The 470,088-nt window shown below is 45.2% G+C and overlaps 123 protein-coding genes and 3 non-coding genes across 126 annotated transcripts; 69 read left to right on the top strand and 57 right to left on the bottom strand.

The window, feature by feature from the left end:
- Positions 1-8,576: 8,576 nt before the first annotated feature.
- Positions 8,577-10,051, top strand: JR316_0001708 (Brefeldin A resistance protein; the record flags this gene model as incomplete). Its single annotated transcript, XM_047887508.1, has 7 exons — positions 8,577-8,716; positions 8,771-8,780; positions 8,914-9,053; positions 9,112-9,442; positions 9,507-9,532; positions 9,585-9,846; positions 9,920-10,051. 7 exons carry the CDS (start codon positions 8,577-8,579, stop codon positions 10,049-10,051), a joined length of 1,041 nt encoding a protein of 346 aa, XP_047752431.1.
- A 7,207-nt stretch (positions 10,052-17,258) lies between these two features.
- Positions 17,259-20,302, bottom strand: JR316_0001707 (uncharacterized protein; the record flags this gene model as incomplete). Its single annotated transcript, XM_047887507.1, has 5 exons — positions 17,259-17,279; positions 17,358-17,647; positions 17,844-18,713; positions 18,763-20,110; positions 20,162-20,302. 5 exons carry the CDS (start codon positions 20,300-20,302, stop codon positions 17,259-17,261), a joined length of 2,670 nt encoding a protein of 889 aa, XP_047752430.1.
- A 582-nt stretch (positions 20,303-20,884) lies between these two features.
- Positions 20,885-23,285, bottom strand: JR316_0001706 (Cleavage stimulation factor subunit 2; the record flags this gene model as incomplete). Its single annotated transcript, XM_047887506.1, has 7 exons — positions 20,885-20,943; positions 21,300-21,333; positions 21,407-21,487; positions 21,607-22,092; positions 22,180-22,526; positions 23,103-23,161; positions 23,227-23,285. The coding sequence occupies 7 exons, from the start codon at positions 23,283-23,285 to the stop codon at positions 20,885-20,887; spliced, it is 1,125 nt and encodes a 374-aa protein (XP_047752429.1).
- Positions 23,286-24,885: 1,600 nt separating this feature from the next.
- On the bottom strand, positions 24,886-25,864 carry JR316_0001705 (uncharacterized protein; the record flags this gene model as incomplete). Its single annotated transcript, XM_047887505.1, has 5 exons — positions 24,886-25,104; positions 25,159-25,215; positions 25,278-25,367; positions 25,423-25,552; positions 25,854-25,864. The coding sequence occupies 5 exons, from the start codon at positions 25,862-25,864 to the stop codon at positions 24,886-24,888; spliced, it is 507 nt and encodes a 168-aa protein (XP_047752428.1).
- A 787-nt stretch (positions 25,865-26,651) lies between these two features.
- JR316_0001704 (Dual specificity protein kinase lkh1) lies at positions 26,652-27,559 on the bottom strand (the record flags this gene model as incomplete). The annotated part of the gene is made up of 4 exons (XM_047887504.1): positions 26,652-26,657; positions 27,001-27,287; positions 27,343-27,486; positions 27,529-27,559. The coding sequence occupies 4 exons, from the start codon at positions 27,557-27,559 to the stop codon at positions 26,652-26,654; spliced, it is 468 nt and encodes a 155-aa protein (XP_047752427.1).
- A 5,879-nt stretch (positions 27,560-33,438) lies between these two features.
- On the top strand, positions 33,439-39,120 carry JR316_0001703 (uncharacterized protein; the record flags this gene model as incomplete). Its single annotated transcript, XM_047887503.1, has 16 exons — positions 33,439-33,450; positions 33,522-33,546; positions 34,210-34,278; positions 34,325-34,449; positions 34,523-34,789; positions 34,885-35,213; positions 35,262-35,418; positions 35,473-35,656; positions 35,720-35,785; positions 35,839-37,049; positions 37,107-37,383; positions 37,434-37,908; positions 38,033-38,217; positions 38,278-38,880; positions 38,934-39,029; positions 39,080-39,120. 16 exons carry the CDS (start codon positions 33,439-33,441, stop codon positions 39,118-39,120), a joined length of 4,122 nt encoding a protein of 1,373 aa, XP_047752426.1.
- Positions 39,121-42,041: 2,921 nt separating this feature from the next.
- On the top strand, positions 42,042-43,403 carry JR316_0001702 (uncharacterized protein; the record flags this gene model as incomplete). Its single annotated transcript, XM_047887502.1, has 1 exon — positions 42,042-43,403. One exon carries the CDS (start codon positions 42,042-42,044, stop codon positions 43,401-43,403), a length of 1,362 nt encoding a protein of 453 aa, XP_047752425.1.
- A 5,940-nt stretch (positions 43,404-49,343) lies between these two features.
- Positions 49,344-51,188, top strand: JR316_0001701 (uncharacterized protein; the record flags this gene model as incomplete). The annotated part of the gene is made up of 3 exons (XM_047887501.1): positions 49,344-49,405; positions 49,584-49,725; positions 49,842-51,188. The coding sequence occupies 3 exons, from the start codon at positions 49,344-49,346 to the stop codon at positions 51,186-51,188; spliced, it is 1,551 nt and encodes a 516-aa protein (XP_047752424.1).
- A 3,965-nt stretch (positions 51,189-55,153) lies between these two features.
- Positions 55,154-56,668, top strand: JR316_0001700 (Ribonucleoside-diphosphate reductase small chain; the record flags this gene model as incomplete). Its single annotated transcript, XM_047887500.1, has 5 exons — positions 55,154-55,180; positions 55,651-55,710; positions 55,780-56,012; positions 56,058-56,476; positions 56,529-56,668. 5 exons carry the CDS (start codon positions 55,154-55,156, stop codon positions 56,666-56,668), a joined length of 879 nt encoding a protein of 292 aa, XP_047752423.1.
- Positions 56,669-61,677: 5,009 nt separating this feature from the next.
- On the top strand, positions 61,678-62,153 carry JR316_0001699 (uncharacterized protein; the record flags this gene model as incomplete). The annotated part of the gene is made up of 2 exons (XM_047887499.1): positions 61,678-61,889; positions 61,940-62,153. 2 exons carry the CDS (start codon positions 61,678-61,680, stop codon positions 62,151-62,153), a joined length of 426 nt encoding a protein of 141 aa, XP_047752422.1.
- A 3,913-nt stretch (positions 62,154-66,066) lies between these two features.
- On the bottom strand, positions 66,067-66,854 carry JR316_0001698 (uncharacterized protein; the record flags this gene model as incomplete). Its single annotated transcript, XM_047887498.1, has 4 exons — positions 66,067-66,258; positions 66,311-66,391; positions 66,514-66,574; positions 66,796-66,854. The coding sequence occupies 4 exons, from the start codon at positions 66,852-66,854 to the stop codon at positions 66,067-66,069; spliced, it is 393 nt and encodes a 130-aa protein (XP_047752421.1).
- A 1,099-nt stretch (positions 66,855-67,953) lies between these two features.
- JR316_0001697 (Ribonucleoside-diphosphate reductase subunit M2) lies at positions 67,954-69,425 on the bottom strand (the record flags this gene model as incomplete). The annotated part of the gene is made up of 6 exons (XM_047887497.1): positions 67,954-67,976; positions 68,159-68,234; positions 68,316-68,437; positions 68,495-68,919; positions 68,975-69,210; positions 69,342-69,425. 6 exons carry the CDS (start codon positions 69,423-69,425, stop codon positions 67,954-67,956), a joined length of 966 nt encoding a protein of 321 aa, XP_047752420.1.
- A 2,855-nt stretch (positions 69,426-72,280) lies between these two features.
- Positions 72,281-74,038, bottom strand: JR316_0001696 (uncharacterized protein; the record flags this gene model as incomplete). The annotated part of the gene is made up of 5 exons (XM_047887496.1): positions 72,281-72,285; positions 72,378-72,415; positions 72,504-72,847; positions 72,921-73,734; positions 74,016-74,038. The coding sequence occupies 5 exons, from the start codon at positions 74,036-74,038 to the stop codon at positions 72,281-72,283; spliced, it is 1,224 nt and encodes a 407-aa protein (XP_047752419.1).
- Positions 74,039-74,306: 268 nt separating this feature from the next.
- JR316_0001695 (uncharacterized protein) lies at positions 74,307-75,475 on the top strand (the record flags this gene model as incomplete). Its single annotated transcript, XM_047887495.1, has 5 exons — positions 74,307-74,413; positions 74,471-74,670; positions 74,721-74,798; positions 74,859-75,350; positions 75,441-75,475. The coding sequence occupies 5 exons, from the start codon at positions 74,307-74,309 to the stop codon at positions 75,473-75,475; spliced, it is 912 nt and encodes a 303-aa protein (XP_047752418.1).
- A 2,248-nt stretch (positions 75,476-77,723) lies between these two features.
- JR316_0001694 (putative secreted lipase) lies at positions 77,724-79,174 on the bottom strand (the record flags this gene model as incomplete). Its single annotated transcript, XM_047887494.1, has 9 exons — positions 77,724-77,738; positions 77,832-78,099; positions 78,161-78,230; positions 78,280-78,353; positions 78,411-78,513; positions 78,567-78,579; positions 78,633-78,697; positions 78,747-78,940; positions 79,005-79,174. 9 exons carry the CDS (start codon positions 79,172-79,174, stop codon positions 77,724-77,726), a joined length of 972 nt encoding a protein of 323 aa, XP_047752417.1.
- An 8,195-nt stretch (positions 79,175-87,369) lies between these two features.
- JR316_0001693 (uncharacterized protein) lies at positions 87,370-88,254 on the bottom strand (the record flags this gene model as incomplete). The annotated part of the gene is made up of 5 exons (XM_047887493.1): positions 87,370-87,690; positions 87,745-87,801; positions 87,863-87,955; positions 88,031-88,160; positions 88,226-88,254. The coding sequence occupies 5 exons, from the start codon at positions 88,252-88,254 to the stop codon at positions 87,370-87,372; spliced, it is 630 nt and encodes a 209-aa protein (XP_047752416.1).
- Positions 88,255-89,423: 1,169 nt separating this feature from the next.
- On the bottom strand, positions 89,424-90,920 carry JR316_0001692 (Serine/threonine-protein kinase AFC2; the record flags this gene model as incomplete). The annotated part of the gene is made up of 8 exons (XM_047887492.1): positions 89,424-89,558; positions 89,615-89,901; positions 89,956-90,088; positions 90,133-90,227; positions 90,308-90,474; positions 90,533-90,710; positions 90,793-90,833; positions 90,880-90,920. The coding sequence occupies 8 exons, from the start codon at positions 90,918-90,920 to the stop codon at positions 89,424-89,426; spliced, it is 1,077 nt and encodes a 358-aa protein (XP_047752415.1).
- Positions 90,921-96,993: 6,073 nt separating this feature from the next.
- JR316_0001691 (uncharacterized protein) lies at positions 96,994-97,677 on the top strand (the record flags this gene model as incomplete). Its single annotated transcript, XM_047887491.1, has 4 exons — positions 96,994-97,023; positions 97,082-97,156; positions 97,230-97,585; positions 97,620-97,677. 4 exons carry the CDS (start codon positions 96,994-96,996, stop codon positions 97,675-97,677), a joined length of 519 nt encoding a protein of 172 aa, XP_047752414.1.
- Positions 97,678-99,294: 1,617 nt separating this feature from the next.
- On the top strand, positions 99,295-100,653 carry JR316_0001690 (uncharacterized protein; the record flags this gene model as incomplete). The annotated part of the gene is made up of 5 exons (XM_047887490.1): positions 99,295-99,450; positions 99,514-99,647; positions 99,711-99,792; positions 99,845-100,367; positions 100,433-100,653. 5 exons carry the CDS (start codon positions 99,295-99,297, stop codon positions 100,651-100,653), a joined length of 1,116 nt encoding a protein of 371 aa, XP_047752413.1.
- Positions 100,654-101,932: 1,279 nt separating this feature from the next.
- Positions 101,933-102,322, top strand: JR316_0001689 (uncharacterized protein; the record flags this gene model as incomplete). The annotated part of the gene is made up of 1 exon (XM_047887489.1): positions 101,933-102,322. The coding sequence occupies one exon, from the start codon at positions 101,933-101,935 to the stop codon at positions 102,320-102,322; it is 390 nt and encodes a 129-aa protein (XP_047752412.1).
- A 5,996-nt stretch (positions 102,323-108,318) lies between these two features.
- On the top strand, positions 108,319-110,028 carry JR316_0001688 (uncharacterized protein; the record flags this gene model as incomplete). Its single annotated transcript, XM_047887488.1, has 7 exons — positions 108,319-108,391; positions 108,454-108,548; positions 108,598-108,674; positions 109,027-109,048; positions 109,100-109,119; positions 109,404-109,505; positions 109,803-110,028. The coding sequence occupies 7 exons, from the start codon at positions 108,319-108,321 to the stop codon at positions 110,026-110,028; spliced, it is 615 nt and encodes a 204-aa protein (XP_047752411.1).
- A 10,312-nt stretch (positions 110,029-120,340) lies between these two features.
- On the bottom strand, positions 120,341-122,624 carry JR316_0001687 (Ribonucleoside-diphosphate reductase small chain; the record flags this gene model as incomplete). The annotated part of the gene is made up of 8 exons (XM_047887487.1): positions 120,341-120,780; positions 120,834-120,981; positions 121,171-121,186; positions 121,579-121,627; positions 121,687-122,084; positions 122,146-122,381; positions 122,456-122,562; positions 122,612-122,624. The coding sequence occupies 8 exons, from the start codon at positions 122,622-122,624 to the stop codon at positions 120,341-120,343; spliced, it is 1,407 nt and encodes a 468-aa protein (XP_047752410.1).
- Positions 122,625-124,726: 2,102 nt separating this feature from the next.
- Positions 124,727-125,819, top strand: JR316_0001686 (uncharacterized protein; the record flags this gene model as incomplete). Its single annotated transcript, XM_047887486.1, is given in 3 exon segments — positions 124,727-124,763; positions 124,851-125,692; positions 125,706-125,819. The coding sequence occupies 3 exon segments, from the start codon at positions 124,727-124,729 to the stop codon at positions 125,817-125,819; spliced, it is 993 nt and encodes a 330-aa protein (XP_047752409.1).
- A 623-nt stretch (positions 125,820-126,442) lies between these two features.
- On the top strand, positions 126,443-128,061 carry JR316_0001685 (uncharacterized protein; the record flags this gene model as incomplete). Its single annotated transcript, XM_047887485.1, has 3 exons — positions 126,443-126,562; positions 126,800-128,000; positions 128,042-128,061. 3 exons carry the CDS (start codon positions 126,443-126,445, stop codon positions 128,059-128,061), a joined length of 1,341 nt encoding a protein of 446 aa, XP_047752408.1.
- Positions 128,062-129,552: 1,491 nt separating this feature from the next.
- On the bottom strand, positions 129,553-132,160 carry JR316_0001684 (uncharacterized protein; the record flags this gene model as incomplete). Its single annotated transcript, XM_047887484.1, has 6 exons — positions 129,553-130,711; positions 130,765-130,897; positions 130,956-131,554; positions 131,611-131,753; positions 131,805-131,967; positions 132,018-132,160. 6 exons carry the CDS (start codon positions 132,158-132,160, stop codon positions 129,553-129,555), a joined length of 2,340 nt encoding a protein of 779 aa, XP_047752407.1.
- A 513-nt stretch (positions 132,161-132,673) lies between these two features.
- JR316_0001683 (uncharacterized protein) lies at positions 132,674-133,324 on the bottom strand (the record flags this gene model as incomplete). The annotated part of the gene is made up of 2 exons (XM_047887483.1): positions 132,674-132,826; positions 132,932-133,324. The coding sequence occupies 2 exons, from the start codon at positions 133,322-133,324 to the stop codon at positions 132,674-132,676; spliced, it is 546 nt and encodes a 181-aa protein (XP_047752406.1).
- Positions 133,325-134,156: 832 nt separating this feature from the next.
- Positions 134,157-134,903, top strand: JR316_0001682 (uncharacterized protein; the record flags this gene model as incomplete). The annotated part of the gene is made up of 2 exons (XM_047887482.1): positions 134,157-134,284; positions 134,366-134,903. 2 exons carry the CDS (start codon positions 134,157-134,159, stop codon positions 134,901-134,903), a joined length of 666 nt encoding a protein of 221 aa, XP_047752405.1.
- A 794-nt stretch (positions 134,904-135,697) lies between these two features.
- JR316_0001681 (uncharacterized protein) lies at positions 135,698-136,180 on the top strand (the record flags this gene model as incomplete). The annotated part of the gene is made up of 4 exons (XM_047887481.1): positions 135,698-135,783; positions 135,840-135,890; positions 135,946-136,059; positions 136,120-136,180. 4 exons carry the CDS (start codon positions 135,698-135,700, stop codon positions 136,178-136,180), a joined length of 312 nt encoding a protein of 103 aa, XP_047752404.1.
- A 204-nt stretch (positions 136,181-136,384) lies between these two features.
- Positions 136,385-137,550, bottom strand: JR316_0001680 (uncharacterized protein; the record flags this gene model as incomplete). The annotated part of the gene is made up of 3 exons (XM_047887480.1): positions 136,385-137,123; positions 137,179-137,370; positions 137,426-137,550. The coding sequence occupies 3 exons, from the start codon at positions 137,548-137,550 to the stop codon at positions 136,385-136,387; spliced, it is 1,056 nt and encodes a 351-aa protein (XP_047752403.1).
- Positions 137,551-137,862: 312 nt separating this feature from the next.
- JR316_0001679 (uncharacterized protein) lies at positions 137,863-140,307 on the top strand (the record flags this gene model as incomplete). The annotated part of the gene is made up of 8 exons (XM_047887479.1): positions 137,863-138,159; positions 138,231-138,634; positions 138,685-138,813; positions 138,872-138,987; positions 139,044-139,605; positions 139,758-139,970; positions 140,038-140,121; positions 140,190-140,307. The coding sequence occupies 8 exons, from the start codon at positions 137,863-137,865 to the stop codon at positions 140,305-140,307; spliced, it is 1,923 nt and encodes a 640-aa protein (XP_047752402.1).
- Positions 140,308-141,854: 1,547 nt separating this feature from the next.
- Positions 141,855-143,155, top strand: JR316_0001678 (ADP-ribosylation factor 4; the record flags this gene model as incomplete). The annotated part of the gene is made up of 3 exons (XM_047887478.1): positions 141,855-142,258; positions 142,311-142,723; positions 142,770-143,155. The coding sequence occupies 3 exons, from the start codon at positions 141,855-141,857 to the stop codon at positions 143,153-143,155; spliced, it is 1,203 nt and encodes a 400-aa protein (XP_047752401.1).
- Positions 143,156-143,528: 373 nt separating this feature from the next.
- JR316_0001677 (uncharacterized protein) lies at positions 143,529-144,753 on the top strand (the record flags this gene model as incomplete). Its single annotated transcript, XM_047887477.1, has 4 exons — positions 143,529-143,694; positions 143,771-144,118; positions 144,166-144,336; positions 144,392-144,753. The coding sequence occupies 4 exons, from the start codon at positions 143,529-143,531 to the stop codon at positions 144,751-144,753; spliced, it is 1,047 nt and encodes a 348-aa protein (XP_047752400.1).
- A 482-nt stretch (positions 144,754-145,235) lies between these two features.
- JR316_0001676 (ADP-ribosylation factor 4) lies at positions 145,236-146,528 on the top strand (the record flags this gene model as incomplete). Its single annotated transcript, XM_047887476.1, has 3 exons — positions 145,236-145,630; positions 145,698-146,101; positions 146,152-146,528. The coding sequence occupies 3 exons, from the start codon at positions 145,236-145,238 to the stop codon at positions 146,526-146,528; spliced, it is 1,176 nt and encodes a 391-aa protein (XP_047752399.1).
- Positions 146,529-146,893: 365 nt separating this feature from the next.
- Positions 146,894-150,167, bottom strand: JR316_0001675 (uncharacterized protein; the record flags this gene model as incomplete). Its single annotated transcript, XM_047887475.1, has 4 exons — positions 146,894-147,477; positions 147,550-149,131; positions 149,194-149,945; positions 150,029-150,167. The coding sequence occupies 4 exons, from the start codon at positions 150,165-150,167 to the stop codon at positions 146,894-146,896; spliced, it is 3,057 nt and encodes a 1,018-aa protein (XP_047752398.1).
- Positions 150,168-152,219: 2,052 nt separating this feature from the next.
- JR316_0001674 (uncharacterized protein) lies at positions 152,220-154,124 on the top strand (the record flags this gene model as incomplete). The annotated part of the gene is made up of 2 exons (XM_047887474.1): positions 152,220-152,694; positions 152,800-154,124. 2 exons carry the CDS (start codon positions 152,220-152,222, stop codon positions 154,122-154,124), a joined length of 1,800 nt encoding a protein of 599 aa, XP_047752397.1.
- A 530-nt stretch (positions 154,125-154,654) lies between these two features.
- On the top strand, positions 154,655-155,915 carry JR316_0001673 (uncharacterized protein; the record flags this gene model as incomplete). The annotated part of the gene is made up of 3 exons (XM_047887473.1): positions 154,655-155,023; positions 155,362-155,733; positions 155,823-155,915. The coding sequence occupies 3 exons, from the start codon at positions 154,655-154,657 to the stop codon at positions 155,913-155,915; spliced, it is 834 nt and encodes a 277-aa protein (XP_047752396.1).
- Positions 155,916-156,647: 732 nt separating this feature from the next.
- On the bottom strand, positions 156,648-158,108 carry JR316_0001672 (uncharacterized protein; the record flags this gene model as incomplete). The annotated part of the gene is made up of 1 exon (XM_047887472.1): positions 156,648-158,108. The coding sequence occupies one exon, from the start codon at positions 158,106-158,108 to the stop codon at positions 156,648-156,650; it is 1,461 nt and encodes a 486-aa protein (XP_047752395.1).
- A 471-nt stretch (positions 158,109-158,579) lies between these two features.
- Positions 158,580-159,866, bottom strand: JR316_0001671 (uncharacterized protein; the record flags this gene model as incomplete). Its single annotated transcript, XM_047887471.1, has 2 exons — positions 158,580-158,801; positions 158,850-159,866. 2 exons carry the CDS (start codon positions 159,864-159,866, stop codon positions 158,580-158,582), a joined length of 1,239 nt encoding a protein of 412 aa, XP_047752394.1.
- Positions 159,867-160,351: 485 nt separating this feature from the next.
- On the top strand, positions 160,352-162,904 carry JR316_0001670 (uncharacterized protein; the record flags this gene model as incomplete). The annotated part of the gene is made up of 2 exons (XM_047887470.1): positions 160,352-160,483; positions 160,544-162,904. 2 exons carry the CDS (start codon positions 160,352-160,354, stop codon positions 162,902-162,904), a joined length of 2,493 nt encoding a protein of 830 aa, XP_047752393.1.
- A 278-nt stretch (positions 162,905-163,182) lies between these two features.
- On the bottom strand, positions 163,183-165,493 carry JR316_0001669 (uncharacterized protein; the record flags this gene model as incomplete). The annotated part of the gene is made up of 5 exons (XM_047887469.1): positions 163,183-164,156; positions 164,206-164,501; positions 164,658-164,783; positions 164,829-165,124; positions 165,179-165,493. The coding sequence occupies 5 exons, from the start codon at positions 165,491-165,493 to the stop codon at positions 163,183-163,185; spliced, it is 2,007 nt and encodes a 668-aa protein (XP_047752392.1).
- Positions 165,494-166,372: 879 nt separating this feature from the next.
- Positions 166,373-170,295, top strand: JR316_0001668 (uncharacterized protein; the record flags this gene model as incomplete). Its single annotated transcript, XM_047887468.1, has 6 exons — positions 166,373-166,660; positions 166,714-167,957; positions 168,006-168,180; positions 168,320-169,173; positions 169,220-169,962; positions 170,012-170,295. 6 exons carry the CDS (start codon positions 166,373-166,375, stop codon positions 170,293-170,295), a joined length of 3,588 nt encoding a protein of 1,195 aa, XP_047752391.1.
- Positions 170,296-170,339: 44 nt separating this feature from the next.
- On the top strand, positions 170,340-171,964 carry JR316_0001667 (uncharacterized protein; the record flags this gene model as incomplete). Its single annotated transcript, XM_047887467.1, has 3 exons — positions 170,340-170,501; positions 170,596-170,892; positions 170,945-171,964. The coding sequence occupies 3 exons, from the start codon at positions 170,340-170,342 to the stop codon at positions 171,962-171,964; spliced, it is 1,479 nt and encodes a 492-aa protein (XP_047752390.1).
- Positions 171,965-172,191: 227 nt separating this feature from the next.
- On the bottom strand, positions 172,192-173,471 carry JR316_0001666 (uncharacterized protein; the record flags this gene model as incomplete). Its single annotated transcript, XM_047887466.1, has 4 exons — positions 172,192-172,764; positions 172,813-172,977; positions 173,035-173,243; positions 173,297-173,471. 4 exons carry the CDS (start codon positions 173,469-173,471, stop codon positions 172,192-172,194), a joined length of 1,122 nt encoding a protein of 373 aa, XP_047752389.1.
- A 1,166-nt stretch (positions 173,472-174,637) lies between these two features.
- JR316_0001665 (UPF0743 protein) lies at positions 174,638-176,132 on the top strand (the record flags this gene model as incomplete). Its single annotated transcript, XM_047887465.1, has 4 exons — positions 174,638-174,662; positions 174,737-174,915; positions 174,992-175,375; positions 175,464-176,132. The coding sequence occupies 4 exons, from the start codon at positions 174,638-174,640 to the stop codon at positions 176,130-176,132; spliced, it is 1,257 nt and encodes a 418-aa protein (XP_047752388.1).
- Positions 176,133-176,567: 435 nt separating this feature from the next.
- JR316_0001664 (Autophagy-related protein 3) lies at positions 176,568-178,176 on the top strand (the record flags this gene model as incomplete). The annotated part of the gene is made up of 7 exons (XM_047887464.1): positions 176,568-176,582; positions 176,644-176,679; positions 176,754-176,799; positions 176,873-176,927; positions 177,026-177,496; positions 177,568-177,679; positions 177,739-178,176. The coding sequence occupies 7 exons, from the start codon at positions 176,568-176,570 to the stop codon at positions 178,174-178,176; spliced, it is 1,173 nt and encodes a 390-aa protein (XP_047752387.1).
- A 474-nt stretch (positions 178,177-178,650) lies between these two features.
- JR316_0001663 lies at positions 178,651-178,724 on the top strand. Its single transcript has one exon. It is a non-coding gene; the product is annotated as a tRNA-Val (tRNA).
- Positions 178,725-178,929: 205 nt separating this feature from the next.
- Positions 178,930-180,576, top strand: JR316_0001662 (uncharacterized protein; the record flags this gene model as incomplete). The annotated part of the gene is made up of 1 exon (XM_047887463.1): positions 178,930-180,576. One exon carries the CDS (start codon positions 178,930-178,932, stop codon positions 180,574-180,576), a length of 1,647 nt encoding a protein of 548 aa, XP_047752386.1.
- A 2,033-nt stretch (positions 180,577-182,609) lies between these two features.
- JR316_0001661 lies at positions 182,610-182,683 on the bottom strand. Its single transcript has one exon. It is a non-coding gene; the product is annotated as a tRNA-Val (tRNA).
- Positions 182,684-182,866: 183 nt separating this feature from the next.
- Positions 182,867-185,287, bottom strand: JR316_0001660 (U3 small nucleolar RNA-associated protein 25; the record flags this gene model as incomplete). Its single annotated transcript, XM_047887462.1, has 11 exons — positions 182,867-183,176; positions 183,230-183,363; positions 183,415-183,486; positions 183,543-183,693; positions 183,746-183,831; positions 183,885-183,969; positions 184,018-184,461; positions 184,516-184,651; positions 184,700-184,754; positions 184,805-184,983; positions 185,035-185,287. 11 exons carry the CDS (start codon positions 185,285-185,287, stop codon positions 182,867-182,869), a joined length of 1,905 nt encoding a protein of 634 aa, XP_047752385.1.
- A 768-nt stretch (positions 185,288-186,055) lies between these two features.
- Positions 186,056-190,233, top strand: JR316_0001659 (DNA topoisomerase 3-alpha; the record flags this gene model as incomplete). Its single annotated transcript, XM_047887461.1, has 14 exons — positions 186,056-186,136; positions 186,189-186,553; positions 186,604-186,779; positions 186,833-187,295; positions 187,350-187,762; positions 187,824-188,002; positions 188,076-188,201; positions 188,285-188,582; positions 188,655-189,046; positions 189,098-189,349; positions 189,662-189,689; positions 189,752-189,871; positions 189,933-190,043; positions 190,097-190,233. 14 exons carry the CDS (start codon positions 186,056-186,058, stop codon positions 190,231-190,233), a joined length of 3,141 nt encoding a protein of 1,046 aa, XP_047752384.1.
- Positions 190,234-190,505: 272 nt separating this feature from the next.
- Positions 190,506-194,782, bottom strand: JR316_0001658 (pre-mRNA-splicing factor rse1; the record flags this gene model as incomplete). Its single annotated transcript, XM_047887460.1, has 12 exons — positions 190,506-191,216; positions 191,273-191,398; positions 191,455-191,781; positions 191,838-192,006; positions 192,066-192,278; positions 192,346-192,587; positions 192,646-193,058; positions 193,120-193,481; positions 193,536-193,714; positions 193,763-194,050; positions 194,106-194,497; positions 194,557-194,782. The coding sequence occupies 12 exons, from the start codon at positions 194,780-194,782 to the stop codon at positions 190,506-190,508; spliced, it is 3,648 nt and encodes a 1,215-aa protein (XP_047752383.1).
- A 990-nt stretch (positions 194,783-195,772) lies between these two features.
- JR316_0001657 (uncharacterized protein) lies at positions 195,773-196,309 on the top strand (the record flags this gene model as incomplete). The annotated part of the gene is made up of 2 exons (XM_047887459.1): positions 195,773-195,826; positions 195,881-196,309. The coding sequence occupies 2 exons, from the start codon at positions 195,773-195,775 to the stop codon at positions 196,307-196,309; spliced, it is 483 nt and encodes a 160-aa protein (XP_047752382.1).
- Positions 196,310-197,152: 843 nt separating this feature from the next.
- Positions 197,153-198,035, bottom strand: JR316_0001656 (uncharacterized protein; the record flags this gene model as incomplete). The annotated part of the gene is made up of 3 exons (XM_047887458.1): positions 197,153-197,388; positions 197,447-197,929; positions 197,990-198,035. The coding sequence occupies 3 exons, from the start codon at positions 198,033-198,035 to the stop codon at positions 197,153-197,155; spliced, it is 765 nt and encodes a 254-aa protein (XP_047752381.1).
- Positions 198,036-199,095: 1,060 nt separating this feature from the next.
- Positions 199,096-200,198, bottom strand: JR316_0001655 (uncharacterized protein; the record flags this gene model as incomplete). Its single annotated transcript, XM_047887457.1, has 4 exons — positions 199,096-199,316; positions 199,358-199,442; positions 199,602-199,978; positions 200,048-200,198. The coding sequence occupies 4 exons, from the start codon at positions 200,196-200,198 to the stop codon at positions 199,096-199,098; spliced, it is 834 nt and encodes a 277-aa protein (XP_047752380.1).
- Positions 200,199-201,347: 1,149 nt separating this feature from the next.
- On the bottom strand, positions 201,348-202,786 carry JR316_0001654 (2-oxoglutarate-dependent dioxygenase; the record flags this gene model as incomplete). The annotated part of the gene is made up of 7 exons (XM_047887456.1): positions 201,348-201,438; positions 201,494-201,557; positions 201,611-201,667; positions 201,721-201,861; positions 201,920-202,025; positions 202,082-202,333; positions 202,391-202,786. 7 exons carry the CDS (start codon positions 202,784-202,786, stop codon positions 201,348-201,350), a joined length of 1,107 nt encoding a protein of 368 aa, XP_047752379.1.
- Positions 202,787-203,389: 603 nt separating this feature from the next.
- JR316_0001653 (putative oxidoreductase) lies at positions 203,390-204,340 on the bottom strand (the record flags this gene model as incomplete). Its single annotated transcript, XM_047887455.1, has 2 exons — positions 203,390-203,649; positions 203,704-204,340. 2 exons carry the CDS (start codon positions 204,338-204,340, stop codon positions 203,390-203,392), a joined length of 897 nt encoding a protein of 298 aa, XP_047752378.1.
- A 2,244-nt stretch (positions 204,341-206,584) lies between these two features.
- JR316_0001652 (putative mitochondrial chaperone BCS1-B) lies at positions 206,585-209,821 on the top strand (the record flags this gene model as incomplete). The annotated part of the gene is made up of 8 exons (XM_047887454.1): positions 206,585-206,715; positions 206,773-206,789; positions 206,897-207,257; positions 207,315-207,540; positions 207,626-208,095; positions 208,157-208,809; positions 208,874-209,004; positions 209,069-209,821. 8 exons carry the CDS (start codon positions 206,585-206,587, stop codon positions 209,819-209,821), a joined length of 2,742 nt encoding a protein of 913 aa, XP_047752377.1.
- Positions 209,822-210,935: 1,114 nt separating this feature from the next.
- On the top strand, positions 210,936-213,460 carry JR316_0001651 (Indole-3-pyruvate monooxygenase YUCCA1; the record flags this gene model as incomplete). The annotated part of the gene is made up of 12 exons (XM_047887453.1): positions 210,936-211,650; positions 211,709-211,733; positions 211,792-211,831; positions 211,881-212,096; positions 212,153-212,249; positions 212,310-212,348; positions 212,422-212,493; positions 212,545-212,665; positions 212,724-212,830; positions 212,889-213,027; positions 213,090-213,235; positions 213,396-213,460. 12 exons carry the CDS (start codon positions 210,936-210,938, stop codon positions 213,458-213,460), a joined length of 1,782 nt encoding a protein of 593 aa, XP_047752376.1.
- A 1,181-nt stretch (positions 213,461-214,641) lies between these two features.
- On the top strand, positions 214,642-215,985 carry JR316_0001650 (uncharacterized protein; the record flags this gene model as incomplete). Its single annotated transcript, XM_047887452.1, has 5 exons — positions 214,642-214,696; positions 214,755-214,838; positions 214,896-215,255; positions 215,318-215,454; positions 215,512-215,985. 5 exons carry the CDS (start codon positions 214,642-214,644, stop codon positions 215,983-215,985), a joined length of 1,110 nt encoding a protein of 369 aa, XP_047752375.1.
- Positions 215,986-216,236: 251 nt separating this feature from the next.
- JR316_0001649 (uncharacterized protein) lies at positions 216,237-218,287 on the bottom strand (the record flags this gene model as incomplete). The annotated part of the gene is made up of 3 exons (XM_047887451.1): positions 216,237-216,697; positions 216,745-216,977; positions 217,026-218,287. The coding sequence occupies 3 exons, from the start codon at positions 218,285-218,287 to the stop codon at positions 216,237-216,239; spliced, it is 1,956 nt and encodes a 651-aa protein (XP_047752374.1).
- Positions 218,288-218,453: 166 nt separating this feature from the next.
- Positions 218,454-219,209, bottom strand: JR316_0001648 (uncharacterized protein; the record flags this gene model as incomplete). Its single annotated transcript, XM_047887450.1, has 1 exon — positions 218,454-219,209. The coding sequence occupies one exon, from the start codon at positions 219,207-219,209 to the stop codon at positions 218,454-218,456; it is 756 nt and encodes a 251-aa protein (XP_047752373.1).
- A 1,139-nt stretch (positions 219,210-220,348) lies between these two features.
- Positions 220,349-225,808, bottom strand: JR316_0001647 (Phosphoribosylformylglycinamidine synthase; the record flags this gene model as incomplete). Its single annotated transcript, XM_047887449.1, has 7 exons — positions 220,349-220,434; positions 220,525-220,682; positions 220,736-220,835; positions 220,888-221,127; positions 221,188-221,334; positions 221,771-221,803; positions 221,827-225,808. 7 exons carry the CDS (start codon positions 225,806-225,808, stop codon positions 220,349-220,351), a joined length of 4,746 nt encoding a protein of 1,581 aa, XP_047752372.1.
- Positions 225,809-229,329: 3,521 nt separating this feature from the next.
- On the bottom strand, positions 229,330-232,367 carry JR316_0001646 (uncharacterized protein; the record flags this gene model as incomplete). Its single annotated transcript, XM_047887448.1, has 6 exons — positions 229,330-229,520; positions 229,587-229,875; positions 229,929-230,028; positions 230,081-230,730; positions 230,786-231,535; positions 231,594-232,367. 6 exons carry the CDS (start codon positions 232,365-232,367, stop codon positions 229,330-229,332), a joined length of 2,754 nt encoding a protein of 917 aa, XP_047752371.1.
- Positions 232,368-232,927: 560 nt separating this feature from the next.
- Positions 232,928-233,670, top strand: JR316_0001645 (Sorting nexin-3; the record flags this gene model as incomplete). The annotated part of the gene is made up of 5 exons (XM_047887447.1): positions 232,928-233,002; positions 233,080-233,146; positions 233,226-233,269; positions 233,325-233,546; positions 233,605-233,670. 5 exons carry the CDS (start codon positions 232,928-232,930, stop codon positions 233,668-233,670), a joined length of 474 nt encoding a protein of 157 aa, XP_047752370.1.
- Positions 233,671-234,486: 816 nt separating this feature from the next.
- JR316_0001644 (uncharacterized protein) lies at positions 234,487-235,719 on the bottom strand (the record flags this gene model as incomplete). Its single annotated transcript, XM_047887446.1, has 2 exons — positions 234,487-235,517; positions 235,575-235,719. The coding sequence occupies 2 exons, from the start codon at positions 235,717-235,719 to the stop codon at positions 234,487-234,489; spliced, it is 1,176 nt and encodes a 391-aa protein (XP_047752369.1).
- A 1,523-nt stretch (positions 235,720-237,242) lies between these two features.
- Positions 237,243-238,029, bottom strand: JR316_0001643 (uncharacterized protein; the record flags this gene model as incomplete). Its single annotated transcript, XM_047887445.1, has 2 exons — positions 237,243-237,526; positions 237,585-238,029. The coding sequence occupies 2 exons, from the start codon at positions 238,027-238,029 to the stop codon at positions 237,243-237,245; spliced, it is 729 nt and encodes a 242-aa protein (XP_047752368.1).
- Positions 238,030-240,430: 2,401 nt separating this feature from the next.
- JR316_0001642 (putative steroid-binding protein 3) lies at positions 240,431-241,060 on the bottom strand (the record flags this gene model as incomplete). The annotated part of the gene is made up of 3 exons (XM_047887444.1): positions 240,431-240,488; positions 240,543-240,732; positions 240,793-241,060. 3 exons carry the CDS (start codon positions 241,058-241,060, stop codon positions 240,431-240,433), a joined length of 516 nt encoding a protein of 171 aa, XP_047752367.1.
- A 2,198-nt stretch (positions 241,061-243,258) lies between these two features.
- On the top strand, positions 243,259-244,476 carry JR316_0001641 (uncharacterized protein; the record flags this gene model as incomplete). The annotated part of the gene is made up of 4 exons (XM_047887443.1): positions 243,259-243,730; positions 243,801-243,909; positions 243,982-244,121; positions 244,184-244,476. 4 exons carry the CDS (start codon positions 243,259-243,261, stop codon positions 244,474-244,476), a joined length of 1,014 nt encoding a protein of 337 aa, XP_047752366.1.
- An 895-nt stretch (positions 244,477-245,371) lies between these two features.
- Positions 245,372-245,864, top strand: JR316_0001640 (uncharacterized protein; the record flags this gene model as incomplete). Its single annotated transcript, XM_047887442.1, has 2 exons — positions 245,372-245,545; positions 245,610-245,864. 2 exons carry the CDS (start codon positions 245,372-245,374, stop codon positions 245,862-245,864), a joined length of 429 nt encoding a protein of 142 aa, XP_047752365.1.
- Positions 245,865-246,342: 478 nt separating this feature from the next.
- JR316_0001639 (uncharacterized protein) lies at positions 246,343-247,852 on the top strand (the record flags this gene model as incomplete). Its single annotated transcript, XM_047887441.1, has 6 exons — positions 246,343-246,451; positions 246,630-246,686; positions 246,827-246,915; positions 246,997-247,034; positions 247,093-247,140; positions 247,231-247,852. 6 exons carry the CDS (start codon positions 246,343-246,345, stop codon positions 247,850-247,852), a joined length of 963 nt encoding a protein of 320 aa, XP_047752364.1.
- Positions 247,853-256,805: 8,953 nt separating this feature from the next.
- Positions 256,806-260,332, top strand: JR316_0001638 (uncharacterized protein; the record flags this gene model as incomplete). The annotated part of the gene is made up of 4 exons (XM_047887440.1): positions 256,806-256,887; positions 256,980-257,283; positions 257,336-258,851; positions 259,070-260,332. 4 exons carry the CDS (start codon positions 256,806-256,808, stop codon positions 260,330-260,332), a joined length of 3,165 nt encoding a protein of 1,054 aa, XP_047752363.1.
- Positions 260,333-262,440: 2,108 nt separating this feature from the next.
- Positions 262,441-266,973, bottom strand: JR316_0001637 (uncharacterized protein; the record flags this gene model as incomplete). The annotated part of the gene is made up of 14 exons (XM_047887439.1): positions 262,441-262,868; positions 262,925-263,316; positions 263,369-264,279; positions 264,329-264,390; positions 264,451-264,607; positions 264,667-264,995; positions 265,049-265,080; positions 265,134-265,444; positions 265,496-265,522; positions 265,575-266,134; positions 266,199-266,347; positions 266,409-266,523; positions 266,574-266,786; positions 266,841-266,973. 14 exons carry the CDS (start codon positions 266,971-266,973, stop codon positions 262,441-262,443), a joined length of 3,819 nt encoding a protein of 1,272 aa, XP_047752362.1.
- A 1,389-nt stretch (positions 266,974-268,362) lies between these two features.
- JR316_0001636 (uncharacterized protein) lies at positions 268,363-269,534 on the top strand (the record flags this gene model as incomplete). The annotated part of the gene is made up of 3 exons (XM_047887438.1): positions 268,363-268,953; positions 269,006-269,263; positions 269,325-269,534. The coding sequence occupies 3 exons, from the start codon at positions 268,363-268,365 to the stop codon at positions 269,532-269,534; spliced, it is 1,059 nt and encodes a 352-aa protein (XP_047752361.1).
- A 423-nt stretch (positions 269,535-269,957) lies between these two features.
- Positions 269,958-271,413, top strand: JR316_0001635 (uncharacterized protein; the record flags this gene model as incomplete). The annotated part of the gene is made up of 3 exons (XM_047887437.1): positions 269,958-270,164; positions 270,227-270,808; positions 270,859-271,413. The coding sequence occupies 3 exons, from the start codon at positions 269,958-269,960 to the stop codon at positions 271,411-271,413; spliced, it is 1,344 nt and encodes a 447-aa protein (XP_047752360.1).
- A 1,293-nt stretch (positions 271,414-272,706) lies between these two features.
- Positions 272,707-273,791, top strand: JR316_0001634 (Norsolorinic acid ketoreductase; the record flags this gene model as incomplete). Its single annotated transcript, XM_047887436.1, has 6 exons — positions 272,707-272,784; positions 272,863-273,049; positions 273,114-273,178; positions 273,246-273,456; positions 273,512-273,553; positions 273,613-273,791. The coding sequence occupies 6 exons, from the start codon at positions 272,707-272,709 to the stop codon at positions 273,789-273,791; spliced, it is 762 nt and encodes a 253-aa protein (XP_047752359.1).
- Positions 273,792-274,747: 956 nt separating this feature from the next.
- JR316_0001633 (uncharacterized protein) lies at positions 274,748-278,216 on the bottom strand (the record flags this gene model as incomplete). The annotated part of the gene is made up of 13 exons (XM_047887435.1): positions 274,748-274,932; positions 274,992-275,069; positions 275,114-275,280; positions 275,663-275,739; positions 275,835-276,065; positions 276,114-276,676; positions 276,736-276,807; positions 276,858-277,100; positions 277,156-277,302; positions 277,362-277,433; positions 277,483-277,692; positions 277,743-277,847; positions 277,910-278,216. 13 exons carry the CDS (start codon positions 278,214-278,216, stop codon positions 274,748-274,750), a joined length of 2,457 nt encoding a protein of 818 aa, XP_047752358.1.
- Positions 278,217-281,680: 3,464 nt separating this feature from the next.
- Positions 281,681-282,194, top strand: JR316_0001632 (uncharacterized protein; the record flags this gene model as incomplete). Its single annotated transcript, XM_047887434.1, has 5 exons — positions 281,681-281,696; positions 281,756-281,875; positions 281,936-281,968; positions 282,048-282,077; positions 282,145-282,194. The coding sequence occupies 5 exons, from the start codon at positions 281,681-281,683 to the stop codon at positions 282,192-282,194; spliced, it is 249 nt and encodes an 82-aa protein (XP_047752357.1).
- A 370-nt stretch (positions 282,195-282,564) lies between these two features.
- JR316_0001631 (Conserved oligomeric Golgi complex subunit 3) lies at positions 282,565-286,255 on the top strand (the record flags this gene model as incomplete). Its single annotated transcript, XM_047887433.1, has 9 exons — positions 282,565-282,855; positions 282,910-283,479; positions 283,532-283,998; positions 284,052-284,542; positions 284,728-284,885; positions 284,962-285,295; positions 285,386-285,507; positions 285,572-286,132; positions 286,193-286,255. 9 exons carry the CDS (start codon positions 282,565-282,567, stop codon positions 286,253-286,255), a joined length of 3,057 nt encoding a protein of 1,018 aa, XP_047752356.1.
- A 3,462-nt stretch (positions 286,256-289,717) lies between these two features.
- Positions 289,718-292,533, bottom strand: JR316_0001630 (uncharacterized protein; the record flags this gene model as incomplete). The annotated part of the gene is made up of 6 exons (XM_047887432.1): positions 289,718-290,972; positions 291,028-291,160; positions 291,210-291,796; positions 291,849-291,991; positions 292,041-292,203; positions 292,253-292,533. 6 exons carry the CDS (start codon positions 292,531-292,533, stop codon positions 289,718-289,720), a joined length of 2,562 nt encoding a protein of 853 aa, XP_047752355.1.
- A 445-nt stretch (positions 292,534-292,978) lies between these two features.
- JR316_0001629 (uncharacterized protein) lies at positions 292,979-293,485 on the bottom strand (the record flags this gene model as incomplete). Its single annotated transcript, XM_047887431.1, has 2 exons — positions 292,979-293,089; positions 293,156-293,485. 2 exons carry the CDS (start codon positions 293,483-293,485, stop codon positions 292,979-292,981), a joined length of 441 nt encoding a protein of 146 aa, XP_047752354.1.
- A 386-nt stretch (positions 293,486-293,871) lies between these two features.
- JR316_0001628 (uncharacterized protein) lies at positions 293,872-295,279 on the top strand (the record flags this gene model as incomplete). Its single annotated transcript, XM_047887430.1, has 3 exons — positions 293,872-294,317; positions 294,378-294,688; positions 294,741-295,279. The coding sequence occupies 3 exons, from the start codon at positions 293,872-293,874 to the stop codon at positions 295,277-295,279; spliced, it is 1,296 nt and encodes a 431-aa protein (XP_047752353.1).
- A 597-nt stretch (positions 295,280-295,876) lies between these two features.
- JR316_0001627 (uncharacterized protein) lies at positions 295,877-296,452 on the top strand (the record flags this gene model as incomplete). Its single annotated transcript, XM_047887429.1, has 4 exons — positions 295,877-295,959; positions 296,028-296,072; positions 296,128-296,247; positions 296,299-296,452. 4 exons carry the CDS (start codon positions 295,877-295,879, stop codon positions 296,450-296,452), a joined length of 402 nt encoding a protein of 133 aa, XP_047752352.1.
- Positions 296,453-296,650: 198 nt separating this feature from the next.
- JR316_0001626 (uncharacterized protein) lies at positions 296,651-298,346 on the bottom strand (the record flags this gene model as incomplete). The annotated part of the gene is made up of 2 exons (XM_047887428.1): positions 296,651-297,878; positions 297,934-298,346. The coding sequence occupies 2 exons, from the start codon at positions 298,344-298,346 to the stop codon at positions 296,651-296,653; spliced, it is 1,641 nt and encodes a 546-aa protein (XP_047752351.1).
- A 276-nt stretch (positions 298,347-298,622) lies between these two features.
- On the top strand, positions 298,623-301,642 carry JR316_0001625 (uncharacterized protein; the record flags this gene model as incomplete). Its single annotated transcript, XM_047887427.1, has 8 exons — positions 298,623-298,712; positions 298,776-299,090; positions 299,149-299,543; positions 299,605-299,733; positions 299,789-299,904; positions 299,956-300,709; positions 300,761-300,900; positions 301,101-301,642. The coding sequence occupies 8 exons, from the start codon at positions 298,623-298,625 to the stop codon at positions 301,640-301,642; spliced, it is 2,481 nt and encodes an 826-aa protein (XP_047752350.1).
- A 4,796-nt stretch (positions 301,643-306,438) lies between these two features.
- JR316_0001624 (uncharacterized protein) lies at positions 306,439-306,983 on the bottom strand (the record flags this gene model as incomplete). Its single annotated transcript, XM_047887426.1, has 2 exons — positions 306,439-306,881; positions 306,935-306,983. 2 exons carry the CDS (start codon positions 306,981-306,983, stop codon positions 306,439-306,441), a joined length of 492 nt encoding a protein of 163 aa, XP_047752349.1.
- Positions 306,984-307,164: 181 nt separating this feature from the next.
- Positions 307,165-307,812, top strand: JR316_0001623 (Oxidase ustYa; the record flags this gene model as incomplete). Its single annotated transcript, XM_047887425.1, has 2 exons — positions 307,165-307,270; positions 307,322-307,812. 2 exons carry the CDS (start codon positions 307,165-307,167, stop codon positions 307,810-307,812), a joined length of 597 nt encoding a protein of 198 aa, XP_047752348.1.
- Positions 307,813-308,269: 457 nt separating this feature from the next.
- JR316_0001622 (uncharacterized protein) lies at positions 308,270-309,239 on the bottom strand (the record flags this gene model as incomplete). Its single annotated transcript, XM_047887424.1, has 3 exons — positions 308,270-308,301; positions 308,351-308,717; positions 308,769-309,239. The coding sequence occupies 3 exons, from the start codon at positions 309,237-309,239 to the stop codon at positions 308,270-308,272; spliced, it is 870 nt and encodes a 289-aa protein (XP_047752347.1).
- A 1,096-nt stretch (positions 309,240-310,335) lies between these two features.
- On the bottom strand, positions 310,336-310,913 carry JR316_0001621 (Tyrosinase; the record flags this gene model as incomplete). The annotated part of the gene is made up of 2 exons (XM_047887423.1): positions 310,336-310,503; positions 310,572-310,913. The coding sequence occupies 2 exons, from the start codon at positions 310,911-310,913 to the stop codon at positions 310,336-310,338; spliced, it is 510 nt and encodes a 169-aa protein (XP_047752346.1).
- Positions 310,914-311,587: 674 nt separating this feature from the next.
- Positions 311,588-314,093, top strand: JR316_0001620 (Indole-3-pyruvate monooxygenase YUCCA1; the record flags this gene model as incomplete). Its single annotated transcript, XM_047887422.1, has 12 exons — positions 311,588-312,305; positions 312,366-312,390; positions 312,446-312,485; positions 312,535-312,750; positions 312,811-312,907; positions 312,966-313,004; positions 313,183-313,303; positions 313,357-313,463; positions 313,523-313,661; positions 313,721-313,866; positions 313,936-313,980; positions 314,041-314,093. The coding sequence occupies 12 exons, from the start codon at positions 311,588-311,590 to the stop codon at positions 314,091-314,093; spliced, it is 1,746 nt and encodes a 581-aa protein (XP_047752345.1).
- A 73-nt stretch (positions 314,094-314,166) lies between these two features.
- Positions 314,167-315,421, bottom strand: JR316_0001619 (uncharacterized protein; the record flags this gene model as incomplete). The annotated part of the gene is made up of 5 exons (XM_047887421.1): positions 314,167-314,424; positions 314,479-314,702; positions 314,753-314,975; positions 315,031-315,075; positions 315,128-315,421. The coding sequence occupies 5 exons, from the start codon at positions 315,419-315,421 to the stop codon at positions 314,167-314,169; spliced, it is 1,044 nt and encodes a 347-aa protein (XP_047752344.1).
- An 828-nt stretch (positions 315,422-316,249) lies between these two features.
- On the top strand, positions 316,250-318,494 carry JR316_0001618 (Xylooligosaccharide oxidase; the record flags this gene model as incomplete). The annotated part of the gene is made up of 8 exons (XM_047887420.1): positions 316,250-316,323; positions 316,738-316,841; positions 316,893-317,225; positions 317,282-317,415; positions 317,469-317,987; positions 318,033-318,204; positions 318,257-318,343; positions 318,391-318,494. The coding sequence occupies 8 exons, from the start codon at positions 316,250-316,252 to the stop codon at positions 318,492-318,494; spliced, it is 1,527 nt and encodes a 508-aa protein (XP_047752343.1).
- Positions 318,495-319,631: 1,137 nt separating this feature from the next.
- On the top strand, positions 319,632-320,993 carry JR316_0001617 (Xylooligosaccharide oxidase; the record flags this gene model as incomplete). Its single annotated transcript, XM_047887419.1, has 4 exons — positions 319,632-319,815; positions 319,866-320,198; positions 320,264-320,397; positions 320,457-320,993. 4 exons carry the CDS (start codon positions 319,632-319,634, stop codon positions 320,991-320,993), a joined length of 1,188 nt encoding a protein of 395 aa, XP_047752342.1.
- A 137-nt stretch (positions 320,994-321,130) lies between these two features.
- On the top strand, positions 321,131-321,548 carry JR316_0001616 (putative FAD-linked oxidoreductase YvdP; the record flags this gene model as incomplete). Its single annotated transcript, XM_047887418.1, has 3 exons — positions 321,131-321,209; positions 321,274-321,360; positions 321,445-321,548. 3 exons carry the CDS (start codon positions 321,131-321,133, stop codon positions 321,546-321,548), a joined length of 270 nt encoding a protein of 89 aa, XP_047752341.1.
- A 241-nt stretch (positions 321,549-321,789) lies between these two features.
- JR316_0001615 (uncharacterized protein) lies at positions 321,790-326,066 on the bottom strand (the record flags this gene model as incomplete). Its single annotated transcript, XM_047887417.1, has 8 exons — positions 321,790-321,909; positions 321,967-322,569; positions 322,622-322,841; positions 322,901-323,578; positions 323,629-324,952; positions 325,032-325,304; positions 325,371-325,410; positions 325,968-326,066. 8 exons carry the CDS (start codon positions 326,064-326,066, stop codon positions 321,790-321,792), a joined length of 3,357 nt encoding a protein of 1,118 aa, XP_047752340.1.
- A 224-nt stretch (positions 326,067-326,290) lies between these two features.
- On the top strand, positions 326,291-327,268 carry JR316_0001614 (uncharacterized protein; the record flags this gene model as incomplete). Its single annotated transcript, XM_047887416.1, has 4 exons — positions 326,291-326,305; positions 326,371-326,524; positions 326,575-326,627; positions 326,684-327,268. 4 exons carry the CDS (start codon positions 326,291-326,293, stop codon positions 327,266-327,268), a joined length of 807 nt encoding a protein of 268 aa, XP_047752339.1.
- A 377-nt stretch (positions 327,269-327,645) lies between these two features.
- JR316_0001613 (Carbohydrate oxidase) lies at positions 327,646-329,642 on the bottom strand (the record flags this gene model as incomplete). Its single annotated transcript, XM_047887415.1, has 9 exons — positions 327,646-327,749; positions 327,817-327,854; positions 327,923-327,971; positions 328,034-328,205; positions 328,267-328,782; positions 328,863-328,993; positions 329,053-329,263; positions 329,328-329,449; positions 329,498-329,642. 9 exons carry the CDS (start codon positions 329,640-329,642, stop codon positions 327,646-327,648), a joined length of 1,488 nt encoding a protein of 495 aa, XP_047752338.1.
- Positions 329,643-332,604: 2,962 nt separating this feature from the next.
- JR316_0001612 (uncharacterized protein) lies at positions 332,605-335,263 on the top strand (the record flags this gene model as incomplete). The annotated part of the gene is made up of 5 exons (XM_047887414.1): positions 332,605-332,635; positions 332,869-332,972; positions 333,050-333,598; positions 333,647-334,675; positions 334,730-335,263. The coding sequence occupies 5 exons, from the start codon at positions 332,605-332,607 to the stop codon at positions 335,261-335,263; spliced, it is 2,247 nt and encodes a 748-aa protein (XP_047752337.1).
- A 1,705-nt stretch (positions 335,264-336,968) lies between these two features.
- JR316_0001611 (Tyrosinase) lies at positions 336,969-338,911 on the top strand (the record flags this gene model as incomplete). Its single annotated transcript, XM_047887413.1, has 8 exons — positions 336,969-337,098; positions 337,160-337,332; positions 337,385-337,713; positions 337,773-337,951; positions 338,013-338,108; positions 338,160-338,294; positions 338,347-338,675; positions 338,735-338,911. 8 exons carry the CDS (start codon positions 336,969-336,971, stop codon positions 338,909-338,911), a joined length of 1,548 nt encoding a protein of 515 aa, XP_047752336.1.
- Positions 338,912-339,809: 898 nt separating this feature from the next.
- JR316_0001610 (uncharacterized protein) lies at positions 339,810-340,616 on the bottom strand (the record flags this gene model as incomplete). The annotated part of the gene is made up of 1 exon (XM_047887412.1): positions 339,810-340,616. The coding sequence occupies one exon, from the start codon at positions 340,614-340,616 to the stop codon at positions 339,810-339,812; it is 807 nt and encodes a 268-aa protein (XP_047752335.1).
- Positions 340,617-341,920: 1,304 nt separating this feature from the next.
- JR316_0001609 (Vegetative incompatibility protein HET-E-1) lies at positions 341,921-345,669 on the bottom strand (the record flags this gene model as incomplete). Its single annotated transcript, XM_047887411.1, has 7 exons — positions 341,921-343,980; positions 344,040-344,389; positions 344,451-345,005; positions 345,057-345,081; positions 345,140-345,304; positions 345,361-345,465; positions 345,531-345,669. The coding sequence occupies 7 exons, from the start codon at positions 345,667-345,669 to the stop codon at positions 341,921-341,923; spliced, it is 3,399 nt and encodes a 1,132-aa protein (XP_047752334.1).
- Positions 345,670-346,008: 339 nt separating this feature from the next.
- On the bottom strand, positions 346,009-346,777 carry JR316_0001608 (uncharacterized protein; the record flags this gene model as incomplete). The annotated part of the gene is made up of 4 exons (XM_047887410.1): positions 346,009-346,064; positions 346,126-346,249; positions 346,321-346,402; positions 346,464-346,777. The coding sequence occupies 4 exons, from the start codon at positions 346,775-346,777 to the stop codon at positions 346,009-346,011; spliced, it is 576 nt and encodes a 191-aa protein (XP_047752333.1).
- Positions 346,778-358,881: 12,104 nt separating this feature from the next.
- On the bottom strand, positions 358,882-361,057 carry JR316_0001607 (Polyphenol oxidase 1; the record flags this gene model as incomplete). The annotated part of the gene is made up of 7 exons (XM_047887409.1): positions 358,882-359,046; positions 359,103-359,440; positions 359,492-359,638; positions 359,842-360,020; positions 360,087-360,415; positions 360,541-360,648; positions 360,713-361,057. The coding sequence occupies 7 exons, from the start codon at positions 361,055-361,057 to the stop codon at positions 358,882-358,884; spliced, it is 1,611 nt and encodes a 536-aa protein (XP_047752332.1).
- A 4,112-nt stretch (positions 361,058-365,169) lies between these two features.
- On the top strand, positions 365,170-368,004 carry JR316_0001606 (PWWP domain-containing protein2; the record flags this gene model as incomplete). Its single annotated transcript, XM_047887408.1, has 7 exons — positions 365,170-365,271; positions 365,554-365,654; positions 365,817-366,526; positions 366,735-366,829; positions 366,917-366,988; positions 367,194-367,782; positions 367,883-368,004. The coding sequence occupies 7 exons, from the start codon at positions 365,170-365,172 to the stop codon at positions 368,002-368,004; spliced, it is 1,791 nt and encodes a 596-aa protein (XP_047752331.1).
- Positions 368,005-370,514: 2,510 nt separating this feature from the next.
- Positions 370,515-372,483, top strand: JR316_0001605 (Polyphenol oxidase 1; the record flags this gene model as incomplete). The annotated part of the gene is made up of 8 exons (XM_047887407.1): positions 370,515-370,647; positions 370,712-370,887; positions 370,957-371,285; positions 371,355-371,533; positions 371,591-371,686; positions 371,737-371,871; positions 371,925-372,259; positions 372,316-372,483. The coding sequence occupies 8 exons, from the start codon at positions 370,515-370,517 to the stop codon at positions 372,481-372,483; spliced, it is 1,551 nt and encodes a 516-aa protein (XP_047752330.1).
- A 2,486-nt stretch (positions 372,484-374,969) lies between these two features.
- JR316_0001604 (Tyrosinase) lies at positions 374,970-376,942 on the top strand (the record flags this gene model as incomplete). Its single annotated transcript, XM_047887406.1, has 8 exons — positions 374,970-375,099; positions 375,156-375,343; positions 375,401-375,729; positions 375,799-375,977; positions 376,036-376,131; positions 376,181-376,327; positions 376,377-376,714; positions 376,769-376,942. The coding sequence occupies 8 exons, from the start codon at positions 374,970-374,972 to the stop codon at positions 376,940-376,942; spliced, it is 1,581 nt and encodes a 526-aa protein (XP_047752329.1).
- A 1,791-nt stretch (positions 376,943-378,733) lies between these two features.
- Positions 378,734-380,688, top strand: JR316_0001603 (Tyrosinase; the record flags this gene model as incomplete). Its single annotated transcript, XM_047887405.1, has 8 exons — positions 378,734-378,863; positions 378,931-379,103; positions 379,160-379,488; positions 379,555-379,733; positions 379,791-379,886; positions 379,936-380,079; positions 380,130-380,467; positions 380,524-380,688. The coding sequence occupies 8 exons, from the start codon at positions 378,734-378,736 to the stop codon at positions 380,686-380,688; spliced, it is 1,554 nt and encodes a 517-aa protein (XP_047752328.1).
- A 998-nt stretch (positions 380,689-381,686) lies between these two features.
- On the top strand, positions 381,687-384,344 carry JR316_0001602 (Protein LONG AFTER FAR-RED 3; the record flags this gene model as incomplete). Its single annotated transcript, XM_047887404.1, has 14 exons — positions 381,687-381,969; positions 382,030-382,125; positions 382,196-382,267; positions 382,328-382,452; positions 382,519-382,684; positions 382,744-382,844; positions 383,040-383,163; positions 383,227-383,252; positions 383,311-383,418; positions 383,479-383,632; positions 383,692-383,719; positions 383,787-383,820; positions 383,885-384,057; positions 384,119-384,344. 14 exons carry the CDS (start codon positions 381,687-381,689, stop codon positions 384,342-384,344), a joined length of 1,716 nt encoding a protein of 571 aa, XP_047752327.1.
- Positions 384,345-386,022: 1,678 nt separating this feature from the next.
- On the bottom strand, positions 386,023-389,014 carry JR316_0001601 (uncharacterized protein; the record flags this gene model as incomplete). Its single annotated transcript, XM_047887403.1, has 9 exons — positions 386,023-386,150; positions 386,199-386,269; positions 386,325-386,357; positions 386,407-386,687; positions 386,748-387,173; positions 387,228-387,437; positions 387,897-388,299; positions 388,385-388,868; positions 388,921-389,014. 9 exons carry the CDS (start codon positions 389,012-389,014, stop codon positions 386,023-386,025), a joined length of 2,130 nt encoding a protein of 709 aa, XP_047752326.1.
- Positions 389,015-395,500: 6,486 nt separating this feature from the next.
- On the top strand, positions 395,501-396,136 carry JR316_0001600 (uncharacterized protein; the record flags this gene model as incomplete). Its single annotated transcript, XM_047887402.1, has 3 exons — positions 395,501-395,792; positions 395,843-395,941; positions 395,994-396,136. 3 exons carry the CDS (start codon positions 395,501-395,503, stop codon positions 396,134-396,136), a joined length of 534 nt encoding a protein of 177 aa, XP_047752325.1.
- Positions 396,137-396,414: 278 nt separating this feature from the next.
- Positions 396,415-396,501, top strand: JR316_0001599. Its single transcript has one exon. It is a non-coding gene; the product is annotated as a tRNA-Trp (tRNA).
- Positions 396,502-397,477: 976 nt separating this feature from the next.
- Positions 397,478-399,580, bottom strand: JR316_0001598 (uncharacterized protein; the record flags this gene model as incomplete). The annotated part of the gene is made up of 6 exons (XM_047887401.1): positions 397,478-397,529; positions 397,584-397,981; positions 398,053-398,200; positions 398,275-398,350; positions 398,426-399,349; positions 399,424-399,580. 6 exons carry the CDS (start codon positions 399,578-399,580, stop codon positions 397,478-397,480), a joined length of 1,755 nt encoding a protein of 584 aa, XP_047752324.1.
- A 621-nt stretch (positions 399,581-400,201) lies between these two features.
- On the top strand, positions 400,202-403,090 carry JR316_0001597 (uncharacterized protein; the record flags this gene model as incomplete). The annotated part of the gene is made up of 1 exon (XM_047887400.1): positions 400,202-403,090. One exon carries the CDS (start codon positions 400,202-400,204, stop codon positions 403,088-403,090), a length of 2,889 nt encoding a protein of 962 aa, XP_047752323.1.
- A 3,018-nt stretch (positions 403,091-406,108) lies between these two features.
- JR316_0001596 (uncharacterized protein) lies at positions 406,109-407,812 on the top strand (the record flags this gene model as incomplete). Its single annotated transcript, XM_047887399.1, has 4 exons — positions 406,109-406,152; positions 406,281-406,853; positions 406,905-407,254; positions 407,313-407,812. The coding sequence occupies 4 exons, from the start codon at positions 406,109-406,111 to the stop codon at positions 407,810-407,812; spliced, it is 1,467 nt and encodes a 488-aa protein (XP_047752322.1).
- Positions 407,813-408,154: 342 nt separating this feature from the next.
- JR316_0001595 (uncharacterized protein) lies at positions 408,155-409,499 on the bottom strand (the record flags this gene model as incomplete). Its single annotated transcript, XM_047887398.1, has 4 exons — positions 408,155-408,373; positions 408,425-408,864; positions 409,094-409,342; positions 409,391-409,499. 4 exons carry the CDS (start codon positions 409,497-409,499, stop codon positions 408,155-408,157), a joined length of 1,017 nt encoding a protein of 338 aa, XP_047752321.1.
- Positions 409,500-410,041: 542 nt separating this feature from the next.
- Positions 410,042-412,529, top strand: JR316_0001594 (uncharacterized protein; the record flags this gene model as incomplete). Its single annotated transcript, XM_047887397.1, has 3 exons — positions 410,042-410,167; positions 410,226-411,843; positions 411,895-412,529. 3 exons carry the CDS (start codon positions 410,042-410,044, stop codon positions 412,527-412,529), a joined length of 2,379 nt encoding a protein of 792 aa, XP_047752320.1.
- A 902-nt stretch (positions 412,530-413,431) lies between these two features.
- Positions 413,432-415,067, bottom strand: JR316_0001593 (uncharacterized protein; the record flags this gene model as incomplete). The annotated part of the gene is made up of 6 exons (XM_047887396.1): positions 413,432-413,495; positions 413,567-413,759; positions 413,807-414,102; positions 414,247-414,372; positions 414,419-414,714; positions 414,762-415,067. 6 exons carry the CDS (start codon positions 415,065-415,067, stop codon positions 413,432-413,434), a joined length of 1,281 nt encoding a protein of 426 aa, XP_047752319.1.
- Positions 415,068-416,501: 1,434 nt separating this feature from the next.
- On the top strand, positions 416,502-421,793 carry JR316_0001592 (uncharacterized protein; the record flags this gene model as incomplete). Its single annotated transcript, XM_047887395.1, has 10 exons — positions 416,502-416,541; positions 416,780-417,629; positions 417,694-417,850; positions 417,904-418,447; positions 418,501-418,810; positions 418,858-419,603; positions 419,652-419,908; positions 420,006-420,215; positions 420,419-420,562; positions 420,618-421,793. 10 exons carry the CDS (start codon positions 416,502-416,504, stop codon positions 421,791-421,793), a joined length of 4,434 nt encoding a protein of 1,477 aa, XP_047752318.1.
- Positions 421,794-423,516: 1,723 nt separating this feature from the next.
- On the top strand, positions 423,517-426,114 carry JR316_0001591 (uncharacterized protein; the record flags this gene model as incomplete). Its single annotated transcript, XM_047887394.1, has 1 exon — positions 423,517-426,114. The coding sequence occupies one exon, from the start codon at positions 423,517-423,519 to the stop codon at positions 426,112-426,114; it is 2,598 nt and encodes an 865-aa protein (XP_047752317.1).
- A 5,370-nt stretch (positions 426,115-431,484) lies between these two features.
- JR316_0001590 (Heat shock protein 60, mitochondrial) lies at positions 431,485-434,649 on the top strand (the record flags this gene model as incomplete). The annotated part of the gene is given in 6 exon segments (XM_047887393.1): positions 431,485-431,681; positions 431,737-432,177; positions 432,557-432,906; positions 432,973-433,121; positions 433,134-434,581; positions 434,598-434,649. The coding sequence occupies 6 exon segments, from the start codon at positions 431,485-431,487 to the stop codon at positions 434,647-434,649; spliced, it is 2,637 nt and encodes an 878-aa protein (XP_047752316.1).
- A 7,239-nt stretch (positions 434,650-441,888) lies between these two features.
- Positions 441,889-443,261, bottom strand: JR316_0001589 (uncharacterized protein; the record flags this gene model as incomplete). Its single annotated transcript, XM_047887392.1, has 3 exons — positions 441,889-442,823; positions 442,875-442,910; positions 442,967-443,261. 3 exons carry the CDS (start codon positions 443,259-443,261, stop codon positions 441,889-441,891), a joined length of 1,266 nt encoding a protein of 421 aa, XP_047752315.1.
- Positions 443,262-444,029: 768 nt separating this feature from the next.
- Positions 444,030-445,555, bottom strand: JR316_0001588 (uncharacterized protein; the record flags this gene model as incomplete). Its single annotated transcript, XM_047887391.1, has 3 exons — positions 444,030-444,319; positions 444,380-445,161; positions 445,215-445,555. The coding sequence occupies 3 exons, from the start codon at positions 445,553-445,555 to the stop codon at positions 444,030-444,032; spliced, it is 1,413 nt and encodes a 470-aa protein (XP_047752314.1).
- A 515-nt stretch (positions 445,556-446,070) lies between these two features.
- Positions 446,071-447,705, bottom strand: JR316_0001587 (uncharacterized protein; the record flags this gene model as incomplete). The annotated part of the gene is made up of 2 exons (XM_047887390.1): positions 446,071-447,363; positions 447,454-447,705. 2 exons carry the CDS (start codon positions 447,703-447,705, stop codon positions 446,071-446,073), a joined length of 1,545 nt encoding a protein of 514 aa, XP_047752313.1.
- A 192-nt stretch (positions 447,706-447,897) lies between these two features.
- On the top strand, positions 447,898-450,681 carry JR316_0001586 (uncharacterized protein; the record flags this gene model as incomplete). Its single annotated transcript, XM_047887389.1, has 5 exons — positions 447,898-448,107; positions 448,167-448,471; positions 448,525-448,650; positions 448,719-449,002; positions 449,051-450,681. The coding sequence occupies 5 exons, from the start codon at positions 447,898-447,900 to the stop codon at positions 450,679-450,681; spliced, it is 2,556 nt and encodes an 851-aa protein (XP_047752312.1).
- A 94-nt stretch (positions 450,682-450,775) lies between these two features.
- JR316_0001585 (uncharacterized protein) lies at positions 450,776-453,553 on the bottom strand (the record flags this gene model as incomplete). The annotated part of the gene is made up of 4 exons (XM_047887388.1): positions 450,776-452,220; positions 452,280-452,571; positions 452,722-453,375; positions 453,425-453,553. The coding sequence occupies 4 exons, from the start codon at positions 453,551-453,553 to the stop codon at positions 450,776-450,778; spliced, it is 2,520 nt and encodes an 839-aa protein (XP_047752311.1).
- Positions 453,554-456,148: 2,595 nt separating this feature from the next.
- JR316_0001584 (uncharacterized protein) lies at positions 456,149-457,997 on the top strand (the record flags this gene model as incomplete). The annotated part of the gene is made up of 2 exons (XM_047887387.1): positions 456,149-456,215; positions 456,304-457,997. 2 exons carry the CDS (start codon positions 456,149-456,151, stop codon positions 457,995-457,997), a joined length of 1,761 nt encoding a protein of 586 aa, XP_047752310.1.
- Positions 457,998-464,259: 6,262 nt separating this feature from the next.
- Positions 464,260-467,418, bottom strand: JR316_0001583 (uncharacterized protein; the record flags this gene model as incomplete). The annotated part of the gene is made up of 5 exons (XM_047887386.1): positions 464,260-464,267; positions 464,688-464,928; positions 464,992-465,777; positions 466,012-467,273; positions 467,328-467,418. The coding sequence occupies 5 exons, from the start codon at positions 467,416-467,418 to the stop codon at positions 464,260-464,262; spliced, it is 2,388 nt and encodes a 795-aa protein (XP_047752309.1).
- Between the last annotated feature and the right edge of the window lie 2,670 nt (positions 467,419-470,088).

Here is a 470,088-nt window from a genome sequence, read left to right as displayed (position 1 = left end):
GGTCGGACCGCCATATACGGACCCTTCCAGCTTCCGCACAGACAGCCAATGAATCGCTGGACCAGTCCACTCCACACGAGCTAGACGAACCCCCCCTCAACCTCACAGCGTGGATGGGTCCGACATCTAATCGAGTGTCGCGTGCAACACTGAAAATGAAAGCATCCCCGTTGTGAGGCCCTCCTCCGTATGCCAACCATCGACCACACGGTGAGAGTGACGATTTCACATAAAATGATGGACTCCCCCAGAGACTGTCGCATGGGTTTTGGCTACTGTAGACGTTTAGATCCAACACACAATACACATATATCCTTGCATCGGTGCCAAGTCCGAATATAGTACCGTCCGATTCCTTGACCCCCGATACCAGCGACACAATACCCCTAGACTGGCGATGGTTGTAGACGGTCGGGTCCAAACTAGAGCACGAGAGGTAGGTATTAGTCGATCTGAGATCCCATAATCGAAGAAAGCTACCAAAAGACAATGAGACACACTTTTCTATCGTCTGATAAAACACTCACCCATTCGCGGAACAACTACTTATTACATTATAAGTGGCAGTGTCTTGCAACACGAGCCCCGTAATGGTGGGTTCCGGAGAAGATCCTACAACCTGATGGGCATGAACGATAGTAGCGACAGACCTAAGACCAGTCGACCCCGAAGATAAACGAACTGATGGATTCATCCGTAAATCCCAAAGGGATATAGCACCATCTCTACCTCCGGTGTACACAAGCGACTCGCTCATAGGATGCCACATGACACATTTAACCGGCTCGATATGTCCGTGTAACCAATGCGTTATAACTCGATCTTCGACGTTTACGACAAATGCACCGGGATGATCGTCTCCCACGTACCTTGAATGAGTAGACGTACCAACCAATAACGATGTATCATCCCTCTTCCATTTCAAATCGCTTATGTAGGACCGATGACGTATAACTTGCCGTCCCCTAGGTTCTACGCGAGGGAAGGAATACGAAAAATAAAAACCGACATAGAAGTGCTGTGACCAGAGAGAATTAAACGCACCACGTTCCCATAAACACCTCCGTCGTGCGTCAACGACCTTGATGGATCCCTGGCAAGTGCCTATCGCAAGAAAGGACTTGCCACTAGCTTTAGATTCTACAAACAAGTTCGAATTATACGCTTTGATGAGCGTTGTACTATACATACTATTTGAATACGAACAAACGGATTGTCTATCACGCAAGCCGCACTGGTAATCAACACAGTTGAGTGTATCAAATATATTTGAAGATATGAACGAATTTAAAAAAGGAATCATAGCACTAGTCCCTACCACTTTTTATGATAAAACAATAGCAAGTGTTAGCACACTCTTTTTATAACTGTTGATGGTTTTATCACAAAGCAAAATAATGAGAAGACTGGTCTATTTCTCATAAGTTTACTTCGCTTTTTCAAAGCCTTTTTCATTAGATAATACCCTTCTTTCTCATTATCTCACTGCGGACATTGGCTTCAATAACTACTGAGTATATTTTGAATATATGATATTCTTAGTATTTTAATTTTTCAACATTTATTCAAGGTATAACCCTTAGTTAATTGTAAAACAAAATTTCAACCTTTTTTCAACATATACCCAGGGACAAAGTTTGAATATATTCTAATTAACACAGCCGATCAAATGTTGAATAATTTTTGAACCCGAATATACTATACTTGGTAGACTATTTTTTACCATATACATATTTGACCAAAACATACTAAAAAGGTTAATTAATCATCTTTTTTTTTGAATCTAATAATTATTGTCCTACAAGCAATCAGAGTGCTAAGACACATGGGTGAGTGGTGTTCACCTCTCTACACTAATCTATCTACTGAGTATTAGTTATTGGTATTTGTATATCTGAGGGATCATCTGTAGATACAAAATTATTGGTGTGAGGATTGAGTATTATATATATATTACTTATTAGAAGAACAGGAACATGTAGAATAGAATAGAAATGTAGATAAAGTAAAGTGGGGGTATAGTGAGAATGGAAAAATAAGTTGTGAATGTTTTCAAAAGAAATGATGGATGGGCATTGGGGGGTTATATTATGTAGTTGACAGCTAAAAACATGAAACAATATAAATAAGCAACATTACTAATCTTTCAACATGTATTCAAGCTTTAATCAGAATCATAATTACTTGTTTTGGATGCTGATTACATTTTTAAAAAAAACTAAGTAAATGTTGAATATTTTAAACCTTTAATGAGCCATGATACATATTGAGTAAATATTGAAAATATCGAAGTATACTTCAACATTTACTCAGGTGATTATTGAAGCCAATGCCCGCAGTGTCTTTAGGGCGCTTTTTCATTACCTTTTGATTAGATACTAGCCTGGTTATTTGATAAGATTGTTCTACATCAATATATCTTATCTTTGCTTGGTCATTTCTGATGCCATGCCATCAAATCAGGAACACTGTGGGTACTTCTAGGCCATGTCCATCAATCCATCAAAGCTATTATTAAATAAACTTTTCTCTCCTCGGCCCCTTGGTCTATAAATAGTGCTCATCCTATGCTACTTTTGTGCATTGCTGGCAATGGATTGGGCGCTTTTGGGGGCATTTCTGGACCATTTCCCTTGGTGTTTTTTGGTAGACCTATAGTTTTAAAGTGTCCCAATCCGAAACTGAAATCAGAATTGCAATATCTTTACTCATTATTGTGCAATTAAGCATACGATGTTTTGATCAAAAAGCGCACCTTGAATAGCACTATCCAGGGGCTGGTATGCACCATTTTGACTATGCAATTATTTTTTATTTATAATAGATGGAGTACATGTCAAGTTTCAGATCAATTGGAGCAGTGGAACCTATTGAACTAGCATATGCATCCTACCTCTCCTCCTACCCCTTGTATGAATACCTTCCTGATCAGATAAATTCAAGCCCAACTGGGATAAAGTAGGCGCTTATTATACCAATTTTAAAGCCTAAAATATTGGTGAAACTTTAAGATTTAAGGGTACTACCCCCTACTCCCTCCAGAACTTGTGTATTTTATTATGGGATAGGATGGGCTCTCAGACCATTGAAAGACATGTAGATCCATTACTAACAGTACATAGAGTCCAAAATTTACCCTTGAAAGCCCTCTTCAACAAGGGAACATACTGATTTAAGGGGGGGTATGAGGATAGGTATGGTAGGTTATTGATCAGGCCATATCTCTACAAATACATTGTCATAAATCATATTCTTGACGTCTACAGATATCTATAGTTGCCCCCTAAATATCTTTCTTAGGCTGCAAAAAGATCCATCCATTAGCTGAGATGCTGCAGAGGGAATACCATTCTTCATCAAAATGCATAGTATTTTCGCATTTACCATATATAAATGATTATGATCAGGAAATATAAAAGCAGGATAGTATAGCCTCAAAATGCAGCTTTCCAGAACATCAAGGATGTTGTGCATCGGACCAGTGGTTGCTGAGATATGGAAAGAAAGGTGTTGAAGAACCCATCAGAGACCCAGATGGATATTGGCCTTTATTTATGCTTTGTTTGTGGTCACCTCTTTGGCCTTTCTCCGAGATACATTTTGACATATCTCAGCTCATACTCATCGGATTTCCATGAGTCTATATACCACAGATAGGTGTCATTTAGGGCTACACAGCCGTATAGTTTATGTATTTTATAAATGTTATCTTTTACATCATATTTCGCTTTTCCTCCATTTTTGAACAACAATGCTTCTTCTTCTTGTACCATCTTGTTAAATATTCTGGTCATTTGGCAGTATGAATATAATATGAAGAGGACCTTAGTAGCTATCTGTGAATGTAAAATATGTGCATTTTGGTGAAGTATAAGCGGTGATATGGTCATATTATGTTGTACATCCAATACCTTTTTATTAGCCTCATAACCAAAGTGTTCCCCTTCATCCAGAATGTTTCAAACATATGTATTGCGTTTGTGGTACTATATAGAGCAGATTTAAATACCTATATGTGCTGGGAATGGCCATTCTATCCCATAATAAAATATACAAATTCTGGAGAGGATGGGGGGTAGTACCCTTAAATCTTGGAATTGCACCAAGATTTTAAGCTTTAAAAATTGGTATAATAGGCGCCTACTCAGCCCTAGTTGGGCCTAAATTTATCTGATCAGGAAGGCATTTATACAAGGGGTAGGAGGAGGGCTAGGGTGCACATTCTAGTTCAATAGGTTCCACTGCTCCAATTGAGCTGAAACTTGACATGTACTCCATCTAACATAAATAATAAATAATGGCATAGTCAAAAGGGTGCATACCAACCCCTGGATGGTGCTATTTAAGGTGCGCTTTTTGACCAAAACATCGTACGCTTAATTGCACAATAATGAGTAAAGATATTGCAATTCTGATTTCAGATTCAAATTGGGACACCCTAAAACTATAGGTCTACCAAAAAACACCAAGGGAAACGGTCCAGAAATGCCCCCAAAAGCGCCCAATCCATTGCCAGCAATGCACAAAAGTAGCATAGGATGAGCACTATTTATAGACCAAGGGGCCGAGGAGAGAAAAGTTTATTTAATAATAGCTTTGATGGATTGATAGACATGGCCTAAGATTGGGCTCATCAGGAACCAGCACCCCCTTAGGTAAGCAAAAGTTGGCTTACCTCCGAACCTTTTCAACCCTTCTGCACTCACACTATTCTACATTTTTGAACCACAGATATGTAGGTTATGCTTCTTTGAACACATCTGTGGTTTTTTTTTTCAAAAAAATTTTGATCTCAAGAAGTTATAAAGATTTTAATTTTTTTCCTTTTTTTTTAGTCTAACACGTCAGAAATGGTGTTTTCTCGAGTTTGGGAGATTTTCGAAAATTTGACAATGTTCTTTTGGCCGCTTATATAATGGTACACGTGACCACACGTGACAATAAGTCACGCCTAAGTAATACCTCTCAGACTCATTATGGACTTCCAGAGACTACAATTTGACCTCTGAGGTGTAATTCTATTATTGTGGGCATAAAGGCTAGTAGTAAGGATTGTATATGCACATTTATGAATTTTTTTTTTTTAAACTTTTTGTCTGAAACCATTTTCCGTCAACATAACTTTTGATTTTTTTTTCGAGCTGGATTTTGGCCGCTCTTGGCGCCAAGCCCATTGATTACGTAAGGGTGCTGGTTTCTGATGAGCCCAATCTTAGAAGTACCCACAGTGTTCCTGATTTGATGGCATGGCATCAGAAATGACCAAGCAAAGATAAGATATATTGATGTAGAACAATCTTATCAAATAACCAGGCTAGTATCTAATCAAAAGGTAATGAAAAAGCGCCCTAAAGATAATGAGAAAGAAGGGTATTATCTAATGAAAAAGGCTTTAAAAAAGCGAAGTAAACTTATGAGAAATAGACCAGTCTTCTCATTATTTTGCTTTGTGATAAAACCATCAACAGTTATAAAAAGAGTGTGCTAACACTTGCTATTGTTTTGTCAAAAAGATGGTAGGTACCACTCATCATAGAGGCTGATACATAAATAAAATAAAAATTAGCAGAATGTTAAATGTTTATTCAATAGAAATACTACACCTCTACAACTGATTCCATTTATAACAGGATGCAGAAGACGTTGGAACTGACCAATGCGGTGAAAGGTCGACGCGCTGTATCCTTTATCGGTATCGACAGGGATACCTTTTCTACACATATCAGGGTCTGACATGATTAGATGAACGATAAATTGAACCACGAACCTTTATAACTGAAATGGTTCGAGAAAATAGCATCATATAGGGTCGACAAGAACGACACACAGAAATTGTTCATCCAATTACCCGGAGAAGAAGGATCATCCAGGATCAGTCATTAGTCATGATGATTATGCTTAACAGGTTCGATGACAGATATATGACAGTCAGCACGACCGATAATTCACGAGATAAGATGTAACCCTGTGATTATTTCCACTACAAGTAAAACGATCGACAACGAATCCTTCGAGTCATAAACACACATTGCTAAATATGTACATCTTCACTGTTTATGGAAATCGTGAGTTGATAACTCACGACAGTGACTTGCTACCGAACAGGGCAAGCTCTCTTGCGTCTCTTACAAATACGTTACACGTTCTGCTACCCATGGAATACATGGCTCCTGATTCTACGCCATCCAATTTTAAAAATTGTATAGAAAAGCGGATGCTTACAGAAGGTTTGGTGGGAAAAGTAAATGTACCTCCTTTATGGGATGCGGCGGTCTCCATATGTGTTTTCTTCCTTTTCAAATGCGAAAGTCAGTACAATAGACACAGGACAAGATGAGCATATAGTACCGATGCCATTGTTCTTTCTAAACCCATCCTTTTTTTATGTTCATAGGATTCAAAAAACAAAAAAAAAAAAAAAAAAAAAAAAAAAAAAAAAAAAAAAAAAAACGATTTATGTCTTCAACCAGATGGCAAGGCACCAAGTACTCTTGACCACCTGGACCAATAATCAACCTATAACCTCTCGGCACTGGCGAAATTAAGATGACACTAGTAGTAGGAGTTTTTTGAGGAGGTATACTCGATCAGCATTGACTTTTTAAAGACGATGATACTCGTTTCCATTCCATGGAAGCATTTAGGCATTAGAAATTTTTCATGGCTCTTAGAGTAAGCCTTTAATAAGGTAGGCGGTACTATAAAGCCTCTTGTATCTAGAGGGCTAGACGATTTCGAAGTTTTCAGTCAATCCGTAATTTGTAAAGCTCGAACTTACTAAGCAATTTCTATTAGCTTTGAAGGGAATGGATACGTTTCAAACGTAATCAAGTTATTGGTGTTCCTTTGATCTTTTGCAAAAGTTTCTTCGATTGGGGTGAACATTGTTTAGCTGTCACAAGTGGAAACGAGCGGTGTTGCTTTCAAGTTGGTTGGCGTTAAAGTACTCTGTTTTATATTAGTCCGTCATTTACAATAGATTCTGTTGTCATTCGCATAGAATATTTGCGTCGTGTTTCATATGACTAATTAGTTCTCAATAATGTAATGTGTATATGTTGTGAGGATTAGACTCCTTCTAATTACAGAGTTCTAAATGTTGCTGTGGTTATCCTGTGGACGAACATAGAAATACCATTAACAATCGGGTAAAGTCGTAGAGTGGATAGATATTGCATAAGTGTTGAATATTAATCTAACATGACACCAATCAAAGAGTTCTCCGAGACTGTTCAGTGTACTAATCCGTGTATACATAATATATGTTCGTAAATGAAGCTATCTATGTCCGGCTATAAGTTTTGATAAGTGGGTCAAATGGTATGTAAAAGTCCCCTCGTTCCATAGCAATGGTTTACTGATTTACATTTTATAGTCGTAGGATGGCATGACTACAGAAAAATAGCTAGACATTCCGTGAATTACTCAAGTCACGAGGAGCCTCGAAAATCACCCACTTACATCAGCAGACATGTTCGGTTTGATGCGTTCCCAGGACCTATGGCCTTGCTGTAAAGCAAAGGCTACCCACTCTTAATTAAGGATGTTATGACTAGAACTTTGAAATAATTCAATTTGAGTTAAACGCTTTATCTTTCGGTCAAGTCCCTTTTTACTCTACTCACTTCAATTGTTAAATTGCATTATAAAGTGTCGATCAATGCCTTCACTTGTATGGCCTTTGGAATGAAAGGAACGCTATTGTCGGATCCCTTGGCGTGGAACTAAGGAAACGAACCACCATCGGTGCCGAACTCGCGGTGAAGGTGCTATTACGGTGTTCGAGAACCGCAAGCTCTAAATCTCGAATTCGCTTGTCAGAACTCAGGTGCGTAATCACCATCACAAATTCATACTGCCTCCGAGCTATCGGTTTCCCAGTATGGAGACCTTGTTAAGTCGTTTCTACCTTTGAAATCTGTGGAATAAATTGCAAAATCCCAGCTTCTAGGAATATAAAGACTCCCTAGAGCACCATTGCATTGCTAAATCGTTGAAACGGACGCATTTCTGACTTGCCAGAGTTTTATGAAGCTGAATTTCGTCGTTTACAGCTCGACGAGTTGACTTGACACCGCCCCGGTGGATAATTTAAGTTGGAGTCTCATTCACATTATTGTATATAGATGCAAAAAAATGTATGTTATTCAAGCTAGTATATAGACAATACATTGTCTAACACTGACGGCAGTTGGTTTAACACAGAATTACTCACTCTCGGTGAAGCGTCGACTTGACTACATGTTCAGATCTCCAGACGTTTGCGTCAATGATATCAGGACCATACATAATTTGGTCAAAAAATGGTTTAACCTGACTACGTAGGACCCTATACGCGTAGATTTGGTTATTTTGGCCCGTCAAAACTGTTGTAGAGGAGAAAAACACTCAAAATATGCCAATGTCCTGCTAATTCACGGCGCTGAAGAAGGCAATGGAGGAACGCCAATGGATAGCTCCGAGGCAGTATGGGTCTGTGATGGTGATCACGCACCGGAGTTTTGACAGCAAATGTGAAATTTAGAGCTTGCGGTTCTCGTACACGCTATGCGTGTTTATGAAGCTCCCGTGTCGACATGCATCTTAATTATTCTATGATAGCCCAGAATTTGCTTTTCCTTGACGAGCCCACATCTGGTCTTGACTCTCAGAGTGCCTGGAACATTGTTGCCTTCTTGCGAAGCTTGGCCGAACAAAGCCAGGCTATCCTATGCACGTAGGTAAGCAGCTATTATCAATTATTTATATACTGATCTGTCTTATTCATTAGGATTCATCAAGTGAGCTTCTGCGGTGATGTACCTCTTTGCCATCTTAATGATTTTTTTTTTGTCAAAAAACCTTTCGCTGAATTGTTCCATGTACGTCGTTTGACACAATTTTATTGTACCTTGACTGACCAAAATTTACCAGGTCTTCGATCGCTTCCTTTTGTTGAGGAGAAGGGTGGCTAAACAGTCTACTTCGGTGACCTTGGACACAATGCTGAAACTTTGCTGCACTACTTCGACTCCAACGGTGCTTGCCCATGTCTTCCTGAAGAAAATCCGTGCGTTATTTTTAACCGTTACACTGATGCCTTATCCTGATCTATCTCCGTCTAATTTCTAGTGCCGAATATATGTTGGACGTTATTGGTGCCGGAGTGACTGCCTTCAGCAGCATCAACTGGCACGAAGTTTGGAAACGCTCCCCGGGGCAGTCAGGACTGAGCAGGAAATCCAGGAGATCCATACAATTGGACGAAGTCAACCTGCTGTTGAAACTGATCTCAGGATTGAATACCCCACCCCATGGCGCAACCAGGTCATCGAACTTGTCATTTAAACAAGGAGCTGCTGACCATTACCGCATCGCCAAGCTCATCCTCAATGTTGCTGGTGGCTTCTTCATTGGTCTGTCTTTCTCAAGAACCAGGACAGTATACAAAACGTTCAGAATTGTATATGTGTAAGTCTTGTTCGTTTTAGGATTTGATCTTCGATCTCATAACCTCCTTTTACTAGACTGTTTACATGCTTCTCGTCTTGAAGTTGGTTTCAATTACTTTGTTGAGTTCACGAAACTGACCAATATTTCTACAGTCAACCGTTGGTGAACATGTTGCAAGTTCCCTTCGTCGCTACCCGTACTATCTACGAGGTCAGGAAGCACCCAAGCGGAATGTACAGCTGGACCGCCCACATCATTGCCCAAATTCTGGCTGAACTGCCATGGAATATCCTGGGATCCTGCCTTTACTTCCTTGTTTGGTGCTGGACCTCCCGCTTCCTATCTGGTCGCGCTGGTTATTTGTACTTGTCTGTTGGAGTTGTGTTCCCTCTTTACTACACCACCATTGCCCTAGTACGCAATGCCTACGGTCTGCATTTTTTCAGGCATGGCAATACATCGGACTCGGAGATATAAATAAACGCAGAATGACGTTAGGACACTGCTCATCCAGGCACTCCTTACATGTTGCGTCGTCATAGGTGTTAACATTCGTCAAAGGCATGCTCGCCTGCATCGCATCACCCTCGCCAAGTCCCGCGACCGACGTTTGCCATAGCAATGCTCGCCTGAATTGCATCACCCTCTCCAACCTGAGGTGACCTGCAATTCATTTCGCTGAGATTCGGCAAAGGCTCACACGCCAGAACATGTCCGTTCTCCATGCCACTACTCGCCGCAAATACGGAGAAGTCTTTCAGGGTTTCTAGGCATGGGCCCAACATTGTGGCGGAGAACGGCGAAATAAGAATTGGCGATCCTGATAATGGACCTTTTAACCTGGAGGATACAGATCCAGAAACACTGATAGAATGTTCGTAATCCATCCCTTAATATAAGTGATATTTTTACTTACCTTGTTCCAAGTGTGACGCTAGTGACAACTGTGGCTCGGAGAGTAATAGCAGTTCCGTAGCGGCACACGGAAAAGGTTTCGAAAGGAAGCTTAGAGGTCGAATAGACAGGTTAAAGTACTCTGTATTCGATGCTTTTCTGTAGCTACTACATAGCTGTATTTATACTGTAAAGGATAAGGTGTCCAAAAGAAGTAGACAAAGAAAAAGATAAAAGAGGATTAATTGGGAAACACATGAAGGTGGAGTATAAGTCAGTTTCAAGGGGAATAGAATGAAGGATTAGGAACATAGAATGAAGAAAATGAGCTAACGGGGTGCGTGTATCGGGTGGACGGAGCAAAGGTGAAGTCCACAGAAACGAAAATTAAAGATAAGATAAAAAAGAGGATTATCGGGGTGTGGGAAACAGACCGGAACGTCACACCAAGTCAAACGGGTCCATTGGCTACGTGCCAGAGCACAGTTCCACAGATGGCGAGAAGAGGCTATGCTTCTTGGGTACGAAATGGACTGAACGATGAGATATTTCCTACGAAAGGAGAAATAGTGGATGAACAGTGCAGTAGCGGCAATGGCTGGTGATGCCTCTGCTAATGACGTGGTACAAAAGGGGCGAGCAGCCTATGCCAATCGCCAAGCAGCCATGTGGGGTGACTTGGCGAGGCGAACAGATTACCTATTTCGTATTACCAAGCCTGGCTATAAAAAGGGGTTAATCTAAAAATAGATATGGTTCAGCGTAAAAAAAATTGAATCATGAATCTTGAAAAAGTCCAACACATCTGCGGTGACCGTCCATGACGTTTTCTTCAATCGATCCTTTCGATCTACATGGTTTTGCATCTGAATCGGCAAAGCAGTACCGCAAACACATACAAGAGCTCGTCTACTATGGGGAATCACGATTAAAGCGAGCGGTGGACGAGATTTTAAAAAAACCGATGGAAGATCAAGCTCCATTCCAAAAATGCCTACGAAAAGAACTGGTTAGTAACTCAATTAATGGGATACCTTTTACTAATGGTTTTACAGCATTACTTTTTGACTTACGTGGGCTTGATCACATCAATGGGACAAGTTGTTGATGTACCATTTACGCTGCGTTCGTTGGCATTTTCTTTAGGGAGAATTGCTCCAGAGGATCTACCCATGCAATTCAACGTCGAGTTCGTGCAAGCGCTTAACATAACACGCGATGAAGACCGTGGGGAAGTAGTAGCGAGCTACAAAAGACCGTGGTGGGAAGAATTCAGGCCAAGTTGGCGATCTGTCATAGACGATGGTTCAATCGGCGAGTGTTTATCACACCACAGGAAACTAATAGGAATAGAAAATAAACATCGTTTTATTGAGTCTCTTGGTAGCGATATCACTCCATCCTCGTTTGCCATGACACCAGGAGAGCGAATGCTCTTTGAACCACTTCAGAACGCTCGGCGAACAATTATGGTAATGACTGAAGCTCAAACGAGCCATCAGAGTGTCATTTTCAGAAAGGCAGAGGAATACTGGAATCTGCATGACGCTTCGAAGGCCGAAGGGATGAATAGGGACCATTGGAAAATGGGCATTACCGAGATGGGTAACAATATTACGGAGATTGGAGGTGTTGACTATGTTGATAGGTGCGTGTTTCTGCAGAGGAATAGCGTTCCAGCGGCGTTGATACCGAAACACCTAAGAATAGGATATCAACACCGGCATTTCAACGTGCGACGTCATGCAATGACCCGCCTTTGGTTCGGGATTCAAAACACCGTTCGAAAGACTGGAAACCGTCAGAATTGGATGATGATTACAGTCTCTCCCCGCTTCCGTCCCCTGCACTGCTGTACCGCTCAGAATCAATCCAAACCGATCAAGGCACCGTGCCTGTAGAAACTGTACCGCCCCATTCTGGTCCTGATATCTCGTGTGGTTCGCCAGAAGAAATGGGCGATCTTTCTATGCAAGCGTCACTATCACCAGGTTTTGCTAGCGCACGGTCCCGCGATGAAATGGCAGAGTTGTACGAGGATATAAAGCCCCATATCCAAGAACCTATCCAAAGTTACTCGCCCGAATTCCACCCACCCATCCGTATTCCTTTGGCAGATGAATTAGGAGATCTTTTCAGGGACATCCCTTCAACTCCAGGCAGATCATTTGATATGGAGATACTGGGGATACAGTCTCCTAATGTGCTCGCGACATTATACGAGGAAATAACACCCCAATTCGGCATAGATCGCCAATCCTCGCCGGAAATCAAAACACTTCGCCTGAACCCTTCGGCAGATGATTTAGGAGAACTTTTCAATGATATTTTACCGCCCTCAGGCCTCTCTATCGATCCTGATATTACTGCAACGCGACCTTCTGATGTACGTTCAACGCGGGACGAGGATGTAACGCTCCAAATTAACGTAGATCGCCAATCCTCGCCGGAAATCTGCGCACTTCGCCTTAATCCTTCACCAGATGATTTAGGAGATCTTTTCAGGGACATTCTACCACCTGCAGGCCTGTACCCCAATCTTGATATTAATGGAACGCGGCCTTCTAATGTGCCTGCAACATTGTACAAGGAAATCACACCCCAAGTCGACGTAATTCGCCAATCCTCACCGGAAATCTATGCGCCTCACCTTAATCCTTCACCAGATGAGTTAGGAAATCTTTTCAGGGGTATTCTTCCACCTTCAGGTCCATTTTCAAATGTCGAGTATACTGGAACTCAGTCTCCGCAAGAGTGTACAACAATGCGCGAGGATTCGACGCCTAAATGCTACCCATCTCGCCACATTGCTTCGACGGATGAATTAAGCGAACTCTTTATGGACATCCTACCTAATCCAGAGCCTTTGAAGAGGTCAGAGGCCCAGACCCCCAATAAACGTTCAGGGTTTCCAGAAGATACACCACCCACGTATCATCCAAACTGTTATATTTCATCACCGGACGAATTAGGAGAGCTTTTCAGGGACTTAAAACCTGCCTCAGAGCTGTCGGAGAGCCCTAGTGCCTACGTTGCACAGTCCCCAAATGACATTGCAGCACTTTGGCAAAATACTAACCAACCCAATAACCATTCACCTCGCCATAATGCTTCGCCAAATGAGCTGGGGGCGTTGTTTCAAGGTATTACACGGCTCGCTCAAACGACGGATAATAGTGCTAACACAGCACTGCAAGGTACCTCAAACGTCATGTCTCGTCCACCAGCCTCGAGCAATATTCATGAAGATCAAAGTCTTTCATTGGGCAGTAGTAACCATCTGAATGGGCTCCCTTCCAAGAGGCAAAGACGTCAAAAATAAGCCCTAACCAAACTATCTCTTGCCCTCTGTAACATTAGACAGAATAGAATAGAAGTATTAGAGTACAGAGTATTTAATTTTTTTTTTTTTGTGCTCGCTGCATTTCGCCCCATTATGGGCGTACTAGCTTACACCGGGGCGAAAAACCTGGGTCCGCTGAATACGAAAACCAGACGCTCAGTTCCCCAGGTCCGCTGAGCTGTAGCCTGTGCACACCAGATACACATACTCCGGACCCGCTGAGGTGTGACCATACACACATCTATTCGACGGATCGACATGCACCACTGACCACAGTACGGCCTTTCCTTGTGTCTTACCATACAGCACACTGTTACACTGGAAAAGACTAACACACTCGATGGAATTGTAAATTTCTGTGTATCAGAGGGATGTTGTAGAGTATACGTACAAGCAACAGAAACTCGAGATGATGGTAGAAAGAGAGAGAGAAGGAATACTATTCTGAACAAGTAAAGGATAAACAGAAGACAGGCTGAATTTATAAAGCAAAGAACCAAAATCAGAAGCTAAGTAAGTTACATAGCCTACGTAAATTACCGATAATACAAGAGATATTGTCAAGCGAAACATGGTTGATTCAAGAAAATGTAGGACCGGTAAGAAATACAAGACGTGTAATCTGGGTAAGAGAAAGAGAGGCACCAAGTTCGCCTGACCCTGCTCGGTTCGCATATGCTCGGAAAGTCGAAAAGTGGTCTTACCCTAGAAATAGTGAAGGAAATGAGCTTGTAATAACTCGATTTCCATTTCTGTCATCTTGGTCTGGGAAAAATTGGCGAATCTGTGCAAAAAGCCGTGTATATAGTCGGGGGTCCATCGAGAAACAGCGTAAATCATTTCTTGCTTTGTAATCCCAAAGGCATGAAAGTCCTGCAAAAGGTGTATCATGGAAGGGGAACAGGAGTCGAGAAAGGATGCAATTGCATCATTTTCATTCGAGTCATAACGCGACGGTGGGCGGGATACGGTATTGGCTGACGATGAGGCTGGAAGTCTCACTGTTAACTCTGGTTGGGATGATGAAATTACCATACATACCATTGACGTTCTCCTCTAATCGTGAATCTGAGGAACTCGCCGATGTGGAAACCAACGGAACTATTTCAGGAAGGGTAAGTTTACTACGGGCTGGTCCGGGCATCTTCAATGAATTGGGGGTTGGGTACACCTTTAGTTGGTAAAAAAAGGATGAAGGGCCGTTATTTACTCACCCCTTTACGCTTCCGTACATTATAGCGCGCCATCTTAAGTCTCTCAATTATGTATTGCTCCACAAGATCAAGTCTTTCACTTTGATCATTTTGCAGTGAGTGGTTAAAAATATCGGGGTATGCTTTTAATACCTGTAGGAAAAAAAAAAAAAAAACTGTAGTAAGTAAAGGTCCATGCAAATTAAACACATAGTCCGTGCCCACCGTTTGACGAAACAATTTCCGTTGTTCAACTTGAAGAGAAGGTGGCAAATCCAATGTTAAGCAATCCTGCCCAATTTTAATGATGTCGTTCTGTGAAGCAATGAGGATAATGTGCATGAATAGTATTGGAAATACTAACGACAATGTCCGAGACTGCTTGGTCATTATTCAAGCATACTGAGTTAAGCATGGCTTTTAGCTGACGCTCGCCCTATGTCATGCACTGTTAGTGTGTTGTACATAGTGGTGAATAGTACTGTTGTACTTGGCCTGTCTCTGTCTTGCTCTGAATTGTTTGCATTTCTGGAAGATATGGGAGGGCTTATTGTCTGTTGGGGAATGATAGAGGGGCAAGGGAAAGTTCAAGTTCAACTTTACGATCCCTCTTGTATGCGCCAATTTGACTGTGACGCTGTTCAATCGCTGTTCGGATCCGATATATCTGATCATTCTGATGTGTGTTACTTTTTTTTAAACTCACCTGTCTGTCACCGTGCAGTGCGGCGCATTCAATGAATTTATTTTTAGTTTCCGTGGGCAGAGGGAATTGCCATCGCCGGAAAGGCTCGGGTACAAAGGAGAGATCGACATTTACAGTTGGTCTGTTGGAGACTGTGTTTGATAGTAGGTTGGGATTGCATTGGGTGATGAATGTACCTTTTGGTATTGAGGTATGTGTTGGGTGAGTATTTTTGATATTTTGTTTAAAATTACAACTTTAAAGATCTTTCAGGGAAATTAATACACACATTCAATTGGACAAGCGCAACCAGCTGCGATTACACGCAACCATTTCAAACTGGAAGCCATAATCTGACACTGACTGATGTATGTTTATTCATGATGAAGGGGAGACACTGGGTAAATTCTGTATGACGTATACTTTTGTTGCCACGTATGTAAATCGGGCATGGGTCAATGACAACATCTACCTTATTGTAGGAACCGCTAAATTCCTGCGAGCGGAACAACGACTTAGCAGTTGTATGAATCACCCAGAATGCAAGACTCACAAAACAACGAAGTCCAGCACCTTGGCGCCCAGACCCTGCCAAACATGTGAGAACACGCCGCGCGCTTGTCAGTCAAATCACACCCATCCCCTGTCTGGCGTTTCCATCCCAATGTTTTATCGTCCATTTTCATTCTCAATACCTTTCCACAATTTCATCTTCCTCCACTATCTACCTATCACACTCGTCCTTGTATCTATCACACAAGAGTTACTCAACTTACAACCAACCGGGTAGCAGTGTTTTGTTTGTTCATGAAGCCGGTAGATAAAAATTCGTAAATAGAACTAGTATATAAGTAGTCGGGCAGTCTGTGAAAGCGGTAGTGGAAATTTACCCTCGAAAATTTGGTTTCTCTCCGCTCCTTGTACGTTCTCAAAGCTTAGCTGGCTATCGAAGAAAATCTAGCAACGCTACCTAACTCTTGTAACCCTACTTGTAAGGTGAGCCGTTGCTACGCACGGCAGATACGAGTCCTTGTGATCAATTCCGTTGGAATTTATCAGACATGTCGTTTAGGAGGGGCAGCATCCAGTATATTATAAGATTGTAATAGCTCCATCTAACTTGAAGACAAAGACTGGACTGAAAAGAATGAAATCACTAATGTTTAAGTTGTCCTATTGTAGATTTCCGAAGCATATTTCTCAAAAAAGTCAAAAACAAAACGAGATGTTAATATACAAAACATGTATTTGATTCGTTTTTATTTCGCGTATATCAATGGCCTCCAGCAGTGTAATCAACTAACTGTTCATGGATTCTAGCCTCTTACAGGGAAGGATAAGCGGCATCCCAATCTAAAGAGAAAGCAATAGTCAATGCAGAAGCCTCTCAAATTCCAATGACGAACGACTGGAAATAGGATAAGAACTTGGCAAACGTCGATTCTGTCGACGTGCCTTCAGTTAAGAAGAAAAATGGAAATGGAAAGGAAACCACCACCACTAATGCTAAGAGTAACAAAAAGGCACTTACATCAGACGATCTGGCTGCAAAAGAGACCGAGAAACTGCAGGTACAAGGGAAGCGGACCGAAAGTAAAATTCTCATAGTTAGTAGTGAATTTTTGTAGATTCAACAGAAAGGTTGTATTATGGTGAATTTACATGTTTTACACTCATCGTTTGAAGAGTCTAATACTCTATCCTATCGTCGTCATCGTCTTCCTGTGCTCGTCTGGGAAAAGGAAGAAGATTATTTGAGAAATAAGGAAAGTGGATGACAGGATTGGGGTTTGGAAACCACCTGGCGAACCAGATCATCATTGGTGTATGTTGAAGGTGTGGTGTGAGGGTGGGGTTCGCGGAAATTTGAATGCATGAATTTGACAAGACTGAGATTGTTTGTGGATAGTGTTGCTGTGATATTCTCATCTTTCATCTTGCCATCGGTGGGTTCTTCGCTGTGGCGAGCTTCCAGATTTGACGAAACGTCCTCTTCGCCAAAAACCTCAGCCACATTTGACTCTGCATGCGAGGTCCCTTCTTGATCTGATGTTCTCAAGTTGGTGGCGACGTCAGTCTGGTCTTTGGCGAGTTCAGTGTCTTTGGGCGAGATGTGATGGCAAGCGGGATTACATTGTCCAAAGTCAATGTCAATTAGTACTTAGTACATAGTAGACATCCTAGTGTAGAAAGGTGAGGAACGCTCACCCGTGCGTCTTAGCACATCGATTGCTTGTTGCACGATAATAGATAGATTACAAACAAAAGTCAATGTCAATGGGTTGATCTGAAGTACCTCCATACCACTGGTGTTGGCTGGCTTCTAACTTTTCCCGCGAATGAACAGGAATGTAGGGCATCTTATCAGCATCAATCTCCGCCGAGGAATCCGAATCCTTATCACCAAATTTCTCGCCCTGTTCGTCCTGTCCGCCCTTCTCGCCTTCTTCGCCGTTCTCGTTCTCTTCCCCGTTCTCGTTCTCTTCCCCGTTCTCGTTCTCTTCGCCGTTCTCGCCCTCTTCGCCGTTCTCGTTCTCTTCGCCGTTCTCTCCCTCTTCGCCGTTCTCGTTCTCTTCGCCGTTCTCGCCCTCTTCGCCGTTCTCGCTCTCTTCGCCATTCTCGCCAATCCCGGTTTCATCACCAACCTTGCCCGAAGACTTAGAGAAAAGTCCTTTGCTGTCAAGAATTTTGGTTTGAGAGTCAGTTTGAATTCCTTGGTCCTTTGTACTCCCGCGGCGAAATGGGCAGGGACCTTCTTCCCCTCTGTGGTAGGTATCATCGTGCATGTTCTCCATCGTTATTTCAACACCGACTAATTTATGAAGGACATCACTATGATAGGAATGCAGGACTTCGAATTTGTTTGAGAGCATGTCTATAGCAGCCATGGAAAACGCCATTTTCGCTGCAATATAGTCGAAGCCATGGTCGTGATTAGCCAATTGCTTGTCGATTCGCTTCATGACTTTGTTCATCTTAGTGATATTCTTCTCTAATCGGGCCAGGCGATCTTCATTAGGGTAAGCTTCATTATCTGCATCTGCTTTGTTGTCTTCCCAATTGCGAATATATGTCGGCCGTGTAGGTAGTGGGCCTGCTGGAGCACGAGCTTCACTTCGCGCCATATCTTCTGCCACCCATGCTTCCCAATTCCTGGCAAATTCTTCTACAAAGATGTAAGCATACAATTTGCATAATACTGGATGAATTTTTACCAATGTCTTTAGCCGCTCTCGCAGATTTCTCGGGAGGAAGTGAGCTAGACGATGCTTTGGGTGGTGCGGTGTACCTTGGTATGGCTTCCCATGATTTGAGTACGTTCTCTGTTTTGATCTTAGCCTCAGTGTAGACAAACTGATAATGTACCTTACCCATAGGATGTTTGTCTTGGTTGGTTTGGGAAGAATTGAGGTCTGCGGTCTGCTCGGATATAGGTTGCTTTCCATTGCTGTGCTTTGGATCTCTCAGCGCCGGCGAGTGATGTTGAGGGTCGTGATGGCCACAATTTTCATCTGGTTCAGGTGAGCCGGTTTTGCGTTTAGGCCTTTTTTGGCGATGCAATGGTTTTCCATGTTTTCTAGCTTCTTCAACAGGACCTGTGATATCTTCGTTCGCCTCAGGCAGCCTCCTCACAATAGTATCCCCTCGATTGTCACAGCGAACCCGATGCGAACCACAATAAAAGCAAGAGTACCCTTTATATGTGACATGGCAATTAATATTGCGATCTGCGCACTGAGCGCAGGGTTGGAGATGGACATAGTTGGTTGGAACAGGAGGTGTGCAATCCTGCTTTGTTTCAGAGCGGCCTTGCACCTTTATGTTCGTTTTAACGTTGGAATGTGGGGCGGGTTCTGGAGTAAGTTTGCGACCAAAGTTTTCAGTAGACGTTGGACCCTTTGCTACTGCTGCCATGGCTCGTGTGATTCGTTTTCCAGATGAAGTGTCCGACGAGGGTGCAGGTGCTATAACACGAGTGTCTGGCGGATTGATATTAGAGGGAATATCTGATGGAACATATCCATCTTCGTTATTGTTGTCGCTTGAGTTTTCAATAGATACAAGTGTTTTTGGTGGTGGAAGTTCGGGGCTGGCTTGCCTGGCCTGTTGCACTCGACGTTTCTTAAGTGGAGGTGACGGTTCTCTAATGAGTGCGGAATGGTTTGCACTGTCGTTGACGATTGTCTCTGCGACTGTCTTGGTTTTCTCAGCGCTACTAGACCGCAAGCGCTTATTGGCGACTTGGTGTCGAGACTTTCTTGTCGTGCGTCTTGGACCCTCAGAGTCTTGGCGAATTCGGCTGCCCTCGCCATCCACATTTTGGCGAACGTGCACTTCTGAATGCTGGTCATCCTTGCCTTCTAATGTGGGCTTCTGTACTGGTTCATCGTGCGGATCATCGATCTCACGTTGCAGATTTTGGCAGTATTCAAGAAACTCGTGGCTGCGATGCTCTCTCTTGCGGAAAGCGTGTCCATAAGCACTCAGAAAGGCGAAAAGGAAGTTATACTGGGGCTTTTCTTTTTCCTCCTTGAAGCGACCGCAGGTTGTGGCAACCGCTTTCTAAATTGTTGTCTCGGTGTATGGTCAACATGTAAAAAGAATATAACTCACTGCTGTTTCCAAGTGCGAATCCATAACTTTAGCAACATCACCATCGACAAGGCTCTTCCGAATTTTTTGATCAAGTATCTTTATCGCCTCCTGGAACGTTGATAGATTATGGATAGATTGGAGCTCAGTGGATTCAGACATTATGGAAGGATTTGGATTTGAGGTTGTATCGTAGCGGAAAGATAGAATTGTAATGTCTGACAAGCTAAAATGATTTTCTCGCGGCTGACGCCGGCATGCTCGATCAGCATTGACTCTGCACTGCTCAATCAATTTGTAAGGTCGATTGTCTGGTTGACATGCCTCCTCAAAAAACTCCTACTACTAGTGTCATCTTGATTTCACCAGTTCCGAGAGGTTATAGGTTGATTAGTGGTCCAGGTGGTCAAGAGTACTTGGTGCCTTGCCATCTGGTTGAAGACATAAATCGTTTTTTTTTTCTTTCTTTTGAATCCTATGAACATAAAAAAGGATGGGTTTAGAAAGGACAATGGCATCGGTACTATATACTCATCTTGTCCTGTGTCTATTGTACTGACTTTCGCATTTGAAAAGGAAGAAAACACACATATGGAGACCGCCGCATCCCATAAAGGAGGCACATTTACTTCTCCCACCAAACCTTCTGTAAGCATCCGCTTTTCTATACAGATTTTAAAATTGGACATATCTGAAAGGCTATTGGCACTCAGGATTTGGCGCAATTAGGGCTACATGCCGATGTCATAGCTCTTCAAGAATTGCTTGACATTTCGTAACAGGACGCAGCACATAGGCTTTATCTGGCCGAAATAGAAAAGTGCAAAATGGGACATCAGACATTGGTTGCACTCAGACGCATTCAGGAAGATATTGATAAATGTATAAAAGGGTTCGAAGATTATTGTAAGAAAGGAAAATGAATACATAATATAGTTTTTTTATAAAAAATATTAAGTGATGAGGTGGGCGAGCCGGCTGGCGAGCACGAAAATAAAGGCGAACGGTATATTATTATCATTTTCACATATCGTTTTTACGACGTAAAAATTGATGAGCGCCAGCAGTGAAAGTGAAACATTTGTATCGTCAGGCTTGACGAGGGTAAAAACAAAAGAAGGTAACAATAGATCTAACCAAGTCGTGCCACATTACACACTCACGTCGCTCTCCCCGCCAGTGATAAGTAGTGACTGCGCTAAAATTTAATGGAAAAGAGGGCTTGTTCAGAACCATTCAAAAAAAGGGATATGGACCACAACGTACCACCTGCACAATCTGCGACTTTGCAGGTTCGGGTATGTTGTCGATATGTTCCTGAGTCATACCCAACACTATCGATATAGCCTATAATATTCCCATTCACAACCACAACAGTGTAATTGAAAAGAATAGAGAAAATTGCATGTAAAACGGAACAAGTCATGAGGAAACATAAGACAACCTGTCAGTAAACAAACACTCACACGTTGTTGTTCTGGATCCATCTCCACAAATGCCGTTGCTATTTGCGCAAGCTGTTGTTGCTGCTTTATTAACGGAGGTTCGACAAGTGTAAGTGGGGAGGTACAAGGCGACAACGACGGGTCGTGGCAGATCCTATGTAACTCAAGGAGGAGATATTGGGCATGCGCATGGGGTTTTACGGCAATCGACGATTGCTCCCGTGTCGTTGGCATCAACTGACTTGAGGAATAATGCAGGCCATGCAATGGGGAGTATGGCGTATACAGTGGGTATTGGCTATCTGAACCTGTTGGTCCTTGGTCGATTGGAGATTGAGTTAGAGAACTACCAGCCGCAGCGGGTCGTCGCGAGGAAGCGAGCATACGTTCAATCATAATTGGATCAACAAATCGATTCAGTACGAGGGAATGGCAAAGTGCGTAGGCTAGCTGTGGGTACTTAATGAGCAGCGTTCGAGCTTTTTCAGGATATGTGATCACGAAAGCCTGAAAATGAAAAAGACAAAGGTTCCAATCAATACAAAACACCGCAAACAATGACGTTAAAACAGAAACTCAAATTCCGTTGCTCACCTTCATCTGAGCCAGGGCCTCGCGAACTTTACTCTCCGGTAACTCAGCCACGATCCATTTAATGTGGTCAAGTGCTGAAACACCACTCGGGATGGTTATCCCAGGTGGGATATTCACTAAAAATGTATCATTGTCATTCCACTGCCCTTTACCCCCGTCATTTGCATCCAAATGCATTCGGCTACGGTATTCGGATGACCCAGTGTAACCCCTATCCATTATACGGCCTCTAACAGTCGTTTTTCCTTCCAGAAGAGGGTCCAAATCGGCCAAATCGACACGCAATGAACGACCTCCGCAGTCCGTATTATTGAGATTACGAACAGCCAAAAGAGCAGTCTCGTGATCTTTGACATGAAAAGACAAGTGTCGCGTACGTGTGGTAGATATTGAAGCAGAGACAATGCAGTTTGCAGTTTCGGTGTTGATATACAAGGACAACGGGATGGGGTCGCGAATTAAAGTTTGATACGCACATAACAGTAAAGTATAACTGATTGCGCGGGTAAAAGGATTTCACATCAAGGAGATTTCAATGGATATAGGGTATACACATAACCATAACGGTCGCAGTATTCGAGGTAATCGAGCCAAGAACAAGCCGTGATTTGATTTTTGTTATGATTAGTGCGTTGTACACACATTGAAATATATTGGGTTTCACAAAGAATGTATCATTCGAAAAAGGATGCGGCACATTGTTGTAATTCGTGGATATGAGGAGTGAGGTTAATTCTGGGTAAGTTAAGTAATTCGAAATTCGACACTCACGCGTTTGGGTGTATTTGAGACATACAAGACAATCGTGACAACAGAGTTGATATAATCGCATCCCATTAAGTAGTGTAGGAATGAATAAAAGAGAAACTTAAAGATCAGACATAATATGTGTTGATAGGCAGGAAGAAGCGAGATAGAAGTACCTGCAAATTCACAAAAGCCATAACCTTTTGGTTTTTCTGTGTCTCTGTCGAAGGCGAGCCTGTATAGAAGAGTGTATAGAGTTTAGTTGTAACCTCTCCCGAACAAGAATACGAAATACGATACCTAAATCCTACAACCTGACCAACAGCCTTGAAAATAATCACAATTTGTTCTTCTGTCATGTTAAAAGGCACATTGCCAACTTACAGGTCACCAATACGGACAGAGAAATGAGACGAAAAGGATTTGAGCACTCCAATAAAATACGCACCAAACACCACACGACTTTTGCTGTTAGACATAACAATGTCACTGTACAAACGTTTTACTGGAGCTTAATATATCAAATGCAGAGCAAGTGTCGTCAATCAATTGATTTACCGTAGACGTATCTTGTGACCCTGGAATATACCGACGTACCCGATGACTGTAGAATTGTATTTGTAGACGGGAATGTCTATGTATATGGGAACGTCCGCACTCCAAACTCGTCTACCGAAGGATATCCGAACCTTCGCATGGTGCGTTCATCGCCTTTCACAGATGCCATACAACCCGATATGTTTAGTGCGCCACAGAACAGGATAGCCCATCAAGAAACAATAGTAATAATCCATTTGGTTATATACTGTCAGCGCATCGGCGTCAACCATCATTTCTCACCGTTTACCATACATACACAAAGTCCATCAGAATCATCATGTAACTTATACTTCAACATGCCGTTGAATAGTCTACGCAAGATCTGCCAACGAACTAGATACTTTGTTCCATCCAATCTCAGATTATGTAAAATCAGAGTCATCTCGAAATTCGTTCAATTGACCAGACTGTATACAAATCAAAGTTTAGCTAAAGGACTCGGGACTCAGATGACTACTGGCTCCGTGTTAGCTGTCTTCTCTCGATTTACGAGAAAACGCAAATGCTCGCCAGACCGATCAAACCGTATTCAATGATTCTCGGAGAAAACCAAAGAAAATGATCTACAACGGTCTATCATTTACGTAATTTTTGAGTCTGACTTTGAAGCTCTCCCCTCCCCGGGGAGCTCCTCTATGGGCTTGTCCGGAATTCTGTTGATTTTTGGGTATCAAATCCGCAAAACCGGACATACCTTCTCAGCAGGTGTACTTCCAAATATGGAAATTTCTCTCCCTGTGGGTGTCAATCAGTCGATCGACACCGACCAAATTATAGCAAAAAAAAAAAAAAAAGTACGGTAATGGTACTATTTGATGACCGTGTATGATGAATTTCTTGTCTTTTTCTCTCTATTTAGACTCAATTTGAAATGCGAAAATATTCTTTGATGGTCAAGAATACGAATACTATACTTTTTATTGTTATTTCTTATAGGTTCAACTAGGATAACCAATTGAAATCGAATCATCTCTCAAGAGTAACCCAAACTAGTACAGAACAACAAAAAGTCTGTTTTGAATGTCCGAAATTACATGGAAAGACTATTAATGCCATTATCAAAATCTAAAATGAAAGACTGCGAATGCGAGACTGAAGCCATTCCAGGATCAACGTCAAGACCTGGTTGAAAAATCACCAGGTCTTTGGCGACTCTGGTAACGTCTGTATCAACAGGGCCATTGAAATGCATCTCAGATACGAAAGGTAAGTGGCTCATGTCACTAACGAAACTGACAGATCGGCACAAGCCTTCTTCGTTGGGTGCTCTGGGACGGTTGAGGTAGGTACCCTCAGAATGAATAACTGACCCAGATTTATGGCAAAACCGTAATAGTTCGGCAACTTTCGTGTTTAAATTTATATAAACATTGGAAAAAATGTCCATTTTAATCGAAGTACAAGTTGTATTTGTTTGTTTACGGGGTGCTCTAGCTCCGGTGATGTGGCTGTAAAAAATTGGATCTCTGGGTTCGAAGCTGTCGATAGTGAACCGAGGACGGGCTTTGTGTTTATTTTGGTAGTCTGCGATAACGTGTCGCGTGCATTCCCATTATCCTTACTGAATACAGGAAAAACCTAGAAATGAAATGTTGTAAATTATCGACACTAATAATTAACACAAGAACATACTGTATCAGAGGGAAGAGATAGATTGGGATTCACACTTTTAGATTGTGTAGACGACACCTGAAAAAAAAAGTCATTGGTAAATAAAACGAGTCGCTATACTGACAATAACTATAACGTACACAGAAATCACGTCCTTGTTTATTGTTACTTGGATTATCTCCATGGAATGTATTCAACGCAACAGAATAAGGCGCGAAGCGTAGACGAACCTATATATTCATTCAATTGGAAACTGGAAGAACAGTAAAAATATAACGAACTCACGGGTCGTTTGGTTACACTCTTACCAAAAGAGTTTAGAAAGGCAGTGAACGCCCGCCTCTGCGCGACAAATATAAAATCGCTCTCGTGCTGCGCCTGAAGTTCTTGTTCATCCAACAGCCGAAATGAGGGACTATAATAGTCAAGTGAATCGTAAGTCAGAGAGCGACAAAAGAAAATTAAAAAGAGAGAGAAAAAAAAAAAACATGGATCACAAGTCAATGGGAGTTCGACGTACATATCGCCTTGAGCGTGTTGAACAGACATAATACTACCACGAACAAGGAATGTTTTGAATTCATTCTACGTGTGCACCAACTTTATATATCATAATTATCGAGATCATATTACTATATCAGTCAAACGTACACAATATTAACAAAGCAATGGAATGAATGTCATTACGTGAAAACGATAGTATAAGACTTACTCACGTTAAAGACATACAAAGAAAAAGCCTCGTAATACAATGTCAATGTCACTGCTAGTATCCATCTACGTAGCTACTATATGACACCCGGCGCAGTCTTCAAAGTTTTCTTTGAAACCCGCTCCCTACGGAGTCTCGAATCTTGGTCAGGGTCGTATCGACAACAGCCAAACTATAATCAAAAAAAGTAACATAGGTCAACTCTTTTGGTATAATATGTCGCGGCAACATAGCCGACCATCGACCTCACGAGAGTCTGTCTGATCAGTAATAATAAGTTTTCCAGTGAACATTAAGCGAGACTAATACAAAAATAGACACACTAACTTTCAACCATAATGTTCTCCGAATGCATTCCGTCCTGTAGACTTTTTCCTCGAGAAGAAAACGATATCATCATACTACCGATTCCATCCCAGTTCAGTGACCATTTCAAAGCTCGTATGTACAACACATCACAAACAGGATCAACTTCTTATGTTTTTCACTATATAAGGTCGTTCATGCTGCTCATGTGAGAAATATCCAGAGGGCGGAGAAAACACAAAGACAGTGCAGGACCGAATTGATACCAAGTCGACCAGAAGATCGGAATACATCCAATCTACCGCAAACGTTTTACGTGTACCGTACATAAATCCCGAGTCATCGAGTAGTGTCTTTGATAAACCAGAAAGGATTCCACAGAGCACCGTTTCAGATTCAGAAAAGCGAGGTACGTAAAACAGTAATACACCAAACCATACGCAGAATTGAACGCAAATAGAACCAGACAAAAACCAAGTAGAGACCAATAAATCGACTAATTCTGGAGAGCCAACCAAAGTCATAGAATTCATTAACACGACACGCAAACAGTATCAAAAATCCAGAAAAATGACAACGAGAAAAAGAAGACAGGAGTATACTGTAGAAGACAACGAAATGTTACCATTTAGGTTATATACATCAGGGAAGTAGTCTAGGTCAACTTAACGCGATAAAATTTTACGAAGAACCGATGACGGAGAGCTGACTCGATAGTGAGTCTGCGGTGAGGGTCAACTGCGGTACACATAGAAATGAACTCTATCGCGTCTGATTGGTTGATTGATTTCTGACACATACAATTAAATGCGAATAACAATATACTAACACTTGAGGTAACACACTTTGAACCATTTGACGTCTGCCACATGCCGCAACAACTTGTTGCGAACTTTGGTATTGATCGCAGCACCACGGACCTTCGGAACCTTGGTTTTAGTACGGAATACTGCAGGGTGCATATCGCTAACATCCTGAGCTTGACTCGGGGTAAATTGCCCCGCAAGCCTCTCCAGACAGAAAAAATACTCCCGAATATCATCGGTCTTCGGAAACAATGACAAACCAGTGAAAATTTCAAATGTTAAGCAGCCAATTGCAAAGACGTCCACAGGGAAGCTCCAGCCAACACCTGTAGCAATATAAATATTGAGAATGTAAGGATTATACATGAAAACTGCACTCACCACCATATACTTCTGGTGCACGATAACCAATTGTACCAGGAACAAAATGAATGTTACGAGGGCCTGTGACAGAATCCTCAAGATCGATTATCTTGATCTGTATGTTAGACAAGACGCTCTTCACATCTAAGCACGGTAGCCGACCTAACCAACAAAAAGGGAAACGCACTTTATTATAAAAAGCACCGTCTGGACTAATATCGGTAACAACTGTCATTTGATCGTCAACAAGAACTATATTTTCGGGCTTAATATCCGTATGCGCTATATCCAACGTATTATGTAGAACTGTATATACACGAACATCAACATCTTGAGTAACAGTCTCATCACAAAACCGAAAATACCCACATGCAATGCCATTACAGACCTGCCACATTATAGCTTTGATTTGGAACAGGGGGAGGGGAAGTACACTTTCCCGTGTTATCGTTTCCTTGATGTTCATACCATACAGATTGAATACGAGACACGGATGACGAAGGTGAATGATAGTATCCGTTAAGCCACAAATAAAACTGACTTGTAGTAAGTAACCCAATCAACTCAAAGACAAAGTAAAAATTACCCGGCATCGAGAGACGAAGAATCTTTTACCAACGCAGAGACGTGCGCAGCGCGTACAGCACGTACACTCTCACCAACAGTGTACATAACTTTGATCGCAACGACACGGTCACAGCTTCTACTTTCACATTGCCATACCTCTCCAGAGGACCCGGAATTTATTAACTTAATAGCAACATCTCGTAAAAAAATTCAGGTGACGACGACACTATACAGAAAAAGCAGTAACTTACAGTTGTCTGCTATCACATCGTTCAGTTGGACATTCGCCGATCTAAAACTAGATCAGATACATAAACGATAAACATTGAAATACATACACGAATCTTTCAGAACCACCGGATGATTGTGTATCGCCCATACCACGCGAAAATGTAGGATAATCAGAAAACTGTTAATTTATACTTCTTCCCAGAAAACTTCTGTCATTATAACCACAGGACATTTTTACTTCATCGGTCACACCAACAGTTAAACACGTCACCTTGATGACTATATGTCAAATCAACCCGTGACCGATGTTACGAGTCGCACATCAGATTTGTAAATTTGATTTAGTCAAGGGACGATCACTAGAGCGTGAAGTCAATCCTGCCTTACCAGAACAGAAGAGCATGGCAAATCACAAGCAAAATTACCACCGTACTACATAACTGTATTTGTGTTTATATAGATCACTATACGAAGATTTTGTAAGGTCATACACTATCGTACATGTACTTTCAATCATCGATATTCGGTGTATTTTTGCGACTCAGTCACCAACCGGATTGTCACGCTGATATCACATCTGTTGTGATATCGTTTACTTCTAGTGTACGTCACTTTTAAATGTCAGCTCCATATCAACTAATCTCTATCATGTAATACGTTCAAATGAACTATATCCCATCCTAACTTACTACAGTGTTTCGTGACATACGAGCATAAAGCCAAGAAAGTCGCGTATGCATTACGAACTCTGAAGCATCATATCAGGACGATATTAATTACCTATCAGTGTTCATCTGAGCTCGATAAACAATTTTGAAAGTATATAACATCAGGATGTACCCATCGTGACTTGCATATTACACAAAAGAGTATCTATGCCAGAAATACTATGGACTGTCAACGCTCCTCCAAGGTATGTATCGCAACCAGAGAATCGTTGAGATGTACTACTTAAAACCGATAAATACAGGTTCACACAGAATAAAGTTCTATGTGGTCGGTGTAAGTACCACGAATTTCAACTGGAAATGTAACATGTATTATCGAATCTGATACTGTGTTATTCAAATACAGTAAAACAGATACTAAGGGAAGGCAGACCATTCCAACTGGTACAGGCAAAGGAGAATGCGGACAGAACGATCAAAATAATTAAAACAGTGTGCCGGTCCAGAGTCTCGGACATAGGAATGGCCACCGAATGCCATTGGTTCCAAAGCGTATGAGAAAGCAACGGAAAGTAAGTGAACATGACAATATTCTGTATCTCACACAAATTGAATATCTCTTAGATTATCTAGTTTAATCGAAGACTATCGTGATAAAATTTACTATTATCTGGTATTCGAGGCACCGACAAGAACACTGCGGGATATCTTGTCAGACTCGGAGATTTACTTATCCAAACGACACAAAAAGGAGATCACCTTCCAACTGTTACAGGCAATCGAAAGTTGTTAAGAACTCAATGATGTACCATTCACAAACTAAAGATTCATTAGGCATCCATACGCACAGCATCGCACACAGAGACATAACACCCGAAAACATCGAATTCGTCAATAGCAATGTAACCGAGGAAGCATGGTATGATTTTGTCGGTCAATTCAATACACGAGTAAGTCGTATCCTACAAAAGCAAACCTACAATTCATTGTCGATTGTCGACGACTAGAGAGTACTGGTGACAACTAAAATACGACTTTCGTTTTATGGATACACTACTCCGGAGACACATCTATCAAACCTCACAGAACAATACGCACCACCGGAAATGGTCTATAGTGCTAATTATACATAATTATGAGGCGTGATTATTCACTGATTTCGTGAAATTTACTAGATATGACGATAGGCAAACCTAGTGACATCTTCTCGTTGGGTTGCGTAATAACTGAGATATTCACCCGCACATCCCTTTTCCCTCCTTGTGCCAGGTCATCGCATTATAAGCACAACAAGACCCTTCTATACGACGCTATCCTAGGACCCTTCCCAAGCGGTCTCATGACACAGATAAGGATATCATACAGTAACATATTCAGATACTCTGATCCAGCACCTCACGATACATCCCCTTGTATCTCAGAATCGATTAGAGACATTGGAGACGATTCCAATTCATTAAGGGTAAGGTATATTTATCAAAAAAAAAAAAAAAAAAAAAAAAAAATTGAAAACGGGGTACATCTGAATACGTTTTCGAACATCAGGGATTAATCGAAGACGACAAACTACACGATGTAATTGAGAATATGACCCGTCTCGATCCACGCGACAGACTAGGATCAGCAGATATTCTCAGACTTCAATACTTTACTGTACCAGACGTCAATAAACACAAAGGAGACACAAATTGAATGTTTAGTATATCATTTGAGGTGGACGATATAATCTCAATCCAATGATTAAATTTCAGAAACGCGGATCAGGACCCACAAACAGGAAAATTGAGAAGAATACTAGGCTATAAAACTTGAATCAAATCAGTTTAATTCTCCTCGATTATGCCAGTGCTTTACCTGTGGAATAACCAATACCATGGTATTGCAAGGCGTTATAGCAACGTAGTAATGTAAAAGAGGATGATGAAGTAATCACAACAACAAGACACGACGTTACAACATATCAATGTGAAAAAGAGTAATAAGACACGAAAAAGAAACAAGAACGGGTTTGACATAGAGTAACTAAGAGTAACAGAATCCAGATAGGAGAAGACACAAGAATGTGATGGCACTATGAACAGTTTGTTACTACATACAGTTCCGGACATGATACGCACCAGTGATTCTCACGAAGCTCTTGTGCGAAACACTTCCCAACCATTCCCTCTGGTCATGTTGTATAGACTCATAAGATGACATGGACAGTGACTAGTTTGACAAGTCATCCCTCAATAGTTAAGGCCCTGGGAAGCCACCCTAGAAGCATCACCCGCCGGACCCAAAATTTTTGTCTCAAATCCGTGAAACCGGACAGTCAGGGAGCTCCCGGCGCAACCTGCCCCGTGCTGACCTTCCCATGTAGGTCACTTTCTCACCCACAGAACCAAAAGGAGAAAAAAAGACACAAAAAAATTCTACAGCTTTCTAAGCCTGTTTCTTATAGTCTTTTTTATACTAGTGTATCTGTTTTTGGCACTCAAAACGCTCTTATGCCCTTCCCGGGAATAAACTTTGGTCCAAATTTGGAAGCGCGACTTATTTGATGCAAATTTTCTCCTTGAATCCACAGTGCCCCGCAAGTGGAGAGCTTCCCCTGGTCTCATAGTCTACAGACCGTTGTTTTTGTTGAATAGACGTGGTTAAACATTTATGATATTTAAGGACAGTGGAGGGTACACAGTTTTGTAGTGCTACCATACATAAAAGGAATGTCGAAAAGTAAGTAAGATAACAAGTAAAGTTAATATCAAAAAGCCAAGTATGCGTGGTTGTTGATTAAAATTGATCAATTTCGAAGATACTCGAGATGAATCTCTAGAAAAATCGGATAAACAGGTTGTCAGTACGCTTAAACGGGCCACAATAAAACAAGACAGACTTACTAGTTGTACCCGACCCTAACTCCACAACAAGAGAGTCGTCTGCTAGATGAAGATAGTCGTTCTCTTGTATTTTCCACCACGGCTCAGCAACGAAAGGATGTCGATCAAAAAGGTGCGTGTGTCCAGCAGTAGACGGTGATACAAAGTTGTGAATTTCAAGTGAGTTTTGAGCACTTTGCAGTTGTTGAATTGAGACCAAGTTACAGATGCCAGTGGCAGACGTCTTTTGCTTGGATAACTTGCTAGCCACTTTCAATAAGTTTAACAAATTTTTGAAGACGTTTTTCGGGGCATTGAGAGTAAATGATGATTGGTTTGTTTGGGTAAAAGCATGGGAGGTGTCTGTGTCTTCTGCAGAAAGAAAGAAGCAAGATTGTAACTTCATTAGAAGAGATTTTAGATGCGCTGAAGAGGAGCTTATAGCTGGTTTTCCCAATATTATTGGACGTTCTTCACAGATTTGTTTAAATACTTCTAGATTTACGATTATAACGGATGTTTACCGGTATTATTTGGTTTACATGACACATGTAACTAAATGGCTTAGTGCAGAAAATGACATAGGTAGTAGTTGTCAACAATGTCTCCGATAGTAATCCAGGCATAATATCTCCATGGATAATAGGTCAAATTCTCCTAAGCTGATTGATGAAAATTGTTTCTATTGTGCGTTGGGTCGCATTACATGAATGCATGTTTCTATAAGATAGAATTATATTAGCAATAGTCACATTATTGTTAGATGCTATAATGTTTACGAATCTGCATATCTTTCTGACAGCAAAATTGAGAATTAATATAATACTAACCGATGGTTATGTCCAGTTTTTACAGGTCACAGATTTTCTGAGTAAGAGGCTATAGTATGCATATATATGCCAAACAATAGACTTTTGTAACTGTGTTAAAGTGAGGTATAGCAACACAAACAAATGTGTAGACAGGGAGGTGTGCGCGTATCCACAATTGATCCACGAGTGATTGAGTTGGAAGTAATCGGATACAACGTTTGTTGTTGATTAATATTTATTGTAGGTGTCGACGACCTCACGGTAAAACACACTTGTATGCGTCTTCTAATGAATCATTTTCTCTCACGAGTCACCATACATTATTATCTCCATTTACGGGGTTGTACCTCATCACAATCGAGGGTAAAAAAAAAAACTTAAATAATGCAGTACACCTTAGTCCTTATTAGCATCACACTTCTTTTTCTAAGCAGAGGTATTCCGTTGTGCAATGAGAACCACGTATCGTGGTGTGGTGCTAGAGCCATAATTGTTCATATTTGTCTTTAGGTAGAATGGAATTAGACAACGAGGCATGTCAGTTTAATAAACACTCTAGTTCTGAGTATGTTGTTTATAACTGCAAAACGGTTTTTCCGCGTTGCGTTTAAAGGACAATTCTTGGTAGGTTGTATATTACGCCATAGGCGATGTAGCTTCCGTGTGAATTGAACTGTTTTAGATGCGACTCGGATACTGAAAAGGAAGCAGATTACACCGAGTATCACCACGGACCCACCTGTTATCATTTTATGACGCCAGGTTCAAACCTAGTAAAATTCTCTGCTAATAAAAAAATATATGTTTTGTTGGATTGTCACTACATAATCCGTGATACTGTACAAAACTGACCGAAAGATAAAGCGTTTAACTCAAATTGAATTATTTCAAAGTTCTAGTCATAACATCCTTAATTAAGACAGTGGGTAGCCTTTACAGCAAGGCCATAGGTCCTGGGAACGCATCAAACCAAACATGTCTGCTGATGTAAGTGGGTGATTTTCGAGGCTCCTCGTGACTTGAGTAATTCACGGAATGTCTATGCTATTTTTCTGTAGTCAGGCCATCCTACGACTATAAAATGTAAATCGGTAAACCAGTGCTATGGAACGAGGGACTTTGATATACCATTTGACCCATTTATCAAAACTTATAGCCGGACATAGATAGCTTCATTCACGAACATATATTATGTATACACGGATTAGTACACTGAACAGTCTCGGAGAACTCTTTGATTGGTGTTATGTTAGATTAATATTCAACACTCATGCAATATCTATCCACTCTGCGACTTTATCCAATTGTTAATGGTATTTCTATGCACTGGACGAAGTTACAACGAGACGTCAAACTCCGTATAAGACAACTTGAAGTAAGTATAAATAAAGTATTAGTAGAAAATCTTGGGCCATCAAAGCCATCGAAAAAGAGTATATTGTATACTTATAATTATCGTCAATTCCGTCTTTTTCAGACACGTACTTTTCCTTGCGCTCGGCCAGCGTTGCTATCACCAGTCGCAATAAGAATAAGAATTGATATAGCCGATGACGTCACATTGTACTTTGAACGTCCCGTGACTGTTGACAAGGAACCTGCCCTATAGTAATCTAAAACAAGAAAAAAGACATTTTGATTTCTTCACTCTTTGTCGCGTGTGTGTTATCCTAATGAGATTTTCTACGCCAAACACAGTAACATCGGAAAAGTAGTACAACTCGTTGTTGTGTATACACGTTCTAGTCAACACATTTGACGTGAAACATTACAAATTTTCTGAGAATCCTCGTCGATTTGAAACATCTCAACAAAGTAAGTGTCCAATAATCACAAAGTCTCAAAAATTCATGTTTTCCAGTGCAACATTTGACCCTGCCACCGAATGCCCGTACTCATGCTGATGAGGTTACCAATTTCCCATTTGAAACACGAATCCTTTGGGAGAAGTTGGAAGCACTGTTTACGGGATCGCATCCACTATGTGTACGTTCGTTTAGAACTCATATGCACTTCTCGTTACTTATATCACTGACTAAAACTTTTCATACATACATAGAGGATGATACACTTCCTCCGACGATACGAGGATTGGATATTTTGCAAATATGATGCTCCTTCATCGGGTATGCGAGCAGCTATCCAGTACAGGCTACCTTCGACCGGCCTTCGTGATATCATCTCAGAGACGCCCTGCGTAACCTCGTCCGTATGGGAGCAGACGGGAAGCTTGTTTGCGATATACCGGTTACTCGATATCATAACTCTGAAGCCAGAGTATTTCGGACCGTCGATATCTATCACCGTACCTCGGAATGAGCCACAGGTTAGCAGTGTGACAACAGAAACATTTTCCAGGCTCAAGGTACATCGCAATGAAATCAAACATGTTTGGGTTATTAATTACCAAAGTAATGATAGATTATCGACGATTTGAAGGATTGGCCTAGCCTACTTCGCGCTGCCAAGAAGCGCATTATCAGAGAAGAACCTAAAGCCCACAAGAGACTGACAACGGCTAGTATTAGCAACGCTTCTTCTACACAGCTTGCCCAGGATGGATCCCCAGAAGCGACACTTTTATTATGTCTAGCGCGCAACCATTTTAAGAGCGTTTTAGGGAAAATCGTTGGAAATGTGTACTGTGCCTCATTGCATTACCAAGTCCTGTTGGCAATGCGCGGTGTTAAGGATGACGAAGTAGTACTGCCAGACATCCCAACTGACACGAGTACTTTTGTCAATCTTTAGTAAGTACTAAAACCATTCACTGAACCAGGCTACTAAACAGACTCTAGTGCAAGCGGTCATCCCGATGCCGCATCGTTTCTCTCAGAGATTACACCCTCACATTTAAAGATTCCACTTCATATCGCTCTATTCATATCTCCCATTCTTCTTTTCTCAAACACATCGTGGTATTCCCGGAAATGTGATCGGGAACAATTGCTTAAAGTCAGTGTAATCTGCGATCTCATAATATATATTCGATTAACGATGTTGTTGTAGGCGTCGAAAGCGCTCGGGAATCATCGTCCTCCTGCTCTATTGGAACTAGAAATGGAAATTTGGAGGATTATCGCAAATCAAAATTGTGATATATATTCAGAATTGCGACAACTTGTTTCATCGAAATGTTGGGTGAAATGCGAGCAAATAAATCCAGAAGATCATGCGTATAACTTTTTCAGACGTAAGTCACATATATGTTAAATCTCCCTCGAGCAAGTTGGACTCAAAATTGAACATGCATCAGCCAATACTACGGTACAGAACAATACCAATGATACTGAGCATCATTCAGAGAGCAATGAATCAATTAGTACGTAAAGAATCTGGTCTACGTAAAGTGTACGAGTTTTATACGTTTCAAAGTAAACCAGCATCAACCTATACACCCCCGCGACCTTACTAGTGCTGGTCATAACTCGGATATAGATGCGGAAGGCGATGACGACCATGAAGTAAACCCGGGGAAATTAGGTAAGGTACTTGTTCCAGTTAAAGAGTACAATGAAACGACGACCACTCAACCTCCAGACCACGCGTTGACGGCCACCCACAAACCCTTCGATCATGCAACAAACTCTGAAATAACGGAAAAAACATACAGTATAATTCAGTATGAGAAGAAGAGCGACAACGCATCCGCAGCTCAATATCTAAACAATATGTCCGTATCCGTCAACAAGACTTCGCTGGCAAACGGCCTACACATCGATCCTAGACTGGATTCGGAAACAAGTGAAAGGAATACACAGCATGAAGAGGAGAGGGACGATGCGACAGGGGGTCAACGTCCAACCGTGACTGCTGAGAAACCCTTCCCGACAGACGAACTATACATCGATCGCGACATGGATTCAAGGACAATAGAAAGAATTACACAGCCTGAGGTGGAGAAAGACGATACACTGGCTGATCAACAACCAGTCGACATGTCCATGGTCATCGACAAGCCGAGTCTGACAGATACATCATGTACTTCACGGCCCTTACAGCTGCCCCTGGATAATGGCGATAACGACAGCGTCGACAAACAGACTCATGGGATCTCGACAGACGAACTGAATCGAAACGACAATGACGTCGACATGGAGGATGGTTCGGGTTCAAAAGCCGATGTGACAGAAACTTCAATGGCCAACGTAGTTAAGCACGGAGTTGGAGGATGTCTCGATCATGACAAACCATCGGGTATATCGGAAGACCGGGGGTCAGAGGTGGTTCAAGATCAAGAGCAAAACGAGGGACAAAAAGACCATTCGCCAAACGAAGTCATCGCGTCGAAGGACATACCCGTATCATCACATACTCAAACATCGGGTAAAGCCACGACACCAAAGGCTAATCAAAGAAAGAATAAAAAGAAACGCAACAGGAAACCTGTCAATATCTCGCCGTCTGAAGTGGACTCATCAGGTGGTCCATCTGATAATGACGAAAACGACTACATCGACGTTGATTTATTTGATTCCAAAATCGACCTTGATGTTGTCAGCACACCAAAGAAGTTCTGGAGCACAGTGGAGTGGGTTTGTTTCAATGCAATCGGTACCCAAAAAACTTTTCGACCAGTCGCTCATGTAAGTTGTTGACATCATACATTTTTCTCATTTCATATTTAATTTATACCACTCCAGAGTCAAGACGAATTGGATAATATTCATAGATTCTTGGCTATGGTCGAAGCTGACTACATTGACGGACTTCCAATGCATATAGCACGCCCAGATGAATCGTGTTTTATGGTAATCAATTATCGTGATCATCGGCATCCCCAACCGAGCCTAGATGACTTCGCTGAACGAAACATTGTTATATTTCGCAATACGTCTTTCGTGGATCCTGACCCGAACCTCTTTTACCGTAGCGTAAGACACGATATAGGGGATATCACGTCTGCTCGATCGATCGAGGGTAAGTCGAGCTGTCATGTGTCTGATTTCTTTTCCGTTAATCGTCTGTAGATCTGTCCGTGGATTCGTCTCACCGTACTGACAGGATCAAACGCGGAACACTCCTTCAGGTTGTTCAGGCAGCGCGAACACCGGATCACCATGGCAAAATTCTGAATACTCATAACATCCCGTTACCATTTTCAGGTGCTAATTCCTTCGATTTGAGCACTGATGGACATGCTCTGCGTGCTACAGCAGGTAGCTGGAAGTACAAAACTCCACCGCCTTTTGGTGATATATCATGGGGTTTAGTATCCACAGAAGGCGCGTTTTCAGAAGCACGTATCAGTCCTAATGGGTTCTGCACTGTCATTAAGCCTACACATGGACTCAATCTGTGCATTACAATGCGACCCAGGCACCCCGACCGTGATCTTCCTTCCAACCAACGATTGTTTTTGGGAGACTTTCTAGATTATGACGCACCAGAACATCATACCGACTGGATATATGAAGCTATAGTACTTGATCCCCAATCAGAGCTGTGAGTATTATTGAACACATTATCTATTGGTTATAGCCTCGAGGGTTTGATTATTAACGCTACGCACCCGAAACAGATTCATGAGAGCAAACACTCTGTATATAATATATTCCATCTCCCCTAGTATCTGTCTAGGGGGTCACTTCTACTCTTCTGCTTGTCTAGAAAACACACTGACAGGAATCATTCACAATTTCGTTGCCGGAGATAAAGCAGCAAACACTAATCGACCGACGGCCCGGTTCTTCTTGCAGCAGATCATGAATTGGTTCTATAAGACGTTAATTGAAGGTGACAGGGACCCGACTGGTATGGTTCTTTTTTCATATCTTACAATATATATCCTTTTTGTCTTTAATCTGCCTACAGATGTACATGAAGGTCATATCCCACTATGTGATACACAGACTGGATATACGAACATGCTGGCTTTATGCATTTACATGCTATTCGCGAACGTTCTCGATTACGATACTTATCGCAACCCCGACCAAATACAGAGTCCCAAAACTCCGCAGCAACTTACTCAATGGATCATGTGGGATGTTAATGCTCTGAACGACGAACAGCGTAAGGCTTGCATGTTCGCTTGCGGTCAAGCCATAGTTATCCTAGATTGGCTGTGCAAACGCACAAAATTGATTCATTACCTCAATTCGTATGGCGATAATCAGGAAAGGCGGTCCAAAGCATCAGCAAAACAATTTCATAACATGATGATTCGCCATTATGCCCGTACAATCATGTCATACACCCAGGAGGCGACTAGCAACGGAGTACACGGTGCCCCTTTTTGTACCGAAGCTCTCCTCAAAGTCCAGGTACTGGGCGCTTGTAATGGTGAACTCAACAAACTCATTAACGACGAAATCGGACAAAGTGTACCATCTATACCAGCCCGGCCAATGCTTAAACTAGCTGTGATTTGCCTTGTTGAGTGTAACAATACCAACGAATACTCGGATCAATTAAGTGAGTGAACCATCGCCCAATGTCTACCAGGCACTGACTATGCTATAATCTAGGGACACCAAAGGAGCTCATGCGTCTCGGTGCAAGTATGAGAGATATGATATACACCAATGGTCTCAAAGTCAAGTTGGAGAGGGTTGAAAACACAAGTAAGTGGTCCGTAAAGCCTTGTTTACGTTGTGACGCTCACTCTCGTTAGAATTCGAACGATCCCATCCTTCCAAAAAGCCTCGTTACTAGTTCGTATTGTGTATATATCATAACATTGTAATTTCCATATATATGATCATTTCCATCGGTTGATGTACCATCTGTCGGAAACCTGTTAGCCAAACATGTTTCGTCTAATCAAGACTCAAAAAAAAAAAAAGTAAAATAAAATAAAAAAAAAATAAAAATAAAACCCAGAAATGTGTTTAGAGCATAATCGGGCATACAGAATTTACCTTGCAGGGTAAGCGAGGGAAGCGAGGGAAGTGCGGGGGACGTGCAGGGGAAGTGCGCGGTAGTACTTATTAAATATTGTCAAAAACATCAGTTTTTTGGAGTGTTTGATGTATCTAAAAGTCGTACCGTATGTTTTTTCCTCTGAAATACTGTGCGACGTGTTGTATGAACAAAAATTAACACAATTTTTATTTCGATAGTAGAGTGTCACATGTGACATACACCTTTGACTATACGCCAACGTCAAAAGCCCAATTTTGTCACTCGGTCGGTCAATATATCTAATACTATAGTCCTTCTAAAGTATAACTGGGTTAATCTATAATGGGTACCATGTACCATTTTCATGTGAAAGCACATAGAACCACTCAAGATATGCAACTTTTGATGTGGTAATAAAGGCTTAAGGCTGACCCAACGGGTATACCATGTGCCACATACCATGGGCGCTTATCGTAAGTTTGTTCAATCTCAACTTTTCTAAGGGTCTATCCATTCATAAATGGTCATTAACTTCAGCGTGACACTTGCACTTCCCCTGCACTTCCCCTGCACTTCCCTGCACTTCCCTGCACTTCCCTTGCACTTCCCAATGGAAAATTATACCTATACACGTCCAGCGCACTTCCCATGCACTTCCCTGCACTTCCCTGCACTTCCCTGCACTTCCGACTCAAATTCCAGTGTAAAGGCATATTATTCCTGTTAGACGCAACTCATAGTTATTTTTAGTGTTTGCGATCAGTTATGCCTTATATGCCTCCGCAAATCCACGTTCGTAAACCACATGCTTCCGTTTTGTCCATTTACTGGTCAACTGAAAATTGTTGAACGCACCCAGATTTCGAACTAGTTTGAATGCAAAATTGCCAACAACGACATTAAAAAGCAAATTAAATGGGTATCCTTTCCACCTCTCGCCCATGTGTTCACTTTTTATATTGCTCATCGCCTCAAGCAAAATCCAAGGTTTACAGACCTTTCTGATGACCGTCTTATCAAAGAAGCACAATAAGCTCAATTTTAGGAACAACCCACCTCCAAGAACAAAATCAATGTTGATAGAGACTGCCTACAGCTTTTTGAAGAAGTTTTTGAAGTTTTGGGGCGTGCCGTGATCGCAGGACACTACCAGTGGGGACTCAATGTGGGACCACATCAAGATGGGTGAAATCCATACGGCGGATTTCCAGAATACTTCAATTTTGGTGATCTAGAAGGGGATGACAGTGAAATCGTGGTATGTGGTTTAATATTTTATTCATACAAGGATAGCTGCACACCAATTGCAAACTAGCCCGGGCTTCAATTGTTGGCTTAACACACAATCATGCATTAAATAACTTATAAATTTACTTCTATTCAATTATTTACACTACTATCTATCACAATATGACTTTATTTCGTGGTATAAGCCTCGTTCAATAAAGAGGAATAGTAACAACCAAGAAAGACGACACGAGTTTATTTGAAGTCAATTTATCCCACGCTACATCACCCCGACCTGCCTCAACCATGGTTCGAACTTGGTTCGAACCCACGCACGCACATGCACGTCCCTCAGCCACTTCCGCACGTCCCTCAGCCACTCGCGCACGTCGCACTTCCCGCACTGCACTTCCCTTGCACTTCCCTCGCTTCCCCTGCAAGGTAAATTTCCTGTGCCCGGGCATAATCTATTTAGGCAGCTTCTTAGTTCTGCAAATTTTACCGAGAAGATTTATGCAATCGTCGTCGATGAAGCACATTGCATATCCCAGTGGGAGATAAATTCTGACCAATCTATGATCAGCTGGGAACGCTTCGCGCCTTTGTGGCCCCAAATATCCCATTTTTATCACATCGGCCACTTCCCCTCACATAGGAAAGCGATCATGCAGCGGTTTTCGTTAGAATTTTTGACCCCGCTTCCATTCTCCGCCGGAACTCTCCCAAACATCTGGAGCTGAGAGAAAATCGGCATCGCTGATCCGTTAGGATATTCGGGCCGATAGAGTTATACTTGTATAACAGTTGTTGCCAGATAACATTTAGACTCCGAATCAATTCTAAATACTTATCAATGTATACAGAATCGGAGATTCCTTATGACCATGAATCAATAAGCATCGCGACATGTGTTCAATTCAACCCAATTTTGACTACTGTCTCCTCGCTTCTTTATTCAAAACGAAAGACGTATGTACCCTTTATATAGGGTTATTTGTATGTTCGGTCCCACACTACCAGTCGTAACGCGAACAAACATAAAGTCCCAAGCGAGTGTCCGAATCTAAAAGTTGATTGAGGGTTCAATCGGCTTTGGACCAAATTTCAATCGAAGATTATGAAGTGTACCCGTTTAGATCAACGTCGTGTGCGTCTGTCTACTACACATAAGTAATCAAACATGGCAATCGACGGTCGACTCTGTCCATCTGTCTCCTTTCCACTTTTTCAGGACAGTATAGCACCGTAACTACTTTTGCTTTTCTTGAAAATTCTTGTATCACTGACTTTTCCCTGTCATATAATTTTTAACCGTCTTTAAGATGCCTGCCGTTAACTCGCTTCGTCTTCATCGATCAGGGCGTCATTTTCGTTCTATGGTTCCAGGCCGAAGATTTTTCTATTCCATCGTGGACCATGCTGTATTTCGTTTGTCAACAAAAAAACGATACCACTCTCGAAATCTCTTCCGTCGTCTTCGCCACCATTCAGAACAAAACAACCGCATGCAAATCACCTTCAATGACCTGGATACTGATGTAGTGGACATTATCCTCCGTATGTTTTATGCAGACAGTGGGGCGGGTACCGATGGGATTAATACCCCTCCTCCGATTACCATTGGCGCTGTATGCAGCCAGTGGAGAAACTTCGTACGAGCACGTCCAATGTACTGGGGATTTATCACACTCAGGTTATCGGTAAAAAACTTAAGGATAATGGAAGAGCTATTCGCGGACTGGATTCAATGCGCTTCAACGAACATTTCTCTGGACATCAGTATCTCTACCACAGATGTCGCCGTTGATTTACCTTCCACTTTCAAATCACTTATTCTTGGTACCCATAGGCAATGGGAAAAGTTTTCTTGTGACGACGTTGGTTCTATCTGGTCGTCTTTCTTTTCCACAGCACAATCCTCGGATCCATTCCCGCTTCTCCATACCGTCTCATTCGACCTGTATCTGCACGATCATATCGACTTCAGACCGGCCAAAAATCTCCGTTATGTATACATTTCAAATTCTTCCATTACTACCCCCACGTTCAACTGGAAACATCTGCGCGATCTTGCTTGGTACCAAACCACAGTAAAGGATGTCGAAGTGTTCCTCGGGGAGCTCCGGGATATCTACGACATGGAACTGGTCTTCGACGATAACGAACAACGAAAATTCGGCAAAGCAAAATCTTGTATATTAAACCATCTCGGAATCTTCGCTGTCGAAGGCGATTCCACGAATCTACAGACTGTCCTCAATGTGATTACTGCGCCTAACATAACGATCCTATGCATTACTCTAGTTCCAGACGGAGATTCATGTTGGGTTAATTCCTTATTAGACATGAAGATAAGATCGTCTTGGTTCCAGTCTCTGACCCACTGCACGTTTTCGGATATCGATACCAGCGAACATGACGTCGTTGAGATCCTCAGAGGGCTATGCTCAATGCGAGTCCTTAAATTTTATCGCCCACAGTTTCTCCTCAGTGATTACTTTGTGTCCTCTCTGGATCCTTCATTCGCATTCGGAGGGAGATGTCTGCTCCCGTGCCTCGAAGACTTTGAATGTTACAGGGCTATAATATCCTTCACACCAAACGCTTTGTTCGCGACTTTGGTTCATCGACTCGCACTTTGGGAGAACAGGGCTTTCGCTCCCAACGCTCAAGAGTACAAGATCACGGATGTCCGTCCTATCACCTTGTTCAGGGTTAGTCACGACTGTAAAGAATGGTCCCCCCTTAACGGTTATCTGTCCCCGAGCCACACAAAGGAGTGGGATAAGAAAGCGCAGTCATTGAAGAATATGGGCATAACAATTGATATGATTTTTATCGACCTTCCAGAAGACAACGGGTTTTAACGTGAGTGTTTTTTGTTATGTTGTATATAATTCAATATTGCTGATCACAAAACATCAGAGTTTACACACGCACGATCATTTACATTTATCGGTGAATCTCGGAATCACCGGTGTAATAACTTGACCGTGCATCCGTGATGAAGTATTCACTTACCTATTCATAGTCTTTCTTGGTAATTAGTGCGTTGACGGTCAAATACCTCTATGTGTTAATAGAAACATTTCACTTCTATATCATACTTCGGGATGAGACTCTTCGTTAAAAAAGATCATCCGTGTCTCTGTTGTTTAAATAGTGTAAGTTAGTATGTGTTTACGGTGTGGGTGTAAATATGGGAGTAAGCTGTAGGCATCCGCCAGACAGATAAGCAAGAGAGGAAAAGTGTTGACAGAGATTTAGAAATAGACAAAGTTTCAACGTGAAGCCTGTATTACTAGCGTAGGCATCGTAGTCTGAAAAGACGAACATAGATAATAAAGACAAGGGTTGATAAATGATAACAAATGTAAACGACGAGATTGTATACGAACTGTGCGATGAGACGATGAAACGGTGGAGTATTTCTGATTATACAAAGACATACTTTAGGTTCGGAGAAAAATGACTAGGTTCCAAGCTCGGAAAATGAACAATTCTTTCTCGGGATATGAGATAGAGAGTGAATGACTATTATTCAGTGTCCTTTTCGTATCCACCTACTCCTCTATTTATACCTGAAATTCTAATGTACCCTATTCAGTCAGTCCTCCTCATCACGTCGCACATTTGTGTAGACCATAATGTCTCCTTTTAGGCCTTTTCTTTGCATTCCAGAACGAAAGACTTTTACAACGCGTGGTTCTTGCTTGGACGAGCGTGTCTCGCATTGCTCATCTTGACAATTATCTATCTATAACACCCACGTTATTTTTAGAAGCGTCTAACCGCCTTGGGCTCTCAGTCGTGTCAGAATCGGGATCCTCAATTGCTCGCCGCGGCTCATCGACATCGCGCATCCTGAGGTAAGACTGATGTCGTCAGGTCTCACCGTGTTCCGTGTCTAACCATACTTCAGTCTCCATAATAAACAGTTCTTGCCTTCTTTAACTCTCTCGCCTGCACACCACCTTCAACGAAATCTTGAAAGTCTCTGTTGACTTAGTTCTTGACAAGGATATCCAACTCCGGGTACTCCACATACCGGAGAAAGCACTGTCACTCAACCCCTGCCTCACAATCACTCCCTTTCGACCACCGGCATGGGCGCATTAGCATCCACCCAGTAATTGCCTCTTCCCGCCGCCCATACCAGCCACAACGCCCTACTGGGTTCAAGGAAAAGTTGTATCACGAAAGAGCGTTGGCCCTGTGCGAAGCCGTCGAGTTGTCAATTGAAAAAGTATATGGTTCCGCTCTGAATTCTTATCTCACTTTCATCCGCAAACACGATCTACCCCTCGAACCAACCCGGAATACTCTTTCCCTATACGTAACCTATCATTCTGCGCGGACATTACATATATCAGCCTGTGTACATACTCGAATCCGATGGGTATCCCCAAATATTACACCAGGATCTCGACGGTTTGAAGAAAATAAAGTTACAATGTTGCAAAATACTAAGTAGCGTCTGAACTTTGTCCATACAACAAGGGCAGCAAGTACCGAGAGCATATGCTGTAACTCGGTCATTCGGTGTTTCTTAGCACAAAACTTCCACTACCATTCCTCACTTCGTATACGATCTGATCCATCCTCTCCAACGCATGTTAACGCTTTGAATAGCGTATCAAAACTTACCTGGTGGAACTCTTTCACCGTAAGTTTGTCACCTCCATCCGTCACCTCCGACATTCTTCTGAAAGTACAGTTTTAGTGTAGATGTCAAGGAGCTATATTTAACGTGCAACCGTACCGAATAATTTCTGGCTTATTAAACGTTCAAAATCGCAGCTGGATGTCACTGATATAAAACGACTCATCATACAAAAGGAACAGTTACAAAAAAACGCAATCGATTAAGACTGGTACGAATAAATAAATTCGGACGGAGACTGTACATGTAATACACATCTAGGTACTCATCTAGTTATATATCTGAGTACATATCGGATTACACGTGTTTAAACAAACAATGAAGTATCCCATAATTTTATCGTATAGCTAATGATAGCGAACTTTTCACAAACGATTAACATTCTTCGCTCCTTTACCTGACCGGAGCCGATTTTTAGAAGTCAGTTCAGGAGCTTCAATATGTACATAGTCGTCGTCCACCACGGACTCGTCTTCCATATGAATATCTCCTTCCTTTTCATTATGAACCTTCTTCGTCCGATAACTCATCCTGTCGTTTACTGAATCGTGTGACTTGACCCGTTTAAGGGGTCTCGGAGAAATATCTAGTTAATATAATATCACAAGCGTCAGTAGTATACAGGGCGTAAGAGAAGTCGTTTGCTAACCGTCTTGGAATTCGACGATGTCTCCAGCGGAGAGTAAAGGAAATGACTCGCCAAGGGAAGGAAAAAGCGAATGATCGGCCTTAGTTTGCACCTGCTCTGGTATTTTCCCTACCCTGACAAACTCTATGGGAATGATTTCCGACCACCAATGTTCACCGTTCACGATGAAAGCCAATTTAAATGTCATCCATATGATGTCCCCCCGATTGAATGTAGGTTCGTTAGAGTCGGCAAGACCACGCATACGATTCTCAATAAACTCCAGGTATTTTGGTCTGTCCGGGTTAGGTACCTGTTGAGCCTCAAATACGGGCCATGGGAAGCTCCTTTAGGGGTATGTCTATTTTTTCTCAGATTTGAGAGCACTGGAAGACTACCATCCTAACTTCTCGCGTGAAACCGCATCTCACCCAATTTACATTTCAAACATCCTCTCTATACCCACAATAAAAACCCACTCACCCTCGCCTGTTAAACAGTAATTGGGAGTTCTTGTCTGAAAAAGATCAGATCAAACTCGCAGTAATATCACAATTCAAGGCTATTTCATCATATCTAACCTTTATTCCCGAAGTATTACTGACAATAATTAGTAGTAACACAGTGTAGGTAGAGTCGACACCCTTAGAAGGGCGGCAGGGGAGGGGGGGTCATGCGGTGCATTTCTGGTGGATATCTACGCCCTGGAGACGAAACGGTCTCCGTCGACCGTCAATCTCTCCATATCTCAAACCGCTTTAAAGTATAATTATTCGATTGGGACAACAGTGTTTTTGAATAAGATCTATGACGAATGTCCTACGTTAGGGAACATTGTGGATGATGAACGGTAAGCACTCTATCTTTCTAATAGACTGATACTTATATAATATTGTAGGTACATTGACGCACAGGTTTATCGATTGACGAAAGAAAATTCGGTATAACAGAAGCTGGCTGTGAGACGTGCATAAATAGAGTAATACTACAACATAGATAAAATTATTGTATTATAATCATAGACGATATGAAAAGGTTTCAATGTTATCGTGCGCAGTGATCTCTTTGTCGGTAACATTTTTGATTGGACAGCCTTGTCATGCATTGTCGATTTTTCAGGATTTGAGAATCAAAATCAAACAAAAAGGTGGACAGTACTCGGAGGGTCCTGGTGCTTGAACGTGGCTTGTTTGATCAGATTATAGAATTTTTATTCAACAGGGAAAGAGTACTGCACACGGACGTCCAAGATAACCGGTTCTAACCGGTTTTATACTTGATTTGTCCGAATCGTGAGTGTATTCCTATACTTTTGTCTCGATGCACAAATCTATTGAAGATTAAAGGTACTTCTTTGTTTTAAGCTTGGTAATTCTCAACTCCAGCACGTCATCTCCGAGGCACAGTAACCATTCTTAATCCTGCACCGACCGTGCACTCTATCCGCGTTTTTTTGGACCTTACGCTCACGTATTGCCTTCACATGGTCACTTACAGTTGTATGTATAATGTATAATATTGTATAGTATACAGGAACCTACCCTGTACGTAGCATCGCTACCAATCAATGACACCACAGACACAAATCTGTTGCAACTCTTCTTGCACCAGGTATCATTGAGCTTGTGGTATTAGACGCTGATACATAGAGCTGCTAGTGAGTATGAGTCATTACATAGAATTCATTTAAAAGCTGTCGCACCATTGTAATATCTCACATGCCTTCGCGGGAGAAGCTTTTGCTAAAACCTCATTACTCTCGTTCGCGTTTAACCGTCTCAACGAATCGTACATCATGGACTAAAATTATATTGTAGCCCATCTGTCTGAATCTTCTGTCTCTATTCGACTTTGATCGACTTGCTTCATAGGCTGGAAGTGAACATAATACATACAATACAAATCAAGACTCTCAATGTCTCGGTGTTGCGAGAGCTGATACGGGATCCGAATACCGGTAATAGTGAACGATCTGTGTATCTCCATGCAACGAGACTGTCATGATACACAGTACCTGTAGATCATTACTGATTTCATCCACACTTTTCTATACTGTATACAGAGCAAGCTATATAACCATACATAGTGTTACCATAGCCATTGGAGTGACTTCTCCTGCGCCTTCAGTAATTTAGAACTTTCACGACTCAAGGAATCAGTATCTATCTCTTTGAATGATTCATGGTAAAATCTTTATTACAATAATATAACATGAGAAATTAACATACGATAAATATCTTGTGTAACGGGCACTATATATGTCGGTAATTGTGTGAAAAAACATATCAATAACGCACTGCCAGCGGATACTGAAGCCCAGTAGTATATTCATTCGGAGATACAATATTATATCGGAGATTTGAAGTTTGTTTAAAAGACGACAGTTTGTGTCGGAGACAATAAATACAATCGGAGATTGTAAACTCTGTCGGAATTTAAATATATGATCGGAGAGCGAAACCGTCTTACTTTCTTTCAAACGGATCAGAGTTGCTATATATAAGGATATTTTGATATATATATAATAGGTCTTATGCCTGCCAATAAAGGCTTATTGAATTTAGCCAAAGAATATGTTATTTTCAGTTCAATACTATTATTAATCAAATATTATATGACATTATATCCATATCTATTTTTATCATATACTAGGAAGACTTGATGCTTTCATTGTGACATTTTTATTTAAACAAACTTCAAACCCTAAGAGAAGTACATCTTTTCTATTTCTGTTTTGAATTATAGAATGCAAAAAAGTCAATTAACAGAATAAGAATAAATACATCGAAGCGAGTAGTAAAAACTAACGTGATTGCTCAATATGCAATAGTATATAGCTAAAATGTGATGCACCCCAGAACGAGGCTTACACAAAGCAGCAACAACATTTTTTCCCATAATCTGGTTTGCTGAATATTGTTAAAATCTTAATTTAAGTAAAACACGTGTTTTATGATATAATTGTGATTATGTTTGCTCCGCGAAGCATCGGATTTTATATTAAACTTGACAGAAAAGTATACTAAAAAATGTAATGCTAAAAAATGTATAAGAGTATCACATTCTATTCGGCTTACATTATAATCATCACTCAGCTTGTTACTTTGAATTTTAACAAATAAACTAATTAATATTATTTCTATTTAATAATTTAATAATAGAAAAAAATAGTAATAAAAGTTCTATCAATTGTTTTTAGCAGTTTGAAGTATTTACTATGATTTAAAACTAGTATAGCACATTCAGAGGTAATACAATGTATATTTTGTTCTACATTTTCCAAAAGGGAAATATACTTTCCAAATGCAGAAGAATATATATATAGACTAATGTATAGTAAAATATCAAGTGCATTATGTAAGCTCCGGTAGCCCTACTGCTCGTCTCCTTCTATATTTCGTTCTAGAAAAGAATACTATACAATAAGAAACTTGCATTCCAATTAACATTATACCGTATCTATAAGCAAACACACTCACAGGAAGTAGCTCCATATCGTTTGATCGCAACCGAATAATGACAAAAAAGAAACTGGCGTTAGGCTTTAGGCCTATTGATCCAAAAAAGAGTTTGGCGACGTAAGTCATTCAAACGAGGGAGAGAAAAATCAGTAGGCGAGGCGCATACCCACCCTCCATCGGAAATACCAAGTTGTACTATTTGTCAGTACAGGAGTTACGCTCGATCTACACATTCCTTGTCTCCCTATACTTTAGTATATTCCTGCCAGATTCCTGCAATGGATAACCCTGCTAGCAAACCCATTTCAAAATTCTCGTCATATCACATCAAAGATGAATATGGTCAATTTAACCAGGAACAAGAACACCAACGGCCATCAGCATACATATCCAAGTATATAACCGTAGCAAGCAAAACCACATCGCTAACGTACGAGGTATGTATTCTTTTAATTTGCATTTGAGTTAGTTTACTATTGGAATATGTATTGTCCATTAAAATTTGAAGAATATCGACATACACAAGAGCTGATTATCGTGTTTCTCATAACAGTCCGAGGATGTACCGTATTACAGTCGTAATACCGGCAAACCCTTATACACACTCAATGATGATGTGACGAACTTAATCATGGAGATTGCAATGGACGATTATTCGCATTTACCACCTGGATATCGAAAACCGGGTAATATCTATCTGTCGTCTATTTGTGCAAAATGGCGCAGAACAATCCACGGTATCCCTTTATTTTGGACGAAGGTGTCGGTACCTTTATCGCCCAAAACATTCAATACGATGGAGTGTCTATTACGTGACTGGTTGCTCCGGTCTGGCACGATACTGCCTCTGGATATCCACATTTACTCGAAAGACCGCGTGCAATTAAAACTCCCCATTACATTTTACGACCTTCTTCTACAATCAAGCGATCGCCTAGCATCATTCTATTGTGACGAGTTTATACAATTATGGCCCAGCAATATCCACGTATCCAGCCAACTATATTTTTCCCATGCAAAATCGTTACAAAAACTATCGTTATCGCCGGGCACGAGCATAGATTTATTAGGAATTTACTGGGCAAACATCCACGAGTTTGAATGGGGAGTGTTTACCGTCAATGAAGTGATGGAGGACATCCATCTCCTAACGCATCTCAGAACCCTTCGTATTCGACTTATATCGAAAGGAATTTTCAGGTCTACTGATGTACACGCGAAAAAACCGGATATCGATTTACAATGGTTGACGTGCCTTCAAATAACTGGCGATTCATCAAGTCTAGCAATAATTCTGGCGTCTATCACAACCCCGGCATTGATTAGCCTTGCTATAGAACTGGACTCACCTGGAGATTCTACTTGGTGCATAGCCCTGGTAAATTTGGAAAACCGTGCCAAAGGTATCAAAACGCTCCGGGAGTTCACGCTCAGCAACGCCAACATCACAGAGTTCGAGTTGATTGTCATTCTAATGCCGTTGACATCCCTGATCACATTCAATCTACAACGTCCTGATTTCATTGTCAGTGATCTACTCATAAAAGCGCTCGCTCCGCTGGGATGTTCATTTACGACATACCTGTTACAAAACCTTCAAAATTTTACATGTACTGATGCTCTGATCGCGTTCAATCCAACAGACGTGGTAGACATGATGTATCGTCGTCACGACTGGAAAACAACCAAAAACCATCTACAATTCCCTGACATCGCTAGTCCAATCCCGATAACAGATATACAGCCGATAACCAAATTTATTACTACATTCATCAACAGGGACTGCGGTACCAACAACGATTTCAACAAATACAGGAGCAGATACAATATCAGAACACATATTCAACAATTAAAAGAAAAGGGGATGACGATGGATATTCGAAAGGAAAGTAAAACTTGAATCAAACAATAGAACTGCCTTTAAACGACGAATATAACGCTGAATGGTATCGTAGTTGTGTATAGAAGCATATGTACATCGAATGGTATATTTTTTTCAGGCGAAACCAGAAAAGCGTCCAGGGTATGTGAGATAACGTTTGACAAGGGGGTAGCTCTGCGACCAGGACAGTTGAGCCCTAGAACTCCCCGATAAGGGTTCAAATTGGAGAGAAAAGAGCCTGTGTCAAAAAACATATCTGGTCGGTCCGCCCATTTCACAAGTTGGACTTGTGCGGTAGTTATACTGGTTAATTTTTCTCAGATATATCAAAGCACCCCCCCCCCCCCCTAGCAAGGATACGCAACGACATCAAGGGAAACATTGAGTTTTCATCGGTAGCATTTAGGCGTCGTCTCCTCGAACAGTATTGTACACTCTTGCAAAGAATGAGTTCCAGTATACTCGACATTTGGAAGTGGACCTGAAAGTGGAGAAATGTTCCTGAAAAGATCTCCTAACTCATCTGGTGAAGGATTAAGGCGAGGCGCGTAGATTTCCGGCGAGGATTGGCGAATTACGTCGACTTAGGGTGTGATTTCCTCGTACAATGTTGCAGGCACATTAGAAGGCCGTGTTCCAGTAATATCAGGATTGGGGCACGAGTGGTACCTACCATCTTTTTGATAAAACAATAGCAAGTGTTAGCACACTCTTTTTATAACTGTTGATGGTTTTATCACAAAGCAAAATAATGAGAAGACTGGTCTATTTCTCATAAGTTTACTTCGCTTTTTCAAAGCCTTTTTCATTAGATAATACCCTTCTTTCTCATTATCTTTAGGGCGCTTTTTCATTACCTTTTGATTAGATACTAGCCTGGTTATTTGATAAGATTGTTCTACATCAATATATCTTATCTTTGCTTGGTCATTTCTGATGCCATTCCATCAAATCAGGAACACTGTGGGTACTTCTAGGCCATGTCTATCAATCCATCAAAGCTATTATTAAATAAACTTTTCTCTCCTCGGCCCCTTGGTCTATAAATAGTGCTCATCCTATGCTACTTTTGTGCATTGCTGGCAATGGATTGGGCGCTTTTGGGGGCATTTCTGGACCGTTTCCCTTGGTGTTTTTTGGTAGACCTATAGTTTTAAAGTGTCCCAATCCGAATATAAAATGAGAATTGCAATATCTTTACTCATTATTGTGCAATTAAGCGTACGATGTTTTGATCAAAAAGCGCACCTTGAATAGCACCATCCAGGGGCTGGTATGCACCATTTTGACTATGCAATTATTTTTCATTTATAATAGACGGAGTACATGCCAAGTTTCAGATCAATTGGAGCAGTGGAACCTATTGAACTAGGATGTGCACCCTACCCCTCCTCCTACCCCTTGTACAAATGCCTTCCTGATCAGATAAATTTATGCCCAACCAGGGCTGGGTAGGCGTCCATTATACCAATTTTTAGAGCCCAAAATATTGGTGCAATTCTAAGATTTAAGGGTACTACCCCCCATCCTCTCCAGAATTTGTATATTTTATTATGGGGTAGAATGGCCATTCCCAGCACATATAGGTATGTAAATCTGCTCTATATAGTACCACAGACGCAATACATATCTTTGAAGCATTCAGAGTGAAGGAGAACACCTTGGTTATGAGGCTAATAAAAAGGTATTGGATGTACAACATAATATGACCATATCACCGCTGATACTTCACCAAAATGCACATATCTTACATTCACAGATAGCTACTAAGGTCCTCTACATATTATATTCATACTGCCAAATGACCAGAACGCTTAACAAGATGGTACAAGAAGAAGAAGCATTGTTGTTCAAAAATGGAGGAAAAGCGAAATATGATGTAAAAGATAACACTTATAAAATACATAAACTATACGGCTGTGTAGCCCTAAATGACACCTATCTGTGGTATATGGACTCATGGAAATCCGATGAGTATGAGCTGAGATATGTCAAAATGTATCTCGGAGAAAGGCCAAAGAGGTGACCACAAACAAAGCATAAATAAAGGCCAATATCCATCCGGGTCTCTGATGGGTTCTTCAACACCTTTCTTTCCATATCTCAGCAACCACTGGTCCGATGCACAACATCCTTGATGTTCTGGAAAGCTGCATTTTGAGGCTATACTATCCTGCCTTTATATTTCCTGATCATAATCATTTATATATGGTAAATGCGAAAATACTATGCATTTTGATGAAGAATGGTATTCCCTCTGCAGCATCTCAGCTAATGGACGGATCTTTTTGCAGCCTGGGAAAGATATTTAGGGGGCAACTATAGGTATCTGTAGACGTCAAGAATATGATTTATGACAATGTATTTGTAGAGATATGGCCTGATCAATAACCTACCATACCTATCCTCATACCCCCCCTTAAATCAGTGTGTTCCCTTGTTGAAGAGGGCTTTTAAGGGTAAATTTTGAACTCTATGTACTGTTAGTAGTGGATCTACATGTCTTTCAATGGTCTGAGAGCCCATCCTATCCCATAATAAAATACACAAGTTCTGGAGGGAGTAGGGGGTAGTACCCTTAAATCTTGAAATTTCACCAATATTTTAGGCTTTAAAAATTGGTATAATAAGCGCCTACTTTATCCCAATTGGGCTTGAATTTATCTAATCAGGAAGGTATTCATACAAGGGGTAAGAGGAGGGGTAGGGTGCACATCCTAGTTCAATAGGTTCCACTGCTCCAATTGATCTGAAACTTGGCATGTACTCCGTCTTTTATAAATGAAAAATAATTGCATAGTCAAAATGGTGCATACCAGCCCCTGGAGGGTGCTATTCAAGGTGCGCTTTTTGATCAAAACATCGTACGCTTAATTGCACAATAATGAGTAAAGATATTGCAATTCTCATTTTATATTCGGATTGGGACACTTTAAAACTATAGGTCTACCAAAAAACACCAAGGGAAACGGTCCAGAAATGCCCCCAAAAGCGCCCAATCCATTGCCAGCAATGCACAAAAGTAGCATAGGATGAGCACTATTTATAGACCAAGGGGCCGAGGAGAGAAAAGTTTATTTAATAATAGCTTTGATGGATTGATAGACATGGCCTAGAAGTACCCACAGTGTTCCTGATTTGATGGAATGGCATCAGAAATGACCAAGCAAAGATAAGATATATTGATGTAGAACAATCTTATCAAATAACCAGGCTAGTATCTAATCAAAAGGTAATGAAAAAGCGCCCTAAAGATAATGAGAAAGAAGGGTATTATCTAATGAAAAAGGCTTTGAAAAAGCGAAGTAAACTTATGAGAAATAGACCAGTCTTCTCATTATTTTGCTTTGTGATAAAACCATCAACAGTTATAAAAAGAGTGTGCTAACACTTGCTATTGTTTTATCATAAAAAGTGGTAGGGACTAGTGGGGGCACGAGGGCCCGGGGGGGGGGGGGGGGGCGCGAAGGATTAAGGCGAAGTGCGTAGATTTCCGGCGAGGATTGGCGATCCACGTTAATTTGGAGCGTTACATCATCGTCCCGCGTTTAACGTACATTAGAAGGCTGCGTTGTAGTAATATCAGGATTGGGGAGAGGCCTGAGGGTGGTAGAATGTCCTTGAAAAGTTCTCCTAAATCATCTGCCGAAGGGTTCAGGCGAAGTGCGTAGATTTCCGGCGAGGATTGGCGATCTACGTCGTATAATGTGGCAAGCACATTAGGAGACTGTATTCCCAGTATCTCCGCATTAAATGATACTAACCAGTTATACGAAATAGGTAATCTGTTCGCCTCGCCAAGTCACCCCACATGGCTGCTTGGCGATTGGCATAGGCTGCTCGCCCCTTTTGTACCACGTCATTAACAGAGGCATCACCAGCCATTGCCGCTACTGCACTGTTCATCCACTATTTCTACTTTCGTAGGAAATATATATCTCATCGTCCAGTCCATTTTGTACCCAAGAAACATCGCTTTCATTATGGATTCATTACGCTCGACTTTGATGGTAAGATTTTTCTAAGTGGCTGTTGAATAGATCTATGCAGTAATGTTAATGTGGTTATCAATCACTGAAGTGTTTATGTTTTATTCGGTAAGACGTCGTTATTTTGGATATATCGTCATGGTATCCGCGTAATCGCGTTGTTGATGCCAAATTTGTACGTGCTTACCGATACATCTTTACTAAGTAGTAATATCGATTGCGTGATATATGTCTGGGCGGCGCAGCGGCGGGCAGTGTGGTTTAACGGCGCTGACTAATCTTGTTTGTATGTTGTGTATTTGATACATTATCGCGCGAATTGTAGATTTAAGTATAAACGTAGGCAAGTAAAGGTATACACGACGTTACATGCCTACCGTTACAGTGAATATTGGTTGGTACATTGGTTGTTTCTTGTTTATTTCCTTGCCGATATTCCCCCAGACACTGATATGTACTCTTCTGCAAAAATCCTCGTTCTTGATGCATAGGAGTGGTTACTCGTCAAGGACCCCCGGCGGTTTGTTATATTTCCCATCCGCTATACAACGGTACGTATGTGCTATAATTTATTTATTTCCCTTCATGATTGAGTGATATTCCTTTTCTTGCCTTTGCAGATTTGGAGAGCTTATAAACATGCCATTACGACACTATGGGAAGCTCAATACACTGGTTTATCATCAGATTACAAAGAGTGGAAGCAGTGCTTGTCACCCGCACAGCGATATGTTGGGGTTGTTTTCTTCAAGAACTCTATAGCTTCCCATGGAATGCACACGAGAATATTGGATATACTTTCCAAGGAAATCACAGTACCCGAAGCGCATTGTTTTTTTTCGGTTTCTAGTCGGTTAAGTGAGTGGCTCTCATTATGATTTGTGTTCTTTTTCCTCAGTCGTTCATTATGTTTTAATAGCGAGAACGTTCATAAAGAGGCGATGGCCAAAATTACGCATGGCCTTACCAGGCTCCGAATGGAAGGTTGTACTGATGATTGGGGACTATTGCATCACAAGAAGAAATTTGTGGACATGTGGTTGATGCCTTTGGTATATCCTTTTTCGGAGCGGTTGCTCATCGTCATCTTTATTCAAGGAGTCTTTGGTATTTCTCTGTCTCGAATTCTACAATGGTTTTCTTCCAAGGATTATCTGCCGGCTATGATGTCTACTTACACTCGAATTTTAAACGATCGGGAATGTCACATAGATTTTGTGTCGCTACTTTTTTACCACCTAAAGAGACGTCCATTGGCCGGTTTTGTTTACGAATTTGTTGGGGTTATTGTAAACATTGAAAAGGGTTTCGGTAATGGTATGTGTTGTGTGCTGTCATCAGTGTCTGAGTATAATGTTGAATGCTTTAGCTTTACTCAATATGCTCAATGTAGACATTCTAGAAAGCGATATGAACCGGTATATAGAATACAAAACAGATGCCCTTATTGTATCCTTAGGATACAAGCCAATGTACGGTACGAGTAACAAAGTATTTATTCTTCCATGAGATTCGAAGATTTTTGTTAACGTGTTCCCCAGGTCGATGATGATCTTAACCCTATCGTACTTGGTGAACTAAAGGCCGGCTTTTTTGTTGAAGAGATGGCGTTGGCATACACCCCCGACTGTAGAAGAGACTATTTTGGACGGCCAATTTGGCACTCAGACCTTAGATCTTTCTTGAAAATGTCTTGTTTTGAAACTAATTGTATTTCGTATACGATCTGACCATTTTAACCAGAGTCGATTCGTTTTAGTTGGTTATTGTGTCGTGAAACATAATACTACAACAATGGTATTGTTATTATCACGGTTACGCATGGTGGAGTCAGAACTAAGGGTGGAGGAACCGAATCGAAGTACAAGTTGAATACGAATTGAAAGCAACCCGACTTTCAACGTTTAGAATCGACTCCCAGTTCTTTATTTGGTAGTGCCAAGTTGTAACATACCAAACAGGATGGATAAACAACCTTTAGACGTACATACGATAGTAAAGAGTTTCCTGGACAAATACTCTGCAATTCTGGCCTCAAATCCGCGAGATCAGGACAAAGTTTGGCCTGCGGTACGGTCAAATTCGTGAGAAACCCTAGGGGCCTATCATATGTTTGCTGACATAAGGGAGGTATTTTCGAAACTTCCCGTGATAAATCACGAGACAGAACTTAGATAGAAACGTTTACATGGCGGACAATTATAAAGTATCGCTGGGTCTGTTTGCTTTTTACCTGATTCGTGTGGTACATGTCATTTCGCAATTTCAGTTTGTTTTGTCATATAGTGTATGTGAAAGGCTCACTCGCCAGAACATGCCCGTTTTCCATGCCACTACTCGCCGCAAATACGGAGAAGTCTTTCGGGGTTTCTAGGCTGGGGCCCAACATTGTGGCGGAGAACAGCAAAATAAGAATTGGCGATCCTGATAATGGACCTTTTAACCTGGAGGATACAGATCCAGAAACACTGATAGAATGTTCGTAATCTATCCCTTAATAGATCAATTGTTGATACATATTGCAGGGGTAGGGGAACGGGTAAATGTCACTTAATAAAATGTCTGGTTCTGTTATTTGACCGTTTAAAGCGGCGACATGAACTATTATTAGGAGCACCAACCGGAATAGCAGCTGTACTAATCGGAGGGCAAACGCTACATTCACTGATAGCATCGGCAGCAAACCACGGACAATCGAAACCCAACAAAGTAAAACTGATTCAAATATGGAAGTACATCAAAACATTGATTGTAAACGAGATTTCAATGATCAGCGCAAAATTTCTAAGCGAAATGTCGATCAGAATTAGACAAGGAAAAGGAGATGACAATGTCAATAGTGACAAGCCATTCGGAGGAATCAATATAATATTCATGGGACTGCGCACAACTGAAACCACCGCTACAAAAACCATTGTATGCAAATGAACTAGTCAAGAATCCTTCTTTTGCAGAAGCTCGCAACGTTGCCGGTGCTTCACAACTCAGCGGAACATTTTTATGGCGACAAGTACAAACAGTAATACAGTTGGTTATAAATCAGAGACACTCGAAAGACGCAGAGTACGCTGATTTCCTTGGTAGACTTCGAGTGAGCCTTTGCCGAATGTTTATCTTTCATTGATTTTATATTATTTCGGCAGATTACCAGTATATATACGCAAGACTAATTCAAAATCAAGTTTCAAATCCAAAGACTCTAAAATTATTTTCGGATGCCCCTATCATTGTAGGCACCAAAGCAGTCCGGGACATTCTAAATGTCAAGTTAATCAAGTATCACTCATCAAGATTGAACGTATCACCTCACATCTACTATTTACGAGACGAGAGTTACAAGAAAAGAGTTACAAATGATTTTCAACAGAAATTATGGAGACTCCCTTCAGCAAAAACAAACGATGCGTTAGGAAAACTGCCACTTTTCATTGGTATGAAAGTAATGATAACTGAAAACATAGCATTTGATGATAAGATAGTCAATGGAACAGAAGGAATAGTCAAAGATATTAAATACGAAGTCGATGATAAATTGCGACGATACTGCAAAGCAGTGTATGTATATGTCAAAGGCAGTGGCATACAAATAGACGGCCTGGAAAAAGACATCGTCCCGATATTCCCTTCATCGACATCCGTAGACGTCAAATACCAGAAACACATCAAATTTGACACATTCACGCCCATGGTAGGTAATTTGGATACACACATAATTATTACATTAGTACACAATATCACGCAAAATTTTACTGGTTATTGGCATGGCAGGTAATTGCGTCGAAGCCGACTTTTCGAGTTATCTTTTGCCCTCTATCATTTAGTTATGGCCTGTAAGAAAGGGTTTTGCATCAGTTACAAGTTTTTCCTGCTCCCGCTGTGACGTTATTGAGAAATGTGACTCCGAAAGTAACAGCGGTTCCGTAGCGGCACACGGAAAATATTCAAAATGAAGCTTAGAGGTCGAATAGACAAATTAAATTACTCTGTATCTCTGTATTTGACACCGGTTCTCTAGCTACTACATAGCTGCATTTATACTGTAAAAATAAGGTGTTCAAAGGAAGTATACAAAGAAAGAGATACAAGAGGGTTAATTGGGAAATACATGAAGGTGGAGTACAAGTCAGTTTTAAGGGGAATAAAATGAAGAAATAGGAATAAAGAATAAAGAAAATGAGCTAAAGGACTGCGTGTATTGGGTGGACGGAGCTAAGGTAAAGTCCACAGAAAAGAAAATTATAGATAAGATAAAAGGAAGATAGTTAGGGGTGTGGGAAACAATCTGGATCGTCACACCCACCATTGGTTTTCGCTCACATCAAAACTCTCATCCTCATCTCAAGGTTTCAACGAGGTCGAGCTTACACCACTCACCGTGCTCTCTCACCTGCCCTAGCCACGTCCTTTTTTTCTTCTCTCATATCCATCACATCCATTGCCCGTGACCAACCGCCCGCTGCGCTGAGCGCATACCAAAGTCTGGTTTGTGTATGTAAGCACTCTGGCTCTTTTTAAAAGTCGCTTACCTGTCCTAGTTGACTTTCTTTCGTATCATCAATGCGCTAGCCACCGGCAGAATCCGAGCACTTTCTTTTGAGAGTTTTTTGCTTTCAAACATAGGGTATGTAGGTTCAAAAAATACATTCAGGTATATATAAGGTATTTACATATACTAGTATCTTTACATTTTGAGTAAGAAGAGTAGAAAAAGTAGAATTTGAGTAGATGTTATCTGCCACCCTTAATGTTATCTGCCAGCCGATGTGCCGAAGCACAGCCACATCTGCGCACGGCTCCATTCAATAATGCTCGACGACTGGGTTGTGGGTTATTACAGCTCTTTATTAAGACCCTTTAAGTAATATTCCATATGATACATAAAGAAAGCATTACCCATGTGCAAAATATCTGCTTAATTCCGAGTACAGACGAAGTCCGGGGTAAAATTGAATAAAACACTTTTCGGACGCGCGTTAGCGCAAAATTTTTGAAATTTTACGTATTGTTTCGCACGGTAACTCATAACTTTTGTGTTTGGAATGACGTATATATATTCTCAAGTAATTTATAGTCTTTCTCTCCACATATTAAACAAAAACAAGGAAGTGAGAATCTCTTCCCTTTTTCCTCCATTTTTTGGTCATTTCCCGTTTGGGACACCCACTCCTATGAACGGAGAACCCTAGCCAAGGCCTAAATACCGTGGTCATCTTAGTCATACAGCAATATTGAATTTATTGCCTTTCTTACAGGGTAGAACTAAATGATAGAGGGCAAAAAATAACATACCTAAGTATGTAACAGAATATACTTATTTGTATAGTGGACTCGGTGCAGGGTGTTGGAAGTCGTTCAGGCATAGCGGGATTGTGTGTTGCCTATCGATCACTCGGCATACCTGCCGGACGATGTTTGGTTTGTGTCTGGGCACCTCGCTCTTCCGGCTTTCCATAGAAACGGTACTCGGTAAATTTGCGTGCAAATTGTCAAATCTTGCGTGTGCATGTCATTGAAATACGTGCAGCGGGATTGAGGTAGCGTGTTATATGCGTGCATATTTCAGCATACTGATAAGGTGTACTAAGTACTGCCAGGAATATAATACGCTACCTATCTTTCTATACCGTTGTAAGCATTGAATTGTTATACAGATTTTTTCATTTAAATAGACTGCAACTCCAGCAAAGTGGTGTATAGTTTAGTAAGTTACTATGTTCCCCAGAAAGTTTGCATCTTTCACTCGCTCACCAAATACATGTCCAAAGGACAGAAAAAAGATTGATTCAAGTTCGCGGGACTGGTAACGTGGTGTACATTACTGAATAAAAGGCGTTGCCAGTTACAATGCGAACGGTCTCGTAGTCGGGATCTTACAAAACAAATCCCTACACCTTCGGAATACATCAGAAACAGACTGGCTATCTCAAACTCGGTCAAAAATGATATGTAGCTAAAGATAATTCACCACGGGGTATCTTTGAGATGAAAAAAATGAGTGTCACGCGGGCACACACAAAAACGCACACACGCGAAGTTGGTGGAGATTAGTTACCATTTTAGGAAAGTATCACGGCCATCAAAGATGTTATGAAGTGATTTCCTTGTATTCCATTGAATTTAACTTCTCTTTTACTTGGACTGGGTTATGGAATCAATACTTAGTCGAATTCGCAACTTCGTGGCTCGATGTAGCTTCCTGCTGTGGTTATAAGTGCCCGGTAAATAAGGGGCTGCCTTATGATTTACAAATGTTCTAGTTTTCTTGAGCGCTTACAGAATGTTCTACACATCCTAAGTCACACTAAGACTCAACGCGTGGACGCGGTTGAACATGATACAGTAGATACTTGCCTTAAATGCATTTTATCCTGTGTTTATTGGGTTTTTTTTTCTCGGATTCTCGTGCGTCTGGCGCGTGAATAGCTAACCCTGTGACTTGGTATATCTTTGTGAGCGTCTAATCCGTAATTTTCGTTAAACCTATATCCTTACTCTACAGTTTCGTCATGTTTTCAACTATGGTCCGATTCTTTTCTTCGAGTTTGACTTTCTCTACTCATTTATCCTATGTTTTGCGAGGCACTCAAAAACACGTTGGGTGGGACAAGAAATTGCTGAAAGACGGAATAGAGGCTGCATTGAAGGACAAGGAGGTCGAGTCGAAGCTTCAAGTTGCGCTTGGGCTTACCGCGTATAACACGAAGTTCAAGCTACGCGTGCTGGCGACCAGGTAACTTCTAAACTTATGGCTTCCGCGTTGATGGTTTTTCATTTGTCCAGGGCTATTGCTTCCCCGTCGCGTACTGATGATACACCGCATTTTACTGCACGGATTTTTGATGCCCCGGGAAACGGACGATACCTCGGATGTATTCACGCATACCCAATTGGTTACTCGAAACAGCCTTCGTTCTATTATCCTTCTCAAGACCGATCTCCAAAATGGGCTCGGCGCGAGTTTGTAGCGTTGCGCCATAGAATTGAACGTATTTGATCAAAGGTTTGTGTTTCTTCTCGTTCATTGTTTCGTTCAAACGCGCTTAACTCAACAGAATGTACATTTCCGTTTTTTTCGGCGCACTACAGCCGTATAACACGATATTTTGAAATTTTCAGAGCCATTTATTGTATATACTATCATCTTGGAATGCCAGTGCATTTGTATTGTATCTGAGTTTTGTTGATACATGGACTTCAGCACTAATAATATGTTGAGTTATTTTTTTTGGCTTGGTTTGTATCACCACCACCTCCATCGACTTATTGTGTACTTTGTATAAAAAATATCCTTTGTCACGACAACTTCGCCAACACTAATTCGCCTTGCACTGCGTTTTTTTGTAAAAACATGCTTTTTATTCTTAATTTCTTTTTTGTAGGGTAAGGCTAGAGCGGTCTAGTATTGAGGCCTTGGAAGTGTTGTGCAGATAATGGCGTAAGTAAACGGACCTATAAACACCAGGCAATAAGCGTTTTTTTTAAAAATACGAACAAAATTTGTCAACGTCATACAAGAAGATATTTAGAGTTACAACTATTTTACCTACAGTGGTTCCACTTGCTTAGAAGTTTCGTGTCATACGCAAAGTTGGAAATATGGATCCGACATTTAACAACGTTTAAAGGTCAATCTATTTGTCTAAGTACATGTACAACTTGATATTCAACACACCATCAACCTGATCATTGTCATATAGATGTGGCCCAACTCCATTTTTCTCTGTTGAAGTCGGGCTGTATCTCACATTCTCTCCGCTTCGCAGGGTTGGCTCGCCATATACGAACCACTCCAGCTTCCGCACATACGGCCAAAGAGTTGTAAGACCAATCCACTCCGTATGAGCTTGATGACCCCCCTCTCAATCTCACAGCATGCGCTGGACTGACATCTAACCGAGTGTCGCGCGCGACACTATAAATGAAAGCATCCCCGTCTCGAGACCCCATGCCGTGTACTAACCATCGACCGCATGGCGAGACCGACATTTTCGCGTAAAACGAAGTGGTCCCCCCCAAACCATCAAAGGATATCGGGTTCGCACATAAATTTAAATCCCGTGCACAGTACACGTATATCTTTGCGTCGATACCAAATCCAAATACAATGCCTTCTGATTCACCGATACCCATCACGAGCGATACGATACCCCTAGACCGGTGATAGTTATACAAGCCTGGGTCCAAGTTAGAGCGTAATAGATACTGGCTAGTCGATCTGAAATCCCACAACCGGAGAAAACTAACAGCGAAAGTGAGTCGTGCTTCCTAACACATGTTACAACACTCACCCATTAGCAGAACAACTACTTATTACACCATGAGTAACATTGTCATGCGGTACGAGTCCCGTGATAGTGGGCTCCAGAGAAGCTTTGACTGCCTTGTGTGCATGAGAAATGGTTGCGACGGGTCTGATACCTGTCAATCCCGAAGATAAACGAACCGAAGGTTCCACTCGCAAGTCCCACAAAGATATAGTGCCTTCTCTATCTCCAGTGTATACAAGTGATTCGTTCGTGGGATGCCACAAAACACACTTGACAGGTTCGCAGTGTCCGTGTAACCGATGCGTTATAAACCGCTCTTCGACAGTCACAACAAACCCGCCGGGGTGATAGTCGCCCGTATATTTTGTATGAGTACATGTTCCGACTAACAACGACTTATCATCTCCCTTCCACTTTAGATCGCTGATGTAGGACGAATGTTGCGTGACCAACCGTCCTCTAGGGTCTACACGAAATAAACAGAAAAGCGCAAATTCGAGATCAGTGTTAAATTGCAACGATCAAGAATATCGACAACTACCACATTCCGATAAACACTTCCGCCGCGTATCAAGTATTTTGACGGCTCCGCTGAAGGTGCCTATCGCAAGCAATGACCCACTACCAGCTTTAGAGACTACACACAAATGCGAGTTATACGCATTGATAAGCAGCGCAGTATAAGTCCTGTTACATACCATTTGAATACGAGCAAACAGAGCGTCTATCAAACGATCCGCACCGGTAATCGACACCGTTAAAAGTGTCCGAAATATTTGAAGACACAAACGATTTTAAAAACGGTAAACGAGAGACTATATCACGGGTAAAAATCAGTACTGGGTCGTATCGGATCCATCCGACACAAAAACTGTACCTCTACAACCAGTGCGATACACAGTAGTAGACAAAAAACATCGTTGCATCTGACCATCATGGAGGGTCCGTGTGCTAACTCTTCTTTCAGTATTGACGGGGATATCTTTATCAGTTCCAGACATAAATCAACAATAAATCAATCTCCGGTCTTTTATACAACGAAACGTAGACACACAGAAATCTAATTCACATACATTATTATCAAATAGTCGATAGTTACTAGGCCTTGAACAGCCCGAAACAGCCTGATCATCAAAATATGTCAATAAGATTACGATCAGCAATGTCCATGACAAATATAAAATGGTCATCACCTTTGACGTTCCATGACAACGTAAGATATTCTGATGAACATAAGAACTTGTCAATAAAAACTAATGTTTAATCGATAAACGCGGTGTGCTATATCCACTGACTCCCTTCATCGGCCGATCATTCACTAGACGTCACGTCCTGTCTGTGTGGTGATTGTCAAATTGCAAGAAGAGAATGTTCTCGGACGCAACTCAGTGACTTTTTAACACTTCTGCAATTGGAAGTTGAAAATCTGTAGTTGCAATTGTTAGAATGGGTTATTAATATTAAACACCAGAAACATACCGTAGCAAGAGCAGTGTCGATCTGAAAAAAGGTCAGCTTTACGAACTTTTAGTGCAAAACAAAAACTCACATAGTCGGTGGTGATGTAACCGCTTCCCTTAGTGTTCTTCGAGTTGCTGACGCGCAGGTAACTCTGGATGTTGAGGACAGACAAGACTCCATATGGAGACATGACTGTGAAAACGAGGCTGAAAGCATCACGGTAGGTGTAGTTGGTACCTGGAATCAAAATATGCAAAGATTGGCATTGGTTTGGCGGGACAAAAACGAGTCCGGAACTTAATGCGGACGGTACCAGTGAGATCAGAATGCGTAGTAGCTAGAAAAATGTTTAGAGCAATGTCCTATACGGAGACATGTATGATAAATACCTTGAGTTACAACTCCTTGGATCGAGGAATGAATAGAATTTAGAGTTAAGAGTGACACAATACGGGCCATACACCATCCCCACATTCATCTGCGCGCTCATCTCATGGACGCGCGCGCTCAGCTCGCCCTTGCGCGTCTCCTAAGCCTTCATGAGCGTCTCGAACGCGCTGAGGAGTTGCTTCCACGCGAAATTGTCCCAGGCCCGATCTCCACCTTGTGTGTACGGATATAATTGCGCGAGTGCGGTTCACCCGACGCAGAGACACCGTACCCGAACGTTGGAAGGGTACAACACCACCGGCGCTACTGTCGTAGCTCTGACCCAAGCTGACCCCACCATCCATCCTCGTTGCGCTTACCACTGTAACTACTGTTGCTGCTGCGATTGATTAGCTACCCGATGGATGAGTACGAGTCGAACTGCATGACGTATCCCGGGTTGTTGTAGCTGCTACTGGACGGGTTTGTAGGCGCTCGGGTTGCCCTGCTACTACTGGCCTTGGAGGTAGCTGTAGCTGCTGCCGCAGACGTGCGCTGCGAACTGTTGGCCAAAGCTACTTAACGACTGAAAGGGTATGCCACCGCCGCTGCCTGTATGTGATGGGTAGAGCTGTACCCAGAGAGATATCCGGCACCGCTGCCTCTCATCGAGATACAACCGCCCATCTACTGCTGCGGTACGTATCCCATGGTCATTTGGGGCTGTTGCTGTTGCTGCTGTTGTGGGTACTGCTGGTACATGCCCTGTTACTGTTGCTGCGGGGTGACGGGGCTCATCACTGCAGAACCCTAGCCACCATACTGTTGCTGCTGCTGATTTGTGACAGGAGGGCTCGAGAGGTCTGGGAATCGCGCACTGTGATTGGATCCGCCATCAGCTATAAAAGGGATGTTGGTCAAAGACTGGTTCGCGCTGTAACCGGAGTACATCGATAGCGCAGGGAGTTGTAGATATGAAGAGATATGGGTAGTTGGATGAGTCTAAAGGACATGACTGCGTATTAACCGCGAGCCGTAAAAGGTGAAAACTCACAGTAATAGATAGATTGGGCAGCAGTAACGGATTTTTCGAGTTAGTAATAGCCATGCTATGATAAGGTTTTGATGAGAAATACTATCCAGAGTTAAATAAGAAAGAAAACAATATGGTTGACAGTGGCAGTGCCAAATGTGAAGCCAGATGGGACACTGGACAATAAAGGTCGAGTTGTAACCAATACAAAAAAATGTACTTACTAGACTCCCAAAGTCAACGGATAGTTCTTGCGGTTTTGGTTGATGGGTATTCTTGGGCCGGCTTAGGAAAAGAACTGACTGAAGGTAACAGTGATAGCAATGCGGTCGACTAGTAAATGCGTGTCAAATTTGAGTTTCATATGAAAAAGACAATGTATGAATGAACGGCTGAGAATGTATTAGGTGATTCCTGGAGGACACCCCGAACCATTGACACCAAGAGACATGCTGCTGTAGCGCGTTCAGTGAAAGCAAAGAGAGGATATGTCAGGTATAACATACATGTTGAAGCCCGGAAGTGCTGGGACAACGATTGGAATAGTTCTAGAGCGACGGGACATAGACGGAGGAGACAGGCATTGTCAAGTGCGCCGGGGACATTAACTAGCATCTGGAGCTGTTGGTTGATGAGGGAGGAAGGGGCGTCGGGGATACAGACCAACAGGATGGTGCTGCTGGTCGTGGAAGGAAGTGGAGAGGAGACGGTTGTATAGGGACGGAGCGGTAGCGGGTGTGACGACGACCGGCAGTGCGATGCTGCTGGTTGTTATCAATTGGATGGACAGCGACACGACTTGCTGTTCAACATAGTAAAGCTGGGATACATAGAAATAGCTTAGAAACTTGAGTCAGAATCCGTGTAACGTACCAGGAGGGCCTCCTCTCTATATGGGCCCCTTACATTGCCTGACCGTCACTTTCTGTGTCATCTCCGTCGTCGGTGGTCGACCCTAATATGGCCAGCCAGAGTGAGGTTGAGTCCGAACAAGAACAATTTAAAACACGTCACCTGATTGGCATCGTGGATTCGTGCTACACGCCGGACAAAAATGCTGACCAGTTAGCCTGGGTGTTGTCCTGACCAGTGACGTGACTAGTACGGTGGCCAATTACATAGTGTCACACATATGTTGTCACGCTAAGTCATTATTAGTAGGCTCAACAGTAAATAACATATTACTTGATTGTTTAATACTTCTTCCTACTCCGAACTGAGTTCTAACGCAAGACAATCAAGTAATTTGCCATTTACTGTCGAGTCTACTAATAATGAATCAGCGTGACAACATATATGTGACGCTATGTAATTGGTCACGGTACTAGTCACGTCACTGGTCAGGACAACACCCAGGCTAACTGGTCAGCATTTTTGTCCGGCGTGCTACCGGTCATTGAACAGTTTAGCAGCGGTAGGACAACAATTAGCAGTGCTTTATATGACTGGCCTTCCCATGCCACTCAATACTCAACTATTCACCATAGTCCTGAAAAAGGTTATAAATCTACGATTGAAACAGATATCTTGGTTGTGGGTGTGTATAGCGAAAAAAAAACATGCCATGGTCAATTGAATACTACTACATACAAGACCCGACAACGAACAAGTTTTCTCGTTAATGTAACAATGGTATCAACAATCAGTGTACACTGTAAATACAGCTAACTATCCATCCTTGGGATATCTATATAAAAGCCAATGTTAAATAATTAACACCATAAAAATATGAAAAGGGGAATAAATAATTCACTTCATTCTTAATGATATAATACAAACAGAATATCTAAAATCAAACTCAATGGGTATATGGGTACATGCCATAGAAGGTCGTCATGTTGCCGTTTGCATCAAAAGAGTGGCACATACACTTGAACCTAAAAAGTTCATAGTTATGACCAGCGACGCGCTCGGGTGGGCCGACTCTACGAGGTGCAAAGAGGAACTGTGCATAGCGACTCAGTGAATGACACACTCGACCAAAAAAATAAAACATAAAACATAGAAATAAAAAAAGACACTTTACTGGATTATCAATCTCGAAATAAGGCGTAAAACCCAAATGACATAACAGACAATCGGCCGTAAACTCGATGTACCACCACATTTCAGTGTCGGTTAGCCCTATAATATCCAACGGGAAGAGCTCTGTATGTATGGAATGTTACCATCAACTTAAAATGTGAACATGGACATGTCACATACCTAAAACCATTTGTTTCTCGATGTCAACGGCACGAAGAACGATCTGCATGACATGGCTCTGGCACGGCTTCTTGGAAAACCCGGAAAATAAGTGACAGACAAAGTCCAGGAATAAGTGGTTAGATGATTGTATCATCGTTATCGCATGACTAAGTTCCGGTACCTCGACCAATGCGTCCGAGCTCGACAGTATAGTGTAAGCGGAAGAGTTGAAGATACCAGCGCTGACGGCCAGAGCAAGCACCCGATCCACGAGGGAACCGTTAGCATTCGCGGACGTTTTAGATGCCCATGTCATTACCCAGTCTTGCATCTGAGCATAATACGTAGACCCGTGTATGGCAGAGGATATACGGTCCATCTCGGCATAGTCGGTGATCAAACCAGACATGAGTTCAGATATAACACCATGGTATATATTTTCACTGAATAGTTCAATCGTCAGTTCATAAGAAAACAGAGTACATGGATAAGACAGACTTCATAGTACGAACGTCCATAGCACATCGCGCTTCAAACAGGTCAAGGGATTGATATATACTATCAACTATCGGTGACCTGCCCAAACGACGTGGTAATAACACCATCAATGCAAGACCGAATATATGGCGCTGGTTGTGGTCGAGTTCAAGATCCCAACTTTCTGTCAAAGTCTCGAGGTCGATGGTGTCTACAGTCCAGAAGGAGCTCGACATTCGCTTATATACATCCCAAGTCTAGAATTTTAACAGAGATTTAGATGGCGAATTGAATAAATAAAACAAAAATAAAAAAGGAGAAAAGAGAGGAGAAGAAGCAATACAGAAGAAAAAAAAAAAAAAAAAAAAAAAAAAAAAAAAAAAAAAACCGGAGACTGTAAGACCTTTTCGGAACTCGAGGACAGTAATGTAAAGTGAGTGGGTCTGTCGATCATAGACTTGGTGAGCGCCATGGCTTAATGTTATGTATAATCTATGAAAAGTAAACATACAACTTGAAGGAGAGTTGCTCTTATACTGTACCGACCAGAGCCTAGACCAAGATATTTGCACGAACTGTTAGTTACATATAAAATAAAACGAGATTTAACCAGGATGACGCGAGCACTATTTATAATCGTGCTTAGTAATAACAATAAACCATCAAAAAATGCTGACCGACTCACCGTTGCGTAGGTGACATAGATCATTACAGTTACCCTCGTAATATCATAGTGGAACTCATCATATAGCTGTTAAAGTGATCGGCAAACGTGATCATCATAAGAAATGGTTGTCTCTGACGCACCAATGAAAGATAACAAATAAACATTGCGTTGCGCTGATAGTTGTTGATGTGGATACTGTTGTTAGCGGAAGAGGTAATGGCTTGGTTCGGAGGGAGACAAGATAGAAGGATATAAACGGCGTAACATTGATTGATTACTACCACGGAAATGGCCAGCACAGTAACCAGTCAGACTTCTGGTAATGAGAATGGACGATGGTATGATATTGATGTAAAACGACCAACGTACTTTGATAAAGTATCATTTTGTCATCAATATTGTTCGACTGGAATGTCGTAAAAGAAGGATGGACCATAATACGCGTTGTTACACACTAGTTGATATTTAGAAGACTCGAGGCGCGGTGCCGATGATATATCATATCGATATGTAAACCGAGTTGGTTGCGCATTGTATTTCATGCAGGGACTATTGGACAACGTGACGAAGAACGCAACTATCAGCATCGAAACGGATGATCGGGATGACATAAGTGTTGACCAAAACGAAGCGGTACGGCGCGGGTACCCATATGACACGTGACTCTGCGGCACCAGTAACATAACGTAATCAGATGACACAGCCTACCATTGTTGACTCTTGACACAACCTTGCTCAGACCACGCAGGTTCGACCACGACCGACGAACGAAATGAAGCATAATGAAGGAGGCAGGAGTTAGAGTACAAGAAAGGGAGACCCATGTAGGAGACCCCAATGGTGCGTCATATAGTTCCAATTTAGATTTTATAGGTTCAAACTTGCAAACTCAACAAGTAGATATATCCACCACTTCCACTGAGGCCTCGAGCTGGGAAAAGGACAGATTTGCTGACGATGTCCACGTCACAATCCACTCCGTTATGTCAAGAGCGGAGCTGGGGTGATTCTCCTCATCACTATCACTCTCCTCACTGTCCGCCCTCCACACCAACCGTCGACACAGAGCCTTCAACCGAGCGGCTGTCAAGATACACCGTAGACACGAAGGTATCTCTGACGCCGCGCGCGCGGCTGTGTGCGTTCGTGTTTGTGTTGCTCACGGGCGACACGACCTGGCACCGGCGGAGGATGCGCACGGAGGGCGTTGTCCTAACTTGCATCTGCCTCTCTACCTTTACGCCATCTCCCTCATGTTCTACTCTCCTACAGGGCGAGAAAAGCGAACCTGGCCATTTCACATCAACTGACACGAGGAGCAGTGATGCGGCTGCTGCTCATCCGTTCGCAAAGGCGACAGAATGAGGTTAATCCGCCTTCCTCTACACTGTTTTCACCGGCACGACGAGCACAGTTGGTGCTGCTACTCGAACCGTAACCTGTCACAAACACACCACCCACACAACTTTGACCGCCTCCCCTTACAGCCGTGAACCTTTGGCTCCTCCTACAACCTCCTTATGACGTGCCCAACTACATGACGAGCAGCGTGATTATTGCTGCTTGTCTGATGTATGACTGTAACTCATCCCGCTGCACCATTCCATGTCTACTTGGCGAGAAGCATTGGTCCTGTTCTCATGGAGCATACCCTACATAATCCTCCCTCCGCCTTCGCGACCCACCACAACCGAAAAGGGATGACGACCCAACGAGCAGCAGCCATAATGTTGCTCGCATTACTGCCTTTGCCACCCACACTTATCCGCCTATCGACTCGACCGGCAGCAGCCGCAAAACCCATGCGCTCTTCAATTCACTGCGGTGAACAGCATTATGGTTGCTCGTTGTCCATCCGCCTCCACTACCCACTCCGTTTGGCGCGACGACTATCAACACTATTGCTTGTCCTACCGTCTCCTCCACATTCCCGTTGACAAGATGAGCAGCGCGAGGGCTCCATGTTGCGCCGGTTCCACCACCTCATACCCACTGACAAGACAAACAGCGTTCAGGCTACTACTCATCCCACTACCAGCGCAGTGCATCGACTGACTTGATGAGCAGCAATTCCATTGCAGCTTGTCTTATCGCCTCCTCCCAACCACACAACGAGCAGCATTAGGGCTTCTGCTCGTCTAACTATCTCCATCACATTTACACGGCAATGCTGCTTGTCCTAAAAAAATCTACACTATACTGATACGGTATACGGCTCATGCTTATTCATAGTCTCCGCCACTCACTGTCGAAAACATTTTACACTATCTCTTTACTCTGGTGTCTTTGCACTAGTGTTGCCCCCAATTAACGCTACTGACATGACTGTTGTGACCCATCACCATCACCAGCAAATATCACTTACCGGTACCGAAGTTTCCTTTACTAAGTCTTCGCAATAATTTTATAAGTACCAGAATACTGTTTATCTCTTGTGTAATATATGTATTGAAGTAGAAAAAAGACATTCATAAAAGTCAATATTCAGTCATTTAATGAAACCGTGTAAGATATCAAGATACAGACTATAAACTAAATATAAACAAAGCCTCGTACATACCATGCGTGAGCACTGGCTCACCTTACCAGTTAGACCGAGAGAGATCCACAGTACCGGTCGTGACGTCAGTGACGTGCTTGTCGGTGACACTGGAATAGTATCAGACTGTATCATAGAAACAATTATATCGTCTTGTAACATAAAACAAACAATTCCAACGCATCCTGACACATTCAAACTCACTCCATCCGACTCACAAACGGTAGCAAAGAAACATTTGGTCAGTGGTTCATGTCTAACACCATGTACATCCAATTGTAACTAAATAGTCTTTTGCCAATCATCTATTCGAGTATCTAGCTATAGAAGCCTGTAACACGGACAAAGGTTCTGGGTTAATGTACAAAACATCCCAAAATAACGAACTGTCTTTATCGAAGTCGGGGTACAGCTCATCGTCATCACCAGAGTCAACGCAAATTTTGTTAGTCTGCTCCCATCCGCCAGAGTAAACAGACTTGGCCCATTTTATCATCCCAAAATTGACCGACACCAAGTTTCTCCGGCTCTCTGCTGCTTTGGTAATATGTATACCCTGAACCTTAAGATGATCGGGTCCGGAACCAACTGGAATAATTACTGGTGTCGTGATAGTCCAGTCGTTAAACTGCAGGAGACGCGCCTCTCGAAATAGAGGAGGGTCTAGTGTCAGCATCAACGACGCTTCCTATCCGGACGCCAAGTATTTCAACAAAGAATCAGTACATACAAGAAAAATTAATTATCGGAAAACAACTCACCAATGCATCAAGCTTCGGACTCCGTACAGTTAGAGATTTGATGTTTGGGAAGGCATTCCCCAGACGGTAAAGCGATGTCCCGATACGCGAGTACGATTCCACAAACTGAAGTGTAATACACAGTATAGACAACGAAGTGTTAGGAGTCCCGGTAGGTGCCATTTCATTGAGGAAGAACGTGAAGCTGTCGTCATCCATCGCTTCTGTTAAACATATTTTGACGAGCACGCTCTTTATACTAATGAATCTGATAACTTTGATATCTCCGTGAAGGTTGAACTTCTTCAATTTCGGGAAATTACAGAAGGTTATTGGACTATCGACGACGCGAAGCCTTTTATCGTCCAGGCGGATAGCGTCGGCGTAAGTAGACTGGATGGGATGTACTGAATATCTGAGCATATATTTCAGAAAAGGTGATAGTTGAGTTCGCATGATCATCGTCAATGATTCAACGTTCGCGAGAAATGGTACCGCTCGACGCAGTAACGCGTGTGTGATGCTCACGTCGTTGTTGGTCGATACAGTGTATTGAAGCTCCTTGGTGTAAGTTCCATAGCTTTCGGTCGACTCTATGATCGTCTTGAAGAAACGTTTCGCACTAGAGTCGTACACAGAGACGTCGCGATATAACTGCCTGGAAACAACATCGTGCAAAGCCCATCCAGTGCATAGAAGAGCGTGCTGGTCTCTCCGAGGTAGATAGCGTGTTATCTCGTCCAAAAGCTCGTTCGCCAGACAAGGGAGCGATGTCTTATTGAACCTAAACGGGACTAAAACCAAAAGGGTAACAAGAATAACATTTAGCCGAAATCTATACCAAGGGTATACGAAAATCGAAGATCACACCTGATAGAGTCATAGGGAGAACCTTGGGACCAGAACGACGTGGTATAGACAAACGTATTTATCCAACGCATTAACTAAACTTTTTTTTTTGTCTGATCTCAAGGTAAGGTAAAAAAATATTAATACATCCACACATAAAACAACGACCATGATTGGATATAACTATATGTAATACAGTGTACGTCATCATATCAACAAAACGATAACCCGATCACAATTAACCTTGTGCTGACATATACCCGTTACTCTATCAAACTGGCTACTGTCATAAGCTATTATTAGAAGATGGAAGACAAATGAAGCCCATCACAACTGCGTTTCGATCTACGTGATCAGAGAAAACCGAACGTCATGTCTGCACAGTACAATTCAGGATGCTATTGAAGGGACAGATTAGTCGTACAGTATACGACTCAAAGTATCAACACGAAAGATAATGAATGTTCCATCAATACAAGTAAGGTATAAAAACCGAACTTCTACGGTGATCAATTTCAGAGCAACACACTTACTCGATCACTGTAATAGCCATACACAATGTTCAATGCGATAGAAGACAGCCTCGCAAAAGAGCAGAGAAACTCAGGTAACTTGACGAGTTTCGAAGTATACCCGTTCCCTTCAAAGCTAGTGGAGATCGCATAGTAAGTGCAAGCTTATAATCTTAATCCACCGAAGCAAAAGGAGATGAACATGTTTAGCCCTCTTGACACCCGAGGGTTCGTAATCCCGCCGACATTATTAAAAGTGTATTCCGGTAACCATATGTTCTGTATGCCTAAATGTTTCCACGGAGTGGACGCAAATATTGTCGTCGCGAGGAACGCATACTACAACGGACACGACGGGGTTCACTTGGTCTGTGGAAACTTCAAACATCATTCCCAATGCGCTTTTCAAGGTAAAGTTCAAACCATTATTTTTCCTACTATCAATAAACCCATGTTATAGTCGACATCACACGACTACTCAGAGAAAGTACTGACATGGTGTTCACTCAATACGCATTGACACCAACTGTTCCGATGAGTGAGTTTTGTAATGTACTCAACAATCTAAGCATGATACCATACTCACCACACAAACCAGAAGTACCCCCTTCATCACCAGTACATTCAAGCATCGTGTCGCTCCCACCACTAGAAGAAGCGGAACAATCCGTACAATTACATTCCGATTACAATCCAAATGAAGAGGGACCGAACGAAGACAACACACCGCGACCGACGTACACCATGGCTCTGGAGCGAACAAATATCCCGGACACCTGCTTCGAGGACCGCCTTAAGTACGACCATCGCCCAGCATCGATTTGCAATATCCCACGTGAAACTGCAACGACACCATCACTTCTCGATCGCATCGAAACGGACGACGCTTTCAGCACGAGGACATGCAGGAGCACATCTCCGTCGCTATGTCAAGTAAAGACTTCCGAACAAAAAGACAAATCAGAACATGGACGAGACATATGCGTTGTCACCGGACCTGGTTTACCAACAATGGTTATTGGGGCGAAGAACAACATTGGAACCAAGACAGTCAAACTCGATGTCGACCAGCCTAAACAGGAACGTGCTGGTACGTATTCTATACAGATAAACCACTTAGACAAGTTAACAAAATGCTCACAGACAATGTCGACGAATATGACTATCCGCTTACGGCCAGACGCGATGGTATTCCATCCATCATTTCTTGCATAGACCCGTGTACTCACGAATTTAGTCACGATCTATTTCTCTCTTCGATTATAAACGCGAGCGTCATCTGTTGATAGAAATACCACCACCGTATATAGATTAGGCCCACGGATAGAGAGGGTATAGACTGAACGGATTAAGGGAGAATGGGACGTGACCATAGAATTATACACCATTGTGTATAACACGCTTTAAGTCTGGTTTGAACCGTGTAGAATTATTTATACGAATTCGTACCTATCACAACGTCAGATGTCAAGATCGAAAGAAATATTACACCGGTAATATAACAAAAATTCTACTTTATTTTAATGTTGGTTAAGCTTTTATACTATAACGGGTTCTGTCTTCTCACCACTATATGGATAGATACTTCATTTAAATCAGAGATATTTTGAGACAACGAAGTTAATGTGATTTCTTTCACCAAGGTTACAGCGGTAGTTCAAAGGAATAAATATCAATTTCCATATTGTCAAAAGCATCGCAAATACATACAGACGATTTTCACTAATAACTACAACTGTAGATGGCAAGCAATACTTTTTGTGGATATACAAAGCCAATCCACTACAGAGCCTACGAGCTGTTGTGAAGTGAATTGAGACCGGAGAAAGTGAAGAGTGTGTGTGCACACATTCCCTCTGTTGTGTGGTCATAGAAGAAACGGCGACGACAGATGGACCCACGTCGAGTACCGTACATTGATAACGACAGAAGCTGGGACAGATGATACCAAGAGTGCAACACAAACACCCTCCACGTCAATACCCAGGATGGAGATAGCAAAGGAGATGGTAGACAACATAACATACAACGTCATTCACGTTATTGTGGACTGACAACGGGTAGTACCAGAGGAGGAGAAGGGGTGATGTCCTGTTTATCGTTGTAGGAGGAGAATATAGCAGCGGATGATTGTGACAAGAAAGGGCACGAGCAATAGGATAGAGAGAAAAACACGTATTCTGTAGAGTGCTGTACGTGTCACGTAGAATGTAGTGGTGGTGGGTACAGAGCGGCAGGGACATATGACACAACATGAAAACGCAAAGCCCTGTGTATGTCGTCTAGACATATTGTTGGGACGGAGAGCGATACAGATCAGAGATCAGTGCTCTACATGTTGTTCGCGATGGAGTGCATGACACATATATCCCTATGCCAATGTTGGAAATGGGAGAAGCGGCGACGGCGGGTGGAGTAACATGCAACGCCGTGTGCGTCGTTGCGAGTGGAGAGGGGTGTATGTGTGGTTTGTGATGAATATTCCCTCCGTGTTGTTATGAGCAAGTGGGTAGGTGATGGAAAGGACATAGCACAAACACTCTCCTATCAATATAAAGGACGGAGAGTACAGCGGGAGCGGCAAAGAACATGAGATACAGTACTGCGTGCACTATTGTAGGTAGAGAGTGGAGCAGTATGGAGAGTGACGCGAAATGCCTTGTGTATTGTTATGGAGAGATGCAATTGTAGCGACGAGAAGAACAACACACAACACCATATGCGTATGTTGTGAGACGACAGAGGACATGTCTTGTGTGTCAGGGTGGTCAGAGGGAGCAGTACCGATGGTATCGGGCACCCAATACATCACACCATGTGAATGGGAGAGGGAGAGAGGTAAAACAATACGTTCGATAGAATGTGACCGAGATGGTTGTCCGATGTCGTACTGGATAGAAACAGCTACAGATATAACGGCCGCATAGAGCGCTGTACCATGCATGTCACAGTGAACGGGAAGGGGGGTCTGGTTACCGCGGTGAGTATATTACAGGGACGGAAAGCAGAATGGTCTAAGTTGATGATGTGCGCGTTGCGACGGATGAAAACATATAGGACGGAGTGGAACAACACGTAATGTCGTGTATGTGTTGGCGAGTATGCTGAATTTGCAACAGAACGCGGTGGTAGAAGGGACCAAGAGTGATCGATCGGTTTAGATACCAGGCATGCAGCGGAGTGGATTGGTTAAGTTGTGCACATCAGTTTTAGCGGGTAGAGGAGAGTGTCGGTGCGCTTTGAGTACCATCATGGTATCGGATTATACGGTTACCAGCTTCCGAACCAGTGGAATCTATGCTGTCTTACGGACATAAACCATGGTGACACTGGTCGGGACGGAAATACCAACGACTTCTTCAACCAAACATGAACTGGCTTTCTCAGCTCAATTCTCTTTTTAATTTATAGAACGACATGGAATAAGGTTATCCGACGTTAGCCGACGTAAGAAGCATGCTTACTACAACGATGGTGCCTATCTGAGTTGAACTGAGATTGAAAATGAGCGCGTTTTGGCTGGTAATTCAATACCGCCAACTGCCGAGTCGATCTTCACTGACACACATACCTGGTAAGCAAAAATACCAGGAGATTTGTGGATGACAGCCTTTAATTTGGTATATGGGATGGTTCTCAAGCAATCGAGAGTATCTGATGCGCCAGTGCAACCAGTTTCTTTAACCATGGCATCGTAGTACTTCTGGCCGTTTGTGATATCACCAACTGGAATGGTAGCTCCTGATTGCATGAACCCGCCTCTGAAAAGACCCTCAGTGTTGCCATCATTCGCCACCATCTGCAGAGCAACAGATATAGGGCCAGCGGATTCACCCCAACTGGAAAAATATCGTAAATGAGTCATGCGAAATATAACAGGAATAACAAATTCAAGCCTACATGGAAACTTTGGTGGGATCACCACCAAATTGAGTGATGCACTTTTGGATCCACCGCAGAGCCTCACGTTCTGTATACATTGTGCTAACATACTTCGTTAGCAACATAATCAAACGTACGATCTTGAAGACCAAGGTTGCCCACACCAGCTTTTTTCGCCTCTTTACTTGCAAGGAAGTCGATCCCAGTTAACCTAATCGAAGGGATTAAAACATGAACGTGTTTATGACAGATATACCGGTATAAGCACTTGTAATTCATGCTGACGTAGATGATAGGTTGTCCAAGATCTTGGGACTTTTTGACGATTAATGCTCCATCATACATAGAAGTACTTCCGAGTTCGAAACCACCTGTCACAGGAGGTTGAAAAGTATATAGTAGAGGTGTTGATGAATTGACTTACCGCCAAATATCCACTAAAATGTCTGGGTCAGCAATAAATTGTAGTACATATCGAAAAGATACTTACCACAACGACAGGGAGCTTGGATCCAGGAGTAGCAGTAGCTGGTTTCACGACGTTCACAGTGAGGCCTAGAATCGTCGAGCATAAGGAAAAGATTCGAGGACATGTCACCATGACTCACAATCTTCATCGTCGGGAAGACTTGACCAAAAATTGAATTGATCACATAGTTGACTGCTTCCGCTGTCAGGCCGGAGAGGAGAGGCAATCCGACAGATTGTTGACCACAAGAGGGCCCGTATTTCTTTGCGTCGTAGGATCCATTCATGTATGTGATAGGCTGGGGTAAGTGGTACCTAAGGTTTCCGACACTGCGAAACAAATATATATATATAGTCAACGGAAGAGTCTAATTGAAATATTAAAAACATTTACGGAGGTTGGGCGAACAGAATACCCAAGAACCGCTGTACCGTCCCAGAGGTCTCTCCAACGAACGTCGCGCTTCCGAGAGTTACAAATGGAATAACGAGTGCGGTGGGAGCAGCGGAGACGTAAACCGAGTGAAGCACGATGCTCAACAGGAAGTGGTGGAGCATGACCATCGTCGACGTGAAGGGACTGGCACAGAGACACATTCAAAGGGAAAATAGTAATGTTTCGCAAGGCACATTTTATGCTAGAGGCTGAGAGGAGGATGTGCTCCTGACAAGGACCTGGGAATCTCTAAATGAGGCGTTCAATAGCGCCTCATCACGGGTTGGACACAACACGCGGACAAATTCATAAGCGCGGCGTAGGACTGAAAGTTGACACAGGACAGAGGTATGATCATTTAAAAAAATTAACCAAATTTCCCCAGCGTAATAAAAAAACCCACGATATAGTCGCCGACGACTACCCGATATATTTATTTCAAAGACAATAATGCGTCGCTTGTTTACAGTCGTCTACCTGTGACTGTCGAGGAAAAAAAAAGAGAAAAAAAAAAAAAAGAATAAGCAGTAGGACAAAATAAAATAAAAAGTAAATTAGACCGAGTAGGCCTCACCTGCGCTACGTTAAAGCCAGACACAGGACCGTAAACCCGAAAATACTGAAAAGAGACGCTTTAGCGGATCATATACCAGTCAGCGGTCATTGATTCATTCGACCAGTTTACGTCACTTGCATTGGAAGCGCGCGTGGGGTGAAGCCAGCTCCGAGTACAAGAAACTATATTCATCGGACACGGACACCCGGAAATAACCAACCAGAGAACAGCAGGACAACCATAAACGCGTAAAAAAGGTCGTCCAATTGCTTCCTTTCTCCAGGCTCCTCGCAGTTGCACTCGGCAGACACTGCGACGAGAGCAGTCGTGACTCCAGTATGCCCGGGTGTTAGAGCCGTCGGTCTAGGTACGTTGCTAGCATTTTCTGTGTCGTGTGGCGCCTGTGTTTCTTTTGGAGAGAAACTGTATAGTGTACTGGAGGGTAGCACCTGCCCGCTGTCGAGGGTTTACAACTCACCGAGGAGACCTGGACAGGTACGACTTGAGCATGTCAGGGTAAAGGTCATGGGCGGGTATGGCAAGGTACGTTGTCATTGTTCTACTTGCTGATAATATCCATCGATTACGTAGCAATGAGAGCGGGGTCAGCACCAGTTCATTGTTGATGGGTTATGGCTCACCGACCTAGTCCAATAATGTCTACAGTATTCTCCGGTTCCGAGGGGCGATTCGAACCGGTCAGCCGGATTGGGTTGTGAGAGCGGCATGCATCGCACTAGATTGGCTGATAATGCCAAGCTGCAAAGTAACAATGGAGGAGGAGGGTCGTGGGCAGGTATGTCATGTTACATCGTCATTGTTCTACATGTTATGTGCCTGCGGTTCGCTGACAATACCTGTGTATAAAGAGAACGGGGTCAGCACCAGCGCATCATTGATGGGATACGAATCACCATCCCAGTCCGACAATGTCTACAGTATTATCGGGTGCGGCTGGCGATGAGAGGGGCGATAGCGCGTCTGAGGGACAGGGTTGTAAGGATGGTATGCATAGTACTGAATTGTTCAGCAAGGTCCTTGACCTGCGCAGTGGCAAGAGCAGGGTCAGTACCAGCGCGTCGTCAAAAGAGTACAGCTCACCACCGTAACCTACTCTGCACCGTCAAAACTGTCAAGCACAGAGTACAGGTCAGCACCAACACGTCGTCGAGAGGGTACAACACACCGTTGTAACCTATCATCTAGTGTCAAGACTGTCAAGCATAGGGTCAGCACTATTGCCAACAGAATACACAACTGTGCGGCTTACCGTCAAAGGGTGTCGTGTGGCTTCAGTGCTCGACTATGCTGAGCCAGTGGGGTCAGTACCTGTGCGTTTCATTGTTGTAGTCCACTTTGCCACGTCAAATACTCTAGATCATATTGTTAGCACCATCGATATTGGCAACAGACACAACCAAAACAACTTACCATCGAAACGCAGGCACCATCAGAGGCCACAGACAGGAAGGAAAGGGTGGGCAGAGGTCTCGACACAGGGCCGTGCTGATACCATGACACGCAGTGTCTGGCATACCGCTGATGGTGACCAGGTACTCGTTGTGAAGAATGACGGAGTCGACAAGATCTCGTCGACTCCCTGCTCGTCAGTGTTTGATGGTAAAGCTAGGGGAATAATGGGGTAAGATTGAAAAGTAATGTTGGTATAATAACATACCTGGCGGGTCTCACATTTCATGGGTCTCGCTTCGTTGTTGTCCCCTCTCCAACCCTCCTCAGTTTCGGTGAAAGTTGGTACAAAGTAACTTAGAATTTACAGTGGAAAAGAAAGATAACTACTACGATGGTCGACAATGCAAACAAGTCACATGGCAACTTGCGCGTGCTGTGCACCGACTCAATTGTTGCCGTACCGGACGAAATCCGCGAGTGATCACGTGCAACCATCTTAAACGTATCGCAAAAGCCTGGCGGGAGGTGCACCATAAAAGAACGAATCCCTTCCCTCCGGTCGGGCTTCGTAAAATGATTTGTGCTTATAAAATTATTTTCTCCCATCAATATACTGACGAAAGAGTCAGTCATCACTAATTCCTTGTTCGATACTATCAGTGAAGTAACTCGTCTAACTCTATTCTCCAAATGGTAACCAACGGTACAGTTCATTGGTACAGTTTACCTAGCCTTTTGATCATTTGGTTAATTAACTCAATAATCAATTGTCTTTTAAGCTCGGATGCATTGTTAATCTGTTCAGGGTCTTACCAATAATGTTGATATGGACCCGGTAACGTAGCCATATAAGGGGATTGTTTTCTTAGTAAGCTCCGACGTTCATCTGCGCTTCTGCACGCTGTAGCACAGGAAGCTCTCCTCTTTCGTTGTCGGCTCATCCTTTCCATCTTCTCAAGCGGCACGCACTTACATTTTATCTAGGTTTTCCTACAATTGCTTCGGTATTGAGATCCCGGGTCGGCGCTTTCCGAAGTACCGGACAGCAAACCGCGGTGTTTGCCGTCCCAGCAACCGTACAGCCACTCTTGGTTGTTGTCTCGGTGAGCTCAAGGTGAGTTCTGAACTCTTCTAAGCAGTTGTCCCCTCCATACAGATTTATTGCAAACATTAAGCACTCGATGCATCGCCACCTTTCTTGTCTATCACGCTTTGTGAGTATAACGAGAGTCAATAAGTGGCGCTCCAGGCTCAGTGCAAAGGCTGCAAGCACATGTGATCTGTAATAGTCACATGTAACTTGGAGTTTGATGAATGAGAATGAGAATCGTAGAGCTCGCGGTTCTCGAACACTGTAAGCCTAAAGCATTGACAACATTTACGAGAACGGAACATAATCAGGATTAAAATGTGTTTACTCGAGTCTAATTGCTGGTTGCATGGAAAACCAATCAAACACGCTCTTCTCTCTCCGTACAACACTTCAAGGTTGTATTATGTGCCGATATGTTCCGTGCACCTTACATTTTAGGGAAAAACCATATTTTTCCTCTAAACCTGTCACCCTAAAATGTCTAGGTAACTGTACATATCCAAAGAACGATCAGAATAATAAGAAAACATGTGAAAGAAGCACATAACTCTGGATATATCACAAGACCGGCCAAATACTAGAAATCCGAAACAAACAAGAGCAAATCACAGATGCCACAATGTTATCTTGTACAATCTAACCCAGCCACCCACAGCTAAGTACATATACACACAAAAAGCCAGCAGACTAACATCCAACAGTAAAAAAACCCATTGCATGCAATACAAAAACATATAGTACAAAACCAGACCTAATTACACAAAGTAAGCTATATTATGCAATGCATGTTACAACGCTGCTGCTACCTGATTCCTTCACACGCCACTCCACTGATTACATCCAGTAGTAAAGCAAAAAATTTCCGCACATCACGTAAAACGCCCCAACGCACACCAAAATGTCTCCAATAGCTATATAAACAAATTGAGGAACAAGAAAGAAGGTGTCAACTAGTGTCAACCGATAAGTATGACGTTACATTATTACTATACCGCAAGGAACTACTACCGAAGCTAAAATATCTGACCCTGTACACAGAACTATCCGATCCAAAATTCCGATTCCAACGCATATCCAAAACACTACTTAAGACGGTTACAATTGACTACATCCCAATTAACAACAATCTATCAGATATCAAATGAAACCCATGCCATATCTTACATCGTTCTGGGAAAAGCTTAAAACTTTGCCCCCCTTTACAACGTCTCATCCTCAGATGACTCTAGACAACAAAAAACCTCAGGCTATATCATTTTGTTCTACGGTACACCATACAAACAAGACGAACAAGAATGACAAGTTTGCTCAGGCTAAAAAACGTGCTACCCAACGTCGCCATGCCCGTGAACTCCAAGACAGTTTCATATCTGTAGGCCTTATACCTCCTCGCAAACCAAAGGCATCAAAACGTCCTCCAATCTCCCGACCCCCATCAGTTGCAGAACCATGGTGGAAGAAGGAGGAAAAGAGCTATTTGGCAATGTCGAACAATAAGTCTGTGCTACTTCTTGGTTCGGGAAAAACAAGTAAGTCATTAAATTCTTGTTTCTACTCAATCCATTCTAATAAACTATATGCTAGAGATTCATCTTGAGCATTTATAAAACTAATGCTCTATAGTCGAAGAAACAATGGAGCATATACACGAGCTCTTTACAGACTTGCTACTTGAAATTATAAGTTCAAAAACTTTTTCTCTAGTAGAACTTTTTTTTTAGCCTGGCGATATATACTCTTGATACACGTTACATTCATTTGTCTGCCTATACACTCCTTATCCATTTCCAGATGCTAGCTAACCTGTCAATACATGTGATCCGTATTTAAATTCAGACGTTCAAAATTAAAATTAAAATTAAAATTAAAATTAGTTATCTGACCTTTCCAAGTTAATTGACATCAAACGGCATTAAAATTACTAACCAAAACACACCAATTTTCATTCTCAGTTCAACTCAGATAGACACTCATTTTCTTGGTTACAGTATACACGTTGGTTTCATATTGACTAACATTGGTTAAACCATCATTCCATAAAGTTCTAATCACGCTCTTTGATCTCTCACAAAGTGTTGTCATCCAACTGCTTCAACGCTTTATAAGTGGTGCACGGCTTCTGTCCTGTGACCAGCAACGGGCCTGCTAAAAATATATGTAATATTTTCATCCGCCTTGTTGAAACGGTCGAAGGCACTTTAAATTGTATGTATAAAAGCATATCTTCCGACTTCCGATTGGCTACCATTGTCGGTTATAAATGGGACTGGGCCTATAAAACCTCAGTGTAGCAGGATCTTAGTGTGGCTAGGCCGTAGCGACGAATGAATTAAATACTCTACCAAATAAAATAAATAATTAATAATAGAACAATTAATTTGCTATGCCAGTACCTGGCATGCTCTAGTAGAACCTTGCCGTATCACAAATGTCGACAGGTCTCCCTGCTAGGTTCGCATGGGGTGACGATCAAAACACTGGTGGATCACGTATGCTTAAGCATTCTGGGTCCCACCAGTACAAAGGGGAGCAAGCTCCCCAATAAAACAAAACAAAACAACAGAAACACGCAACAGATTGACGTTATCGTCTTTTTCAAACTGGTCTTCAACTACAAAGAAAAATACATACTAATACAGATCACAAACCCCCTGAAGTGTGTATATACTCAGTTCCGAATGAAAGATACCATCAAGTCACTCTTCAGAGTATCCAATTTCGGATTTCGGAAGCGCGATACGCGTAGGCTTCAGATATACGTGAAAATGTAAAGGGACAAACACTAATTTCCATAGTGTCAAAAGCATTGCAAATACATACAGACAGTAATCACAAGATTGATGACAATGTAGCACGATACATGATAGACACCCAACACAACGCACCCGTATTAGAACTCGTCTCGAACATAGATTTCTATACTTCGAGACTTTATTCAGAGAAACGGAGATGTCTGGAGTTAAAGAAGTATGGAATGAACATCCACGGCCACTCCTCTAGTCGACTCGAAAGGTGTGTAAGGGGTCAGTCGAATGACAAAACAATCCATATAGTACTCATCAGGTCGTTGGGATGGGTACGGAGACGTACTCGTCGAAGCTGCGGTGACGTCGAAGAGGCTATGTGAAAAGCATTTTCACTGTCGTTGAATTGACAGGATAGACGTGACAAACGCGGAACGGGTATTGGTTACATTGGTGATGGTGACACAGCGGATTGGATGGGATGAACGTAGCGGAGACGGAATCGACGAAGATCCCGTGATACTTCTATAGAATACCCTGCTTCGGAACTGAACGTTCGGACACCGGCAACTGTAAAAGAACGAGACCAGAGTTATTAGGAGAAGATCATGTTTGCCTGTCAGTGTTGGTACTGTTGTTAAAGGATTCAACGAAACCAGTGGAGGAATATTGTGATGATACAGTTGAGGACCGGTTCATATAGCCACCAGCGCGTGATTGACAACCAAAGGAGTATGACAAAGAAGAGTGGCTTGAAGACCTTTTGATGATTTCAGTATTCGAGACGTCGTTGCCATACGATAAGGAATCGACAGACTGCTGATGATGTGACTGTCGATATATGTCGGCGTTGGTTGTATTGAGAACAACATGTAAATTGGATCCAGAATGTCGTGTGTTCGAGATCCGTCGGTGAAGACACTGGTACTGGGTATACGGATTTGGTGGAACAGTGCGGCTGATGTTGGTATTTTTGAAGATGTTGCGATGGTCGATGCTGAGGATGAGATGAATACTGGGGCTGGTGTAGAGGAGATGATTGATTCCTCCAATCCTGAACAAGTTCAAATATTGGATTTCTGACCTCTTCCTTGTATTCAGCTACCCATTTTCGGACGATAGCATCATCTCTCTTACAATATTCGATTAATGAATGGGAGAACAAAGGTGATGGATTCAGTAAAGTGACAAAGTAGTGATTATGAAACAGGTATGACGCACCCAAATAACAGAACCCAGTAGAAGGAACGAAGAAAAATAATTTTAGCCAGACAAATCAAGAAAGGAAAGGAAGAAAGGGACTCTCGATACTCAACTAAGTATACTGTTTTTAGCATAATCGACGAACATCTTCAGGATCAATTCTATCTTTTGTAGCGCCTATGAGGACTCAGTCTTGGGTCCACTTATTGTGCGTTGTCGAACCTACAAATAAAGAATGACCATAGTAGGTCCCATGAGAAAATGAACCAGATAGCACGCAAAGGAAACAGAAAAGCATAAGTAATCACAAAATTCAGGACGAGGGCACGCGATACATGATAGACGTGTATACAAACCCAACACCACGAACCCGTATCAGAAATCGTATCGAACATGGATTTCTGAACTTCAAAACTTTACTCAGGGAAGCGGAGACACGATCCCATTCCTACAATGGAAGATATACATGTCAATGAAAGTGTACGTCAAGCGGCACGCTACATCAGATGCGACCAACCTTCATCTTTAGTTGGGCCTCTTTGAGTACCGTATCAGAATTGACAACTGTTACTGGACCTAAAACAGATCAACTTGAGTAGCTGTCGTAGTGATAATACCACCCTACATACCATTGCCTTCGTCGAGTGCGCATTCAATTTTGGCATATATCGACCAAACGCGAGTGATGTGTCCAAATTCCCATGCACGTTATGCCCTAACCACCGGAAAGCAGAGATATTCTAAATGCTGTAGATGGTAGAGACGTCGATGGGAGATTCTCGATGCAACGCCATCTATATTACAGTACACTGAAATCAGCGTGGAATAAGTTAATACACTGTGTACTGTGGTAGGAGAAGACAGCGACAGGGTAGGAGTAGGTGGTGTAACATGATACAGTGTCGTATATGTCGTGGTGAGCGGAGAGAATTTGGGACATCATTTTTTAAGAAGAGTGTGTGGTGTATATCACAGTAGGTGCAGACGGTGGAGGACATACAACAGAATGTATCATGTGTATTGTATACATCACAGACACCGGCGGCGGTACACTGGGATGCCAGGACATGTAACAAAAAGCGCGTCGTAAGGGTTTTGGTGGATGGCAGAGGAGAGTCGATTTCTGCTTACGTGATACTCACGTACACAAACGAGTACCGTCTATTACGGCTTCTCAGAGGTTGTTCCCGCGCATTCTTACTATACTAGGAGGTACCAATAGTATCAATGATGCCTGCACATCATCAGTAAGTTACAGAAAAACAGAACAAACGGACCAAGCAAACTTGTATACAATATATCACGAATCTGAAATTAGACGATGAAACCACTAGCATTAAAATCTACAAAAGATTGTGACGATGCGACCGGGCCGGTGCCAGTATCAGTTTCAAGGCCCTGTCGAACATTCATGAAACCGTTTACATTTGCATCGGTACGTCCACTGAACGGTATATCGGACACGAAGGACGACTGATTCGTACAGAGGTAGTCGGCGTGCTTCCTAAGGCATACAAATGGACTAGGGACTGTCGGGGGTGTATCATAGACAGGCTTTGTGAACGTTTTGGTAGTCTGCGTTAGAGTGTCGATATCTGTGTCCACACTTGTCCTACAATGCAAATCAGAAAACGCCTGAAGTAATGTATAATCAGTATTCCGCGTAGATACATAATATTATAAACACACCGAGTCCAACGAAAGAGAAACATTGGGCTTCGTTTGCTTGGCTTGTGCAGAAGATAGCTTAACGAGGAGTCAATAAGTAAACTAATATACAACAATGTCGACGATAGTCATAACGCACATTCATATCATACCCCTGGCTATGAGCGTTATTAACAACGTCTCCCGAAGAATTAATCAACGCGATAGAGTAAGGCGATGAGCGTGGCTGAGTCTAGGTGTGTATATGTACATACTATCAATCAGCTACCAAATGAAATGTGACGATGACCGACAAATGGAAACCTACAGGACGCTTGGACACCTTCTTACCGAAACAATTCCGAAAGGCATTGAACGCCCGTCTCTGGGCGACAAAAACGACGTCGTTTTGATACTGCATCTGAAGCTCCTGCTCGTGCAACAATCGAGCTGAGGAACTGTGATTTCATTAAACCATACGTCAGACAACGAGAAAACAGAAAGCATACGAAGATCAACATACATTTCATCCTGAACTTGTTGAGAAGACATATAGTCCGCTAATTAGAAAGAAGGACCAAGGTTTGCGGAGTATATATGAACAACGACTTTGTATTTATTAATTATATATGTCAGGTATCCACTCGAGTCGCCGGAATATACACTAGGTCATTCCAGTCCATTCAAAACAATGACATAAAAACGGTTACACTAGATTACAGCTCACGACATTAAATACATGTACAGAAAAGGTATCGCGCTCGATTGTCAATATCGTCGAGAGTGGCGTAAAGGAAACTACCACATATTACTGCATGACACTCACACACCCGAAATACACTAGCAATGTAAAGAGAATTACTAAATAATTGCATACGATATTCACACCCGAGATACATTGCAAAGTCCGATTTCCACGGTACTCTTGGTCAGGGTGTACCACTAGTAACTACCCTTGGAGCTACTGCACAGAACCTAATGCACACCATATCGGTAACACGGCCACCAATGGCATGGATGTCGGTAAATTCCAGTGGATACATCTGGAGCAGGACTACACGAGCGAGTGTTTACTACACGTAAAGACACACTGACTTTCAACCAGAATGTTCACCGAATGCATCCCGTCGTGTAAACTCTTTCCTCGAGAAAGCAACGGTATCATTATACTACCTTTACCATCCCGATCCAATAACAAGTTCAACGCTCGTATGTACAATTCAACACAGTTCAACTCACATCTCTCATGGAGTGCGTAAAAGATCATTCTCACTGTGCGTGCACAGAATACTCAGGGAAGAAAGAAAATGTTTCGACGTACAACGACCGAGTGAGACCTGGATCGATAAAAAAAAAGGAATGCATCCAGACCACTACGAACGCTTTGGATATGTCGTACATAAATTCATCTAACAGCGCCCGCAATGAACTAGAAAGGACGCCACAGAATACCGGCGCATCTTCGAAAAAGCGAGGTACATAAATAATTAACACGTCAAAACATATAGCGAATTGAATACAACTAGATCCGGGCAAAAAACACAATGACACAAACAACCCAGTCGTTGCTGGAGGGACAACCAAAGATTCTATATTTGTTAATACAACACACAAACAGTATAAAAACTCTAAGAGGATGACACCGAGAACGAGAAGACAGGAATATATTGTAGACGACACAGAAACGCTACCATTTAGGTTATACGCATCAGGAAAGTAATCTAGTTTAACTTGACACGCGAAAATTTCGTGAAAAACCGATGGCGTAGAGCGGATTCGATAGTGAGTCTGCGATGAGGGTCGACTGCAGTACACATAGATATAAATTCCACTGCGTCTGACTGGTTGATTGATTTCTAACAATGCATTTAATCATAGACTTCACGGTTCACGAACGCTCGAGGTAACACACCTTGAACCACTTGACATCGGCCACATGGCGCAAAAGCTTGTTGCAAACTTTAGCATTGATTGCTGCGCCACGGACTTTCGGGACCCTAGTTTTAGTTCGGAATATCGCTGGATGCATTTCACTGATATCTTGAGCCTGACCCGGAGCGAAATGTCCAAGCAGCCTCTCCATACAGAAAAAATACTCCCGAACATCATCTGTCTTCGGAAACAATGACAAACCCGTAAAGATCTCGAATGTTAAACATCCGACAGCGAAGACATTGACAGGGAAACCCCAACCGACACCTATAGAAGCGTATAATCAGAAATGTAAGGAGTATCGGAAAACGTCATACCCACCACCATACACTTCCGGAGCACGATACCCCATTGTACCGGGGACAAAATGGAGGTTACGAGGACTTGTGACAGAATCTTCGAGGTCAATGATTTTGATTTGGACATTAGACACAACGTTCTTCAAACACGTATTCTTTAAGCATTGTAATGGTCTAATTGACAAGAATTGTGACGTACTTTGTTGTAAAAAGCGCCATCTGGACTGATATCAGACACAGTAGTCGTTTGGTCATCGACGAGAACGACGTTCTCAGGCTTGATGTCCGTATGCGCTATATCCAACGTATTATGTAGGACTAAATGTACATGAATATCTGACGCAAAGTAATCACCATAAATTGAAAACACTCACATGCCACACCGTTACATACTTGCCACATTATGGCCTTGATTTGGAACAAAGGAAGGGGAAGCACATTTTCCTTTGTTATCATTTCCTTGAGATTCATTCCATACAATTCGAATACGAGACAAGGATGACGGAGGTGAAAGACAGTTTCCGCCAGACCACAAATAAAACTGAAGTACAATGAACTACAGTGAATAATGGAATCGACCAAAAGAAGAAAATACTCACCTTGCATCCACAGATGAAGAATTTTTCAATAATGCAGATACGTGCGCGGCACGGGTGGCCCGCACACTCTCACCGACGGTATACATAACTTTAATCGCGACGACGCGGGCACAGCTTTTACTTTCGCATCTCCACACTTCACCAGAGTATCCGGAATTTATTAGTTCGACGGCAAGATCTCAAAATAATAATAATAAAAATTTAAAAAATGAGGACAATGATAAGTAGAGAAAACACAGTAAGTTAATCAAACTACTTACAGTCGTCTGCTATGACGTCGTTCTTCTGGACATTTGATGACCTGCAACCAAGTTAAATACACGACAAACAAATACAGAGAAACATACACAAAGTTTTCAGACCCACTGGATGACTGATTGTCATCCATACCAAATAGAACTGGTAGTTAATCAAACGACTGTTCGCGTAGGTACGCAGAGGAGTTCGGTCCATTATAAGCATATAGTACCCTACATCATTCAACTTTTTTCGAACAAAGAACAATACAAAACAATCGAATAGCACGTCATCCCGATGACCCTGATCCAATCCCAGACCAGTTACGTGACCAGTTCATGACGCGTTATGTGGCGAATCAACTGACCACCCTTCTGACTAATCAACACTTTTTTGCCCACCGGGACCACATGGTTCTAAGTTTGTCAAAACTATTGACTAACGACAAAAACTACTGACAATGTTAATGACTAATCAATAAGAAAATATAGAATACGACCATTCACTTACCACTCAGTGAAGAGTAATACACACTCTCATCGTTCCCTACGTTTCTGTAAACGTTGGTCATAGTAAAGAAACAATTTTCTTCATCTTCTTCTTTTTTTTTCCTAAATATTCAAATTTAATGATAATATAATATTATTCGGGTTGCTGACGTTTATGAATGTTCAACGAACGGTCATCAAATGATTAAATTTACATTACGAGCATTTTGTTCTATATCAGATTTCAGATTTTCCCATCACGACCAATAATCATTTACCATAGTACTTCGCACAGGTCTCACCGCAGACATCAACAGGAGAGTAACGGAAAACTCACGCGTATATCACAGTCTGAAAGTCTACGACGGAATTGTATTATACGCACCCCTTCGACCGGCTGGTTCGAACCGATAACCGACTCCGAAAAATACATAAGACTCACGCATAGTAAACACTCTACGTATACAAGGTACAACTATGCCAGAGATATTGTGGACTATCAACACACCTCCGAGGTATGTAACACACTCAGGAATAACATTCCATGACATTTACAATCCGCTTTATATAGGTTCCCACAGAATAAAATGTTATGCAATCGTTGTGAGCGTATAACACGAGATTATGACATACATGACATTAACAAGTCCGACGCCGTAATACCCAGATACGATTAAACATATCCTACACGAAGGCAGATCGTCCCAGCTAGTGCAAGCAAAGGACATTATAGACAAGACCATGAAAATAGTAAGAACGGTTTGTCGGACCCGAGCCACGGACATTATGATAGCCACTGAGTGTGAATGGCTTCGAGCGATAGGGGAAAGCAGTGGAAGGTAAGTGGCAATGACCATGATCAATGACGCTTGAAAATCTGTTGCCTCTTAGAATATCCAAGTTAATGGGATACCACACCGATAAAATTTATTACTACTTGGTATTCGAGGCACCGACAAGAACATTAAGAGAAGTTCTGTCAACCCCAGAGCTTTACTTATCCGAGCGACACAAAAAAGAAATTGTATCCCAACTATTGCACGCAATCGACAGTCAGTAACAGCTCAACGACTTACTGTTCATAAACTAAAAACTCTTTAGGCATACACGAACACAGCATAATGCACAGAGACATATCACCGGATACTATAGATTTCGTCAACGGCAACGTGATCGAAGAGAAGTGGTATAACTTTTTCATCGGTCAATTCGACACAAGGGTAAAACTCTACCTTACTACTCAAACGGCGCTGTCATTCATGTTCAATACACAGAAAGTACTGGCAGCAACTAAACTACGACTTTCATTTTATGGATACACTACCGAGGAAACACGTCTAACGGACCGTACGGAACAATATGCATCACCGGAAGTGGTCTATGGTAATGTTTTAATAAATTACTGTAAATTCATGACAAATGTATTCACCCGTTCCATATGACTCGATAGGTCTAGCAATCGGCAGACCAAATGATATCTTCTCGTTAGGTTGCATAATAACGGAAATATTCACCCGTGTGCCTCTTTTTCCTTCTTGTACCAGGTCACCATATTACAAACGGGACAAGACGCTTCTATACGACGCTATTCTAGGACCCTTCCCAAGCGGTCTCATTACACAGATAAGGAGACCATATAGCCATGCTTTCACTTATCCTGATCCAACAACCCACCACACGACCCCATGTATATCAGACTCGATCAGAAAAACCGGAGATAAATCAAATACATTAAGGGTAAGTACATTCCAAAATAAATAAAGAATACCAGAGCATGTCGCTAAATTCGATACATTAGAAACTAATTAAAGACAACGACGTACACACTGTGGTTAAGACTATGACCCGTCTCGATCCATTCGACAGACCAAGACCATCAGACGTTCTAGGACTTGCGTACTTCAAAGAACCGAACGTAAACGAATATGAAGAAGATCAGATCGAATATTAAGATACAGAATTAGGTACTGGTGTATCGAATATGACATAGAACATATATACTGATTCGCAGACGCATCGATTAGTACTTGTCTAGTGTAGGCAATTGCATTAAGCGTGGCATTTACGAAGCCTTCTTTTGTGCTTAGAAATTTTGGTTATAATTTGCTATCTGGTTGACCGGTTCCGCCTTTACTGAAGTCTTCGCTGATATCCGAGCTCTTGCCCTCTTGAGATGGTCAACGTCAAGATTCCGATCAGTGCTACCGGCACTTCCCTCATCTCGTTCAGCGCCGCTATCAAGGAGATGAACCGCACTTGCATATGTACCCAATCACAACTAAGAGATTTATGTACTAGGAAAACACTATCATGTCTCACGCCAGATAACTTAATATACATGATTCACATCCGTGTCCAAACAAGCACTTCATCACAAATCACCTTCCCCGTGTCTCTGCACCACATATGGGTTGGCGCGTTCCTACACAAACCGGAGCTTGTAATGTGCGAGTTTTTGAGTAATAGTCTAGCTGGACATTAATCGGTTCGTACTATTTTTTATTGATTTTTTGGTCAGTATTGTTGCGTTGCAGGAGGCTACAGGCAACGGCGAACCTTTCTCTGCCTCTGCAATTGGTTCTAACGCACACAACAACAGCAGCAGTAGTGGTTGTGCTAGATCAGATAGAAAAAGCAAAACTCACCGCCCCAACAGGGTTCATCAAAGCGCATAGCAGGGCTGTAGGCGCAAGCGTGATGGATTGCAAATTTGTCAAAGGTGAAGAATCGATCCTTGTGTCGAATGGACTAGATATGGACACGGTAACGAACTGTACAAGGTATAATGTCTTGGGCAATATGAAATCGTTCAGGAGACAAAACAAGTAACAGTTATTGAACTGCTAAGTATTAATGTTTAGAACTTTACGTACTCCTCAACCTTGTGAATATTGACACAATAAATGTCACTCATCGAAATCTTGCTATAGGAACAAACGGCAGATCTATCAAGTGGAGACGTAAACAGCAGTGGTGAGTACGCTACTCGTCACACGGCTGGGTACGGCATAAGACAGACTGTGGGATGACTCAACAGGGTTGAACACGAGAGGGGTGGTAAGTAGAACATGAGTGGCGAATCAGTACCAAGAGCATGGGATGGTCAAGAGATATGTAGAACCACAACATTCGGAAGCGGAATGAGTTGCAGCGCCAATGTTACATAGAACCCGGAGAAACAACACAGGAACACGTTTAAACGAACAGTGTTTTCCAGCTACATGCTGTCTCAGTGATATGACATAAGATACAAGTTAACCATCTCTTTGACGAAACTGAGGACGTATAGAACGTAGCGAAGGCGAAGGAATAAGACACCGAAAACGAGAACACGGCGCTTTTTGTGAATGGAAACGGGAAAACAACGAAAGCCCGTCTTTGGTCAACAAGCATTGTCCACCACTAGTGAGTTAGGAGTCCGAGTCAAACCTGTAAAAATCAAAAAACTACTGTGTGACATACATTATCGTCCTCAACACACATAACGAAACGTACAACGGAATTTAAAACTTACCAGCAAACCATGTAATCAAACATTAGACAGAGACTTGAAAATGTCTTGAAGACAAGTAGGAGACTCGGATGAAGACAATGGATGCCGATGAGAGGAGTGGTAGTGTTGGTAGCGACGACAAAATGATGTAGCGGCAGCGAGACGACATATGATGGCAGGACAATAGATAGTGACTGGGATATGGTTGGTGACGACAAGGATAAAGACGAGAGAAATGTAGCGACGACAAGAGTGGCGGTGACGAAGAGAGGACGAGATCAAGAGGAGGACTCTAACATCGCGGTCCATACCTTAGTGAATCTTCGTATCTTTTCTGAATACGCAAGGTAACGAGTGACGTGTTTGCATACATACCTGTTCGTCGAACATATCCAGAGTACGAGAAGAGACAAATGTAAAGCGCAGGGTCTGGGTGAACGGCTCGAATTGGAGAGTATTCTCGTTTGAATTCCAATGAACAGACATGATGGACATGACAAAGTATGACTCACCCAAAATTGAACCGTTTGACCAACCGTTCCGATGAAACCGTCGGAACTCGAAATAGTTCAGTCAGGAACGAATGGCCTGGGAAACTTGGCCTTGCTGTAAAGTAAGGCTCTCACTTTCTAAAAGATGCATGTTGAGGTAATGTTTCTTCGTGTTTTTCTTCACCCTTTTGTCAAACATTACTTGAATGGATTTCTGGCATATCGCCAAATGTTGGGACATTGTTTGGTCGATGATTGTGAATGTTGAGGGATTATTTGTCACAGTTTTCTTTATCGTGTTTGCCAATCATGACCGCCATTTGGACTAGACTCGCGACGAATACTCCTCTCCCTCCTAACATCTACGCTGATGACCATACCGTCTGACTGGCTTTCAGATATTTTCATATATCTCTACTCTGTATAACTGACTATTTTTTTTTTTGGTACATTTGCTATGATACATTTTTGTACATATTTGTTTCTTTCTTCTCTGTACTTAAAATTGACCGATTAACCAGACTTACATGCATTAGTATTTTTAGTATTTTTTGTATAAGTGTAAGCGTAAAATTGACTACCAGAACAGATTTCAACATCCAAAAAAAATCCCAACGAGACCCGAATTGACAAAGCTAATCTTTTATCTCCTAAGGGCTTGTCCGAAAGTTTACTGTTTTTGGCCCTCAAATCCGCGAGAATCTGGGTCTCAAATCCACGGAACCGGATAGACATTGTCAAGGATACTTCCAAATATAGAATTTTTTCTCTATCTACAACGATTCAGCTAAAACCAATATTTAAAGTCATCGCGACTGACGACCTCGACCACAACATCAGCGCGTTTGGATCTATATATACGGGTATCTGAAATCTGAAACCTCTAAATGTCTTTATACCACTTTTTGTTTCAATTTATTCCAATTTATATACTGATGAGCTAATGATATGACGAGCAAATAAATCGCTTTTATGAGTTACATACACAGTTCCCAGAAGCGGACAAAACAAACGGATGATGGGTTCCAAAAACTCAATCGACTGTGGCTTTTACTGCGTCAAGAAATTAACATAATAAATTTCCAAACGCGATTGAAATGTACGACGGAACGAATGTTAACGACTGGACAAGCACAGTCACTCCAACTTCTAGTCTTATCAAAAGAAACTCGAGTATTGAAAAGTACAATTGACCGGCACACTTCACTATCTTCACATTGAGTCCAATACAGGGTCGACTTTTGGCGTCGACGTTTTATAGTCTAGACGCGATAGCGTTCTATTCAAATTGTATCTCAAGGAGAATGACTACACATACGCCACGGCATGGCATGTGAACTCTCGAATATCCTATCCGGTGAACCATGTTCTCAGAACAGTATGGTTCCAGGAACTGTGATCGAAGTTGATAATCACGCACGGATACAACTGTATAACCCAGATGTAATGACACTGTCTTACTTGTTATAGGAACACCAAATGGAGATTTCAACCCACACAAATCACACGAAATATACAATGTACAGTATCGGATTTATGTCATTCACTAGAAATGTGTGACTCGAGTATCTCCACCTACAAAGAGCGTTTAACGGCTCGTAAAAAACACCGGTAAACTGCGTAAACTTCACGTCCATCTAGATCGGAGAGTTATTGTGCCAGAGCAACAACTTGACCATCGTCGCCCCAATCAGTTATTACCGCCACTATAAATTCGATTGTATATCAGAACACTGGTAAAGTATGTTTGTAATGGCTGGCTTAGGTGGTTGGATCATCGACGTGCGTTGTACACCTCTCACTATTGCTTTTTATGACCATTCGCTTACTATATAACCAGCACTCTGTCGACCTGAAACCGGATATTACACACCACGAAGATTTATTTACGAGGGCCAGAGCACACGAAATGAATGTACGCACTGAAAATGTATCATCTATGCTATTCTTCTATTAGAGATATGACCGAACTTACTTCGTATCTATAGGCCCCTAGACGCGTTCTTTGCATTGTTTTCGCTACAGGTGGCTCAATCGAACTCATGAGTATTGCCCCATTTAACGACAGAACTTCGGATGTATTCGACGTTGGAAGACTGTTCCCAAATGGTGCCATCAGCTCCCGAGTTACCTGTATTCCAGGTACCGCGTTCAGACTCGGGAACCATCTTAGGATAATCGTGTCAAAAAACGACCGGAGCGGTCCTGTTAACAAGAGTGTAGAGAAAATATACAACATTCAATGGCACGGTAACATCGTCGTTGCCCAATACGACGTTAACGGTATACACCCGATAGATTTTAACATCAATCAAATCGAATCTGTCGTATCTATTTTCTCATTGTAAGTTTCATCACTACAGACCAATTGTTTCTAGTATTAATCCCAACAACAATGTCAAGGTGGATGAAAAACATGGAATCTATCGAACGTAACGTCACATGAGCCTTAAATTTCGAAATAACATTGGAAAATGCTATCACTTCATCTGTCGGATCATTGACGGGTCTGTAAGTTTTGCTGTACACGCGCTACAAGACATTTTATCCGTCGTAATGTTAATTGTACTGGATTGTTTGCGATTAGTTATTACGCCTAGATATGAATGTCACTTACATTGAAGAGACGGTATAACCCGCACAGTTCCGGAGTTCGTTTGCGAGTCGGGTATTCGAATGACACAGAACGGTACAGAGACCAACTTCTCTTCTGCTCGACGTTGGTTCATTAGATGACTCGAACCTAAAATATATTAACGGTCAGATCACACTCAAGTGATTTACAGGAAAAAAGAAAGAAAGAAAAAAAACGTACATTCAAAATTTATCCTCCAACACTGAGTATCCAGGACATCGCGCACAGTGTCTAAAAGATCGAACTTGAAATGTTGTTCTCTGTCGTGTATAATACGGAATCCTCGGCTGGTATACTTTTCTATCCAACGTGTTTGTCTTTCAGTGCCTTCTTTGCGCACACACTTGAATTCTCTGTCTATGAAAGTGTGTCGAGGGAAGACGGACACTGCAAAGGTGGCGGAAATGAAGTTCATTACTCCCGCTACCGTTATTTAACTGTAATGATCCGAACATCTACCAGAAGAGTGTACTTACTCGAATGGTATTCGTGGAGGATATGCCGAATTGGGGACCCAACAACCCCTATAATTTGAATAGACCGACAATATTGAGTACCGTCCCATAAAATTTCCGTCTTGCGATAATTTAAAACCACTGTGATCGAGCTTCTACTAGGAATCAATCGAAAAGGTATCGAAGAATCCGTCTTGAACGATTTTTCGTAATCGTACTGAACATCTCCTGAAACAAAGGTGTAACCTTCACCTGCTATCCAGTCTGCGAGTCGTAGAACACTTTTATGATGGGTGTAGATGTCCATGTCGCTGTCCGGTATATACGTTCTATCAAAGAATTGTACCGCTTGGGATCCCGATACTATCGCTCGACATTCGCGTAATTTGCGCTGGAAACCACGGACATCGAAAAACCAGAGTCGGAATCTTGGTTCAAAACCCCAGATGTACCTGACGTACGACTGAACAATTTCTCGAGTGAGACGTGAAGTCCCTCTCATTGCGATCAACTGTTCTAAGTGACAGAACGACATTATCCGGTAGATTAAATTTGGGGGTAAACATGCCATCGAAGTGAAAAGAGTATCCTTTGCGTAGTCGTGGTCGGCCATTCGAATATATTGTTCGGTAGCAACAGAACACTTCTTCGCTGTACGATGATATATACGACGAATCAGTCAGAAAATTGCTCGTAAGCATCCTCCCACTTACGTGCGACGTATTACTCATATTACTAATCTTAATTACGTTGCAAAAAGCACAACCATCCCGCATTTGGATCAAATTGTATTATATCATCACGATTACTATACCCTTCCAAAGTTGAAAAAACATTGGCCTTAGCATTGTAGACACATTTTACGACATGATACAGCTATAAAAGAATATACTTCAACAGGTTATATTCGATTGTACCAGTTGAACGACCCCTTCTTATCACATTTTACACTCGACTTCCATTATGTCTCACACACAAGAAATATCTGACATAATGACTATATGGCAGTCAAAGAAATTAAGAAAAGAGGACATCACCTTCACGAAAGCGGCCATCTCCTTGAATACGAACGACCCTTTGGTGGTAGCACGACCAGGTTTAAATAATTCGAAATGGATAGTCAGTCTCACTGCTCATACTAAATCACAAAATATATCGGTTGACCATAGTCCGCGCTTACAGGTCTGTGACACTGTCACAGGGAAAGTGGCTGTACTAGTACACGCGGGTATATGGAAATGGACTACTGACCTCGAAACCGGAAATTTTGTACCGTATGGAGAGGAGGCACCCGAAGGCGTACCTGACGGGCAAATGTAAGTGAATTTGCATGTAAAGTATCATTGTATATTAATACCACTTTTCATATCAATTAATAGTCAAGATGAACCATCGTTTAAATGTAAATTTAGTTACGCCTTCGACACATCCCGCGATACTAGCATATGGGACAATATCAAGGTATCTTCCTACACTATATTAATTCCGTTCTATGACCGCCAATGACGGGAAGATTTTTGAAGATCATGTATGCCGTCAACCTGGATTTAACAAAGGGAACAGACCTCGTAGACCATGGCAGAACGGTCGCAGCTCGACTAATAGAGATAAATATATCATTAACACTCGAGTTTTCGCGAACCGTTCAGCATTCAATACCAAAGAGGGTGGCGAATATAAAGTCCCTTATGAAGTTCACCCTTGGCTGAAGGAAGGCATAACACGATTCCCTGAAGCTCATCAAATACCGAACCCAGACAGACCGAAATACTTTGAATTTACGGAAAATCGAATTAGCAGTCTTGCGGACTCTAACGAACCTACCTTCAAGCAAGGAGACATTATTTGGATGACATTCAAGCTAGGGTTTGTTGTTACTGGTGGCTATTGGTGGCCGGAAATCATTCCTATAGAATTTGTAAGGGTAGGGAAATTACCGGAGCAAATACATTCTAAAGCCGATCATTCACTCTTCCCATCCGTTGACGAGTCGTTCAATTTACTTTGCGCCGGGGACATCGTCGAGTTCACAGATGGTTAGTTGCTAAGCTTTATTATGGTCGATATTCATCTAATGCGCAAGGTATCTTTTTTTAACCAGATCATTCTCCTAGACCAGTAAAACGGATTAGGTTGCATGATTCATACAACCAAGAAGAAGACTCCTATCGAAGGAAAGGTCATGTCGAGAAAGAGGAAGACATCAATATGAACGACGAACCCGTGTTAGATGACGACTACGTGCATGTTGATGCACCTGAAACCAATTCCAAAAACCGGCTTCGATCGGGTAGAGGAGGAAAAAATACTAATCGTTCTTAATGTAATCGCCACTCAACCGCAATGTACTCGAACAACGACTCGGATATGTAATTAGATGTGTAATAGACAGGTGTGTACTCCGACATATAATTTAGATACATGTCGAGACATCAAACATTGTCTGTAAGCCTACGCTTTTCGTTATATTACATGGGCAGGATGCCTAGTTCCCATAACCGATAAATGCCTGCGTATATAACAGCCCAACCAACCGCGTCCAAATTACATGCTACTGACCGGACGCATTTACTTGGAACATGCAACCCATATCATCCGAGCACACACAGGATTGATACACACACTTCCAGCTCAGTATATTTGGCACAGGTTTCTCCATCTGGAAGGCGTTAGTCAAAGGGAAGAGCAATGGATAAAGAACCTAAGGCGACCAAGATAATAATCCCATGACAGACATGACCAACAACAGTCAGGTCAAACTCAAGAGCATCATGAAGAAGACCACAAAAGACATAGACGGGTCTCTGCCGATGTCGACGCATGTACAAAACATCGAGTAATACAAGAGGATGGAATATGTAAATTCCATTGTGCCAATTATCTTATCACACATCTTGCTGATGGACATCTCAAAAACACGAGATTTTCTACTGCTTCTAACGCTATGCCTTGGGGTTGCATGCGCTGGAATTCTTGTCTTGCGCCCGGCTTCAAGCAAGGTACTTGTTCGGAACAAGTGCAACGCTGTATTTGGAACTGGTTTGGATTTGTTCGAGGACTAAATGTGGCATGAAATTATCAGGAAAAAGTCAGTACCGAGTGTCAGTCTCTTCAAGCATATCCGCCTACGCAAACATACTACACTTTACACTTAGATCCCCGCTAATTGTTTTCTAATATTATATCATAACTTGTGACATCACATGCTAGATATTTCATGCAGTTTCTCGGCTACGGACGTGACGATAGAATATGGACCTACAACACGCGCGATGTCCACAGCACGACGCAACTGCTGAGCCACAGTAAAGCCATTTGACATTATCTAATATCACCGCTAGGATTATTACTTCCTTGTCAAATCATTTTCTTATCCGATGTAAAAGCAAACACTTGGTTGGTGCTACCGAACGGTCCCGACATATTCCTCTAATGTCCACACAGGATAGCAACTTTTGCTTCCCTCTACCTCTATTTCTAGAGAGCTAACAACGTTAAACTCGTACCTCTCGTTGTACGTCCTTTCTAGCACTGTACATTCTACTGTACCTTGACGCAAGCATTGTAGCCTTCGGAACACGTTCTTCCTGTAATTACACAAATGCAAGTGTGTCCCCACGTATCCGACCTGCTACCCATGAAGCCCTTTGCAGACTTGGACGCGTTCACAAATGACTACCTCGTGAACATCCATACCAACTCTGGATCAGTTACCTTTGTCATATCCGACGAACTCCAGACCATACTGCGTATCATCGGTTTCACACATACATCTGTCATAGACCTACAGACCGAGATCGGGTATGCGATCATCTTCCTACCGTTCCAGCGCACGCACATCACCACACACACCGTTCGAATGTTACTGTACTACACACTGGACCTACCATCGTCGAACGGAATCGGCCTACGGCACGCGAATTGGTCGAACAAGGCGAGCGTACGTACGGCGGAGCGTATGGAATTTGTGTTCGAGACTGTCTTGAAGTGAAACTGTGTATTCCCTCCTGGAAAAGTGATCGTTGGTACTGGAAATGGTATGCAATGAGGGGGTCCAGGAGCTAGGTGTGTTGGTGTTGATAGTGTTGTATTGGGTTTGTGTTGCGATGATTGGGAGAGAGGGACACCACGAATGCGACAGAAGTGACTATCGTGACTGGGAGGTAACGATAATGTCGTTCTGGCACACGGGGAGATTAGGTAGGGAAGCGGGAACATTCGAAAGATAAGTGTAAGTGTTCGTTGTTCGCTGGGGTCTACAGTAGAAACATGAATGTATTTATACTGTAGGACTAGCTAGCCAAGGTAATCAGAATCCGAATCAAGTAACAAAGCCAAGGGAGAAAAGGAAGATGAATAATATACAATCTAGCCGAAGGGAAGTAATCTAATCAGTCTCAGGTGATCGACGGAATAGGAATGAAGTTGAAACATAGATAAGATAACAAAAGGAAGATAACGAAGATGGGAAAAGCTAGGGATGTCACAGCCCTAGTTGCAAATGCAGACACTCACAAACTTCATCATACGCGCATTTATGCGACCGTTTCATCCATACACAGCAAGTATGATGTGCGACTCGGTATCAAATTGAAACTATGAGTCGTATATGCCTATACATGTAAAAGCAAAGGGTATTATAGTGGTTTGTAGAACCTTGTTGTCGAAAACCATCCGGAAGCGTAGAGGTTGAGTGGAAAGTTTGTAGGCGCGATGTACGGCAGATCTCTACGTCCAAAAGTTTACTAATGTCGAGTATATGCGTGGCAATGCCCTCTATTCTTCGATTATGGAACGCCGTACCAATTTAATGTTCTAACATCCTCGCACCTTTCCTCTGTACATGGCGGTTTTCTTGATGCATGAGCTTCATCATAACCCTTCGCCTCTGCCCGTCCAAGCGACTTCAGCTCCCATCTTGATCTCAAAGCTTACCTAGATACTGTACAGTATAGACCCTACGTGTACGCATGTCAATAACACGACGACATGTGTTTGATGGCATCGGGAAGTCTGCCCAGTAGTGCCGTCAATTAAATCCTAGCTTTTCACGTTTGTTGATGATGTTGTACTCTTTTACTCAGAAACGACTAGAACTGTAGGGACAATGAACATCCACGTCATTTTTTTTTTTTGACCCCAATGCCAGAGGAACAGTCCCTGAGTGCCTGGTCCAGGGGCATCTCACACAGTAACAGGTGTAGTAAAGTCTGGGTTATTTGTCGTTAATAGTTGAATCATTTCTGTCGTCGAGTGACATGATGAACCCAGAATGCATATGTAGTCCAGAATAGAAGCCTCGAAAAGTATACAATTCCGATTTCCTATCAAAACAAAGAAATCCATAACAGCTTGTATCTGAGATTGAACACTGCACACGAATCTTACACAGTCACTCAAATACCCCATTGTTGACTTACATGTTCGGTTTAGCCCCCACCTCTACGAAAGAGTAGCCAAGGCGTTCTGCCTTGCCGCATCGACAATATTAAAAATAACACTAGTGGTGATCGTCATTGTCGTCTAAAAAAATCAGGTTAATCCTAGTCAGCGTATGCTCTGTCGAATGACTTGTTATTAAACACAAAAACGTTCTACTGACCGGAACCATAGACAACAAAGTAGACTCGCGTATGCACGCGAACATGGTGTCATATGCGAGAACAAGCTGAGCGATGATAAGCTTGCTGATAGACATGATTTATTCCTTGCGGAGGTCGAGGAGAATAGATTCGAGGCTATTGCATCCGCGTTCGGGAGAGGTGTACTGAATGTGGCGAGACAAGAAGAAGTGTCATAGGTTGGAATAAGCTCACATTTAATCATCATGGACATCTAGGAATGGTAACTGCTTTTGAAATTCAGGTTATCTGGTATGCATGTCTACGTATGCTATTCTGGTGGAAATCTCCCGTGGGAGGCTGGAGCAGATAAACTAACGAATCCGCATGAACTATTGCTCGTTGTGGAGTACGACAAAAGTGTATATTCCACGGTAACGTGTACGCTACTCAGAATGGTTATAGAACTGCCCTGAGTCGTTCAATCAAAAACCTAATGTCGTATGACCATCTAAACACCAATATACGCCCCAGGGTGGCGTACTAAGGACTCGGGAGATTGGATAACCCGTCAGATGTCAATCTATTCAAAACTGTAATCGGTTATCGTATGACCATGTAAACACTATTACCGTTACCATTTCATTTCTACCACTGTGTTTTACAGGACCCTTGCACCTGAAGCTCGGTTCATTCTGGACCGACGAGCACGTTTATTGTAAATTTCATATAATTTCCGGAAACCCTCTCGTTTCACACGGTATTTCACAAAATTTGTGTTTGTGACAATCCATACATATTGTGAAGCAGTTTCAACTCATTACTCTTCAAAATTTTGACAGAAATAAAGCATTATGAGCCTGTCTCTTTTTGTCTCCATTTTTTGGACTTTTCACGGCGGGATATTCAGAATATAGAAATTCCACAAAGTAGGTAATCAAATGTTACAACATACTTGAAATATATTGGTCCATCCGTCTTTCACATTCATTTGAAACATAATGCTGCCAAATATACTAAGTTTCTTACCACATAGTGCTTTATTAACGGGTAATACACTGACACTCAAGTAGCGATGGCAGTAACCGTCTGTCAAATTGAGTCTAGTCTATGAGTCAATGCCAAACATGTGCGGTAACTTCATGGATTGGAATGAGGACGCGCCCTGGGCGATAAAAAGTAATCAATGTAGGTGTGAGTTGTGTAGTGCAGAGATATATGGCTGTCGGAAAGTGTCGGTTTAGGCCTCAAATCAACAAAAAACGGATATACCTTCTCAGGGGTAATATATAGTAATTTCTCTTCTCGTGGAGTGATATATATATATAAAATGGTAATACAAAGATATTGGAGTGTTATTGACATTATTGATACATTCACATGCTACGGGAGGCAAATAGGATTTGGGTGTCAATGAAATCTTTGATAATGTTCGTTTTAAAGTTTGAATCTGAATGGTCGGACTGGTTTTCCTCGTCCATTTTTAAAATGTTATGATTAGACGCTGGAAGCTGGTTGATGCTTACATTACACTCTACGGTAAAGTTTCAACACATGATTACTTTTCCCGTTTTCCTTACTTTCGGCCACACCTGTCCTACTTTTCCATTTGCAGTCACATTACAAGGCTACTATACACAAGCAGAGGCTTTACACTGTACTATTTAATTTTACGTTTTATTTATCTTTATCGTTTGAGCACTTCGGCCCCAGGCACGATAATTCCGATACACCCCCATTTTCCAGTCGTCCACTAAATCCTCTGCGCACACGATTACCGCTTCAATCAGAATCCATTTCCCTGGACACAAACTGTTTGCCCAAATTCCTTTCGGTATATCTCGCCCCTCTTTGTCGAGAATTGACGTCATCGTTTTTTTCCAATAAACTGATATTTTGGCTTCTCTCTCGTTTACATCCATAAAGTTGATACAAGTAGATTCAACCCCTCCAGCCTATAGATGGTGAATCATGGATGGTTGCCTCGATAGTGAGCACATACCATCCCGGTCCAAGGATATATTTTTTCAGCTTTGTTTAAAAATGTCCGCATCCCCTTTATTTGAGCGCACCAAAGTTCCGTCCAAAAAGTGGCGGTACAGTTAAAACATTCTAGAATAATTAGGTGCTACATTCATCAGAATATACCCGTTGATTGTTGGTTGAATATATCTTACATCGGCACCATCTTCGTCCCCTACAACAGAACCATTAGTTGCCGAAGTGGTAATGTCAGTCGCATCGGCAATTTGTCCAACAATATTGATAGCCCGGTAAGAAATATTGTCGTCGAAAGTGTCCCCACGGTATAATACCACTCTTTCGTTTAGAAATTCTTCAGGTCTGACTGTGTTTGGTAAGGTAACAAATCCGTTTTGAATCGCAAGTCGTAGCTGATTTTGAGTAATAGGTTGGTTCATGATGTGATATATTAGATGAAAGGTTCAGCCTCAACCTTTTTATACTTAAATTCTGACTGGTTAGTCGAGATGCGAAATGTTCTTACGTAATATGACTTAACACATAAGATGTTGAGTGTAATGCGTAATCGCATAAATTAACTTATGTTATGTCGAATATACTATCATTTTTGCCCTATTTACCCCTTCTGTCTTCGTCGTGTACGTAATTTGGTTGACCAATAACCTGTGCTTCTTGGCCGGTTAGAATGAACCACTGAGTCCATATACAAGTCAACAAGGTTAATAATGTTGCAAATGTTAATATAAATGCCGTATATCTTCATATCGCTTCACCATAGTCATCAATATCCTCGTAATTATAATGCTTTGTAAAGTCATTTTATTGGAACAAGACATCCCGGTTTTGTTGTAATTTTTTTGTAGGATATTGGGCAGGTGCTCGGTGGTATGGTACTGGATTTCCATTTATATCTCTTATGCCGTGGCACTGTAAGATAGGTCGAATGTGGGGCGTAGCACTATCTTCTATGATATCCATTTTTCTTCTTCAGAAACAGTCACTTCATGTATGATATCGTTGGAAGGGGGGCGCCGGGTGGTTGGTGGGAAATCCCGCTACGCGTAGTACAGATCCGGGTTGTCGGATAAGAACCTACGGTACCATGACGTTGGAGACGTCGGAGTTTGGATTGCGTCGGGACAAATATCTTTCAGAGATAGTCGAAAGTGGGCTTTTGGAAATTGTTACGACGCACTGTCCTAAAGAGACGGTACCAGTCAAGGCGTGATGGGGTGTTTGAAGTGTGTTTGTGTATCTCGATTTTAGAGCTCAATATCATATACAATGCTTTATTACCAACACATTCAATATCAATTAATGTATCTACCTTGCTACTCAATCATATAGATACTACAGTCAACAGACTACCGGTTACACTGTAACTGTGCACTCATAGTCAGGCATCTGTCCGGTGACATCGTGATCCATCCAAAGTCGTCGCCAGTTAGCGGATAGGCGATGCACTCAGATAGACAGCTAACCCGTGATATTCTTATGCCACTCATGGGAGATCTCAGCAAGCGATCTCTATTATGACATTGTAATCTAAGGTCCGATGTGCCCATTGAAGAAGATATCTCGAACATTCAGTATCATTCATCGCCGAGCAATGATAATCAGCACTGTGAACGTCTGAGCTGGCAGCGTTTATCAGTTGCTTGTCATCTATACCGTGTGTCAGCACTGCACTTATATATGCCTAGCTCCATTCATTTTAGAAGAAAATTATGAACTGTTTAAAATTTTGGACGTCACAAATCACGACTTTTGTGCTCTGCAGCCATCCTATGACATAGTGAAAGCAAAAATATGTGTCGCCTCTAAAACTTGATGCTCTCTGCTCATCATGTATCCATAATTTTGGAAGAGCGATGAGCAGTCGCAAAGTCGTACCCTTAAAGTCAGTCGTGTGAAGATGCTTTTGTTCTGGAAGCGACTTGAACAGATTTTCGCATATTACCGTCCGTGCGATTCCCACTGTACCCGCAAGTTACTTCTCCGACCGCGTATCCATCGTTCATCAACACCGCGTTGGTTAAATAGTCAGTGTGTATCGATCGGTTTGTGGAGCGTCGAGTGCTAGTCGTTAAACAGGGTCGGATGTATCTGGTGAATCCCACGAATGTGTGGCAGTTCCATCAGTCGTTTCAAAGCGGATTTATTACCTTGCCATACACAGTTAGACGGGAAGATTTCTGACAGATAGAGTAGTATTCAAAGGATTCTAGGATAATGATGAGCGTGGTAAGGAAAAATGAACAGGATATCTATGTAGGGAGACCCATCCAGTACGTTGTGTGCTTTTTACATTAAATTTTTCAATCTCAATCTCTTTACGATTTCTTTTTTACAAAAAAGGGTTCATCTATTATAAGGTGCGTCCGCCAATTTGAGTCCAAGTTTTTAACGCTGGAACAAAAAACAGTGTTCAGTATCGCCCAATATGGAAGGCGCCGCGGCATTTACCGCCCGGTTGTTTTCGCGTTTATGTTTACCCGGCACTGGGCGGGTACTAGGTCACATGTAGTTCCGCGACGCATATGTAATACTTGCAGTGGCTCTCAATGTGTTTCAAAAGAACTTTCTGCAGCTGCATTCTGTTCGTTCAAAAGTACGCTCGAAGACGGAGGGACGGTGGACAAAGCAAGGGACCCATCCAGGGAGGCCCTAATGGTACGTTCTACTTGTGTTCAATTTTTTAACCTTAACCATAATTTCCTAGCTTTACCATCTCATCGACTCCGCCACCCTTCACGACGGTCGCATCCGCCAAGCCAAGCACGTCACCACGAGCTCGCTGTTAGTGGCACGCATGAAGCTGCGTGTCATGGGGATACCCTAAGTTGTTTGTACAGCAAGTGGTGAGTTGGCTCGTACACAACGAACAGAGAGCTAACGACGCACCTGAATAGAACGCCTCCAGAATGCCCATGGTTTTTGTTTGCACGCTGAGCGGTGAGCTGGAGTGTACACGACGAGCAGAGAGCCGATCATACACCTGGATAGAGTGCTTCTACAATGCCCACACAGTGTTTATGTCGAGGATTTCTTGAGTCATATCTATGCGCTATTGAGCTAACGTGAGTTGCAGTGCACATGACGAGCAAAAGGTTGACGACGCATCTGGATAGAATGGCTTTATAATGCCCAGTGGTGTTTGGGTCGACGTGACGGTGAGTCGTATTCGCACACTGTTGATCTGGTTAATACCCTTTATACCGCAGACACATGGCATCACTGTGCGGTGAGTTGGGGCGTAGACGACGAGCAGGTATCTGATAGAACGGATGACGGTTTTGCTTGTACACTGAGCGGTGTGTTGGAGTGTACACAAAGAACAGAGAACTGATCCCGCACCTGAATAGAACCTTTCTACAGTGCCCCGACATTGTTTGTGCCAACAATATGTTGAGTTGTATCTATGCGCTGTTGAGGTGATACTGATACGTTTTGTATACGGTCAGGGTACGGAGCGGTGAGCTGGAGCGTGTAAGACGTACAGAGAGTTGATAATACACCTGGATGCAGTCTGTATGCACCATACGAAGCTCCGCAACACGTTGAGTTCCATCCCCATAGTATCGGTGGTAATTTGATTTGCACAGCGTGGAACACTGAGTACTCTCATCGGTGTGTATTCAGGCCATCCGTTGGTGCAGAATGCGTACCTCGCTATGCGAAGCTCAGGCCGATGAGGGTTGAACCGATGGCATACAGGAGAGATGGTTGTGGTATCACGTATGACTAGTAAAGTTGAGGCGTACAAAATGTGCAGAGGAGCAATGAAGCGATGGGAAGCGGGTGAGATGGCCAGTGGGGAGGACATGTTGGGTTGAACGATGACTGATGATACACCTCCGACAATGCCATGTATGTTATGGCTTTCGCATTGCCGCCACGCTCCACCTTGCCTACCACAACACACAGAGCGCTCTGTGTTGTGCCCTCCACCCCTCCTCTGACGCCATTATTTTCCGCCCACAACTACATGGAGCGCATGGCGCACACGCCCTCCATTCCGCTCCTGCGTGTCGCTGCAGCCGCCACCACCGTGACATACACTCCGCCGTCGCACCTCCATCCTCCACGACATACAAGTAGCGGGGTGCCGCCTGCACGGGGAGGCACCGGAACGCCGACGCGGTTGAAATAGAACCCCAAGAGTATCAAAATGCGCTTTTCGCTCTTCTTGTCCTCTGTTTTCGTATTCGCGTATACTATCCTGCTAGCATCTGCATCTGCATCCGTTTCACCCAAGGGAGGGTTCTCTCTCCCATGATTACCCTAGCTGGTATAGTAGAGTAAAGGTCCCAGATCAATCTGAGTTATCCGCTGAATAATGTTCTGTTCACGATAGTATTTTTATCTATATCAAAAATGTAGCTGATATAGCGACAATGTCAACAGTAAAAAACAAGCCGCTACTTTACTTTACTCGAGCGAACGAGAATGGGAATATATGGTTAGTAGACAAGCAGTAGTACGAATTTCGATATGAGGGGGGAGTGTCACTGAATATCATCGAACATATGAGGATTTTGATAGTAACAAACCAGAGGTGACCAGATATTGTCTGCTGTCAAGTAAACGAGAACAGGGTGTGAGAGCGGACTCGTTGACAGGGAAAGGGGAGTAGACGGTAGCAAACAGCTCCACGATGTCGTGTCGACACGGAAGTTTGGCGGAAGTAGCATAAAATATACTTCGTAGCGAAGGCGATGTGAAGGAAGACTACGGGAAAGTTGTCGCTTGTACTGGATGAGCATAGTGGTAGGCTTCTGCTTGTCGCGAACGGGGGAAGGGTATGTGGGACAGTAGATCACGAGTAAAATCGACGTCTGCAATGAAGTGGATTTGGTTGCTGAAGCGCTGAAGCGCTGACCGGGACCGTTTACACTTTCTTAGTCACACCAAACAAATCACATGAGTATAATGACTTTTCGACGCGTACTCCTATTTAGTACTGTCACGTTCTATTTTTGTGCACATGTTAATATCAAGATTTATTCTGTCGTTATCTGAAAGCGGTGACTACAGGAAGACTTTGTACGTGGCTATACAGAGTTTTACACCAGTTATACTTTAAGTACACCAAATACTCTTATAACGGTCGTTGTATAAGTATATATAATAATATTAAATATTGGAATGAACACTCACGGTAAACATATGCGCCTATGGCAGAGATGAAGGTTGTCTGGTTCTATAATTACATAGAGCGTTCCCTTTAAAAAAGATATTTGTCAGTGGTCATGTTTTATTAGACAAACAACATACATCTCTAATGGTCGTGTCCTTGACTGTTCCATATATGACTTTCCCACCTTGACTAAAGAAAAAAACTTTAGTTCCAATCTAGAAAATGTATGAGTATAACCAATGGTTAAAGTAGAGAATTGAGCATGGATTAAACATACATGGAATTGTATATTGTCTGAATGTTGCTGGTTTTGGCCAAGAGATGCATTGTTTATTTCAGTATTTTCGACCATGATGTTGTTTAAAGACAGAAAAGCTGTAGTAAAGCTTTGACCAATGTCGATGACTATTAGGTTGTTACAACCCAGTTTTATACTGAAATATTATAATCCTAAGATCTGTTGTTTTTGAATTCGAATAGAAACTTCTATAGTTGTTACGTTTTATTTACGTCCGAATTTAAATAGGATTTAATTTCATTGAATTAGAAACAGGGTTCAACTTTATTACTATTAAACTTCTTGATTCCGGCAATGACTATTCAGATATACACTCATTGGTGGGCTGCATATTAATATAGTCTTACATAAAATAGTTTAATTTAATAGCAAATAACTTCATTTTTTGAATTGTGTTTTATACGTAATTAGACACAGAGTCTTTTTCTATAGTCTAGAATCAAATTAAAATTACTCAGGATCTTTTGCTCATAGTGGCGTAATATGATGAAACACATTGTATTTTTAGAATGATTCCTCATGATGGCGTCATCTTTACTTTTGAACAAATATATTAGACAGTATGCAATGTACATTATACCAACATTCACAGCCTCCTTTGATTTTTTTCTACTCTCTATTATGATAATTATACTTGTCGAATAAAAAGGTGTTTATAGTTATGTTTTTACTTTTCTCTTTTTATAACAAATTTGTTTAACACATTTTATTTTTAGTTTAGAAACGCACTTGTATGTCATCAGAAAGTAACTATATTATAGTATCATTACCCTGTTTCACATTGTATGTATAATTCTATATAATTGATATTTATCAGTTACGTAGAATCTGATCTTGTTTTTTTTTATATAGTTATCAAGAATAGGTGTTTTATTGTGACGCTAAGATCCTATTCATTTCTATGATGTTGATATTGTGCATATCTATTGTCCAGAAATATACATTGTACGTACTTTACGGATTTGGTGCAACTATTTGCAGTTAGTATCCTTTTAATTGGATATTAAACCAAATAGTAAAGTATGTCATTGTATATGTCTGATACAATATGTAGACATGCACGACCTTTAGAAGCTATTTAACAGCAAGATTTAGAAAGTCATATTGAATGTGTGTTGGTTCTAGTGTATTATTTAAATAAGTGTGGTGTGTTCATATTAGCGTTTAAGTAATAATGATATATGTCAGTGGCATGGTGACAAATTTATTGAATTTATATTTTGTGGATTTAATTTGAATTCAAATGTCATTATGTATATCTGTATTACAGTTAAAATATTTGTTTATACAACCACTTTTCCTATCAGAAATAGATAGAAATCATAGTTGAGAATAGGATTTGTGTAAATACTATCTACTATCAAGTCATTGATGTATTACAAGGCTTATTCAGGTGATTTTCTATACTGATCATGAACCGATATGACTGACAGAAACCTTGCGGTAATTGGTAATTCATACCATGATGACGTTACTGGTATCTGCCTATCGGAAGCTATCCATTGCATGGTCCGACAGCAACTTGCTCGTATAGCGTTAACTTCTTGAAGAACCGATCGTGAGGGCAAAGGGTATTCCTCTTTGTCTATATCCTTATGACTTCGTCCCTTCCCACTAGCCTCTTCATTACTTAACTATTCCCTTTCCAGATGCTGACGTATAAAGGTCCGTGGGTTTGCCGTCTCACTATCGCTGCCTATCAATGTAATATTCTAGAAGGGTTTATCAAATTTGGTCAATGGGTGGCGTATGACGTCATCGATGATACTCGTTTCATTAGATGGTTCTGTGATGATGCTTCATCTAGAGCCCGCTGGGACGTATAGTTGAGGACAATCAAAGACATCAAATTTTGTATCTCAGGAACGCGAATTTTCTGGCAAAAACTAACGACGGATTCAAACTCGGACGGTCAAATAGCGTCTAAAAACACACTTTTCGTAAAATTCCCACGAGGTTTTGACCACCGCCAAATTTTTTGGCCAAAATTTTTCAAAATATAGTCATGTTACTTGGTGCCGGGCAGCTCGGCGACTCCAAAATTTACCACAAATGACTCGCTGAAAAATCGGCGGGCCTACTTTTGCTTTCTCACTGCCCATGCCGATGTACTCGCCGTCAAATCAAGATGAGCACCCGTAAAACGCCAGGAGCAATTGATGAAACAACGAATATTTTTGGTGGAACATCCTTTGGAAGTGCTTCAAGATGTGTCTTTTTGCTCAGATTCTATATCCTAGCTGCTTCTTGAAATGTCTTCTTTTCAACTTCACAATAGCAGTATTGCACAGTCATCCACAGCACTATAGACATAGTTTATGAATATGAATAGCCATAGCTAAAAAGTATAATAGCTTGCCAGTTCTACAGGGTTCAATTTGCAACAGAATTTTCGCTCAAAATGCATTCATGGCCTTTAGAGAAAAGAAGATTGAGGAAGTTATTGTTTTTGGCCGGAAATGTTCCTCATTTGCCTGGGTGGTCTGCCGTTAGGTGGCATCTTGCCGAATTTATTTAAGCGGAACGGCTCGATAATTTTTTTTGATATTTCAGGCGCGAACCCAGAATATCAAAAGCTATCTAAAAATGAATTTTTCGAGAATTTAGCGAATTTTTTTGACCACCGCCAAATTTTTTGGGAAATTTTTTCCAAAAAAGTTGAATCTGAAAAATCTGCTCGTGCAAATCGTTTAATTAGACGTAGTATTACCTATTAAAACAGTTTCGAGGCACCCTACATGTGTGTCATAGACTACATAATTCGTGCAAAAAAATTGATGTCTTTGATTGTCCTCAACTGTAGACCTTTGGCCTTGACCCTTGTCATTCGATCGCGTGGTTGCCGTGTGAGTTAAGATGAACTACCGTCTGACGTGAGAAACCGTCTGACTTCAGTTCCGAAATGTTGACGTCGAGCATTGAATTGGATGACAAGGGATAGTCCGAGCACATTGGCCATTATGTAACAAGAGACTATCGGTACGCGGAGGATGTAAAGGCGCGCTTATTACGCGTATACAAGTGACAGTGAGTAGACGAGAAGACCAATCATTTCGGACGAGAAGTGTTGGTAAACTTCCGTAATGTGTCGATACTGTCCTGTACAATGTTCACTGCAATGATGGACTAATCTCATTACATTGAAGGAAATTTTCATGATGGGATATCCATAGGAGGTCTACACACCGCCGTCACAGTTCTGTCTCGTGTCTAGTAGAAGGTCTACACACCGCGCGCGGTACTCAGCTTCCGTGACAGCTAAAGGTTTTGCCCAGCACATCGCATTGCAGTCTAATTCTATTGTACTGTACCTTACGTACTTGGCACCGAGAGGAGTTAGTCATATCATTATACTCCCGACGATATACATCATTATGGATCATTTTACCGTTAAACTGGACACTCTATACCATTTAGCATTGTCGATGTTGTGAGAGTCATACTGGGAATACCTTTTCGACGACAAGGATCAGCATCACTGCTGTGCTGATACCCTTCCATCAACAATCAGCATAAACCAGTTGCCGCTATCGCTTTACTACCTTTCTACCTTCCTGTTTGTTGTGCACGCGGCTCCCAATCTATCCGCTTCCCAACTGCGATGACATTATCGATTTGACTACTCATTCCGTCCATCGTCTATCATCGATTCCTAACAATGCGGTACTGTGCTGTGATGTCCCGTTGCGGAGGCAGTACTGACGCGCCTTGATAATGTTCGGTCCTCTGTGCCACCCGGACGTGGTGCGCCGCGGCTGATTAGTAAGTCACGGTTTGTCATCGTCTTTCTGCTATTGCTAACTCTGACACGACACCTGTTGTCCAAGGAGCACCCCACGGAGAATGCACTTGACGACGGATCGCGCCACGCTAGCATGCTGGTCAGGTGAGTCTCAGCCTCTTACATGTCACCCAGCACAATACTGGGATACGACGTGGCCTACCGCGCCCGACTCACAGTCGAACTGCGTGTTATTGAACATGGGACGCGTCGTTAACCCGAATGACCAGTAGAAAAGATACGTACCCTATACGTCCTTTGTCTCCTCGCATGATGATTGACTTTGCATCCACACCTGTAGGTCAATAAACACGTTACTGCCTATACACGGATCTCCGTCTGATTACCGTCATCACCAACAAGCCCAGTCTGACCAGTTGAGGGATGGGTGGAAGGACACTGCAATTGCTGTGCTTGGTGGGATTAGCAGATACGGGTAGGGTGACTAGATAGTGATTAATTATACCAGCTGATCTGCACGAACCTTGACATTCCCGACGCAACTTCCAAGCTGCGGCGCAGCACACATTATCGAGTATAGTAAGTGAAGTGGACTAACTGAACAGTCCATCAGCAGTGGTGGAAAACGGCGACAGACACTCAACGGGTAGGGTTCTGAGTGGGTGTTGAGGGTATGGAATGCAGGTGTATACCTGCCATGCTGAGAGACCGAGTCCAGTATCACTAACATAATACAGGTACACCTCCGTCAGTCATGACCGGACGGCGCTGAACAGACGATTGGCGGTGTTCTGAGTGTATTAGGGAGAGTGGTTTGGTATGTAATGCAGGTGCATACCAGATATGTCTGCAGTGTCCATTTATACACACTGACCCGTTTATCGTCCAGTATACGGTCGCGGGTCGAGTCCACGCGGGTGTATCGTTGAAGTTTTGAAGGATGTGTTAGCGATGGTTGGTTGTAGTACATCCAGGTACGTACCGCTGGTGTCTGTTGTGTAGCCCACATCCATATAGACTAACCCGCGCAGAGCTCGTTTATATTGTCCGTCGAAACAATACTACCGTACGATTCGAGTCCATGTAAATGTTTTTAGAGCCTTGAAGGGGACTGGTGGTGTCTTGTTGGAACCTTGAAGAGGGGTGGTGGTGATGGTGACGGTTGAAGGTGAAGTGGACATTTCCATTTGCAGCGGCACGCTCGTCGCTTTGCCATTCAAGTCCGGTTACCAACATTTTCGAATCACGTCAGCTTTTGGCTCCAGGTTTAAGGTGCTCATCCCACTGAATACGCCTGGTCTACATCAGCAGTAGCGGCCCAAGACTGGACCAAGACTTCCCTAAGACATCCAACGAGCACGAGAATGAACTGCAACACACCATCGACGGTGCATATCAGATATGAAGGCATGGCATCGTATGTGCCTGGTACAATCTGGGTGTTTGGAGAGGGAAAAATTGTTGGGTCAGCATACGGTCATGGATATGGGGATGATTGGAAGTGGCTTTAAAGGGAGCGACGTGAAGAGAGATTATCATTGAATCATTCACCTTTCCATCCTGCACGAGCACAGACACTAAGATTTCGTCTGGATCACCGACGTGTCCCAGTACTTGAATATTCCGCTGATCTATTCACCGCACATACATAGGCGAAATAAACATGAGTTTTGACCCGTATTTAAGTGGGGTCTCGGTTCGAAGAACTGAAATAGGTTTAAGGAATGGAAGCAAAGAGACCTACCGCCAATATGCATCCAGCCATTCCCATGGGCAATAGCGGCATCTCTCCGAATATCGTCTTGTCCCTGTTCAAGTACAGTTTGGATGGTGATGTGCAGGAACGAGAGAAATTTGTCTGTTGCTTCATCGTATCGATATCAGAGTATCAGTTAAGAATTTTCTTGTTTTCAGATAAACAGAAAGGGTGGGGTGCAGGGCAGCATAAACCGCACCCGCCGCACTTTCTACGCGCTCAAGCAGAGAGGAAATTGAATACAAGACTTACCGTTCCCTATGAAATCATCCAACGCTGAACCCTGCCCTTCTCCATGTATTGCCCCTCCCTTCACTCCTCCTTCGACAATCGTCTGTACAGGAAGCCACCCAATCAATGCTTCGGAGCCCTCCCCGCCAACAGCACTAGCAGGGAAGAGTATCAAAATATGACAGTGCGAAGGCCGGGAGCACGGGTGAGAATGGCATTGGAACGGGAGTGTAATAGTAGAACAGGTCGGGCCGACGAGGGTCAGCGAATGTTATGGGATTTATTTCTGATTCCGGTTCTGGTTCATATTCGTGTTGGGTGGGGAAGTGTCGGAAGATGACGGTACTGCCCGGTCGCTGTTGTAGTATATGGCCTGCGAAGATGTTGCCTCGGTGTACGTGTATATGATATGATATGTTGCAAGGTGGTAGGTCTAGGTAGACAAGTGCTAGCCTTCCTGTACAGTGACGATCATCTTTTGCCGGTTCGAGTAAAGTCCCTTCTGAGGATTCTAAGGGTTGATGATGAAGCTTTTGGAGTGACTATGGCGTGCAATATCGTAAACGATGATTAGTGGTACTGAGATTGATGTCGCTGAGACTGAACGACAATCGACCTCGAAAAAATGGTGGAAAAAAAATCATGCTTGGGGCCCGCAGTCAAATCCGACGCGGTCCGTTTGTTTGGAATTAGCGTCAGTAGTAAACATGCCCCTATTTTATAATTCACGGTGACACCGTTCGACACCGGCAATGCCAACGACTGTTTGGCAGAGTATACAAATCATACTTTTCAGAGAGGTAAAATGCATGTTATTGAATATTGTTGTAAGGCATGGGATTAAGCAATTCGTAGGTATGAAATTGGATTTTGTAAGGCATGTAATTAAGCAATTTGTAGGCAAAAAAAAAAAAAAAAAAAAAAAAAAAAAAAAAAAAAAAAAAACATAATCAGGTATTGAGGATTAGAATACAACTAAAAAAAAAAAAAAAAAAAACAGACACGCACCTTATACACTTCACAAACAGGCAACTAACTATCGCCAATGACTGAGTCGACATCTAACTCCTCCGACAATACGACAAATCGCACAGCAGACGTAAGAGATAGGTTAGGAGTGATGTCACTGTTAAAAATGGTCAATAGCAGCGATACAACGAAGAACAAGCGTAGAAATTTAAAGGAAAGCGAAACAGTAAAGAATGGGTATTTACAGAGTCAAACGGGACAGACACAGGCCTGGAGGCTATCTCAATATAAAAGCAGACCATAAGCAACGATACATGGGTCAACAACGAAAGAGTTCGTGAAACAAAACATTGCCACACGGAAACTGCACAAGGAAAAAGAGGATCAGCGGACCGAATTTGACCGTGAAACGTATGAGTTTATGTAAATGGTTGCAGAGACACGACCCAACGCGCCAAAATTTGGCGATTAAAAAAAAAACCACAAAACCCACTTCCTTTCAATCACGGGAATTATTTAAGTTGATGGAGGTTGCTTTGCGATCGTTCGCGATTCAGTACAAAGTACATGAGCTTCATTGCATATGACATTTATTTATTTAAACTATCATTTCACCAGGTTCAGAAATATAAGACCACGTTTGTCATGAGATACACTGTCTGTGTCAGTAGAAAACTCGATCAGTGACGCCCATGTCCCTGAGGATTCCTTCGAAACGTGAATCTACAGTATTTGTGTCAAGCAACATGTGAAATACTCCTCTATTAGCTTCACCGCATTCCGGACAGACAGACGTTGGTATAACACCACCGCCCTTCAAACAAATCTCCATGTTATTACCGACTTCGTTGTCCGCGATGGGCAACAAGAAATGTCAGTGCATGTCAGTGCATGTAAGTGCACGTCGGCACTGACATTCACTGACAATATAATGTCTATGCACTGACATGCACTGACATCACTTAGGATTTGTGAAAAAATTGAAGTCTGTACTTCTATACAATAAAACTATGTTTATTGCAGGATTACTTAGATGGATTTTGACCGGATTTTAAGTGTCTGGAAATCTAGTATCCTCCTAGAATTATTTTAACACTGACTGCCAAGAGTTGATGCACTGACACATGCACTGACCGCCAAGCATTTGCACTGACTGTGCACTGACATGCACTGACGGTGCACTTACATGCACTGACGATGCACTCACATGCACTGACGGTGCACTCACATGCACTGACATAAACTGACTTTCAGTAATGGTGCACTGACGATGCACTGACATTATTTTTACCTTATAATCATGTTATCTTTTATTTCAAACGAAGAACACAATGGTAGGTAGGTAGACTGGTATGAATTACCTCTGGTCCATCAGCTGTCCCAAAGACCTGCTCAACTAGGATGCACCGATGGGACTTTCTAGTTCCCTTTCCCTTTTAGCTGTGTCATAGGGACGTCCTCCCTACTAAAAAACCGCACCCAAGCTAAGGCCAATATTTCAAAGCATTGTTGCGCCTGCAGCCAAGTATGATCCCAAATCATTGTCAAACAAGCATATTGGATCATTTATACACAGGGATACTCTGAGGCGTCTATCTAATGATTCCAGCATAATTCATTCATTTTCCAACATCTATGCTTGATTTAGTACACCGGATCGTTATTTGAAAATGTAGAAAATATATGTCTACTTCTATATCTTGTTATTTAGCCATGTCTGGCCCATAAATTCCGAGACTGTATGTTTTAATCCTCCCTAAGTTAACTTTCTCACGGCCCACGACTTTCAATCTAACAAGTAAAAACTTTGCCACCACACAATGAACTAACCAACGCACTAACATAACCCAGGACGCACTGACACACCCTGACCAATTTATAGATGATTTGAAACATGCACTGACACTGCACTGACATCACTGCAGTTTACACTGACATTGCTGTGGTATGCACTGACATGCACTGACCGCACTGACATTGCACTGACATTTTCCAGTGCCCGTCCGCGATGTACCTACGAGCAAGCGAATGGCAATTAGAGGAATACACGTACAGAAGACACGCAGAAGAAGATATACACACAATACATACCATGGATGATAAGAACGGTTACACATGAAGTGCACGCTGGGAAGATCGAGCTGGTCGATGTAACTGGAGCACCTTGTCATAGAACACCCGAGACTCTTCTGTGTTTGTCAATTCAGCAAATTGCTTTATCCTGTCAACGATCTCCAGACGATACGATTTCGTGAGAGCTTGATCCTACGAAAGGAAAAACAACGAACAGATTAAATAGAAAGGGAAACTTACATTCTGAATTTCACTCCTACTTTCCTTGATCGTCTTGATCAACCATTGCTTCATTAAACCGACACTCGCCACTCCATTTCGACTCAAAACTTGTAAGACTCCCAAGGAGAATCAATTGCACATCGTCGATATGCTCCAGGATGTCCTTCAAACCAGTTTGATGTCGGTTAAGCAGCTCCGGCGTCGAGGTCAAGAACCTCAGAACAAGCGAGTATAGATGAGGACAGGCCTTTCCTTGGTACATGAGATGCTCGATAACCTCCTGCAACGCGTCGGGTGTGTTGCCTTCTTTGTCTTTGTCCATCCAAAAGCGTAGAACATCTTCATACATACCATCTTCTCCTAGAGTAACACGAGTCCGCCAGTGAAGCGGTATAGAAAAGCACAGCGATACCAAGATACCCATTGAGGTACATACCCTAATCCAAGCATGAGAAAGTCTGTACAACCTACAGTCTACATGAAATTTTAATGTCTATCATAATCACAAGAAAACAGAGGCAGCGTACAAACGCTGATTAATGTAAACGACAAAATATTCTGCTTCACGTCTTTCTTCGGCTGCTCCATCACAGCCGTGTTCTGCACCAGAGACGGTGCGTGGAAGTCGAACGAGAAGAGCTCGTTTTCAGGTGCTTTGGGCTGTGCCGCCTGCGCCTGCGCGGGCGCGGGGTGGGAGTACATTAGTCACAGCATAATAAGTGGACATTGGTTGGGTGGATAGTCACAGTAATATGAACTGATAGATTGCCACGCGCTTGGAGTTTTCCGAGATTGATACTGGGCATACAGTCTAAAGAGCGCAAAATCACCACAGACGGATAATTGGAATGAAACAGTATTCACCTTCCCATCCAGAACTCTATGACAAGGGTTTAATTTCAACAGGAAGTTGTATTATTCCACGGTGTCTAGGATTTACCCTTCAGTAGCGGGTACATAGATATTACATCAACAAAAAGTATGAATAAACCATATAACATGTTCAAGAAAGGTCAAGGAGATGATTACCGAACTGTCCGTCTAAAATAGCGTCTTCCATAGTTGGGGGGATATACGCCAGCGCCATCTCCTCGAGAAAAAAAACCAGCTTTCAGTTCCCCAGGGACGATAGGGATAAGATCATCGATCCCCTAAAAACTCGTCAACTGAATCCCAAATTCAGACAAACAATGTCATACTTTGTTACATGTACCGTACAATTGCTTGTACCCAAGAGACACCAGAAGGGCGTCTGCTTTGCATTCCACGTACCGATTCAGGTCGTCTAATGGAATGTCTATCTCGGAAAGGTCCAGCAAATCTATAATATTCAGCATGCTAATCAGACACGGACCATTAAAAAACAAACCATTATCATACCACTGCCGAATTTTTTTTCGATTTTAACAATGGTCCCGACGAATTCGTTGACAAAACTGGTTAACGGACGCCTTTTCAAATGATAAAAAAGCAGCGAGACAAAGTCTACATGACATTCCCTGTCATTGAAGATCCGGGTGTAAGTAGATACCATAGTTGGGAGGTAATCTTTGCCAGAAAACCATTGTAGAAGCCGGGACAGAGAAATACCAAATATTCCTTGAATGAATATAAAAACGAGCAACCTCTCAGAGAAAGGATACACGGAAGATCTCGTCCAAATATTCATAAATTTTTCCTTTGGACGCAAGAGTTCCCATTCATCGACGCAATCGTCCATTCGAATTCCTGTGAGACCGTGCGTAATCTTGGCCATCGCCTCCTGGTGGACGTTTTCACTGTTAGAACGTTGTTAATCGAATCCTGAGATAAATCCATGTATAAAAAATTCACACCCACTTGACCGACTGGAAACTGAAATAGCAATGTGCTTCTGGGACTGTAATTTCTTTGGAGATTATATCCAATAGTCGCTTATGTATCCCATGAGAAGCAATAGAAAGTTTGAAAAAGAAGATGCCACCGCATCGTTGTTGGAATGACAGACACTCAGTCCAATCCTTAGAGTCACGTGATAAACCAGCACAACGTGCTTCCCATAACGTCGTCACAGCATGCAAGTATGCTTTCCAAATCTGAACAGGGCAGTTCCAAGGCAATTCAAACAAAGTTAGTCCCGAAGGAAAAAATGTTACATTAACAACAACACCTTAATGTACCGAATGGGAAAGAGAACAAAACGCCGCGAATCCTTAGCGAGTAGTCGCTCCTGCACATCAAGAATAAGAATTCGAGCGGGAGAGAACCTATGAATCTCTATCATAACATTACAAACACAACAAACCGCGACATTTGAGGCGCTCACCAAGATTCGCCATAACAATGGAGCTGTGAACTTGTGCACACTGACTCTGTCTGACGACCTGACCTTAAATCTACGTCGCGGTTTACACATAAAGAGACTCAGAATGCAATACACCGTCACTTACAACACGAGCTAAGACTTGCATACATCATCACGTAAACATAAGCACGTACACTTCCTCCCACGATGGGTAAAAGTGCTGGCTAGTTAGCGTGATAGTTGCTATTACTCATATGATCTGACAACCAAACAAAATAACAACACACGGCGGACAAAGTGTTGCTTACTTGGTGTTACGTGAGCAGTTCGTGACTGGACCCAATTAAACACAAGCTAAGTGACAGTAATACTTGCATACGTCATCACGTAAACATAAACACGTACACTTCCTCCCACGATGGGTAAAAGTGCTGACTAGTTAGCGTGATAGTTGCTATTACTCATATGATCTAACAACCAAACAAAATAACAACACACGGCGGACAAAGTGTCGCCTACTTGGTGTTACATGAACAGTTCGTGACTGGACCCAATTAAAGAATCATTGAACGAATTTCAGTAACAGTACCAGATACCATACACAGACAAAACTCTATATAAACGAGTACACCCTATTTAAATAAGACAAAAGACCAGAACAGATAAAATCAACACCAACGCCCCGACAGACCCATTTCCAGATATATTGAAGAATGGTGAGCGCTTACAAAAACTTATAGTAGAACTATCTGTCAAATTACACAACGCAGACCACTTATATTAACACACAAAACACGGTATCGTCGTTGAAAGCGTCGACTCTGCAACGCGGTAAGTAATCGTTTTACCTATGGGAATTATCGCTGATGAAAAATTCGATTCGTCACCTTGTATCCAATTCAAATCTGGTTAAACTTGAAACTTGATATTAAATGAATTTAAATTGACACGGATTAATTCCGATTTCACGCGTTGGACGAAATTTCAGATATCGATATCTACAGGTACAAACCCGAATATAGCCGTCCATATGTAGAAAAACTTAAAGTGTTACGTTTCAACGAATATTACAAGTTCACCACAATATGGCTTTATCATGATGACGCTATAAAACACATAAATGACACTACAAATCTCGTATTCACTGTCAGTATCTCTGTACTGATGTTCTGGTTCAGATATTTTACTATGAATGACATGAAAGCCATAGCCGATTCCCATGGCATACAATTTTCCCGTTTAACTAAACCCAAACTATTCGCTAAGATATTTGAACACCAATGCAGTAGCAAATGCAGTAACTTGATATATGTTTTCAAATGCATGGCAAGACCACGTCAACATATATTCAGTATTTTCGAAGAACGGTGTGGCAATTTCGATTTTGAAAGACGAACTGTCGCCAAAGAAAATTTGAACAACCCACCACAAGACAATCCTGGTATAGACTGCGCGGATACGATTACAGAATCACAGCAACCCAATCGAGTTAAAGCGGTCCCCATCGACAAAGATCATCTTAAACCTATCGGGAAAGATGAAAAATTAAAAATTATACGGGAATGGAAACAAGAAATGTCTACGGACAGACTGTCCAATGTAGTATGCGCGGCATGCGCTTTGAGGTTTTTCAAGCGCGATTGTATATGGGTAAACCCAGACAATACCAAGCTGAATCTACTACAAAATCCACACTTGCCAGATTCAATTTTACCTAAGACTTATGATATCAAGATTTACAGAAAGGCCATACTGCATTATAAAGGCATGGAATACCGTGATCGTATTGGCAAGCTATGTCTCTGTCCAAAATGTGACAAAGCACTAGCGGCCTTCACTATGCCTAAATTTGCTTTGTGTAACTGGATGTATTATGGAATTGAAAGTTTACCAGAAACCGTGAAGACGGCGATAGAACATTCAACTATCTTCGACAGGATGTTATGTTCGCGAGCACGGTCCAGTGTAATCACGTGCAGATTGAACCACACCACACAAACAGAAGACAAAGACGACAACGAAAATACGTTGAGTCGAGCTAGGAAAGGTATAAGAGGAAACGTTCTAGTATCACCGCTAGACGTGATACGCATGAACAATGTTATACCACCTGCGTCTGACACGATAAGGGACACAATGTGTGCTATATTCATCGGTAAAGATCTACCTAACCGTAAGACCATTCACAGATATAAACCTACCTTAGTCCGAAGATCGAGGGTAAAGACAATAATACACTTTCTATTAACCGAAAATCCAGAATACTCTGCGAGCACCGAGTACAGCGAAGAGAATATGAGACTTTTGTTTGACAACGACAAAGACGAGGGTATACCACACGCCGTACATATAGGCGCTATGACCGATAACGACGCCATCAGCTCAGCCGTCGCAGATTATACATGTCGAAATGTGGATGAAAATTCAAAGGACGAATTATACAATGAATTACTGATGGAAAATGTAGGATATACATCTGGAGACAACTCACCACAGGCATTCCTGACTATGAAATCAACTGCTTTGGAGAGATGTCTCACTGGGAAACCATTCCTGGCTTCTGGTACAGGATCTAGTATGGTACCTGACTTTCAAAATCCATCGATCTTGACATGGTTATTCCCCCATCTGGACCCTTGGGGTATCGGAGGGTTTTACCATCCCGGACGAAAGATTAAAATAAGCATGGAGGAACAACTCAAACATCTTCTTTTAGTAGACGACAGCCCGTTTGCGAAAGACCCAGAATTCGCGTTTATTTTCTATAACATATGTCGGAAGGCACTAGTGTCCCAGAGTCTACGTTTCTTGGTATCCCAATCGTCACACAAGAAAATAGCTAACGAACTGTTAAATATCGATTTAGACATGTTAAGTCACTTAACCAAAGAATGTGAGAAAAATCCGTATTACAAACCAACAGAAACAAAAGAAAAAGAAGCTTTTAGACTACTGTCTTCGATCAGACTGGTATCAAAACACGTACCCGGGAGCGATGGCTACAAACTAACTCTACGTAACCAAATCAGGGCATTGATTAATAATAAAGGAACACCAACACTATTCATCACTATCAACCCGTCTGACGTGGACAACCCTATCGTACGTCTGTTAGCGGGTGAGGATATTTCATTGGAAAGTATCGAACGAGGAGAGGACTGGACGAAATGGAGAAGATCACTCTTTGCAGCACGGAACCCTTCAGGATGTGCACGTTTTTTTGACCTAATGATAAACAACTTCATTAACGTCATATTACGATACGGGCGCGAGGAAAATGGTTTATACGGCAAATGTACAGCGTACTACGGTACTGTCGAGGCACAAGGTAAAGGAACATTACATTGCCACATGCTGATTTGGTTGCACGGGCACTTATCTCCCCAGAAACTACGCGATGAAATGACCCGATCAATACATTATCAAACAAGAGTGTTCATGTGGATCGAATCTATAATTCAATGTGAATTTCCAAACTCAGTAGGATCCGAACAACAGACTAACGATTACCCCCGACGAATACTATCTACTGAAACAGGTGATCCTCATCCAGGTGTAATACAATCACCTTCCCCACAAAATTATACCGATATAAACCAATTTTGGCTCGAGTTCGACTTCTTCCTGGAGCGAATCTTACATCAGTACGCATGGCACGAGCACCAAGCAACGTGCTGGAAATACCTTGAACGAGGTCAATCCAAATCAGACAATAATTGCAGAATGGGTATAAATGGGCAGACCTTGGAAAAGACTACATTAGACGAAATAACAAAAGAGATACTACTCCGCAGACACCATCCAAGATTAGCGCAACACACTGATATAGTATCATTCTTATTGCAGTGCAACATGGACATTAAATTCGTAGGGTCAGGAGATGCAGCAAAAGCGTTCTTGTACTATGTTACTGATTATATAACAAAGGCATCTCTACCAGTTCATGCAGGTATGGCCGCGTTGTCGTATGCTGTAAGTAAAGCGTACAGCAAAATGTCCGCAAATCAATCAGAAATATCAGACAATCAAACAGTGGGTGCCATCATAACAGCTGTTAATAGTATGATGGGCAGACAGGAAATATCACAACCACAAGTAATGAGCTATCTAGTAGGCGGAGGCGACCACTACACATCTCACAAATTTGCTATACTCAAATGGCACAGTATAAGAAGGTTTTGCATGTCTCATCACACTAAATCCAATCAGACGCCCAACAACAGCACATTAGACGACGTAAGCAATACCAACGAACAAGAAAACGAAGAGTCAGTTGAGTTAAATATGGGTGACAGAGACATAACGGCGTCCAACCAACGACTGGACTATTGTTTAAGACCAGCGAACGACAAATTCATAGATTTGTGTTTGTATGACTTTGTAGCATGGGGTATCAAACAACGGTATACCAAAGAAATGTTACACATTGAAACAGCAGTACGTCTAGGATCATTCTTAAACGACGAGCACCCTGAGTATTTCACCCATTATATGACAATCAGAAGAAAAAGTTGTATACCAATTATACTAGGCCCTTCTATTCCGAATCCATTGAAGTCTGATCAACTAAAAGATGACTGGGCAAGGGACATGTTACTCCTCTTCAAACCGTGGAGGGATATATCAGATTTAAAGACCCCATCAGAAACATGGACAGACACATTTCATAACTACGAGATATCAATGAAACTAGAACACACGCGCATCATACAGAACATGCAAGCTTTGACAGAATGTAGCGAGGCCCGCGACGCACACAGGCAGCGCAGACGTGGAAAAACATCCGAGGATGTAGTGTCCGATGAAGTACAGGATATAATATTAACAGACACGGAAGGTAATACAGACACCCTCAACCCTAACGATGTATACTCTCCAGATCCCTTCCAATGCATTGAAAACCCCAACGAAGACTTTACAACAAACTTACACGACTCCATAGATAACATAGGAGAGGAAACTTCAAGATTTCTAGACATGTGTCTCCCACTGGATACAACGGAAACTGCTGTGGACACGGAATATCAAAAATCAGTTCCAGTAAACCAACAAACTCTAACATCACATGAAGTGGATGATCTGTTAGCAAGCCATCGCGCCATCATGAAATCAAAAAGAAAACGTGCAATGCTACATGAACCCGACACAGACGACATAACTACGCCACCCAAACGATATCGCAATGGGAACTATGCACCTATTGCCAAGCAAGCTATACTCCAGGATTTGTATGATTTAAGTCATAATTACAATTCAATAACAGACACTGACACCATGAACAACATCGCAGAAGAAATGGGACTTTTAAATAACCCAGAACAGCTAAAGGCGTTCCGAATCATCGGTAACCATATCATAACCGACAACAAGGAACAGTTGCTGATTCATATTGCAGGCGTTGGCGGTACAGGTAAATCCCATTTGATAAAATGTCTGATTATGTTATTCGAGCGCTTGCATCGCAGGAATGAGTTATTATTAGGAGCACCGACCGGAATAGCGGCAGTGCTGATCGGAGGACAAACACTACACTCACTGATAGTATCTCATGCAAATCAGTCACAAGCAAAACCCAATAAACTTAAACTAATTCAAATTTGGAAATACATAAAAACTTTAATAATAGACGAGACCTCAATGATAAGCGCAAAATTCCTCAGTGAAATCTCTATCAGAATTAGGCAAGGGAAAGGAGATGACGTCGTTAACAGCAATAAACCATTCGGAGGAATTAATGTAATATTTATGGGCGACTGCGCACAACTAAAACCCCCTCTACAAAAGCCATTATATGCAAATGAATTGGTGAAGAACCCGTCTTTTGCAGAAGCTCGGAACGTGTCAGGACCATCACAACTAAATGGCGCATTTCTATGGAGACAAGTAAAAACAGTGATACAACTAGTCAAAAACGAAAGACACGCAAGAGACATAAAGTATGCCCTTTTTCTTGATAGACTAAGATTGGGCCTCTGCAGAAGTAATATTAACAATATTAAAAGTGACAATGAACAGTCAGATTACCATTATATATATAACAGACTTATCCAGAAACAGGCTTCTAATCCAAAAACACTAGCATTGTTCAGAGATGCACCTATCATTGTAGGCAACAAGGCCGTACGAGACATCCTGAATGCCAAGCTAATCAAGTACCATTCAACAAAAGCAAATATATCACCACATATATACTATTCACGAGATGAGAGACACAAAAAAAGGATTACAGGTGAGTTCCAACAGATATTATGGAGACTACCTTCAACAAAAACAAACGACGCCCTTGGAAAACTACCTCTTTTCATTGGAATGAAAGTAATGATAACAGAAAACATTGCATTCGATGATAAAATAGTCAATGGCACTGAGGGTATAGTCACAGACATAAAATATGAAGTGGATGAGAAATACCGTCGATACTGCAAAGCTGTGTATGTACACGTCAAAGGTTGTGGAATACAAGTAGACGGGCTAGAAAAAGATGTTGTTCCAATTTTCCCTTCTTCGACTTCAATAGATGTTAAATACCAAAAGCATATCAAATTGTTTGACAGCTTTACACGGAAACAAGTCCCACTAATACCAGCGTATGCGTACACAGACTATAAAGGACAAGGTCGCACACTTGATAGGGTAATTGTTGATTTATTAACGGCAAGAGGTCAAGGTGCATATGTAATGCTCTCCAGAGTAAAATCCATATCTGGATTACTAGTTCTACGATGGTTCCCTAAGAATAAAATATACAATCGGTTACCTGAAGAACTGCGCAACGAGTTAAACAGATTGGACAACATAGCGAAGTCCGACGTCGAACAATCTAGACCAATCTAGACCGAACGAGACCACCTATTTCCTTTTATAGAAAAATGCTACCACCCTAAACCTGGACTTAAAGAGTCCAGGCATATTTGAAAATAGAATTGTGGTGACTTCTTTGTGATGACAAATAGATACAGGAGCTACAACAGGGGGTGTTCTACAATATCGTCAACATCCTCCTCATCATTATCCTGAATCTCCACTTCCTCCATTTCTTCTCCTTCTGCCTCATCATCGTCAACATCATCCCCCTGCGTCTGGGAAAATCCATCAACCAAGGGTGTCGCCCAAAGGGCACGAAAATGTTGAGCCAAAGAGTCCTGTATATCTGCCTGAGAAATCGCAAATGCAGATATACCTTCCAATAAATCCTTACGGACACCTGTCCATGCGGATTTACGTTTGAGCCACCACTGTTTCCTGTATTCCAAGAAGGCGAGTGTGCGTCTCATTTCTTCTTTTAGCAGCATGACCTCTTCTTTAGCACGCATCATTCGGGCTCGGCTTTTCGCCCACTCAACACGAAGAATATCGTCTTTGTCTTCTTCAGAGCGGACACCGATATTTACCGACCATATCCAAGATAGGGTTCTTCGCGTCTCCCCAGTTCCATCCCTCCTGCTCCTTGGCTGGTTCAAAAGTGTAACTCCGTCCTCTGTCTCGACCTCCTCTCTTCCACCAGCAATCGGCTCATGCCCATCCTCGTATATACCCCGTCTGCCCACGTGCGTGCGTAACCTGTTTGGGTCTTGATACCCTCGGACATCTTTATCCTCCAAAACCTGGTATGTTTCCATCCAGTCACCTTCTCCTGCTAATGCCAGATATGCGATACGCGCAGCACGATACTTTGAAGCTGCAAAACGAGCTCTTTCGTGTACCCGGTCAATGATTGTAGTCGACCGAGTCCCATCCCGTTGGCCCCGAATGTTCTTATTTTTGAAATCGATCATGCGTGATTTGATGATAAGAATTTGTCGAATGGAGGATAGCGAGTCCGAGAGTTGTGCAAATCGGAGTTCCTGCTCTATAAGAGCCAGGCCTGGGACACAGATGCGAGAACGGTGAGGCTCAGGTACGAAAGAAGGAAGATAAAGGATTGTGTCTTCGGAATTGATAGAGCGAGTGGTAACCGGATAATCTGTGCGGTACTGTAAAATGCCCGGCATGTAAACAGGTAGCAGCTGCTCCCAGGAACGAATCCGAGTTGCTAACGAGTTTCGTTGCTCGGTCAGAGACCCAGACTGTCTGATTGTTGACTGAGACCCAACACCCTTAGCAAGCCGACGTACACGACGGCTATACAATTTTCAGTGAGATCAAGAAAGGTAATAGCGGCAGAAAGTACACACATTGCTTCCTCAAGCTCTAGCCCGAGTGCAATAAACATTGAGGCGGTCGTGGCGTGAGGAAATGCTCCTCCTTGAGCAATGTATTCTGCATCTTTCTCAGCAAGCTGCTTTTTAACCTGGGCCTCAGAAAGAGCTAATGGAAAAAAAGTTTCAGAATCAATGTGTCGCTTCAATGTAAAGGATGAACTCACTAAAACTTGGCATGTAGTACGGGTTTTTTGCGGTTTTCTTTGGAAAAGAGTCATTCTCCCACTCAATGCACATTTTCTCCCATGTTGCAACCAACTCCTTGTTTTCTTTTTCTAATGATTCAGTTAAACCGCGATGCCCTTCAGACTGCATATTTCGGTCCGCAACAGCCTGCCTATAACGTCGCAAAAGGGTTGTACCCATTGACGAGTATTTCATCCAGTTCCAAAATCCAAAATGGTCATCTAGAGTATCTTGTCGCGCTCCGGGGCCTTGGGTCTTGGTGGCATTTCCAAGGGCATTATGTGGCCCCCAAACTCGTTCCGGACACTCGCCATCGGATAGTCCAACACCAGGAATGAGGTTGAGGGAATAGATGTCGTGGTTAGAGTGTGACTGCTTGTGCATAGAGGCGTGAAGTTTTGGAATTGCTGGTGTAAACTGGATGGCTGACGATGGTTTGATTTCCGGTGGCCAATCCTCCTGGATCCGTCTTAGGAGGTTAAGAAACCATTGACATGCAATATCATAGCTAGCGAGAACGGCGGTGACCGCAATTGCTTGAAGAATCACTCCGAAAATATAATCCATGTTAGCATACCTAAAATCAAGAAACTATTAGGCAGGTTGAAATATGTTGAAACTTGCTACACACACCGTTCACCCTTGTGGAGATTTCCAACCCCTAAAATCATCTCTGACCTCCCGCATACACCCATACCAACTCCTGTATATCTCAGTCCCTTCGAAAACTTGCTATTTGCCTTTGCCAGTGCTTGAAATCCAACGCAGGTGCTAATCTAAATTACTTGATTAACACCAAGATATGAGCAAGTGACTTATAGACTCACATCCTTCTCATTCGCCTTGCTTTTTACATATTTCTCATATTTGTCTCTGTGGATCATATATGCAAGTCCCAGGCCCAGGCCAGGATCCTGGGAGTAGTTCGATACCATTTGATTTTTGAGGCGGAAATTTGCATCGAGACATATCATGACCGCATATAGGAACCTTTGGATATTTAGTACTGCAGAAGAAAAAGCCGGAAAATTACTACTCACCTTAGGTTATCCGGAGCATCCTTCCAATTGTCAGGTAAGTTGATACCGGGGTGTGGACAGGAGGGGCATTTCACGATCAATTCTCCTGGTAGTGTTCCTGCCGCCCCACGAGCATCGTGTCCTCGGCCTGCCCACTTCAGCATCTGCAAATGCCGCCATTGAAGAATCATTCGAAAGAGGGCGCGATAGCGAGACTTGGGCACATTGATGCCAATATTTGTTGTCGATTTCTCTAGACATCGATATAAGTCGTACGTTGAAGCTTTAGTGGTAAGTGCAATCTTGTGAAGATGTCGAAGCAACTCAAAGGTTGCACATGTTTCTACCGAGAGTTGAGACGCGGGATATAGGCGGCGGCGAAGTAGCTGAATATGGTGTGGAATCTCTCTTGAGCAACCGCAATACTGAATGTTGCAGGAATGAATTCCGTTGATATGGAGAACCAGCATATTTGAGTGACATTTGATGGGGTTGTCGCAGCGAGAGCTTGCATGGTTTAGCTGTATTACGAGGCCGAGTGTCTTGAGAGAGATGTTGACAAAGTTTGAACCAGTCCATCTCTGAACGGAAAGCGTTGATAATAAGACATGATGTCAAAAGTTCAGAAAGAAACAAACCTACTTGGATACGGTGAAAGGGATGCTGTCGATGCCGCTTTACACAGCAGGTTTGATACGTAAGATCCGGAGAGAAGCACTCTCTACATCGATATTCTGCGGCGCCAGGTGTTTCGAGCCCACGAGCAATGCAATCCGAACACGCTTTGAGATGCTGAAAGTCGCCTCTACCGGACCATCGAATAATTTCCTCTAAATATGCCTGTCGATATAACGAATGCCATACTACATTTGGACGTCTCTGGAAGTGTACAAATAAATGAGGAACTCAAATCATCGAGTATGTGGTAGACTCACCGACACCAAACTTCTTTTTGCTTTTTGAAGAGGGATGTGCGTGTTATCTAGAGGTGGAGGGTGCTCTAAGTTGCTTGATATACCCGCCTGATCCTCATCAATTGAGTTTTCAACCTCCAAGCCTTGATCAGGCTCCATGAAGTCGGCCTCTACAACTTGGTCAAATTCACTGCTATTAGGTTGCAATGCAAATGTCGTATCATCTTGAGGTTCCCAAGATCCGGCTTGTTCCCATGCTCTTGCAGTGATAACCGTAGAGTAATCGACTCTCCCATCTTCGGTGATTTCGCTTGAACGTACAGTGCCAAAACTGTCTGGTAACGGAATTGTGTCGCGATAGATTTTATTCGAAGTGCTTGTGACGATCCGGCGTCTTTTGCGGGGGTTTGACATGGTTTATTAAAGATCAAATGTTCGATAGGCGCCCAGTGTTAGATGGGGCAAGATCTCGCAAGATATGAATGAAGCATTAAAAACGCCATTAGAGTTTCAAGCAGTAATTTCCAAATCGCAAAATTGGAGTGGACGCGAGACAGTCATACGACCTGTCACGTGCTCATGACGCATTGCAATAAACAAGGGATTCCCAGGTGCCCTTAAGATCATCATCGAGGTGCGTTTTCAACTTCCAACTTCAACTCCCCATCTCATCGTATACTCTTGGTGGCTTAGGAATATTCGAGCCCGGACATACACTGAGCCACCAGAGTATATTTTCCTACTGCACCAGTTCACGATGCCACACATTCTACACACCGAGTTCTGCACAACTACTGCCTTATCCGAGTGGATCGATATGTATGAAACCGACTGCAACCTTATTAGTCTGTCCCCTCTTTCCTCCCCAGATCCAACTCCACCTTCCTCTCCACTGCTTTCTAGCACAGCATTACCTCAAGGCCACACGCCCACCCTAGCAGACCACATCGCTCAGCTGGCGTCTCCTTGTCTGGTGTCAAGCTCAAGTACAGAACCATCCTGTTTGACTGCGACACATCCTTCCGTCAATCTCACAACCTTTCCTTTGGCTGTGGCATCCATGCCCCAAAAAAACAAGAAACCCAAATCTCAACATCGAAGGGCCAGGCAGCATGCCGCTGCTCAGGCTGCACGATCACATCGCCGCAACAGAGACAAGGATAAGAACATGTCCTCATCCTAACCATGCGAATTGTCAAGACAGAAATACACCGACCGTGCGCTAGAGATATCTGCTTCGTTTAACATGGCCACAGATTCTCGTGTTGCTAGCACCGGGTTCATTGGCGTCAATAATCGTTCGAAGTCGAGTAAGGTGTATAGCTTGAGCGAGCTAGCGAAAATGGGAATTCGGGTTGTTGAATGGGATGGAAGGTGCGTATACGACCATCATATGTGTTCAATGCCCTGACATTCTTTAAGAACCCCCATGTTTGTTTCGGATTCTTGTGGCAGGGCCGTTGTTATATGTGCAGGCCATCCGGATGATGTTCAATGGGACATATTGATGGATTTGGCAGCAGATGCTATAGAGGTTGCCCGCAATAAGTGCTCAGTATCATCCTCCAACAGTCATCACCGCTGGGGCGACTTTATCTCGCTACGCTGCGGTGTATCGTATGGGGGCGGGCAAACTGCATCATCTAATCTTTCTAATTCAACGGTCAACAAAATTATCGTCGAATGGCTGAACAGCCTGGAGCTCATCCTATGGGAGCTTGGGATAGCAATTGAATTCCCATCGGGATCCTCTATTTTGCTACCTTCTGCTTTGATCTCTCGCTCCAACGTCTCTATTGCACCCCACGAGCGCAGGTACTCTTTCACGCAGTATACCGCTGGCGGCCTCTTTCGATGGGTGGCATATGGAGGCAAGACCAAAGCCGAATATCTAGCTTCACTGTCTCCTGAAGGGCTGGCTCAGTATGCACAAGAAGAGGCAGCTCGTTGGACAGAGGGTCTTAAAAAGATGCCGGTCATCTCCAAAGGGTAGTATCATATTGCTTGTTTGATTTTCTGGGCGGCGCAGTAGTTGAACTGAATATTATTTTGATTTTTTGTTGCATGTGCCGTGATTCTCTTCGAATCACATACTTTCAATTGTTCAATATTGCGGTTCTTGTTTGTTATACAATATGTTTTTATATATATTCCGGTGCATAAGACCCTAGAGAACATAAATTAGTCAATGTTTTGGTGTAACATCATGCATATGATAATGAACGAACAAAATGCTGAATTTGCATGCGATGATTCTCGTTATCACAACTCATGCCATACATGCAATGTTTACAAAATTACTCTCTCAATTTACAACATCTCAACAAAAAAAAGGTGCGAAATTCAAGCTAAGATCTGTAGCAATTCAAAATCGCAGAGTTTAGTACATTGCACATGTTGTAACTAATAGTGGCATAAGAATTTCCCAATTCCAAGTGGTAAAGCATCGTGAATCTATGCTTAGCTTCCAGCGAAAATTGAGCATTGAAGTACTTTTTGTGCTGGGCCAAATGGACTCAAATTTTTTTTCATATCAGATCTCTTAACCATTTCAAATCATTTTCTTTCATTTATATAGCCAGATACTACCTAGAACATCCTTTATACCACTGGCGACTATGGCATGTCTGCCCCGATTCCGTATTGGGAACTAGATCTATTTTTATTTGCCAATAAGAAGCCTCGATCAATCGGAGTTGAAGTCGGCAATGTCGGCATGCATTTTTAATCATCGGGAGGCAGCTAACTACCGAAAGTCGATTCCTCTTCCTGGTCAACAATCTCAGCATGTACTCAACCCGGGGCAAAGAATATGTCACTGGAGATCCGGATCATCAGTATGATCTATTGAGACGACGCCTGCTATACTACAAGTAAGTAATTTGTGCCTTGAATGTCGTATAATTGTGGTACTCAAATATGTTAGCAGAAATCATATGGAAGAAAAACGGAAAGGGCGTGAGCGTAAGAAGAGGCAGAAGTAAGTAGGAGAAAACTTTGTATTAACATATGTCTTACGCATCATGGTTTGTCAGGGAACGCATGTCCGAGGAGGCTACAGAAATCGCTCGAGCAAAACATCGTAAGGCACAAGCCAGGTACCGCGAGAAGCATCGGGACAGAATTAATAGCAGGGCACGATACAATCGGTAAGGAACTGCTACCATATATATACAGCAGTTTACTAACCTTGCAATACTTTTTGTTAGTCTGATTAAAAAGCGAATAGCTGCAGGACCGGGCTGGCATAAACAATACAAGCTTAGATAGCGATTGAGAACAAATGTGTAGAATCATCGTATCAATATGTATTCTATTCCTTCTCTATCTATTGGTACTACACTGTATCTTAGAAGCAGAAGTACAAATGGCGCATACATTCGGGTTGGATCAGTTGAATGACTATTGTTAGATTAGACACAGTTACATTTAATAGTAAGGTACTAAATGTATAACTAAATATGAAATATGCTACTACGCTTTCCAGCTGACCCCCACTGAGACTTTGTCAAGCTCAAGAGTAGCTTTTCCAATACGCTCCAAGACTGCGGGATGAAAGTTGCAGGCAACCGGATTGTAATAGTCGACAATATTGTCCAACTCGTTGAAGTATTCGATGTCGCAGGTGGGAGCAGTGACGATAAAGTCTGGAAGGCGGCACGACTGCTCAACAGCGTATGCTTGAAGCCTTTGTGAGCGGCGCAAAGGCGTGGAAGGAGGGTCCTGAGTCCTTTTTGAACGATGTGATGATAGGGGGGTGCTGAGAACAGTTCTCTGTCTCAAACTGGAAGTTGTCATCCTCAAGCTTGGTGCGACCGAAAGTTCTTGAATTCTTTTGGAACGCCTAAGAGTGGGAGTGCCAACTTCGGACAGAGAAGTCGGTGTTCTCAACTGGGTAGACGTCGACTGCCTATTCAATTGCTTGGATCTAATAACAATAACGGAGTCGCTGTCAGAATCGCTATCAGGCTTTGGGACTGGCGGAACCTTTGGCCTTCGTCGTCTGATACGAGTGGTAGCAGGCCCAAGATGACCAAAGGCAGGCCATTGCGTATATCTGATTTCACCCGACCTAAGAAGGTGAGATGATGCAGAAAACGGGGATGGGTCGGCTGCAGGTACAAGGTGAAGACTACCAGCCGTCCGTTGGGAGTCAAGAAAGGCGTCGACAGACTTCTTTGGCATGCTCAGAACATGCTCAATTTTAAACAACCTTGAATTTCATAGATAAGACTTCGAAAAATGAAAATCTATTGCTGTAGACGCACTCGGATTTTTGAAGAACCCCATTGATGGTGCCTCTCAGCACAACAAGAAATGGTAGAAGGCCCCCAACCGAGTTGTTGTCATCGTTTGACACAGTCTTCCTGAAATGCACGTCTCCCGCTTGATCTCTTTCTTCAAGAAATTGGGCAAGGCCGGCCTCCGTTATACGAACAAAACAGTCCGCACCGTATGCACTGTATTAATTGATTAGGCCAGAAAAAAGATAGAAGAGAAAGAGAAAGAAGATACCGATAATCATTGATGATTTCGTTCAAGGGACCGCGGACTACACACACAAATACCGGCAGGGTTTCATTGAGTTCCTGCAAGACAGGACCAATCTCGCCTAAGGCTTGAATGTCATTGGCAGACATTTTGAATGCCTTCCAGGAGCCAGTACCACGGTAGGACGGTACCGCAGTAGAAGATAGTAGTTGATGGTCAAGATGGCCCGGAAAATAGATGGAGCGAAAGCGGGAGACAAAATCAGCGGAATTCAAAAAAAAAATGAAAAACGGGTTGGAACTGACTAGTATTTCCCATTGGCCAGACTAGAGGAGTTCGGCCGACAAGATCTGACGATAGTAGGATAGTATCCCGACGGAAAGGAGTGTGTATCGCTAATGTAAGTAGACACTTTAAGTAAAGTGTGCTGTACTTACTGCATATAACTAGACATTGAATCAATGCCTCATCCTGGATATTTCAAGGGTGCTCGTCTTGAGTTCCTGAAATCGCAGAAAGCCATCTACCAGACTGCGCGTGAAGAAGGGTGTCTTGCTGAGGCCCTAGCTGATATTCAGCGGCGATTTTTCAAGCGCTTTCCCGTAACTCAGTCCGAGGAGTGGGAGCCTACCAAAGAGCAATTGCTTGCTGTAAATGATGAAGAACCAGACCCAGAAATGTACGAACCGGATCCAGATAGTGAACTGGCAGTCCAACTGAGGGAAAAGCGAAAGGCGGCATATAAGAATCAAAAAGATGTGAGTGCAGCGTTCTACATCACATGCCGACTATTGCATGACGTTATAACTTACATCACCTTTAATTATAGAAGATTAGACGTTGGTTCAAATACCAATACAAAAAAGATCACAAGATCAACCCAACGTCCAGTGGCTCTGACACCGTGAATCCTTATGCTCAACTGCTACAACAACTCCTCGGTAAACAGTCTACGCGTCCCAGACTCAAGACTCCTGTCAATATGTGGAGAAAGGAGAAAAATAATCGTGAGGCTATTGAACAAGAACTTAATAGCATGGTGCCACCGGTCGAAACAAAACACCTCGCCAAGACACGAGAGGAAATTGCCCGGAGGCTATTCAAGGAGTTAAGCGCTGATGAGAAAAGAAAGTGGACGGTTAGGGCATCCGAGGAACATAAAGAGGCAATGGAAAAATATGAGGCGGACATGGCAGTGGATGGTATATCATTGTCTCTAGAGGATCGTCAAAGGTACGAAACCTTTTTGTAGATGTCGAGCCTTCCTAATAACATTTATCTAGAGCTATTGAAAATCTTGGAAGCTTTATAGCTCCAATCCTTGAAGGAATATGCAACATTACGGGTTGGAAAGTTACCTTTTTGGCCGGTGGACCAGAACCAGCAAATGGCGGTATGCTGAACACAATCAGGTGTGGGCGTTGCCTCATTTTATATTGTGTATATGATTTAAAGATTAACATAATGCAGTGTCCACTGTGGCGTTATGGCTGGAGAATCAAAAATGAACTTTGGAAAAGCTGAGCGTGTGCGGTATAAAAGGATCATTCTCCCTATCTTTGGTGATTTCTTACGGAAATGCTATTGTAAGTCACCCAAAACACTCTAATTAGTTCACTTGCTTATTCCATATTACTTACAGCGAAAGTGGATTGTCAAAAATGCGCACTTCCGGAAGAAGCAGGATTTATATCGTTGTCTATGTTGGCCAATTTTGAGGATAAGGAATCTGTCCAGGAGATTGATACGTTATACGTTGCTGGAGAAAAGAATAGCATGACAGATAACCCAGGGAATACGGCGGACAACCATGTCAACACAACCGACAACCTAGCGCCGCAACACACGCCATTGGATTCTACACATGCACCCGCACCGGCCTCTCCTAGTCAACATACCAGCGATACAGACCAGAGCGACACAGAGAAATCAAACGTGAATCCATTCACTCACGACTGGGACGAAAATGACATGGACATCATATCTCAACCGCCGTCTACACCTCCTTCGCCGGCTCCATCCACCCACAATTTGCCAACACCAGAGCCACCTTCAGCACCATCCGCTGAACCTGGAACACAGGAGTCCATGGCCGTAGAACCAGATTCGACACCTGCGACACCTTCAGTGCCATCCGCTACACCTGAAACACAGGAGCCATTGTCGAGTAAGGCTGTCATACTACCTCCACGCTCAAACCATCCGTCAATTTCACTATTAAATGTCGGTGCCAACAATAGTGATGTGCCACAAACTACTGCGCAATCAAGGCGCTGAAATGGTCCTGCTAAAAAGGCCAACAAACACCCGTACGTCAGCAATATTTAAATCAATTTGCATACTAAAATATTTGCAGTAATGGTTCTAGAAAGGCGATCTCTTCTGTTGTGGAATCAGCATCTTCTACTTCAAAGAGCGGAGCGCCAAAGCAGAAAAGCAATCCAAATGCCACCGGTTCTGTGTCGGCGGCACCTTTGTCTTTGAATGCTAAAGGACCAAAACGCAAAGGTATTCCAAACGCCGCCAATGCACCCTCAAAAAAGCAAAAGACTGCTTCACAACCAACCTCGTAAGTCATGCTCATTCATCAGGCATAAAAAATCACGATCTTACCATCCATTTACTATGCTTTTTAGTGCGCTGCCCTCACAAACAAGTAACGAAGATAGCCAGCGCGGACAGCGATTGACACGTAGCAGAGCACCAAAATTAGCAGTAAGGTAAATCCAATCACATAACTACCTTGAATCATTGGCTTATCAGTTTGCACATTCACACCATGATCCAGTACCCCTACTGCATCGGTAACACTGGCGGATCCAAGCACGGTAATCCTTCGAAGTGGAAAGGCCGCAAAACCGTCTAGATTTTGGCAGTATGCCGAGGACAAGTTAACTGAAGGATAGACCAAATAGTAAATATATTAGGCATTAAACCGTTGAATAAAAGTACATGACAATAGAAAGTTATATTCATCCCGAACGTGAAATAATAAGTTTTAAGATGGAATGAAAGGGAACTTAGTTGAACTACTATCATACACAAAAAGGTTAAAAATTGTATGCACTACCAAGTCTCGAACGCCAATACCGCGGGACGAAGAGCACTCCACACAACTCAGCTCTGCTTACCACTCGGTTAATCTACCATATAACATCCGATTTGAAATAGTACCAAGATGCTGCGGTAACATGTAGCCGCGGCTGATCAGGAAGGACATCATGTTCCTGAACGTTATCCAGATCATTCCTGTGCCATCCACCCCGCAGTGCCTGTATATAGGCGCGCAAATACGTGCATTAGGAGTAGAAATATTTATAGTACAAAAGGCGCCTATCTCATCGTGAAAGATGACCTCATATTGCATCTATTAATAAACGTCATCCAATTCTTTCATTTGGCATCCACCCCGCCGTCGCCCTATTTATGCGCGCCAATGGGTGCATTAGACATAGATTTATTAATAAAACAGAACACCTATTTTTGCGCGTCCAAAAGGCCTACGAAACAGTCAAAAACCAAAAAATTTCGCCCTGCGGGCCCATTTTAGGTATGTTTGTTTTGGACGCCACCGGCATCCATCAAAACCAGCCAAATGGCCCGCTTGGAGAGAGCGATACTTCCCCTTGGGCAGTTGGGAAGCTGCCCGCCTTGATAGTTCGCATGCCTTGGCCAACTGCCGTAGGGGATGCTTCATTACAGCTTACATGGCTGTCCGGTGTGCAACAAGACAAAACAAGAATATTTCGCGAAGGATTTCTACGGGAACTCGACGGATTGGCGACATGATTGCCCTGTAGCAAGTAATAGTGCTGTCGACCGTGGATCGTTTATCCCTCAACTTCTTCAGATGTGTTTCCAGGATTTGGATTTCAATGTCCAGAGTCATTCGCTCTTTGGTTGGTTTCTCCAGAAGACTGTGAACTTCACGGATAACTTGGTCGGGTGGCCTATCGTTGTTGGCAAGCCATAAATCGGTTACTGGGGAGCCTTCCATGGCAAATCTTCTGTTGATAGACAGTCCTGAGCGAGAAGATGGTGGTCACTTATAAAGATTAATTGTGTGTGGCATTGGTGTGTCACCTGCGAACACACGTAAGCCGGATTATAGCTTCCGCTATCCTTGAGCCTCGAGGTAGGCTTGTGAGGTGAAATATGGAAGATCATGTCAAAGCCGGAAGTATTTGATGTTGTCGTTCTGCCTCTTCGTAGTAGATCACTGCAAGGTCGTTTACACAGGAAAAACGATGTTGGTGACGCATTGCTGTGCACTGACAGTGAGAGTCTTGTACAATTTAAAAGCTTGACTACGGCCACGTTTGCACTTGGACGTTCTGACGATGTCGCGCTCACTGCCAACATTATTTTTAATGTGGGCTATATAATGCTCGTTTGGATTCCCAGCGCCCAATACTCATCATATCATTTAACCTCCTTCCGAAATTCGTTCGACATGTCGTTTATCATTCGTCGATTAATGGATGTGTTCTATCCCAGCAAGACAGCAATACCAGTAAAAGTGTTAGGACTGGATTTTGCAGGCAAATCGACACTACTTTACGGCATGAAAGGGGTCGTCGATACTACTATCCCCACTATCGGATTTTCCGTGGAAACTACTGAAGTTGCAATCACCAATGGGCAGCGGTTTCGGTTAAGCGCCTGGGATGTCGGTGGCCGATGTTCAATCGGGTATAGTCACCCTCTTTTCCGCCACTATCTAATAGACGACGGCACCAAGGGTATAATCTGGGTCGTCGATGCAGCGGACTCGGAGAGGCTAGTCGAAAGCATAGAAGCGTTGAGTGAGATACTGCGCGAGTTTGGAGACGTTGAGCAAAAGCTGCCTGTAGTGATGTAAGTTATACAAATTGTATAAAACGTATACAACTTACTGATAGCAGGATAGCCTCGCCAATAAGGCAGACAAACCAAATGGGATGACCCTTGATTATGTTCGCGTCGCTTTTTCCAAAGTAACATCTGGCTATACGGTGTCCATGTTTAAGACCGTTATGAACAACGACAACTTTGCCATGACGGGACTTTCTGAGGCGCTGGACTGGCTGAGACTGGCAATTGAAAAACAATTTGGGGAAGAAACAAACATACCGACAACCTCGGATGGACAGCTTCCCGATCCAGGCCCTTTGTCGATGACTTTGGCTACCAAAGTAGACTCTTGGTTGAAGCGAGCCGAGGCAGATTCACCACCAGACGTATTCTTGGAGCAATTCAACACGTTTGCGCTCCCAGAATGGGACCACTACACTCATATCCGCATCGCCTATGTCATTCTAACAAAACATGGTCGTAAAGAGGGTGAGTTCTTCAAATTTCACCTAGGATATCATTTCATTTGTGGTAGGAAAGGACCTTGTATTCAAAGGACTAGAAAAGTATATCTCTGTCAGCCCACAGACAAAGAAAAAGTCATTTCATTTGACAATGACATACTTTTGGATCCAGATCGTCCACTTTGGTATCCGAAGCATGACACCAAACCTCGCATATGAGCCGTATTATGTCCCATTTTCCGCAGACCCTGGCGTTCCTGCTACTCCGGACGAGTTCCCTCGTTTCCTCCTCACCAATCCGCATGTGGCCGATGGAAATTTGTGGTCAGAGTACTATAGCACAGATGTGATGATGAGTCCAAATGCTAGGAAGGAGATGGTTCTGCCGGACAAAAAACCGCTACCAAACCTGATCACTCTCGACACCAATCACAAAGCACTAAAGAGGAATCGGTGAACCAAGGAATGACCCATTCTGGCGTACATCCTTGATGGGGTCAGTGCGTGGCATTGCCAACGTCTACATTTTCAAATACATAGTTAGTTTGTCTGGCAGCTGATAGCCTGCTGCACATTTCTCCAAATTTATAGGACGTACTTGGTTACGACTTATGCAATATGCGCCGTAATTGTATATACCGACAGGCGAGCCTAACTGGTGTTAGTTGTCGTCCGTCATAAAGGTACCACCAAGAAAAGTAGAGATTCTATTTTTTTCATCGGACGGTCATCTGTCGGGGTTTGAAGCGCCCATTAAACATTAAAACTGACTCACGTGATCGCGTCTGTTCGAAATCCGCGTCCGTATTCGTTATGCTTTCACGACTACAATGCTGAGTTCGCGGCCAATGCAATTCCCCATGGACGGGGTCTCAATTCCTGCAAGAACTCCAGGAAGAGCGTTGAAAGCTCGCTCTGAGAACGCGCACGCTATGACTGTGAATGGCAAGGGAAAGAATGTGGCACCCAAAACTCCGTTTCACCCAGCTTCTGCTCGTAGGTGACTGAACTTTTGTTTTCCAATGTTAGATAACTGATAACTGGATTGAAGAGCCCCAAAGGTTGTTCAAAGATCAGAAGATTGTTTTAGCCACTACGGGACGTCCATTGGGCGATAAAACGCCAATGCCCAACCGGATTGGCGCCTTGCTCCTAAAAACACCTCTTCCAGGAGCCACAAAACCATCGAAACTGAAAGGCGAGGAGAATGGATCTGGACAGCGCCCCAGCTCCATGCGCAAGCACATCAAACAACCGCGGATGTCAGGCAAAGCACTCGAGACACCGATCAACACTGGAAACCACTGGGACATCAGCGATGGCGATATTGTCTTAGAAGCGACAGCGCAACTGCAAGAAACTATACCTGAGCAGGAGGACGACTTTGACGATGTGGAATATGGACCTCCCAATACTCTTGGTATGATTTCTTTACCAATGCATGTGCTTTCTGTGACCGTATTGCAGATATACCCTTCCAACCTAGCTACGACTTTGACCTTCCGGATTACAAGCAATTGGGGAAAACACTGTTCCAACTCGCTCACTCGGTTCCCTATGAGGATGTTAGTCCCCCAGATGAGCCGATAATTCAACTCGAGTCAGCAAATTGGAACATGATCCACCTTCCTGAACTCGGTACGCCCGCTCTCTAAACATTTCTTGATAATCCTACTAATACGTACAATAACAGAATCCGATGATCCTTTTGTTCTGGCACGCCTTGAATCAAAGCCAACAGTACCTGTAGTCCCTTCTTATCTGCGTTCAAAGAGGCCACAATCATCTCTGGCTAGAAAAGCTCCTTCGTCAACCTCCTCCCTGGCTCCCAAAGCTGTTTCTAAAGTGCTCACGCGACCTCCAACGTCTGTTGCTGCGAGGCCCCGCGTTGCACCAACTTCCACAAGCATGCGGCGCCCACATACGTCGCAGGCCGTGACGTCATCTGCGAGAGTTACCGCAAAGAACCCCCCTGTCCGCATCGTCGATGATGTTCTGATTAAGACCTCAGCAATCGAACTTGACGAGGAATTCGATTTCAAATTTCAGCTATAATAGGTAGCATGTATATATGTACGGTATGTATGTATTCCTAGAATTGTATATATCCAGCTCAAAAATTAAATAAACGAAGTAGAATATGTATACATAAACAAACTGAATTGTCTGGCTTTTCGTGGATTTGAGCTCACAAAATTGTGATTTCTACCTAGTTTCCAAAATCATGATTCTTGGCACGCGATACGATGTACTACGGACACGTTGACATCTACGGCGCTGACATGCATTGACATCTTTCAGTCATCTCGGCGGTCGTGCGCCAACTACTACGGACACGTTGACATCGACGGTGTTGGCTTGCGTCAACATCTTGCAGTCATTTCGACGGCATGGACAGCCACTTTGATTATGTATATAGAGGTCACAATTGAAAATGATATTCCTAAGTAAGGCTCAATCATCACACCTCTTCCTACATCTCAAATAGAAGGCGTCCTCGTATTTTCCCAGAAATGGCATCTATCATCCATCGGCTCATGAGCTGCCTGTTCACCGGTTCCAACCCCACTACAGTCACGATTCTGGGCTTAGGTTACTCTGGAAAAACGACGCTGCTTTACTTGCTGAAAACAGGACAAATCGTCCAGACAATTCCAACCATCGGGTTCAACGTGGAGACATTGAATGCTGTTACCACCAAAGGAAAATCTTTCTGTATCACTGCATGGGATGTCGGTACCGGGTGTGGGATCAGATACCTATCTGGCGTTCTGCACCACTACGTCAACTGTGGCAAGGCCTTGATTTGGATGGTCGATGCCTCGGACCCCAACTGTTTACCTGAAAGCGTAGAAGCATTGAAGGAGATATTACTCTCTTCGTCCAGGGCGAGAGAGGATACGGCAGACAAAAAAGAACTGCCGATCTTGATGTGAGTTTTCAAGCCAAAACCTGTTGACAGATGAAATGATTTACATCGTTGCTACTAAACAAAATAGTCTTGTGAACAAGTCCGACCTGCCTAAAGCAATGAGCCTTGATTATGTTCGGATAGCTTTTTCAAAGATAACTTCTGGAAAAATTGCCGCCGTTTTCAAGACCTCACTCACAGAAGTCCAAACGGGCCTACCAGAAGCGTTTGAATGGCTCCAGCTCGCAATCGAAATAGCTGAATCCGGGAAACAGATGAAGAATTTGCCGGAACCATTGACAGCAGCGCCGAACCCTAGGTCACCTAGCACTCTGGCCAATAAGCTGGAATCCTGGTTGACCAGAAACGAAACCGACTGCTCGCCCGACACTTTTTTGAATTTGTTCAATTCTTTCAGCTTGCCACAGTGGGACCATTACACGCATATTCGAATTGCATATGTGATTCTCACAAAGTATGGTCGTAAAGAAGGTAGGTCTATCAATTTGTTGTACGGAGTCAATTGATCACAGTCAACATAGCAAAGGATCTTATCTTTACAGGCCTCGAAAAATATATTTCCGTCAGCCCACAGACAAAAGGACGGTCGTTCCACGTCACGATGACTTACTTTTGGATACAGATTGTCCATTTTGGGATCCGAAATATGCCTGTATTAACGACATCAGAAGGTCCCGCAAGCTCTCAGACTTCAGTTTCAAGCCAACCAGGGTCCGAAGATTTTGCGCGTTTCTTGCTCATCAATCCCTACGTCGCGGACGGTAACCTGTGGTTGGATTATTACGCCAAAGATACCATGATGAGCCCGAAAGCTAAAGCCGAGATGGTGTTACCAGACATGAAGCCTCTACCGAACCTCGTTGTCCGAGATGCCATACAGACTTTCGGCGCTAAATAGGCATAGACGAAGAGAGGTGATTGAGCATAATGTTTGCGTCCCTGACGCAAATGTTTGTTTTTACATGACATGGAGTTATGTAGGCATAAATGGAGGACACAAAAAAGTTACAAATCCATAAGAACAGGAGACCATATCCAGTCGTTCAGTTTAAGAGATTAAAACAAAAAGTCCAATGCATGTTTTGAGATTTTGAGAAGATCGTGAGTGGTGGTGATCAGTGTCCCATGTAGAGGAAGAACATGGCGCTAACATCCCTAGTAAAACAGAAAAACGTGTCCATTATTTCGAGTAGATCAGAATATTTAGATAAGCATTTTTGTCGTTCAGATGGCACCAGTCGGAAGATCCAGTCATAAATTGATTCATGGGCGCGGAGGCATTCCATAGCCGCCCCTATCTCGCGGCTCGCCGCCGCCACGTCCATAACCGCCGCCGCCCCTGTTATAAGGCATTCGCCCACCAGGTGGCCCAGGGGGTCCAGGCGATCGCCTATCATACACACTACCGGGTGGTGGCCCATAGTCCATAGGGTCTCTTCCCATTCGATAGTCACGGTCTCCAGGTAGTCCCCCACCAGCGCTCGATCCCGAGGCAGGAGGTGCCCAGCCTGCATTGGGCGGGCCCTGACTGGATGAGCGTGGCGGGGGATGGGGGTAGTCAGCAGGGGGTCGACGCATGGAATCGCGTCCACCACCACCACTCGGGTAATAATCTTGACCGCTGAAGTCTTCTCGTGGGCGTTTGACGGCAGGTCGCGCGTCGTCGATGGACCCTGGACCAGGACGCCTGGGCGGGCTAGGACTTCGAGGACGCACGCGGTTGAAAGAGCCTCCGTAACCCCCAGGAGGAGGTGGTGGCGGCGGAGCTCGAGCGCGATCGGCATCGCGAACAGGAGGGTAGCGATCATCAGGTAAAGGGCCAGGAGGAGGTCCTGGGGGATAAGCATCTAGAATACAATGTATGCATAATTACCAAATCGCATGTCGCAACATAAGGAAAGATGCAAGCGCAAAAATACCTCTAGCAGCATAGTCACGATCCGGACGACCTTCCCAGCCAGCTGCGCGGGGAGGGGGATAATCCCTATCGGAAAAGCGACCCCTGTCATGAGGAACATCCCAGCCTCTGGACTTATAGTATTCTTCTTCTTCTTGAGGACTCCAGTCTCGTCTAGGTGGGTATGGATTGTAATCACGGCCAGGGCCAGGGGGTAAATCAATCGGAGGGCCGCGTCTTGCAGATCCAGGAGGTGAATAGTCCCTGTATGGCCTGCCCTCATAGCGAACATCCGGGTCTACAGCACTAGAATAACTCGACCGAGGATCACGATACTCTGAATGGTAGTATGGGTCATCGCGAGAGGATGGCGGAGGCCGCTGATAAGCTGGATGTTCGGCGCGTCGTCTGCCACGTGTAGCAGGAGAAGCATTTCTGCGCCCATCACGAGGAACGAATGCGCGACGCGGTGCGCCGCCAGGCACATTTCCTGGGGCATTGTGAGGAGGATACTCGTCAGCGTGAGGCGGTGCTTCCACTTTTCGTGGTGGTTCATCATAAGGAGAGTCACCGTTACCACGATATTTATTAGGTTTTCTAGACCGGTCTTGCGCATGTGGAGATTGCTGCTGCTCATCAGCGCCGACGGGAGTCTCAGTTGGGTTTCTCGACGGCTCAGCATTAAGGCGATCTTTCAAAGACGGACGAGTTGATGAGTTATCAACAGTATCAACCCCAGATGTAGCAGGTGGAACGGAGCCAAGAGGAGCAGAAGCATCCGCTGGACGAACAGAAGAAGAGCGCGATGACTGGATATCTTCGGAATCAAGGCCCAGACGATCATTTGCACGAACAGGAGCCGCACGAGCATCAGGAGGGGGACGAGCCTCTACAGAAGGTCGAACATCATCAACAGGAGGATTTTCAGACAAATGACGGGCATCGGAAGATAGAGGTGGTTCAGCAGTGCCTCTGCGTACGGGGGGTTGTCCATAATCAGAACCGTAATGCCGCTGATCAGCAACCGAGGAAGATCTACGGTTATCAATGGGCCTTGTATCGCGACCGCGATCAGGATAGCCGCGATCGCGGTCAGACCATTCTCCTCTTTGTCTGTCATATTCATCAGAAGCCGCTGCAGACCGAGCATCAACATTGGCAGGACCTGTCACAGCTGGTGGCCGAGGTGTAGAAGTCCTTTCTGAGTCATATTCTCGTATATCATGAGTAGGAGCCATATCTCGTGGACCAGTCCAATTCGCTGGACGAGAAGCCTCGTCCTTACCACTGTACACAGAAGCTTTACCAGCTGTAAGCCCAACTACGTCTATAGTGCTGTGCCTGGAATCACCAGGTCGAACACCTGTTGCAGGCTCGGTATCTGGATAGCGAGCTGGATACTCATTCCCGCGACGTTGGCCATCCTGGATAGGCGGGGGTGGCCCACCAGTTGACACATCAGAAGGCCGAGTTTCAGGCTGAAGAATAGTTGAAGGAGGTCCGGAGTCGTTCTTGCCATTTTTGACATTTTGAAGATTAGAAGTTGCAGCAGAGTTCCCAGCAGGAGCATTACTGTAACGATTGCCTTGATTACCTTGAGAAGCCTAAGATTGGTTTCAAAAAGCAATTAGTCATATTTATTGCAGAGATGTAAAGCAAACGGCACATTGTATTGTTGGTTTCCACCAGGACCACCAGGACCTGGCCTCCTGTCCCTTCCTTGAGGACGACCACGCTGCCGCCTGTCTCCATAATCTCCAGCTGACTGGTTGGAGCCAGACGTAGGTGTAGGAAGCTTTCCATCATCAGGATCATTCCGCTCCGCAGGTGTCTGCTCAGTACGCTGGAGCTGTGACGGGATAATTCCTTTGTAAAGACGCGCAAGAGACATAGGAGCGGGAACAGCCTTGTAAAGTGGGTGCTGGCCCTCGATGATCATCTTCTTCAGATTCTGCAGAATCTCCAGGTCGTTTTTTCCAGGTGGTAGAGGCACCTTGGGACGAACGTCAGGTACCGGAACGCGTTGCTGAGGTTTATTGTATTTTTGCGTTGGCGAAAACATTTGCTGCTGCTGTTGAGAGTGTTGCTGGGGTTGAGGTTGAGGTTGATTTACGTGCTGCTGTGGCATTGGCCCAAACGACCCTGATCCGAAACCATACTGGCCAAAGTTGTTTTGCATCTGATATGTGTGCGTCGGAGGGCCCATCGCGATGTTGTTATGCATTTTGCCTCCGCCAGACATGCTGCCAGAAAACTGCGGCGCCATAAGCAAGTTGGGAGCTGGTTCTTCGCTCGGTGTCGGAACGAGATAAGGTGTGTTTGGATCTTCAGTAAGAGTGGTGACTGTTCGTTCGCGGTTCATAGCATTGTTGCGACCTTTCCGCTGTTTCTTGTTTTGTCTGGTTGACATCGGTGGGCCTAATGGTAGCGAGCCCTGATTTGTCAGTAATGCACTAGCATTAACCGGGACATCACCGGGCCCCTGGGAGAACGCTGCTCACCGCTGTACCCTCCCGATGACTGCTGGCGCTGGACTTGAGGCGACAACGACAAATAGCTGAAATTCGGGATGAAGGAGTGGTCCTGGTGGTAGGAAGCAGGTTCGCCGGAATCAAAAAAGTCCGGGTCCGGCCTAAACATGGTCTCAAATCTGAGGTATTGTCACGAATTCAACGCCTTCCAGGCTCTGATCCGACTTATATACCTATTTTTTTCTCTTCTTAGCCCCACAGGATATCTTATAAGGGCCCTTTACCTCCTCTATGGCAGATTTTCTCTGAAGTTACCGGATTTTTTCGTGCTTCAAAAACCCCGAACAACACTTGTTTTTGTTGAACTTGTTCTGGTTGCAACGTTAGAGTCTATGCGCCCCATCGATCTTTTGTCTATCTAATAGGTCTATTGTGCGTTGCTGTGCGCTGCTGCTCTAGAGGGATCCTACCGAGTCGGGGAATATCGCTCCACTGGTATGGATCCAATTTGACTTTGGCGAGTTCATGTCCAGATTCTCGTTTACTTTTTGCCTCTTAAAGCCAACCGTTGTCTAGGTACGTACAATAAAACAAACCTTTTGTTTTCTTGACGTTTCTTGCATGTCACACGAATATTCTGCATGTATGATGCAGATCATCCTATGATGAACCAATGACCATGGTCCAAGTAGAGGCTGTTCCCAGCTATTCAAATCCCAAGAAACCTTGACGTTGCGATCTCTCCTGGAGCCGAAAGGTCTGCTTCCTGGGCTCCTCGAAAGACTCCATTTTTGATCGGTAATAGAAGTGCTCCATGACGGACGGCGGCGCCTATGTTTACTTGACTGGTGGTGTTCTCTTTTTTGGGTTCTACTAGGTCTTTGACGTGACACCATGCTACGACCGTTTCTTCTTCTTCTTTTTTTGAAGCAGCTCGCCCGCCGGGGAGCTCGTTGAAAGGGAGACTTGCACTCCGTCCGGTCTGTCACCATAATGTCTTAGCACACCTATTACTAGGCAGTGTGGAGGACTAGGGTGCCACTTCCAAAGAAATCAACCCACACCCACTAAAACCCCGGTTTGCCGGACCCAGTTCTTCTTGCAGTCCATCTCTGTCTGCAAGGACTCCCCACCCATCATGTCACCTCTACTAGCTCTCTCTTAAGGCTGAAGTGACCATATCTGGCTCGGTTGGTCGCCAGGGTTTCCAGACGCAGTCGTCGGTTCAGGGCTGATGCTTGCGCGGGATCCGCACTATCTGTTATACATCACTGGCATCTGGTTTTCCAGATGAAGTGTGCGGTCTCCGACAGAAGTATTGTGAGGAGGCGGGAGGCGGCGGCCTCTGGCGTGTTTCACAGTAACCAAGTTTACGCCTAGAATTAGGTCCATGGAAGGTTGGGGCCATGGTAGGCCTCTCTCTGCGCCCAGAGCTTCCAGGCAATAATCTATGCATGCTGCTGGCCTGATGCCTGGCATTCCAGGAGCATGCACACTGCGAGGATGGCAAGCGCTTCGCCAACTTCCACAGACTGTTTTAATAACCTCGACACCTCGGCGAAGTTTCTCAGGTCACTATGTCCAAACCACGCAGCGTGGCCCGCTTTCCAGGTTTGCATGTTGGACCTTGGGCCAGATTTCATATCTAACACGCAAGCCTTCGGCTCAGGATTCTATTTCTCATATAAATTTACCGCTCAAACGAGTTCTCTCCATTTACAGTATCGCCTAATCACAAGAAATGCTTTCAATGCTTCCGAGGATTTCATGGATGCAGAGCTATACTTACCTCGGGCCTGAAGCCTGCAAACCTAAGCAAGTCCTGTATTCGCATTACCGAAGCTACATCGGCGGAATAATATTCAATATTCAATCCCTTGCCTCGAGCCTCGGCAGCTATCCGGCGTTTCTAACGCAACAGCTCTCACAGGATTCCTCAAACGCCTGGCGGTACGTAGAGTCCTTTCTTTCATTGCTTGGGATAACGTCACCTCGGGACGCCGGAGGAGACAAGCGAATTAAATGCAGCGCTTGCGGGCAGTAATCCCGGTGGCTTACTTGGACGTAATCTCCCGTATCTCCATCTACATATAGGAAGCTAAAGAGGGACATGCAGATCCTGAGGAGCGGTAATCCACAACTTGTTGCACAATGCACATCGAGAATTAGAATAAAAGGCAATCTGCATGCTCGATTTCACGCTTCTAGCCTTGTCAAAATCATGCATATTACTGTCACTGTCAGAGCAACCAACACGAAGAAAACAAAATACAAAAAGCAACCCGCTGTTATTGAAGTACAGCGACTCTTGGGAAAGCCAATGCAGGAGAAAGAGATTCTTGACTCGCAGATACTGACCCTCGAAATGCAGCTAAAGGGTCTAAGGGATAAACGAAGGAAGGTTGACAAAACCATATCTTGCTACAATAACGTCATGTCGCCAATTCGCCGAATTCCTGCGGACATCTTTCGTGAAATATTCTTTCACTGCGTCGACAACGACTGTGATCATGACTTATCTACGACTAGGGCACCAATGCTCCTCACTCATGTATGCAGCTTCTGGAGGTCCATCGCACTGTCATCACCCCTTTTGTGGGCCAGGATGCACATTACTTTCAACTGCACGCGTCCGAAATACGACGACGCACTTTCATCCTCAGACGACTTGATGGACAGTTCCAAAGTTGAATCTCGTACGGCCAAACTGATAAAAAGACTTCATATCCAATGTGAAATGGTAGAAGAATGGCTTCGGCGGTCGAGGGCCTGCCTTTTATCCTTTTCACTCCTCTACTCAGATAACCAACCTACCAGCACACAGGATGATTCCAAGAGTTCACATCTCTCGCGAAGGTTACTAATGGACCTGGTTGTCGAAGCACACCGATGGCAGAATGTTGAATTGACGATGCCGGTACAAAAATATGCCACATTAGCTGCTGCTATCGGTCGAATGCCACTGGGAAATCTCGCTACTTTACGAGTATCTCATCATAATCAAGGGGAATGGGATAACTATCTAATCCACCCACGGGATATCCCTAACTCTGAACTTGTCACTCCTGACTTGAAAAGGTATTCGCTCCATGTGCCTCCTGACTTCATAACAAAGGTGGCTTCTCCTTGGGCAACGCTCACTCATTTATCGCTGCATTCGTACATATCTACTTTGGAAGCTTCAAAAACACTTGCCCAATGTTTTCGCCTTGTTCACTTGAAGATGATTTTAGTTCCAACCGTAGCAGAGTGGAACGGTAATGATGTTTTGTATCCACCTTTGCATCTTCCTGAACTGCGGGCATTGTATGTTTCGGATCAAGCCTCAAATATTCTCTGTAGTTTCTACGACAGTTTCGTTGTCCCTCAACTTGAAGTTCTGTCATATCATTCAAAATCCTCCTCCTCCTCCACCCCACACAATGTGAACTCGGTTGCGGGTGGGCTGGGTCATCATCTACAGGCCATCCATAATCTAACTCAGCTTGTTTCCGGACCAACCTTCCAAGCACATGTTAATTTAGCGGGTCATGTTTCTGCTAATCCGCAGGTCCATGCTCCGGCCCATGCTGCGAACCATCCATCTCTTAATCCACCTATGCATGCTCCTGCTAATCCGCCGGGTCAGGCCAACCAAGCTAACCCTCTAGGTGTCAATATACCAACCCATGTTCCTCAGGTTAATCCGCCTGTTACTCTCACTCACGCTCCCTTTGTCAATAACCACCGAACACCCCCCATTTGCAGGCTTATCTCAAAGGCCGATAAATTGTGGAAGTTATCGCTCAGTACCCAATTCTTTACCAATGCAGAGGTCTCTGAAATTCTTTGTACGGCAAGTTCTGTGAAACATCTGGTCTATGGAATCTCAACACCCCCGACTACCAACCAGTGGGGCAGACGATTACCATTATTGTATACATATTATGATGACGACTTATCTGACACCAAGTGGAATTTTAGGGATGTGTTTATTGATACAGTTGAACCCCTCTTAACCCATACCTCTCGGTGGACGGCTCAGGGTATGGGTTATCAGGGGTTATGGGTTTCAGGAGGTATGCTAAAAACAGGCCTGAAAATTCGCGAAAAAATCGTTAAAAATACACAAAAAATTCCTCGATGACAAGACGGATACCAATTAGATACATTTAAGGTACTACTAGCTATGATCTAAAATAATCAGTTACTACAGTATCTTTCATTGTTCTGGCTCTTCAAGGTGCAGTTTTCTATTTAATGAGTCCAAAAGTGTTTCAATTGTACGGGCAGTAGGATTGTCCATGTCGCTGATGTATTTGGTAAGAACGGAGCGGGGTTGAAAAATTCTTTGCCGAATGATTGCCGAAGTTTCCAAGCCAGTGTGTCTCCGGCGAAATTTTTTCATTTTTTGTAGCTACGAGGAGGTTTCAGTGGTACATTACCCAAATAAGCCACCGGCGTACTAAATTTTGACACAAAAGTAAAGGTCCCAGCCTATATATGGTAGGTAAAACCTATGGGTTTTGAGAGCGAAGGGGTATGGGTTATGGGTTATTGCGGACTTATGGGTTATGGTGTGCAATTCCCTGCGAACCAAGTTGGTGGACAGCTGATGCTATGGGTTACCAGGGGTTATGGGTTTTGAGAGGTATGGGTTAAGAGGGGTTCAACTGTATGGTCATCACCTCTGGGGCGGAGCCCCTTCTTCCGAATTTGGAGACACTGGAAATTTCGGCCAAGGTCGCTGCTCTGAAAGACGTAAGCTTGCTTGAGTTCATTATCAACAGAATGGACCCCTCACCCCTCAGCTCGTATAAGCTCCTAAAACATGTAAAGGTAGCTTTCTATCGGAAGAGCAAGATGAGCATTGAAGAAGTCGTTCTCAAGCATGCTAGAGAAGCTGGTATTCCAAGTAACATCAAACTCGAATTGGACTACTCGTTGCCCAGCAAATCACCGCAATTAGCCATCGCCGAAACAATCTTAATGACCAGAAAGAATTTCCAGTTTACTGCGTGGAGTTCTGATCGTGCCGATGAAGAGGTTAGTTCTTCAATATCTTCCATGATGACTTTATTCGCTCATATGCGCATTTCTTAGTCAACAAGTTTGGCTTTGGCAAACAATTGAAGAATAGAAAATGCCACAATCTTGATTCTGTGTATCATATGTTGTAACGCTGCTGTCTGACACTCACGTAAAAGAACCGATTTTCTTAATCACGGACAGTATATATATCCCAGAAACGGTAGTATAGTAAGGCACCAGGTTGGACGGTACCGGTTATTACTAGACGGACAGGACTAGCCCCGGGCCAAAGTTACACCACCACACGCTGGGACTTTGATGGCGTGTTTCTTACTAATGGAAATAATACACAGGGTACCTCCATCACATCAGGGGTCCCATTGCTACCACACTTGGAGACACTAGAGATTTTACCAATGGTGAAGATCAACGCGCTGTCAGACGCAAAGCTCCTACAATTTATTACCAGCCGGATGGACCCGTCACCTTCTACACCAACGGCTTTACTTAGAGAAGTGAATGTCACATTCCACAACGAGATGACGCAGAATATCCACCAGTGCATTCGCCAGTATGCTAAGGATAAGGACATTGCGATCAACACCAAAGTGAAACTAACCTATCATATAACAATTAACATGCCAATATCATTCTTGCCGATGAGGGCAAGCAATGGTCAGAAGAGGGAAACCGATATATGGTGCAAGGACCACACTGACGAATATGTAAGTCTTTCTGAATATCTTTGCTATGATAATTTGCCAATACTATGTCATTGGAGTCAACATGGTTGTCCATGTATAACGAATGATAGACGTTAAAGGCATTGGAAGAGTATGATATTCATACCGTACCGAATCAATGTGTTTTCAAGATTACAGAACCAAAGACAAGTTTGTATGAATGATAAGCACTCGCTCAACAACTAGCTGGCCACAACAAATTGCGATCTTCTATGTCTTCATGCAGACCGTAGATTAATTCTACCGCCCGGGGTGACTGATGTAATGCTGGAAAAGAAGTAAAAGTGGATGATAAGTATATGGCAGATTTGTTGTCAATCGTAGCTTACCGTGATTCTTTGGGATAAGGACAAGGGAACGAATACCTTTAGAGACCCATCTGTCCTTTTGTTCCTTCACCAGGTCATGTAACAAAATTGGTTTCCATTTTTCCAGAAGCTGCTTCGATTGTCGGAGTAACTTGTGTTGCTTTTCGCGGGATGTGAGCGGACTCCAGGCTGTAACTTTTAACTCGCTCAGACAGTGCAAAGAATAAAGTAATCTGGAGAACTGGGTCCAAACAATTATTAACACCCGGCTGGGGAAAGCAGACAATTAGCGTGACGGAGAGTTACATACATATAGGCAAGGACACTTGATGGTGGTCAGCTCAAAGTTTGCAATCTCCCCGAAAAGGCGTTCTAGGTGAGAGACAAAGCCCATGTCATGTAGGCGTCCCCGGCCCGGAGTAAGTAATCCCTTTGTTGATTTCCAGCAAGGTGGCGTCCACTCATCATTCGCATTTGGCAATATATCGTGGAGTTTTGATCGCCATCCTTCGAGCTTTTCTAAGTCTGCAGTATGTATGGGATCCACTATAGTGCTATGTTAGCATTGATCAACTTAGTGACTGGGCACTAACATTGTACAGTGTTCCACAAATTTAACATATCTTGGACGTAACGCGCTTCAAAACGGCTAGGAAATATCAGCTGCAATTCGCGGCACTGATCGCCAGTCGCTTCGCTTGAGAGAGGTTCGCAAAACTTTGCTGTCAGATCGTCTAGAGTACTACGCCATCGGTCCTTGATATTTTTTTGCTCTAGATGGATGGCCATTCTTTGTAACCGGGATAGACAGCCTGATGGAGCCATGTTCTGAATGAGCTGGATCATATCGTTGATATGTGGCATGTCTATACTGAGCTCCTGAAGAAACGGTGTCATCTGTAAGAATCTCCAGAGGTTGCCGGCGGTTGAAGTAGGAAAAGCCGATCGAAGATGTAATATACGAAGTGGTAGTTGTTGATTCGACATGATAGAGCGACATAGAAGATCTTCGACAATTGCATTGTCTTTGATGTACATCCCCCTAAATTTCAGCTCTTCGAGAAAGGGAAGGTTGAGGGCATCTAAAAAAGTACCGCCCAGAAAGTCAGGGCTACGCATGCTGTCCAATCTTAGATGTAGAACCTTGAGGTTACGTGGTGGGTTTGGAATCATTGGGATGAAATAGTTTATACCTAGTATTTCCAGCCTCTCCAGCCTCTTGCCGTGCATGAGGACATTTTTTAGGAACGCTGGAACGGGATCGACAGAATGGGAGAGGCCTCCTTCTCTGTATGATTTTAAATGTTCATAGGGCAATAGCAACTGATCTGGGAAAAGGCCTGAGACAGATACGTCCTCCAACAATGGTGCGTTGGCAAAGCCAAGAATCTTCATATGGGGCGGTCGAATGCACATGTTGAGCCCGAGTTTGCGCAATCGAGGGAATATGTATTCATGGCCGTCGTTGCAAAACAAATTGATGACAGGTATTCCGCTGTGAAACATCAGTGTGCCCCACCTCTCCCTGCTCTCAAGAAGAAAATTGATAATAGGATGTTTGATTGCCTCGCTTTCGTATACTCCTGGGGCATAGATGAATATAGTGAGGTCCATGTTCCCTGAGCGGTGAAGTAGTTCCCCTATGAATCGAAGGTATGAGCGTAAAGAAGCATAACTCGATCTTGTGAGGTCGATGTCCGCCAAGACGGTCCATAAAAGAGGGGTTCCAAGAGCCATTGTCCTCCAATCACTGCACACCCATGAGATATTGAAAGATGGGATTGAGGTCCACGAATGTCGTTCGTAAGGTTCGGTTGTCAAATCCGGGAGGCACATAGAGAAAATCAAACTCAGAACTTCAATCGGTAGGGTGTGGATTGGTGATTTGGGGAGCGATTTTGGTGCCTGCTCCAGTAAAGACCTTGTATGGTTTTGGATTTTGACGTTGGCGGTTTGAGTTGAAGGGCCTCCGGCCACACAATTCTGCCTTTTATTCGAGGGAGCTCGTTTGTAGGTCAGGAGATGTTGTACCGTCCGCAAAAGTGACATATGGGTGGATTGCGTTGAAGAATTCGGAAAAAAGGCTAATAGAGGATTAACCGACGTATACAAAATAGAGCAGATCACATAAGACAGTTTATTTATAACGTACATTACCTAAGATTTAATAATAAGGATATTACGTGACATACGGTGGATTTACTCCCGCTACCTAATTAGGAGATTAGCGTGATGTACGTGTGATTTAGCCTGGCAAATCATAGCGTACATGACGTGCCATTTAGCGCTAAATGGAGCCGCCGGGTGGCCTGCGGGATCCGCGCGTCTACCTACACGGAAGAAACACGGGCCGGAAATGAGCCGGACGGGTCCATTTGCATCCCGTGTATTGCAAGCAGACGGATCCGCTTGACCCGTGTTGTGCTGTCAGACGGACCCATTTGACCCGTATCTTCCCAGAGAGGGAGGGATATTTGAGAGGTATTGCGAATCAATGAGCACAAGGGCTCCAAAAATAATTTATTCATCTCTACCGGTATACAAATGCTTTTCCAAACTCGATTCAATCCCTGCCAGCCCAGCGTCAATTTCCTCCAGCGCATTATAAGTCAGAATTTCTGACTGCAGCTGATGCAGGCGGAGGTTCTTAAACGTTGTGACCTTGCTGTCATAACTATTGTCGCCGACGGAACTGTCGATTATTTGGTCGTATGTTGCCCGTAGCTGCTGCTCGGTATAATTCTAAAATAGTTGTCAGTATCTAGTGCTTGGTAATATCTGAGTGCATACATATAGAAAAGGAGGGTTAAAATATGCCGTCTGATCTGTCACATCCTCGAACTCAATGTCAGACTGGGTGGGAGGCGAACCGGGGTAGCCGCCCATGGGATCAAACCTGCCGTAGGTTCGAAAATAAGGGTTTTGAAGGAGCAGGTGGCATGCTTCAGGGGGTGGAGAATAGCGACCTTGCTTCCTCTCAGAGGAAATAGCTGGACGAGAGTCCATAATGATTTTGTCGACGACAGACGTGTATGAAACATGTGCTGCCATCAACGGCGGAGCCACATCATCCCGGATGACAGGCATAGGTGGAGGATCCAGGGTATCTGGAATAACAGGCATAGGGGGAGGAGCCAGGGTAGGTGGAATGACAGGCATAGGGGGAGGAGCTAGGTTATCTGGAATGATTGGCATTGGCGGCGGAGCCGTGTCGTTCCGGATGACAGGCATTGGCGGCGGAGCCGTGTCGTTCCGGATGACAGGCATTGGCGGCGGAGCCGTGTCATTCCGGATGACTGGCATTGGCGGCGGAGCCAGGTTAGCTGGAATGACTGGCATAGGGGGTGGAGCCAGGCTAGCTGGAATTACTGGCATTGGCGGCGGAGCCAGGTCTTTCCGGATGACTGGCATAGGGGGCGGAGCCAGGTTAGCTGGAATGACTGGCATAGGGGGTGGAGCCAGGCTAGCTGGAATTACTGGCATTGGCGGCGGAGCCAGGTCTTTCCGGATGACTGGCATAGGGGGCGGAGCCAGGTTAGCTGGAATAACAGGCATAGGGGGTGGAGCCAGGTTAGCTGGAATTACTGGCATTGGCGGCGGAGCCAGGTCTTTCCGGATGACTGGCATAGGGGGCGGAGCCAGGTTAGATGAAATGACTGGCATAGGGGGAGGAGCCAGGTTATCTGGAATAACAGGCATAGGGGGTGGAGCCAGGTTATCTGGAATGACTGGCATTGGCGGCGGAGCCAGGTCATCCGTCCTTGCTGTGCGTTTGCTTTCCTTAGAGTTGCTAATATTTGAAGACATTGCTGATGCTCAGAAATCAATTAAAATTTACTTGAATTAATGCCATTAGTCTTACATTTTATAGGTTTTACGGGAGGAGGTTCCTTCAGTTTTTCAAGAAGCCTGGTAAGATTGTTGAGACTGGTGTAGTCAATGGGGGAATTTTTGCTAGAGGTGGGAATAAAGTTGTAGGAGGACATACAGTCCAGAAAGTGCAACTGGGTGGGCTTGTTTATATATCTCACGGAATACAATACTATCCAAGGATTCTCCATGACACGGAAATAGATTCACCCGTGTATCGAACTTAGCAACTTTTGCACAAACTGGATCTGGTGAAGAAATCACATGACTCAGATTGTACATGTTTGTGTATGGTTTTGTTTTGCGGGACCGCTTTTTTTTAGACTTTTTTTAGACTAACTCCAACCACGATCACCACCCTCACGTTCTACCGTGCCTCACCACTTTAACGCGTCTTCCCCCATAAAAACACGCTTTTTTCAATGGCCGCTTCATCTTCCACCACCGCCACCTTCGCCCAACGCCTCGCTGACTGGGAAAAAAAGTTTACCGAGTGCTACCGCAACGGTGAAAGCGCGTTCAACGCTGAGTTGGAGCAGCTTTACAGGGACTTGGTAAGTTCTCAATTTTATAAGATCATGACTTGCTCAACAAAAAAAAAAAAATTCCAATAGGTTCCATTGTGTCAGGAGCATGTCAGGGACGCCGCACGCTTCCGGCTCATTGACTATGTTGCGAGCCCCGTTGTCTACTCGTACAAAGTCATCCAGGGCAAGGACGGCGAGAACATCTACAGGTTTGAGGTCGACTGGGCGACGCTCAAACATCAAGTCGCCAACTTCAAGGCCTACCAGGAAGGCCAGGAGGCACAGAGGAAGAGGAGGGAGGAGGAGGAGCAAGAGAAGAGGAGGGAGAAGGAGGAGCAAGAGGAGGAGGAGAGGCAGAGGGTGGAGGAGAGGAGGAAGAGGGAGGTGAGGAGGAAGAGGGAGGAGAAGAAGAAGAGGGAGGAGGAAGAGGAGAGGCAGAGGGAGGAGGAGGAGGAGAGGCAGAGGGAGGAGGAGAGGAGGAAGAGGGAGGAAGAGAAGCAGAAGGTGGAGGAGAGGAGAAAGGATGAGAGGAGGAAGAGGGAGCAGGAGAGGAGGACCAGGGAGCAGGAGAGGCAGAAGGCGGAGGAGAGGAGGAAGAGGGAGCAGGAGCAGGAGCAGGAGCAGGAGACAGACGAGGAGAGGAACAAGGAGGAGACGGAGAAGAGACGGGCCGAGAAGGGCAAGGGCAAGGCAGTCGAACCCCCGGTGGAAGACGGACCCGTGACAGACGCCCACAAAGACAAGGGCAAACGGAAAGCGGCGGACCCCGTGGAGTCCATTCAGTTGGCTCCAGCGGATTACAGGGGCCCACGGACAAAGAAGGGGGAAATTATTCCCCACATTACCGCCTCCAACATGCCCGGTCACCCAGCGTACAGGGAGAAGCTGGAAAGATTGGCGAAGTCCAAGCAGGGGAAATTCAGGAGCAAGGCGATCATAGGAAGCCACACGGACGAAGACGCGGACGCGGACGTCGACGAGGACGACGAAGGCGATAACAAAGGGGCACCGCCTACCACCCCCACTGCCACCCCCACCCGGAAGATGCGCACGCGTTCCGTAAAGAAGGACACCGAGGACGATGTCCCCCCCATCAGGAAGGCGCGGTCGAGATCCCAGAAAGTGCGCCAGGTGCCAGAGGGGATGGTGGACATGGTGGAAAGGTGCACGGCATGCATCAAATTCAAGGTGCCATGCTATGTCAAGGGGGAGACAGGCACTGAGCCTCTCGTCCCCGTGAAGCACCAATCTTGCGAGTCTTGCAAGTCTCGCAAGATCCACTGCAGCTTCTACCCGGGGCGCAACACCTTCGTGGGTCAATTTTTGACGACGCCACTGGGAAGCTATGGGGAGGCGTTGAAGTTGGAGGAGGGAGAAGATGTTCCGGCGAAGGGGAAGGCCGGGGAAGGGTCGTTCCCCGAGGATGTGGGAGAACTGCTTGTGCAGCTCTTTGAGCGCCAAGGCAGAATCATGGAACGGCTGGACGGGTTATCCGCGTCCATGACGGCGATTAATGCACGGATTGCGACGTTTGCCGAGACGAACTTGGCGGTGGAGAACAGGATGAAGAGCATCGAGGACGGCATCCAAGAGGTGAAGGCCGAATGGACCATGGCCAAAGAACAAGTGGCAGGAAGCACCTCGCTTTCCGTCACGATGTTCAACGACATCACCAAGAGGATCAACCACGTCCGAGATGTGGTCGACGATTTGCTGGAGCAGGATGAACAAAGGAATCCCGCCCCCAAACAGGCAGCAGGACCCTCCAAGACGGAGGTCGAACAAGAATCGGGTCCGTCGCGGACCCGTGAACCCACCTCTGTGCCACAATCCCCAAGCGCACCACCACCGCCAGCACCCCTCCCTTCCCCACCTCCACCTCCAGCAGCACCCATTCTCCCTTCCCCTCCTCCACCACCGCCAGCACCTGTCCTCCCTTCCCCTCCCCCACCTCCACCCGCACCCGTCCTCCCTGCCGTGTCTGCGCCACCAACAGCGCTATTCTTGCCCGGTTCGACTCCGGAAGCGCCTTCGCCCCCCCCAGCTGGCCGACCCTCGCTCCCACCGGTACCGCCCATCCTTTCCCTGTCTCCACCACCCCCTCTCCCAGCTCCACGTCCTCGAAGTTCGACGTCAAAGGCCGCACCGTTGTCAAAGGGTGCACCATCGTCAAAGGCCGGCCCATCCTCAAAGGCTAAGCCATTGTCAAAGGCTAAGCCATCCTCCAAGGCTGGGCCATCCGGGAATGGACACTCTTCGGAGTTGTCTGATCCCTCGGACAGCGACGAGGTTGAAATTGTGGAGGAGGAGGATGTTGAGATCGTGGCGTCCACGCTGCCCGCGTCGAACATAGCCACAAAGACAAGGGCTGGACGAAAGCGAAAGGCGGAAACGACTCTGGCTGAAGCATCGCGCTCGCCCAAAAAATCCAAGGCCCAAAAAAAGTAGTGTATTTCAATTCTTTGTAACTTTTTTTTGGTCTCCTTTTTTGCCTGTCATATATTACATTGCTCACATCCCTATACAATTTTTTCATCATTTGGACTGTATATAGTTTTTACTCTCATGTGCTCATCTGTTTTATACCTCTCCCAAAAAGTAGCACTTGATGATTTTTAATGAACCCCGCTTTCTGTTTTGATTTTGTGTGAAAACATGTTTGAGAAACATCAAGATAAGAATAAAAAGCATCACATTCAATAGGTATCATGAATCTACTTCAACAGCTAGGCTTTCAAAGTTTTTTTTCTTTGTCTTTTACCTGCTACAGCAAGCAGACTTGCTTCCTGAAGTGCTAAGGCATCCGAAGTCACATTCCTGCGGGCCCGTGTTTCATCCGTATCTGGACTTGTTACTGTCTCCACAAAGGCATCACAAGTCACGTCCCTGCCGGCCCGTGTATTATCCGTGTCTTGGGTTGTTCCTGTTTGGACTCCATCTTCTTCCACTGTGTTAAGTGGATCTGAGTAGGGCTTTGTTCTTTTCCTAGGTTGAATCCTTCTAGTTGGTTTTGGCTTAACTGGGGGGGGTACAGAACTCTCTTCATCGGGTCCGTCCATTTCCGCCGTTCCGACATATGGCTTTGTTCTTTTTCTTGGCATAATCTTTCTAGCTGGCTTGGGAGGCGCCTCCTCAACCTCTGGAGTTGGGCTGGATGATGGATTGACAATTGTTGGGCTGGATCTACTTGGTAGAGAGGGTGGCTCGCTAGATCTTGAAGGTGCGTCGGTAGGAGTCTCATCCGTCTCTGGCGTGACTTCAAATCTGGCAGTAGTGCGTGGCATCGCGGATGCCGGACTACCCCGTCCATTATCAAACTCTGACAGATTGGATGATTCAGAGTCGCTTGAAGATTGGGTTTGAAGTCGTATAGCTTTTTGCCTCAGCCGACGTTTGGTTATGGCTGCAGGAGGTGGAGGTATCGGGTGGGCTTCTAGGCCGTCAAACAAGTTGGACGGATAGAGAGGTTCCATAATGTCATAGCCATTTCCAAAAACCTTTGAGAATTTAAAGGGGATGTCTCCTTGCGCTTGACGGTCCCTCCATAGCTTGAGAATTGCAGAAGTTGACTCCAGGCGGAGCCGGCTCGGATCCGTCACGGGGATTGAACTTGGCCAATACTCTGGATCAATCATTTCTGCAGAACGCCTTTCAAGAGCATCCCAAGGAACACTTGAACCAGGCCTATCCTTGGCTAAAGCTGTATACATAGTTAGCAAGTTTGTTGAGGACATAGACAAATTACACACCATAAACCTTGTTCATGTAAATTCTAATAATTGACTTTTGCGCATAAGCGACTTCTCTCCCAGTTGAGCCATAGATAGGACTAGGTACTATTGGAAATCCATTGCTGCTAAACTTGAGGGATTTTTCATGAAACGATGCATCTGGCAGTGCTGGATTGGCCACACCCTTCTCTATTTCTGAAATGTGGACGAGGTATTGAACAAACGCTCTGCGAAAAGCGGCCAACTCGGATGGAAAGAGTTGCCCAAAGGAAGGAATTCTGACATCGTCGAGTGCTAGATCGCTTGTCTGGGTCCTTCAATGCCCATCAGTCAACATTAATACGGGCCAAATTATTCCGCCGTGAATGCTTACGGCGGAAACTTTATCCGCCGTAGGGTGTTTACGGCGGATAAAGTTTCCGCCGTAAGCATTCACGGCGGAACTTGTTCATGCCGTGTTTAACACTTACATTGAGTATTCGATTTTACCCTCAATATCATAATGCCCCTCAAAGGTAATGGACCTCATACCCATTCTCTGCCACTTAAGTTTCTCCATTTGTCGAAGTATTTTTCTGCCTTGCCTGGCAGCAGTCCTGCAGATGTCAGATTGACGGCGGAAACAAGTTCCACCGACTCACTTTGCCTTCATTGATTTTGAAACACCTTTCTTATTCCATTCCTCAAGGATCTCCATGAACCTGTCCCGCTCCTCCTGAGTCAATCTGGCCTCAACCTGCTTACGTCCTTGTTGATAAAACTTCATCCAATCTTTACTTCCACGAGCAGCATTCCCTGATAGAAGCGCAACCTCGGAGTCAATCTCTGCCGACTTCTCCTCACGGAATACCGTCTGAAAGGTTATACGGGAGTTCAATCCTTCCAATTTTACACCAATTCGATTTGACGCATGGTTTCTAAACCAATTAAAAATTCGCTATTGTGATGGTTTATGTGTGTAACAAAATTTTCAAAGAAACAACGAGCTCACATGCTTCTTCACCTTCCATTCTTTGTGTAGTTGCTTATCTTCCTTCCTAGCACGTCTAGAGTATCTGTGATCCCATGTAGCTTGCAGCTCAGGTATGACAGTGTTCTGTATGTAGTCTGCTTTGGATGACTTTGATGTATCTTTGTAGGGCTGTACATGCTTTTTCAACACGCGCATTTCCTTTGTGGTCCATATATTTGATTCTTCCGGCGGAAAGTCACCCTCCGCCGTCTGTCCGCTTCTGGGTCCGTTGTGGGTTGTGGCATTTGCGGTGGAAGGAAGCGGATCCGCGTCGGGGGATGCAATGGTGGGCATAATTGCAGCGATGTAACAAGTAGCTTATCGATGAGTATCTGTGTGATCTAGTCAAATCTCACGTCATACGGAGATAAAATAAGCTTCCGATCATACTAAATGAATGATGTGATGTCATATTTTTCCCAATCAGGTAATCCCGCTTCATCGTCGGCCACGATGATCAAAGCATGCTGGTCGCTGTCACATACATTGACCTCATGATTTTGCAATAGTTCCCTCTGCACTCAATCAATAAACATGAAATTTTGTAAACATTTAGCGCTTTATATAAAGATAATCTTACAAGGTTTTAAATTCTTGTTAGATGGCTGTAAAGATACAGAAACACAAAATTCAAATTCACGTCTTCTCACCCAAAACTTGTGAAACCCAAAACGGCAGTCATCTCAGAGACCATGAGAGGTATTCAAATGCATAATTTTTTTCAAAAAATATAATGATCCCAGTGAGCTCATTTTGACACATTTTCTAGTATATTGAGAATATCTCCTTAAATACGAGGATTCACATTCTACAAAAAATGTCATTCGGTAGCTATTAAAAATATCTTTCATATGATATACGCCGGAGGAATGAGGGGCCAGCCAGTGAAAAGATATTTCAAAAACACTCCAAAGTGTGGTTCTGAAAGGGTCGTTCTGCATCATATTGTACATTTATGATGGGATCACGTCCATTTTGTGCATCTCTGGATTAAGTTTTGTTCATAACATTTCACTCACTCATCCAAATATGCTGCAAGATAGATCATATGAAAGCTATTTTTCTCCTCTTTAAAACGGCATAATTGAGGGAAATTTATCTACAGAAATAAACATGTTATACTACATTTAGATCTGCGCTCACAGGCTGTCAGACTCTTTGTTTCCAACATCCATGGGCTTCAAGAAAGTACCTGATAGGGGATCGGATGAGGAGTTTCCCAATGTTCGGGAGGCCTCCTGGTCTAGTGGGGCCAAGAAACGAAAGAGAGGGCGGCCGAGGATCCACAAACTTCCTGCAGAATCATCATCAACAAACCTCCCTCAAACAACGACTTACTCTTTCCAAAACCATGAACACAACATTCTGGAAGAAGAAATACCTCATTATCCGGGAGATCTAACTGATCAGCAGGTACTTGATAACCTGAGACAGCTAGATGACGACAGAACGGGAGGAAAGGTATGTTTTAACATGTTTTCAGTAGAATGATCAGGATGACTTTACCTATCCAGTCTCAAAATGATTACCTGAGGGAATGGCTCCCGAAACGAGAGGTGTATCTTGGAACAATGATTGGAGGAGAAGCCCCGGATCCGGATCTGAATGGACGGTGTCAGCAATGTCAAGGAATGTCTGGAGTGTGGAGATGTTGCCAATGCTTTGGCTCTAGAATTTTGTGTTCTGAATGCCTGCGAAGAAACCATCAATTTACACCTTTCCACCGCGTTGAGAAGTGGACGGGTCTATATTTCCGTCCGGGAGCTCTGTGGGAAGTGGGTGTCAAGTTGTATTTGGGTCATAATGGGAAGCGGTGTCCTTATCCCACGGATCCGAGCCATCTAGGATGCGACGGCGGAAACAATTCATCCGGGAGTCATGGGCACGGCGGAAACAATTCGCCCATCTTTGAGGATGAACACGGATTGGACCTGGATCCGCTTCCTGCGAGCAATGACCAAGAATCCTTTACGGCTCAGCTTCTGGCGGACCCGGAGGTACCCCATTTGGTTGAGCTGGACGATGGAGACGATGAAAATGATGATCTATTCGAGGAAGTCGATACAACCTATCTGGACCAACCTCGTCCAAAGGCAGCAGACAACAATGGAATTCCTTTCAAGGCAATTGTGCACACCTCCGGAGTCCATTATCTGCCCGTGCGAACATGCACATGCCGGTCCGTCCGCCTTCCGTCTATCGATTTACAGTATCTGGAGATGGGATTATTTGCAGCCAGCTTTGAAAACGTTCAAACTGTGTTCACAGTTGAGGTCCTTGAGGACTTTCGGATGGACAACCTCGAGTGCAAAACGTCGGCTTATCAGTATTACCAAAAGTTGCGAAGACTGACTTCGCCAGCGTTTCCAAAAAAGGTGCTGAACCGCTATCGTGAATTGAGAAGGCTTAGTAGAGAATACAGGGACCTTGTCCTGAGACGACAATACGGAGAAGGGCATACAAGAGAAGCGGTGGTCCCTTACTATCATCATTGCCATGATTCATCACCAGAGAGGATGGGTATTAATGTATCTGATCCAATTGATGGCGGATCTGATAGTCCGTCTCAAGAAGTCGGAATGTCAACGGACCCGTCTCTGGGACACGGCGGATTAGATGGTCCGCCTGCACCACAAATGACGCGGACCGAGGATCATCCCAAAGTTGAAGATAGGAGAGGGAAGTTGGCCTTATTCTGCCCCGCCTGTCCACAGCCTGGAATAAACCTACCTGATACCTGGATTGATGATGCTGACAGGCAAGTTTTAGTTATTCTTCAAGGGTGACTGCAATTAACAGCAAATAGCAATCTGTACATACGTAGTTATGTTGCAGATGGTAATTTCAAAGCAGATCACCTCAATCAGAAAAACGAGGGAGACGATGTTTGGTTGAGCGTTGGAGAAGGATACATGACTGCTCCGGGCCCATACAAGGAGCACATCAAGGAAGCAATTTCTCTTGCTCCACGTTATAAACGGGTGCGTTATCTACCATGATTTATCTTTCACGGCGGATGCTTACGTTCCGTGTCACAATCTTCCACGGCGGATGCTTCCCTTCCGTGTCAAAAAAATCTTCCACGGCGGATGGCTTATCCTCCGTGTAAAAAAATATCAGGAACAAACATGTCATAACTACCACGCCCAGAAAGCTGAAAACAGAGTCAGCCCGGGTAAGAGAGTACGTGGAATTGGGGCACACGCTTGCGCTAGGCACGGATGCTTCTGTCCATCCAGCGTTGTCGATTTTGACAAAGGCGAAAAGCAGATGCACATGGATTGGTCTTTGACTCAGGCCAGGGAAACTACCAACACACAGGGAATCACAAAACATTTGGAAATCTACGATATAAACTGTCAATATTGCATTAACTTGGCAAGGCGTCTCTCAGAGTCCACAAAAATGCATTGGCCACCTTCTGTTAAAATGATTTTTGCAATTGGTTTATTTCACGTCCACGGGCACAAGACGGAATGTCTTTACAACTACGCATCCACCTATGTCCCGGGTGTGGGAATCATTGACGGAGAAATCCTGGAGCCGTTGTGGTCCGTGTTAAATGACACATCCCGGAGTACACGTTCCGCTACCACTGCCCATCGAGCAGAGGTTTTGGACGACCACATGGGGGATTCCAACTGGAAGAAGACCATTAATATGGCTGCAACAATTGCTGCAAAGTTCAAACGGGCACGGGAACAGTCCGGAATCACAGACCGATTTTATAGGGGTATCACGGATCAACAAGATTCCGGGCTCATCAACACTTGGGAAGATGAAATTTCAAAAGCAGAAGCGGACCGAGAACAAGGTGTGGCCGACGCTGTTGGCAAGGTAATGGCAAGCAAAGTGAAAACGGCTGCTGGACGCCAAGAAATTGAATTGCATCTTTCAAATATGGAACTTACATCTAATGGTGCTACTGGAAAGGCAGCATGGATATCATCCGGCTTAAAACTGGAGCAAGCGCAGTACGATTATTTCAATTGCATCCTACAGAATTTAACATGCTTTTAGATTGGAGCTCAGGGACCATGTCAGAAAGCTCGGAAAGCATCCTTCCACCGCGCAGAAACTTGACTTGGTCAATAAACGTCGCTCCATGCGGACCCGCGTTGAAGCCTTCTGTCGATCCGCTATGACCTTCATGGGCAAAGATGTCTTGGAGGATATTCAAGGGGACATCGCTCCCATACTTGACTATGAAGTCAGTGACAACGACGATCCTGATCTTGGAAATGTCAACATTACCCGCGCGGATCCGGAACGACAGCCGCTTCCGTTTCCCTCCGCCGTCAAACAAGATTTCTTTGACGGCCTTGACGCGGGAACAAACCTCATTTTAAAAGGGCTTCGCAAACTTGAACTTCAAATAAGACATGGCCACGCAGAGGACTGTCTGGAAGCGGTCCGGTCAGCCTTGATCCAGCTTTCTTGGCAGTATAAATATCAGGTTCGGACCGCCGACTCCGTCTATATGGGGACTCGTGCTTGGGATGGCGTCAAGCTTTTGAATGCTTCCTGGAAATTGCACCGGCGACTCTACAACACAAACCGTCAGAAGATGATCTATTTATCTGCTGGCGTGCGAGACGAGGATAATATTCGGAAACAATATCCCATTCTGCAAGTCCATGATTGCAAGCATAGTAATGCCGTGTCGGATCCGAACATTCGCGGAGGAAGCTCGGACCGTCTAAGTTGGATTTGGAGATCCCGTCAGGGCCTGGACAATGATAATCAATTATACGTTAATGAGTGTGAGTACTGCTATTTGTATTTCTAATTTTTTTCTCAAGGGCTTCTTAGTCTTTAGGCTAAACTGGCTCCGCGCGCGAGCTCAGAGGAATAGATGGCAAGAGGAGCTGGCCTTGACAAAAAAGGAAATGGAATGGACTGTCAGATTTTATGTGTATATGGCAAAGACATGGCGTGCACGGCATGATTTTGTTCCTGACAGGTTAGTTGGTCACAGGGCAAATGCTCAAAAGCAGATTGCCATGTGGAATGATCTGGGGCGGGCCGCGGATAAGGTCTTCCGTCAAATTAACCCGGAGTATCCGTCCGTGTGGAGATTTATAATTACAGATTAACCAGTTCTTTGAACATTCTTGTTGTATCCCATCTCGTTGAATTCATGCACTTACCGCGGCTTTTTAAACCTCCTGTCGAGGACGAACATCATCTCCTTACCTATGATGAGCGACGTGCTCTGGCCAAAGTTCATGTCCATATTTGTGGTGCACGGATCCGTGCCGGATACCGTTTGTTCATTGCAAACGGAGACTCTGTTTCCTCCGTGCGTCGCCAAAAATGGATGTATTTGCTTGACCTGGAGGTGGTAAGACAGTAATTTTGAACGATTATATCTTGTATTGAGAACTGGTCGTCAGGCTATACTGCTGAGAGTACTCGGATACTGCTATGTCAATGGATTCCAAGTCGATATTCCATTTTTTATATCAGAAATTCTCAATCAGAGCGTACATGCCGTTTTGAACCGAACTCCCCACCATCGAGCTGTTCTATTTGAATCTCTAAATCAAAGCTGGTCAGCATGGGAAGATGATGAAATTTTAAATCAGACCAAGAGCTGGGGATATTGGTGGAGGGACGGATTTGCTGAAGGCGATGAGTGGCAAGTTGCCTTTGTTACCGTTGAATCGCAAGCAAGAGAATTTTGGAACAAGGTATGTTTTTTTATTGCTGTGGATTATATCTGATTTGCGTCCTTCCCACCAGGTGGTTCTGCCTGAATACCAACAAGAGGTACTCCGGCTAAATAATCAGAGGAAAGAAGCTAAGGAGGGCGCAAGTTCATCTACCTCTGGGCCTCCAAGAAATCAGGAAAACAATCCCAAGGGCAAGGGAAAGGCGGCTGAACGGACATCCGTCCCCATCTCGGGGAAGCACGGATCCGCGTTGACGGGAAAGCATGGCTCCGCGTTTTCACCGCCCACGGGGAAACCCAATCCGCCGACCCGTGTTGCAAACACGCGGGATGAAACATCCCCAATTGCAATTTCTGACCACAGACCGCCCTACTGTCCCCGCTGCGGTCAGCCTATCCTAACGGGCGTAATGAGGGAGTTGGCTCACCTGCGCCGGAATGTGGCGGACAAAATGAAAAATGCCCATAAAGCAGTGACTACTTCTTCGGCCGCCTTGGGCAGATATTCTGTATTGGAGAAGATGTGGATTGACTCTAAGGAGCACCCGTTCTCTAACGGCAAGGGGCTTTCAGCCAAATACAAATTTCAGCATCCCGTTCACCCTTCTCCTGACAGTTGGGGCGCTATAACGGCTCAAGCCCGGTCCTTCGAGGTCTCAAAGCTCAAAGTCGCTTCATTTTACATCAACGACATTTTTTATTCTTTTATTGCCGTCAAGGAACTACCTTTTCATCCACTCTGGTATCATTCGCCACCCTCCAACACTGCAAATATTCATCTCCCAACAGATACTCTGCCTACTCCCGGTTCCGTCAGCCCTCCGTCAAATGCACACACCAGCAATGCCTTCCTTTTTAACGCAAGGTCAAGACCTGTTTTCCCGGGAGAAGAGGATGATATTGATAGTACGTCCGATACCACTGAATCCTCTACACCAGCTACGTTTTTAGAGCATCTCGCACAGGACTTTGAAGAGGAGGCGGATGAGGAGTCTTCCGCCGGTGATACGACGGAGGAGTCAGATGCTTCCGGTAACTCGGAAGAGCTTAGCGAGGACGTGTCGGAAACACCCTGGGATGAGGAATCTTAGTTGCCCACCTCTCGCACAGGACATCGAAGAGGAGGCGGATGATGCCTTTTCCGCCGGTAATACGACGGCGGAGTCCGATGATTCCGGTAACCTTGGAAGAGCTCAGCGCGGGCGCGTCGGAAACACCCTGGGACAGAGAATTCTGGTTGTTCTGTAGCTTTCGTACCGTTTTGTTTTGGAAATATAAAAAAATCTTCCCCAAACCCAACTTCCAAGTCAAAAACTGATCATATTTCAAAATCAAAAGTGTTGGTGGCCGGTAAATTTGCAAAAAGATCGTACGTAGTAGACCATCCCGCCTCTTGGACTCCCAGCTCTTTAAATACATTCCTACGCATGTAATAGACTATGACTGCCCTATCTCCCTCGCACACCGCGCCGTGTTGAAGCAACCTGCCGGTAATTGCAACAAGGGTCATGGGATCATACTTGTACCGAAGTCCAAGGCCAGGAAGCTCAAGCCGTCCGTGTTCACCCTTCCCAAGTGGCATCAAAAAATCGTACCATGAGTAGCATGACCCATTATCCCGATGGTACGGTGTATCTCGGTTGCTGATGGCGGTCATGACTCCAAAGGGCGAACTCCATATTGTGAGAATTTGCTTCAATATTTCGGCCTTATGGACGAACTCCGGTTCCGCAGCAAGCCGTTGAAGAAATTTTATTCCCGCCCGGTACTGCTCGGGGTGTATAATGCTCAAGATGGCTCCCAGCAAAGCCGAAGATGTCATCATGTCTCGTATAAACTCCTGTCCAATAGGATTACACAAGTCCAAGGAGACCTCAAGCGGGTTGGACGTCTGAGGAAAATATGAGGCAGTATAATACTTAGCAAACAAGTTTCTCACCTCATGGCCTTGCTGAAACCATGCCGGGGAAAAGTTAAGATTTCCAGGTTGAAGCCAACCTGGCTCATGTCGAAAGTAACTGTCATTGACCCTCCAGCTTGTGGCCAAAGGTGCCGCCTTGTGAATCATTGTTTCAATATCCCGTAATGAATTCCACACACTCTCCTGTTACTCTTTAGAACGCATAATATAGGAATTAATCGGTCCGTTTCTAAAACTCACCACCCTTGTCTCTGACAAAATACCTGGCAGGTACCACACCAATATGTTGCCTGCACTATCAATTACAGTTCCGGGCAGGGTTTGGTACTGTAACGTGGAATGCACCGGAGGAAACTGGTCTTTCAGGCGAGCCTCAACGGCAGAATTCTGACCCGTGCAACGTGCGCTGAGATGGGTCAAATATTCTTCTGCATCCCACGTCGTATATTCTGCCATTCACACATTATTTAATCTCAATTTTCAAAGCTTATTGATTGCATACCTTGATTTTCAAATGCCTGCAAAATCACCTCCACAGCTAGATTGCACTCAAACATGGTCTCAGCACTGAAGTTTTCCCGGATTTGATTAGGCAGTTCTGCATGCCAAAGACGACTAGCTATCTTTGCCTTCATGTAGTTTGAGAGGGATTGGGTTAGCTCAAAGGCATAATCCATACTATCAGGGTATGTGGAAAGGAATTTGCTGCCAGTATAATCTATACACCTTATTACATATATTAACGGTCATCCAATGTACGATTCAAGGCGGATATTTGTCGGAATACAGAAGCGGATGGATGAATGGGTCCGTCTGACAGCACAACACGGGTCAAGCGGATCCGTCTGCTTGCAATACACGGGATGCAAATGGACCCGTCCGGCTCATTTCCGGCCCGTGTTTCTTCCGTGTAGGTAGACGCGCGGATCCCGCAGGCCACCCGGCGGCTCCATTTAGCGCTAAATGGCACGTCATGTACGCTATGATTTGCCAGGCTAAATCACACGTACATCACGCTAATCTCCTAATTAGGTAGCGGGAGTAAATCCACCGTATGTCACGTAATATCCTTATTATTAAATCTTAGGTAATGTACGTTATAAATAAACTGTCTTATGTGAGCAGATGGCGGAGGTCGAGACGCAATAGAAAGTCCAGTTATAACTCAAGAGCGAGTAGTGGTGAGCAGAAATATCAACCACTACATGACTACATTGATATCACGCTGTGTCATGAGCTACCGGGTACCACAATAATATTTTTCCCAGAGGAGGCTGTGGTTACTTCTGAGCAGTGCAGGGAGACTTAAGAGCACGGCTCACCACCACAAAAAAAAACAGAAACACGACACTTTAAAGAACACGCAATCCAACTTGGCCCTCTGGAAGTATTGGCTTAAGTATCCTTTCCCTGCACGTAATGGCTTGCTATTGTGTCAAAAATGAAACTAAAAGGCGTTTTGAAGGATGAGCGTTGACATTGATTAACAAGTGATCTCGCCGGAGGTGCATGGAGGCAATGGCACCATTAGTCAACATTCCCACGCCTTTACGGCACTGACGGCGCGGGTCCCAGAACTATCAGCACGTGCCACCTTTTTTTCGCAGATACGTCCCACTGAACGCCTACGGTGCACTTGAATCAGCATCATTTTTTTCTTTTCCTTTCCATTATTTTCTCTTCTGTATCTGGTAGAGGATATCTCTCTCTAAGCTTCCTTTTTATTATCCTTCAGTCGTTACAAGTCGACGGACCTACTTGAAAAAGAAGAAACGATAACGATTAAAAATGGTTTCTTTCCAGTGCGTTTCTCAAATCTATCATTCGAATCTCTACTAATTTAATGTCCCTGGGATACAGATGCAATGGTCAGTCATATACGGAACTTAATGGTGTCAAAGATACCTGGCTAAATTAGTCGTAATATAATTACCACAAACAGCCTGCACAGATGTCGTGAAAAAGCCCAAGCTTGACCAACACCGCGCGCGATGCGGTGCTGCTTTCGATTGCATTGACTGTTCAAAAACATTCAACACTCCTGCCGAGTACAAGTCTCATACTTCGTGCATCAGCGAGGCCGAGAAATACCAAAAGAGCGTGTATAAAGGACCGAAGACTGTATGTACCATCCTACTCTGCTTTTTGTTTTTGTTGGTTGTTTGGACGTAACCTTACCTTATAATATTTTGTATAGGGTGCTGCTGCCTCTTCTCAGCCGGCGAAGGCTGTTCAAAAGTCTCAAGAGGCCTCCGCACAACCAAAGGAAGAAGAGAAAAACGCACGCGCGTCCAACGCGCAGTGGTTCCATCCTCCCGGCGGCGCCTCCTCTAACTCCAATGGCTACAACGGTGGAGGTCGTGGTGGTGGACGGGGAGGGTATGGAGGACGTGGGGGACGTGGGGGAGGGTATAATTCGTGGGGGCCGAGGACGAATGCATCAGGTGCGAATGATACGCCTCTTGGTGCCAATTCGCGGAACATGCCTACTCCCCCGCCTGCCCCCACTGCTGCTTCCACTGAGGAAACCACTGAGGCGAAGAAGGATAAAAAGAGGAAGTCGATGGATTCTGAGGATACTGTGCGTGCTTTTTTTCATTCATTCATTCATTCTTGTCTGCATCAACCAAGCGTCGACGAACGTATGCTCACTCATATTCATATTATAGCCCGCTGTATCTACCAAAAAAGCAAAGAAGGAGGACAAGCCTTCAGAGCCCGACGCTGGGTCTTCGAAAGAGGATTCCAAGAAAGAGAAAAAATCCAAGAAGGACAAAAAGAACAAGGATGCGTCAGAAGCTGTCGTAACTGTAGAAGCGGAGAAGGAGAAGGAGGAAGTGAAAGAGAAGAAAGATAAGAAGGAGAAGAAGGAGAAACGCAAATCAGACGAATCTTCTCCTCCTGCAGAGTCCAGCAAGGAAGAAAAATCGGAAAAGAAGGAAAAGGAGAAGAGCAGCAAGAAGGAGAAAAAGAACAAATCAAAATCGCCTACGGAACCCTCCATGGACGTAGACACGGCAGCTTCTACTGTTGTGGAGTCGAAGGAGGAACAATCAGAAAAGAAGGCTAAGGGGAAGAGCAGCAAGAAGGAGAAAAAAGACAAATCTAAATCGCCCTCGGAACCCGCTATGGATGTTGATGCGACTCCTGCCACTGAGGCCACCGAAGAGAAGGAGAAGAAAAAGAAAAGTAAAAAGGAGAAGAAGGAAAAGGCTTCCTCTGACTCGATGGATGTGGATTGCCCGCCAGTGATAGAGGTTTCGGAGAAAAAGAAGGAGAAAAAACAGAAAAAGGATAAATCATTGAAGGCGTTGCCTGCTGTTGTCACTGTTTCATGATAGCTTCTGTGCGTTTACTATCTTTGTCCATCTCCGTTTTTCACTATTCTCATTTCAGTTTTCAGATTTGTTTACTTCCTACTTATCTATCTTTCGATCGCTGTTTGCCCATTTGGATTTACACCTGCTTTCTTATATCTAGATCGTTGACTGTACTTCTAGTTTTCTTTTGCAATTCTCGAGTTTAATATGCACACGATGAGGTGCCGATGATGTCCGGCGCGATTCTTGATTTGAGGATGACATGTACATGGACTACAGAAAGATATGTCAAAAGACAAAAAAGATGAAAAGCCAATTTAGATAGGGAGGGCACGTGGCTACAGTCAGGTTGGAATCGATTTAATGACCCATCCTCACCCCTTTACACTTGTCTACTACTACAACCAACTACTACTACTACTATCACCCTACAAATCCACCAGCTAATCAGTAATGCAGACACTTCAGGTTGGTATTCACCTCCTATCTTCTTATTAACAAAAATCTAAATCTTGTAACTCTGATACAGTCCCATTTCTTCGCGGTTCGCGAGTACATTAGCCCCGTAAGCGCACCAGAGACGCCTCTGCTTCTGGCTTTCACAGCCGGATGGGATCAACTTACCGATCAGCTCGCTAGGTCCTGAAAGAGAGCAAGTTCAAAGAGCACGGTCGCATCACGCCAGGTACGTTAAACCCCAACGGGCTCGCTCTCGCAACCGCCCGTGCATTTTCTTATCTCGATCATACCGCATACAGAGGAGTTCGTCGCAGCGGGTGACTTTTTGGTATACAAGTTCCCCGTATGGACATGGTGTGTGTTTTTCCAACCTCAATGTCGATCTGGGCTGGTGGCTGATCGCGACTGGTTGCGCCGTTGTTGCTGCTGTTGCTGCTGTGTCTGTGCTGTAGGGAGAAAGGAGACGCTACCAAGACCCGCGATTTCCTGCCTGTTGATAAGCAATACCTCGTCACGCGCGGGGTGCCCTGCCTGCGGCGCGCGACGTCGCTCGCGTACACGGACGACGACGCGGACGCCGAGCGGCTGCTCTCCTTCGCGGATTCGTCGATGCCGAGTGCGGAGGGCGACGAGTGGGTCGAGACACACGCGGGGCGCAAGTCGGCCAAGGAGGGTGGAGGCGAGATCGCGGAGATTCCTGACTTGGAGATTCCTGGGGACGGCGAGGGGCTCGATGGGCTCGCGTCAGGAATGGGCGCGTTGTCGCTCGGTGCAGGCGGGGGTGCGGCTGGTGGCGAGCCTGAAATTTTGGATTTGGATGAGATCCCGGACATGGAGGAAGATCTGGAGGACGAGGATGAGGCGACTGCTGCGACGAAACCTGCTCCAGCGAAAACCTATCCATCCGGGCTGGTCGATCCAAAGTGAGTATCGTATGGTCGTCATTGTTAATTTGCAGGGTTCTGAGATGATCTACTGTGCTTTTTTCCTTTAGTCCAGTTGAGGCGTCAAAGAACAATCTTCTGCAAGTGCGAACTTATGATGTGATGATCACATACGACAAGTACTACCAAACCCCAAGAGTCTGGCTGATCGGCTATGACGAGGTGCGTAGCTTCCTACTCCAATTCTTTCATTGCCCCTAACATTGTCCATCGATACATAGAATGGCACACCCCTGACGCCTCCACAAATCTTCCAAGACATTTCGGCTGACCACGCCCACAAAACTGTGACAATTGAACCTTTCATCCACTCAACTTCTCTGCAAGCTGCCTCCGTGCACCCGTGCAAGCACTCGAGCGTGATGAAGAAGGTCATCGAGCGTATGAACAACAGCGTCGTCGCTGAGCAGCTCGCGCGCAAAGCTCCTGCCGGCTCCTCCACTGGGCCAACATCGCCCTCGGGGAAGGAAAAAGACGGCAAGAAAAAGTGGCTTTTCAGCAGGAAGGCGAGCGGGAGCGGAAAGGATGCGCCCTCCAGTGCCACCGGCGAAGAAGAGGAGGTGGAGGGCATGAGGGTGGACTTTTATCTCGTTGTATTCCTCAAGTTTATTGCAAGCATCGTGCCGACAATCGAGGTCGACTCGACGACGTCTTTCTAAAATGGGAATGATGCTTCAAACCCGGTCGATTTCTTGCGAACATACATCAGTGATTCTACTTGGCCCGAGAACGAGACGAGATACCAGCGTCGGGAACTAGAGTATTTAAACTCGCTCGTTCTTAGGCTCGAATTGCCGTTGGAGATTTATGGTGATGGTGTCAGCGTCGGCATACAGTGCTGTAGTTGAGAATACCCCTCGATGTCCCCTGGAACTTGCGAAATAGTAATGTGTGGTTTATGTCGAAGTATGTACATATGTAATGGCGAGAAGATGGAGATAAACGCTGTACAATAAATCTATTTGGAAACGTTCATCTCAAGTTTTCAGTTGGGAGTTTCCTCAAGGTTTCCTGCTTATTCTAATTCCACTCTGAGGGCCAAATGATCATGAACGGTGGCACATAGTAAGCGCTCACGGGTCGCTGAACACACCTTTTTTATCGAAGCAAAAAATTAGCCAAATTAAGCATAGGGTTCGATGGCGTAGTTGGTTATCGCATCTGTCTAACACACAGAAGGTCCTCAGTTCGAGCCTGGGTCGAATCACTTTTTTAATCAATCAAGATTATTTCCATCGACCTGTGGCCTCTGTGGGCCTCCGGAAATATTGAGGCCACCATTGGCATTTTATTGAAGAGTGGCCTGAATCGGTATCTTGAATTGTATATAAAGTTGGACTCTGTTTCTTGGTTGACCACCCATTGCATTCGTTGTGATTCACCACTGGCATTTCCACGGTTGTGCCTACAAGATGGCACAGCAGCTGCTTCCAACCACAGCGCCGTCGATAATCAGTACTACTTCTGAAGACATGCGTCCTGGAAATCGTCAGGATGCATCCGTTGGTAGCTACGGTCGTTCGATTGTAGCCTCCCCGATTTCTGCTCTAGCGGTTGAGTTACTTTCAGAAATTTTGGCGATGGCAAGTGGGTACGAGGAAGGATATTCCGAGGCTTCAGAAGGCAATCGCAACCACCGGTGGTCTCCTCTAGTCATTCTAGGCGAAGTATGCAAGAACTGGAGAGATGTCATTTTAGGGACCCCCAAGTTGTGGACTACTCTCATCGTCAACCCGAGCATGGATTTCAAGTTCACAAATCTTATTCAAAAACGGATTTTTCGCTCGGGAGGCCTTCCTATATCACTTGTTGTACGACATCGAAGAGGCTCAGGCGGCGTTACGTTAGAAGATATACAACCTCTCCTGGATCTCATTAGAACGTGTTCCGCGCGATGGAATCGAGTCTTTCTCTACAAGGTCGACTGCGATGTACTTTATGAAATTTTTAAAAATCTCAAGGACACCACAAGGATCGAAGATTTACGTATTGTGTACGGATCACTCTGGAAGGAAGTTCCCATGTTTCAGCCTCTCCGACCTCATAAATTTGAGGCACAGACCATCTCCGGAGCGCTCGTTCACTTTCATGATTTAAACTTTCTCCAATGGGACAACTTGCGGCATCTCATAGTGGACGACATCGATGCTGAACTAGTTCTGCATATCGTCAACCACGCTGTCAATCTTGAAACAATCGTAATAAAGTCGATTAGGTTAAACACCTTTCGCTATCATATCCACGGAAATGTCATAACACTTCCCAACGAAAGGAAGAGCATTCACAATAGCTCCGTGACACATCTGGAAATGTCTTTACTGGGCGTCAAAGATGCGCTTCAATATCTGTGCTTTCCATCGTTGAAAACTTTGGTATGCCGGTTAGATCCGAAAGGGGCATGGGAGGATTCTTTTTACAGCGAGGAGACAGAGATTGTGGAATTTTTCGAGCGATCGCATGCAATAATGCCAATTCAAAACGTGATGCTTGAGTTGCAAGCCTGTAACGGTATGACTCTGTTAGGTCATGAAGGTCTTGGACCTTGGTCAGTTAGAGGATCTTCTATATGGCACTCTCGATACCCCCCTCTGACTCATTTGAGGATCAACGTAGACTCTTTTAAAGTCAGCCCTAAAACATTCGACGACACTCTACGTGAACTCAGATATGGCGCGGAGGATGATTCTGTCCTCTTCCCTAGCTTACAGATCCTGGAGATTCAATTAATCTATTTTATGAAGCCCGATCGTTGGAATAGCTTCATTGACATGTTTCCGCCGAGTATCGCGTACCATGGCACAGAGAAGTCTCCTCATTCGTACCTCGTAAAGCCTATGCGAAGGTCGCTTTCTAAGGTTGCTCTCAAGCTGGTTAACAAAGATGAAGTTCTTCGGCCTCTAGTACACGACGGAGATTTAATGAAGCAAGATCAATTTTTGCAGCTCTTGAATATTCAAAGATCCGGCGTTGAACTTCAGCTTATTGGAAGAGACGGAGAAGATTTTCTTGTGCACGCTGGAAGAAAATACAGGAGTGACTCTAAGGACAATGAAGAGTGATTTGAAACAACGCAGAAATGAGAAGGATTCTTTGTTACCCATTAATGTAGACCAAACATATATCCATGTACTACGTACATATCTTGCTTCAAATTATGCCTGATGATATTGAGAATAAAATTTGTTCTTGTAATATTTCTCCAGTGGTTGAATGAAGGAGGAAGTGGACTTGATATTGGATATAATGAGTACTTACAATAAAATTTGTCAGAAGAATGGTATCTCACCATGAGACACAAAATTTGCCTTCGATCAACAGGCAGAGATTAACATTCAGTTTGGCAAGTGTGGGCGCTTAACGCGGTGATGCGTGGGAATATGATCATAGTCACACTAAAAAAGTTGAATATTCGTCCACACCCCCGACGTCCTTGTCCAATGTATGTATGCTTCTCTCTATTATTTCAATTATTAAATAAATTTATTCAGTTTATTGCTTTTGTAGTGGTTCATCTGTTATGGTGGGCATTTGCTTGCCCAGAATGCACTGGACTATGATCCATTTAATACTCATCGCTGTCTTCTACTTTAAGGATCCAATTGACCACATTCAACATCCAAAGATTCTATTTCCAATATGCTAGCCTCTCAGGTTTTCCTAAGATTGTTTCCGTGGAGGACCTTGGTGGCTATGGCTGCCCAAGTGGGGAAATATTCCCCGTAAATATAATTTGCTTATTTTTGAGAAGTCCGTCAAGAATAAAAAAAAGTTGTGCGCGGAAACATTTTTTTGGTGCGCAGATTGCTTTCTGGGGTAGTTTGAAGATTCCGTGAACACAATTTGCTGCGCGGAAACATATTTCAGACATATATTACAAGCCCGAGTACATTATTTCTGCCCCAAATTATACTTCATGTGTAAATTACCTACGCGTAAATACATTTTGTGCGCTGAACAAACCTTGTAATGCGCGGAAAACATTGTTAATTCTCGCCCAAAGTGGCCAGCCGCAATTGCCGTGATTATGTAAATTGATCCATTATGGCACTTCGGCACTTTCTCAAGGAGTTAAAGCTCCGACTGAAGGCATAACTTAGAGTTGGAATTTCAATACAAGGGTCGTTTTCCTGTACAGCCATTTATGAAGTACTATTGGTCACTAATTACACTTTTATTCATTAATCATTGTCTTATCATGACTTTATAATCTTATTTATACATGCTTAGCTTCACAGACGTGCAATATACAGGCAAAGATGTCCGATTGATCTTTTTCCCACAATATATGCAGTTTTCATACAGTCCCAGGGCTGTCGGAGATGGTGCACAAGCTGCATCACCAATGGGGAGCTTGTAAGAGCACCAGATGGGTGTCATCATATAACACTTAACCCAAAACTTGTTGGTACCTTACCCTACAGAATGGTAATAGCAAGACACTTGTTGCGCAGGACAGTCGGAGCTTTAACTCCATGAGAGTGTGCCGAAGTGCCATAATGGATCAATTTACATAATCACGGCAATTGCGGCTGGCCACTTTGGGCGAGAATTAACAATGTTTTCCGCGCATTACAAGGTTTGTTCAGCGCACAAAATGTATTTACGCGCAGGTAATTTACACATGAAGTATATTTGGGGCAGAAATAATGTACTCGGGCTTGTAAATTATGTCTCAAATATGTTTCCGCGGAGCAAATTGTGTTCATGGAATCTTCAAACTACCCCAGAAAGCAATCTGCGCACCAAACAAATGTTTCCGCGCACAACTTTTTTTTTATTCTTGACGGACTTCTCAAAAATAAGCAAATTATATTTACGGGGAATATTTCCCCACTTGGGCAGCCATAGGTGGCAAGTATAGTGATGGCCTCGATGGAAAGAGATAATACTTTTGGCCACTTGAAAGCCGTCAACATACAGTTATTATACTGCATTAACAAAGATAAACGACAGGTGCCAATATGCGGTGCTTGCACCAGTAAGTAGTAAAAATAAAACATTAGAAATCGATATAAACCAAAAGATTAAAAGTCACTACGTGGACAAAGTGACTGACGGCTATGATTATGATGCCAAACAAAATCAAAAACAGTGATTCGACCCAGGCTCGAACTGAGGACCTTCTGTGTGTTAGACAGATGCGATAACCAACTACGCCATCGAACCAGTTGGTAGACAGAGACACAGTGGCGACATATCGACAGGAGAGGGAGAGATCAAGCAAAAAAATTCAACATGTCTGATTGAAAAAGGTGACGGAGAACTCATAAAAGTTCAAACAAACGAAACGAAGACAGCAAAATATGCATTGCATACAATTCCCTCAACCAGCGTTAAAATTTTACTTCACTATGACGACTTAATAAGCTCAATCGCTGCCTCTGTGCCGACAATTCTCTCCAGCCTAAACCTGTCATACTTCGAGAACAGCACACGACATGTCACATCTGATGGCTCCACACCATCGTCAAGGAAGGGGAACGAAAGCAGCTCGGTGAAATACTGTGGGTGGTCGGGTGGCCCGTAGAAAAGGATGTTACGGCTGCCGCGAATCTTGTAGCGCTTGTAGAAGTGGAACCTCTCACTCATGAGCAGGAAGGACTTGTCGCCAGAGAAGAAGGCTTGGCGAGCACGGGAGATGTCTTGGTTTGTCGAGTATCTGGAGGAATTTAATTGGTTATATCCCCGCGGGAAGAAGAGGAGGCAACTTACTCGGACAGGACGGTGAATGACACGCCAGAGTGTTTTCTGAAGTAGTTTTGGACGCGGATGAAATCGAATGAGGAAGGTATGAAGACGATGGTGTTCGTGCTTTGTACAGCGGATTTGAGTACAGACGATAGCAGCTATAAATGAGTTAGAATTCGCTGCTGAATAGAGATGCGGTGTAATAGTACCTGTGTCGTGAAATATTGGAATCGTTTTTCAGGCTCATCTACTGGGCTAACACAATCGAAATGCACAAAGTTCTGCCGAAAACAATGTCAATCATCAACGGTGGCTATATTGTTAACTTTTTACACACCTGGTCGATACCGGCTGGCACTTCAATGGGTGGCCAATGCTTCTCTGTCCTAATCTTGCCTTCGACATTTTTGAGAGTGTTATTGTACAATGATCTGGTTTCTGCCGTTTCATAAGCCGACAGTAGAATTGACTGGCGGAGGTAAGGTGCACTAATTTATGGACGTCAGACTAAAGATATCGACATCACCTCTAGTTACTTACAAACCGTCGAGGTACCATGGCTTGATGCGTGAAAAATCAGTATCATGCGATTCTTTGGGAAGTTTGTTTATGTGGTTCATGACGAACTAGAACAATGGAGTCAATAACTAGTTCACAAAGGGCAGAACAAAGAACTTACTTTAACGTGTTCCCAATTTTGCATCGTAAGAGCATCCATCTGGTCGATCACAAGGACCTCGATAGACGTCAGATAGTCCGCATTGCTATGGATGCAAGTCAGAAAACAATGCTGTTAACCTATTGACACATACTGTTCTTTCTCAATCGAACGGCGGAGGCCAAGAGGGCTAGCAATTATGATATCGCAGCCATAGAAATCTGCAAACATCTTGATCGTTTTCCTCGTCAATTTAATACCAACACGGAAGTTATCATCGACGTTGCCCTTGAACGTGTCGACGTGGTCAGGAGGATATGTACCGGGCTCAGCAGTGACGAGCTTGTCGATAGCGCCCTCTGGGAGGCCGTATTCAGACAGGAAGCGAGACTGGTTTTCAACTTGGAACGTAGGGGGTGGAGTATGCGATGTGATGGCTCGGAACCAGTCGAGGGCGGAGGAGCGGAAGGGGAGAAGGATGAGCACGCTAGGGCGGGTAAATCCTTGGTCTTGGACGTCTTCGAGGGGTGGGGCGTCTGGGTTGGCTTTTGCTGCGCGTGTTAGACGTTCGTTGTTCTTGAGGACACGTCGACGCTTTCTAGGGTTGTCGCAAGCGTTAAGAATAAAATTGGGATAGAAAATTTTTACTCACTTTGATACATGGTTTAACGCATGTAGGGCGATGGCTTCTCTTGTGCACCGCTTGGTTTCAAGTGGAGTAGCGGTGATATATAAATCCTTCCGGGTAGATAATGTAGATAGGATGTCATGCTGCAATTCCCCTTGATCTATATGACAATGAAACGGATACTTTGTGGTATAACGGTAGGACTTACTCTTTGCTTGTTTCGCTTGTCTAGTCAAGAAAGGAGCTTTCAGACTCTCCAAAATCTAAAACACGTAAGAACAGAGATACGAGAATGTGGAAATAGTAATCTCACATCAATTTCAGAAGTGCAACTTGAAGTACTTGCTTCTGAATGAGCAGGTATTGACACTATTGCCGAGCCTAATTTGCCATTTTTCTCTCTCAAAGTTGACCATGCCTGGTTTTCCACCGCAGATCTTGACGACTCGGATAAACATGACGGGGCAAGACCAAAATGCTTCTCGTAACCATCTTTAGAGCTTGCTCAATAAAATCCAAAAGCAAGTCAACAGTTGAGCGCACCATCTACCGTGTTGTCATCGGCCTCTTCTACAGTCTCCTGCATCTCTACATCTTTGGAAGCCTCGACAATTTCTTTGGCCGCCTCAACCACCTTTTCCATTGCCTTGGGCTGAGCGAAAGATATAGACGCCTTGCGTTTATTTAGTTTTTCGGCTGGTACAAATTCGTCTTCGAAGCGCTTTCTTTTTCCAATCTTCGTGGCAGATACATTAAGAAGAGTGAGAAGTTTTGTTGTTACTGTATTGTCGGTCATCAGAATGGATTGGAAAATAAACTGGAAGATATTTGAGTTGAGTATTCGGGGCAAATGTAGGTTTTCATAACACGGCGGGCAAAAGTGCTGACTAGTCAGCCTGGGAGTTGGTCTGACCAGTCACCTGACCAGTGTGCTGACTAGTCACCTGACTAGTCATGTAGCTGTCACGCATTTATTGTCACGCTGCTAAGTTTCTGTAATTCCGCTCATTGATTGTAGAACAGAGGATTTCTTTTCTATGCCCCAGACTTACACAGGGCGGGCGTCGTGTACCTTCTAAACAACATCGGGTGACCGTGCACAAGTACTCTGAAAGCGTGATTAGTTATCCATTTGTTTGAATAATGACCGAATTTCAACCAAACACAAGAAATATCCAATTCCAAGTCATTCATTACTTTTCCTCAGTGACAGTGCTTCGGAAGACAATGGTTTATTCCCATTTAATCTTATGTTACTGAACTCATTTACCAATACTAACCAGCGTGACAACATTTGTGTGACCTCTCCTGACTGGTCAGTTGATTCATCACGGAACGCGTCACGATGTGGTCAGGTGACTGGTCAGACCAACTCCCAGGCTGACTAGTCAGCACTTTTGCCCGCCGTGTAAATTTCGAAATCGCGAGTCTCGGTCTCGTGACTGATCACATGACTCAAAACGCGTTAATGATTCGTTGATTGGCCTTTTATTCCTTTAACATTCTAAAGTGCTAATTTCTATGCTTTTGCTACATTTTAACACTCAGTTACAAATTTAATAGCATGAGGGTACTATGCGTCGCCGAAAAACCCTCAATTTCGAAGGCGATCACTCAAATATTGTCCGGCGGCCAATACGAGACTGTGAGTATCACATCAAGTTTTAATTCGACACCAGTTGACGAGTTTTGGAAAGAGGAATACGAATTCTAGATTTATCAAGAATTATGACTTTGACTACCAGCCTGCAAGAGCATTTTTTACTGTTACAGCAGTGATAGGTCACTTAACATCCAACGACTTCCCCGCCACTCACCGGCAATGGCATTCGTGTGATCCGTTCGAACTATTCGACGCGCCAGTAGAAACTCAGGTCGCGTCAGATAAGAAGGACATAGAGCGTAATCTTCAATCTGAAGCACGACGGTCAGACGTACTCATGATATGGACGGATTGCGATCGAGAAGGAGAGCATATTGGCATGGAGATTGCCCGTGTTTGTCGACAAGTAAAGCCTGGAATTCGCGTAAAGCGGGCAAGATTCAGTGCTATCATTGCACAGTAAGTCACCCTATAGATATGTGCAAGACTTTTAACCGTTTTAAAATCAGACAGATACACAATGCTGCACAAAACCCAGTCGAGTTGGATAGACGTCAAGCGGATGCAGTGGAGGCTCGAATAATGCTGGATTTGAAGGTTGGAGCGGCGTTTACCAGACTACAGACATTAATCTTGCAAGGACGCGTTCCTCAGATTGAGGCAGAAAAGAGCGTAGTCTCATATGGTGGGTGCTACATACCCACTTTGCTCGTGTTCTGTTTGCCAAACTATATTTAGGACCTTGCCAATTCCCTACTCTCGGATTCGTGGTACAACGATACCAACTCGTCAAGAACTTTCGCCCCGAAATGTTCTGGTACATATACCTGTCCCTTTCACGACCAGGGAGTGAAGAAGAAACTAAATTCACGTGGAAGCGGAACCACCTTTTCGAAGAGGCTGTTGTCGCAGCGCTTTTCGCGATGATGGGCAACTCGCCCGCCGTTGTTACCAAAGTGACGAACAAGACGACGAAGAAATGGAAACCTCTTCCTCTCACCACTGTTGAGCTGCAGAAAGCCGGCTCCCGACTGCTTCGCCTGGCTCCAAAGAAGGTGTTGGATGTCGCCGAGGCTCTGTACACCTCTGGTTTCGTGTCGTATCCAAGAACAGAGACAGACGAATTCGATCCACAGTTCGACCATATGTCGTTGATTAACAAGCAAACAGTGGACCCTACATGGGGACAATTTGCCACAGCGTATAAAATTTCTCTCTTATCAATGGCTGCACTTTTCTGATAGCATTACCAAAGACTGACTCAAGGCGGATATAGCTCGCCACGGCGAGGGAAGAACAACGACAAAGCACACCCTCCAATTCACCCTACTGCGCATGCCGCCAACCTAACCGGGGACGAAAAACGCGTTTATGAGTACATAACCAGACGATACCTTGCTTGCTGCTCCAAGGATGCCGAGGGATGGCAAACAACAGTGGAGGTCACTTGTGGTGGGGAGGACTTCTCTGCCACGGGCCTGGTCGTAAAAGAGCGAAACTATCTGGAAGTCTATGTATATGATAAGTGGACTGGACACCATGTGCCTGATTTTAGGGAGGGAGAAGAATTCCAGCCTACAGTATGTGAGATCAGGCAGGGGGAAACGACAAGGCCGAATTATTTGACGGAAGCAGATTTGGTTACGCTCATGGATAAGAATGGCATCGGTTAGTTTTCATTCATCTCCTGCCCGCTGTCCGGCTCCGTGCTTACCTTCTAATTTATGAGGCACGGACGCGACAATTGCTCAACACATCGAAACCATTGTCAAACGAAACTACGTCATTGAACGGTTTGAGGGCGCAGTTAAGTATCTCGTTCCCTCGACACTCGGAATAGGGCTAGTGGAAGGCTACAATTTAATCGGCCTGACAAAGAGCGTCAGCAAACCACAAATGCGTCGTGAGGTCAGCACAACATCAAACTTCTTTCAGATTCTTTTTATGCTTACACAATGGGCTTTTCATTTCCATCTCCCAGACTGAACGTAGGATGGTTCAAGTCTGCGAAGGAACGACTACCAAAAATGACATGCTAACACACAGCCTCGACCAGTACAAGGAAATGTTCATCATCGTGCGGAGAGAGTTTGCTAAAGTGTCTGATGTTAGTCTTCTTTTTTCCTTCAAATGCACGCTTTTGACGCGGTTCTTCTTTGGATTATTTTTCTATATTAGAGTGTATTGCAGTATCTTGCTGGTCAAGGTGGGGCTGAGAATGGGGAAGGTGGAAGAAATGGTCCTGGCGGGCATGGGGGTGACGGAGGTGGCGGTCGAGGGGGTGGTGGTGGTGGCGGCGGCGGTGGTGGTGGTGGTGGCGGAAGTGGCAGAGGTGGTAGAGGTGGCAACGGGGCTGCGCGTGGTAGTGGCAGGGGTCAACCTTCAACTCGCGCTGCACGCGGAAGCAATGGCGCAGGACGGGGCCGCGGAAGAGGCGGGGCGCCAAACTCTGGCAATATGATTTGCATTGACGACACTGACGATGACGGTGCGTGTTTGCAATTTGTACCACGGTATACACTTTTTAGCTTATGCTGAAATTTTGTTACACGACAAACAGACGACGGTTTCGGATCTGCCCCATCTAGAGCTGTGCCAAAACCCAGGTCAACAAAAGCGCAAGCTGCACCTAGTTCTTCTACCGCCGTTGCGTCGAGTTCTCGGCAGAGCGCTCCACTTCACATAACATCTTCGTGGTCCGCAACCACTATCACCCCTGCTCCTGCTGTACAACCAATCTCGAGGTCATCAGCCGGCGACGGACCCCAGTGCGAATGCAATATACCAGCTGTCCAGAAGACCGTAGTCCGTGAAACCGCTTCCAAAGGAAGGCAATATTGGACCTGCTCTCAGAATGGATGTGGATTTTTCCAGTGGGCAGACGATGTCCCTGGAGCTAGTGGCAGCAGTAGCAGCAGTTCGGGTATACCTCAAAAGCGAACATATTCCAAGGTCAGTAATTAATAATTCCGACATTGACTACAATTCACTGGTAATGTGTAGACGAGAGACGCGTCGACCAGTGAAGGCCTGCCGCGTCAGTGTGCGTGTGGAGAGGATGCGATCATTCTAACGGTACAAAAGGAAAATGAAAACAAAGGCCGCAAGTTTTGGAAATGTCAGAGGAAAGAAGCACCATGCGATTATTTTGAGTGGGACGACAAACCACCGAAAGTTGGGACATTTGGTTCGAATGGTGGGACTATGCCCTCGAGAACGTCGTCTTTGAACACGAGTAAAGCAAGTACAACGGATGTGTGTTATAAGGTTCGCCCTATTCTTGCTTATGTGAATTTGAACTTTCTAACTGTAGTGGTTCTCAGTGTAATCTAACGGGTCATTGGGCTAATTGTTCGTACTTATCTAACGCAGATATTTGTATTGTTTTCTGATCATTCAATCTTAAAGTATGTCCCAATGTAGACGGATCCGATAGCAAACGAGCCAGACACATTGGGTCTAATTCAAACGACAAAAACCTTGCAGGTTTTGGGGACATCTGTTTCAAGGTGGGCACGTTCATTTTTTGGTTTGGTTTATGCCTGAACTTACCACATCACCTTTAAGTGCAACCAAACCGGCCACTGGGCAACTTGTCAGTGTCTTTCCCATTTCAGAATCGTCCAATCTAATAATCCTTATTACTCGTTACACCAGCCTGTCCAAACAGCGACAGTTCAAGCAACTCGCGGTCAAAGAGCTTCGGCAACAGCTCCTACAACAAATCTTCCAGCGCGACATGCTTCAAGTGTCAGAAGCCAGGCCATTACAGCACATGTAAGTGCAAAAGCCTTCTGAGTCGCAGTATCTTGATCAAATATTTGTGCTCTATCCGCAGCTTGTCCGAATGATGGGTCCATCGGCGGTGGGTCTAAAGCTCAGTTTAGTGGACAGGATTCATCCGGAAACGAGTGTTATAAATGTGGTAGCGCTGGTCATTGGAGTACACGTACGTTGATTCTATGCAAAAATATACAGTGCTATCGCTGACAAATGGTGAAGATTGTCCCTCTGGTGGTAGCTCCAGCGGATCTAAGCGAGGTTCTAAACGTGGTCGTGGTGGTTCTTCGACTAGAGGCAGAAGAGGACGAGGAGGAAGCAAAAAGAAATCTGCTTTTGCGGCGGCTGACGATTATTAATTTATTTCTTCTATTGTTTTCAATTTGGATTTGTATCAACAACATCGCTCACTTACTCACATCAGGATTTCCAAGCACTATACTCATTGTCCTTTTGTATCGACTAATTGACATATCATCTCGCCATGACCCAGATGAGCAGAAAAAGTTAAGCAGGCGGCGTTACATACCAGTTCGGAGGTAAAAAGAGAACACAGATCCATGAAAAAAAAAACGACAAAGCAAGAAAGGAAAAGCTACTATAGCATACTGATACAACATTAAACAAAATTTTAAAATCCGCTCGCTGTCACTCTCAGCTGCTCTAGCTTTTTCAGCACTTCTCCTACAGTCCTATCCAACTCTCCAGCAATGGCCTGTTGTTTTGTGCCAGGAAGTCGGGCGTATGTCTCGCAAAGGTCGCCGTCGACTACAGCCTTCACAGGAACGTAGTATCCTCTCCAGCTAAGCTGGTCACGACCCACCAAGCTCGCCTGACCCTGCTCAGTCCGCATATGCTGCTCCAGCGTTGAAATAAAGTCGACATCTTCTTTCGACACGAACGGCACGAGTATACCTATCGTACCATGAAGACCCGTGTACAGCAGCACTTCGCGTCCTCCAGCCACCAGCGACACTTTGTGGATCGACGTGATGAGGTCGCCGACATGGAAATGGGCCAGCATCTTCGTCTTGTGGGGTGCACCCATGAGAATGCCCTTTTCGTGGAGGATGCCCGCGCCTGTGGGGTCGTCATCAACTTGATCAGAGACTTTGGGATCGAGGCGGTTGACGAAGACATTGCCAAAGCGGTCACCGGCAACGACAGTGTTGTAGTCGACCATGGTCATGGCGGATACCCATCGTGGTTGGGTGTCGTCTGCGAAAGTGAGCAGGCGGTTTTCCGGGGCCTTGTACACCGCAAACTGAATGGATTCTTGCATATCGCCAACAATAATGCGAGATCCTTGTGTGGCGAGGGACACGATGGCGGTAGTAAAAGTCTGCACGGTCGTGATTAATAAATTACCAGAGGAGATTTCTTAGTAAAAAAGAATACCTTATTTTCAACCTTCCGGAGAAGTTTCTTTTTACCAATATCGTAAATTCTTAGAGCCTTTCCAACACCAGCAGCTAGCCGACCTTGGAAAGCCAGTAATGCTAAAGGAACGTCGTCAACTTCAGTCTGTAACCGGGCGTCAGCTTCAAATCCACTGAATCTCTCAAACATTGTAAACGCACTTTATGCTGCAACTCTAAACCTGTGCCATTATCTGTAAACTTATAAGTCCGCAGGTATCCACTCGAACACGACCTCGGAGCAATAAGGGTATCAGCGGCCGTGCCGACGACCAAGTGTAATTCACCACCCCTCGCCGCGAACGGTACTATCGCCAGCGAAAACGCCGCTTCGTTATCTTCCAAATTGATAACATTGACTGTCTTGCCCTCGACGGGGTCAATGATACGGATGCATGAGCCCCATGTCCCTGCCGGCGCTTTGGGACGCCCGAAAAGATCTGGAGGGAGGTTGACGACTTCCTCGTCGATCCGCTTGCCTTGCTGGCGCTGGAGAGAATAAAGTTATACATTGAAGACATCACAAAATAGTGATTTTAATTTACCAGTTCTTGTAACTTCTTTTGCGTTGCATCTTCACTCAGAACGCGGTGGTCGCCCTCAATCATATAGAAGTAACTGTTTTCGGGATGGGTGATGAATTTGCGCGGGGTGTAGGAGAGAGGAATGGAATCTTGTTTCAGTTTCATGCCAAGTTTCGGTACTTGGAAGATGCTGGTGGAATGTACGAATAGAATTAATCATAATTTGAACCTAAGACAAATAAAACCCACCGAAGAACGCTCCCAGCAATGCCAATAAGACCTTCAGGGCTTAACTCAGCCGAGAAACTCCAGGCATAATCGAGGTTATCATAAATAAGAGGGGTAAAGTGCATCAAATTCTGATGTGTGTAGTTCAACCACGAACGTGATGAAAGAGCAAGGATGGCAGGGTTTTTGTGTATCTGTACACGGACGAGTTTTACAGGGCGCGTGCCCAAGAATCTAAGAGAATGGCATGCATGTAAGTTTGTTTTCCTTGAAAATGTGTATAGTCACGTATTTGACGCACCGAGTCCGTGTATCTGTAAGCTGGCCGTTGATAGGATCCAAAACAGTTCGCAAAAGAACGCCATTTTGCAAACCAATGTTCACGAACATGGTTGGTTGTGCTTTGTTGATACTAGCATCCAGCATGTCTGCAATGCAAATAGCGGAGGGTGGAGCGGTCAACGCTTGCAAACTGATAGTTTCCAACGTTGTCTCAGGGTCCAACGATATAATACGGACGGTCTGATCTTCACATCCCACTGCCTAAAAACACGAACAATCAGACTCAATAACGAGCTTGATAGGTCAAAAGAAAACGCACGAGGTAGGGCGTCCGCTGTCGCCCTTCCGGGACATCTCCTATGCTGAGAGCAAGAACGGTACTACCCATAGCCTTCCGATCCTGGTACTCGTTCAACTGTCCGTCAAGGTCCAGTTCAAAGTAGACCAGCTCGGCCGAGCTCAGTGCAACCACGACTTGTCGCTTATTGGTTGTGGCACAGACAATGGTCTTGCCCTGTGGTACTCGCCATTCGTTGACGCGCCGGTCGGAAAGGACGTGTCGTATACCGTGTGGGTGTACCTGGAGAAGCGCATCTGCTCCGATCTGCTGCACGGCGAGCGTTGGGGCGGCCGAGAGGAATCCAGTGTCTTGCACTTCTTCGATGGTCTCTCCGATTGAGAGTACAAGGGTACCATTGACAAAAGAAAGAATAATATAGGAGTCATATGGGTCTACATTAGAGTTTATCTCAATATCATGATAACAAAAGGACAAGAGTAATGAAACGCGTACCATCTTCTGTCTTTTTTGTTGTCCAGACGGCATTAGGGATACCAGGAAGATCTGAGCTCACAGACTCCTCCACTTCAAGACCGTGTCGGAGCGTCCGGAATGTACTTTTAGGACCGCGGCCGCATGCGGCGAAAATTTGAGGGGTATCAGAATTAGGAAGGAGGTTCAGGACTTTGGAATCGATTATTGGGTCCAGAGATTCGATCTCGTCAGCAATGGCCAAGTTCTCTAAGTGTCGCGGGCGGAAGAATGCCTGAGGCAAGGGAGTGCTTGAGTCAGCCATACCAAAAGATGGATAAGAAGTAGAACTAAATTCAGGTTCATTGTCATCGTCGCCTAACTTTTGGAATTGGTACAAGAAGCTAAACGCAATGCTCAGTTCAAGATATATGGTAAGATTCGCGTCGGAGACTCACTGGTTTCCAAATTCACTCGCAACAAAAAGAAAACCGGACTTGAGAATACACAAACTTGATGCAACAGGCACAGTATCAAAATACTTGATTTTTAAAGCTTTCACTTCCTCTTCCTCGTGTTCGATGGTAACCTTGTACAGATCGCCGTCCTCACTTTGCAGCAAGAAAAAGAATGCACCCTGAAATCCTTATCAGTTAATTCCTTGGAAAAAATGACGTACACATACCTTCATCTTATGCATGACAGCAGCTACAATAATAAGGCCTCTATTTGGGTCCTCTAAAGGATTCCGGCGTCGTGGAATGGGGACTCGATGCTGAGGAACATCGGAATGACGGTATATAATGTGGTCTTCACAGCACACAAGCACGCCGGAGGGACCGTCGAATCTGTCAGAAGACGCGAGCTGACCACCGGGAACCTGCACAAGCAGGTTGGCGCGAGGATCTGTGGGTTCACTCCACTTTCGAACGACGTGATTCAGGCCAAGATCAAGCTCATAATAGGTAAGCATCTGGGAGACGGGGCCATATGAGTCTGGGGACGCGAATGACTAAATACAGACGCACCTTTTCCGCGTTATTGAAAGCCTCTCCAGTTGGATCCTGGTCTGACTCAGTGTAGTCCACCTCCAGAGCTGCAAACATCGGGTTCTCAAATCCAACATCGAGGCCAACAATATGGTGAATGATGGCGGAGTTTTTGTGGGCTTCGAGTGGCGACGAAATAGTGAGGTTGGCAGCCGCGTCTCTGTTGAGAATGTATACAAGTTTGGCTTTCTCCATAGCAGCAATCATGACGCTTCGTCCTTTTGGATCTGTCGCGAGGTATTGACCAGGTACGATGCGTCTAGCACCCGATTTGCCGTATGTTTCTTGGTGTAGCTTGACAAAGCTGCTCGTTTTAGGGTCGTAGTCAAGAATGACGATACGACCAGAGTCTGATCCAACTATTGCGTAGTCTAAGGAACAGTGCATCCATGAGTGCAATGAAAGGAATAAAATACGTACAAAAGCTCACCCTTAGTCCCTCCAGTCAAACGAAATGCGGCCAAAGAACGAATGGACCCAAACACGTCTGTCGCGATGACGAGTGAAGCTTTTCCTGTCTGCGCATCAGGTCGAAGAAGTGCCAGTCGAGTCCCATGCGAAACTATAATCTCCTGTTGTCGCGCTCCAGAGAAATTACCAACAATTGCGCACGTAGTCGCTGTTGGCGGTTGTAGGGTCAAATTGTACAAATGCATCGTCGAATATCGTTACAAATCAGCGAAGATGGTAACAATTAATAAAGGGAATGGAGCGTCGAGCTCAACAGTGCTCTATGTCAATCGGAAGCTTGAACTTGGACTATGAGTTTGAACAAAACTTGGGCTTTGAACGATGGACCTCCGTTTATTGACGCATATTAGATTTGAAAGTTCACAGAGTCCCAAAATGGATATAACTGCCATGTATGGCTTATAAGGGTCAGCGTGTGAGTTTTTTTTGCTGCTTCAACTTTGAGGTTTTGAAAGGCCTACATTCTGCATTCACTCTTGATTCACCAGATCCCGTCTATATACGCATCAAAGTTCTGAAATGTTGCTTCAGCGTTCTGCGTCTTTATATCCTTCTGTCTCTCTCGTTATCCGAAGTCAGCTTAATCTGACACCTCTGAATCAACTTTGAGCTAGGATGCTAGGGCTAATCGTAATCGCTCAGGGAACTTCTCAGATTTTGGTATCAAGGCCTGCTCGAATCCTCAAAGATCTTGTTGGAAAATCGCCTCTGTGTCAATTTTTTCGAATACTTTAAACTGCTTCTCAGTAAATCTGCTTTGAGTCTAATTTTTGGATATATTTGTAGACTAACTAGAGCGGGATCCTAGCATTGCAGAGCCATTGAGTCCAAAAGTACTGCCACTACCCTGGAATAATCCTGTGCATTTCGGATTACTCATGGGCTATTGGCTTTATATCATTCGTCAGGCAATCATACTTGGAAACTATACTGTCAACAATGTTTCCCTCCTAGGTTCATGCCCACCGTTAACCTTACCCATTGATCTACGGATGACATGACAATGAATTAAACTTGTGTACGGGACCAGTCAACTGGATTTGTGGGCTATGAGGATCTTGAAAGGGGTGGCATATTCCGAATAGATCACAGTATGCACTGCCATTCCGCAGGACCATCACGTAGGTATATGAATGCACAGATCCAGTCGACCAAAATCCATACTCTTTCCTAGCATGTCTGCCACTACACCGACCGACAACGATCGAAAACCGCCTCCCGCAGGCCCTGTACGCTATTCAAAAATTAACTCAGTTCTTGTTAATTGATTTAAAATCCCACAGACTCAGTCCGGAGGTGCCATACCTCCCGCAGTATATCCCCAATATCCACCTAGACTACCCGCCATGGGACAAAACACATGCAAAATACTACCAGGACAGGCTCACCCTCCCGGACAGCCGTGCAACGTCTACACTCACCCGCCGGGGAGACAGTATGTCAACGGACAGCCAATTACTCATCCAAATTACTATCATCCTCAACCAAGTCAGTACGGGAGTTCAAACGGTTACCCGCCACAACACTATCCACCCCAGCATGATCCACCACAACGCTATCCACCTCAACCATCACAACATTCTCCAGAATACCATCATCCCCAACCAAATCCGTATGATCCAAACGGTTATCCGCCGCAATACGGTCAAGGGAACTACCACCCCAGCTCGGCGGGATACTATTATAAGGGCCCGCCTGGAGATCAGCACTGACAGACGTGACTAGTTGAAGATAGTTTGGACCGCATGAACCAGAAACAGGTCAGGTTTATGTATCAATTGCCATATTTTCGCCAAAGAGACAACAAGCAATGTTTAATTTGTGCAATGGAACCGGAAGGTTGTTGTAAGATTATGATGTACTTTCAAACGGTCTAGTAGCACTGTCATTTCACAATGAACAATATATCTTCATTGCAAAGCATACCTTTATACACACATTGTGGTCAACCAATTAATTGCTGCGTGTAGGAGAGCGCCTTTGCCTCAAGCGGTTTATTCGTCATATTGATGACGTAATCGTGATGGGGGGACCACAAGTGGCACAGTCGTTTGAGCATTCGACTGGTACATTGGTAGTGTGGCGCCCACAATGGCATGACCTGGTTGATGTGACATCCAGGTTTATTAGGATTCAACTAACAGGGAAAGACTTTTCTCCGTAAACATTGTTTAAAGATCTGAGATGGGGTTGTTGGATGACATTGATGGTGACAAAGATTCAAATGGAGATTAAGCTGGCATAAAAGGAATCCTGAATCAAGTAGAAGTCGTGCTAAGACGGGATGCGCAACGCTATAACGACTTACAAGCAAAGGAGTCAGACCAAATGTCTGAAAACCTATTCTTAGACACCTCACGTCGAAACGCCAGCAATCGTGCGGCAGATGGCTCGGATTGAACTAATCAGATTAGCCTAATCCTATTATTTACAAGCAAACTGAAACTACACCGGCTGGTTTGGGTTTTCTTAGATTTTCAATAAAATAATGAGCGACAGTTTATATCAGAAAGTCCGTGGTGATAATGGTGGCAAAATGGGGGCGGGCAATGGGTTTACTTCGATTCGTCGACACTAGCAACTTTGGGTGCATCGTTCTCTATGGCAATCTTCTCATCGACGGGGTAGGTGTAAGTGGGAGGGGCAGATCTCATGATGGCATCCTCGTCGAACTCCTCGATGACAGTGATATGCGAGTACTCGTGTTCGTCATCATTGGAACCTTTGACGGAACGGTACAGAACGACGGCGAGAACCCAGAACATCCTAAGGAGAACACCGATGCCGCAACCTGGGGTAGACACTTAGGATCCCAACATCAACGCCACAAAAGGTTAGATATCACTCACCAAGAACGAATGCTACGGCTCGGCCCTCCCAGCGGCCAAGGTTCATCAAAGAGTGGACAAGACGGTCGGAGAAAGAGGATCCGTGAATCCTCATCTGCCCATGGACGTGGTGATGAGGGTGGTGGTATCTATGGGGAGCAGGAACCTCAGAGGATCCGAGAATAGGGTTCGGCAGCACTTGAAGCATGCCGACAGAGGTTGGTGAGTCCCCTGGCTTGATTTGAGGGTGATGAGGGGGGGTAGACATCTCAATGAGAGGCATTCCTAGGGCTTGTCTGAAGGCATTTGAGATCTCGATGCCCTTCTGGCGGAAGCGACCCATTCGTCCTCCACCACAACCATGGCGCATTCCGGGCCTGGCGACCATGGTAGCTACATTAGGAGGGATTGGGACGGGATGTGGGAAGGCATGAGGCGCATCGAGGTTCGCTTCAGTGGTTTTCGATATTATAACAACTCGAATAGGGACAGCAGCAACCTGGGCTACATAAGAGAAAGTGTCAGTTTCCTTTGTAATTAGTATTGCTCATTAGTGACACACACCTACTCCAGCAGCAGCCACAAATGCTGCAAGGGTGGAAAATCGCATTGGAAACTTGAAGGTTCTGGTGTTCTAAAGCAGAACTGAGTATAAAGGCTTTCGGGATTGAGATGTGGGCTCACGAAGGGTTATAAGAAACTAGTGTTGTTGTTGTTAAGCTATGTCGTGGAAAAGGGTAAGCAGCCTTGTGCTCCGCAGTGGTCTCATATCTTCATTCTCCGACAGATCAAATGTCCGTGGTCGGCGCTCGGCATGCTCCGGCATCTCAGTGGCACAAGCGGCAACTCATCACACATTTAAACAAGCAAAACTGTAAGAGACCAAGGGGTGAGTCCACGACAAACAATGACTCATAAATCGTAGGCATATCTTTTGCTTGTTGCGATGTAATAAAAGTCTAGACAGATTTACTGCAATTTGGCAATGCCAGGCTGTCCATGTCATGCTGTGGGAGTCTAATTGCAGTGAATACACATCCATTGACATCGGCGTTCCAATGGCCACACCATGAGTTAGACCGGCTATTCAAGAGTGCATGTTGACTCGATTTTCTCTACGCCTCGCTGCATGCAAATTCTTTTTTGCAGGTGCATTGATGGAATTGAGTACCCGGGATCGGGACGTACTCATTTAACTTGGTTCTAAGGATGAAATAGCATGACTCTATCGATGTCAACAACCTTGATGGCAGTACAGAAGCACACTGAGCAATTTGAGACAATTTTCTTGCACAGAATCCAGATGTGCATTCGATAGCGGGTTCTAATTTTAGACGCCGGCAATAACAGTTGAGATTGACTTTTTGAAAGAGATGTATATTCGCAGCCATTCTCCTACTACTACTTATTTTTTCTAGCCTTGGTGGGTCTGTAGAACATTCACAAATGCTAGTTTGAGTTGGTATGCCATTCAAGTACTGATGTATTACATCAAGCATTTGGGCGCTTAAATAAGATATTATATCGAATGAATTTAGGTAATGAATATATAACCGGACCTATATATGTATGCCGTACATTGAAGGCGTATCACACCAAAGATTTTGAAATCCGTCCGTAATAGTCCCCTGTTATCCATTGCTAGTATGGGGATTTTGAAAGGCAATATTTTATGAGTTCGTTGTTTGGGCCGGCGGAGCTCTAGGGAATCTGTACGACTCGTAGCGAGGAGGCGGGTTACGTCGTTCCTCTCCAGGGCTCAGAGGAGTATTGTTTACCTGGCCGGTAGTTTGTTGACTGCTGGAAGCACCACCAGAGGAAGATTTTTGACTGGATGAGACGCCATTTCGTATTGAAGGCGTTTGGGCAGCAGCTCTAGAAGAGAGGTACTCTGACATCGAGCTAGAATTATTAAGATCGTGGTTGGAGGACGTGAAGGCATTTGAGGGATTCCGGCTGTGCGTAATGAAAGGTGTAATGCTTCTTTCGTTATGTGACGGCGATCGTCGTCCAAAAGCTAAAAATCAGTATTTCAATTACAACGGATTCATTTTGGTGAAGATGAACACCTACCACTTGGAATAGTATTCATACCCCTCATACGTCTCCTTCTTACCCAAAACATCACTCCAATTACTATAGAAAGTAAAGCAACAACGCCAACTATTGCACCCACTATCACAGGTGTTGAGGATTTTTTATGACCTGAGCCGGATGCGTTCGACGTTGATGAGACACTAGAGGGGGTAGATGTAGAGGTCGATGACGAGGTAGAAGCGGATGTCAAGTTCGAGTTTAAGTCAACTGGATAATATTCGACGTAGTCGAAGGTGAACGCAGCTTTCATGGAAGAGCCGGATATAATGTTAACGGTGAGAAGGTGGGGACCAGGAGGTAAATTGCCCGACTCCCAGAACTTTTGCTGGTACTGAACCTCCGCAGTTTGGTCGGCTAGAAATATAAATCCCCGAGCATCATCGATGGTGATGAGGGACTGGGGGAGCGTGCCGATGGTGGAAGAGTCAATGGTTCCATAGATCGCGATTTTGGTGCCTTAGCGGTACGATAAACTTGAGATTACGCGTCTGAATAACTTTGGATGAACTAATGTAGAACACCCACCATTGAAAGGAATTCTCATATACGCTCCGACTCGGTTACTTCTGGAGGTGGTACGCATATACTCGTAGCCGTTTCCTGCTGAAGCCCAGGTAGCATTGGAATATATAATAGAAGGATCACGATCATCTAGCCTAATGAGATGAACGCTCATTGTGTACTGGGTTGCTTGAAGATGGAAGGCAGTTATCGCGAGGCGAGAGGCAAGGGGCGTTCACTAATGGCAGGAATAAGGAAAGTAAAGGAAGAACGACAAAGGTAATACGCCAATCTTCTGCGACAGGTTCTGTGGCTTATGGACATCTTGGTGGGATGAAAACACCTCGGTATTCCACACATAATTACGATGACTGCGATGCACAGTGCTCGTGGAGACCAATGATTGCCGGGATTCACACACCGCAATCTTTGATGTGCCTATGATAGGGGTTTAACAAGGAGATCCTTGACCAATGTGAGTAATCACCTTTGCCTTCAAATACGTCAGCCCTGTTGCTCAAACCGTTACGGGCGCTATTCCAGTGATCCGGGAACGCCGAATGGCTTGGCGAACGTTTCAAACAGAACGGGTATGTTTCCGTTCGACGCTGAATGATGAGAAACGCTTCCGAACGAGCGCTTATTAACGATAATATTAGATACAAAAGTTTGGATGATAATGCAATTTCAAAAAAAATATTGGGTGAGCTACACTTTCTAATGAAAAACTTTGGGTGGATGGCATCCCACGAATTTGAGTCAGGAACGGACGTAGCACAGGCTCTCGGAGGTGGCATCATCAGCATCACGACCAACTCGTTACGTGTACCATTACAAACATAAGATTTCCTATTGATTCGGAAAGCCGGATACCTCTTAAAACATTAGAAGATTGGCCATTGTAATTCAGCACCTTGGGACAAAGGCGTTTTGAAACGCACAGAGACAGGGAAACGTTGATGAAGTCTGCACCTTGGGAAATGATGCGAAGGCCGTCTTCTGGCAGTGCGTCGAGCGACGGGTGAAATCATCCAGGCTCCGTAGCTCCTCTGCAAGTCTCTAGAGCTCCGACTGTTAGTTTGCTCGAATGATCAGGCTCATTGAGTTCGGTTAGCAATTTGGATATGTAAGATGTAAGTTGCATTGGTGTTGGCAGTGTGCTTTATTCAATGTACCCCAGTATACAACTCATGAACTCTGTTGCTGGTTGTCAACCAGAATATGAACCTTGAAGATAGAACAAATACACATTATTACATTTTTACTGTACCATTGCCTTATTGTACACTTAATTGTACAAAATATAATTGACGAAGTGTAAAAATCAGTAGGCACTTCCCTTGCCAGAATATCCGTTAGGGAACACTTTCTTGAAAAGTTCTGGATAATGACGCTCCGCAACATCGGGGTGGCTCCTGGTGTAATGATAAGTACATGTTCTTAAGAAATCGGACGGGAAGTTTGTCTTACTTTACTCTGCCTATCAAATTGACTTTCCCTGACGGTTCGCGATCGAATTCGGTGAAGTTGACAGCTATGCAGTTTATCAGCAACAGGAACATTGGACCCGTAGCGAAGCACGCTTACAGTCAGTAGCGGCAACGTTTCCTCTTGTCCTCTTCAAAGCCAATATTTCGGGAGGGACTGTGGAAACCATGTGAGTATGATACTCAACTGAATATGAACTAGATGCTCACATTTGAGGACATGATCGGTAAGCTTCACGTCCAGTCCAATGTTCTGGAAGAATGGCACTGAATATCGTGGGGTGGAACCCTTGGGAGAAAGAACCCTATGAGACGTTGCTCTCGCAAGTCCACCGGTAACAAATTCCAAAGCTGTGAAAAAATTACGTTGAAAACCAGGAATGTCGTTGTGTTTTACGGCTTGAGATACCTTTTCCAAAGTTAATAACAAACGTGCCGGGTACAGGTGGGGCGTCGATCCACTGCCCGGATAGATTCTGTACTTGCAATCCTCGATGATCCGATGCTTGTAAAAGCTGTGTGATACCCATGTTAAATTGTCCAGAATGTCGAGTTTCATACCGATACTCACGAATGTTAGGAAACCAGCATCGTAGTGAGGACCAACACCCTGGTCGCTCGAACCCTCGACAACAGGATACTTCACGATCTTAGAGCGGTGCTGCATCAATTCTGGCGAGTCGTAGAATTCAGAGAGCCCATCAGGCCCAAGACCAAATGCTTCGGCTATGAGGGAGGCAAATTTGTAGCTGAGGGCTTGAACTTGGTCTAAATAACGCTCCATTGTATCTCTAAAACCGGGAATGAGTTTCTCATCTGGCCACTGAGCAAAAATCAAAGATTAATTGAAGGACTACAAATACAATAATGAATAGCGCACCTGGCAAGGACCCCATAGTCGGAAATAATCCGGATCGCTTTCCTTCTTCCACCTCGAAACATGCTTCGTCGCAAAGTCAAACTGCTCCCTCTGGTCGACCGCCCCTTTTGTCAACTCTGCTCCCAAGCGCGAATAACCCAAAAAATGTTCAGAATTTGCCATCTTGATGTCATCCTTTGCCTCCTGGGGTAGGTCGAATAGTTTCGGGATATATTCGATCAACGAGTTAATGTCTGCTTGTGACACCGAATGGTTGGACAGGTAGAGAAATCCAACGTTGATAAGCGCATGGCGAAGCTGATCCAAGAACTTTGATTTGCCATCAATCGTATTTAATAGGGAATAATCAAGTATGGGGATGGAGGAGAAGTCGTTGGGAGCAGAATTCGAGGTCATGTTTTGTTTAGAAAGAACTATGAACGAACGGCTCACGCTTATAAAAGACTTCGATTGTGTGAGATGACGCGATCTGGTGTCATTTAATATGAAGGACTCTCCATTTCTAGACGTATTCCAGGGCTGGAAAACATTTTACAACATATGATGGAGGGAAGGAGAACGTCTATGGGAGGAGTGAAAGACAAGACTGAGGTTAGCTTATAGAGGAGAAAATTCCTTGTCGCCTGTTCAACAACGTTTCAGCAGCTCTCTATTATTTCGATCTTAACCGTGCCCTGTGCCTGGAAAATGATCGATCGATCATACCGGCCCGCCGTCTTGAACGTTGAAGAAACCCCTATTTGACCAGTGGAAGCACAGGGCGCTTATCCTGGGGGAACTAGGACAGCCTTCAGAGAAAGGTTGGGTTCTGGTTGTGTAGTACCATTGTCATTAAGACTGCCTCAAATGTTTTCCTTGGGTAATAGGTATGAAAATGGAAGTTAATTATTTCAGAGGGAAGGGAATATATGAGTTTTCCTCATTGTTATATTTTGGTGATTCAAATGTATTGCGAGCGAAAAAGAATCTTCAAATGCAAAGATATTTCTTTGAAATTTACTATTGGGCAGCATCTTGTGTTCCTCCTGCGAGAGTAGATGACATTCCTTCGCTCATTCCGGTCGTGGCAGCTGTAGACCCTGCATCCACAGGTAAAATAACACCGGTCATCCACCTAGCCTCGTCGCTGGCAAGAAATCTGACAGCGCATCCGGTGTCCCAGCCATTTCCCTCTGTCTTCAGAAGACTACGTGAGCGACGAGCCTCTCTAACTTCTTCAGACATTCCAGAACCGTAGAGCATCGGGGTGTAAAGCATCCCTAAAAATCAGACAATGTCAGCAAAGTTCAATAAAAGGTCAAAGCATTGCCCACCTGGACAAACGCAATTAACTCTGATTCCACTTGGAGCGTGATGCGCAGCCATAGCTCTGGTCATATTCACAACAGCCCCTTTGCTCGTGGGATACAGTAAAATTGGTGTACCACCGCGAAGTCCCGCAACACTGGCTATATTGACGATGCTGCCACGCCCCGAAATCGGATGTCTCTCATTCTTCTCCATAGCAGGAACCGCGTATTTTGTCATGAGCATCATACTAGTAACATTGATTTCGAGGCCTCTCGCCCACTCCTTAGGGTCGACATCGATGGCCGTTCCAGCAGGGCCTCCTACGCCGACGTTGTTCACGAGGATGTCTAATCGTCCGTACCGTTCCAAGGCCGTGTCGACTGCTAGTTTGCATTGCGCCTCAACAGTGACATCTACCTGCAAAGCGAACGCTTTATCCTTGCCAAACTCCTCCTCGATCATTGAGATGGTGACTTCAGCCCATTCCAGGTTGGCATCCAAGCATACAACGCGCGCGCCAGCTTCAACGAGAAGGATGGCTGCTGCTCTTCCGTTTCCTATTCCTTTTGCTCTGGAGCCAGACCCCGTAACTATTGCAACTCTGCCTTCTAGAGATCTAGAAGGACGAGGGGGATTTGTGGGATCATGCGATGATGGCATACCGGTGCAAGTCTGGATATTCATTAGCCGGTCAAGATTATGGAATAACGGAACGCTGGACGGCACGCCTGGTCGACACAAAACAGGGGTGTAATTTTATCTATATCTAAGGATTTTGGGACATGTGCACACAAGATATTGGTGCTTTATTATTTTGTGCCATATTTATAAAACAGTAGTATATTGAAAGGTTATAGTAATGTGTTCTAACCGACTTCTGGTGTTCGTGTCTTTCAGCAACAACTAAGCGCAAGCGCCTACCCGCCTTAAGTTTTGTCTTTGGGGCGCCTAATAGCATGCCTAATGGTATGCCTTTGGCGGGCCTAATAGTAGGAGATCAGAGAGAATATCAGGGTGCACAAGGCGGGTACGGATACTCTTACACTTATATGCGTTATACGTTATGGATTTCATGATAGATTTCTATAATCCAATCGTGATAATCTTTCTCAATTATAAGTATACTAACTCCACTACCGCATCGATGCATCCATATTTCATACCATACGTTGATATTGACATTTAACACCTTCATCCTTGATGCCTATCCACATTTAATCAAAGTTGACGCTAAATTTAATGATATTGATGAAAGATAAGGAGTAGTTTCTTAATGTTTCCAGGCTCTACCATTTTAAAATACTAGAAATCTATAGGTTCATTAAATTACGTAGTACACCGCTGTAGAAGCAGGGCCTTGCGGTTAAGAATCATCTGGGAATAGCTTCAAAATAAAATCTGGATAGATTTTAAGAATGCTGCTCTGAATTCTGTGGTATGCCGGTAGCGTAGAAAAATCCTTAACTTCCTGGTCCCGGTCGAAAAATTTGCGATGCACTAGCACATATTCTTTCATACACATTCCGTACAGGCTCGAGTAACTAATGTAACCACCTAGTTGTACGATTTCAATTTGGTAAAATTGGACTACACAATTTGTTGCATTGTGCTTGAAATAGCAACACTAAGACTCACCCCTTCAAATCCGGGAGGATACGACTGGCATGTCCATTCAGGTTTTACGACATCGATTCATGCGCACAGGTGAGGAGTCGTGGACCGCCTCATCAAGTGCAACCTCGGGGTACAGAATAAAAATAGAAAGCCACGCATGCCAAGTTAAAAGGTTTCCAACCCCGAGTGACCTTACAGCCTTAAACCGTCCCGGGGCCAGGGACCTGGCCGCTCTGAAAATAAAATAAATGAACTGGATATTGAGTAGGCACTACAAGGGATTCAAGATATATTTCTACTTCATGTTACCACACATTCTTACAACAGGCTTATGTACCATGTAATTGGAAGATCCCAATAGCTGCCAGGTATTGTGTGACAGTCAGATGGTTGACAACAGAACGCCTACATATCTCTGTAATTTTTGACAGTCAGGGATATCGACGAAGCTAGTCATTCTCCTTATTATTATCTGCTTTTCCCGAAGGGACACTAATCATAATCGACTTTCAAAGCATCATTGATATCGATGAGAAGAACGGGGTAGATGGTTCTCAAACCGCATTTGTTTTCAAAGCTGGCCTACTTAGCGATATCCATTTTGATGTTCGGGATTGAAATGACACAACTCCATGAGATTTCAGACAACGAAAATAAGACTCTCCGGGTGTTCTGAATTCTTCCATTTCCGTATATACACAAGGAGATAGGCCAGTAATTTAAAGTTTTCCTTGAGAACGGATGTCGATTATCATCGAGGGTCTCTACCAAGTTTCGAAGGGTAGATGTGAGCTTTGAACTTAATGAATGGTTAGCAAGGTCAGACGAGGGTGCTCCAGCGATCACATTGGTGGCGTGACTTTAATGGGAGCGGACCGCAGCACGCGGCGCTATTACTGCACTGTGTTAAGGCGTTCCTGATGCCTCGAGGCGCTGCTAAAAGGGTAGGGGACCTAGAGATATGCGGAGGCGGTGCTGATGCACCGTCTTGCATTCACAACCTGTTCATAACTGAACGCACAGTCTTTTATAAGATAATGATAAGTGGGCCTGCATATAGCCCACATTATACTTTGCCGATTCAGATTACCCCTTTTCGACAACTTAAGTGTCGGGCCCGGGGCCGTGTCCCTAGTCATCCCCAAAATACTGTACCAAATCCTAGTCACACAGTGTAATTGTTCACATAACGTGTTCTCAGGGTTTCCAAGGACTTAACTCACCTTTGACTTATGCTTCGGCTCTTTCTCTAACTACCACCACCACCATCTCAAGTTACATCCGCCACCCATGGATGCTTTCAAGTCTCTAATTCAGCCCCTCGTAGGAGGGCACGGAGGCTCCTCTGTCATCGACGGCATGAAGCTTGTCGTTCTAGGTGGCACAGTCGAAACGGCTCGTCGGGTGTCTAGCTCTGCTTGGTGCGTTCGTTTGTCCTGTTAAACGCATTAAAACTCACACTGCCATTCTTCACGAAGGTCGCATTTCGTGAACTGTGAGTGGCAATTACAATTTCGCCTTTCATTTGTACACACAGTGTCATTCTGCATCGTATTAGTGCTCTGTTCAATTTGTAGCGTGTTATTGACCTCCATTTAATAGCGTTCTTCCTCACTGCCCACTTCAGCGAAGAGGACTTTCCGTATGACTGGCTCATGTTGTGGCTTTCGCGTCGTCCAGAGTGGCAACGCTCACGCGAGTTCGAGACTACGACGCGCACCGCCGGTCCTGGAGGGTCTTCTTCATCTCACTACTCCGCCGAGGACGCTGATTGGGATCAATGGGAAGTCGCAGAGTCGAACAACTCAAATGGCTGGGACCCTGACAGCGAGAGTCGCCCCAAAACCAGGGTGGTGTTCCAACCGACGTATGACACTACGCACACTATCTTCTATCGTGGGCATTGGCTCCGCGTTCGGCGGGGGAAGAAGCAAGATACGGGCACGGAGATGCTGTCTATTAGGTTAGCCGCCCGCATTACACCCCTAAACATAAGCTGACCAATTGTGATTTCCGCCAGCGTGGTGGCACGCTCCAACGCCATCTTGAAGCAGTTGGTGCTGCAAGCGAAGAAGGAGTATGAAGCCGAAGCAGTGCACCGCATCCAAATCTACTTTGCCGACGCGCATGGGTCGTGGAGGTGGACCGATTCACGGCACAAGCGCCCACTATCAAGCATTGTGCTCAATCCAGGGGTCAAGGAAATGCTGGTTGATGATGCACGTGACTTCCTGAAAAGCGAAAAGGTGCGGTTCTCTTTTTCGTCAGTTCTCTGTTGTTTCGATTCTCGTAGAACCAAAGAACGAATTCTGACTATTTTTCTTCATCCAGTGGTATGCTGACCGCGGTATTCCATTTCGACGCGGCTACCTCCTACACGGAGTACCTGGATCCGGCAAATCCTCTTTGATCCATGCTTTAGCCGGTCAGCTCCAGCTAGACATCTATGTCGTTTCGCTATCGGCATCATGGATCTCTGATAATACGCTCACGAACCTGATGGGGCGTGTGCCTGCTCGTTGTGTACTTCTTCTTGAAGATCTGGATGCAGCTTTTGTGAGAAGCACAAACCGTGATGACGACAACCTCGACGATCTAGGATCCGGCGACAATCAACAAGGAGGCTCTGGTGTTGATCTTCATGCCTTTCCAGGCTATGGTGGTGGCCTAGGGGGTGGCTTTGGTGGCTCAAGAAGGCGATATGGACGGCCTGGTCTGTCGGATATGAACACACTCAGTTTGAGTGGCCTGCTGAATGCCCTCGATGGCGTGGCTGCGTCTGAAGGCCGTCTATTGTTTGCGTGAGTCAGGCATCACATCTATAAGCGCTTACAGTGACATGGTTGCTGATACATCATTCAGAACAACCAATCACTTGGAGCGGCTAGATCCCGCGCTGTCGCGCCCAGGAAGAATGGACGTATGGGTGGAATTCAAGAATGCATCGAAATGGCAAGCTGAGGCGTTGTTCCGCAACTTTTTCCCCTGTGAAGAAGAAGAAATTGTTCAGGAAACTGACCCGGAGCTTGAAGGCCTTGACATTGATGTACAGGTGCAAGACAAGGACGGCAATGTGCGCACATTTGTGCCTAACGAACAGCGTGTGAATGCTGCCGCCAACGGGAAACGCAGCGATGAGCGCAAGCCGTTATGGTCCCTGTCGACCAGCTTCGCATCGTCTGCATCCTCTCTTATTTCCGGTTCTCTCCCGTCGTCGGCCTCATTGATGGCATCGGGAAGTACTTCCCCAATGCTGAGTTCCCCTTCAGAAACTATGTCTCCCCCTCTACCGCGTACCTTCTCTGGCTCTCCCATACCTGATTCGCCTGGTTCCAACCACATCGCAATGGATAAAGACCAATTTGGGGCTTCGAACACAGCTTATCTCCCTCCTCCTCCTGATCCGTCACTTAACAAGGTGAAGCCCCTGGACAGGAAAACTCTCGCTGCTCTTGCAAAGAAATTCGCCGACGGTCTTCCGGAAGACGAGTTCAGTGTTGCTGGACTACAAGGATGTGGGTGTTTTCAATAACAATTACAAATGAAATGTATCAATTTACTGATGGTTTTTATTGACAGATTTGTTGAAGCACAAGGCCCAGCCCGAGGCTGCTGCGAACGGTGTCGAGGAGTGGGTAAAGAATGAGCGTGAGATGCGGGAGAGGCTTAAACGCGAGAAAGAGGCACGAGAGATCAAGGAGAAAGCCCTGGTTAGTTGACGTTTTTCTTCCATACCTCATTCATCTCTCATTATTTACACTTATCAACTTGCAGCGCGAGAAGCGGCGTAAAGAAGCCCAGGAAAAGGAAAAGCAAAAGAAGGCTCAAGATAAGAAAGACCAGGAACTTGAGAAAATCAAGAAGCTTATCGCGGAGAAAGAGAAAGAGGAAGAATTGGAGAAGATGCGTCAGCAGCTCAAGGACAAAGAGGCCGCTAAGAGGAAGAAGAAGAAAGACGCCAAAAAGAAGTCCAAGTCGAAAGATAAGGAAGACGACGACAAGGACGCATCCGATGCAGAGGAGGAGATTAAGGATCAATCGGACAACGACAAAGCTGCCCCCAAGGAAAAATCCGAAGCGAAGCAGAATAAAAAATCGTCGAAAAAAACACTCCAAGGTGAGAAAAAGGTAGACGACACGAAGGATGCAGTCAAGGAAGAGGCTGTGTCAGAAGGCAAGGAAAAGGAGAAGGAGAAGGAGAAAGAAAAGAATAAGTCCACAACGAAGAAGTCGAAGAAGAAAGTAGAATCTGAAAGCGATGACAGCGATTCTGAGTCGGGCTCTGGCTCCTCCGATTCTGATTCCTCGTCGTCTTCATCCAAATCGTCGAAGTCCTCGAAAAGTGCTTGCAAAAATCAGCCACCTCTTCCTTATACCGATGACGAAGGAGAAAATATGCCCCCCCTCCCTCCTATGCCCTTGCACCCTCCCCAGCAGGCCAGCTGGTCGTTCCCACCACCCCCAGGCTGGGTCACGGAAGCGCCCTGGAGACCGGAATCGCCTCCGTTGTGGAGTGACGGGTCATGACTAAATGGCGGCGGAAACCAAAATCAAAGCCTACACTCTACTTTAACACCCCCCTCTGACAATTCCATTCCCCCTTCGTCCCTACATCCGCCACCAGACTCAATGAATATAAATTCGACACCTTCAACTGCTGAAACACTCCATAGCATTTCATCTTCCTCTTCTCCAATTGCACCCGATGAGCAGGTCGCCACTGTTCGTTCTGTCACCCAGGTCGTCCTAACTTCATCATCCTCTCAGTTTCCTCTCGCCTCTACTCTCGGTGCCAACGCATTTCTTCAGGTCTATGCCATTCAACTCTATGCATTACTCCTTCAACTTTTCGGCCTCTCTGCTTGAACTTGAACAATTTCAATCTGTTGGTGACTTGCGTTTTGATCTCATTTTATGTATCTTTTAGAAAGTTGCCCCTTTTCAACTTTTTTGTACATGTTACTTTCTGATCAGCCGGCATACCATATGATATGGTACCGCTGCTTTGCTGTGCGCATATAACTTTTTATCTGGATGTATTTTTTAATGATTTTTCACGTTCACGCATTTGTAACGACCACTTCTGTACCACCTCAATCATTTCATTCTGCATTTGTTTCTTGACGTGTTTATTTCTCGTGTTGCGTCCGGTAAATGCAGACGATCCAGACATCGCATTGCTTTCTTTTCCTTCGTATAACAGCGACGACTCTGCACCCTTGAATGATCACAAGGCATCGCCTAAAAGCAAATTCCCTCATCCTTGCACGAAATATTTGGGGCATAATGAAATTCGAAGGTGCCGAGATGTGGTAAGTGTCCCATTTATCATCCTTCAAGGTCATTCGATAGGGCTTAAGCGTCACAATTTGTCCCTTTCTACGAGGTTATCACTGTTTTCAAGTTTTCCATCACTGGTAAAACGTCATGGGTCATGATGGCGGAAAACATGTGACCTTAAAATAGAACCCCTGGAGAGACTTTCCATTCTTGTCTTCGACCTTTGCATAACATGAAGAATGCGTTTAGTCGTTTACTGCAAGAAGCCGTACCGGTCTCATTTTAATATCGTCATATAATGCTCCTACTTGTTGTCATTCTCCTCACTTCTGTTCTACCCCAACTTGATATCTAAATCGCCATGGCTAACGTTCCCGAGACACCACTCCCGACTCTTGAGCGGCTGGGCGTATCCTCACTTCCTGCTAATCTAGACGCGAAGAAGGTTGCTCAAGACTGGCTTTCTTCCTTCTTGCAAGCAGCTATCGCAGGCAATGTCGACGCCGTTGTTTCTCTTCTGCTTCCCGATGCTTTTTGGCGCGATATGCTGGCGCTGACTTGGGATATGCGAACTTTCTCTGGAAAGGAGAGGATCGCCCAATTTCTCAAGGACCGTCTAAGCCTTTCCAAGATCCACGACATTAAACTTCGAGAGCAATTTGTGGCTTTACAGCAACCCTACCCGGATTTAGCTTGGATCAGTCTCATGTTCGATTTCGCTACTGACGTCGGCCAAGCCTCAGGTATTGCACGCCTAGTTCCTTCAGCAGCCGGAGAATGGAAGGCGCACGTTGTGTTTACCAACCTCGAAAGCTTGACTGATTTCCCTGAGAAGACTGGACCGCTGAGGAACATGGAGCCCAACCATGGAAAGTGGCAAGCTCAGCGCCAACGCGAAATTGATTTCACAGACCAGGACCCGGTTGTGTTGGTCATTGGCGGTGGACAAAGTGGGCTCGAAATTGCTGCTAGACTTAAATATCTGGATATTCCTTCGTTGGTCGTCGAAAGGAACCCTAGGATAGGTGATAATTGGAGGAACAGATATGAAGCACTTTGCTTACATGATCCTATCTGTGAGTATCTCGGATATAGTCTACATTGTTCATGCTAATGATATTGTTCACTTAACAGGGTACGATCATATGCCATATATCCCGTCAGTACTCGTTGTAATATCTTTTCTACCTGTCGTTAATCAACTTGGGACGACTCAGATTCCCATCGACGTGGCCTGTGTATACGCCAGCACAGAAGGTCCGTCGATATCTTCTCCCTGGTTATAAATCTTCTGACCCTTTCATAGCTGGCAAATTGGCTCGAGTCTTACGCAGAGTCCCTGGAATTAAACGTTTGGACTTCGTCTACAATTTCTGATGTGCGGCAAGATCCTGCGACACTGAAATGGCACGTCAGCGTCAAGCGCGGTGATGGAACCGACAGGAAATTTGAGGTGAACCACGTCGTGTTCAGTACGGGTCTTGGTAGTGGTGTGGGCAATATTCCCAAATACCCTGACATGGTGAGCGTGCTGTGGTTACAATATCTTTGCTGTATTAAAATAAAAGGAACCGCAAGGATAAATTTAAAGGCCAGATCCTTCATTCAAGCCAGCATAAGCGCGCGTTGGATCACAAAGGGAAGAAAGTCGTGGTGGTGGGCGCTTGCACTTCAGGTACGTCGAACCCTCGATTATTCGTCATGTAGAACTTCAGAACACTGACGTTTATTTCAGCCCATGACATATCTCAAGATTACCAACAGCATGGCGTTGGTAAGGAAGTCTAAAATTGATGCATTAGACTCTCCATTCATTTTCCTTCTTCGACGCTATTCGATGCTACTAGACGTCACCATGTTCCAACGCGGTTCGACTTACATCATGTCAACTAAAAACGGCTGGGAGGTCATTATGAAAGGTAATTCAGTCGACCTGGTCAGGCGCGTTTATTTGCTAATGAAAATATTAGGGGGTTACTGGGAGGGGGGACCTCCTGCTGACATTGTTGATCGCGTCAATGCATCTTTCCCCCATCATATGTCCACAGTCTTGAATCAAAGGCAAACAAAACGTATCGCTGAACTTGATAAGTGCGCTGATGGTACCTTGTGATGTTGGCTCTGTAATACTAAAACTCTACATATATAGGGATCTACTAGACTCTCTCCACAAAGTTGGCTTCCGTACCAATTTAGGAATAAAAGACACTGGGTTTGGCCTTCTGGCATGGAGCAAAGCCGGCGGATATTATCTCGGTGTGTACATCCTTTTTATATCGACATTGCCATTTCTTAATCCCTATCACCTTAACAGATACTGGGGCCAGCAAGCTTATTGCAGAAGGTAAAATCAAGTTGAAGACAGATAGCACGATCTCGAGCTTTACCGAAACAAGTATTAAATTCGAAAACGGCTCTGAGCTCCCTGCTGACGTTGTTGTATTCTCCACTGGGTAAGTATGATTTCCTCCTGGTCTTCTCGATCCATAAACCGTCACCTGATTGTGTCATGAAGAGTTGGGACTCCCATCGACCATATCCGTCAAGTATGTGGCGAAGAAGTTGCCAACAAGTGTAGACCTATCTGGGGTCTCAACGACGAAGGAGAAATAAACGGTGCTTGGAGAAATCTGGGTGTCGTAAATTTATGGTACATGATGGGTACGTCGTCGAAACGGAACACCCTATCATCTTTGCCTCTGAAATTGCCCTATAGGCAACCTTGCTTTGTGTCGCTTCCATTCGAGTCATCTAGCACTTCGTGAGTAACCTGACATTATCCGAATTGACAGTATTTTTGATAGTTTTTTTTTTTTTGAAGAAATCAAAGCCATTGAAGAAGGGCTTCTTACATCTCGCTATGAGCTTCAGACAACCAAGGTCTAAAGATATCTAAAGATAAAATCTTTATCATCTAATATTTATAGCCTTGATCTTTGCTTTGTCGACGTGCATGCCATGTAAAGATTCGAATGTCAAACATTTGTATTTTTTCTTGCTCTTCTGATATCCTTGTCTAATGGAATATGAGCGACCTGGGTATATATCAAAATACGAGTGTGTATCCCACTCTTCTCCTGTGTGTTCACTCACCGGCAGCAGAAAATTTCCTTATACATATAAATATTGAAACGCAGGGGAGGCTCAACATATCGACGACGTCATGATGTTCCAGGTCCTTGTGGCGGCCAACCTGCAGCAACGGGCAGTGCATCTGGACGATAATCGGATAACCTTCCAGGCACATCAATTCGATACTGCATGGGCCCTTGCGGGACACGACCTGTGTCTTCATGGGCAAACAAGTAAGTGAATTGACCCTCTGTAAGAGAGCGACTGGTTTTGCTCATCCTTGAAGTCTGTAACAGTCTGTAACCTTCTGTAACTTACGCAGATAATGTTCTACCGGAGTGAGGATGCTCGGCTCGAAAGGTGCACATGGCATCAGACGGTTCAGACGTTTCGGTTCCAATTTGAAATGAAGGAGTAAAGGTTAGGCCGTATGACTTATATTATATGATGGCCTTGGAACTGTCATTTTTGCCGTGGATCACGGCTCATGGTGTACTATGCTTGCAGTCCAACTGACTACTAATTCTCACTTACTACAGAAAAAAGGTTTACAATATGTGGCTACAGAATAATGCACGCAAGCCTTTCCCATGATCAGATCCAACGCTAATTAGTTAGAATGAAGAGGAGGCCTCCAGCGTCGAGCTTTACGCTTCTCCGATATTCGCCCTTCATATTGATGAAACGCTTTCACAGCATCAGTGTTGTCATGATCGACCAATGATCTTCGATTATTGATGGCAGCTAGGGTCTTGGTCAAATTGAATTAACATTCCATCAATGGGGGAAACTATAAAAGGTGGACCGTTGGTGGAATGGTTTCCTCACGGTTCTCGCTGGTCGATTTCCTCCACAGATTAGATATCAATTAAGGCAAGTAATTTTATTCCACTCTCACTGGAAGTATGCTCACTGCTTTCTCTACAACCATGTAGGTGCTGCGCGCCCAAATCTAACTCAATTAATTTACACTTCTCTTCGACGTATTCACGACCATGTTCTACCCTTCTTATGTCACCCTTGCTATTGCTGCACTCATTTCTGTGCAATGTACGTCTTCTTTGCTTGTGTTCATATCTATACCAAGTCACTGACTGGTTTCCTGTAGCTGCCCTGGCCGCTCCTATGCCGATGCAGGCTAAGATCGCAGATGGTGAACACAAAGGCAAGATTGAAGAAACAATGCCGGTCGGTAAGTTAAATGGTGTCATCTGATCTCGTATTGCGGGAAGCTCATTTATCCTGCTAGTCAACCAAAAGCTCAAGAACATGAAGGCCGTCATCAACTTGCCTGACGCTCAAGCCAAGGCCCATCCAGCCACTGTCAAGGCCTTCGGCAAGAACGCAAACGTCGCTGAGATTAGGAAGAAGATTGACAACATGGACAATTCCAAGATCATGATTCCCTCATCCGACCCTGAGCCTGGCCTCACTCAAGGAGGAACCTGGCCCAACGGTCACATCAAGTTTGGATCCGCCTTTTATTCGTCGGATGCAAATACGCGTGCTGGAACAATTCTCCATGAAGCCGCCCATGCGAAGAACGGAGCTGTCGATCACTTCAAGGCAGATGGTACCCCTGGTAAGAAGGGAGACCCCATTGTTGGATGTACGTCTATCAGATACGATTCTTCCTTGAAACTCGTTTAACTTCTTTGTCACACCTTATAGATAAGGACAGTCATATGGACATCCTGAATGCAAAGCACTCCGATCAGACGCACCACAACGCAGACGCATACCGCGTTTTCGGTGACGAATGTCCCCACGTCGCCAGAAGAGCACTGGAGGAGTCTCATCCTGTTGTCGTAAGTCAAGATTTGGATTCTCCAACATGAACAAGATATATTGATACTTATTTCTAGAGGCGTGCATTGCTTCGCCGCGCTGCTAAAGCGTGCGCATGGAAGCCTAAGTCCAAGGGCCCTGCCGCGAAGTCCAATGCAAAGGTAGCTGCTAACACCAAGTCCCATGGTTCTCAGAAGTCGGTCGACGCCAAGAAGCCACTCAAAGCCGGGAAGGCGACAAAGGCCGCCCATGCCAACAAGGCTGCCGCGAAGTCTGTCCAGCACGCTTCGAAGTCGGCTGCACACGCCGAAAAGAAGCCCGCCGCCGCCAAAGCTCACAAGGCTAATGCCCCCAAAGTCCACAAGGCCTCCGTTGCCAAAGCTCACAAGGTCGCTCATGTCAAAGCTGCCACCAAAGCTCACAAGGCCGCCCCCGCCAAGGCCGCCGCTGTGAAGAAGCCCGTTGTCGCCAAAGCCCACAAGGCCGCCGCCCCCGCCAAAGCTCCTGCGAAGGCTCACGCCAAGGCTGCCGTCAAGGGAAAGAAGAAGTAGATACACTTACGTTTACAGTAGTGTATATTATGTCGAATGAAATATTTCATTCACAATCATTCTTGAGTGATTTTTAGGACCTTTGGCGTGTAAGAGTAAGGTTTGAATGATTTACTTGACACAGAACATAGATATGGCATTATTAGTGGCTGTGGATGTGGTCGTAAGGTCATAAAAACTACACGTTCGGGATGGCGAAGCGTTAAATCAGAAAGGATTTCTGGAAATCCATTAGTAGGGAACCGGTGTCGCTACCTAGGGCTTCTTGTGAAAAACGCTTTTGCTCGATTTTTCGTAGTTGGCTTTACAGTGGGCATCATTGGCGAAGGTGCATCTTCGTCAGGAAGAGGTACAGGCCCAAGTACAGGCCCTTTTAGAAGCTCTTTCATGAGAGGTGATCCCACTGGCACCAGTTGAGGTATAGGAGATGGAGGGATGGGCGGAAGATCTAGTGGCATAGGTGGCACCGGGATAAACACAGATCGGGGTGATGGGGTTGACTGGTTCGCGGTAACGTATGATAGTGACGGAGACGTTGCCGGTGGTGAATCAGGGAGAATGGGATCTAACAGTGCATGAGAGGTGGGAGGACTGGTAGGAGGTAGCGCGATTGGACTTTGAGTGGGCGATTTTGGGAAATCATTTTCTCTCCATGTACCGGGAATCAGTGCTACGGGAAGTAGCCATGTTGCAGTCAAGGTGACACCAAAACCTGCTGATCTGGTAAGCGGAGACCACTAGAAAAATATCTAAACCTACCGATATCGTAGCTTTTAATAGTACTCCAGCTCCACGAGATGAAAGTGCCAATGTATCCTAGAAAGGGAGCAAGACGTTGTAAAAGAAGGGCAGCAGGGCGTAACGGAGGTGGTAAAGCGTCGATCGGAAGATGGTTAAAAAACCAGGTTAGTGCCGTCGTAATCATAGAGGCTCGCTTTGTTGCCTCCAGGGTTTTATCGCTGAGAATTTCTAGCACAGGTGGGGGCAGGTATCTAGCAAAGATTCTTAGTGAGAGTAAAAGGGTCAGAAAAAATACGTACAATCTATACCCCCACCACATGGCTTGTACAGACAGTTTCGTATTCGACGGAACCCAAGCTCGAGGAGTCTGCGAACGCACGACATTCCCCTCTTTACCCTGATTTGGTGTAGGCGATGAAGGTATAGGTTCTGGTGACAAACCTGATTTCGATTCCACAGGAGACGCTGTAGAGCGCGATGGCAAGCCATACCAAATGGAAAGCGGCCAAACCGATGTCCACGATGTGCCCTCAATGGCAGTCTCAGTCTCCAAGACAACATTGTCTGGTTCGATGGGAACGAGCTCTGCCAACTCGACTTGATCGTCAAGGGTCGGTATCAGAGGTGAGTATACCATGACGCTAGAGTTATCTGAGTATATAGAATGTTCATCGCTAGGTTCATCGACATTGGTATCTCCTGCTGTAAAAGGGGAAGGAAGAGGGGCATGTTGGGTAGGAGAACCGACCCTTTCAAGTATACTCCAGATACTTGGGCGGCCCTTCGAGGTAGAGCCGTTCATGATGGCGGGGCTAGATAGCAAATTAATGAGACCGGAATCTTGAATTGAAGGAATATCAGGAGGAATGGGACGCCCTGCGTCATTTGGAGAAGGGGAATCAGGATCCTTGACTGCAGAAATAGGTTGTTTTTCGCCTGAAGTGGGGAATGGCAAGGAATCGATTAAAGACTGTATACGTTTTGCGAATGTAGACGCTTCTGTGGGATCTTCTAGAGGTATCGTTGCCCCTGGTACACCTTCATTAGGGACCTCAACTACAGGTTCTTGACCTGGTTCTGCGACCTCTGCTACCACACTTAATTGTTTTGCGTGGTTATATTCCAGAGCAGAGCTTGTACGTAGCTCAGATCGGTTGGAGTCTTCAGCTACCACAGCATGACCAGTCGTTTGTATTATGTCTCCTTGCTGAAACTCTCCGACGGTAATTCTAGGGGATGCCGGAATGGATTTATCGCTATGTTTCCGTAGTTTGCCTGTGGTTATATCTCTTCCCAGCTGCTTTAGTCGTTCGCTAATTTTAAGTCTCCTTTCTGCTGGAGATGAACTAGTGCTGGCTATGCTTTGCAAAGGTGATCCACTCGCCGCAGAAACATCTACTGATTCCAAGTTCATTTGTAGTAATTTTCTTTCTTCGCCCATATGAGTAGTAGTTGTTACAGGAGATGAATCTTGCCTCTGCTTTCCACTCATGCTGCGTACCAAGCCACGCAGCATCCCGGATCGAGCATGCTGACTTCTGGCAGCAGAATCGGACGACATGGCAGGAGAAGGAAAACCATTGTATCCGAGGAGATGGCACGTGTATTATTAAATTAGAGTACTAGTACTAACGTCCCCGTGTCGTTGATTAGATTAGATACCGGTATACAACCTGTACATGTCGATACGTAGGCTTCTAAATACTCAAGAGACTTCCTGCTCCTCTTTAATACGAAGTATACACCGTAGATTTCCTGGCACGTTTTCGGGCACGACTTCGCCGCTGATGGTTAGGCTTGGGGCTCGGTATAAAATTCTGCATCGATTCGATGCTTGAGAATTGCGGCTCCTCGTCGCTAGAAAAGATCGATTCATCATGGACCAATGAATTCGTGCCTTCAACTACATCATGCTCTTCAGTGGAGATTTCATCCAAAGTTCTCGAATTTGAAGGTTCTTCTGACTGCGGTCTCTCTTCTTGCAACCAACGCATGACAAGCTCCCTCATTCGGTCTATATCTTGTACGCGGTCGAAAAGATATTGACCAGGTTGTAAATGAAAAAGCCCATTTCCCCGCATTTCCAGTTCATACCAGAGCAGGGCATCGTTTCGTAAGACATACTCATCTAAGAGACTGCGCCAATATGGGATTAATGTATCGCGTAAAATATTACGAGCCGAGTCATCACCGGAGGATAGAGCCAGCAGTTGAATACCAATATTGCGGTGAACCTCTTGCGTGGCGGTATGAAGACGATTAAGCTCTGCCCGGCGTACAGTTACGAGTTGATCGTTGAGAGCTTTGAAGCCGTCTGTGGTGAGTTCTTCAGCAGGTTGTCGCGTGACAAAAAGTCCATACAACTGTAAAAATTCTCGAGCCACAGGCGGTAGTTGAGCAAATGCAAAGCCACCGTATTCGTATAACAGTCCTGCCGGATAGCAATTGACCATAATATCATGCAGATTAAGACTGTCAGACATGTATGAAAGCGATGAAGAGGAATTCGGAGTGAAGGTAAGTCGTCGGAGTCAGAGGGGGTTGAGAGAAAAATGCAAGAGAGAAGACAAAATTTATATGAATACCTTTCAGTGCCACATACATTCCGGAAAAGGAGAAGAACGTACTAGAAAAGAAATACATTCGTATTTTCCACCCTGGTTTGTGTCACCAGTGGGCACCTTGTTGCTTTGCTTTGTCTGCCTCGCAAGTTGGTTACCGATTGATACCTAAGAAAGGCGTTGTAAAGTCGGTATGTAGAGCACGAAAATGATGGGCTTCAAGCTCCCATTAACATTGACACCGAAAACTTGGCCTCAATACATCTAGAAATTAGTCAAAAGCAGCGAAGACTCTCTGCTCGGAACTTGGAAGCGCTCAGAAGCTGCTGTTGTTTCCAGTTTCTGGTTAGAATCTTCAACTGAGGTATTGTTTTTCTGAGAAATTTGCCTTTTGAGCGAGAAAATAGAACGTGAAGAAGACCGACGGCATTGTCCCTGTTGAAGGAGAACTTGAAAGAGAAAATAAGGGGAAAACATTGGAAAAACAACGCAAAAGGCCGGCGGCAGCATTATTAATATTCACGTCACGTGATTAAAGCGCGCTGTGAAACGCACCCCTTTTGTTTGGCATTTAATATTTAACGTCTATTTAGATTTTTGCAGTGCAGTAGGTAGAAATTTTAAATATAATCATTTAAGTGACCTATTATAATTCAATTATATCTAAAGACGCAGGCAAGCTATCCAATGAAGATATAGAGAGTGCCATTCTCCTATAATGTGTTCCGTAGTCCGTTTCATTTGTTCTCGAAGAAGCTACTGAGTATATTGACGAATCTGACGGTGAGTATATGGCACTGGTGACTGAAAAATACTTCTTGGCGAGGTCAAGGCGCCAACAAGGCGAATTCAATTCGGTTGGTGGAATCAAAGAGCAAGAATTTAGAATTGTATCCTTCAAAGAATCCAAGTTGAACTCTTCATCCACATCAAGAGCTTCTTCCAGGCTGATACTCCGCGGTATATCAGCATGGAAAAGGCCATCCGTGCGTAATTCCGGGAAAATATTGCATCCCAAGAATAAAATAAAGTCTGCCCCAAACTCTGTACCAATTGGCCCGTCAAACGACCTCAAGGATAAGTAAGCTGCCAGAGAAAGCTGTAGCTGGAGTCTGTGAGAGTTGAGTTTGATGGCCCATGATGATATCTGCGGTACGTAGTCGATATGAAGCTGTGTGTCTGTGTACCCACTATCAACACCAATGAGTGGTGTAAAGGTTGATGGAATTATACTCACACAAAGACCGTTTAACTTTGGAAGCATAATAATCTTTCACAATAAGGTCACATTCCTTGCCATCTTTTGCGATTGTGACAATGAGGGGTATCATTTGGTCTGCTATTGATATCGGTTTTAAATTTTCTACACGGCCAGGCTGAAAGAATTGAGCAAATCTAAAAGATCTCCCTATACGAGTTTGCCTTGCAAAGAACACGAACTTACTCACGCAGCACAGAACTTTCCCATATCTCGCACCTCAAGTTCGAGGTATAAGAAAGCTTCATCAATCTCCTCTCGCGTGTAACCATGTCTGACAGACGTCGAGGCTAACCATAGTCATTTATTGCATAGAGCCTTTGAAAGAGAAGATGTACAAACCATTATTCGATATCAGATTCCCCCAATAAGCCGGAAGTTTTGCTTCATAGACTTTAGTATCAATGAAGTCCTGAATCTTCCTATTGAGTCCTTGTACGTGTTGGGCACGAGAGGAAATCAGGGCTGAGTACTTCTCCACAAAGTCTAATAGCGACGGCCACTCCGTGTCTGAATTCTCTATGACGTGGAAAATTTCGTCTCGGCTTGAAGGGAGCTTTCTGAGACTTGATGCAAAACTGTCTGTTTATTTGGTGGTAATAAGATATTCAATATCACTTTAGCGGATGTTATGCAGCGCACCGGGTTGCAAGCCTTCCAGAGACCCCACGAATGGAGAAGCCCAATAGTCTTTACTAGAGAACGAGCCGCATCCTGATTCCCGTGGAGGTTGTTCGACAGGAAAAAGGACAGAATATGATGTACCGCTCATATTGAAATGAGTGGGATCTGTGGAATTTATGAGCATATTTCTTGGTTTAGAGAAGAAGTTCAAGGGAGACGTTGATAAGCTTTCTAGACGAGCGGGGCCACGATTCCCCACGCGGTCACGTAGACGAACATATCTGGAGCAGCGCTCGGTTATAAGTAGCTCAAATAACACCCAATGACTTCTACAACCACATCACATAGCATGTCAATGATTTGATGAATCTCTAATCATGGAATGTATAATTTGCTTTGCTTTAGATATTCAATGATAAAAAGTGACAGCCATAGCTGATGAGTAAATACCAGATATTGTTTTCAGCATTTCCATGATTCATGTTATAAACTTTAGCTCCACAGTTTATAATTTAGTATAATACATTATCGCCAATCGAACTGTTAAAAATATAACTGTTTCAATAATGAAACGTGAACGCGGGAGAAAGTGACCACATACCATGGCATTTTAATTGCACCATCTCCTCGCGTTCTGGAAAAGTGTAAACCAAGGACCCGTTCCCTTCCAAGATTCCTTCAACGACTGGGGATACCAACTGTTGCTCTCCATAGCTGCCACACGCTCTGGGTGAGGCATCATAGCTAGAACACGCCCGTTCGGCGTCTGCACTCCAGTAACCCCAGCTGGACTTCCATTTGGATTCAAGGGGTACACTTCTGTAGGTCGCCCCTGAGAGTCGATATACCGGATAGCAACGAGGCCATCCGCATGCAGAGAATCCTTCTGCGTATCGTTTGCGAATGCCGCCCTTCCTTCTCCATGAGCGACGGCTACAGGCAGCTTCGATCCAGCCATATCAGACAAAAATACGGATTTGCGGGTGATGTCGTTCTCGACGATCTCCACCATAGACACACGACCTTCAAAGCGCTCGCTCTGGTTAGGTTTAAACTCGGGCCAGTTCTCCGTCCCAGGGATGATCTCGCGCAGGTGGCTGAGGAACTGACAACCATTGCACACTGCCAGGGCGAATGTACTTTCGTTGGCAAAGAAATCGGCAAACTCACGACGTGCGACTTCGTTGAGCAGCGCAGAGTTAGCCCATCCCTTGCCAGCTCCGAGAACATCTCCGTACGAAAACCCACCGCATGCAGCGAGACCTCTGAAACCGACGAGACTGACCTTGCCGCTGAGAATATCCGACATGTGGACGTCAACGGCGTCAAAGCCAGCAGCGGTGAACGACCACGCCATTTCCACCTGACCGTTGACACCTTGCTCGCGCAGAATAGCGACCTTTGGGCGGCTGACGAAATTGGGCATGGGCGAGGGAGTAAACGTCAAATCATAGAAGAGACCAGTATGCGACTTATCGCTGATGAGAGCGTATTCCTGGGCAGCACCAGTGGCGTTGTCTCGAATGGATTGCATTCTGAACGAGGTTTCAGACCATAGCTTCTGGAGGTCAGCCCTCTGTGCGCTGTAAAAGTTCTGGCCTTGATAGATTATTGTGATCGTCTCGTCAGATGGTGATTTCACACTGGCGATGACATGGATGGAAGTGGAAGGGAAATTCGCATTGTTGAAAGCAGCGATAAGTTCATCGAGCTGCGACTGACGGACTTGGACGACAGCGCCCAACTCCTCGTTGAACAAAGTTGAAATAGGATCACGAGTAGAGTGAACAGCATCAAGAGAAACTTCAACGCCAACACGACCAGCGAAAGCCATCTCGGCGATGGTGGTGAACAGCCCACCATCGGAACGATCGTGATAGGCCAAAACCAAATCTGGATGGTTCGCTTTGATATTCTGGCACGCAGTGAAGAAGGCCTTGAGGACGGCGGGGTCCTCGACATCGGGTGCTTCAGCACCAATCTCTTTGAAGACTTGCGCCAGCGCCGATCCACCCAGGCGCTGCTTCCCATGGGCAAGGTCAAAGAAGACGAGACTTGTTGGTTCGCCAATGTCGGTGCGGATCTGGGGAGTCCACGTGTTGCGAATGTCGGTAACGGGAGAGAAGGCCGTAATGATCAACGACAAAGGCGCGCTGACTTCCTTCTGCTGGGTTCCCTCGCGCCATTTCATAGACATCGACATGGAATCCTTGCCCACGGGGATTCCGACACCCAAAGCAGGGCACAGATCCATACCGATAGCTTGGACAGCCTCATACAACGCAGCACCTTCGCCTTCCTTCGAAGCGGCGCACATCCAGTTGGCACTCAGTTTAATATTGGAGATGTCTCCAACATGAGCAGCGACGAGGTTGGTAAGAGATTCTGCGACGGCCATCCTAGCGGAAGCACCCGCGTTTAGCAATGCAAGAGGAGTGCGTTCACCCATGGCCATAGCCTCTCCACATTGAACATCAAAGCCATATGAAGAGCGGGTGACGGCGACGTCAGCGACAGGAACTTGCCACGGGCCCACCATCTGGTCTCTTGTGACAAGACCCGTGATTGTGCGGTCGCCAATGGTGATGAGGAAAGACTTGGAGCCTACAGAGGGAAGACGAAGAACTCGTTCCACAGCCTGAGGAAGACGCTCTGAGAGGTGGGCGACATCGGGAAGCAATGTGACGAGGGAAGAATCAAACTCTGCGCGATCAATTTTGCGTGTGGTGTCCCGCCTCTGCATTTTTGGCGCCTTTCCAAAAAGAGTCGACATCTTCAGCCTAATGACGTCTTTCTTGAGCAAACGGTCCGTAACGATGAGCTCCTGTTCCTCAGTCGCGACACCGACGATGGAGAACGGACATCTCTCCCTCTTTGCAATCGCCACAAAGTCGTCAACGCGGTCGTTGGCGACAGCCAAAACATACCGTTCCTGGCTCTCGTTACACCAGATCTCCATAGGGGACATCGACGAGTCCGCCACGAGAACATCTCTAATCTCGAAAATCGCGCCCAAATCCGAGTCATGCACCAACTCAGGAAGAGCATTGGACAGCCCTCCAGCGCCGACGTCGTGGATACTCTCGATCGGATTGACCTCGGCGCTCACGCACGCGTCGATGACTTGTTGACACCGACGTTGCATCTCTGCATTGTCCCTCTGTACCGAGGCAAAATCGAGCTCGGCTGAACTCGCACCAGAAACCTGGCTGGAAGCAGCACCTCCTCCCAAGCCGATGAGCAGACCTGGACCTCCCAGCACGACGATCTTCGAACCAGCCTTGATTCCCGTCTTCTTTGAAAATTGTGGACGAACGTTTCCGTATCCTCCGGCGATCATGATGGGTTTGTGATACCCTCTAACCTCGCGCTCTTGGCCATCGAGGGAGAGGGGGACGCTCTCCGAGAAAGTGCGGAAGTAGCCCGTCAACGCTGGTCGCCCGAACTCGTTGTTGAACGCGCTAGCTCCCAAGGGTCCTTCGATCATGATGTCAAGCGCTGAGGCGATGTGCGTAGGGCGGCCGAAATCGGTTTCCCAAGGCTGCTCGAAGCCAGGAATGAGAAGATTGGAGACGGTAAATCCAGCAAGGCCAGCTTTTGGTTTTGATCCCCGTCCGACAGCACCTTCGTCGCGAATCTCGCCACCTGAACCGGTAGCTGCGCCAGGATAGGGAGATACCGCAGTAGGATGGTTATGGGTTTCCACTTTGATGAGGATGGGCATATCTTCTTTCTTGGCTCCGTAGACATGATCAGAAGTAGAAGCACTGAATCGAGGGGCCGAATGTCCTTCGAGCACAGCTGCGTTGTCAGAGTAGGCAGAGATCGTCCCTTTGCTGCTGATCTTCTCGGTGTTGCGAATCATTTGGAACAGTGAGTTAGAGCGCAGATTGTCATCAATAGTCCATGAAGCATTGAAAATTTTATGGCGACAATGTTCCGAGTTGACCTGCGCGAACATGAACAGTTCGGCGTCGGTAGGGTCACGACCCATCGTGGCGTACGCGTCAATGAGATAGTCAATCTCTGCGGGGGCCAACGCCAGTCCCAACTCGACGTTCGCTGAGACCAGTTTGGCTTTAGCATCCGAGGCGGATTGGAGATCGACGATGCGGAGAGGCTTGGGCTCATTGTGGAAGAATATTTGGGATTCAACGGGTGGTGAAAGCCCGATAGACTGTGTCATACGGTCGTGAAGCAGGTGAGAGAACGTCGCGACCTCCTGTTCTGTGATAGCCTGTCCGTCCCTTGTCGTGAACACAAACACGTTGCCCCGCTCAATCCTCTCCACATGACCGTCCAGTCTGCACAGAATAGCGATATCTGTGGCCTTGCTCGACCACGGTGAAACGGATCCTGGCCTTGGTAGGACGTAAGCCACATTTTTTGCCTGTGCGATCGCGTCCAACGTTCCGGGGAAAGAAGAGTAATCGCCGTATGTCAAGAGGCGATCAAGCAAAGATTTATAGTTGGAAGTGATATTCCTGAGGTCCTCCTCTTGCTGAGAGCCTTTGCATTGAACGAGATGAAGCCAGACAGCGTCAACGGACGCGATCCTTGCACATTTTTGTTGGATGCTTCCTAGGAGTGTCTCGAGCTTCGGTTTTGAGACAGAAGAGGAACCTGGAAGCACCAGCATTTCTATGAAGTTAGACTGAGGTTGAGAGCAAATTTGCCTTGGAAAACTGGATATTTACCTGCTATTACCGCTGTAGACGATGGGCACTGGGCAAGCAATGAAAAAAACAAATTTCAAATTGAAACTTGATTAGATCATGACGCTGATTATCTACCCCTATATCATGTGGCTCGTTACTGATTAGATTATAGTTCGGGGATTTTCATGTAGTTAGAGCATTACAATACGTGAAACGAAGAACGATACAATAAATTATGGAACAGTAGTTATTTATATCATTAAACATAGAAAAACAACGTCTTATTGAGTCAAGCTCAATCGGTACATTAATCTGTAAAAATGACAAATGGACTCCTACAAAGTACACAATGAACAATAAAAAATATCACTACAATCTAAAAGATAATTGAAGGAGCAGAAAGACGAGAAGGAAGGTGGATTTTTTGGCTTCGGAAACTAGAGAAAATGCTTCGTACAATTTGGCTTTTGTTGGGTCGCGGTCTTCACCCCTAGAGAAGGTTCCTTCGATCCGCTCGCAATCATGTACTTAGCTACTTACACTTGCTTATCTGCCTTATCAACGTGATTCTTGAGCTTCTTTCTTTAGATAACTCACTGAACTTCCTGAAATTATGCACACACACACTAACCAAACTTCTTGCTTGTTGGACATGAACCACATATCACATTCCGTCCTTAATTTTCCAGGCTCTAAACCTGCTGTGGATCAGGACACTTTTTTGCTCGCTGGTGAAGATCATCTTGGACCTAATACGCTGCTAGTCTCGACCCCAGCCGATCTTGTCCGAAAACGGGTTGCACCCGCATTGGGTATCCCATCAATGATATTCGTACCAGATCGTCTGGAAGGGATTTACCGTGAGGCAGTACATGGACTTTTTAAACTCCGTCTATCTATTTTGGGAATCAAAACCCCTGGCGTTCGTACCTTTGCAAAACTTTTGTATCGTTTACCCAAATACATATGTTCTAATCTGTGTAAGTATAACCAATATTAAATAGCATATAATGGAAGTCTACTGCTCAAATATTGTGAATAAAAGCACCCAAAATTCGCATGTAATTCACAATACAAAGATGAGGAACAAGATTGATCCAGTCACCTCAATCTCGTTTCTGTACTTTTGGAATACTTTGAAGCCTGAAATTTAACAAGTTTTATTTATAAGAACCCCGAAAATATAGGCCACTCTTGTGGTCCTAATTTCATGTCCCCACCCGAGTCCAGAGTGAAGATATACAAGGAGGAAGATTTTAATATCTCTCTTCTTGCTCAAAGGGCGCTTGAGGTTCTTGATAGGCGCCCGTTTCAGTGGCAACTTGATGCCGCAAAAACGGTATTGTGTGGCCATGATCTTATTCTTGATGTTGGAACGGGATGTGGAAAAACCATATGCTTTATTCTGCCCTTGCTGCTTGATGAGACAACAGTATCTGTGACTGTATCTCCATTGTCAGCCTTGATGATAGAGCAGGTAATTTTTAGGTGTTTCTCTTAATAAACTCTAATTGAGGAGTCATGTAGGCCAATGGTAGTCCTATTCCCACCATTGCAGTATGTCAAGAAACTGCTATCCGTGTTGGCAAGGTCCAAATGTATTTGGTATGTGTAAAATTTCAAGCACAAGTCTAATTTAAATCAATATAACACTCTAATTATTAATAGGATATTGTTAACTTGAAGTTTCGGCATGTCATTGTGTCTCCTGAGATTATTGTATCTCAAGAGTTTCACCGTGAAGTGTTTATGAAGGTTTCATTCACTGATGCACTACGTGCTGTAAACATTGATGAAGCACACTGCATCACAGTGTGGGGAGGTACTTTCCGTCCTGAGTATCAGCAACTAGGTATACTTCGGGGCAGGCTTCCACGCAATGTACCAATTGTAGTGGCATCAGCAACCTTTCCAGATCACATTCTTGACAACGTTAAAAGCACTCTTAGTCTAACAAAAGAGGTGCGCACAATTGCAGTTACTAATGAGAGACCAAATGTTGCTCTGTCTGTTCGGGTTATGAAGCATTCAGATGAATCAAAAGCAGATCTTCGCTTTCTGATTCCTGAAAATGCAACCTGTCCTGACGACATTTTGGTTTCAGTGGTATACTGTAATCAACGAGATATAGCAGAAATATGTGCAGATCGTGCTCGAGATTGGGCTAACGAGCAAGGGATTATACCAAGCTGCATTGCTTTTTATCATGCCTATCTAGGCGAGAAAAAAAAGCGCGAGCTAGAATCTCTACTCGGAAAAGGCAAGGTTCGCATTTTGTTTACTACTACTGCACTTGGAATGGTAAATTTCTTTCTTGTACCATTTAATTAGTGGTTACTTACATTTATACATATAGGGATGCGACTATCGAAACATTTCCCGAGTTATTGTATGGGGGCTTTCACTTACCTTTTGTGGATTTGTCCAGGAGGCTGGTAGAGCTGCCCGTGACTTGGATACTCAGGGAGAAGCTATAATGATTATTCCGCAAAGCGTGATGAAAGAAAATGTATCCAATTCACCTGCGGAAATTAATTCCATTTTCGAGTTGGAAGTAGCTGAACCTGAGACCATTGAGCATAATGAAGTCACGGAAGATGTTGATGAAGAAGGGATACGTCAAGAAAAATCAACAGCTCCTGCAAAACGGCTGAAACGTTTTGGTAAAGAAACCAACATTCATGAACGGCGGGCACTTTTGCTTTATGCACAGACCAAATTATGCCGGCGCATCATTTGGAATAGATTTTTTCAAAATTCCAAGAAACGTGAGTGTGCGTTAAATGTTTGAACAATATAATATACTAACAGTATAATATTTGAGTTGGTTTAATTTATGGAATCACAAGCACATATCGACCAGGAAACAATGTACGCTGTTGTGACAACTGTCAGCCACATTTGTTTCTTGTACCTCAAATATCATCCGTACCATTGGTAAAGGGTTTAAAGCGAGGAAAGAAGAAAAAGGTTCCGGATGAAGAAGCTGCATACATTCGAAAAAAACTTACGGAATGGCGCGACACCATCCTCTTTGGAAAGGTATACCCAGGTATTACTAGCCTTTCTGGGTCTTTGATTCTTTCCGACAAAACCATTGCCACCATCTCAACCTGCGGTCATCGATTAGAATCGGTTCGTGACTATACAACACTTTGTGCTCACGTGCGATGGAACCGGGGGCATAATGAAGAAACAGGTGGTCCAAATGAGCTTGGACGTATGCTTATACAACAGTTAGAAGTCATTTACGAAGTGCTTGATCAGCAAAACCAGCCAATCGAAGCTCGCAAACATTTGCAGCGCAAGCAACAGCAGCCTACCAGCACAAATTCATTAAAATGGAAAAAGCCAAAAACCGCTCACGTTTTCTCGGATGCGTTACCTCAAGTTCCACTTATATGGTGTACAGTGGCAACAGAATTTAATATGAATACAATCTATGAAAGCGATGAAAGTGGTAATATGAGCGATAGTAGTTAGAAATATATAGTTACTCACCTTAATCTAAACTACGCATTTCATTTATAATCTCATTAACCGCAGCAAAAACATTTTCCGCATCTAAACCCTCTGGGTATTCTTCTTCATCCAAAAGCAAGTCTTCGAGCCCAGTTTCAAGGTCTTCTCCCACGTCAATATTACCCGAACATTGGGCCTCTTCATCTTCTGCTTCATCAGCGGATACGCAATCTGGCTCGCCAGCATTACCATGATTTTTTGTTTTGAACTTTGTATGTCGGAAATTGCGAAACGCACTTGGTTTGTTAGCATAATGAGCACCTATTACCATGAGATCCCGTGCTTCAACTGCAGCGGCATTGTTTTCCCTAGCTGGACAGAATTCTTGAAGTCGATGGGCCTGAAGATAGGTGCGGATTGTGTTTACGTCTGTTGATGTTGATGGCATAGCATGACGTATGCTGTTAAATGGAATTGAAAACTCCTCGCGCACATTGCGAATAACGTCTCGAAGCGCAAATATGCATACGGAGACCATGCTCAGCCATGCCCACGTTCGGTTAACACCCTTGGCACTGTATATTACCTAGTAATACTAATTTATGAGTCCAATTAGAATAAAAAGATTGTTAAACATACTTTTAGCCAAAAATTTAAATGTTCTTGAAGAAGATCCATCTCTTTGAAACCGTTGGGTTTACCGGTCAGATTTGCAAGCCAGTTAAACAGCCAGGCACGTCTAAATTATAACATTAGCATTCTAATCATAAATAGAAAGGATAATGTCTTACCGAAGCAATGGATCCATCCGCTTTAAATTGATGACAATGTGAAATAATGCATCAGCATATTTAGGTGTATGTCCCGTTCCTCGAAAGGCGAGCATTAAATGAGTAATAAGGTCCAAAACGGCACCCACATCACCTTGTTTGATCGCATACTTGAGTTGTCGAAGGTGCAAAGCATCACGATTAAACAAGATAATGTTTTCAAGAGGTACGTCACGTTTGATAGCCCTCTCTTGACGAAGCTGGGCCACTCGGTGGCCTGAACAGAGTTCGTCATGTATCTTTTGGGCAACAAGAGCAATTGTATCATGATGATCAACCTTTTTCACCCACGCTTCAACAGTTTCTTCAGAACAAAAGATGCGAAACGCATCAAGAATATGAGCCGGCAGCGTGAGATTCAAAATAAGCTCCCATATAGGCCGAAACGGAGCAGGAGATTTTGCTGTCCATCCAGCGCAGACAGGCTTGCGCCCTAGAAGCGTGTTGATTCTCCATAGCGACCACGGTGATTTTGAGTTCGGTTTACCCCAGTACTCATTAGCAACCATTCGCGTGTGCGAGAACTTGACATGAAGAAGGCCGTCTTGACCTAGCGTATATTTGCCAATGTTATCCATAAAGTCTGTATCATCTCGACGGATTGCAGACACCTTGATAGAAGTAATTGTAAACAATAATATTTGTAGTACATAAGCATCGACATACCTTGTCAAGAAGTGATAACGACAACTGATCTCCGGCGCAAATGATCAGTCCATGAGCTTTGAGTTCCTCTTCGGTCAGCTTTAGCGAGTCCTTCAGAATGGAGTTAAAGACTTGTAGTGTGCCGTCGAGGCTTGATTCATCGATATGCATTGCTGGAAGCGGATATTGCTCAGTTTTGTGGAGTGGAATCTGCAGCACGGAAGGAAAAGGTGGAATAGTCTTAGCTATACGCTTTCGTAGATCTGGAAACGCATCATATAGTATATCGGAAATGTGCCAGATTTGCGCTTGTTGAACTCGAAGAGCTTCTTCGGCACTCGGTAAAAGGTCTTCAGCTTTTATATCCAGTTCTAAGACATGCCGCAAACGGGGAGGCTTTAAAGAACAAGAAAGCTCGCCGTGTTTAAAACCATATAATGGCACCATTGTAGCAGTTGTTCCACTGTCAAAATGCGACTTTGCATCATGACGCTGCTCAGCAACAATGAATCTAAAGTTCAAATTGTCCCAAATAAGCATAAAGGCTTGGAGTCGAGCAATAGTCTGTGCAAGCTTGAGCCGCTCTTGAGATAGCTGCTTTAGCTTCAAAATCACCTGAGTATACGATAATGAAATGCCCGCATGGTTGAGAACAGCAAACAGAGAGCTTTGAGTTCCAGACGCTAGAAAGTACATGCCCATTGTTGTTTGAAACTCTGTAGCATGCTCGTTTCGTGACTTTGCAAGCATACACAGAGCGGTTGCAATGATCTAGAATACATGTATATTGAGTAGAATATCGAAGAATAGTTGCTAGAATTTTACTTACCAGTTCACGGTTCTTGTATTTTGACTCTCGAGCGCCGTTCGGGTAGCCAATTTGTCGAAGAATGTCACATATTAAAGGTGCTACACGTTCCGCATCAGCAAGGTACTGCTTGATTGAGAAATGAGAAAGCGTATCCGTGACTCTGGACAGTTGCGGCGGCTGAAATAGCTCTGCCAGTGCCTTACACTGCATGCTGACAAGCTCTCGGTGTGAAGAAATAATCCAGTCATCGACGATGGCGGGCTGCAATTTCCGACCTAAAGAAAACAAGGCGGGCCCGTGGTTTTTGACAAGTTGAGATATTTGTGATGCTTGAGAGGGGTCGTGAGCGGTAAGTGCGTCCTCCAAGAAGTGCCGAAACGTTGGGAAACCCGCCTTTCGTATCGATTTAAATGCCTCGTCAAGCATTCGGGTCTTTTTGGCCCGATTATCCCTATCCTCTTCCTCTTTTTGCATCTCCACAGAAGCACTATTTCGCTCTTGCCAATCTTCTGTAAGTCGTCGTCTAGTGTTCGGCGAGACATTTTGAGCAACACGACGCTTTTTTCGAGGTTTTGGGGTAGCAATGGCAGGCGTGGAAACGAACGTGTACAGCAGGGGCTGAGAAAAGTGGCTGACACCGGGTGTGGAGAAGTTTGGGCTAGTTTGGCTTGACAGATCGGTCAGCGGGCTTCGAAATGGATTGTTGGGGGTACGAATCATCAACGGCGAGCTTGAGTTTTCATCGTTATAGGGTCGCGACCTGCGCGGCGAGGTGGGAGTAGGGTACGACATGTTTTTCGTGAGGCTAAACGGCCAGTTAAACAGTAATTAGGGGATGACGCGTTGACGCGTATGCACGTGAATCATTGATGCGCATCTGATGCGTGTCCGAAAAAGGGTAGACGGAGTTTAAAACATCCACGCACTGCTTTACGGTAAATCCCCACCAGTCTAGTTAGGTGGAATACCCAACCCGGGTTTTACTGATTTGGGAACAAATACAATTCTTGGCATTTTTGGTGGCTAGGTATTCGGATACAACATGTACATACTATTAGTAAGTGTATTCCACCCAACTAGACTGGAGTCGAGTCTAATACGCTGCAAGGTATGATCCGAGTCATTGATGATATCTTTAAGTTGGAAAGGTATGTAATTAATCTAATCTTATCAGCAGAGTTTCACGTGGTGATTAAACCTCGTCACACTTGTCACCGACTATCTGCAGCGTGACGCACAGCTGTGGATCCGTTCAAACTCTTTCTGATATCTCGCCCCAACAAGCTTGTTCTCTTTGGTCTATTTTCACTCATATCTACATAGGAAGACGTAAACAACACTCTAAATTCTAAATGGCGACAACAGTGTCCCCTTTTGCTCGCAGTTCTGCGTTTGAAGAGAGTCTTTTATCTGCGAGGGAGCAGACGGTGCGTTTATTTGATAGTCTTTGCAACGTTCTGAGTACGCTTGTTCTCGGTTCGTACTAACCATATGCATATCTTAGATTGAAGAAATGTACAGTGTCCCAGAGAGTTTCTTGGAGATTGAGGTCAGGAATCCGCAGACACATGGTGAGTCACATCTTGCCAATCCCTCCGTTGTACTTCCCAATGGTCGTTCTAATTGTCCTCAATCACTGCTCAAACATAGGTTTTGGAAGGAAAATGTACACCGATTACGAAATTGTGTGCAAGGTGCGCCGGGATTTGCAACAAATGCGTATCCGACACTGATGCCTCGCCAAACTAGACCAACATCCCTGCTTTTAAGCTGCGCCATTCGCTTGTTCGCAGGCGATACTCCGATTTCGAGGCCTTTCGAGATATCCTGGAGCACGAATCTACCCGTGTCAACATCCCCCCTCTCCCAGGAAAAGTCTTTACCAACCGCTTCTCTGATGAGGTCATCGAGAGTCGGCGTGAGGGGCTCGAAAGGTTCTTGAGCATTGTAGCTGGGCACCCTCTTCTGCAGGTATGTTGAATGCTGATCGCGAAAGAGATTGGTTCTCATTGGTATCATTTGGTTTTAGACTGGAAGCAAGGTTTTGTGTGCTTTCCTTCAAGACCCTGCCTGGGACAGGGCCCAATGGGTGTAAATGCCCAAAGTGATGGAATTACGATGTAACGAGCATGCCGATTCCACATGTACTTTTATGTTGTTGACGACCCTACGAACCTCATCCTCGACAGCGACCACAAGAGGAGGAGACACGAAATATTCTTTGTCCACTAGCTTTTTTGTTATTTTGCCACGTTTTATCCATGTCTGTTTTCCATTACTCTTTACTGTCTGTATGTTCAGTCCTTCAGGATACCTCATCTCTATTCCCAGAGTTAGTTTCTATCTTCCCTTGCCATCTCATTGTCCAGCGTCCCCATTGAAACCTATGTTGCCCATTCCGTTTTAGGTCCGAAGCAAAAGCGCACATGCTCCTCTAGCATGTTCGAGAACTCCAAGTGAACTTTCGTATAACCTAAAGGAGGGTGCCGCGATCGTTATCCACGGCAGTCAAAGTACTCTTGATACATCTTTGCGATACATTAGAACTGACACTTTGTAGCGTTGTTAATTTTGATGGTGGTTAATTGTGGAAGATAACGGCCGACCTCATGCAACCGTTTCAAATTATCACTGGTATCGAACAGATATATTGTAGCTCTCACAAAAATGATTCCAAGAGTCTACACTCTTAACCTGAATAACAGTAGTTCATGAAGAACTGGACAACGTGCAAATAAGGTCTCACACGGATAACGAGAGGATCAAAATATATGTAAGATCTCAAAGAAAGTACAGTACGTAAATGGCAATTTGAAAAGAAAGGGACGAAAGGAACGAATGGTTGACACATACACATACAACAGGCCGCACAGTGGAAAAAGCGAAGACTCCAAACCCCAAATTCAAGAAATTAGGAGGGGGGAATGGAAGGCAAGCTACGTACTACTACTGACCCTGGTTCCCTTTCTCTACCAGCTGTTCTGGAGTTGGCGTTAGAGGCTGCCCCAGGCACCGCCGTTGCAGGGAGAGGGGGAAGTGGCGGCACCGGCGGGGCGTTCGCAGCGTCATGCTCGTAATGCTGGTCATAAGCGGGCGGGATGCTCTCAGTGGCATTAGTCAATACCGATGCACCGGAGCGGTAGCGGAAGTGCATCCGGCGCGCAGAGTAGGCTGGGGCGACTTCTGACGGGGCAATGGATGGGGCAATGGTGGACATGGGGCGCGTGCTAGAGAGGAGGTACGAAAGTGAGCGCTCGGCACGGGGTGGTGAGGATGAAGAGGGTGAGGGAGAAGGAGTTGGATGGTTATATGAGCCAGCGGTTGGTGTAGGCGGGAGGGTCGAAGGGGTCGAAGGCTCCCACTGGAGCACGTAGGGAGCATGGGCGCGTTTCTCATCAAGTATTAGACCGGGAGGAAGAGGTAAAATAATATTATTGCTCGAGTGGGTAGTAGAAGGAGGTCTAATGCAACCTTTCTCTGAACTGCGTTCGTTGTTGTTTATAGTGTGTGATGCGGGTGGCGACAGGTACCCAGAGAGGGTCGGCGACGTCTCATGGGACATATCTGTCGATGAAGCTGGAGTGTTGGGCGTCAAGGGTGCTAATTGGCTAACTTCGAACGGTGTCACGGTGCCAGTTTCGTTCTCTTCATGATTATTCCCAACGCGTCGCGTTTTCCTGCGGGAAAGGTGAACATTTGCGAGAGGATCCTTAGTGCCATCAACGCCGCCCTGCTTTGGCGACCTTCGTCTTCGATAGTAAAATAGTAGGAGCAGGAAAATCACTACAAGAACGACCACGGATGTTACAACACCCGCCACAACATGTGTGTTGGGTCGCTTATGAACTGGGATGACATCGAGTGCTGGTGTATTCGGTATCATTGTGGTTACCACAATTTCAACGGATGTAGCTCGTCCGTCTATCGTTGTTGGCACTGTAACTGCGAAAGAAAATATGTTTGGATATTTTCCTTTCTCAAAGAAAACATAGTACACACCTGTCTCATGTACAGTGAATGAGCCAGAGATGACATTGCTGAAACCAGTTGTAGAGCTGGGTAGGGGTGTCGTTGTTGGAGTAGCAGAGTCCGTAGCGCTTTGGCTAGGAGCCGAGATGCTGGAGAGACCGCCAGCTGAAGACATCAATCAGAAGAGAGCGGAGGCACACAGATCGACCTTCTACAATGCCCAGTCGTTTGATAACCTTGCCAACTGCAAAAGGTGCATTCGACGCGTTTACAGAGGCACCTAGGCTATAGATTGAGAGTCTTTTTAGAAAATCAAGTAAAGACAGTGGATGATTGTGATGCGGGAGCCAAGTAGTGGTGATGGAAGTATAGGTAAAAGTGTAAGTGCATCTTTGAGCGGCAAACGGCGGAAGTCTTTGACCGCCCATTGAAATAGTTAACAAGTCAGCACTTTCACAGATTCTATAACTGTGAGTCGGCGTTCGAGGAGGCTACGCCTAAGACGTTTCAAGGGCGCCCAATACCCAAAAAGTAGCGACCGGTTGGAAACATCCCGAGAAAATTGTCATGTCGACCGCCTATGGGTTGAGTCTATGAGCAGTCGAGTTCATGCAGTAAATGAGGAGGGGAATTGGTCTTTTTAGACCTGTTTGGGCACGCGGGTGTGAGGTGTACTCTGGTAATGTAGTCGTAATTCAAAACCTACTCACCGCCGTCAGCTTGATATGAAGAGGTGGCGATCAATACTAGGTCTGCTCTTGAAAATTCGTCTGAAACCCGTCTGCGACGACCAAGTTAAAACTTCGGTGAACCTGACCTTGCAAAATGCGATTTCAAGATGCGTCAGGCGCGCGAATAAACCTGCGAATAATGAATGTATTTGTTTTTAGGCACTCAAGAAATTACTAACAAACAACGCGTAAATAACCACGGGTCCGAGGCGCGTCAAGGTTGCCCAAATAGTACTAGTAATTGCCAGCTGCGCTGGGACTCACCTACGCTCCGCCTTTCTACGAAGGTATGTGCTTAAAAATGGCAGTCGACATTGCAAAATCATCTGGAGAGTTAAGTTCTGTTTTTTTACAACATCCCACCTCATTAGGGGTTAGGGGTAGATATATATTCGTTGAATGTGGGCGCCAAGTCTTATCTAGTGACTCGGATTACATACAATTGTTACAATCGGATCAAATAGACTTTCGGCTTGATGAAGCACACGTTCACGAGTCCCAGCTTCAAAGAAGTTTTAAAGGCATCCGGAGCAGGATCGCGCAGGGTATCTCGTGAAGGGCGTCTCGACCTCGACGGTCTAGATAATCAAGAGACGTATACGCCGCGCGAGATAGACCGTATCCGAAACTCATTATTTATCCATGCATGTACTTAATTGAAGCTAGGCACAAATTTACCATCAATTGCGTGTGCAGCCGTGTGCAGCGTGTTTTTAAATTGAAATGTTAGCAACAATACGCAAGCAATACGTCAACCTACTTAAGCTGAATCCAGAGAAAAACACATTTCAGTGGCTCACTGGGTACCAGCATCAATATGTGTATAAAAAATTCTAAAATTGCTTCTACAGTACTAGTTATAAAAGTATCCGAATCGTGGTATGATACAATGAGTTGAACGGTACATATGTGCTACATTCCTCCCGCAATGTCCTCCTGATCCTAGCATGAACGTCGTGCATTCATCTCACTGGGCCTTCAACACAGCAAATATCGTCACCCCGATGGCAATACCAAAACAGCCCAGTACCCCGAGAGCCATCAGGCATCGTTTGGCCCATTTCATTTCTACTTCCTGCATCCTCGCCAAATATTCACGCTTTTCCTCCTCCGATCGAGCATCCTCATTGCACCATTCCTCAAACGCCGTGTTGGGAGGCCAAACCGAAAGCTGCGCGCCAGGAGAGAGAGGATCGGAGCGGAGCGGTGTTATCAGCATCAATGCCCCAAACACCCAAAACGCAGGGAAGACTTCAAGGCAAAATTTAAACAAAAGTTGACTTAGATTACTATGGAGGAATCAACGTACAAAACCCAAATTTGAAAAAATGCATGGCTAAAGTTTGAGGTTCTTTTGGAGCGTTTGCGATTGGTCGCCGGTACGAAGGTGGTACATTGGAGTCATAAGCGGGCAAGGTTTCTGGAGGGCCTTGGCTCGATCGCAGCGATAACAGGTCGTCAGCAACGAGTCGGGATACACCTATGTTTCCATGACGGTCGTGCGCAGTCATATACCGTTGCAGATCAGAATCGCCAATGTCTGCTTCTTGCTCAGGACTTGGTGCTGTTATCGATATACGTATGTCATTCGGAGGATGGAAAGAGTAGGGAGGTATCGGAGGGTAGTTGTGATCATGTTGTACATTTAATAAAGTAGGATGTGATGTGTTGGATAGGTTGTTGGAAGATGAGGAGACCAGAGACGGTGAAGATTGTAATTCCGAAGGCAGATTCGTAACGTTGAGTGTGGTCATTAGATAGAAAATGGCTAGAAACGAGACCAATATTGCATCAAGTTTGGTTGAAAGCGGCCTGTCGACAAAGCAATAACAAGGCACCTGTTATAAAACCGAGAAATACAATGCAGAGAAACCGAGCGAGAGAGCGAGAGGTCGCATATGAGCCCAGCGGGCGGAGACTAGGTTATAAGGTTCCCGGCAATGTTCGATGGTGGACAAGAAAAACAGCGAGAGACCATTCATATTATAAATATGCTTTCTTACGGAGCGGCGGATATCAACGGGGGTAAGGCCCTTCTCCTTGTTTCTCTTGGACCTCGTGGCGTGGCCTTTCGGCTAAACGAAGCTACACTATAATTCGTCAAAGAAAAGTCAGTAGAGGTCTAGTGCGAGCGCTCGCGCTCATATCGTACTCCAAGTTACGGCCCATACTAATTTTCCATGAATAATCCGAGCTCACTTTGCTTTGAACTGGGAGGACTTTTACATCCCAAACAGCCATACTTGACCTGAGCACAGCGTTCCACGTGTGCCAACGGATTTAACGGATTTGTGTACAGAACACCGCTGGGGCTGTAACTCGCTATGATAACCTAATAGTCATTCTTGTATGAACTCAAACCTCAACGCAACGTTCGAGCCAGGTACACTACTTCTACTGAAAAGCTTCTAGCGTGTGGGGTAATTAAAGACAGGCTATAATTAATGAGCCTAATTTTGAACATGTTACGAATTCGATTTGTCCTTTAAGTAATATCCCAGGTGCCATCTACATACACAACACAGGTTTGGGAAGAGCGAAGCTATCGGGGGGTTATGATATGAGGAATTGCACCACTTGAGGTAAGGGCGTACTGACTGTCCGGCCGTCTGATCCCACTACTAGTATTTGTCAAGGTGCTGTTGTATTAAAATCAGGGGAACACGCTTCAACATTGGCTGTAGCGCACTTATGAGTAGAAATGAGATTGTCGATGTTTTTTCACGTCTTGTTCCCTCAATTTCACCACTAGCTTGTGTTGAGTGGAGGGTTTATTATTATTAATAGTGGGCGAATCCAGACATACGATTGAGGATGCTCTCAGAAATCAGGTCTTCGAATGCCCAATCCCTGTGTTGTCGAGAACGACGTAAAATACCACCCTTCATATTATTTTTTTCGACTCTCGCCCTAATAGGTCCTCGATACTGACGAGTGGGATGAAATGATATTAAAATATATCGTACCAAAACTTGAGGCAGTTCGACGCAATAATTTTCGGGTTAAATCAAGGGAGCAGAAGATGGATGCCTTAGTGCAAGTCTTTGCATGGCCCAACATCATCTTCAGTTATGCCTCAAATTGTGGAAAAGGTGGCTGTCCATCATACACATACCACTGGGTCAAATTTCCAGAAATCGCAATGTGGTGGAGACAACATTTAGGAGAACCGTCGCAATTTACTCTGCGTCAACCCAGGGTTCGCTCTAGGCCTGCAATTGATGAACAGAAATATCGAGCTTGGTCCTAACTCTGAGCCCATTAAACTGTCCAAACCTGAATTCTTGTCAGAAGAGCCAAGTGAAAACGATGAAGGTGATGGTAGACAACCTATTGTACATTCCAATGGGATGTTTTCAGCATCGAACAACCAACATATGGACAGAAGGGGCGTTTGGATAATGCGGTATGGGCAGGAAAGTATGATGGCGTAGATATTGAAAGAGGGGAAGCGTAGATATTGAAAGAGGGGAATTCAAGGTCACGGCGATGCCAATTGCAGTTGAGTGTGTATTGTTATTCACCATCTTTACCAAGATGTCCCATCACTTCGAATATGTCTGTCGTTGTTGATTGATATGGTCTAGAATTAACTACGGTGGTTTTCAAGTAAAAGAATTAATGTACAAAGGGATGAATTCACGCCGCCTTTGCACACAGCCTGCTGGAAATATGGTACACAGTTCTCACATCAATGTCCAGCATTGAACAATAGCTCAAAATTGAATGAAAGTAACGATCTACCTGATGATTTCCGTTTAGTCGCTCGATCAGCAAGCAAAGCTCCCACGCAGGAGAATGGCGGAACCGGGTGAAGCTGCATCAACCTTCAGGTGTTCGGGAAATACGAGTGGGAACGAATGCCGGAGGAATGGGAAGAAAGGGAGGTGCGAGACCGCTGGAAGTTAGCGGAGGCTGTACATGAAGGATGGCGTGACATGAGATTCGCCACCAACAGATTTCAGTTCAAGAAGCTGTGTCGAAGTGATGTTCTCGGTATAGCTTGAAGAGGCTATATGATGATACCTAACTCTCCAGAGGCATACCCTACGGGGAATGAAAACGACAAAGGCAATATCAATAACATGGAATTGTAGTTACAATGTTGGGTCCTTCTCTTCTAATCTGTGTGCATTCTCCTCGCTAAAATTGGTTCTATTGGCTTTCAATGACTGGTCCATCTGTAACCCTTCCAACAATATTGTATCGTTTCCTTTCCAAGAAAATTCAATAGCTTGATAGATTGAAATTCTGAAACACCACTCACGAGAAGAATGCGTGCCAATCATCTAACACCTTCATATCTTTAGCGTCGAGGGTGCTGTAGTCAGCCACAGCGTCCTCTGGCTTCAGACTTGACATTCCGAGACCACGAGAGCCATCTTTTCCGGAGAAAACACTGTATGACCTGCCCGGACCGTACACATCCTTCTTGCTCGAAACATCAAAAACAGTTCCTACGCGCATGGTACAACCCTCAGAACGACCTAAAGCATCCGAGTACAACTTGAACTCACCTTTTATAGCGACATATATAGGCTTAGTAGGATCTGAACCGTCGTACTGCTTCAGCTCTTCCGTCGTAAATGGATCATCTTTGGGGGGTGCCAAGTCATCGCGAGGGGCCTGCATGATGGTCTTGAGCGGTTTCTCAGGATTTTCTTCCGCTGGAATTTGTACTGGAGTGGAACTCGACAGTTTGAACGACAGCGAAGGGAAGCGCCGGCGAAGGAGATAAGAAACTGGAAGAACGAGGAGAAGGAGGTATTTCACGAGTGAGAGCATCGCAATGGGTGTACACGGCAATCGCCGCAGTCACGGTGCGGCTATACTAGTTCCGGTCCGCGGGAGTAAAAGTTTAGGCGGAGTGCGAAATGGCATGCTCTTACAGTCTTACTTACTATCACAATCAGGGAGATTCAAATATTTGAAACAGAACATACACTCACCTTCCTTGCGTCAAACTTTGCACAATACTATTACAGCATATACACTCCTTTAATTTCAAATTTTAAGCCCGCAGCGCAAACGGATGAGGAACAGGAGCATTTCCGCGGCAGCAAGGACCCAAAATCATAGAGATTCAAATTTTTCGTCACACGTAGTCACCGTGCCGATTTCAAGCTCAGACGGCACACGTACGATCAGAACAATCCGACTTGAGGCGACAAGGCCTCGGTCGGTTTTGTATCTTCGTATGTTCCCTAGTACCACACTCTTGAGTCTGAGGAAGGGTATAAACCGGTTATAAAGCTTCTTAGTAGAGACTATGTACATTGAAAAAAAGGTTAAGACTACAGATGCTAGCATGTATGTGTAAAGGTAATGTATGTAAAAGTTCCAAGAGTATCACGTATAATAAGCCAAATGTGCGTAAGTTGCATCAACATGAAGTGGAACTTTTTTATCTAAGTTGCGGTCAATTACACCGGACACGACCACTGCAGGCTCCGACACATGTTTGATGTCAAACATCGACAATCAAACAGATATTATGTAGGATATAGATGTTTGATGTCACGCACATATTGTGTTTGACAACAAACATGCTTCAAACATAAATTGTGTTTGAACTCTGTGTGACATCAAACACCAAATATGTTTGAGCACTGCTTGTTAAAAAATATTAGCCTGACATAATTCCTGTTTGAATAACTGTATGATAAGGTTCTGTAAGAGATCAACCATAAAATCCGTATCTTATCTAACATGAATATCAAACATATTTTAGGTAAGCATTCAACCAGAATATTTGTCCGAAATCAAACAGATTGCCAAACATATATGTATGAACTAATCAGATTCGAGAAAAAATGGATGTTTGATAATTGTTTGATTTCGGACAAATATTCTGGTTGAATGCTTACCTAAAATATGTTTGATATTCATGTTAGATAAGATACGGATTTTATGGTTGATCTCTTACAGAACCTTATCATACAGCTATTCAAACAGGAATTATATCAGGCTAATATTTTTTAACAAACAGTGCTCAAACATATTTGGTGTTTGATGTCACACAGAGTTCAAACACAATTTATGTTTGAAGCATGTTTGTTGTCAAACACAATATGTGCGTGACATCAAACATCTATATCCTACATAATATCTGTTTGATTGTCGATGTTTGACATCAAACATGTATCGGAGCCCACAGTGGACACGTTTCAGACAGAGTTTAAACACATCAATGTGACTTTACAAGATGTCACTATTTCCATCGTTTGGCATCTGGAAAATCAAGGAACTGTTTTTGCTGGATGACACTCTGCAGACAAGGATTTGATACTGTTATAAAGATGTGTACCAATTTCTGTGTTGATAGCATAAGTGGACAAAACAGAAATTGGAATTTGATGCCATGTTAACTTGATGGATGGCTGAAGATCATCAAATTTAGCACCTTTCCATGCATCATTTTTGTAATGTTTTTGCATATTCATATACCTGCGTACAATCTACACTTGAATGTGCAAAAAGATTTGGGAAAAACTCAGTGTCAGAGGGGCAAGAAACGGGAATTTGAATCTCTAGGTCAGTTTGAATCCCGATGATCGCGTTAGTATTATTAGACTTTACATAGTGCTGCCGCAACAGCTTGCGCTGGCAGGTATATTTTTAGCAGTGTGACACGCAAGCCTTCAAGCTTCAAGCTTCAACTTTCAAAGTTCAAACTGTGAAAAATTACAGTGCACTCACACTCACTGCACAGTGGCTGCGCTGTGGCGGCAACAATAATCGATCAGCATGCTTGCAACTTGCAAGCTTTTGACTATGTGCTACTTCCAGGCATAAATTTGAAGATATGTTTGTGCACACATATAAGCAGTTATGAGTCCTGACTGTCAAAGTACACGCTCCAGCACATTGCCACTGCACTCCTCACTGATCCTCCACCTTTTCAAGTTGCATCGACGTTTGATCTTGTTACATTGCTCTGGAAAGGTTTCAGTCCTACTTCATTCCTACACACTTCGATCAAAATGAGCAATTCGCTGTGTGTTATATATGAAGATCAAGAATCCCATAGATACGAAGCGACACAGAAATGTCAAGAATCCGACAGATATGAAGTTGCACAAGAGCATCCCGTATCTCAATCATCTTCAGCCGTCGTAGAAGCTCCGATCCTAGTGGGAAATGACCTCAGTGAGCCAAGATTACTTGGGTATCTACATATTCTCACTGTGTCGGACCCTTTCATCTTTGCTCAAGTCAGTGACCCCTTGTCAGGGTCATTGAAGGGAGAATTATTACCATCGCGCTTCATTGACTTTCTCAACACGCAATGGACCCCATTGGCGGACTTTGTGCAAACCAATATAGACTTGATTTCGACGAAGTATCCATTGTACAGCCCTATGGAAATCAAGTCTATCTCAAGCTACCTAAAGACCATATTGTCAACTCCGAAAACAGTTGATTTAGAAATATCCGAGTCCAAACATGACACAGGTACGCCCAACGCAATGGTAATATCTAAATACTGTCATAGCAGAAATTTACCTATTTCTCAATATAATAGCATTCAACTTCAAGTACTCTCAACTTACCCCAACCCGAAAATGGAAAGAAGAGCACAAGGATCTTAATCTTTTTCTCTGTTATGGGAAGATTCAAAGTGTGTGCATGATGTTAGTCATCAAATCTTCTACCATTAGATTATATCTTCATTTTCTGACCCTGTCTTGTTGTGATTAATACAGATTCGAGAGTCACTATACTCTAGACGGTGGAGAAGAACTTTGCATCGCAGACTATTTGCGGTCTTTAATCACCAATTTAAATATCGACCTCCAAGAGTGTGGAGCATTTTTGGGTAATTATTATGATCAACACATGACACGTAAGTTATGTGCATTACCGTATCAACATATCCTGTAGTTTGTTCTCAAGCTGGGTGTTTAGGATTCCTTCCGCAAGCCACTGGATACGAATCTCAGCTATGTAGCTGGGCGGTGCGATTGGAACACCACAGAATTCGAATTCAAACCACACTTGCCCTTTACTCGTTCTTATATCTGGGATCTTCTGGAAATATTTTCATCGATGGGAATATCACTTTGGCATTCGGCATTTTTCCAGAATTGGATCCATTTTGCAAGGGTTTGACCAAACATGATAAATATGCCTTCGACTCCCGCATATTTAAAATCAAATCAGCTGCAGAGCTTGATAAAAAATACTGCACAAGATCGTAAAGGTGCTTTTGTGCAAATTCAATCCGTCGTCACCCCTTTCAACTTTGCCCAAGACCCATCTTCGAAGCCGGACTTCATCCTTCTCTGTAATTGGCAGTAGTTACAGTGGCTCTATCCATGCCGACTCAACTCCCTACTCAGTCGCATCCTCACGAACTTTTGAGTCTGATTATGGAGTATATTATACCCGCATGGCGCTTTCGGTATCTTCATTCGAAACTTCGTTGACAGACGTTGGGGCCAAACACAGACTCGCCTATTTGGCCGTTAGAATGTAATCTATTACTTATTGTGAGCCCCATAATTAGTAAAACCATGAATGATTCCTTCGTATTACTGGAGCCCTGGGTGACAATGGGTATGTGGTTGACGAAAAGAGCAATAAAATGTCTATATTAGGCAATACTAAACGTCAGTAATTGTGAGTTTACGGAACTTAGAAAACTGCTTAAACAATGAGCGATGAGCAATATATATGACCATCAAAGGGTCTATCCCATGCGGCATTTCTGCTTGGAGTCAGTTAATGCTGTACTAGACTCAAGAGTCAATGCTATGTTGGTATCGCACTGCCATGAATCGGTACGCTTACGTATGATGAACACTGCCTCACACTGGGTATAATAGCAGGGTTAAAAGTGGCCCAATTCACTGGCAGCCAATAAGTCTCGTCACCTGTTTGCGGTCTTCTCAAACTTTTCATCCGAAAACGTCACCCGAACGTGCATTTGTCAGAGACCTTAACCTCTCCTTGCAATTTGTTTACCCTGATATGGGTGTTGAAACGCCTATGGAAAATTCACCGATAGCCAGTTCAGCTCATCCAAATTCCCAAAGTACCGTAGGAAGGTCCTTGCAAAAGGAATTCTTTCGGTCCTCTGGCGAAATCCTCAAAATGTCGCTCGAACATGCCCGCGATGCCGTCGATCTCGACTCCAGCAGTGAAAATGTCGAAGCCGCTGTGGCTGGGTACGCACTGAGCGTGGCATTGATATCTGAGGTTATGGAGCGAGTTAGGGCAGAAAATAGTACTGCTAAGGAAGAAAACCTCATCCGGCTGCAAAATCTTGTGAGTATCACTTTTCTTACTTTAATAATTGTGATAAAATGGCTGACGCGCATTCGGCCCCTAGCATGATACCTACGGAGATCGCATGAGCATTTTGTGTCTGATCCATAACCTCCAAAAACCCGAAATATCATATCAAGCGGCTATATTACTCACAGCAAACCACACAGATCATCGGTACTATGATCTCAGTCAGCCAGTTTCAACGGACTCCGAGAGTTTGACTTCGTACTCAGTTGCCTCCTCGCGTACAGATGAGTCTGACTACGGTTTATTTTACACACGAAGAGCTTTGTCACATACGTCAGAGGAGTATTGAAGAACGTAGACCTGGGGATACACCAAGGCAGAGCTTGAATTTTTTTCCACGCACATTTTTATACACTACGTCAAATAATACTGTAAAATATGTTCTACCAATTCAGATTTAGCTAATGACGTGTTGCGGGAACTCACTCAAGATAATATTACACCGTTCACCTATAATGCGAGGTACAATTAGCATGACTCAGGAGGACTCATAGAGGCTGTTCGATACCCACGCATGTCTGTTGCTTCTCAGTGATAACTTTAACCTTCCTTGGGTCTCTATAGCGACGGTCTCACTTCAGTGTTTCTTGCAGCACTGCTTAAGCAACAACTACCTTCACCCATTGATTGGGACAGGTTCTTTCATTGTTAGCCGTATATCCCACTTCGAGGGCACTAGTTTGTCTATTGTATTCATTCCATTCGAACGCATAGTAGTTTGTACTTACATGTGGGAATTTATGCAGGAAAATTGTTTACCCTTCGCAATGGATAATACTGAAGGACGTCGTCTATTTGGCGTAAACGCGGCCCTAATTGACCATAGAGAAGGCCTGAGAAAGGCGGACACTGGAGGCAAGCATCAAAAACCTCAAAGTACGTTACTCCAGCGCGCTAGCGACGTGATACCAAATCTCAGCCAAACATACTTCGTAACCTGAAGGCATTCCAGAGTCTCGACGTCTTACCGAACCAAGGAAGATAAAATGGTCGCCAGCATTACTAATCAATTTTTTGGACATGAGATGGTCTTCTTTGCTTGAATTTTTGATAGTTCACTCAGACCTCATCTCAACCCCGCATACCGCGTTTAGTTTTATGGATATCACGAGTATCTCTGACTACCTCAACACGTTGGACTTGGTCCCAAAGGATGTCAATTTGGTGGTCCAATTAAACCCACAGCTATCAGGCTAGTTCATCAGGAAAACATGTGCATTTTGAGACAATTACCTAACTTTTTTGCTATAGCTATCAACCTCCAGGATCAATGGATTAGCTCCCCAAGAAAGAGAAAGACGCAGCAGAAGGACATCGAATTCTTTTTTAGAAGTGGGAAGGTGAGAAGGGTGTGTCTAATGTCAGTCGTCCTAACAAATCCAATCATATCACCTAACTCATCAATCCTGTCAGTTTTGAAGAATCATATACCCCGCAAGGCGCGCGTACACAGAGCGGCGTATGTATAGCCGATCATCTGGAGGCTCTAATCACAGAATTGGACGCCCATCTCGTAGAATGCAAATCAAGACTCCTCGCACCTTTTTATTCTCGAAGGTTGAAGCGTAAGCCGCTTAAGTGCATTGTTTTCGTGGCCCAATACTGAAGAAAAGTATGTCGTCAGAATTTATATCAGACCCCTCTCATCCATCTAGTAAATTGACACTGTATCAATGGGCGACAATATTTGAGGAACACCGATGTCGGATTCAAACCTCCCTCGCGCTGTACTCATCTCTGTTTATAGGAGCATTCGGTAGCGTTATGATCAACAGGAAGGCGACTTTAGCTTTCAGCCTTTTTCCGGAGCTTGATCCTCTTCGAAAAGATTGGGAAGAGGAGAGCTCTATAGAGGATGAAGTTGTTAAGTCCACAGGGTTATCAGAGAAAGAACCATATCGGACCGTTCAAAATCCTTCAGGAGAAACACCATTCTATAAATTCAACCCATCTTCTACTCCTTCAACGCTACCTCACACGAGAAGCCGCGCAACCTCCCTATCCTCATATGTTACCGCACGGGATGCTACATCATTTATCAATACCCTTTCGTCTCGTTACAGCAACTTGTCAAACACTTTTGATGGGAAATCTTCCTATTCTGTTGCTTCTTCACGTACTGGGGAGACTGATTACGGGCTCTACTATAGGCGTATGGCCCTATCACTAATTTCACTCAACTCTATCGTCACCGTAAAGGAGATGAAGACCAACCTGAGGCGTTCCCGCAGCTGGACATCGACAGCTGACACATGGGAATATGCTGGAACGTCGTGAATTACATACGGCTTGTATCTAGGTGAAGCAATTGGATCAGAATAAAATGTAAAAAAAATTCCTTTTTACATACAAGCATTTTAACAGAGAAGATGGCTGTACTAAGTAGATACTTAGTTATCTCACAGGTGTGTAATTTTTTGGAACGGTAATTTTACTGATACTTGGTTCCTTGATGAGGGCAAAGAACTTGACTGAGGTTTGATTTGCTTTCTTTCTCAATTCTGAAGTTTGATCTCAGCAGAGCTAATCAAGAAAATGTTCCCAAACTGTAAAACTGCAGCGAGTACGTGGGGCGCGGATACAGAGAATACTCTACTCACATGCCAGCCAAAGGACTGCGAAGATACTGCGAATGACGGACAATGTATGGACCCACGAGATCAATGAGCGTTGATTTACTACTAACCGTAACTGAGTTTGATAATAGACCACATGGTTCATCGTGAGTTGTATAAATGTTTCCGTCTGAAATGTCTAACAAGAACATTCTCATGTCTAATAGCGATTGTAGAAGCAGTATATGATCCTTCCGGAAAACACCTGAAACCCTGTGTAGCAAAGAAATAGTGTTCAGTAAGAATCAGAAAAAGGGAACTCGATACACAGCCGACCTTTCAACTGCAATATTGAATAGTCCCAGCCCACATGAAAGCAGCCAAATTCCAGTGGTGTCCAAAATCCAGGTTGGACGGGCCGCCAAAATAATCATTGATAATCTAAAAGTTAAGTGCAACTGATCCTGTGTTTTAAATCAAGTGTTTAGCAACGAACTAAAGTTTGAAGTCTATGTGATTTTTCGGACCCCGGCAGAAGAGCACTAGTCCTGGTAGTTGTCTGCGTGACCAATTTGCCTGCAGGCAAAGGCGTGTATCTAAATACATCACGGACCATTATTAGATGCGGTCCTACATGACTTTGACTTAAACTTTCGAATATAGATTTTCGACCGAGAGCCTTACCTGTGGTAATTCCAGGAACAGTTTTTGGGCATCCGGATTGCACTGTCAATGAATAGAGAGGCGAGTGGATTGCGACTCAAGACCCGATGAGCGCGTTCGATGCAGTCTAGACAAAGTGGACTGAGAAAAATTGTAAGAAGCAAGTCAGCAAGATGAGGTAGGATACTTATAGACGGCAGATTCCTAAGGAAAGACTATACGTGACTAGTCAAAAAGAAAAAAAAAGAAAGTACCCTTGGTTAACATGGGGTCTCTGCACTGGCACCGACTCTGATGGCGCAACATAAATGGTTCTGCAAGGCAAATTTCTAATTCGCACATGATTTAACAAAGCTCATGATATCGGACCTGAATGGCTTATCAAAGACAATGCAAGACCAAGATTTGGCTTGCCAGTTTGAATCAGGAATCAATTGTTTCGCCACTCACTTCGTATCAAACATCAGACAATGGCCAAGTTACGATTAAAGGATCAGAAACAAAGTTAAACTTGTGACAATTAGAACTCTTATCATAGATAAACATGTGAGTGCGTCATGGAGAGGGGACGTACCATGATAGGATTCGTGATCGTTCTGCGTAAGACGATCAGCACGCTTCTTAAGCGATGACTCCATGCAGCTTCATGAATCATACTAGAATCATTTGGGAATCGCACATCCGAAATACCCGGGATCAATAACCCAAATGTTGAGAGAGGTTTGTGCCAGATAGTTATGCAAAAGCTAGGGAAAGGAGCGCAAAGAAGGATCTTTTCAACTATGTGGAGTAGGAGACCGAATCCTAAACGAAAGGATGTTCCATTTCATCCATGAAGAAAGATCGGAGCGAGACAGACAGACAGCGAGAGTACATCCAACCGCGGTATTTTGGCTATTCCAGGTTCGTAGTCATTAGCGGGATTTTGGCCGAGAACCATGGGTGCGCGACCATTATGACTGGACGTCATAGCGCACTGAGTCCACGTCCTTCAATAGGAGAGTATGTACATCCATAACTGATGCTCCAAAACATCAACGAAATTATTTGCACACGCGCGAAGGTCATCAAGCGTGTAAAGAGCTATACGAAGAGAGACTGTAGGGAACACTGGTGCCAAAGAGATACTGCCGCGAAGCGCGAAAATCCCGCATCCACGAAATAGGCATTAGCGACAGGCCAGATATCTTAGATTTGCAAGTCACAATCCTCAGCCGTGCAGATTTTAGACGCTCCAGTACTCTCTTTAAAGATGACAGATGCCCGCCATTGTACAGAGTGAGTTCCTCTGCGAAGCCCATCACCAATCACCACGTCAGCGGCTGCTCTGAGTAGCATGAAATGCTCGATCAAAGAACCGCTGATCAATGCGGTCCATAGGTAATTGCTGTGTATTACAAAGTGCAAAGCCACTCGGGCGATGTGAAGAACGTTCTTCACCAAGCAAGGTATTCGTCGGAAAGGTGGGCCATCGATCCATTGATAAAACGCGCCGAAGATAAACCAGCCACCGGCGCATGGCTCATAGTGACCCACAATAAAAAACGAGGGTATGTTTTAAGACTTTATCTCGGCCTTTCAGAGATAATTGGGAAACCGATCTTCCACCTTCCTGATACTGCTTTATGGGGAAGCCGCCTTTCCTGGAGCTTCGGAGGCGTTTTTCCACGAGGCAAATGAGTGGCAACGTGCGGATTTCGAAGCGATGGATTCCTGGGTTATCGTATGCCGCAGGAGTACTTTCAGATTCCAAGCGGATCAGGTGCCCAGAAAGATGCGTGAGCTAGGCGGCACTAGGCAACAACAACGCTGACAGTAGTTCGCGTCCGTCATATCCAGCTCTAGACCAGTACAAGAAATTGTAATTCATCTAGACAATTCTAGGGATAATGGATTTAGGTCAATAAGGTCAAATGGCCGAGCACGTAGCTGCACATACAAGGGTATGGGCGCTGGGGCCTTGCAATAAATCGAAGTCGAGACGTCCAAGAAAAAAGGCTTGTGATCGTAGCTCAACGTAAGTCAAGGAATACACACCGAGAATACAAAGCTACATGAGAAGCTGCGCGGAGGATTTGGACGCCCATTGTAGAGCAGCTGACTAGAATTTTTTCTATTCAAACCCAAGCCCATTGGTGGGCTCAAGCTAGTTGTGATTGCCCTGTGGGGTATGGCGCAGAAACATCCGCTTGGGAGAACGCCAATGTATTAGTTTGACACAATGGGCGTATAGGCCGACAAGGTATTACTCACGAAGTTATTGATAAACACGTCCTGACGAAATCGCTGACGTGGTCGCGCTCCCCCATTACGCAGTTGTTGACGAACATACTTTATCGTAACCATGCAACATCAAGCGGTTACGCGTCAAGCGCGAGCGTATGGCGTCCTATGACTCCTCTTATCAAGACACAAACAGGAATGCCGCTGATACATTCCTAACAGTCTAAGTTCGAATGAGCGTGCACTATCCGCAATAGATATATAAATAGTGGGTAGAGTGGAGCAGAGATACTTTTTGCGCATCGGATCGTGTCTGGTTGATAGGATTAGTTCTGTCGTAAAGAAAAAAATTGAATCTTGAGCTAGAATAGACAAGATGCATTTAAGCTTTGGGTGTCCAGTAGGAAGCGTACCTGCATGCATAACTATTGGCAATACTGAATTGTTACGTTGACGCACTCGGACATGGTGCCCATTTACCAGCACCCTGGCGTCCATAAACGAGTACATTGAGATTGAAGGCGACAGATATGAAAGCAGTTTGAAAAATTCCCAGAAACTCGCCTTGAAACTGGAACAACATTCAAAGTTGAAAAGAGGTGAAATTTCAAATTTGGGATGGCACAGAAAAAGACGCGTTCTTTGCAAATGTTTGGCATCGCCTCTTGAAAAGCCATTTCGGCATACAGTCGGCAGCCCCTATTCCACGCGGACTTGAAATAATTTTGTCACCTGTGCACGCCGACGGAATCCAGTTTTTGCCGGAGAAAATGGGATTCCAAGGAGGAAAGGATTGAATATTAAGTATTACGATAACACCAAAACGATGGATAGGCATAATTTATATGTACTTCAATGGTCACATTTTCGAGGTAAGCACAGATGACTTAACAGCCAGGGAGGCAGTCCCGGGGTTCAGGGTTGTTAGTAATTAGGGGATGAACTGGGACAATCAGTCTTTGAAAAATTATGAACATAGAGCGTAGATACGTGCTTCAAAGTTTGGTATATTTGAGGGGATGCCGATGACATTACCTAGGAATGCAAATGACGATCATGATCGTGTCAATCCTCTTTTAATCTTTCATATCGATTGATACGAAGTGGCTCTAGAGCGTAAGTTAGAGCGACGCGTAGGTAGAATAAGTATTTCTGTTCAATCGTGAACAATGTCGCGAATAACTTGAGATTTTTATAAAGTTCGTGTATATGTTCCGGTCATCAGAAATAGTTGGGGTAACAAACAGGGGCCCTCAACAGAAGACAGCAATACGAGGTTTGTCATTATACTCCCGGGTCCCGGGTCCGCGGAGAGTTCTATGTCGAATGATTATTACTACCTTCCGAGTCTACCCATCTTTTCACCCAGACTATAAACATAACCTAAGGTCGCACATGGTGGCGAATCAATTAAATTTAAAGGCTGATGAGAGGCTTGATAATCCCCTATAACGGTGAATTTCGACGGATGTATACCATGACATGATGATCCTTCCGGATAGGACAGGCTAGTACAAAAAAATCAAGTCTAACCTGTATCCATTGGTAAACCTGAGGTTGATGATCATATAGGTGCATTATAAAGGATGGTAGAGAAGGGTATCCGTCGCAATTTTATAACGGTACAAAAGTGTAGTAACCTATGGCTATTCCTGCAAGAGTGATTATCTTGGGGATGAACAAAGACTACCGTATCGAATGCTGAAAGTCTGGGGTGCAACGGGACGGGTTATAATAGTTTAAGCGTACCAAAGGTTTATACAGGACTTCGGCGGATGTAATCTGAGCTATCGTCGCTCTATGTAAGGATGCCAGCTATCCTTACGCCTTTCAACTCAGGCTTCGACTTCCACCATGAGGTTTATGTCAGGTTAAAAATACAGAGACATGGGAAAGCATTTGTGGGGTCACGCCGCTGCTAGACGGTATAAGGCACACTATAACATCAGCATCAACACTAGTCCCTGAAAGCCTGAGTTTATATAACATGTATGAGGACAGCGGCTGTTGCGTTAATTAGCCCTGAAACATGAGGTGATCCCTGTGTTGTGTGTCCATGAAGCAACAGTCGTATATGGGTTTAATCCGGTCGAACAGTGTTAGTGCGCCACAGTATTATCGCCTGAGAATACCAAGAGAAATGCACAGTATGTGAGAGAAGTTTGTTGAGAGAGAAGTTTACCTCATGTAGACTGTGAGGGTGCGTACCAGGATGCTGTTTAGGACACATATGTCGAGAAGATACACTTTTGTGGAAGGGCGTGGAAAGAAATGAATATACTATACATCGAGAAGTTTAGTGCAGCTTGTTGGGCGCATGAACGAGGCTTCAAGAAGGCCACTGAAGGATTTCAGTAAATGCATCTTTTCAAAGCCACGAGTGAATCTTTCGATTGCGGTAAGTTCAAAACCGGATGGATTCCTTCGATTTTCACGTGAAGATTCCTCATCCTCGTCCACTCTGTGATTTATTTCGATTTATTTCTCAAAAGGACGGAATATAGTCGTATATATAATCATATTCAGTTGTAAAGCAAATTCATTCTTGTAGAACTGGATTGGCAGCTCTATTAGTCTCTTTTCTTTAGTGCTCATTATCGACGAACAGCTTGAACAGAACATTACTTTGCGGGCACTAACTCTCATGAAGAGAATCTTTTTTTGAAAGAGAAGATCAAAACTGTATAAATTCAGTACACGCAACATCACTTATTGTCTCATATTTAGCCCAGTTTAATCAAAATCATTGTTGCTGTCTGTGCTCTGAAGGCGACTTCAGGCAAAGTCGCGATCTATTTTTAGAACAGCGCCCAATTGACCTCTCGGGGTACAGTCGGGCTGGCCTCCATCAGCGTTTGACCTTTCAGAACAAAATATCATGTTTGGAATATACAGCTCAGTCAGCCTATGTCTAAGGATTGCACATATATTTTAACCAAAACCATATCCATAATCATTGTCTTTGCCATTGATCAAGGCTGAGTTCAACTACCTTCTACTATTCTAGTATATAGTACTAACACTATTCCAGTTGTCATTGTTAAAATTTGTGTTAGCCACATGTGTGTACGACTTCGTAAAGGCCTAGAAACTTTTGGCATTTGACAGGATGAGATTTCGTCCTTGAACCTAAACCTCGCCATCACATCTATCTACTGGAGGTACACATCTTACGTTAAGGTGACGTCCACGGCGCCTGGGAGACGGCACCGGCTTCAGTAATCACCATATATCCATGCAATAAAGACATACATGGGGTTTCCATCACCGCCAATACCGCCGCTGCCGTCGTCATCACCCGTATCCATGCAGGGATGGTTGACCCATGGGCAGTGGGCATTTTTAAGTCTGACAGAGACAACGTTTCGGTTTTTTTTTACTAAGATGGACATGGACGGAATAGCACAGATCCGTAGTTATTTCGGCAGGTGCAGTAATTTCCTGATGATTTGTTCAGAATTTTTTTTCTCTATTCACTACTTGACTCATCACCACCACACTCGTTACTAGACCAGCTGCTAGTGCAGCTTGCTATCGTTCATTGCTCCCCAGCAAACCAAATAGTTACTCCTCGAAGAGCTGCTCCGACATCGAGAGGCGCACCTGACTAAACCCTTCGCCCAGAATTATCGTTTCGACACTTGACGATTGCCACTTGGTGGACGTTCTATTTGTAAACTCCACTTCGAAAAAGCAGTTAAGGCATTGTCAAACATTTAAAGTCTGGAATCGACCTTTCAACCTAAAGCTAAAGGTCTACAGTGGCTTGCGCTAGAATTGCTTTTGTGAGTGCTATTATCTGACTATTCTCCGAGCTTTAATGAAGAAAATACTAATTGCCGTGGACCGACCAATCAGCGCATACATCAAGGGCAAATTTGAGGGTTAGGGTTCAGAAATCGCCTCTTTGCCTTTAGCTTTCACCACCAAATCTTACCCGGCGTTTTTCCTTGGGACCACGTTCGCCAATCCAATCGCTTGCGTGTACGCCCATATCACATCAGCGTCGGACTCGGCATAATTTCATATTCACGCGCCCCCACGTTTTACCCCTATTTTCGCCGCGTATTTCGCGTACTTTTGTCGTCGAAAGCCGCGGCGTTTTGCTTCATTGGGAGGGCTGTCGGGAAGATTCCAAGCGACAGCGAGCGCGGGATATTCATACATAAATACTCCGAGTCGGTGGAGCGTTGAAGGTTCTCCCTTTTCCTTGAATTTTTGACATTTTCCAGACTTTAGGTGGACCAGCATTTACCTCCACGACGCGCAAATCTTTCATATTCCAGAAGAGACCAATAACTCATTTTACGGAACTGAATAGCTCAAAACGAGATTCAAATTGCAGAAACATTGATCGCCGTATCTAATCGCCAGCATACAAGCAAAGTTCAACAAGAAGACGCGCATACATACATAACAGAACGCGTGCATAAGACAAAAAATCGCCACGTATTACGCGTAAAAACACATTCGTTCACAACCGCACATTGTCGAAGGCCCACACGCGCATACCCACGTCTTGTCTAGCTCTGGTTGACCACAACGAAGTCGCGTTCATTTGGCTATTTTCATCGTCAATTTATCAGAGTTCGCACATCTCGTACCGGTGTACCCGCTCTCGTCCTCGACCTCGAGGTACCCCATAGCCGTAACAAACCGTTCCGTTCCCAACCTCAAGCGCAAGCTCAGGGTTTCCCATCCCCAAAGTCACATCATCAGCATCATCGTCATCGTCATCACAATCTTCACGAGGTTGAGGACAAGGACAAGCCCTAGGACGAGTGAATTTGGAATCTTCCAAAAGGCTGCCATTTCGCCGGCGATTCCACTATCAAAACTATAATCCAAAGAGATCGTTGACTGATAGGAAATCTGGGCCATACGCACCGGACGCCCAAGCCTCGTGTTCACAGCGTGTTCTTCTCAATCCAATCCTAGTTACGCTGGAACTGCGCGCGCGCGGTGGAAAGTATCATTCGATTCGATCGGTCGTGTTACATACGTGAATTATTGTGAGTTCTACCCACTTTTCTTCCCGCGAATCCGTCTGTCTGTCCGGTAGGCACTGCATTCGAGTCCGACGACGGGTTCCAGTTTCTACAGGCATGACATTGCTGACATACTACCCCTGCAGGCTGCCACTCTCGTTACGCCACGCCACACACTGTTCCGCTTAGCCTCCCCTCCCGTTCCCGTCCCCGTGGGCATTGGATCCGAGAAAATTCATAATAACGTACGTTTTTTTATGAGGGGATATCGCTGTCAATGTCACTGTGGGATTCTGACCGATTGGTCCTTTATACATAGGGGACTGAGGTGCTATTGGTCGGTGGACAAATTGCAGAGTTTTGGGGTGTTGTTTTCTGCATTTTTTGCAATTGTTATTTGTACCAGCTTACTGGAACTGTTACCGGTGAGTTCTGTACTTATGTACTATGCTTTCGGTCATCTTACCCCCAACTTTGATGCGAATGATTGCTAATGAATGCTGTAATTAACTAGACTGAACGCTAAAATCCTAGGATCCCATCATTCTGGGGTTGTTCGTGGGATCTTGAACGGTGAATCCCAAGATTTTGGGGTGTTGGCAGCGTGCAAGTGGTCATAAGACCCACCCCTTTCCCCAGACTCGTCCAACTCTGCGCGAATCGAATCTTCGATCCGTGTCGTCGACAATTCCTCTCTTTCGAATCTAGAGGGGAGATTACGATCGCGTGAAATCTTTATTTCCGTCCTTGCTCTTCGTTTTTTATTATTTGGTCTTTATTTCTATTTGTAAAAATTACATTATGTACAAGATGGACGAGGAGGCAGGTACAGGCGATGTGAATTGTATACCGCCACCGATTCCAGTTTCTGCTGCTGTTAGAGGTTCGTCTCCTCCTTTTTCATTCTCCATTTCATTGCTTATTGCTTGGACCTGCTCAGCATTGGCGAAATTGAACTCCACATCGTCGTCACAGAGTCCATCAGCACCATCGACACCACCGACGCCGACGAAGAGCAAGGCATTCTCGAGGCATCGACATACACACAGTTTGGGGCTGCTCACACCCACAGCATCCTCGACCTCGCTTTCGGGCCCACCCTCATCCAGCTCCCTTTCACAGTCCCAATCGCAGTCCTTGTCCTCCTCATCGACGTCATTGTTCTCGCTTTCACCTTCGCCATCACCATCACACACATCCAGATATCCATACCATCACTACCCCAACGCACACCTCGCACACGCCCAACACACGCCTCTGCGCAGCAGCACCCACCCCAGTGCTAGCTCCGGACCCAGTCGGAGTAATCACGGTTATAGTCATAGTCGCAGGCCCTCCTCGTCGACGGCCCAAGCATCGCCCTCGCCACGCTCCAGCCCCCTGTTCCAGAGACTACTTCAACCCTTCATTCGGTCTCCATCACCTGCACCTACAACTGCTGCCGCGAACGCCAGTCTTATTTCTTCAGAGTCGAACACCACTGAAAGCGTAGAAGAAACTTCTATAAACAGCAGTATAAGCAACGAAATCAATATGGCGGCACTACACTACTACCAGCATCAACCTACGCCGCCGCATCTTTACCAGAACCCGACTCAGACGCAGAGTCCGGGTCAAACACAACCTTCATCCTCTTCTATACCCCCGACGTCGACCCCAACAAGCCCTCCGAGTCGCTCAGAGCGTCTATTAAGAGACGCCCTCATCCGAGATGAACTCGAGCGCAGCTCACCTTCCGCCGGCGCCACCGCCGGCAGCGTCTCATCGTCATCCTCAGCACCACCGTCTTCGTCCAGACCGGGACATCTAAGGCGGCATTCTCACGTCCCCACCTCATCGCCATCAACATTTGGAGGGAGCTCACATTCACCGCTGGCTCAGCGGGACACAGAAGAGGGAGAGCAGAGTGGAAGGAGGAGGGAGAGCCGAGGGCAGACGGAAAGAAGGAGGGAGCAATACACGGGCTCATTCCTGTTCCGCACTGCGATGAGTAACCCGAGCGCCGGTGGGGTGTCAGTGTCACCTGAGCCGGACCATGAGCATGAACATGAAGAGGGGTCGGATATGAGTGCGAGTTTGGTGGAAAGTCTGAGTGGGAGCGGGAGTGGGAGTGGGAGAAGGACGGGGAGAGGCACGACGGACGCAAGCTCGTACTATGGCGGCGACGCAGAGAGCGGGAGCCGGGGACATGCACGGAGTGCGTCGCTCTCCCCGTCGCCTCTGAGGCGCCGACCAGGATATGCAAGTCCCGCGGAGCAGCACGCCGCCCACGCGCGCTGGCAGATGCAGTTAGCGCTCTTCGACCAGCAACAGCTACAACAGCAGGCGGCGGCGGCGGCAGGATCGAGGTCCCCGCAGCAGCCACCGCCGAGGTCCCCGCAGATGTCGCCGTACTCCTCACCCCGGTCTCCTCGCCGTCCGTCGTCACAGCCGCCCCGCGATGGCTCGAAAGGGTCGCCGATGCCTATGACACCGCATGAACAGGTGTTGCGGTCGCGCTTGGAGCGGGTCTTGGAAGCCGGCCGGGTCGTTCAAGAGCGTGAGCGTGCGAGATCCAAGTCCAAGTCCAAATCGAATTCGAGTGGTGGCCAGGATCGGGAAGTGGGAGCGGGGAGTGATATAATGAGCATTGTCAGTGGGAGTAGTGGTGGTGGTGTGGTCGAGGACGACTCTAGGAGGGGTAGGAGTGGAGGTAGGCCCAGGAGCAGCAGAACATCGATGAGTAGGGATAATGAAGTGCGAGACGAACAAGGCGGGTGGCCTTGGAGGGAGAAAGGCCGTGGATCTGGTGGTGCCGAGGATGAGCAACCTGTAGAGCCGTTTGGCTTTGGTATAGGCGATGCGGAGGTGAGTCGAGCCCTTTGATTTGTTGGATTTGCTGGGCACAGCCTATACTTTTTCTTGTTTACATTTCGTGGAGCTCTGTTTTCACGAGAGTTTCACTTGAAAACCCTCTCGCTTTCAGTACCTCTCTGTTCTTTACACTGCACGTCCCTATATTTTCATCGTTTGTGGTTTTTGACTTGATGCTGATGACTATTTTTTCATTTCCTTCATTGTCTCAGATATCGGCCAGCCCAGTATCGCTATCCATAACGTCTCTTCCAAAACCGAACTCCAATTCACCGGTTGTTTCTGGGCATAACCCAAATCTGAATCATTCCACTTCCCGTCGCCAATCGACTACACCAATGTCACATACACCCATGACACCATCGCATGTTCCAAGTACTCCTTCACGCGCAGCAGCGTTCACACCCGGTCACGGCAGAACGCGGTCAAAAACCGGTCCTGATACATCAGTACCAAATACGCCAAGTCCCAGGCGGAATACGTCCGTTGCCACGCCAAATCGTGCTGCGGCGCCGGCTTCGAGGATCCCTGTGAGACTCGATAGTTCCAAGATGAACGGGAGCCCCGCTTCTCGTGTCGGGGACAGCAGAGCCAAACGCGGGGGTGAAGGCGCCTCTCGGAATTTGGACAACTCGAGACAACAGCGGGAGGAGGATGGAGATGACGAAGATGACGAGCTGAGACTGCTCACGCCGCCGCCTACACCGCCGTTCACCGCCCGCGCATTCTCGGCCTCTCACGGGCTGTCGTTGGCTGGGAAGATGCCTCCTGGGTCTGTATTTGGGGAATATTGTCCCAGTCCGTACAAGTCGAGCTATCCCGCCGGTGTTCAGCAACCGCCCGAGACTCCCAGCAAAGCATCCGGATTGGGTCGAGGTCTGAACGGGACTGATGGCCCGAGGCGACCTGCGAACGTGCCTCTGTCTTCGTCTGGTTTAGAATTGGCATCTGAACCTAATGCAACTCGTGCAAAAGCGGGGAGGTACTTCCCAGGCGGTTCATCGTCCTCGTCTTCTGCAAGCTCGTCTGATGGGTCGGAACCCCACTCTCCCGGCGACGGTGCCGCGGTGCCCTTTGATCCTACTGTGCTGGACGGTCCGTCCTTGTCCTCGCCTGCCGTTAACCAATTGCAGTATTTGCAGAAGACACACCAGTATCAACAGTCTGCGGGGTCTTCATCTGCAGCTGGGGCAAGGATGGCTCCCTCGACAAGACCTGCATTCAACGCGCGCAAAGCCTCTGAGCGCTGTCGTGCTATAGAAGGTTATGTGAGCTTTGCGAGTGTAGAGGGACTCGGTGAGCCGCCAGGTGCGGCGTTTGGGGACGAGAACGAGGCTGGTGCTAATGCTGGCTCCGGAACTGCTGGCACTGGAAACGGAGGTGGTATGCTAGGCGTTGCTTGGGGTGGCTGGAGGAGGTTATTGGGCGTCGGCGGCTCTGCAGCGCAGGCGCAAGACGAAGGTGTCGTGCTTTGAAATTTATCGCTATGCTTTGACTTTTTCTTCGTTTTTTCCTGTGGTTTTTCTGTACACTTTCATATCGGTTGTTTTCCGGAATATGCTTTCCCTGTCCTCTCGTTTTTCCTTCGTTTCATCTTCTCAAACCTCTCCATTTATGCTCACAAATTGTACTCTACTTATACTTTACTTTTGAATCACGTTTGGGTTGTAGATGATTTTCTCTTTTTCGGTGTAACATACTATGAACATTCTTTTTGGTCTGGGATTTATGTTTTACACTATCGGTTATGATTCATCGTTAATGCACTTTTTGTGTTTTAAAAAAAGCCAAACTTTCATTAAACTACGTAGATATAAAGTCGTACCATAAGAAATATATAGAATACAAAGTTCAAAAAACGAGATTCTGGAATCTGAGGTTCTCTTGCAAATTTTTTCGTGGAAGCCGTAACCGTTGGGGTAATTATGTCGTGAACGAGTCACTGAATTGTTCCCCACAAATGCGGGGAATTGAAGAAGGAATCAATAAATAAAACACGATGCAGACTCCGGACCTCGGGAACGTGTTTTCGAAACAGCTTGCGGGAAGAGTGACTAGGCTTGCAATATACGCGTAGTATGCTTGGTACCGTAATGAGTTGGAACTTCGTTTTCATACCCGACCGGCCGACCCCACGCGTTCGTTGGAACGCGCCATCTCGGGCATCGTTCATAGTAAGAGAGGCAACGTATGAACCGCAACTTAGAGGGAACTAGACAGGAATAATTACTAAACGTCGTAATTGTAAAATAAAAACGGATCAAAGTTAACGATTAGTATAATTCACGGTGTGAAGCTAAGGCTGGGCGAATATGCCGTGTAAGAAGAAGACACACAAGCGTATTGAAGGGATTTAGACTGGGTTTTGCAACTATTTTGGTGGCATTTTCTGAGCGGTTGCGTACATGGCGGACCAGTTTTTGAAACTGGTTTTTTTTATTCGCATCAGGGAGGTCGTTTGGTAAGGCAGGTCGCACATCTGCAGGAAAAAAAAGAATTCAGTAGTGGTACGGTTGGCGGCATGCGCTTAACAGAGCTAAAAAAATAGGGGTGTAATTAAATTTTTTCGAAAGTGCACTGATGATTCCAAGTTTTCCAACATCTTCTGCAAAGGGAAATCCAAATTTGCATCTGAGACGCAAATACACTATTTTCATATCAATACTTGGGCCGTCGGGCTTGAATTTTGAATTATGGGAAGAGCTTGCAGCAAAGCATCAACATACCATCCAGTTTGAAAAGGAAATGGCTCTAGGAATGCTGCTGATGTGGTGCTATTGTTGTTAGTTCTCATAACTCAACTTTTTGTAAATCGACGATTTTGTGAGTTTCAGTGATTTAGCCATCTTTAAATTTGATGCCCCGCTTAGTGAAATTGATTGTCCGTGTACGTCTATCTATCGATATGAGAATATCTTGAATCCACAAAGAGAGGAAGGATTGTGAATAAACCAATACTTGTAACACATATAGTGGAAGCATCTTTAAGAGACCTTCAGATTGCTTTGAAAACTGCAAAGTACAAGGGGAACGATATATTTGAGATTTGAGACTGAATTTACAGAGACAGAATCCCGCTGAATCGTGCGGCAAAACAACGATTTTAAAGCGATTCTGCGTCTTCCCGCGTTTCTGATGACCAGAATCGTTTCCAAGTCGCGTCGGTGAATTGCCTCTGGATTCCCCTCTGAAATCCCTATTATTGAAGCCATACCATTTTTATTTCGAAATAAAGCTTGATTAAAATCGGTTCTAGGTATGCATGGTCTGCCTCGTGTGCGGGGACGACCCATGATCCTGGGGAGACGGGAATGTGTCCCCATCTACAGGCCGAAGGATTACACAAAGACTTGTACATCTCTAATACCTGCGATTTATTCGGGATGCAATTGTTGCTTGCTTCCCCAAATTTTTGATGAAGTAGTGCCCTGGGTAAACAAGAAAGTGAAAAAGGTTCTGTGATGGGAGGCTATTACTACAAACTGCAGCTGTCCACACAAGCCAGGCCCGTCCGGAAGGATCTTAAATGTCCCATAGCTGGGCGACGGCACAACGTTCTTCCACAAGTGTTGAGGATGCAGGTTTACCGTGGGCTAGTAAGGCGAGGTCCAAACGGTCGTCTGGAACCCTGACTCTTCGCCACAGAGATGGGTGGCAAAGAAGCCGTCTGCAGGATCATTTGACGCATCAAGGCCTCCATCGACTCGAACCGGAGTTCCGCTTTGGCCTGCATAGAGGCCAGTTGCTCCTCGACGCGACTTTCCAGCCTGCTCATACGTTCTTCGACCTTGGCGTCAATGGCTGCTAGCCCTGCTGTCAATTTCTGCTCCATGCTCAGGACTCGCTGCTGGAGAGAAGAAAGGACCTGCTCGGTAGATGTATGCTGACCGGCGACGATGGAATCCTGTATTCGAACCAAAGGATGATTGAGTTTGTGTCCCGGTGAGGGGCCCTCCGGCGAGCTTCGCAGTCTTCGAGAATCGCAGTCAATACAGATGTACGTATCGCGCACTGTAATAGGCTATTTCAGACGCGCGTCATCAAATAGGGAAAGATAAAGCGCTTACCGCATACTACACATGCCCAACAAGGCGTAGTTACCCGCTTATTACAGCAGGCGCACGTCGGTTCCGAAACTGCTTCTTCAGCATCTTGTCTCTGCGTATGGTTTACATCCGAATGAAGGCCGGCAGATTCGAGAGCTCGAAAGATGCCTTTGGTACGGCTGACTACCGTCCGAGCAGATTCGACCACTTTGGCAAAATAGAAGTCGTGCAGCGTCTCTTCGACTTTGATGATGTCGTGTGACGCATCGTGCGTAAACCCGCGCTTCGACGGCGTCTTGTCGATACAAACTGAACACAACTCGATGTTATCTGAGAGATCCTCTGAGATACAGTGTATACACAGGTTTCGGCTTTTAGTTATCCGCCTTTCACACCAATCGCAACCCCACGAGCTATGGGAGGGTTATATTAGCATCCATAGTATTACAAGCCAGGACGACGTACGGGTGCCAAGGGAGCTTCTGGATCTCGAATTGAGCCAGTGCGTGGTAGAAACGGGCTTCCGACGGGTTTAATTCCCGTCGAAGGTATTCCAGCTCTGCACTTTCAGAAACATTCAACGGATTTTGAGGAGTAAGTCCCATGCTGACTATTAGGGAACGAGTGGTAAGCTCGACGAAGCGTTTCCGCTCCGTGAACCTGGCTTCGAAAAATTGTCGCGACCATAGTTTTGCTTGTGCTTGGTGAATCGCGGCATTGCAGACGAACGCCCATCTGGCCTTTGCCGGATCTTCAGAGAATCGGTCTGGGGTATATCTATACCTCACGAGCGAAGGAGGAGTCCGCCTCAAATGGATTGGCTGATAATAAGGCTCCTCTGGGTGTAGTTTCTTTCTTCGATCGCTCCAGCTCATCACTATGGTGTCTGTGGATATATTGTAAGAGCCCGAGCCGCGCTTGGATAAATCTGAAGAATCGTCTGTTAGGACGAAATAGAAGTCGTAGCCGAGGTCCGTCTGTTTGACCCGTCCCTGGAACGCGAATGTGGATGAGAAGTCTTCGCCCTTGCCAATTAACACTGAATGATCTGGGGACATTCTGAAGGAAAGGCGTAGGATGTATGTGATGAGGTCTTGGCCTTCCGTTCGAGAGCAATGGCCGGTCCATGTGCCTTGAATTGCATGAGCAGTCCGGGCAAGGCGAGCAGGCTCGAATTCAAAGTACTCCGTGGCAAGATACGCGTCCTGTATACCGTACCGCAAGATTGAAGAAACAGGTAAAGTCGCGACCTTCTCCTTTATACATTGCAGAGGCAAAGGCTCGACGTCCAAGGATCCGGACTCATCGTCATTGACCCATGACCCGAAGGAGTTGTGGATAGGCGCCCGCTTGATGTCTCCATACGAAAGTTGGAACTATGCCCTTTCAGTAATGGTTAAAACGGTAGAACTTCCCAGTACTCACGATACCGAAAGCAAAATTGCCCAGACGACCTTGCACATCGAGATGGGTTTGTTTGAAAACCGCTGGATTCACGTGGCCGTGAGTATGGCGTGGCGACGCATCAAAATTTCGTGTCTTCTTACCTTCCAAACTTTGGATCCGATAGTCGATGGACAACAAGATCGACACCAGCGATTCGCTATGGGCGGCTAACTCCTCTGTGTGAATAACATGCCTGCATGCAATCATCATAATTTTCAAATGACGACGAAGTAGAAGGTAGAGGAGCGGGAAAATATACTGTGAGCATGATTGGGTCAGTGCCGTTCAAATCCTCAGATCTCACAAGATGTACTCACTCGTTCTATTCTTCCTTCCCCAGTTACAAGGGAGACAGTAGCTGGGGTATCCAATTCAAATGAAACGCTGTTTAAATTTCTCTGGAGCCTTTCCTCCTCTGCTGTAGCATAGGCATCCGTAATCCTCGCCAAGTCTGGATCTTGCATCACTTTATGATTAGCTGAACGGGTGGATCGTAGAAGAAGCTCTATTCTCCAGAAGGACTCATGGAATAGATACTCGTCCACCGCATGCCTGTTTGACGGAAGAACGTGTTCCAATGTTTGGAACATCGTTTGAACAAGCGAGTATATTTTATTTTTATACATCGAAATACTTGCTTGCCAACCTAGAAGTGTGCATTATAGTCAATTCAAACCGAAAGTACTACACGAAACTCACCGACTGCCCAATATGCGATCCAGTGTGGAAGACTGTAATATATACGTGAGTAAGGTTAAAATCGGTTGATTAGCCACATACTAACCTCCACCCGTCTGGCCGCTCCTTGACAAAGGTATTCACTTCTTTCACACTTACAAATCCCGTCCCGTCGTCATCGACCGCTTCCAGGATGGGTTGGACGTATGCTGCGTTTATGTAGGCCAGAGCCCACTTATCGTCTTGCCTCTTAAATGCGCTGCTAGAAGGAGATCGTAAAGGCGGACGATGCAGTGGCGATGTTAATCCAGTGCCCTCTATGATTGGAGAGTCTTTCCTAGCCTTACTGAGCTTATCGGTGTAGTAGTCGTGAAGAGCCAACACAAAATGCCTGGCTTTAACACTGCCTTTCCAACTCTATAAAGCAGAGTAAGTGTTTTACTCCATAGTCATAGTGAATTGACATGCCATGTCTTTCCAGATTTTTTGAAGATCCTAATTGCGTTCAAGTCACACACAGACACCGAAATAATGTCGAAGAACTCACCGGATCGAGGATTTGGTCGTGAGCGCCAGCAGTTAGCGTTTGAATCACTCGATCAGATTCGTGGATAACTGTGTCCTCCATCTGCCTTTTCTGCATCTCCAGTTTTCTCTCGAAAAGGACCATGTTTCGCTCGAAGGCCTCATCTATGTCCTCTGCCACCTCCTTGAGCAAACGTTTCCTTATTGAAGGCAAGTCGCTCGATCTTCTTGATGTATCTCTCCCCGATATCCTAGAGGAGGCTTCACCGCTTCGCAGAACAAGTTCTTCGAGGGATTCATCATTGCTCAAGCACGCCTTCACTCCACCGTGCTCTTCAATGAATTTCTTCAAATCATGCTCTCGTACAGTTTCCAGCCTGCGAAAAAGAGCCAACGTGTCCTGGATTCTATCTTCGATGGAGCGAAGCCGACTCTCGATCCCAGTCAATTTATCATTCGCCACGTCAACTCCCAACGATGTGTGCATTGCGAATGCAAGCTCCACCTTCCGTCTATATTCTTCAAACCGTGTAACATATTCGGCTAGACGTGTCTCGTAAGCAGTTGCCTTGACGGTTCTGGCTGCATTTTTTGTTGACAGGTAAGTTATTCCATAGAGCTAACCGAGAATGTTATCAATACTCACCGAGTAAGCCCTTTTTCAGATATGCGTCGCAGTCTGATGCGCAACTCCTCACATCCTTCGCGATGATAGTCATCAGCCCCTTCAATCGCTCAGCGATGGACACTCCATCATGTCCCTGGGCGATGTTTGAGTGGCGAAAATGTCGAAGCCTGCGAGGTAACAAATATTCGCATCAGTCTGTGCGATAAGATATCTACTGGTAGTACTTACTCGAAGAAAACAGCCATGAGATCCCGCATCTGAAATTTTACGGCCAGCACTTTTCGTTCATTTTCTCTTCGCGACACATCAAGGGTGATGACTAGAATAAAAGCTCCAACAGCGGCTTGGCCAGGATTGAGTGTGTTGAATTTCTGCGGCAGATATAGAACGTACCTCCGATGAATGGATGGAGTTGTCCAAGGCATTGCAAACCCTTCACAGTGGCCTGCGCGGCTTCCGAAAACGTATTCATCGACTCTTCGATATTCTTTGATTCTGAGGTGATCCCTCGCGGCCGGGCAGCTATCAGTTCTGCATTCGCCTCGTAAAAGTTGTGGAACCACGCCCAACGCGCATCTGTCTCTGACTCCATAGAGTCCAAAGTATCTGTCAAACCTGATTAACGGCAGGGTCAACCACGTTCACTTCATGGAGACATACTCATCCTCTTATCATCTTTTTCCCCCGTTGCTGGAACTGAGAGGGTGGATGTATATGCCTCAACGAGTAGCGTTTCATGAACTTCGTCAGGCTCAGAAGTGAAGTTGTTTGGAGTAAGGTAGGTCGGCCCCATGTTTGCTCCTGAATAAAGTGGAAATGGAAGTAGAAGTAGCTTCGTCTAGAGTTCCAGAGGAACGTGAGATATATGTCTGATTTCGCTTCGATGACACCTTTTGATATGTTAACGAGATGACTGCAAGTATGAGAACGCCGTAAGCGATTGCCGCTAATAGCGAAGGTTTGATCTCAGGATGATTGGGTGGACTCAGGTTCCAGCAAGCTATGTTAATTACCATGGCAAAGCATGTATAGCCCTCTGTGACTAAAAACCATAAAACCATGAAAAGTTTCTCTAGAGTGGCTGCACGCCTGTGCCTTTTTCATAGTCTTTGATGTCGAGCAAGAGATTTATACTTAGCTGCATAGAAAATTTACGATGCAGTGGTGTTCGGGATTTAAAAATAGAACAAAGAACTAGCGTCTCATGATATTAAACACTAGAAATCTTGGCAAAGAGCGCTGATTGAAAGGACGCCCGTGTCAAGAACTGTGATCTGGGTATACGCTTTTGATGTGGTCGCTAGATTGGGAACAATCACAGTGGCAGATGAGGACAAGGGGTAACATCAACAGCCCACCGGTACTATATCATTCAAGTTGTAAGATTAGACGCTCTATTTGAATTCAGTCTCCTGGAAAGCGGACCCAGAGATATATAGGTATAACACCCGCAACGCCAATCCCAGAGCTTTTGTTCCGTTAGAAACTTACACGGGGAAAGCCCAAGATCTTCCGCTCCACAATTCAACGAATTTAAGTTTCCAACCTCAACCGAATAGACGCCTATCCGGATCAACATGCAAGCTGGTCCCCACTCGACGGTGTAAGCGCTTCGATAACTACTGTTGGCCTTCAAAGTCAGTTTGGTTAACTACGATTGGGATGCAATTGCCTCGTCGAGAGACAAGTATTCTCAGGGTAGTTGCTTCTAATAGTACCCCTTGAAGCCATGTCTCGTGGTGAGTAATGAAAAGATTCATCAACGCACTTAGACTCCGAGTTTGACGATTGTGTGGATGTGGTCTATGAGTCCTTCATCTGCCCCAATGAAACGCTGAAAGCCATTCAGGATACATTTTTTAAATAGCTGAACGCCTTTTCACAGTGACTCCTATTAATTATAACCTTTACAATGATGTAGTAGAGTCATACTACATTAGAACATTTATGCTCGTCTATCGAAAGCGATGCAAATAACACGAACTGCTCTCAGATTCTGTAATGCCATGCAGGATATGTGCTTAGCTTGGTCAAGGCTTCAGTCAGAGGTTGTAGTTGCAATAGGGGCTCCGGAACTGATCGACATAAGAATCCACGGAAGTTAACCTTAACCGCATGTGGGAACATGACCTAAAACCACCGTGGCGACCTGTATCATTTTTGTCCTTTGCTTCCAACTTCCATGGCCAATGAATCAGAACCTCCCTCGACGCCTCCGGTGTTGACAGATGTATGCGACACGGCAACAGCAGATCCACCACCACCGTACCCGTACCCATCAAGAGAGCGGCGAGTGCGCACATCAAGAAGGAGCCAGCACTCCCGGCTACAGATCTCCCAAAGCTCCTCGGGAGATACACAGTATCCAACAGATGATTATGCTGATGAAGATGTTCTGCCAACGGAGACGACGCCATTCCTTGGAACGAATACCCATCCACGCTATGTACACCAGGGGCCTGCGTCTGGCAGACCACGTTCCCATTCATTCACGAGCACCATGTCTGCTGCGCCGTCGCTAGCCCATACTGTGCTTTCGCTATTCCAAGGAGATGAGGACGATACGCCTTTGAGAGTAGTTGGACAGTCAGACTCCACTGTGCCAGCCACTTCTACTCAGCAACGAGGGACGGGATTCTTCTCCAGAGCTGCATGGAAACGATATTTCCGCCCTATATTCGTCAAGTCTTACTACAGGGCATTATTCCACCTGGCAGTGCTGAACTTTCCATACGGACTGATAGCATGGGTATACCTGTTTGTGTTCACAGTGGTGCGTCTGTATCATCATGTTATGTTTCTCGATTGTCTGATTCAGTTGAAAGACTGGAACAACGCTCCTGGTAGCATTACCACTGGGCGCTGTTCTTTGCTTCTTCGATTTGCTGGGGGCTAGAGCGTTCGCGAGGGGAGAGCTTGCACTTCAGACTCGGTTTCACGCGCCATTCAATCATACCCCACCTTATCCGCCTCGGCCCATATTCACCCGTTATCGAGAACCAACATCAACGGAAGTCGAGATGGGTCACACAAGACAGGGTTTAGTTCGCGAAAACTCGTTCTATAAAAACACCTATGCCATGGTGCGCTGCCATCTATTCAAAGATCTTATAGAGTCGATGCTCAATCTCACGGTTTTTATAGTTCACAGACCCTACATCGTATCAGGCTCTATTCTATTTCATCGTTATCAAACCCGCCATCACATTACTCATCTCCATCGCTATTGTAGCGATTGGCATCCCTGCATTTGTGCTTGTCCTCCCTGCCCCTGCAATGCTGAGAGCGGTGAGAAAGGTCGGGATATGGCAAGCCAATGTCGCTGTGGAAGGTTTGTATGTTGCTGTTAGATGATTTGTACTATTACTTGCTTGATCTCGCTGATACAATATTAATTAATACTATGCATGAGCACGAACTATTGGAAGCCTGATCTCTGTATTCCTGGACAAGTTAATTGTGAGTTCTATCTCAAAGTTTTCGAAACAAATCAGCTGTATCATACACTGTATAATTCAGAGGAGTTAGACGTTTACTCCCCTGTTTTAATTAGCTATTAGGCAGTCCCAGATGTACAAGGCATGTAACAGTCGCTCATGTCAAAAGGTTGGATTCCCTTGATCCCGATTAGACTATAAACGGCTGCACGGCAGGTCAGGTCACACATATGTCACAGACTGTTGACGGCGGCGACGGGGGATAGCTTTGGCTTTGTTCTCTGATATCGCCTTCGCCCAAGACCTTTTTCTGGTTTACTGGGTATTGAAAAGTTCCCCGATGCTACACTTCCCATCTAGTGTTAATGGAATACCACGGCGTTCCGATAGTCTGCATCTCAATGCTACCCAACAGAAGTCATCATCGCACCCAATATTTCTGAAAGTGGAGGAAGAACTTCACGACGCTAGAAGAGTACATTCCGACGGACAGGAGGATGACTTGCGATCAGCTTTGAGCATGGTCATAAACAGGGTCTCCGAATTGGTGAGTAAACCCCCTGTTAAATCTCTTGGGTTCTTGTTCATCGATGGTGGAACTTTTCACAGTCTGCACTGCTCAGCGAAGCGTACAAAACGCAAGCTGATCTCGAAGTTCAACTCAACGTGGCCAAGTCTAATTTGCAGCTGGTTATAGCCAACAACGAGATGTTGGAAGATGCGCTCAAAAGAGATACAACGGGACAGTCCAAAGACGTCGGTTGGCGTCGAACTAGCGCTCGAGAAGCAGAGAACCCAAGAACGTCATTAGAACGTTCACAATCTGTAGATCACTACGTTCCGTCCTCAGATCCATCGCCTCCTCCGTCAGCCAGTACACCATCGACCCAGGACAATCGCTTTTTTAAATTTCGCTTTAGTGGGAACACAAACACCAACCCTCGACCGGCGAGTCGCCCCAGTACTCCATCTGGCTCTTCATCCCTGGTTTCGAGCCCTCAAATCCCTGGAGTGCAGACTCATCATCTAACGTCACCTTCGATGCCATCGTTGTCGTCGGTACGCTCGAAAGAGCTGGAGGAGTTGAGTGCGGAGTTAGAGAAGGAAAGAAAGGCCAAGAAAAAAATCGCAGAGGAGAAAGCAGCTTTGGAGGAGGAACTAGAGTCTCTTTCGCAGGCCTTGTTCGAAGAGGTGTGTATTTCCAATTCTCATCCTCCAGATTAATTTCAATTTGATTACAGGCGAACAAAATGGTGGCCACGGAAAGGAAGATGCGCGCAGAGACTGAGGATGAACTCAAAGAAGTCAAACTGGAGAAGGAGGCTCTCAAGAGCGCTTTGCGCTTGATTGACGTCGAGAATGCACATCTACGAGAGTCAAACCCACTGGCCTCTCCAAAGCCAGAAGTGAACCATTCTACCACCAGCTATCCACGCGGCCATTCACGGTCATCATCAGAAGTGGCAATCAAATCTCGCCCAGATTCCCTAGTCTTGGAGGCTTACCCACCCCTTCCACCTTCACCTGCCCCAGATGCCGTCCGACATGAGGATGATCACCCGCTGGAAGCAAACACACTGCTATCACCACCAGTACAGTCACCAGAGGACGACTCTCAACCAACGCCTCGCTTCCGCATCGCGAATATGCCGGTTCAGGATGATGTGTTTGGTTCATCGGCGTGGGCTGATGTACCCAGCTCAACGCCGAGCTCGCCTCACTCGTCGTCCCACTCATCTCAGTCGCAATCACCGCCTTTGATTCAGTCAGCGGCGATGTTTGCTGCAATACATTGATATCGTGGCCATGTGCTCGTCACCTTTGCCTGCAATTCTATCGTCGATCAGGTTTATTGGACTTTATTTAACATTTTCTTTCAGCTTGGGGCGGACATAGCACCATCCTGGTAGTTATTGCCTTCAAACCGACAATAGATCGACGGCTTGACGATCTCCATCAAGTACCTGCTGATTTCTGAATGATCTCCTCTGCGCCAATTCCCGGCCCTTTGCGATCATCAGCAACCGCAATCATCTCCACCTTGCATTTTTTCCAATTTTATCGCTGTTGTTTTTTATCATTACTCATCGAGATGTTTTCGGTTTTTACTTCCTAATGACATTGGTTAATGTATGCAATTGACTCTAATACCTATATCTCTTTTCTGTATCCTTGTTTTATCTTCTTCCCATTGCCGCGCAGGGCTGACTGTAGTGGGGCGCACGCACTGATTTGATGCAAGGCACACCCTTGCATATACTGGCTGATGGATTCTGAGCGCGCAATTGAATATCTTTACCGACAACATCAGAAAGGTTTGAATTGACCTTGAAGATATTAATAGCACAATAAATCTGTGGTGGGCGCTAACCGGGAGACATAACCTCGAGTCCCTGCTTTGGCATCTTTCTAGATTCGCGCTATCAAACATCGCTATTTACAGGCATGCGACAATCAAGTTGGGGGGCTAGAGAGCGTGAGTAATTGATAACTAAGGAAATCTTGTGATCTTCAACCTAGTACATACCCTTACATAGCCCTCCACAGTCCCACTTAGCCCTCTCTAATAGCTTTCCTGGTTATTACTTCTCCATAATAAGCATTTATGCAAACACGCTAACAACACAGTAATATCGACTCACCATTTCTAATCGTGGAAATGCTCGCTGGATTCAAGCTGGATTGTATCATCAAGCATTTTGATGGACATGACAAACACTGAAATGAAATGGGTTGTCCGCAAGTTCCAAAACAAGACTGCCAAGCCTTGGTTCGTAAGGCTGAAAAATAACTCGAAGTAAACGTCATTGCCCGTGATATATGTTGGTTTGCTAATTACAAACACACATCTGCTGCCGTCGTTTCGAGTCGTTGGCGGCAGCACACTTCAATGCTCGATTTGATATCCTCTGGACGAGTATGTCAGCTGTAGGACACCGCAATAGGCACTCTGGTGTCGTCGTGTCTCAAATCATGCATAAGCACCAAGCAGGGGCCCACCTATATAACGCCGTTTCTCTGGCTGTTTTAGCATCACACAACTTCACCATCTCCAAACAAAGTACACCATACCCATAGAAATTAGCCTCATGTCTTCTCCATCTACTGTTTATCTTATCACTGGCGCCAACCGTCCACGTGGTGTTGGTACGATCACCTTCCTTCTCGTCTTGAAATCAGCGTCTCATTGTTTACGTTCCATTCTAGGCTATGCCCTTACTGCACTGATACTCTCCAAACACGAGGATGCGTTCGTTTACGCAACTGCCAGGGATCCGAGCAAGGCCCCGGCGCTTGACGAACTCAAGAAGAAATATCCCTCCAGACTAGCGATTGTCAAGTGGGTTGCCGCGGATGTCGAAGGCAATAAGGCTTTGGCAAAAGAAATCGAAGAGCGTCATGGAAGGGTGGACACCGTTATCGGAAATGCCAGTAAGTGTTCAACGTTCAAGTCCTGTCGACACACCAGAATTTATACTGAATCCGGGATTCTTAGGCTTGCTTGCGGGAAATAATAGAGTAAATGACGTCCTCGTTAGTGATCTGGAGGACCATTTCAAGGTATGCCGCTGAACATAATTGAAATGATATATGGATATTTTCTGACGATGCATCATCTTCATGTCAGGCTAATGTACTTGGCCCGGTCGTACTATTCCAAGCTCTGTACAACCTGTTGAAGAAAAGCAAGCAGCCTCGCTTCGTGCCTATCAGTAGTCTTGTTGGATCAATTTCGGAGCCAACTATATCTCTCGATATGAGGAATACCCCATACGCGTCCAGCAAAGCGACTTTGAACTGGATTACCCGTAAAATCCACTACGAAAACGAGTGGCTCAGTGAGTTATAGTCTTTTAACGATATGAACCAATGAGAATACTAACATTACCTTAGTTACATTTCCTCTCTCTCCAGGCGGTGTCGACACAGATATGTGTAAGTCCTGACAACAAACCTTTTGTTGTTTAATACTAAACACTAATTTAACATAACAGTTGACTATAGCAAAGAGACAGATGCATCCGGAGCTCTGCAAGCCGTCATTCAGACATATGGAGAATTTCCAACTGCAGATAAGGTTGCTGTTCTTTTGTTGAACATTATCGACGAGTCGACTAGGGAAAAAGATGGAGGGCAATTCATCAATGTTGACGGAAGCAGGGCGTCCTGGTAATTTGTCTCTAGCAGTTTATATTCAAGTAATTGAATATCCAAATTCCAATTTGTTTCACGCAACCGAATGTGCTGATCAATATGAATGCATCTTCATGCTTATCTTTCCTGCCGGAATCTATTCTAATCATTCAAGAACTATACTAAGAAAATATCATTACAAGAGTTTTTGGAAAGTATTTCTAGGGGTTTAGGTCAGGATTGGTTAAGGATTGTCACGGTTTTCCCTCTAGAACCGCTAGCCAATTGTTTCGTTCCCAGCTGTTTTCGAGCACGATCTCACTGTTCCTCGTAGACATCTGTATAGGCTGGTCTCTCAAGTTTGACCATATATCCCCGTATGAACGGCTCGAAATTGATTAAAGTGCTTCGTAGATACTCGTGCGTAATCTCACCCCTAATGAATGCCAGAACTGTTTGACTCTATGACAGTATAATCGATACCCAGTCCCTTACTCTTTGAAACTCTACCTAATCGACTGAGATCTTTAAAAGGGAAGAGGATAGTCATGTAAGGTCTCATTTTATCTACTGTGTTGGTGAACTCTACGAGTGCGGATGGGTGTATCTTGAAGACGTCGGGAATATAAAGACGTTCAGGATGTGCCCGAGACTTCGATGCATCGATTGCATTTGCATCCACTGAAGCGACACTCGAATAGAGTATCGAGCTTCTGTTCTTGCATGCGACCGAAGCTGGAAAGAGAGGAATTTCGATGCTGCTCTACGAGTGCGGATGGGTGTATCTTGAAGTCGTTGGGAATATAAAGACGTTCAGGATGTGCCCGAGACCTCGATGTATCGATTGCATTTGCATCCACTGAAGCGACACTCGAATAGAGTATCGAGCTTCTGTTCTTGCATGCGACCGAAGCTGGAAAGAGAGTCATATCGTATGTACTGCAAGGTTGGCCGGTCTGCCGGTGCTGGTGGGTTTGTGACGGTGCATTGGAGGTGTCAGAAGAGTAGGCTTAGAAGTGCGACGAGTCCTAGTCCAAATGCCGTGTAAATCTTCCAGTTGATGTTGCTGAGTTGTCTTGATCCATCCGTTTCATCTCGACCGATGTACACAGGCAGCGCAGGGGAACTGACAGAAAGGTGTTCCCCGCTGAAGGCGCTACTTCGGTAGACAAAGGGAGAGGCTGTATAGAATTGTCGTCAATATGAGAGATTGAGGTATGTAAACACGTTAAATACACACTAGGATGGGCAAAGACAACGACACTCCATGACTTGGGATCTCCTCTGAGACTTAGGGAATCGACACCATGATCTGTTGCTACGTTAGATCAAGGAAATTAATATGACCAATGAAACACCGACCGAGGTTATCGTGCATGGTGGACTCGTCAACAGTGAAGTGGTTGAGGCACTCTTGTGTAGCGACAGTCATTTGGATTTGAATGAGACTTGCGGGATAGTTGGTAGGACTTGTGGGGTCGACACCGTACTCATCGACTTGAGAGGCTTGGATAACATCCAAATGAAATCTAGAATGATGATGCTGGTAATGATATCGCTAATAATGATTGCTTGGTAACGATGCTGGTGATAATGTTGCTGGTAGAAGCGATAAAAGAATAGTACGAGGAGTGTCCTGAGAAGAAGAGCCAATGAAGATCAATATGAAAATTAAGCAGTTGCTGTGGAATTAGAAACGCACCTAAGCGCTTGTGACTATCATGACAAGACGACGACAACACGACAGCGAGTCATCTCCTCAGACAATGCCTGAATGCCGGGGGTTTCTCAACCCTTGACCCCCTGTACTGCTGCCAAAGTCGATGATTCTCACCGTGTGCGGATAGGTGTATCTGAAGACGTCGGGAATATAGAGACGTTCAGGATGTGCCCAAAGAACAAGGCGCATACAGATACCATGACGTCTGCATCGTTTCTTCGTTCACTTGCCATTGACGTTGAAGAGGTGTTGGACGGCCGTTAATTGCCTAAAAAATTGCAATGCACCACCAAGTAACAGAAGTACTGCGATTATCTATTGCCGAAATGAGATAGTTCCTAGGTAAAATATGAACCCGCTCACCTTAAATATCCCAATGAAATAACCTTCAAATTGACCACAGTAGGAGTGCACCAGGAAAAGAAGTATAAGAAAGCACTCCATGAACTCGACAATAACCGATAGAATAGCCAACACAGAAGATAAGCGTAGTTTCTTCCTTCGCTTGCCATTGACGTTGAAGAGGCGTTGGACGGTCGTTAATTGCCTAAAATATAGCGATGCACCACCAAGTAACAGAAGTACTGCAATTATCTATTGCCGAAATGAGATAGTTCCCAGGTCAATGGTGAACCCTCTCACCTTAAAGACCCCAATGAAATAAACTTCAAATCGACCATAGAAGGAGTGCACCAGGAAAAGAAGCATAACAAAGCACTCCATGAACTCGGCAATTACCGATAAAATAGAAGATAATATGGCCCAGAATCCTTGTCCCCATTGCTCTGGCAAATATTGACAGCCATTTGCGAGGAACTTGTTAACAGAATCCATGGTGACCTTGCTGTACCAGACCTCGATGTATCGATCGAATTTGCATCCACTGAAGCGACACTCGAATAGAGTATCGAGCTTCTGTTCTTGCATGCGACCGAAGCTGGAAAGAGAGTCATATCGTATGTACTGCAAGGTTGGCCGGGGTGCAGGTGCCGGTGGCTTTGTGACGGTGTATTGGAGGTGTCTGAAGAGTAGGCTTAGAAGTGCGACGAGTCCTAGTCCAAATGCCATGTAAATATTCCAGTCGATGTTGCTAAGCTGTCTTGATCCATCCATTTCATCTCGACCGACGTCCACAGGTAGCGCAGGGGAACTGACAGAAAGGTGTTCCCCGCTGAAGGCGCTACTTCGGTAGACAAAGGGAGAGGCTGTATAGAATTGTCGTCAATATGAGAGATTGAGGTATGTAAACACGTTAAATACACACTAGGATGGGCAAAGACAACGACACTCCATGACTTGGGATCTCCTCTGAGACTTAGGGAATCGACACCATGATCTGTTGCTACGTTAGATCAGGAAAATTAATATGACCAATGAAACACCGACCGAGGTTATCGTGCATGGTGGACTCGTCAACAGTGAAGTGGTTGAGGCACTCTTGTGTAGCGACAGTCATTTGGAATTGCATGAGATTCGCGAGATATTGGATAGGAATTGTGGCATCGACAACGTATACATCAGCGTTTGAGGCTTGAGAAACATCCATGAAGTGTGCTTCGGTGAGATTGGACAAGAGCGAGGATGCTTTGGAGATGGCAGCGCCGCAGAGTGGGGTTGCGTCGCTGGAAACTTGCGGTGGTGGTATTAGAAGTATACTAACAAGCATATGTCTTTTCCTACTCACATTGTTGGATGCCATTCATTTCGTTACTAAGGATATCTAGAAGGGGTCCGAAAATGTTTGAGCCGATACCAGGGGATATGTCAATCACGACGTTGTTGGTCTGACCAAAGAAAGGTTCATTATTGCGGGTGTTGACAAATGGAGAGGCTATAAAATGTTATCGTTAATTAAAGGGGTTGGGATGTGTGAACAGGTTAGATACATACTAGGGTGGGCAAAGACAACGACGCTCCATGAGTTGGGATCTCCTCTATGACTTAGGGAATCGACACCATGATCTGTTGTTACTTTAGATAAGAAAGAAAATCTTAGAAACAAAGCACCCACCGAGTCTATCGTACATGGTGGACTCGTCAACAGAGAAATAGTTGAGGCGTTGTAGTGTGGCTAGAACCGTTTGGAACGTGATATACTTCGCGATATCTTTGGTAATGAATGCGGCGTCGACAACGTGTACATCAGCGAGAGAGGCTTGGGTAATATCCATGAAATGTTTGTGGATGTCAGGGGCGCCGAGTGAGGTAGTGTCGTTGGTACCTTGAGATGATGTCAACAAAGCATAGACAATGACACCCTTGCCTACTCACCTAATTGGGTGCTATACTCTTTGTTACTAGAAATATCCAGGAGGGGTCCGAAAATAATTGAGCCGATGCCAGGGGACATACTAATCAAGGTATTATTGGGTTGACCTGTTAATCAACGGTAGTCAGCTACAAGAGCTCATTAACAGGGTGAGGGCGAGAAAACTTACCAGAAATGTTGACTAAAGAATTCTGCTCGCCGCCTTTGAAGCCTTTCCGATAGTTGACGGTGCTCGAAGCGCTTGATTTGGGATGAACGACGACGAATCCACCAGTTGAAGAAGCTTCGGACTCTGGAGAGCGAAATCCAAAAGGCGAGTTCGGGAAAACAGCATCACTGTAGCTCGAGAGGGCTGTCTTCACTGCCCAGCCCGCCAAAATCAAAATGGCGAGACGTTTAAAAGCAGCGCTAGAAAGGCGAGGGTATGTCCTGTGGACCCTGACGGGTGGTTGATGTCCCATGAAAACCGCTGCCATTGCTATATTAAACTCCGGGTCGGGAGTAGGGGACCTACTAATGTAGGGCCCCACCCCTATAGACCTTGGATACAAAGGATGCATCCAAGGTTGGCGCGATGTTATTCGTACAGAATTTTGGCGGCGAGGCGGATAGGCGTGTTGATATTCGTAGATAATGTTAATGAGCTTGTTGAGAGTTGGCGAGATGTTATTCTTCAATGGCGTTCACGAGCTTGTTGAAAATAGGTGAGATGTTATTCTTCAATAGTGTTGACGGCCTTGTTGAAAGTAGGCGAAGTGTTATTCGTCAATAATGTTGACGAACTTGAGCGATGATGAGCAGGCTAGCTGTTATTCAAAAATGTGAGAGAGAAGTTGGCTGTGGTAGTTGTGGTATAAGGAAGAGAAGGGAAGGGAGAGAGGGTACCTTTTATCTGTCCTTTGTATTTTGGACTATTTGGAGGATTTGCCAGCCACCTCTGGGGACTCGTGCTTGAATAACCCCCAAAAAACAGAATACCGATCGCAGGTCGATCTTTGGCTGACCGCAAACATACGCAATGTTCAACCCAAGATGATGACATCAGTACCCCAGTGTTTTACATTCTCTAGCCAATGCATACACGAAGACGGAGACTGAATTGACAGGCCAAGGACGAAAACACGACACCAGACCACCGAGTTTGCTTCATGTACCAACCTCCCACTGCCCATTGGTACGTTGAGCACATCAAAAACCACGGTTTCGTACACCGGCAAAAGTAAAAAAATGAGCACATTACTAGTAGGTATTGACCAGTCCAATCATTGAAGTTTGATGAGAATTTGAGTTCGGGGAAAACGAGATTCAATTGGCCCTGGAAGCTAGTTCGTCGACATTGCTACACATCAATGATTCGCTGGAATGCTGGTGCAGATGATTCCAGGGGCAGTCATTTTCCAGCGAAGTAAGCAATATATTTCCCTTTGAGAGAGATCATTGCAAAGGATAAACGTAAGTTCTGAGATCTTGAGTTGCAGGCTTTCGCTTCTGCCAGTCGGAAGTGGTTATGGGCTCCGAGAGGCCCACTAGAGAAGCCCGACACGAATAGTCTGAGTTTAAAGTCGGAGGCAAAAAACAGGTAAAGACTCAGGTTGTTTTTGACTCCGATTTCATTCTCCGTCAGCCGTTCCTGAAGTTCTGGAGCCGAGATTAGCTAACGTACCCCATGGGACCCGTCAATTTGTTCCAGTCGAGCTTGTCAAGAAATCCAGCCAGCCCAACTTCATCCATATGAACACCATAACTTCATCGATATCTGGTCACGCAATTAGTTTTTATATAAGGAACACGCCGTTCGAGTCCAGTAGAGCCGCTTTGAACTGATTTACTTGAAAGATTCATTCTGAGAACGACTGACGCGGTGAGTTCAGCATGGTTACTCCGACCACGACGGTCTCATAACAACTAGTTAACATCCTTCAAGTTACATCTGCTTTTCCCGCCGGGAGCCATTAGTACCTACATGTCTATTTTTAGGGATTTAATGAGAGACTTAGCTAGCCAACTAATCCTTGAAACAGATGAATATTGTAGGGCCAGTGACGAGTCAGGAGCTATGGCGGGCATGATCCAGACATACGAAGAATCACCAACTGCAGATAAAGTGGCGTTCTTGTTGTTAAAGATAATAGGCGGAGTGGTTGGAGAGAAAGATGGGTGTGAACTCACTAACATTGATTGTTCCAGGCCACCTGATGGTGATTGCCTTAGGAAATAGTGTAAAGGTTATAAATCCATATCCGTACTTATGAGAGCTTCTGTTTATCTATAGCATACGTACGTATACAAGCCTCTACAAGTGACGTATTGTTACACCCAATTAGCAAATTACACTGCTGTGGTCTTGAGGTTTGATACAGACTGAGATACATATCATAGCTACAGAATGGCAAGTTACTCCATAAAGTTGTGGTCGTGTAGGTTATTTTATTGATGTAGGGTAGGATTATTTAAAATTCATTGCACTGATCCAGACCTTCTTGCCCAGTATTATCCGGCACTGCCCAATTAAGCCTGTAGCCGATGTTTCAACTTTAATAGCTCAATGGGGTGTAAAAATACAAGTAAGTACTCTTTGATTTCTTTGATTCTATATAGCTCAAGTCTGCCAGCCCTTTCCCAGATGGCTTCCACCTCCCGAGTGACGTACTTATTGCAAGCCTTCCACTATCATTAGAACACTGTGTAACTTTATATAACACACCTTCGAGCGCGATACAAAAGAATATAATTCGTACCTTGGAACACCATCACTATCACTGTCTCCTGGGGTTTATTTCATCTCAGATCCACTCCATTCCCCTGAATTTCGGGTCGAAATATATGGTATATAAGGCACATATACGATACAACGATACAGATACAAAGCAACTTAACTTTCTACTCAGAACCAACACAGTGAGGAGCTCTAAGCATTACCATGACTCGTTTCTACTTGGCCTTTATGATTCTGGCGTGTTGGGTGTCCCCACTGATATTAGGTGTGTTTGCTATGAGCTGCATGTAGCGGTCAATGCATGTTGGTATTTATCAGCTTTCCAGCGAGTCCTATCGCGTCTCAGGATGCAGAGATAAACTATGGTGATACAGACGACATGGGACTACTGCTTCTGAGAAAGCCAATAGAAGCGCTTGAGATCAATCTTCAAAAATAAGTAAAAAATATACAGCAAAAAAATGAAACACAGTTATTTTTGATCCTACATCCCTCCGAGATGGGAAGTATGTATCTCTTGGTGAGATGGGTCCCTTCCCTTTCCCTATGGTCAAATCCACACAGCCTTTATGAACCAGTGCGTGACCTCTTTTCCAACTATTGGCTCTTCTCTAATGCGCTACTGCGGCCTGCCGAGTTGAGCTGCAACGCCCCGCCATTGATGAATACCAATAAAGCGTAGCCTCTGTATTGAGGGATCATTCCATGATAGCATATTGTCAAAATCCCGTTTCGAGAGAGGTAGGAGTTAGAAGATTTTCGGAAAGTGCAACCGGACTTTACAAATTCAAAACCAGCGTGTCAGATCGGTATAGCTCACGGCGCCGGCATTATCCCCGACCTGCTTTCCCCCCACAGTGGTGAGGATAATTAATTTCATGAAATTAATCAGAATCCGAGCCATCAAGGTAAAATTCTCACATATAGCTTCCATTTCCATACAGGAGTGGAGTCGCACGAGTGACAATTCAAAATGCAGGTCATTGGCGTATTATTAATAAGAATAATATGGTTTGTTTTAATTTTAAACTCCCTGCGAACGCGATAGTAGGCCTAATTATACACAAGTAGTGCCACCGATAGTGATACTCTCATCCACATTACTGGCTCACCGAGAAGATTTGCTATTCCTGAGGATGCTTCCACGCGCTTTAGTGGGATTCCATCAGCTCAAAGGCCTCCTATCACATCACATCATCCCCGAAAATGTCGTAGAAGTTCGGGATGAGATGCCTTTATTGTCAGTATAGAATATGGTATATAAGGCGCGGAAGTTCGCAAGCTAATTGCCCACTGTAGTATCCAGTCTTACTCCCATAACCACAGATACAACTAAAATCAGTGGCAGCGTTATCATCATGGCTCGTTTCTACATGGCATTTATGATCATTGCGTGCTGGGTGTCCCCACTGATACTTGGTATGGCATACGATTGATGAATATGTCCCTGAGAGACTTTTGCGCTAACAGCTATTCCAGCGAGTCCAATTGCAGTCGAGAATCGAGGGCTTGGTACGTCTGCAACATTCCCAATTGCTAGCTACCTACATGCCCCCGGGACACCATACTGACCTCATTCATTCTGGTGTAGATGTAGCCAATGCTATTGTGGCAAGAGATAGTATGTGTCTCCATGTTAGATGTATAAAGGTGATATCATGGCATGCTAAAACATATATGATATATAGATGATTGTTCCTTCCCTCGTCGCCGTCAGGATGACTCCACTTGCAGTTGAAGATGGAAAGAATCACTCAAAGTCGAGATCTGGAGAGAGCAGCACACTCGTATTGGCTCAAATGTAACAAAATCATCGGAAAACTTCAATATACCCACATATATGCGATATAGAAATACGTTAAAGCTGCCAGCATATGCCGCTGTGTGGAACCTAAGCAAGTCGTTATCTTATCTGAAAAGTCGGCAAGATCCGTAGCTTGGAATAGACGCTTTGACCAAACAAATACGTGACTGCACAAGCGGCAAGCCATTTATTCTTTGAATCATCATCGGCCACGACTTTTTCGCTTGATTGTTCACCTAGTCATTTGAATCGTTTCTCAGCGACTAGATTATGAATAAGCGCATCCGTTAAAACAATCTATTAAATGGCATCGTCGTCGTTCTCGAGCAACATGAGACGCGGGACGACGCCCGCGTCGCTTGCGCTCTCCACATCGAATCTCAGCGACAACAACAACACCAGTGGAATTAGCATCAACATTTCCAACTCAGGTGCAGCATCTACATCAACCTCCACAGCTAACCAGGGGCAGAGGGCCAATGTCAGCTTGGAAGAATGGGAACGCAACACACCACTGACGGAGCTGCAGCTGCGTAGTGTGAACCGGCTGATGAAGTGGAATGAGGAGCGGCGGGAGAGAGACGTTCCGCTGAAGGTGCGTGCCGCTTCACTCTGCTTTAACCTGCAGTACGATGAGACCCTAGCCTAGTTTGCCAGTGAACCTGAACCCGGGACACCCACTCACATTGCGCATAGACTCCTACAAAAAGATGGTTCAACAGGGAGCCCTATTTCTCGTTCATCTACCCCCAACGCCACATTATACCGCCCAGAACATGCGCTACTACACCCATCACAGCCGGTGCAGACCGCACAACAGTTCTATGACTGGTATGCGTTGATTGACCGGAGCGTCGCACACAGCCAAGAAGCGCACTACCGCGCGCATGTTGCCACCCTGAGCTCGCACTTGGAGGTGTGCGACCTTCTCCTCGATCGCATCAGTGAAGTAGACACGGAGGTGGACCGAATGATGGAGGGATGGCGCGGTGTCGAGGACGGTGGAAGGAGTTTGAAGGACGCATGTGAGCGGCTATTGGAGGAAAGGGATCGGTTGGTAGAGATTGTGGAAGATATTCAGGGGCATTTGGAGTATTTCCAGGAGCTAGAACACGCGACAAGGATGTTGAACCATCCGGGCGAGTCGCTTATCTTCCAGACTGACTTTTTGTATATGGTTGAGCGCGTCGACATATGCATCGATTTCCTCAAATCGCATGTACGTTTTCTTCTGTCAATTTTTCAAAAATCAAGCGCTTATTTTTGGGTAGAGACATTATAGGGAGGCGGAGGTGTATCTACTACGCTTCCAACAATGCATGACGCGCGCAATGACGCTTATCAAAATGAACTTCGTGGGTTCATTGCGCGCGCTCTCCTCTGAGATATCAAAACGCCTATCTGAGGATCCGTCGCCGACTGCCCAGCACCACCTACTCTACACGCGCTTCCGGTCCATATCTACGCGTGTCGCACCATTGCTTGGTGAGCTTGAGCGCCGTGCTCAGGCGTACCCCGACGAGCTCTCCGCTTTGCTTGCGGAGTGCCACACTGCGTATCTGGCGACTCGCAAAGCGTTACTTGTGCCACGGGTGATGGAGGAAATTCGGGGCTTGGATCCGGGCAGGAGCGAGCTGGTGGAGCTGACGCGGGAGGGATGTGGATATTTGAAAGCCTTATGTGGGGATGAGTGGGTACTGTATCGGGAATTTTTCTCTACCGGAGAAACCGCGCTTTAGTGAGTTATACTACTACTGATAATATGCGCTTTTGTGCTGATATTTGGGGTAGCCAGTATCTGGAAACTCTGTGCGATCTATTGTACGACGACCTACGTCCTCGAATTCTGCACGAGCCGCGTTTGACAGTGTTGTGTGAAGTCTGCACGGTGTTGCAGGCGTTGATGGTGCTCGACACCACAAGCGTGCCAGCCTCTGCGTCAAGCGCGACTTCCACTACCAGAGATTCATCCTCCTCTGGCGATTCCTCAGATAGCGAAGACGAAAGTAGTTCCCAATCAACACAACGGCGGCGCCGTCGACGGTCCGACGAACTCACACTTCCCCCCTCCCCTACTCCCTCTCACCTTTCGCACACGCACGCCTCCAAGCCTAACACCGCACGCATATCCAAGCGATTGCACATCGCTACTTTGCTCAGGATGGTTCTGCAGGATGCGCAGACGCGGTTGTTCTTCAAGGCTCAGGCGGTGATTCAGAGCGAGATACGGTATTTTGTACCTGGGAAGGAGGATGTGGATGGGTGGCCTGGGATTTTGGTTTGTGAGTGTCCAACTTTATTTTTCTTCTCAATTTTTGAGTCGCGTGGAGGTTTTGCGGTTTATATATGCGTGACACATATTTATTTTGTGCATATATGCGCTATGTTTCTTGGATATTTATCTATACGCGGTTTCATTGGCTGGCTGTTTCAATCCCTGTTTCTTACACACTCCCAAAACTTATAGCCACAGCCAACCGCCAACAAAACCCTGCCGAGCTCAGCGAAAAGCAAAGTACGAACCAGATATTCAAGTACAAAGATGGCAGAAATAATGAGGAGACGTGGTACCCGACGCTAAGGAAGACAGTTTGGGTGTTAGGACAGTTGAGGGATTTCGTGAAGGTTCGTCTTCTTTTTTACGCATTAGATCCTTTGACCATTGATCATTTTATTCATATGTGACTTTTATGAATTTTAGCCGGCGATATTTGATGATATCGCACAAGAAGCTCTGACGTTCTGCCGTCTCTCCCTCATCCATGCGTCGGAGCTCATCGCTGCCTCCACTACTGCCACAACACCCTCTCCCTCCTCACCAGGGGCATCTAATAGCAATAGAAAGTTGGATGGGGCGTTGTTCCTTGTCAGACATATCCTCATTTTAAAGGAAGTGTATATGAGTTTGGAGGAAGTGCGGATGAGGGAGGAGGGTAGTCACAGTAGTGCGGTGCGAACACCAGCCACTGGGATGGGGATGGGCTCAGGTATGGCCAGCTTGGGCAGTGCGAGAGCTTTGGATTTCGGAGTCACTGGTACGTTTCTGATCAGCACGTTCATTTACAATCTCACTGATTTACTCACCTTGCGATTTTAATTTACTATTTATATTGTGATGTATGTAGAAACCTTGACCAACATGCTTAGCAAGACAACGTCGCTGCTCCCTGAAGGGTTGTTCGCCTCCTTGGGGGTGAGCAGGGGTGGCGGTGCGGATGGCGAGGGAGGGATGCGAGGTGTTAAGTTGGTGCGTTCGTTTGCATCTTTCATTTGCGAAGTTGGAAGCCTACATCGTTATTTATTTCAATTAGGACATCGATCATGCACTCCGCAAAGCATGCGAAGACACGATTGAGGCCTGTGCAGGTCCCGTGTGTGCGATCCTGGATACATGGACTGATAAACAAAATGTCACTGTGGCTTCGAGTGCGAGGCCACTGCCGACGTCGATTGCTACTTCCTCCTCGGGTTCATCCTCGAGCACCTCTGGGGCGGGTAATGCATCGACAGGAACCGCGGCGGCGGGCACAGTTACACCAGATGAAGACCTAGGAGGGATGCATACCCGCTTTGCGGAGTCTGTGCAGCGAGATTTACGCGGTAATGTTGCGCGGATTCGGCTCTACCTTTCAGATGTCGACGTTGACCCCAACGCTGATGGAAGAGACCAAGATAGAGGTGAAGGTGTGCATAGAGATGGGAGGACGGCAAGGATTTTGATCGACCATGTGCTTGAGCGCGTTGGGGAGTGCTATGAGCGTTGGGGGGAAGCTGTTCTGGCTTTTGCGGGTGAGAATCGGACTCAGAAGAAGGTAGAGGTGATGAGTCGCCCGAGGGTGAGGGAGATGTTGAGGGATGTTGCTAGTATGAAGGTGTAATTCTGAGGAGTACGGTGCCGACTTTCATTTATTTTATCATTTTGATTTCTTTAGTACGTGGTTCTTTTCTTTTTCTTGAGCAGCGACGTCAAGCGAACGTCTCAAATCGATCTTTAACATTGTTAGGAGGCCAACAAGACTAATGCCTCGGACGTTTCTCTGTATGCCTTTTGGGACTGAAAAGCAGTTCAACGCCAGGTAAATGAGAATATGATAATGGAGGTTCTCGACGAGCTTTCGGCGGCCAGTGTGTGACGCTGTTTTCGCTCGAGTCTGCTTATTGGAAACCTTTCAGATCTTGGATTTCGTTAAATGACCAACGAGTATCGACGTCCCTTTAATACTAAGTGTTGGACATATGGGTGATTCACACTACTGTTACGTTTATCATACGAAAGTAGAGAACGAAAAATAGGATGCAAGTAAGGTATAAAGCAGTGACCATAGAAACAGGTAACGATGAAAGATTAACCAAGTGACTCTGACGAAGTATGCCTGCACGTATCAATACAAGTATTAAAATGAGTGCCACTGTGACGAATGTATGATACAATACTGATTACATCAACAAAAATCAAGATAGAGTTAGAGAGGTGAAGAATTGAGAATAATTGTGGGATGTAGCTTGAGAGCCTCTTTTTTCTCCTAGGGGAAGGAGGGGCAAGCATCAAAGCTGTCACATGTATGCGGTGGGGGAGGGCAGCCGTGTTCAATGGTGCATATACCTAGGTGTATGTCGATTTGAATCGATCCTCCAAATGAATGGACTAAATGTTTGCTTACCACCTATTGGGGTGCCGCTTGGAAGTACAATGGCACTTGTTGAGGAAGCCACGTTGGCCACAGGTATATGGTTCACTATGTGCTCTGGGTATTCAACGGGAATGGCTAAAGGAAAATGAGTCTCTAGTGCTTTTCTTCCTAGTTTTAGCCTATCAACTTGCCAAAAATGAGGGGAGAGAGCCAGCACGCCACGATGGTAAAGGTGAAGAAGAAACGGGACATGGTGTTGTTTTTATTGAGTTATTGGTTTGATAAAACAATTGGAGCGGTGTGAGGACGGTTATAATGTGTACCTAAAAGATTATCGAGGCCTTTATACGACTTTGAGTCTCACCGGATCCCAGAATCAAACTTACTCACGATGACTACTGATGTGAGAAGTGGCAATCTGTGCTTGTCATTATAATTCACCATACTCGATCATATTCCTGTGGATGAGAGTTGCAGTTGAAGCTAAGAATGAATCAATAGTGCTGCGTAGCTAGATGACATGATCGAAACGGGTCACAGAAATAAAAATGGCATGGGTCTGCCAGATCCATTTCATGTCAGTAAACGGTAAACATGGTTCTAGATATTCGAAACCATTGTACCTTGATGGAGAGGTAGTGTAAATTAATTCACTATACGTCTTCAACTTGGGATTCTCACCCCTTTACTGCGGACCCGGGGCCCGGCCCGCGGAACACTTACAGAGTTCGAGTTATTGATGAAATGCTGGTAGTAACAAACGTTTCAAGTGAATGTTGCATTGACATACATACTATGAAGGTGGGGCGTTTGATTGACCTTAATTAAATGTACAGAGCCAAGCTCCCTATTGTTTTTTTGTACCGAATAAACCTGTTCGCTTTGCCAATGTGAGATAACGCCCATCAAGCGCCCATCTCGGTCATTCTCTCCATGACCACGATCTCGGTCTAAAATTAGTCAATCTTAGCGTCGCTCTATTAGATTTCCCGGGTACTGTTATAGTTATATTTGTTTTCAACTTACTTCTCTTAGATGACTCGGATCGAATAGTCTGTACAGAGGAGTGCCCACGGCATATACCGAAGGTTTTCGGCGAACACCGGTGGTCTTCGGAAAATGGACCTTCAACTGCTCAGCTAGATTGCCGAAACTGCATAAATTAAATGGAATCAAAATCTACGAGATGAGCGACCATAAATCAATGTGAATCATTCTTATCTACTTATTACGCTATCGATTTTTCCGTCCAGACCTGAACGTAAGTGCCATCATCGGAATCCTTGGCCATAATCTCCTCCCTGAATGAACCATTCAGTGTGTGAGAATTACCAGATACACCAGCTGCAGATATCCCTCTTTTGTAGCTCATTCGAATATCTTGAGATTGTTTGTTCCTAGATAGAAGTTGATTAGTGGTCTTATCAGTCCAAGCTTTTCCATAAGCCACCCTATACGTGATAAGAAGGGGTGCTATTATCTATAAATGAAACGATTTAGCGTTTAACTTACGACACACGTGCACACTTACCTGTACTTCGCCCAGCATTTGAATGAATATATTTTGCACCGGATGGTTAAGTGCGAATGGGATCAAGAAGCATAAAGAGAAGGCAGAGTAAATCGCTGCGGACTCGACGACCATTGTCGCTATGCTTGTATAGTGTGATCCATGCCCTTCTCCTAGGACAGTTCGCATTCTTCTGCGGAAAAAGAGGAGCCTGGCGCAGATGGCAATTGTCATTGTTATGTTGAGCGCAAGAGAAAGCCAAAAGTAAGGCGCTGTAAAGTTCACACTTCCTGCTACCCATGGTGAGGTGGCAGAAATTTGTGTCAGCCACAGTATCCCAACAGCTAAAGCACTGGGTAAGCCATGGAAAATCGTAGAGTGGAAAGGTACTAACTAACTGATCCGAGGTACGCCGTGGCAGGGATTCCGATGACTAGAAAACGAGGGAATCTACATCCTCTGTATATGACCATACATCGGTATACCTATAGACGATCACTCAACCAGGCATCTCCAATACGAGCTTACAAAAATCCTACGAGCATCCCATCTGCAAACCAGTTGGCGAGTACATAGGCCACATTTGCGATTTCGTCTATCGGATTAGAGAATTCCACCTCTACCTGCTGTCCTGATGTATCATATACTGGAAACTGCCAGGTGGGCAGTATATATCTAGCCTGGCAGTTTCCAGTTGCCACATTTGATGCATTCGCCGCGTCTGAGCACGTGCTGGGCAGCTGCACCAAACAATGCGTCAATACGCATGCCGGCCGTTCGGAATAGCGTTGCTCGTCGTTGGGGCCGCCGTTCGGGCTGAAAAAAATACGGGTCGGTAGCCAGCAGCGCCTAGAATGCGGCGGCGTTGTTTGCGCAGGGTTCGGGGGTGGTGGCGGGATGGATTGGTCGGGGTGGGTTTGGATGACGCGGGGGAATTAAATGCGCGCCTTCCCGATTGGGATGTTCGCGGGTGCAGTAGCCGTGTGCCACACCGCCCTTGCTGGTCTGGACCGCGCACAGCCTCCTGATGATCACTCATCAGTGATGCAAGTATATTTTTAGACGCAATCTCGGCCCACCCCTGCCCACCCTGGTCTGGGCCTGGCACTGCCTCTGATGCAGGCGTATTTTTAGACGCGATGGATGGTTCCTGTCACTTCGTCATACCGCGTCATACTCCCGCTGGAATCTCTTGCAGCTTATCTGCACGCGGCAGCTATCCACCTTTGCTTGGCAGCATTTCTGTAACCTTTTTCCTCGTCGACATATCGTTCTAAATTGCATGTAAAGTATGTAGCTACGAATTTAATGTTGATTTACACCAATGCTGCTACACTATTTGCAGTGATATCCAACTCCTCCACACCACTCTCTTCAAACATTTCTTCCTCGTTGTACTCGTCGTCGTCGTCACCGTTATCATCACCTTCATCTCCATCTCCAAGCAATGTCAATGTCGAGGCAGGGTCAGTCGAAGAAACTGATGTGGGCTCAGTGGCAGCAATTGAAGAACCTGCAGCACGCAATGTTGCCTCTTGTAATGGAGACCGCCACAGATTTCGGAAATGCTCCGCCAAGGAATCTTGAAGGTCAGCTTGCACAATGGCAAATGCGGAAATGGCCTCCAAGCGATCGCTACTCGCGTTAGAGATAGCGTTTTTGCGTTCTCGCCACCAGGCAGCTTTCCAGTCCAAAAACACTAATGTTCGCCGCATCTCTTCCTTCAACATCGAAACCTCCTCTTTTGCGCGCATGACCCTAGCTCGGCTCCTCGCCCATTCAACACGCAAGAGATCATCTTTCTCTTCTTCGCTTGTTGTGTCTGCAGCATTGGTACGAACCGTCCAGATCCATGACAGAGTTCGCCGTGTCTGACCCGATTCTTGACGCTTGGTGCGCTCCTCGTTGAACAGGAAAAGATCCCCCTCTTCTGGCTGATTCTCTACATCCATCCCTGCCGCGACCTGTTCATCATCAAGCGTTCCGCGGCGTCCCTTTCTGGGTCCTAGCCGAGCAGGATCTTGATATGCTCGAATATCTCCGTCTGCAAGTACACGGTAATTCTGCTCCCAGTTACCAGGTCCTGCCAACTCGAAATAAGCTTTCCGAGCTGCACGATATTTTCCTGCTGCAAATCGTGCACGCTCATGCACGCGGTCGATAACTGACGTTGACCTGGTTCCCCCACGTTGTCCTCGTATGTTTTTATTTTTGAATTCAATCATTCGTGACTTGATTTTGAGAATCTGCCGTATTGCATTCAAAGAGTCGGTCATATGCGCCATCCGCAGCTTCTGTTCGACATCAGCCAAGCCGGCCACACAGATAGTTTCTCTGCATTCTGCGGGTACCATTGATGGAAGCCACAGGACAATGTCTTCGGCGTGCGTTGACTGCTCTGTCGGCGGATTATCTGTCTGATACTGAAGCAGTCCTGGCATATAGATGGGAACAAGTTGCTCCCATGCCCGAATGCGTGTAGTGAGGATATTTTGCTGCTCCGTGAGTGTGCCTTCTTGGCGAATAGTGGCATCTGCACTCGTGTTGGTAGCTAGCCGTTTAAGTCGCCGCCTGCACCCATGTTATAAGTTAAAGTCTTATGTTGTAGACGAGGAATATAACTTACTGTGCTTCCTCAAGGTCTAGGCCCATACCAATAAAGACAGACGGGGTAGTTTTGTGCGGTAACGTTCCACCTTTAGATAAAAATTCAGCCTCTTCATCGTGAAGGGCCTTCTTGACTTCAGCTTCAGATGCACCTATACCTAATCAGGCATATGATAGATGAATATAGGTGGGATCACTTACCAGTCTCCTTCACATAATATGGGTTTTTTGCTGTGGTTTTTGGAAAGGGATCTTTCTCCCATTCGACACACATTTTCTCCCATGCAGGCACAAGTCTTGGGTCTTCCAAAGAATCTGTCAAGCCCCGATGGCCCTCTGTCTGAATATTTCGCTGAGCCACCGCATTTTTATACTTTCGAAGCAACGTAGTTCCCATCGACGTATATTTGAGCCAATTCCAAAAGCCGAAATGGTCGTCAAGAGTGTCATGTCGTGAACCCGGACCCTGAGTCTTGGTTGCGTTTGCCAGGACATTGTGCGGCGCCCATACACGCTCGGGGCACTCTCCGTCTGATAAACCAACACCAGGCATGTAGTTGTAGGAGTATAGCTCATGATTTTGCTGCTTGTGCATTGGCTCATGCAGCTTGGGGATTGCGGGCATCAGTGTGATGTTGGAACGTGGCTTGATTTCATCTGGCCACTGTGTTTCGATTCGCCGAAGAAGATTGATGAACCACTGACAAGCTATATCGTAGCTTGCCAGCACAAATTGTACAGCCAATGTTCGAAGAATTGAAGCAAAAATGTAGTCCATGTTGGCATATCTATGAATTCTTAGAACACAAATTCATCTAGCATTAAATTGATAGCACGCACCTTTCTCCCTTATGTAGATTTCCAACTCTCATAATCATCTCTGAGCGACCGCATACTGTAAGTCCCAGGCCCGTGTAACGTAGTCCAATTGAAAATTTTGTATTGGCCTTGGCTAGTGCTTGAAACCCAACGCATGTGCTTATCTAGACCCGGTATCAGTAACCAATAGCTATTCAAACTCTTGAATCTTACGTCTTTGTCTGACAGCCGGCTCTTGACATACTCCTCATATCCTTTGAGTGGTATCATATACGCCCACCCGATTCCAAGCCCAGGGTCTTGAGACCAGTTAGACACCATCTGATTTTTTAATCGGAAGTTGGCGTCCATGCATATCATAACCATATAGAGGAATCTGTAGTAACGTTAGCTATCGGATACTAGTGAACATCAATATAACTCACTTCATTTCGTCTGGCGCATTTTCCCAGCCAACAGGAAGATTTATACTGGGATGTGGGCAAGACGGGCACTGAATTGCAAGCTCACCCTCGCCTGTACCTGCAGCCCCTGTGGGGCTATGCCCTCTCCCCGCCCACTTTAGCATTTGTAAATGCCGCCATTGAAGAATCATCCGGAATAGTGCAGGGTAACGCGAGGGTGGGAGGTTAATCCCTGTGTTGTTTGTTGACTTTTCAAGAGCGCGATAAAAGTCATATGTCGAGGCCTTGGTAGTTAATGCCATTTTATGGAGATGACGCAGCAACTCAAAAGTTGCAACTGTTTTTGGAGTAATTTGTGAAGCTGGGTATAGCCGTCGTCGGAGTAATTGCAAGTGATGAGGGATAGCTCTGGAGCAGTTACAGTAAAATAAGTTGACCGAATGAATTCCATTCGTATGGAGCACCAAAAAACTGGCATGACACGGCGTTGGGTTTTCGCAATACCCGCTGGAATGATTCAGCTGAATTTTTCCCCCAATTGTGTTTAGAGAAACTGCCAAAAAGTGGGTGCCGGTCCATCTCTACAAGATAGGTATGTTAAAGATAATATTAGATGATAACTGGATGCCAAACAGCTTACCTGAATTCGGTGAAAGGGATGTAATCTGTGGCGTTTCACACAGCAGGCCTGGCATACGAGGTCAGGCGAAAAGCATTCGCGACACCTGAATTCAGGAGTCTCGGGCGTTACTCCTCGTACAAGGCAGTCTGGACACTGTGTAGCATGGCGGAAGTCACCGCGCCCGGCCCAGCGAAGAATCTCTTCCAGATATGTTTCACGGTGGGTCTCTTTCCAAACTACGTGAGGCCGTTTCTATGCATGGTTTTAGCGTCTACTGCTGTCATAACGTACTCATTTCTTACCGAAACCTTGCTCTGTTGTCTTTTTACAGTGTCTTTTGTGCCATCCTCGGCCACCACCTCCTGATCTACGACGGTATTGTAAAAATCCCCGTCGGGATTTAAAGCATATTCTTCGTCATCCGGCGGTTCCCAAGACGTGACTTGCTCCCAAGTTCCAGCGACACGTTGAGGCGACTCAAATCTGCGAGTTGCTCGAAAAACTCCTCCTATATTTCGAATTGTCCCTTCGCTGACGTGGATGACATCGTGCCTATTCAAGCTGGGCACAGTGTCGTGATATGATGAATGACCAGTGCGTGATTGCTTAGAGGGCCTGTCAGAGTTTGACATATTAAGGTTATGCGTTAAAGGTAAAAAGCTTGCATTGACAACTCACCATTATTCAGGGTCTACTCGGAATCATTGAGTGCAGTCACGCGCTCGTGGGAAATATTCATTAATCTTTGTCGTCATCGTCAATCCAACTCGCTTAGATCTCAACCAACATTTGAACGTGAAAGGTAAGTCTTCAAGCACTCTTTCCTTCCCCCTTTGTTTCCACACCCTCCCTCTGGCAAGAAAACAGGAATGTTCGGGCACGGACATACACTGTTGGACTGCGAAAGGCGGTGTTTTCCTCAGGAATGTTCGGGCACGGACATACACTGAGGTTTAAACCCTTTGTGCCCCAACCGCTTACCCATAGCTAACTCTTCACAACTCGCGTAAACCGTAGGATGCACACGTCCCTGTTGCAGGCGTTTTTCGATCTCCCCGGTCACATTGTGGCGGCATTACAAGACCCGGGGTTTGATCTTCGAGCACCTCGTATTCACACCCCCATCGCCTCCACTACCTACGCATCAACACCCCTGGAGCGCCCTCTCACTGAAGGCCAGCAAAAACGAGTTGTCAAAAGAAATAAGGCGGCCAACAACACCCGGGCAAAAAAACGTCAGAAAGAATCCAAGGCGGCCGACGCGTATGTTCGCGCTCGGGCCCACAGCAAACTCATTGACAAATCGGCTCCGGCGCACTGCGACCTTCAAACGGAAAACATCCCTGTTTCCAGCACGGGTTACATAGCCTTGAACCAAGGGCCTACGTCGGATAGGGCGTATACGTTGGAAGATCTGGTGGGAGAGCAGTCCGAATACAAGTTCCGGTTGATCAAGCACACAGGGTAAGTTTTTTTTTTCGTTTCAACTAGTCCCCAGTCTCGAATACGCCTTCGATCTTACAGCGAATCTACTCCGATTGTCGATGCGAGTAACCATGTCATTGGGGTAATTGCAAACCACCCTAACGACCCCTACTGGCAAGATCTTCAGCGCCAGGCCTCTGCTGCCATTGAGGCTCGACGCGATCGGTGTTGCATCCCAATCGAGGACGAAACTCATCGTCGAGGAGCCTTCATTTCTCTCAATTGTGGCGTATCACACGGAGGTGGTCGAAAAATGCCGGGCAACGTTAAGAATTCCAAGCCAAACGCCGAAGTCCTGGCCGAGTTAAACGCAATGGAACCGTTCCAGAGATTCTCCAGTTTCGCATCATGTAAGTTTCTCCTCATTTTGGACAACTGCGCGCACTGAAAACGTATTGGCAGCTGTCATGTATACGTGGGCAAACCAGCTCTATCAGTACTATGCCACAACGCTTTCAAAACTACATTCCAAGCACCCCAAGCTCCGTCGCATCTTCCCTGACAGCATCTTTAGTGCTGTGTCGTATAATTTTGGCCCATGGACAACCTGCTTCCAGCACAAGGATTTCGCAAACCTTGCGTTTGGCTGGTGCGCCGTAACCGCCCTGGGAGACTTCGACTACACAGCAGGAGGCCATTTGATATTATGGGAGCTTAAGATTGTCATCGAGTTCCCACCTGGGTGCACCATTTTATTCCCCTCAGCCCTGATTACACATTCCAACGTGCCCATCAAGGAAACAGAACGTCGCTATTCATTCGCGCAGTACACAGCGGGCGGAATCTTTCGATGGGTAGAGAATAACTTCATGACGCGTGAGCGTTATTTGGCGAAGCTGACTCGAGAGCAACGTGCGCAAGACGAGGAAGCTAACGCAACACGATGGAAGTTGGGATTGTCTCTGTTATCTACGTCAAATAATGCCAAAACCACTGCATAGTTACATTCATTAGATACTTCCTGATATAGCAGATGTGAATCAAATCAGTCCAAGATAAAAATTAAAGGAATGAGATGAGAATTGCTGGAGTAGTGTAAAAGCAGGCTAACGTATGGTGATCTCGGGTGATGTTTATGGTGATCTCGGTTTGATGGTTTTTGCCTCGTATAATGCTTAATTGTGACTCTAACGCTATGAATACAGTGTCTAAAGACAGAGAATCTTTGGGAGAATTGATTTGTCAAAAAATTAGAGCATTAGTGTAGTTACAAAAATGGTGATATTTCGAACACTGCACACAATCCACGTATGTACGTACGTCCTCATAATGCACTTTGGATACACCAAAAAAATTTTTTTTTCAGAAACGTCTTCAAACGTATTTTAGATTATTTATGGTATTTTTCAATTCTCTGAAAGCCGCACGCAATGTTGTGCAAAAGAATTTTCTTTGTGTGAACTACACTTGACCCGCCTCGGTTCATACCTTTTTAGGTAAGTATTTGTTCTAGCCTTGCCGTTCAAGCCTTGCCTGACTTCAAAACATTGTGATCGCCTCTTTATCAAACACCGTTATACTCTGCCCTACGTGTATTAATGGCACGCCAACGCGCTTCAAAAGCAATCAAAACTGTAAACCGTGAGATGTATCTCAGACGGAGACGTGCTTACTATGAGGCGTACGTAGGTCTCTGTCAACGCAATCAACCTACGCAAACTTAACTACACGCAAACTTAACTTTCTTAGCAACTGCAAACGCGAGCGACGGAAATCGCAAGAGCGTTATCAACGGTATGTCCAACGTGCGCATACTATGTTACAACCTAACCTCATTCATGACCATCAGTCGCAAGAGTCTGCCTGACAACGAGCTTGCTTTGAGCAGACAGAAGCATCGTGAGGCCCAGGCTAGATATCGTGAACGAAACCGTTTCACGTTGAAGGTTAAGGCCAAAATTTACTACAGGTATGTTTTATTTTATTGTCAAAGTCATTAGTATACAAACTATCTACGTAGGAAAAAACAAAACCCTCCAAAGGAAGAAGAGGAGGACCCGGATGAGGAGGAAGAATGGATACGCCTGAGCGCGCTGGCTCATGGCATTACTGAGGAGGAATGGATCAGTTTGCATGGACGCAACTCTTACCGAGGTGGTTCGCCTGTTCACTGATTTGGTTCAGTAAAATTTCATTTTACATTTTTATCAATATCTGAATGTTTTTCACGTGCATTGAGCAACAATCACACCCCAAAGAGCCAGCCAATCTCATATGAAATTGAAATAAAAAAAGCTTGGTAAAGTACCAGTGTAAACTAAGTTGTGAGATACGTCCCCTACAGCATACCCTTTGCAAAATACACCTTTGCCTTACATCATATCTTCATCGTCATCGTCCTGGGGCATTTCTGGTGTTTCTTCAGAGCCAGGAGGAGCAGAAGTACCTGAGTCGGCTGATGCCATGAGAGAAGATAAGGACGGGTGGGAAGCTCCATGATTGAAGAAATCCGCATCACATGTGAATAACACAGATTGTTCAAGGGTCTGAGAGTTACCGATAGTCGCAGAGTCCTGAGAAGATCCAACCAATGATTGACGCTGACGTCGTGCTGCTGCTGCTGCAGACAAAATCCGTTGCTGGTGTTGAGTGAGACGCTGAGAATCTGCATCCTGAGAGGCTGAGGACAGGTCATTCCATGACGCAGAGCTACCTTCCCCCTGACGTGATACCAAGGGTGGGTTGGGCCAAGGAGGAGAGTCAGGGTTACCTCTCCACCGGGTACGATTGTTTGCCGAGTTTGTAGAAGCCCGCGAAGACCTGGAACCCGTGGCAGAGCTGGAACCTGCAGCTGATTCAGAGTTTCCAGTAATGGTGGCAGGGGGCAAATCAGAATAAGAGGGTGGGGGGGCGCTAGATGGGGAGTTGCGGTCAGGAGACGCTCGTGAATGCCATATGTAGTTCTCAGGATCCTGTGGGTCGCAATACCAATTGCTGCCGTTCATTTTGATTAGCTTCTCCTTTGGAACTCGAAATCCGGTAGACGAAGCAGGCCGCTTGTTTTTTCCCTTGGAGTTTGAAGTCTGCGATACAGAAGCAGGAGCTTTGCCCTTGGACTTCGAAGGCGCGGTAGACACAGATGATGTCTTGGAGTTGGACGGTGGGGTAGAAGACGACGGCGACGGCACATTATCTGCAAGTCGGGCCAGACGAACAGCACGGCGGGTCAGAGCATCGCCCATGCCAACAGGAATTGGGTTGAACTCACTCCCATATCGGGCATTAGGATCTTCAGGCGCCCGTACGGGTGCAATAGCTGGTGCGGCGGTTCGACGTACAGCCGTGGGATCACGAGACGTTGATAGTGCTTGGCGCGCAGTAATAGGAGGTGGCGGCACTGGGACAGACACATGTGCAGGAGGAGGTGGAGCTGGGGACGAGCCAGAGGAAAGACCGGTCGACGTGGATGGCGAAGGGGGAACGATGTGTACATCCCCTGCAAGGTATCTCTCCGTGTAATAGGCAACGGCTTCACTCCACGAAAAAAATTGGCGGATAGCGTATCCGGGAACACGAAGCAAGAGATTCATATCTATTTGACTAGAAGATCACATCAGTAGGTTATTTTTTTTTATAAAATTCAACAGCTGCTTACTCTGCACGGTCAAACAGCCCAACAATGTATCCGATAGTCACCACCAGAATTGTGATCGCTGGTTGAAGCAGCTCCGATGGACGTGGGGCGCGAGACGAAGAGAAATTGACACCAAAAAACGGCAACGCACCGGCGTTGCCGTTATCACGAGGGACCGAAACCAGGGAGGAAGCCGCGTGGGCAGAAGGAGGCGCAGGCTGTGCCGGTGGTGCTGCAGCTGCACTGGGGGCCGTTGCAGAGGGGTGTGTTGCAGACTGTGTGGTCGGAGTGGGGGCCGACGACGAAGATGGCGTTGCAGAGGGGTGCGCCGCAGATTGTGTAGTCGGAGTAGAGGCCGACAATGAAGAGGGCGTAGCAGCAGCGGCTGACGCGTTGGGCGGGTCTGAGGTAGGAGGAGGGGAGTCTGACGACATTTTTTGTCGGTCGGAATGCTTCACGAAAATCTGCTTTTAAAGTTTCTGTTAGTGATCAAAAATTAGAAAGATAAAATATATAAAAACATCCGAACTCCAAGCTGGTTTGTCGACGTGCTGACTTGGTTTGACTGTACATAACCTAGTGAACACTAGCGCTCTAGGGTATCATTCAAATTGTAAATGTAAACTTGGCATTCATGCCTAATATGATTTCCGACTCACAACTCCAGTGGTTTGGTTTGATTCAAAGGCATTGCGAATTGCGCTAACGAAATGACCGTGTTAGTAGGCTGTGTTTTCAACCAAAACTTCCTGCCTAGAAGCATAAATTTTGACGTCCAAGTCTCCCTCATTCTACAAACTGTATGTTCTCAAACAAACATAACATGATTTAAATATTTGTATATGTACTCACTAAGAACTTAGATGCCTAACCCTGGAGCTTTTAAAGGCGCTCGCAAAGACTTTTTGATGACTCAGAAAGAAGAGTATGCGAAAGCTGTCGAGGCCAACCATGTCGGAGAGACGCTAATGAACATCAACCGGCGTTTCTTCAAACGATTTCCGTTGACAATGCCTGCGGACTATGAGCCGACGGAGGAATCTCTGCGCGCAGTGGATGATGACGCCCCGGAACCTGATGTGCCAGAGCCAAACCGCGAAACGATGTCGGAAGAGGAGTTCTCCAAGGTTGTGGCAGAGGTCAAAGCCAGAAACTCTCGGCGAGAAGCAATCTCTGGAGTACGTGAGCTTATCTGAACACTGATTTGTACCCTACTTACCGCCTAATTTTCTTTAGCAAATAAAGCGATGGTTTGTCTATCAATATAATAAAGAGCACCATCCCAAGAAGCTCAGCGAGAGCACACTATTGAGCTTACTGCAGAAGCTTGCTGGGAAAGACACATCACGCCCACGCATGAAGTCAGACGTCAACACATGGCGCAAGTCCCAGCGTAATGCCATCGATGATCGATACGAGGCTGAGGTTGCGCGCGCGCTTGCCAGAGGAGAACCAATGAAAAAATCCAACAAGGCCGCAGATCGTGATAGGATTGCGAGGGAAATGTTTGCGGAACTGTCAAAAACTGAGCAAGAAGCGTGGCACAGGAAAAGTGAAGAAGACCATGCTGAAGCAATAGCGGCATATAAAGCTTCGTGGTCGCCGTCAAAGAGCCCTGCAGATAGACAACGGTGCGTGCTTTAATTTCATTGCCGGCGCTTATTTTACTAATGACGTACATTACGGCTTTAGAGCAATCAACAGTCTGGTTAAAGTCATGGAACCGATTTTGGACATTGCAAGCGAGACAACTGGCTGGAAGTTAATGCTAGTTGCAGGAGGTCCAGAGCCTGCAAAAGGTGGCGATTTAAGTGTGATAACGTGAGTTGGCAGCTTGTTTTTTTTTGTAGACTGTAAACATTGACATAGGAATCAGGATGCATTCCGGCGAGACCCCCGGTGACATAAAAATGAATCTCGGTCAGACCGAACGTCATAAGTTTAAAAACTATATGATTCCGTTGTTTGGTACCTTTTTACACAAGTGTTACAGTACGTGTCTATTGTTCCTCTTTTTATTATGTTTTATTGATACTGGATCAGCTCCGGAAGAATGCAGGTCTCGCGCGCTCCCAAAGGATGATATGGACGGGTTGGTACCTGCCGCCGCTTTGCTTCAGAATGAAAATGAAAGCACGTCAGTACACGGTATAGCTTTCAGAGTACCGCCAACCGGAGTCTCGGCAGAAACAGAAAATCTAATGGCGCCGGAGGTTCTTCCAGAACATGAGTCTGCAAGCACAAGCGCAAGAGTCAATGACAACACACGTCAAGGTGATGCCGAAAATCCATTTCCTTTCGATCCTCTGCCAGAATCTCCTCAGGCGTCTCCGTGCGTGTCGCGCGCCGTCTCTCCCGTTTTCACCAGGTCTCCGGCTCGCATTCCCACTGCATCAAGCTCCGTATCAGTGCCGGATGTTCCGGATGTTATTCGCAATGCCGAGCAACCGTCGAATCAAGCGGGACCAATAGTGCAGACGGTGCCTGTTGCTACCTCCGCTGCTGCGCCGCCTGCCACCATACCTCGTGCACAATCTCCCTCTCCCTCAGTTGCCCCGACTTCCTTGCAAAGCGGTGCCCCTTTGCAGGTAGCGCCTGCAGAAAATTCTATTGATACGTCTGAGCCCTCGACCGCGTCACCTAACAATCCACCAGTGGCCAAGAAATCTGGGAAGAAGAAGGCCAAGGGTGCCAAGAAGTCAACGACGTCTGCTCCACCTGTGGAACGGCCGAAGCGCAAGGCTCAACCCCAACCGTCAACAACACCAGCGCCTCCAAAAAAGCGAGTTAAACCATCGTAAGTCATACTTCATGTCCACTGCTGGGATGTTACTCACAATGTAATTAGGTGGCACTACGAAGATGAGCAAGGAAACCCTATTGATAAATATGGACGTCGTATTGACGCCCAGGGCAACGTGATTCCAGACGTGACTGATTCTGCGGCGAGTTTAGGAAATGAGACGGCGGGTGTGGCAAGCGCAAGTAGTACTTAGTACGATGGACATTAGGCTTGCTTGTAGGTTTTTTTGTATTGCCATGCCTAAAATGCATTTATCTTCATAGTCTGGAGTGCACCATTCTGTTACAATAAGAGATAGAATTAATGACTTAAAGCAACACAATAATTAATGTCTTGTTTTAAAAAATCTCTACTAAACATATCCACGTATCTGTGTACATTACAGCTACGACAACTACTGAAGAACATTGTAACCAACCTACTGTGTTGCACTGCAAAGTTGAAATGCATACCCGGTTTTCTGAGGCCGGATACCGAGAGCCTGGAGGAGCCTGGGCATGTGGTGTGATAGGCGAGAGCCGCAAGCCAAATGGATCCAGTGGGGGGCGGATGATGCTGCCAAGCTGGGATAGACAGGAACCATCCATCGCGTCTAAAAATACGCCTGCATCACTGATGAATGATCATCAGAGGCAGTGCCAGGCCCAGACCAGGGTGGGCACAGAGGCAGTGCCAGGCCCAGACCAGGGTGGGCAGGGGTGGGCCGAGATTGCGTCTAAAAATATACTTGCATCACTGATGAGTGATCATCAGGAGGCTGTGTGCGGTCCAGACCAGCAAGGGCGGTGGGCACACGGCTACTGCACCCGCGAACATCCCAATCGGGAAGGCGCGCATTTAATTCCCCCGCGTCATCCAAACCCACCCCGACCAATCCATCCCGCCACCACCCCCAAACCCTGCGCAAACAACGCCGCCGCATTCTAGGCGCTGCTGGCTACCGACCCGTATTTTTTTCAGCCCGAACGGCGGCCCCAACGACGAGCAACGCTACTGTACCCGACCCTGAAACCGGCCAACCCCGGAAAATGGCCACTGAGCAATTTTGACGAGTTGTATAGCAATTTCTTTCAATCTTTTTGTGTATTACTGCTCTTGTGGTACTTCTACACCACGTAAGAAACTTTTAGAGCAAGGCAGTAATTATTGCTGCCACAATCTTGCCAATACACCGTGAGATTTCACCATCACCATTGATTTGCTAATCATTCTCATGTCTGATCCATAATTATCGACTTGGTCAAACACAACAACTGCGCTGAGCAGACACAAAAACAGTATACGTCGGTCATATATAACCCTGGCTATAATATACATTCGATTCCAAGTAGATATCTCCAGAGAATATTCCGAGAATTGGAAATTAAGTGCATGACTTGACTGATTTGCCTATTTAAACATATGCATATTGTATGCAGTATTCGGAGAAGATGAGGAAAAATTGCGGCAAACAATGACTTGATCTACAGTGATAACACTTCAAGGTACCACAATCTCGCTTCTCTTATTTTTTGCGATTTTTTTAGGCTTGAAATATGACAATCAGTAAAAAGTAGCTAATTTTGAACACCTTCAACATTGAAAGAAGTTCTTCAGAACGGCTAAAGATCGGCAGAAACTGAAGGCGCGTTTGTGTTTTGCAATGTCCTATGACATTGAATACCAATTTTTGAATGATAGAACCACCATCTCACCAAGTTATAGCACTCGGAAAAGTGGAAGAATCATGCAAAATGCCATAAAAAGTCCGAAGTATGTCCTCCTTTAATTCCACCCCTAGTATATAATAACTAAGTAGGATACACTGTCAGTAGCTACTAGAAATCAGCTGTACTCGCTTTTCTTCCTCAACTACTCACAGAATGTCTACAACCTCTCCTGTTTTTCCACATGATTCTACCAATGATGACATCCCAGATCTTATCAATAATACTGTGGAAAATCGGATTCAAGAAGCTATTCAAGCCATTATGTCCTCACCTTTAAAGTCTAATGGTCAGCATACACTGTCAATCCGGGAGGCGTGTCGCATTTACAGTGTCAAGCGTGGAATGTTGACTAATCGGCTAAATGGAGTCAAAACCAAACGTGATGCACATGCAGGCGAACGTGCACTTTCAGATGCCGAAGAAAGTATTCTAGTTGATTGGGCAAAGACATTAGGACGACGGGGGTTTCCTGTAACTCAGGACATGCTTCGGGAATATGCTTCAGTAAGTGCTATTTTGTTATATTGTATGTGCTGTGATTGGTAATCTGTTACTTATACTGTACTATTTTTCAGGAAATATCACAACAGAAAATTGGTATCAACTGGCCCCGGAAGTTTTTGGAACGACATACTGATCTTAAAATCAAAAAAACCTCTGCACTTGAGGAATGTCGGGCCCGCTCTTTGAATCCGACAGTTGTTGGAGAGTTTTTTGTGATGATCAAAGATCTAATCGAGGCATGTAAAAATATCATCCCTAGATATGACATAATTCAAAGATCTCCTTGATTTAGGAATATGATATCATACCAAGCAACATCTATAACTCAGATGAAAAAGGAATACAACTTGGCGTTGGAAAAGCTGTTTCTGCAATTGTTGACAAAACACAGAAAAATATACAACAAGTTGAAAATGGGAACCGTGAAATGGTGACTATTATTGAAACCATTTGTGCTGATGGCACATCACTTTCGCCATCAGTTATCTATCAAGCAAAGCGGCGTATATTGGAATGGGGAAAGGATAATCCATCTAACGCTAGGTAGACTTTCTGTTATATTGTATATAATGCAAACTCAGATATTTTATACATTTAATACAGTTTATCTATTTCAGAAAATGGGTGGACTGATAAAGAGCTTGGAAGCATGTGGCTAGAGCGGGATTTTCATCCAAAATCAGAAGAGCGCAACACATCTGGAGGGTACCGGTTGCTTATACTTGATGGTCACAACTCACACTGCACTTTCAAGCTTTGCCGCTTTGCAGAACGGAACAAGATTGTCATTGTTTGCCTCCCTTCCCATACTACCCATGTGTTGCAGCCTTGTGATGTTGGTGCTTTCAGCCCGTTATCCAATAGCTGGAAATCACTGGTAAACCGGTTAACACGCGACGGCATTCCTGTTACCAAGTTTAACTTTCTCCGACATTACCACACTGCACGAGAAAAGGCATTCAAACGGTCTACAATTATTTCTGCATTTGCAAAAACCGGCATCTGGCCTATCAATCCGGGAATTATTCCATTAGAAGCATACGAGCCATCCAAAAACACAACAACTCAGGCTGCTCTACCCATTACATCTGATCTTACTCCACTTCTCGAGATTGTGCCAGGTAAGTCAATGTATCATTTTTTTACATACAATTAATCAGACACTACATCAGATGCAACACAGTCTACACCAAGTGAGCACAGTATAGGCACACAGTCTGAGGCGGCACCTACTATACTCTCAACTATGTCTTCAGCATCATCTGTTTCGAGTCGATATCGCTTAATTGGATTACCTCCTTCACTCTCTCATACGGCCGGACGCCCTGAACTACGATTACAAATATCACAACTGCGAAAACTACTCGATGATATGCAAATCCAAATCGAACGGGACCATGCAACAAAAACAATTATGGTAAAGGAGAATGAGCGCCTCCGACAACTCTTATATCACCGGGATACTACTAGAAAGAAGACTTACTCATCATCAAATCCCCGCCATATGACTAGTACCGAGAACCTCGATGAACTTGCAGAGGCTGAGTGGCGACAGGGCTGGAAAGCAATGTTAAAAGAAGCAAATAAAATACTAAAGGCAAGGCGGAAGGCAATTGATGATGCGGAGAAGGAGGCTGCACTAGAGGTTAGAATGGCAGAACAGGCTTCAAAGCGAGCAGAGCGAGAGGCAGAGAAGCAGAGGCGAGATACTGAAAAGGAAGTAGAGAAAGAGAAAAAGAAAAAGGAGCGAGAGGCAAAGGCTGCAGAAAAGGCTGCAGAAAAGGTAAAGCGGGCTGAAGAAATAGCTGCAGCAAAAGTCCGAGCACAAGTTCATATACGTGGAAGGGGAGGGGGCAGGAAAAGGGTGACCAGACGAGCTGTTACTGAGACTCACATTGATGATGATGCTGATTCGGATCAGGGACTGGCAACAGTGGCTTTTGATGAAGAGTGGAAAAGGATAAGGATGATTGTATACATCGCACCTGAAGAACCTCAGCCTCCACCAGCCCATCATCAACCAAATCCAACATCTCTTCGCAACAACAACGATGCTCAAGCTGAGCCCCCAACGGTTGAGGCAGCTGACCCACCACTTATCAACCTTGAAGATGTTGGTGCAAGACGGTATCCTAGACGTAAAACTCGTAAATAGTGGCTATTTCATATGAAAAATGTACAAACAAAGTGTTACCTTTAGCCGATTGGTGTTAAATGGACGAGGGAGCAAGAACGTTGATGATGACTGCGTAGAAAAGGTGAGAATCCTTATCGCGAGCATCGACTGCGGTCAATAATGCCAAGATTCCCACGCCTGGCTGGTTGCCGTGTAAAGCCACATTTTGGGGTTTCGGTAGGAAAATATTCATTGCCCTTCCTCAAAACACTCAAAAAATCTGAAAATTTTATATGTTAAAGTTAAGATGTACGCCGACGTTTTTCAAAAAAAGTTGTAGCAAACGGTTTGGCAAGGCGCTCGCAATTTGAAGAACATTCCGAAATGGCCATATTCAGGGTCGGGTACAGTATTCCGAACGGCCGGCATGCGTATTGACGCATTGTTTGGTGCAGCTGCCCAGCACGTGCTCAGACGCGGCGAATGCATCAAATGTGGCAACTGGAAACTGCCAGGCTAGATATATACTGCCCACCTGGCAGTTTCCAGTATGTGATGGGTTCAGGTAGCAGGTAAGGCTGAGAATTCCACCTCTTCGAATGCGGCTGATTTGGATACAATAGGTAAGCTCGTAAATATATGGTTCTCTGAGAGACTTAATTCATACCTGGACCGCCTGGAATCATTCGATAGTCGATGAAGCTCATTTGAGTCATTTTTGCTCCAGATCCAATAATTAACGTGCCCAGGAGGAATATCAAGAAGATATACACCAGCAATGCAACTCTGGAAGCAAAATTCCGGCGGTTGATGGTACGTATCAACTGGAGAAAGGACATAATGAACAGTGTGAAGACGATTCCATAGGCAACAGCAGATAGGATGATCCCTGCAAGCCACGCTCGTTCGCTCAGTATTGTACCCGCATCCTCCTGCGGCCGCCAACTGGGATCCAAAGACATTTGGAAGGCAATTCAGATGGATACGAAGCTTGTGGTTGTGGTTAGAAAGGTAAGGATCGAGAATTCGTTATTCACTTTCGTTTTAGCGGATATCCATTGACAACACGGACACCTATCGATGGCGGGAGCGTGATGGAGTTAACACATGAACATAAATTTGTGCCACCCATTTGGGTTAAACCCTTTACGATTCAATAGAACTTAATGCATGTGAGATATTCGGCCGATATTTCAATGTCAAAAGAGACACCTTTCCAGCGTGTATCTGACTCTGTTCCGTTATTACATGATTTTAATCAAGGTTGTATTGGGGATCATATTTATGTCAAAATATTCTTGCAAAAATATCTTCGGTGGTGATGAAATGCCACCTTTGGCCTTGAACAACAAATTCAATAAACTTTCATGATTAAGTCAATCAACACCTACCTTCTATTGAGTGGATTGACCACGTGTGTTCTGATAGTTCTTCTCAGCTTCGGCGTAGACTTTGGTCCAATCAAAGCATAGAGCATTGTAGGTCCGAGACACACTGGCTGCCGCATTTACCGTATTTTCTAAACCGATATTCAAGTTGCATAGAAGGCTTTGCCGAAGGTACGTCATACAGTGTCTCGTGAATCTTGAAATAGGCTGCGACGCATCGTTAAGATATGCTTCCCGAACGATGTTCAAACATTTCAATTGATGAAATATTGTGACCGTATACTCCTTCATGTTGCCGTCGCTGTCTGGGTAGTGGACCAGATGACCCCCGGAAGGTAGAAGACGACTGTATTCTTCATTGGCGTCAGGTTCGTCTATACGGTAGTGGGAAGTTCGTCCTTGAAGGAGCATTGCTACAGGCGTCCCTCGATCTTTGAGTAGGAAGTTATCTAAGACGGATTTTATCAGTGTTGAAATATCGCACAGGCAGAAGTTGAAGCACTAGTGACAGAATCCGGAAGGTCAAAATGTTGCGTAGCTAAACTACGCATACAGACCAGAATTATGGAGATCGGTATGAGAATAGCTAGGAGGAGAGAACGAAAGGACAGCTTGAGGCGGAAGGATGACATCAGAAAAGATGAGACTCTACGAGAAGATGACGGGCAACTAATATATATAACGCCTCTAACCATAAAGGTCACACAGCCTTTCATTTCTTCTCATTCCACTATGATTTCCACACGAGCAAAATCACTCCTCGCTGCAATAGCACTGTTTAATGTGTCCTTAGCATTTTGGAATGGCGCAAAGACGTTGGTATCCCGAGACAAAAAAGGTACGCATACTGTGCTCTTTTACTCGAGTTCTTGAATTAACCATGACCCAGAACCTTATTCATACATCGGAGCCGATTTTCCATTTGTTCACCCATCGCTTCCTATATCCTATGCTTCCTTGACGTACCAGGAGAGCATTTGGCCAAGGTTCAACTCCACGGACAAAAATGAAGCAGCGTTCTGGCGTACTCTGACCGACCAGCCAAAGGGAATGGGGAGGATACACCTAGGAGAGCATAAACGGGCTCTCCTGTTTACATTCTACCATCAGTTTCACTGCATCTTTCAACTCCAGCGCGCTCTTCAAGACAGGACTGACGCGATCGCAACGCTGGAACACGTTAATCATTGCTTCCAATATTTGCGTCAAACGTTGCTCTGTTCGGCTTCAGATACTTTGGAGATGGGCGATTTCATGAAGCGAAACTTTGATACGGATCCAATTGGACCCGAATCAGTGTGTATCAACTGGGAGATAGTGTTTGGTGACATCGATCAGCGCTGGGATGACTCCAGGCAGTGGTTGGAATTATGGAATTGAACGCTATTAATAGATTTTATACTGATTACTGACAGGGGTCAATTTACTGGCATGCAATTGATTGATAAACATATCCCCGGCTTTCGCTCAAGATACGCTGTGAGTCAAGTCCGACCTGACGACGACGACAGAAATTGCTGCGCTGTTATGATCCGCGACTTAAAGGAAGGTGCTGCTATTTCCCCGAGTCGGGGTCGGAACCAGTGACAGTTGGTTCTGTTCTTGGCTATCTACATCAATTTCTTCCAATGACCTGGTCACACATGTAGCTTCACATTAGCATTGTCCTTCTCGATACAACTTTAGCTAGATACTGGTATTATAACTTCATGATTAACATCTAATTTAATGGCCCTTCTGTATGTTTTCGTACCACACTATGGAGCGTACTATTACAATGGATAAAGACGACAAAGGAATATAAAGAATAATAGGGAGATGCTAACTCGAGAACCAGCTACACAGTAGAATGCTGCACCATAAAGATCCCTGAAATTGTGTGAGTCAGGCCACAGAAAGTTGTCAAATCCAACGTTACCTTGGGTAGGTTTGTCTTCCTCTTTGTTTTGCCACCATTCCAGCGAGCAAGCATCTGACTGAAACCCAACCTCATCCGAACAGCCAATGTCAAAGGTTAAGATGTCATCCCAGGCACAGTGGAAAGTTCTTTGCCATGCTACACCGGTATTGGGGAAAAATTCCAGGTTGGCGACCGCTGTAAGTCGACGTGGGGAATTGTGGAAGGATAGCTCTTTCGTATTTATCGGCTGAGTTGTTTCTAGGCGATGTATTGACAGAAGGAATGGGAGACCAGATGAAGAGTTCCTGTTAGCAGGAATCAGCAATTTTAGTTCGCACTTTTCCATCCCAAAGTCGATTGCCCGAAATTGCACAATTGTAGATATCTAAATCGCCTGTTGGTCAGAAAAAGCAAATATGATTTTTAAATTGCTTACCGAAGGAGACACCATTACTCTTCGATCTTCAGGGGACACATAACCAGTAAAGGACATATACCGCTTGGGGTCGTCATCAAATATCCTACGAGGATTGCTCGCGTCAATCTGTGCGATAACTTGCGGATAGTTAATGAGAGTTCTTGGTGATGTTGACGTCTGAATTTTCTCGAGACCGATGAATGGTGAAGGTCGTTTGAGGCTATTGTATTGCCCTTTGTGGATTGCAGGGATAAAACGATTAAACTTTGGAGGTGAAATGTCGATGGAGACTAGACAGTTAAATATCGTGCACAAGAGGCACACGATGATAGTCCACTGGAGCCACATATTGTTGCCTCTTTGAAATTCAGCCTTTTGGATAGTTTGGCCGCATGCATCACAGACACAAATGTGCTGCTCGGGCGACGCTGCCATTTGCGGGTCCTCTACAGATGACAATAACGGAACTCTAAAGTGCTCTTGAGGCATTTTAGATGACTTGAAAAGTGTTGAGACCATAGGACCGATTTAGTACGCGTTATGGTAAAGGTCGTTGATAAAGAAATTCAGCAGAGACAAATCCCGTCGTTTTGATAAGGAATGACACCTTTCAAAATTGATATATGATGGAAATGAAATCTCTGTTCATTGAAAACATTATATATAGATACACGTTTTACGACAGGAATGCAGGGTTTGCCCTTGATTGCTACTAAATATAATTTCATTGACCACCACCCGAGTAACCCTACAGCGCAAAGCATACTACCCTGGATAGGACGGGCAAACTTTGTCAAGCTGTACCCGTCAGAAGTCAGCCATAACACCGAACTTACCGTCGCCAAAAGAATCCTCCAGAAAATGTTTATCCACATTCTGGGAGGAGAAAAAAGGGGATTCTTGCCACAAATAGGATGCCGAACATGCCGAAAGCGTGTTGGTGTGCCATGGTCACTGGTGTGTCTCATGACTAAGCATGTCTGCGGCAGTATCCGAAAGTACGTTGCACGATTTTTGTTGGCCTTGACCCCAACAGTGATTCTACATAAAAACCAAATACGACAAGAATCGACGAAGAGACATTTAAATCTCAGCCTCATTGGCAACACTACCTGGCTATCTTTCAGAAGGCGCTACACGTTTGGAATGTCAAGTCCATAGGCCTGAATCCAAGCATTAGGCGTCAGGGGTTTTTTCAGGAGTGAGTATGCATTTTTTGTCTTTTAAAGCGTAAATTTATGTACCTCTAGCTCCATCATCTTAGGTTCTTAATGTTACATTTGCCTTTGGAAAAAAGACAACAAACTTTCTTGGGAGGGATGCGAAGCTCCAGGCCGTGTTCGGAATGTCAATCTGGTGCGTCTACTATTTTATTGCATTTTGATATTGGAATCGAGCCATTTATGCGTTTCTTAATAGATCCCCTGAGTCTATCTCCTATTCAAATACACCCACTTAATCAATAAATGCTCCTATACTCACATATCGACCAATTGAGGTAAGGTTCATAGTGACTCAACCTGTCTGTTATAGTTACATTTTTCAATTACAGTTCCAATGGCCTCTGTGCGCAAACCGTGGGCTTTCAGGCACCACTTTTGTCACCACCTAATCGGCCCCGCGTGATTTCAGGATAGACCTTTGGTTCACCTTCTATAGGGTAGTCTGCACCGATAGGGAGCTCGAGCGGGGTACATAGCACGGTCACTTCAAGGGATGTGAAACGTTCCAGTTGCACAACCTTTCCGTCCGCCTGTCATAATAGTAAGCAGGTCAGTGTTAGTACCTGGGGCTGATTGGTCATGGACTTGCCTTTCTGACACCCCAACTAAGGTGTTGCTTCAGATACGGGACTACAATTTCGGGTTCGAGCGAGCTCTGTCGGGTAAGCTCGAGGTACTTTCGATTTATGTGAATGAAACCCTTGGCGATGTTCGTTGCATATGCTTCGCCAGATGCCTGCCCTCTTGCTTGCCCATAGGAGGAAGAGGTGAAGAGGTCAAATGTCCCTGCGAAACTCCGCTCAAATAGCCATTCATCGGGGTTTGGGGGGACGGTGTTGGAGAGGAAGATGAAAACTGAGAGGCTTCCACCAATTTCGTGTTCATCGCATCGAACTCGGACGCTCCATTCGAGCAGGGTTGAGTTGGCTGATGGCGACATTGGAGGTGTAGAAACAGGGCAATGTGGGGAGATTGGGTGACAGGTGGGTTCTTAAAGTGAACCTCAATTACACCCAACGGTATATGCCGAACTAACGTTGGTTCCAATTTGCTTTGTATCCAGTTATGGAACCTTCTCTATGGTGTTCTAGCAATGTAGTGTCAGTTCCAGCAGTCTTGAAAGTCAGGCACTTGTGCTTACTCTAGCATACCCGCAGAAAATCTCTTATATTAGAACCGCTTGCGGCTTCACCCCGCCACCGTGATATCATTTCCTTAATATTTCCCAAGGAACAGGTATATTAATAATAAAGGTAAATACATTTTTGGTAAAGATGATTCAATTTACTGATTGCTAGCGTTGAACTTAAATTACGATTCATTTACGGTACAATGTTTGCCTATACTCTGTGGACGATGTGCAACTCAGCTATCTCTTCCTGATTATACAAAAATGTCAGAATTTAATGCATCAGAATCCTCATGGGGTATCTGTAATCTTCAAGTGATCTTCGGCCTACCGCCACACGTTCTATCAATCCAATGCATCGAACGATTCCCGAAGAATCTTCACCCGACTGCAAGAATTCCCAGGGCAATATCTTCCCAAGTACAAAAGGCGAACCCTGCTTTTTCTACACCCTCTTCTTCTTGGTTGGTACATACAATTCAAGCATGGCAACTGACTTCCCTGCTGCACCGCTCCCCACGCTCGACCACCTTGGTGTTTCGTCCGTCTCACTAGACGTAGATGCCAAAAAGATTGCCAATGATTGGTTGGCTTCGTTCTCCGCGGCTGCGACTCAAGGCGATGTCGACGCGATAATCTCTCTACTCCTCCCTGACGCCTTTTGGCGCGACATGCTCGCTCTAACCTGGAATTTGCGTACCTTTTCAGGCAAACAAAAAATTTCCAAGTTCCTCACTGACCGCCTCGGATTGTCGAAGCTGCACGACTTCAAGATCCGTCAAGAACTCGTAGGCCTGCAGCAGCCCTACCCAGATCTGGTGTGGATAAGCCTTATGTTCGATTTCATGACCGGCGTCGGTGGAGCATCCGGCATTGCTCGATTGGTTCCCACCCCAAATGGAGAGTGGAAGGCGCATGTTGTATTCACGAACCTGGAGAATTTGACGGGCTTCCCTGAAAAGTCAGGTCCCTTGAGGGATCAGGACCCCAATCATGGAAGGTGGGAGTCAGAGCGCCAGCGCGAAGTGGAATTTTTGGACAAAGACCCCACTGTCCTCATTATCGGGGCAGGACAAAGTGGACTGGAAGTGGCAGCTAGGCTCAAGGTTTTAGACGTGTCGGCGTTAATCATTGACAAGAACCCAAGGGTTGGCGACAATTGGCGAAACAGATATGAAGCATTATGCTTACATGACCCAGTCTGTGAGTCTCTCATGGTACAGGCACGTAGAGTCATGGGGTTTACCTGTTTTTTTTGCTCAGGGTATGATCACATGCCATTTATACCGTCGGTGTTTTGGACCGTTCTATTTCTGTTCCTGCCAGCGCTGACATCATGCCAGATTCCCTGCGACTTGGCCAGTTTACGCTCCAGCTAAAAAAGTACTTTTGTTCTGAATGTGAATTTCATTTTCTCAATGTATTTTCGCAGCTTGCAAATTGGCTGGAGTTCTATGCAGATGCAATGGAATTGAATGTTTGGACATCGGCTAATATTACGGAAACTGTTCAAGACCCGAGTACCAATAAATGGAAGGTGACGATTAAACGCCAGGATGGTACCGAGAGGAAGCTAGTAGTGAATCACATCGTATTCTGTACGGGATTGAGTGGTCCTACCCCAAACACACCCGTGTACCCGGGAATGGTTAGTGAAATTTCGTTTGAGCATTGAACTACCAAATTCATTAATTTTGGCATCATATAGGACACATTCAAGGGACAGATTCTCCATTCGAGTCAGCACAAGCGTGCTTTGGATCACGCAGGAAAGAAGGTGATAATTGTAGGCGCTTGTACCTCAGGTCATTAGGCTTTAAATATTTGGCCCCGTAGTGATTGGACTCATCCTTTGATATTTAGCTCATGATATTGCCGTGGATTACTACGACCATGGTGTCGGTAAGCCATCGTGTTGAATCCGTTCTCTTCGTTTTGCTTTACATCCACTGTTCTAGACGTGACAATGTTTCAACGCGGTTCCACCTATATCATGACTACAAAGAATGGATGGGATGTCATTTTTAAAGGCGAACTTTGTCCTTTACTCCTTCTAGGCCTTGTGCTAACGTTTTATTAGGAGGATACTGTGAAGGCGGGCCTCCCGCCGATATTGTGGATCGCATGTCTGCGTCTTTCCCACACCATATGGCTGTTGGTCTGAACCAGCGAGCTGCAAAACAGATAGCGGATCTGGATAAGTATGCTCATCGAGTATAGTATATCATAAGCTTCTTCTAACACGCCGAACTAGGGACCTTCTCGACTCCCTGCACAAGGTCGGATTCCGGACCAATATGGGCATTCTAGATACCGGATTCGGACTTCTAGCCTGGAGCAAGGCTGGAGGCTACTACCTTGGTGTGTCCTGCCTTACTACTTATCATAAGAATAATGCTCACATGATTTTTTGCAAAAAGATACTGGCGCAAGCAAGCTTATCGCAGACGGAAAAATCAAGCTAAAATCAGATAGCCAAATTTCTCACTTCACGGAGACTGGCCTCAAGTTTGAAAATGGAACAGAATTAGCGGCCGATGTGGTGATATTCGCCACCGGGTAATCTACTATCTACTAATCTCTTCGATTTACCACCCACTAATTTGTTTGTCACCCAGACTTGGGGACTGTAAGGAGCACGTCGCCAGGGTCTGTGGGGAAGAAGTCGCCAAAAAATGCAAGCCGATATGGGGTCTTGATAAAGAGGGGGAGCTAAACGGGACGTGGAAAGGCCTCGGTGTTCCGGGGCTGTGGTATATGATGGGTGAGTTGTCCGCGGCCTATTAAAGTGGGAGGGAATTTTGGTTTAGCTCAACTCCTTGATGACCTACAGGTAACCTTGCGTTATGCAGGTTCCATTCTACCCACTTGACTCTCCGTAAGTGTGCAGATCCTTGACAAGAGGGAATTAGTTAATCTAATATGATGACCGTCACAGAAATTAAGGCAATCGAAGAAGGCATCTTCGGAACTCGTTACGAGGCTGATTAAATTTTGTCACAATGATATCAAGGTTTTGTTTTGTTTGAGATTTATACATTTTTCCAAGTCGTGGCCTCTCAACTTAAACATCATTGCGATCCTCGTCTTTTTCTGTCTCCATGATATTTGATGCCGAGTCCGCATCTGAGCCAGGGGAAAACTTCATGGTGTTCAACGATCTGGTGTCTGTCGAGGAACTGGCGCTTTCTTGAGGATTGGGGAAGGAGTCGAATTTTAAAGTGCTCAGAGTCCCTTTCGACTGGCATCTTTGAGCTCTTGATCGTTCCAGGGCGAGACGTATGACGATCATGTTAAACACGATTCCGATTGCGATTATGTCCTAAGGAGATCACTCGTCTTCAAATCTTCTGGCATGAAATGTTGGGCGACATACCACAGCAGAAGTGATATATTGTACACTACTTTTGTAGCTCGCGAACGTCATGACGCAGACTGCTGTATAGATAATGGCCGAGTCGATCACTATTCGGCTGACATGTTTTAGTTGGTCTGGATAATCATGTCCAAGGTGGGTTCCAGATTGAGCAGAACAGGTTGTTGAGGATTGACTGTGAGGTATTGCCCTATCCATTTTCGCAATCCGATAAACAATGAATGCTACGTGTCTGTTCGTATAAGTGTATCCAAACAGGCCCGGGATGACTTACAGGTTGTATAAATATTCAGAGCAGTCGTTAGCGCAAATTGAGCAATGTACAGAGGCGCCAATATTCGAGAGGCCTTGAATTCAACAGTCACAGATCCATTCAGAGTGATCTGTGTCTGCATCACCATTGTCCAAGTATACAGTGCCAGGCTACCCAAACTCAGAGAGATTGGAAATATAGCAACAGTCCAGATTTTTCCGTAAACAACCCAGCAGCGATACGTCTAAACAATCTTATGAGCTCAGGGAAGTTAGTCCACAATGTATAGTACAGTTTACCAGGAATATATCTGCTATCAAAGTCTGCAAAGTGACTGTATATGGCTTGTAAAATATTCAGAATATCGCTTTGCGAGGCATCCATTCATGTACTTACCTTTGCAAGATCTATCCACGTCGGACCCTGTGACTCTGTCTTATAAACGTAGGTCTGCATCATGCGCCTCAGACCCAGCGACAGATTCAGTGTCGAGTTTATGGCTAGAATGACAGCTACAGCCAAAGTTACTGCTCGCATACCCGTTGGCCATCTCCATCGTCTCTTTGGAGACTCTGCGAAGAGTATATAAAACAACAGAAAGCCAAATGACACGATATATACTCCATAGAGTGTAGCTTCGACAAAAAGCCCGATAACTTGTGCGGCCTCGCTGCTGAGATGGTTTGTCATGGTCGGGCGAAGGAAGAATGGATGCTGAACGACATGCAGAAAAGATATACTAGCCACGATGCATAGCGCACACCCAACGTTGTGGGGGTACTGTCAAACTGTCAAGATCATTAACTGATATGTATCATTAAAGACAAACGATGGAGTATGCCACGGACCGCTGATTATTCTAATACTCCAATTTTGTAAGACACATTCAGCGCCCAGAAATGATAAAATTGACTCAAGTTAATTGATGAAGCAAAATTCTGTTAATTACTCGATGTTGAAGGCTTAAAAAAAGAGAAGACAAGCAATAGTTATGCCGCGGTTCAACCATGTGCTGATGAAGCGATATGCATCTGGCAGTGGATATACAATTAGGCTGACACTCCGAGCGCACAGGTGACTTTATATTTGGCATAATCAAGGTTTTCTTCCAGATATGTCAAGCTATGGAGCGTTATTGAGTAGATATAATTACAACAATGAGGAGCGTTATCATTGAGTAGACATTACAACAATGATGGTAGGTGGCTTGGCGGTTGAAGCTGATTAAACATACTAAAACTGAACCCCTCGTCGGTTCAATCTGCAGCACAGTGCCCAATTATCCCTTACAGATTCGACGGTTGCAAAATTCATGGTTATTGATTCTGATTGAAAGATTAGTACGATGTCGGAGCAACAGTTTCAAAACAAAGCACTCGCAAGCCTTAGAACTATGCAGTGTGAACATGTCACTAATAGATTTTCCCTCCCGATTGAACAATCCAAATCGAAATGAATTGCATCATAAGATGTCATATGTATAAAATTAGAAACGGTGTATCCTGCTGAGCACAAACCATGCGTTCACATCAACCCTTGTATTTTGGAATAAACATCAGCCCTGCCCGCCGGTCCTCAAAGAATCGAGGATGGTGAGCATTTACATTGCAGTGCGTGCAATTTCTTGACAAAGAACCGTTCCAGGCGATGCGGAATGGACATCTCATGAGTCCTCACCTCGAGTCGTATGGTCAATGAGGAGGGTATGACACCTCCCGGCCCTTTCGGGTTTTATTGACGTCGCTTGCAAATCTCTCCAAGCAGCGGTGGAAATCAGAAAAGAAGGTAGACGGAAGCAGAGGAACCTCTGCTTCCCATTCATGACTATGGAAAGAATGAACCAAGAAGAAAACCATCAATCTATCATCTCAAATATTTCTCTTAAATTTATACTGTTCTTTGTCGGTCCTTTCATGATCGAACATCCCAGAGAACAAGATGAGAGCCACTCGTCGTTCTTCTCTGACTATCCTCTGGAGAGTAACAATCTGCTATATACTTGCCAGTATCCATCCTGCTAGTGGAGACCTCATATCTGAACTCACCTCGAGCGGGAATATTACCGTACTCACACCCGCGAGCCAGAATTATGCCAATGCAAGCACAGCATGTGAGCGGATCCCATTTTATGCCAACGTATCATGCTAATGGATTATTACAGTCAACCTGAGATTCACGCTTAACCCAGCTGCCGTTACCTTTCCTACCACTCCCCAGCAAATATCGACCATCTTGTCATTAACTACCAAGTATAATCACCAAGCTGTTGCTCGATCCGGAGGTCACAGCTACATTGCCAATGGTCTTGGTGGCAAAGATGGAGTCGTCGTCGTCGATATGAGTAATTTCAGAGCTGTAACGGTGGATCCCGAGACCAATGTGGCAAGCATTGGAGTAGGGAATCGACTAGGAGACGTCGCTTTGGCGTTGAACACATACGGGAGAGCATTGCCGCATGGGACTTGCCCATATGTAGGTCTTGGTGGGCATTCCGGTTAGTGCGACTATGGCATTCAATAAAAAAAAGTAACAATATCCCGTTTCCTTCAGGCCACGGTGGATATGGATTCACCTCACGAAAATGGGGTCTTACTTTGGATACAATCGTAGCCATTGATGTTGTGCTTGCGAATGGAGCAATTCTCAACGGTGTCTCCAACTCAAAGTTCCCTGATTTATTTTGGGTAGGCACCTTTGAATTTTAAATCTTTTTCTAACGAAATGAAACTGGCCTTAGGCCCTTCGTGGTTCATCTTCTTCGTTCGGCATAGTTACCACAATTCACACCAACACATTTGCCGCACCTCCATCGACCACTGTCTTCTCATACAGGTGGGACCTTAACATTTCGGAAGCCGTGTCAGCTACCATGGCGTATCAATCCTACGTTGTATCGCCAGATTTTCCGCAGGAAATGGGATCAGAGATTGTTCTCCGTGCAGGATCGACCCAGGGGCGCGTCTCATTCCGATTGACTGGTGGATGGTACGCTCCGCCGGAGCAGTACGACGCCGTCATCCAACCCTACTTAACGCAGCTACCGAGTCCACAAACCGCTACAGTACATAATGAGACCTATATCGGCAGTGTAGAGTTCTTTGGTGGACTGGGGAGGCTTAATACGACAGGGATTCCTGATGCGCATGATACATTCTACGCCAAATCTCTTATGATTCCCGAAAGCGTGCCATTTTCAAACGAATCTCTCACTGCGTTTTATACATATCTTGCCAATGACGCCTTTACAGCAAATACGGTACGTTTTCTGAAGTACAATTGTGCAGGAACTCAAAATTTGTAGAACTGGTTTGCCGAGATTGAGCTTTACGGTGGCACAAACTCAGCCATCAACAATGTCCCTTTCGACGCGACAGCGTTTGGACATCGAGACACTATGTTCACGATGCAGTTCTATACGTCTGCGATTGGTGGAGTGCCGCCGTTTCCAGTCGAAGGATTTGGCTTGCTTGATGGTACGCGTTATTATCAAGCTTCAACAAGTCCTCAACCTCGATTTTCTTGTAGATATGGTGGCCACCATCGTCGACAACAACCCTAGGGGGCGGGAGTATGGAGCATATGCAAACTACATTGATAATAGACTTGAAGACTGTAGGTGCTTTTTATCTCCCAAATTCAATGTTGTTGACACTTTGCAGGGCAACTCAAATATTACGCATCTCATTATCCTAAGCTTAGGAATATCAAAAGGAAATACGACCCCCATGACACATTCGACTTTCCGCTTTCCATTCAGGAGTGAACTAGTCCGGACTGCTTGGGCCATTATTATGACGTATTCAGACTTGATAAAGATTCTGTAATGCTAACGAAGTCAAAAGGCTTCATCCCCGCCGGGAAACCATGACAAGGTTAAAGAAATACTTAGTTCAATATGTGCACCGAGGTCATAGCACGCCTCGTAATGAGTTTTAGATCTTCAAGACAGCTAGCCTGATATACTAGCGAGTTCCGCGTCTCTGGAACAGGATAGAAGATGCTCCCATAGGAAAATTGGGATTATTGTCTCAGCAGTAAATATTTAAAGAGCACATCTATGGACGGTACATTGCTCACTGGATGTTGGTGCATAGTCGCAGCTCCTAAGATTCCCTGTTTCTTTAACAGACTCTCTGGTTATGAGTGACCCGGCCTTCAAAGTTTTTTTTGGAGTTATTCGAGTGACCCGAAAACTAGCAGAGTCTCTTTCCCCTTTCTTCTCCTTTCGGCCGACTTGCCCCTTCGGATATCCAGTCTCAATAGAGATCGTAAAGCGCCGTACTATTATACTGCGCCAGAATGTTTGCCAGGCTGAAAGGCCGTCAATGTATAGGCTCTGAAACCCAAAAAATCTGCCCGCTATTCCCGTACACCGTCTTTAGCAGGTTCCCCGCTGGTAAGTGCTCATCCAGCATTTCCGCCGTCTTTTACGAAAGCACGATGGCATTAGCTAGTTTCAAGTATCCACTTTGATGAATATCCTTATCAACTACTTCCAGGTCTCCATCCCCTGGAAGTGCTGCAAGAGATAAGACCTTGAACAACCAGCTGGAATTTCAGTACACCCCTGCTTTCTCGACTCCAATTGCTTGGTGCACTAAGCCTACTACATTGTCATGATATCAAATAGATAATACTCCGTCATTTAAAAGAGTTCCCCGAGGCTATCGGACGCGTATTGACATCAACCTTTTGAAGCTTTCTAAAAATATACAGCGCCTAATAAATCACCATAGAATGTATGCGGTGTTCTACTGCCGGGTGCATCTGTTTATCGAATAAAGAATATGGATGGAGTAGAATGAAGCAACGATGCATAACAGATCAATGTATCATCTTTCTGGGTATAAATGAGCCTTGTTACTGCCCTGGTTATCGACTGGAGTCTTTGAACGTTAGCATGAGGCCAGCTATTCTTCGTTCAACATCCTCTTCTCTGACTATCCTCTGGGGAACAGCAATCTGCTGTATACTCAGCAGTATCCAGCCAGCTCATGGAGATCTTATATCCGACCTCACTTCGAAAAGCAATTTTACAGTGCTCACGCCTTCCAGTCCGGGTTATGCAAATGCTAGCACGGCATGTAAGCAAGTCCCAACTACTGCTACGTACCTGGTTTAAACGTTTCTGCAGTCAACCTGAGATTTACATTTAAGCCTGCTGCCGTTGCCTATCCCACCACACCTCAGCAAATATCAACCATCTTGTCGTTGACTACCAAGTATAATCACCAGGCCGTCGCTCGATCCGGAGGTCACAGTTATATTGCCAATGGTCTTGGTGGTAAAGACGGAGTCGTCGTCGTCGACATGAGCAATTTCAAAACTGTAACTGTCGACTCCCAGACCAAGGTGGCGAGCATTGGCGTAGGAAATCGATTAGGGGACGTCGCTTTGGCCCTTAACGCGCATGGAAGAGCGTTGCCGCATGGGACTTGCCCATATGTAGGTGTTGGCGGGCATTCTGGTGAGTGTACACATGTTGTTACAGTCTTCACCGGCTTCAATATAACAATGTTTCACTTTCTTCAGGCCACGGTGGATATGGGTTTACCTCACGAAAATGGGGGCTCACTTTGGATACTATCCAAGCCATTGATGTTGTACTCGCCGACGGGACAATTCTCAACGGTGTCTCTAACTCGAAGCATTCCGATTTATTCTGGGTGGGTTTCCATGACTTTAATTTAATTTTCTTGGTAATAACAATGATGCACTTTCGTAGGCCCTTCGCGGTTCCTCCTCGTCATTCGGAATAGTGACCACAATTCATACCAACACCTTTGCAGCACCTCCTTCTACTACTTCCTTTGAGTATCAATGGGATTTCAGTGTATCTGAAGCCGTAGCTGCGACGGCCGCCTTCCAAGCCTACGTTGTCTCACCTAACCTTCCGCAAGAAATGGGGTCGGAAATTGTCCTCGGTGCTGGCTCCTCCAAAGGGCGCATCTCATTTGGTTTGACGGGCGGATGGTACGCTCCGGCAGATCAATACGATGCTGCTCTTCAGCCGTACCTCAAAAATTTGCCAAAGCCGCAAAGTGCTACGGTGATCAATGGAAGTTATATTGATAGCGTACAGTTCTTCGGTGGAATTGGACGACTCAATACGACGGGAATTCCTGATGGACATGATACTTTCTACGCAAAATCTCTAATGACACCCGAAAGCGCCCCAATGTCAAACAAATCTCTCACCGCATTTTACACATATCTCGCAAATGAAGGTTTCACGGCTAATACGGCAAGTTTACAAAATTAAAGCTCCTCAACAATTGGAAGCTTCAAATTGATTGTTTCTCGCAGGACTGGTTTGTTGAAATCGAGCTTTACGGCGGCACGAATTCGGCGATAAACAACGTACCTTTGGATGCCACAGCGTTTGCTCGTCGAAGCTCCATGTTTACGATTCAATTTTACACGTCTGCACCCGGAGGTGTACCCCCATTCCCGAGTCAAGGGTTTAATCTGCTGGACGGTACGTGGGATAATAGTTACGCGTACACGAAATATACAATCTCATTTTGGACTTTTCGTTATAGATATGGTGGACTCCATCGTCAAGAACAATCCCAAAGGGTGGGACTATGGCGCCTATACAAATTACATTGATGATAAACTTCAAAACTGTAAGCACCCATCATTATTTGCTGACTTCGGTACATCCTACCGAGCGTTGAGCGAGTTTGACATTCATATGTTTACCTTTCTAGGGCAAAACCTGTATTACGCCTCTCATTATCCCAAGCTTAGGAGTTTAAAAGATAAATACGATCCTCATGACACTTTCGAATTCCCGCTTTCCATTCAGGAGTAGATCCCTCCGACTCCGGGTACAACGTAGCCTCTTAATTAATGCCACCACGGACTTCCAAATCTTTATGATACTCGTTCTATACGCAAATCCTTGCTATTGCTAAATGATTTCCCAGCGACTCATGTATTGGACTACCCTTATACTATATAATAACACGGTTGTATATTTGTCGAATGATATTTTGTACGTTAGATTATTGTACATATCAATTTGAAAGGCTATTTACTCACTTTGCTCCTTACTAAGGATTGCAAGACTCGATGGTGGTGCATGAATCAGGACCTTCCTGGTCTATTGCGATGAGCCACCTGATTAGATAGGATATTTCCTGGGATGATATAAAGCTAGAAGGATCACCCCTCTGATGTGAAGATGTGATGAGCGCGTTCAAGTTAAACACTAGATTGTATTGGCGTACCTGTAGTAATTTAATTATTTCGGAACAGAATAGATGCGTTGGAGACCATATGGCTTTGGGTTCTGCTTGCTGTGATAGATAATACAATGCCATCAAAGCTTTCACCATTTTTTCCGTGAGACTGTCGACGCGATGCACCAAGCCCATTACCACCTCCGTGGAATTGACTAGCAGTGCGTACGACTGAAATTCGGGATGAAGGGAATGGTAGACTCGTTTAACAAGGGTGTTGAGGTAGAATTCAAGAAGAGTGGTATACCAGTCTTGATCGTGCTCGAGATAGCCGGCTCTGGAGAGGATACCGTCCAATTCCCCCGTTCTCGTGTAAATATAGCTTTGGATGTAAACATTGTCCACGTCTACTCCCCAACGCTCTTCTTCATCTAGGATAACTGATCCTAGAGATCTTCCGTTATGCGCCCATCTGGGCTTGAGGATCACAGTACGAATGCAGCTTGCATCGTAAACTGAGAGCTCTGAAAAGAAGGGCACCTGGAAGGTGGGAAGGAATACTTCATCGTACATATGCTCCATTACATCTTGTAGTTGGAACACAGAACCAGGGTAAATGCTTTCAAACATATCAGCTCGATGTTTTGCCGTCTGAAATTTTCATCAGATGGGAGCAAAATAAAACAAAATATAAAATACTTGCTAGATGGCGGTCAATCCAATTCGCTATGCTTACGGCAACGGTAAAGTAGTGACCAAAAACAAGCCTGAGACGCGTCCAGTCGAATTCCCATAGAAAGGTGATCAAGGACTCTATAGCATATTCAATAAATTGCTCTCCAGTATCGACGTTTGAAAACCTCATGTCCGAGAGAAAGTTATTGATGATAGATGTGATATCCTGAAATAGGGATGAGCGTGATCTATGAATAATTAAACCAATAAACTTGGGATTGTTTGATTTGAGAGGTCGTTGACTTACTCAACAATACGAGGAAAGTTTTCATTGTAATCGTAGCGGTAAAGAAGGTGCTTAAGACACCTGTAGGTGACAAGGAACCCCTTAGCATGGAGCCCTGTGCGTTCACCACCTTGAAATGATTCTTCAAAATACAACTGCACCGAGGGTAAATTGTAGTATACCCGATCGCTGTCTGAGCCCTCGATATCAGTACAGGCTACAAGGCACCAATAATCCAGCAGAAATGTCTTTGCCATGCGTTGATTGCATCCTGGCATGCGCCCGAGGTCATCCAAGGTAATTGAATGGGAGAGAAGGACGTACAAAAGCACGTTCGTCAATAAATCCCTGTTTTGAGCTTCAGAGAGGATGTACTCAATACATCGAAAGGCAATAGCCTTGGACAGGAGTCGCAGAGTCGAGAACAAAGTTTTCAGATCAGGTGTGTCGAAAGGATTAGTGTCAAAGAAATCGAACGGATTATTGATCACATGTGCCAGGTTCATCACGTAGTCCAGGTGACGAAGAATGTACTGAGGGAATGCAAGTTTATGATCATGTTCTTTATCCTGGAGCTGCGACAGTTTATCGACGAGGCGTTGAATGTGACGGTATACGACACTTGGCTCTACCAAAAAGATGGTTTTTGTTGAGAAGGCATGCCACATACGGTCCAATTTTGCGATAGTAATTTTATCACTGTGGATATCCATAAGTCGGTAGAGAAGAAGACAAAATTGGCTACGCACAAATACTGCGATGACCCATCGATACATTCGATAACGGATTGACTGAAACCGTCGATAAGCTTCCCAGCATAAGCTTGTGTATCGACCCAAAATAGACTTGAGCGACTCTTGTCTTGTAAATACTCACGGAAAGAAAGGTGGCAGAAGGATACTTCAGGATCTCTATCCCCATAGACCGCGTCGACCTCTGGTTCACCTGGGGAGAAATCCCAGATTTTAACAGTGACTAGAGCACTGATAGCGCGAAGAACCAATTGGAATTCGACAGATGACACGCCAAGAAACAGTTCAATCGCCTTGGGAGTTGAGCCTGTGATCAAGCCTCCGAGAACTGCTAGAAGCGAGTCCCGCCGTGGATACAGAGAAAGAATAGTAGAGTAGAGATTGTCTAATTCTCCAAACGCAGATGATCGAGTAGGACCAGGCTGCGTGATCATATCCAGTTGGGCTTGAGGATCAGAAAAATCTGAGGATGAACCCACAAACTTGAGAATGGTGGTAGCATATATAAACTGACCAGAGGCCTCATTCACGAGATGAGTAATGACATTCGGAGGTGGCCAGGGTTTGTTTATGGAGGCCATGATATCTAGGTTATTGGTGTAGATTTCATTGAAACCATCCTCGAGGTAGGCCTTTATATCATTGTCAGCGTCGATGGAATCGCTCAGAGATACTCTTTTGGTAATGTGATTTAACAAATCCCCGTCGAACGCAGTCCGTATCCAGTACTCAGGGCGGCTTACAACAAGGAATCGAAGAGGGACACGATGCTCCGTAATGGCCTTAGCAAGGAGTCGTAGGACATCACGTTGCGTTTGAGAATTTCCACATTCGTCTAGGCCATCAACAATGACTGTTGGGGTGTGTGAAATGGAAGTTAAACATGAAAGTGGACCAATGATCAACGTTCGAAGTTGTACATCCAAAGATTTGGTCGTTATAGTGGGGTCCGCTAAGACAGCATCATTTACAAGATCACGAGCATCGGGAATTTGTATGGCAATCTGATAAGCAAGAGTCGGAAAAAGTGTTGTCGCTCCGTTACGTCCAGCAACAGATCGCGCAAAGAAGAAGCTTGCGGCATATCGTTTGCCTAAATCCCTAGCAATCTCTGCGATGCTTTGCGCGATAGACGACTTTCCAACCCCTGCCGATCCAAAAAGCCAAAGCACATGTTCATCAGGATCTGGGTCGTTTATCCAATCAAGAATGATGGTTTGGACCTCTTCCCGTGTACCAGGGTAACACTTCCCAACAGGGTACCGTTCAGCAGAGTCAAACATGGCACCATGGGAAATTGTTTGACTTAGTACTCGAAGGCCTGTTAGAATAATCGATACCAATACACAGTATCGGATGAGCTGATGGCCATAAGCAAATAAAACTATGAAATCAGTCACCTTCGGTATCATGTCCCTTTTCGAGAACGTAGTAGTCTCCCGAAACCGCGGTGAAGGTAGAATTATTGACAGTAACATTTTCTGATCCAGTAAAATAAGATATGGATCTGTTTTCGAGTGTAGCATTATGAGGGGCATTTGTATCCACTCCTCCACTTTGCATGAAAAACAACGGGGAAAAGGAAAGCAGCTGACTTCGTAGTTGATGAATGGATGGTTTGCAGTGCTCGATGGCAGCTCTGGTGCCTACTGCCCCTAAATTAAAACAAGTATCTGATATATTATACTGAGTCAGCGATATTCATTCGCATGATCATGTTTGACAGCGATAGTACATACCGAGGTGCTCTCCAACCGTTGCAAACACGCGATGAGTCTGCTACGGAGCGCCTCCGAGTCCCAACGTTCTCCCAAAGTCGTTGAAGTTGTCCAATATTACTGCAAATAGGCTTAGATAACCTTTGACACTGGTTCCCGGTGGTTATCGACGTTCACCAGCAGGCTGAAAGTTGAAACGAAGCAGTTCGAGAGCGCTAGCGACCAATTGTGGGACCTATTTGTCGATGCTTGCTCTGAAAGAGCAAGGAATACACAGCCATACAAGTAATCATATTTTCGAATTCCGATGGTTCGTCTCACCTAATTTTCAATGTCCGCTTGTGTACTGTATGTATGCTTGGAAATAGCAAGATCACCTTGTTAATTGCAAACCTGCGGTATTCAAGGTCTGAAATAAACTCTCTTCTGATATGGGTTGTAACCTGTACTTACCTGGAGAAGTCCAAGGAGAATCAAGTGGTGATCAAAGTTGGAGTGATCTTGCCTTTAATTTCACTCTCCGCCGGAGCACTCCCGAACAGAGATGCGAGACATGCGATTCACCGTTTCATAAATCTACTGGTAAGAATGCAACAAGCCGTGCATAGAATAGTTTACCGAGTGTGTGTTGTGTACTTCGATAGCGTTCGAGAGCTCAATGAGGTGTGTATTGACCTTCTTTCCTGTCAAAATGTAATACAAACCTGCAGCCGACATGCCAAGTGGGCCACCTCAGTCAGCTCATCCATTGTGAACGAGATTTTATGATATATCATCGATCCCGAAATCACCATTGTGCTTGCCCTTAAGTGGATCAAATAAAAGGCACATTTGCCAGTGAATCACTCTTTACCTCTATATCCCATCATCCAAAGTCGATCCCAAGTCGGGGTACCGGTTTCATCGAAGACTTCACTGAACCCATTAAACAATTGTCTAATATGAGTCCAGCTAATGTGAGCATTCTTTCTTTTGTTCTCCCATTGTGAACGATACTTTAGGGGTTGATATTTCTATGCAGGCAAAAGTGTCCACTAAAAAGACGGGTAGAAAAAGGGCCCACTCGCCTGAAAAGACTGATAGCGACAAACAGACTAAAAAACGCGTCAAAGGGGTTGAATCTAACAATGCCGCTGTAGGAGGAGAAAGTGATGGACAGGTCGAACCACATGCAGGTGCGTGTTTTCTTTTCTTTTCTACGTGCAACATCTAAGCTAGCTTGCAGTACCCGCCGATGTCGTTGGTGCCGCGGCGCCCACCGATCGCCCACAAGCACCTGTAGGCTACATTATTTAATGTTGTTTGGTTTTCCATTTGACATATACCACTGCTAGGAGGCAACCGACGAGGCGGAAGCACCAAAGTTTATTGGCACTTTCGACTTGTACGGCATGGATCTCCCTTTCCTCAACAGCGTCTATCTGCCCAAAGGAAGTTCGACCGTCAACCCGGAGGCTTTATACAAGACCATTCTCACCTATCAGGCCAAGTCGGATCGGACCGCCCAACTCATCTTGCCCGACAGCGGGCCCGGAAGTGGAAAGCTGGATTCGGGAGTTTTCTGTGACCCCATGGAAGACATGCCGTTCGACATTGTGGCGAGGAATATAAAGGAGGTACCTAAGTTGTCCTTCAAGTCTGTTTTCGGCCGTCCGGATGCACAGCACGGGGCATGGCAGGGCGTTGGAGTTACGGCGTCCCTAGTGATTGAAGACGGCGGATGCGGGATAGCATCTTCGTCGGGCAGTATTTCGATGCATCCGATGTGGAGGAAAGTTGAGAAGAACGGCGACATCCTCGAATTATTTGAAGGAACACTGACCTTCCGCGTCAAATATAGCTCCATGTACTCTCGAAGGGGTCACGGAAGCGGGCAGAATGAAACTATTGATTTCTGGGCCGTTCGGGGAAGGAAATGAGGGTCAAGTGGGTAGTGGTTATTATGTTGTACTACATAAGAACATTTTCTTGACAGAGATATACCATACAGTTATGATTTTGGATTGCTCACGAAAACCGGCCGTCTGAAATGAAAGTACTAGATAGGTGGCTAAACGCTCCGGGTTACTGGCGGAACCTGATTACATTCAACTGCCGTTTCCGGGATTCCGGCGGAAGCCATGGAACTTTACCGTCGAACCTGCATTCCGGGTTGCTGGCCCCGGGGCCCATTACTGAACTTTGAAGTCATTTTTGACATTGATTTATTCACATCACAGCGAACGAATGCATTCATAGCCCAATTCCCTGAGCAATGACTTACTGCTCAATAAATTATCTGGCTAAGAGGTGTACCTCATTTCTGGATAGAAGTAGGGAACGTAAATGTACCCCGTGGATCAAAAAGATCCTTGAGATGTTGCAGACGAGGATAATTTTCAGCGTAATATCTTAGTTGCCCTACAAAATAAAAAACGAGGACCCAGTCAATATAAACACAATAGATGGTATGCTGGAGTTAACGTACAGTCTGGGAGTCGATCGTCAACGTAGTTTGTGTATGCCCTATGGAAAGAACAATGTCATTATTAGTTAGGTCGACTCAGTATCAAAGTTGAAGGAAAGAAATGCACCCGTAGTCCCAGTTAGCAGGACTATTCTTGACGATCGAGTTGACGACATCTATATTTGGTGAGAAAGTTAAAACAATATTTTACGTCGTTGGTTTTAATCAGATAACTCACCATCGAGGAACGTAAATCCACCTGCGGGATACGGAGGTACGTTGCCGTGTGACGAGGCGTAGAATTGAATTGTAAACAAAGAAGAACGACGAGCGAAGGCCGTATCAGTGGATTTGACTGCGTTGATGGCGGAGTTATGTCCTCCGAATAACTCTGCTTGAATAAACCATCCCTAATAATATGAAAAAATAAGTGTGCGATATGGAAATGATTCATGATTCAACAATACGAACCACAGGTGCGTTGAAACCCTCATTTGCAAGTGTGTTCATCCACGCTAGCAAGGCCTTATCGGACATAGGTTCCTTTTCTGGAGTCATCAACGACTTTGCGTAGAATGTATCTGTACCGTCCGGTGCGCTTGTCGTATCCAAGGATCCTCCTGCCAAATTGATAGCGCTGTGGAGATAATCTCCCGTGTCAAATGAGATCGTTCTTGGGGGTGGCATCACGTCCATGAAGGGTTTGAGAGTCGCATTCAGACTGTCAAAGGGAAGATACCATCCTCCAGCAAGGCCAACACTGACATTTCCCTGAACGTCTCCCGGAGTGAGCACAATTTCAGCACCAAATTCTGGAGGGAGGTTCGCAGTCAGGACAAAGTTTTGATACTTCGCAAATGCGATGGCTGCGTCGGCTGCGGTGAAATGCCAGTTGTATGAAAAGATTGTAGCAGTCGGTGGAGCAGGAAACGTCTGTACGGTGATGGCGGTGGCGATGCCAAACGAAGATCCCGCGCCGCGCATGGCCTGTATAAAAGATGACCATGGTTATTTATGGGATGCGATGACGTGGGAGGTGAGCAAGTTGCATATATAGATCGACATACAAAGAAGAGGTCTGGATTCAGTTTTTTGGATGCTGTGGTAATAGTACCATTCCCCAAGACGAGGTCAATGGAGAGAATTGCATCCAATGTGAGACCCCACAATCGCGAAGTGAATCCAAAGCCTCCATGGACTATGACCTAACATGTCAGCTGGCTTGATCAGAGAAGCTCTTGCTAGTCGGGTGCGTACCAGCGTGTCCACCAATCCCGACATATGGGCACGTCCCATGGGGAAGCGCTCTCCCATGGGCAACTAAAGCGGTGACAATATCTCCTAAACGGTTTCCCATCTCTATCACTGCTGTGCCCGACTTGTCGTCCACCGTGATCTTTTGGAAGTTGCTCAAATCGACAATAATGGTGCCGTTTTTTCCACCTAAACCATTCGCAATATAGCTATGCTAGCGGCGGTTGGTAGTGAGGTCTTCAAAAACATGAATTTACATAATTAAGCATAGTACATACCCCTCCGCTACGGGCTACAACCTGATGGTTTACTTTGTCGCCGAGTTGTACGATATCCGATACTTCCTGGATTGTCGTTGGGAAAGCAACAGCGGCGGGCTCGATGTCGAACCTCAGGTTAACTGAATCATAAGATGAAATTGAGTTTGCTTTGAGATAGAAACACATACACGGGCGTGTGGCATTCGCAAACGTTGGTTGGCCAGGGAGAACGACGGAGATGTTGACATCTGGAGACTGCTGAGTTAAAAGCCCTTTAAGATCCTGCGCAAGGGCTACACAGGATATGCCACAGAGCAGAACAAATATTCGCATGGCGTCAAGAGAAGTTGTGGTTGATGAATCGTTTCTCTTCATCCCATATTTATATTGAATTTGGGATACTACCCCTCATTCGATTTATGAAGTACCATGGGGTACATGCTTCTCGATGCCAGCTGGTTGACTTTCAGCCGATTACATCGGTCGGAAATAGCGTAGATCTATATTTGTCAATGTCAATGCTTTAAGTCCAGGTATATCCAGAAGAAGGACTCACGGTGACGATGTCTGAATGCCCAACAGAATCCACCACACTGCGAAACAATTTAACCTCTCTTACTTTTCTACGGTGTGAAATAGTTGAATTCAATGGTAAAACGTTTGCCAGAACTGTAAATCATTATATAGATGTGTTGGGCGATGGCTGAACAGAGTATAAGATGAAAATAATTGCTATACAGATGGGTGAACCTGTTCAACGTTCAACACCCAACCGAGTTTTTCGCCACTGATTACGTGGATTTTGACCAGCCCTGAACATATCGGCCCGGTTCTTCCATAGGAGTAACGTTCTGTTTGTCTCCGCCGTGAGCAAAGTTTAAGTCTTACTAGTTCAAAACTACAACAATCATTGTCAGCATAGCAGATTCCCGCTCTCATGTTCATAACATGTGGCATCTAGCAGCGGGAGAATATCTAGAGCATAAAATGTACACTACGATTTCTTTCCTCGTCAGGAAACTGTCTCATTCATGCGAGTGGAAGGTTGCTCAAACGACTTCTCGAACGACAAAAAATCGTAGTTTTTTCAGTTAAGCCGTTGATTTTATCGTGATGTTATTCAAATTTGAATTGGGGAGTCAATGGATTTGAACACATGTGCTATCTAGCGTGACTGTGTGTCAACTTACTTACATGAGACTCACATTAGGTGACCAGAGAGGTAGTCAGTCCTGAAAATTCGAGGTGACAGACATTCATACAATTTGCCGCCCGTTCCCGCAGACTGTTGGCTCACAAAAAAGCACTGCTGAAGGCATTGACAAGCAGCGACATTTTTGCAAACAGCCGTTCAACATATTGCTTCTATTCTATGTAATGATACCTCATTATCTCTTTGCATTATCAACGAACTCTTTTGAACTCAATAAAAGGGGATCAAAGTTTGAGTTGACTTCCGAATCGAGAGAGCTCTGAGGCGTTCCAATCCTGGTGTCTGAGTCTTTGAGCATAATATGAATTTCAGCAATACAAGATCTCGAACTATATATCTAATTAGTGCACTCAGACGTCAAAGTGAACAGACGTCTTGAGTACACCATACTTTCAATCAACCAGACTGACGGTGAATATATGGAATTTAATTCGCGAATTTCATTGCCTCGGATGCCATGGACCCACAAAAACATGTATACTACACATGTACTACTAGTAATGATATTGACGTTAATTTTACTATTACCTACGGGTGGGTTCATGATTCTGGATGAGAAACTTGAAGCTCATGAAACGTGGTCACGACATATTATAGGTGCTAATTGTTTGTCCTATTTTCTCCCCTTTATTGGGATTATTCGATGCATCACTGCATTTTTCGGTCTCCGCATTTTTCAGTATAATCATGTAAAAATATAGCGACCATGTGGTTTTACGGGTCCTGCTCCCTCTCACGATTTTACTCAACTGTCGATTCAAATTATCACACGTTTACATACATGGACACCCTCAAAATCTTCGACGACGTCTTTCTGGAGATATTCAAGCAGCTCTTGGAGCCAGGTGATGTCGCTGCCCTTGTGCGCACATGTAGACGATTCCATCACTTGGGAAGAAGGCAACTACTAGTACTATGTGAGATCAAATGGATAAAGGAGGGTCCTGTCTCGTCCAGCTTAAATAGCTGGGCTAGACGCCGGAACGACAGGGGTACAGAGAAAGATAGAGATATCGGAAATACGGCTTTGTTACCCAGGAAGATTACCATTGCTCTCCCCTTTAACTTTGGGTCTGACTATTACGGGATTGAGGTGAAGTCTGCCATTTCTCTAATTCATTTCCTTGTCTACTAATTATCGGACGGTACTAGATTACTCCCTTGCAAAGGCTTTACGATGTAGTATACACCCAACTACCCCTTTTCACGCGTCTCCATACCGTTCATCTTCAGAAAACCATTATTTCCGTTCATACCTACTCTGTGCTCCGACAAATATCCTCACTCCGCAGTCTGATAATTGAGCACTGCACGTACATATGGCCAGTGGCTGGCTCATTTTCAGAACAGAACGCCAAAGTTCGCAAGGCACTGTCAAGTTTCAACGGAGGAAGGTGCCATACCTGTACCTGTACCACAATCCGCAAATTTAGGCCCCCAAATCTTACCCTCTCGACACCTAAACCTATCCTGGACGGGCTCTGCAACACAGTGGCCTGCGTCTGCCTCTGGCCCTGGTATACGCCTATTCCGGCCCATTAGCATTTTTGGAATGTAGCGCTCATGGCTCGGAATTTTTAACATCGTCATTTGCAAAGTTGGAAAAGGCCGAGATGATAGACCGTTTTGAGCTTTCTCGACTTGTGGACTTCCTCGACTCGGATTTCCTTCCGAGTGCTATCCGATCATTAACCCTCAATGTGGGTAATTAGGACATTGAGCTACTTTACGCCGTTAAAGAGCTCTCCCTGGCATCGAAGAACTAGTAGTCAGATATGGAAAAGGAAAATTTTCTACGGCGAGTGGATTTCTTACTTGACACACTGCACTTATGCCGTACGAATTGCGGACGATATTCGCTGACCTTTTCGTTATTTCAGAACTTTTTCTCATTCTAGGAGTGGACTTTCTGTTCTACCTTCCTAATCTAAGAACCATCAAACTGATACATGAGGATTGGTGTATAATCCGTGATCCTACCCGACGCAATGACTTAAACGAAACCGAAGATAGCTGTCAGCCGAGCCGGGGTCAAGCTATGTTCCTCAGCAGGATGTCCCGGTTGTCTGACGACGGCGATATATGGGTGCAGAAAGTATTGACAGACTAACGAGTGGGTGTTTTATTAAACAAATTTTCAGAACCCCTCGTCGACGTTCGGAGGCAACGGTGATCTCTATACATACACCAGCTATTATTGAATTGATTTCATGTCGTTTCAATTCGAGTCCGTTGGTAGTCTAGAGTAATTTTTTCAACCAATCTCGTGTAGTGCCCTGAATTATCACAAGGCACCGGCATCGAAGATTAGATCAAAAAGACAACATTGGCAAATACTTGAAATAGGACCTGGCCTTGTCCCTGATTTAGGACATTCTTTGTACTACAATACCACCTCTTCTTCCGTTACATCCAACTCTGCACACGCGGTGGCTACTGAATGCCACGTTGTAAGCAGCTTCTTGAACCACAACTATCACATACTGATTTGAACCGCACGCTATTCGACATGTTGAACTTGACAAAGAAATCAAAAAACACCGAGCTAGATATCGCTGTGACCATAGCGAGAGACAAGCGTAAACGCTGTTTGTCCGGGTCAGGTTATTCCGACGGTATTAATTCTCAAAGCGCTGTGGACGAGTCTGAAGAAGAAACAGTCTTCAAACGCAGTAGGACGTCTCGTGGATCCGATTTCAACACAGACACAGCATCGTCATCAAAGTCGGTAACGAAGTCCACGAGCAAGTCCGAATCTCAGGTTGCACCAATGGACCCCTACAACATCCCAGACGATGTTTTCCTCGAAATATTTGGTCATCTTTCCTCGCCAGCCGACCTTGCAGCGATTGTGCGTGTTTGCAGGCGATTCAAGGTGCTGGCTTGCAAGCCGCTGCTGCGTAAACTTTTGTGGATTAGAGAGGAAGCGACGTGGGCCAACTTGCACTGGTGGGAACGTACAGTGGAGGACGAAGCGTCAGAGAACGAGAGCGGGGACATGAATCCACTAATGTTGCCTAGGAAGGTTACCCTTGGTGTTCGCTTTGACTTTGGGATTGGCTATTACGGTTTCAATGTGCGTAATTTCTTATGTCTTTTAAAATAGTAGTGACCTATATCGCAGACAACTCCAGCAAAGAGCCTTTACGACGCTATCTATACGCAACTGTCGCTTTTCCCCTCCCTCCACACCCTCTGTCTTCAGAATACCATTATTTCACTGCATACCTACACCGTTCTCCGGGATATACCCACTCTTCGAAACCTCAGAATTGTCAACTGCACCTACATCCGGCTTGCAGCATCATTTGCAGAACAGAATGCGGCTGTGGCTGAGCTGACATCCCAACCATCTCCTGGGTGCCACCATTTGATCACTCCCCGGGCACAATCGAAAGTGCAATGGACTGGGTCTCCCACACAGTGGGCAGCCAATATGACCATCCCGCGTTCGTTCCCGTTTGCGAACCTGCCAATAACGCACCTCAAGCTCCATTCTCTGCACGACGGCGCGAACAGCCAGCGGCATGGGCTGCACCCAGTTGGTCTGCTCCTCGCCAGCGGGCTCGAAAAGGCGAATGTGCTATGGACAACAGCCGTCGCGGACGCGTGGGCGTTCATGTGGGACAGTGTGGGTGGGCGCGACAGCGCTGCGGTTGCTGCCGCCGGTATGCTGCAAAGTATAAAGGAGCTGAACGTGACGATCCCCATGCTGACGCGGGACATCGTGGACTCGTTCGTCTCGTTTGTCGGGAGCTGCGTGCGCACAGTGAATGGGCGCAGACGGAGACCCCGTGTCAAGCTTGTGGTGCAGAAGCACAATTTCTCAGATCAGCATATTATGGGGGTGGATATACCTATTGGCGGGGTGTTTAGCTATGTGGGACCCTTGGCGATTGCAAGGTCGTTTTTGGATGTCGACGTTGAAAGTGATAGTGCCCACGGACAGGATATGAGGCTGAGGACTGTGGTGATGACTGAAGCACTGGAGTTGCCTTTATTATTAAGGGGACTCGAGCGTCTCCCGCGAAGCATCCATTCGCTGGAAGTGAGAGTGAGGACGTGGGACGTGGAGTTGCTATTTGCTGTGCGGGAGCTATTCAGGGATATCAAAGAGTTGGTGGTTAAATACGGACGAGGAGAACTGGGTGAAGTAAGTCATAACTGCTTATCTTCCACTCATTGACTCATTTATCGCACCATATAGGACTTTCTCGTTACTCTGGGCGCTAACATACTGTTTGACCTACCGAATCTCACCACGCTGAAGCTCATGGTCGATGCATCGTGCATAGTAACGAAACGAAATAGCTTTTCAAACCCAAACCAAAACACATACGTCATTAATACAGCACCCAATCCGCAAAATGTGACATTCTACAATCATCCCAGCGGCGCCAACTTTACGGGTGCGCACTTTGCCCCCGCACCAGGTGCACAAGGCCAAGCATGGCATGCACAAAATTCGGGAGCAGTCCCGTTCGGTGATATGAATGGCGACGATTTTGACTTCCTCGACGAGGACGGGAACCTTTTGTTCGTCGATTCAGATCATCGTCCATCCTCCCCCAGTCCGAGTGCAGGTGAAGACTGCTTTGAATCCGCCTCGTCTCCAGATATCAAAGATTACCTCGTTGGATGGAATCGATACTGCAAACAATTGAGGTGTGTGCAATTTTCTGCAGGGAGAATTTGGGAGAGGAAGTTTGAGGGCGATCGCTGGCGTGAAAGTAGGGGATGATGGTGCCTTTTCGTATGACTGTCAGGGGGAAATGTGAAGGGCCCTCCTTCAAAGTTCACTAGTGCAGAGTATTGGTCTTTGAATGATAAAAGGGATGTTGAGTTTTTTGATATCTTGTTGTTTGTATCATTATGTTCTGCAGGCTAGCTTTACGTTTTTGATGCTACGATTCTGTACCTTTTAAACCGGCCTCTCTACGGAAGTGGGTCATTTATTTATGACTGCTACAATGCTGTGATTAATGTGTAGACACTAAAAGCATAGTCAATTGTTTTCAGGGCGTTCTTTCCCACCCCGGAGGCGATAAACGAATTCTTCAGTCAAACCTTGGGCATTGATAATTTTCTAATGAGGATGGCAGACAATTGTTCAAGAAATCCTCAAAAACCGATGAAAGCTTCTCGTCTTCTCGACGGGTGGGTAGCAGACCAACATGATATTGTGAAGATGGTTCACGACGATTACAATGTCAACAAAATTACATTGTTACAGTAATTGGGTAATTTTGAGAAGGTGAGGGTGAGTCCATTGTGAGTCTACCCCATAAGATCCGCATGAAATCAGTTCACTCTTTGCGCTTTATTTTATTGTTTAACGTACCAGTTCTGGCAGGGTTTGACCCTGGTATACTATAGCGTTAACGTCATTGACAATGCGGCATTTTCTCCGCAATGCATTGTCGGCTTTAGTTGTTTTTATCTTCAACGCCACTGTAAACAGCATCGGGGTAGATCAGTGGCCGCTTTACAGTTACTTGGTTCAGCGAACGTAACTTGTTAACATACTAGGCATAGTGCAAGGCACAATTGTTGATGCTTAAGCAGTCATTATGTCTGTGTTCAGCCGCATACGAGGCGAAGAAAGCCACAATTGCTCGCAGGTGACTGTTTGTTAGAATGAGAACATCAAATGAGGGAATATTCACTCAAATTCGCATCATTATTTCATGATTTCTTCAACATCTGCAAAACCTGAGCACAAAGATTTCAATTGCATACAGCTACTACAGTCTCTGCAAAAACACGAAGTACAACCGGAACCCGGGATGACTTTGTCGGCTTCTTTGAAAGACTATTTGGCGATTTTCTGTCTACTTAATTATAACACAGTATGTACAACGTGTTTAAGTTATGACTCAGGTGCGCAATGTTAGTTAGTGAAATGATTTGGTGGAATGATTGAATCTTAAGGCACCTATCCAAAATTAGGCATCAGCCCAACTGAACTGCTATCATTCACCTCTCTACTTACGGAATAATATATAAAAATTCTCGGCCACTGCCTTTACACAGCTACTTTTACATGTAATCTGTGACAAGACTGGGCATTTGTCATTTGCAATGCACATTCTATATTCCTACAACGAAACGGCAGGTTTGATTTTTTTTACTCCGAACGCTTCAGATGGCGTGGAATGTAGAACGCACAAAACAACTAAGTTGTCTGCGGAATATCTCATGCTAGCTTGAGCTGTGGCAGTAGTGGCAACCGAAGAGTGTTTGCGAAAATTCACGATGTCAAGCCGTTGTGGGCACATGGTGTGTTTTATGCACTTCAGGGTATGCCAGGCGAGGCTACCCTTTGGTAAAACCACTCTCAAGAACAACTTAAAAACAGCGATACACCCATCTTGAAATGCATCGTTTCTCTCCTCTTTTTACTATCAGCGACCCACTCAATATCTTCATCCTTTACTGCTACCTCCATGGCCCAGCACGTCGTTGTTGAAGGGGCTCTGCCGCGGCCACCGCCTACTCAACTCGCCCATCCACGACTTGAAATTGCCACATTCGTCAACGACATTCGTCAATTTTCACTATATGTCCAAGCGCTTCGTGAGCATTCTGAGAAGATAGTTAGCTACAGTGGAAATTTCTAATCTCTTCCTAATATCAGAAATTTATTACAATAGAGACAGAACAGACGTGGTATCCCACTGGCAAATCGGTGGAATTCATGGCCAACCGTATGTCGATTGGAATGGCACGCCCAGTTTTGGGACTGGGTACTGTGTCCACGGTACCCCTCTCTTCCCTACCTGGCATCGGCCATACATCGTCCTCTTTGAGGTAAACCTATCACCGCGACCTCTTACATTCTGATGCTGACTTGGAATTACAGCAAGAAATACAGAGAATCGCACGCGAACTTGCTGCAACATATACCTATGACCGTCCAGCATGGGAGACTGCAGCAGCTGCCCTGCGCCAGCCATACTGGGGATGGGATAAGGTTGCAACGATGGTTCCTCCTCTTCAGGTCACAACTTTGCCTACCGTAGACATCTTGAAGCCCGACAGTCCGGCCACGGTGGCTGTTGAGAACCCGTTCTTGAAATACACATACCCAGCGGGCGCTAACTCGGTATTAATAGCCCCTTTTAATACTTGGCCCAGCACTACACGATATCCGGATGCATTCGGTAATAGTCAACCGGATCAACTTCGAAAGTACGCCGAGTTTGTCTTGATTATCGTTCCTTATGACCCACATTCTTTCGCTGTACTAGCGCTCTCCAGGCTGTGGGGCCTCAAATAGAATACAATACCCAAAGGCTTATGTCAATTGGTACTTGGAACGAGTTCACACTTGGGAGTAGCGGAACGGATGGGCTGGAAAGTATTCATGACACAATCCATATCAGAACAGGAGGATCCTTGGGTAACATGCAATACGTCGAAACAGCGGGTATGTTGATTCTAAATATTCACCGCAAAATGATGCAATGGCTAACAACGAGGAAAATAAGCCTTTGACCCAATTTTCTATCTGCATCATGCACAAGTTGATCGTGTTATCGATCTCTGGCACAGGTCACACAACGTCTGGACACCAGACGCAGCCGGTAAGTGATCATGTAAATTGGAAAGGGAATTTCATTCACCTTGCGCTTCAGATTTACTGCCGTTCCGAAGAACGCAAAATGCGTACTGGAAGTCTCCAGAAATTATCGATAACAGCCAGGTCTTCAACTATAGCTATGGTAATGCAATCAACCTTTCGCAATCTGATTATAGCGAAGGCGTTGCAGGTTAGCATCTTGTTACGGATCAACTATTACCTTTCGTCTGACTCTTTTTTAGCCAAAGCAATCAGGGACACTGAACGTGAATGGAGCGTCCGTGTTGAATGCAAGAAATACGAAGTCGGAGAGAGCTTCTCCGTTTACATCTTCTTGGCAGACAAAGTGCCCTCCAACCACAAGGAATGGCTCTTCAATCCCGCATTTGCAGGATCCTTTGACGCTTTCGTCAACACGAACCCCAAGCAATGTGCCAACTGCACCGCACATGCTGATAGTATAATCAAGGGCTTTGTACATATCAACAAGAAGTATCTGGAGAGGTCAAGGAAGGCATCCCTTGATCCTGACGTCGTCATTCCGTATTTGAAGGATCATATCAGCTGGGGAGTCATAAAGGCGAGTAATTAGCTGAACATGTGTGTCCAGATTGTAACCTAAGTATCTAGGCCAATGGAGAAGTCGTCGATCTTCACAAATTCCCGTCGCTTGAGGTCACAGTGCTGTGCACGCCTCTGACGTTCTCAAGTGGTGCAGAATATCCCTCTGAGGGAAAGCCAAAGATCTATCCGGACGTTACACATGGGCGCATTGGGGGCAGTCGTCTTGCCCATGCGCAGGAGTAAAACACAAGAAATCCAACCAGTATTTTGTACTCACTAGTAGCAGCATAAAAACAAAATGTTTTCCTGGCCGAGGTATCCGTAGAAGGATTACCGATGTATATGTAGAATATACGATCGGATATAGGATAAACACCAAAAAAATACAATGCTACTCCACAATTCGTTTAGCGGCTGGGCGTTTGTTCACCTGAGGTACAAACTGGCAATGCTTTCGAAAGTATTCCATTGCTCCTGAGAGGAACTATGCGTTGATTCTTCTGGAGCCATACTAATACTCAGCCTTGGGCACTATTAGCTGAGTCCACAGTGTTTAAGTGTTTATTCAGACTGGCAGCCAGGAGCGGGAAGCTCCCCTTTAGTTGCAGAGTACTTCCTGATTGGGAAGTTCCTTGTCCCTGTAGGCGCCCGTCGTCGTCTTGCACCCAAGCCTCAAATCCGGCAACAAGGACAATATTGTGTTAAAAAAATACACTTAAGTAACAGGCTAGTGGTTTCAATGGCAAGAAAAGGGAAGATCGGAAATGAGCAATTGACGTTACATTGAGAGTGTGCTATACGGTACGTGAATACGGTGATTTAGTACGAGTTCGGATTGCGGGTATGTAGAGATTTTGAAAGGAATGAGTAGAGATAAGAACTGAGGTGTGAGTAGAGTAAACCCGATAACGAAACATGCGTAACGAATGTGTAGACGCGCATATATGCGATATATATTGATCGTTGGTGGCAAAGGAAGGTGGAGGTGTAGTTTTGGTGGTTGTGAGGGTCCTGGAGACCCTCAAAGCCGACATGCGTCGACCTGCCAAGATATGATGATGACAAGGATGTGTGCACAAGAGCACACATCGCCTGTTGTCAAAGGTTGTTTGGAGTTGTGTCCAAAAACATTTTCACCGACTCAGTCGCCCCAGCTGACGATGAGGGGTCCCGCGTCCTGCAGCTTGAAGCCCACGCCGCTCATCGATACAGGCGAGATATACAACGTTGGCCGTTCAGCCGGCTCTGTGTCAGATTCAGGAGCCGTTGTAAACTTGCGAGCGGGCGACGGGGACGCCAGCGATGGCGATGGCGATGAGGAGCTCGTCGACGCCCCAGACGAGCGCGACGAGGACCGGGATGGCTCGTGCGCGGGCGCTAATGCCTGCCCCGCCTCGTGATCTTGTCTCAGATCCGGTGAACCCTCCATATCTTTCCGCTTTGGCCGCCCACGCAGCCTGCTTCCGTCCATATGCAACGCGTCTCCGCGACCCCTGCCACGTCCTCGCGCTGCTGCCGCAGATGATGATGAGTGTGAGGGTGCGAACGGTACCCCACGGACGAGCCGGACGTTGAGGATGGGCCTGTCCGGGTCATCGAAATCGTGATCATGCAGCGATGTGTCCCTCGAACCTCGTGACGAGGAGCGGGAAGGCATGCCTCCATGCACCGACGCCGGGAACACAGGTGTAGCAGGCGTCAGCGGTGCGCCGACGTTCCCATGCGCATTCCCAGTCGAATACGGTGTGAAGTTTAGCGATGGTCGGTGTACATTCCGCGTCGAACGCGAGGTGCCTGTGGATGTAGATGCTGATCGCGAAGGCGAGGATGTGGACGGCGTCGACGTCGACGTCGATCTCTCTAGGTGTGTACCCGACCGCGAGAACGAGGAATGCTTTGATTTTTTGTTGTGCAGGTTAAACGGGAGACGAGCGGCGACGTTGACCATTTTGCTGTTAGTGCGACCCAAACATTCGGACAGAATATAAAATGGGGATGTATTGGAAGAAATGAGAAGATAGAAGGGTAATCAATTATGTGGTTAGTTTAAGAAACCTATTTCAAGCAAACGAAGAAAAATTGAAGGACGATGGTGGAGGTGGAAATGGAACACAAGGTCGAAAAATGAGCACATACCCTTCTTTCGCGCGAACGACCCTCTCCATCCTCTCTTTCATCCTTTGTTGATCAATTACATATGCACCGCTCGGCGACGACCTGCAGAACACCCTGGTGAGAATCCATCCTGCCGACCCCCATTCAGAATAGGACGAGAGGCATGGAACTCACGGCGTAGGATCAGGCTCCTCTGTCGCTGGAATTAGATGTGAATGCTCGTCAGGCCCATTATCCTACGCGACTATTAGCACCTAGAAGCAACTAACGACGTGCAACCGAAAATCTCACGTATGGGGAGATGGAGGATTCAGGGGTCCTGCGCAGGCAGCACGAGAAAATACTCAAGATCGATGAGGCCATTGAGGATGATTTTGTATGAGAAAACGATCGACCTTCGTCGTCGTCGTCGTCGAGTCGGCCACTGGTGAGTTGAAGTCGTACAATGTAGACCCTGAGAGGAAGTCGTCGAAACAACTATAGAAGCCCGCGGAACCCTGAAGAAGCAGGACTGTGCTCGTGGGCGTGGGCGTTTCCAGACCCAGGAGGTCACAAGTGCAGAAAGGTACGCAGTCGAACTTGGTTCGACTGAGATATGAGAGATATTAGCAGAGAGCAACAACCCAAGGGAAAAACAGGGAGAGAAGAAGAATCACCGCACCTCCCGAAATCGTGTTTTCCTTGCGATGAGTTCGTGTGCTAAATTTCAAATTCAGGATATTCTGTTTTTTCATGTGACTCCTTTTCGGTTCTGATGGCGTGGACTTTGTCAATGCGTTTACGGTGATCCCATCATTTCATCAATGAGTGGACCAAGCATAATTGATGGGACGGACGAGGTATGCGTGGACGTGGCCGTGAGGGTTGTCTCGCAACTTTATCAGTATCTCACCTCCACTTCTACCAGGACCAGCTGTCGTGCTAAATATTGTAGCAGACGCACGTTCACCTTATCTTACTTAAAAATAGTAACAATTAGAGTATTTTTCTTTGATAAAAGGACCACATGAGTGATCTGGTGAATCGACCAAGCCAGCCAAAACGAGGATTGGCTTTGTTCGCTTCAGATGTATCCCGATGAATTTTTACAAGACGTTATTCTAATGGCTCCTTCTGCTACTGTTCAACTTGTCAGAGTTAGGTATCCTTCTTTGGGCTACAATTGTCGTCTGAAGTATGTTTCTGGATGGCATCAACAACAATCTTATGGTTATATGTTATAGCGTAAGAAAGTGCAGTATCTCCAAAGTTATTGCATGCATTAGTATCAATCGCCGGCAACGATAGTAAAGCATCAACAACCTCATTTGCGCCATACCAAGAGGCGTACATGAGCGCTGTACTGCCATGGTTATTTTTCAAGTTCACATCGATGCCTGGAACAGAGAGGAGGGCTGTTACAATACCAATTCGTCCTTTTCTGCAGGCAAGCATCAGCGCAGTTTCCCCATTGCTGTTTTGTAGATTGACGGCAACACTGGGGTGTGACAAGAGGACCTTGACAGTATTTTCATACCCATGCTTACACATGTGCATGAGGGCTGTTTCTCCTTCGGAATAATCCAGATTAATATCTATGTCTCGGAGGCAAGGCAAAATGTCCAATAGTTTCATAATGCCTGAATCTGAATGCCCATCCTTACATGCAAGGGAAAGTGGTGTTGCACCGTCAATGGTTTTCAATTTGCCGATGGTGATGTTATGTCGCTTTGAAAATTGTAGCAAAGAGTCCACGACGGCTCTATGGCCGTATTGGCATGCCAGAAACAGGGCTGTTCGTCCACGTTTATCTTCCATATCGATCCTGATTCCTGGGAACGAAAGAAGTAAACCCACTATCTCCGTGTGACCTCTAGACGAGGCACGCATAAGAGCTGTTTCTCCGTAGATGCTACGTAGATTGACGTCAATGCCTTCGAAGCACAGCAGTTGTTTCACAGTACTGATGTTCTGCTCGGAGCTTCCAGAAGCAAGCATAAGCGCCGTATATCCTTCCTGAGTTTGAACGTTGGCATCAACATGCCTATTACACAGCAAAGCAGCAACGGCGCTGCAACGACCAAACTGAGTTGCATGCATAAGTGCCGTACGTCCACTATAATCCTTCAGATTAACGTCGATTTCTAGAGAAGAAAGGAGGGTTGTAACTATGGCATTATGATTTTGAGATGCTGCTTGCATGAGTGCTGTATGGCCATAGACATTCTGGTGATTTATATTGATATGCCGCAAAGAGATAAACCTTTTGACAACCGCAATATTGCCCCTTTCAGATGCAATTATAAGAGGCGTGTCCCCTCGTAAATTTGTTGGATTCACGTCAATACCAGGAAGCGATAGCACTGTGTCAATGATAGATTGGTGACCACGTTGTATGGCGCATGAAATTACTGTGTCCCCGCGCCCATCACGCACGTTAACGTCAATACCGTCGAACGAGAGAAGTTTGATTGCAATATCTTGCTCGTCACCCATACATGCGTACATCAGCGGAGTCATCGCATTCCCAACTTGCCCGTTGATATTGATGCCTTTCCAAGCAAGGAGACAATCGACAGTCGCATGGTGGCCATTCCTAATAGCTTGGATGAGTGCTGTATAGCCTAGTTTGTTGGATAGATTAACGGCGATATTGTCACAAGCCAGGAGAGCCAAAACAATAGAATGATGGCCGTTCGCAGAGGCGAGCATGAGTGCAGTTTCCCCAGAATGAGTCTGCGCATTAATATCAATATCCGGACACAAAAGAAGTGAGTTGACAATAGTATCGACACCATTCGTGGCAGCTAGAGTGAGAGGAGTATGATAGTCGGAGGTACGCGAACGACAGAAATCGTTCCATGGCAATGGAATTGGAAGGCCATAGTACGCAACCACATGGCAAGGTTTGAACAATTCCATATCCCAATCGTTGTACAAAACAGGATATCTAGCAGTTTCCAGCACAAATTTAGAGACTGCTTCCAATGGAAAGGATTCATCCCCACATTGACGGGCGTGAAAAATCCAGTTGCGATATGCATAGTCGATCAACCGACCTTGTCGCACAAAGTTCCAAAACTGTGTTATTGTTGAGATTTTTCCTTTGGTAAATCCCAGAGCGGTCAGGTAGATAATGCAGCTCGTAGAGATGTATGCATGTGGCGAAGGAACAAGGCTTTCTGCATGTTTTCTGAAGAAGTCATATGCTGTGTAGTCTGTAATTCGTCAATTTCTGACGGTCTTGTACACAGTCTAACAGCATATCTGGACTTACGGACGAGGCGGATAACCCCACTGCCCTGTTGAATTTCGATCACCCCACACGATACAGCGACAATGAGATCTTGTGGAGGGATGTTGTCGTGGTCAAACGGCATGTCAATATCCTCTATTGCCAGTGCGACCATCAGCTCTGCCGCCGTGAGGGGTCTATGGGCGTAGATAAGCCAAGTAATGGCTCGTTTCGCGAGGATAGGAAAGTCGCCTTCCTGGTTGTCGATTCTTGACAGCGCGGAGCGATATGTGGAGTCTAAGTCAGCTGGCAGAAGATCAAGGGCTTTTGATAATTTTTTAAAGGTGCCACATCCTCGAAGCGATTCGATTTGAAGAGCAGCGAGAAGAAACCTGGAACAACCATCAGATACACAATTGTTCATTAACGACAACAAAGTACTAAAATACGTACATTCCATCAGATGTTTTATGGATTTTTGTGCATATATCATCTACATGTTCTTCGTGACCCCGCAGAACGCGTGAGATATGCGAGTTTTCCCGAAGCTTAGACTGAACGAATACTTCGATATCGTCCTGATTGTGATCCCCAATCGACACAATGATAGTGTCTTTAGGTAAATCGATCAGCTGCATTGGCCGTGATGAGAAGAGAAAGGAAGCAGGAAGACCAGCCAGAGTAGAAATAAGATCTTGGTGGATATTTGGAGCTTCGTCTAATGCGTCCAGAACAATGTAGACTTTGTTGAACAAGGTAAATGCTTTGTGCAACAGAGCTAGGAACTCATGTTTGTTCGGAAGAGTTGCCCTCTTCTTGTGCGTGACATAGATATCGTGCACCAGAGCAAAAACAGGAGAATTCATGTCCGTATTTTCTATAAGTTGCTTCACCAGAGATGCTAGAAGCTCAGTTATGGAGCGCTCGTCGTCGTGTCTGCAGTATATATATACGACAGTTTCATTATCACTACAGAGTTGATGCTCGAGGTAGTCAATGACGATGGACCTACAAAACACCGACAAGTTAGCTGTAGCTATGTGGAAAGTAGATTCTTACATGAGAACTGTTTTTCCAGCGCCAGCTGTTAAATACAAGCATAAGTGTATCGACAGGCAGAGATAGATCCAGGAGCCACACACGTATTCCCTCTATCCACAATGAGCTATTCGGATGTTCAACCCAGAGGCTGAATTGTGAGCTCTTGATCAACCATTCGCCAGTTCCATGGATGCTCTTGGAGAGAGCATCACGGTGGATTGCCCTGAAGTTGAGGGGAGTCAACCAATCAGCAAGTTTACGGATTACTGTACGAATAAGACATCAATGAGGCGGAAATGGATCGAAAGAAGGTGATTATAACCTGCAGTAGCATCTGTATCCGTGGTTGATACCTGTACATTGCCCTGAGATGCAATAAACATGGCATCCTTGAAGTTCTGGAAGTTGGAACCATTGAACAGCCCTCCTTGAGGTATAGTTCACAACTCATTAGTAACGCGGAGTGTCAGTAGAGTCTACTGCTGCACTCACCTTGAAGGAATTTCATGGCTTCATCATTCCCCATAGTCCTGATATCCTCAGCACTAGAGGAAATGAGGACTGACAATGGCAGTGCAAAGAGAAGGTGTGCGATGCCAATTGTGATGAACGATGACAGAATTATGGGCATTTGGGGGAAATTCGTAAGAAATATAGTATAAATATCTATATATGGCTTTGTCGCTTTGGAATATTTTCAAAAATATTAGAAATTTAGCCGTTGCGAAGGGCTTTCGGCCGACGGAGCAAAAAGTTAATCTAATCTAATCGTGGATCCAGTACCTGATGATTGATTGACGGATATATTACAGTTGAAATGTGTAAGGCAAGTTATCAACAATATTTGAAAGAAGTTATTGTAAAGCTTTGGAGAGGAGTTGTTATCCATATTCATGTCCATGTTGTACGACATCGCTAAGTGATAAATGAAAACGCACATCTTATGTTTAGGGTGTATATACATAGAATCTTATGATATGTCGTATTCAACGATATGGCGCATTATCATCACAGTAGCAAGCATTTCTGTGAAGGGTGAATATCAGATATATTGTTGCTACTGAGAGAAAGAATCTGTCAGCCATACCACATGCAAGATGTCCATAATCTTCTTCGACTGTAAGCATGCATCCTGAAGAGCCGGGATACGTTGGCTCCCCTGGGCTTTTGAGATTGTAATGGGATACAATTGTGCCACTGCTGTTAGTGCACTATCATATTTCCAAAACAAAAAGTTAAGCATTCTGGTATACGACGAGACATAATTATAGAGTTGGCTCACCGTCCACTCGTTTCCTTCAGCCAATCTATACCCCCACCTATACTCGTTGCCGTCTGATGCGAAAAATCTCCTGAGTCTGGATCTGAAATCACAAAATCAAATTGAGAAAGGGCATCAAGATATGTCAAGAACCAAATATTAACCCAGCAATACTGTTAACCTGTGACAAATACTGCCCCATGTGCATCCATTGTTCACCTCCTCCCGCAGATCCCGGCGCAAAGCAAACACTTCCTAACGAATGATCTGCACCAAAGCAAAGTGTCACCACTGGAACGTGAAACGCTTCGAATGTGTTCATGGTGATATCGTATAACTCATAGACGATGCGTGATGCGTCGCGAGATTTGCGTTTGTAGACAAGGTGAATGCGATCATGTAGGTCTACAAACTCTGATCCATCGAGACGACCTGTCTTGTCTTCCAGGAAGTAAGGGAGCACATAGCGAGTAGCCATTAGGTGGGTAATGATTGTGTACAAGTGTGGGCGTGAGGACGACTGTGCTTGAACGATGAGAGCGAGGTTGAGAACGATAGAGGAAATGGGGGTCAGGGAACGCCTAAATATGATTCCGGCGGCTGGAATGATTTTACGGATGCAAATGGTCAAAGAATTGGAAAAAGAGCTAAAGTGATGCCTTTGTGGGAAATGATGAAAGAGGAAAGCACGCACATCATCAAGTTCGAATGAAACCAGGGGTTGATGGACTAAAGTCCGACCAAAGATTATCAGAGATTTTCCGGCCACGATGCTATCGAAATCTTCAGCAGGCGTCAGTGCGTGCACATTTTTCTAGCTCCATACGGAAAAATAGTCTAGAAGCTCACTGATCAAGATGAAAGTGGAATCGATGTTGGGGCTAAACAACGTGGTATGGCTGGATCATGTCAGTTAGAAGTTTTTGACTAACTTTCAATGGTTTATCATTCTTACTGGTGAGATAACCTCTACACCAGAATCATTAGGAATCACCTGGCTCATACTTTGATAACATCGGTATTGAGAAATTGTCGGTTCCTATCTCAGATTTTTCGGTTGACTGCGCCTCGAGGAGAGCACGTTCAAGCCGAACCGGAGTGTTAACCTTCTATATTCCCGAACGAATCTTTGTTACTCCAATTGAAAATTCGCAAAGACTGATCGATAACTACAATTTCCGAATGTGATGCGTTAGGGAGTGTTTGGATGCCGGACCCCGGAGTCAGACGATCATGTTTTCACTGTTTCTGGGTGCGATAGGTTCTTTTGGTTGGGACTGAGATATATATGGGTACGATGCCCACGTTATTTCTAGCTCGAGGGAGAAGGCCCTACGTAATTTGTGTGATATACATTACCCACTTAATACTCTTTCTTCGGGGCGTCGGCTTCGGGGAAAACTGCTTTGAAGGAGATGCTGTTTCATGGGTTTTTAATAACATAGAGAGCAGTTTGCCAAGTGTTAATGTTTAATTCAGCTATACAGCAGTAAACGGTGTCTTTGGTCCTCACTGGTACAATATACACTACAAAGAAAAGGAGTTAAGGGTTCTCCAATAACGCAATGCTCTCTGTAGTTAGGTTTACATCGGGAAGCTATAGAACACTGGTTTCCCTTTGAAGGAAAAACATGCATCACAGTTATCACCTCATTTGTCTGAATCCTTCTAGGCAGAGCAAATGCATCAGAGGTTCAAAAACCTCCGCTCTGTAGCACCTCTGACAAGTATTGGTTGACAAATGGAAATGACTCTGCACGATAAGTGCACAATGAGGCTCTAGAAGGTGCCTGATATGCAGCCGAGTATGACCCGTTGTACCGCATGTCTGCTGGATGTCAAGGTGTCAAGGCACTATGCCATATCAGAGAAATCAATCGCTTTTCCAGCCAAGATGCAAAAGAAGATTGCCAGAGGAACCTGCAAGCGCATGTCACGAGCAGGTCGCGAGGAACTAGTTGAACGTCTCTTAGCCACTACCATGTTAGAAAAATCTATCTCACGATCGAGGGAGTGGAGTCCCCAGATTCAATGAAATTCGAGTTCAAAAATGATGACATGTCTTCTTTGTCTAGTTGCTGGCATGGCCGACGTGTCCGTGGATAATCATGATGCTCACAAGCCTCTATTGGCGCTAAGCCTGTCTTCCAAATTTAGTTATTGTCCTACACGATGTGGAAGCCGAGCACGGCAGAAGTAGGTTTCCTTAACGTCAGGATGCCTAATGAACAAAACGTGTCTTCATAATCACTTCCTCCCCTCAGGCAATATGAACAACCGATTGGCTAAAAATAGAATAAATATATCTAGAAACGGTGGTGTAAGTTACTCTGTCCGCCACTTGAGAATTTACGGTTTGGAGTGAGCATTTGTCAGATTGCTGTTGGACCTCATACTAATCGTACCGCACCATTGCATTCTCTATAGTGACTTATGCCAAGACGTTCTATTCCGGAGTATGCCGATTGGAGAGTAGAATACGGGTGAAGTGAACTTTGTCAGTGTGGAAAGTAATCCAGATGTCAAAAAGTCACTGTAATGTGATCTATTATAATGTGACGGTGAGCTGGCATAGCAGCCGCTCCCGACTTTTTCTATGTATAGTAAGTACCGCCTTTTAAACCCACTTCCTTTTTAATTTCCGCCTGAAATCCAAAAACGAAGGGGTGTGTAATTTAAAGATTACAAGCCGCAGCCCATGAAGTGTATTGTCACTCTTAGGTCAGGGATAAGTAGATGAATCAATGCAGTATCCACAACAGTGTGTGGTAACATATTATATTACCACCTCTGTGTTTCTGATCTCTTACTCTCCGAGCTGAAAGAAAATTACAAAGAAGCTTACTTGATGGAGCAGTGCACTGAAAGCTAGTTCAAGCATGTTCAGGACACGTTGCTCTAAGATTAGACTGATTTAAGTATTCCGACGCCGAAAGGGCGGTATCAATACAACGAAATGGGACAAAGCTATGTCGACGTTCGGTTGCGACGCGTTCTAAAACTTTCGTACTTCCATTCAGCTACGCTCAATCATACATGCTTTGAGACCCTTGTGTTTGGGCCAGGCATGGGCCTCGTTTGGATCCCTAAATTTAATTGAAGACATCGCGCAATATATTCATCAGGTAAGATCACTCTAGTATCAGTAATTATGTACATATTTATGAGATGCCTCGGCCGCCAGATCGCAACCTCACCGAATACGTCACCGGGTTCTACATGGTACGTTAATACATTGGGCTTACAAACAAATATGTTTTTGACGGTTTCACAGAGGCCATTTCTGTCAAAAAAGTCCGATGCAAGCGAACCGCCTTGACTGAATAGGTTGTCTTGCCTCGAAATGGAAAAAGACCTAAAATGAACGAGTCGTCCGGTTGCGTCGCGTTTAACATCGCTTCCGTTGCCGAGCTACAACAACCATGGCAAGAGGTGCCCCCGGGCTCGCCGCATTTCTTTCGTGCTCCCCACAACGGCCGTTAACTTGTCGAGCTCGTTGAAAGACTAGGTTTTCGTTCACATTGGTGGGTGTATAATTCTACGACCCAGACTTGCGGATTGTTGACAAGTTCTTTACAGTACACACTTGTTATCCGGCTCCAGAACTCTGACTTAAGGAGAAACGCTTGTGAACACATGCAACTTGAAGGAGGAAATTGTCCAGTGTTTCAATGCCTGCACTTGAAAAATCCGGCGGAAGGAAAGAGTATTTTTGTTTTAAATTGCTAGATTTAGACATTCGTGCTGCGTATATTATATGCGTGTAGACGAATGGCGTGAGGACGTGTGAGACTAGAATTTGCTGGAAGATTCATGTTTCTGGTGAGTTACACCACGCATCATATGGGCTGCACACAAACCGCATTTTCTGACTTTCCATGACAGTATCTCGATTCTCTAACACGACCTCTGGCATATAGAGTCGCCGATTGACGGATCCGCATGTGTGAACAGATGTACGAAGTTGCCTCTTGCCTCTTGCCTGGCGGTTTATTTACTTCTCGGACTTTTAGTTGCCTTCAGTTCTGTGGTGAGTGTGGAGCAACTTCGTCTTCCTCTGTCCGCTCCATTCTTACAGAGCTTCTGGATGCCCCGTACCTGGATGACCTCTAGGCTGAAGGGATGGCTGGTTCATAGAGACCTTTATCTCTACCTTGTTGCTCCCAAGGCGTGTGCGTAAGTTTATATGCCGTTCAAGATTTGAATGCTCACGCATTCATAAGCCAAGATAACAATTGAGGGCAGAAGCCAATGCGTTGCCCTCCGAGCTCCCCGTAAACTTGGAAGGCTGGTCACACCAACTTCCAAGTGGAACGTCCGACACCGTTACAGCTAGTTTTTAAGCATGCTAACACCCCTCCATGAACAAGACTTTCACGGCCGACGTTTGACAACCGCCTGATTCTTTCTATTGTGCATTCTGCTGCCAGCCGTCAGGTTCTGACACAGTACCCATCTAGAAGCTCCGTATTTCTTGCTTTCGATGACACTATGTGTATACTAGGCAAGTAGTGTCCCATTTTCGCTCTTTTTTCTGTTCAACAAATTGATGATCTATTTTTAGACATATGGGCGCGACGGTGAGCGCCGAGGTACAAATTGTCCCTTTCACCCTATAGACATGCTAGTCCTTGGAATAGCATATCAAACGAGTATAGTGAGTTATGAACTAACCTTGAACTTGTGCTCAATCTCTGTCAACTGAGTTTCGACCCGTTCAAATCAGTTCTGGAGTGTTGCAGTGTATTTTTTGCGCTTTAATCGTTTGTCGCAATGATTTGGCTTGATTGGGCCATTCTAATGTTCAACGGTGGCTTGTTATGGTTGATTGAAGCGCCCCTAATAGCTTCAATGACTTGTAATGCGCAAAGAGGGACTTAGAGCATTTTTTCCTCACCCTACTGATGTTCTGAGACTGCTTTAGGATTATGATGTACGTCCGAGGGTTCCTAATAACGCCTCATTTAGACGTTCCATGGTCATTGAAGACAGGACCCGGGAAGCTCCCCTAGAGGTCTGTCCGCTTTTTGCGGATTTGAGGGCCAAAATTTGGCCAAATCATTGTCCTACTTTTGGCGGATTTGAGGGCATTTTGACCCAAGCATTGTCCGCTTTTTGCGGATTTTAGGGCCAATTGGACAAGATTTTTTCAAAAAATTTCCATCACGTCGTCCATGGGAAACGTTGCCCTAAAAGAGCTTTTTTGGGGTAAATTAGGCACCAACAATGGCATTTTGCCAGTAAAACACTTGAAAGCGTGACTCCGGCATTATCCGAGGCCGCAATCAATTTTCATGCCCCGCAGGGAGAAAAAATTTCCCAATTAGGAAGGTCTAAATATCATTGTCCGCTTTTGCGGATTTGAGGCCCAAAACAATGCGGATTTGAGGGCCAAATGTTGAACGACTATTATTAATAAAGTTCACATTCGACCGTGTGACTCTCAGAGTCATATGATAAGTCATGTGAATAGATTACTAAGTAGATAGATGACTAAGTACTATACAGTAGTTACTGTCACTAGTCACATGTAACGCACTCTAGGTGTATATAAGGGCGACGCTAACGCCCTCTAATGACAAGCGGTTTTCACAACCCACTCGAGTAGCTACAACTCAAGTAACACGACCCAAAGGGTAAGTATTAAGTCAAGTCCTTAGCCACTGCGTACATAGACTGTGTAGAGTAGTTTTGGGCACATTATGCTGCTCAACAGGTTATGGGCCCCGTAGCCATAACGACGCAGGCTTGTTAGCCTTGCTGTCGACGGCACTGGCCTAGGGACAATACTTGCCCCATGCTGCTCTGAAAGATAACGCCTATTTTTGGCGATCTAGATGAGTGTGCAAAAGATCTTAATCTCGATTGGATCTTAGATCTGATCTTGAGATTGATCGGGCCTGACCAGCCCAACTGTTTCCTTCTATTTTAAGTTCAGGATGTGAGAAAAGCCTTGCTGACTTATTCTTGTCACAGGCTCAAACTTTAAGCGCACTAAGAATGTCTTCCAAAGCAACCGTATCTGTTTCCGAATTCCCCAAATTCGATGGTTCTAACTATCGTAAATGGGCTGACAAAATGCTTCCCATATTCCTCCTGACTGGCGTTGATGGGGTTATTTCTGGAGATGTCGTGGCCCCTTCTCCAATTGAAGGAGAGCCTGCATTCCCATCCCCCGTTGCTCCGGCAACAACTGTTAACGCAGCTCAAATTGAGCTGTGGAAAATCCAATTCCAACGCTGGTCGTAAAGATCTTCGTCGTTTGAAAAAGCGATGAAAGACTTTAAGGAGCAGAATTCCAAGGCACTAGGTGTCATCGCGAATTCCTTGATCCCATCTATTTGGGAAACAGTCAAGGGAAAGACCGCGAAGGGGGCATGGGATGATCTGAAAGCAAAATACGATAAAGTTCAATTTGTTGAAGTGATGGAGGACTTCAAACGTCTGACCACCTTCAAATTTGATCTTTCGGATCCTACCCCTCAGCTGGCCCGTTTTAGAGCCATCTACGAGCATGTCAAAAAGGTCGAAAATGCGGATCTAGTATCCGAGACCATGGCATGTCTCATCTTATTCTCACGTTTACCCCTTGCGGTATCGCCCAATCAACCGCCCTCCATATATCAAGACCTTATTAATGATTATGGAGACAAGACCAAGATTGATGACATGAAGCTGGAGGCTATCTCCGCTGATATCCGCAATCGTTGGGGAGCGCGGTTTGGTAATCTGGATGACAGGCAAAAGCCTAAAAAGGGTACGACATATGACCCTAAGCCTGCACCAAAGACCGGCCCTTCCCGGGCACCGCAACAGTCGGCTGAACGCAATACTGCGATCCGACCAAAAGGGGAACACCCTCACTATCATCCTTCGAAGACCCCTAATCAGGGACAGTCTCAGGGTGATAATCAGGAGAAGAGAATTCGTAAGCGTGCCCCACGAGGCAAAGGCAAGCAGCATGCACAAGGCAATACAGCCTTAGCGGATGATGTCTTTATGGCATCAACATTGACGGTTCTCGAACCGGCAATTCCAGCTCCCACCACGTCAAGGATCATCGAGATCAACGGTAGAGGAAGTATCTCCTCCCGTACCTCTGCTCCGGCTGGGCCCTGGAGAAATCCGGACACACGCATGGCGCCATACCCGGCTCCTGCTGCCGCACGCAGCCTAGCTTCCAGAATTGGTGTAAAGCCTACATCACAGGCACTCCAGATCATGGAAAGCGTTGCCACGAACAGCTTACAAATTCCTTCGGATGTCTCCCTCGCAGAAAGGTTGAAGACTCCGCCCGCCAACTCTGAAACTATTGACGATCACATGGTCGTTGATGGTGAGATCACATCTCCGGAGATCGAAAAGCTTAATAATGAGCTATTTGGACCGGAACCAAAGCAATGGGGTGATATCCCAAACTTTGATGATCAGAGAGAACAGTCTCCTGATGTTCCTATTGAGGAACGTGTGGATTACGGAGAAGACGATGAGGATCTCTATGATGGTTACTACGATGACCATTTCGTTGACAGGCAAGTAAGTTCTAGTTCTAGCAATTGGACTATAAATAACACTGAGATTCCCACAGGGACTACCCCATCTAGAGACGACAACGACTCAACAGTCGACCGGCCGGAGGAGGAGGAGTTCCCTGTAGATATTTACTACTCATTTGTACATGATGTATACCAAAAATATCTATCTCATTTCGCGTGTTGTCCAGATTGCAAAGGAAAAGGAACTGAAAAACCCAAAAAGGGGAAAGAAGCCATAACGGCTTGGTTAATGGACAGTGGTGCTAGTGTGCACTTTACTGGCAATAAGTCTGATTTCGCAAGTTACCAAGACTTTGCTGAGAATAATCGACCTATTTCACAAACTGCCACTACCACAGTGCCTATCACCGGTTTTGGAACAGTCTTCGTAGAAGTGGTTTCACACTCCGAGGATCTGGGACATGAAGTCCGCCGACTCCATCCTGTTCTATACATGGAACAATTACATGTTCGATTAATGTCGATGGGACAACTCCTGTCGTCCGGCATGACCATAGAAGGAACAGCTAAAGTCCTTCGGTTCTTTGATTTGCCTAAAAAATCATATGGCCTGCAAGCCAGGGCAGATTCAATTGAATCGAACAGACATCCAATGTATTGGGTGCATACGCGCATTGTCTCTGGAGAAGACATTAGCACGTTATCTTCGACTCTTCAAGAGTCAAGTGACCTTTGGCATCGACGCCTTGGTCATCCCTCTGACGATGTTCTAAGACATTTTAGGGACTCCACTAAGAACTTTCCCAAAATAAGTGTACCCAAGGACAAAAATGTCTGTGAAGGCTGCGCGAAGGGTAAAATGACTGATAAGTCATATGACGAAAACCCCAAACGCGCGAAGAAGCCTTTTGATCGTATTCATTGTGATCTCAAGACATTTTCTGTTTATTCCTACCAGAAGTGTAAATACTTCATGTCCTTTTTGGACGACCACACCCCACACGTATGGCTCTACTTTCTTAAAAAGAAGAGTGATGCCGCTGCGGCTGTGAATTCTTTCGAGAAAATGGTGGAAAAACAGTACGGTACCTCCGTCAAAGAATACTTCTTTGATAATGGCGGAGAATTCGTTAGTACCGAGTTTTTGGAACGGCTACAAAATGCCGGTACACGTGCCTGCTTTACAGCTCCCTATGCTCATCAGAGCAATGGTTGAGCTGAAAGACTAAACAGGACAATTATGGAAAAGTCTGAAGCGATGAGGCATTACGCCTGTCTACCGGATAGCTGGTGGCAATTTTGCTGTGCCCACGCTGTCTTCCTATACAATAGGACTCCGGTAAAACGCATTGAGTGGAAGACACCCCATCAGGCCCTTAAGGGGGAGTTACCTGATGTGTCTAAAATTAAAACTTTGGGATGCGCAGCTTATGTGTACCTACACAAGGAGCAGCGTAAAAATAAGTTATCACCGCGTTCCGAGTTGATGACATTCCTCGGCTACGAATCTAATTCGGTGATGATCTTTATGAGATCTCCGAATAATGTGGTCTTTCGTGCGAACAAGGCCCTATTCGATGAAACCTTATTCCCAAAGTGTGAATCTAAGAGGAAGATTCCACCCAACACACGCTTTAATCCTCCAAAACCAAAGGGACCCTCCTTTGAAATCGGCTATGGAAGTGAGTCGACCGATTCCGATAACGACGACTTTCCAATGCCACCTCTGCCGAAAGAGACAGGCGATCAACCGAGCCCACGGTCCGCCAGTCCTCCAAGTTCTATGCCAGGGCCTAGTTCACGTCCTCCTCGTGACGATGACGATGATCAGGATGACGACGATCAGGGATACGTAACACCTCCCACGTCAGGTCAAAGACCAAAAATGCCTGATACACCTGTCAAGCCTCCGCCCAGAAGGTCGGATAGAACTCGGAAAGTACCAGAGCGGGAAGGCAATGTTTACCGACCCGGAACAACAACCGATAAAGATCGACGTAAGAAGCTGCAGACTGTTTCACACGGAGTGGCATCCGTCCCTGATTACGTGCCACTTACTCGATCTAGTAGCAATCGCAATGTTGAATCTGGTATCCCTAATTCAGGGACGGAAGGGGGAGTAGCAAACAGTCTTTTCGCGACATTACTTTCCAAACGGGTCTGCGAAATTATCTGCGCTGCTGATTATGGTCTCACAAAGGATGTCCGTGACTGGACCCTGCGTGATTTGCTGAAATTACCAGCTGACCAACAGAAGGAATGGAGACAAGCCATGAAAGACGAGTTAGAGGTCCTCGTCAAAAGAGAGGTCTATGAGCTTGTCGATCTCCCTAATGGCCGAAAAGCCATCAAATGCAGATGGGTCTACGACATCAAAACTGATGGTCGAAAAAAGGCTCGTCTGGTAGCCAAAGGCTTCTTACAGATAGAAGGCCTAGATTACGATGAGTTATTCTCACCCGTAGTCATGCTACCAAGTGTTCGCACAATATTTGCCCTTGCCGCACTCGAAGGGTGGAAAGTCTGGTCCCTTGACGTCATATCGGCCTTCCTTTATGGGCCGTTAGACGAGGAGATATATATGGAACAACCTGAGGGCTTTGTTCTAAAGGGACAGGAGAAGAAAGTACTCCGGCTTAAAAAGGCAATTTATGGGCTCAAACAAGCCGCACGAGCATGGTGGTTTGAGCTAGACAGAAGTCTAAAAGAGCTTGGATTCACCAGACTATACTCGGACGCCGGCATCTTCATCTCACGTCATACCGACGGCACGTTAGCAATAATGTTTGCCTATGTCGACGACATCCAGATCACCGGACCTAACTCCGAACTCTCACGACAGAAGAGAGATCTCTTCATGAAGAAGTGGGATTGCCGGGATCTTGGAGAATCACGGGAGTTTCTCCGCATGGCTATTGATTACAAAGATGGCAAAATCCTCTTAAGTCAAGCCAACTATTTGGAGAAGGTTCTAACCCGGTTTGGCATGAGCGATGCTAAAGCTGCTAGAACTCCCTTACCCACGGGCTATCGCCCAATGCCGTTCGATGGTACTAGTTCGGCACAACTTCGCTCGCAGTACCAATCAGTGATTGGTTCCTTGCTTTACCTAATGCTTGGAACTAGACCTGACATTGCATATGCAGTGACTCAGATGGCAAAGTTTGCTTCCAATCCATCTGAAGACCACATGAACAAGGCTAAATATATTATGCGGTATCTTGTTGGCACATGCAAATATGCCTTAGTTTATGATGGGAAGTCTCGCGCTGGCCTATATGCCTATTGTGACGCCTCTTATGGAGATGACCAATCAGAGCTCGACCTTAAGCGTCGGTCTGCACAAGGCTACTTCTTTAGCTTGGCAAATGCCGCGGTCATGTGGAAATCACAGACACAGAAGTTAGTCTCAACGTCGTCTACTATGAGTGAATACATGGCACTCTCCGACTGCGCCAAAGATTGCGCATGGATTAAAAATCTATTTGCGGAACTGGCCAAACCAATTTTCCACGTCCCAGTCTATGCGGACTCACATGGTGCAATATTCAATGCGCAGAATCCTGTGACACAAAAAGGGATTAAGCATGTGGAGATTCGCTATCATTACATACGGGAACAAATAGAGCAAGGCACACTCAAGTTATATGCAGTTCCGACTGCTGATAACGTTGCCGACATGTTTACCAAGAATCTAGGTCCTGACCTATTCTTGAAACATAGATCTGCTCTAGGCCTTGAGTTTTACCCGCTAGATTAGTCCGTTCATGAAAACAAGTAGAGTCCCGCCTTATGGCGCGCGCACCACTTGAGGGGGAGTGTTGAACGACTATTATTAATAAAGTTCACATTCGACCGTGTGACTCTCAGAGTCATATGATAAGTCATGTGAATAGATTACTAAGTAGATAGATGACTAAGTACTATACAGTAGTTACTGTCACTAGTCACATGTAACGCACTCTAGGTGTATATAAGGGCGACGCTAACGCCCTCTAATGACAAGCGGTTTTCACAACCCACTCGAGTAGCTACAACTCAAGTAACACGACCCAAAGGGTAAGTATTAAGTCAAGTCCTTAGCCACTGCGTACATAGACTGTGTAGAGTAGTTTTGGGCACATTATGCTGCTCAACACCAAAATCGGGCAAAACAGCGGACAGACCTCTAGGGGAGCTTCCCGGGTCCTTTGAAGACTAGATTTTGATGCTCAAGTAGATATGGTTTAGTACATTGGACGTTTCTGGCGCCATAACAGGGTTGAGTTACGCTGACTTGTTCACGTTTCGGAAATTTCCCCGAGAAGGTCTATCCGGTTTCGCGGATTTGGGGGCCAAAATCAGTAAAATTGCGGATAAGCCCATAGGCCTCCCGGGGCCTGCCTCGTGAGAACAAGCCGCATGCCGGACTTAGCCGAACGTACAAGTAGGGATGAATTTGGCACGTCAAAGCGCGTGAGTTTTCAAATATAGGACTTGCTGCAATGAAAGACGTACATCCAAGGTACGCCCGTTGAGCAATTGAGCTTCGTTGTTGTCACTCCTCAGAATATACTAGGGCATGCGTGCGAGTGTTTGTGCGTGTTAGCGAGCGAGAGGTATGGTGCGCATACCCGAGGAGACGGTCCAATTAGAAAATGGGGAGAAAGGGAAAGGGGGATAGGAAAAAGAAATAGATGTTAGCGATCGTGTTCGAATTTATGTTCATGTACTCGAAGAAGCTCATGCAGCGAATGAAATAAATTTTTTGTTTTCAAGCCAATATCTTATAAACATACTTATCACCGTGGCGCTCACTAGTGGAACGGTCAAATTTGCGAGGGGGAAACAAAGAAAGCGATGACGGTATATTTTTTTGGCGTTTATCCTGTAACCGATCGATACTCTACATATACATTGGCAGCCCTACTAGTGGATACCTCGACCAGGAAAACATTTTGTTCTTGTTTAAATGATAGATGGATGGTTATGTTTTTTGTATATAATTGGATAGGAGGCAGAAAATCATTGCAAAGATACGATACACCAACGTACGCGCAATCAGGGTCAATGTTGTTAGTGCTTGATGTGTTGTGATAAAATTTCCCTAGTCATCACGATGTCCCCCAAGGCGTCCACGAGTAACCTCAGGATAGTGCGTTGGTAGACCCTCAGTAGGGTATTTCGCACCTTCGGAGAGAGTGAGGGGGGTGCTTATCACCGTCACTTTGAGAGATGGGAACTTTTGTAGGTCGACAACCTCTCCGTTGGCCTAGATAATCCGGTTATAAGCAATAATCACAGACATCTCATATCATTTACACGTACCGATACCACAGCCCAGCTAATATTCTCCTTCAAATATGGAATGACGTCCTCCGGGGAAAGGGTTGCATTTGACCTCTCCAAATATTTCTGGTTTATATGCACAAACCCTTTGACTTCTTGATCAACACGAGCGCTACAGTTGGCACACTCCTCGGGGTTGAGGTTGGCGAAAACATCGAAGGTACCGGCAACGGTTTCATGGGAAAGCCATTCCACATGATGGTTGGTGGGTGTTTCGTTTGATATGAAGACGTAAACAGAGAAACTTCCTCCGACCTCATACTGTTTGCATTCAACGCGGACGCTCCATTCGAGCTCGGTTCTTTCGGGATCTGTATCTGAAACGGACAGGTTACTGGAGGATTTATGGTCTGCAATAGGATACTAACTTTCGTCGCTCGTTGCAACGCCCTCGCTGGATTCAGACTGCGAAGCGTTGACAGTCCTGTCATAGCTATAGTTGAATACGTCGCCGGTTCTAATGATGTCTGGAGATTTCCAGTAGTCAGTTTGAGTTCTCCGGAAGGGCAAGAGATCTGTGTCATATATTTAGTGACATTGTGATGCCGACAGGTATACCACTTGCCATCTGTCTGTGAGATCCAGTCGCGGTGTACGTTGTACCAGAGATCGATAACACGATCGACTTGAGCGTGATGCAGATAGAAAATTGGATCGAAAGCTTGGTTGACCTGATGTCAGTGGTAAATCAACGTGGGGATTGCTTTAATAAATTTACCTGCTACTGGCACCTGTCCCATGTTTCCACCAGGCCCTCCTGTTCGAACATGGATTGTTCCATGAATAGCTTCTAATCCCGATGTTCCAAGGCCTCCGCTCGTGAACTCCTTCCAGGTTCTGAGAGAAAAGAGCCTTCTAAAATTTTCGTGGATCTGTGGACCCACAATCGAAAGGACGCTATCATATAAAAGGAGATTAGCTGTGGTAGAATGTTTTGGAACAGAGAAGATATTGTGAACGCACTTTCTAAGCTTGTCAGGCTGGCTATTACCAGAAGCATCTGGATAGCGAGTAGTACGAGGCCAGACATTGAAATCAGGAGGAAACCCAGCATTGCCATTCTTTGGGTATGTGTACGTAAGGAATGGGTTGGGTACCCGAACAAATGCTGTACTTCTGGCTTTGACAATCATAAGAGTAGGATAAGTTGTGATGTGAAGAGGTGGGACCATTGTCGCAGTGTTGTCCCATCCCCAGTATGGCTGACGCAACGCGGCGGCGGCTTCTTCCCAGAGAGGACGGTTATGAGTATATGCTTGCGCGAGCTCGCGTGCAATTTTCTGTATTTCTTGCTGTGGATGTTTTTGAGTCAGTACCAAGAAGGTACTACTTGCAAAATCAGGGAGATATACCTCAAAAAGAACAACATATGGTCGATGCCAGGTCGGGAACAGCAATGATTGGTGAACACAATAACCGCGTCCACCACTTGGTGTGCCGTTCCAGTCAACATAAGGCAGGCCATGTATGCCCGAAATTTGCCAATAGGATGTAGCGTCGCCTTGATACCGGTCGTAAAAAATTTCTGTTGCGTTTATAAATTTAAAGGTCAGTGGCTTTTCTGATGTCCATTTTTTTACAAGCCTTACGAAGTGCTTGTACATATAGCGAGAATTGGCGAAGATTTTGGACAAATGTGGATATTTCAAGCCGTGGATGGGTGAATTGACCAGGCGGTGGCCTAGGTTGAGCACCTTGGACAACGACACGATTAGCCATGTGAGCAACAGTTGCAGAAAGTAGAGGTTATTGAGTAGATCGTCCGTGAAAGAGGGAGATAATTTTTCTAGGTGTTTACTGCCTGCTTTTATGCTAGGATTGACTGTGCTCTTTCCCAATCCACCACGCACTTGGGAGTTATTGAACAAACTTCCAATGTCAATGTGCTGTTTGTACACGCATGACATTGACAGGCTGAATTCTCCGTTAACCATCTTGGGTTTCCGCTGTTGTATCAACACCGGAGAAACTTGTAGCACCCTGGGTACAGCTTCACGGTCTGTTCTGTAATGAAGTTCCTTCAAAAGTGTGATTAATCTGTATATTATGCTGCATGTGTCCAGTGCTGCAAATTTCTACTTCTTCGATGCCCAGTATCGTAAAATACGGAGTCTTCAACGCATATAACAAGAAACTTGAATCCTTGCTCAATGCTATAATTATAGGTCCTTCTTGTTCCTACAAATGAACGTGGGGTGTGAACTCGAATTTTTATTGAATTACTCGCCATTTCCGTTCTTGGGCACAGGAAATACGGAAGCACCGTGGCATGTCCAGACCTTCAGTGAGAGGATGTATGTTTGTATGTTGGGCACCATTATTAAATACACGTGCGTTCTATGAGAACATCTTTTCACGAACGCGGCGGTTCAGCTGTGGTTTGATAGTTGGATACTTTATATATTACACTGCTAGATGCGTCCAGTATTACGACGGTATTTCTTCAATCTTCAGTGCACAATACTGAATCTTCAATGCAAACAACAGAAATTATATCTTTGTCCAATAATGGTTCAACGTTCAACGTTCAATCACAAGGCGGCCTACCTGGTCCTAAAACTGAGAATGTTGCTCAAACTCAAATCTATATTGAACTACTGACCATTGCCCTTCTTGGACATAGGAAATATAGAAGCGCCGTGGCATCGCTAGACCTTCAACGAGATTTTCTTTGTCTGACTTATTAGCTAGCACAATCCGGTACATTCTTTGAGGACACCGTTCAAGAGCTTTTCATTTCCATATGAATATGCTTGTACATTGTTCAGCTGAATGCACTGTAACGTGGTTTGCTATTATTGAGAATAAAACAAACGATTTCAAAGACTTTTAAAGACTTATTTCGAACTTTGAAGTGGGTGATGTGCCTTGGTCTGATGATCGTCCGCGAGTAGCCCACGCTGCGGAAATTACGGCTTCCTCACCGCCCCTGAGTAAAATAAGAGCCCCTGTCAGAGTATTATAGATCACAATGTCAACTGACTCGACACACTCCCTCGCCATTCAGAGAAGACATTTGGTGTTGAACTTCTGCAGAACATGCCCGTGTGCTCAGCGTGTCTCCTGGATGACCTGCACCAAGACTTTGTTTTTGTTTTTGCACTTCTCCGAGTTGTGTTCTGGAGAGGTTTCCTTATTTTACTTAATGTCACATATTTGAGTACCACCATGTCTACGTCTGAGGAAACAGAATAGATGGCACGGCGCATTGATATTGTTTGTTCAAGACATATCCTATCCTACCATTACAACAGCGCAAGTGTCAGTATGACGAGCTTTTATGCAAGTGTACGACTCGCTTTTCACTTCTACCGTTTACGTCCTCCTGGTGGAATATTTGTACCAAGTCGGTCCTCAGAACCACTGTTGTCTACCGGGAAACACCAATAATATGAAATCAGATAGCTTAGAGCTAATGGCTAAAACTAGAGTAGAGTATTAACACACTAGCAAAAGGTATTCAGTGTTGTGCCCACTCTCCCAATTCTGAATCGGCCACGTACTAGTAAATGTTCTGGATTTTTTTGTAGTAAATTAATTCATTTCATTTTCTTTTCTTCTAATTCGTCATTATCTGAATCATTTTTAAATTGAATATGCAGTCGAGGAGATGGTGTATCCCACAAGTTAACGTACAACGCACACTGGTTGTTCAACATTCATTGTACTGGGATTTTGATGGAGTTGGGAGTTGTAGACTACATTTTGGCGGTTCAAGGTGTTGTAATATTGTCGGTGATGTGGCGATATTCTTTTTTAAAAGAAGGCTCCTGTGTTGTGATAAAAAATTGGGGTTGTTGTACGTGTACAGCAGAAGTGTTCTTTTGGTGGAGGCCTGGAATGTGAATGTAGCTGAGTGTATCTGCTTTTTGGGGTTGAATGTAAAGTTTGGTAGAGTGTGAGTATAGTGTGTGAGTGTAGTGTGTGAGCGCGAGATGGGTATGGGATATAGGATATGAGCTACAGGGCGTTGTTGTAGCAGTTTTCATGGGATGGATTCAGAGAGATGGAATATTCATTCAATTCGTACAGGTACAGAGGGCTTAATGATTCGGCGATCAATCGGCATTTTGAATTGGGGATCGGGGATTGAAATGTGCGATTTTATTTTTTGGCCGTTTCATTGGGCAAGATGATAGATCCACTGCCAGTGAAACGTACTAATATTAATAATGGGCCGGCAATTACTCGGCTTTTATGTAGATCTTTGAATTTGAGCTGGTGTACGAATTTGGCATTCTTCACTTTTTGCACTGCGCGAGGAATGAAACGATTTGTGATTTGTGATTCAGAGCCGGCAATGGCTCGGCATAAACTTGAAGGTGAAAAAAAGATCGGAGCCCTAATTATCTTCCCACCCTATATTTAATTATGAATGAAATCTGCTCGTCACCCTAGCATCCCAGTGGACAGGCCTACTTATTTATGTGCTACCAATGTCAATAAAATATAAAATAAAACCAATTTTTGAATTCAACGGTTGGTGATCACTGTGCCAGGGAGTGAAATCACCAGCTTGATTGACACCTGTGCTACTGCTAGTGCGTGAAATTTAAAGATATCTGATTTTGAGCTCAAATTTCAATGGTTGCTGTTGGCGTCCAGCATCCATGGTTTATGGTTAATTGTTAATGGACGTGTGGTGAGTCACGGAGTGTCTTTATATTTTTTTGGAGGGGTGATGACGATAATCGGACCGCGGACGCCGATGTTGAGGGCAAGGCGACTTTGCGTCATCATGTTCATCTCTTTCTGTTGTGTACTACACGTCATAACCGCATCTAATGCAACGCCGACGCGGACACCGACGCCGTTTTCTTTTTCTTTCGTTCTTTCTTTCTTTTGCTTTTTTTCTTTTTTTCATTCTTTTTTTCATTCATTCATTCATTCTTCTTTCTTTCTTTTTCTTTTCCCCCCCCTTGTTTTCTTGTTTTATCAAAGAACAAACGTTTGGGCTCTGTGGATAAACTTGACTTGACTTGACTTACCTTGACTATTCGGAATCTCATCGAGTTTCTTATCTACATATTCTTCTAAATAATCTATATGACCACACGTAGCGGAGCGAGAGCGTGTACATTGGAAAGTGGTTGAAGCTTGAAGCTTGAAGCTTGAAGCTGAAGCTCGGGAACTGGGATGATAATTCATAATACTAATAGAAGACCTGATGCACTTCGCTCTTCGCTCTTCCAAGAGACCCCTCGGTGATCGGGGTACATGTACATCATGTACTGTAGATACAATACATTAGTATAATACAGGACAGCACACCGTTGTTTTGTATGTGTTCCCTTTGACACTGCCCTGCACGCAATAACGCATCCAATGCCATATCTTCACATTTCATACTTACACTTACATTTCACACAACACCACCCACCATCATCATCGTCATTATAGTTTATACACCATTGAAACTTGAAAGGGGGCGAAGAACGCACGGACCGCGTGGGAAAGATAAACAAGTCACATGTCCCGCGAGAGGGGGGTGTGGGAGTGTGGGAGGTGGGATGAATTTGTGCCGCGGGTTGAAAGCAAACCACAAACCACAAACCCACAAACCCGCAAAAGGTTCGCTTTTCTGCTGCACCTGCACCTCGCTTAGGAACCGTCAAAACTCCTTGCTCTCTTTTCTTAGCCCACGTTGCTGGGTTACATACCGACCTCCCCCTTTTTTTGAGAGGCTTTTTTTTTATATCTCCTCCACCGCTTCCGGTTTGGGGTTTCGAATCCGGTTTCGATTTCGATTTCGATTCCTCGTCGTCGTCGTCGTCGTCGTCGTACCGTCCATCCATCCATCCGCTACCTTCCGTGCTGGGGCGTCTTTGGTAACCGCCATCACCACCCACCACCTTCGAATACGCAGATATCCTGCAAGAGACAGACTCAACAGACACGGACACGAGAAACATAACAGAGCTGAGATAGGCCGTTGCCGTTGTTGAACGTTAACGCTGAAGCAACACCAGACAAGAGCCAAGACAAGAGACAAGAGACAAGACAACGAGAACGAGAACGAGAACGAGAACGAGAGAAGCACGACACGATGAGCAAGAAATCGACAAAGGCTACGAAGGAGTTTCGGCAGTATGAGACGGGCGACCCCGTCCTTGGAAAAATTCGCGGATATCCACCGTGGCCTGGCGTTGTGAGTTTCTTTTGCTTTTGCTTTTACTTTTTTTCTTCCGCCTTCCGCCTTCCGCATTTCTTCCTGCCTCCCGCCTCCCGCTGCTGCTGCCGCTGCCCATATCACCCATTACAAACGCCAAAAAGCGCGCTTGACGCATCGTGCTTGTGATGCGGGCGATAGCGATACGTAGGGGGGGGGGGCAGCGACCGGGGCAGGGGGTCAACCATGCATGGTATGAATGTGAATATGCACAGGTTACTGATGATGTTGCGTTTGTCATGCTCGCTTGCTGTCGTCTAGGTCGTCGATCCTGCGTCCGCGCCGCCCGCGGTGCAGAGCGAGCATCCGCCCGGCAAGAAGGCGACGTTCCATTGTGTGCTGTTTTTCCCTACTGGTGACTAGTACGTGTCTCGTGTCTTTCTTTGCTTTCCCTTCCTCTACCCCTTTCTCCTCCTCCCCCATCCTATCCTATCCCAACCCTTCCCAATCCACCCAAACCCCACCACGAATCCACTCCCCACCCCCAAACTCATACACAAAAAGCTAACCATGCAACCTAACAGCGCCTGGCTGCACGCCAAAGACATGTCCGCGCTGAAACCGCACGAAATCGACGCGTTCCTCGCGGACGAGACGAAGAAGCGCAACGGCGAGCTGCGCGAGGGGTACCGCATCGCGCGCGACCCGAAGGCGTGGATGCTCAAGCGGCTCGAGGCCGCGCAGGCGATGCAGGAGGCCGAGGAGAATGCGCAGGTCGATCAGCTTGAGAGTGAGGGTGCCGAGGGGGGTGAGGGAGTAGAGAATGGGGTGGATGGGGAGGGGGAAGGGGGGAAGAAGAAGGGTATGGCGGGGAAGAAGAGGAAGAGGGAGAGGGAGAGTGAGGCTGGAGAGGGTGTGTCCAAGCCCGCTAAGAAGAGCGCGAAAGCGAAGAAGGACAGCGCGGAGCCTGTCTCATCTTCCACTACCCCCGCGGGCGCAGCGAAAAAGTCGTCAGCTAACACCACCAACAACAACAACGCGAACGCGTCGTCGGTAAAGTCTGGTGGGAAAGGGCGGAAGAACGGAGCCAAGTCGAAGATGAATGTTGAGTCGGAGGATGATGCGGAGGGCGCGGAGGTGGATGCTGCGGATGGTATGGGTGGGGGTGGGGGTAAGGCTAAGGCTAAGGGGGATGGTGTAGGATCGGGATCGAGTTATAAGAAGGAAACGGAGAAACCTTCGCCGCCCCCTGCGAAGAAGGCCCGCCGCGATAAAGAGGAAGATGCAGATGACAGTGCGTGTTCTTTCTTTCTGTTTTTTGTTTTGTTTTTGTTTTTGTTTTTTTTCTGGTTTTTCTGTTTTTCCTGTTTTCTTGTTTTCCTGTTTTTTTTCGTCTTTTTTGTCTTTTTTTCCTGTCATTTCTTCTTTCCTTTTTTTTAACGATCTTTCTTTTTTGCGTTCTTTGATACACTTGACATGCTGACACTTGAACGCAAATTCAGGTAAAACTGGCGACCCGCTCTCGATGAAAGTCCGCGATTGGAGACATAAACTCCAGAAAACATTTTTGAGCGCAAAAGCTGTTGCCAAACCCGAGGTGCGTGCCCCTTTTTTGTTTTTTAAAATTTTAAATTTGGAAATTTTGGGAATTTTGGGAGTTGACTGTGATTTATGGTTTATTTAGGCTATGGCTGAGATTGATCAGCTTTTCACGACTGTTGAGACGTATGAGGAGATGACGATTGAACAGTTGCAGGTAAGTCTTGGTTTTTCTTATTTTATATTTTGGAAGTGAGATCTGACGGTTTTGCCCCTTTTTTTTTTTTTTTTTTTTTTACTTTGCTGCATATTTCACTGCTACGCGTTTCCCCCCCATTTCCCATTTCCCATTTCCCATTTGTATCTTATCCAACTTCATCCACGTCCCACTCTCACCGTCGAAACAAAAAAAGTTCTCAAAGATCGGTAAAGTAATGCGCCACATTGCCGCGCTCCCGGACGATAAGATGCCCCCGAGGGACTCGGAGTACAAGTTCCGTGCGCGCGCGAAGGGGTTGGTGGATAAGTGGCATGCGATTTTGAATGCGAATCGGGGTGCTGCTGGCGCGGGTGCGGGTGCGGAGGAGGGAGGTAAGGAGGTTGGGGCTGGGGCTGGGGAGAAGAAGGAGGAGAAGGAGAAGAAGGAAAAGGAGAAAGGGGGTAGAGGGGTGAATGGGAAGGATACCAAGGAAAAAGAAAAAGAGAAGGAGAAGGAGAAGGAGAGTAAAGAGCAGGATGCGGAGGGCGAGCAGGATGTTGAGATGGGTGATGCGGAGGGCGAGCCTGAACATGAGCATGAAGGTGAAGCTGTAGCTGTAGCTGAGCAACCTGCGCCGACCACTGCTGCTGCTTCTGCTGAGGAGGGTACGGTGGACGCGGCGAAGATGGATGTGGAAGAGGAAAGTAATAAGAATCAGGAGGAGGCGAAGAAGAATAAGGAGGAGGCCGAGGGTCAGGGAGGAGAGGAGGCTGTGACGAAGACTGCCAAGGGGTTGGATTTGAATGGGGATGGTACGTCTTCTTTCCTTTCCTTTTTTTTCGTTTGTTTGGTTTTCGAGCGTCTCGACACTAACGTGTCTTTGTTTGCTGTTTTTTTTCTCTTTTTTTTTAGGTACCGCCGCCTCCACCGCTGCTGCTGCTGCCGCTCCCACTGCTGCTGCTGCTGCTGGGGAAGACGAACAAGATGCACATGCGGACGCGGACGCGGATGCGCCGATGGCTGTTGATGCGTGATGCGTGATGCGTGATGCGTGGTGATTCAAAATTGGGCAGAAGGGGGAATGGTTAAAGGTGTTTAATGGATAGGAAGGGGTAGGGTAGAGTTAGGAGACATGATATCTTATCATAAGATACGCTATTGATAGTGGCGGGAGCGGTGTTGCTAGCCTGTTCTTTCTTCTTCTTTTTTTTTTCTTTTTTGGTACCGTTTTCTATTACTTTTTACCGTTTTCTCTTTACTTGTTTCAAGTTCTACATACTCTGTTTTTTTTAAGAAAACCGCGTTTGGTTTTTTTTTGTTTGTTGGCGTTGTTGGTTTTGTTTGATTGATGATTTAATTTTTTTCTGACTGACTGACTATGTGATTGTGCTTATTTCATTTCGTTTCTTTTTCTTTTTCTCGTGTGTGTGTGTGTCAATGTGTGTGTGTGTGTTTATATTACTTGACTGTGTCTGGCTCAGTGGGACTCGAGACAATCCTGGAAAGATCATTCTCGGAAATGAGGTGTTTGGACAGGAAATGCCAGTGGCCCTTGAAGCTTGAAGCTTGATAGCTTGAAATTTGAAAGCTTGAAGGGCGAAGAGCCAAGGTCCAAGGCACCGATGGACACTGGCACATCACATCACACCCAGCCACAGTACAGATCGTGTCAAGATGCCCAACGCAGCGCACCCATCACCACCCATATTGGTACGTACTATTTATAATTACTATTTATAGGTAGGTGTATACCCAAAACGAGATTCGAGAACCACACATTGACACATTAACACATTTACACATTGACATTGCAATTTGTCCTTCAAGTTGTTGTTTGTTGATCCCTGTAAGTACGCTAACTACTTTGACACCGGCTGTGTGCTATGGATCTCCCATCGTCCCGATGTGCGACTCTCCCTTCAAGCTTCAAGCTTCAGGGCTTGACGTAGTTCACGCCCTCAATCGACATTGATGGAAGCAAACTACCCACACGGACGGGCATTCCAGCCCCCCTCAGCATATCCATTCACACGCCCTTGATCCACTCACCGCTTCCATACAATGCACCTTTCATAGTATGCCTTAAAGCGCTTTATGAGTCCAGCCAGCCGACCCAAGTGCATTGGAAGGAAGAACAGGATCGACGTCTTATATTACCTTGGTAGCTTTGCTGTTGTCTCTAAGAATAATACAAATCTGTACTAGTTCATCTGTACGAAATTATCTTACACACACGTTGTCCGTTGTCTGTTGTCCGAGTTGGTATCCAGAACTGACAACTGAGAGCTGAGGTGGACATATGTAATAGATAGCGGGGTACGTAGACCCGGGTGTATGGACAAAACTGCTGGCGTTTAATTAAGTGAGCGAGTGAGTGTCTCCCGAACAAGAGGAGCGAAAAAAAAAGTACAGATGTGCATCACACCCGCACTCATCGCTGCTGGCAGCTAGTTTAACACCAGATTTAAGTCCGGTCACTAGACATTTTAGGTGGAAAATTATCACGAACGAATCGTCTTTCCTGGAGCCTGGAGAGGACGGAGTATGGGCCTTTCGAAACGCGCTAGAACATCAACACCACAAGGTTTTCACGGAAGATAACCAGATAGCGTGTTAGCATGGAAACGGCGAGCTCGAGGAAGTATGTATAATGTAGTGCAAATCGTGTTGCAGGCTGCCCACGCGCATGCGTGGACGATCATCAGACACAGCACGGATTTCAGATTAAATCTTTTAAAAGCATATCTTGGGTCATTCAACCGAACAGCGTAAAATCTGAAGCGGATTTATGGCGATAATGGAATAGCTGTGGAAAAAACTTCGAGATAAATCTTTAAAAGCAGGTCATGGTTTCCTCATTCAACCGAACAGCTTAAAATCTCAAGCGGATTCGTGATAGCATGAAATGACTGTAGAAAGATTTTTTCAAAGAACGGACGTATAGTTGGTTTTGTGTCGGCCAATATATAGCATCACCGAGAGTTAAATACCATTACATTTCTATATTTTCTGTCCCTCAAGAGAGTGATTGAGGAGTAGTTCAATATCGATCTGATAACACATCACACGCTTATTCTTAGGAACATACAGGCCACCTTCAGATAGTATTATTGGACAAAGATTTATTTTTGTTGTCTGAAGTGAAGATTCCATACTTTACGATTTTGGGGAATTAAAGCAATGACATTTCAGTACTGGACGCGCCGTCAGGCAGCTTAACATGAGGATTATTCGCAGATTTGAAGGGGCTTTATCGCAAGATAAGACGCGAAGCTGTGGACGGAGTGCCACGATCCTCTTTAGTGTTGTTATATTTAAATAGAGACTGCCCAAAATGGGCTAGCAAGGTTCCGCCTGACAATTATATGCGTCCACATGCTGTATTGTGCGATTCTTCGATGTCTTGCAAGAATGTGATATTTGGGAAAGAGTATGCTCGAATACAGCTTAAAAGCAGGCGGATACACACCTTGAGTATTCATCGCCCCTCGATTCACAGTCATCAATCCCCTCAATAGTCTCTACTTTTCATACTATTATTTCGATGGAGCCTCATCGTATCCTTGTGGAAGGTGTTATGCCTCGGCTACCGGCTGGTCAAAACCCACCTCCCAGACTCGAAATCTCCACATTTGTCGAACATATTCGCCAGTTCTCACTATACGTACAAGCACTGCGTGAGTGTTCTGATGATGTGCATACCTACGAAGGCGCTGACCTTGCATAACACCGATGCAACAGAACAAATTTATGACCAACATAAAGAAGATGTGACGTCCTATTGGCAAATTGCGGGCATTCATGGCCAGCCTTATGTCGAGTGGAACGGCACTTCAAGCGAAAATGGTCGCGGCTTTTGCGCACACAATACAGAGATATTCCCGACATGGCATCGACCGTACCTCGCTCTTTTTGAGGTATATCTTTCTATTTTTTCTTTTTTTTTGCAATTTATGCGTATTTGGTATTGATGAAAATATTCACAGCAAGAAATACAAAGGCACGCACGCAACATTGCGGCGACATACACGCATGATCGCCCAGCCTGGGAGGCAATAGCAGCGGAGTTGCGCCAACCCTATTGGGGATGGGATAAAGTTGAAACAATGACTCTACCGGCGCAGGTCACAACGTCGCCTACAGTTGAAATTATCAAACCCGACAATCTGGCACGTGTGTCTGTTCCAAACCCATTCTTGACATACGCATATCCAGCGGGTGAAAATTCGGTGTTCGCGTACCCCTTCAATGTCTGGCCGCGTACTGCACGCTACCCTGATGCTTCGGGTAAAAGTCAGCCTATTCTGCTGAATAAGTGCGTTTATCTTCTCTTTTCCTTTCCTGATATGTTATGTCGCCTCTAAAATTATGTTCTGTATCACAGGAGCCTTAAATCAATAGGCAGTCAAGTCGAAAACAACGTTAAGAGGCTCTTTTCAATCACAAATTGGAACGAGTTTGTACTCGGAAGCGAGACAACGGTTGGATTGGAGTTCATTCATGGCACAATGCATTTTCATTCGGGAGGGCCGAATGGCAACATGTCACATCTTCAGGTTTCAGGTACATTGACTGAGAACATTGTCGCCTCGATCCAATACTGACATTAGGTCAACAAAGCTTTCGATCCAATTTTCTATCTCCATCACGCTCAAGTCGATCGTATGGTCGACCTCTGGCACAGTGTACACAAGGACTGGACCAAGGATACCAAAGGTATGTGTCACTCCCATCGACAAGTTGTTTACACTGATTATATGAGTTAGATCTGCTCCCCTTCCTGAGGACTCAAACTGACTATTGGCAATCTCCAGAAATCATCAAGCCCGGCGACGTATTTAACTATACCTACGACAATGATTTATCTGTATCCGGCGAAAGTTTAGCAGAAGACAAACAAAGTTAGTATTCCATTGCAAAAACCACCAATTATCTTGTAACCTGTGCGTTTCAGATACAGATATCGTGAGCACTGAGGTTCAGTGGAGCGTCCGTGTTGAGTGCAAAATGTACGAGGTGGGGGGAAGTTTCTCTGTCTACGTCTTCATGTCAAAAGAAGTTCCCTCCGACCATCCGGAGTGGCTGTTCCACCCCTCCTTTGCCGGTACCTTTGATGTTTTTGCCAACCCCGAGCCCGAGGAGTGTGCCAACTGTACCGCTCATGCTGGTGATATAATCAAAGGATTTGTACACATAAACCAGAAATTGGAGACATTGAACTTGGACTCCCTTGATCCCGAGAACGTCATTCCTTACTTGAAGGAGCACATCAGCTGGGGAGTCTTGAAGGTACGTTTGCATTCCAGTGAACGTTGTTGTCTTGCTTATGAACACAACCTCAATAGTCCAACGGTGAAGTTTTCGACTTACAAAGGTTCACATCACTCAAGGTGACGGTGATATGCACGCCCATTACCCTCACCGTCGGTGCAAAATACCCTAAGGAGGGTCAACCAAAGATCTATCCTGAAGTTACTCGTGGACGCGTCGGAGGTTATCGTGATGGTGCATAGAGCCTAGAGGAATCAATCATCAGCGCATGCATAAGCATGTGTATCTTTCCTTTCCTTTTTTACTTCCATTAAGTTTATCCAAAAAATTCCGCCGCCCATCTTTGTAGATCACTCACCTGCCAAACATCCATTTCCATAATAACCAGAATCCTTTCATGGTCGAGGTATGCCTTTGTATAGCTACCAATGTATGCCTAGAGAATCCATTCGGTTATGGAACTGATTGGTCCTTCCCGGTATGAGTAGATCTAGTAAGATACCACTGGGGCTGGGCTAGCCTCGCGAGCCAGGCCTTCTGTGAATCTCGTCTCTTTTCTAGATAAGGCAGGTACCGAGTGATATGTTTGTACAAATGTTGTCTTTATTTATGTCGTCAAACATTGATCGGAGTGCGAAAAGAGAGAGATTCACAGAAGGCCTGGGACAAACGGTTCGGATTTGAGGGAATCCTCGTTTTGTGACTCGGACTTAGTGAAAAAAACGCGATTTGCCTCAACAACAACCTTCCACAACTTAAAAAAAAAGTTGTCTACAGAATCATTTAGATAGGTTTCTTTTACAATAAAATTCATTTTTACAAGGTCACGAAAAAAAAATTTTTTGAGAAAAAAATGACTTGTAATTTGAGCCGAAAAATCATATATCATGGCGCAGGTGAACTGCGTCTAAGATTAGATGGCAGGTCCGGGCGGTTAATGAACCCAGTCTCTGCAGATGAAACAGACAATGAAAGAGACATACCTGCACATCCCACCTCCATCAAAAGTGAACCTCTGGATACCCAGATTGTCCCAAATGCAGTCTCTACATCCTCTGTAGATTCAAATCATGCTTCAGCTTCAGACAGTATGGGCGAGTCTAGCATGCAGGGTTTCACCTTGACATGGATCTTGAGGAAATAGAGGAGGAGTACGATGTTATTGAGGATTCAGAGGATTCAGAATTTGAGGGGGAGGGGGACGGGTAGTGGTCGCAATCGACGTAGTTGTTCGAATTTCAACAAGTCCGACGTGACAAAGCGTGACTCGGCCAAAACCGAACCGTTTGGCCCAGCCGTTTCTGACGAAACCGAGCGGAGCTCGAAATATGCTGAGTCAGAAACGACTGGTGTACGAGCCTAGGGCTGGGCTTGTGTTTTGGCCGACTTGTGTTTGTGTTTGTGTTTGTGTTGAGATTTGGCACTGTGTGTGCAGATCTTATTTGTTTGTCATTTGTCAAAACATGTACAAATATTATGCCGAAGGTCGGTTGGCCATGCCGTTATGTGCCGCCACACCACACTTCAAGAGCCTTTGATGTGTGAACCTTTTGTTTATTGTGTTATTACGATGAGCTGCTTTGAGTACATTGCGGGAGGACGTATGTCACAGAGGAGAGGTTTATTGTGTGAATGGGATTCAAAGTTTTTTTTTGGTTTGCGCGTCTCTTGCGGAACCTGATATGGAGTTAAAGCCTACTGGTACGTGAAGAAAGTGTAGTGCGAACTACTTACTAGGATAGGAATAACTTGCTACTCGTGAAGTTTCTGATTTGCACCCTGTGCGTACCGTGACCGTCCCGGCTTTGTTGGCATTCATAACGGAGGCTATCGTATTCTTGTCGACGGATATTTTCCAACTCTAGATCTCTTTCTGTCGTGACCTGGAGGCTGGGCACATTGACTGGACTGGCTACTCTCCGATCCAGAAAAAGAAAAGGAATACTCATGCGCAGAGAACAAAGTTTTTTGCTTAATCAGTACGAGTGCCGGTGCAGCGTGGGAAAAGCTTTTCTTCAATCAACGGAGGTCCAGACAAAAATAGAATGACGAAGTATCCGTTGACGATAATCCGACGGGTCCGTGCGAGAATGCGTACAAGTTCATTCTTGGTGGCTGAGGTTGTGGACAGGTGATTCAGTACACCCGTTTAAAATGGTATGGTATGCACAATTAGGTCGTTCCTGTACGCGTTCAACCTTGGTCTTTACCCCAAAGATTCCGCAGGAGATGAACAAATTTGAACTACATCGACATACTGTACTCCTTGCTGTTTTTGCATGCAAACGCGACATCTTCTCCGCAATGTACTCGAAGCAGATCATGCAGTGAGTAGAATTAGCTGTATTTTCTCAAGAAATTAGGTTTGGTGCTTAGTTCTCTGCTTTGTGGCTGAGCGCTGAGCGGCCGCATCGAACTTGTGACTTTCTCCACATAATCTGTGCTGAAGATAATAGTATCATTGTGTATAGAGTATACCCATAACGTCTCTATACGCGTGGAGCTAACAACAATTTTTTAAAAAAAACTTTACGAATAATCATGCCTGCCAACCTGTTGCGAGCACATGTTGCATCCATCGTCTTATTTCAGTCTTTACGAGAAGCCTTAGTGCCCGCCAGTTCAGCTTAAAAGACAAGAATGCACACGTTGTGAATTCACCGCAAATCCTTCTTTGCACCTGGCAATCTACCCAACATTTACCGCAGTTTGTTGTATTATTACTCCCATGGCCAATCGAGTTGTCGTTGAAGGCACCCTTCCCAAGGCAGGGTTGGGCCAGGTTGTTCCTCCACGTCGGGAAATCTCCGCATTAGTGAAGGATATTTACCAGTTCTCGCTTTATGTTCAAGCACTTCGTAGGCATTTTTTGATGTGATATAGCAGTGAATGTATTCTAACGAGTCCAACACAGAGGAAATATACGATAAACCAGCAAATGATGTTGTGTCCTACTGGCAAATTTCTGGAATTCATGGAGAACCATATGTCGAGTGGAACGGTACACTCAATGTTCCGAGGTCACCGACCGACAGGGGATTTTGTGTTCACGGTACACCTCTGTTCCCGACATGGCATCGACCATATATTGTTCTCTTCGAAGTATATCTCTCTCCTTTTCACGAATATCTTCTCCAGTGCTAACTTGGATAACATCAGCAAGAGGTACAGAGGATTGCACGCAGGATTGCTGCGACATACACACACGACACCGATCGCTGGAATATCGAAGCTGCATTCTTGCGTCAGCCATACTGGGGATGGGACCAGATCGCTACAGTAGTCCCGCCTCCGGAGGTGATCTCCGCTCCTATGGTCAGCATCGTCAAACCCGACAGTCCAGCGGAAGTATTGGTCCCCAACCCGTTCTTGACATATACATATCCAGCTGGAGCGAATGCGGTGTTTGGGGCCCCGTTCAATGCGTGGCCGCGTACTGCACGCTATCCGGATGGTTTAGGTATCAGCCAGCCTGCCAAACTTCAAGCGTGCGTTCACTTTTACTCTGCTTTGCAACGTAGTCCTCAAGGTTGATTATATTCTATACAATTAAATAGCGCACTTCAGGCTCTGGGTCCACAGATTGTGAACAATACGCAAAGGCTCATGTCGATCACCACCTGGGATGCATTTGCATTGGGGGACGGAACAACAAGTGGATTGGAGAGTATTCACGACACAATCCATAACCACACGGGCGGGCCAAATGGAAATATGACGTTCATCCCTGTAGCCTGTAGGTTGCTTGGAACATTCGCATATCGAGTCCATGTACTGATATCAGGTTAATATAGCTTTTGATCCGATTTTCTATCTGCACCATGCACAAGTTGATCGTGTTATTGCACTCTGGTACAGCAGACATCGCGTCTGGACCCCAAATGCAGCTGGTAAGTTGAGGAATATGGATTGATATATCCTTTGTTTATATGCATTCAGATTTATTGCCGTTCCGGAGAACTCAAACCGAATACTGGAAATCTCCTGAGATCATCCAAACCAACACCGTGTTCAACTACGTCTATCTTGGGATTCCTAACGCTGTCCAGTCCGAATCCAGTGAAGCCGGTGTAGCAGACTACCAAAGTTAGTATCCTACTACAGACACACTCACCCCGTAACCTCTCCATTTCAGGTGAAGCCTCCAGCACTACAGAGCTTGAATGGAGCGTCCGTGTTGAATGCGAGAAGTACGAAGTTGGAGGGAGCTTCTCTTTATATGTTTTTATGTCCAAGGAAGTGCCCTCCAACCACACGGAGTGGCTATTCCATCCCAGCTTTGCCGGTACTTTCGACGTTTTCGCCAACCCCAACCCCGAAAAGTGTGCCAACTGTACCGCTCATGCTGATCAAACAATTAAGGGGTTCATCCATATAAATAAGAAGTATTTGGAAAGGTCGAAGAAGAAAACTCTTGATCCGGAGGTTGTCATTCCATATTTGAAGGAGCACATCAGCTGGGGAGTGATAAAGGTACGCTTCCATGGTTTCAAATGATCCTTCTTCGCTTTTAAACCGCATATCTAGGCCAACGGCGAAGTCGCGGACATAAAAAAGTTCACAACGCTTAACGTGACTGTCATATGCACGCCTCTCACCTTCTCAGACGGTGCGAAGTACCCTACGGAGGGTCGCCCAAAGGTCTATCCTGAAATTACTCGTGGACGTGTTGGTGGACATCGTGATGACCAGGAGAATTAATTGGAAAAACAACAAGAACAACAATTTCTGACTCTCAGCGTGTATCTTCGTGTCTCTCTCTCTCTTGATCTTTATGCCTCCTATAACTGTGTAAAAACGAATTACTCACCGTCTATCACCGTAGCTCGCGGCACATGTGCCAAACATCTATGATTTCCATAATTGAAACAAACTGAAATGTTTTCCTGGTCGAGGTATCCACTAGTACGGCTACCAATGTATACGTAGAGTATCCGATCGGTTACAGGATAAACACCAAAAAAATACATCGTTTCTGCTTCTTCCTTTTTACACCTAAGTTCATCCATTGACCTATGCGTTAACGTGAAGAAACGTGTACATGGTATTCATGATACCGTACTCATTCTATTCAATTGGACCCTGTATGTACCATTTCAGACAAGAGTTTTCATTTCGACGTGGAATCACCTGTTCACAAGCCTGACCATCGACAATCAATGGCTTCATGGGAATTCTTGAACAGTCTAAGAGCCGTCCGATTATCGTCGAGGCATCTTTTTCCCACGATTTGTGTCTGTGTTGGTGTGAGTAGTGAAAGTTATACTTTATCGAGTCCCATTCATCCATGTCAACTTGGGGGTTGAAAATTTTACTTCTCACAATTCTTCAAACGGAAATAAGATATGCTCGCAAACATAATATACGTAGTGCATGTTTCAAGCCTGAATCGGCACTAGTGCAGACACGAATAGGGAGGGACAATGTCCATCAACGATAATCGGAAGGTTCTATTCGGAAATGCTTCTAAGGTTCTCCTCGATGATCAGGGAAGTGAACAGCTGATTCCGTGTAGAGTAAAAATGCCTGTGTGAAATGGCATAAACAGAGTTTAATTGAGTAACATGCGTAGGCTAATCCTGTACGCATCTCTGCTCAAATACCCCATAAGATCCGAATGAGAAGCACATTTGAATTGTAACCAGATTGGCTTTGGCATAATGAAATCTCATCCCTTACTGCTGAACTTTCTTTTAACATATTTTTATACACTGAAAGAGGTGTAAATGTCATATTTTCCACAGAATAAACACATTCAAAGCGTCGAAGTACATACGAGGCTTATAGAATCATTAAACGGTGTCTATTCCTCGAGGCAATCTGGTACCGGCTTGTGGGGACAGACGCCACCAACGCCAACTATCCTTCAGAATAGGCTACAGGTGGCCCATTTGCGCACAACCATCAGGCACAGAAGTCACCCAAAAATATATTCATGAAAGTCTTTCAAGACGTGTAAGTATTTGTTGCCAGCTATACCACCAACGTACAAACGTTCGTTCTAGTCCAGCTTAAATCTCGAGTGTGTCAGTTTTTTAAGTTGCTTGGTGTTCACAATTACATGGTGGTGGTATGGAGCATATAACGGAGTCATCTAAGAATCCAAGTGTATATTGATTCATGTTGGCCAATATGCACCTCAGGGACATCACCGAGGGTACAAATCCACGGCGCTTCTATATGTGTTCTGTCAAGAAGGCGAATGAGATGCAATTCAATGTACATTCGGATTCAAAATACGCGTATATCTTTAGGCACAGGTAGCTGCCTTTTGACCATATCCTTTGACCAAGACTAAGCCTTTTGGTGCTTGCATTCAAAAATCAATGCGTCTTTGACATTTAATATTTACGAGAAGCTCGATGGTTTGGCAAAGAGAACCCTCAAATAAAGCTTAAAAGCAGAGAATGCATACCTTAAGGATTCATTGAGGTCCGCTTTTCACAACTGACAGTCGACCCAATACCATCTGCCATCTGCACTGCTATTCCCATGGCCCAACGAGTCGTTGTTGACGGTTCTCAGCCCAGGCCACAGCCAGGCCAGCTTGTCCATTCGCGTCGCGAAATCGCGACATTTGTGAATGATGTTCGCCAATTTTCGTTATATGTGCAAGCACTTCGTAAGCATTTTAATTAATAAGACAGATATTTCGATTGATGATGAGTTTAACTTTGCTGTTATAACAGAAATATACTATGATCGAGTCAGAACAGATGTGGTATCCCATTGGCAAATCGGTGGAATTCACGGCCAACCATATGTCGATTGGAACGGCACTCCTAGTGGTGGCCGTGGCTACTGTGTTCACCGTACACCTCTGTTCCCGACTTGGCATCGACCATACATCGTTCTTTTTGAGGTAATCTCTTTTTTGATAACACATGCGTTCTCAGCTGATTCAAATAATATTTACAGCAAGAAGTACAGAAAATTGCACGCGAGATTGCGGCCGCATACACTCACGATCGTCCAGCTTGGGAAGAGGCAGCGGCAGCATTGCGTCAGCCCTATTGGGGATGGGATAACATTGCGACAGTTGTTCCGCCGCTTCAGGTCACGACGTCGCCTACTGTTAACATTGTCAAGGCACACAGTCCAACACCTGTGTCTGTTCCGAACCCATTCTTGACATACGCATATCCTGCGGGTGCAAATTCCGTGTTTAGTCCACCTTTCAATATCTGGCCACGTACTACACGTCATCCAGATGCTTCGGGTAACAGCCAGCCAGCTTTGCTTCGAGCGTGCGTTCAGTTCCTTTTATGCTTTGCAAGATATTTTACCATGGCTAATCTCATTGTATACAATAGCGCCCTTGAGGCTGTGGGTCCACAGATTGTAAACAATACGCAAAGGCTCATGTCCATCACAACTTGGGATGCCTTTACACTTGGAAGCGCCGGAACAACTGGATTAGAGGGTATCCATGACACAATCCATGTCCAAACAGGAGGACAAAATGGCAACATGGCGTTTGTTCCAGTAGCTGGTACATGATTTCAAACACTTGTATATTGAGTCCAACGCTGATATTAGGTCAATACAGCCTTTGATCCAATATTTTATCTGCATCACGCGCAAGTTGATCGTGTTATCGACCTCTGGTACAGCAGACATCGCGTCTGGACCGCAAACACAGATGGTAAGTTGTGAAACTTGGAGAGATATTTTCATTAATAATTTTCATTCAGATCTATTGCCGTTCCGGAGAACTCAGACCGCCTACTGGAAATCTCCAGAAATCATCGACAATAGCGGTGTATTTAACTATAGCTATGGTGGGATTGTTAATGTCCAATCCGAATCCGGTGAAGGTGCTGCAGTGGACGAACAAAGTTAGTATACCGTCGCATACCATCAATCTCCCCTAACCTCTCCATTTTAGGTGCAGCTTCCATGGGCACCAATCTCGAATGGAGCGTACGTGTGGAATGCAAAGAGTACGAAATCGGAGGGAGTTTCTCCGTTTATGTTTTCATGTCCAACGAAGTGCCTTCCAATCAAGCGGAATGGCTGTTCCACCCAACCTTTGCCGGTACCTTCGATGTTTTTGCCAATCCACACCCCGAGGAGTGTGCCAACTGTAGCGCTCACGCTGATGAAACAATCAAGGGATTCATACATATTAATAAAAAGTATTTGGAAAGATCGAAGAAGGCAACCCTTGACCCGGCCGTCGTTATTCCTTATTTGAAGGAGCACATTAGCTGGGCGGTCGTAAAGGTGGGTGTAACTGCTGCTCAATATCTTGGAGTATTGATCATAATCAAACTATCTAGGCAAACGGAGAAGTCGCCGACATTCATAAGTTCTCTTCACTCAAGGTGACTGTGATATGCATGCCTCTCACCCTCACCGACGGCGCACATTACCCTGTCGAGGGACATCCAAAGATATATCCTGAGATCACTCGTGGACGTGTTGGAGGTAGTGAACTCGAATAGGGGAATAATCGCAAAAACATCAAAAGCACAAAGTTTCGAAACTATTTGTGCATAAGCTTGTGTATCATATCATTCTTTTGATTTCATTGCCTCATCCGACCAAGTCTACAAAAGAAAACCCGCTATCTTTACCGTTCAATCAGATTTCCCAATCACGTTTTCCTGACCGAGGTTGCAGGCAGTAGTGTAACCAATGTGTACGTAGAGTATCCGATCGAGTACAGGATAAACACCAAAAAAATGCAAGTTTTCGTATATGGGTGTTAGCATTCCATTGGGGAGCGCAAGGTCAGAGTCACTATCATAAAAGATTTTTCATTATATCATCTCTTTAGCTTTCTAATTCCCTCATCAGCCACCACATCCCTACGCATTATATAGCAATTAACTTGGCAATTGGCTTTCGGGAAATGTTCCAGATTCTTCCATTGTATTACAGATAGAAGCTTCGCTTGCAAAATGATTTATTAAGTGCCACTATACAATACGTGTACCTTCGTTAATTATCTGTACTTGTAGTCTTTGCGGGTTCTGATGCCCGATGGTCTATGACGGTCTATGATCACAACATGATCCCCCGTTACAGTTTACGTCTCCCTTTGATCCCCACTGAGCTTCCTCCGGCCCGCCGGTCCACAGAGACGGTTCTAGCACCGCCTTTGAGGGTCAGCAAGCGCTTGTTGGTTCTATCCTTATCATGCCCACGATCTTGTTCAATTCATCATCTAGAGTCCCGCCTCAGAACACCAATTTTATCTGAATCGATCTTTGAACTGATGTAAGTTTAATACAGTGCTTAACCTTAGGCTACTATTACGCTGATATGTCGATAGTTGCGAAGAGGCTCGGTTATTTGTGAACTTAAACTGAGTGTATGTCTCTCATGCTCTTGTCGCACGATGATTAGGCGCCTAATTCTTATCGATAAATGGTTTTCAGATTCTTATAAAGGATTCCAATCTTCTAGGCGGGACGCGCGCTGTAAATCACTAACCGCGATGGCCCAACCACCTCCGAAAAGGCTGAATATCAGTGACGCATATACTATTCCACAGAAGCATAAGGCATTCTCTGTCACTCGTTGCGATCTGAGAATTGTCGCTACGACTGTTGTACTTCTGTTTGCCACATGGTACGCCTTCAAAGGCGATAAACACCTTCCACAAATCTACGCACTTTGTTCTCTCGATGGGCGAAAAATCTACACTGTCGATAGCAGCAACTCTGTTGTACAATGTGTTCTTATTCACAAATCTCATGTCGCAGCCACAGGAGATTTGGGTATGTCTACCTTCCATGCCATCCAACAGAGCCGTTTCTCTGACGTAAATTTCATTTAAGATGACATTCGAAAAAATGCTATAGACACAGTAAAAACTCATTCGGTTGCAGTACGATATCTTCCAAGAGGCTCCATTATGATTCCGGGGATAAGTGGTATGTAGCACGTCAAACATCATTTCAAGTTATCATATATTAACATTCGAACCGAAATCGCATCCCTTAGACTCACATTGCCATATTTTGGAGTACGGGGCTAGCCGCCAGATACCACTGTCCACTGGTAAAACGTTAAAAGGTGTGTTGCATTCGTAGAAGACACGTTGTGAGCACGCAGTCTATCTTATGGCATGATCAGAGACGGTATCTTTAGTTAGAGATTATGTCGTCAAGAACCCGGATATTGAGCATGATAGGTCTCGTGTTGTGGAGGGATGGGGATGGGACCACGCTTCATGGGATGTCGAAAGGTGGCCTTCGTGGGTGCGATCTCAGTCTTATAAATAGTTCCATTTTCTATAATTGACGTCTATTCTTGTCACTGCTTAGGAGGACCTGGAAGCTGATCCACAGGTAGCGGGACGTCCTGTTATACTTCAAAGTCGGGATGGTCATGCCCTCTGGGTATCAAAAGACATAATCAAAGATAATGCTCCGTATCCGGACGATATCGAGGGTGGGTTTATATTCCGAGATGAAGAAGGCAATCCCACAGGTATGTGTCATCTCTCAATTATCTAGGACACGTTCATGTTATAAACGTACTTGCGGTAGGAATTTTTATGGACAGTGCACAAGACCTGATTAAGCGTCGCCCTCCTGGTAAGGAGGAACTTGAAAGGCGATTTCGAACTACCGTGGGAGAAGCCCTTGCAGTAGGGCTTACGTCCTTACACGACGCTGGCTTTAAACCTGATTCCCTGGCGTTTTTTAATGAGTCGAGCCATCTACTTTTTCCAATTATCGGAAAACTGATTACGGGTTTTTTCTATCTGATAGGACAAACAACAAAGGCGCTTTACCAGTAATATTATCTATGACATTGCAGAAACGTTCTAATATGGCTAAAGATACGCGTTTACGGTATGTCATTTTTCGACCAGCATGGCCAATACTGGGGCGATGTACACAAGCCTGTTATGGCTAGTGGAAATGGAAGGCTCAGTGCAAAGAGTGTAAAGATATTTGCAGACGGTAAGCTTTCTTGTTACAATTGATTGCTAGAATTATTCCATGCTCTAATACATACAATTGTAGGCGCATTACGCTCTGGCGGGGCAGCGGTATGTTATCCGGTTATTAGACATATAGGTGCTAAGCCGCTTTCTTTTTACTTGTAAGCTTTACGAGCCGTACTCTGATAACCCGTCTACACGTGGTGTTATGCGAATCACAGCAGAATCCCTAAACAAGGTTATTCCAAGGTTTTTGAAGGATGGATGGCAAGTGGTATGAATTTTTGTTATTCCTTTGTCAATATCATCTTAATTTGAATGTGAAATATTTCAGAATGTTCATGCTATTGGTGACCGCGCGAATGGGATTGTTCTAGATGCCTTTGAGGCGTCTCTTAAAGGCGTTAATGTTAGCGCCCTTCGCCCACGGCTCGAGCACGCCCAAATTCTGACCAAGAACGATATGATGAGACTAGGAAAACTAGGGGGTAATGCATCTTTTTTCATTCCGGAGCGGCAATCATTTTAACTAATAAAAACTTCCTAGTCATAGCTAGCATCCAACCTACTCACGCGTACGTACTACTGGACAATATTCTCTTTACTGTGTTTGTAATCGTCTCATGGTCTGTGCGCTAACAGGATAAGTGATATGTGGTTTGCAGAGGATCGCTTGGTAGAATACAAATTTTCCCCTCTAAATTTTGCATGGACTGTTCTGACCAATCACTGGGAAATAGGGATCTGAACGTGTTAAAGGACTATATGCATTCCGAAGCATACTTGAAAGTGGTGCTCGTATCACACTGGGCTCTGATTTCCCAGTAGAAGAAATCAACCCCCTCAAAGGTTTTTATGCCGCTGTAACACGACTGACAACGGAAGGAACATCGCCCCATGGCCCCGGGGGATGGTACGTGGTTTTTAAATGATCGAATTACATTTGTTCAACCTTTACAATCACGGTCATTCAGGTTTCCAGAGCAAAGACTTACACGCATAGAGGCATTGCGCGGGATGACTATTGATCCAGCTTACGCTTCATTCACGGAGGACACTTTGGGAAGTCTTGTCCCCGGGAAGAGGGCAGATCTAGTTGTTCTGTCGCAAGATATCATGACCATTGCGACTTCGTCCATCATGAAAACATCCGTCATTGCCACGTTCTTAGACGGAAGACCGGTGTATGGCAAGATATAAATACCAATCTTTCGAGTGTGTATGATATACTACAGTACCCTCATTTTTGGCCGGGCCAAATGCACGTCTTCATAACAATATCTCATGTATAGTTTACACAGGAGGTAACTTTACTTCATGTCTCCCACAATAAACCTTCTTGAATGACTTCTTGTGCCCATAACTGTCTGTCTGCAGAGTGCGATTAACCTCTGAGGTGCCGTTCATGACCGTCGTACTTGACTGTGTTAGGTTCGTATTTGAGACACCATGGTACCAATGTGACGAGCCTCGATTTTCGTACAACGCCAACGCCGTTGAATTCCACGTTTGTATGTGACAGATCGCCTGACTGACAAGGACTTAAAGCAACGAAAAGCCACTTCCTGAATTAAACTTGACCCTTAGATTATTATGACACTTCTGCTATCGGAAGATGGAAATACCAGCAAGGATGCACAATCCCACCAAGGCGCGGATGTCGGGTGAAGAGATTCACGTAAGTAATGGGACCCGAGCAGCACAACCGAGACCGTGGCATCACTTGACACTTGTATATGTAAGTTTTAGCTGGCGGTTATGCGACAGTAAGTTTCCTCAAGGCTCAGAACCTGTCAAGGCAACATCAGACTGCGAATATTACTAGGATGTTTCAGGAAAACTTTTCTATGGCCAGGCGTTGCGTCTTGTGTGATTTGAGTTGTCGACAAGAGAGAAAAAATTGATACTTGACAACTGCAGTCTAAATTGATGAATTCAGGAAGTTCTAAGTTTCATGTTTCTCTCCCGTTTGTCATGTTTCAGGGCAGCTGTCAAGAATTTCCAAACGAAAAACTAAATTTACAAAAGAAACAATCATTCATTGACTGTTGCATCACTGATCAGAATGTGGGGTACGTTATTGACGCCATGGTGAGCTATCTAAAACTATGTATTTGATGCTGTCGGAAGATTTTGTCACAGGCGTCTAAGTAGGAAGCATTTAAGCACTCACTGCCAGGTTTTAAAATTGCACCCGACTGTGGTACTGAAATAGAAACAAGACTTCAACAATATTGAGCTATCCAAGTGCCCAATTGACCTTGTCGCTTGTGGGAGATGCTTGCGGTTAAGTGAATACATCGCACACCGATGCATTAATGACGACGACACTAATAAACAATGAATATGGGATATGTACCGCGGGTATTCAAAAGGGGAGGGAATGAGGTTCCCTGGGGGCAGATACATCTACGAGTATACAACATACAGGGGTATATTCTGGTATATTCTCAGATCGGATGGGAAAGAATAAATGACGGTTAGAAGGATTCAATGTGGATAACAATAAACAAAATTGGAGTTGTTGAATAATTAGATTACGATGTTTAAGATGAACGAATAATGGCTGGTACGGAATAGCTAGGGGGGAATGGGCCTTGCAGATGCCTCGCGTTGCACGCTTCCTCTAATTGACGACGCAAGGAGTCGCATCTTGTTTGAATGGCTGGAAGGGTCTGATGAGATATGTTATAGAGGTAAAGTGGTACGAGATACGAACCGGGACACGGCCACAAGGCATTAAGGACGTCGATGGGATGTAAGATAGACTTTGCGAGCTTTAAAGCGTCATCAAGGGTGGGATCATGAGTCCACAAAACCAAGCATCTTCAACCCAGGCGTCAAGGTCTTAAATCGCACTAAAAAAAAACGAACAGACTTACATAGCCAATTGGTTTATGAACCAGTTGATACGGAAAGGTCGGCGGGTAAGCTGGAACCCGTCGGGACCTTGCAAATGATGGATGACGTTATTGACACGAAGAATAACTTGGTCCTGGTAAAAGACTAAGAAATATGTTAGCCAAGGATATGAGAGGATGATGCAAAACATACGCCAATCTTCTGCTTGCTTGCGTTTGAAGATGGGCCCAGGTGTGGTTTTGCCAGTTTCAAGACCGTGGAAGCTGCGAAACCAGTTTGAATATATGTGGCTAATTATTAAAAAGACGGTTGACTGACCTGCGAAGAGCCTGGGCGACGAGCATACGTGTACTATGAAAGTAATAAGAACAGGCAGCCAATATGAGAAGAAATAGCATACTTATGGATATATTCTCGACAAGTGTAAATCAGGGTCGTGTCCAGATTGCAGCGATGGGTATTGAGAGAGTCCTCGATAGCCTGAACTTCGAGGAAGGCTTCGTGGGCTTGCTCGGCGCGCTCTTCTTCTTGACTGGGAGTCCGGAATCGATTACAGAAGTTCCAGAGCAACATGCTCCTGCAATAGAGTGCCCATACGGACTCTTTCGGGGAAAGAGAATTGGAAGCACGATAGTTCGGAGAATGCCGATCGTATGCTTCGTTGGGGAAAAGCAGACCGAACTTAGACCGAAGGGTGAGGTAAGTTACATATTCAATGAAGATAACTAGATGGCTACTCACGTTGGAGGGGTCAGACAAGAAGAACTGCGGAGGCTCGTCGTTGAAAGCTTGGCACTGGGCAACGTACTCCGACACAAGAGAGAGTGCAGACCAGCAAACTCTGCGCACTTCCTCGTCGTAGATCTCTTTGGGGGTCCAATGAGAGGCCCATGGAAGAACGTAAGGGTGATTGGAATAAATATCGGGGGTATCATTAGAGCCGGGTAGGATGCAGCTACATTTGCGGTCGTCATATGGGTCCCCGCTACCCCCATCGACGAGAACCATGGGAACGCTGTCCCGAGAGAAGATAGAAACATCACGATCCCCCTGGTCGTGCATAGTAAGCGATAAAGATTTGATAAGTTGATCAAGATTGAGAAGGGAGTTCATGGCACGACCAGAAGAATGATGGGGGTAGGCCGACGATTCAAAGAGCGCGAGGATCTTCAGGTAACATAGATGAGAGAAATACCAGAAAGCATCAAGGAATTAACTCACTAAAGCAGCTTCAGCCAGGGACGCATCAACGTGTCCAGTTCGAACAGCTTCTTCGTAAGCGGAATGGGCGTCATTTGCGTAATGCATAGCAATACGCATACCACTCGCACCATCTTCGATGCTGCTGGACTTCATGAGGGTGGACATGGCGAGGACAGATAAAATAAAAGCAGGCTGGATCCGTAGACGTTCGTCGTCGCGATATAAACGCTTAATAAAATAATTGAGATTAATGAAAGAAAGAAGATGGCCAGTATTATCATGACTGGGTGAGAGATTAGTTACGTTTGCATACCAAAGAAATATAAAGAACGTAAACTTACAGAAAAGTAAGTTCAGTTGCGAGAGTGTCGGGCCTTTAGTAAACTGTTAGCCAGTTTGAATCAACAACGAGCAAGTGCGGCTCACGTATGCTGGGTCATAACTCTATCCCACCATGATTTATACCCATGTTCAATGGAAGGGGAGGTCGGGACGGGATACTTGCGATGAATGGTGTCTGGAAATTGTAAAGCATTTACGTCGAGTTGGCGAGGATAGAACGATTTTATATAGGAACCTTGGTCGTACACATACGATGGTGAGGACCGCCGGTATGGCGTAGCCAGGTCATGCTGAAGTACGTGGATGAGAGGGGGGCATACGAGTCGATGATTGTGGGATAGATACCTTGAAGTGGGCGTTCTGATCTGCGGGAATCCGGAGATCAGTCGGCGAAGGAGGCGCTTGACCGGAATGGGGTTGCTGCAAGTGATAGTGCGGCTCTTGAGGATGTCGGTCTAAGTGGCGCGAGGTTGGAGACGGGCGCTTCGGATCCGGCATGTTTTCCTTGACTCTAGATGGTGGAAGGTCTGGTGGCTCTGACCGCTCAGTGGTGTTGGGACGTTTGCGCTTCGGGGGAGGAGGATCAGACCCGTCTGCTGTCCGCTTTTTACATGATCGTTGACGAGTACCAGGACGCTTATCTGGGCCTCTTCTCTTTGGCACTAAGTCATACTGGCAGTCGTTGGATCTTCGGACACAGTTGTTGCAAACGGGTCTTGTTGAATCACAACGAATTTTGCGGCCGCGACTAATCGATGGACAGGGTGAAAGAAAAGTCATTAACCCGTCAGTTTTCCGTTAAAAGGCTTAATGAAAAGTCATAAAGTACGCACCACTGACGACAGGCTATGACAACGGACGATATCTCCTTGCGCGTTTCTCTGGAAGAAGTACTCGCCTCAGCAGTCGGCGAGGTGTCTGAGCGCGCAGCGGTCGGCACGAGAGACGCCCTGTGATCACTCTCCATGGGTAAGAGGGAGGGGTTTCCAGACGGTCGGTTATACGAATGGTCATGGGAAGATCCACCAGGCAACCGTCGCTCAGTGGTGGGGCTATACCTATAGTCAACGGGTGGGCCGCCATGCACGGCGGGGGGGATACGAGAATTGACCGGGGATTGGGCAGAGAAGTCGATTCCAATGTGGTTACGAGGTGGAACGGTATAGTGAGAAGGGAACGTGACATGTCGGGCGCTAGAGTTCGGCAGCTCTAACGTGTCAAGGATCGGCGGCTGTTGGGCGTTGAGTGTGTAGTCATACTGAGGCGGGATCATAGCCGCGGAATGGTGAACGTCAAGTTGATCGTGCTGATACCGGACTTTATTGACGGGTGAGAAATGGAAAGGATACGATAGCAACAAAGTACTTACAACTGTCACCGTGAGTGGTATACGGCGCACCGAACACTGGTGAATGGAGGCCTGACCCTTCTTCGCTCGACTGAGGGCCTTCTTCTGGAACCATGGTTTGCTGAAAGGGGGAGTAGGGGTCGGCGTTGGCACTTGATACCATGACAGGTTGTGGTTGGAAAGAAGGTTCAAGAAAAGACGGAAGATGGAATAAGGATGTTATAGCCACGCGAGTTGGGGGAAACAAGTCTGCCCACGCTAAATCGCCACTGGAGCACCTTATGAAACGCTTGCTTGATTAGAAGATCAGAAGATCATATGGATCTCTTTTTTTTTTTTTCCTTTTTCCCGCCGTGATCTGCGTTTCTCCCCCCGTATTGGTTCGATCTTAGTCTTCAACTGTTGCAGTGCGACCACAACACCGACTATCACAGCGGGTAATCGTCGGGGAGGGAGGTCAAGATATGTTGTTTTTCGTTTTCCTCTTTTTTTTTTCGTAGTGATCCAATTCTGTGTCAGTCCGCATTTGGGTCTGTCAGTCACTGTCACATATTTTTCTTTTTTCTGTTCCCACGGAGATCGGAACCGGTGCCATGGATGGTACCTGTCGCGGCGCACGTGAGCGATCCTCTCAACAGATCTCCTCCACCTTTGTCCCCTTTGTCTCTCGAAAACTGTGCCCAAGGAAACAGTCCTCGTTCTGCCTTCCCAGCTTTGTTTCCTACACCATACTCTTCTGCCCGACCTCCCCGGAATTTTCTGATATATCGACCCTCTAAGGGTTGTACTCGTCTCCATTTTTAGCATTCAATCGGCAATCGTTTGAACTCCCAGGCCCCATTGGATGGGTGTCGTCGCTGGCCAAGTCTGGCCCCTTTCGGCTTTTTACTCTCCAGAACCTCCTGATTTTAGACGTCTCTCACCCAGATGTCCACAGTTGGTCTGGGTAAACTTTTATCTGTCTCTTAGTCTCTGGATCTTCGAGATGTTCCTTTTCTTCGCAAATACATCGGCTGACCCATTGTGTTCCTACCAGCACTGCATTTCCATGCCTTTCTATCCCCCGTCTGCCCAGGTTGAAGCATACTGTCCCGGCGCATTACATATATAGCCAGAGCAATCCAGACGAGCGGCCGCCTTTCGAAATTCAAGAGGCCAGCAACCATACTACATCTGTTCATATGTCTCGAGGTAAATATCGCACGTTGATGGTATGATGCATCCCGATCAAAGGGTAAGGCTATCAGGCTACATGCATTTGTGGGAACAAAAATCAGATCGCAACGCTTGCGTTCTTGGGTACCAATTTCTTATTGCCGGCATTTAAATGGTTTGCACACGAATAAAATCACGTCCCCGCCGAGATTACTGCGTCACTACCGTGTCATTTGAATTTGTAGATAATGGGTAACTATTCGTGACCACAAATTATGGTATTGTAAACCGATACATTCACTCTACCTTCTCTTTGTGCATAGTGATGTTGTTTGACTGTTAATTTGTGGTGAACGCTAGTGCTATTTAGAATTAGAATGCCTTCTATTTTGACCAGTCAAGAAAGGATTGGTTTGATTCCAAAGCCTTCCATTTAGCGTCCGCCCCTGAGCGTTACCTCATGATCTTTTGCCAATCAGTAGGGTCCACCTGAGAATTTTTATCACTAATCTTGGGCCTGTGTCCTCACTATCGAAATAGATTCACAACCAAGTTTTGAGCAAGAAAAATCGGGAACAGCGTAGGCGTACTTAAACGACAGCCTATCTTTTCCCTTTACCTCATTCATGACTCGATCATATTCACAAATTGATGTACTCTGATAGAGGTTCCTTCTATGTCATAGTGGAACTGGCTAGGATCCGGCGTTGGCGTCAACACATAATATGTAATGGTTAAATACGTTTTCATGGGATTCCTACTCCAAAATGAGTTCACTGCAAATATCGAGCCTGATACAATCCATATTGGGTTTGGTTTCTGCGGGAACATCGCACATGAGATGTTTTCCTGGGACATCTCCGCCGCTCCGTCCGTCCAAGCTTGTGTTTTCTTTTCTCCACCAACAGTCAGTCGGAGTTCAATAATAAGCTGCTATATCAGGCGGTAGTGTCCCTTTGTCCAATTGTAGTGCACCGAAAAGGTATACGGGTTTCTAAACCTTTCGAGGGGAACTGTATCATCTTGACATGTTCTTTGCTCTCCTTCGCCGACCTCTCGCATCGCATCTTTGAAAGGATGTCCAGAATTTGATCAAATGGCTGTAACGGAGATTGCAGCATGAGAGTAGCAACCTAAACACGGAGGGGTCCCTTTCGGCCTAGAGGGCCGTTCATTGTTCTACCCCCTCACTAAGGAAGACTGTTGCTGGATATGTCAACGATAGGTTCGCCTTTGTGTGATTGACGTCCATGAATCTCGGACATGGCACAATATATATGATTCTTTCATTCCACTCTACACTTATGCGGCGTGCTACGCAAAAGCGAAGATGGGGATAAATGACTTAACGGAACTTTCAATGATTGTTCTGCGTGATGAAGGAGAGACGCTATCAGATATGGACTCGGACATAGGCGGAGCCACATTCTTCTGGAAAGCAAAAAGACTGTTAGAGAATGTTAAAGCGCTGTCAAAAATGATGATAATCAATCCATCCACGCAGGTTATTTATCCTTTCTTGAAAGCGTAACACAAGTCTAGTCTCACGAAGACTGTCTGAGACAATCAGATATTGGTCAGTCCGGTTAAACTACCGTACGAAATGTGACTACTGCACGTAATGGATCTGCATCCATGGTTTCTAGTAACTTACATTTGTGGGTTTGCAGCCTAAATGCTTGACGTCCGATGGTGTATGTAAGTAAGGAACCCAAGCTGTTCAAAAGCTACATGTAACAATTTGGTCTATCTCAGCCGTACCTTACGTGAGCCCGTAAATCCAGTTGAACTCGTCTAATTTCATCGACCGGCGCTTGAATTCACGGACTCTGAAAGGACAAAGGTGCGTCATCTAATACTCCCTTCAAGGAATTGGGTGCTTAATTTTTTAGCTGTACTACAGCCGTCTAGTACAGCTTCATGTGGGTTGAAGGCAAAACTCCATGTTGCGGAGTTGTTACTCTGCGTTCAGGTCGCTCGAGACCCTGACACGTATTACGCTGTATCCCAATGGCATAAATGTCTGACTGACTGATGGTAGGACGCACGATTGATGTGTACAGGCCTGGCTTACTACGTCCAATAGCTTTCAAAGACGTTTCTTGCCCTTGGCTGCTCTGCACAGCACTGAAACTACCATACGGAGCAGTGGCAGGGAGCGATCATATGAAAAATCTATCCCTGCTTGGCAAAACAGAAATACGAATTGGATTACGAGTTCGCAGTTCTGAGCATGTCCCAGCGCTCAAACGGCCTCCCGTACCCGATTGAAGGGTAAATACCATGAGCTCACCTGTGACACCACTGCCCTTTATCAGAGGAGTCGTGCATTCTATGATATAATAAAAAAAAATCCTATATCATCGCACCACTGAATCCTCATTCTACAACACATAATCATTTCTACCATGCTGCATGTTTTGTAATTTAGGAATTTTTAGTGCACCACGGCTCCAACTTTGATTCTACTTCGAACCGGACGTTCTTTGTAGGTTCCCTATTGGTAACGAAATTCACACACCGCAGAATAGCAGACTGATGGCGAAATATTTTGAAGACAATCCAGGCTTCCCAAGTTCCAGTCCTGGAAATTGTACTTCCTCGACATGCGGCGTCAATTGCCGAGAGAAACAGATTTAGAACACACGAGGTGCATGGAGGCGTACGAGTGGCGTATGTCTGATACGGATATATCCGGCAACTCACTCTCAGATCTGGATCACAAAGGCCTTTAGATGAGTATCCACGTGGACGAGTTTGCCCCTCACGTCTTTGAAATGGTTGCTTATTCAGGCCTTATTCTTGCCCCTATTCTTGTCCCAATCTGTCGAAAGCGTGGCCGAAATAATCTGAATTTGTCCTACTTTCTCTTGACAATATTTCGGTGGCTGATCCATACAACGTGGCAGGTTACTGTGACCGCTAAAGAATTTATAGGCTTCTGGACTTTGCACGATGAGCAGGTTGGTGGCTTTGGTGATAAATTCATCTGATTTTCGAGATGGAAATTGACATGGTCGCCAACTTTCAACTAGTGAGGATCCTATGTCATGACTAGTAGTTATTTCTCAGGATGGTCTGTGCACAAATGCTTCATGAGCAAAGTCATGACGAAGCGTAAATCAAATACCCCTTTCAAATCACTCACCACAGAAGCATCGTGGTGCCAAAACGTATAATAATGGGCCGAATCATTTCATTACAAACTCAACCTTTTACTAACGCCGATCAACGATATTTTTACCGCCTCTTTATCAGTCAACTCGGGATGCTTTTTCTCTCCTTTGCGCAGTCTTGCTTTCTCCACGTTGATAACTGGGAGAAAGAGGTCGGTTTTGAACAACTTTCTGTAAGTTCTTCCACGTGGCGTTCAAGAATCATTGGTTCAGTGTGGTGTGGAAAGGATGCAGGTATTATAATAATGGAGTAATATAACCCTAAAATAGATCCAGTTATTCCGATTACTGTGGTAAAGGATTATTTCGTCACTGGCTTATCACCTTAAGGCTTAAGAAACTCAGAAGTCTGATAAGACCACCGTATCTGAGACGTGAACCATGGACTAGGAAATGATATCACTTATCTTCGTATGTGGAAGGAAAGCTGCCTGATATTTCCCACCCGCTCATGCAACCAAACTGCGGTTACTACAGGGCTCTCTTCACGTCCTACGACCCAATATTCTCTGAGTACACACGAGTTTCTCAAAGCAGCATTGCTCATCCAATTCCACGGAGCTTTTAGTACATGCAACTCAAAATCAGAGTGGAGAAGGGAAACAGAGGGAAAGCTATGACAGCGATTTTCCACGTCTGGCAGGCATACGCAACTTCCTTTCCATAAAAAAACTTAGTGGGAGATTCATGTATATTTTCCCGAAATACCATCACATCAACCTTCTTTCACTCTCTTCTGACAAGCCAACATAACACTTTTAGGAGTCATGCTTACGCAATGTGCTATATAGAGCTCTTTGTGAGCCTAATTGGCAAAGGTTGTCGCACAACTGCCACCCTTAACGCACCAACTGGAGAATAGATTCTTCCACTGCAACATATTATCTTGGTTGTATAGTCATCAACTCTTCCAGATTATTTGAACCTGTAAGCATTGCCGCAGCCGCAGCTTTGATATCGCTTTGCATGTCCTTTTTTGACTTTATTTACCCTGACCATCTCACCCCAGTTAACGAGTTATGGGTTTGACCACACAAATATATTGGCGTCTAAAAATATAGTAAACGGCCCTTTACTATTGACTCCGAGGTCATGAAAACAGCGCCACTTCGGAGTGCGTTCAACCATATTCTTTGATACCATGACCTTCAGAAAGAGTCGTCTGACAACAGCATATGACATTTCATCCATTTTCAATGAAAATTAGTCCCTGGTTCAGAGTTAGTTCAATTGAGATTTATATCAACCCTTTTGTGTGACATGAAGAAAGCTTTCCTTTCATTTGCGTTGTTTGGTGTTGAAGGACAGTATTGGTTTACTTATTTGCATCCCCTCATGGATATCCTTGGTTATACTCTAGCATGACTGCTGTAGTGCGTTGCACTAAAGTGGTGTGGCCCGTCGCTACTGGTGCTTGTGTTAATGTGTTAGTCAAAACATAAAGGCTTCAACAAGGTCCGAGTTTGATCGGCCTCGAGCCGGACTGTATAGCCAACACTATAATGAAATGAATTAGACAGTATAACACATTATTAGCACGCTCATTTATGGGTGGTTTTCTTATAAAGGAGACATACCAATGTATAAATGACGTTATTAATGTATGAAAAACAAATGAGTTATCAAGATTAAAGGATTTCTGTGAGACAAGAGCTTTTGATTTCAAATGAGAAGAAAACGCGCTACGTACTTTACAGGAGTTCTTAATGTTTTTTTTAAAAAAATACAAAACACTAGCAGTAATTGCGCTCCTTAGTTTTACATCTGGAGCACGCTATTGCGTGAATGTAATTTCAGTAAAATTATCTTTAAGAAAATCTAGGTAGGACCAGTAAACGAAGAAAAGAATAAACTTATGGTCAACCTCCAATGTAATCTTATCTTATCACCGGATTTCGGCGCCGATAAGTAAGTACCTTGACATACATGCACGTGCAACTCATTTATTACGGCCGATTAAAGACCGATTGCGTCTTTTCATCATGATTTGACGATTTGATGCGCCATTGCGCGACACTCAGTTTATCACTCCATAATGCTTTCCATGGATTGTCATTCTTTTCCACTTTATAACCTGCATTGGGAAAATAGTTTATCTTCTCAACCAACTTACGTCTTTTGAATCCGTCAGAAACACATATTAACCCTGCACCTTATGAATAATCAATATTCGAACGAACAGGATACACCACATGAAAGAACTTCATTAATTCAAACAGACATTGGCAACATGTATGTTCCTGTTACTGGTTGGCTTCAAATTATTGTCAATGAAAAATAGTACCTTTAACTCAGAAAGTCGGTACAGCAGTCGACAGAGGTCTCCCAGTGCATCCCCATCTTACCACTCCACCGCTTCACGCGGAGAACCTCTATTTAATCACAGCAACATAACCACAGATAGGGAAACTACACCATCTTCTGATGAATTCTCGAAATTAGTATCAGGTGTTAACCTTCGTCTCTTAAACGTTGGAAGCGTCGCTAGAGATCATCTGGCTTCGGAGAGAACCTACCTGGCGTATGTGCGGACAAGCCTGGCACTTTCTTCTGTTGGAGTTGGTACGTGCGGAAGTTATGCTTATCACTGATAATGTTCATTATTAGACTAGCGCTGGTTCAGTTTCTCCAACTTGGTCATACCACAAAGGCCTTCGCCGAACCACTCGGGACGATTTTGATATGTGTTGGGTTGATCGTACTTCTCATCGGTATATCTGACCACTCGAGCCGTCGTAAATCCGCTTAATATATTCTATGCAGGGACTCGACGGTTCTTCTTGGTTCAGAGGAGCCTCGTGAATGGGTACTACCCTGTCTCGTCCCTCGAAATGGCATTCATAAGTTTTGCATTGGGATCCTTAGTCACTGCGACCTTTGCCATTATACTTTCTGGGCGCGAATAATTTGAACCTACTCAATTGCTTCGATCCGGTCTTCTACAGATGCTTGCCGGTTTTTTTACTAAGAGCACCGTAGGCCCACTGTTCAAGTGACTTTTGAAAATTCTTCCATATCTCAAGTTATTTCCATCAACCTATTTACGTTATCTGTATACATGCATTTCGGAAACTGTGATAGCTCTTAGCACCCTACATTCTTCATTCTCTATGGTGTTTCCTTGCGTACTTATCTCTTTCCAATGCGCTGCGGCGGAGGCGCGTTACAGAGACTTCGGTTGCAAGACCCCCTAGCTCAGTGGTAGAGCGTGTGATTCCAGCCATTGAATGGAAGTTCCACAAGGTCATCCGTTCAACTCGGGTGGGGGTCATGTTTTGTTTTGCTCTTACCTCAAACGTAAACGGAAGAGCCACGGATAAATCACAGTCATTTTACCTGTGGGATTTTACAACATACAATGGTTATCACTCCAGTTGTAAAAAAGCTCAACATTGTTCTTTACCACTGATCATCGATCATATTTCACTTTCTTGTCCGATAATACGAATTAATGTAGACGCCCATGATTGGACTTGCAAAGTGGTATAAAAATTGAATTGTTCTGACAGAAACCTTAAAATCCGAGCAATCATAACTGGAATACTTCACACTACGATTACCTCTGATTTGTACCAGTGATACTGCCTCCAGATTTGAAAATCGTATCAGACGGGCTAAAGCTTACGCGCGCTAGTCGTGCGGCACTGGCGATGATGTTCCCACGGATATACTTAGTGTGTGCATGTCAAACGCTTCTTTCCATCATCCATCATCGACATCAATCGTTTCTCAGCGTCCTGCAGGATAAACACCTACTTTTCAACAATATTCTATACCGCAACGTCTGCCTGCCGTGATATTGGATTAATATTGGCTCGTGTAACTTTCAAATTGGCCCTTGTCCATGGATTTTTTAAATTTATGAAATTGGATCCTTCACTCATGACTCAGGCCGCAGGATTGTATTCGACGTCTTCAGAAGTTCAGCCGGTTGCGTCTCGTGTACTTTTTTGGGGTTATATGAACAGTTCCTAGTAAGTCTTACGTTTGGATACACACTCTAAATCAGACGGTGCTTTGGTTATCACTTGCTTTGCCAGATACTTGTAAAACTTCACATGTAGTGACGAAGCCTCATCACGAGAAACATTGACATGGATAGTCTGGAGGTGTCCATGACTGGTCAAAATCCAAGCCAAGGAGTGGATTTTGAAGGTTCACTCGACTCGTAAGCAGCGACTACTTTGCCCCTTAGATGTAGACGTTTTGAGGTGCAGACCTACTGTCTCGAAGGGGTTTACTGACACTCAGACCTTGAGAATATCGAACCGTTCGTGTCCCATGTATACTTCCGTATGCCTGTCCATCCCATCAGCAGTTAAACATGTACAGACACTCAAAGAATGTGCTCACGTTTTGTTCAGGGTCTTCCACGCACCCCTCCTGGAGCGATATGTTACCTCGAGCTCGAGCTCAAGCTTCATTGGCTGTCGATGCTCCCCCAGCCTCAGCAGGAGCGCAAACATCAGGGGGTCCACAACACTCATCCCGGCACCCTTAGTCTCCGCCGCCGCCGCGGCGTCGACACTGAGGTTGACAACAAATTCACTCTCCTCGTTTGCGACCTCCCCGCGGGCGTGTTGGCCGGCGAGCACCGTCGTCTGTTGAGATGACATGCGGTTGAGGCGCCCCTTGACCGAAGGCGTGAGTCCCGAGAGGCCAAGTGTGGCCTCTGCAGTTGTCTGCGACGTCTTTTGGACCTCCATCTCCGCGAGCGAGGCGGGGCCGTCCTCCGGTGAGCAGCATATGTTCTGTGTTCCGAAAAAAGAAGGGAAATTTAGGTCTGTGCATGTTGGGAGGTTCTTATGGCGTTGAGCCGTACCTTTATTTGCAACTTGGGGTAGTGCCACGTATCGTGTACGAATTTCCCTCTCAACCGCACCGCTGTGCACTGCTTCTCCGAATCGTCTCCGCGCTGCAGGCGAAAGGACAGAATACTGTACGGGATGTTATTATTATCTTTGTCGTATCTGGAAATATATGTATATTAGCCAGTACCCAGAATACCATTCACAAGAATGAGGTGACGAGGAAGGACACATACCGGATCTCGACTTGCACAATCTTGTACAGATCAGCCGTCTTGTCGTTGCGGTGCAGCGAAAAGAGCACGCGATCGGCTAACGAAAATACATTAGCAGTCAGACAACCTGAGTCGATATCGACCGTCTTAACATGGCTAAAACGTAACGTACGTTTATTGCTCAGAGACTGCTTGTTGAGCGATTCTCGGAGCATCGCAGGTTCTGACCTGGACCTTGGCGTGGATATCGACATCGACATCGACGGTGACGGAGATGAAGATGGAGTTGGTGGAGGGGATGGAGGCCGCATATTTGCAACGTCGGTGCTGGGGTTCGTGTTGGCGATGTTGGTATTAGTGTTGTTGTTGGGGCTGCTGGGGTTGGTGTTGGCGGTGTTGGCGTCGGTGTTGGTGTTGGTTTGGGAGTGGGAAGCGCTTTGCACATGTAGGGGAGTGTGGTGAGAGGTGCTTTGGGTGTGGGGTATACACGGACCATGAGCAGTGTTTTGGACATATGCGGTGCTCTGAACATTAGAGGAGCCATAATACGGCGTGATCTGACCATGGGGGCCGTTGGGGACATGCGACGTTGTCTGCACATTCGAAGGTGCACTTTGGGCATGGCCGCTTTCTGTTGCAATGTCCTGCGCAGGCTGCAAAAACTGATGCTGATACGGATTGGAATACGGTTGGATCTGCATCTGCGAATGCGTGAGGGAAGACGAATGTGGTGATATATCAAGAAGTGGTGTCCCCGACCATCCCTCTATTGCTTGTTTATGTGTCTGCACGAGCGCCCCCTCGACCTGGTCACCTCCTTTAACATCAGAACAGCACGCGCGATTGGGAGCGTGAGCAATATAGATGTCACCCTCAGACACCAATTGCTTGCTAGCCTTATGATTTCGGAAGTGCGCCTGCTTGAACGCTGTTATGGGGCCGCGTGGGGTATGCATCTGGTACTGTTGCTGCTGCTGCACGAGGCTGCTGGAGGAACCTGGATCTGAACGGTTGTGCACAGTGTTCTCTGGGTGCGTGTACCTGCACAGCATACCTCCCGAGTCGCGTGCCAGTTGATTTCTGAGGCGTACTGGTGCTTGAGAGATGGACATTGATAAATGGAATGTCAGGTCAAACACTTGACTCGACTCGCTTCAAAGAAAAACGTACAAAAGCCGTGTGCGTAGTTGTGGTCATAGATAAACACGCTCCCAGCTGTGGTGGCGAATAAGCTCCCCTCCGAGTCCTCAAAGACTGCACCCTCGAATGCGTTAATGCCTGCTCCTGAAGATACGCCGTTGGGCCTATCCTGCGCTTGCGTAAGCATTGTAAGGACGGTGTGTTAATGGTGGGCAGAATTCGGGCCAAGGACAAAGGTAGGTATAAAGGTGGGCAGGGGTTGTACATTGCAGTGCTCTATTATCTTTAAGACAGCGGCAGTGAAGCCTGTGTGAACCGCAGGTGGCAAGCGGCAACTGCCGACGTTGCACTGCCCACTGCAGTCACCAATGTCGGATTCATCTGGATTTAGTAATAGACTAGGAAGGTAGTGAGTATAGCCGTAGGTATCTATTTATTATCGTCATAAAGAAGAAACTGAAGTGCAGATCGCTGGTGTACCCTATTGTATACAACTCCTAAATCCTGTATCCTGTAAAATCCAATCCGCGAGTAGGCATGTAAAGTAAACAAAGATGGGGCGTATGTGTTGGTCAGGCTGTCTCAAGACGGAACTTTGGAACGATAGCGAAGATATGAGGTAATTAGAAACATTAGAAACAGCAGGGGCAAGAACCGAACTCTCGACGACGCGCCACAATTTTTCAGTCGGAGTCCTGTTCGGTAAAAAATTGCCGCCCCTGAAATCAAAAACTGCACGATATTCAGTATCCAAGGTGAACCGTAACGCACTTGTTCTGCGGAACATCCAGACTGGAACACGGCGCTCATGAACCTTGAAGACGGGCTTGTTGCGCGATCTAATCATTTGGGGACTATTGAGGACATAGACGATACCATTGTTCATCACCAAGCTGCACTCAAACTTCTGTCCCCTGATCAAACCGATAACAACGCAGTCTTCTTTGCTCTTGGGATTTCATTTCTGTATCGTTATAAAAAGTTGGGATTAATCAAAGATCTTCAGGAATCAATTCTGAATTTCCGTAAATCGGTTGCTTTATGTGCCCCTGGCCACCCACAACGCACTTTGTCTCTTCGGAACCTCGCTCTGGCCCTACAAGATAGTTATAAGCAACAAGGAGACATTGATGCTATACAGGAAGCCATCACATTGCACCGTGAGGCTCTTAGTGGCCATCCTTCTGGCCATCCAAATCGTCCAGCATCTCTCAACCATCTTGCGAACGCTCTTCGAACTCTCTATCGGCAGCAAGGAGCCACAAAAGATTTAGAAGAATCAATCTCACATACTCGTGAATCACTTGGCCTGTGTCCTATTGGTCATCCAGATCGTTCACAGTCTCTACACAGCCTAGCCAGTGCACTCCAATCTCGCTACGAACTGAATGGATCCATGGAAGATCTAGAGGAGAGTATAACCGCACATCGCGAGGCATTGAGCCTCCGCCTTCCTGGCCACCCAGAGCGCCAGAAATCTCTTAACAACCTGGCTGTTGTCGTCATGCATCACTATGATCAAATTAGCACAGCGGAGGACCTGGAAGAGGCCATTTCACTGCATCGGGAGTCTCTTGTTCTGCTTCCTCCAGGCCATCCAGACCGCTCTGTCCCGCTTAACAACCTCGCCAACACACTCAAAATACGATACGTGGGATATGGTGAGGTTAAGGATCTGGAGGAAGCTATCTCATGTCACCGCGAAGCACTAGCTCTATGTCCTCCTGGACACCCTAGTCGACCAAAGTCTCTAAATAACCTTGCTACTGTGATTCAGCTTCGCAGTGTGCAGCAAGATGGCTCCATAGATATGGATGGCCTAAAAGAAGTAATATTTTTACACCGCCAAGCTCTCAATCTTCGGCCTAACGGACATCCTGATCGCCCAGGGTCTCTCAACAATCTCGCCTATGTTTTACGGACTGCATACGAGCAACAAGGAAACTTGGAGCACCTTGAAGAAGCCATTGTGCTACATCGCGAAGCACTTGATCATTTCACGAGTGGTCACCCACGCCGTTCGTTGGCGCTCCAAAGTATGGCGTGTGTGCTTGCCAGTCGTCATAAGGAGTTGCATCAGGAACAAGATCTCGAAGAAGCCTTTCAACTGTACCAAGAGGCCTCAGAGGATCCCACATCGTTTCTACAAAACCGGGTGACCGCATCTGTAACCTGGATGAAACAAGCATTTTACTTCCGGCATAACACCCTTCTTTCCGCATGTAAATCGACAATGCATCTTCTTAACCGCTCTTTGATTGTCCACGGAGACATCGAACGACAACAACAATTTCTAGCAACAGCCAAGGTCCCAAAATATCTGGCGTCTGACGCCGCCGCGGCTGTCATAGATACAGGAAAGCTCGAGGAGGCTGTGGAGTTGCTTGAACAAGGAAGAGCACTGCTGTGGTCTAAGGTGGCGTCGTACAAAGATCCATTGGAGGAGCTTCGTCGGGTCGAAGGAACCATCGGACTAGCTGATCGACTGGGATCTATAAATTCCCAGCTGGAAGGGATCCTTCTGAAACCCGAAGGGTCTACTCTGGAGGGCGACGTTATGGTTTCATCCGCTCCGGGCCTGGACTCACAAGTAAGAAAACACCGAATTCTACAGGAAGAATGGGAGGCGACGGTGGAAGAAATTCGACAAATTGAGGGGTTTGAGAATTTCCTAAGGGCACCACCCTTCAAGATGCTTCAGACAGCAGCAGCGGAAGGTCCAGTCATACTTGTCAACATTAGCAAGTATCGCTGTGATGCGATCATTCTCTTTTCCAACAGAACCCCTACACTCGTCCCATTATCATATATCCGGCGAGAGGACTTGATCGAACAGGCCAGCAAACTTTCTTTCCCAAGAGAGATCATACGGACAGTTCGTGAACTTTGGAGCACAATTGTATCCCCTGTGGTTCAGAGACTCAAAGAGATGGGAGTTAGGGAGGGTGAGCGTATATGGTGGTGCCCAACATCCGAGCTATGCGCCTTGCCTCTTCACGCAGCCGGTCCATATCGGCCGGGAGAAAAAAATCTCCCTGATATCTATATATCTTCTTATACCCCTACATTATCCGCGTTGATTAAAGCGAGGTCGAACCTCAATCAGAAACTCAATATTCCAAAGCTGCTCGTAGTGGGTCAGCCTGGACATCACCTCACAAGGGTTCACGATGAAGTAAATATTATTCGACAACACGGGGAGCATGTAAACGTCCTCATGGAATCCAAAGCTACTCGCAACTCGGTACTAGCACTTCTAAAGCAATATTCATGGGTCCATTTTGCATGCCATGGCCGCTTAGGCAGCAAAGAACATCCCTTCAGGGCGTCGTTCGAGCTTCATGGCAAGCCTCTCACACTTCTAAGTCTCATGCGAGCAAAGTTACCAAACGCCGAGCTCGCATTTCTTTCTGCATGTCACAGTGCTGCGGGAGACACTCGTACCCCAGACGAAAGCATCCATCTCTCGGCTGCGTTGCAGTTCTGTGGATTCCGAAGCGTGGTAGGGACTATGTGGGAAATGAACGACGAGGATGGGCCGACCATTGCGCAGGCATTCTACAAAGATATGTTCCGCGATGGGACTATGGCCAATTTCAAAGATTCTGCTAAAGCGTTGAATTCAGCTATCAGGACAATGAGAAAGAATGGAATACCGTTGGATCGATGGATTATGTTTATCCATATTGGTGCTTGAGATAAAGCAACCCAATTACTATGGCTGTCCGTTATGGTTGCCGGATATGCTACCCTAGGGCTACATATCCCGGAAAGAACAAAAACAAGTACATGTGTACTCACACTGACACTCTACTGGTATTTATAGTGTTGATTGATATGATCGTCGTGAATGACACTGCAATTGGATTATCTTAATTATCGGGCACCAGGAAATCAGCGTGGTTAGCCCGCGTGCGACCTATTTTTGCGTGCCACGCATAAATGCGAATCAGCAAATTTGTGTGTCTTTCACATGACTTTGCGTGCGAAATGCTATGTCTTGCGTGTACATGATGTTGAAACGCGTGCAGCGTTGTTGAAGTACCGTGCTATTTGCGTGCAAAGTTCTGTATAATATTCGCATGAAAATCAATGTATATTACACTATTTTCTGCAAGGAATGTAGTATGCTACGCATTCAGTTGTACTAAACAACTAATTGTCATCCAGGGAATGATGGTTTTGAAGATGTCCTTATTCTTGCTTTCCAGCCAAGCTTTTGCAGGAACAAGGTTTGAATCAACCTTTTCGCAAAGAAGGTCTTACAGTATCTTCTTTGCCGGTGTGAGAGCCTCGTCTACTTCACATGAATAAGGAGTTGATTATGGATCGGACAGTATATCATCGTCCGTGGGGATCTGAGATGCTTGTTCCCATTTTCCGAGCAAAATATCTATGATTATATGTAGGATTATTTCAGCCACATAGATGAACTGACCTGGATCTGACGACGTCCGTATCTATCACCCCACAAAGTCAACGATATCTAATTGACCCACAAAGCTCACAGTATCAGGTTTTACTCCAGGATCCTGAAATTGGCAACCTCGCCACCAGCGTACGCCAAATAAACCTTCGTTGTTCTTCAGATGAATTAAACGAGCGGGATACCAGAATGATCCGTGCTTTGCCAAAACTCCCTTCCTCGTCGAAGTCGTTCGTGTAAGGGCTTCTTTGAGAGAGTGCGATCTTCCATCTCCCTGAAACAAAAAGAATTGACATTTAATAGTGTAAAACAAACTTAGAGTGGAGTTAATACCTGCACTCAGAGACTTGTCTGCGATCAAACTTCTCCAAAACATCGAGATTGCAATGATGGCATGTGAATGTATCCTTTATGTGAAGCCTACACGCTCTGCCATGACGCTGACAAGCTATATGCGACAACTCTTGGCAGGAGTTGCACTGTATGACTGCACCTTCAAGATCATCACGATATAGTATTTTTCCGTTACCGGTGGCACCACAGCGACAATTAGTGGAGAAGAGTGGATCTGGCATAGATGAAACTTGAGAATGGGGGAGCGAGGATTCTCTGCCAGAATCTGAACCATTAGGTGGGACCTATTCTTCCATTTGTTTACCATCCAGCGAATTCGGTGGTTCTTCCCCTTCAACCTCACATTTAGCACCATCCAGCAAACTCGGTGGATCTTCCTCTTTATCAAGATGGTTCTCTACTATAGGCGTGTCAGGACGCTCTGACTCTCCAGTGTCGGACTTAGCGTCATCAATCTCCATGCAGTCTTCATCGGATACTTTGAGTTTCACTTTTTAATTTATTTGAATCTTTGAAACATTCAATATATCTAATGGTACATCCAAACATATTTTGCAGTAGAATAATACAAAACGCATTATCTCGTACTAGCGTGCAATCTTAAAGTGCTTGCGGGACCATCGCGTGCAGATCACAACTGTTTGCGTGCCAATTACACGCACTTAATTGGGTCGCGTGCTATTGCGTGCCGTCGCGTGCCATCGCGTTAACGTGGGAAAGTGGGTCGCGTGCTGCTTGCGTGGCAAATGCGTGCCTTTGAGTGCACCTAGCGTGCTGTGGTGTCACGCTGGTGGTCGTTGAACAACATAAGTTGCATGTCAAATAGACAAAATTGTCGTGTTTCTCCAAGTTCACCGTTTGATCGGATATTACCGATCATAAACCTTTGCCGATCTTATTGCCGACTCTTGGTTGGGGAGTCGGAGATTGTTGCAAGGCACACGCCGAGGGACACGGCATACCAAACCATCCCTTGTCACTTGAGTTCATTGTTTGTATGGCCCTGTAACAACAAATTGAAGTTCTACCGGTTCCGAGCCTCAAACACCTACACGTACCATGTATTATAGACTTTTAAAGGCATATATGATGTTAATTAGTTCAAATACAGCATAAACAATGTAATAACCTACATCCTAACTGCTTGATACCCATGGTGGTGGCCGGCATAGTACAAGGGCATACTAACAATACATTATTACGCACCAAATAATTATAAATAAACGCTAACGAGCACTTTTACATTAAAATCCTACGTGTGACACAGCTGTGACAATGCGTGCAGCACACATCAATATGCGTGCAGAACATAGTTCTTGCGCAAAAATGCGTGTCACGCAAGCACACGCAAAAACGCACGCACGCGAGCAGCCACGCTGATTTCTGTATGCCCTTAATTATCACACTTACAGCGATAACTTGAATACGCGAGGGCAGTGCAGCAAGTATAATGCTTAAATGGAGCACCGAAGCCAATTCAAGAAAGCCTTCCCTCCCATCATCTCCTTTGGCAGACCTAAACAGTCAACGCCATTATTTTACTCTCGACGATCAATGAACACTTCACATAATTCGGTGGCTTCGACAGGTATGGTTTCAGCCAAGTTGCTGGGCGCCGAGTTGTCTGCTAACAGCGTGCCTGACCGTTGCAGGATTTCGGGCGTATCCCAATGCTAGCTTCACCAACCTTTATAATCCAACGATTGTTGCAGGGGAGACGGTATACATAGGAAATGAACATGTGCATGGCCGTAATCAGGGTATTTATCGCAGAACCCTCAGAATTTGCGTGACAAACCTGATGATATGTGTAGAAACTCGTAATATTGTAGAATGGTTATCGCCGATAGCATCAGAATCAATTCATTATGATACCCTTTCAAAGCGAACACCGGGAACTGGAGAGTGGTTTCTGTCTTCTCCCCAATTCAAGAAATGGATGTTTGGTCAAAGAAGTATCCTGTTGCTGGATGGGAAGCGTGAGTATTATTTTGTTTCACTAATTGCCACGACTAAATGCCTGTGTAATTGCTGGCTCAGGAAAGACTGTTATTGCGTGAGTTTAGATGAACAAATTCTATATTTATTTCTTATTCACACAAACTAGGGCAATTGTTATTGAATACCTCATGAGGTTTTGCCTTGCAGATGTCTCTGGCTCCGAGGCTGTTCTCTTCCTGTACTGTCGACACAACGAAGCCTGGAATATATCGAATTATTTGGGGTCCCTGATTAGCCAGGTGCTCACAATGTACAGACACCTTCCGTCGGTTACAGAGGATGTCCATAACTTGTATGATGTGCATCGAACACAACGAAGCAGACCTTCAAAGACCGAGTTAGTCACAATACTTTACACTATGCTAATCTGTTTCAAAAATGGTCGACTTTTACTGGATGGTCTGGACGAGTTGCCGGATCGTGAACAGATTGAACTCATGTCTATTTTCCGAGGCCTTCCGGTTTCATTATTGGTCACATCACGAAAGATTGGTTTCGAGGTATTTGATTTTCCACAGGACACTATACACATGAACATAGGGGACCAAAATCATGAGGATATTCGCCTATTTCTCCACGATGCCATACCACGGACGGCTAGTGTTTCTCGGATACTGCGAAGAAACAAGGGATTTCTGGAGGAAATATGCGATAAGATCTTGACTATATCTAGCGGAATGTGAGTCAATTTCTCTATGACATTTTAAATATATTATTGATTCATTTTTAGGTTCCTACTTGCAACACTGAAGTCACAGTCCTTACAGGGGTACACCACCATGACAAGCTTATCAAATAGTTTAGATGGACTGCCCGACGATGTACAATCAATGTATCTCTCCCTTATGGGCAGGATTAATTCCCAAAAGGGGGAATACCCGTCCTTTGCGAAACGCGCCATTACTTGGATCATGTACGCTCGTCGCCCATTAACCATAGCTGAGCTCGAACATGCACTTGCTATGCGGGAGGAAGGGAGCACATTCAATGACAGAGACATTCCTGCCCAAGATACGCTTATCACTTCGTCCTGTGGGCTCATTGAAATTCAGCCAATAAGTCAAACTGTGCGCCTTGTCCGTGAGTCACCCCAGATTTGCACGATTGTTGGGGCAGTATTGACAAAAGGACTGTTTAGATCATACAGCATACGAGTTTTTGAATGATCACCCTGAGAATCTGATCCAGTCACCACACGCGTTTATTGCAAAGACATGCATTTCCTACCTGACTGCTTTCCACTTTACCACACTGGAAAAGTTGCCATATGCTGCCTTTGAAGCTCTGGTAAAATCTCACAATGCTCCTTTACTCGAGTATGCGTATCAGAATTGGACGGTTCACATCGGCAACTGTGATGCAGAATCATATCCCACTGAGGCTGTGCATAATTTTGTGGTCCAAACTCCCAATTTTCCGCTGTTTGACCCTCGGATTGGGTTCAATTGGTTCAATCCAGGCCACGTCATTGCATACTACGATCTCCGGGTGCCGTTCTTCTGGGATGACTTTTGCAACGTTCGGACAGCCAAGAAGTACACTCCTCTCACAATCGCTGCTTTGAATGGGTGCACCCACATAGGACAGTTGTATAATTACGTACCTTACGATATATTTAAAAATGATGAATTAACGTAACATACGGAGTGATTTACAATAAGTACTAAACTAAAAATAGCCCGTCCCCTACGGTCCAGCTGGAACGGCTAATTTAGCCCTTGCCACACGGGCCATTTATAAATAAATGGCCCCCTCGCTGGCCCATGACGGACCGTCATATTTGACCCGTCTGCGCATCACGGCAAAATTCGGAGCCGACTGCTTGCGGGAAGTACAGCCTTGCCGACACCGGCTCCGTGGTTTCCCAAAGCATTTTGCCCCGAAACTGATGACGGGAAGCAGCTTTACCGACAACGGCTCTGTGGTCTACCGACACATTTTGCTCCTGTAAATTAGAAACCACAAAATACATTTATTTGTCTACGCGGGGCTATACTTTATCAATGTCTCAAGGTCATTCTCTACAATAGCTATTCCATCGTCAATCTCGCTCAAAGCATTGCTGTACAAAATTTGAGTTTGCAGTTGATTGAGGGTGAGATTCTTTAGTGTAGTAGCTTTGTTGAGGTAACTGTTATCTCCCAACCTGGTATGCTTGATTTTGTCATGAGATTGGCGAAGCTGCTGCTCTGTATAGTTCTAGAAATACAAGTCAGATGTCTTGCCAATAATAAAAGCTTAGAAACATACAAAAAGAAAAGGTGGATTGAAGTAGCTTGTCCTTTCCTTTACCTCATCATACTCAATTTCCTTAGCTGTTGGAGGGCTACCGCTTGGATAACTTCCCATGGGGTCAGGTCTACCGTATGTCCTGAAATAGGGATTTCGAAGTAGAAGATGGCATGCCTCGGGGGGTGGGGAGTAGTGTCCACCCTTTCTCTCAGTCGATACCATAGGACGAGACTCGAGGATAATGGAATCTACAACAGATGTGTAGGAAATAATGGGAGTAATGGTGGGAACAGTGGGAGTTTCCTCCGCGGTAGGCTCATTGATCTGTAGTTCGGTGGAAGAGGAAGCCGCCGTTATGGCGGAGGAGATAGTTGCTGAAGGCTTCGGCGCAAGAAACTGCGCCGAAGATCGGGAAGTTTGCATTGCCACGACGGATTGGGCATCCTCACTGGAGGAATCTAAATCAATGACATCTAGTAGAATTCAGAGATGCAGTCAGAGAAATTACACTTAGTAAAGTAAAGTTAACTTGCCCAAGGGTGGGGGAGGAGGTACAAATGAAGAATCATTTACAGCAAGGTGTGTCTGTACTTCTTCAATAGGAGAGGATGAGTCTCTCTCAGAATTGGAATCTTCATATTCAGAGTATTTTCAGCAGATCCATTCAAAGGTGTTGTCAAGACATACCGAAATCTGGGGGTGGAACAAAAGAGTTATCATTTACTGCGAGGTTGACCTTTTGCTTTCCTTTGCCCTTATCATTCAAAGGTATAGTTTGTTCATCGGCAGATTCGGATCCGTTGTTGGAAGATTCATCATCTCCCGAACCGGTACCGGAGGATTTGTTGTCACCCGAACCGTCATCGGGGGAGTCATTACTTCCCGAACCATCATCGGAAGATTCATCACTTCCCGAACTCTCCTCATCGGATGTGTCTGTGGATAGGTGAGAGTCAATCATATATTATGAAAAGAACATCTTACTTGTAGCAGAAGGGGGTGATATTTCGGGAAAATTATTAGGATCAATGGCATATATTGTGGGTGTGCTATGTTTGTGATCTGAGCTGTCTGGATTTGATTGGGTGGGCATTGTAACTGCAGGGGATTTTCACTACCGCTCAGGTAGATTGCAGTAGGATTACTTACTGATCTTCTTTGGAGGAGGCTTTTTCAGTTGGTCGAGTAAATAAGTAAGCCTGTCTAGAGAGGTGGTGTCAATGACAAGGTTATGAGGGGAAGAAGTAGGCATTCCAATCCCAATTTCAACTGGCCAGGTTGATTATATATATCGGACCCAGGTTGATTATATATCGGACCATGGCTACCGTCCCGTGAAATGTTATCGCGGAACACTGTGCTCCGTGAAATATGCTCACCTGATCGGAGCAATGCATGCCGTGTGAATGCGAACTTCGCACATTTTTGCTGTATAAGTTGTCGTGCAATCACCTGACTTATGATTGCACTTGTTTGTGTTGAAGTCCAATTTCGGACATGTTCAATTTTGGACTTCGGACTTTTTTTTTTTACTTCTAACCTTGACACTTCCACTCACTCTACGCGCTTCGTCTACGCGTCTCTCCTCTCATCCACGCGACTTTCGAACCCATCACGCGACCTTCGATCTATACCATGGCTTCCACCTCCTCCGCATCCCTCAAGACCGATGTTGAACACTGGGAGAACATGGCTCGTTCCTCCATCGACGCCGGCGAGAAGATTTTTGGGTCAAGAATCGAGGTGCTGTGGACAGAACTGGTAAGTAACAGACTCCACATCACAGAAAAACATAACTTACATTGTTACACCTCAATAGGCCAAGGTGTTCCCCCTCCACACCCGCAATCCCAAAGCCTATCGGCTTTTCGACTACATCGGCCCCATCATCAACAAGGCGTGCCGCGACGGTTCTGACAACCAAGGTCGAACTGTACGCGAATTTGTCGTCGACTTTGCGGAGCTCCGCAAACAAATGGAGAACTTCGATAAATACGCCAGAGAGAGCAAAAAGCGAAAGGAAAAAGAGGGAAAAAGTAAAACCAAGGCCAATGAGATGGAGGAGAAGGAACAGGAAAGAGAGCGCGAGAAGGAAAAGAGGAGGCAGGAGAAGGAGGAAAAAGAGAAGAAGGAGAGGGAGGAGAAAGAGAGGGAGGCAAAGCGGGAGAGGGAGAGGGAGAGGGAGAGGGAGGAGAAGGAGAGGGAAAGGCAGCAGAGAGCAAAGGAGGAAAAAGAGAAGCGGCAGAGGGAGAAGGAGGAGAAGGAAAAGCGGCAAAGGGAGAGGGAGGAGAAGGAAAAGCGGCAGAGGGAGAGGGAGGAGAAGGAGAAGAGGGAGAGGGAGAGGGAGAGGGAGAGGGAGAGGGAGAGGGAGGAGAGGGAGAAGAGGCAGAGGGAGAGGGAGGAGAGGGAGAGGGAGAGGGAGGAGAAGGAGAAGAGGGAGAGGCAGAGGGAGAGGGAGGAGAGGGAGAGGGAGAGGGAGAGGGAGAGGGAGGAGATGAAGACCCACCCAAAAAAACGAAGCAGGACGGAGAAAAAATCCAAGCCGACCGTAGATTCCAGTGCGGAAGGCTCCGGAGCCGACACTATGCGCCCTTCAAAGGTCGACAAGGGCAAAGGCAAAGCCCCGCCTCCAACAGTCATCTCCTCCGGGAGTGAAAGCGAGCCGCGGGTCCGAAAATCAGCCCGAAAGACACCTGCAAAGCCGGAGACGTCTGCTCCGCCGAAGGCCAGCAGCAGCAGGAAAAAGCCTGCTTCCAAGTCGAAGTCCACCATCGGGACGGATACGGACCGAAGTGAAGATGAAGGTGAGGGTGAGGGTGAGGGTGAGGATAGCGAGGAGGAAGGAGGAGAGGACAACGAGGCTCCCCTCAAGAAGGCACGCCGTCGCTCAGAGGCTGAAGACCAGAAGAAAAACCTCGTCACCGTCACTCCTTCCTGCAAGGCCTGCCAAGCAAGGAAGAGGAGATGCAAGATGGAAAGGGGGCAAACCATCGTTGGGTTTGCCACTGAGGGATCGACTTTGATCCCTCAGTACTCTCGGGCTTGTGTCTTGTGCCGTCGCAACAAGACCAAGTGCGACTTGTTCCCGGGACGATCCGTTAAGCCGCCTGGGATGACTTTGACGACTCCAATTGTGGAGTACACGGAGATTTTGCGTGCCGAGAAGACGGCGGGATCTGATCTTCCCGGACAAGGGAAGAAGGGGGAACTTCCAGTTCCAAAGGATGTTGGGGAGTTGCTGGTGCAACTCTACGCCAAGCTGGGTGAGGTGGGTGAGGAGAATGCTGCTCTCCATAGCAGCCTTACCTCGCTCCATGCCAGAGTCACAAGTTTGACTCAGCTTTCTGAGAGGCAGAAAGCTCAAATGGAGTCAATGGAGAAGGTGATGAAGAGTATGGAGTCGAAGTTAGGTGAAATGAGGCTAGAGGGCAAACATGGTAAGTCTGTCCACTCTGCCAGCTACAAGTCTGCTTAACCCTCACACTCAGCATCACCTACTCCCCGGCCTCCTTCTCCTTCCCCGGCCCCTCCCTCCCCGCCTCCTGCTTCCCCAGCCCCTCCCTCCCCAGCCCCTCCCTCTCCGCCTCCTGCTTCCCCACCTCCTGCTTCCCCGGCTCCTCCTCGATTTTCTTCTCTGGCATCTTCAAATTCGCCGTCGTCTCCACCCCTGCCGCCTCCTGAGCCCATATCGCCACCACTTCAAAATCGTGAAGTTGGATCGTCGGCACCTCCATCACCACCGGGCCCCATGTCACCACCGCGTCAAAATCGCGAAGTTGGATCAACCGCGGGATCCAACTTGCCGCCGAGTCCGGGCCATGAAGAGCCGCCGTCACCCATGCCCCCAGCGCCAGACCACCTGCCGAAAGATGTCGAGATGGACAAGATCAATGAGGATCATAGATCCTCTGATCTGTCATCCCCTGAGCCAAGCGATGACGAGGCACCCGCTGAGAAGGTGAAAGGGAAGGCAAAGCAAAAAGGGAAGGAAAAGGTGGACCCCAAGGTGTTCAATGCGGCGACGAGGACTCGTGCTGGAAGAAGCGGAAAGCGCAAAGCAGCTGAGGAGCCAGAGACGCTACCTTCCCCCAAAAAACCCAGAGGAAGGGCCTCCAAAAAGTAATCACAGGTTGGGTGTGTTTTTTTATGTATGTTACCTACTTTCTTTTCCTGTGCTATATTTCATTGGTCTTTTCTTCTTGTCTCTTGGGCATTCCTACTTGGTGTTTTTTTGCTTGACCAATCACTTCATTTTCTATTCTGCCTCACATAGTATATTTGCCCTATATGTCTTTATAATGTTTAATGTCCTGTATATAAAGATATTTTTCTTTTGCTCCATATGTTGGATGAACAATGAGCTTTGAGTGAAAAATAAAGAAGTTTGAGTTCTATAAAAGCAATGTTATGTTGCATTAAACTAACTAAACAACCTGTTATTTCTTGGCTCTAGCTTTTCTTCTTTTTTTTGCAGTCAAGCCTAAGTTATTTGCTTCCTGGAGTGCTAAGTCGTCAGAAGTTTGCTTGCGTCGGGAGGCTCTTGCCGCCGGTGGTGGAACGGGGTCATTTGCCTCCGAACTGCCAATTAATTTTTGATTTTTCTTCCTAGGCCGAGGTTGAACTTTGCGTATAGCTTTGCTAGTACCTGGCTGTTGAAGTTCAGGAGTAGGTCTTAAGGAAGAGTTTACTACTGTGGGGCTTCCATTAGTTGGGATTGTGAGTTCTTGACTATCATCCCGACGTTGTTCGGCACGAGTAACATCCCGAGGAGGATCAGCTTGAGTGTCTTCCCGATGTTCATCGGCTCGTGCTGCATCCCGAGGATTATTGGCTTGTGTGTTATCCCGTGGCTGTTCGGCCCGAATGTCATTCCGAGTGTTATCGGCCTGAGTATCATCCCGTGCACGACTTGCAGTTCCAACACCAGGGCTGTCAACACTGATAGAATCTTGTTGAGGGTGTCCATCATGAGTATCAGAGGGATTAGATTGCTCTGAAAAACTCAAAGATGTTTGACAAGGTCTCCTACAAACTCTCCTTGAGGTAGTCAAGCGCCTTGGTGCTGGGGTTATAGGCACTGTTTGGAGACCTTCAAACAAGTTTGAAGCGTAACATGGTTCCAACAGTTCTTCATTATCACGTGCCAATACTCTTTCAAACTTGAAAGGAATCAGTCCACGAGACTGACGCTGTCTCCAATGTCTCAGAAGAGCAGCAGTGTCATCAACGCGGAGTCTGCTCGGATCCGTGAACGGAATGGAACTTGGCCAATATTCGGGATCAATCATCTCTCCAAAATGTTTCTCCACGGAGTCCCATGGGATTCGAGATCCACTCCTATCTTTTGCCAAGGCTATAACATTTCAGCCATATGTTGAATTAATTCAATACATTACTCACCATACACTCGGTTCATATAGATTCTAATGATTGTTTTTTGTATTGCATTAGTCTCCCTCCCCTTTGAGTTGTATATAGGTGACGGAACCAATGGAAATCCATTGCTATTGAACTTCAAATCCTTTTCAAGAAAAGTGCCTGCAGGGACGGCGGGAGTTGATACTCCGTTTTCAATCTCTGAAACCTTGACAAGATATTTCACAAACGCCCTTCTGAACGACTTTAATTCATCTGGAAATAGTTGTCCAAATGAAGGAATGCGAGGGTCATCCAACCCTAGATCGTGTGTTTGTGTCCTGTTAATGAGTTAGCATCAAGTTGTTAATGATTGGGACAACAGGTTGTCCCGTCCTCATGACCGGCACAATGTAATCCCGAAGGTCATCGGGAGCCACATACATCCCGAAAAACAGAAGTGTTCAAATAACAAAATAACTCACATTGAGTATTCAATTTTTCCATCAAGATCGTAATGGCCTTCAAATGTAATAGATCTCATTCCCATCCTCAGCCACTTGATTCGATCCATTTGGTGAAGAATCTTCTTTCCTTGTCGTTTCGCAGTCCTATGGATGGGTAAGCATCGGAGCCGAGTAATGCCGCCGAACGTACTTTGCTTTCAAAGTCTTGGAGAAACCCTTCTTTTTCCACTCCTCTAATATTCGAGCATATTCCTCTCTCTCCGCAATGGTAAGTCTAGATTCAACTCGTTTTCTTGCCTGCTGATAAAACTTGATCCATTGCGGGCTACCCCGTCTTGCATTTCCCGATAAAAGCTGCACTTCTTCTTCAATTTCGGCTGCCTTTTTCTCCCGAAAAACACTTTGAAAGGTTGCTCGTCCATGCATACCATCCAATTTGGTATTTCGAGGGGTTGAGGCATGGTTTGCAAACCAATTAAAGAGTCTCTAGCATTTTATGTTAGCCTCTATTTCATAATAAAGACATGACTTACATCTTTCTTAGCTTTCCATTCATTGAACAAGGCTTTATCGGCTCTCATCGCAACCTCCGAATACTTGTGATCCCATGTGGCTTTGATTAACGGCACAATAGTATTCCGAATAAAGTCTGATTTAGATAATCTCGGTGCGTCTTTGTAGTTTTGAACGTTGCCTCTCAGAATTCTCATCTCCCTAGCTGTCCACAGTTGTTCCTCGTCGGGAGGAATATCGGGCCCGACAGTGCCGCCGGGCGGAGGGACAGAAGGTCTGCGACCTGAATTGTCAGAGGTGTTTGAGGGAGGAGGTTGAGGAGGCATTTGTACAAAGGGATGGGCATCATATTAGCTTATCAACGAATGACTGAATAATCTACCACCAACCGGAGATAAAATAAGATTTTGATCTTGATTACTATTTTAAGACATGGGAAACTACTTAATCTGGCAATCCCGCCCAAACGTCGGGGACAGCGAGCAAACATCTCTTGTCATCATCACACACAATCACAAAGTATATTCACTATAGCTCACCCAGTTCTTTCTCTATCCTCTCACAATTTTGAGAGCAGTAAATTGTATATGTATTAATTGAATTTCTGTATATAAGACTGTTATATCTCACATGGAAATGTTTAAAAATGTAAAAGTAAGCAAATGACTTTCCACCTCCAATCTTAAAAAAATTGAAACGGTGAATATCTAAGAGTCTGTGTAAAGTACTCTAAACTGTGTTTCTTGTGCAAAGAAATTGGAATCCCAGCAAGTTCAAATTGGGCAACATTTCAGTAAATTGCATATATCTTCTCACATACATGGATTTAAATTTGCTAAACACTATCATTGGATAGACATTTAAAATACCTTTCATATGATATATGCCGGAGGAGTAGGGAGCATGTGCATGAAGAGTTATGGCCAAAATACTTCAGGAGAGTGGTTTTGAGAGGTCATTGTAGATCACATTATGCATTTCTGTTGGGATCACGACCATTTTCTGCACATCCAAAATGAAACTTGTTCATAAAACTGGCTACAGTTCTCCAAATTCCTTGCAAGATAGATCATATGAAAGCTATTTCCTCCCTCGAAAAGGTTATGTAGACTAAAATAAATTTAATGCACATTGTGAAGAGCTATCAATGGAATACTGTATTTAGAATGAAATTCACAGGTGCTCAGACACTTTGCTTCCCACTTCCATGGGCTTTCATACTGTGCCAGATAATGGATCAGATAGCGACGGCCCTAAGGAGGCAAGCTGGTCTTCTGGGGCTTCAAGGAAAAGAGGAAGGCCAAGGAAATATAGACCTGATACAAGCCATTCTTCCACTTCTATTCCTCTACCTGCCCAAAACATGTTACAACACTTTGAACACAATATAGATGAATCAGACATACCTCACTATCCGGGAGATCTGACAGACCAGCAGGTAATTGACAACTTGAGAGAGTTACAGGATGTTAGGACGGGAGGAAAGGTATATCCGTGTCAATGGATTGAGGTGTTCTTGCTCACAAATTATTATCTTAGTCTCAAAATGACTACCTTAGAGAGTGGCTTCCAAAGAGAGAAATATACCTCGGGACACTCATTGGTCGGGAGGCGCCTCCTCCGCGTCGGGATAATCAATGCCAGCAATGCCAAAGACTCCCGGGATGTTGGAGATGCCTTGAATGTTTTGGATCTCAACTTGTTTGCCCTCACTGTCTGAGACAAAACCATCAACTGGTTCCGTTTCACCGAGTCGAGAAATGGACAGGGGAGTACTTTCGTCCTGGAGGTTTATGGGAAGTGGGTATTAGGTTGTATCTTGGTCATAATGGGAAGAGGTGTCCAGTACAATTGCCCTTAAACGAGAGTACCCACGGGACAAGCATTGGAGCCGAAGGATATGTTGGAAACGGGATTCAATCTGCCGCCGAAAACAACTATTGGAGCGGCACATCACTTGCCGCCGATGAATATAGCAGGAACGGGACTCGTGATGCCGCCGAAGTTACGGATACTCATGACATTGGTCCAACACCAGCAAACAATGACGAAGAGTCTTTCACATCTCAGCTTCTTGCAGATCCTGAAATCCCAACTCTGTTTGAACTGGACGATGGAGACGATGAGGATATCAACTTGTATGAGGAACTTGATACAAGCTTCCACGATCAACCCCGTCCAAGGGCAGAAGATAATGATGGTATCCCATTCAAAGTTATTATTCATACATCCGGAGTACACTATCTACCCGTTCGGACTTGTACTTGCCGATCTGCCATGCTGCCTTTGGATTTGCAATATCTGGAAATGGGTCTTTTTGCTACTAGTTTTCAGAATATCCGAACCTTGTTTACACTGGAAGTGCTGGAGGATTTTAGGGTTACCAACCTTGAATGCAAAACCTCGGGCTATCAATATTATCAAAAGCTCAGACGCATTACCTCACCTTCATTTCCCAAACAGGTTCTGAACCGCTATCGGGAACTGAGAAGGCTTAGTCGCCAATACAGAAACCTTATATTGCACAAAATACACGGTCAAGGACACTCTGAACAGGCTCTAAAGGCTTATATGGAGTTGAAATACCCACAACAAGGCTCCGAAATGCATCCCGATCAGGAACCTTTCGGCTCAATAACACCTCCGGAACCAGGGCAAACACGGAACAATTCTTCGTCCCGACAATCGGAACCAAATGAAGATTCCGAACGGAATGATACAACATCCCGGTTGGAAGTTGATCCAGGTGATTCTGACCCAAATAATATGTCACCTGAACCTCCGTCCAGAAACGAGCCAGATAAAAGAGGGTCCTTGACATTGTTCTGTCCAGCGTGTCCACAGCCAGGTGTTAACCTACCTGATGACTGGGTTCTCGAAGCCGATAGGTAAGCAGAATGCCTTCATTCAATTATTGGGCTCACATTATATTAGTGATATCTATATTCGTAGCTATGTGGCAGATGGAAACTTCAAAGCCGATCATTTGAATCAAAAAAACGAGGGAGACGACGTCTGGCTCAGTGTTGGAGAAGGTTTTATGACCGATCCTGGGCCATACAAGGAGCATATAAAGGAAGCTATTTCTCTGGCACCACGTTATAAACGGGTAAGTGTATTGCCGCCGCGGCTCAACATACTCCCGATTAACAACTTTTCCAGGAACCAACTTGTCACAACTACCATGCACAAAAAGCAGAGAATAGAGTTAGCCCTGGAAAACGCGTTAGAGGAATAGGCGCCCATGCGTGTGCAAGACATGGATGCTTTTGTCCTAACAGTGTTGTTGATTTCGACAAAGGAGAGAAGCAAATGCACATGGATTGGTCCTTAACACAGGCAAGGGAAACAACAAATACTAAAGGCATCACTAGGCATCTGGAAATTTACGATATCAACTGCCAATATTGTGTCAATCTCATGAAGCGTCTGACTGACTCTACAAAGATGCACTGGCCCCCCTCTGTCAAAATAACCTTTGCTATTGGTCTTTTCCATGTCCATGGGCATAAATCTGAATGCTTGTACAATTATGCCTCAACCTACATTCCGGGCGTTGGAATTATTGATGGAGAAATATTGGAACCTCTCTGGTCCGTCCTCAATGATACTTCCCGAAGTACTCGTTCGGCAACCACTGCACACCGCGCTGAAGTTCTGGATGACCACATGGGTGATTCAAATTGGAAAAAAACAATAAACATGGGTAAGTACTTCTACTACTATGGAGTCTGCTGTGCTAATTTCTTGTTTGCAAAGCTGCCACCATAGCGGCCAAGTACAAGCGGGCCGGTGAACAGTCCGGTATAACGGAAGCATTCTACCGAAATCTTACGGAACAACAACCTCCCGAGCTAGTTGACACATGGGAGCAAGAAATCAAACAGGCCGAGTTTGATCGGGATCAAGGAGTATCCGATGCTATGAGTCAAGTAATGGCAAGCAAAGTGAAAACTGCTGCCGGAAGACAAGAAATTGAATTACATCTCTCAAATATGGAGCTGACTTCCTCGGGAGCTACAGGCAAAGCTGCTTGGATTTCATCTGGCTTGAAATTGGAACAAGCTCAGTATGTTTTCTATTTTTTTGAATTTTATATATTTTTATACCCTACAGATTAGAGCTAAGAAGCCATGTTCGCAAACTTGGAACTCATCCATCCACAGCTCAACAGCTTGATTTGGTTAATAAACGTCGGTCAATGCGAACACGAGTTGAGGCTTTCAGCCGTACTGCATTGACATTCTTGGGGGAAGAGGCTTTGGAGAGTATTCAAGGAGTTAATACCCCAGTTCTTGACGACGAAGTCAGCGATGATGAGATAGCCGACATCGGGAATGTCAACATCACCCGGGCGGATCCGGAACGGCAACCTCTCCCGTTCCCGTCAGCACTGCTTGATGATTATTTCCGAGATCTTGAAGAAGGCATGGCTCACCAACTTAAAGGGCTGCAAAAACTCGAGTTACGCATTCGCCAGGGCCATGCTGAAGATTGCCTTGAGGCAGTTAGATCAGCCCTGATTCAGCTCTCGTGGCAATATAAATATCAAGTCCGCATGGCAGATTCGGTATACACAGGCACCCGCGCATGGGATGGAGTCAAACTGTTGAATGCATCTTGGAAATTGCACAAAAAGATATACAATGCAAACCGAATAGCAATGATTCGGATTGCCGGTCATTCCGAAGAGGATATTATGCAGATACGGAGGGAGTTTCCTGTTTTATATGACCATGATTGCAAGCACAGTGCGGCAATTTCGGATCCGAATGTTCGGGGCGGCAGTTCCGACCGGCTTAGTTGGATTTGGAGATCCCGCCAGGGACTCAATGCTGATAACCAATTATATGTAAACGAATGTGAGTTATCTTTTCTCTTGACTCTACAAACTATCTAAAATTTGCAAGTCTTTCGTCTTAACTGGCTCAGAGCTCGGGCACAAAGAAACAGATGGAAAGAAGAACTATCCCTGACAAACAAAGAAATGGAATGGACAGTGAGATTTTATGTCCACATGGCCAAGACTTGGAAGGAACGGCATGAAATTGTTCCGGACCGCTTGGCAGGTCATAGGGCTTTCTGTCAGAAGCAGATAGCAATGTGGAATGACTTGGGGCGGGCCGCCGATGTCAAATTCCGGAAGATAAACGGCAATTATCCCTCCGTGTGGATTTTTATAACTACAAATTAGGTCATCTGTTCTATTCACTAGACTTGTAATCTATATATTTCTCCAACTAACTGATCAATATTGCCACAAGACCACCATGAGCCTTCCTCGTATCTTCAATCCCCCTACTGAAGATGAACACTATCTTCTCAGCTACGATGAAAGACGTGCTTTAGCAAAGCTGCATGTTCATTTGTGTGGTGCTCGGATCCGAACTGGATACCGATTGTTACTTAGTTCGGCATCAAGCGTGCCGCCGGACACTTTGGCAAGATGGCTCTCATTGTTGGAAAGAGAGGCAGTAAGTGAGATGATTCTTTTAATTCTTCATTTATTCAAATAAAGTTGCAGGCTATATTGCTCAGAGTTCTTGGATATTGTTATATAAATGGATTTGCTGTCGATACCTCTTTCTTCATAGCAGAAATCCTTAACCAATCTGTCCATGCTGTTCTCAATAGCAACCCCCATCATAATGCTGTTCTCTTTCAATCACTTAACCAGTGCTGGTCAGCAGAGGAAGATAACGATATTTTAAAATCAACAAAACCATGGGGCTACTGGTGGGAACCTGGACATAAAGCCGACGAAGATTGGAAAGTCTCTGATGTCACAATTGAGTCTCAGGTCAGAGAGTTTTGGAATAAGGTACCTATAGAACCATATTTATTTTATATAATTGTTTGTTAATAAATCTACATAGATTGTTCTCCCGCGATATGCAGAAGAGCTCAAGTTGAGCAAGAAAGGTGGTCCATCTGAGTCTGCGGCACAAACCCATTCCGCCGCTCCGGCGGCAGCACAGCACTCCGAAAGGCCCACGCCGGGAGCCAATTACCCCGATCAACCTTTGGCGGATGCCCCTCACCCCATTTCGTCAATTTCCTCAGCTTTAAACCGTCAAAAAAGCTCCGGAAGTTCCAAAAAAACAGCTCCACAAGGTTCAGCATCAAAGGCAAGGGATAGCTTTCCTTCAGGACCTCAGGCCTCCAAACAACCTTCTGGAAGCCGCTCCGCTGCCCCGCCGGTTGCCAATACTCGGGATCATATGTCTCCCATTGCCATCTCGGACCATAGGCCTCCCTACTGCCCCAAATGCGGGCAGCCAATTTTTACACGTGTTATGAGATCTTTGGCCAATCTTCGTCTTAACCTTGCAGATATGAGGAAAACTGCTGATGAAGCCGTAGCCCACTTTTCTGACCTGGTGGGCCGATATTCAATCATAGAAAACATAGCTTACGAGTATGGGAGGCCTCCTTTTGAGAATAACTTTTCACTCCCCGACGAATACAAGCTTCAGCATCCAGAACACCCAAAATCTGATGGCTGGAACGCTCGTCTATCCGAAATGCAATACAATGCTCTTTCTCAAATGAATGATGCCTCATTCTGTATTAATGGCATCTTTTATTCATTTGTCGCCTTGAAAGAGCTTCCTTTCCACCCCCCTTGGCTGTATTCTACACCAATATCGAGGGTTGTCAACGTTCAAACGGCTCCGGAGACTGCCGCCGAATCATCGGATCCAAACGTCATCCCGGTCAAACCTTTTGCCGTTTCGGCTTCCAGTTCTTCCACAAACGAGGTATTTGTTCTGGATCCACGCGCATCCTTGAACAATTATAGAGAAAATAATGACGACTGTGCGTCTTCCTCTTCTTCTGGCACATCTGTTCCTGCAGATTATTTAGAACAATTGGCAGAACAAATTGAAGATGAAGAAGATTTTGAAGAGTTCTCGGACGTCATGGAAGATTCAGAAGTTTCTGATGATGAAACACAATCTCATAATGACTGGAGCTATGAAGATGAAGATCAAGATGATGATCAAGACAGTAGTTACAATTTAGATAACAATTTCAATACTTCGCAATGAGATCAATTTAAAATCTACAAGTTTTGAAGAATATCGGAGGAAGTTGACCATCCCGCTTTGCTAACTCCTAGTCGTTCCAAAACCAATCTACGCATATAAAAGGCTAAAACTGCTCTGTCTCCATTACATATTACCCCGTGCTGTAGCACTCTTCCAGAAATTGCAAATAATGTTGTTGGATCATACTTGTACCTTATGCCAACTCCTGGAAGTTCAATTCTCCCATTTTCATAGTTGCCCAATGGCATGAGCAAATCATACCATGGGTGACAAGACCCGTTATCACGATGAAAAGGTGTGTCCCTATTGCTGATGACACTGATGACGCCAAAGGGGGAAGTCCAGAAAGTGAGGATATGCTTCAAAAGTTCAGCCTTGTGAATGATCTCGGGTTGAGACGATATCCGCTCAAGGAACTCAATTCCGGCCCGAAACTGTGCCGGATGAATAATACTCAGGATGGCTCCGATCAATGCCGAAGTAGTCATTAGACCGGCAATAAATGATAGTCCGTCGGGATGTGTGAGATCAGCCGAAACCTCCAACGGATTGGATTGCTGCCAAAGCATTCAAATCAATAAGTCACAGAAGGAATAAAACACCCTACCTCATGCCCCTGCTGAAACCAAGCAGGTGAAAAGTTGGCATTTCCTGGGCGCAGCCAGGCAGACTCATGTCTGAAGTAAGTTTTGTTGGCCCTCCAGCTAGTTGATGAAGGGGTCATACGAATGAGACCTTCAATATTTTGTAGCATTTTCCATGTAGAATTCTGAGGTTTTCAGATATTTACCTGACATTCATTTAAAGCACTCACCACCCGTCTTTCCGTCAAGATTCCAGGCAAATACCATGCCAGAATGTTCCCCTCACTATCAGCCACAGTTCCGGGTTTGCACCGATACAGCATTGGAAGATGTATTGGTGGAAATAAATTTTTTAGATTGTCTTCAACAGCATCGTTTCTTCCAGTGCAACGTTCTGACAAGTGTTCAATATAATTGTTTGCATTCCATTTAGTTTGCTCTAATGTGGTATAAGGCAGTCTGAGACCTTGACTTTTGGGTAAATTTCTTTAGCACTTACCTTGATTTGAGCGGGCCTCCAGAATTATTTCAACAGCTAGATTACACTCATACAATGTTTCGGCAGTCATATCTTCCGGAATCAATGTAGGCATTCCATTGTTGACCTTGCTTGCCATGTATGATTGCATGTAAGTAGAAAGGGCTCGGGTCATATCAATGGGCTGACTCATTATGTTTGAAGACAGTGGGTTGGTAGGTGAATCGATTATCGGAGGCACTGATTAATGTAATTTTTGGGTATGTTATGTCCCGGGTTCTTCAAACACGGCTCATATTTTCCCGCGTCAAGCATAGCTTTCGGAGTAGATAAGGTACCGCAAGCTAATATTACGGCTTGGACTGATCCTGTGATTCATTTACGGGCAGAATATGACGGCCCGTGGACGAGTCCTGCGAGCAGTCGGCTCCGAATTTTGCCGTGATGCGCTGACGGGTCAAATATGACGGTCCGTCATGGGCCAGCGAGGGGGCCATTTATTTATAAATGGCCCGTGTGGCAAGGGCTAAATTAGCCGTTCCAGCTGGACCGTAGGGGACGGGCTATTTTTAGTTTAGTACTTATTGTAAATCACTCCGTATGTTACGTTAATTCATCATTTTTAAATATATCGTAAGGTACGTAATTATACAACTGTCCTATGTGGTGCACCACAGTGGTCGAGGCCCTTCTGTCATGCAATTGTATCGATGTAAATGCACAGACCAACAGCGGAGATACTGCACTCATTCTTGCCTGCAAGGAGGGCCATAAATTCACTGCTAACCTGATTCTTCTGCGTAAAGACAACAACCCCAATTTATGCAACAAACGAGGCCTCACAGCATTGATGTACTCCGCCATCCTTGGACACGTTGATATAATCAAGGCCCTTATTTCGACAAGGAAAGTCAATCCGAATTCTCAGGACGTCAGAGGCACTACTGCCCTGATGAATGCCTCGCATATTGGTGATATTGATACTGTCTGTGCACTGCTTGCTTCCCCTAACATCGACATCAATCTCACGGATCTGAATGGACGTACTGCACTTCTGTACGCTTGCTTAAAGGATCGTACAGCAGTCGCGAGCCTCTTGATCGGGACGCCTGGAATCAAAGTTAACTGCCAAGATGAAAATGGACACACTGCGCTGCTAATTGCTGCCGCAAAAAACTCCTTACCAATTGTTAAAGAGCTGCTGGGCGTTCCTAACCTCGATCCTGACCTGAAGGAGAGCCATGGCCTCACTGCATTATCTGTCTCAGTACTGCGTGGCCACAACGATATTGTGAAGGCTCTTCTTCCTATTTCTAAAATCCAGTTGGATATCTCACACCATAAGGGTACCATGGCCTTTGTCCGCGCTACTCTTCAGGGCCATGTTCCAATTATCGATATCCTGTTGACATCAAGACACATCAATCCAAACGTATTCGTAACAGGATCGGAGCAATTGTACAAGTTATTTCGCGATCAGCTGAGATATTCGGAAGAACGTCACCGAATAGAATACGCTGAAGGAATGACGCCACTTATGCTTGCTTCATGTGCAGGTCACAAAGAGGTTGTCAAGCGCTTATTAGCTGTACCAGGTGTCAATGTGAATCTGGGTAATCAGCCCAGTTACACATTGGCCTCCTATGTTGGTGGGAGCTACGAACATTCAATTATGGATCCGTTACTCACTCCGGTAGACCTCAAACATACATGTTTTGAGGGCAGTGGAATCACGGCGCTGATGTTTGCCGCTGGCCACGGACACATCGATGTGGTGGAGCACCTTTTAACACTCCCAGAAATCAATGTTAACGGACGTGACCGTGATGGATATACCGCTCTCATTTATGCGACATTGATGAACTATCCTTCTTCTGGGGATACTGGTCGTTGCCCATCATACATTATCCACTCGTCATATCATGGTCATCTCGGTGTGGTTAAGCGCCTGTTGTCTGTCCCAGACATCAATGTCAATACTAAAACTACCAATGGATTTACAGCTCTCATATTTGCTTCCCGTAATGGTTACAGCTCGATTGTGGCCGAAATTCTGCGTTTTCCGGAGGTGGACGTAAATATTCAAAACAGATTTGGCGATACAGCACTTATATGGGCAGCATATCAAGGTCATCTTGATGTTGTTAAGCACCTCTTGTCTGTCCCGGGAGTCAATGTCAATACAAAAAATACAGATGGATTCACAGCTCTCAATTATGCTTTGGCAAATGGTTATGGTTCTATTGTGGATGCCATGCTTGGTTCTCAGAAGGTGGATATAAACATCAAAACCGCATACGGGAATACACCGCTTATGATTGCATCCTGCAATGATCACCTTGATGTTGTTAAGCGCCTCTTGTCTTCCCAGGAAATTAATGTCAATGCACAAAATACCGATGGATTCACAGCTTTGATAGCTGCTTCAGCAAATGGTCACCGCTCTGTAGTGGACGCCCTCCTCGGCTTTCAAAAGGTTGATGTAAATATCCAAACCAACTTGGGAGACACCGCGCTTATGTTGGCAGCATATGGAGGTCATCTTGATGTTGTTAAGCGCCTCTTGTCCGTCCCACCACTCAATGTCAATGCACAAAATACCGATGGACTCACAGCTCTGATAAATGCTTCTACAGATGGGTACTGCTCTATTGTGGATGCCCTCATTGGTAGTCAGAATGTGAATGTAAATATCCAAACCAACAATGACGAAACAGCGCTTACATTGGCAGCATATCGGGGTCATGTTAATGTTGTTAAGAGCCTCTTATCTTTCCCGGATACCAATGTCAATATACAAAATATTGATGGATGTACAGCTCTCATGTATGCTGCAAGAGATGGTTACTGTTCTATCGTAGACGCTATCCTTGGTTTTCCAAAGGTGGATATAAATATCCAAGATAAGTACGGCAACACAGCACTTACACGGGCATCGGTCAATGGACACATTGATATAGTGAAAAGCCTCCTAACATTCCCTGCGATGGATATCAATTTGCGAGACATCAATGGCTATACAGCACTCGAAATGGCACGAACGACAAGGCATCAATCCATTGTGGATATACTGTTCTCCCGTCCTGAAGTGAGCGACGAGCGTACCGCGCTTGTCCTATACCAGCCGATCATCAAACCGCAGACTATTTCTCTGTCCCACTATGCATATTTTAGACAAAAAGTACAACTTTTGGGTATTAACTCCTTTTCACTTGTCTCTCGTTCTCGCGGTATATATAATATGTGTACATACAGATGACATATATGCCTCACTATACTGTATATTGGACTTCTTTTCTATTCGCAATTATACTTTCATATAGACAAAATGACTGTGCAGAAGGAGGATGTGAAGATGGAGGATGTGCTGATACAGGCAAGCGGTCGAGGATACACAAACAATTAATTCTTACTGAGAAGTGATACTCACACCGTACGCACGTTGTTGGTGTGTTTTCCCAGTAGGAGTACGTGCAAATCTGGACAGGATTTGACGAGGACTCGATTCGTCTTAATGTCAACGTCCACACGCGTCGTGTCGCGTCGGTACAGAATATCGAGATTTATGAGGAGGAGTTGGTGTGATAACGACAAAACCTGTTTTATGCAGCTCAAATTCTAAAGAAAGTTAAAAAAGAAAGTGAGTTAGGTTGAATGAAATTCGCAAAACAGACTGGATATGATTATCTATTATGAATCATGAGGGACTAACGGGTTAATCGATGCAGTCCCAGGAAAGCATTCTCATACGTGCACTAGAGTCTAGCCGCGAGCCTTGATACAGTGCCAGGATGAATGTTTGGACCCGGTCTCGCTGTCAAATAAAATGACCCATCCAATACTCTGTCTTCTCACACGTTGACCGACCACATGACAGCCGCTTTCTATCCAATCTATTAACTTCGATAATGTTTCCACTAAAGAAATTGACGCACCACCAAGGAGAAAGAGGCGTCCGCTAGGGAAGAAGGGCAGCCAGGATTGAATAGTAGGACCAGTACTAGCGGCAAAAACACGTCCCAGGGGTATTCGGACTAACCGTAACAATCTTTTGGCGAGTTTCTTTCTTTCATTTAGTTCTTCCCTACTGATTTTAGGATCATAGTAGATTCAGCTCTCGCTTGGGATGAGTTTGGAATTGAAGACCCGCATCTAGGTAAGCAGTGGAAGAGCCAAGCAAGAAAACTGTGCATGATGCTATTTTTGTTTATGCCCCGTGCATAACAAGACCAAATACGGCACCACCACTGGGTGAACCATGACGCGTGACTAACCACTTCTGACGGGCCACCACCATCGACGACGACGACAACCCAAGATGCGGAGAGAAGCATCCGACGACGGAGATGGATGAGACGCGGTGGGACAATGTTGCCGTACTATTTCTGGAACTCGCGAGTGGTACTCAATTCAACCACCAGACACGCGTGGTTCACACCGCAACACCCAAGTTCCACATCCGCATGTTTGACGTCCATGCTTCTCTTGGACCAGGGGGAGGCACCCGCTGAGCAGACACTGACAGAGGTGTAGGACAGAGAAGTGGCTGTGCTGAACAGAGTTGCGTCGGGTATGAGCTCGGTGTGTGTGAGCGTCTGTCTACAATCTCGATAGACTCTGTGAGGCGCAGCCGGATAGCGGGCAATATCACCAGAATGAGAAGGAAAATGAGGACCACATGTATAGGAAGAGGAGTGAAGCGTAGCGGGTGCCATAAGTTGGACAGTGTGTTTGATCGATTCAAGGAACACAGCGTCAGCGCGGGTGCAGGAGGGTTGTACGTTGAATGCATGTTGTTATACCTGCGCTGAGACTCGCTTTGCGAATTTGGCCGGCGTGCTGCGTTGCGCGCAGTCCTTTCCACCCGCTTGGCTTGGATTACCTTACCTTTTCCTTCTTCATCTGCAATACATCCCACACATATCGCCTTTTCTTTTGTTATTCTCTTTTCATTCCCTCCTTGTTGCTGTGAACCTGTCATATACTGGGCGTGATGCAGTCAAGTGACAGTGAGAGGATTTCAGGGGCAATGGAAGGAGGAGATTCTTAGAAGAATTGGGAGAGGCTGGGTACACTTCATAAGTGAATTTGGAATTGGATATTACATTGAGCAAGTTTGGCTGGTCGTCGTTATTGATGTGCTTGGTGCCCATTGAGCAAACGCCAACATGTGGACGCTGTGGTGGTTTGTGCTCATGCTGTATACATACTTACAATCGGTGGTGCCTCCTATTTTTTACAGCACCGTAATCGGTGTCCAAAACATACGACTCCTAAACGCTGTATAATCAATTCACAAGCGGGCACGCAAGTAAGCAAAGATCGCAACTCAGTCCCAGCACTTCCAAAGCAACATTCATAGGTTCATTTTTCGTACTATGGCCGTTTAGACAGTAAAGACAATCCCTCCAGGGCGTCGGTCGAGCTTCATGGCTGCGAGCAAAAATGCCGTTCGCCAAATGTTGCAGCGCTATGGGAGACAATCGTACGTCAAGACGAAAGCATCCATTTGCCGCATGCGTTGCAGTTCAGTTCAGTTCCGAAGCGTGGTAGGTACAATGTGGGAGATGAACGACGAAGATGGGCCAACCATTGCGCAGGCAATTTACAAATATATGTTCCAAAGATTTTGCTAAATCGTTAAATGCAGCTATAAGATCAATGAGGAAGAATGGAATAACGTTGGATCAATGGATTATGTTTGTCCGCATTTTCAGTGGCGCTTGGACATAAAGCAATTCAACCATGTTCTTCTTTTTCTTTTCCTTTTTCTGATACTACACATTGCATCTGTTGTGTGGAAAATTCTGTTCATTCATCATCTTCCCACGCGTTGGGATGTTCGTAGATGCATGGTGCGAAGAGATCATTTTTTATTGCTGACAGTTCTACAGCTGCTGTAGGCAGCAGCACGGCATACAAAAGTGTTGTGGCATGAGTTTGTTATAATTCGGGTGACAGCACAGGTGTCAAGAACAGATGTAGCTGTGATCTATTTCAGACGGATGCCGCTGATACTAATAGCGACCATCATGATATGCATGCGTAAAAAAACAATGAATGGGATGCATTTTCTACGTATAACGGTAGAGTTTGCTTTAACGAATGAGCAATCATGAAGCGGGTCGTTGCCGTACGGCACATCACTTAGGCGGAGCTTTAACCTGAGCATGAATACGCGGCAGCATCGGCACTGGGGAGAGGTTTGAACAGCACCCGGCATCATTGCGGCACTGTTGTTGGTGCACGGTTTGACAGTATGTCGCTGGGTTTGGGATGATGAAGGGAGCTCTATATTTATAAAAACACTGCATCAGGACTATTTTGGTTACGCTCACACGATTCAACAAGGGCAGTTTAAACGGGTCCAGGGCGTAGAAACGCGAAGAGACCTTCCCACCCCAACCACCCTCTCGGCAGGCGAATACAGTCAACACCCTTACTTCTCGGTCACTTTGGCATTGGATTGTCAGTAATGAGCACCTTAAACAACTCGGTGACCTCGACAGGTACTGGTTCATTAAACCTTTGTGTGGTTTGAGTACTCCGCTGACAGTACATTGATTAACCATCCCAGGATTGCGAGCATACACCAATGCCAACTTTACCAATCTTCATAATGCAACAATCGTTGCAGGTGAAACCGTGTACATGGGGAAAGGAGATATGTATTGCCGAAATCAGGGTATTTGCACCAAAATTTGGAAACCTACACCGAAGTCCTGATGATATGTGCAGAAATTCTTAACATTGTAGAATGGTTAACTCCCATCACATCAGAAGCATTTCACTATGATACCCTTTCAAAGCGCACAATGGGAACTGGCAAATGGTTTTTGTCTTCCACGGAATTCAAGGACTGGATATCCGGATATAGGTGTATTCTGCTATTAGATGGAAAGTGTGAGTCTCATTTTACTCTAGTTCTTGAAGCATCTAATCACATAGTTGATAGCTGGATTGGGGAAGACAATCATTGCGTAAGTTTCCATAACAAATCCTAAACTTATTCCTTATGCGCAAATGCTAGGTCAATTGTTATTGACTACCTCATGAATCTGCGCTTCTCCGATGCTCCAGGCACCGATGCCGCTATCTTCTTGTACTGTCGACACAATAAAACCTGGACAATTTCACAATATTTGGGATCCCTAATTGCCCAGATTTTTGCAAATCACTCGAGCATTTCAACGATTGCTGAGCATGTCCTTACAGTGTACGATGCTCACCAAGTACGACGAAGCCGTCCATCGAAAACAGAACTGGTTTCAATACTCTCTAATATGATAAAGTATTTCAAAAACGTTCGCGTTGTACTGGATGGTCTGGACGAGTTGCCGGATCTTGAACAAATTGAGCTCGTGTCTATTCTTCGAGACCTCCCCGTGTCACTGTTGATCACGTCACGAATGATTGGTTTCAAGGTTTTCGATTTTTCCACCGGACACTATACACATGACCATTGGGGACCAGAATCAAGAAGATATTCGTCTATTTCTTCACAATAGCATACGGATTACGACCAGCGTCGCTCGGATAGTGGGACAACACACAGACTTTATGAACAAGATATGTGACAAGATTCTGAGCATTTCCAACGGAATGTGCGTCACCTTCCCTTGGGACGATTCAAACATATCCATCATAAAAAGTGCGGGTAGATTACAAAGCATTGTAAACCCAATAAAATATTTTTTTCTTCAAAATTCTCGCACTGTGTTACAACGCTCTTGAAATGTTGTAAGAAAACGGAAATATTGCAGCATGAATAAAATATTTTGAGGTTTACAATATTTTTGGGTATTGCAATTGTAATGCCTTTTGGAGCACACAAAAATCATAATGAAAAATAGATTATTTATTCATAAAAATAGTACAACTATATATGTAAGACACATTGAACCCACATGCTAGTGTGCATGGCTCCAGACCCTCAACACCAAAACAGAACCTGAAGCTGACAATTCCTACACTCAATGACACAAAGAAGGTGTGAATGGTGAAGACACACGGGAAAAGGCAGCTTCAAGCATTCGGAACAGCTGAAGTGGTACGGGCAAAGGAGGAGCAAAATATATGCATCAAAAAATGAATCAAAAACCAATAAAAAGCGCATATACTCACATGTACATGCTTTCAAGTCTGTATCCAAGTGTCTGGTTGTCCGGGACCTTCCACAAGTAATGTTAGTAGTGTAAAGCACACTAAATAGAGACTAAAATACTGACCCTTCATCCCAAGTGTTCAAGATAGTTGGTCCTAGTATGTGGTGAGTACTGATGAGCACCGAGTGAGAATCATCTATTACTCACCAAAAAAGTATAATCTACTAACTTGTTTTGGTTAAAGGAAGGTCTGTATGATGTTAGTTTGAGAAGGAGACATCACAATGAATACACGTACCTTGCCCCCAGGTATATCCGTGGGCAGAGGATGGTGGTGGTTGGAAGAAAGTAAACAAAGTGGATGTGATCATTTGCTTGCAACGGGACTTCAAGTGAGTTCAGGCTCCGCTTGATTTGATTTTGAAGCTCCGACATCTGCTGATCGTGTTTGACAAACATCTCCAAGTCTGAGTCCAAGTCAAAACCACTGGCACCTATTTCACATAGCTCGGATAGTTGTGTCGATGTGCGACACTTGGACCAAGGGTCGCAATGTGATCATTGAGCAGGCGTACGGTGGACCAAAAATCACTAAGGGTGCGTGTTCCGTGGTTCTGGGAGAGGCAGCTTGTTTGCTGACGAGGGTCTGGTTGTTGGTAGACGGTGTGATGGTTGCAAAGTCTATAACTCTCAAAGACAAGTTTGAGAACCTGGGCGCTCGGTACTTCTTTTCATTTTTGTTGTTTTTGTGCAAAGTGCTAAGTAGATTTGTTCAGCCTGATTCAAGATGTTGCATTGAAAACAAACAAGATTGCTGGAGACGGCACGACAACCGCCACTGTTCTTGCGCGTGCCATCTACTCAGAAGGTGTCAAGAACGTTGCAGCTGGATGCAACTCCATGGACCTGCGCCGTGGGTCTCAGGCCGCCGTCGACCGCGTTGTCTCTTTCCTCTCTGCACACGCCAAAACTATCATGACAACCGCCGAAATTGCACAGGTAGCCACTATTTCCGCAAACGGTGACGCCCACGTTAGAGGATTGATTGCTCAGGCGATGGAGAAGGTCGGAAAGGAGGGAAAGACGATTGAGGACGAAATTGAGATCACCGAGGGTATGTGCTTCGACCGTGGTTACATTTCACTCTACTTCATCACCAACACCAAGTCCCAACGCGTCGAGTTCGAGAAGCCCTTCATCCTGCTTTCTGAGAAGAAGTGTTTACCTTTTTCATTTTTATAATCGTCTGATGGGTATTAGCACCCCATCCTTGGCACACTGCACTGGTCTGCAGGTGGGGAAGGAGAACGTGCATGCACACTAGTCTGATATTGCATGCACTTTCAATGTACACACATTGCCCCAACAACCCATAAATGGGGTGAGATGCCAACATGTCCCTACTACTTACTCAAATGAATAAAAATTTAAATTGAATAATTATGACCACTTTCTAACCTAATAAAACTTTTGCTTTACATTGTAAACCGGGCCCCGAAAATTGGGTGGATTTGTAAGACTAAAAAATTATTGTATTGGTTTACATTGCATTGTAATCTACTGTCTGTTTAGTTGATGTCCTGACACATCTTGCAGGTTCCTCCTTGCGGTGCTCAAGTCACAGTCCTTACAGGGATACACCACCATGTCCTTGTTATCAAACAGTTTGGACAGACTCCCTGACGACGTGCAATCAATGTACCTCTCCATAATGAACAGGATTGATTCCCAACAGGGCGAGTATCCATTATTTGCAAAACGTGCCATGACGTGGATTATGAATGCTCGTCGTCCATTAACAATCGCCGAGCTCCAACATGCACTTGCTATCCGGGAGGGGGAGAATTCGTTCCACGCAAGGGACATTCCTATACAAGACATGTTTAGCACTTCGTCCTGTGGGATCATTGAAATTCTGCCCCGAAGTGAAACTGTGCGCCTCGTCCGTGAGTTACATTTGACTTACAGTGATGATTGGACATCCATGTTGATCATACAACCTCCCTGTTTAGACCATACAGCATACAAGTTTTTGAATAATCATCCTGAGAAGCTGATCCAAGCACTGCATACATTTCTTGGAAAGGCTTGCATTTCTTACCTTACTGCGTTCCGCTTCACAATGCTAGACAAGCTGTCATATGCGTCCTTTGAAGCTCTTGTGAAATCTTAGGACGCACCTCTCCTCGACTATGCGTATCAGAATTGGACTTTTCACGTCGGCAAGTGTGATGCAGAGTCTTACCCCACGGAAATCCTGGTTGATTTTGTGCTTCATACCCCCAATTATCCGTTGTTTGACTCTCGCATTGGTTTCAGTTGGATCACTCCTGGCCATGTCATTGCTTACTATGGTCTTCGGGTTCCGTTCTGCTGGGAAGACTCGTGCAATTCTCGCACGACCAAGAGGCATACTCCTCTCACACTTGCTGCACTAAATGGGTGCACCACAGTGGTCAAGTCTCTTCTCGAATCTACTTGTATTGACGTAAATGTACAGACAAACAGCGGGGACACTGCGCTCATTCTCGCGTGTAAGGAAGGCCATCACTTAATTGTCAACATGCTCCTTCTTCACAAAGACATCAATCTCAATTTATGGAACAAAAGGGGCCTTACAGCGTTAATGTACTCGTCCATTCTTAATCGAATCAGTATCATCCGCACACTTGTTTCGATGAGGAAAATTAATCCGAATATCCAGGACGTCAGAGGCACTACTGCTCTCATGCATGCATCACATATAGGCAACATTGACACTGTCCGCGCCCTGCTTGCTTGCTCCAACATTGATATCAATGCCACCGATCTGAATGGACGCACGTCACTTCTATACGCCTGCTTAAAAGATTGTACAGATGTCGCTAGACTCTTACTCCAACATCCTAGTATTGATGTGAACTCTCAAGACGACAACGGACACACTGCACTCCTACTTGCTGCCACCAAGAATTCTTTACAAATATTCGAAAGCCTTCTAGGAGTCCCTGGACTTGATCCCGACTTGAGGGACAGCAATGGGCTTACGGCTCTATCTGTTGCAATAATTCGTGGCCACAACAGTATTGCACAGGCTCTGTTCATGATCTCAAAATTCAGGATGGAAATATCCGGTCGGCAAAGTCTCACTGCCCTTGTCCGTGCTACAGTTGAGGGCTATGTGCCCATTATCGACATCCTTTTTACATCAAAAATCATCAACCCCAATGTATACATAATAGGATCAGAGCAATTGTACGAGTTAATTCGCTGTCAACTAAGGTATTTGGACACTAGGCACGTTGAACACGCTGAGGGAATGACACCACTTATGCTTGCTTCATCGGCAGGTCAGAAAGAGGTTGTCAAACGTCTTTTAACCATCCCTGGCATTGACGTCAATTTGGGTAACAATCCAGGTTCCACACTGGTCGAATATAACAGAGGAAGCAATGACCATCCGCCGACTATGGATTCCTTCCCTAACGGGATGGATCTCAGAAACACATGTTTTGAATGCAGTGGACTCACAGCGCTTATGTTTGCCGCAAGTCATGGTCACGTTGATGTTCTCCAGAGTCTTTTAGCTGCCCCAGACATTAATGTCAATGGTCGGGATTCTTACAAAGCAATGGCTCTCATGTATGCTTCTGCACAGGGTCACTGCCCCGCAGTGGACGTCCTTCTTTGTTTTCCACAGGTGGATGTAAATTTGCAAGACAAACGTGGTCTGACAGCATTAATATGTGCATTAATCACGGGTCATGCGTTTGTTATCTGTGCCGGAAATCGATGTCAATGCACTGACTATTGAAGGATGGACGGCTCTTACCTCCGCCTCGCGTCAAGGCTACTACTCTATTGTTGATACCATCCTTGCTTTTCCGGAAGCGGATATTAATGTGCAAACCAAAGTGGGGGACACCGCACTGATGTGGGCATCGTACAGCGGCCATCTCGATATAGTTAAACGTCTCTTGTCAGTTCCGGAAATCCATGTCAACGCACAAAACATCCAAGGATGGACCTCCCTTATAGTTGCCTCGAGTTCTGGTTACTGCTCAATTGTGGACACCATCTTGTCTTTCCCGGAGGTGGATGTAAATATCCAAACCGAATCTGGCAACACAGCACTGACACTGGCATTAATCAATGGTCATGTTGACGTTGTTACGCGCCTGTTGTCAGTCCCGCAAATCAATGTTAATACACAGTGCACAAATGGATGGACGGCTCTCATATATGCCTCATGTTATGGGTACTGCTCTGTTGTGGACTCCATCCTTTCGTTTCTGGATGTGGATGTAAATATCCAAAACAAATTTGGAGACACGGCACTTAATTGGGCATCAGCCAATGGCCATCTCGATGTGGTTAAGCGCCTATTGTTAGTTCCGGGAATCTATGTCAATACACAGAATAATGATGGTTGGTCAGCTCTTGTACTTGCCTCACGTTTCGGTCACTGTTCAACTCTGGACACTATTTTGGCGATTCCGGAGGTGAATATAAATTTACAAACCAGATGTGGCAACACAGCACTGACACTGGCATTAAGCAATGGTCATGTTGATGTTGTTAAGTGCTTATTGTCAGTCCCGCAAATCAATGTTAATACACAGTGCACAAATGGATGGACGGCTCTCATATATGCCTCACGTTATGGGTACTGCTCTGTTGTGGACTCCATCCTTTCGTTTCTGGATGTGGATGTAAATATCCAAAACAAATTTGGAGACACAGCACTTACTTGGGCATCAGCCAATGGTCATCTTGATGTTGTTAAGCGCCTATTGTCAGTTCCGGGAATCTCTGTCAATACACAGAATAATGATGGTTGGTCAGCTCTTTTACTTGGCTCGAGTATCGGAAACTGCTTCATTGTGGATGCTCTTCTTGGGTCCCCGGAGGTGGATGTGAATATCCAAACCAAACTTAAAAGCACGCCACTTGCATCAGCATCATGCAATGGTTATCTTGACGTTGTCAAGCGCCTGTTGTCGGTCCCGGAAATTAATATTAATGCGCAGGGCCCAGGTGGATGGACGGCTCTTATATATGCCTCGGCACTCAATCACTGCTCTATTGTGGATGTCATCCTGTCTTTTCCGGAGGTGGATATAAATATCCAGACCAAACTTGGAGATACAGCACTTATATGGGGATCAGGAAATGGTTATCTAGATGTGGTTAAACGCCTGTTGTTGGTCCCCAACATCAACATTAATGCACAGAATGAAACAGGATTGACAGCTCTTATGAGTGCCTCATTCAGTGGGCATGACTCCATTGTGGATACCCTCCTTGAATTCCCGGACGTGTACATAAATATTCCAACCAAGGATGGCAATACAGCACTTACATGGGCATTAGTGAATTGCAAACCTAATGTGGTTAAACAATTGTTAACTCTCCCAGATATCAATACTGCTACTACTGCCCATTACCAAGATATATTTCCGCCTCTTATATTGGCGGCACAAAAAGACTACCTCTCTATTGTAGATACCCTTCTTGGTTTCCTGGAGGTCGATGTAAATACCAAAAGCAAATTTGGCACCACGGCGCTTATATGGGCATCTCAACATGGACACATTAACATTGTGAAGCGCCTCCTCATAGTTCCTGGCATTGACATCAATTTGCGAAATATCAATGGTTATACAGCACTTGAATTCGCACAGAAGAATGGACACCAACGCATCGTTGATATCCTTCTATCCCGACCGGAAGTCAGCGACGAGCGCACTGCGCTGGTCCTATACCAACCAATCATTAAACATCATGACTTTTTATCTTTCCCGTTATGTATATTCTAGACACACAGTGCACCCGTTAGGTATAAACTCCATTTCGCTTGGACCTCGTTCTCGTATTATATAATATATGTACATACATATGACATATTGACCTCAAAATGCTGTAGATCATGCTTCTCTCATCTTCACAGTTACATTGTCATGTAGACAAATCAGATTTACCAATGCACCTACTACCAGATGGAGTCGGAACGTACTTATTGTCAATGCATACATCCACCTTGCCAAGCACCTCAACTAGAAAGATATTAATGTTATGACATCATGATGGTATTACACCAACATGTCGGTGTCTACATTACCAACGTACGCGTGGTAAGGGTTGCCGTTTCTCAGCTTGGTGTCCTCCAGACTTCAGACGGGAGACACCATATTCAAGACTCAATAGACGCAGAATGATACATACACATGTCAGGTTTGCAGAATTTACCTCCAGACTTACCCTTTTACAAACACCCTCTAGACACATAGTGATCACGCATCAACACACACACATTACATGATTCCGTAGACACAAATTTTGTTTTCCTTTACCTTTGTTCCTGGTCTCTTACCACACGGAACGAAGGTACGTAGTTTACACACGCTGTATTACTGGTCTCTTACCACACGGAACGAAGACATTGTTGTCCTGTCTTTCCAGGTTTCCTGAGTCCAACCTACTGTTAGTGAGGCTGCCTTTACCAGATAGCCTTCCACTTTTTTTTTGACATCGACAACTTCTTCCCCCGGCTCATCACCGAGGAAAATTCTCCGTCCATCACACTGTCACGTAAACCTTCCATACCTACTCCTCTCGTCACCCGACAGGAGTCCAAAAGGAGGGCGACCACCTCGCTCCCACCCTTGTCACCGTCTCCCGAGCCGCAATCACCGGCGTCCCTAGAAATCGAAGGTTTCTTCACAGACGACGAATCGCAGCAGGAGAGTATCCCGTCGATAGAACAACCACTGTCCCCAGTAGGAAATTCGTCGGCGCTTCCAACACCATCCGAGTCCGTTGTGTCGCCCACGCAATCCTCAATCAATTTTCTCTTACCAAAACGGGAAGCTGACAGCTCCTCAAGCGAATCAGATTCCCTTGCTACCATCACTGCTCATATCAATAAGCGCCACCGCCACCGCCACTTCTTACCCAGTTCGGAAATGTCAGCGCTCGCCGAGGTCAAGGTGACCAAGCTGAAGGACTGCCCCATGCTCACCGCGGGGAAGATCACGCCCATGGTCTTACACACCTGGACGAACGCATGCCGACGATTCATGAAGCACTCAGGCAAGGAACCCAAGGAGATTGTTAGTTATGTTGCCGATGCCATGCTGGAGCCCCGCCTACAGGTGTGGTACCAGAGCGGTTCCGACAGAATTGACAAACTCACCCTTGACGAGTATGTGAAAGAACTCGCCGAATTAGTCCTTGACAAGAACTGGGCGCATCAGATCAAACAGCAGATTCTTTCGGCAAAGCAGCCAGACAGCACCCGCTTTGTTGATTGGCGCATCGAGATCAAGAATCTCAATGCACTTCTGCTGACCTCATCCAAGAAGCATGCCTTTACAGAGGGTGCTCTCCGTGACCTCCTGGAAGCAAACACTCGTCACGCCCTCTCGCTCAAACTTCACACCAACCCCATTTCCGAGGATGCCAGCTATAAGACATGGGCAGATGCTATTCATGCCCTCGACGAGGAGTTGCGCAGCGAGGACAAGCGTTTCGATGCAAAACTCTCGGCCAGCAAGGAGAAGAAGTCTCTCCTCAGCCACCTCTCTGACCGCAAGGACAACCGCGAAGTCTCCAACAACACCTCCACGTCAACTTCGAGTTCCTACAACAACAAGTCCTCCGACAGGGACAGCACCAAGCTGACTTCTGAGGAGCGCGCACTCCTCCACGAGTTCAGCGGATTCACACGCTGCCGCAAGTTCTTTGTGGACCACAAGTCCTTCGACTGCCCAATGACAAAGACCAACACATGGCCCGACTGGTTGACCTACAAACCGCTTACGCGAGAGATGGCGCTAGCAGAGAAGAGCGCGCGTGAAGCAAAAACGCGGGTTCCTGTAGCATTTGTTGGTATGTCCGCCGTGTCTGAAGACTATGCGGACGAAGACACGTACGTACCATCTCCCACTGATTCCACCACCAAACCCCATCCCACATTCTCGGTCCCACACCTCTACGCAAACGTGGAGGCAACCGGACCTGCCATTTCCGAATTTCCTCTGTCTTTCAAAGCCTTGCTTGACATTGGTTGCCCCTCCACAGTGATTAGCGGCTCAACAGCTGCCTTGCTCGGCCTGCCTCGTCTTCCTCTGCCTTGCGCGGAGGACAATCTGTGTTCATTATCGGACGAGCCTCTGGTCTGTAGGGAATATGCGAAGCTGGTGCTGACTTCGGGAAATGGAGCGTGGATTTCAAAAACAATTTTTGCAAAAATCTGTGAAGACTTGCCTGTACCTATTATATTAGGAATGTCATTTCTTTCTGCTGAAGAGATTGTAATCGACGCGGCGGCACGCACCGCTGTTCAAAAGTCATCTGGCTATGATCTTGTATCCCCAAACATCCCACAGCGAGTCTGGCAGCCGGATTGGGTGGTACCTCCACCTATTCCTCCCCGCTGTCCACGCCCTCGTCTATTTCTTCTACCTACCAACATTAATTTTGATGCCCTACCGCCCGCAGTGCTTGACGGCACACGCTTGAAGCCTGGGGTAGCGGCGGCAGTCACCAAGAAGCTCGAGTCCCTCGAGAGGGGCGAGAGATTTGCAGAATATGATGCACGCGACAAGAAAAGGTGGGACCGTCTTTTCCCATTGCGTCTCCCAGACACAATTGCAGGTGTACCGGACCAGATTTATCACCACATACGGTTAAAGGATACCAACAAGGTCGTTTGGGGTAGAGGTTATTCGACACCCAAGAAGCACCAGGACAGCTGGAAACTGCTTTTGGACGAACACCTTGCCGCCGGCAGGCTGCGACCTTCCTCATCCAAACATTCCTCACCCTCTTTCATTATTTCCAAGCTGCGTAATGGCGTGCCCGACCACACAATTCCACCGCGCTGGGTCAACAACTACCGCGAGCTCAACGCCAACACGATACGAGACAACTTCCCATTACCACGCGTCGAAGACATTCTGGCGGACTGTGGGAAGGGAAAAATCTTTGCAAAACTGGACATGACAAACTCATTTTTCCAGACCTGCGTACACCCAGATGACATACACCTCACAGCGGTGCGCACACCCTGGGGTCTATACAAGTGGACTGTTATGCCGATGGGAGGCTGTAATGCACCCTCAACACACCAGCGGCGCATGACGGGTGCGCTGCGACATCTCATAGGAAAAATCTGCCATGTTTACCTCGATGACATTATCATTTGGTCCCAGACGGAGGAGGAGCACGCACGCAATATTGCAGCGGTGCTTGCGGCGCTCGAACAAGCAGGACTGTACTGCAACAAGAGCAAGACAGTTTTGTGGAGTGACGCAGTTGACTTCCTAGGACACCACATTTCCGCAGAAGGCATCACAGCTGACCCTCGAAAGTGCGACCGCGTCATCAACTGGCCAACACCCACCACTGCATCGAATGTCCGCGGTTTTCTGGGCCTCACCAGATATCTCGCCATTTACCTTCCGGCACTCGCTGAACACACAGCCATCCTCTCGCCGCTCACAGCCAAAGAATATGACAAGGAATTTCCGGGCTGGACAGAAGCCCACCAGACCGCATTCGATGCCATCAAGCTGCTTGTCACCAGCGCAGAATGCTTGACGGTCATAGACTACGAGGACACCTCCAAAAACATATATCTTACCACCGATGCCAGCAAGCGACGGACAGGCGCAGTTCTCAGCTTTGGCAAGACATGGGAGACAGCAAGGCCGGTTGCATACGACTCGTGCCAGCTGAACACCGCCAAAAAGAACCATGCCACACATGAGCTGGAGCTCCTTGCTATTATCAAGGCACTGAAGAAGTGGCGCACGTACCTTCTGGGCGCCAAATTTGAGATTAGGACAGACCACCGCACTCTAGAGTTCTTTGAAAACCAAAAAGATACCTCCAATCGACAGAAGCGCTGGATAAACATCCTCGCAGACTTCGATTTCGAGATTGTATACGTCCGTGGGGAGGACAACTCAGTGGCCGATGCGCTGTCTAGGATGCCAGACGAAACACCATCACCGGCGTTCGCAGCGTGCGCGCTTGCGCATACACGCACCTCCTTGTCAAAATCACCAGCACGCTCTCCACGCAACGAACATGACCTTTTCTGGGTAGGCGCTACACTCCAGATTGCCACCGACCCTTCTCTGCTCGATGGCATAAGAGCTGCATACGACACCGATGACTTCTGCAAGCAATTACGCGAAGGCATTGCAGCTGGCAGTGTGCCAGGCGCCACCGAGACCGACGGTTTCCTGTATGTGGGAGGACGCCTAGTGATTCCGTCCGACACCCAATTGCGCGAGCTACTATTTTCCCTCGCACACAACTCATTAGGCCACTTTGGCTTTGACAAGAGCTACGCAGCTCTGCGTGGATCTTTTTACTGGCCCAACATGCGCAGAGACCTCGAGTCAGCATACATTCCTTCTTGCGTGGAATGCCAGAGGAATAAAGACCGCACCTCAAAACCAACGGGCCCGCTTCATCCGTTACCTGTCCCCGACGCGCGCTACGAATCCAGGGTCAGTTGTTACACTGTGCTGTGCCGTACCTTACACGGGACGCCCACAGTGTGGTGTGTATAACGTTCTGGCGGATCCGCTGGCCCGGTGAGGATTTTATCCAAATGGGGCAGTCTACACAGTGTGTAGGTGCAGAGGTCCAGCGGAATCGCTGTACTGTACACACTCTGGTAGACCTTTACTCAGCGGACACAGCGTTCCCGCACAGCGGAAACGGCCCCTGCAGACCTTGCTCAGCGGACACAATCATTTGACTCAGCGGAGTCACGTTACGGTTTCCCCGTCGCCTTCATGCTACTTGGGCGAGCAATATATTTGGGCGAGCATAGACTATACACGTAGGCGTGTTTTATTTACATGAATTCAACCTGTGTAACATCTATAGAGGCCACGTAAAACGATTATGTAGTGTAGACGTGTCGTCTACTAGTACTCGTATAGTGGTGTTAGATCAAAAAATGGATCCGGTCTGTCAGGTAGTTTCATGGTAATTGAGTCATAGTTATCAGGGCGAGATGGTTGTGGTGAGCGCTTGAGTGTACTAAAAATGTCAGCCAGTTTTCCAGCAATGTTGTTGGCTTCAGGCGAGTGAGGAGAATGTGCATAGCGAGCAGCCACTGAAGACATGGATCCCGGAGGGTGTACTCCCAAATTAGTGTACATAGAGGCCAGGTCATCGGTTATAAGATTTGATCTTGATGGTTTGGCGTTTTCGTGGAGCGATGGCAATGTGAAAGTTGTTGGCAAGGCATTCCGATAGGTTGTCGGCGAGGCATTCCGATTCAAACTGGGTGAACCTAATGCCGATTTTTTGCAATGTTCAGAGACATTGGAAGGCCCTGATATCCGGGTGTAGAGTGCTTCAAGTTTGTCTTCGTGTGGCGATGAGCTGTTGGTGTCCTGCAAGCCCGCTACTGAATTATACTGGTTCGGCGAGGGGGTTTTGGCATGATTGGATTTGTTAGCTTGGGCTGGTGCAAGATTGAGGTACAGTCGAGCCAGATCATCTTGACATGGTGATGTGGTGCTGTTAATCGAAGGTGAGAGGTTTGAATAGATCAGAGCGAGTGCATCTTTAAATGTCGACGAATCTTGATACTGAGGAGACTCTGACGGATGCTCAGTTGCAGAGTGTGAATCAGGGTTTTTGTACCCTTGGAGTCCGTTATAGAGTTCAGCGAGTTTGTCTTCAGATGGCAAGGAATTTGATACAGGACGGCCAAGGTTGACATATAGTGCGGCGAGTTTGTCTTCCAATGGCGAGGCATTTGATATGGGATTGGCGAGATCAGAGTACAGTGTGGCAAGTTTATCTTCAGACGGCGAGGCACTTGTTATGGGGCGGCCAAGATCGTCATTGACTGTGTAACTAAATTCATATATGCTAATGATTGAATTATAATGAAACTAACCTCTTTTTCCTGTCATTCTTTGGCGAGACGGCAATGCTACGTTCATGGATACGGATGAGCTACTGAGCACATCCTAAGCAGTATTGACATACCTTTAGAATACGATATTTTATTGTGATAATCCGGCCGGTTCTGAGAGCCATGCAATTTCCCCTCGCCTAATTGGGTACCATTTGGTGTTTGTCGAGGTCGACCCTCCGAGTCGATAGCCTGTGTCATGACAAAGTCTCTTGCATTGGGTGATGTAGGTAGGTATCCTTTTTGCGGGGACGGTGATTGCTGAGGTGAAACACTCATATCGCTATTCATGTCTGGCCACCAATCTTTTGCACGATATCGCGGTCTGGCTGTAGGTTCATGATTGGCCGCATCAGGAGAGCTTGACATTGCTCGCGTTGGTGTTTTAGTTTGCTCACTCCAGTCCATTTTGACAAGACCATCAACTTATTGCCAATGACACAGCGGATATCCATTCCGGCACGTTAGTTGGGTTGTTACCATGTAATATTAGAACATGGGTTGGCGTACCGGGTTCTAGCAATGGACGTAGCTGTTCACGATGATATTGGAGACATTCTTGAATGGTCAAATCCCCAATTATTTGCTCTGTTGCGTTACTCGTATCCATCTCTGACTCTTTCCACCAGGCATACTTATAACTGGCCACCATTCTTGAAGGTCCTATTGCTGATTGCTGGTATACCAAGGAATTGATGAATTCCGTACTGAATGTGACGGGCAGATCCCTCGGTGAAACCCTTCCTAATGATTTTGCCAATGCATTCAGCACACACGGAATGTCAATATTATGTCCTGTAGCAGTACTGTAACCCACGCAAGACATGAAATAGTCCTATTTTACATTTTGCATTAAGGGTTGTGGATGATGCATGCAATATACAAACCAGTTCTTTACGTAGTAACATCTGGTGCCGTGTTTGAATTGTCCACGGTTTCTTATGGATTTCGCACAGAGCGTTCCTCAGCCGCAATTCGCCGTAGTCGATTATAGCTTTCAGATTGGAATAGTATGAATTATCGTCCATGGAACAAGATTCACAGGGACTTAAAACATCAATCGATTGGATAGACATGGTAGTAAATGTAAACCCCACGGATTTGCAAATTTTACCCCACGTCCTCGGCATCCTATATTTAGAACTGCTTTTTATAACTTGAATTAGTCATCCGGAAAAGATAATCTGCTCGGCGGGCGAGGTTGTCCCAAAGGGATGCTTGGCGTTCGGCATATGCTACTCGCCCTTTCTGTACTGTATCGCCATCTAAAACCTTGCCATTTCTATGAACTTCAGCACTGCACCTCCACCACTCGGCTTTATGAACAAAGTAGTTCACGGTCCACAACATTTCGTAGTCTAGGATTGTGGCCTCTTCACTCCACCTTTGAAACTGTGCCCTGGCACGTAGCCAGTGGACCCGCTTGACTGGTCAACAACACAATACCGTAAGTTAAGTTTATCATATTGATTTTGACAACTACTTACACTCTGTAAGTGTTTCCGGATCTGTCTCATCCAGATTTATGTTGGAGCCTTCAGAGTTGGCGAGGCGAAATTCACCCCCTTCGGCAACAATGTTGGGACCAAGACGTTGCTGATTGGCGGAATGCCAAATCCACGATAGTTGGACTCTCGTAGAGCCAGGTGTGTTGGGATCCAGTATTGCTGTGCTTGTTTTTATGTCCTCCTTTTTCAGTACCTGGAACTTGCGAAGAGTAGAATCATCAGCACCAAGTACAACCAAACGAGCCCGACATTCTGTATACAACTGGCTGTAGTAGGTTATTCTGTGGTTCATTTCATCCACTTTTGCTCGTGAACGAGTTCTGACTCCCTTTCTAGGTGCTTTACGAATGACATCCGAGTATTGAAATGATTTTTCGGCAATTAGGTTGCGAATTTTATGGAGATGTGATTTTGCTTGAGCAATTTGTGCCTTCAGTTCATAGGGAACAAGCCTTTGACTCGCATTTCCGTGGGATGGAAGACATATTTTATGATCTTCGATAAGCTCTATGGATGGGGAGGTAAGTGTTGATTGCATATCTTCTACCACCTCTTCAGGCGAGCACTCATCCGCCCAATCCAGAACTTCCACAATACTTTCCTGCCGAGTTGAGTTTTCTTCTACGATGCCTGCAACATCCTGAAGACGCTCAAGCTCTCCTATGAGTAGCTTCAATTTCTCTCGGAGCATTTGGATCTTGTGAGGATCAGCATGCCGAGGTGATCTTGTCAATTGGCGAACAGATAGGCGAATCTCAATTCTGTATCCAATGTTAGCTTTGTGATCATCATCATATAGATATCAAATACATACTCCTTTTCTTCAACAACCAAAGCAAACAGCATATATGCCTCTATCGGATCTTCGGAACCTGCCACATCAGAATCCACATTTTGACTGTCACTGTCCTGTCCTCGCCCCTTTGCGGCATAAATGTCCATCACTTGAGGCTTGGTTAGTCGTTGGGCCTCTGCCTGTGTAATTTGTTGCGTCCAAAGATTAATAAGGTCTGAAGAGACTACCTGTGACACTTCGGCGAAATACTTCTCGGTAGCATCATGATTTTCTATAGCCTTGACATAACGTCGGCAAAGGTCTTTTGGCATGTTGAGAGCCTTTTTGTGATTGGAATCGGTTGCGTGGTCATCTAGCATTTCTGCTCGGTGTGCTAATGTGGCCGTTCTTGCAGTTGGAGATATCCCATTCATTCTCTCCCACAAGGATTCAAGGATTTCTCCAATTACTCTTGCGGCTCCGGGAATGAAAGAAGGCGAAAAACGAAAAAGACATTCGTCTTTGTGAGCATGTACATGAAAGAGCCCAATAGCACGGTCCAGGTCAAGTCCTTCAGGAAGTAAGTGCCCAATTCTTTGCTTAACGTACACAAAGAATTGGCAAATAACATCATATAGAAATGTTAACCCCTGCTTAGGATGCACTCCAGTCGATTTCAATGCCAAAAGCAAAGCAAAATCCACATTTTTCTGCTGCTCCCCTTTAAACAAATCAACCAGCGAATTTGGGGCGTAACACCCATGCCGAGCGCATGCAACGGCCACTACGCCTGTTACATCACAGGACTTCGACGCCTGCAGGGCACCTGTTATTGCTCGGAAGGTGTTCTCACACGGTGCTCCTTGCATACAATAATTGTTCAGTACTTTCAATGCTACTTAGGATGTGCAGTACATACTGTTAACTTTTTAATAGTGTTCTTCAAAAATGTGTGATACTCCTCGCGTTTGGGTATCATTCCACTTCCTTCAGACAGCCATACATCCTGAGAAGGCTTCTTTGGTTGTACGTGATCTGCCTTGAAGTTTCTGTCGGCCATAAGAACACGGCGATAAACAAATCTATTTGGATCGTCTTCCCAGTTGTTCGGTAAGTTTACCCCAGGTTGCGGACATGCAGGGCAGTAGTTGGCGAGCTCGCCATTCTCAACCTCAGAAACCTTTTTCCCATTATGCCCAGCATACCCTGCCCATTTAAGCTTCTTTGTCCATCGCCACAGCCGTGTCATACGACAAAATTCATTGTACAAATCAACTACTCCAGCTGGATTCATTGGACTGGTCACTCGACGAAGGAGGTGATAAAATTGGTACGCCGATGCATGCAGCTCAAGGTTGGCAAGGCGAAAGTTATCCAGGAGATGTGCCGAAAACAATGTTCTAATTCTTATAAAACTTGTAGGCCACAGGCGGCAAGCAATAAGGTCACAAGGAATGTTATTTATTCCATTACACGAACACGTCACCAAGGATATTTGGTGTATTCCATTGGTATGTAGGACACGTACACGGTTTTCTTGTGCAGTTCGATGATTAAGCCAGGTCGGAATGGCATCGCCTTGTGCATCAAGTTCGCCATCTTCATCGCCATCTTCATCGCCCACCTTGGCATTGTCGTCAGGTTCTTCTATGGGTTCCGCATTTGGATTGCTCCTCAGAGAGTCTAGGTATGTAAAGAACCGTTGATCCTGTAAAGCCTCCTGACTGATTTCCTCTTCTCTTGCATAATGCTGCCTTGGTTTGTGCTGCTCGCTGTTTACCTCGCAATCTTGAGAGATGTCGGCATCTGTGGTATTGCCCCTCGGCATTCCTTGCCGGAGTGAATGCTGTTCAGCATCGTCCTTGACCCGCTCATTTTCTTCCAAATACCTCTGTTGCAGCTGTAGATTGTTGCACATTCTAATACCAGTGTAATGAGGCACAATTACCGCAACTCCGACTTCCCACAGTTCCGCTGTCCGAAAGCTTTTCCCATTCCAGAACTCAATTCGATGAAAGGGTTCCTTGATGTGTGCATGTCGCATGCATTTCCAATACATGGTGCATCCCAGACTACAGTCTTTACACCTCCACACGGCAATGGATTCCATTTGGCAGGATTGACAGAATTGTTCATCCTGTGGAAGAGCTTCCCTCGATAGCAATGCTCCCAAAAATTCATCTACACGCTGTACAAATTGTAATATATAATCCTTTTGCGTCTATACCCCCATATTAGCATACACGTAACACATTTCTCATGAAATGGTGATACTAACCTTTTTATGTGGAGTTTCTGTTACAGTCTTGCTGTCATCCACACCATTATCATGGTATTCCCATTCGTCGTGATCTCTAGCTCCAGTTTGTTTGCGCTTGTACTCAGCTCTACAATTCTGAACAGGCTGGACAATTCGCTCGACATTAATATTTCCGTCCTGGTCTACTTTGCGGACCTTCTGTACAGTCACATATTGTGCTGCATCTAGGTCTCCTTCAACGAGCCGAGATCTTTTAGACTTTCTGCCCATAATATGATGCTACTGATGGTTTAGATGTCAAAAAGAGCGCAACAAGTGATCGCAAAAGACAACATTCTACTGAGTCAGATAACCCGACATTTAAATTATCCTGCATATACTTGACCCGCTCAACTTCCTTTCATAGAAACCTTGCAAAATTTTGTTCTGTGGCGGTTAAAGTAACTTTGAACCGCTACCATCATGTCGCAACTTCCCATGAATGTGTCGGACAGAAATGTTCGGGCATATAATAGAGAAGAACGGGCATTAATAGATGTATACAAGGAACAGTACATCACGTCCTCTACACCTAATGACCGGTCTACTATTGTGAACACCAAAATGTTTCCCGCCCTTAAAGTATACTGGGACAATAATAGGATCAAATATGATCCAGACAAAGCCAGAACGGTACGCCTTTTGTCATGATACGAAACATATTGTACTGTATACTGATAGTATATAATAAGGACTTACTAAAGTGGGCTCAAAATTGCTGGAGGCTATCGTCTCAGAAAAGAGTTCCCAAATCCACTAAGATTCTCCAAGTACAAAAGTCAGATGTTGTTGCGCGTACTATGAAGGATGTTGTTGAGGCTGAGATTGATGTTTTACTGGATCCTGCCGATGTCAACAATGTCCAAAAGAGGTTTTCTGTTCGTAATCTGGCAGTCAGTAATGTCATCAAGAGAATGACGCCAACAGAGTTGAAAGAATTAGAAGGAAGAGCAGAGAAAATGTCGGAAGAAGGATACCCTCAGGAAATCCGTCAACAGTCAGTACAATTCATAATCTTCTTAATCAAAACTCACGTATTTATCACAATAGACTGGCAGAAAAGCATTCTGAGACCCGTTTGAAAGCAAGTGCGAAAGGTCATTGGCTAGAGTTGGGAATGCTATCTGTCACATTTGCGGCTTTTGAGGACTCTACTGGTAGAGTTGTGGCTGAAATGTCAGTTAATGAAGCCCTTGATTTTATGCAGAAATATACTCAATTACAGGTGGTACTTTAATGTTCAGACACAATGATATTGTGGAGCTAGTGGGTGTTCCGAAGTCTGGAAAGATAAAGTCTTTCGAAGAGACTTACCCCAGACAGGCCCGCGAAGTACAACATCTCATGATTGAGTATGTTCGCAATGTCATCGAAACTTCCCGAGGCAGAGAAATCACAATGGCACAAGAGAATAGTTTGGGAACAAGCGATGACGGCTTTCCAATAATTGGAGCCACTTGGAATAAAGACAAGCTCAGCAAGACTGAAGCTTCTAAACTGTATCGCGAGTATCTATCAAGACATTATAGTGCGTAATTAGACTTGAATTTTTAACTGTTACTTACATTTGGATTAGAATTAGCGACACGAAACAGAACAGAACAAGTACCCTATGGCGACATCATAAAAAATCAATCCAAATTCATCCATAACAACTATCTACCTACAGGATTTGTATTCAAGGACCCACACAACACCGGCATTGATGATATTAAAGCATTTTTTGACCACATATATGAACGCGAACAAACCTTTGCACCTGCTGATGTGTTTCGATTCCACAGTATCACCACGGCCCGTATCAATGGCTCTATAATCCCATCCCGCTATCCCGATGACATTGAAAGTGTATCCGATGAGGTCCTTGCTGAACCTGCCAAGCGACAAAGAAAAAGGCCCACAAAGAAACCTAAGCAACAGCAAGTGTCATCGAGCAATGCACTAAGCACCGAGGAGATGACTATGACGCAAATCAATACCCATGTACCTCTTGGGCATAACAATCATGATCAATGTGGTCAAAACAATGACGAGGCATCATCAAGTCGTGTCTTGATACCTACTCAACTTGACGGCCATGGCAAGCATAACACCGAGCCACATATTCACCTTGATGGTTGTGAAGAGCAAAACACCGAGGTTTCTAGTTGCCTTAATATACGTGGCAAGCACGGCGAGCAAAACGCCGAAGGATCTAGTCGCCTTAATATGCATGGTGAGCACGGCGAGCAAAACGCCGAAGGATCTAGTCGCCTTGATAGGCAACCAATTGATCCGTTACAGATTCAGGATGAAAATATGTTTCAATATCTATGTGATATAGGCGCATTTAGCTTTCCACCACTGGAAAATATGGACACACCTTTGTCGGCCTTGAGCTCTGGAACACATGGCACCAGTAGTCATTCGACGCAGCAGCTTTCTTTCACCGAAATGCTGATGGGCGATTACCCTTTGTCCAATTTCAACGATTCAGCTGGTCTTGCCAGACCCAATATGGAGGATTCTTCAGAATATCCTTCTATGGCAAGGAGTGGCGCTAACGACAATTTAAACCCTATTTCCAATGATGCTGCCAAGATGCATGTTGGAACACATTCAGAACTTCCCTCTACGGCAAATGATGAATGGGCTCACATGGCAATAACCAATTTTGATACCAACAATGGTAATAATTCGAATCATGCATCTGACAAAGCCGCCGAGGTCTATCGTGCGCCTTCGCAACAACCCCTAGTATGGTGCCATGTCAATATGCCTGCTACGCCTGTACCAACAGGTACAGAAAGTGTTGGACGCACCACAATAACAGCAATTGCTGAAGGCGAATCGAGCAATTCCATCACGCCGGCACATACTGCAAAGAAAAAGAATGTTCATGCATCCCCTGCTCAGATATTGAACCGGGTACTCACAGCAATGCCGATGACCCCATCCAAAGCCCAAACTCAACCTAAATCCAACGCCACGTTTTCTGAAACTTCAGCTGGACATTTGCATGAGTTGAACAGCAAGCAGAACCCGCCAATTAACGTGGTCAACAAAGGGTCTTCAAAGCGGAAAGCAAACCTTCAAGACGGATCTGGGAGCACTCAGAATGATAGAGTCGCAAAGAAAGTAGTCACCTCTGACGAGTTAGCTAAACACGAGGCTGAGAGGCTCAAAGTGGCGGGTAAGCGAGTGTCCAAGAAACGAGTTCGAGAATAATTTGATACACGGCACACATGTATGGTTCAGAGGAGAAGACAGAATGAATAGATTGGATCACTTAGTATACGTAGAATAGGCAGTAGTAAAGTACTTAATATTCAACCATATCATCTTGGTCATCTTGTGATCCTGGAGGCGTAAGTAAATTGCCATCCGGTCCTATCTGCATGGGGGGGAAGGGGGATGATAATACTTGTAGCGGATTAGCCAAATTTGAGAAAGATTGGGGTGGGATAACTGGTGAAGGGGGTACAGCGGTAAGACGATGATAAGGAACAAGAGTGAGGCAATTTTCACGTTCGTGGGAATTGTGGGGTATGGAGACACGGGGTGAGGATTGGTCATCTTGTTCAACCGCAATGGCCTTGTCTTCACCCCTTGCATCCTTGTTGGACACCATATCTTTGGCTATCTCAGCACCTTGGTCCTGCAATATTTTTTTTTGCTGATGCGAGTTATTTGCTGAGTCGGGTTGAGTATTCATATGTTCATCATCAGCGTGGTTGGCGTGAACTGACGAGTAGGCAGTGTTGACACTATTTGGCGAGAGTGCCTGTTCGACAACTTCGGCCTCTTTGGCGAGCTTGACATGACCTGACAATCGGGCATCATCCAGGCGAGTTGTCAAGGACACGTGTTGGACATTGTCATCCTTGGTGTTCTGCTTGGTGTTCTGGTCTTTTTCGGCATTACTGTTAGGGTTGGGGGACTCAACACGGATGTTCGAGCTCCGGTGAGCATGGTTTGTTTCTTTGGCAAGTTTCTTACGACTAGGCAAACTGGCAGTGGCATTCACAGAAGTCCGCATTTTGGTTTGGAGTGCGGGTTTGGCGAGCTTGGCTTGATCGGCGTTATTCTCGGCATCCTTAGCACAGTCGCCACTGGCCAAAGATGGAGTTTCGTGCTCTTCAAGGTCAATTGGTTTGTCTGATGTCCCCCCAGACCATGTTTTGGCCAAAGCAGCTAACTTGCTGTGTGAATGTACAGGCACATATTCACGACCTACGTCCGTTGAATCTGTCATTGATGCCAAAGTCGACGCATTAGCATTGCCGTTGTTCTGTGTCGCATTTCCACTTTGGTACGTTTGTGGTGCATCATAATGTGTATGCCCCTCGGCCTCTGACGAGCTATGCTCGTACATATCGCGCAGAACGACATTGACTTCTCGCCTCATTACGGTCATTCTTTCAATGACTTCTGCATTAAAGTGATTTAATGTATCCACTTTTGAGTCGATCAATTCCACCAATGAAACAAAGAAGGTCAACTTCCCCGTGATGTAGTCAAAACCGTGATCATAACTGGTGAGCTGGTCGTCTATTCTCTTCATTTTTTGAATGATTTGGTCACATTTCTTTTCTAGCCTTGTGAGCCGATCTTCGGTGGATAAGGTGGTATTGGTGTCTTGGCCTTTTGTATCATCCTCCAAGTCCCAATCACGAATATACGAAGGGCGAGGAGGCAAAGGTGGTGGTGGCTGAGTGGAACTACTTTGGGCGGCATCTTCATGGAACCAGTTGTCCCATGTCTTGACTAGTAAAAGTCACTAATGTAAGTTGGCTTTGCTTTTATACGTATAGCAAACAACTTACCAAGACGCTCTACTTGCTTTCCTTTAGCTTTTGCGGATGGAGTTGATGAGGTTTCTTGAGGTGATGTGGTTTCATTGGAGACATTAACCGTGTCTGACTCCTTTGCATCAGCCATCGTAGGATTAATGGCTGACTCTGCAGTGGGTAGATTCACAGGGAGTTCGGTGTGATGACCTGCAACGGATCTAGCTCGACTGTTGAATGGCGTTGATGCTCCAACTTTGATTAGGTTCAATGCGCCTCGGGGAGTAATTTTTGGGTTACGATCGTCTTCTAACTCGCTTGTAATTGACTCATTTTCATCAACTTCAGAACATCATTCAATTTCCTCTCCCTTTCCTCGACAACCTCGACGATGTTTGTTGCAATAGAAGCAAGTTGCGGTCTCGTATGTTAATCTACATTTTTGATTATGTTCGGCACACATATGACATGGGCGTACATGAATCCATTTCGTAGCCTTCACTGGCATGCGCTCATCGTGTCCAGGTCCGACCGACTTCTCCTTCGACTGCCTAGCCGAAGATTTATTTCGTTTGGATGTAGATCGTACTGTCTTTGGTTTGGGAGTTTCCTCAGGGCTTTTAGGCTCAGAAGGATACCGAGAAGGTATGAATGTGTCGTCATTGCCAGTGTCATCTTCTGATGCCTCAAGTTCAGCAAAAGTCTTAATAGCACTCGCACGAGTTGAGCCGATGCGACGTCTCTTGGGAGGTCGAGCAGCATTTGATGCATCAGAGTCATCCTCCGGGTCGGACTCTGGTTTTACTGGACGTGCTGAAGCCGAACCAATCTTTCCAGTACCACAACACTTTTTTGGCGAGGGTCGGGCATGTTGGCGAGTTGCATTCTGCATGCGGTTACTCAATTTACTGCTGTTATTGGGATGTTCAGAGCGCCTGTCTTGAGGTTCAGGTGTGCCACTGGAACCCTCATTTTTCAAAAGGTTGTGCATCTTTTCTAGAAATTCGGGGCTGTAATGTTGATCTTGTTGACGCGCTTCTCCATAGGCCATCAAGAATTGGAACAGAAATATATTTGACTTTTTCTCTTTTTCTGCAACACATTCTGTGGCCGTGGATGTGGCTACGGCCAACTTGGTGTGATATTAGTGAGTGTGTGTATCAGATAAAATTCGAACGTACTACCAAATCCCAATTTAGGTTCATAACCTCCGTCACATTGCCATTCTCGAGCCCTCTCCGGACCTTTTTGTCAAGCGTCTCAATGGCGTTTCTGAATTCTTTCAGGTCGGTAATGGTTTGCTTTGGCATTTCGTCAAGATGTGGAATTGAAGCGGTGGTGGCTTACAAGTAGGGGTGAGTGTCTTACAAAAATGTGGAGTTTGTTTAGTCGGCTGACACCGATAGACCCGATCACAAAATCTGCATGCTAGTCTCAAGAACAAACCTGGGCGAGAATGGGTGACCAACAATGTATGGATAGACCTCTGCATGGGTAAAAAATATTATATGTTTCGAGTGTCTGTTACTGAGCAACACTGTACTATTTAGTGCTACCTATTTGACCTGTATTCATGTTGGCGAAGACCAAGTGGCGAGAAATAATGGAAGTAATGGCGAGTGGGTTAATGGAGACTAGGCGAATGATTTCATATTGATCCGGCCCACGGAGGAGCCACCTGTACAATAGGTAAACGGGATACACACTGTGTCCCGCGAGCACGATATGCGTGGCTAAAAATGGAAGTAAACCAGCCTCCAGCGGAGCCGCTAATGAGTAGCAATTATACAGTGTGTGCCCTACCGTATATAGTAGTGTAGGTGGCCGGGTGGGCGGACTCGCTGACTGGTATGGGACTGCACACTGTACACGTCCCTTGTATGGTATGGTATGGTACAGTGTAACAAAGGAATGTGACGAATCAGTCGCACTCGATTTCATCGGCCCACTACCTGAGGAAGATGGAAAAGACACAATATTATCCATCACCGACACACTAGGCACCGACATACGACTCATACCAACACACTCGTCTGACACAGCCGCGGATATCGCCAACGTCATATTCATACGACTCATACCAACACACTCGTCTGACACAGCCGCGGATATCGCCAACGTCATATTTGACGAGTGGTACTGTGACAACGGCCTCATGGATCGACTGATTTCCGACCGCGATGCACTGTTCACATCGGAAGTGTGGACTGCACTGCACAAGCTCACAGGGGTGAAGCTCAAGATGTCCACAGCCTTCCACCCGGAAACGGACGGCAGCAGCGAGCGCACCAACAAGACTGTTGTGCAGGCCATCCGATATTTTGTTGACCGCAACCAGAAAGGGTGGAAAAAGGCGCTACCGCGCCTTTGATTTGCCATAATGAACACCGTAAACGCCTCCACCGGGTTCTCCCCATTCCAACTGAAGACGGGCCGCTCGCCACGTCTCATCCCTCCACTTCTGCCGGCCGATCCCTCAACAACACCACTACCAGACGCAGAGCAGACCGCGAGGGACGTCATTTCACGTCTGGAACTCGACGTCATGCAGGCGCAGGACGCGCTGACCGCAGCAAAGGTCCGACAGGCGTACCATGCAAACAAGCACCGCGGCGACGAGATAGTTTACGAGCCAGGCGACCTGGTTATGCTTTCCACCGCCAACCGACGCCGCAACTACAAACAAAAAGGTGCAAAGCGAGTTGCGAAATTTATGCCACGTTACAACGGCCCATACTCGGTGGTCGCTGCACATCCAGAGAAATCCGAGTACACACTCCGACTACCCAACAACCCGAAGACTTTCCCCGGTTTCCACGCGAGCCTCTTGAAACCCTTTGTGCCAAACAACGTCATAGCCTTCCCAGACCGTGCGCTTCCCAACCCTGGGGTAGTGGTCACCGAGGACAGCACCGTCGAGAATGTGATAGACAAGATTGTAGACGAGTGTCGCATGGGCCGCGGCAGACAATACCTTGTGCGTTGGGTGGGGTACAGACGCGAACACGATGAATGGATCGCGGGCAAGCTCCTTGAAGACAACAAAGCCTTAGATGTATGGGAAGCAGAGAACGGCATAATACCCGGGTCCCGTCAAGACTGAACTCACGAAAACAGGGTCGCCGGCGCCCCTGGACACCGTAGATAGATTTCCGCTCACGATTTTTTTTTTTTTACTCAACTTCCCCGACACACCTTTCTCCTTTTCGTCGGGGTAGGGAGGAGTGTAAGCCTGCCCTTTACCTCCAGACTTACCCCTTTACAAACACCCTCTAGACGCGTAGTGATCACGCATCAACACACACACATCACATGATTCCGTAGACACAAATTTCGTTTTCCTTTACCTTCGTTCCTGGTCTCTTACCACACGGAACGAAGGTACGTAGTTTACACACGCTGTATTACTGGTCTCTTACCACACGGAACGAAGACATTGTTGTCCTGTCTTTCCAGGTTTCCTGAGTCCAACCTACTGTTAGTGAGGCTGCCTTTACCAGACAGCCTTCCAGAGCACAAAGGTAGACTCGCCTCCAGAACCCAAGGTGGAATGTCATTGATGGGATACCCAATGCGGGTGAAACCCGTTTTAGTACAAGATTCACGAGGTTGAAGCTAACACAAATGAAGCGGCAGACAGAAAAGAGCATGGAGATGAACAAGTCGAATCTTTACTTTCTATGAATTGCGGACGTAGGAGAAGAATGCAGAAAGTGAGAACAGAGAAAGCTTGAGAATTGGTGGTAGCTAAACAGAGGAAAGTGAATCGTAAACCATGAACAGAGGCGAAAGAAGATCAGATCAGCTAGATCAAAGAAACCTAATATTCATGTAAGCCTGCCCTGCCTCAGCCTTACCCCTTTATCTGGTAAACTTAGACGCGCATAGATCACGCTTTACATCACATGACAGTAGACACAAATTTCGACTTTCCTCACCTTCGTTCCCTGTCTCTTACCACACGGAACGAAGGTATGTAGCTACTCATTTACGTCTACTGTACGGTCTCTTACCACACGGAACGAAGACATCGTTGTCCTGTCTTTCCAGGTTTCTTGAGTCCAACCTACTGCTAGTGAGGCTGCCTTTACCAGACAGCCTTCCACTTTTTTTTTGACACCGACAACTGAGTCTCCCGGCTTATCACCGCGGAAATTTTTTCTGACTGCCACACTGTCACGTAAACCGTCCGTCCCGACCCCTCTCGTCACCCAACAGGAGTCCAAAAGGAGAGCGACAGCACCGCTCCCACCCTTGTCACCGTCGCCAGAACCGCGATCACCGGCGTCCCTAGAAATCGAAGGTTTCTTCACCGACGACGACTCGCTCCTGGACCCGCCGCTGCCCCCTGAGGAACCTGTGTCACCCATAGGCAACTCGTCGGCGCTCCCAACACCAACTGAGTCCGCTGCATCACCTGCGCAGCCCTCAATCAAATTTCTCTTACCAAAACGGGAAACTGACAGCTCGTCAAGCGAATCAGACTCCCTCGCGACCACCATCAATCACAACAATAAGCGCCACCGTCACCGCCACTTCTTACCCAGTTCGGAAATGTCAGCGCTTGCCGAGGTCAAGGTGACCAAGCTGAAGGACTGCCCGATGCTCACCGCGGGGAAGATCACGCCAATGGTTCTACACACCTGGACGAACGCCTGCAGGCGCTTCATGAAACACTCAGGAAAGGAGCCGGAGGAGATAGTCAGCTTCATCGCCGACGCCATGTTGGAACCGCGCTTACAGGCGTGGTATCAGAGTGGCTCTGACCGGATTGACAAACTCAGCCTCGATGCGTACATCAAGGAACTAGCCGAGTTGGTCCTCGACAAGAACTGGGCGCATCAGATCAAGCAGCAGATTCTCTCAGCAAAGCAGCCGGACGGCACGCGCTTCGTTGACTGGAGGATCGAGATCGAGAACCTCAATGCCTTGCTTCTGACATCATCCAAGAAGCACGCGTTTACCAAGGATGCTCTCGGGGACCTTCTCGAGGCGAACACCCGACACGCTCTCTCTCTCAAACTACACACCAACCCCACCTCGGAGGAGGCAGACTACAAGACATGGGCGGACACGATCCACGCCCTCGACGAGGAACTGCGCAGCGAGGACAAGCGATTCGAAGCCAAGATCTCTGCGGGCAAGGAAAAGAAGTCCCTACTCAGTCGCCTTTCTGACCGCAAAGACAACACATCCGGAACAACGTCTCCCTCCAACAACAAGTCCTCCGACAAGGACAGCACCAAGCTCACCGCGGAGGAACGCGCACTGCTCACCGAATTTGAGGGTTGCACCCGTTGCCGCAGGTTCTTCACGGACCACCGGTCGCACGACTGCCCCATGACGAAGAATAACACCTGGCCGGACTGGTCGACCTACAAACCACTCACGCGCGCGATGGCGCTTGCAGAGAAGAGCGCTCGCGAGTCCAAGACACGAGTACCGGTAGCCTTCGTTGGGATGTCCGCCGTGTCAGAAGATTATGCGGACGAGGACACGTACGTACCCTCTTCTACCACTACCACCACCGATCCCCCACCCTCTTTCTCGGTTCCACACCTCTACGCACCCGTGGAGGCCACTGGACCCGCCATTTCTGAGTTCCCTCTGTCTTTCAAAGCCTTGCTTGACATTGGATGCCCTTCCACAGTGATTAGCGGCTCCACCGCCGCCTCGCTCGGTCTGCATCGTTTACCCCTCCCGCACGCGGAGGACAATCTTTGTTCTTTGACGGAGGATCCCTTGGTCTGTTGAGAGTATGCAAAGCTGGTGCTGACGTCAGGAAACAGAGCATGGGTGTCTAAAACAATTTACGCAAAAATTTGTGAAGATTTGCCTGTACCTATTATATTGGGAATGTCATTTCTTTCCATAGAAGAGATTGTCATCGACGCGGCGGCTCGCACCGCCATTCAGAAGTCCTCTGGCTATGATCTGGTGTCTCCCAATATCCCTCAGCGAGAGTGGCAACCTGACTGGGTAGTTCCACCCCCCACCCCACCTCGCTGCCCACGACCTCGCCTGTTCATACCCCCAACCAACATCAACTTTGACGCCCTACCACCGGCAACGCTCGACGGCACGCGCCTGAAAGCCACGGTGGCGGCCGCAGTGACTGCTAAGCTGGAGTCTCTGGAGAGAGGCGAACGCTTCGAGCAATATGATGCACGCGACAAGGCCAGATGGGACCGTCTCTTTCCGTTACGGCTCCCAGACACAGTCGCGGGTGTGCCCGACCAGATTTACCATCGCATCCGGCTCAAAGACCCCAACAAGGTGGTGCGTGGGCGCGGATATTCCGCACCAAAGAAACATCACGACAGCTGGAAACTCTTGCTCGACGAACACCTCGCCGCCGGCAGATTACGCCCTTCGTCCTCAGAACATGCATCACCCTCATTCATCATTCCCAAATTGCGAAACGGCGTGCCGGACCACACTATACCGCCACGCTGGGTCAATGACTACCGCAAACTCAACTCCAACACTATCCATGACAACTTCCCACTGCCGCGCATCGACGACATCCTGGCAGACTGTGGGAAGGGGAAGATTTTTGTGAAGTTGGATATGACGAACTCCTTTTTCCAGACACGAGTACATCCTGACGACATCCATCTCACCGCCGTGCGCACACCATGGGGACTCTATGAGTGGACGGTGATGCCCATGGGCGGGTGCAACGCCCCATCCACACATCAGCGGCGCATGACTGGCGCTCTCCGTCATCTCATCGGAAAAATCTGCCACATCTATCTGGATGATATCATCATTTGGTCCCAGACGGAGGAGGAGCACGAACGCAACATTGCTGCGGTGCTTTCCGCGCTCGAACAGGCAGGACTATATTGCAACAAGAGCAAGACAGTTCTGTGGAGCGACGCCGTTGACTTTCTGGGTCACCACATCTCCGCTGAAGGCATCACCGCGGACCCTCGCAAATGCAACCGCATCATCAACTGGCCAATCCCCACCACCGCGTCCAACGTCCGAGGCTTCTTAGGACTCACGCGGTTCCTTGCCATCTTCCTCCCAGCCCTCGCAGAACACACCGCAGTACTCTCACCACTCACAGCCAAGGAGTACGATGAAGAGTTTCCTGCATGGACAGAGGCTCATCAGGCCGCTTTCGATGCCATTAAACTGCTTGTCACCAGTCCAGAGTGTCTGACAGTCATCGACTACGACGACACATCCAAAAACATCTATCTCACCACCGACGGACGCTGCGTGGGTCCTTCTATTGGCCGAACATGCGCAGAGACCTCGAGACGGCATACATCCCATCCTGTGTAGAGTGTCAGAGGAACAAGGACCGCACATCCAAGCCCACAGGCCCACTGCACCCACTGCCGGTCCCCGACGCGCGCTGCGACTCAGTGGCGTTGGATTTCATAGGCCCGCTGCCCGAGGAGGATGGCAAAGACACCATCCTGTCGATCACAGACACCCTCGGCACGGATATCAAGCTCATACCCACACACTCGTCCGACTCTGCCGCCACCATTGCAAACATCATCTTCGACGAATGGTACTGTGACAATGGACTAATGGAGCGCCTGATCTCGGACAGAGACGCCCTATTCACGTCAGAGGTGTGGACCGAGCTACACAAACTCACCGGCGTAAAACTGAAGATGTCAACGGCTTTCCACCCCGAGACTGACGGCAGTAGCGAAAGAACCAACAAGACAGTGGTTCAGGCCATACGCTACTTCGTGGACCGCAACCAGAAAGGCTGGAAGAAGGCACTGCCGCGACTGCGTTTCGCCATAATGAACACAGTAAACGCGTCCACGGGATTCTCTCCCTTTCAACTTAAGACGGGTCGCTCGCCGCGGCTCATCCCACCTCTCATCCCAGCAGACCCCTCACAGACCTTGGCCGATGCCGAACAGACAGCGTGGGATGTCATACAACGACTCGCGCTCGATGTCATGCAGGCCCAAGACGCCCTCACAGCTGCAAAAGTACGTCAAGCATACCACGCGAATAAGCACCGCGGGGACGAGATCAAGTACAAACCAGGCGACCTCGTCATGCTCTCCACCACAAACCGACGCCGAAACTACAAGCGTAAAGGAGCGAAACGCGTGGCCAAGTTCATGCCGCGCTACGACGGGCCATATTCAGTGGTCGCCGCACACCCAGAGGCGTCGGAATACACACTCAGACTGCCCAACAATCCAAAGACTTTCCCCGGGTTCCACGCGAGCCTCCTCAAGCCCTTCGTACCCAACGACGTCATGGCCTTCCCCGACCGCGCATTACCCAACCCAGGGGTGGTGGTGACTGAAGACGGCACTGTGGAGAACGTCATCGACAAGATTGTGGACGAACGACGAATGGGCCGCGGTCGACAATACCTAGTCAGATGGGTCGGCTACGGATGCGAACACGACGAGTGGATCGCGGGAAAGCTACTCGAAGACAACGAAGCCCTAGACGTTTGGGAAGCGGAAAACGGCATCACACCGGGCTCACGCGATGACTGACACGGGCTTGAAGAACACCCCCAGGACGCAGGCGCCCTGGACTTCCGTAGATAGATATTTCACTTCCCCTTTTTTTTTTCTTTTTTCTTTCCCTCTCCCACACGGGTCCCCCGACACCGCCTGTTTCTACACACCGCCAATTTTTTCGGGGCGGGGAAGAGTGTAAGCCTGCCCTGCCTCAGCCTTACCCCTTTATCTGGTAAACTTAGACGCGCGTAGATCACGCTTTACATCACATGACAGTAGACACAAATTTCGACTTTCCTCACCTTCGTTCCCTGTCTCTTACCACACGGAACGAAGGTATGTAGCTACTCATTTACGTCTACTGTACGGTCTCTTACCACACGGAACGAAGACATCGTTGTCCTGTCTTTCCAGGTTTCTTGAGTCCAACCTACTGCTAGTGAGGCTGCCTTTACCAGACAGCCTTCCAATTCATGTTCATACAACACATTGAGCGGAGCAAAACAGAGTCTAGATTTCCACAGCATCAAATCTAAACGATGTGAGCATAACAACGAGCAAAATTGACTGTGCAGAAGGAGGGTGTGATGGTGGAGGATGTGCTAACAACTACATGTAAATCTAGACGTGATTCGACGGGGACTTGCCTAGACTTGATGTCAACGTCAACACGGGTTGCATGTCATCAGGAAAGGTTACCAACCAGACCCACACACCCATATACAGCCCCGAATCTCAACCCAACAACATCAGAACTACCGTCCGAGTGCGTATATGCGCGCATATTGCGGATAGGAAATCTCGCTGTACACCCGGTATCACCCACATTCGCTTCATGGACGACGAGATGCCCATAGAAGGAAATGTGTCTCAGGGAGTCCGCCATCTGTACTAGATGGCAAGGCACCGTCAGACCAGAGCTGTGTGAGATGTATGCGCGAGAATGCGAAATCTGTGACAAGTCCAAAGAGGAAGTGGGTTGGTGGCAGAGTATGGAGACGCGCTGGGGGATGTTGTTGCAGAGGGGGGAAGGAGTTGTGGAGGATACGGAAGAGGCGGCGGCGACAGCAATTGTACTAGAAACAGACCCAGATGAACCAAACGCAGACCTGTTGAATAACCCTAACCTCGTTTCTAACAGCAGCCCGGATCCCTCTGCTTGTTCTCTATCTCCATCTCATCCCTATCCCCAGCCCATGTGTGTATCCATCAGCGATCAAGCATATATGCGTGTGCATCCTACATAAACTGCCCTGCAAGAAAGGCTGTTAAAAGCATGAAAACACGGCCGCATAAATACGCCCGGTGCGGAGCTCACGTGAGTTGGGGACCAGGTAGAGTGAGAAGAGCGGGGTGATTCGACTCATGATGCGAATCGAGGATGCGACGAGCATTTGGCCGTGGTACATGGTTTCCGTCTCGAAAGTATAGAGCCACGGGTATGGTCGAGGTCGAGGTTGACTATGAGCTTGAGCGCTTTGCACTACATCCACGTCGATCAGTGTCGTACATGGGTGTAAATCTGTGTGTTGGTCGAGGGAATGCACATAAATTGTAATGATGGAATGGAGCGCGAGGCTAACACAATAAGGAGAGCTAAAAGTCGTAGAAAAAAAGAACATCGAGGGTTTCAGTACGCACGTACTGCACACACGCACCCGCACCGCTTGTTATTCGTAGCCGCTGCTCAAACAAATGATGAGTCGAGGCTGCCCGTTTGGGGGTAATGGAGACAACAAGCGGCGGGTCAATGGCACTCGAGCATGTAGTCCATGGAATTGACAAGTATATGCGCGTGTAGCACACAGATTGAGATTTGAATGTGATATTGAGGTTGGCAGCGCTGACGATGTGCTTTGTCTTGACGGTGGTGGTGGAGGAACAGGAGGAAGAAAAATTTAGCCCTCAAATCCGCAAAAAGCGGACAGACCTCTAGGGAAGCTTCCCGGGTCCTATGCTGAAAGACTAGCCACGGAAAGCGATACACAAGACATGCAAACGAGATATAAGGTTATGAGGTGACACGAAGAGACTTTGAACATGACGAGACAAGACAGCTTACATTTACTCAAAGAAATACTCAGAAAAACGCGTGGATCGAAACGCAGACAAGGGAAGGCAATGAGGCCTGTAAGATTTGATTGGACAAGCGTGTCACGAATCGGAGTTTAAACCTTGCGCTGAGAAACTGAGTATGCAGATGGTCGGCACAATCGGCCCTGTCAGGGGTTATTAATTACAGTGTGTAAGACCATTAAATGAAGTGGATGTTTGCTTCTATTATCTGGAGCTTCATTAAAACACATTTATCCCTCTTACGTATATGTGCATGCCTCCTTGAGTCTAAATATTATAATCTAGTCATGCTCTGTAGGAGGCACCGTGTCCCTGAGTGTCACCAGCCATGAGTTCAGATGACTGAGTTCGCACTCAGGAAGTATTGATGTACAGTATTTCTGTTTCTGTATGTAAGCATACTAGTTCTCAAAAGAAAACAGAAGCTTTCATACCGCCAGGCACTCCATGATCAGGTTGCAAAGGACAGGGGGAGGTAGGGGTTTATTTTTTTGGTCCATTTTATGCCATAAGTAATGTATAAACCTGATCATGTTAAGGTTGTCTTCTGTTGGGATCGCGTACGGCATCCATTGGAGCAACCGTTGAAAGTTCGTATGTGCTGTCATTGGCTCGACTTCGTGGAAACTTGGATCCAGGATGCTGTAGTAGACTCCTGCGAGTCCTTTAAGAAGGAAGGAAGCAAGATGGGGATATAACTCTGCGGGCACAATGTGCCGATTCTTCAACACAATGGTAAGAAAATAGGTCAGATCCTCCCACAATACAGTATAATTTGTATGAAATAAATGATTCTCCCCCGTCCAGAGGGGGCACTGGAAAATGTCAGTGCAATGTCAGTGCGGTCAGTGCATGTCAGTGCATACCACAGTAATGTCAGTGCAATGTCAGTGCAGACTGCAGTGATGTCAGTGCAATGTCAGTGCATGTTTCCAATAATCTATAAGTTGGTCATGGTGTGTCAGTACATGCCTGTGCGTGCAGGGTTATGTTAGTGCATTGGTTAGTTCATCGTGATGGTGTGGTGGCAAAATTTGAACTTGTTAAATTGGGGCCGTGAGAATGTTAACTTGGGGATGATTAAAGCATACGGTCTCGGAGTTTCTGGGTCAGGCACAGCTAAATAACAAGATATAGAAGTAAATATATATTCTCTACATTTTCAAGTAACAATCTGGTGTACTAAATCAAGCATAGATGTGGGAAGAATGAATGAATTGTATTGGAATCATTAAATAGGCGCCTCAGAGTATTCCAGTGTATAACTGATCCTGTTTGACAATGATTTGGGATCATCCTTGGCTGCAGGCGCAGCAATGCCTTGGTATTGGCCTTAGCTTGGGGTGCGAATTTCTAGTAAGTATTTCGATGTCCCCATGTCACAGCTGAAAGGGAAAGGGAATTACAAAGTCCCATTGAAGCACCCTAGTCAAGCGGGTCTTGGGAACAGCTGATGGACCAGAGGAAACTCATACAGTCTACTTACCTAAAATTGTGTTCTTCATTTGAAATAAAAGATAACATGATTATAAGGTAAAAACTATGTCAGTGCATCGTCAGTGCACCATTAATGAAGGTCAGTGTATGTCAGTGCATGTGAGTGCACCGTCAGTGCATGTAAGTGCACCGTCAGTGCATGTCAGTGCAAAGTCAGTGCAATTGCTTGGCGGTCAGTGCATGTGTCAGTGCATCAACTCTTGGTATTCAGTATAGAGATAATTCTAGGAGGATAGTAGATTTCTAGACATTTATAATACATTCAAAATCCGTCTAAGTAATCCTGCACTGAACACAGTTTCATTTTATATAAGTACAGACTTCAACTTTTTCACAAATCCTAAGTGATGTCAGTGCATGTCAGTGCATAGACATTATATTGTCAGCGCATGTCAGTGCCGACGTGCACTTACATGCACTGACATGCACTGACATTTCTTGTTGCCCGTCCAGAGGTATGTTTGATCGGAATTGGCAAGAAACGTAGGAAGGCCTTTGAATGCAAAACAATAGTTAGGGATATTAGTGTCATGCGAGGATGCTTGAACGTATAGCAATAGCATAGCGGAGAACCTGGCCTTTGCGGCCGCTTCTATTTTTCCTGCAAGTGTGCTGTCGAATTCCTCAATGACGCATCTATTCGGTCCTATCTATGTCTAAATAAGAATAACGCACAAATAAAGTCTACCGATTAATATTGAATAAGTGCTCACCAAATGTCTGGAAAACCAGTTTAAAGAAGGGATTGCAAAGTTTCTATGGTATTCTGGTTGAGGCAAATGTGGACCAATCAAAATGTTGAGTATGGCCATTTTATGTGGATTGTGTAGGCATTGTTGCGAGCGGATATCTGATAGTCGAGGAATCGCCAAGAAATGCTCCATTTGAATGTATCGAAAAGGATCCATCTTCACTGTCTTCCTTTCAAATTCAACAAAAGACGACGCCACATTGGCCAGGATTTGAGCCTCCCAGTCCTCAACTTGACCAGGAATCAGATAATCATTTGGTTTGCCATATATTTCCTGCTGGAACAAGTGCGGAACAGTGATCAACTGCCCGCTATCGCTACCCCACAAAATAGTTACAACTCCGTGGATTTTTTCGAGCTCGGATACAAAGGCATCGTCAGTGATGTTTTTTGTTGCGCATAACTCCGCGATGTCCATTCTTAAGGGAAAGGAGGACCAATCTTGTGTAACTAGACATCCAAAAATAGGCCCATCCACGGGTGTTGTCTTGAGGACTTGTTGCGCAGATGCGCTGAATGCCAAGTTTAAAAAATCAAGAAGCGATTTGAAAAGTTCCCTGTTGGAGTTGGACGGCTCAATGCGCTTCTTTTCTGTAGCAGCGCCAAGGTGGTTCAGGTCATCTCTGTACTTGGAGAGGATAAGTAAGGTATGATTTGGGTAGGGAATATGGGTGTCTGCTTGCAATAAGACGTCAAGTTCTCCATGCAGTTTTTGGTATTCTTGGACCACAATATGAGCGGTGTCCGACTGTACTCGGAAATAATATTCCAACAAATCATAGTGCAAAAGATCTAGACATTGTCGATATTGCGACACGCCAATACTGCGACATTGAACCTCAGTGACTGAAAATGATTTGTTGCAATGAATTGCATACCGTGTAATTATTCGTTCAACATTGGGGTCTCCCTTCAGCAGCCCTCGCAAGTGCGTTAGAATCAGGGGCCACATGGTTTTGTATGCTTATAATCCGTCAACCACATATTGCCTGGATCTAGAATCATCGGTTATGAATTCTATAAACGAGAGGTGATGAAACGACAGCCATTCTTCTTTGTACGCGGGGGGACCAAAAGTTGACTCTAGCCTCTGCAAGAGTGGGGGACATTTGAAATCTGCTATATAAATCAAGGGTCGCATTGATCGCAAGATTTGACGTAGCTCAGGAGGAGGAACGTCAAAAATGTGCTCCATCACGGCTTCCGACATGGCACTCCTGTGTACAATGGCTCCCAGGACGCGTTTTAGCATGCCCCAGCGTGGATAGGTTGACAAAATGGTAACATATAGGTGGTCCAACTCAGAGAACGCAGAAGATTCCTCACAACTTTCATCTGTGGTTAATACGCGCAGCTGTTCAAGGGGATCGCAATGCAGAGAGTCGCCAACGAACTTTATGACCGTGGAAGCATATACAAATTGCCCTGAGGCGCAAGCGACAAAACGTTCGATAATTTGCTCTTGAGGCCATGGGCGAGGTATAGAACACATTACATCAATGTTCTCATCGTAAATCCTATTAAACTCATCGCATAGGTAGTGTCTGATTCCAGCGTCCGCATCATGGTCATCTCGTAAGGAAAGACGTTTAACCACGGAGCTGAAACACCCAATCTCAAACGCATCAGCAATCCAGTACTCTGGACGACTGATAATGAGAAACCGTAGTGGAATGCGATGTTGAATAATAGTGTTGGATATGGTTGAAAGGATTGCCCCATGCATACGCTTCTCTCCAGAACATTCGTCCAGGCCATCGATAATGATTGTTGGATGGTGGGATGGCCAGTTAGACAGTTTTCTCAGAGGTCGGATGAGAAGATTTTGGATTTGAACATTGATGGATTTGGTGGGTAGGGTAGGATTATCCTGCATGACAGCGTCAAGCACGGCCCTGTATTCAGGGAAGTTCATAGCTAGCTCGTATGCAATGGTGGAAAAAAGTTTGTTTCCATCTCCGCGTCCAGGCGCTCCCTTCGCAAAGAAAAAACTAGAGCCGTATCTTTGACACTCTAATGATTCCTGAAGCTTCATAGCAATTGAGTGCCCGATCGCGGATTTACCAGCACCTGCAGGACCATAGAGCCACAGAGCCTGCTTTTCAGGATTCGGGGCGTCAATCCACTCCATAATGGTCTCGATGATCCTTTCACGGGTGCCGGGGTGGCATTGAGCTGGCGGGAAACGCTCCGCAGAGTCATATATTGCATCGGCGGCGATATGCTGCTTCAATGTGTGTAGACCTATTTTGCTTTATGAAACAATTAACCCGACCACACTGGTATCCTGGTACTCACCCGCATCCCGCCCTGTCCCATAATTGTTCTGCGTTTGACTGAAAATCCCTCCATTGATCATCAAGTTATGCGCATCAGGAAACTGCTGCATGCCCAGATGATAGAGGAAGACGCTGGAGAGCTGGTCTGAGGGAACGAGTGCGTATGGAGTACGATGTGTTAGGTGAGGGCAAAACGGGATGCAGGCAGTGTGAAATATCCGCCTAATCATCCTTATATATATTCGAACGTCTCGCCTGTGTCTGTCAACAGCGTGACAAGCACTGCTTTGCGCTTGATATATATAGCTCACTGCAGAATGGCCGGGGACAAGTCCTTAGTGGTGCCAAAAAGTCTTTGCAGACAAGTTTTACTGCATGGTGTCCTGCAATCAATTCAAGCACACAGGTTCGAAGGAGATAATTTTTGATTCATGGATATATGGTTTGTGGCGGCATAGAAAGGGAAGCGGTATCGGCGTACATCACAGTGAATGTGTGCTTGATAGACAGGCAACTAAAATTAATAACCAGCCAGCCAGCCAGAGACACAAACAGTACAGATGACGGACGACCTAGACTGTGTGCATCACTCACTCTTACATCATACTTCACATATGGGCGCAGACGACTATACAGTCGCAGAGACACGTACGTAAACACCCATATATTACGATGCAGGACGCAGAACACAACTTTTATGACGACAGAAGACCCCCCGACAATGGAGCAGAGTAGGGTGGACGTGAGACGGCACAGAAATTATTGGAGGTGTCCTGCTGGATTGAATCATCCGCACCAGATGCACAGACAGACACACCGGCACATAGAGAAACGCATAAATGCACGAAAAACAAGCTAGCGAGATAGACACAGAGATGTATAGACATACAGCCATCCCGAGGGATTTGAGCTACGAAGACGACGCAGCCGCTGCGCCCAAATTCATAAGTGAAATTCTGATGCGTTCCTAACCCAAATCTTGGGCTTGTTTCGGGACGCGGGGATCCGACAGCAACCCCTCTGCAAACAGCCAATGCAAAGTTCAGTCATATCTTTCACCCGCGGGCCTGTGTCTCTAATTGCTCAGCTCTCAGTATCAATCCAGATGTACGCTGTGCTGTATGCGTGGGCGAGTGGTTCAGGATTGAATTTGGGTTGATGGGGCACGGCAGGACGGGGTGCATTGACATTCACTTGCGATGTGCTGTGTGTGGTGTGGTGGTGATATGGGAGAGGTCGCAGAAGCAAGGGCATTCAAAACGACAACAAGGGGAGAGAAGATTATAAATGAAAGAGAGAGAGTTTTTAAAGGCGGGAATAACAGGGGATGAATGGGGAATGGTAGAGTGATTCTGGGCAGCTATACGGGAGAGAGGCGATCGGAGAAGATAAAATATTCATGACATGCATGCGACATGGAGTCACCCACCGATGCATTATCTATGCACTACAGCTGAACGAATGTTCGAAAAAGATATCTTCTCAGAGATATCGGTCGCGACAGTTATTGGCCCATCTGATAAGCTATCATGCGTGATCCACAAGTCAGGAACCACAGAGCATCGGAGGACATCTTGATGCTATCACGATTCACCGAAAAGCTAGGGCGCATGCGCATGTTGCAGTAAAAGTTGGATATGGTGCGGTGGGGGCGTTTTTATTTGAGTTTGGGGCGGACTGTGGTTTAATGTTCAAGACGCAAGAATGGGGACGAAGATAAGTGGGTGAGTGCTGGTACTGAGTGCTGAGTACAGTGCTAAGTGGGTGGGGTATGTCGATGCAGATCTATACTCTAAGGGAAGAGAAACCTTGGGCAAGGCAATTCTGCAGGGAGCATTCGAGTGAGCTGTTACAAGAATAAAGACAGATACTCAGAAATTACATACAGCGTTTACTCATTCCCCAAATACAAAGACCAACTGGCCTCTACGTACCAGAGCAGAGTGTCCACCCGCACCACCCGCAATGTAGCAGTCAAATTCGTGTCGAACGCAACTCCAGTTATGGCGTACACGTCCGCAGACCCAGACGACAACGACTCCGATGCGGTCATGTCAAACCATCAATCGTCCTAGGCTATCCCTCTGAATGGGGTTTGCAGACCTCAAGAGTGTTCCCAGACATTGCAATTTCGGCGTTGTTGACAAGGAGGGAGAAGTGTCCCCCGGGAAAGAGAAGGAGGCATGGGTATCCCGCACCCGCCAATGCGATTAGTGCGAAACATGTCCCAGGAAGTGAGTATTGAGATGAGCTATAGGAATTTGTCGAAGATCATGGCGGTGTTTTCTTCGTTTGATTGAATGTTTTTTGGTTGAGTGGCGTGGAAGGGACGTGCTGGCGGCAGCTCCTGCTTGGGGAGAAACAAATGCGGCACGTGAAAGCGAAGGAGGAAAAAGGCCAACCGGTGCATAACAAGAACAAACACGTGTAGCACGTAAGTGCGGCTCCGATTTGCGGCGGCAGTTGCTAACGGATAGGGAGAGACCAGTACTTGTTTAAACGCATTAAGTGGCAGATCGTGGAATTGGTTTATTATATATGAACTAAGGAGACTGACTAATGTAGGATGGAAAATACAGCAATCTAGCTAGTATAGGAAAACGATTCAAGGTGTTTGTCCTATAAAGAAGCCATTCGACACACTATATGCTGCCCAAGCGGTGTTCGCAACTACATTGTGAGTTTATGCTACACTGAAAGCCCTAATTATTGGTCTGAGATACTGATAATAACCTCGACAGCGAAACCTACCAGCATGAAATTATCAATCACCTTCTTCT

The sequence above is a fragment of the Psilocybe cubensis genome, chromosome 2, assembly GCF_017499595.1.
Source record: "Psilocybe cubensis strain MGC-MH-2018 chromosome 2, whole genome shotgun sequence".
Lineage (NCBI taxonomy): Eukaryota > Fungi > Basidiomycota > Agaricomycetes > Agaricales > Agrocybaceae > Psilocybe > Psilocybe cubensis.
Note: the sequence above shows the minus strand (reverse complement) of the source record. Positions and strands in the feature narration are given on the sequence as shown.